This window comes from Acinonyx jubatus, chromosome B1 (assembly GCF_027475565.1).
Source record: "Acinonyx jubatus isolate Ajub_Pintada_27869175 chromosome B1, VMU_Ajub_asm_v1.0, whole genome shotgun sequence".
NCBI lineage: Eukaryota > Metazoa > Chordata > Mammalia > Carnivora > Felidae > Acinonyx > Acinonyx jubatus.
Window position 1 is genome coordinate 166,207,692 of NC_069382.1, and position 499,373 is coordinate 166,707,064.

Below are 499,373 nucleotides of genomic sequence, written 5' to 3' on the forward strand. Positions count from 1 at the left end.
AACCAGGCAGATTTGCAATCTGATAGAATTTTGTCATAACTCAATTTTAAACTAAAAGATAATTGTAATTATCTACAATTTAAGATTAATTTACCCAATTATTTTATGCACCCGCAAAAGAATATAGAATTTGGTGGCCAGCACTATTCAGTGTCTGTATTTTATAGGAGTGTGGAAATCAACTTTCCACACCTCAGTCCTAATCAGATGCAGGGTTCTCAGGCATGTCTCTACCTTTGGGCCATAAGTTCACAAAACACATCAGGCTTTATTATAAATCAGTATATTAGTGAGCACCTATATGACTATGAGTTCCTCCCAAAGGAAACCAAATTCTTAACCCTTGGTGGCCCCAAACAACAAAAGACCCAGGCAATATCAGGTAAGTGAAAACCCACTAAGGTAGGAATATCCTCTGACATCTCTTTTTGACTTTCTGGCCTTGATAATTTTTAGCTGACAACTTTGGAGATATTTTTTTTTAACATCTTTATTAAGTTATCATTCATATAACATAACAATTCATCCATTTAAGGTGTACAGATTCCTGAGGAGAAGCTTTGTTGTAGTCAAATTGATCTCTCTGTTCCTCCCAAGGATATATGCTTTTCTATCATTCCAGTTACCTTAAACATTCACTGAACAATCATTATTGAGTATTTACTGTATGTCAAGCATCCCTACCTGAAATGATGTCTCCTTTCCACTTCTACATCCTTAACTCTGACTCTAAGACCTAGTTCAATCATGTTGATCACCTCAGCTCTTGGACTCTCTCCTTCTCTCGATGTCTATAGTCTATTGGACTTTAAGTGTCAGCCATTTTGTCATATTGCTGGTTAGCTTTCACATGTGCATTATGTGTCTTTGTCACCTAGTACTCTGGCTTGGTGCCTCACACATTTTATGCATTCGATGCATATCTTGTGGAGGATGATAAAACCTGGTCCTTAGAGAAGCTGTCCTTGAATAACCCTCTCCCTCCTAAATCCACCAGTAGCGTGGTCATAGAACCTGAAAGTTTTAAAATGATCTTGCTGACATCTGAATTGTACTACAGGTTCTGTGACAAGGTCATGTTGCCAGAATCAGAGTTCCCTGCCAGAGGCTGGCACGTTGTACTTCACACAACAATGGAAGGTGAGAATATCTGGGAGGGCTTTGAAATCAAGCAGATGCAGGGGCGCCTGGGTGGCTCAGTCGGTTAAGCGTCCGACTTCGGCTCAGGTCATGATCTCGCGGTCCGTGAGTTCGAGCCCCGCGTCGGGCTCTGTGCTGACAGCTCAGAGCCTGGAGCCTGTTTCAGATTCTGTGTCTCCCTCTCTCTGACCCTCCCCCGTTCATGCTCTGTCTCTCTCTGTCTCAAAAATGAATAAACGTTAAAAAAAAAAATTGAAATCAAGCAGATGCAGATTAGTGCAATATTCTACTTCAGTCAGGTTTCTGCCCCAATACAAATGTGTGTGGTTTCTAGCCATCAGAAATGAGTGGTTTTTCAGAAATGAGTTGATTGGCATACTATCACCATTGTGGATAGTGATAGAATGATCTGGGAAAAGGACACACAGTAAGCTAGACTGTACCATGCAATGATTGTCTCTGTATGAAAGACAGTGGTCATTTCCTATATGAATCGCATATGTTGTCAACTTTCCTGATGGGTTGGTAATGGGACACACACACGCACAGAACCATATAAAATAGATTTCTCTAGAAAATACAGGTAATCTCTGAAACTCCCTTCAGTTAAGCAGAATTGAACTTCACTTGAGGGCTCGTTAGGAATTACAAAGGTGATTGCTCATAAATCAAAAACCGTCATGCTGCTGTGCACTGATTTTGAATAAAAACTGGCTCTGGCTTTATATAAAACTATACCTAAAATGTTAATCATAAAAGCACAGCATTTTCTCTGGTTTCTGTTCACTAACTTTTAAAGCTGATGTTTTGTTTTGTTTTACTGTCTCCATGGTTGTACTTACCCTTTTAATTTGTTCCAGACTCATGTTCATGAAGCCAGAGGATACCTGCTTTATACAGGAAGTCCTGGACCTGGAAGAAATAAAAATGGCCAGTGATGACAGTCCTAACAAGACTGCTTATTTCTTACTTTTCGAAGACCATACTTGCAAATCATGACCATCACTAAAACACAATTATCTTGAGCCCTGCTCTACCCTTGCTGATGCTTCAGGAATACTGGAAATACATTTTCTTTGTTCTAATCCCAGCCTTTGAATCAGAGCCTAGGAGAGTGGGCTCTTCATAAATATGCATTGACCACATAACGGGGAGTATTAATGTAGGGCAGGGCTCTGATTAGCAAATGTTACCTGCAGGAGGCAAAGGAAATACCACAAATGGAGATAAGATGCTGTTAGTGGATTTCATTTTATCTTGAGGGTTGGGAATAATCACTTATCTCTCTGGTCAAACCTCCTCAGATCTCTCCCTTCAGGAGCTGAAAACAACTCACATAAAAGGCCTCTCTTCCACGGGATACTGGAGGAAGAGCACAAGACGAAGGGAGAAGCAAATTGCTTTTAATTTAATTTATTCCTTTCTTGCCATTTCAGCAGCTCACCAGAATCTACATAAAACCTTACATCCTAACTTGAAGATAAAATCAGCAATAAAAGAATACGGTACTAGTTTCAAAAACTTGTTAGCATAGACCTTGCTATGCAAAATAAAAGGTAATGAGGTTAGGATGATCACTAGGGTATGGAGCAAATTAAAATGTAGCATTTATGGATTTTATGCTAGGACACTTCCCCTTTTCAAGTAAAACTACTGCACTCAACTTCCTGCAGGTTTGACTCCACGCAAAAACCCAAAACAAAAAAGTCCTTTGTGAACCACCTAGCGCAATTGTTGAATTTATTGCAATTCCCGAGCCTCGTCGGACTGAGCGCACACACTGGCGGGACCCTACGGCCCACTCGCAAGCAGTCCGCCTGCAACCAAGCACCGTGGCCGGAGGAGCACTGGCGCGGGGGTGGGAAGCCCGGCCTCAGAGCCTGTTGCTCGCGGGCCGGGCTATGGGGCAAGTAAGGCTCAGGCAGTGAGGGTTGCCGGCCGCTCTGGGAGGCTAGAATTCCACCCAGGCGGCGAACTCACGGTCCCTTTCCATTGCCCGGACTGGGACTTAACCCTTGGCGTCCCACGCCTTCTCAGCCCCTTCGCCGGTCCACTCGGACCCAACACCACTTTCTAGACCAAGGCCAACTCCATTGCTATTAAAAGCCGCAGGGTAGTGGGAAGGAGATACACGGAGATACAGGGGCCAAAGCACACCTTCCTCTCTGGTCAAGACTTCGGCAGAGTCAGAACCGTGTGGAGCAAGGACGGGACGAGCCGAAGCTGCGAGACGGAGCGAGGGCGCCCGGGGGGTGAAGAGGAGGCTGGGAGCTGACCACCCTTCCCCCGCAGGAATGGTGCGGCCCGGGGCGGGGCGGGGCGGGGCGGGGCGGAGGAGGTTCTCCCGGCTCTCTCCCCGCCCCTCTCCCGACTTCCCTGCCGGGCTGCCGCGGGAGCGAGTGAGCGCGAGCCTCGGCGACCCCTCCCCCGGCGTCGGCACCCGAGCTCCTCCCCTCGCCGAGCCGCCCCCTCGGCGGCTGCCGGGAGAGCTCGCTAGCGCCGCAGACGCCACCACCTTCGTAGTCTCTTCCTCCAGTTCCGGCGTGCGGGGGCCGTCCGGCGGCGGCGCTGCCCTGGGTGGGCAGCGGGGCCCGCGCGGCCGCTGAGCACTCGGCGCCGCGCAGCCAGGTCTCCCGCCCGCGCGGCGCCGTGACAGGTGCAGAGTCCCAGCTGAGGATCCACCTGCGGCGGGCGCAGCGATGCCCACCATGCGGAGGACAGTGTCGGAAATCCGCTCCCGCGCGGAGGGTGAGCGGCCGCCGCAGCGCGGGGCTGTGCGCGCAGCGCGCACGGGGGTGGCTCAGGGCCAGCTTGGGGTCGGGCCGTGTGTGTGTTAGGGAAAAGATGCCCCCGTCCCACCTCTTCCCCTAGGTAAGTCTGGTTGTCGTGCCTGCCCTGGCAGATCCTTCTCCCAGCGCCGCCTGCAGTGCATTCGCAGACCCCTTCCCGGCTCTAGAGTCCTGAAATTGGTGTCCTCGGCGGGAGCCCCAGGGCTTGCTTTACACCGCAGCGTGACAATTCGGTTCCTGTCACCGAGGGCTCTCGTCCTGCCCGCCGCCCTCCCCGCTAGCGCACCAGCCACCCTGTCTCCACTTGGCTTCCTCACCCTATTGAACAGACCCCAGCCCGCCGCCCCCGCCTCTGGCACCCACCTTTTTGCAGCTCCCTCCCCGCGGCTCCCCAAGGAGCGGGGTGCGTTTTCCAGATTCAGGATCCTTTGATCCACAGCCCCTTGCCTCTGACAGCGTGAGGAGCCTTAATTGCGGCTGGGTGCCCAGCGGGTTCTGTGCATTACGGTCTGCAATTCTCCCTCCTGCAGTGGAGTCCACCCAGCTTCCGTCTGCGATCTCATTTTTGTCTTTCCTTTTCCTTGATGTCCTCACTTTGGCCAGCTAAGCTGACTTTTTAGCTAGGTGGAAGCCGTTTTCTTTGCTCCACCCAGGGCCAGCTGTTGAATGGCTACACCTGTCAGCAGTGAGCAACAGATGCCCAAGGGTATAGCAAGTAAGCTTTTGGAGGGCCGAGACACCCTCTCCATCTTATCTCAGGAGCCCTCAGCATTCTTCCTGGCAAGTGACAGTCACTCGGTAAACATTTCTTGATTTTGCTTATGGCAAAGCCAAGGTTGTACATGTCTCGAGTTTTGTTTTGTTTCTCTCTCCCATAAACCAGGACTTGAATTTGCAAAGGGTGGAATAACATGGTTTTGAGAACTAGTCTATCATGCCGTCATCACTGGCTCCCGCCCTCCCCCCTCCACCCCCCCGTCCCTTAATGTGAGGCAGGTGGTAAAGTGGTTTTAGAAAGGTCTGGCAGTTAGGAGACTAGGACTCCAGGGCTTGAGACAGGCCATTTTACTGTTTTTCCTCCTCAGAATCTTCATGTAAAAAAAAAAAAAAAAAAAAAAAATGGGGACATCGAGTTGTAGTATCTGTGGTTTACTTCTTAGAGGGTTTAGGCAATACTAAATGAAACCGTTCTGAGTAGTGGCCACACAAGAGTCAAAGCTGACCTGTGTCCTACATAGGAATTTCGTACATACTTATTGTTATTTGTACTGTAATGGAAAAGTTTGTAAGACATGACAATTTTGGATACAAGGTGAATAAATGGTAGTATCATTTTTTAAAAGTACACGGTAAAAAATTTATTCGTTCTTTTTCATCTTATACATCTGAGTGAAATGAATGAATATTTCTAATCATCTGAGTGAGCCATACAGGTAATGAAAATAGAGTGGTAATAATTGGGATTGTTTTTTCAAATAGCAACTAATGAACCATGTATCGTGGGAAATCAGAAAAAGAGAAAAGACCAGAAAACAATGCAAAACCTGTGGCATGTGAGTGGGTGTTATTAATACCGAAATGCTACAGTATTGTTTTTTATTGTTATGTGTATTTTTCCAAGCATTTTCTCAACACTCCTGGAGGTAAGTGAGGGTGGTCTCATCCGATAGTTGAGGAAACCGTGGCCCACGTTGAGGTACTTGCCCAAGGTCAAGTAGCTAGTTCAGTGACACGTTTGGACTTAGAGCTCTGGGAAAATAAGGACTTTTTTATTTAATCTTTGTATTCCCTGTGCATCCCAGTGTCAGGGCCATAATGGAGCTTGGTGAATGACTCTTCCCTCGCATAGTGGTTGGTTTCAGTTTATTATGTGCTCAGTAGGTTGCTCAGGACTATGGTGAGGACAACATAAATAATGACTCTGTGGGTTGGAGATATGGCTCATTGCCCGCCCTGCCCACACTTCTTTCCTAAGGAATATTCTCCTTTGACAGCTCCTGCTGCCTAAAGGGCCTTGTTCTGAACTGCAACGCCTTTGGCTCAGCCGATTGGACCAGGGTGGTCTCATGACTCAAGGGCAGACAATCCTACAAGGTAGCGCAGACACTTGTAACCTTGTGGTTTGGCTCAAAAAGATTCTCTGTGGTGAGCATCTCTCTCATGGGAAGAGTTAAGCTTACAGCCGGAGGGTGAAAATTGAAACAGAAAGGGACAGAGGTGAATAGGCTAGTGGAGGAAAGAATGGCTGGCTCTAATAGGTCACATGAATGCTGCTGTCATGAGGAAGCAGGAACTATGGTAAACAGAGAAAAATAGGAGAGAGAATGGATTGGATGGAGAGAATGGGGCAGAGAGACAGATGCTGACAGGCGGTAGCCCAGCCTTGGAACTCCTCCCTCCCTGAGTTTTCTAGTCACTGTTCCCAAGCAGTGTTAGAATAAGCTCTTTTTTTCCCTCCAAGTGACTTAAATGGGTTTCTGTTCCCTGCAGCCAGATTGGCCAGATGCACAGCTTTCCTGTGTACAAGTTATTTACATCCCAATTAGGGCTAGAGAACTTACAAGAAATAAGGAATAAATAGTCCACGAGGGGATGCTATTAATTGAACATTGTGCTTTCTATGGCTGACATACATACCATTGGAGGTCAGGACATAGAACATGAGGCCTGCCGAGTGACTGCTTCATTGAGGAATAATTTGAGATGAGTGCTTCCCAAACTTTAAGGAGCACATCAGTCATCTAGGGATCTTGTTAGGTATAGATTCCAAGTTGGTAGGTCTGGGATGGGGCTGCAGCTATGCATTTCTGACAAACTCCCAGATAATGCTGGATGGCACTGGCCTTCAGGTCTGTGTAGCAAGATTTCAAAGGATATTGCCTTTTTTTTTTTCTTTCAGTAGTTGGGAGGGTGTTAAAGGTAGAGAGTAGCCAATTGAAAAAATGGTGAAAGTCAGCATACTTATTTGAGAGATATTAAGGAAATTAGCCAGGAGCAGGGGAAACTTGGAAGGAGCAGGATATAAATATGTATAGGTAAATTACTGCTAGATTACAAGGTATTTCAAATATGAAAATGAGTCATTTGGATACAGAATCAAGTATTTGAAGGAGATCTTAGAGTTTGTCTAACCCATTTCTCCTTCAAGCATGAGTCCAGTGTGTAATATATGTAACAGGGCCAGTTAGGCCCCAAATCATCATAGGGGAATGACATCCCCCAAAAAGTAAATGTCTTAGAAAGATGCATCTGGAAGCATGTTGGATGGTTTGGAGAGAATGGCAAGATAGACTCTTATCATTAAAAAAAAAAAAATCTAGTAATGACAAAGGTCAGGATTAGTTTTGAAGTACAGCAGTGAGAATGGGAAGGGAGGAATCTGAGATATTGCTGAGTAAAACATTAACTCATTCAGCAGGTATCTGTTGAGCTCCTCAAGTTCTATTTCAGGTACTTGGGATACATTGGTGAACAGGATAGAAAAAAGCTCTGCCCTGGAGGTGCTTACATTTTAGTGAGTTAAGAGACCAGGAAAACACAATGAATTAGCAAATTATAGAATTTGTTATGTAGTAAGTACTACAGGAAATATAACAGGAAGGTACGATGCATAAGGTTGGTGGATGGATTACAATTTTAAATAGGTTGATTAGGCTGGCCTTCACTGAAAAGATGCCATGGAGAAAGTGAAGGAATTAGCCTTGTGGAGATCTAGGGGAAGGAAGAGTGTTCTAGGTAGAGGGAATAGTCACAGCACAGGCCCCCAAGACAAGAGAGTCAGGAGTGTTAAAGGAACAGTGTGGGGGAGAATAGTAGGAAAGGGGGTCACAAAAGTCACATCATAGAACATAGCAATATAGATCGGGAGACAAATGGATTAAAATAAAAGGAAATTCTAAAGCAGGAATTTTGAATTCTAATGTTTGTAAGATCTCTAGTATCTCATTAAAGCCGCATTTTGGGGGTGTTACTCATGAAGATTTTCTTCATTAGATCTGCAGGACTGAGAATCTACATTCTTAATGAACGTCCCAGGATGTTCTGGTATAAGTGAAACACATTTTGAGGACCTCTGCTTTAGTCTTGAATCTGACTGACTGGGAAAATTATTAAAAGATAAGGAAATTGAGGAGAGTCAATACAATGAGAAGTAGTAATTGTGGGATATCCAAGGGGATGTGTTTTGAAGATACTTAGAATTGGAAGTTAGATGCGGGCAAAATCAAATGGGAATCTTGAGTTCAGAGGTAATAGGTAATCCCTGAGAGTAGATAAATTTTCCAGAAAGCAAAACAGGATGAAACAGAAGACTAAGAATTCTGAATTTCTTCATTTTTACCCCAGCTAAATCAAATGAGTCTCTGAATACAACATTAGGAATGTTAGAATCAGGGACTGAAATTGTGGTGGTTTATACAAAATTTTCTCTTGTAACACTAGAATGGAGGTAAGCAGTCCAGAGCAGCTATGCTTGATACATAAAATTGGAAGGGACATTGTCTCCTTACACCTTTCTGCTTCACCATCTTCCATGAAGTCATAACATGGTTGCTGGGGTTCCAACCATCATGGAAAAGCTCCAGGTAGGAAAACACAAAAAGATGAAAGACCAAAGGGTTTTCCTGGAAGTACCACACAAAGACTCTTGTTTATTTTACTGTGGCTTCCATCTGCAAGGGAAGCTGGGAATGGAATTTTCTAGCTAGCCACATTACTCAGTGTTTTATTACTAAAGGAGAAAGAAAGAAAGAATGGCTATTGGGTACACAGCTAACAGGCACAGAGACCTTCAGGTGTTGAGATTGGCAAAGGCTCTTGCTTGAAATAAAGGAGTGTTCTGGACCTCATAATTGATAAAATAATAAGCATTAAATTGTTCAAAACTAAGGAAATGTACGCATACACACACACCTGTCCAATAGTTTGCATTTTCTTCTGCTGAATATTAGGCTAAAATGTAAGACATTCATTTGGTTGTGTAAAATATGTGCGAAGTGATCAATTTAGTTGTTTTAGGCATTGTTTTCCTAAACTAGTCTGTGTAAATGGCAACTTTAAAATGTTTGCAATTTTATAGCATATTGTGTTTTATTTACTTAAAAGATAGCAAAAGGAACATTCGAGTAGTTTCTGTAAGAATTGTTAAAGGGAAATTTGGGGGAGGTTTCATTTGTCCAGGTAAAAGATGACTAAGAATACCTATTCCTTTAATAAGCATGTATTATGCACCTGCTGTGTGCCAGCTAGTTGGGTGATGAGACAAAAAGGTGTGATGAATGAATGAGATCCCAAAGGAAACCTGGAGATCGGTTTTAGATTTAGAACTGATACAGCATTGTGAGAGAGTGGGAATGTGAGTATAGTGATACTTCACAAAATCAGTATTTGAGAATCCCCAATACATTTCATTTCTCTTAGTGCAATTCTAGAGATAGTAAGTGTGGCAGAACTAAAATTTTTAAGGTTTTCTAAAATATAGCATATTGTTCACATTTTCATCATGTCATTTCAAAAACAGTGAGAACTGAATCATGTGCTACTTTACAACCATAGGAAAGTTTGTGTGGTGAGTATAGTTTTGAAGTTGGGTTTCTATGGTATGAACCCTATAGTATGGGTTTCTGTTCACAGAGTTTCATTAGAATGTAAATGTTGTAAAGGCAGCAGTCTCATTCTTCACTACTAGCTGGAGCCCGTACCTTTCAAAGCTATTATTCTCTGGATTGTAAATTCCCTAAACTAAAGGCGGGGATTTTTGTCTATTTTGTTTACCGATACATGGCTCCCACTGAGGACGTTGCCTGGAATGTAATAGAAGCTCAGATACTGTTGAATGAATAAATTAATCTTATGACTTAGAGGTAAGATGATCTAGAGATGCCTTACAACTAGACCTATTTGACACCCTCATCCTGCGAGAGCAATTTAAAAACAAAACAAAACAAAACAAAAAACAAACAAAAACAACAGTGTGAACAGTGTGATCTGTTTACTGCTCTACACTGCACTTAGGGTAGTGGCCCTCCATGTTTGTCACATGAATGGATAACTCTGAACTTTGTTTTTAATGGAAAAGCCTAACATTGTTCTCTGGATCTTAGAAGTTTCACACTTGCTCATTGGAAAAAAATGTGCACTGTAAAAGGTGTCAGAAAGACAGTAAAAATCACCCCAAACTATGCCTTCCAAATATAACTACTGTTAACATTAATATATATATATATATATGTGTGTGTGTGTATATATATATATATACATATATATATATATACACACACACACATATATATATATACACACATATATATATATATATATATATATATTTGCAACTACTTTCCAGGGGGAAACAGTGATAGTTTATATTCTCTGTCTAGAGCTGAGCCTAGAATTTAGTAGGGGCTCAATACTATTTGCTGAATACATAGATCATTAATTTCATGAAAGCTTAACATTTTTATGTTAGTGTATAATTACTAAGGGATTTTCTATGGCATTTAGGTCATTTCAGGTTTTTAAAAAGGATTCTTGAATAAGCATTTTTAGACATTTGTACACTTTTCTGATTATTTCTTTGTAAAAAGGCCCTAGGAAAGGGATTTCTGGATCAAAAGTATGCATCTTTTAAATGCCTATTGATACATATTTCAAAATTGCTGGAAAGATTGTATCAATTTATACATCTACTGAAAGTAACCAAGAGTGCATACTTCTCTATTCCTTCTCCAACATTGTATTGCCACCTTTCTCACCCTTATGAATATCTGATGCAAAAAATGAATCTCTAAGTTTACATTGCTTTCAGTTATTAGGTTGAATATATTTTGTCCTAAATGACATGGAATTTGTTTTGTATTGAAATTTAAGAGCTTCTCATATGTTAAAGATAGTAATTTTTCGCTGCTTATAGTTTGTTAACTTCTTTGTAGTGTTTTCTAGTGTATGTTAATTTTCAGAAGCATTTTTTAAATTAAAAAAATCATAGTAGTTGGCATACAATGTTACATTAGTTTCAGATGTATAACATAATGATTGAACTTCTCCATGCATTATGCGCTGCTCACTGCCAGGTGTAGCCACCTTCTGTCACCTCACAGTACTGTTACAATACAATTGACTATAATCCCTATGCTGTACCTTTCATTCCTATGACTTTTTCATTCCATATCTGGAAGCCTGTACCTCCCACTCCCCTTCACCCATTTTGCCCATCCTTTCTACCCCCCTTGCCTCTGACAACCATCGGTTTGTTCTCTGTATCTGTGAGTCTGTTTCTGTTTTTTGTTTCTTTGTTCATTTTTTTTATTTATGAAATTCCACACATAAGTGAAATCATGTAATTTGTCTTCCTCTGACCTTTTTCACTTAGGTTCTGTAGGCCCATCCCACAGGGATGTGTTGTCTCAAATGGCAAGATTTCATTCTTCTTTATGGCTAAGTAATATTCCATTATATGTATATATGTGTGTGTGGATCCATCCATCGGTGGATTCTTGGGTTGCTTCCATATCTTGAGTATGGTAAATAGTGCTGCAATAAACATAGGGGTGCATATATCTTTTCAAATTAGTGTTTTCGTTTCCTTTGGGTAAGTACCCAGTGGTAGTATTACTGGATCACATGGTATTTACATTTTCAATTTTTTTGCACAATCTCCTTATTGTTTTCCATAGTGGCTATACCAGTTTACATTCTCCTTAATGGTAAATGAGGGTTCCTTTTTCTTCACATCCTCGCCAACACTTATTTGTCTTTCCAATAACAGCCATTCTGACAGGTGTAAGGTGATATCTCATTGTGGTTTTGGTTTGCATTCCCCTGATGGTTAGTGATGTTGAGATACTCTCATGTGTCTCTTGGCCTTCTGTACATCTTTGGAAAAATGTCTCTTCATGTCATCTGCCCATTTTTAGTCAGATTATTTGTCTTCTTGATAGTTGTATAACTTCTTTATATATGTTGGATATTAACCCCAAACAGATATATTATTTGCAAATATCTTCTCCCATTCACTAGGTTTCCTTTTTCATTTTGTTGATGATTTTCTTCATTGTGCAAAAGTTTGTTTGTGTGTTTGTTTTGGTGGGATCCCAATAGTTTATTTTTGCTTTTGATTCTCTTGCCTCAGGAGACATCTCTAGAAAAATGTTGCTAAGGCTAATGTCCAAGAGATTATTGCCTACTTTTTCTTTTCTTTCTTTTTTTTTTTAAGTTTAGTTATTTATTTTGAGAGAGAGAGAGAGAGTACATGTGTGTGCACAGGCAATTTGGGGATGGGCAGAGAGAGGGGAAGAGGGAGAATCCCAAGGAGGCTCTGTGCTCAATCTCCCAAACTGTGAGATCATGACCTCAGCCGAAATCAAGAGTCAGATGCTTAACTGACTGAGCCACCCAGGTGCTCCATGCTTATTTTTTCTTTAAGGAGTTTTATTCTTTCATATCTTACATATCTCATCTCTTTAATCCATTTTGAGTTTGTTTTGGTGTATGACATAAACAAGTGGTCTAGTTTCATTATTTTGCATGTAGCTATCTGGTTCTCCAAACACCATTTATTGAAGAGGCTGTCTTTTTCCCCTTTGTGTATTCTGGCTTCCCTTGTTGTAATTTTAAAAATAATTTTTTTTAAATGTTATTCACTTTTGAGAGAGACAGAGCATGAGCAAGTGAGGGGCAGAGAGAGAGGGAGACACAGAATCTGAAGCAGGCTCCAGGCTCTGAGCTGTCAGCATAGAGCCTGATGTGGAGCTCCAACCCACGAACCCTGAGATCATTACCTGAGCTAAAGTTCAATGCTTAACTGGCTATTTATTCATTTTTTAAGAGAGAGAGCACAAGCAGGGTAGGGGCAGAGAAAGAGGGAGACACAGAATCTGAAGCAGGCTACAGGTTCTGAGCTGTCAGCACAGAGCCCGACATGGGGCTCCAACCCACAAACCATGAGATTGTGACCTGACCTGAAGTTGGATGCTTAACCAACTGAGCCACCCAGGTGCCCCACCTTTGTTTTAGATTAATTAACCTTATAAGCATGGGCTTATTTCTGGGCTCTCTATCCTGTTCCATTGATGTATATATTTTTGTGCCAATGCCATACTGTTTTGATTACCATAGCTTTGTATGTAGTATGGCTTGAAATCTAGGATTGTGGTCCCCTCCTACGTTGTTCTTCTTTTTCAAGATTACTTTGGCTATTCAGGGTCCTTTGTGGTTTCTTATAAATTTTAGGATTCTTTGTTCTAGTTCTGTTTAAAATACTATTGGTTTTTGATAGGCATTGCATTGAATCTATAGATTGCTTTGGGCAGTATGGATATTTTAACAATATTCTTCCATCTGTGAGCACAGTATATCTTTCCATTTGTGTCATCTTCAATTTCTTCAATCAATGTTTTAGTTTTCAGAGTACAAGTCTTTTACTTATTTGGTTTTTAGGTATTTTCGGGGGGCGGGGGGGAGTTCAGTTGTAAGTAGAATTGTTTTCTTAGTTTCTCTGTCTGCTATTTTGTTATTAGTGTATAGAAACACAACAGATTTCTGTGTGTTTTGTATCCTGCAACTTTACTGACTTCATTTATTCCAATTTCTTGGTGAAGTCTTTAGGGTTTTATATATATTTGTGTATATGTGCATATATAGTATGTGTGTGTATAATCATGTAATCTGCAAATAGTTTTACTTCTTACTTACCAATTTGGATGCCTTTTCTTTCTTTTTCTTGTCTGATTGCTGTGTCTAGGACTTCCAGTATTATCATAAGTAAATGTGACATGCATTGACATACTTGTCTTATTCCTGATCTTAGAGGAAAGGCCTTCAGCTTTTCCCCATGGAGTATGATGTTAGCTGTGGGTTTGTCATATATGGCCTTTATTATGTTGAGATATATTCCTTCTAAACCCACTTTAAGAGTTTTATCCATGGATATTGAATTTTGTCAAATGCTTTTTCTGCATCTGTTGAGATGATTATATGGGTTTTTTCCTTCATTTTGTTAATGTGATGCATCATGTTTTTTAATTTTTTTTAATGTTTATTTATATTTCAGAGAGAGAGAGGCAGTGACAGTGTGTGAGCAGGGAAGGGGCCAAGAGAGAGAGATGGAGACAGAGTCTGAAGTAGGCTCCAGGCTCCAGTCTCCAAGCTGTCAGCACAGAACCCCAATGCAGGGCTTAAACTCAGAAGGCATGAGATTGTGACCTGAGCCAAAGTCAGACACTCAACCTACTGAGCCACCCAGATGCCCCAAATATGGTGCATCATGTTGATTGATTTTTGGATATTGAACCATTCTTGCATTCTGGGATAAATATCAGTTGATCATGGTAAATGATTCTTCTAATCTATTGTTGAATGTGGTTTGCCAATATTTAGTTGAGGATTTTTGCATATATGTTTATTAGGAATATTGGCCTCATATGGCCTGGTTGCTGAGTGAGGATATGTAGCTGGGGCTGTGCAAGCCTGGAGTGTTCTGGGATGCTTTGCCCTTGAGTGCCCTTGGCAAGATGGCTGTAGCTATCGTGGGTACTGTCCAGGGTGTCCCAGCATGTACCGCACTGGGGCCCACTTTGGTGGGATGGCTTGAGCTGGTGTCGGCGAGGGGTCCAGGCTCACTGAGGCAGCAGGCCAGCTGGGATGCCCAGACTCAGCTCCCATCTGCTCTGTCAACAAACAGTGGCGCTCATCAACCCGTCTAACTCTGGAGAGTATTCCATGGCTCCCTTGTGGTTTAGCACATTTCTGGATAACTTCCTTTATATTCTATTTGCTGTTTTAAACTGTGGCTGGACAGGGTTATGGGCCCACGCTCACTGAGGCAGCAGACCAGCCAGGGTGCCCAGACCCCAATTTTGTCTGCACTATCCAGGTGGAGGGGTAATATAATGTAACAGGGCTGCTGGTGGCCAACCCCAGTGACTTGGGGAGTTCCAGCAGGCCCGCCAGTGCTTGGTGGATACAGTTCTTTTAAACTGAAGCTTTTTTTCTGTGCCCCAGGACAGATGAGTCTGCTTACAGTCCCTCAGTACTGCTGTTCATGGTGTTGGAGGTAGGCATTCCCAGTTGTTACCATGTCTCTGACTCTCCTGCTACCCTCTATGTGGTTTCTCTAACTTTTGTTGTACAGAAGCTGCAGTCATCCATATGTAGGTGTAGATTCAGTGTGTCCACCAAAGAGGGGATTTTAAGGTCTTTCTACATCGCCATCTTGGACCCTTCCCTACATCCAAGTTAATTTTTATGATGTATCATCTTTCAGTTTTGTCATTAAAATATATGCTTTAATGTCATATTTCCCATTTCAAGGTAAAGGTAATTTTTCACTTACATTTTTCTTCTAGTACTTTTGCATTTCAGTTTAAACAGCTGTATGTGCAATTCCTGTGGGGTTTGTTTTGTTGTGTACTGGGAGGTAGGGATCTAATTTTATTTTTCCTCAAATTATAATCCACGTGAGATAATAATCATGTATTTAATACTACATTCTTTTCATATTGCTTTGAGGTGTTTCTTTTATCTACTAAACTGACATATATAGTTGAGTCATTTCTGGGAGCATTCTCTCCCCCTTTTCTCTGCCCTCCCCTCTCTGTTTTGGTCTCTTTTGACCCCTACTATCAACTTCCATTACCGCAATTAGGAACTATCCTCATAGCTCTCTTACTCTCGCTGCTCTTTTATCTGATTTTTTTCATGTTTATTTTTCCACTTGACCCAGTGAATGCATCACTCGGTCAAGATTAAAAATGTTTTGAGAGGGGCGCCTAGGTGGCTCAGTTGGTTAAGCGTCCGACTTGGGCTTAGGTTATGATCGTGCAGTTTGTGGGTTTGAGCCCTGCGTTGGGATATATGCTGACAGCTCAGCCTGGAGCCTGCTTCAGATTCTGTGTCTTTCTCTCTCTCTGCCCCTCCCCTATTCTCTCTCTCTATCTCTCTCTCTCTCTCAAAAATAAGTAAACACTTAAAAAAATGTGTTGGGATATTTATTGAGATTGCATTTTTATGAATTTACTGAGAAAGTTGACATCTTTCATATGTTGGGTCATTGAAGCTTGGTTTCTTTTCTCCATTTATTGGTATTTCTCTCCTGTATTCTCTCCTGGTATTTATCTTCAAATAAATCCTGTCTAATAATTTGTTCATAGATGATTTATATTTTATGAAGATATTGTCAATAGAATCCTTTCTACGTTGTGTGTTCTTGTTTGACTGCTAACACATGTGAGGTGTTTGATTTTGACACTGACCATCAGTCTGAATTCTTTGAGTAGTTTTTCAGACAATTTTCATCTTTAGAAGTTGTAAAGTTATATTGTATGTCATGAAACAAAGTATTTTTAAATGGGGTTTTCAATTAAACTTGATCAGGTATGTTTTGGTTACACTATTTTTTTAGCAAGATTGGTTCATTTTCATCTGCTGAAGTCTTGTGGACTCTGGTTCCAACAGACTACTTTGAAGGTTTCATATAAGGGCCCTTACAATGTAGCAGAGATACTACTCTTCTGCTAAGAGTACAGGTCAGACTTTAGACCAACTGGGATTTAACTAATGATTCCATGGAATCTGTTTATGTCAAATTGGCCTTCGTATCTCAGATCAACACTAAGAGAAATAGAATGTGAGCTACAAATGCTAGACACGTGTAGTTTTTAATAATCTGGTAGCCATAGTTTAAAAATGAAAAGAAACAGGTGAAATTAATTTTAATAATATATTTTCTTTTACCTAGTATATCCAAAATACTATTTCACTGTATTTTGGATATAAAAATTAATAGTGAGGTACTTTGCATTCAGTTTTCGTGTTATGTTTCAGAGAGCTGCGTATTTTGTATTTATAGCACATCTCAGTTTGCACTAGTCTCATGTTGTCAGTTGCCCACGTGGCTAGTGGCTGTCATTCTGGGCAGCACAGCTTGCAAACTACACCTCTACCATGTGTTTACATGTTAGGATTTACTAGCATTCTTCAGAATAAAACTACACAGTGGAAATCATGGCTCGAAGTAAGCGTATTAAAAATATATGTGTGGCTGTGCCTCTCAGCTTCTTTTCTTACAATAGAAGGCTGTCAAGAATACGCTCATAAAACCTTGTCAGTGCTTAAATGATACTGCTTTTGACATGGCCCTTGTGGCAATTTAGATGTTTTATGTAAGTACATCATGGCATCTTTTGGAGCTATTGTTTTTTGTTTTTCTTTTTTTAATTCTCTTTTTAAATCTCTTTAATGAGCAAAAGCCATCCTGCTCTACCTTGCTATTATTTTCCGCTTAAATGTTAACACGTGATGTGTATACATAGATAGTAACTTTGAGTAGTGTACTTTTATATACAGCATTGCCATCACTTTGGTTAATCTAAGGGGACTGTAGCACTTGGCTTCCCAGTCATTTACACAGCTAACTGGGCAAAGGGAAATGTCCATTTTATTTCATTTTTTTTATTTTTTTTAATGTTTATTTATTTTTGAGAGAGAGACAGAATGTGAGTGGGTTAGGGGCAGAGAGAGAGGGAGACACAGAAGCAGAAGCAGGCTCCAGGCTCTGAGCTGTGAGCACAGAGCCCGACACGGGGCTCGAACTCATGAGCTGTGAGATCATGACCTGAGCCAAAGTCGGACACTCAACCGACTGAGCCACCCAGGTGCCCCGAAAATGTCCATTTTAAATTGAGCCTCTGTTCATTATTTTGTGTGAGACATCTTTGAAGATCAGTGATCTTTTTTTAAAAAATTTTTTCAACGTTTATTTTTGAAAGAGACAGAGTGCGTGCGGGGGAGGGGCAGAGAGAGAGAGAGAGAGAGAGAGAAAGAGAGAGAGAGAGAGAGAATCTGAAGCAGGCTGCAGGCGCTGAGCTGTCAGCCCAGAGCCCGATGCAGGGTTTGAATTCATGAACTGTGAGATTATGACCTGATCTGGAGTCTGAGGGAGCCACCCAGGTGCCCTGAAGATGACTGATCTTGATCTATCTGGGGTTGTATTTAACAGGATCCGATTAGTCAGGTGACAGTTGAGGCAGAGGTTATTATTAAGAAGGCCAGAGTTAACCTGGATTCTCGACCAGGAAACCACTTTAGTAGGCCAGACCTATTTAGAATACAAGATTGGCTTTCATGAGGGAAGCAGGCAAACAGTGGTATACAAGGGTGGATCTGAGAGTTGGTTTATTCTGACACAATCTAGAATAGCTTCTGCAATTGGCTTGGGTCTCATTGCTTACCTCAGGTCCTAAAAGAAATGCAGCTTGGTGTCAAAGAAATCCCTTTCCAGCATCGCGTCCCAACTTTTCCTCTGATCTCTCCCTCACCTTTGTGTGGACTTAGCCCTGCCCCAGCCCTGCAAACCTTAAAGATAGGAGACATTTAAGGAGCTCTGACTTAGCACTCTAAGGATATGGCATGAATCACCCTGTCACCATTTCCTTGACCTTGGTACCTATCACAGCAGCTCAGAGCTCCTGGAGTGGGGCCCTGCCTTCCTTACTCTGGGAGAGGAGACCCTCCTTCCTGACCATAGCTTGAAACTGTACTTGTGAGCAAGTCTGATGCCAAACCAGGCCTGCCAAGAGTTCTGAATATCATTTGCTTTCACCTTCCCCACTATTGCTCTTGGCCAGCTGTCTGGACAAACCCGTCGCTCCATGTTGGAGCTCTTTGATTCTGGGTGCATCTGTTGTCCATGACCATTTTTCCTGGATCCCTCCCTTGCCCTGCCACTGTATTGTTATCCTAATGGCTGTGACAAGTTTGACCCTTTCCAGTTCCCACCTATCTAGTCTATCTTACTTTATTTTTTTTTTATATAACCCAGGCCATGTCCTATCTGACAAAATTAAATAAATAAAACAAGATCTCTGTGTATAGATTTTACCCAAATTTGATATGGTGCTCTATACCTTAAGCTTAAGTTGGGCTCATTCCACCATCAATGCCAGAATGATTGTGATAAAAGTTCGCAGGTGGACTTACTCCACTTTTGTAACTTTATTTTCACAGTTATGAATAGTGGTTAGAGAAATGACGTGAAGAAGAATGATTCTGTCTGCCATCTTTAATGTAAAGTGTGTCAGACGTGGTCAGGCAGGGGGAGGCTTGTGTACTGTGGATTGTTTTATAGCCTTGTTGTGTGTACCTCAGTGCTGCTCGACCCGGGTTGCACAGAGAATCAGATTGGGAGCTTCTAAATAATACTGATACCTGGATGCATCACAGACCAGTGGAATCAGTCTGGTCCATTGGGCATATGGATCAAGCACTGATATTTTCTCTCCCAGGTAATTCTGAAGTGCAACAATGCTGAAAAACACTGGGGTAGTGAATTTGCTTACTTTGCAGAGAGGAGGAGGAACAGACTGTATAAAGCCATGTAGGTTGCCAACCATAAACCAAGTGCATGTAGGTATTAGGGTAAAATTTTTTGTCTGTTTCCCAGTTACCTACTGGGTCTAATTATCCTCCCCTTGCTTACCCTTCTCAGAAATGGTAACATTTATAGGCTGATACTCGATTATTAGATTTTGAAGACTTTCTTTAAAATTCTGAATGCTTAATTTGTATAACCAAATGAGGAGTAAATACATTCAGTTTATTTTTAGCTGTTGTTATATCTACTCTGGGAGTGTGATGAATTTGAGCCTTTCTGTAGTGTCATTACTAGTTTTTTGCTAGCCTACCTACTTTTAGTGTGTGGTAGTTAATTAATCTCTTTATTCAGCCTATATTTATAGCCTACGTATGTAATCATCTGCACCTAGAAGAAATACCTGAATGCTTTGCTAAGGGTCTGAAACTTCTGTGGCAACTTTATGTTAAAGGGTTTATTTTCTTCAGTTTATAATTTTTTCTTTTTTTTTAAGTTTTTATTTAAATTCCAATTAACATACAGTGAAATATTAGTTTCAGGTGTACAATATAGTGGTTCAACCCTTCCATACATCACCTGGTACTCATCACAAGTGCCCTCCTTAATCCCCATCATGTATTTCACCCATCCCCCTCAACCACCTCCCCTCTGGTAGCCGTCAGTTTGTTCTCTGTAGTTAAATGTTTGTTTCTTGGTTTGCCTCTCGCTTTTTTTTCCCTTTGCCTGTTCGTTTTGTTTCTTAAATCCCACATATGAGTGAAATTATTTGGTATTTGTCTTTCTCTGACTTATTTTGCTTAGCATAACACTCTCTAACTCCATCCACATCTTTGCAAATGGCAAGATTTCATTCTTTTTATGGCTGTGTAGTATTCCCTTGTGTGCAATCATGCATACATCTTCTTCCTTATGCATTCATCAGTTGAAGGACACTTGGGCTGTTTCCATAATGTGGCTATGGTAGATAATGCTGCTATAGACATCAGGGTGCATGTGTCCCTTTGAATCAGTATTTTTGTATTCTTTGATTTATCCCACAATGATGTTCATTCTTTTACCAGTTAATGTACAGAAAATGAAATCTTACAAGTCCTTTACCTGCTTTCTCTGGTTGCTGAGATGAAACTCACTTTTGAGACACTGAATTTAGCCAGGGGGGTTTCTCTGTGGCCACATGTATGGGTGCTGGGTGTCTAGCTTCAGGATGTGATTATTTCAAACTGAGGATTAGAAAAGAAACTCCAGGGTGCCTTAGAGCCAGTGCATCGTGTCTGATTGTTATGTGACTGTTTTTTATTGTTCTTTTCTATCCTTGTCTCGGCATTTAGACTTTTTTTTTTCCCAAGGTGATAATGTGACTTGTACTCCACAGATGGAAATCTTTTTTAAAAGCCTGATTTTGACCTAGGAATTGAGGGAAAGTTACGAATTGTTGGCTCAATTTAACCCCAGATGGCTACTTATTCTTGTCTTTTTGTTTAAAGTTCAATGAAAGAATCATTACACAAGTTGGCCTTTTGTTGACTTCTTAGTGAATTAGGAAAGAAGGAAAAAAAAACTCTCTTAATTTTCCCAAATGCCAAGTTGAATCTTTCTTGATCTTATTAAGTGGCTTTCCCTGTGGAATTTATCCGTATGGTTGGTGAACTCCCTTATGTTTTAATTTTAACTAAGTCTGAATACCAAGATTGCAATATGTATAATAGTTTTCCTTATGAGATATCAGACATATTTTTCCATATGTTCAACTGGAATTGTCCTTTTTTTTAATATTTTTTTAATTTTTTTTAGCATTTATTTTTGAGACAGAGAGAGACAGAGCATGAACGGGGGAGGGTCAGAGAGAGGGAGACACAGAATCCAAAACAGGCTCCAGGCTCCGAGCTGTCAGCACAGAGCCCAACAACGGGGCTCGAACTCATGGACCGCGAGATCATGACCTGAGCCAAAGTCAGCTGCTTAACCGACTGAGCCACCCAGGCGCCCCTGGAATTGTCCTTTTTAAAAAATTCCGTTGACTCAAACTAGAATCAACATCTTTACTCTTTATACTTCGTGTGTTATTAGTCTATTTGGTACCAGACTATTTAACATGGTAGCCACTTAAAAAGTGGAGTGCCGTTGTTTTCAGTGGCACAACAACAGAACTTGAGACTATAACTTTCTTAGCACTGTTACCACTCTCCTCAGCACCTTACACTGTCACCTTGTAATAGTTGGCTTAAGAGAAAATGAAATGAAGCATTTGGGCTCCCAATAGGCTTGGAGTGATAACTGACCTCTGGCTCTCCCAAGCTGTGTGGCCTTGGGCAAGTCACATAACCTGAGACTCCATTTTCCTTTGACAGAATGATCATAATACCTACCGGTAAATCCTCTGCCTGTTGTGTAGAGAGTAGACTGGCTGCACCAAGGAGCTTGAAGCACACTGACCCCCGGAGATTCTGATTTCACCTTGGGGATAGGAGAGGAAACAAGGAGCAGTGATAGTGGCTTTGACTACTAGGTATCAGTGGAGGTGACAGGAAGTGGTCAAACTGAGAACATGGTCTGAAGGTAGATTTAACAGATTCGTTAATGGATAGGATGTGGAGCATTAGAGAAAAAGAGGAATCAAGAATTAATAATAAAATTTTAGGCCCTCAGCCCAGAATGATGGTGCCATTTACTGAGATAGAAAACACCAGCATGAAGGACTGAAAATATCCTTGCATCTTAGAAAAGAGTGGGAAGGCCCACATGTGCCCATATGTATGTTTGTGTGCATTTCTTTAAATTTTCTTAGAATATTGCACTTATTCTAAAATCAGGATTTCCATCTTCTACCTCCTTCATCTTTGAATATTCTTTAGAATCTCAGTAAACATAACTATCAGTGTCTTACCTGCTGCAATGGATTTTAGAAGTCCAGGAACTGTATGGATTTAATCTATTTGGGATTGATTCTTCTACTGTCATGACTTTTCACTCCATAATCAGAATCAATGAGAACTTTCTTTCATGTCCTCATCATGTTCTCTTGGTTCTTGAGGTGTTCCAAGCTGCAGGGACATCCTTCAGAGTGGAGAAATTAAATGAAAGCACTTGCTATAAAGTAGGCGCTAAGCTAAGCAAATATTACTTGAACCTGTGTCTGCTGAGTGATTGGGATAAGATCAAGCTGTTCAGATTTTGGAAGCTGAGGTTTTTAATGGGCTGGAGTGGTTTTAAAATCTCAGTGAGTATTTTCCCCTTTGCTCAACAATGGCCAAGCCATTCCAGCAGATCTACAGGGCTGACTTGGTGATTCTAATTAGTGGTGATAGCCTGTGGGGACACAAGCACTGAATTACTAGGCTCTCCCTGCAGTGGGTGATTTTTATTTAGAGTGCAAGAAGTTCTTGAAGCATCTGTTCAATCCATCCTTGCATCATTCTTGTTCTACCTGCGAATTGGGTAGGGTTGATGGCAGTCTCACACATGTGTAGGTGTCATTGCTTTGATGTCACTGAGCACAGTGCTGGGTCTCCTCAGTCTCTGCAGCCCACCAGCTGTCATTCACACACCCTGGTTTAATCTGCTCAGTGGAGGTTTCTCTCTTGTTCTTTAGCCACATCCTGAAGGAAGCCAGCTCTGCCTTACTTGCTTTTGTGAAGGTGACTCCTAGATCTTTGAGCCTATCTTGTCCAACCGGTCTTGGTAGGTTCTTTAATACTAACCACAGTGCCTACTGCAGACCAGCCCTCCCCAGCCACACCCATTCTTAAGGTCACGTTGGGATTTGGTGGAGTTCTCTGGTGTTCCTTTATGGATTTCCCCTTTTTCTAGCCTTGTTCAGTGAACTTGTTGGATACTTTGCATGCCAGATTGTGACACTGCTCATCTTCAATAGGCAGATGAGAGTGTCACCCCTTTCCTTACCCGGGGCAGCGTCCTGTAGAGTAAAATGCTATTCTTGCTTGTGGGCATTTTATGTTTCTGTGTGTGCTAAACCGACTTCTCTGCCAAAGTCGTAATTAGCAGGTAGGCTTTAGGTTCTTTGCAGGGTGTTTTTGATGGTTGAGGCCTTGTTAAAAAATAAAGAAGTATTATTTCTCTCTTGCAAAGTCACAATGGAGGTAAGAAGCAGGTGGCTGTCAAACTCCGCTGACTCATCCTGAGAATAATACAGCAGCAAAACAATGTTATTTGACTGTTTCTGCTGCTGTTAATAAAATGAGAACTAGTCTGTTGGAGCCGGTCATGTGTCTACCTGTTTTTACATTATAAAATGCATAAATGGCTCTAAAAATGAAAGTCGTAATAATTCAGATAATTTTCATGATTGTTTATTTGTATTTTTTCCCCAGTATGTTTTCAGGGCTGGCTCATTCAGTTATATCTTCCTAGGAACGCTTTGCTACCGAAGAGGTTGACTAGCTTGCCAGGATTTTTATCGATTCATAATGCTTTTCTCCATGTATAAAGTGATTAAAATTTGGTCATGTATTGGCACTGTATTTATGGTTCTCTGATGACCTCAGAATTTTCTTTAAAAAAATCATTTTAAAAAGATAGCCCTGTAGAATTGCAGAGTGGGAGGGAGCTGAGAGATTATACTGTGCAACACAGTCCCTGACACAGCCGGCCTAGCAATTGGTTACCCAGTTCCTGCTTGAATACCTCTCAGTGTGAAAATAGACAGCCCATTCCATTCTCAGCCACGTCTAATTCTTAGCAAGTGCTTTCTAGAACCTTTAGTTTATCCAAACTCCCAAAACCCTCTCCAATTCTGATGTTTTATGTCATTTGCACGTTTATTAGTAGTGCCATGTATGCCCTTATCCTGTCATTGGGATCCAGGCAGTCTGGCTCCAGAGCCCTCTTGAACTTATGTTTTTATTTTAACTGTCCCAAGGGATCCTTTTGTATCAGAGCATAGATTCATGGGACTCAGTCTTCGGGGTCACTCACTCTGGACAGTATTGTCCTGTGTTTTCCCCTCTGTAATGTACTTTATTTCAAAGATACTTTGTACCTTTGGCCTGCATGTGGCTTCAGGGTAGTGTGACCCCCTCCAGCCCCACTCTCTGTGATGGTCCCTGCTCAGTGCTGAGTCTGCCTGCCTATGTCTCTGGACCATAAGTCCATATTCCCAGGAGGGGATCTGATTGGCCCAGCTGGTCAGGTGCCCCTTGTTAACCCTGACACACCAGGCCAGGGTAGTAGGTCAGGAGAGGAGTAGAGGGGCAGGAACCAAGGGTATCTCAGGGTAAGCTCCTTCAGAAGGGCTTGAAGGCAGGGGGGAACCAAAGGAAATTTCCAGTGTAAGCCCTGTCTGAGGATGTTGGTCAACTAGTTGAGAATCTACATCGTTACATGATCATGAAACCTATATGTAGACTATGTTTGTAAACAGTTTCTAAAGTACAGGATTCTCTTTTCTGTTTAGAGCACTGGGACAGCTGTTTCTTGCCTTCAACTTCTGTAACCTCTCGCATTCACCATGGTGTCTTCTATGATGAGTGACAATCCATGTAATGATTCTGCAGGTTCTCATAGCTCTGCAGGTTTGAAAGTGTGTGTGTGTACGTAGATGCAGGCCTAGATATGCTGTCAGATATGAGTTCATTTAGAGCAGCTAGGTGCGGGCTTTTCTTTTTTTAGCAAGCCTCTACCTTCTTTTGTGCCTCATTCCTCCGACTAATGTTTGTTCCAGCTTTTCTAAGAAAGTCTTAAGCTGATCACCCTTGATGGAGAATGAAGTAGGAAAAGTAGGAGTTGAGAAGCGCTGTTATTTCTTTTATTTTCTGTTAACATTATACCATCAGTTGCAGGTGGCACACCTGTCCCAGCAATTCCTTGTACTCCACATGGAGGGCAAGAAAACATTTAGTAGTCTCTAACATTTTTTTTAATATTTATTTTTATTTTTGAGAGAGAGAGAGAGAGAGAGAGAAATACATGGGGGAGGGGCCGAGGGAGAGGGGGAAGCACCAAATCCGAAGCAGGCTTCAGGCTCTGAGCTGTCAGCACAGAGCCCAGCATAGCACTTGAACCCACAAACCTTGAGATGGTGACCTGAGCCGAAGTCGGACGCTTAACGGACTGAGCCACCCAGTTGCCCCATGTAACATTTTTAAAAACACCTTTCCTTTGTTCTCAGATGTCTGTGCATCTGTTATTATTCGCTCTTGAACTTGTGAGCCGATTTCCAACCTTTTCCGTGATCTTGTTTATGTTTTACTGGTGCAGTGGCACTGCTCTCTTTGAATACACCTCCCTTTCCCCTGTGTCAGGACTTCCACAGTCAGTCAGCATGTTGCTTTAGACAGCCTTCCAGACTTCTGTCCTTTTTGGGTCTCGATGATAACTTAAAATGTGTCCTCCCAAAGTCTAGAATACATACGTGTCTGGTTTAGCCTGGTATTCCCCTTTTTTGCCTGTCAAAAGCTCTTTGGTACAGTTATGTTTTCTACAGTTTCAGTTCTGTTTTATCACTTTTGCACTGATTAGAGTCCAGTCCATGGTGGCAATTCCTCATCTTGTGTCTGTACCTTCTCAGAGATGAATTTGAATGCGAGACAAGTCAATGGTGCCTTTAGCTAATTGAGACCTCGAGGAGATGCCTGGTGGATGTCTGGCAGTTGAAACCCCTCACTGCTGGTGCAGTCTGTTTCTGTGCCAAGTTTTAAGTCCATATCTAATATATATATTCTCGGGAACGTACCATTTATTGTTTTTATCTGACCAAGTGATCTATGGGCTGTTCTCAAGGAGGTATCATTAAATTCCTTCCATCTTTTATTCTTCTTCCTTTCCTGTTAAGCATGATTTAGCATTAATAAAAATGTTCGTTATTATTTCTAACAATTCAGCATGCCCAAGATGGTTATTTTCCAAGGTTAACATGCAAGGCTGACGGCCAAGGAAATTGGGTGCTTACTATGTGTGAGGTTCAACACTAGGTAGGCCCTAGATTTTCATGTGATACTGCTTAAGGAAAGCCTTTCTTTCTGATGTCAGGAATATTTATTTTAGCATCCACCACTTAGAATTGATAGTACTACTTTTGGAGTTTGCTGCAATTCAGCATGAGTTCAGGAAATAGCCATTTTTTTTTTCCTATTCTAGATAAGAAATGTTGTCTATGTGGTTTCACGCTTATTTATTTTTAGATCAGTTCCCACAAAGACACTTAAAGAAAAATATCTTTACCATTTATTGTATGACAGGTCCTGATAGAAGAATATATTAGTGGGTATCAAGACAGGCAAAAAAACTGTAAACTACTGGGAATTTTTGGGTGCCTGATATTAAAATAGAAAATTTAGTGAACATTTATTACATGCAAGAAAATTTCCTGATGTGTTCTTCGTTTCTTCCTGATATTAGAGTAACATACCAGACAGTTACTTTCATGTGCCCTTATGCCTGTCCTGTCTCAGTGCCTAAGTTCGGTTTATCTGTAACATCTATTCTCAGCTGCTGTAATGTAGCAGTATTCTTACACAGAGAGTTGTGACACTGAGGCTTTTCTTTCCAGGAAGCAGCTTTATTCATGCCGGCACTGTTCAGTTGGGTTCGTACCCGAAGAAGTGAGCCCCGAACACCACATGGCATAGTTTTTTTTATACATTTTCTATTTCTTTGTCTCCCATATATGGTAACACACAAACATGCAGTCTGATTAAGTGGTCTCATGTTACAAGGTCATGAGGGATGTTGTCACATACTGGTATAGGCAGGTTGCCTTAAGGTTTTGTTTGTTTCCATTCCTTAGTGAGGGGACCCTACCACAATATACCTAAACTATAGGTCAAAAGATTAATATTGGAGTGATCAAAAGACCACTTTATATTCAAAACTTTTGTAGGTGATACTTCAAGGAGGAATGGTCAGAGAGGGTGCTTTCACATCTAAGTAGCATCTAACAAGACCATGAGGGTAGGAGAGATTTATGGTTGGAAAAACTATCGATATGAAACAGGGAAAGTAGAGGAGAAATAGAGTTAGAAGTAGGGTCAGGCTTATTTGTTGAATGAATGAATACCTCCATTGGTGTTAAAGCTTTAGAGCTAGGTTGTACTTTAATCAGTTTCCCTGTATTGTCCTGCTATGGTACTCACTGGCTCTGACCATGAGTAGTTCTCCATTAGAAGTAGTTCCCTTATCTTCATCATTTTGAGAAAATTATTTAAAACCCTTACAAAAGAGTTCACTCCTTTTTTTAAAGACTGAAAGCAACCCATTTTTGAAGCAGATAACCGTATTTTACATCATTGGAGTAAGTGGATGTCCTTTGTTACAACATTTTGTTGTAACTCAGTTGGGCTTGAGGGTAATGAGCTACCATTTGCATGAATGAGAAAAAAAAGGAGGGGAAGTTAGGAAAGCGAGGGATGTGGAAAGCTTTTTGACTGTAGTGCAAATTCTTTAGGGTGAGAACCCATAGTTATCCCAGAACATGCGGGACTCAGGGCTTGGTTAGGACAGCTGTTAATATCAGAGGAGATCTGCTCTAGCAAGTAGGGCCAGTTGGGGAAGGTTCTAGGCAGCCTGGTGATTTTGTGGGCAGGGAAGTTGCATTATGGTTGCAGGTCACTATTCCATGCAGAGCAGGAAAGTCAGCTGGTGATTAGTGGCCTGGGCCACATATGGTGTCAGTGGTCTGCATTAGATGGACATTGGGAGAAAACTTCCAGCAGAGGACTGAAATGCCTCTGCTAAAATTCCATAGTATGGAAGCTGAGCATATTCATGAAGTAGGTAAGAGTAGTTCCCAGAATCAGACAAAAAGCTTTATAAGAAAGCCAAGGATGCTCCAAGGCAGTTTGACTAATAGATGGATAGCTCAGATCAGTCTTATGTGTGCTCAACCTTTCCATACATCCAGATTGCACACTGACCATTTCTAGTCGACCATGGGCCATGTGCCCACCTTTAAGTCAAAAAGGGGAACACTAACTTGTTGCAGCAGACCCTAAAGACTGCCAGCAATTGTGCAAGAAGAGTTCTCCAAAGAAAACCAAGGATTTTTCAGGAGAAGCAGATGCTGAGCTGAAATGAGCAGCAGATGTCCACTGCACTGAGCCTAAATCAGCAGTCAGGTATAAATCAACAGGAAGGTATATTGCTGCAATTGAAAATTTCATTTCCCTTCTGGCTATTGCAGCCATGATCTAGAAATTTGAGACAGATTGCTAAATAATTTCCACTTTCCATACTTTTAAAGGTGTTTGATTTCTTCAATGCCATCTTTGAAAATGTAGCGTGTGAGTCTTAACCTCTAAAGCACCCCGTTCCTTGTTCCCAGCGCCGTGGTTTTTCTTCCCTTTGTTCTTTCTCTCAGCAGCTGCTGCCAAGCTCACAATCGAACATTTGAAATCGCTCTTCTGCTCCAACAGCACAGGATATGGGATTTCAAATCTCTTTTGTACCTCTAGTAACTGCTTCTATGTTTCTAATAAACTATATATATAGTAAGGTACCATTAAAAACAAAATAAATACAAGCCTGTAAATTATATTTAGCCAAAGATTGCTTTGTTCCAGCAAAACTACTATTACATGATGACTTCTAATTGTTATTTTTCTCACAGGATAAAAACATACTAAAATTTTGGAAAGGATAATGCTCATGGTTTCCCAATAAGTAGCCCCTAACTTTAATTACACCTAAGTTTTGTAGTTGTGCCTCTAAAGTCTCTGGCCAGTTTTTCAGTTCATATTCTTTTATTAGATCCAATGACTGTTGCAAGCAAGACTGTTTGTCTGATGACCTCATTTTGTGTCAAAAACCATGAGCAATTAACATGACCTCTTTAATGTCTAATATTTGAGGCCACTGAGCAAAAGGATATACAGTTGGACTCTCCGGAATGTTAGGAGATAACGTAATAGGTAACTCTGATTCCAGTTTTAGCCTTACTTATAACTGCAATAAACTTGAGACTACAGAAACTCAGTGGTGCTATAACCATATTACCAGGCAACAGAATGATTTTGTATTTTGTTCTTTTCTCCCTCCTACCTACCCACCCCTGCTTTTCTGTTGCATAACCCCCCACACAGATGACAATTTGGGGGAAAACATTTACTTACTTAATATTAATTTATAAAATCATAGGGTAAAATGCATTATTTTGCTATCTATACTTAGACACTGGTCACAATTTTCATTATAATTTATCCACAAATTTTAAAAATGTTAATACCAGGGTGCCTGGGTGGCTCAATCGGTTAAGCGTCCAACTTCGGCTCAGGTTCCTGAGTTCTAGCCCCGCATCAGGCTCTGTGCTGACAGCTTGGAGCCTGGAGCCTGCTTCGGATTCTGTGTCTCCCCCTCTCTCTGCCCCTCCTTAACTTGTGCTCTGTCTCTCACTCATTCTTAAAAAAAATAAACATTAAAAATTTTTTTAAATATTAGTACCTACATTAATGTCCTTAAAACTTGTTTTTCTCATTTCAAGTATTTTGAAAGGGTGATTAATTTTATAATATCTGGATATAGGATGGGCTGACAGGAAATGTATGAGTGATAAGGTTGTGCTACATTGTGCTAACATAATGTCATTTAATTCTCTTAATAACTGTTTTATGCATGAGGAACCTGAGGCTCAGAACACAAAATAATTTGTGGTGTTCTGTACAAATTTGTATACAGATCTGACCATAAAGCCTATTCCTTTTCCCCACAGTCTGCCTCTCTGATTATAGTAATAAAAATAATAGCTAGAATTGTTGTATGAACATGAGGAGCTAGGCACTATCCCAAGTACTTTTACACATGCATTATTTCATTTATTCCCCACAAAAACCTATGAAACAAAGTCGGCAGCTAGAGTTAAGTAATTTGCTTAAGACAACCCTAGCTCGGGGCACCTGGTGGCTCAGGTCATGATCTCGTGGGTCAGGAGTTCAAGCCCCACATCAGGCTCTGTACTGATAGCTCAGGGCCTGGAGCCTGCTTCGGATTCTGTGTGTGTGTGTGTGTGTCTCTCCCTGCCCCTTCCCTGCTTGCATCCCCCCTCCCCATAAAGAAAGAGAGAGAGAAAGAGAGAGAAAGGAAGGAAGGAAGGAAGGAAGGAAGGAAGGAAGGAAGGAAGGAAGGAAGGAAGGAAAGCTTTTTAAAAGATGACCCTAGTTCATAACTGATGGACCTGAACTGTATCTCTCACTCCATGGTCTGTGTTCCCAGTTATGAATCTTTAATGCCTTCCTTGAGTATACGTTGGTTTCAGTATTATCAATTGGTATGTCGTATAAAGAAAATGATGCATGATTTTTAAGGATAGGAGTGTTTGTACGGAGAATTCTGTTAAGGGGTTGATCATTTGTTGCATTTGTTATTTTTGTTTGTTTGAGGGATAGTGCAAGCAGAGGAGGGGCAGGGAGAGAGGGGGACACAGGATCCGAAGCAGGCCCCACACTGACGCAGTGAGCCACTGACACAGTGAGCCCGACCAGGGCTCAAACTCATGAACCGTGAGATTATGACCAGAGCCAAAGTTGGATGCTCAACCAACTGAGCTACCCAGGTACCCCAGTTTTGTTGCATTTAAAATCTTAAATGTCTCCCTCATCTTGGGCTTTAGCTTCAGACAGTGTGTATATGTGGCATCATACAGGGGTACGATGGTAATGTGTGCTCTGGAGAGGCTGTAAGGGTCAGAGCAGCTCCACCTCCAAAAAAAAATGTGTATGCATCCATTTCATCTCCTGTCATCGCTATGGCACGCAGGCCCCATCATCTTTTACCTGAATTGGCCCAGTAGCCTCGAAACAATCTTCCTGCTTACAACTTTTCAGTGGATTCCTACCACATTAAGAATATATATTCAGGTTTCTTACTGTTTTCCAATCTGGCCCTGACTCTCCTTATTTGATGCCTTCCTATTCACTGTTACTTATCCTTATGTACCTGGAAATGCCAACCTTATTCTTGTCTTTAAGGCTCTTCCCCAGCTGGGTTTACCCAGCTCTTCCCCAGCTGGGTCATAAGTGGGTGCCAGGTAGTTGCTGGCAATAGATGATAGTCACTACTTACCTTTTCAAACACGGGCCGCATCCTGCTCTTCCCCAGCTGGGTTTACCCTGTCCCTTATTTAATTCCTGGTTGAGATCCCTCCTTAGCCTCTCCTTGGGGAGGCCTTCCCTTACCACTCAGTATAAAGCCACAGTAGTGGTAGTGGTAACAACAGCAACAATGAGAACAGCTAACGTTTAGTGAGCTTTTACTATATACCAGGCATTGTTTTCTGTATTTATTAGCTCATGGGGGCCTCATGACCTCCCTTTGAAGTAGACGCTATTATCATCTCCATCATAAGATGATGAAACTGAAGCAGAGAGGATTCCGTCAGTCACTCTGTCAATCACTTGGTTTATTTTCTTCATCACACTTACCATGATCTATATTTATCTTGCTCTACTCTAGAAAGCCAGTTCCTGAGAGAAGGGACTGTGTCTTATTTTCTGCTGTTCCTGAAGCTTTTTGCTGGCACATAGTAGGCACTTATGCTGAAAAATGTTGAGTGAATGCATGAATGAATGAACAAATGAACGAACACATGATCAGTCTTATTGGGGCATGATATTTGTGGTGAGAAATAGAAAATTTCAAAGATGATACTTCGGCTCTAATTGTATGAAAAAGACTCAAAGCTCTTCACTTTAATATCTGTTAGACATTTTTCTTCTCTGTCGCATTATATTGTGTGCATACAAGCATGTGACCATGAATCTGGGCAGAGGAAGAAAGACTATATGTGAATATACTAATTAACCCAGTAGTCACTGGTCATAAGTGGGTGCCAGATAGTTGCTGGCAATAGATGATAGTCACTACTTACCTTTTCAAACACGGACCGCAGTCTGACTTTGTAACTGAGTTCTACTGCAGGCCGTGTAAGGCAGCTGTTGCTGTGAATCATCTGGCTGAAGTAGGGAAATGTTTGTTTTGTTTTTAAATTTCATTGCTCTTCTGAACAAATGATGTATTGACTTTTTTCTCCCTGGTTCCTGGCAAATACTAATCTCATAAGACTTTGGAGATGAAAAAGAACTTCAGATCCTTAGCCTACCTTCCTCATTTTTACAAGGGGAGAGAAATAACCCCCAGGGATTACATGGTTTTCACAGGGTCACATAAGTACTCAGTGGAAGAACCACAGCTTGCCTCACAACCACCAAGTGGGTTTCATGATCAAACACCGTTAGGGGAAGATGAACGCTTGTTCACTTCAGGGCCATGATTAGAATAATGACTCGTCAGCACCTTCTATTTACTCGGTAATGAAAATTATTGCTGAAAGCCGAAATGGTCACCAGGAGGATGTTGCTTCTATATCCCTCTTTAGTAATACAAGGTAGTATCTTCTTGTAGCACATTCAGTGGCTAAAAGTGGTATGTGACTCTTTGCTTCCCTACATTGAAACTCTTGGTCCTTCAGAAGTCTAGAAATAGCATTTGGTTCTGTTATAACTAAGAATGCAGAAATGAGTCTGGTAAAATCCCTGGTTTGTGAAGTAATTTTATCATTTAAATACTAACTTTGCATTAATTGAAATAGTTAAAAACAATTCGGAAAACAAAAGTGCTTTTCTGCTGGGGAAATAATAAGCAGGATATGACACTACATATAGAATTTTCACTGTACCTGGAATTCTGAATTACTGAATCATTGCCTATTCTTTCTTGCATAAATAGGGAAAAGTATCCTCCTTATTCATTTCCACAAAAGCTAGTGCAGAATAGTTTATTTTAGGAGACTGGTTTCCTTCTGATTGGTTTTAAGACATTACGGACATTGGAGGGTGCAATGTTGAAAGAAACTAATGTGGTTCAGAAGGCACCGTTGAGACTTGCTTCATGTCTGTTCCTTACAGTGCTGTGTGTGACTGTGCCTGCCAGGGTTCACCCTGTAGCACTTTTAGTTTAGGAAGAGTAATGATGCTATTAGCAGATGTCAAATGCCTGAGTGAACACTGAGGACACAGGGGTGACTAGGGGTGGTTTTCCTGGAATATTCAAGATATGTTGAAGGAGTGTGGATCTGGTGTCACTATCATTAATTTCTGTGTCTGTACTTGGGACCATATTGAGATGCCCCCCTGCCCCCGCTCCCCCAAGAACTTGAAAATGCAGGAAATGAGCTTGCTTTCTTATTTTTTTTGTAAGCTCAACTCATGATAGGAGCAGACTCGCCTGCAAGAGAGACAGATCTGTTCCTAGTAAGGTTTGATGGTAAAAATCCCATTCACAGATTAAATGTCAATTTCAACTTGGAGAAGGAGATGGTCAGGAAAGAGGTGAGTCGGGGAGTTAAACATTGGTAGCACCTTTCTCAGCTCTGTGGAGGGGCAGAGAATTAGTTGTGTGCAACAGATTTGAAGCACAGCCCCATTGCCAGGTATCCCAACAGACTGAAGATTTGGGCTCTACGGGTGCGTCTACCCCTGTTGTGAGATTGGGTGCGTCAGGCTGTGCTAGCCCGATGCTGTTAGACTCTTGTCATCTACCAGTGGGTTAATTGATCGGATGTTGAGGGATTGATCTGTTACCCATATGTCCAGACCTAACCTGCTTATTTCTATAATGTAAAATGAGAGTTCCTTGAAGATTCTAAGTATAACAGTGACAGACTTTTCCATTCCAGTTTAGTAAGAATACCAGCCTTTCTCCCAGATGCCTTCATGGATTATTCCTGAGGACCTGTGAGGCTAGGCACATGCACTGAGATATTCCTGAGAGTTCCTGAGGTCCCTGTGTCTACTTCCTGCTGGCTTGCTGCCACCTGCAAGGAGTAACTAGGGATTCTGGGCCAAATGCTAGGTGGTACTTGTGACACCTGGCTTTCGACATCCTGGGAACGGGCTTCAGGTGCCTGTGGGGTCTCTCTATCACTGCTGATGGAAGAGCTTGGGTGGCTGAGCTCCCTGGAGCCCTGAAGAGACAGGACAGGGCGACTGGCAGCTCCCATTGGCGGAGTGCCTGGCTCCCCGCTTTCTGTGCAGCTCTCCCTCCCTCCTTCAGTATCACACCTGCGCAGGGCATCCCACTGCCTGAGCCCCAAGGGTTCATGACCTGATCACCTGCCAAAGGTCCCACCTCCTAATGCCATCAGTTTGGGATTACCTGCCTACATATGAATCTGGGGGAGATGCCAATGTCCAGTCTATAGCAATCCATATATAAAATTTTGATTATATAAAATCAGGGGGGAAACCTGTATCTAAAACGTGGTGTGGTGAAAGAGAGTTATTAACCATGCGAGCAGAGGCAAAGCTGCCCGTGTGCTTCATTCAGACTGTAAAATGGATATGACAGCACTCACTTGGGAGCCATGTGGCCTCCAGAGTGACCATCCTCACTCTGCGCCTCTCTACTTGGAAAGCTTTCAGTGGCTCGCTGCCAACCAGAGGATGCGTTCCAGACTTCTTCGCCAGCATGAGAGGTCTCCCGAGATCTGCCCGTGTGCTTTTTCAGCACATCGCACTGCCTTTACCTTGCCCTTTGTCTATGCTTCAGCTCTGTTGCGTCCTCTGCACACAGCTGCGTCCCCATACTCGTGTTGCCCACCTCTGTAGAAAGCCTAAGTGATTTTCTGGTTTCATATAGCAACAGACCCCACAGGCAAGCTTTTCTTAATACATTTTGTTACCAGCACTTGGCTGCCATTAGTTCTTTATCAATGGGTGGAGAAGCATTTACTTGCCCTCAAAAAAAAAAAAAAAAAAAAGAAAAGGCCAAATAACCACTCCTTTGTCATTTCGTGTTTATTCAGCAAACATTTATTGAGTACCTGCTGTTGGTTGGTACTGGTGTTCGGATGATGAGTAACACACCCTCTGGGTGTGGCCTCTGGGAGTTCCCATTCTGGGAAGGAGAGACAGACTCAGAAGCAGGCAGTAACAAAATCTTCTGATTTGGGTGTTTTGCTGGGGACTGGGAAGTGCAGAGGGCTATGGGAATACAGAGAAGAAACACTGACTTAGCATCTTAGAGTACTTCAGAAGAAACCCTGTCAGCAGGTTTTATAGGAGGAGTTGGAATTGCCTGAATAAAAAGAGAAGAAAACTGGATTTTTAATAGAATACTGTTGGTGGCTCTTTCTAGGAAAGGAGTAAGGACTGATTTAATCTAGTCTCAGTTAATTCTTACTAGAAGGTAAAAGAAGCAGTTTAATGTTTTATGTTCTTTTAGAACTTCTATGTATTTTTTTTAATGTTTATTTATTTTTGAGAGAGAGAGAGAGAGAGAGAGAGAGAGAGAGCACGTGCAGGAGAGGGGCAGAGAGAGAAGGAGACACAGAATCTGAACCAGGCTCCAGGTTGTGAGCTGTCAGCACAGAGCCCAACATGGAGCTCAATTTCATGAACCATGAGAACATGACCTGAGCTAATGTCAGATGCTCAACTGACTGAGCCATCCCGGTACCCTGAGAATTTGTATGTATTTTTAAAGTGTTGTCAACTTTGCGATAAGACGTTACCCAGTTGAAATTGCTTGAATCTGTTGCATTGTTAGAATGATCCTGAGGGACACCTAGGTGGCTCAGTCCATTAAGTGTCTGACTTTTGATTTCAGCTCAGGTCAGGATCTCATGGTTTGTGAGATCGAGCCCTGAGTTGGACTCTGCACTGTGGAGTCTGCTTAGGACTCTCTCTCCCCCTCTCTCTCTGCCTTTCCCCCACTTGTTCCATCCCTCTTTTTCTGTCTCTCTCTATCTCTCTTTCTGTCTCTCAAAATAAATAAACAGGGGCACCTGGGTAGCTCAGTCGGTTAAATGGACGACTTTGGCTCAGGTCATGATCTCACTGTTTGTGAGTTCGAGCCCCGCCATCAGACTCTTTGCTGCCAGCCTGGAGCCTGCTTCAGATTCTGTATCTTCCTCTCTCTGCCCCTCCCCTACTCACACTCTGCCTCTCAAAAATAAATAAACATTAAAAAAAAATTTTTAGGGGCGCCTATGTGGTTCAGTCAGTTAAGCATCCGACTTCAGCTCAGGTCATGATGATCTCACTGTCCATGAGTTCAAGCCCTGCATCAGGCTCTATGCTGACAGCTCAGAGCCTGGAGCCTGCTTCAGATTCTGTGTTTCCCTCTCTTTCTGCCCCTCCCCTGCTCGCACTCTGTCTCTCTCTCTCAAAAATAAACACTAAAAAACAAAAAACATTAAAAAAAAAAGAAACATAAAAAGAAGGAATGACGCTGAGATGACTTGAAATGGTCTTAAGAAATTTGAAGCTCATTATGAACATAAATTGCAGTTAGTGGAAAGATTAAGATGATTACAGTGAGCTGTGGTCATATCAGAACATGGTGGTTGCCTCTATAAACCTTAATGTTTATCTTGTTTCTGTCTTCACCCAAAAAGGAAAAAAAAAAAAAAAATCCCAGAGAGGTATTAAATATGTATACTTAAGTTCTTTAAATATATTTTGAATTACCTCTGTCTTGTTCTTCTTCTCTAAAACTGTAAAGTCAACTAGTTTAAAATGTTTTGTTACTTTTGGATGGATTCTTACATAACAGAAGGAAACAAGTTGAACATTTATGGGGGAACAATGAGTAAAAATTTGGAAAATTTGCAAAGATTTTAAAATGGGTCAGTTTTTATATGACTATTAAATGCTGACTTTTAGTTGAAATATTAGATGTGGGTATTTTCCTTTTCTATTATGAAGGAAACAAGAACACCAATCAGGGAGAAGCTTATAGCTCTGAACAAATTTTAGAATCTCAAGTAGTTATGAAGTATGTTGTTGTCTGGATGATAAAATGAAACGTTTCTTATTGAATCAAAAGACTGTCTCTCTTCAAGGTTACGAGAAAACAGATGATGTTTCAGAGAAGACTTCACTGGCTGACCAGGAGGAAATACGGACTATATTCATCAACCAGCCCCAGCTGACAAAATTCTGCAATAACCAAGTCAGGTAGGAACTGCCAGAGATGGCTTGTCAGGCCAGCCATCACAGCGACACCCGATAGGCCATCTCTCCTCTCTGGCCGAAACAGAAATGCTCACCAAGAGCTTTCGGTGAAATCGGTTCATATTTGAGAACTTACTGGAGGCAGTGTGAATTTGCTGTTTTCTTCATCCTCTAGTCAATAAGGAGATATTAATAAGAATCTGGAAGCTGGAAGCAGGTAAACAGAAAGGGTAAACAGCCATACCCTACCAACTGTACCAATTCTGTGTATAGTGTCTGCATGGCGAAAGCTGCTCATGGGTAAATGCCTTTGTCGTAAAGCTGTTACAAGAAGGAGTGGTTATTGTTAGTCAATTATTTGGCTAACAAAATTTAAGATTTGGTAAGAGGCCTTTGCAGTCCCTCACCAAGAACTCCTTTTGGTTAAATAGTCTTTAAATTCTGGCTTTTGATAGCTGTAAGATTGAGTATGGTGCTGAGGAATGGAGGGCTGTTGCGTTCCTGCGCTGGTACATTTGCCTTCCAACAACAGCATAAAAATCATCACCGTTGTAAACACTGTTCACTGAGTGGCCTCTGGATGGAGTGAGCACCCCGTTACCCCTCTCATGAGCCCAGTGTTTCTCCAGTGGCCAAATTCCTGGATTTGAGAAATAACCATTTAATATTAATAATTACAGGGGCGCCTGTGTGGCTCAGTCGGTTAAGTGTCCGACTTCGGCTCAGGTCACGATCTCAAGGCTCGTGAACTCGAGCCCCACGGTGGGCTCTATGCTGACAGCTCCGAGCCTGGAACCTGCTTTGGATTCTGTGTCTCCCTCTCTCTCTGCTCCTCTCCCACTCACACTCTGTCTCTGTCTGTCTCTCTCTCAAAAATAAGTAATACTAAAAGAAAAAGTTTCTGGCCTTGCTCAAATTCCTGATTTTTTGGTAAGATTTTATTTTTTATTAGTGTATTATATACTCTCCTAACTAAAGTTGCTTTTCTTTGTAAGCTACTCCTAGTATGTTAAAAAGGATGATCGGCCAAAGAGAACAAAAGAGATTATGCAGAAAATTAAACTCTTATACCACTTAATTAGATAAGTCTTTTCATTTACTTTCATCTAGGTTAATGACCATTTGCAGTATTCTCCCAAGTTGAAATAGAGGGCAGCTGTCCATCTCATTTTTTATATGATGGTAATAGAATTTTGTAAATGTGGGTGCTAATTATGGATTAATTTTTTATGCTACCTTTCATTTTGTTTTCTAGCACTGCGAAATACAACATAATCACCTTCCTTCCAAGATTTCTCTACTCTCAGTTCAGAAGAGCTGCTAACTCATTTTTTCTCTTTATTGCACTGCTGCAGGTAAAGTCATGTCATAAAACTTTAGTTCAAAGTCAAATGTTCAGATATTAATAAATGTTTTTGTTAAGCCCATGACCCATCTCCTGAAGCGCATCTAAAACACAGAGAGACAAGCTGGCTGGGGTGGACATTTCCAACTCCTGCTGCAGGCGATATCAGAATTCCACTACTTCTTCAAGCCTTTTGATTCATTTTTGTCAGCTTATTTTTAGCATTCTATACATTCAATATGGCGGGGAGGAAATTTGATGGTAAAGAGGGAGGGAAGTTTTTCTTGAAATAGTAATTAAATATTAATTTATTTTAGTAACAGTAATAGTTCTGAACCTTAGAATATAAGAATTACCGTTTTAAAACATTTCTTTTTGGGGTGCCTGAGTGGCTCAGTCGGTTGAGCCTCCGACTTTGGCTCAGGTCATGATCTCACGGTCCATGAGTTAGAGCCCTGCATCAGGCTCTGTGCCGACAGCTCGGAGCCTGGAGCCTGTTTCAGATTCTGTGTCTCCCTCTCTTTCTGACCCTCCCCCGTTCATGCTCTGTCTCTCTGTCTCAAAAATAAACAAACATTAAAAAAAATTTTTTTTAAACATTTCCTTTTGTAATTGAGTAAGTAATAATTCAGGGAAAACAAGTTTCATTGTATTAAAAAACATACATTCATTGTAAAAATAATAAGAAAACACAACAAAGCGTAAAAAAATTAAAACTATTATTTTTCCACCACTCAGAGACAACTACCCTGAAATTTGGGGTGTATTTTCTCCTGGCCATCTTTCCCTCTGCCCCTCCCAACCCTAAATATTATTTATTCATTTAGCCTACAAAAAGAAGATCATATAATACATATGTTTTACATTCTGCTTTAACCATACAACAATGCGTGGCTATTTTCCCATATGGTTCAGTGTGTTTTTAAAATATCAGTTTGAAAGATGGTATGGTATTAATTTAACTCCCCTACATACAACAGCTTGCCATGAAGCGAGCTACCATGTTCTTCCAGCCACTTACTAGATACGAGCCAATTGCCTCACCCAGTGTTAGTCTGCCGTGAGAGTAAAATCACTGAAGCATATTTTAAGAGGCAGTACGACGTGGTTGTTTTTAAATATGTTATAAACTTGCTAGTTCTCACTGGATTTCTTTTTTTTTCCCCCCCCAAATAGCAAATACCTGATGTATCACCAACAGGTCGCTACACAACACTGGTTCCTCTCTTATTTATCTTAGCTGTGGCAGCTATCAAAGAGATAATAGAAGATATTGTAAGTATTTGATTTTTTTCATAAACAAATGTGATGGTTATTTTATATACATATTTTTATACATTTTTCTTTCAGTTTAATTCTTGGCAGAGGCTATTTAAAATGCTCATTCAACTTAAAAATATGTAGAGTATATTCTGGAGCTCATTCCTCTTAGTTTCTACAGTTTTACTGTTACAGAACACTTGTTAGAGTGTTCTCCACGTTTGTAGTTTAGTAATAAAAGAAATGAATTAAAAACATTTTTTTAATGTTTATTTATTTTTGAGAAACAGAAAGAGTGTGAGCAGGGAAGGGGCAGAGAGAGAGGGAGACACAGAATCCGAAGCAGGCTCCAGGCTCTGAGCTGTCAGCACAGAGCCCAATGCGGGGATTGAACTCACGAACTGCGAGCTCATGACCTGAGCCGAAGTTGGACATTTAACCGACTGAGCCACCCATGTGCCCCAGGAAATTAAATGTAATAATTGGCTTGGAGAGAAAACTATATTTGAACATTAATTTCAATTATGCCCAATTTTCAATTTGAACTTTATTTCAAGTTAAACATGGTACCCTCCAAATTATCTAAATGTAAAGGGCTTTTAATGTATTTTTAATTTATATGCATGGTTTTTTATTAAATACTTTTGATTCCTTTTCATCGTTAGTAGTTCTAAGTTTCCTTTTATTTTCTTAAAAGAAAGTACCAACATATATGCTATTTTTATTATTATTCTGTAGTAGCTGAGAAAAGAGGAAGTCCATTTCCCTTTTATAAAATAAGTTCCCCAAAATAAATTAAGACTTTTCTTTTTTCCTCTGTTTTACCGTTATTTTAACTACCTCAGTTGAGGAAGTGAATGTATTTTTTCCTATGCTCTTTAAATACTTGGCCAGTCTGAAATGACTTTCTGTCAGGCCTTAGGCAAGTCAGATGGTAAGGTGAGGAAAGGCTGACATTCTCTGGGAAGCTCCAATTTAAAGTTGCACAAACATTAATATTATTTCTGTAGAGAATCAAATTGGGAACTCATAAGAACGCATGAGCCATAGCTTCCCTAGACTCGTTTGAAATGGGTCAAATGTCCATTTGAAGCATCAGTCTCAAAAACCTCCAAGTGTCTAGGAGTACAGACAGAGGTTGTCTGTTTGCATGTCTGTAAAACATCACTATCCTCTTCCCTGGAAATAACATGCTTCAAGGGGACCACAAACTGAAAATGTCAGGGACTCTCTTTTTACCTGTATTGTTCCACACAGACTTACCTTTAAATCCTTTAAATTGTACTTGGATTTGGCAGTCCATAAGGATTGGTCTTTACTATAATTTGTCACTTTCTTTGCTTTATGTGCTCCCTTTTCTCTCTTTGACATAATTTTGATTAAGCATAGGTTATTTACTAGACATTGTGCTGTTGTTTTTGTATATGTTTTTCCCATTTCATTTCTTCAGTACTTTTAAAAGTTGGATATTAATCCCGTTTTAAAGGTAAGGAAACTGGGGTTTAGGGAGGTCATGAGCCTGTCAAAGAACGCAGTTGGGATCAGAGCTCTGCCTCATCCAGTGCTCTTCTATATTGTAGCAAGTCACCAACAGTAGGATCGATCACATTTATTGAGCTTCTGGGATCCATGTGTTGGTTCGATATCCTTTACATTTATTAAGTCTTACAGCAACTCTTTAAAGGATTATTGATATTGCCCCCATTTTACGGATGAGGGAGAGGAGGCACAGAGGAGCAAGGTCACTTGCTCAGGGTCATCCAGTTAATAACTGGGGCTGTCAGAATTCAAAAGAAGGCAGTTTGGCTCCACAGGCCTGCATTATCATCCCTGCTGTAAGCTGCCTATCTTTCTTCTTTTCCTTCTAACAAACCTCTAAGTTCTCTAGCTATGGTTTTTAGAACCCCTCTCTGTGGAAACGTATAAATATTATTAAAAGGTGAATAAAATATTATCCAAAAGGTGTTTTTCTTTTAAATAGAACTCTTGTTGGCACAATGTAATAATTGTGTACTATCAGAAAGCAGCTTGCCAGGCAATTCCTGGAGGATATAATAATACTTGTGGGGAGAAATAGTATTATGTGGAGTGCTTTTCCAATAAAATCATTGTTAAGAAATTGAGTAAAATAGGGGCACCTGGGTGGCCCAGTTGGTTAAGCATCTGAGTCTTGATTTGGGCTCAGGTCATGATCTCCTGGTTTGTGAGTTCGAGCCCTGCATTGGACTCTGTGCTGCCAGCATGGAGCTTGCTTGGGATTCTTTCTCTCCCTCCCTCTCTGCCCCTGCCTTGCTTGTGGGCGCATGCATGTGTGCTCGCGCGCACGTTCTCTCTCTCTCTCTCTCTCTCAAGGTAAATAAACTGAAAAAAAAAACAAAAAGAAACTGAGTAAAATAAGTCCTTAAGAATGGTTTAACAAGACATTTATGTCAACTTGTAAGGTGATAGAAAGTTTGAAAAAGTACTCCCTAGGGGGAAAAAAAATCAAATGGTTTAGATGATTGCCCAAGGAGTATCTTTATCAGTAATGTATCTTTATCAGTAATTGCAATGAATACATATATTTGTCCATTCCTTCAATGAAATGTATGAAGCAGTACTTAGGTGCCAAGAATTTACTAGGTTACGTATAGGATGTGCTGAACTTTTGTTGCAGTAGTAATCCTGTCCCAAATATCAGTGGCTTAAACCTAAGTTTCTTTTCACATACTCAAAGACACTGCAGGTATTTTTTCTGGGAGGAAGGGAGGGCAGGACGCACCATGTAGTCACTCAGGGATGCAGCTGAATCAAGGGTCTACTATGTGGAACGTTGGTGGTCACCAGAGCAGAGGGAGAGAGAATGGAGGTCCAGAAGTTTTTGGCCCAAAAATAAAGCACATCACATCTGCTTACAGTGTGATACCAGAACTAGTGACAAAACAAAAAGGAGGTTAATCTCAGTGTCCATGAAAATAGAGGAGAACTAGATAGTGGTGAAGACCAGTAATGTCTACCACTCTTTCGTCAGTGAATAAAACACAGCTTACATTACAGTAAACCTTCTTTTATATTGAACACTTACGGTAAAACAATTCCCCCCAGGTGAGACACCTAAGACTTATGCACCCAGTGCATTTTAACACCTGATGCTTTGCCTAGCTCAACAAAATGCAGTTTCCTGTTTTTAATGTGCAGGTAGCAAATGACATAAATACCTACTTGAAAATATTCTGAAATTAGTGGAGAACTTTTCATTTAAAAAAAAAAAGCATCATGTCAAATGTCAACTTTTATGATAAGGGTCAAGGTTGGTTGCTAAATGATGATATTCACCGCAGAAAACATCCCTTCTTTGCTATACACTTGTTAACTTAAGCTCTGATCAACTTTATTCATTATAAAACAGATGCTTTTTTAAAGTCTACAATATTCAGAGACCAATTACTGGGAATGTGTTAGTGAATAAAAGTAGCCATGATGGAACTTGCAGCCCAGTAGAGGAGACAGACAATCAAGTAACCACACCGGCTATCAGCTATCATAAGAATTAAATGACGCACTGGGGCACCTGGGTGGCTCAGTCGGTTGAGCGTCCGACTTTGGCTCAGGTCATGATCTCGCAATTTGTGAGTTCGAGCCCTGCGTTGGGCTCTGTGCTGACAGCTCCGAGCCTGGAGCCTGCTTTGGATTCTGTGTCTCCTTCTCTCTCTGCCCCTCCCCCACTTGTGCTCTCTCTATCAAAAATAAATAAAATTAAAAAAAAATTTAAACAAAAGAATTAAATGATACACTGAAATCCTTAGAACAATGCCTAGTTATAGTAAGGTGATGAATAAATGCTAACTGTATTGTCATCATCCAAATATCCTTTTGACTAAAATATAGAAAATAGATTGTAAGGAAAGAGAGGATTTGGGTAGACTAGTTGGAATAATATTCTGGTAGTTGCTATAAAAAAAAGAAGAGGTCTGAGACCGAGTGGTATTGTAGATAAAGCAATATAGAAAGATGAATTCCATATATATTTAGGAGTAGAATTGACAAGACTTATCACCATCCAACATGCTTATTTTGTTCATATTTTCTCTCCAACCACTAGAATGTAAGCTCCATAAAGACTAAGAGTTTTGTCCTTTTTCACTGCTGCATCCTCAGGGATGTTACCCTCAGTAACAGGGCCTGGCTCATATTGTTTTGTAAACATTATTCAATGAATAAAAAATAGATTGGATGGAAGTGAGAAGGAGAAGAAAATGCTAAGGTTGACTCTCAAGTTCCTGGTTTGTGCAAGTAGATGGTATCTGGTTCCATGTCTGAAACAAGGACCACGTCTTGGGGGTTAAAGTCCTAGATTGCTTTTTGGACATAGTTCAAGATGCCTCTGAGACTGCCACAGGGAGATGTCAAGGAGGCAACTGGATGTAAACATCTGGAGCTCCAGTGAGAGTGTTGGCTGGTAAATATGTATGTATCAATTATAATTGAAACTGCAGGTATGGATGAGCTGAGCCAGGGAGAGAGTATAGAATAAGAAGCGAAGAGGGCCGGGTATAAGCCTTGAACAATTCCATCACTGAGTAACAAGAGAAGAGACAAAGAAGGGGCCAAGCTACAGATGGAACACCTGGACAATGATGTGATAAATGCTTAGGAAGCAGGAGACAGCTCCCAGGAGGGTGTGGTCAACATTACGTACTTAAGTATCCTGAAGTTCATGGCACTATTTACACAGGTAGTTTATTGGTGCACTGTCAACTAAATATTGATAATATTAAATAGTTCACGAGCCCTCAGTGACAGTAAGTGAATTCTCGTTATAGGACAGTGGAGTTATTTGAACTCACAGAGTAACTGCATTAATATTCTTTGAACTGTTCATTTTAGAAGGAATAATGATCTGTTTGGAATTAGAGATATGATCTTTTTACAGTACTAAGGTTAGAACCTGCCTGTCTGGCTGGAGCCTTATGTATACTCAACACAATTGTTTCTTGCAAGCAACCTAATTTTTCTGTGGAGGGAAGGCTGAGGAAAGGGCTGCTCCTGTACAAGAATTCTCTGTAGATGGAAAGTAATGTTTAGGATCTCCTTAGGTTTCACTAAGATTAAATTTCCTGTTTAAGTGGAATGTTTCATTAATTAGCTTTTATTTGTCTCCTCCAGTTGGAAGTCTAACCATTGTCTGTAATAGATATGCATTGTTTTGGAAGTATTTGTACTTCATTCAAATATCTAAATTTGCTTTGGACCATTATTTTGAACCAAAATTTATTTTGGGTTACCTTCTAATTTTCTTAAGATCATTGTCAACAAGAGTATTTTAGAGTTTTATCAATTGTAAAATATTCTCTACTGATTCTACAAATTTGAATTTTTTTTTAATGTTTACTTATTTTTGAGGGGGGTTGGAGGTGGAGAGAGAGAGACACAGAAACCAAAGCAAGCTCCAGTCTCTGAGCTGTCAGCACAGAGCCTGACGCGGGGCTTGAACTCAGGAACAGCGAGATCCTGACCTGAGCCGAAGTCGGCTGCTCAACTGACTGAGCCACCCAGGCGCCCCTAATGCTACAAATTTAAACAAACTTTAAAAATTCATTTAAGGGGCGCCTGGGTGGCTCAGTCGGTTAAGCGTCCGACTTCAGCTCAGGTCACGATCTCACGGTCCGTGAGTTCGAGCCCCGAGTCGGGCTCTGGGCTGATGGCTCGGAGCCTGGAGCCTGCTTCCGGTTCTGTGTCTCCCTCTCTCTCTGCCCCTCCCCCGTTCATGCTCTGTCTCTCTCTGTTTCATAAATAAATAAACGTTAAAAAAAAAATTCATTTAAGAACATTTGCTGGTAAATCATAAGCTTACTTTTGGAAGCAGTAATTTGCCTAATGAAAGTCTACATTATTCCAGTTTTGTTAGTGAGTGTTTTGTTCTGAGAAATAATTGTAGTGTGTTCCTACATATGGATATGGCAAGAATTATCTTCTACAAGCCTTCCACAGAGGCATTTTGAATGCCCTGTTTGCACTTTGTACAGTTCAGTGGCTGATTGTTTGGTTGAACTGAGTTCACACTGCCTGCTATTATGTCATCCCTCCTTAGTATTGCTGTGTTTGGGAGGAGGGCTAATCCACAACTCTGGCCTTTTCTCTTGGAGAGTATTGTCATTTGTGTACTGTGATTCTAAAAACTGTATTTCTTCTCAAATGAAAAAATTAGGAACTCAGTTGTTTTATGTGCATTCCAACCCACCTTAAAGTCATGTATATGCAGCTAAGTCTGACCTTGAGCTTTATAGGATAGACTCTTTGAGCTCAGAGTTAAATTCAACACTTTCCTGCAACGTCAACCCAGGCTGATGTGTTACACTTAATGCTGTAAGTTTAGACAGAAGCTATGAAAAACCTCTAGTTGAACCATAGACAAGATAGCTTCCCTTGGCCACTCAAATTCTCACCTTTCCTCTGACCTTTCGTTTCTTTTACTCTCTGCTCCAAAACCTTGGCTTACGTGACTCTTCAAACTCACCCACTTAGACTTAAGCTAACACACCTGTTTACCTTTTTTTTTTTTTTTTGATGCTTTTAAGAGGAAGGAGAATAGGATCCTGTGATTAAATGGTTTATAATGGGGAGAAGGGACCATTCAGAAGCAGTGGATAGAAGAAGCTTTATGAAAATGGTATATGTGTTTGGTTCTAGTCATTGGCAGACATCAGCATGCCATTAAATTATGGAAGATGTACTTGGCCTAATTAGATAAGGAATTTCATAAGAAGCTGAAAATACTTCAGTACCATTATTAAACGGTAGTTATTACAGATAATTCTCTTGGGCAGTTGCCTTTTTTAAGTGAATTATTTAAGTAAAAGGCTAAATCAGCCTTTTCTAGTACATTAAAATTTTAGTCTTACTTGTATAATAATGTAGGATGCTTCTGAGGACCCTTCTCTGTGCTCCCAGAAGAGGAATACTGTATGAACATTCTATGGATTGTGTTTTCAATTTTAAAATTCCCACATACCCTCTGATTCTTCTTATTGGCACACCCCAGCATGCTTATAAAGTTGATATGGGTATAAAAGGATAAAAGCCTTGAGAAACATAAATTAAAAGAAATATTTTTTGTATAAAGATGCTACTTTGTTTTATTCATCTCATCCACTTTTTCACAGTTTTTGTTTTTTGCTTTTAAACTTTAGAAACGACATAAAGCTGATAATGCAGTGAACAAGAAACAGACACAAGGTAGGAATTTTACATTTTAATTTCTCTTATCTGTCAAATACACTCTGGTAATATATATAGATCACATCAATGAAATGTAATTCAATTGAAAATACCTAAATACCTTGTATCTCTTAAGTTTTTGTTCCAGGGGAGACTCTTTTTTTTTTTTTTTGTAGTATTTATTAGCATAATACTTAAATTCACATTAGAGTGATTTACAGTAGTAATACTTCTGAAAGATAACATTTTTAATATGCGTAAGTGCCTCATAGCAATGCATTCCCAAGTACTGTCCATGAAATCAGTTGTGCTTAAATGCTGCAAAATGTCTATATTTTGTTAGTGATCAATAGATGTTACTCTAGGTAAGATTTATAGAAAATAATCAGATGTGAAGCTACTTGTTAAAAGGCATGTTGGAAACACTTTGTGTTATACTGTACACACAGATGATATATGCTCCAGAAATAAATAAAACAAAAACCAGGCCAGCTTCTGGGAAGTACATGGCATTTTGACCTGGCTTTTTTGTTGTGGGTCTCATTTTGACACAGCAAGAATCAAAATGACCTCTCACACAAGTAAATAGACCATAATGCTCTTATATTCTTAAAAAAATACCCAGGATCACGTGAAATAGACACCTTACCCATCCCTGAGCTTGCCCCATCTGAGAATCTCATTTCTCTCTGAAGTTTCCTAATGTGATGAGGATCAGTCATGTGTGCCCAAATCAGCTGGTGATTAAAAACAGTATTTTTATACTGCTGTGATTTTTATGGGACTCTGCCAAACACCCTGCTTTTCTTCCAAAGGGATCATCTGCTTTTACCTTCCACTAAAGGGATTATCTGCTGATTTTTGATACATTTGTGAAAGGTACATTAATTAAAGTATCCTCTAATACGTTTACAAAATATTTACTGAGCTTATAATATTTATTACGGGACATATGAAAAAGCGTAAGATGGGAACTATATAAAAGCCCAAGGGTAAAATATGATCTTGTGTGGAAAATGAAAGTTTTGGCATACATGATCTCAATGTCTCTGTAGATTTTTGTGGCAAATAATGGTTCCTATGTCAAATACTATATGGGTCCAAGAGAAGGAAAGGAAATTGTGGGGTAATTTGAGATAGATCTTGAATTTTGGGGAGCACTTTGGATGAGCAGAGGCATCCAAATGGGGAAGATATTACATGTGTGTTGGGAAAGAGGGAAGAGAGGTTATCCTGAACAGAGATGAAAAAGGCTTCTGGATTGCTTTGTTGAACTGTTACCAGATTGCCAGATGAAGAAAGGAGATTCATATCAAAGGGAAGCAAACACATGATTAAAAAATAGGGTCAGGGTCAAATTTTCCAGGGCTTGAATGCCAAGCCAAGGAGATTCCAACTTTTCTTGAGTGTACTGAGTAGCTATTGAAGGTTTACAAGTGGAAAAGAGACAGGATGACCATCCAGATTAAAGTTGAAAGAACAGAGTGGAATGGAATAGGAAGCTATTAGAAGCCTGGGGACAAAGTACTCCAGGAATTTGGGTGTGAAGAGACAACCATTAGGAATTGAAAGGGGAAAAAAATCCACACGTTACAGGTTCTGGTATTTTGGACAATGTGCGAAAATACATTTGCGCTTGTTGCCATGTTGCTTAGAATATTCAGAGCATCTTTTGAACCAAAAATATGTAACTTTTTTTTTCCAAAACATAGCGTATCTTGTAGCAAAGGGCTATCTTCAGGGACTAGCAGTTATTTATTTTCAAGCACTGGCCCAAGAAGTCAGCATTGTACGATTGAAGAGCAGCCATCATAGCTAAGATGATTGTAGGCTACCACACCTTGTACTGATGGGTTTTCCAATTTTCCAGGTACTACCTACTGCCAGAAATACTCACTTTTCTTCCTATTTAGAGAAAATATTGTTTCTTGGTTCATCAGTTTATCCTGGATTAACAAGATTAGCTCTCTGGCTAAAATTGAAGAAGAGAAAGCTTCTGTAGTGACATAAAACTCATGTCAAAAATAAAATATTAGAGCTTAGTAGCTATAAAAACCACTTCAAGTCAGCAGAAAACTTGAAAATTCTATTTCCAAGAAACTATGGCTCTTAGTTTGATACTTGAATTTATTTTCTGAGGGAATAGACTTTTCTTTTTTTCCTCTTTGCCTAGCTGAATGTTGGTTGTCTTTTTGTATTGTAGTTAGTTAATAGGAGGTAACAGAAATGTTTGAGTAGGATACTGTTTGCTGTCAGATAACTCAAATTGCTTGATATAAAAGCCATCTGTTGTCATTAGACCAGAATGAAATTCAATTTGCCTTCCTGAATTGGAGGCAAGAATGGGTGTAGGAGTGGGAAGGGGGGTATTTTTGAAAGATAATTAATTTTTGACAGACATTTGAAGTATTTAACTTAAATTTTCATTTTATAAATGTTTATCAAGACCATGTAATACTTAAGAGGACACCATTCTGTCAGATTCAAATATTAATCATATATTCTTACAGAAATAAATATTTTGTCTCTTCATTTTACATTGAAACACTCGAGAGTGACTTTTATCTCTGTCATTCCCTAATGACTTCAGAAATATAAATTCATAATTTCATTTACAACATTTTCAACCATTTAACTGGAGATTGTCTGATGCGTAATTTTCATGAACTAATGATTCCAAGCAGGGATTAAATTACGGATTTAGGACCTAATGCATGACTTCATAAACTTTACATTTTGCGTCTATCATCAGTACTTATGGGAACAAGGCATTTCTTGTCCTAGAGATAGAGAAGTTGCTTAGGTAAATGGTTCAGCGGGCTGGCCAGTGCAAAATTGCATATTGGTCTCTGAGGTCCTGGTTGCTGAGGGAGAGCAGTGTAAATTGATGGCCAGAAGTCCAGGGAGGATGAGTGAGTCTTTGAGTTTTGTGGTTCGCTCCTCCCAATAAATTGTGATTGCTTCCCGTGTTTTTGTTATGTGATGGTTTGTGTGTACTAGGTAGGTGGGCCCTTTTACTCATCTTTCTGTTCCCCATGTCTCTTAGCTCAGGGGCCTGCCTGTATGGATGAATGAACCACTCTTCATCTATAGACTTGAGTACAGACAAAAAGCAAGAAGAGACTAGAAATGAAAGGAGCCGCCTTAGAAATTCATTATCTGGGCTGTAAGCAAGATGAAGAGCAGTGTTTTCAAAACACTGTGTCCCAGACTGTTCTGCAGGCACTGATAAAATGCTAATGTGACAGAAGCTCTTGCTGCCTCTGCACCTTGTCTGTTGAAGCCATCATATCATCATTTTACTCTGCTTTGCCTCCTGTGAACACAGTACTGGGTCCACTTATCACTTCCATTACCCAGAGCTCCAGAGCACTGCTCCAGAGCAGGGCATTCAGAATGCCCTGGTTTTCTTTGCATCTAAACTTACCTTCATTTTCTCTGATTTCTTCCTCTATATTTGAACTCACGGTATTTGATATACCTCACTCCATGTGTACACACAGACACACACACAGACACACACACACACACACACACACACACTGGAAGCAGTTTCTCATAGCTTTCCCTAATCTGGGTGGTTTTGCCAAATTTAGCTTGGCAGGAATTTGTAGAATATAAATTTGTTATTATCATTATGATACGTAAATTGCAGACAATCTCTGTATGAATTTATTATAGTGGTTGAGCTGCTTCTCTTTTGAATACATAAACATATATTTGAAATGCTGTTGTGGCTAGCATGCCAGCATTTCAAGTGGAACACTAGTTTCACACAAGATCACAATACGGACGCCTGGGGAAAAATGGGGTTCAGGTGCAGACTGAGAGAGATATTTAGGATCTTAAAATTAAAAATGTCCCCCAATGAAACATATTTGCTTTTTTAAAATCCCAGGTTTGGCTGTCTTCCCTGAAGGGTGGAGTGTATACCTTTCACAGGGGAGAATGGATGGGAGCCACCTGTGACACCTGGCAGCCCGTCGGTCACCTGATCTGATGCCATAGTTGAACGAGGACCACCAGAAATTCCTAGTTGGATTGTTTCATACATTGCTCTATCATGTAGCAGACATGAGATTAACTTTTTTAAGGTTTACTTATTTTGAGAGAAAGAGAGTGCGTGAGCAGGGGAGAGGCAGAGAGAAAAGAAGAGAGAGAATCCCAAGCAGGCTCTGAGCCGTCAGAAGAGAGCCCAACATGGGGCTTGAACCCATGAACCGTGAGATGACCTGAGCTGACGTCAACTCGGAAGCTTAAAAGGGACTGAGCCACCCAGGCACCCCTAGAGTAGGTTTTTAATAGTTGTTTTTCAGTTTTAATGTAGAAAAGGACAACAACAAGTAGGCATGTAGCTAAAAATAGGAGATCTCAGCTTTACTTGTGTCTTCCTTCCCTGGAGCTACATCAGCCTTTTCAGAAGTGGAATTGAGTTGGTACTGGCTGATAGCCACTAAGGGGCTTCTTCCCTGCAGGGCACAGTGTTGCCTGTCTCCCACTGGAAACCATTTCACCTTTAAAGCCCTTTGTGAAAAAGGTGTTGAGTTGGCCTGGGTGGAATATGTTTCAGGACGTTAACCCTGAAATGGCCTACCATCAGGCTGAATCCATCCAGTTAAGTTCATCCCATGCTAAGGGACTTAAGGTAGTACCACTGTCCTGCTTGTTGAAAAAGCCGGAGTGCTGCCTTTTTGTCTCCCTGGAGGTCTCCCCACATCTGGTCTGTGCAGTAGGCCTAAACATATACTCTGCCACATGTGCATTGTCTTACCTATAAATAGTTCCTAGAAACTAGTGCTTCCATGATCTTAAACATCGGGCTTAAAAATGGAGCACATGTATGGCCTAAATAATGTTTTCAGACACTTGTAAGACTGTTAATATTTTCAAACTATCACAAAGATCTTAGAGTTGTATAAATTGAACTGGTTAGGTATTTTCAGCAACAGCTCTGGATGGAGACCAGGCATTTATATGAGGGGAATACAACCCCAGATTGTCTTCCATTTGTCCCATAAATAAAAGTTGCGCACTGAGGAGCAAAAAACCACTGAGGAAATTTAGGGCCATTGTTAAAGAGGAAAAACAGGTGTGATCCAAAGTTCGAACATTGGTTATTTCACTTGAGTAAAGTCCTCACCGCGCATCCACCTTGTATAAGACCCAGTGCAGAAAACACAGAAAGAAACCAGTCTGCGTTCTTGTTCTACAGGAAATGATGATCTGGCAGAGACATAAGATGCCCACTAATACTATGATACAAGATCGAAAAACTGGAAGGGACCAAATGAGAGAGGTGGGAATTCCAAAATGTCATTTTCCAGGCTCGTGAAGGACGAGTGGGCTTTCAGTAAGCAGAGCTATTGGAATGGTAGCAGCGGGTGATTCAGGAGGAGGTGGGAAGGCCTGAGATGTATTCTGGGAAATAGTCTATTTCAGCTAGAGCATAAGATACTTATCACAGAGCAGTGGAGGCAAGCATAGGAAGGCAAGTTAGGGTCCTTTTTTGGAGGCTTTTGAAAACCAGCATGGAGAAGTTGGAAAGAAATACTGAAGAGCATGGCTATGTTCCCAGTTGTGCTTTTGAAAGAAGAATTTGGGGTGGTGTGGGGAGCAGACAGATTAACTTTTATTTTTTAAGTTTATTTTGAAAGAGAAAGAGTGTGCAGGCGAGCATGTGCCGGAGGGATAGAGAGAGAGGGAGGGAGAGAGAATCTCAAGCAGGCTCCATGCTGTTGGTACAGAGCCCAACATGGGTCTCAATCCCACAAACCATGAGATCATGACCTGAGCTGAGATCAAGAGTCAGATGCTTAACTGGCTGTGCCACCCAGGTGCCCCAAGAGATCGACTCTTGCTGAATCAAGGAGAGGGGTGGGGCAATGATGACGGGAAGGCAAAGGAAAATGCACAGCGAACAGATCCACCTGGGCTCGGCGAAGGAGAAGGAACCTCGTCAAGCAGCAAATACCACCAAATTAGACTGTGACACCCACTACGTCCAGCATTTAAGAAGTCGTGAGTCTTCCCAGGTGCCCCAGCTCTAAGCTGCAGAGCTAGAGCCTGGCTGCAAGAATGGTGGGATGGATTGATTACTGCGGCAGTGGAGGGAGATCTTTCCTTCAAGGAATTGTTCAAGCCAGTGAAGGAAAAAGCGAATGATAGATGACTCCGTGAGCAGGATTGAGGGGAAACATTTTGAGAAAAGGGGATTGCTGATCCTCATGCTCTCTAATCACATCATCTCACCCATATTTTCGTTTTTATAAGTCACTGGTCAAAAACAGCTTTCTGGGAGATGCCCCTAGAGTTTCTGTAGGCCTCCCCAGGGGCCCCAGGATTTCATTCTTAAGAAGGTCTCAGGGACACTGATGCTGCCAGTGAGGCCCATTGTTACAAGTTTTGTAAGTGGGTAATAGAAGTAGTATCACCGATGGAAAAGCCATATGTAGAAGAGGGATAAGAGCAGAATTCAGAAAGTTCCCTTTGTCTTTTGTGTTGGCGGACTCCAAGCAGATTGTTGCTTGACTTGCCTTTTTTTTTTTTTTAAGTTATTTATTCTGAGAGAGCGTGAGTGCACATGCAGGGGAGGGAGGGAGAGAGAATCCCAAGCAGGCTCCTCACTGACCGTGCAGATATCACACAGGAGAGTTTTGTGCAATGTCAGCTTATGCCGCAGAGAGGTTTCTGCCTTAAAACTGTCTTTGGAATGCAAGGGTCTACATAGTGACTGAAATGATGCTTTAATATGAGTATGATGGTTTTCTTCCTTTGCAAAGCTCAAAGGCACAGTCTCAGCACTGCCCTGTCCTCCTCAAGGCACTGAAACTCCTCTCTAATGCTTACAACCAAGTAGAAACCAGAGTGTACCACGTTTTCTGTGGTTTCTCCATCCTCTGTGACCTCGCTGGTGCCCATCATCCTTTCGGATAACTTGCCTCTTGTTACCCACTTAAAGAAGTAGCATGATTGCCCACGAATGGCACCCCAGCGACTTTCAGTAACAGCCCCAGTGATGAACTCTTTCATTTACAGTGGTGACAGCTTCTCTCTGAGAAGCCCAGTGTTAGACTCTAAGTGAGCACCTGTACCTGTGCAGCGTTTGATTGGGTCCTGAGAGCCTGCCAGTTTCTCCAGGGCCTTTGATTAGGGAACTCTCAAGGGACTCTAACAGAATGTTTTCATTTCAAGACAGAAATCCATTACAACAAAGCTGTTAAGGAGTATCCTGCTAAGTAAAAACTTACGTTTGAGGTATTTGTTGAAAGTCTGAGCTCTCTTCTGCATGCTGTCAGACTAATTAGCCTGGGTGAAAACTGTAGCAGGTGTGTTTGGCTGGAACTGCAGAGAGAGGAGTTTAGCATTTAAAGGAATGAGCTAGGGGCGCCTGGCTGGTTCCCTTGGTTGAGCCTCCAACTTCAGCTCAGGTCATGATCTCATGGTTTGTGGGTTCAAGTCCCACATCGAGCTCACTGCGTCAGCACAGAGCCCGCTTCAGATCCTCTGACACCCCCTCTTGCTGCCCCTCCCCCACTCATGCTCGCTCGCTCTCTCTCCCTCTCTCAAATATAAATAAACATTAAAAAAAAACTAAAAAATGAAAAACAAAGGAATGAGCCATTAATGCACCACCATAGGACAGGCCATTCTCAATTCTGCCATGGCTTGCTTTCAGCCCCCTTCACTAGGCATCACTAATCATCCCCACAGCTCACCTTCTTAAACTCTGATATTCTAGAGGTATGGGGTAAGTACTTTGGGTCCCGGAAAAGCTAAAAGCTCAGAAAAGCACCCAGCGTAATTTCTCACTTCCTCTAAACGTGGTTGGAGCTGGGTCAGAGGAGGTCAGTGACTAAAAATAACTGCGTTGTTATTTCAGTCACCAGCATAATACACGTGATATTGCTTATTTTAATTGTTCTATGGTTGGGTGTTTAGGAACCAGTTCTGAAGTAGAGACAAAGTGAATTATATGATCGACTTTTATCTTTAGCCAGTATTCAAGCCTTCATTTGTACAGAAGCATTTTATATGTCATGAGCTGATTTTCAATTTCCCCAGAATTCTGTATCCTAAGATGGGTCTAGCCTCAAGTTTGAAGAAAGCTATGCACTTCCGGTCTTTATTTCTGGTTCTAGTTTTATAGTTCAAGAACAAAAGAAAGGGAAAAGGAGAAGGTAGAAACCTATTCTCAGTTCTCACAAGCCTCCAAATGATGCTGTAGGTCCCTGGACCACTGGTTGAGCAGCGAGGGTCTGTAGTATATTCAAAGCAATGTTACCACACTGGGTTAGAATTCTAACTCAGTGTAGAGACATAAAGGTAATTTACGTTTTGACTAATCCAGGCCACTATAGCCTTCAGAATAAATAACAAATACCCATTTAGATTGCCAAAAACCAAATGATTGATAACAATTTGCACTTGTCTAGGTTTAGTCAATGAACTTCATATGTTGCATGTGAGAGTATAGATTGCACATGATTCTTGGGCCAGTAATGTGGTTTATATCTGATGTCTGATAAAAGTACAAACACAAATGCCCAGAGCCAGCAATCTTCCTCTTAGGATCCTGTCCAATAGAATACAGTCATATAAATATATTTTGGTGTTGTTTGAGGTGGTAGGGAAAAAAAAGAAATCAGAATTTCCATCAAGAGGAAGATAGTTGAGGGACGCCTGGGTGGCTCAGTCAGTTAAGCATCTGACTTTGGCTCAGGTCGTGATCTCACGGTTTGTGAGCTCAAGCCCTGTGTCGGGCTCTAAGCTGTCAGCACAGAGCCTGGAGCCTGCTTCAGATTCTCTCTCTCTCTCTCTCTCTCTCTCTCTCTCTCTCTCTGTCCCTCTCTTGCTCATACTGTCTCTCTCAAAAATAAACATAAAAAAATTTTTTTAATAAAAATTAAAAAAAGAAAGATAGTTAAATACATTAGTGTCTAGCTGTTGTGTAAACCAGAGCTGTTTCACAGCTGGACTGAAATACCCAATGCTTATCTCTGGGACACCTGGCCATGAGCAGAACAAGATGCACTAGCTGGTGATTTATAAAGTGCTGTCTAGGGTTTGAAACTCCCCTAGAGGCACCCAAGACCAGCTTCTCTACTTAGTTTAAGGATGTGTATAGATTGATGGCTTACTTGGTTTATCCTGTTTTACAGTCTGCTTTGGCTAATTGACTAGGGGCTATAAAAGACCTCTTGGAAACTTTTCTCCAGGCTTCCTTAAAATTAAGATTTATTGTACATTTAATGGAGGTTCAAAATCTGTGTCCTAGATGAGTGTGAAGAGACCCTGGAGAACTGTGCCTGGAAGTTTCTCAGACTCCTGATGCTTCCCTGTCCTTTCATGTTTCTGCTGCACCATATCCTCTACCTTGATAAAGCTTTTTGTGGATACATTCTACGGAGTCTTACAAGACTGTTCAGTTAGCTGACCCATTGTAATGGATGTATCCATGTAGTGGCTTGTTTTTCAAAACTGGCTCATCTCTGTGCTTTGTTCTGAAAGCATCTGTGGCATGTTAAGTGGAAAACCAAGCTGCAGAGAAGTAAATTTTTAGAGAAAAGAAAACAAAAGTCCATATGTTCATGTTCTTTTTTTAAAGTTCATTTATTTATTTTGAGAGAGAGCAAGTGAGCAGGGGAGAGGCAGAGAGAAAGGTAAATAGAGAGAATCCCAAGCAGGCTCCATACTATCAGTGCAGAGCCCAACATGGGGCTTGAGCTCATGAACCATGAGATTGCAATCTGAGCCGAAGTCAGGAGTGGGACACTTAACTGACTGAGCCACCAGGCACCCCCGTATATTCATGTTTGTCTAGAGAAAGGTATGTGACAATGCATCAATTAGTATTCCTCAGCTGAAGAAAGTGGCATGTGATGAGAGAATGTCAGCTCACCTGTTATATAGCTCTATCTAGCTTGTTACAGACATGCATTGATTTTATAATTGATAGAAAACATCGTCCACTGAATATGTATTTAAAAGTTTCTTAGACGTGCACGTTTTTGCAGCCAGCCACATCTTCCAGTGTATCTCTTCAACGATGAATTTTGAGGGAACGTTTGGGTGGAGGCAGAGAGCCCCTAGGAGATAGTAGGAGGACAGGTGGATTGAGAGTGAAGGAAGTGCAGAAAGGTCGGTTAAGGGAAGGAGGTAGATCAATTCAATTGTGCAGAAAGAAGCCCTGGGAGCAAGGATTCGAGGAAGGAGCAGAGGGAAAAGGGGGACATGAAGCAGGTTTGGGGGATTGTTTTCCATGGTTCTGCGAAAGTACTACACGTTTCCACCCTCATTAGTGGAGCAAAGACTCCCTGGCTGGTCTGCTGAGTTTGGGAAGCCTGTTATGACACTTCCATCCTGTTCAGTGGGACCCAGTAGAGTGGTTCAGGGCTATTTTTAGATGTGAACGAACAAACATCTGCGAAGTGGCAGCATTTCAAGGAGGGCTCGTTTAGATTACAGATCTGGAAGGGGTGGCCTGGAGCTGACATCAGAGGACACTCACGTTAGTGCATCCGATGGTTACATAAACATTTCCAACTGCTCACGCTGGCTATATATATATAGTCCATACACTGGAATCATTTTAGGAACTTACAAAACTGAGAAGTCTATTTTAAGCAAGTGTTTAAAGAGTTCATTGGCTTCGTTTAATGTAGCTGTTTTTTATTGAGTTATAATTCACATAGCATAAATTCATTATTTCCAAGTATACATTGGTTTTTTCATGTATTTATAGTTATACACCATCACCACTGATTCCAGAATATTCTCATCACCCCAAAAAGAAACTCCATACATATAGGCATTAAATCCCCACTCCTCTCTTCCACAAGCCTCCAACATCCACTAATCTGCATTCTGTATCTATGGATTTATCTATTCTTGACATTTTATACAAATCAGATCATACAATATGTGGCCTTTTATGTCTGGCTTCCCTTTAGCATACTTCAGGATTCATTTTGCTGTAGCATGTATCAGCATTTCATTCCTTTTTATGGCTCAATAATATTCCGTCATGGGGATGTGCCCCATTTCATTCAACCATTCATTAATTTATGGGCATTTGGGTTGTTTCTACTTTTTGGGTGTTATGAATGAATAATGCTACAATAAACATTTGTGGACAAGCTTTTATGTGAACATATGTTTTCAGTTCTCTTAGATACATACTTAGGTGTGGAATTTCTGAGTCATATGGTAGCTATGTGCTTAACTTTCTGAGGAATTACCAACTTGTTTTGTCATATAGCTCTTTTGTAAACATTGTGTATCTGTTGTTTTTAACATGGGACTTACTGGGGAGGCAGGGTTGTATCTTTAGTAAATCTATGTAACTATTACTGAGGCTTCATATGGTCCCAAACACATTAGTGAATCCAGCTTTCCATCCAGCAAGTATTCACTGAGTGCCTTTGTATCACTCTTTTGTAACATGGGGTATTCAGCAGTGAACAGAATAGAAAATGTTCCCATTGTCACAGCTCTTACGGCCTTGGGCAGGAGATGGCCCTTACATAAATTGTCTCTCAACTAAATACATAGTAGAACTGCCTTAACACTCTGAAGGAAAAGTGCAGGAAGCTTATTTGGACTTGAGGGGAGTGGTAAAGGAGTGGGTGTCATGAAGTGTCCCTTGAAAAGTTGTGTTAAAGCTGAGATCTGGAACTTATGTAGGAGTTATCTAGGTGAGGATGGAGGGAAAGAAGGTTCCAGTCATGGAAATGTGCAAAGGATTTGAGGCAGGAAACAGCATGTTGCTTTCACCACAGGGTATGAGGGGCAGAGGGAGCTACGGGAGGTGGTGGTAGACTAGACAGGAGCTGTTAATCAAAGACCTTCTAGATGTTTGGACTTGTTTTAAGAACCAAGGGGAGCCAGTTGAAGAGTTTTGAGCAAGGGGTGACCTAATCGTATATATGTATATTATATATATATTTGTATGTATATTATATACATATAAAATATACATATTATATATATTTATATGTATATTATATACATATAAATATATATATAAATATATAAAATATATATGTAAATATATAATATGTAAATATATAATATATAAAAATATATATAATATATAAATATATAATATATAAATAACATAATATATAAATATATATATCATATATATAAATATACATATTTGTGTGTATGTAAGGATATGTGGACTGATACATAATAATCCATAGTTGTACAAATATAGATAATCATTATATATAGTTATTATAGCTATGCTATAGACACTAAATTTGAAAGAGATCAAGAGTGAATGTGGGAAACTAATGATGAGGCTAATGCAGACCTCTAGCTGGGGGCACATGATGGTTGCTTCAAGTAGGGGTGCTGGTGTTGGTGATGGTGGAGGAGATGCAGAATTGGAGATGCTCAAGACATAGAATCAACAGGAAATTTTTAGTAGTAAAACGTCTTCCTAATTTTCAGTGATTTTTTTTTTTATATAAGAGCAGAAGAGATTTTAAAAATAAAGAGATGAACAGTGAGGCATATGAGAACAATAAAACCACCTCAAACAACAATATAGCATCACTAATCAGAAGAATTTAAGTTTCTTAAAAGTATTGCTACAAAAACAGTGAGAAAACCTTATCTAAATTAATAAGTGAATTTAACAAAATTACAAGATAGCAAGGTCATTGTATGAAAGTTTAATTCATTTCTATAGACTACCAGTGACCAGTAGGAAATGAAGCAAATATACCATTTACAATATAAGAAAAAGTTATCAAATATCAATAGATAAATCTAATGAAAGACTCCTATACGGTAACCTATAAAAACAAATCTGAGAAAAATTAATGAAGATGTAAATAAATACAGAGATAGAGGTTGCCCAGGGATTGAAAAACTCAAGCCCCACATCAAAAATCTCAGGAGGTATTGTTTTAAGAATTAATGATTTGATTCTAAAATTTATGTGGAAATGCAAAGGACGTAGAATAGCGAAAACTATATAAAAAAAGAACAAAATAGAAGATTTACTTAATGTCAAAACTTGCCATAAAGTTACAATAATCAAGATGCCATGTATTGCGAAGATATGCAAATTGATCAGTAAAATAAATACAGAGTCTAGAAATCTATCTAGTACAGCACCATGTTACTTTAATTAGGAAAATGTAAAATCTTTTTTTTTTTAATTTTCACTTTAAGGAGAAATATATTTTTTCTTTCTCCAGATTTTTATTTAAATTGCAGTTAGTTAACATACAGTATAATGTTAGTTTCAGGTGTAGAATTTAATGATTCGTCACTTACAGATAGACAGAATCTCAGATATACACATACTGTATGAGTCCATGTATACGAAATCTAAGACTAATCTATGGTGACTAATTTATATTTGCCTCTAGAGATGGAGGGATGGATTGTAAAAGAGCGTGAGGGATCTTTCTGAAGTTTTATGTGTTGTGATGAGTGGTAGATTCACAGGTGTTTACAGTTTTCAAAACTCATTGAACACTTAAGATCTGTACATTTTGTTATACCTCAGTTAATAAAAGAAAACCTCGTAGGCATGAGCCAGGCAGTTGCCCTAAATAAGGGAAGCAGGCTGGGTATGAGAATACAGGAAACCATGAATGCGGTGAGCCCCATGGAGAAAGGTGGCCACTGCTCTGTTCGAGGCTCAGGCGGGAATTGAGTGACCTTCTGAGCTTCCCAGATAAGCTGAAGTCTTCATTTTCATGCCAAATTTCAATTCTAGAAATATTGGGCACTGATTTTTTTTAAAAACCCAAGTACTGCAATTGGGAGAATATATGAGATAGGATCAGAAGAAACTAAATGGCAGTAAAGGACTCTGGCTGCTGTTGAATAATATTTTTCTAATTTAAAATACTGCAAAGTTGACCCCATTATGCAGTGTCAGTTAATCTTAGTTATAGTTGATTTGAGCAGCACTTGGCTAGCTGTCTTTCTTGAGAAGTGTACTTACTATATTGTAGCTACTGGATTAAGCCATTAAAAGGCAGAGCCCTCTCATTTATTCTTTATTCTTTGTAACAACTAATTGTGAGAAAGACACTGCTAAGCAGTGACAGACGACATCTGTACCCGTGGCCTTTTACTCTGTCTCATGCCCTGACCCTCTTGTACTCAGGGAACAGCATTAAGGAGCAGGTGTAGTCCTGGGATCAGTTTGATAAACTCTGCAGGCATTAGAGTTTTGTATTAGAACGTAGTGATCACTTTTGGATGCCTGCGGTTCAGATCCTTGACCCATAACTGTACGATGTTGTAAAAATTGGAACTTTAACTTGGTCATATAGTTATAAAAATTGTACTGGAAATATTTTAGTGTTAGCTCTTCAACGTGGAATTATTATTGTTTTAATTTAATGAAGTGGATTCACCAAAATGCACTGTAGGATATTCATTGTTGGACTTATTCATTTCTTGAACAAACATGAGTGTCTTACTAGGAGTGCTGTGAGGTACCATGAGAAAATGAATAAGAGACAGCCTTGTGTTCAGGGAATTTTGAAAAGCAAAAAAGATTGTATTTACATTAAACTAATTTATATCGTAATACTGACTGCAAGACCTGTTGGTATGTGACTAATGCTGTTTTTGCTGTTTAACATTTTGGAGGTTATTATCATTGTGATTTACCTCAGAGGGCTCAGGTTTCAACTTTTCTAACATCAAAAGAATCTGAATCTAAAGTTTTGTACCTATCAATTATTTCTCCTGCATATATTTACTGAGTAGCTCCTTTGCACAAGGGACTGTGCTGTTTCCAGGGAATATTATTAAATGGTGCAAATACTGGCTTTGCCCTCATGCAGTTTACTGTGGGGATAATTTGTTGACTGACCTTGACCTATTCCTTAAGTACTAAGTGCTATACTTTCTACCTTGCATTATTATCTTTACTGTTTTTTTTTTTTATTTTATCTTTTAGTGTCTATTGGTATATTCAGTATTATGCCACAGACACATAGTACGGGATGAAAAAAGATGTACTGAGCAATGTTACTGCTGTGAAGCAGTAATAAGACACTAATAAAGTATCCCTCTATCATAATTTAATAGTAGCCTCTTCTTTCATTTCTTCTCAGTAAACCAAATATGTAAACGTACGCAATTTTGCACTATTAGAAAACTAAAGGCGCAAATTCTTTATCTGTTTATGTGTTAAATTTTTACTAACCAATGTGAAATCTGTTTCTTCTGTGCCTGTAAACCCTTTCTTTTTTTTTTTTAAACGTTGCTACTGTATGGCTTCTGAAATGCTCCTTTAGCTTGTCACTCCCTTTTCACATCATTTGTGTGGCTTTCTCCTCCAGCCGTGTCCTGTAATTCTTCTTTGTGCTCAAGAAAGCCCTTGAGCACCAGTGAGATTACCCTCTGCTAGTAATGTTTTATTGTGGGATCTAAAATGTGCATGGGTTGTTTTTTTAATTCTTTGTGTAATTTTATACCATCTTTGCTGTCATAATTAATTTTTAAATCTATAAAAATTGCTGCTGGTTCATTTTTTGAAGCTGTCCATTTAAAATGATCATTTCCTCAGAAGCAGGCTTTTAATAAGTAGTAAAAATGTTTCTAAAAATGTCACCTTTTCTTTTTCCAGTTTTGAGAAATGGTGCTTGGGAAATTGTGCACTGGGAAAAGGTATGCATTGATTTTTATTTTGTTCCAGAAGAAGTGCATCGATGTGTACTCTAATAGATACAGCTTTTGTGTGTGATGTAAACAAATGTCATGAATTCTGATACGAAAGCTGTTTAGTAATTAATGTTGTCAACATACATGGAGTCTTTAGTCACTCTCATTTAATTCTGAAATATGCTAGAAAGACTTGAAAAGTAATATTTAGAATTCTTTGTTTTTCATAGTATATTTTGAGTACTGTTTTTCATAGATTTCATTTAACCATGAACTGTTTTGTGTTGAAACTTTTTACTTTAATCATCTACTGTCCAAGCAAAACTAAGAATTAGAGTTCCTTAAAAAAAAAAACAAAAAACAACTTACTAACCTAAACATCATTTTCTAATGAACTGGAAATCAATTCCATAGTCTCGAGAGGTTAACATGCTCACAGGACGTGTAACATGGCAGTTAGTGAGTTGAGTCATCATTTAACATGTGTTATCTAAGTGCTTTTAAGACCTCAGTTTCAAAAGGTAAGCAATTGTTACTAGTTCTCCCTTAGTCCTGGAAGACCATTAACTCTAGTCTAACTAGAGTCTAACTCTATTCGCAAGCGAAGAACCTTTATAACTTGGTGAAAGACTTTTGGAGGCAAAGCCACTCTACCTGGGGGATTTTGTTTTCTGAGATTGCTAGGAACAGCTTAGGTGTCCCACTCAGCTGGTTACTTGCCTTCCAGTATTTCCCAGCAGCTTAAAGGCCATTCCCTTAATCCTGCCCTGTGATGTTCATAGTCATCTTGTGTCCCTGCAGGGAACAAATTCCCTCTCAGTTGATTGCATTTTTCTCATTTTAGATCAGTGGCCAAAATAAAGATTGACATCTCCCTTCCTGCGTGTTTAAAAACTCACTACTCTCTCTGGTCTTTGACATAAAAGTAACAAAGAGGAAAATACCTTGACTGTGCTTTCCTTAGTCCTGTCATAGTCACCGCTCAGAGAAGCACAATAAAAAAATGAAAAAGCTCAAAAAATTGCTTCAAAAGAAGTTTCCTTTTGCTCTTCTTTGGCACTTGTGGATTTAAACATTTTAGAAGATTGGTAGGATGTAATCAAGTATGACGAATTGAATTGTATTATAAATGTGTATCATTTACTAGGTTTGTCATAGTAATTAGCTTAGACACGTTTCTTAATAAATTGATATATCAGTTTCTTACCATCTTATCCAAAGTAAGCAGTCATAAAGTCAGGAGATAAGCATGCATGACTTTCCTCTAAAATTAGCCTATTACAATGTCTTATTTTACTGAAGTCTTTTTTTTTCATTATTTCAAGATTGAATGAATTACTGTAACTCAGTTTTTCACAGACAAGAAATCAGCAGCCCATGATTACCCATAATGTTAGCATTCTTTGTTGTCTTGGAGATCAGTGCCACACCCTCCCTGCGCATCCCACTTAGAGAAGCAGAGGAATAAAATTTAAAGTGTTGCCAAAAGTTACCCAGCCAGCATGAACTGATGTTACTTAATAATTTGTATTAAATACTTAATTAACTAGAATTTTTAAAAGTTGGTTCAATGATGAATTCAAGATAAATACTCAAAAATTAACAGCATTTCTTTTGTTGGAGATATCAAATTAGAAAAATACAATGAAAGATCTCATTCCCAGTGGTATGTGAGATGCTTACAAATAAATTTAAGATATGTATATGACCTTTGTAAAGACAACATCAAAGCTTTTTAGGTGTTAAGGATTGACATAAATGGGCAATTATGTCAAATACCTAGCAAAACCAAAAGTACCAGTTGTTCCAAAGTATTGGTGCAATATAATCCCAGGGAAATTGTTATTTTTTCCTCAAGAGTTGACTAAATTATTCATCTTAATTTCAAAAATAAACAGTCAAGAAAATAGAAGAATATTTTGGGAAAATGAGCTGTGTGCAAGGATGAGTAAAATGGAGAGCAGAAGTTATTAAGATAGTATGGTTCTGTTGCCAAAATAAGCATTGATAAATAGAGTAAAATAGACTAGAAGAAAAGGGACTAGGATGCCCTGAAATAAAGCCCATTTAATGTTTAATAAAGAGGGCAAAGAATCATTGATAAAATAATTATTTAATAAATGATGTTGGAAATCACCAACTTGCAAGTTTCAAGAAATAATGTAGTTTATATCTAAGTCACATCCCATGCTAAAATAAATTCCAGCTGGCTTAAATGTTAAAATGTTGGTCTTGAAAAACATACAAATAGAATAAAGACTTTAAGAAATATTTGGAGAAGAGCAAGATCTCAAGCTGTCTGGAATTTGATCCTATAAATTTTTTTAAAAATGCACAGCAAAAGCCACTACAAATAATTAGGCACAATAGGGAAAAATAGTTGCACCAAATAGGACAAAAGATTGAAATTGTTATATAAATAGGAAATAAAAGTTGGCAATAAGCAAGAAGATCTGTAATAAGCAACCAGATTCAGTGTAATATCAACCTAGTTATGAAAGTTGCAAATTTAAGCAATATTGGTGTCTCATTTGCTATACTTCTACTTTACTATAATTTTTTGTTTTATGAAGTATTTCATTCACATACTATTGTGGATTAATAATTTAGGTCTTCAAATTGAGAATCATAAAAAGGGGATTCTGAGAATTTAACCTGAGAAAATAATGATTAAGTAGAGGAAAAAACCTGTACGTGCATAAAAATATTTATTGTAACATTTTTTATAACAATGAAAAGGTAGACTAATGTGGATATCCACCAGTAGGGAAAGTGTTTTTTAATTTTTTTTTTAACCTTTATTTTTGAGAGACAGAGACAGAGAGTGATCAGGGGAGGGGCAGAGAGAGAGGGAGACACAGAATCCGAAGCAGGATCCAGGCTCTGATCTGTCAGCACAGAGCCCGACATGGGGCTCAAACCCACGAACTGTGAGATCATGACCTGAGCCAAAGTCAGACACCCAACTGACTGAGCCACCCAGGTGCCCTGGGAAAATGTTTTTTAAATTACAACATTCTACACTCTGGCATATTTTGTGATAAGTAAAAGCTGTAATTTCAATACTGTGGCATCATAGAAAGATTTTATACCATTCATTCAGCAAATATTTATTGAGTGTATGTGCCAAGCAGTGAAGAGCAAGCAAGACATATGAGGGTACCTGTGTCATGAAATATAATCATAGGTGAGAAGAACAGAGGCATTTACGCTAAGATGTCAACTATGTAAAAATGGTTTATTGAACACTGAGTAGACAGGCAAGCAGCCTTGCTTGTTGGGTTAGCCAGGTTGTGGGACAAGTCTTCTCTTTAGCTTATGCCACATTTTGTGCAATTAAAAATAAAATCAATAAACTGAAACCAAGAGTCTGATCCTCATGCCAGGGTAATACAATAAGCATATTACCCTTAGCGGCGCTCATGGGGCTTTCTTTCAGGACTTGATTTCTTTGTTTTTCTAAATGTGTGGCTACTGCGGCTACCTTTTAATTGTCCTCAGAGGACCTGCAGTTTTGCACAGCATACGTCCAGTCATTCACAGATGGGCACACTTCAGCTCTCAGACATTAATAGTTCATCTCTCCAGTTTTGCCCTGAAGACTTTTCTCTGTTGCACAAAGTTAAACTGTCTGACTTCCAAAGCAAGTATTGCAGTGACAAAGCCCTATACAAGGCACTGCATCTCCACTCTTGACGTGTAAGCTACTGCCTTCCATGGCCCTGACCGCAAAGTCTAGTTCTTCAAATTGAGATGCAGCTGAAATTGTTCACAGGTTTTGGAGATAGTTGCAGGTGGAGAATTTAGGAGGGATCTTAGACTCAGCACATTCTCCTGGCTTTGTAGAGAAGTATGGAGTGGTGGGCTTTTTGCAGGTGTACAGGTCACTCCCTAAAGCTGCTTTAAGACATGAAGTTTCCAGCATGAAATGCTTTTGTTTGGATTTAGAATTTATGTCTCCAAAAATTCCTTAGTAAAAATATTAATATGCTGGGGTCTGTAATTGGACAAAGATTCTAAATCAGTCCATTACAGTTTGATAAACTTACTCTTTTACATAATCCTCAGTTGTAGGTATGAATGTCAGTGACTTGAGAAGGCTCAAGGTGATGGTCTAAAGCCCTGAATATTTCCTTAACATCAGCATTTGGGGAACTAAGTGCTTTGTCATGATGTTCCTCCACTGAGAACATGTGGTCAAGGAATTTGTACCAACTTGACTTTCTCTTCTGTCCATTAATCTTATGCACACACTAGGCTGGAAAGGGGGAATGCCACATTAGGAATGCAAAACCAAAAAAAGAGAGGTGCTTGGTCGTGTTTGAGAAGCAATCTAAAACAGGCATCATAAGGAGGGGGCAGGTAAGTTCCCTGCTGTCCTCATAGTACTGCAAGAACTGCTTTAGCTCTCAGTGGTGAGCCTTTGGTTTTCACAGGCCCCTGAGTAACTAACTACTTCATACCACCGTGTAAGGTGGTAATAGTTTCTTTCAGTCCTCAGTTGAATGAATGACCACAAGCCTTGCTTTTGTCTTAACAATGAATAAAGATGTGGGAAAGCAGTGGGATCAGTAAGGGATTTTTGTAAGTCTGAGTGTTAAACTCTTACACTATAATGTGGACAACTATTTGATTTTATGAAGCATATAGTCTGATTGGGTAGCAAACATTAACATGCAATAGGAGATTAAAGAACATTTAAATGGTAGCCTGGGTAACATTCTCTCCAAATGCCGTAGCTCCATTGACCTTATACTTCTTGACCTTGGGTGCTATCAGAGTACAATCACAACACATAACAGGCCTGTTTACACCTATACTTGCTGGGGTTTTGTTACTTCCCCTTTTTTTGAGGGTTGGTGTGTTTGATTCCAACGTCCCTGGAAATTTGTCCGTTTCCAATCATCCAGATTTCAGCTAAAATCTCCCTTGAATCGGAGCTTCCCTACCTGGATAGCCATCATACATACCATACACGAGAAGACCCCCTCCAACCTTGTCTAACTTCCTCCCCCAGCATATAAAGTAACCACAGTGGTCTGTCTCTGCAATAATTTCTTATTGTGATTCCTGCTGAGGACACAATTCTCTCCTCCCCCCATCCAATAAAGTGTTATTTTAGGGTTCAAGAAAAAGTTGAGAGAGGAAAGAACAAAAAGGCTTTAACAATAACAAAAAAAAAGACTTTTCTTCTCTTGATTAAGTATTGCAGCTTATTTGGAGGTTTATTTGGCTCCTAACAGGGCACTTTCGTGATCTAATGAGAGTGGTTATCAGTGTAACTTGGTCCAGTTGTGACTTACTTGGAGTCCTAATGTTTGCTCAAAAGTCTATGACACTATATCACTTAAATCACCTCTAGAAAGTTTCTGGGCTTATTATATCTTTAATATGTCTTTAGGACATGTTCACAAAAATGCTACTGGGTAGAAAAGCCAGGAAGATATTAAGCTGTTGTGTTTTTTTTTAATTTAAAATACAGCATAGATTTACTATATTTACTTACGCAAAATCAAGCTTTGCAGCCAGTCAGATAAGGGTTTGAGTCTAACCTCTTCCTCTCACTGTGATCTTAGGGAAATAACTTAGAAGCTAATAAGACTCTTTTTTTTTCCTCTCTAAACTGTAAATTATAATCAAAACCTATTTTATAAGACCATCATGAGGAATAATGATCATATATATGGTAGGTAGCTTTTCCAGTTGCACTGAGATTTCCTTAAGCAGGGTAAAGATCACCTTTGGTAAATTCCTCCTTTTTATTTTTATGTCATAGAGAATGTGAGAAGTTGAGATGTCAATGGATAAAATGGATGGATTTATTAAGCTAAGCCCTGTAGTTGGAAAAAAAAGATACAGTGTTCATATTTTAAAGGACTGTCCCATCCTTGGCCTCACTCCTAGATCATTTTATGCCGTTTTGTGAAGATAAGTGGTTCTTGTTTGCCAGTAACCATTTTTTACTGTGTTCTATGCTTAAATACATATAGGGTTGTATATTTGTAACTATCTTTCAATGCAGATAATTAACCAATTCCCAGTTTTCTTTCAGGTAAATGTTGGAGATATAGTTATAATAAAAGGCAAAGAGTATATACCTGCTGACACTGTACTTCTCTCATCAAGGTAGAGATTACCTACTGATGCTCAAACAGTGTAGAGGATGGTTTCTCTACCCTGCATTGACCTTGTGATTTCTCCAAGGAAATAAGGAATAAACGAAGAATTTCAAACCTCTCTAATGATTTTGAATTAAACATTAAAAAATTGATTGGACTTAATGGACTCTTTCTTATTTGCCATATAGAATAAGTGATAGGTACTATCCTGTGTAATTCAAAAGTTATCATTACAATTAGAAGTCTGCTCTCTCTCTGGCTACATCCAGATCCTTGTGTGTGGACCACTAACTCATGAGATTTCCTGTTGCTTATTTTATATAATACATGGATGGGGTTCTATTGATTTTTATCTTGCAGTCCTTGTTCATGATAAATTCTTCTATGATGCATTAATATATCCCTCCAAACTTTCTTGATCTTTATGGGACATTAGTGCAAGAAAATGGATGAATGTTTTCGTTTTTGTCGTCATACCTTTTGAAACGCCATACTCTTCCAACAACAACAACAAAAAAAATTGAAGTATTTTGCTCTTTTAAATCCTTTCCATGACTGAATTTAGATAATTTTTGTTTTATTCATATTTAAGACAGTCATGAATTAGTATTCAGAACATATGGCACCGTTACCTTTTAAAGAATGTGGTTTTCAAATGGTTTGGGGTTTAAAAACTGTAAAACTGGTCCTAATATAAATTAAGAAAAATGTTTTTTAATATCTTAGAGGTTGTTTATCATCATTTCCTTGGACAGTTTTATTTGTAAAATCCACATATAAATATGGACAGTGTCCTTTTTTCAAAATCTATTTAATCAGGTCATTATTTAAAGTGATTGGACTTATAACAAGTTAGTGATACTTAACCGAGCAAAAAGTCCTCCAGATATTTATAGAAATAAGTCTATGGGTAGTTGAAGTACTGTAGGTAGTTGTACTTTCATACTTTATAGCTGGGAGATTTTTGTGTCACCTATAGATTTTATTTCCGGAAAAATTAAAATTAATGGGTTTCTAAATCAGCCTTTTCGTTACTAATTTTCTTTGCTCATAGCTTTAATTAGGGTCGGTTTCTAAAACTGAAGTAGAGGTACTGGTCCACATGTGGCTGTGTGAGAATGAGTTTAACGGTTGAGCTTGCTGTCACTGCCTCAACATACCAGATGGCATCAGGTACTAGAGAACACTCTGCCTAGGAGACAGGAAATCAGGATTCTTACCCTGGCTTGGTGATTTTGAACAAAAGACTTCATCTCCCAGGCCTTGATTTCACATCTTTTAAAGTGAGGAAGAGGGAGGAGATGACGAAACTCTGATATTCCCTGATTCTCCTTCTTCTTTAGGTTCAGTAAGTTTTTATTTATTTAAGTTGTAAGAATGCCTAGCCAACAGAACAATGGGCACTCGGTGGTACTAAATAAAAGTTTGATAAATGTAGTGGATGACTGACCATCTAAATGGTCAAAGTTCAAAGTGATAATACAGCATTCCAGCAATTTAAGAAAGTAATCGTGTTTTCCTGATTACGCCTATCAGAGAGACATAATTTATCATAGAGAATATCATGTATGTGTACCATTAATTACACTTTTTATTTTTTGTATGCTCCAAAGCATGAAGATACTTGACTATATTGCCCTGACTTTATACATAATTTTGAACTGAAAGTTTTAAAAAATACTTTTCATCAGCCTCTATCCACCCCCAGAAACTCCCAGAAAGCTCTGTGATCATATTTTTTTTAAAGTTTGGAGCATTTTTACAGGAGTTATTTCCTCAACGTTGAAAACACTCACTGGTGGCTCACAGGTACTGTAGTATAAGTATAGATACAGTAGATGGAAATAGTTTCTATCTTTTTTTAAGATTTTTAAGTAATCTCTACACCCAACGTAGGGCTCAAACTCACAACCCCAAGATCAAGTCTCATATTTCACCAACTAAGCCAGCCAGGTGCCCCAATAGTTTCTATATCTTACTATAGCAGCCACAGAGATTAACTTCCTCCAAAGATTATTACTTCTTAAAAGATTGTGTGACTCATTGCATTTAGTTACTTAGTAGGACTCAAAGTATAAAGCCTCTTCCATTATGTATTTATATCCCAGTGGCAAAGTGCCACCTTTCAGGGTTGTTTTTTCTCAAAAAGTTTTGCACTACTCTTGTGAATGTACGTTAACCTTAACAAATAGGTAGAAGTTTGTGTCCTCATTTAACAGAAAGCGTAACTTTGACTTCAAGTCTTATTTTTTGCTATTTAACTTTACCTGACGACTAAGTCAAGGTGGGAATATTTAATCCCTAATTAATCTGATCCCTTCATTATGCAACGCTGTCCACTATCAGAATAAGGACATGGTGATTCTCACCTGCAGGTGAGCATTATTTAACAGTAAACATAAATAACAGTTTGTAACAGTTTAATTTCCAAATATTTTCATTTATTAATTACTAATAGTGCACCCTTTCTGAGGTAGTTTGAAAATAAAGCATGAACATTGTTGAAAGTTACTGTGTTTCATTGATTTTTCACTTCCATTTGAAGAAACAAGTTTTAGTTTATAACAAATACATATATAAGTTTAGAAAGTAAAATATAGAGTAAAATAACTCAAGCTGTTCATTCAAGTCCACACAGGTTCCTGGCATGTCTATTTCATAACCTCTCTGAAAAACTTCTCCTGGGTTCAAAGGCTTATTACCCTTTTAAGACAATGCATCACCAAGACTTAATGAATTATTGAACAACTCAAAAGGCTGCGATTATGCCTTCTAACTTCCTAAAACCCATGTCTTTACAGCTTTGCATTAAAGGTAATGATATATATGCAGTTAACTTTCAAAATGTTTCAGAATCAGAAAATTTCTAATATTTTTTTTTAAGTGTATTGGGGATGGTGGTGGAGAGGACTAATATACTTGGTTTTTCGAAGAATTGTTCCCACAGTTCTTTCCTTCTTGGGTAGGAGTGGTCATACACTAGATGGCGTGAGAGTGAGGAATTGGAGAAAGAATCTGTAAGATAAAGTAATTATATAAAATTTTGTTTTTGAGAAGACAGTCTTGTGAATAAACTTTAAAGGAGCAAAAGTTTCCACATTAAAAATTGAAAATTGGGCTTCAAATTGAGTAATCCTTTAATATTTCACATTTTCTTGTGCCTTTAGACCTGATCAAAATAAATTTTGAAAAAATGGACATGAGACATTTTTATTAACATGTATTATTTTCTATAATAATTTCAAACTTTCTGTCTCTTTTGTCCATTTGTTTGGTTCTTCTTTTTTCTGTTTTTCATTTTTTTTTTTCCGTTTCAATTATTTTAAACTGGGACCTGTAGGTGGCAGTAGGGGAAATAGTGAAAGTGACCAATGGGGAACATCTCCCAGCAGATCTCATCAGCCTGTCCTCAAGGTTAGAACCACTGAGTCGTACAGGATGTGTGTATGTGGATCCTCACCCTACAGCAGAGAACAATTACACCCAAAGATGGTTGAGTTCTATGTCTCTTCCTGTAAAACACAAAAATTTTTATACTTCTTGGAGATAGCCATTTCACAAATGTTTTAAAGGCCTTTTATGAATGCAACATTGGATGCTGTTTGTCCCTCGGGTGGGAAGATTCAGCTCCTATTGTTCTCAATAGGAGTTCATGAGGCATGCCAGTAAAGGTAGATTTTAATTTCCTGTGCATCATTAATATATATCCATATTTAACAACATGCCTAAATACCGAGGCTGAATTTAATACCTCTCCAGGATACTGTTTTGAACAGTGTTAAGCTTTTCATGAAATGAAGTCATTGAAATTTTGCCTTATTCTTATATTTGAAACTTACTGTGAGTTCTGTAGAATCCCTTCAGCAATTATGACTATAATTTGGGCTTGTTTAGGGTTTACAGAGGACCCCCTGCACAAAGCTGGATGTTGTACATTTTGAACCGCATGCTTTGGGATCAGTTTTTATCCCACTTGTTACTAGTGGCAAAGTGCATGTTCCCATGGTAAAGTTCAGCCGTCTACCAGTGTCTGTATTGTGATATGCATCTTGTTTCATCTTTCCACTTACTAATCAAAAAGCCTGCTTTGCCTCTCTGACTGTAGCTTGCGTTTGGATGTCACCATAATTTGCTGAAATATTTATTATGTAGCATGATCCCTTATGTAAAACTTCTTGCTGCTTTTTCATAACACTATTAAGAACTGCTTCAGTAACAGCTGTCTTAAGGGATTAAGAATGTTCTGAATTCGGATGCATATTTTATTTGCCCCACTTCAAATAGAAGTCAGCCGTTTAACTTTTTAACTTCCTAGCCATGTAAAGTCCTAGAAAAATTGCTTTGTGAAAAAAAAGATAGAATGGTAGTCTCATTTTAATGTGAGAATGGCCTTGGACAGATTGATCAGTAATATTTTAATGCATTTTACTGGCAAAGTATGGAATCTGCATTGTTCACCTAACATCTGTCACCATGCTTCTATATTGTCGGAAGATATGTTTTAAAATTTCATAAGCCATTTATGTTTCAAATGTATATATAAGTTACAAATTAGCAGTTACTAGAGCCGAGTTAAATGTTGGATAGATGATATGTTGAATATAATAGAGCAAAAATATAAATACTGAAAAATTTCTCCAGTTGGGAAAAAAATATAAGCCTTTATGGGAGAAAAAAAAATCCACTGAGTGAATTGAAGAACTTGCAAAGTTACATTAAAATGAATCTGTAAAATATTTGATCATTGACCGTATGTTTCAGCAATTTTCACAAATCTCCAGGCCACAAAACTAAGCTACCTGCCCATTTCTGAAACTTGAAATAATGTGTTTTGCACATGTACAAATTGGAAGTTGATTAGAAGATCCAGGTATTTGTAACTGACAAACTTTTTCCATTCTAACTTTGAATACATATGCTTATCAGAGATTACATGTATACTTCCATGATGTTACTAAGGCTTATTGTATAACCAAGTGCTAATGAGGTTGATTTAACTTCAGAACGTTTTTCCTTACACTTGAGGATACAGTTAGATGACAGACTCACCTGTCTATACTTGCTGGGCACATAAAGTCAGATTGTGAAGGGAAAGGATATACACAGTCCAGGATGTAGTACCTGTGATAATGCTGGAGAATGTGCATCCCTTCTGCCAGCCACCACTCACTAAACTTTTCCAAACACATTCTGGTGGGGACCCATGAAATGGACCTCCTAGGTGCAGGTCAAGGAGCAATATGGCCAAGTTGGCTGGTTTTAGTTTTAGCTTTTTCTGCCACAAGAATCTCTGAAATAACCTTAAGAAAGAGAACAGGAGCAGAAAAAAACAAAAACAGAAGTATGTATCTAAAGTATATATCTACTTCCATTGTAAAACTTCACACAGTTTTTAAAAGTAGCCTTAAAATTTAAATATTATGGTTCGTATGATCCTGTTCATCTTTTCTTAAAAGGTAGTCACTGAAAGTTTATAGAAGCAGCAATCTGGAATTTTCTAATCACTTTCCTTAACCAATTTATACATGGGCTACAAGCATGAAATCTCACTTGATATTTTTGAGCTAAAGATAAAGCTGGACACAAAACTGCTTTACATTTCAGATACAGTCTGTGTCGTGTCGTTATGGATGAGCAATTTAAGTATCACATGACAAATCTAATCATCCACATTAGCTTGAAGATCAGTACTGATTGGCATCAGGAAATTGCTTTGTGGTCGTTCTAGCTGAAAAGCTGATCCATGAGTTGTGATGCATGGGTTCTGCCTCCCAGCATTTAGCACTTAGAGTGGAAATCATCATGAAACTAGACGACTAAAGCTTTGTTTAAAACAAAAGGCTTCAGTGAGTCTAAGCATTTAAGTAAGTTATTATTTTGCTTTTCTTCCCCCACTAAATCTCTCTGCTTTTCAATTTTAAATAACAGTGAGCCCCAGGCCATGTGCTACATTGAAACATCCAACTTAGATGGTGAAACAAACCTGAAAATTAGGCAGGTAAGATCTAATACAGGTTTATGTAATTTTTACTGATTTATTACACGGAATCAAGAGCTTTATTTCTGGTGTTGTCTTGAATTGAAGTGACTATCTAATTGCAAATACTTTCTTGCTGAGCCACTATGAAGAGGTGTCTTTGACTGAGATGAAGACTCAGATTTACTTGCCTGATTAAATATAGTCCATCACACAGATATTATTTGTAACATTTTTAATATTTCATGTAATAGCCAACAGCCCGATGATGATAATTTTAGTAGTTCTAAGTACTTTGACATGTGTTCTCGTATTTAATCATCCCCATTCGCCTGGCCCAAATTATTATTTGGCTTTGCTGTATCAAAAAGGCATAGTTTCCATTGCTGTTCTAAAAGTCTCACTAATCTCAGGGAATAGTTAGGATTTCTGTATTTGCTTCTCATACCATCTCCGATAGAAAGCAACGGTCTTTTTAAGGAGGAGACTTTTAAAAATGTACTCTCTGGGGTTCTAGGGGGATGATGGAAATGACAAGTGAGAAGTTTGGGATGTGATGGAAGTAGGTCATCAGGGCACCTGAACTCAGAGTGCCCCAGGAAGCGGGGTCCTGTTCACTGCCAGCCAGTAGAAGCTAGTTGGCCAGAGGGAGGAACTGTTTTTGAGTTTTCCTTCTCAGTGGACTAACAGAATAGAAATGTAACGATTCTCTTTGGACATAGTTCTATTTATTTTGCATTCTCTTTTTGAGATTCAGCAGGCAGACTGTGTAATGCTAAATATTAATTTTATTTTTGGAAACACACAGTTCTTTGAGGACTTCAAAATATCTTTGCAGTCAAGTTAATAGTCTCAAGTATGTTTTAGATCTTTCACAAAAGCTACCCTATTCTTGTGTTCAAGTAGAGAGGAAGGTGACCCTTAATTATGATTTGACAAACAGTACTGTGTAAGGGAGGAGACTTGCTTATAAAATAGTGGGACGTCTTAGATCCTAAGACTGAGATGAATTCAGAGTCCCCCCTCCTCCTGCACACAATGCAATTAATATACTCTTTTGCTTTTTAAAAAATTTCTAAACAGGGCTTACCAGCAACATCAGATATAAAAGACATTGACAGTTTGATGAGAATTTCTGGCAGAATCGAGTGTGAAAGTCCAAACAGACATCTGTACGATTTTGTTGGAAACATAAGGCTTGATGGACATAGGTATGTAAAATTGGTCTTTATAAGAACCCAGAATTCAGGGGTGCCTGGGTGGCTCAGTCAGTTAAGCATCCAACTTCGGCTCAGGTCATGATCTCACAGTTCCTGGGTTCAAGCTCCACGTCAGGCTCTGTGCTGACAGCTCAGAGCCTGGATCCTGCTTCAGATTCTGTGTTTCCCTCTCTCTCTGCCCCTCCCCTGCTCATGCTCTGTGTCTCCCTCTCTCAAAAATAAACATAAAAAACAAAACAAAACAAAAAACAGAATTCACTGCATCTCAGTGTATTGCTGAGTGTTTTCCAAGCCTGGGTGCATATTATTTTCTCATGCTCTAAGTTTGAACACTCAAAACCTCTTAAGTATTTCTGTGTTACTTCTACCAAGAGTCTTTTTGCAGAAATGTTAGCTCTTAACTCCATGCATATGGTACAACTGAAGACTTCCTCAAGATGACAATTGGATATTTTCAGGGATATGCCAGGCTTGTGGCACATTAATTAGTGGCATATTCTTTGGCCAGAATACTTATGTCATAGGCCTGTCTGCAATCTCCATGGCTTGGGTCCTTTCCTGTGATCTCTAGGTGCCTCAAAGATTTCAGATTCTACCCGCAAGGAGTTGACTGTACTGGATAATTTCTTGTCTTTCTTGTCTTCTCTGTATAATTCCATATGCTCTTTTCTAGGCCGTGTTATCATCTACAGTTATCTTTACTGTTACATCCTTTCTACCCTTCATTCCTTCCCATTTCTCTTTCCTGTCTCTCTCTTCATAGATTCAACCAGTATTTCTCAAGCCCCCAGTGGGCTAGGTAGGCTAAGTACAGAGATGGAACAGGAGACTGCAGTGAACAAAAGAGATAAATATGCCCGCCCTTGTGAGCTTACTTTCTTGCAGTAAGGAAAGGGCAAATAGACAACAAATGATAAATAAGAAAATTCTGTTCTAGGTTAGAAAGTGATAAATGCTTTGAAAAAAAAAAAATAGCCCAGGACAAGGCAGATTGGGTGTCCTTGAGAGCAAATCACTTTTGAGTTAGAATGGTTGTAGTAAGCCTCATTCATCAGGTAACATTTGAGGCCTGTGAGTAGGAGGAGAGTAAGTTAGCCATTTATACATCTGGAGGGAGAGAATTCCAGACAGAAGGAATAGTCAGCGCAAATTATTAGTTGTATTTATTGCATCATTTTAAAGTGGGAATGTGCCTAGAGTAGGTATGAAATTTCAGGGAGGACAGCATGGTTGAAGTAGAGTTACCAAGAAAGAGTAATAAAAGAAGGGTAGAGGAATAAGAGGAAGCCAGACCATGCAAGGCTTTGAAGGCTATTGTAGAGTGTTACTCTGAGTGAAATGGTGATCCATTGGAGGGTTTTTAGAGGGGATATCAGCAGTTCAGTTTTGGCCCAAATAAGTTTGTGTCAGGGAGGCAAATGAATATATAAGCCTAGAGCTTGGGATAGAAGTCTGGGTCATGAGATAAATTTGGGAATAGTTGGCATAGATAATTAAAGCCATGGAAGTGGAAGAAATCACTGAAGGTGAAAGGGTACGGAGAGAAAGGTGAGGAGTCCCAAGGACTATCCTAAGACTGCAACATTAAGGTTGGGAAAACGGAGAGACCAGCCAAAGAAACCAAAATCAGGTTGATAGGAAGAAAGCCGAGATGGAGTGAGGAAAGTCTACCAAGGCAAAGGGAGTGACAGACATGGGTCAGATGTTGCTGTTGGTCAAGCACAATGAGGCTGAGAATTAACAGTTCCGTTTAGCAAGTCGATATCCTTGAGCTTGGTTAGAGCAGGCAGAGCCTGATGAAGTGAGTCTGAGATAGTGGAAGAAGAAGAGTTGAAAATACCAAGTGTAGACAGCCTTTTCAAGGAGATTTGTTAGAAAAGGGAGCAGAAATGGAGCAGAACCTGGCAAGGAAGGGTAGGGTCTCTCCCATCTGCCACTTCTTCCTCTTGCCCTCGCTTTTCTTCTCCTCTGTCTCCTCTACCCCCAGGTATAGGTAGTGGCCAGCTAAATGCACTAGTCATTCCACCAGCCTGAGAGATTATCAGCGCCTTCATTATTTTATAATTGCATTATTACAGTGTTTGAATTCTAAAGAACATGTAAGATATACCCTAAACTGTCATCCTCATTCAGATCCACCAAAAGCTTTCCTGTAATTCATGAATTATATATTGTTCTAAAATTTGCACAGAGTGACCTCACAGGGTGAACATATGGTTACAGACTAATAATAGAGTTGGCCACTTATATAAGTAATGTTTCTGTAGTCTGACATTCCTAACTGGCCAACTTCCATTTCTTATCAGTTCCCCATGAAATCAATGCCAAGCAAATCAATGCAGTGAAAGAGAAACTATACGATAGTGCCAAGACTTAGGGTAAGATGGAATTTATACAATAAGCTTTAATGTATATGAAAGGTGGAAACAGATTTTCAATACCTTCGTATTGTGGCACATTTGACTTTTACAGTGATTACCCAGAGCTCTTGGAGCCCCTTTATTTGGAACATGTGTACTTTGATTCCATTATTAAGGATGAGGGTCATTGTCTAATGCCAGAAGCTTTGGAATTCCACCTCTGATGAAATGTAGTAATAACTAACTTATGTTGAACCTTCATAATTGAAAAGGAGTATTTTTGTTTGTTTTTGAAGAGTTTGTACCTAATTCCAATCAATCCATACCACAAATGCCAAGGTGACAGTTGTCCTATTGTACCTCATTGTATATGTGAGGAATGGTTGGCACTTACGTGCTTCAAGTATAGGCTAGCAGCTTCCCAAGAATTTCTTGGAAACGTGCTTTAGGCCTAAGGTCCCCTCCCAACTCTGAAACATCTTGAGACATATACACAAAGGGTTCCCTTCCAGCTGGGTCTGAAAAGCATGCTGTTTACAGAAAGAATGAGAATTATAGATACTGTAGTCTTTTTCTAAATTGGCATACACCCTTTCTTAAAGGCTTACTTAAGTAGAGGCCTTCAGGTGCTGTTATGACCTGAACTGATGTCACCTGAGCCAGTGATCGTTGGGCAGTTCTTGAAAGAAGGTCTAAGGCCCAAGCTGCTACTGGCTTTAGCCACCTAACAGACCATGAAAGCCCACCAGGAATGCAAGACTCAACCTCACTTTGCCCTCTGCTGGCAAAGAAGTTCTGTAAGAAGTTCTGGGTTCTCCGGAGACTTTACTTGGACCAACTGTTGCCTTCTTTTTCCAGGTTGTTGTTTTTTAATGTATTTTTCTTTATATTTGACATTTCTTTCTTGCTTTTTTTCCTAAAATGAAGACCTAGTGATAGAAATCCTTAAGCCATTACATTTTGTGTAGTACATCTCCATCAAGAATCCCACTATATCTCTGATAGCTTGTACCTCTCTGTGTAAGGTTGTGTCAACCAACAAGTTACCAGTGTAGATAGTTTTACAAAGAACTTGCAAAAGACTCAAGTTGGCCTTTATTCATGAAAAATGTGTTTTAAATTAGATGGAATAGATATCTTCAATTTGCTGTCATTTCAGAGGAATGTTTTAAAACATTAGATGCTTACCATTTATTGGAAACTTATTCATAGTTCTTAGATAATTGATATTCGAATATGATAAATTATCCTAGAGATTTTAAATACAGGGACTTAACCTCTGCAGGGCAGGGGTGGCAATGCAAGTGGATGATGAGATCTATGTATTTACCTTGCTTTGTATATTATTTGGACTTTTATTATGCACAAAGCTGTTTTTAATTAGGTGTGGGAGGGGAGCAGATCCCCTAATCTCACCGCTTCCAAACATCTTAGAAACCTAAACAGACTTACTAAATCAGGAAGAATCTAAAATAGGTTTGAAAATTAACCTCTGAGTTCTAAAATACTGCCTACTGTCTTGGATAATGAAGTTGTAGGAAATGGCTGGTTTGGTGCTAAGGAGAAGCAACTGGAATGCTTCCTTCCAGCTGTCCTTGGGTAAGAAAATTATTCTTACTGGTAGGAAAATTACTTCTTTTCTAAAAATAAAGTGAATGTGAGAAGGGTTATTTTAATAACAGAACCTTTGTTGGAACTATGTAATAACTATAGAATTCTTAAGCATTTTAGAAAGTGTTTCTAATGTCACAACATGATCTGTCCTAGCACTGTCCCTCTGGGAGCAGATCAGATTCTTCTTCGAGGCGCCCAGTTGAGAAACACACAGTGGGTTCATGGAATAGTTGTCTACACCGGACATGATACCAAGCTGATGCAGGTGGGATTCTTATCTATGAAAACTTTTTGGACCTATTCTCTTGAAAAATGTGCTATTTGTAGTATATGCAGTAGTGTGAAACATAGCAAACCATCTGTCACAGATTCCTGAGCCCCACTCTATACATTCAGAATCTCATTCTTCGGTGTGTGGGGCTATGAAATGGTTCATGCACACAAGAACAGTGGAAAGTTCATCAGGCATCAACAGTGCATGAACTCTTAATGATTTTGTGTGTTGGCCCGTGGCAGCATTTACTAACTATTGCAGTGGTTAATACTAGATGTCTATGTAATGACGAGTGCTCTACGTTAAAGTGTTTGTCTTATAATTTTATTTTAATACAGTGATCAAATTTTAGAACTTGGTTTCACTTTTTCATAAAACGAAAAGAATCTGAAAGTCAAATGTTGACCATTTTTTGGTAACATTTTTAATGTTAGCCCACGTTTAATCAACTTTAGTCTTCGCACTTCTAGTGTTTACATGTGCCTGGGGATATAATAGGAGTGTTCACTGGTTAGGTGGGTAGGGAATACCATTTTAAGATACTAAATGAAAAACTGGTTTCAGTTCTGATAACTTTGTAAAGTCGTGGAGACATTATCAACAGGCAGACAGGACTGCTATTAATGATTCCACCCCTAGCCATTCTATAAATTCTGTAAGCCATTATTTTATATCTATTATTACAGATTTAATTTTCTCTTCTGTGGACGCCTTGGTTAGCACTGACCTAGCATGATGATTTTTATCATTAAATACAGTTGAGGAAACCTCTGTCATTTCCTACAGCCAGGGCCACTTAAATGGTTGCTGTATTCAGTAAAAGAGTTGCTAACTGCCACCAGAAATGTGGAAACCAGAGATCCTTTAAATGTGGTCTTCATAGTTTGGAACTTCCAGGTCTCTGGTTGTGGGTGCATAGGCCACCTTCTCTGCCTCTCTTCCAGAGCTGAGATGCTAGATGCTTCTAGTCTAAGTAGTCAAGTAATGCATTGTTCATCTTGCCTGCCTCAATGCAAAAGTCGTGTCTATAAAAGAATATCATTTCCTTCTCTTTTTATTGTTTTACCTTAGATAAAGATATGGGTGGGGTGGGGAGGGAAAGGTGGTTAACATTTGACAGCTTATTTCTGTGTAATTTTCATGTATCTACTCATGTCTAGATTTTGAGGTGTGACTTACTCTGTCGTCTTCATCAAAATACCAAATATACATTACTAAATCAATCTGTACTCATTTTTATTGCTCATATTGTTTCTTTTTACAGAATTCAACAAGTCCACCACTTAAACTCTCAAATGTGGAACGGATTACAAATGTACAAATTTTGATTTTATTTTGTATCTTAATTGCCATGTCTCTTATCTGTTCTGTGGGTTCAGCCATTTGGAATCGGAGGCATTCTGGAAAGCACTGGTATCTCAATCTAAACTGTAAGCATTAAAGTGCCTATTGTACTTAGTTTTTCTTTCATTAAAACGTGTATTTATTTCACGGCTGACTTGAGATTTCCTATTATTCCTAAAAAGGAAACGTTGTTGCCAAGATAACTGGGCATTTAATTTTTATTTTTCAATGCAGTTTCCAGCAAAAGGAAGTAAAATGTTAGAGTCTCTAAAATTTGAAAATTCTTAAAAATATAATGAGCACTCTGTAATAACATAAAATGTTATTTTGTATTTTATTTAATGTTATTCATTTATTCTTTAAAATATTTTAACACAGGTGGTTAGGTAGCTATCTGGGTAAAGAAAGCAGATTGATTATATTTAAAGCACCAAAAGTAAACCACATGCTTGTAAAATGTTTAAATTGAACGTACTTTCACTTGAACCTATGAATACAGTAAATTCCATGTTAATGGTCATCCTGTCTCAGGGAAAGTCCTATTAAATAGGTTCTTTTTGGACCATCTATCCTTTTACTGTTATGGGATTAATGTACCATCTCTGAATATTTCTGGAAAATAAGTTTGCATTGTCTTTTGATTGCCAATAAATATTTAATTTCCAAACGTACAAAAACAAATTCTAGTAAAACCTGGTAGCAAAATTGATTTTTTTCAGTTTTTATTATATTGATTTAGTTTTGCAGCTGTTCCAACTTTTTTTTTTTTTTTTACAGTCATTGATTTACTATTTCAACATTAGAACTGTTATGAGTACCATCAGTTTGTTTCTTGTGTGTCTGGGGTAGCTGTTCCATTTTCTTTATTGAAGAGGAAGAATGTAGTTTACCTAAAGTACAGCCCTACATTGTTTTTGCTACTTGGGTTAGTTTTCCTGCTGCTGTTTTTGTTTGATTGCTTTCCAGGCATGCTTTAAAGTCTTTTTTAAGAGTTTATATAAAAGTGATTCTACCCAATTGAGATTTTACATTTATAAACCCACAATCCTATCCCTGCTATCTCTAAACTTCCTATTTGGAACAGGATTTGAAATACTTGGTAGTGCTTCATTCTTTCATACCATTATGAAGCTCTTAACAGGACTAACAACATATTGAACACAAATAGTGCTGTTCCATCCTGAATGTATTTGAAAATAAGGAGATGTTATCAGCGCAGTGAATCCCGCCTAACTATATGCACCTGTTGTATGATATGGAAAATTTTTGTTACGCTAAAGTTCTGGCCAATGCAGATGAAAAATAAAACTGTAAATGACTTTCTTCCCACCTCCCCCAACAGATGGTGGTGCTAATAATTTTGGACTGAATTTCTTGACCTTCATCATCCTTTTCAACAATCTCATTCCTATCAGCTTGTTGGTGACATTAGAAGTGGTGAAATTTACCCAGGCATACTTCATAAATTGGGTAAATATGAATTATTATTGTTTTTCATCATTCTAAGTATGCATTTTGTCTTTGTTCCTGATAGCGTCTTTTGATCTCTCAGAAACAAAATCTTAATTATACCTTACCTTTTGTTGACTACAAGATGGCATTTCAAAATATTTATGGCTCTAATATAATTATAACAAAAATCATTTGACATGTAAAATCAGTAGCAAAATCTCTCATCTCAGAATCACACCAGTTTACGGACCCAACATTCTGGGGAACAAGATCTCCAGGAAACCTATTTTGGGTTTCAAAGTGATCTTGGGAAAAAGGAGAACCATGGGGTGTGGAGCTAAAATATCTAGACTATAGTTGTAGCTCTGTATTTCCTAGCTGTGTGAACTTTGCCAAGCCACTTGACTTCTTTGAGGCTGATTTTCCTGGACCCTTACACAGGAATGATAAAACACAGTTTACCAACATCTCATGGTGGTGATACAGAGCAAAGAAATCTCACGACAAAGAAATCTCACAGAGAAATCTCACAGCCTCCTCAACGATTAAGTGCTGGAGAAATAATACCACATTCATTATTTGTAACAACCAGGCTGTCTATCGTGTTTTATATATCTATGTAGTTTATTTTTCCATACTGTAAACAAATTCAACTGTGCTTAAATTTTTCTTATTTTTTCTTCTGAAAAAAATTTTTTTAATCTTGGGAAAAAAATGTGCTGGACATCTGTTTCCTAAATATTTTCTTTATAAAATGTGTTCTTAATTTTATTTTACCACAGTTAAAATTAATGAATTTATGTAAATTGAATACATCTTCAGACTTAATCTGCCAGAAAGTTTTAATTTTTCTTTTTTTTTTTTTTTGAGAAATTCTGGTACTATCTTTTGATGTTATTTTTTTTTAATAATTTAAAAGTCTTTCAAACGGACAGTATTGGGATTTTCTAAAATATAACTGACGATACTTTTGCCACTGCTCATGGTGAATGACCTGCCTCAGCAGTCAATTGCTAATTCATTCAGAAGACCAGTATAATTTAGAAATCTAAAATGAGCTGCAGGTGTGGCTTATTTCATGCAAGGAGATACATTGCTGAAGAATTATGTAATAAAATTTGTGTAAATAGAGTTAAAAACAGGATTAAAATTAAGGTTTCCCACTTACAATAAGAAATCATAAAGTGATTCATTATGAAAGTCAAATAACTAGTCACTTTATTATTTTTTACGTGGATTTTCAAAAATAATATTTTCTTCAAATAATGACATAGTTTGAATGTTGGAGTAACCTAGCAGGCTTATGCTTTTTTCAACTACCTGTTATACAGAGATTTTATAACATTCTTGACAGGTCTTCCCTTACCAGAAAGCTCTTTCTTGTGTAGAAATGAGATGAATAATTGCTCCCCTTTGATACTGGTTCTACCTGATCTTTTATGAAAATGTCTAAAACCTTGTTTCTGAATGATAGCCTTGCAAAGTATTAGAACTCAGCTACAATGCCTATTGTCCTATGGTATCTTCTCCCATATCCTTCTGTTCCTTACTAGATTTGATTTCCAACCTACTCCCCATTCCTTTATTCCTCTCTGAACATTGTCCACTTGGTTAATATCCTGCTTAAAACATGGCACCTACAACAACACAGCCTACTTTAGAACTGATCCCCATCAGCAGATGGGGAATGCAGGTGTGGGAAAGATCAGATTTGTCCTTTTCGTTTGACATGTGAAAACCTGTGAACCCTGACTTGCCAACAAAATATTATACTGTAGAAGATATTAATTTGTATAAGATTAATAGTCACACCTCATAATTTATGTGAACAAAGCAAGTACAAATGGTACAAAGCTGTACATTTTTTATTGGGTTTTGAGAAGGGCACTCATTTTACTTTCAAGTATATACAGTGGCAGAAACTTAGGCCAAGAAAGTACAACCAGACAGAATCTCTTAGGTAAATTTTCCAGGGGCTTTCAATCTTAATTATTTGAGCAATGTCTAGTTGCTATTATTTTAGCTACATTAAGGACTTATATTGTGTTGGACACCTTAAGAAGCACTTTACATACGTTATCTTATTTAGCCTTACAATAGGTCACATATCTAGAAAATGGTAGAACTATAATAAATCAAGATTGCCTGATTCCAGGGGCACCTGGGTGGCTCAGTCGGTTAAACATCCGACTTCAGCTCAGGTCATGATCTCATGGTTCGTGAGTTTGACTCCCGGGTCGGGCTCTGTGCTAACAGCTCAGAGCCTGGAGCCTGCTTCAGATTCTGTGTCTCCCTCTCTCTGCCCCTCCCACACTCATGGTCTGTCTGTCTCTCTCTCTCTCCCAAAAATAAATGAACATTAAAAAAAAATTTTTTTTAAGACTGCCTGATTCCAGAGATATGCTCTAATTACCAAGCTGTCCTGCCCTTACCAGGAAATATAATATTCTATACTGAGTCCTTTTCAGGGAAATCAACTGAAATGGTAAAGTGATGGCAAGAGATGAGAGTGGTTACATATATAGCTCCTGAGCTAAATGAAATTTCAGTCAACCTCTTGATACCAGTTGCATTCAGTAATTTCTTTTATTTTGAAAAAAAGGATCTCGACATGCACTATGAACCCACAGACACTGCTGCGATGGCTCGAACATCTAATCTGAACGAGGAACTTGGCCAGGTAAACTAAATTTCTTAGTGATGTGTTGAATTGGAAGTCAGATTTGTTGTCATTTCTGCCATAGGTGGCAACTTCATCTGAATCGACAGCTCCAAATGTCCCATTGCTTGAATGATCGGCATACGTACGTGTTAGCAGATAACTATCAATTTTCATTTGTAGTAAATGAATTTTTTAAAAACATCATGTAAAACATATTTTGCTCTCACCTGAAGTATTTCACTAAGGGATGTCCTTCAGTGTGTAATCTGGTTAGTAGTAAAGTGTTGGCTGTTTTTGAGTTATAAACTCTCACTATTAAAATTGCTCGTAGCTTTTGACCAGAAAGGAAGAAAAATGGTTACATCGATCAGTGATGTTATGTAAGTCCAAGTATGAAAGTAATCAAACAGGAATTTTGGACTTAAAATTGATACTATATTCACATATATGTGTATATTTGTAATCAATTTACACATACTAGCTGAGGAAAAATTCTTCTTTTTTTTTTTTTTTTTTTTTTTGCCATTTGCAAAGTCTTACTTTTTAAATAGCATTTAGGCCAGAATTATCCTTTTTCTTACCCATTCAGATGTTGCGTGAAGTTAATTGCACAAGCTATTCCCCCTTCTGTAGTTGTGTGTTATGTTGAGAAGTGCTGGTTTTAGTGCTCCATAAATGTTAAGTAGCAGGAGTGGTGTTTTCTAGTGGAAATTCAGACCATATCACGGCAGATTGCTACATGGCTACAGGGTTTTCTAACATCCTGATAGTCTTCACTGTTCATACATGAGATGATTCATTGCTAAAATACTTTAAAAAAAAGCAGTTGAACATATTACTTAATGTGCAGTTAATAGCATTCATTGTAGCCCTAAAATGTAACAAGATTGATAAAAAGAATTATTTAAGGGGTATTTTCCTCTTCTGTGAGAGAGTAGCATAAAAAGACTTCTGAAGGGGCTCCTTGGTGGCCCCGTCAATTAAGCGTCCAACTTCAACTCAGGTTATGATCTTGCAATTCGTGGGTTCAAGCCCCGCATTGGGCTCTGTGCTGACAGCTCAGAGCCTGGAACCTGCTTAGGATTCTGTGTCTCCCTCCCCCCCCCACCCCGTCCCACCCCTGCTTGTGCTGTCTGTCTCTCTGTCTCTCAAAAATGAATAAACGTTAAAAAAAATTTTTTAAAGACTTCTGAAATTTTAATGAGAAATTTTACACTTTTTTAGGTCAAATACATATTTTCTGATAAGACAGGCACTCTGACCTGCAATGTGATGCAGTTTAAGAAGTGTACCATAGCTGGAGTTGCATATGGGTGAGTTTTTTCCCCCTAATTAGAGTATGAATATATACATTTAATTACTGCTAATAGTTTGGTACATTTTGAGAGTTCTCATCAGGGGAAATTTTTTTAATTGGAAGTCCCTATTTTGACGCCAGCAGCCATGTATGTTTTGTGTGTTGCAGTCTGGATTTGTTTGTCTTTTGGAATTCCTAGGGGGTGGAGGCTCTGCCCAGTAGTATATCCATATTTAGAGTTGCTGAAGGTCACTGTCTGGCTCCCGTCACGGGGTACAAACACAGTTCCCTCTGCATTGCCATAAAGTTAGAGTACAATGTTGTAAGAACATGCAAAGTGTCCTTGGGCAGTTTCCAAGTTAAAATATTGTTGTTTCCCTGATAGTTATCCCTGTGATTTTTTTTTTTTTTTTTTACTTTTACCACCTCTCCTCTTTGCAGTCAAAGAGCAGTCTAAATTTCTGATGATGGGAAGGAGGTAGGGACACGAAACTCTTAAATCCAGGGCATGATGAATGCCATCAGAAATATTTATCAGGCTCACGATGTTCTTTTGAATGTGTTTGTTTAGAACCCATTTCTTTCTTTCTTCGAGTTATGTTTGCCTAAACCATTCAAAAGCCTTTTGAAATACTTTATAGGGTAATGTGAGAAAATTAATTTGTACATTTCCTAAAAGGACATGATCAAAAGTTGAAACACTCTCATTGTCTGGAATGACCTTGACCATGACCTATTATCAGATTTTCCAACTGTCTTTATCTACAAGTGAGACTGGGAAATACTGATCTCTTTACCATTCAGGCAAGGGCACTCGCATTTGGGTTTTCTGGCTTGTACCCACTCTTCCCCATTCACACTCTGTCTCCAAGCAGTAAGCTAGTATAAAAATTATGGATGAATTTTGAAAATGCCATAGTTAAAATTATAAATAAATAGCCATTTGTTAAAAATTCTAAAAACAAATGGTGACTCCTGTACAAGGGTCTACAAAGAGAAGTAGATGAAGGCAGATATTCTTTGGGTTCGCAGAGACAGTGACTAAAAATGGCTTCAAACTATGTGTGTAATTGAAGCTGAAAAGACATTTGATTGAATGGCTTTTTCACACTTGCGGAGACAGGATGTTAATTTAAGAAGCGTGCTCACTGTTTCCAGGGCTGGATGCCACTTTGCATCTTTCCTCTTTATCCAGAGCTCCCCCAGTTCCCCTAGAAAAGTCTCTCCTTACTCCTCCCCACCAATTGCTACCAGCATTGTAATTTAGTTAGCTGCCATTTTGGGGGAGACAGAGCCACGTTTTGTGACGTCATGTGTATTTGACCCACAGTTACCCCAGGCAAGAAAGGAAAAGCCTATTGTGATTCTACAGGATTCTACAGTTTGTTGAATTATACTTGCTGACAGATTTGTGGAGATTGTTTTTACAAAAATTCTGCATTCATAAGTGAATTTCTTTTTAGAGTGGTCTGTTTGATAATTGACATCCTTTTTTTATTTTGCCGGTTTCCAGTACAATAAGCAAGTTCTTCAAATTAGTAATTATTGATTATGAACTTAGGAGAACAGAAAGCTAGAATGAGGTCTAGCCTCTCTCCTTCATTTTATCAAGTGTTTTCTTATTCTTGAAACAAGTCCTTCAACACTTCCAGGCAGGAGTTCTAAATAGCAGGGTTCTCCTGGATCCATTGATGATAATCAGCATTAACCACTGTTATATGACCCTGTAGGGTTGAGACTGGTAAATATTAAAGTAGTATTAAGGGTTGAGGCGCCTGCGTGGCTCAGTCAGTTAAACATCCAACTCTCCATTTCAGCTCAGGGTATGACCTCATGGTTTGTGAGTTCAAGCCCCACATAGGTCTCTGTGCTGTCAGCTGTTTGGGATTCTCTGTCTCCCTGTCACTTTCCTGCTTGTGCGCTCACGCTCTCTCTCTGTCTCTCAAAAATAAATAAATAAACTTAAAGAGTTAAGAACTGTCAAAATTTAGATTAAGCTTCCAGTAAGACAAATTCTTCTTGGGAAAATAACATCTCTTAATACTGAGGTGCAGCCATAAGGCATGACCCCTCGTCCTAGCTTTGTAACTGACTCACCATGTAACTATCAATAATTCTTTTCAAATGTTCTAAATTCCTTACAATGAGGATAGTGAGATACGGTATCTCTACAGTTTTTTTCCAGATATAAAATTCTGGATATAAAAATCAAAAAAGTGTGTTTAGAAATTAAAAAAAAAAAAAACAGGTGTTTCTTTGTTTGCAAAATTTAACTACATAAACAGACATACATCTCTTTCCTGGGTGATATATCATGTTTCTGAGAATCCCAGAAGCCTTGCTGAGTGAAGCTAGTTGTTAAACTGCTTCCAATAATTATGTTGTATTGGGTATGTGCTTTTAGGATCCTTAGCCCTGATAGCGCTTCATCAGCATCCCCTCCCCCAAATATCCTGATGGACATTTGGAATGTCAACATTGTAGAGTTGTTCATATATGAAGTTGTTGATCCGGGAGGCTTCAGATACTTAGGTGTTTACAGTAGGAGGCACACCACTGTGTCTTAATTCCACCAAACTCAGCAAGAAAAGTAATTACTGTCAACCATCTTCCTATGAGAATTTCCTCAGGCACTCTCGGGTCATCAGAACCCAGATGGGGAAATAACATGGTTTTGCAATCCCATTTGCGCTATAGCAGTGTTAACACTTGTTTAATATGGGGAACTATTATGTACATGCACTTTCAACTCCAGCAGAAGAAAGGATGGTATTTATCCCCCCAGGATGTGGCAAAGCAAAGAACACCACACATTTTCACAGACTAACAAATGCCTTTGGGGTCACAATTTCAGAACTGATCCTCCTTCAGCATTTTTAAGAAGTAAAACAAACCCTAGTTTTACCCTAGGTAAGGAGTTCTGTTGGCTTTTATGAGTTTAAAGGATAAGACTTGAAGTATAATTTTTTCCTAGCATTCCTTAGATTTGTGAAAAGATTTTTAACACTGAAAGCAGTGCTTCAGAATTTAGTCTTGGTAAGTTTTCTCTCATTTGCCATAACCACTGCCCCAAATTGGATTTATGGTGGGCAATGAAATAAAGATTTGTACATGCTTAGCAATGATTATTTTATAGCGATCCACTTTGTCAGATTGCCACTGTGCTTAAATTTATTAGATTGTTTCATTAGATCTTTCTTTGATTAAATGTAAAATGATGTCATTTGTAAATTTAACTTACTACAAACTAGAAATTCCACTGTTAAACATTTGTTAAAGTGTCATTTCCACAAATTCCTTCCTGTAGAGAATGAGTCAGTTTTATCATAGTAACTTAAATACCATGAATGGCTAAAGAGGCTTCTATGTTCAGTGTCTAGGACTCTCTATACAGTGAATATTATCGGCATATATAATACAGTCCTAAGTATAATCCTTTGTTGATAATTTAGACCTTACTATTAGATTAAGCTGATAAGCTGGGCAAGGCTTAACATAGTACAGTCTCTAAAGTTAAAAAAAAATTTCTAGTACAGAAACTAAACTGATTTTTGTTGACTTCGCCATTTAATCAGTGTTAAAAACATTTCATTGACATTTTCCCTTTAAGTAAATAATGAATTTTCTAAAAAGCAATCTTTATGGAGGGACGCCTGGGTGGCTCAGTCAGTTAAGTGTCTCACTTCAGCTCAGGTCATGATCTCATTGTTCATGAGTTCAGGCCCCACATCGGGCTTTCTGCTGTCAGATCCTCTGTCCTCCTCTCTTTGCCCCCCCTCCCCCACCGCTCACGCTGTCCCTGTCTCTCTCTCAAAAATAAACATTAAAAATATTTTTTAAAAAGCAATCTTTATATATTAATACAATATGTGAATAGCTTAACATGATGGTATTTTGTTTAGCAATATGTTTACTGAAAGGATCAGTACACTGAGAAGAGATTCACCACAAGAAATATCACAATTGTCGTAAAACTTCCCCCCAAGGTCTAGATTATAACCAACAAATTTATCTTACCACCCACCATGGTAAGAGCTGGGTAAACACCATTTGTTTGCTTATTTACATACCTGAACAAATATTTTTATCTCCTTCTCTGTATGTGACGTTTTGTTAGATGATGGGGATGTAACAGCTTTTAATCTAATTAGTTTGTGATCTAATTAGGGGTTAATGGATGTGAATTAAGTCATCAAACAAAAATAAAACACAGTACAGAGGTCCATTTGAGTCTGTGATGGGGATTTGATCAAATCAGGCAGGTCAGGGACTGCTCTCTGAAAAAGTGATACTTGAGCTAAGATCTAAGAATGGGTTTGGTTAAGTGAAGAGCTTACCAGGCAGATACAGCAGTGTTGACATGCACACACCAGCAAATGACCAGATAGCACATGCACCCCCGAGCTGCTGGAGCAGCAGCCGTGGGCACACTCATGCAGACAGGTTCAGTAGCAGGTGTGTGGTTCTCCTACTGCTCATCTCATTTGAATAGTGCTCAGCTCAGCCTCAGCCAGGGCTGGACCAGAACCAGGGAGAGGGACCCTGAGCCTTCAGCTTTGCATCGTTTAACCTGTATGACTTGAGAAGCAACGGCCTGTCTCCTGATGTGAGATCGGCCACTGCTGTCCAACACCAGTGCAACTTGGCAGAGCCTTGGCACGGTGTTTTTGCTTGGGATCACTGGCCCTCCTCTGGTATAGTGTGGAGGGCTAGAGTCCAAGCTTTGAGGTTGATGAGAAGTGATTGCCTTAAGCGCTGGGCTTCAGCCAGTTTCCACAGAGTGTTTCTGGGAGTCCAGCCCACAAGAGGCTTGGTTAGCCCTTCCTCTCAAGCATCAACAAAAGTCCTTTGGTAAACCAGAGGAGAATAGAGAGAGAGAATAGAGAGTAGAATAGAGAGAGAATAGAGAGAATAGAGAATAGAGAGTAGAGGGGACTGCCTTTTATGACTATGCCTTGCATACTGCTCTGGAGGAGGTTTAATGCTTTGGAGGTGGAAGAGGTGCCTTGGAATGATGAGGCTCACATATGTCATAGCCAGTTGGGTGGAGAGGTAAAGAGAGTGGGATGGACACTGAGGGAGTGAAAGGACACCACAAGTTTTCAGTGAAATGTTACATTTGTCAAAAACAGTGACTTTACATTTGTACTCAACTCTGTATTTTTTTTAAGCCCTACCTAACAAATTTAATTTAAAGAAAAAATATGGAGTGGTCATATATCGTTAAAGAAATGAGAGATGAGAAAATCTGTTCTAGCTGCTGAGAGAACAGATCTTACCTTTTCCTACCACAAAAGAAGAAATGGTACCCATGTGACAGAGGTGTTAGCTAACACTGTGGTGGTAATCATTTTGCAGTATGTAAGTGTATCAAGTAATCATGTTGTATACCTTAAACTTGTACAGTGTTATACATCGATTATATCTCCATAAAGCTGAAAAAATTTAAACAATGAAAATAAAAATTTAATAAATCCGTGAAGAAAGGAAAGAAAATCTGCTCTGTCATGTAGTAAATGAACCACTTCTGACTAAATACATGACTGGGTGGTTGAAGCAAAAGCAATACATCAGTCAGACTTTTCCTGGTTCTCAAATGAGCTAACGGATGAAATTAAACTTATTGATGAATGTGTGTTCTGTTTGAGATAACAAATGGCTTAATGAGTGAATTATGGTTTCAGTGACAAATTCTATCAGTTCATCTTTTAAAATGCAGTTCCATTTAATTATAGAAATGTAATATTTTACTGTAATATTATACCTGTTTAAAGACACATTACTTCATGGTGGTTAAATTTACTTCTCAAATGTACCTGGGAAATTTTATCAATATGATCGTTTGTTCCTAGGTATTAGCATGTTTGTTTCATTAAAATACTTTATTCTGATTATACAACATGTAATTAATTTTCCATTGGTTTTAGCATGTATTTAAACCTCTAGGTTGAAATATTTCTTTTTGAATATTCTGTGAATAAAATGAGTAAATTCCATGGTCAAGAGGCAATTTGGCTTTCCTGTTATAGAATAATTTTGTAAACCTGCTCAGTTACCATAAATCATCATGTTCTAATTCTATGCTAACTGCCATTCTTTCAAAATCAACTAAAAGTTCATTTTCTTAACTTTTTCAAGATCCATCTTTCAGTACTTCCTTTATTCATGCTTTTATGTTTTGAGCCTTTCTGTGATTATTTTTTCGTCTCTTTCTGCCCCTCCTCTTGCTTTCTGAAGCCATGTCCCTGAACCTGAGGATTATGGCTGCTCTCCTGATGAATGGTAAGCTGCATGGACCTTTCTGTCTCATTGATTCCTTTAAGAGATTTGCATTTTGTTGTTTTGATAAACACATTTCACTACTTTCGGGGGGAAAAGCATTATCGATAAAATAGGGTAACAATGCTGTAAAGTATGTATTTCTTAAAATCCATCGAATATCCTTGACTTCCTATTGTGTAACCTTTAGTCATGTTACAAACATTTAATTTAATGGTTAGGCCTGCTAGAGTTCTGCATTATGTATCTGTAATAAAGTCTGTAATGATCAACTTTGGGTCCCTGGGCTGTGACCTAGCTGATTTCAGTTGGAACTCAAGAAGTTTGATGTTTTTTAGCGCAGCACTGCCACCTTCTGCTGCTATTTACGTACTCTACAGAGCCACAAAAAAGATGCTATTGAAACCTACCTAAGAAGTGGAAATGCTCTTCACATCTTTTCATTCGTTTGCTAAATCTAAATGAATATGGGCTAGAAAAGGAATATTTTTAAAATTAAATGTCTGGGACAAATGTTGGAAGACTAATGCTACCAAGGACTAAAGTTAACTGGAATCTAATTAATTTTAGAATTAATTAAAGATGGCATTTTATAGTTTTAATTTCTGGATTTTTGTGTTCCCTTAAACCACCCCCCCCCCACATGGATTTACATTTTCATTTACAACAGTATAAATTTATTTTGCCATTTCTATAATTCATCATGATTTAGTGGCCAATGAAACTTCAGAAAACAGGTTCTTTTAGTGCTGGTAACTATAGAAAACATTGTGGTTTTATAAGTGGTTATATTTTTATTTTCAGGTTATACGTGCGTTTTATGATTTAGCCACATTTCCAATATGCATGGAAGTCCAATAACATTATTTAATCTTTTTCAACTTGAATTTTATTGCAATAAAGTGGAGATTTGGTAACAATTTGCAGTAAACCCCATACCTATAATACTGATAGAGACAGCTGTTTGGTTCATGTGATAACTGATGAGTCATCACATCTAAGCTCATTGCTTGGAGCGTCTTCCAATTTCAACACCTACACACAACTGAATAATTTTTACCATTTTTAAAAATATTCCAAGGCTTCTTACTTTTGGTAGATAATTCAACTTTAATGCTGTAGATATTCCCTTTTGTTGAATCCTTCGAGAATGTAGTAAAATTTTGACCATCTTTTTATTTGTTGTTTTTCCGTAACATTAATATAATTCTATTAATACTGTTCACTAGTGTAGAATCAATACACATTTTTCTAAGAAAGCTCATTTCTTCTTTTTTTTTTAATGTTTATTTATTTTTGACAGACAGAGACAGAGCATGAGCAGGATAGAGGCAGAGAGAGAGAGAGAGAGAGACAGAATTCAAAGCAGGCTCCAGGCTCTGAGCTGTTGGCACAGAGCCTGACGTGGGGCTTGAACCCACGAACCATGAGATCTGACCTAAGCCAAAGTCGGACGTTTAACCAACTGAGCCACCCAAGCGCCCCAGAAAGCTCATTTATTCTTAAGAGAAGGAAATTACCATTACCATGTTTTCATTAAGATTGAATGGAAATGTTAAAAATTGTTATTTATTTACTCAGGTCATTTAAAATATCCTACTTTCAATAGAAGTTGTTTTATTACTTTTATCACTATTGGAAAGAGAGGATGGCATATTATCTAGTTAACTTCTTTTTGTAAAACACCCTTTTGGAAAATTTGATATTTGATACTCTAAACTAGATAACCCTAAGAAATGCCAGATTTTGCATAAATTGTATGATTCCACTTAAATATTAGTCTTTTAAAAAATAACCATAGGGAAGGCATTTATCACCTTGATAATAAGGTGAGCTTTATTTTAAATATATGCTTAGATTCCCCATCTATCAGGTAGTTACCTGTAGACCTGCAAAGATGAAAGAATAGATGGTACTTGAGTCTCTGTTCTGTCCCGGCTTTCTGCAGTGGTCAAGGATGCAGACGTTGGATTCTGACCACCCAAGTTCACATCCTGATCCTACCAGTGCCCTTGAAAAAGTCACCTAATCTCTCTGCCTGCCAGTCCTCATCTGGCAGAATTTGAACATCATAGGGAGGTTGTGAATATTAAATGAGTTCTGTTTTTAAAGTGCTTAGAATAGAGTCTGGACATAGTATACTCACAGAGACTGTTAGCTCTGATGTCTCTCATTCAGTCCTGATGACACATTTGAAGAGTTGTGATTGACGTGACCATATTAGAATTGGTGAAATTTAGGCAAAGTAACTTGCCCCAAAGTACACAACCAGGAAATGTGGAAGCCACAGTTAAAACCTCACCCAGCCTGGTTAGACAATAGGTGCTGGTCACGTTATGTCCTATAGAACTTAAAGAATTTTAAAAACATACGCTTTTAGAGCACAAAATATCCTTACCATTTCAGGCTTTTTTTTTTTTTCTTGTTAAGGTGGCAAGAGCAGGTACAATTTAACTGTTTTGTGAAAAGTTAGCACAGGGAGCAAAATTTTGCACATTCCTAAGTGTGGAATCTCCCCAGCCTCATCCACTTGATTTTATGTTGCCAATAATACCAAGATCAAAAGTGTGATCCTGAAAAAGAAAAAAAAAATGTAATCCTGGTTGAATCTTATGCTCCAGGCATCTGACCACATCTTCATGATGCTGGTCTTCAAGGATAAACTAGAGAGTGTAGATGAGTATATAAACCCAAAATCAAAGTTCATTCCTGTCTGTCAACAGCTTCACATTTCAATGTGAAGTTCATTGAATTCCATATATAAAACCTGTAGCCAGTATATATTTTACTGCCCTCCTTGAACCATATTCACCACAAAATATCAAGTTTAAAAAACACATAATATTCAACACTTAAATGTATGTAGATGATTGTACATTTAATGGAATTTGAAGGCAAACCTATAATACTCTCTTGAGAGTATCTTCAAACACATTCCCTTGACATTAAAGATAATGGATGACAGGTGTAGCTTCACTGACTTAAATATATTAGTGTAAATAGTTTACAGAGATAAGATCATTTCCCAACCAGTAGCCACTTCAAAGTTGGTATGGTTTTTTTTGTTACTGCCAAGTATCGTAAGCTAACATATAACCTTACAGAGTAATTCTTTTCTATTAAAAATCTACCAATGGAAAAAAAGTTTGCTTATTCTATTCATGTAGTCCTAAGATATGATTATTTTTCAAAACTGTATATTTCCATAGCCATTTTTTTCTTTTCCTAATGTTCACTGTGGAAAATTTCAAACATAAACAAAAGTAGACAGGTTACACATTCACTCACTTCAATAATAACGTAATCAAGACCAATTTCGTCTTTACTTTCCCTCACCATTATTTTGAACCAAATCCCAGATAACATATTTGTTTTCCTTAACTATTTAATATAGATCCCACACTATTCTGGTATATTTTTAAGTTAATGCTAATGAAGATGATTCTCCAGAAGGATTCCCTTATTGTATTTTGTGCTTAGTCATTTCACTGTGGTTATTAGTGTTATCATAATATCAATAGATAGTACTATTTTCTGGTCTTATTTTCTCATTTTCTTCTGATATATAATTATGTATGGAATGAGTGGCATTTATTTTTCCTGCTGCAGCGGCTAGACTCATGAAAACATTCTTCCCAGTATGACTGTATAATAATGAGATCTAACACATCCAAATTAGTGTTAGTCTTGAAAGTAGTTACGTTGACAGGTAATTTATTTATTCCAATGATGCAGCCGTTTCACAGAATGTTTTTGGAACTCCTCCTTTGTAATTGCCTTCAAAAACATTTTGAGCCATATGGAAAAGTAGGTCTTACTACTTTGGTTAAAACCAATGTCCAACAAATGTATTATCGAATTCTATCACTTATTCATATTCTTGGACTTGACTGGACACGACTCTGAATAACAAAGTCCTTTTTTTTTAAGTATTAAATTTATTGTCAAATTGGTTTCCATACAATACCCAGTGCTCATCCCAACAGGTACCCTCCTTAATGCCCATCACCCACTTTCCGCTCCCTCCCACCCCCATCAACCCTCAGTTTATTCTCAGTTTTTAAGAGTCTCTTATGGTTTGGCTCCCTCCCTCCCTAACTTTTTTTTTCCTTCCCCTTCCCCATAGTCTTCTGTTAAGTTTCTCAGATCCACATAAGAGTGAAAACATACGGTATCTGTCATTCTCTGTATGACTTATTCCACTTAGCATAACACTCTCCAGTTCTATCCACATTGCTACAAAAGGCCATATTTCATTCTTTCTCATTGCCAAGTAGTATTCCATTGTGTATATAAACCACAATTTCTTTATCCATTCATCAGTTGATGGACATTTAGGCTCTTTCCATAATTTGGCTATTGTTGAAATTGCTGCTATAAACATTAGGGTACAAGTGCCCCTATGCATCAGCACTCCTGTATCCCTTGGGTAAATTCCTAGCAGTGCTGTTGCTGGGTCATAGGGTAGATCTATTTTTAATTTTTTGAGGAACCTCCACACTGTTTTCCAGAGTGGCTGCACCAGTTTGCATTCCCACCAACAGTGCAAGAGGGTTCCCGTTTCTCCACATCCTCGCCAGCATCTATAGTCTCCTGATTTGTTCATTTTAGCCACTCTGAGTGGAGTGAGGTGGTATCTGGGTGCGGTTTTGATTTGTATTTCCCTGATGAGGAGTGATGTTGAGTATCTTTTCATGTGCCTGTTGGCCATCTGGATGTCTTCTTTAGAGAAGTGTCTATTCGTGTTTTCTGCCCATTTCTTCACTGGATTATTTGTTTTTCAGGTGTGGAGTTTGGTGAGTTCCTTATAGATTTTGGATACTAGACCTTTGCTTGCTATGTCATTTGCAAATATCTTTTCCCATTCTGTTGGTTGCCTTTTAGTTTTGTTGATTGTTTCCTTTGCAGTGCAGAAGGTTTTTATCTTCATGAGGTCCCAATAACAAAGTCCTTTCTAAAAATTAAATCTCCTTTTAAGCGATTTTAATTTGCAACCGATAGCATCATTTAAAAGTAGGAGGTACAGAAGTCTAGGTGGCTCAGTCCCTTGAGCTTCTGACTCTTGATTTTAGCTCGAGTCATGATCCCAGGATAATAGGATCGAGCCCTACATCAGACTCCACATTCAGCATGGAGCCTGCTTAAGATTCTCTCTCTCTCCCTCTGCCCCTTCTCCCCTGCCCATGCACACAATCTCTCTATATATAATAAAATAAGAAACTTAAAAGCCAGAGGCACAGATCCTTTCAAAAACTGGTGCTTTATAGTCACACTACCTTTGTCTTCCTGTGTGTGCACATGTGTATTATATGTATGTGCATAATGTATACATTTAGTGTAGGCTGTGGCTGATGTGGATTTTATTCTTGTTTTTAATTTTTAATTTAAATTTTATTTTTTAAAGTTCATAATGCAATGACATGTTGCAAATTCAAATGGTATAAGGAGGGGAAGATTTTCCTCCTTTCTCTCTCTTTGAGCCCTTCATTTCCCCTCCTGGAGGCAGGCAGTGTAATCAGTTTCAGGTGTATCCTTCCAGATCTGTTCTACATATATACATGCACGTATTTTTTTCTCATGTATTTACAGAACGCAAAGCATACTATGCGCCCTGTTTTGTACCAGCTTTTCTTTTGACAGTGCATCTTTTTGGTTGGTCCAAGATCAAATGAAGAGCTTCCTGGTTTTTGTATAGTATTCGTTATGTGGATGTACCACAATTCTTTAAAGCAACATCTTTCTTAGTACTTGAGTTATTTCTAATCTTTTGCTATTAAAAAAATGTGCTGTGAAGAATGAATTTGTACGTACATTTTGCACTAGGTAGATAGCTAGTGTAAATTCCTAGAACTGAAATTACTGGATCAAAGGATACCTGCATTTTAATTTTGGTAGAAATTACCCAATTTTCCTTTTGAGAAGTTATGTCAATTTTCATTCTCACCAATGGTATGATTTATCTTTTTCCATAATCACAACAGCACAGAATTGTCAAACTTTATTTCTGCCAAATTGATAAATTTAAATTTCATTTCTCTTATTTTCAGGTAAACCGGAGCTTGTATTTAAAGCGCTGGTATTTCCTCATCTGCTCATTGTTCTGCCATATTGTTGATCTCTGTCATATTGGTTTCTGGGAGTTCTTTCTATTTTACAGAAACTGACCTTCATTATATGAGTTGGAAACAGTTTTTCCCAGTTTTTCACTTGGCTTTTGATTTTTGCTTGCAGTAGTTTTTGCTATGCAGAAACATTTAATTTTATGCAGTCAGATTTATCTACTTGTTTTGTGAATTACGCATGTGATACGTAGGCATTTCCCACTCCTAAGTTATTTTAAAATTTTTCCCCTATCTCTAGTATCTTTATTAAATTGTTCATCCATCTGGGGTTTATTTGGTTTAAGGTGAAAAGTATGGCTCCACCTGTGTTTTTCCTTTATTTCTAATGACCTTAGAAAACATTGTAATGAGTGTTGAATTTTTAAAAAATGTCATAGTCCATAATGTCATATATGAAAATAAGTAATACTGACTGAAGCCATATACATTCTAAATTTTCTGTTAATTTTTATTGCTCTGGGGTATCTTCATTTTTGTATACTGAGGGAATAGTTATTTACAATGTATCCTAGTTTTTAAAGAAGCCTGCAGGAAGCTACCATTTATGTGGCATTGTGGGCCACCTGCTTCTTATTCTCCTTACCTTAATGTTACACTCCCTATCTTATTCCTTCCTGCAAAACACCATAATTTGTCTCCTTGTGTGCCTCATGCCACTTGAAAATTTCTGTGGAAAAATCTAACAAAATGTTGACTTGACATTTGTATTTGTGAGCGGTTTGCTGATTCATACAATTTTGTCAACTGAGTTTAAATTCTCACTTTTAAGGCAGTTGGTTCTTATTTTGAAATGACATGAGCCTTCTAATTTTATGTTTACTTTTACTAAAAGTGAATGTTTTGTAAGATTTCAGAGAGGAGTAGTGAGAGCTCCATGCCTGAGTTATCCAACCCAGGCTATGTGGATTAGCAGATGATTTATTTGTAGTTTTTATGATCTTAGAAAAGAAGCCACTTCCTGGTTGAAGAGTTCTTTTTAGCATTATTCATGGTAGAAGAAGCTTCATTGGTAAATGGAGGGTAGGATGTGTGCGTGTAAAGATTTCAATTGCACATCTAGAGTTATTTGTTATAAATACATTTGAAAGTTGTATCAATTATGGTAACTGTGATTTATGAGATTAAAGGGTTTCTGTTGAGATTAACAAGACATACCTTCAGATTTGTGAAAGCTTTTAGTCTGGAATCCTTTGGAAAGAAGATAGGCCTCCACATGCAAGATGTTACTATGATTATTCCTTGACATTTCAATTTATCTAACAAATAAGTAGGAATGTATAACTAACAACCATTAATGAATACATTTTAATAATAGGGAGACTTTATGGAGCCTCAGAAATAAACTCTCTTTAAGAAATGGTAGTATTTGGAGGAAAACATGTCAATTTTTTATGTTCCCATTGATAAATCATTTAAAAGTTACTGGATTTTTCCCTCTATCTTTAAAACTAGAGGAAAAGTAGTAATGTGTTTATTCTGTCTCCTAGGGATGTTTTGAGAATTCTAAACTACTACATGCTAATGAAGATGTACTGTATTATAATTTTCATAATTAATAGATCAAACTACTACATGTAAATGGAGCTGTATTTTATTATAAATGTTCTAACTTCCTCCTTTGGTTTATGGGAAAAATATATTTCATTGATACTGTGTATGTTTCATTATTTCAAATTCTTTTTTTCTTCAATGTCTCCTTCCTTTCAAACTGCTGGATTTAAAATATGAAACTCTTGCTATTTGGCATATTGGCATTGATAATATTCTGTAACCTGTAAAAATTGTGATTAAGAGCTTTCTGGGTTATAGCTATTTATTACTGGATACATATTTTTCCTTGGTGAATTCCAGAATTTTTTTTTATGCACAAAAGGTTAGATGTATATATTTTCACTGAACCATTGCAAAGTACACCCTTTAGGTTTGACATTGCCACTTAAATGCTGCTTGTTCTTTTAATCTCAACATCTTGATATTAAACCACATGGCCATGAGATTAATAATAGCTAGATTACAGATGCAATTTTGATTCCATTTATTTCATATGTAGTACATAAGTGTTTGCTCATCCAAAGATAGCCACACCGCAAAAAAATCCCATATATTTTTATGATTTGTTCTTCTTATATAGACACAGAACAAGTGATATATACATAAATATACCAGATATCTGTTAGTGACAGATGTTGATAAGATATATAAAAAGCTTATTGCTTATATTTTTATATTCCATATGATAATTCTATAATGTTAGCCACTACAAATAAAGATTTCTCATTGGCTAAAGTAAAGGAATCAATATTGTTTTTTATAAGAACTTGATTCTCAAACTCTAAAACCTGGAAAAAATTAACAGGAGTAGAAGAAATTAAATTCCAGGTATTTTAAAAGTTTTATTACTTTTTTAAAAAGTTTTTAAACTTCATGTGGCCACAGTGTAATTTCACTCCAGAAAAATGAACTATAAAATACTATTTTTATTATACTGCAAAAGTCCATTACATTTTAGAATAATTGAAAATATTGTATGATTCAATTATGAAATCTTTGGTATCTGGAAATGCAGACTATATTGAATCTATTAAGGGTTTGCATAATGATTTATTTAAAAAGTTAGTCACAAATAGAACAATGACTTGTATCAATGAACCAGTTTTGCTCCATTTATTTTCCCCTTCAGGCAGAGCTCACAGTTTGGAGACGAAAAAACATTTAGTGATTCATCATTGTTGGAAAACCTCCAAAATAATCATGTAAGCAACATAAAACCATTATCTTTTTGTTAATGAGTGAAAGCTAATGAGTATTTCTCTGGATTATCGTCTCTCTTTATATATTCTTTTTTTTTCAGGATCATTTTTAATACTTACCAAAATCTATTGTTATTAAATCCTTTTACCTGGTCAACAGAAATTCATGGTTATTAGAAATTCAGTTTTAATAGTATTGTTCATCAATATTCTGTCTTTTCAAAATGTCTTATATTAAATAATTATAGAACTCTGTATGAAACAACTCACTCTTCACCATTTCAGAGTATCTGTAGAAATGCTAGAAATGAATTACCTGCTCAAAACAATAGGCCAGTGCCAACTCTGTACAGTAAGAGTACAGAGTACAGAGTAAGAGTACAGAGCTCTGTACAGTGCCAACTCTGTACCTGCTGCTCAGAGTGACTGCTCGACTTATGAAGTTATTGTCACTTATAAAAATTCTGTCAGATTAAATGATACGGCTTCCTGAAGTTGACACCCCAGAACTTCATCAGTACTGACTCATCACCCCAGCCCTCATCAGTACTGACTTCTAGAATATATCCTGTTTGTTTTCTTTCCTTCCTTCTCACTTTCACGACCCTCGTCCAGACTCCCAGCATTCCCCAGCCAGTCTCCTTGCTTCCATTTTTTTCCCCTCCAGTTCTTGCTGTGCATGGCAACTGGAACCATGGAACTGGAAGTCACTTCCATCACTTCTCTGTTCAAAACCATTCTCTGGCTTCTTAACTCACAGCCATACACGGTCCGGCCCCTACCTAAATCACCAACCTTGCTTGAGCTGCTTTCTTTCCCCCAGCCCATACTGGCTTCTATTTTTTCAAACACACTTCATTCTTTCCTTCTTTAGGACCTTTTCAGTCATGTCTGATTCCTGCTTGATGCAAAACTCTTTGGTCAGTTCTTCATGAGGCCAAACGTCATCAGACTCGCCCAAATCACATTACATGATATTTGCACATTCTCTCCTTTATGGTCCTTTCACACTATAAATAAATATTTGTGTATTTATCTGTGTTCTTTCTTTCCCACAAGTTAAGCTTCATGCAGCAGGGACCATGTCTGTTTTGTCTACTGTACTAGCCTGAGAACAGATTTTTCAAATAATGTTATGATTTACCCTTCCAATCATTTCAGTTGTGCTTTCGTTTAGTTTGTTGTTTTTTGTTTTGTTTTGTTTTGTTTTTTGACCAAGACCATAGGAGAATATTTTTTATTTGATATTTCTTTTCATCGGGGGCCAAACAGGAAGATGTTTAATTTAAAAGATCTGACTTCTTGGGGCACCTGGGTGGCTCAGTCAGTTAAGCGTCTGACTTCGGTTCAGGTCATGATCTCACAGTCCATGAGTTCGAGCCCCACATCAGGCTCTGTGCTGACAGCTCAGAGCCTGGAGCCTGCTTCTGTGTCTCCCTTTCTCTCTGCCGCTCCCCTGCTCATGATCTGTCTCTCTCTGTCTCAAAAATAAATAAAAACATTAAAAAAATTTTTTTAATTAAAAAAAATAAAAGATCTGACTTCTTTTTTCCTATATGCTCTAAGTTCCTTGCAGAAAGGATCCGCTTTTATGTCTTCCTCAGGCTGTAAGAATCCATTGTACATAGTAATTGCTCAACCAAATCTTTGTATTTAGTAAAACATGTTTCCGATTAGGGTTGTAATTTGTAGAGAGAGGGAGGGCAAAGCTTTACAGAGAGGTATCCTGCCATCATCACCGCAACAAAGTGGTGGAACCCTAGTAAGATCAAATGCCAAAAGCTTAATCTAATCAAGATTTAGAACCACGTAAATGAGCATTTTAGAATTTCTCTCATGTCTTCTAAGGGCAGGATTTGACTATATCTACCTTTTTCACTGTGCTGTTTTTATTTGGTACCACCAAGTTGTCTTATATAATTGTTTGAAAAATTAATGAAAGCATGTAGGAAGGAATGATTTTAAAAATACATTCATAGTAACTGTTGGCTTCTTAGTTGTCTATGCCCTCACACCTTCAATGCTTTACAGCTACAGTCTTAATAGGCATGAAGTAATATTGCTATCGTTAGTGTCAAAATGTTTAGGTGAAAAAGGCCGAATTATGTGTTTATTTCTTACAGCCAACTGCACCTATAATATGTGAATTTCTTACAATGATGGCTGTTTGTCACACAGCAGTGCCAGAGCGAGAAGGCGATAAGATTATTTATCAAGCAGCATCTCCAGGTACAAAAGAAGGAATTATAATATATTTTTTCAGTGGAAAATTGTTCTGAAATTTCAGGTTGTCTAGAAAAAAAATCAGTTTAATTTGAAAATGAAATAACCAAGTTATGGGGTTTTTTTATTAAAAAAATGTGTTTACTAATTAGAAAAACTTGGCTTTCAGAATTAAATATATAGGTTAAAATATGTAACTTAATATATGTAACTTTTGGTATATGACATAAATTGTGTGGAAATTTGAATAACAAAATTCACACAGGTAAAAAGTACTAAAAAGTACTCACATATAGTAAGTTCTCCCTTCTTTGAAATAACAAATTTGCTTTCCTCTTTTGGAAGTGATAATCAAGGAGCTTGAATATTTCTTTGGATGAAGAAAATTCACACATTTGAAAGGGATTCAATAAAATATGTATTAGCATGGTTATCAATATTTAATACTTCGGCTTAATTTTAAACCTGTTTTCAATGTAATTAGGCAGTCAGTTTGATGATTGCAAGACTTTAGGAAAGAAAGAATATATTTTAAAGAACTTCATTTTAAGTGTTTTAGCTGTATTCTAAACCAGCACCCATGACCTTGTAGAATGTACCAAATTCCTAAAAGGCATAAAAAAATTACATCTCATTTTGATTTAGTATGGTGATGAAAGTAATACATGATAAAATAAAACATCAATTTATTTATATCCATTTCTTTTTTTCCTTTGTCCAAGTTTCTCTTTTTTTTAGAGTTGGCACACAATGTTATATTAGTTTGAGGTGTTGACAGTGCATTTATATACATTTAAATTGAATCCTCAATTAGTATTTTTTTTTTTACATTCAGTGTTTTAGGAGAAAAGCACAAATGCAAGACAATTTTGTGCATTTGTTTTGAGAAAGGTTTTCTAGAGAATATGTGTAACCAAAGGTACATTTAAATTTTCCTTCTTAGCTGTGTATGACTAACAGTAAAATATGTCTCCTGGTTCTATACATGTCTCAAATCCTTAAGATGATTCTACTCATTCCTTTGGCATTGTCATATAATTTTAAAAGAAATGGACTTCAATAACAGGGACCAGAATAAACAGAATTTTAATTCTTTTAAAATTAAACAGAAAATATATTACAATAATGTATTTCTGTTGTACTGGGGATAATTTTTCATCTCACCATGTATTTGCTTTCATTTGTTTTCCTAAAACAGATGAGGGAGCACTGGTCAGAGCAGCCAAACAACTGAATTTTGTTTTCACTGGAAGAACACCTGACTCAGTGATTATAGATTCTGTAAGTTACTTATTTTTAAGTCTCTTTTTCATCAAAGGAATGACATATGCATAACTTCAAAGATCAAATCATATCAAAGGATCATAATAAAATAGACGTTCCTTACTCTAATCCCCTTCTTCAGAAGCAGCCATATCTCTTTCTTCAGGCATGTAAAAATCTCATATTTTCAAAAGCATATGGGATTAATGATATAGGTCTTGATTCTTCATTTTTAAACCTATCTACTGACTTTGTCTTCTGTTAGGTTAAATGAGGATTTCTCTCTCTTGATTCACTATCCCTTCCTGATATTACTGTAGTTACATGACAGTTTTTAGTTAAACAGGTATTCAGACCCAATTTTTAAAATAGGCAAAAGACTTGAACAAACATTTCACAAAAGAAGATATATGAATGGCCAGTGAGCACATTAAAAAAAAAAATCATTAGTGAACAGTGAAATTCAAATTAAAATCACAGTGAGATGCTATATACCCACCAAAAAGGCTAAAATTAAAAACACTGGCAGCACCGTATGTCAATGAGAATGTGGCGCAAGTGGAGCATCCATACGTTAGTCGATATGTTAAACGGCACAAGACCTTTGGAAAAACCCTTAGAGTTTTCTAACACAGGTAAACCTGCACCTGACCCAGCAATGGTACTCATCACTCATAATGACCCAGGAGAAATGAAAGCATGTGTCCCCAGACATCTAATGGAATGTTCATGGCAGCTTTATTCAGAGTAGTCAAACGGTGGAAACAAACCAAATGTCCATCAACAGGAGAACGGGTAAACAAATTGTGACATACACATACAATGGAATATCCAAACAGTAAAAAGGAAGGAATTATTGATTCATCAACAACATGGGTAAATCTCAAAAACACTATGTTGAAGCAGAAGAGGCTAGACACAAAGGCATACATGCTCTCTAGTTTCATTTATATGCAGCTCGAGGGGCACCTGGGTGGCTCAGTTGGTTGAGCATCCAACTCTTGATTTCAGCTCAGGTCATGATCCCAGAGTCCTGGGGTTGAGCCCCATGTCGGGCTCTGCACTGAGTGTGGAACCTGCTTAAGATTCTCCCTCTCTCTCCCTCTTCCTCTGCCCATCTCCCCTGCTCACACTCTCTCTCTCTAAATTAAAAAAAAAAAAAAAAAAGACACACACACACATATATATATACAGCTCAAGATCAGCAAAAGTGATTGCGGGGATAGAATTCAGAACAGTGATTGCCTCAGAGTCAGGGAGGAAATGGATTGGAGGAGGGCACAGCAGTTTATGGGGTGATGGGAATGTTCTCTATCTCGATTGGGGTGGTTCCACAACTGTACCATTGTCAAATGACACAGTTTTCACTGACCTATACACTTAAAGTCTGCATACTTCATTGTATGTAAGTTGCATCTCATTAAAAAATCATCATTTAATGTTTGTTATTATGCCTGTACCAGTGTTCATAGTTGAACGTTATTGTATTCAGGAATTTTTTTCTCTTTTTGTTTTTCCTGTTATAAATTATTTCCTGAAAATAATTTTTCCTTTATTTCCTAAAGATAAGTCCCTTATCTTTTTTTCAATTGCCTTATTTATTTACTTATTTATTTAACCTATTAGTGATTGTTGCCATACCTTCTTGGTATACTCTTATCAGTACAGCCACACCATGTAATCTGTCAGTTGGCAGTTCTTACCTTGAGACCTCCCCATCCCTCTAGAAATTCATCATTCTTTTTGGTCTGTGCCAGTGTCGTCTAAGACCTGCTTCTACAACACTTGGGTTTTGTAGATTTTCTTTTGATTTTCTTCCATTTTGAACTATTTCCTATATCTCAGATCTTCTTCGTGAATTTCCTTGTTTTGATGGGATACATTTCTTGTTGGTTTCTTCAGGTTAAAAAGTCATTCTCAAAGCAGAGGACATAGTAGTGATAGTCCTCCATAAGTCCAGCTCCTGACTCTCAGGATCTCAGATACACTAGTTGATGGGTCACCATTCTGTTCACAGTTGTCATCCTGGAATTGGTTTGTTGTCTTCCTGGGGACTTTCTTTCCTTTTTTTTTTTTTCAAAATTTTTTAATGTTTTATTTTATTTTTGAGAGACAGAGCATGAGTGGGGGAGGGGCAGAGAGAGAGGGAGACACAGAATCTGAAACAGGCTCCAGGCTCCAAGCTGTCAGTGCAGAGCCTGATGCGGGGCTCGAGCCCACAATCGTGAGACCTGGGCCAATGTCGAATGTTCAACTGACTGAGCCACCCAGGCACCCCTTCCTGGATACTTTCTTCACCTCTATTCTGTGTTAGCTCTTTTTTTCCCTAAATCCTATGTCTTCCTTGCTCTTGGTTTACTCTTTTACTTTTGTGGAATACATTCTTTAGTGACTTTTTGGAAGAGATACATAGGGAGTAATTTATTTATTTAGATAGTCTGAATAAATATAGAATTCCAGGATAGAAATTATTTTCCTTAGGAATTTTGACTGCTCCACTATATTTCCGGTTTCCAGTACACCTAACTGAGAAATCAGAAGCCATTACGATTCCACAGGTTTTATGGCTTGCCCCTGCCCACTCCCCCACATTCTAGAAGATTCCAGGAACTTCTCTCTTCCAAGAGTTGGGCTATTTCATAAAAGTGTACCCTACCGGGAGTATTTTTAACCCTTTGTCCTGAGCACTGGTGGACCCTTTTTTTACATTTGGAAAATTAAGTTCTGGAAAATTTTTCCATTTTCCTTCCCTCTTCCCAACCTACTTTCTCTTTTTAGAATTCTTGAAGTAATCTTTAACTTTTGTCTTCTGCTTTTCATGTCTTTGCCTTCTCTACTTTTTGAAACTGTTCATCAACTTTATCTTCTCAGCCTTCTACTCATTTTTTTTTTATTTCTTCTATCATGTTTTTGGTTTCAAGAAGCTTTTTTGTTCTCTCGATATTTCTTTTTTAATAGTATCCTGTTCTTCTTTCATGAATATAATACATATATTACTTGTCTCAGAGGAATAATGACAGTTTTTTGAAATTTTCATCTAAAAAAATTTTACAAGCATTTAACAAAGCATTTAATTACAAAGCATTTACAAGCATTTAAACTACAGATTTTTCCGGAATATAAAATGGTCTCAAACTGTCACTGCAGTTGCTTTGTAGTGATTATAGTTTGGGGAGAAAATGTACTTCACCAAAAGCTAATCAACTTCTAAATGTTCTTTTCCTAAGTTTTCTCATTTTCTACTTAGGAGAAAAGAATGGCATTTAATTACCGTATCCCTTCATATGGAATGTATGGTAGACTCTACCAGGTCTTTGACACACATTGCAATATGCAGAATAATAAGGCCAGTTTCCTCCTATACTACCAAAGAGCAGTAGTCAGGGTATAAATATGAATCCTAAAAACATAAGAATTATTACAAACAGTCTCATTGTTTTAGACATTTTCTTCATGGTTCCCATTAAAAAGCATGTACTGGCTAATGCAGCAGGATTTCCAAGGGTATATAACACTGCAAAAAAAGTTTTATGCCACCAGAAAGGCACAGTTATCCAGTTCCAGTAATAGAACAGAAAATGCCACGTATGAATCATATGACAAAGCACTTCAGTCTGGTTTCGAAACTAAGTGAAGAGACATTCAGGCTGCTCAGGAGCCTCTTGTGCCCATCAGGAAACCCAACCCTGAAACTCTGCAGGTCAACTTGAAATTTGGTTTTGAATTCTTTTTCCTCAAAATTGCTTTTATCGGTTTGTTTTTGATATCTCTGTTCCATGTTAGTGTCCTTAGATGTCTGTTAATCTTATGGTTCAGAATGAGGAATTTGAAAGCTGATGTGACAGTTCTGAGCCTACAGGGGTATTTGTCTACACTGAGCTTTACTCTAGGGTGGTCTGGGGGGATTTGTTTGGGAAGTCATAGTGTCTGTACCTGTAAGGCTTCTCTTGGGCTTATTGAATTCCCCAGAGAGTAATGTTGCAATTTCTGCCTGGGAAGGTCTGGCTGAGTAGCTATGGGTATTGGGACCCAGCATTTAATATGAATATGATCGCAGTGCACAATGTATCTTCAGCTGTGCCAGTCAGCTTCTAGACAAAAGGATGGGCCAGTGCTGAGAGCTGCTTTTCAAGTGGCTCCTACCCAGGTCTTCCCATTTTAGGCCCCTCTTTTGTCTCAGAATTCTAGAGCTCTCTGCTTTCTCACATCCTTAAACCATTTAAGGATTATGTGGTATAAATCAAGTGGATTGTCAGCCTTTCCCATGACCACTATAGCATTCAGCCTTCTTGTATCTGCTAAGATACCATTCATTGATCTGTGTTCTAGCTTGCAAATTTCTGGTGCTGTTGTCCTCTTTCTGACTTTCCTGCTATTGTAAGGTTTGTTTGGTTTGGTTTTTTTTTTTCCTTTTTTTAAGTGTTTACTCTAGTTTTAGTGAGACTTTGGGATAGACAGAAATTAAATGCATATGTTCAGTCTTCCATCTTAACCTGAAAGTTAATAAATTCAATTAAAGAGGATATATTCAGAAGGGACGCTTTGTTTGTGCTATTTTTTACATTAAAACTTCATGCATAGGGTTTATTTCCAAAAAGCCAAAGTACTTCCAACCTGATGTAATCGTGTATTCCTTTTCTTCTAGTTGGGGCAAGAAGAAAGATACGAATTGCTCAATGTTCTGGAATTCACCAGGTAAAACAGCTGCTCTGTGATTTATATCTGTGAGATGAAATTCTATACATTTTTGTTTTTCTTTTTTAAATAACTAGGAGTGTGCTTTATTTATTTAGCTAAATTTATTCAGACAAAATACTAAAATCATCAGTGTAGTTTATAATTGTCATAGCTGCCAATAAGTCATGAACACCCATCTTCAGAGTATTGCAGGACATGACTCCTGGAGGCAGTGTAAAAATATTTTTGAACATAGCTGGTCTGCATCACAACTGTGGAGTATAGGACCAAGAGTCCCATGGCTGGTGATCTGGAAACATTATACTTAGATGCACTAGGATTCATGTGTAGTGAAGATGAATCAGAGTCAAGAACCCAGCAGTCTAATTCTGTGTTCATTGTATCTAATTATCTTTGAGATTTCAGAAACCATATCCATCCCTCCATTAGGTATAAAACCAGTTACCATCTAGTAGGGAAAAGCAGAAATCAAAGAGATTATCCTACTTTATTTCTTAAGGTCAAATAATAGATGCCTTCTAATGATAATCAGTGATATCTCCGTGATTTTGGCTTTTTTATTTCTTCATGACTATGCAGTTTCCTAACCTACATTCTTAGGGCAAATAGGCCTCAGGTAACAGGATGGTTTTTAAAGATTGCATCACCATTAACACAGCACTTAAGGCTAGGCCACGGCCAGGAGGTAACACTGCTCTTCAAGGAAATAAGAGTTTACCTAAATCCTTGAACTTTCTCCTACATAAGGCAAGCTTATACACTCACTGACTAGAAAAGGCATTTCCTACATTATGGAGGTTCCTCAAAAAGTTAAAAATAGAACTACCCTACAATCCAGCAATTGCACTACTAGATATTTACCCAAAGAATACAGAAATACCAACTCAAAGGGATACATGCACCCTGATGTTTATAGCAGCATTATCAACAATAGCCAAATTATGGAAAGAACCCAATGTACATTGACTGATGAATGGGTAAAGATGTGATATACATACACAATGGAATATTACTCAGCCATAAAAAAGAACAAAATCTTGCCATTTGTAACAAGGTAGATGGAGCGAGAGAGTATTTTGCTAAGTGAAATAAGTTAGAGAAAGACAAATACCATATGATTTCACTCATGTGCAGTATAAGAAACAAAGCAAACAATCGTAGAGGAAAAAAGAGATGAAAGCCAAGAAACAGACTCTTAACTAAGAAGAACAAACTGATTACAGTTACAGAGGGGAGGGGTGGTGGGGGATGGGTGAAATAAGTGGTGGAGATTAAGGGATGCATTTGTCATGAGCACTGAGTATTGAATGGAAGTGCTGAGTCACTAAATTTTACATTTGAAACTAATAATACACTGTATGTTAACTGGAATTTAAGTAAAAACTAAAATAAATAAATAGAAACACTTGTAACTTACTGGGGAAAAAAGTCATTTCCTTTTCTATGTCAGCTTTGGTTGCTATCTTGGTTGGGAGTAACCACATGCCAGTGTTTAATATAAAAAATAATGGGGTCTGTCTAATGTATTATTTAAACACTGCTCTCTTTACTTGTATGTGCTGAAAAGCTCAAGGGAAAATGCATGAGAAATTGGATGAGTAACTATAATAGAGTGTGTGTGTGTGTATATATATATATATATATATATATATATATATATATATATATTTCCAAAATGTATTCCTGGCCTCTTTTTTTCATGTCAAAGTGGCTGTTTTTGCTAAGTCCACTTGCATTATATCCACAAGATACTATAAATAGTATATCATTAGCATTTGGGTATGTTTGTTTATTAACACATACCTGGAAGCATCACGAAGAAAAATAAAGCGCGGTCAGGGGTTTAAGGTCTATCAGGATGCAGCGATGGGGCAGGCGTAAGGATAAAAGTGAGAGAAGTGGCTATGGTGGTATTAAAAGAGGCTCTGGGAAAAACATTAGTGGTTCAGACTAGGATGATGGTAGTGCAAAGAAAGTGAAGTTGATAGAATCCAGATACCTTCTGGAAGAATGTCAGAGGGCCTTTGGGGTGGATTGGAGGTGGAAGAAGAAAGGAGGAAGGAGTTAGAGCCTCTGCCATAAACAGCTGAGTAGGTAGAGGTGCCGTTTATACAGATGGCAGATATAGGAATAGATGTGCAGGATGAGATATTTGAATCATTACGTTTGAGATGCCCCTGAGATATACGGATGGAGGTGGTGGGACAGGCCGTGGATATGAGGGCCTGGAACATAAAAGAGAAGCCTATGATTGAAATATAAATTTGGTTCTTGTTGGCCTGTAAATGGGCTTTCTCTCTCTCTCTCTCTCTCTCTCTCTCTCTCTCTCTCTCTCTCTCTCTCTCTTTCTCTCTAAAATAATTAAAGCCAAAGAAATGAGTTGGATCTCTTAGATATAAAATACAGAATGAGAGAAATAAGAAAGGCTGAGGATTGCTCTACGACTAACCCCAACTTCTAAGGGTTGATTAGAAGAAGAGGAATCTGCAAAAGAAACTACTTTGTGGTTAGAGAGGTAGAGGATAAAGAGAGGATGACTGCATAGAGCCAGGAGAAGAGGTGGATTTCAAGGTGACCGTGGTCTTCTGTGTCAGAGACTGCAGCGAGGTTAGGTGAGCTGAAGGTGGAAAGTATATGCTGAATTTAGCCACTCAGTGGGAAGGTCAGGAGAGAAGCCAGGTGGCAGTGATGGGGGGGGATGGCATTCAGGGGATATAGGTGGAGACCATGCGTGTAGCAGTTGTTTGGGGTTGAGTTGTGAATGGGGATGTGGCTCTCTTGGGGCACATTCTTTGGGCTGAGTTTTGTAGGAGAGAGACTCAAACATGCGCAACTGATGAGCAAGACCCAGTCTAGAAGTGGAAGACGCAGACTCGGGAGGGCAGCATAGCTTGAGGAGTGAGGTTACTGAGGAAGAAGAGTGAGAGAGGAGGTTCACATGTGAAAGGAAGTCTTCTGATAAGAAAAGAAATACTTCCTCCATTGTCAGGAAAAGAGGCAGAGAGGATGATGCCCAGCAGATAAATGTGTAGGTGTTAATGGCAAAAAGAACAGAGATTTTTGTCTGTAGCTTTCATCGAGGTGAATTGCAAAAATTCAAAGGATCCGGAGTACAAGGTTCATTAGAGACTTGGAGAAGGGAGAAGGTGTTCCAAATCCTGCAGATAGAGAGCAAGTTTACTAGAAAAAGGTGACATGTTGCTGAACAGTAGTGAGCACCCAGGTGACATGGATATCTTGGATTTCCTAAACTCGGTGGCAGGGTGACTTTTCTCCAACTATGTCCATCTACTGTGGTGCCACAGAAAGCATTCCCATTTCCCCAGGATTTGTGAGTTTTGCCAGCAGAAGAAAGGAGCAGAAAAGTTGATGAGTTTGGAACCATCTCATTAAAGTTGGATTAAGGAGGCACCAAGAAGGGCTGAAACAGAATATAGACTATTCAATGTCATTACGGAGAGGGCCCAATTGAATGCATTCCCAAAGCACAGGGACAGCGATCGGTGGTACTAATACAGTGGGGATTCTAGATGGAGGAACAGAAGACTAAATATTTCTAGATACCTCAGAAAGAAACTCCTGACTGTGTGGTATGCTAGGATACCATATCTAACTGCTCCTTATATTGGACTCACCTCCGTTCGTAGCAGAATATTGTAAGGTAAACAAATAGGTACAGACCCTTGAGAAGTCCTTCTTCTCCCTCATTTCTGGAGAGAATGCTTATATGCGCCTGTTTCTAAATGAGGCATATCTTATGCATCTGTGCCACTTCTATTCAGTGTCATTTGCTATCTCTCTGCAAATGCAGTGCAAGATGCTGTGTGTTTGACTACCATTTTTATATCGCCAACGTGGTGTTAAAATGCTTGTGCTCATTAGCTTAGCTTTGTCATATAAATTGGGCTTTTTGCATGATGGTTTGCTAGTAATCATTGAAAAACAATCGTTGTGAATGCATAAGTCAGTTTTTAAGTGCCAGTGTTTGCCTTTCTGTGTGGTTTGGGTATATATTTAACATAGATTATTATTTCTGTTTGTATTTAAAGCTGTAACATACAATTCCTCTTAAAAGACACTGACTTTAATATTTTTTAAATCTTAAAACATTGAGCCAGAACTCTCTTCTGCTCAAGTGGGTACTAACTCTTGCAGGCTTCCTGGGATCTATTTTGTAAATTATTCCTTTAGGGCAGTAGATGGTACCCTGGTGCCTTAAAAAGACGTGATGTAACTTTCAAAGATACCCAGCCATATACCCAGGGGACAGTTTGTGTATGTGGAAGGATAGGACTCATAATTTGGTCACATTTATTTTTTCACTGTGAGCGTTAAAATATGTGAGGCATGACAAACATATATATGCATATTCTCAGTATGATGACACATTATGGAAAACCTCTTTCTTTCAGCGCTAGAAAAAGAATGTCGGTGATTGTTCGCACTCCATCCGGGAAGTTACGACTTTACTGCAAAGGAGCTGTAAGTTTTTATTTTTGTCTTTAACAGTTTTGATTTATGACGGTTTATAATGTATACGTTCAGCATTCTGCTATGGAAATGTAACACAGATGTTTAGCATAAAGTTGCTGACATCCACTTTCCTTGGTGTTTTATAGTAATAGTGTTCAGCCTCTCCTGGTGAAATGCGGAATTCCTTCTGGGTAAATTTGGTGCTTTGAAAAAATTTGGCCTAGGTTATGTATATAATTCAATTTTTGATACATAATATTTGAGGTTTATATTATAAAATACGTTAGAAGACAATTAAAGTAGAAAATGCTTTGAAATTGTATTAGAAATGTAATGATCCACACCAGTTTGAATCTAATTTTTTTAAAGACCATAGAAACATGGGGAAAAATTGGATCACAGTGACTGCTGTAATTTTCATCATATGGTCATTACTATTTGTTTTGCATTGTTCTAATTATAACAGAATTTCTAACTATTGGTTGGCTTTTGTATATTGGCAGGTTATATTGGCAAAAATAGTAATTTGTTATTCGAAGTGAATTTTCCTAGTTAAAATATGTTTACACTCATAGAAATCTAAATAAGGGGTCTACGGACCAGAGCCACTTTTTGTTCTTAAAATTAGCATTTTTCTTCTGAATTATCCTTTCTGGATACCTAATCTACTTGGACTAGTCAGGTAACTTACCAACTTAGAACTTTCCAATTTTAAATATAATTGCAACCTTGATTTATTGAATGAAACTTGGAAACTGAACTTATTAGGAAGCCAAAGCTTATTACTTAAATTTTTGTTGAAAATGTTTTTCAATGCCTTGGTTTTAAAGCATTGAAATGCAATTTTGAATGCTGTGTTTTTAAAGCATTTTGGTAGAATTATTTCGTGACGTCTCATAAATTTAGGTTTAGAATTCCTCCAGTTGTTGACTGAAACAAGTAACATTTATTCATTGTGTGCACTTTATCTACCAGCCTTTCAGCTCGATTTTGGAAAAAGGAAGATAAGACCCAACACTTGTCAGGAGCTGAGCCTAGTCAGGAAAATATATATAAAGAGAAGACTAGTATACAATATTGAGGTATACTTTAAAGCTCTCCCACATTCCAAGGGTAGTATTTAGTGATAAGGGAATGATTGATATGTGTTCAGTTTACACTCAACTTACATCCTTCCATTCTTAGTTTTGAGTAATCATCCATCTAGAACCTTTGGGGAGTTAAAGCACTGAATAAACTATAAAAACACTGGATTTCCTTTTTGTATAATCATGGAGAGTTTGTATACATTAACTCGCTTATTGCATTGTTTCCCCTCACTCCTAACCAAGTTGGCTGTGAAATGCCGCTGAATGCTAAAAAGGCAGAAATATGTAAAACAGCAAGGTACACTTGAGAACTGCACACAGTTTGGCAGGGAATAGCAGAATTCAAGGCTGGCAAGGTGAGCATGCATTAGGTCATGCATTATTTTCATGCTCACAAACTTGTATTTTTTTCTGAATTGTTCTGATGCCATTTAGGAAGATGGCTTAAGGCAGAAAAGAGATGCATACAGAGTTACCAGTTGATGCTATTGACTATAGTCCCAAGAGTTGATAAGGATCTGAACCAAGACAGTTGCAGAGAGGATTGAGAGGGTGGAGATTTAGGACTTAGTAACTGATTACATGTGGGTGATGAGGGAAACCATGATCTAGGATTATTATCCAATTTCAACTTAACTGGGTAGACGAAGTGGTGCCACGTACCATGATAGAGGGTTGGGAACTACATCTGGGCCATGAGGCAGAGATGTTTGGATTATACAGGGGAAGGAATCTAGGGTGCTGATACAGATTTAGGAGTTAACAAGTATAGCTGGAAACTAAAAGCAGAGGATTGATGAGATCTTGTAAGGAGATATTACATGAAAAGAAGAGGCTAAAAGTGAAGAGTAGAGGATCTAAAAAGAGAGATTTAATCAGGATTGGGGAGCAGTGGTTGGAGTTTGGTTTCTGTGAGACAATGGGGGCAAATAGTGCTTTCTGTAAAATGTGGATGGGAGCCTCTTTGATGCCTGAGACAGTGATGAGGTTCCTAATTATGAGAAGAGACTAAGAAAAGCTCATACCAACTCTGCTGGGGGGTAATATAAAACCATCAGATTGGGGTACACACAAACAAGGAGAGAGTGAGAGCAAAACTTAGGGACACATGAGGAAAGTCTAATGCCGAAGAGAGAACAAGCATGTAAACCACTGGACACGAATTCACTCCAGGTGAAATCATTTGTACAGACAGGTCTGGCCAAGGATGCTTAGAGCTCAACATGATTTAAAAAAAACCACAACAACTATTTTTAATCAAAAAGAAATTGGGGTTGAGGGGTGGGAGTACGTGTAAGCTAAATTGGAAATCATAAACAATCAAGAGAAAACATCAGTAAATGGAATAAACTCTAAACAGAGTGGAAGGGGCAGGGGCGGAGTTAGTGAATTGGAAGACAGCACTGAAGAGTTCATCTAGAATACAGCACAGAGAGATGGTGGTTCTCTGTGTGTGTGGATATGGATGGTTTATTTTTTTATTCTTTTCCAGGTTTTCTGCAATGAAGTCGCCTTGCTTTTTTAATTTTAAATGAAAAAAAACAGGAAAAGTATACAATATACAGTTTATGTCTGCAATAGTAGCCTATTTTTAAAAAGTTATATCGACACGAATAAAATCATAATTTATTCAAGAAAATAAAAACGTTATTCCAATAGGGGGCGCCTATAGGGGCGCCTGGGTGGCTCAGTCGGTGAAGCGTCAGACTTTGACTCAGGTCATGATCTCTCGGTTTGTGAGTTCAAGCCCTGTGTGGGGCTCTGTGCTGACAGTTCAGAGCCTGGAGCCTGCTTCAGATTCTGTGTCTCCCTATCTCTTGGCCCCTTCCATGCTCATGCTCTGTCTCTCTCTTTCTCTCAATAATCAAGAAACGTTAAAAAAAATTTTTTTTAAATACTAATAATTAAAAAAAAATAAAAGATTAACAGGAAAACAACTTTTCAAGTGAAAATCGACCTAAGATGAGTTATTCATCTTGAAGCTGTAGACTCTTCACATAAACACCTGGAATCTGTGCCGTGCACTCCAGGAACATCCCCTCTTGCACTGTTTTCTGATCTTACCTTGCTGAGGGGCTAGGACACCAGATAAGTAAATCCAGTTAGGATTTTCTGTAAATGTAGACTCAGTAGGTTCTAATCCGATCGTAAGGGTACACACGCTTTCGTTCCTGTGAAGAAACCTTTTTTGGTCCTAACCACGTACCATATACTTGATGTAGCTCTCTGAATTAATGAGCATTACTCTGGGTAAAAAGTTGATCTTCATGTATTTCTGACAGGTAAGCATGGCCAGTTGTGACTATCATTTAAAAACATACCATATAATTCATGTATATTCTGTCTCTTGCGTTCCTTGATACCATAAAGAAGATAGAAAATTCTATTTTGGACATCAGTGTCTTCCGCTAGAAAATTTGGCTACGTTGCAGAATTTAATCTTCCTTATCACTTTGGTTTTCGTGACTTTAATTTTTTAGAAGATTTTCTTAGTTTCAAAGCAGCCTATTTAGTTTCCTTGAAAAAGTCATTAGCCTCTGGAAAAAAATAGATTTCACAAGTTATACCTTTCATTCCTAGAAAGGAACCATGAGGGGAAATTACCATTTCCTTTTGCTTTGCCCCCCCCCCCTTCCTATTCCACCACTAAAGAATGAAAAGAAATTCATAATTGGGGCCTGGAATATTCCATCTGTCCTGAGGTCACTAAGTTCTTGTTTCTCTCAAGGGTTCTAAATCATACTCCATTAGCCTCCTTCCAAATCTCAGCCCTGAGACTGGAGACCCCAAAATGGGTAATACCACTGAGAAAGTAATTGCAGGTAAATGATTTATTTTTTCCTAGTCTAATAAAACCATGAAGGCCAAACACTAAAATTCTTAAAACATTAAATCCAAGCTGAGGAATAACTAAAGGAACAATAAGCAATTTATAAAGGGGCAAAAATCAGAGAACTGTAAGTGGTGCACAACATTCACGTCGAAAGGCACTTTAAAGATAATCCAGTAATTGCATTTTACAGACTAAGTTAATTGAGCTTTCAGAAGATAAAGTGACACAATCAGAAATATTCAGCTATCAGGCAATGCTAGATTTGTTCAGAATTCTCCTTATCATACCCACCAACCCTCTCAGTGGATTTGGCCTTGTGTTTCTCAAAGTTTGTTCTCTGTGAGCACCAGCCCCATAGAGATGCCCTAATCCCTAGCCCGGGCTCCATAGTGAATGAGTCTGGGGAACATACCACGTGGCCCCCTTAGACATCTGTTCACATTAGCATTTTAAGGGCTCTAAGTATTCCTACAGGGCAAGCTTTGTTCAGCCCAGCACTTCCCAAACTTTTTGAGTACTGGACCATTTTTCCCTGTGGCACCCAGGAACACTGCAGCGTCCTGCCCTACCTTCAGGGTTGGGGAAGATCTTGCAAGATAAGTGAGGTACTGCTAGAATATGAAATGTTGATCACTGGAGTAACTACGGATGTATTCAGAAAGGAGAAAGATGAAAATATATGACTCAAACCTTATTTCTTAGTGTCACTGGGGAAACAGTGTTATTAGGCAAAAAATATTTTGTGCTTTAAAATTAATGCTCAAAGTGATTGCTTGTTTTTATACTGATTTGCTGCTAATAATGCTGCCAACATTAATGTTCATTAAGCTCAAGATGCTTACTTTAATTGCATTCTACCTTCTGTTTGTTTTCGAGGACACTGTAATTTATGATCGACTGGCAGAGACTTCAAAATACAAAGAAATTACCCTAAAACATTTAGAGCAGTTTGCTACAGAAGGTGAGTATAATACAGCAATACAGCATGATTAAAATAAAAGGAAATCAAATACTTCTGGTGTCTTGCAAGATTGTTGTTTCTTGACTTAGAAATTCCTAAAGTAAGAGAACAATTAATGTTGATAATTTAGATTATACTACATGCTGTTCCTATTATTTTTGCTTTGCTTCTCTGTATTAAAATTTTGAGAGACTTAGCCCCCAAGTTTTGGGGGTATAGGGCCTATAAATCTGTTCACTTTTTAGAATGGGTACTATTCACATTATAAATATGTTGTATCTCTAGCAGTGTAGAAGGAAGAGAAACAAACAAAACAACTGGCTATGCTAGTCTGAATAAGAAAGAGGAGAAAAATAAGCCTATATGGCTATAAGAATAGTTATTCAGTATAGTTTTAACTCAAGACTTCTTAGGCCCCTACCACATGACAGGCTCTGTGTGAGGCTTGGGATCTAAACATGTTAAGTCCTGTCTCTGTGTCCTCCTGAAACATATGATCTGTATAGCAGAGCAGTGCATGGTCTAGGGGAATGATCTAGATTAGATGGGAGGACTCGAGAGTCCTTAAACAGTAGGGTCTGTTACTACAAGAATTTGTAGAGCCTTATCTCTGAACTTAACAGAAGTAGTCAGAGCTGTATCTAAATCTCCCATCTAAGGTTTCACTCTTGTCTGCTTCAGCTACAACAGTCACCAAATGCAGCAAGCCTGACCTCTGATCAAATCCTTCTTCCTCTTAATCCAAAAGCTGCAAAAAGATAGGAACGTTTTAAAAAGCACGAGGTTTTGAAAAGCAAGGGCATAAAGAACCTTCTCCCAGCTCTCCAAAAATGCAAGAGCATGGAGACACTCCTGTTCATAGAGTTCAGATTCCTCAAGGCGCATCCTCAGCTGGGCTCGGCGGGTACAACCTAGCCAGCATCCTGCCCAGGTTCTTTTTCTGGAGGAGGGTTGAGGGAGCATCTCTCTCTTCTCTGGTTATGATACAAGGATAGTCCAGCTCCTAGACAAATTTAAGTTTTCTTGGTCTTCACCTCCACCCTATTCTTTCTGGCCCTGGGCTGAACATCGCTTTTACTCCATGGCTACCCCAGAGTAAGTCTTCAGCCAAATTTCCAAAAGAGAAAAACATGTCCTAATATGGCCCCAAAGATTTAGCTTCTACTCTCCGTGAGCTGGCAATAGACAACCCTACTCCTTTCTTGGAAGATAGAGTCCTCTGGGCACTTTATGTTCTCTGCTTCTTATTTCTGACATGTTCCCTGGTCATATTTTATTTGGCTTGAGGTCACTAGCACCTCGTTATTCTATGAGTTAATGACTTTGAGTGAGGGTGTTGTCTTCTCAGGAACCCAATTAACTGCATTTGTCCTGGCTGACAAATGCTTTTGCTTCTTCCTTGTTCCAATCCACCATTTTTTGTTTTTTGTTTGGCTGAAGGTGGTTTCCAAGTGAGTTATGAAATTGATAGACACTGATCACGAGGAGTAGGTCATCTCAAACATCAGATTTGGTTGTTTTCCTGGGGTGTTTCTGATGAGTACTTTTGTTTTGTCACTATTCCTCAGGTCTTTCAGACTCTATACTACACTTTTATGGTGATAAAGAACAATAATAAATACAAGCATATATCCCTGTATGAGGCACATGGCTTTCCTAGGAGACCCCATTGGGGTCCCTCTTTTTCCTCATAAGCATCTATGAAGCATCTACAAGCCAGCTACTGTGCCCAGTACTAGAGTTAGAGGTATGAAGAAATCAGGGCCCCTTCCCTCCAGGATCTGTACACTAATACAGGAAATCCACAAGAAAAACAGTATGAAACATTGTCATTCACACCATAGGTGTGTTTGGGGATTTCTGCCTGTGGGGTCTGAGTGAGAGGAGAATGCTTCCGAGAGATGACGTTACAAACTGAGTCTTAAGGCAGATGCAAGGCAGACAGTTGAGGGAGTTGGAGGGAGTGAAAGGGGGAAAAAGTGACCAGCGTGTGCAGAGACCCTGGTGTATAGGAGGTAAATGGCAGAGAAGGAGGTTGAAGACAATTGGTACAGGGTAAGTGAGCCAGATTTGGGGGTTTGGACTTTATCCCGGGGAATAATTGAAAGATCTCAAAAAAGGAATAATCTGATAAGATTTGGATGTTGGAAAAGTCACTTTGGGAAAGGCACAAAGGATGTATCGAAAGAGCTAGGGATCAGAAGCAGGGTGCTGGTTTAAGGTGAGGGGAGCACGAATACCCATTTTAAATTAAAGTGGAGTCACAACTGAATCAGACTTCAACATATTGTTTGAATTGAGCCAGTCTTTTCAAAATAAGACTTATTTATATAAAAATGGAAGGGTCATACTTCTGAATAAAATCTTATTTGGTGTTGGGGGGATATATGCTGCCTTTTTTCAGGATTACGAACTTTATGTTTTGCCGTGGCTGAGATCTCAGAGAACGACTTTCAGGAGTGGCGAGCCGTCTATCAGCGTGCATCCACATCCGTGCAGAACAGACTGCTCAAACTCGAAGAGAGTTATGAGTTAATTGAAAAGGTATGTGAAAGACCATTTTGCTCATACAGAAAATTTGGTTTCCAGAAAATTTCAGTCTTTTCAGGAGCCAATAAATAAAGATCAGAACATTTTGACACACCATTCACTGTTGAATCTCCTCGGGTTGAAGTATCAACAGATATTAATTATGGTCAAAACTTTTGCCGAAAAGTCTCTGGAATTACTTTGTGTAGACCTTCTTTTTTTTTATATAATTTTGGATTGGAGTTAGGCTAGTTTAGCTGTCTTCTTGCCAATGTACACTATTGCTCCTGCATCATTGAAGATAAGCATGCCCTCCTCCACACACACGTGCACACAAGTTACATACACTACGTGTGTGTGTATATATATGTATATATGTGTGTATATATGTATATATGTATACATATATATGTATATGTGGAAATACGTTTGGAAATAACTTTTCTCCTGCCTCATTTTGTACACAGCCTGAATATGTATATATGTATATATGTATATAAATGAAGATTTATAATATGTAATACAAAATAATGTAAAAATACAGCTTGTGTGACTCTGTACCTAATAATGAAGAAGACATAAGTGAACAATTCAGTGCTTATACCTGGCTATTCATTGTGTGTATGCGCACACACACACACACACACACACACACACACACGTATGCATACATATACAAACATCCCTCATTTGTGTCACAACCAAAAATACTCTTATTTTACAGATAAGGAAACCAAGGCTATTCAGCCAAAAAGCGATGGATACACTATGATCGCTGCTTTATAAGTAGCGAGAAATCTCACCTCCTTAATTAAGAATGGCAAACATATTTGTGTAGTACTTACCGTGTGCCAAATGCCTTTGTAGCCCTTGAATCTATTAACTAGTCCTCACAACATCCCTTGGAGGCAGGTAATGTTAATGACTCCAGTTTCACAGATGAAGAAATCAAGGAAACAGAGAGGTTAAGTGATTTGGTTGAGATTACACAGTTCATAAGAGGGTGAGCCAGAATCCTCATTCTGGCTCCAAAGTCCATGCTCTTAGCCACTCAGGTATCTTCATTCTAACCTTTCACTTTCCATCAAATAACTTCTTTACTGCATAATTCCTTGACTGTATTCATGTTTGTACTACATAGAATCTGGTTTGTCTGTTAGCTTCAGCTTACTGGATCTTGCCTGCAGGTTAGTAAAAGTTGACATTTTTTTACTCCTTCCTCTTTTTCAAACAGTTTGCTCTCTGGCACTTCCTGTCTGAAAGGTGGTTAGCGCCGCTGATGCCTCCTTCCCCTTTCTGCTCCCATGTGCTGCCTGTGTATAGTACTGGGGAATGTCATGCCCCAGCTGCAGGTGGTTTTCTCTGTTGTATACAGTGGCCATTTGTGACTCGAGATACTGTTCTCCTGTCTCCTCAGTGGACTGTGATCACTTTAGAAGCTAGTTTTTTCTCATACATTCCTTGCATTTGAACTTATTTTTGTATCTTGCTTATTTCTCAGAAGACTTGTGATAGCATGTATGGTACCTTCCAACTTAATACCCATCTACCCCCCAGCTTTAGAAGCACACACACAGCTTGTTATCAGTTAACTTGTTGAATAAGTCTCTCTCCCTCTCTTTTTTTCCCTAACATATTTATATATGATTATGTCTTTGGGACATAATGTGGTAAAATAAAATACTTTATTATTTACAATGCCATGACCATAATCTCTTTCAATCTCTCCAGCCAAAGTTACATGTTTCCTACAGTACTAATGGTTTGGGTTTTTAATCTGTTGTTTTTTTCTTATTGTTTTGAGGACTAAGAACAAAAAAACTAACGTTTGGAAATACATTTGGAAATAACTTTTCTCCTGCCTCCTTTTGTACACAGCCTGAATATAATGTAGCCTTTACCTCCATGGTAATGTGATAGAATTAATATGTAAGAAGTTACAATAAAATATTTGAAAATGGATTCTAACCATTAAATGTTGTTTCTGCATAAAGCATACTGTAGAAAATTCTGGAGTTGAATGTTTAACGTGCCTAATAACAGTTTTACTCTGAACTCCCTAGAGTTTATAGATTGGGTTTTATAGGTTTAACAGTTGTTGCAGTTGGGTGGGTGGGTGGGTGGGTGTGTGTGTGTGTGTGTGTGTGTGTGTGTAGTAAGTGTAATATCTGGTATTAAAAGCCTTGGGACTTCCATCTTTTAAATGAAATAGAAGTTCAACCTTTCTCCAGCAGATGGTGATCGTGAGTCACACGGAAAAATTTAACTTGTCTGGGAAATGCATTACATGTATATGTATATTTTTAGCTTACACATACAGATGCCTCCCTCTGACTGCCTCTTTCCTAAAATGAATGAAAAGTAGATTGATAGCTAATTCCTTTTTACTTCCTGATAAGCCATGGTCTCTAAGTTTTATTGAAAAATCTAAGAACCAGAAAGGTGAAAGGATTGGTTCCCTTGCTCAGCCAGTTTCCAAATAAGGGCTGGATTTCTGTGTCCATCCCTATCCCTAAAACCATAATTCCACTCAGGTGTTTATTTCATTAACTTTAATTAGGCTGCTAATAGGTGTTAGGTATTGGGGAAGCACAGGCAAATAAGGAACACTCCCTCAGTGGAGGACCTGAGCATCATGGTCTGAACAAATTCCTTAAGTGGGGAATTCGGAAGGAACCCGAAATGGTGACCCACAAGCTTGGTCCAATGGTAGCTCCAGAGACATAAGTTTTAAAATGAACTCCAGGGCTCCTGGGCAGCTCAGTCAATTAAGCATCCGATTTAGGTTCGGGTCATGATCTCCTGGATCATGGGTTTGAACACCGTGTCAGGCTGTATGCTGGCAGCTCAGAGCCTAGAAACTGCTTTGGATTCTGTGTCTCCCTCTCTCTCTCTGCCCCTCCCTTGCTTGTGCTCTGTCTCTGCCTTTCTCAAAAATAAACATTTAAAATTTTTTTAAATAATAAAAAATACAATGAACCCCAAAAGATTATTTTACCAGTTAAAAGAGGTCAGAGATTTTTTTAGGGAAAAAGAACAGGCACAGTAACACTGAAGAGTCTCTGTAACGAAGAGTTATTTTTCTGAAAATACTTTTCCCATCCCTGATCATTTGTAGACTCTAGGATTTTTAATGTATCTAGAGTCAGGGTGGTATCACTGCTTCCTTGGTCTGAGCTTGCATTCTGGGTTAAAATCGCTGGGGTGAGTGTTCAGTAGGAATTGTGGGTGATTGTCATTAAAACCACCCTACTGAGGCAGGTTTCAACATGGCAGAGCACGGGTCCTGCAGGTGCATTGCCCTGGCTTTACATTTAGCTGTCATAATGTTAAGGGTCAACCGTTTTTGGCTTCTTCTTTGGCTACTTTATTTATTTATTTTTTTTAATTTTTATTTTTGTATCTGTTTTTATTTTTAGAGACTGCATGAGCAGGGGAAAGGGGCAGAGAGATAGATGAAGACAGAGAATTCTAAGCAGGCTCCATGTTCAGCACAGAGCCCAAAGGGGCTTGATCCCACGACCCTGGAATCATGATCTGAGCCCACATCAAGAGTCAGATGCTCAACCGACTGAGGCACCCTAGCGTTCTTTGGCTACTTTAAATGAGACGTGTGGATTATGTAGTCTCTTTTTATGTGATTGCAATCTGTTTTTTTGGGTGGACCACAATATTAGACTTAGCATGTAGATAGTGAATTTTAAATCTTTCTTCTAACAGCAAAACCCATTTAGCAAACAAAGTATTGCCTGAATCATAATATGTATAAGAGATACAAGCAGAGTTGCTCTGATTAAGGGTGGAGGGGTGGAGAGGAACCCCAAATTGGCTCTCCCCTCAACCTCAGCACCTTGCCCTCATCATGGTCAGTGAGAAGCCTTTCATGATTCTGGGCTTCACTGAGCACCTTTTGAAACCATATAATATTCCATCTGTGTGTGAAATTTTTAGAAAATGTCCTTCTCAAAATACTATAGATTTTCAATGCTTTTCAGTTTTGTTAGGAAGAAAGAGGGCACGCACATGAGCGGGGGAGAGGGGCAGAGGGAGAAGGAGAGAGAATCTTAAGCGGATTCCATGCCCAGTGTGGAGCCAGAGTCAGGGCTCAATTCCATGACCCTGGGATCATGACTGAGCTGAAATCAAGTGTCGAATGCTTAACCAACTGAGCCACCCAGGTGCCCCTCAATGCTTTTCACTTTTCAATGAAAAACCAGATCGTCACTGTGTCCCTCCCTGCACAAGAGGTTTCTGAACATATTTGAATTAATGATGCAAAATGCCATTGACATGTTAATGGTAGTATTACATTAAAGACATTCAAAATTTGAAAGATTCGTAGAGCTTTTCCTGAAAATGAGAATATTTTTAATATGTTGCAAAATAAGTGAAAATTTTGTAAATAGGATTGTACTTTTAAACCCTACTCACTATCTTATCCCTCCAGTGTTTGTCAAAGAAGTAACTCAGTTTTTGAAATTTAGTTAAAACCTTATTCCTTTGGGTGCAGTAACTCCTAGCATAAGCTGAAAAAATATCCAAATAGACCGAAAACATCCAAGAAGATAATGACTTTGGTCCCTTGGCACAGTGCTTTGTTACTTTTCTTTCCCAGCAATCTGAGCACTAGAAAGCACCCCCTTCATCCTCCAGGGCACTATAGGAAAGAAGAATGTATAAGAGATTTGAAAAAGTCCTCTGGATACCGTTATCCCTACTGACTGTCATTAGAGGAGAAGTTTTAGGACTTTTACATCCATCTGTAAATATCAGCATCATCTCTGCTCATGCTTTGGACTCCAGCCCTTGTATTCAGATAGTAAACTTTTCAGGATTAAAAAAAAAAAAAAAGAAATTCTAATGCTATGGGTTGTTTCAAGATGTTCCTGAAACATCTTTTTTCTGTTACCAATGGAGGCCAAGACGCAGCATTGATTCCTAGGAAGACAAAATCGTACAGGGACAAGAAGGGTCAGTCACATGGCTAAAATGCAAAAGGGATTATTAGAATCATATTAGATACTTGAGGTGTCTTGACCCGGTTTAGGAAGGGGAATTGTAGCACCACTTTGGATTTTATGGACGGTAACATCTCTGCATGTCTTTACCACCACCACTTCTGAGAACCTCGTTTCCCCCTTCTTCAGACAGTATACCTGACTTGCTTTATGTACTTTAACCTTGCTCTTTTGAAAAACAATTCATGTATTTAGACTTGTAATTTTAGATTATGAAACCACCTATACTACGCTGGTCTGCATTTTTAAAAATCTGATTTTTAGAATAACATTTAGAACTCATTTGTATGTATTTGGTCAGGAGAAATTACAGATAAGTAACAGAATGATTACGGAGCTTTATGCTTCATTAGCAGTGGTTTCCCTGAAATTTCTCACCTTGTTCTTTGATCTGTCACTTTACATTTATTCTAACGTCCTTCTAAAACAATTTTTTTTTTTTTTTTTTTTTTTGCCTCATCTTCATACTCTGCTGCTGGGTTCCCTTGAAAATTTATAGTACAGAGGGCTCTGATCTTATCAGGGAAGATTTTCTAATTAAACCATTGGCTGAAATAGGAAGGTGTCCCTTCGTGGTAAATATAGATTTCTGAAAATGTTTTATATTTATTTGCTTCAATAGAGAAATGCAATTATATCTTTAGCATTGCACAGATTACCTACTGATCGCATCTAGTGTTTATGAAAGCAAATTATTTATCTTGAGCAGTAACCGAAAACAGAGTGAGATATAATAGTGGGCAGTGATTGAAGCAGTATTTCCCTGGTGATCAAATTGGTGTTTTCTTTTTTCTTCCTGTTATGAGGCATAGATTGTGAAATATGTTTTTAAAAAATAGCAACTTAGCTGATGCAGTTTTGTTTAATAGATTATGGTTCAGAGAAGATCATTTCTGAGCTTGAGAGTAATCAAGGTAGGGGTGCCTGGGTGGCTCAGTCGGTTAAGTGACCGACTTCGGCTCAGGTCATGATCTCACAGTTCATGGGTTTGAGCCCCACGTTGGGCTCTGTGCTGACAACTCAGAGCCTGGAGCCTGCTTCAGATTCTGTGTCTCCCTCTCTCTCTGCCTCTCCCCCATTCGTGCTGTGTTTCTCTCTGTCTCTCAAAACTGAATAAACGCTAAAAAAAATTTTTTTTAAAAGAGTAATCAGAACACTGCAACTTTGACAATCTAGCTCTCCTTTGAATCAGAGAGCAATGTTTTACACACATTTTGTGATTTCTGTTACCTGTACCCTCCACTAGATTGAAGCCTCATGAGAGCAAGGACTGTTTTTCTCGTATTCGTCACTGTGTTTCCAGTGCCTTGCCTGTCTGGCCCATGTTGACTACTGAATAAATATTTGATGAATAAATAAATGATTCAGTTAAATAATTTATTCAGAAGCTAAATTTATTTAGTAGGTGCTTGCCTAATGAAAGCCTGGCCCCTATTGCTAATGTATGTAGTCCATGTTTTCTTCACATGGAGGATGTTCGTGTCACATGTGTTGTCACTAAGGATTAATTTAAGGATATGTCGGGAAAAAAGAGCTAATAATTCTAAAGAATGCATTCTGTAGAAATGTGGTCACAGCCATTTTGAAAACTTGCTAAATTATTTAACCTATGAACGTGACAAGCACACGTTTGAGAATATTCATCAGCAGACGCCTGAACACATGGCGGGCTGAGTTCTGGGATCTGGGGCACAGCAAGGGAAAAGGACCGAGAAAAATCCCTCTCTTCGGTTTCAGTGGGCAGAGACAGGCAGTGCACTTGTAAACTGAAAAATGAAGTTCCAGACGGGGCTTAGTGCCCCGAGCACTGAGATGAGTCCCCAAGGTCGGCTCATGAGGTGGAGTGACCTTTTTTACATTATCTCCTTAACTTCCCCCTCGAACGTGGCTGACATTTTTGGGACTTCATGAAGACTTCTTTGATGTGGTGTGATAAATAGATCAACCATGATACACAGTGTGACTAAACACAACAGTCTAGCACCCTTCGCAACACGTGGCAACGAGTGGTTTAGAGGATTCCTAGAAAAATATAAAACTTAATGGAAAACAGGACTTTTCTTGAGCATTTATGACTGCCAAGTTCACAGTAACTTCTGTATTAGAATGTAATGCTTTTTCAGATAAAACTACCGCTTCTATTCTTAGAGGCTGCAAATATCCCTTTCATTTGTACTAAAAAATGAAATGTACTAGATGAAAATTTACATGATGTACTGGTGATTTCATGGTTTAAAAGTCCAGTAGTTTCCTGTTTTACTGTTTGCTTAAGAATATTTGCAGCCTGTCAGCTCATCCACTAAGACCTGACACTTTTTGAGCATTTACTAAGTTCCAGGTCCTCTGCTCTTTACCCTAATTGCTTAGTTAAAGGGCCTATAAAGTGGAGTACACGAAATGATCCATTGGGGTGAGAGAATGTTACAACTTCTGTTACTAGTTATATTTGATCTCAACTTTTTTATAATTTCTCTTTACTCTGCAAAGTACAGAATTTATTGATATTAACAGAGTTTGTTATACAAAAATAGAACAATGTCCTAGGTAAGCACTCAACATTTTTTCCTAACATACTCAAAAAAAAAAAAAAAGTTTTGAGATCATTTCTCAGAAAGATCCTATTCAGTCTGTATTAATTGGCCTTACCTTGATGATTTAGAAATTCTTAGGAAAGTTACTTGCTGAGGGATACATATCCAGTGGTTGGCAGAGCAGGGATTCAAATCCCAGTTCGGTCTTAATTCCAAATCCCATGTTAATAAACCATATGTTATTCTGTGGGTGTGGTTTAGAAGAAAGCAAGAATGTATGTAAAATATGGTAAACTTGAAAAATAAAACGTAACCAAGCGTGTAGCTGCCTAATCACCAGATCAGCACTTGAGAGGCATAGCATTGTTAGGACATGTCCCCGTAGTAAGCGAGATAGCCTCTGTGCATCATTTTCCTTAAACATGAAGGTAGAAATTTGTGTTTCATGATTTTCCCTCAACTCATCTTGGGAATCGTATTTAAAGTACTTAAGGTTTTCTTAGTACTCTTTCTCTGTTTACATGCTTCTCCTTTTTGGCCTGATAGATCTCTTACGACGAGCCTTTTGCGGTAGGCTTTCCACACTGCGTATTGCTGCCTTCTCGCCCAGAGAAGATGGCTGTTGTTTTCACAGGCTACACCCAATCGCCTCTCAAATCCTGATTCCTTTCAGCTGGGTGTGTGAATTCTGACCTTATTTGGCAAGCCCTAGGCTGCATGAGAGCTCAAATATGATTTCCGTGGTTCACAAAGCACTAAGTTAAAATCTACTTCTTGGCCTTGGAAAAATTAACCGGTTGCACGATTTCTCCAGAAGCAGGCAAGTGAGCCATTCCAGTGATTTAATGCTCTTTGTCCTAGCGTTCTGTAGCCCCACTTACACTGGAAGGAAAGAAGTATGAGATTCTCCTTTTTAAAATAAAACCCCATTGTTGTATGCTAAACGAGGTTGAGAAGAAAAAGTACAAGAGTGAATGTTGACCAGTGGAATGCAGAACAGAGAGGACGCTGGCAACCTTTGTGAGCCAGCATTATAAAATGACTAAGAATCACATACCCACCCGCACATCCATATTCCAGGATTGCCATATTTTCAAGCTGAAAAGAATGAGGACTGCCACAGCCTCTTAACTGGTCTTAAGGCCTCTATTTTTCCTACTCCATCCCTAGTTGGCCACCAGTACACTTTCTGGAATGTAAATCTGATCCTGTTCCTCTTCTAAAACTCTTCTCCAAATAACCTTTGCCTTTGGAACCCTGCACATAACACCCAGACCCTTCCATTTCCATTCCCTACCAGCTTTTCCAGCCCCATCTTTTTCCTAACTTACTATTCAGTTTGAGACTACTGATCCAATTTCATCCTTAAAACAATCCTACTAAATTAGTAGTCTGTAAATCACTACCACACCTCACTTCATGTATTATTTCCATATTGTCTGAATGGCAACGTCTCAAGTACAATATGCTTTTGCATACTTTCTGCCTTTGCACATGTGATTTCTTCTGTTTAGAATTCCTTTGCCCATCCTTCCCCCACCCTGGCTCAGCCTTAATTCCTCATTTAAGGTCAAGTGTTAACTCATGTGGGATTGGGTTTTTGAGCCACCCAGACTAAAGAAGGTATCTCTTCCCCATGTGTCTCTTTTGTACCTGCAGAAAATGTTTTGTTTACTTTTAAGGTAGCATATAGCATATGTAATATGATCGTTTGGGGAGAACACCTTTTCTCTGACGGTAGCCCTGTATTACAGTTAAGAGATTTTTGTCTGCAGTTTGGGATTGCAAGAAGAGAGAATTGGGACCAGAGGATCTGAGGTCAGGCTAAGAAAGAATGGTCGGATTTGGACAAGGAAATATCCAGAGCAGTCAGTCAGGGTAGAACCCAGTGCAGAAATGGGCTGCTCACAGCATTCTGCACCAGGGGTCTGCAAACTCCAGCACAAGGGCCAAATGCACCCACTGCCTAGCTCTGTAAATCAAGTTTTATTGGAACCCAGCTACACCCACTTGGTTACACATGGTCTTTGGCTGTTTTCATGCCACGACAGAATTGAGCAGTTGCAGCAAGCCCCAAACCCTACAATATTTACCCTCTGTCCCTTCACAGAAAAATGTTGTCAAGCTTGCTCTAAAAAAAGCAGTTGTTGTAGTGAGGTCCTCAAACCCAGAGCATGTTACCATTGCACATTCCCAGGCTTCACCTCAGACCTACTCGATGAGAAATCTGTGTGTAATAAGCCCTTCAGGTGACTCTGAAAACCACCACTCTAGATTCCTGGCCCCATGGCTAATTACTCGGGGCTTGATGATAGCCAGGCAGCCGGGGTCTAGGAGAAACAGATACCAGTAAAAGGAAAGGAGGTACAATGAGAAAACAAGATGAGAGGGAATCCAAAGAAGAATCTCTAAGGGTACATTCTAAAATAAAAATTCCCTGCAGAGGAAGGAACACACTGTTGTATCCCACCCTCTTACCCAGAAGTACCTGCCCAGAGTATGTCTGTGAAAGAATGAGGGCAGGTGTGTGGGTGTGCTTGGAGAGGAGCCAGTCCCAAAATGGGATTCCGGAGCCTTCCAGTGGAAACAAATAGGTACCCTTAGCAGGAGTGGCTCTGGACCGAGTCTGAAACCCATTCAGAGAAACAAAGTTATTACCAAAGACTGAAGAACAGATACAAATGTTTAAAACCCTAATGATTTGAATAAAATCCTAACTCCTTTAATCTCAGTTTTACTTCTCGTTCGCTGCCTTTGGGTATTTATTGATTCCTGGGACTTTGTTCGTACTGACGTAGCTCAACTGTACCTCTATTTGACCCTAATTTGCTCAACCTCCTCAAAGCTATTAACTGAATTAATAAATGTAAAGCACTTAGCAGTGTCTGGTACATTCTTTCTAGTAAGGAAATATTTCATCTTCCTGGTCACAATCTTATTTCATACTGAAATATAGGTTATTCTAGTATTTATCTATATTTACTCTAGTGGGAAAACTTTGCTTACCAGCATTCTGTCTTTGTCTTTAAAGAAGCTGCCGCCAAATAGTCCATGTTGTAATCTGAAGCCTAAATTGTTTTTTGAGTTTGATTATTAAACTTTTTATCATTTAGGAACATTATCACAAACTTTTTAAAAATACAAAGAAATCTAAGTACTAACCAAACATTTGCTAACATGGTAATAAGTCATTCTGAGGTTCTGTTATTTGGCAAAATATACAATGAATGGGAAAAACATAATTTCTAAATCCATCATGATACATTTTACCATACAGGTTTTAAGTACTCTGCATGAAGGCTTTTATCTTGACTAGGGTTGAAATTTTACAATTATGTGCCTTTTTAAAATTCCGCCTACTTTATGAACATCTGAAAGAGAAAATAAGATTGTGGAGGGCTTTACTGGGTGAATAAATATTATTTCATGATTTTTCAGTGATAATTAAATCTACATTATGTCAAAGAGTCCTCAACCTGAAACCTTTATAACTTTTGGCATAGTGACATTTTGAAAGTAAAATTAGTGTTGGACTTTTTTTTTTTAATTCCATAAATGCCAGGGGAATTTTATCATGTTTCAACACTTGCTGAATATGTAATTCCCATAGTGCACATTAGTGGCCATCTGTGTAAGGTAATACATGTTTGGGATGAAATTGATTACGGCTTAAACACTCCTGTGTTATGATCAGGAAAAGCACGCAAAGTTCACATCTTTTTTTCTAGTGGTCATTATGTAGCTAAAGATATTAATTTCCAGGGGCAAACAGCCTATCACTCAAGATCTTAATCTCACAATAAATGACACCAGGGCCAAAGGAAAGGAGGCTGTGGGGCCTTCCACTAAAATTAGTAAACGCTGTGCTCCAGGAGCTCTCAGGATAAAAGAAAAAGTAACAGGCTTGGGGACACGGTTTTTCTTTTGTAGGCTTCAGGGTAGACCCACTGCAATTTTGCTGCATATTCAGAACTGTTTCATTACCCTTTTGAGAAAATCCTGTTATTAGAGCCACCAACACACCCCAGGTTAGCCTGCTTGTGATTTTTCTCCGCATGCTCATTGCTGGCCCTGCCTCTTTAGTCCTTTATGTTATTTTTGCCTGGTTTAAAGAATGTCTCCTTTTCATCTGTGCAAAATCAGATGCTTTCCTTCCTTCAACTATGGCTTCAATGTGATGTCACCCATGCAGTTATTTTGTTTTTATTAGATTCGTGCATGGTAATGTATGCCTGTAGACTTCTTGAGCTCGTTTCTCCCCTTGGAGCTACAAGACACACAAACACACTTGTTTATGTATTTCTAATGAATGCGTTCACATCTTGACTCTCCCATTATCTAGTTACCTCAGGGTTTTGTGAGACATTACCAGAAAATAATTTTTTAGTTTAGAAAATTTTAAGAGCTTGTATTAGTGAACTGTCCCCCATGATCATTAAAAAAATCTTATCATGCTTTCTGTGGATTATTTGACATTTGAACACAGGTATATTCTGATCTTCCCTGGGATGTGGGCCAGGATGATTTAGCTGCAGATGCCCCAAAAGTAGCTGAAAGAATGGATAGAGTCATTGTCTAAACGTTGAAATATAGCCATTGTGATGTTGGCATAGTTGATGCTGAACTGTACTTCCTTTGTGTTCTTGAACTTCTTGATGATAATTATTCATCAGGTTATGATAGATTTCAAATCTGCTTCCCATTAAAGATAATAAAATAATACTATCTCCTTAAAGAAGGGAATTTGCCTTCCTGTCTTACATATTATAAACTAAGAAGTCATGCGCCAAGAGTATCTAATAGCTGTATAATGTATCTGGAATATATTGAAAAGAATGTAGTCTAGACTGCAACAGTACTGGATAATATCTAGATTTCAGAATCTTTCTTAACTTTTTTTTGTCATTCACTCAGCAAACACTGAATGCTGACTGCCAGTGTTCCAGAGATACAGTGTAAAGGTGAACAAGATGTGGTGCCTCCTCTCGAACAAAACTATGGGTCGTACATTGAAACAGTTAATCTGAATATGGTACATTGAAAACGTAGCAAAGTTCTGTCAGAGCACCGTAGAGGAGCAAAGTTCTGTCAGAGCACCGTAGAGGAGAAGACTTGTGTTAGAAGTACGGCTTCAAGGAAGCAGTTAACTTTTGAGACTGGCCTTGCAGGATGAGCTGGGTTTCCCCAGGCAAAGCAGTGGAGGATGTGTGTGCCTCTGTATACGTACATGCACACAAAGACACATGCACGTATACATACACACCTGTGCACATGCACGCCCAGCTATATTTAAGCATTGTGGCAAAGACTGTTGGCTGGCTAATTTAACACCCGTTCCCATCCTCCTCTGTCTTGTCATCCCGCTATCAAGGCTGGAAAAGCTCAGTACTGATAGTGAAGCATGGCCATGGAAATATAAATAAACAAAAATGGCCATGTTTGGAAATCTGCTAGGGACTTTTAGAAACACTTTTGCTTTCAAGTAAGAGATGGATACAGTTGCCATTGCCCCTTATTCTTGTCTTCAGTTGTGGCAGTGATAATTATAGCTATAATATATAATATAATATTTAATATTTAATATAATATTTATTTAAATATATTAATAATATTTAATATAATATATAATATAATAATTATAGTGATAATTATGGCAGCCACCTTGAGACATTGAGAAAGTCTTGGAAAGTGACTTGAACTGTCAGTCTAATGCCTGTAACTGCCTATCCCAATACTACTTAGGGAAGGAAAACCAAATCTTTATTTAAGCCATTGTTAGTTAGACTTTTTTCTATTATAGCCAGAAGCATTCCTAAGTAATATACCCATAAGCCCTCTCTCACTCACTCATGTTTGCTTACATATATTTTAACCTTATTTCCCATGCCTACCAAGACTTAGGACTAATTTTAAACTTACACTTTGGTAAATAGTAAGCAGAACTTAATGTTAGAAGAAAGAATATGGAATGCTTTCTTTGTTATTACCAATTTAGACACTATCCTTAGCACTTGATTTCCCTTATATCTATACTGTCCTTGTCTGGTGTTTTAAAATAAAAATGAAGGCAAGAAGGGAGAAACAGCTTGAAAAGAAAGATAAATGATGACGTAGAGGATCATCCTGGTGGTTAGGTTACAGGGAAAATCCAAGAATCAGTTGATTGTGGCTTAGTTTGTCAGTTTGCATTCCTATGTATTTAGGACCAAGAACCATCCCCTGTACCTCTGTAGTGAGCCAGGTTTCCCTAACAACCAAAGAGTTGTTCTCATTTTTCCTCTATTTAGGAAGATGAGAGTAGAAACCATTCTTCTTTCTGAGTGATTACAAGAGCTTTCTGCAGAACATATTATGTTCAGTCTTGTATGAAACATACCAACTAGTGAGCAAGCAATCTTTAATGGACTCTGGCCTTCCACAGCACAAATATGGAGTAATGTGATAATTACCAACCTATTCTTTCTTACAGAGACTGATGCTGTCGCTTGGTTTATTTGTCCCTTCCTCAGCATTTCTAATTGTCTGCTATGTGTACGTTTTCTGACACTGCATCAAATTATAATTTAATTGCATAAGCATTTATTTTTTCATAAGCATTTATTCCTACTCTTTTTCAAACAGGTCGTGAACATTGCTTCTTTGCTGTGTTGATCTTCCATAGTTTTTGTTGTTGTTTTTTTGTAGCTGCCTGCTCGTCTGTAACTCCCTTTTGATTTCTCCCTTGTGTGTGGCTTTTTGTTTCATTTTTTGTTTTTGTAAGAATCAGTTGCCTACCTTAGGAGTAAGGTAATATAGGTATCTTCAGTTTCATGTCAAAGTACTGGATTAAAGTCAGGGATCCTTAAGAGAAAACTCAGTGGGATACTTGCAATTTACATCAAAGTCTACATATTACCATTATTCTCTGAAAAACATATACATACTTTAGTTCTTAAAGAATCTAAATGGGTTTTCTTCTTAAAATTTTTGCCACTCATTTTCCCTAGAATCTTCAGCTACTTGGAGCTACAGCCATTGAGGATAAATTACAAGATCAAGTGCCTGAAACCATAGAAACTCTCATGAAAGCAGACATCAAGATCTGGATCCTTACAGGGGACAAACAAGAAACTGCCATTAACATTGGTAATTAACCTAATTCAACCTTTAAATCGTGATGCATTTTAACAGTTTGACGTATTTTAGAAGATAAATTTGAGATATTTCAAGATTTGAAAGATTTGGTTTTGTAAGATTTCCATATTTATAATATTGTTGGGCTTATCTGTTCATTTATGGTCCCAATGTCCCTTTAAATTTGCAGTGTTTGTATATACCTGCAAACTTCAGCTCTTGCAATCACAAAGTAACCCTCTTTCACCTTTCTATCTCTGCCTCCCCCCACCTTCCATCCATAATTGACACATGTAGATAACATGTCCGCAGTTGTCTGTGAAAGTCTGGAGATAGGGACTGTGGCAGACTCGTGTATCGGCACTTGTTTATGTGACCAAAGGTTATTTCTGAGATGGGAGGTAATGTTGCCAGCTTTCATTCATCCTGCAATCGTGTCATTTTTCACAAAGAGATTTTATTAGTCAGCTCATGTCGCCATAACAAAATACCACAGATTGGGTGGGTTAAATAACAGGAATTTATTTCCTCGCCGTTCTGGAAGCTGGAAAGTCCAAGATTGTCCGCAGGTTTGGTTTCTCCCAAAGCATCTCTTCCTGGCTTGCAGATGGCCGCCTCCCTACTGTGTCCTCAGCTGGCTCTCTTCTGCGGGTATACACTCCTGGTGTCTCTTTCTCATCTTATAAGCACACAAGTCCTATTGGATCATGAACCTGCCCTTCTGACCTCGTTTAACTCAATCTTCTGGAAGACCCAATCTCCAAACATTATGGGTTCAGGTTCCAACATGTAAAACTAAGGAGACACAACCCTGTGCATAACAGAGGTCTTACTGAGAAGAAAGTTGGTATTTGGTTTAAGGCCCGTATACCAGTAATATGCAAGGAAATGTCACTCTTTTTTTTTCTTCCAAATTCGGTAATAATAGTTTGCCTGAGCACTGTAATCCCTGACATAGATTCAACCTCTGGATATAAATCCTATGAATTACATCCAAAACTCTACCAAAGTGGAAGAAACCATTCAAAGGTATTGACAGCATGAAATCACATTTTTAGAAAGTCTGTATCAAGTATCATTATTTAAGAAACATTTCGCTAGTACTCCTTTTAGAAATTTTAGTGATCGCAGCATTCTGTAAATATAAAACTACAACAGAGGGGCGCCTGGGTGGCTCAGTCGGTTGAGTATCTGACTTCGGCTCTGGTCATGATCTCGTGGTTTGTGGGTTCAAGCCCTGTGTCAGGCTCTATGCTGACAGCTTGGAGCCTGGAGTCTGCTTCGGATCCTGTGTCTCTGTCTCTCTCTGCCCCTCCTCCACTCGTGCTCTGTCTCTATCAAAAATAAAAAAGAAAATGTAAAAAAAAAAAAACAAAAAACTACAACAGATTTATAGCAAATTGCTGGAGGTAGAGGACAATTTTTAAAAGATGCTAGTGTAAGTGTAAATCTATAAGCCAAACAAATGGTTAACTTTGATTACAAAAAGTGTCACTGGTGTTAGACACAAATGGAAAGATGATGTACAAGAATACTTTAGAGTTGGGAGACCCGAAAAACAGAAATAGGCTGAACAAAACGCATGATGACAGCTAGAGGAAGACTGTAGGGTGGCAAAGAGTGATATGTGAAGAAAATAAGTGCTGCTGAGAACAATTGAGGGACGGAGCCATTATGACAGTTCCTATGAAGAGTGTGGAGGTGGCGTTTGGTAACATTTAACTTTTAGAGTCTTGGGCCATAATCTTTGGGGTCTTTTTCCTGGAATAAAATAGGTGAGATCCATTCATTTCATTCATACAGCAAATGGGCGTTACACAGAAGGATTCAGTTTTAAATCAGGAGGTCAGGAAGAACTCATTGAGAGGATGACCTTTGAGAAATGACCTAAGAGAGGAAAGGGAGCTTGTCGTTGGATGATTAGGGAAAGCTATCTACTGTTCTAAAAAGAGCAGAAATGCAAAGCAGGGAGCAGGAGAGCAGGTCAGCCGCATGACAGGGCCTCCCAGATTGCTGTAAAGGCCTTGCATTTACTCCGAGTGAGATGGGAAGCCACTGGATGGTTCTGAGCAGAGGAAAGATGTGGACCGACTTTCCTGCAAGAACAGTCAGTCTGGCCGCTAGGCTGGCTGAGAATGAGCTGGGAGGGAAGCAGGTGTGGAAGCAGGGAGACCAGTGAAGAGGCTGTTATATCAATCCAGGTGAGGCATGTTGGTTACTTGGACCTGGATGGTAAAGTGAAAGTGGTGAGAATGGCTGGAATATGTATATATTTTATATGTATGTATATATGTATGTATATATTTTATATGTATATGAATACATATATGAATATGTATATATTTTATATGTATGTATATATATATTTATATATATTATATGTATATATTTTAAAGGTAGAGCCCACAGGATTGACTAATTGATTAGATGTGAGGTATGAGAGAAAGAACGGACTGGAGCATAATTCCAAGGCATCGTAGCTGTTGTGATTGAAGGATTGAATTGCCATTAACCAAAATAAGGAAGACCAAGGGGAAGCAGGTTTTCTGGGAGGAGATCAAGAATCCAGTTTTGAGATATGTTAAGTTTGAGATGCCTGTTTTACACCTAAGTGTCTGCTCTTACATAGGCACTGGGATATGAGAGTCTGGAGTTCAGGAAAGAGCTCTAAGTAGGAGATATGAGTTCCAGAATGGTCACTGTTTTGATGGTATTTAAAACCGTTGTATCTGGGCACCTGGGTGGCTCAGTCAGTTGAGTATCTGACTCTTAATTTCGGCTCAGGTCATGATCTCACGGTTCGTGAGTTCAAGCCCCACATCAGGCCCTGCACTGACAGTGCAGTGTGGAGCCTACTTGGAATTCATTCTCTCTCTCTCTCTCTCTCTCTCTCTCTCTCTCTCTCTCTCTCAAAATAAAAAATAAACATTTAAAAATATATATATATATCGAAAGAGATCACAAAAGGAGTAAGGTAGATGATACTATTTTAAATGTGATGGTAATATTTTAAACACCAGCCAGCCGGGTTCCTTGTTTTTCTCCCACCAAGTTCAGCTGTACACAAATGGGTTCTGAGTAGGCAGTGTCAGTTTAACCAGCAGGTGATTTTGCCCTGCTGCAAGTACAGCAAAGCGAGGAAAGGCAGGACGGTAGAGGATATGACGGTAGTCCAAGGGCAGGGGGACAGTGGTGGGATCCACGGTCCACAAGATAGCCAGACAACCTTTAGCACCCTTCTCCAAAAACAGCCATCTCCTCATGTTGGTCATCATGAAGGATGTTCCATATAAGTGTGGTGCTTTCCAGGACATTGAGAGTCACTACCACGTTCTCTTTCCATACTTGTTTCTCAAGACAGCTTTAACTTGCCAAATATTATCCTTGTAGCCCTCCTATAACAAGCAAGAGCATTTCTTTTTTAACTTCTGCAAACCTGGAAAACAACTATCACCGGTCCTAATAAAATAGATAAAGCTTTAGTTTTATCTAATAAAATAGATTAAAAGTAAATAAAATTTGATATTTTTACAGTATTATCACTTTAACATCTTCGCCACTGCTCTGTAGAGAAATGAATTATATCAATTAATCTACTCTATGTTTGGACATAGGACACTCCTGCAAACTTTTGAGGAAGAACATGGGAATGATTGTTATAAATGAAGGCTCTCTTGATGTAAGTAAAATTATCTTTTAAAAAAAAATTCCTTTAATAACTTAACCATCTTGTTATATTTTATTTTATATTCAAATAGCTGTAAAAATATTTGATCTTCCTTAGGTTTAAAGAGATTTATTACTCTTGCTCTGCTGTAACATAATGCATATTGTTTTGAACCACATTGTTGTAAATAGATCCCAGCTTTATGTCCGTGACAGCTAAAAGAAGTTGCTAAATGATTTGCTTGATGGCGTGAGACAAAACTTTTTCTGCTTTGCAGAAGCATTATGTCAGGAGGTTACTGAGTGACTGCAATTTGTTCATGTCTACCTGGGAATTTTGTATGTTAACATTTAATATCTTCTTTAGCTTCCAGTGTTAATGTGTATTTTGCTTCTCTTAAAAAAAATTATCTGTGAAACCTATTGGACAGCATGAAATAAGCATTCCTAAAAGGAAAGCCAGGTTGTTTTTTTTAATGTCCTAACTTCTGGGCTGAAATATAAATTCCTTTTCTCATGGCTGTGATCACACAAAGTTATATTTGGGAAAGAGGGAAAGATTTGTGAGGTGTACCGTGTAAAATAGAAGTTAACCCCCAAAAAAATTTTTTTAAATATGCAGGTCAAACGACCTGTTAAGAATTTTAAAGTAAAAAGGTGACTGTTTGTAACTTAAGGTGGAAGACAGAACAGGGGAGGTGACTATACAACTGCTTGAAATAGACATTGTGACGCAAAGGGCAGAGAAAACCTGATAATTAAGGACGTGGGTGAAGCCGAGAGGCCAGGTATGTAGAAAGGATGGTGAAGAGGCAGACATTTAGTAGAAGTCAGGTGGCAAACAGAAATTACAGGTCAGAAGTATTTGACTTCCGATTTTTAAATTGGAATGACGATCTCTTCATTATTTGTCCTCAAGACAATCCTTGGGATCCTTTTCCCTTTCTTGTGAAACCTTTGAGAAACTTGTAGCCTAAAGAATAATACTTGATTTCGAAACCATGAAAGTTGGTCACATCTTTATTAATAAGCATATTGTGTGAACCACGCTTTAATCCTAAAAACACCTAAAATCCTAAAATCCTAAAAACAACCAAAAAAAAAAAAAACAAAAAACACCTAGCCTGTGGTTGGAAGAATGTCCTTTTTATTTATTTATTCAGCAGGCCTCTGCTAGGCTCCGAGGACACACCGCTGGGTAAGCACTCAGCAGACTCTGCCACTTAGGGCTCACAGTTGTCTCTGTTCCCCACCCGTCATATTATTAATTTTGGGTTTATTCAAGTTACAGTGTTATGAAAAACCAGAACTAAGATAGCCATACCCTTCAAAAGCTTACAGATAATAAGGGAAGTAAAATGCATGTAAGTAACAGTACCAAACAGATGCATAGTAAAGGTGGATATATTGCTATGACACAATTGTGAGGCTTGGAAGTGTTTATAAAGTAAGCGACCATGAGTTAGATGGAGATGAGTGGTTGAGTAATGGAGGAATCCTTGAAGCAGAAAGTTAATACATGTAAGTTCAAGGTATGTTTGGGGGCATAAAAGAGGAACACTGAACTTAAAAGGCTGTAATTGTCTAAAGTATTTTGTTTGAATGAATGCAGATACATAGGGTAAAATCCAGGTTACAGAAAGGGACAGGTACAAGCGTTAAAAACTGAGTCTCCCATTCTTACACCCACGCTACCCAGTTTACCTCCCTAGGAACAACCGCTGTTCCAGTTTCCAAGTGTTCATCCCAAGATACTCTGCCATGTCTGAGGGATATTTGTGTATATCTATGTGCACGTGCTTTGTTATTGAACACAAATTACAGCACACTATCCATGCTACTTTATACCTTGCTTTTATCTCTTAATATTATCTTAGCAGTTGTTCTCCAATAATGTGTGTGAAGCTACCTAATTCTTTTTAAATGGTGACACAGTATTCATAAGGAAACGGCAAAGAAATGACAGTGGGGGGTGACTGTCATTAAAACTGGAAAGATAGTCTCAGGTCAACTGTGGAAAGCTGGACCAGGTTTGAGAATTTGCCTCCACAGGTAAGGGAAGCAACTTCATCAGCCCTTTAAGAGAGGTATGATGTGTCAAAGCAACCGACCATAGACAAGTGTGGAAGGCTGGAGAGTCGTGGGGTGCAGGCAGCAGGCCAAGATAAGAGTTAGGTAAGAGGGGATGGGGTGCCATTGCCATCCATGTTATGGGAGAGAAGTTCAGGGAGACTTCTCCCATGTGGTCCCTGGAGAAAGAGGAAGCCATCAAGAGTGGCTCCAGAACTGGGCCATGGTTGTTCACAACATTACAAGAGCCTCCGTGGAAGCATTTTCCTAGTCCCTGTAGACGTGTAGGCCTTTGTCAGCAACATGGGTTACAGGTAGTAGATGGTTTTTCTGACACTTGAAAGAAGTCAGAGGTGAGACCTCTGACGTCAAAGCAAAAGCATGTCAAGCCATGCTTGACCTGTCACATGATCCTTTTTGTCTGGATGTAAGCTTTCATCTTACGTAGCTTACGACAGCAACGCTTCTTGTTTTCATCTCTTTCATAATTTTTCTCCAACTGGGATGAGCATGTTCTTTTTGTGTTGCGGGTATCGAGTGATAGAACTAGTAATCTCAAGAATAAAAAAGTAAAGGGAAATACCGAAGATAGTTAGCGTGCTGCATCATGTATTGTTAAGCCAATGGCATTTACTTGCATTTTGGAGTTTTCAGAGTGGCAACCCTAAGACATAACTGCCTCAAGGGGTACCTGCACTCCCTATTTCTACTGGACCAAACATAGCTAGGACTCTCAAGGGAATACTCAATTTCAGGAAAGCAGGTCCGTGTCTATGTATTTTGGTTTGCCAGCCTCTCTCAATGCCCAGCAGACTGCCTACCCCATAAGTGCTCCATAAACACTTGAGAATTAAGTCACAGAGTAATTTTCAATTAAGGGTTTCCCTTTAAAAAATATATATTGTATATCAGTTTTAAATTTGGCAGTAATCGATCTTACCTGGTATTTTTAAAGTAAAGTAGTTAGAAAGGTTCTTAGCAATTCAGGTGACAGTGTGGTGTGGAAGATCATGGGCAAACCCTGGCTGACGGATTAGCACTCACTTATCCAGCTCTGGACCGCCATGCATTCTCTCCCTGCTGGCAGGGGCAGGCTGTTCTCCCAGGGAGTTAAGTGGTGACTTTACAAATCTGGCCGTTGGGGTCAGACCCTCTCTGGTGCACTCATTTGCTTCTCAGCAGGAAAGGACACATCACTTTGCATAGCTCCTTCAGGTCTTGTGTCATAAAATCCACAGCTGAGATTTCAAGGAAATCATGAGATGTGCTAGAACACCTGCAGATAAATCATTATTTATTTTCCATTGTCACAGAAAAGAAAAGCATCCTGTGTGTTCACATTGTACTGATGAGGATACACTATGGGATTCCCATTCCATCAGCACAAACAAATAATTAACATTTAAGCAATAAACTTAGTAGGAACGTAATGTCTCAGGAAATAATACAACAATAAATAGATTGTGGGTATATGTTTCATCGAGTGGCAATTTTAACAAACGCACTTAAATTATTCCATTAAATGTTACAGTTCTGCCCTATTCTGAATGTGGGACCCTGGGCAAATTGAAATTAGGTAACTGCTCTGAGCCAATTTTGCTGCCTGCAAAGCAAGGATAATGTTACCGTTGGCACAGGACTGCCATGATTAGTACAGGGCATGGCACGTACGAGAAAGAGATATTATAAAATTTTGTAGAAAAATATTATTTCAGTAGCCTGCAAGTTGTTTTGCATAATGACCATTTTTATTATGAAAGATACATTATTCCCCCATCTTTTCATTTTTTTCCTAAGCAAGATATAAATGTGGATCTTCTTTTGCAGAAGTGATACCTAGTGCTATGAACTGTGCAAATTTTATACCAAGATACTCCTAATACTGTTAACATTTTAAAGTTGAATCTTCTTTTTCAACTTGTATAAGTAAACTATTATATTTGAGGTTCTTGAGTTTCCAAATAGAAAAGACTTTTTCCTGGCAATCACAGTAAAGGAATTTTTTTGTCTTCCCATAATCTAGCACATGTCCAAAAAAAAAAAAAAGTTATTTGGATTTCTAATTTTCTCATTTTGAGTTTCAGTACAGTTATCTGTGTTGAAAAATTAATGGCCGTTCAGCATTTTTAAAACCTTTAAGTAAATATATAAAACCAAACCACAGTTGAAAATACGGAATGAAAGTCTTGCTCCACAGATCTGGTAGGGAAATCTGACGGGCTTTTCTGTATCTGCCCATTCCTGGCTTCCTTCATGGCAAGAGCGGTCTCCCCTGACAGCAGCTGCCCGGAGCACAGCCGGGTGCTTGCACCCAGTTACCTACCAAGCTACCATTTAACATTGACAGTGTCAGCAAAAGAGTTTGTTAGGAACTTTGATCATGTTTTTCTCTTAGTTTAGAAAGTAAGAATTTCATGGGTCCACGCCATTAAGAATCCTCTGAAGTTGGGGGCTCCTGGGTGGCTCAGTCGCTTGGGCAACTGACTTCAGCTCAGGTCATGATCTCACAGCTCGTGAGTTCAAGCCCTGGGTCAGGCTCTGTGCTGACAGCTCGGAGCCTGGATCCTACTTCGGATTCTTTGTCCCTCTCTCTGTCCCTCACCTGCTCACACACTGTCTCTCTCTGTCTCAAAAATAAACTTAAAAAAATTTTTTTTTCTAAAGAATCCTCTAAAGTTGATCAAAATCTATTAGATATTTGTAATAAATTGATCATTTGGGTAATATACTTATATAATTTTTTACTGTGCTACTTTGAATCACTTTATTAGAAGCTCTGTGTTCGTGGTATGAGACATTTCTTTAAGGGTCTGCAAAGGCAGGAATTTCAAATTCCTGGCGTGAAGGGTATATTGTACTTCTTCTGTAATTCCTTAGCAATGCCCAGGAAATATGGACCATTATCATAACCATGATTATTATTATTTCTTTTAGCATGATTATTCCCGGGGCTGGGGGGGGGGGGGCGGACATCCCACTTCTCAGAAACCCCTTCCACTTAATGACCTAGCTTGAAGGGATTCTTCTAGCATCGCTTTTATATCTTTAATTTGTCATGATTTGTTCAAGGTCTGTCTGCTAAAACTGGAAATGTCTAAAAATGTGATCTAAGAACTAGGGAATCTCAATTTGTCTTTAGCTCCCAGTATCTAATTAAGGCCTTTCAAAATGTACAAAAAGCTCTCTACATCCAGATTCCACTGTTCTCATCTGTCAAGTCTAGGGTGAATGGGAGGGACCATAATTTCTTAAGCCATTAACTCTATAGGTGCCAGAACAATCTTTCTGAGCCTCACATAATATACCCTTAACCTTGATCTCTCCTTCTTATAGCATTTCTTTTACGTGGACAGTTGTTGGATGTGTCCTGGGAGGTAGGGCTGGATCTTAAATCCATTTTCCTTTCTACTGTCTGGCTTCCCTAGGAAACAAAAAAGAGCAGAGGAGAAAAGTATTTACTATATATTTATTGAATTAACAGGAATGATGGTTAAATATGTATGTAGAGAGCTTGGAGAAATAATTTCCTACACTCATAGTCAAAAGGCTTCCAGTGTTTTCCAGTTGAACTCCCGAGAATCCCTGCCTACCTGTCCTGGAGATCACCCGGGCAGTTTTTCTAGGTAGTCTGTGCTGCTGTAGACATTCACATTCAGCCTGATGAGGAGTCAGCACCAAGTATATGGGAAGTAGTGAATGGATCCCAAAGGAAAATGCAGCTTTCTGACTTTTTGTGAAAAGAGAACCCTGCTTACCCCTGCGGGATAGTTCTAGTCCTAAGAAAAACGCTAGCTTAGGTTTATGAAGCTTATTTTTTGTACTAGGTACTGGAATAAGGACTTTATAGGAACAATCACACTTAAACTTGACAACGTTAGTAAGCAGATACCATTATGCCCATTCTAAAAGTGCACCTTGACCTCCAGTGCTAATCAGCATTTGAGGATGTATCAAAGTACTTGGATTCCGGAGTCTAAGCAAATAGATTTTTCTAGGCTTCAGCTGCCAGCTACTCTTATAAAACAAAAATAGTAATAATATCCATCTATGGGGTACATTGTGCGGATTAAATAAAACAGTACCTTTTAAATACTTGTAAACAGCAACCAAGATTTGGTAAGCATTTAAAAATATGGACCATTATCATAACCATAATAATTATGATTTCTTTTAGCATGATTATTCCCGGGGCGTGGAGGGGGAGGGGCATCTTCTTGCCAGCTGCTGTAAGAGGTGATTTGATTTGATTTGATTTTAAAATATTTATTTTTGAGAGAAAGAGCAGGGGAGAGTTGGAGAGGGAGAGAGAATTCCAAGCAGGCTTTGTGTTGTCACTCTGAGCCCCACTCAGGGCTTGATCTCAGCAACCATGAGACATGACCTGAGCCAAAATCAAGAGTCAAACATTTAACCAACTGAACCACCCAGGTGCCCCCCTACCCAGCCCCTTAAGAGGTGATTTTAAACAGCCGTCCTTCTCACTACTTAAACGTCTCTCCTTAATTTGAACATACGACTCCCAGGTTTGATTATGGATACCAGTGTTTTTCCTCACTGATATATTATTGTACAGAAAATGAATTGTTAACCACATTTGGTATTAACAAGCCTAAGAATATATATTTTTCAACACCTTGGTAAAATAAAGCCCTTTCTGGGATTGCCTTTTTTTTTCCCCTAGCTGAATTTGATTTTCTAACACCGTGTAAGCCTCAAGTATAACTTACAGGACATTCATGACATAAATGGTGAGATTGTCATCTGTATCCTTTTAAGCTCGACTTCTATGTATTACGCAGACAAACCTCACTGTTTGGGGAACCAGCCACTGTTGAATGGCCTCTGAAAGCAATCCAGAATAAGCAAGTTACTGACTTGACTCCAGAAAAGGAGGGGGGACAAAAGAGAATTGGGGCTACTTCAGGTTTTGTCTTGATGTGTCCCATGAGTCCAATACAATACATTTTGTATTGCTTTGAAAACCAGTTTAGGCAGCTTTTAAACCACACTGAGTTTTCCTCCACTGCCAGCATGGCGGCGTTAGTATTGGGAATTTTCTTTCACCATTAGCAAAGCTGTTTCAGCTTTTGGGCCTGAAAATTTTAAGATCTTAGTTTAACTTTCAAGGTGTTAATATATCCCTATCAGAAGCAAAGTTACGTTTTTATAGCGTCCCATTGCAGGATGATTGTTGAAATAGTGTCTGACACACCGCTTCCTCCAAATAGCTCTCAGCGAAGAAAGCCAACTTTGTTACTTTTGAAAGAAATGAGTTAGTAAAAAATGTAAACATTACAAAAAATGAAAAGAGCATATGAACAAATAATCTGTTCTCTTTTCCTCTGATTGAAGATGCTGCCTGCCACAAGCCAAAGTGTGTGGTTGAAAAAGTTCCATCAAACACATTGTTTGGTCTCATAAAAATTAAATGTGTCCCCTTTCCTTAAACAGAACTCTGTAATCTTGGCTGCTGTGCAGAATCCTCAGTGAAATCGTTCACAAATTCATAGTATTTCTGTCTTGAGAAATTCTTCCTACCCGCAAGCCTGAATATGCTTTATCTCTCTCCCTTTCTCTTTCTCTCTCTCTTTTCTTTTGGCTGAACATCTGAACTCCTCCAAGAGTTCCCTGAGTCCTAGAATTACAGATAAATGCTTTCTAACCCTTGTGTTCCTGCCACTCTCCCCACAGCTTGTTGTCATTTGTGAGGGTAGCAGGCCATGCCTTGTGACTTTTTTTGCATCTCCACCCATTTCTTTTGATGAGTCAGTACAACCATGCAATTGACAGGTTAGAGGAAACCTATGTGCCAGGTGTATCTGCCTACATTAGCTCTGCTGCTCTGTGCTGGCGGAATTCGTCTCACATACAGAGACTTTGAGTTCACACAGCTAGCAAGTGCAGAATCCAGCACTTCGACCTAGACCGCTCTAAGTCCAAAACCATTTTTTTCTTTTTCTTTTTTTAAATTTTTAATGTTTTTATTCATTTTTGAGAGAGAGAGAGCATGAGCGAGGGAGGGGCAGAGAGAGACAGAGACACAGAATCTGAAGCAGGCTCCAGACTCTGAGCTGTCAGCACAGAACCTGACACAGGGCTCGAACTCGTGAACCATGAGATCAAGACCTGAGCCTAAGTGGGCTGCTTAACCGAGCCACCTTGGCACCCCTTTTCCTTTTGTTTTTAAATAACCATACCTTCTCCAGTGGCAGTGGAGACTCAGTCACAGGAGGAAGCATTCTGGGAGGCATCCCCCACGTTTTCTGCCTTGTCCCTCTACTTTGTTCCTACCTCCTTTCCCACTCACCACTAGGACTACAAAGCAGCTGAAAGACAGATGCTCTTCTGGAAAACTGTGGCATTTGGGCATCTTGTATTTATGGAACTCGGGAAAGACTACATTTCCTTGTACTCACACAATGACTGTATGGAAGACTTTATTGAATGTACCTATGAAATAATGGAAATGGTATGGATTTGGGGTTTGCACTGAGAATATACAGCAGATAATGATTCTTCTGCATTCTTACATTAATTAATTCAAATCATTAGGAAAATGGACCCAACATTAGCTTTCTTTGTGGTTCTTTCTTTGTGGGGTAACAATTTTTCACAGGCTTCCTGGTTGTTAACTTTCTCCAAACCATTGATTTGGTAATTTGCATATCCCCCCCCCCCCCAAAAAAAGGCAGCTGTATGTTCTGAGCATCCTCTTCCTGGCTGAATCGAAGGCAGTATGAGAGACTGGATGTCTGCCGACCGAGTTCCTCTAGAATTCTTCCTTCTGTGTTTAAGTCACTGCCGCCACCAGAGAATATTTAATACCAAGCTCAAAATAAGTGTTTAGGAGGCTTTCAGTGGTGGTTTAAAATAATTACCATGAGAACTTGGGTAAAAGCCTTTATCCACAAAACTATTTAAATTATATAATTATATCCCCTACCTCACTCTTCCTTCCTTTCTCTGGATTTGTTTCTCTTTGCTGCGTGCCCATACCCCAACACTGAACCGTAGCCTCAGACCCAGATTCGACACTTCTCTGCCTCTCTCTCTCTAGCATACCCCAAGTGAGACTAGATGCCTCATAAGGAGTTATTTGCCTGATGGAACCGATCATAATCCCACATCCCAAACCTCTGCCCAGGGGCCAAGAGCAATTTATCCAGCGCCACAATGTCCTCTTCTTACCTTCCATTTTGTGACCCCTAACCTTTCTGATGACGTGACCCTGCTGGGAGATCGGACTGTTTCCTCAGTTACAGTGTTTTATATGTATTCCCACCGTGGAAAACCCGTACCTGTGTATCAGCAAAGCATGGGAATTTTTTGTGTGTCTCTTTCCCCTCTTCATTATATTTAGCAATATGTATTGATTAAATGCATTCCCTTGGCTGCTTTCCACTAAGCGGTTTTGGAGGACCTCTTTGACCATATGTTTTTAATGATTTCACCTTCTGTCTGCCCTTATCCACTTTGGAAAAATTACTCTACATTAGTTTGGTTCTATACAAATACATTTTTTAGGGTTATGTTCTCATATAGTCTGGGAGTTTAAAAACACCAAAGCTTTTTAGTCAAAAACTATGTCCAAGAATGCTGGTGATTCTACTGGAATAAATACTAAATGGACCAATTATATATAAATGTAGTTTCTCTCTACTCTCAGGCATACATTCTTTACAACTTACTGCTGCCAGCAGTAGCCAGTGGAATATTGGATATATGTGTTATACAGGCGTATATGGAAGGTCCAGTGTTCCACTGAATCAATAACACATTGTCGAAAAATAAGTAACACCCAGTGGTTTATCCATGTTGCTATTATGGGAGTCATAACTCACTCTTTAAGAACTTGCTAACATTGTCCATACTTGATATGGTCATAATGTATTATTAAGAATGTTCTTGGAATGTTCTGTTAATTTGTAATTTGAGGGTGTGAACATTTGGCAAGTGTAAAAGTAGGGAAAGAATGAAATGTTATTTGACTATAAATTTGTAAATACCTCATGGCCTAAATGATGATGAGGTGAGGCCACAAACCACAAAAACAGCTAATAAAGTATGTGTTAGTTTAAGATTCTTATATATATATTCTCTTATTTGACATTTTAAATTAACTTCTAATAGGTTTTAAAAGGTAGACCTTTAGCAAGTTAAAGTAAGGTTTTTTTCACCCCCCCCAGGAAATATTTATTTTTCTGCTATTAAAAAACAAAACATATCTATAAAGTTATGGTATTATATCTTAAGAACATGCCAGCAAAGCAAGGCATCTGTGGGTTTTTTTTTTCCTTTTACAAAAAATATATATATTTATTGGGGGGGGGGGGATGAGAGGGGGAGGGGTAAGAGTGAGAATCCAAAGCAGGTTCCACGCTATCAGTGCAGAGCCCAATGGAGGGCTCAGTCTCATGAACCATGAGATCATGATGGGAGCCAAAATCAAGAGTTAGACGCTTAACCAACTGAGCCACCCAGGCGCCCCAGCCTGTGTGTTTTCTTTATCATTAGCTATTTTAAACCTAGTATTTATGAAGCACATTTGCATGTTTAATGCTATTGCATGTAACTTTACATATATATAATTTTGCATTCTTTATGGGAGCTTAAAGTCTAACATATATATTGATGTGGACATCTATACACACACACACACACACACACACAGAAAAACGCCAAGTCAGTTTATAACTTTCAAGTTATTTTCCACTCAAGAGTTCTATCAGATTGGGACAAACTAATTTGTTAAAGAAAAACAATCTAGTTTAGTTATATAAATAGTCATCTTCCGGGGCACCTGGGTGGCTCAGTCGGTTAAGCGGCCGACTTCAGCTCAGGTCATGATCTCGCGGTCTGTGAGTTCGAACCCCGCGTCAGGCTCTGTGCTGACAGCTCAGAGCCTGGAGCCTGTTTCAGATTCTGTGTCTCCCTCTCTCTCTGACCCTCCCCCGTTCATGCTCTGTCTGTCTCTGTCTCAAAAATAAATAAATGTTTAAAAATAAATAAATAAATAAATAAATAGTCATCGTCCTACCATATAGCAAGAGCCATATGCTGTATGTGAGGAAGTGATGCTAACTTTTCTAGAGTTGAGGGCAAGACAGATTTCCAGATACTTTTCATGTGGCAGAAGTGGCTGGTAGAGTTGAATGTTAAGTGGATTGAAATAAATTGCCAGTGGAAAATTTCAAAAGGAAACTTACAATTCTCCTCATGATACTAATTGTGTTGTACTAATATTGTACAGTATTTGACACTTTGAGAATCCTTCTTTATCAGATGTTGGTACCTCCATTAAACCTAATGTCAGAGGAAGGGAAAGAACTAGTCTTTTTGGATGTCAGCTATGAGCCAAGCACTGGGTTGGGTGCTTGACTCACAAATAAAGGAGCTATTTTGTCCCTACCATAACCCTACAAAACAGATATTAACCCAATCTCATGAATGAAAAAAGTTTGATTCCAAGAAGTAAAGTAACCTATGAATAAAGATATCCATAAAGGGCAGAACAGTGACATTCTGATACCATATTATTGCCCTCTAGCTTCTGGAATGTTAGTTCTTTACAGCGTGGCTTCGTGATCTTACTTCAGATGTGATCAGTGCCCAGAAGTATCTTGTGAACCTTCATGGCCACCCTTGACTTTCTGACAAAAAGAGTCCGTTTTTTTATAGCTGTGCATTTGCACATTGTATACTGATGCCTGCTTTCTCTGCATCAGTTGGTGACTTTGCACATCAGCTGACAAGTTTACAGTGGCCCAGCTTCCAGCAAATTATCTTGTTTTAGCAGAGTCACCATCCTTGTTCAGCAAGATCCCTGCAGGTGTTTTCCTGTAGCGTTGGGTTGCATTTTGCCCTTTTTATGGGAAGCAAGTGAAAACAGAAACCTGTGGTGTTTCCACTAAACCAAGAAGTACAAGCTTCATAAACTTCAGTCCATCTGACAAGGGTGAGAGTTGTGTGTCTCCCAAGTGTGATTCATCATTAGCCCCAATCGTATGCTTATTTCACTTAACCGGTGATGAACTCATGAAGGAAAAGAATAAATCCAAGAACAATGAAATACATTGTTAAATATTGTGTCTGAAAGTCAACGTGTAATTCAGAATGTTGATATATCATTTTTTCCTTTCTGGGAATAGAATTCTCCTTAAAACATAAGTTTATCATTTGACCTGCACATACTTTAACAGATTCCCAGGAAGAAATATAAATGCCAAGTGTCTGTAGTCACCCAAACACCAACAAATACTTTGTGATAAATAAATATACCTCTTTCCTTTAGCTTTTGCCATTCTGGCTTGGCCTTGCTGATGATACCCTCTGGGATGTAGATGAGTGATGAAACATCACTTATTGTCCCTGTAAGTAACCGTGGCCCTGGAGCACGGTGTGGAAGTCACCACCATGAGGTCTGGCATATTGGAATATTTATCTGTAATCTTTACCTCATCTCTGCTAGTGAGATTTGGCCAACTAGTCTTCTAGTCAAAGGCTAAAGGCTTTTATTTTCCTTTCCTTAGGGGTATTTCCACATTCTCTATGAGGGTGTCCCTTGGATATGTTCCTAAGTAAGACTGTCTATGTATAAACCTCTGAAAAGAATCAGGAAAAAAAACCAAAGACTAGAAAAATGGCTGAAAAGAGCCATTTTATGCAGTTGCTTTCTACAACATTACATTTTAGGCCATCAAAAACATAGTTCTTAGGTGGCCTAGCATGTTCTTTGCACATCTGGCCTCTGGGTTCTTTAGACTGTTCCAAGCAGAGTTTTTGCCAAAATGGAAGTGACATCTTGCATGCTATGATACTTTCCAAACAAATCAGGGCTTTCAATTTGTTTCACTGTAAAATTGTGTCAGATTTCATTGTCTAGGCTCCCCTATGTGGTTTTTATCAAGGAGTTCCTTGGTAAAGGTCATGTAGAAGCACTGAAAAAGATTGCCATAAAGCTACAAGTCTCTGATTTCTTAAAGTTTGTTGTTTTATTTTGTTTTGTTTTATTTTGTTTTGTTTTGTTTTATTGCAGGGTTTTATATGAACACGTTACCTATTTTTCCAGGCTATCCCCTAAAGATTGAAACAGAACTCCGTGAAAGCCTTCTGGTCAGAGTTATCTTTATGAGGAATTCTACTGGCCTAATTATCTGCCAAACATTTTTCTTTCTTTTTCTTTTCTAAGCATATTTCTTAGAAAGCAAATAAATATTGTTTACTTGGCCCACTGTTGCATAACCTTGCTTGATCATGAAATAGCTAGTCTAGGTGTTTATTATTTTTATTAGACAATTTATATTCTATGAGACAGAAAGAGATGTTAGATCATCACTACCACCTTGTTCTCCATTTCCTCTATAAGAAGATAAGCACTTTGGGGCACCTGGGTGGCTCAGTCAGTTGAGCTTCTGACTTTGGCTCAGGTCATGCTGTCACGGTTTATAAGTTCAAGCCCCATGTTGGGCTCTGTGCTGACCGCTGAGAGCCTGGAGCCTGCTTCAGATTCTGCATCTCCCCCTCTCTCTCTGCCCCTCCCCTGCTCACACCTCTGTCTCTTTCTGTCTCTCAGTAATAAATAAAAAGTTAAAAAAAAATTACAAAAAAGTAAAATCTTAAAAAAAATATCCAAGACATTCTTGGAGTTTTATAAAACACAGGAGTTGTATACTCAACAAAAGCAATCTTCAAAATAGTCACACAAAAAATATTGTAACTTCCCACAAGGTATTCTGCAATCATTAATAATTTGGTTATTCTTTCATTACAAAGCCTTTATTTCTTTGTCAGAGGCCTCAGTCCCAAAAGGAAGAAGAGATAAATGACTATACATCGTGCTGTGTTGTAGAAGTATAAACAAGTATGTGGACAGTCCAAAAGATAGTAGCACCCCTGTCACCTGGAGGATTCAGGAGCAATAGAGCCATGGTCATTTATTTGTTCACTGTTTTTAGTTTGCAGTCCTAAAGGGAGAAAAACAGTGACAATGGAGAGAAGGAAGATGCAAGAGAAAAGTGGAGGGACCAGAGGCGAGAAAAATTCATTTCTTCCCCTGCCTCAAAAATTAGGGAGAAAAAAGTAAAGGGAAGTTTTGAGGTTGAGGAAGGAAAGTTGAGGGAATTCTTCCTGGTATAAACATTCTCAGTAAAGCAGGTAGATGTTGGCTGACGTGACGAGGGCCGAATTTGGAATCTTGGGAGAAGAAAGGGTCTGGAGTAGCCTGTGGGAAAATGGAATCCAGTGGGCATGGATGGAAGCATGGATCAGTGGTAATGAGCACCCATGCAAGAGGAGAGAGCTGGAATAGAGCCTGTCCTCGTAGTGAGGTGGTTTTTCCCTTCCATGTTGTCAAGACTAAGAACCGAGGAGAGTGTTGGTTGTGGCCTAAACTGTGAATTGGCGAGGCAGGAAAGCATGGCAGGAGGTCTAGGGGCTAAGAGCTTCTAAAGAGCTCTTGGCTGTGGGCAGGGCTTAGGGGAGGGGGAGCTGAGCTGAAGGATTGACTGGAGTGTCCATATGGGTAAGGGACACTTACCCATGTGGGTAAGGGAAAGCACACAAATCCTACTTTCCCTCCCTCACCTGTATGGCTGCCGAGTAAGGTACCTGGACCCTTGCCTTGCCCCTCGCCTATCTGTGTCCCCAAATTGCCTTTACTTCACACCAGCCATGGTTATGGCAACACACACTCCTTTTCTTTCAGCCCACAAATAAGACTGTGTAGAATAAGGAGATATTACAGAGCTTTCATTTTGTTCTACTCTGTGGTCCTTTATCCTTTTTCTGATTTAGCTTCTCATTTATATATTTTCACTTTCACATGTCACTAAGTTTAAATGTTTAAACATTTCCCCCTCCAGTAGCCAAAAAGAAAACAAAGCAACAGCTAATATACTAATAAATTTATTTCTAGCTACAGGAGATAAGCTTCAGTGCAATGTGGCCATAAAGTATGGCTCCCAGGCTTAGGGGAGAAGCAATAAACTTTCATAAATAAAATAATTTTAAAATACTCCTGGCAGTATAAATAAGAGTAAAATATAACATGTAACAGCCAAAAACAGAGCTCCTTACAAAAGAAAGCTATAAACTAAAATAAGGAAATGTTTGCAGCTTTTTGTTGTCGCCCTGCACTCTAGGTGGGCCGCCTGGAGAATTCACAGTGGGAAGTTTTTGACTCACCTTCTGAAATGTTGCCCCTATTACATGTCCTGACACCTTTTGATTTGCTGAAGATCTGTGATAATCACCAAGGAAACCCATTGGGTACTAATGCTACAAATAAGACAGTTCTCAACACATTTCAAGGTGTCAGAGAACACTTTTCAAAAGGAGAGAGAGTAGGAGGATGCACCGGACCGCGTCCATGGCTTCAGTTAATGCGGGAGCTTACAAGGCTCAGGGCTCACTTGACTTTCAGTCTTGCTCTGCTGCTGATCTTTAAGGAAATGTGGAGTTCTCCTGGGCTCTACCTCAGCTTTCATTTGCGTTTTCAGCCCGGGAGTCACATGGGCAAAAGCATGAAAAATACAATGGCATTTTAGTGATCAATGCCTTGGTTTGAAAGACTGTTGAAGTGATGGATTGTTCTCTAAAAAATTAAGGAGCAAGCAAGACAAGATATCCCTCTGTCCCTCTCTTCCTCTCTCTGTTTCTCTCTCTCTGTTTCTCTCTCTCTCTCTCTCTCTCTCTCTCTCTCTCTCTCTCACACACACACACACACACACACACGCATGCATGCACACGCTCACTCACTCTCAAATCAGAAGTGATAAAAGACAGGGAATTGAAGAGCTGCCAGTAGAATGAAATCAGAATTTATCAGTGCTTTCATTCAATACATTGGCAATTCCCAACCATTTGTAATCATGGGCAATATGTTTGCTGCTGAGAAATGGGTTAAACGTACTCTCTCCCTTCAAGGAACTGAAGACTTTGCTGGCCTAGAGTGAGTTACACTTGGTCACATGGGCTGAGTCTGGGACGGCTTAGTGGATAAACTTGGTTTAGAAGGTGATAGACTAACCTCTGAACGGAAGGGCATTCCAAAGACGGCATGAAGGGGTCAAGACTGTGAAGGGAAATATGAATGAAAATTAGTTGGGCCTAGATTTCAGAGAGTCTTCAATGCCGATTTAAGAGTTTGGACTTTATCATGTAAACAGTAGGAAGCCATAGAAAAATTTCAGAGCAAGAGATGTGGTTTGTGTTTTACATTTGTTTTATAAAGAGAAATCTCTGTTGGCAGTAAAGACGAGATGAGAGACAGATGATGAGAGCTCTAGGGAAACAACAGAGGGAATGATGTGGGCATTCCATTTATAAGTTGCTATGCCTGGTACTGTCTCAAGTTGGGGTGGGGTTTTTTTTTAATTCTTTTTTTTTACTATTTATTTATTTACTTATTTATTTATTTTTGCTGGATTATATGGAGAAAGGCAAGCTAGCACAGAACTTTTTTAATTCTGAGTTTGATTTCACCCATTAGTAGCCAAGTGTTCATGGGCAAGGAAGTTAAATTCTGTCTCCTGTTTCTCATCTGCAGAATGGGGGTAGCAATGATGCCTTCTGCAAAGGGTTATAACAAGTATTTACTAAATGTATACATATGCATAGCCCTTAGAACCTTGTATGTGCTATGTGCTAAGTATTTTATTTTTATCTTTTTTCTCAGTTCATTCATTTACTTGCTCGTTTAGTCTTTGTTAATTTGTTTTTAAGGCAATCTAGAGTAATCTATATTGTCATTAGTAAATTTTGTTTGCAGAATTTTTCTGAAATTTTCACCTTCTTTTCTCAAGTGCTCTTGGACCAAATTTTTTTAGCAGGAAATAAGGAGGATAAAGCCTGTAAATTCAAACAGCTACTTCCCCTGGATGTGAAGTATAAACAACATTTTTGTAGAGAATGCTGCTGCATGGTGGTCCTTAGTGTCACTGTAGATCATGAGGAACAGGGGAGACGTTAAGTGAAGTTCCAGTATTGGGAAATTTGGGCAGGCTTACTTTATGGCACAATGTGGTTTTATTATTCTGATAAACAGATTTTGAAATCCCAGAACACAGTGTGAACTACATTCAAATACGAATGCAGAAACACCTTCAAAAATCTCCAATAAACATTTTAATTCCCTATGTCTTTACTTCCCTGTTTGTGAGTGCAACTGAAAAAACAGTGCCACATTCTTAAATTGGAACAATAATTATGTCCCATGAATGCAATAAAAATTATAAGTACTTTTATTAAAGGTAGACTTTATTTTATATATATGTATATATGTATACATAATAATATATATGTATACATATACGTATATATGTGTATACATACATATATACATATATGTATATATATACATAATAAGTACAAATATATATATACATATATATTTATTGTATTTATTATATAAATAACTGCAGGCTAGCATTCTGAACAACTCCAGTAGTAGAGGAATTGTTCCTTATATTTCCTTGTGCAGAGACAGTGTTCTGTTTCTTCTCAGTGTCCGGACTCTTGTAAAACAGAAAGCCGGCCCCATTAGGTTATAGGAAGAGTCTATAGGATTTGGGGCGGGGGGGGGGGGGCAGGGAAGCTAAATATCTTGAAACTTTTTGCCTTTGAAGATCTGAGAAAGCAGTTCTTGATGAGGGAGATAAATACAACCCCTCTGTATAGTTGAGGTGAACAAAGCTTTCCTTGATACTAAAGGTTTTTAATACTCTTTATTGATGGGAAGCGTTCTTTTATTTGATCCATCAAGATTACCAAGCCACATGTTCCCATCCCTAACTGAAATACGGCATCATGAAATCATGATTAAAGTTATAGAAACCAATTTGTGAAGTGGCAAGAGATGACAGATACTTCATTTCCCCTCTTGGTTACTGGGAATTAAGTTTCAGTAGCATTGAGGAATTCTGAAAAAATAACTGTAAGTTATTTAAATTATATTCTTCACCTTTTCCCTTGGATTCATGGCTAAGCAATTTTGACTAGTTCATAAATCAGGACAGTGTTGTTGTTTTGTAATAAGATAATTTAGTGAAAATATTTTTGCAGGACTGTGATTTGTGTGGTTAGAATAATGAGCAAAGATTGCAGAGGAATCAGTGATTTGTAATCCCAACCCTGGTAGGCACAGATGTGTGACTTTAATGGAGTAATTTATTTTTTCTGATAACATTTGTCCAATCTCCTTTGAGGAGCTTTTGTGAGAATAAAATGAGTGGAGTTATGGGAAAGCAATTTAAAACAGAAAAGCACTAAAAATAACTAAATGTAGTTGCTGAACATCCTGAAGGCATCTTAGTAGAACAAATGGGAGTAAAATGTTGAGAGTGTTTGTTTGATTTTACAGGCAACAAGGGAAACTCTCAGTCGCCACTGCACTACCCTTGGTGATGCTCTTCGAAAAGAGAATGATTTTGCTCTTATAATTGATGGGAAAACCCTCAAGTATGCCTTAACTTTTGGAGTAAGACAGTATTTCCTGGACTTGGCTTTGTCATGCAAAGCTGTTATTTGCTGCAGGTAAGTTCACCTTAATATTGTCAGATTTCAGTAAAGAGCACCTTGCTCCTAAGTTCTTAATTTTTGAACTTCCAGATTCTATCCAGAATTTGTAAATGTCAGGTTATTTGTTATTTCTCTCACTCAAGACTGAAGGTTTACAACCTGGAATAGAATTTAGTAGCAGAGTCTCAGTGATCATTAGTAATTATTTTTCATAATTTGAATCAACAAGTTTATTGCCATCTCCTGTGTTCAAAATCAGTTATTTACCTACATTTCCATGTTTGGTAATTTCTGTAAATGTTCTCTTTTCTACACATCAATCTTAGATCCTGCTTCAAGGACTTAACTTTAGGAAATGGCAGGATGGGAGGTGCTTGGTCATTTTCCTCAAGACTGTTTCTTGACTGTACATTCCTCTTTCCTGTAATTTATGATATTGCCCATTTCCTAAATTAGAATCTGTTTTGAGTTATCAAGGCTTGAATCCATAGAACTACATTTTTGTAAACTATTCACTCCAGTCCTTCCCAAACTTCTTGTCAAAAAATCTTCCCCATATCTTTGTCTTCATTGTTCCCCTATATCCTAAAATTTAAAGTGTATTGATGGGGCACCTGGTGGCTCAGTCGGCTAAGTGTCTGCCTTTGGCTCAGTTCATGATCTTGTGGCTCTTGAGTTTGAGCCCCGCATCAGGCTCTGTGCTGACAGCGCAGAACCTGCTTGGGATTCTCTCTCTCCTCTCTCCTCTCTCCTCTCTCCTCTCACCTCTCACCTCTCACCTCTCTCCTCTCTCCTCCCTCCTTTCTCTGCTCCTACCCTGCTTGTGCTCTCTCTCTCTCTCAAAATAAATAAACCTTAAAAAATTTTAAATAAGAAAGAAAGAAAGAAAGAAAGAAAGAAAGAAAGAAAGAAAGAAAGAAAGAAAGAAAGAAAGAAAGAAAATATATTCATGGGACAGCTGGGTGGCTCAGTTGGTTAAGTATCCAACTGTTGATTTTGGCTCAGGTCATGATCCCAGAATCATGGGATGGAGCCCCACGTTGGGCTCCATGCTTAGCATGAAGCCTGCTTAAGATTCTATTTATCTCTCCTTCTGCCCCTCTCCCCCATTCACCCTTTCCCTCTCTCTAAAATAAAAAATAATTAAATAATTTTTTTTTTTTTTAATAAATAAATAAGGGGCACCTGGGTGGCTCAGTCAGTTAAGCATCCGACTCTTGGTTTCGGCTCAGGTCATGTTCTCATAGTTCACGAGTGCAAGCCCCAAGTCGGGCTCTGCACCAATAGCATGGAGCCTGCTTGGGAGTCTGTCTCTCTTCCTCTCTCTTTCTCTGATCCTCCCCCACTCGTGTTCTCTCTCTCTCTCTCTCTCCCTCTCTCTCAAATAAATATTTTTAAATTAATTAATTAATTAATTTAATGTATTCATGACTATGCCCAGTGTCTTCACCGTGGAACCCAGGGATTTTCCTCTTTGCCGTCCACTTTCTGAGTCTTACCAGCTGGTCATACCAGGTCCAGGTGGCAGTGTCTCCAGTGTTTCTCCTCCTGGGAGATGAAACCTTAGCAAGGCTTCTGAAGAATTTCTCAGAATTTGTTCTTTTAACATTATCTTTAAATGTTTTCTATTTTCTTTTATTATTATTTTAAAATATATATTTACTGATAAAAGAAGGTTATGCTGGGGTGCCTGGGTGGCTCAGTCAGTTGGGTGGCCAACTTCGGCTCAGGTCATGATCTCGCGGTCCGTGAGTTTGAGCCCCGCGTCGGGCTCTGTGCTGACAGCTCGGAGCCTGGAGCCTGTTTCAGATTCTATGTCTCCCTCTCTCTGACCCTCCCCTGTTCATGCTCTGTCTCTCTCTGTCTCAAAAATAAATAAACGTTAAAAAAAATTTAAAAAAAAAAAAAAGAAGGTTATGCTTTTTAAACCTTTTTTGTTTGGGCTTATTCTCTTAAATATCCTGCCTATAATCTGCCTCCACATTTATAAGCCATGCCTTGTAGATATTTCCGAAATTTCAGCTGGAACCTATTTTGTGAAACATATTTAAACCTAACTTAATAAATACCTTTTATAAAGCATCATTTTCAACCTATGAAATTATACTCAGAGAATTAAAAGTGCTTATTCCAGGAATCGTATTACTTTAGTCATTTATTTTTCTTCACTGTGGTATGTATTGATAAATGTTGCTGTAAAACAGCTCTTGGATAGCATGTTGTACATACTTAATATTAGTAATATTCAGGCTTTCTGGTTAATCACGAAGAAAGAATTAGAGATTAATTTATCTTGATGGTCTCATTTGCACTTTGCTATCACCATCCTTTTTAAAAATCTGCTTTTTCCAGTGACCTTTTTTGATTCCTTGCTAATCTCTTGACCAAGTCTTAGTAGTGTTCAACTCTGACACCGTTCGATCAGGATAATTGTGTGCCAGGTCTAGTTGTTAATCACTTTCACTAATGGGATCACAAGGATCAACAAAAGATTGCTCAAAAGCACATTAAGTGATATGACTGTTGGCTCCTGCTTGAAAACAAAACGGAATACAGAGCTCTTTAGATTCAGTGATCAGTTCCCTTGGTCTGGCCCTACTGTGTGCTGAGCAGATGGGCCGTACCTACAAGGATGAATAAGACTTCCTGCCTGCTCTCCTTCATGTATCTTTTTTTTTTCCCTTTTAAGTAGAATCACAGTTGCTTTGAAAGCTGTGGGAGGCCAGTTCTCATAATGCAGTCCCTGCAGCTGATCTCATTCTTAGAGCATTGCTTAACACAGTACCTCCCACCATTCTTCCAAAAGTTGAACCACAAAATTAAACAATAGCAGAGGGAGAGAAACACTAGAAAGCGGAGTCAAGGGAGAAAAAATATGTTGTGAGCTTGTGAAATTCTCTCCCGAGATCCTTGTTCTGGATGGCTCACAAGTCACATGGATCTCAGGGCTCCTCTGGGCCCAGGTCCCTGGGAGGGAATCACACTCTGCCATGCACGTGCAACTCAGCTCTGAAACTGAGCTTATAAAGATGTGTGTGGCCCCTTCCTCCCTCCGTCCTGTTTTATGCATGTTTGAGGACCTGAAGGTCCCTATGCAGACACTGGGTTTTATTTAGAGTTTTTAGGGCTTTTTTTTTTTTTTTTTAAGTAAAATATCTTTCCTCAGCTTTTTCTTCTGAGTGCCTTCATACTCGCTCTTTTCCCCTAAGGACTGTGGTTCAACTTCCAGTCTGGTGTTGAGAATTCATCAGTGCCACTGCTGTAGTTATGTCTGTTCACCTTCTTGGCCGCCTAGTGCCTCCTGGCATTTTATCCAGTGGCGCAGACCGTATTCCTCTCATTCAGCTTACTAACCTTGAAGTACAATTTCCATGATACGCTTTTGTCACTTGTGAGGAATAGGTGGGCAATTCTGTAGATCTTTCTTTACCATTAAATGCAAGTGGCACTCCAGGTTCCCAGAAGATGACAATCTCCCAGCCTCAGGAAATTCTCTATTTTCTGCTATTAGAACATACACTCCAGACAGATACTGAATATTATTTCAAAATACATTACTGTTTCACAAATTTGCTTGTGTTCATTCTGTCTTTATGGGTTTCTCCCCACCCAACTATTTTCTATTTTCTGATATTCCTTTTTTTTTTTTTTTTTTGGTCAGTCCTCACGTGAAAATCATCCAGAGTCTGCTCTGGGCCACAGCTAGAGTGGAAGTGGAGAGGAAAGCCTTCCCGTAATGGATAATGAGGCTCTCAATATTAGTTCCATCTTCAGGATTACATCAGCCACTTTCTTCCCTGACATTATCAGCAGAGAGGGCAGAAGGCAGTTTTCGGTGTTTGCCTAATTGACACAGTTATAAAGATGAGCGTTTTTCCTGAAAAGCCTATAGTTGAATTGAAAGAAACAGTTGTTCTCAGTCAGTAGTCATTATATCTCTCACTCACTGCCATTTTCTGAAGGGACTATTCAGAGACAGAAATAATCCCCTCGTTCCAAAATTATTCAGGGCTTTGGAGTCCTGGTTTTGGTTTACAAAGGGAAGGTTTCATGTTATACTTCAAGTAATTTTTTTAAGTATGTAAAACCCAAGAAGTAAAATGAAATCTGTTTTTATCTGCCCAACATGTCCTGTATTTTTATAGATACCATGCAGGTTTTTTGTTTTTTTTTTTTTTTTTACCTCTGTGTACACTTACCTGTATAACCTGAATAGTTTAATAGGAAACATGCATCTAACGTTAGAGGAGTTTCTGATCAGTTTTCCTGGTTATAAACATAAACTCCTTGTGGTCCTTCTTTCCTTCTTTTCCCTTGCTCAAATGCACCAATTCCATCATTTGGTGGGATCAGATGTTTGAAGAACGTGAAAACTCTGCATCATTTTCAACACCCCTCGCCCCCCACCCCCCCCACCACTCCCACAAAATACACATATACACAAATATGTAAAATTGAATTCACCATTTTAGGGGCTTCACAGACTCCCTAAAACTCTTACACAGGTAGGAGAGGGAAAGGCTTGCTCCAAGACTTGTGGAGATTTCTGTGCCCAGCGAAAATCAAGACCTATTCTGCAACGTTACTGTACCAGATAAATAATTCCTCATCTCAGTTACCAACATTTTATGCCCTAAGTTCTTAGAGCTTGCATAATTGGTACATATAATGGCATTTTATCTGAGGATTCATAAAATTCTTGTTCTAATTTTACCTCTCTGGCACTTTGGCTGCCTCGTGGAATTTCTCTGGCTTTGGTTTTGTGACCTGTAAAAAGAAGAGCTTGGCACATAGCAATGATTCAAATCCTACACAGAGCCTGGAGGTCTAAGCAGCAGAGAGTAGAGCTTCTCTGACATAGAGCCGTGGGAGAGCCGTGCACATACACGCCTTCCTCAGTTATTTCCTTCCAGCTTGAAAGCCGCTGGGCCAGAGGACCTCTCCTGGCCCTTTCACTTTCTGGACAAACCCTTCTTCTGTGGGCCACTCTATGCTGGGACGGGTCTGTCTACTGCTTGGATCAGCTTAATTTGTGGAAGCATCTGTTCTACCTCTTTCAATATTCCCTCCAGAAGAGGGTGGGAATGTTGCAGGGAAGTATTGCTGTGTGTTAAATAGCATGTGGTTTCTGAGATCCTCATCAGTTCACATAACCCAGCCTTTCAAAGAATTTTACATTTTTTCTGTAGTTGTCAGTTTAGCTTAAACATATTTTGAAACTTATGTTCTGTGACAGTTGGTTGAAAATTGGCCTAGAGCCTCCAGCTTTTAGACTGTCTAGTAATCACCGTTCTTCTACATAATTTATGTACTTATGTCTTCTGAAAAGCAGAAGTTAAATTGAAATAAGCATTTTTCCCGACTTGCAACATCTCTAATCAAAGTTTAACCCCCTTTTGGGCCATTTTCCCCACAGTGCATTAAAAAAAAAAAAAAAAAAAAAACACTTCAGTGAGAGTCGTCACTCAGGAGTGGCATTCCAGGCAAAACCTTTCACCCTGGTCTGATCAACCGGTCCTCCTAGAAGAGGTCTAAAGGGACCCTTTGAATACTCTGTGTCATAGCATGACTGCATTAAGCAAAGGGTCAAGACAGATCTACTTCTTGAATCTTTTGGGATTGTCTTAAACTTGAAGGATTTCCCTAAATAAATGTTCTGCACTCAAAGGGTAGTCATAAAGCACAAATGAAGCTAATAAATGCTCAACAGACATTCCTTTAAAGAAAAAAGTTTGTGAACACCATTGGATGCCAAGCAGATGTTTGGCTTTGAGAAGACTTACAAACTGTTAATGAATGTCAACCCCGTGTTTGCTTCCAAGAAAATATGAATAAATGTTGGAAATGCTGAGAGAATATTTCTTTCATACATGTATGGCTAAAAGAGGACATGCTGAATAAGTTTTATAACTTCATAAAATGCCCATGTTTTGCTTTAACATCATATAATAAGCTGTTCAGCCCTGTCTGTCTCATTTGCTACTCTACCTCTCCTGAGTAATGTTAAATAATAAGGCCACGGTACTGTCTGGTAGCCACTTATGTTATACAGTTCCCCACCAGGGAAGTCCATATTTGACAGTAAAATATTAATAAATCTCAACACTTCAGAATTCCACTACAATTCAACATTATATAGTTTTAGATATGATCAGTTTAGATAAACCACCATCACCCAACAGCCGCACGTGCACACGCACACATGCACAGACACCGATGAGAACTGCAGATCATATAACTCAGTAAAACAGAGTTAACTTGTACTGGAAAGTATATAAAATATAAGCATGCAACTTAGTGAATTTTCATGAAACAAGTACACTCCTGTATCAAGTACTCGAGCATAACCAGCACCTCAGAAGCCCCCGCACGCTCCCCTCCCTGTAGCTTTATTATCCTCCCAAGAGTAAGTGCTATCTTGATTTCCATGATCATGCTTCTTAAATGCTATCTTACTCGTTTCAGTCTTTTTCTGTTTTATATCTTGCTAACTTGGAATAAGTGTACGTATCTTCCATAACTACATTCAAATTCTTGATGATTCTTTTCTGTTCAGCAATTTTAAGTACAGACTCTGCAGCTTTCCACTGAGGCCTCCCTAAAGCTTTACATAAATCAATAGTCAGCACTCTAATGTGTCTTCAAAAACAAATCCACCTAATAGATTATGTACAGTTCTCTTTCAGTTCTATGGTGATAGAATAAAGGGCTTCATTTTCCGATTTGTTAAGGACATGGTATATGGAACCTACAATATTTCTTCAATCTGTCTACTGACCTGATTTTGTGGGGAAAGGAAAGCAGAGTTACTTTGGTGTAACTGGTTCTCCTTGAACCCATAGGGTTTCTAGTGATCACCTTCTTTCTAATAAACCCATGTGAGCCATCCCCATTTAGAGCAATTAGAGGCTTGGCATTTTGAGCCAGGCTAGGGCTTCAAGAGTCAAGACCAGGTAGGATGTAAGCCATGAGTGTTGAACAGCTGTAGGGCATGGAGTAAAGAGAAGGAAAAGAGCACATCCTAGAGGAAAATGATCTTGCAAAACAAGAGGCATATTACCAAGGAAGCAGACGGAGAGACGAAAAATGGATATAATAAGCTTTTAAGTTAAGGCATGAAAAAGGAGGTGGTTCCAGATAGTATTTTCCAAGAGGAAGGGAGTATTTCATAGAGCAAAAGTGGGCAAACATTTTCTGTAAAGGGCCAGATAGTAAGTATTTTAGGCTTTCTGGGCTATACAGTCTATGTCACAGCTACTCAACTCTGCCACGATAGCGTGAAAGCAGCTCTGGACAAAATATAAATGAAGGGGGTGACTGTGATCCAAGAAGTCTTTATGTAAAAAGCAGGCTACCGCCCAGATTTGGCCCTGGGGTTATAGTCTATTGACCCCTGCATGGTGTCTGTGGCTCGTGAATGAATGGTAAGCGGGAGACATTCTGACAGAACATCCATGAGGTTCACTCCAACCTCCCTAGGCTGTAATTTCCAGCTTTCTTTTCTGGAAAACTGAGACATTTGCCAGTCTCTCTCCACCTGCCTGTTTCCCTTTCTCCATGATTCCTCAAAAATGACTGACATTATTTCCGTAGTGACAGCTATGCAGCCACTCTAGAGGGTCCATTAAATTTCTCTGTGTCCTGGGATTCAAGAAAAACCGTTAAAATGTGGAATTCCCAGAATTCAATTTGTTTTTGAATGAAGTGTCAATAGATATTTATGTGTCTCAGTAGGAGATAGATGAGGAACTAGGACCACAGATATCAGATCCTGCTCTGTCACCAAAATGCCTCCCCTCTGTTCTAGGGGGATGTGCCAGCAAGATGCAAAAGGACAATTCCAGCCACGGGACCAGGCGGGAAGGGGCACACGCTAGCCTTCCCCTTAAGCTGGAAGTGGTCCAAAGCCAAAGTGAAGCAAATTCTTGTTTGATTTTTATGCATTATTTTAGCTTCTGCCCTACATGCCACTTCCTCTGCACTCCACCTTAGGAAAACATTCTTAACTATTTAACATGTTCCCTTCCAAATGCCACACTTTATTTGTATATGTGTGCCACTGTGAAAAATACATAATATGGTTATATGTGTGTTGAAATGAGAGATCTATATTTATAATACTCCAGCACAAATTTGTTGCCTCTTTAATTTTTCTACAGTTGGGAGACTATCCATGTTACCAGATGGAAAGCAAGTTTATTTCTTCTCACCACTGCTCATTGTTATCTAATGCATCATAATAATATACATCATTTTATTTATGCTCATAGCAATGGCCATATAAGTTGCCTCTAAACCTTTGCTACCCTGGAAAGTGCTAAAGGGAATATCCTCTCTACATAACCATGCCAAGTGTTTTTTTAATATATACTTAAGAATGGAAGTGTGTGGCTGTGGCTATATCTATATTTTGTTTCAATCAGAATTGCCACATTGCTCCAAAGCAGCTCTACTCAGAGTGTGCATTCCCAGCTTTATGTGAGAAGGTTGCTGTTTCTGCACCTTAACATCAACGCTGGGCGTCCCTGAATATATAACTTTGTCAATTTGATGGTTGTGTTGTTTTCACTTCTCTGATTACTAGGGAGATTAAGCATCTCTTAATATAAAGAGAGACAGAGTGTGAGTGGGGGAGGGGCAGAGAGAGAGGGAGACACAGAATCTGAAACAGGCTCCAGGCTCTGAGCTGTCAGCACAAAGCCCAGCATGGGGCTCGAACCCACGAACCGCGAGATCATGACCTGAGCCAAAGTCAGACGCTTAACTGACTGAGCCATCCAGGCACCCCTAGCATCTCTTAATATAACTACTTACCTCTCTAGATTTCTGCTTTTGAAGTTCATTCATTCATTCATTCATTCAGCAAATATTTTTTGAGCACTCGCTATGTTTGCTATGTATAAGTTCTATAAATAAAGCAGTGAACAAGAGGAAAATCCCTGCCTTCACATTGTAGCTGTTGTTCAATAAAATCATTACACATATATATTCAAAGGTAATAATTACTGTGTATGATTGTGTGTATAAATGGTCATGGTTGATTTATTATATATCAGATAGATTTATATGAAATCCTTGGTAATAGTTGCTATAAAGAAAAGCAACACACTGAAGAAGAATAGGGGTACTGAACTGTCGGCTGGGGTTTTTTATGGCTTAATTGAATATTTCTGGTGAGAAATCATACGTAAGGTTTCTTTCTGGGGCGCCTGGGTGGCTCAGTTGGTTGAGTGTCCAACTTCAGCTCTGGTCATGATCTCACAGTTCATGGGTTTGAGCCCCATGTCAGGCTCTGTGCTGACAGCTCAGAGCCTGGAACCTGCTTTGGATTCTGTGTCTCCCTCTCTCTTTGCCCCTCCCCCACTCACATTTTCTCTCTCTCTCTCTCTCTCTCTCTCTCTCTCTCTCTCTCTCTCCCTTTCTCTCTCTCTCTCTGTCTCTCAAAAATAAACATTTAAAAAAAAAAAGATTCCTCTCTGACCATCATTGCCTTTTCTGTGCCTTAAATTCTGTTTTATGTTATATTAATAATGCTAACCTGGCTTTCCTTTGTTTTATATATGCTTTGTCTTTTTTTTTTCTTCTAAACCATTATGTTCAATCCTTCTGTATAATATAGTGGTTAAGAATACTGTCTCTAAGTCCACATTGCTTAGGGTTCAATCCTGGCTTCACCACTTACTTGCTCTTTTTCCTTAAATTATATAATCTTTCTGTGCCTCAGTGTCTTCATTTGTAAAATGACAATAATAGTAACCTCTTATAGGGTTCTTCTGAGAATTGAATGAATTAAAACAAGTAAAGTTAGAACATAGTGAGCAAATAAGTGTTATTATTACCTGTTATTATAAAGCGTGTCTCTTTTAGACACCATATTGCTGAATTTGTTTTTTGTTTTTTGTTTTAATATAACCTGAGAATCTCTTTCAGTAAGTGAATTTAACCTATTTATATTTATTATAATTATTACTATGTCGGCCTCATTTCTTTTGTCTTATTATTTTTTTAATGTTTATTGATTTTGAGAGAGCAGGGGAGCAGAGAGAGAGAGAGAGAGAGAGAGAGAGAGAGAGAGAGAGAGAGAATCTAAAGCAGGCTCCAGGCTCCAAGCTGTCAGCACAGAGCCCAATGCAGAGTTCGAACTCCCAGACCATGAGATCATGACCTGAGCTGAAGTTGGACACTTAGCCAACTGAGCCTCTATAACTGCTTGTTCTGCTTATAACTGCTATAATGCTATAACTGCTTGTTCTGGTTTCATGTTTTCAGTATTTTCCCAAATTCTTCCAAGGTTTTGTTGTTTTTTTAATCATACTTTTTCAAAATTCTTATATCTTTTTATACCAGTTCTATTTCCTTATAAGTCATTATAAGGCTTTTTTTTCCTTTTGTGCTCATGATATCCTGTTTTACCTGTGAGATTTTTTCCCCCATTTTCCCTAACAGCAGCAAAGTCCTTTGGGAGAAAGATGAAAGCTACATCCTAACTTGCGGTAAAATTGGAGACAGGGCTCCATCTGAGCTTAGTGAATCCCTGTCCCCTGCCCCTCATTCCTTTACCCAAGTGTTGCTTTTCTTTTTTTTTTTTTTTTTTTTAATTTTTTTTTTCAACGTTTATTTATTTTTGGGACATAGAGAGGCAGAGCATGAACGGGGGAGGGGCAGAGAGAGAGGGAGACACAGAATTGGAAACAGGCTCCAGGCTCTGAGCCATCAGCCCAGAGCCTGACACGGGGCTCGAACTCACGGACCGTGAGATCGTGACCTGGCTGAAGTCGGACGCTTAACCGACTGCGCCACCCAGGCGCCCCAAGTGTTGCTTTTCTTAGAGGCAGCCATGTTTTGGTGAGATTACCTGCATAAGGTAACACTGAAGGCCTTGTTAACACACCCGCATCATTGGCACCTGTCCCTGCCTGGCTCCATGCCCTGAGGTTGACCAAATGGTTCCAACTTTCCTGTCCCAAGGTAGGAGATGGGAATTTTCCTGGGGTCTTAGTTTTAGGGCACTGTGGATACTCCCAAGAATTGGGGTGTCTTTCAACATGTTATTTGGGGGAGTTTGAGTTTCTACAAGCTCTAAGCCTAAGCCACAGTGTTTACAGTGAGAGTGGAACCCCTTTGCTCCATGCAGCCCACTCTCACCTCCCTGACGCTGGTCAGCCTGGGCTTCCATGGGGACGCCACAGGGAATGAACAGTGCATCTGAAAAGCTTTCCCTGCCTGTTTGTGTATTTATGGCCCTGGAACACCACTCTTTCCCTCTACTCATTTACCTTCTGACAGGTATCCAGCACTTCATCTTTCTCCAAAGGCTTCTCATCGATTTTTGCTGATTGTGACCCTCAAATTTACCGAGCTTCTTTAGCTCCTGGCATCTTCAGGATTTTATTTCAATTTCGGGCAGTAGCCAACACTACCACTTGTTTCATCTTCTACTAGATATTTATAAGATGAGAGACAATTCTTTGGTGAAACCCATCCACATAGGACAGAATTCCTAAGAATGAGGGAGGGAAGGAAGAAAGGAAAGGCAAGCTGATTTTCTTACAGCCTAAGGAAGTTCCAACCCTTCCTTACCTACTCAGAGTCACAAGAAAAGAGAAGAGAGCAAGTGCTCATATAGGCTCCAACCAGGAAGAGATGGATGGAGGCCATAGCTCTTACCACTCTGAGAGCAAGGTCGCAAAAGAGCAGAACCTGAAGGAGAAGCACTCTTGGCCTTCTGGAGTAGACATGCTTCCCAGTTGGACCACACCACTCCTATAGGCAAGGCTCCCTAGACAGAAAGAGGTAGCTGGACCTTGTCCCATGCAGGAGAGATTTCTGTCTCTAGCACTTTTTGTCTCCTTGGAGCAAGAATTCATAGACCACTGTCCTGTGTATAGGCTCATAATATTTAACTCCTGGTACAGTAGGTCAGGTCAGTGAAAGTTCTTAAATTAATAACGGGCAGAAGGATGGCCCTAAGAAGAAGGCTCTTCTCCTTCTCTTAATATTCTTCCATATAAATTTCACCACATACCAAAGGATCACTTAAATACTTAATAAGCGAGTGATGCCTGAATGCACATCCCCAGCTCTGAGTTTTTTTCCAAGCTTAGTTCTGACTTTTCAGTCAGTATAGTTAATGATGCCACTAGGATATCCCAATGCTCTCTAAACTTCCAAGTGTCTATAACTTCCTGAGACCTTTCCTCTATACATATTCCTGCCTTTTCTGTTGATGTTTAGGCCATCATTTTCTTAGTCACTCACATCTGAAACCTCAGGGTCATCTCTGATCCCACTTCCATTCAAACCCCACACCCAAGCCATATGTCCTTTCTTTTCATTTTCTTTTCAGTTCAGATACATATGTAGAGAGAGATGTAGGTATCTACATATATAAAAAAGATACATTTTGGGGCAATCCAAATTAATATTTTTAATGCACTGCTTCTACCACGCTCTTTTTTGGCTCAAAATCTTTTTAATTAACACCTCCTGTTGCTTAGAGCTAGTAGCTGTGATATTCAAACTTTCTTATCCTGACATGCAGAGGCCCCCTGTCATCTGGCTCTAAGCCATTCGGTCTATACCCACTTTCCCTTGAAAAGGTGGTATGTTTCCTTCTCCACCTAATAATTTTCCATCTGTTTTTCCTATCCATGTGAGAAAGCCTGGAGAATGCAATATCCTTTATGTACTTCCTCTGCATTCTAGATACAGAGCAGATTAAACAGACTTTGCCTCCTGACAGCAAACAGTAAATAAAAAAAATTAAAAAAAAATGAGTGAGAGTTGTAGTGTTAGTATAATGAGATGAATTTCTTGTTTTTGCAAAATTGCCATTTATTTAGTTCTACTAGCATTTTACATTTGCTCTGGGCTGAGTCTAGAGCTGGGTTCCAGATACTAGATGATGAAAGAAAAGAGAAGAGAAGGAAGGAAGGGGAAGGAAGAGACAGAGAGGGAGAGAGAGAGAGAGAGAGAAAGAGAAAAGAGAGAGAGAGAGAGAAAGAAAGAAAGAAGGAAAGAAAGAAAGAAAGAAAGAAAGAAAGAAAGAAAGAAAGAAAGAAAGAAAGAAAGAAAGAAAGAAAAAGAAAGGGGGAGGGAGGGAGAAAAAGAGAAAGGAAAGAAAGCAGGAAAGAAAGAAAATGAACAGTAGCATTGTAGACAAACTATTCTCTGGTTTTGATACTATAATAAAGATTTCTATCGGGAATTTTTTTCCTTTTGGGGTATTTATAAGGTACATTTACCAGTTAGTAGTTTGGAGTGTCTGTGAACACACACACATAAATGCGTATTCAAATATACACTATCAGTACAATCAGTCCCTATTTAAAATATTATCAGAACCATTGAAACTGGAGACAGGAGTAGTTCATCTATAACAACCATGATTATGGGGGGAAAAAATGTTTGCATCTAAAATGCGTTGCAGAAGGACATCTTATTTAAAATTACTTTCCCTTTTTGCCCTGTGAAAAGGCTATCTGCATTTTATTTCTGTAGACTCAATCCCTGTATTATAAGGTCCCCTTGTTGCCTCTGACTGCACAGTATATCAACAGATGTTGCTTTTGGAGGCTAGGAAAGCACTCACTCATCAGTCATTTGAATAACACAGTTCTCTTACCTAGAAGTAGTTGAATGTTTCATTATGTACCATATGCTAAGTATAGTTTTGAAGATGCTATATACGTGGCTGTTTTCATTCCAGTAATCGATGTGTTTCTAGAAGTGTTCTAATATTTATGTAATTTTGGTACATGTAACAGATTTTTTTTTTTGGCCAAATTTTAATTCCTCTTCAATTCAAAACTTTACAAATGAGCCTAACAAATTTTAGTTCAGAGTCAAGATCTCAAAAGTTTTTCTCTTACGTTTTTTTTCCTCTTTTTATATTTTTTTTATTAGCAGAATATGACTCAATGGGAAATAAATAGACTGATAGTCACAAGGAGAAATCTTCAGAAGTGTTGGAAAATACAGCAGAACCCCCTACTAATGATCCTGACCTCTAAATAGTCACCAGGAGCAGTTCTCAAGCTTAGTAAATACAGGGGCTCTATAAGCACAGGGTCACTATAAAAACACTTCAGGAAAATTAAGAAATACTCTCTTCCTCCTTGTTCTTAAAACGTTTCTCTGGATTCACCTTCTAATAGCAACTTTATAGTAACTTTTAAGTTTTCAGTATGTTTTTGAGATACATTATCAATATTATTTCTAGTGTATATATAAGATGTTTTTTAGGTTAGTAACCTAAAAACATAATACAGTAAGATAAATTATTATACTCCTTTTGGCTACCTATAAAAAGTCCCCTAAAATATTCTGTCTTTATCCGTATTCCATTCAAAAAGGCAGTTCATGTAGCTAATCCCATTAAAAGAGTGCAAAATGAGGCTCATTAAAGATGTGCTCTCTATATACCTGCAGCTTAAGTGGTAAAAATTGTCAGTACACTGCTCTAATGTCCACTGGACAATGAGAGTTACTACATAGCAAATAAGAAAAATACTTGAACGGCATGGGCAGAAACTATAGCCAAAATAATATCTGAAAAGCTATTACACTCAGTGTGCTGCTAGTTTGTATTGCAAAAGACCACCTTCTGTTTGTGGAGCCACAGGAAGAAAACTGTATCTTTAGAGCACATACTTGATTAGTCTTTGTCCACAGAGGCTCTGGCTTCTCCCAAAGAAGAAAAGAGCAACAATGGAGGAGAAGAGAACTGTGTATAATTGAAGTCCTAACGCAGACCCATGCGTGGTTTTTAAAAACATCTAGAGTAGAAAACAGTGCATTTATAATATTTCTGAATTATACACTGTGTCACTATTGGCGTTTGTAAAATTCAGTTTTTAGTTACTCTCAAACATGGATCTCTAGTTTTTTGATAGACATTTGGGAAAATTAGCATGTAGTAACATTGTTCTAGACTATTCTGGAAATTGTACAGATATAGCAGCATGTTTATGAAAGTCAAGAAAATAAATAAATTCTAATGCGTGACTTCAGTTAGTGACTTCTTATAAGACAGAAGGACAATGGTAGAAGGAATATGTTCTAGATGATTTCGAACAGTGAAGAAGTTTAGTATATGCTATTTGCTGGGTTTTTTTTTTACCTGACAATAAGCTCTCCTCTCCTTGTCAAAGCCAAGTCATATTCTAACTCATCAAGGAAGCCCCTTTCAAGCAATTCTGATTTCCACGTCCTCTCAAGTTATGAAGTACTGGCAATTATATCAAAAAGCTTTATGCTATACTCCTTTTTGATGTCGTCTAAGTTTGTTTTGCTATCTTGTAACTGCCTTGTACCAAGGAACAGTTTTTAAAATGGATGCTGTAGGGGCACCTGGGTGACTCAGTCAAGTTAGCGTCCACCTTCACACCAGGTCGTGATCTCGTGGTCCATGAGTTCAAGCCCCACGTCAGGCTCTGTGCTGACAGCTTGGAGCCTGGAGCCTGCTTCAGATTCTGTGTGTGTCTCTCCCTGCCCCTCCCTGCTTATGCTCTGTCTCTCTCAGTCTCTCAAAAATAAATAAACATTTAAAAAAAATTTTTTTAGTAGATGCTGTAAAAACAGTAGAGCTTTTTAACTGATTTCAGCTCGACTAACCTGAATCCCCTTGAACCACCTTGTCTCCCTAAGAGATGCCCACAGTGCATCTAGGCCAGACCTGAAAGGATGCTTCTCAGGACACGTCTGCACTTTTGCTTTCATGAGATGACGTGGTGCTTACTAGGAATCAGTCAAAATTGTTGCTAGGAAAGCCCGGTATAATACTCTAGAGAGACTTTCAGAGTTGCTAAACCATTTGCTGTATACTTTAGAGTGGGGAAGAGAACAGTGAGCTGGGGTGGAGGCGTCATTACGTTCTGGTCTCCACTGCAATGAAACCGGCCGTGGAGTGTGCCTCATGAGTGAGGTTTGTGCAACAAAAATAGGCAGAATTTCAAACAGTAGACCCCTCTGCAAAGTAAGGCTCTTTGCTCTACATCACAAGCTTGTGGGTTCATGAGTTAAATATTTTATGTGTGCATATTTTATTTTTTATGAATCCCCACTTAGCAACGGCTATGTCAGACACATCAGATATGAAGGCTTCTGCCGTTTGTTGAATCTTCTTCCAAGCCCTTGTCTGCTGTTAGTTTGTAAAGGAAGCAGATGCCGCTGCTAGTAAGAGTTACAGTGTAACTATGGGGACGCCTCTCGCTATATCATCATCTTTTAGAACACACACACACACACACACAGGCATTGTTCTTGCCAAGGGGATTAATACTCCATTTTTAACACCTGAGGTAACCACGGTCACGAAGTTGGTGAAAATCCTCAGCCAATTTTAATTTGGGGACATTGAAAATTATAGTGGCAGGCAGAAGAAATAGTGGTTGGTTGTGATAGCCATGAAGAAAGAAAACAAAATTGATGCTACTTCCAATCTCTGGTCTTACCTCCCCATGCAGAGATTTCTCTTTTATGACACATTCAGCCGATGAAAACAGATACCACCGTTTTCTAATTCCATTGATCCCATGGCGTGACTTCACAGTTATTTACATTGTGATCCTGTTAACTTACAAAGGCAATTTGATGAATGTTTTCAAATGATTCTCTCTTTTCTTGTCCATTTCCCATTTGCTATTTAGATCATTTCTTGGTGAGCATGCTTTTTTGACATTTACTACATGTTAGCTGTAGTCCATGTTTAAACCATTGGCCTACAGCCAGTGGGCTTACCAGTTTATATTAGTCTGTTTAGAAAAATTAAATGAAATGTGAAAATGAACGGAAAATTACCTCAAAGAAAAATGGGGGCTAACCATGAAAAAGCCCATAATGGCTGGTACTCACCCATTCCCTTGCAGTGTTCACAGTTGGGCCATTTTGTGCTATTGCCAGACTCTGAAAGGAAATCCAAAGAAAGAATTAAAAAGAATTCTTTCATGTAGCAGCCGTTTATTGAGTACCTATTTTGGATCAAAGATGAGGAGGCTGGTTCACTCTGCAAGTAACTCACAGCCTAATATAATGATTCTCAAACTTTAAATAAAATCTGGGGCTGCTCCGATGGAAAACTTTTCACAAAGGCAGTAGGGCCACCTGAAGGTACATATCTGTGCAGAGTATCCACTGCTGGGAATTGTTTCTAAGGAAATTTATAATAATCAGGAAAATTATAAGGTAGCATCTTTCGGAGTAGGGTCTTCATTTTTAAATAGAATAATAAATGATTTTCCAGATGTTCCAGCAGATAGGTATCAGATACCTACTCCACTTCACCTTGATAAAGAATTTAACTCTGATCACTAACATTGGGTGTGTTAGTTGTTTCTTCATACTTAATTACTGTCTTCATGCTTTTTGGACTCAGTTCACTGTTTAGTTTTCCTCTTTGTTTTTAATTGCCAATAATTGTGGATGATATAGGAATTACGCTGAGGCATTCTGTCTTTGGACCCTTCTGTCATTGCCATGGGGTTTATTTCTTAAGTGGCTCTTTTATTTTTAAGTAATCTCTACACCCAACGTGGGACTTGAACTCACAACCGTGAGATCAAGAGTCTCACGCTCCATCAGCTGAGTCAGCCAGGCACCCCCTTAAATGGCTTTTAAAAATCTGTGATAAATTGATCCAAAGTTAACACCAAATATGATTTTAGTATAGATGCTGGTGTATTCTGTTCCCGACCCCTGTCTGTATAAACGGTTGCTTGTGGTGCCTGGGTAGTTCGGTCAGCGTTTGACTCTTGATTTCAGCTGAGGTCATGATTTCACAGTTTGTGAGTTCAAGCCCTGCATCAGGCTCCATGCTGACAGTGTGGAGGCTGCTTGGGATTCTCTCTCTCCTTCTCTCTCTGCCCCTCCCCTGCATGCTGTCTCTCTCCTCTAAATAAATGAGAAAGAAAGAAAGAGAGAAAGAGAGAAAGAGAGAAAAGAAAGAAAGAAAGAAAGAAAGAAAGAAAGAAAGAAAGAAAGAAAGAAAGAAAGAAAGAGAAAGAGAAGGAAAGAGGAGGGGAAGGGAAAGGAAAGGAAGGGAAAGAGAGAGAGGAAGGAAGGAAGAAAGGAAGGAAGGAAGGAAGGAAGAAAAGGTTGCTTGATTCTTCTTGGCCGCTAGTATCTTTGGAAGAAAATTGAGGCATATGAACTATGTAATCAGGCATTTGGTGTTTATTGTGGTTGATTGACTCATCATGGTGTATGAGAACAGATCAAAAGGTTAGCCAGTTCCCTACTGCTCCTTGGAGTTTGAAGTTGTGCATAGTACATTATCTAACATCTGCTTACAGAGGCTCAAAACTTTTATTTCCAAGGTACAGTATAGGATTTAATTAGTGTAACATTTAGACTACCATCCAGCAGCTGTCCTGACCTTTCTCATTCAAATGTGAAGAATTTGAAATTCTGATGTTGCTTATTAGGAATTTATTTAGGAATTTCTCAATAGAAATTATTAGGAATTATTTAGGAATTTCTAAATTCAAATGTGATTTTGTTAACAAATTAATGCCCCCATTCTGGTGAAGTAGTGTTTAACGGGGCCCTGCAGCTCCTACCTTTCACCTACAGGCCTGCTTCTGAGACTGTCTTTTTCCCTTAGAGTGGCAACCAGGGTAACAGAACTGAGCATCTGCAAACCAGACTTTTACACAATGGTACTTCATAGAACTATCCCTTTGGATCTTCCGCTGCTTTTATCCTTCGAGACCGTAACACTTCAAAACTCCTTTTCTCAGAAAGCAGAGCTAATTGATACTTTGTTCTAATTGAAGGGTTTCTCCTCTTCAAAAATCTGAAGTTGTCGAGATGGTTAAGAAACAAGTCAAAGTCATAACGCTTGCAATTGGGGATGGAGCGAATGACGTCAGCATGATACAGACGGCCCATGTCGGGGTTGGGATCAGTGGCAACGAGGGCCTTCAGGCCGCGAACTCCTCGGATTACTCCATAGCTCAGGTAAAGCAGCGTTGCTGCAAAATGCGCCGTTTGTCCCCGTCAGCTGGACAGTAGGAGGAAAAAAACACTAATTCTTTTCCACTTTTATTTTAGTTCAAGTATTTGAAGAATTTGTTGATGGTTCACGGTGCCTGGAACTATAACAGAGTCTCCAAGTGCATCCTGTACTGCTTCTACAAGAACATAGTCCTCTATATTATTGAGGTAATAGCAGGTTAAGTGTGCAGTCCTTGTCACATGCATATGTGTTTAAAGAAGTTTTCTCATTGTTTTCGTGAATCCTTCATCTGCCCACTTTTTATAACTTACAAACATGTTGGCCACAGAGAATAATCAGTGTTTAAATTCCTGGCTAAAATTGTTACATTGCTTTGGTAAGATAATGTTGAATTAGAATTGTTAATGAAGGAAAACTGTTTTCAGTTTTTAAAAGACTACCAACTACATAGCATTTGTTTTATACAGCTCAAAACCGCACTAGAGAAAGCAGGACACTGTTGAAGGATACACACATGGAAAACTACCTTAAAAGAAAGTAAGGGAATGACAGACATAAAATTGAGGGCAGCAGTTCTACTAAGGGATAGAATCAGAAGGATAGACACATAATTTTGCTAGTATTGGTCATCTAGTCGTTGTTATTATGCTCCAAATTTATTTATATATATATACATAAGTATCCTTTGCTACCCAGACCTGTTTTGTCTTCTGAGCTGGTACGTATTGACAGTTCAGATAGTGAGGAAATTGTCTAAAAATTATTAGAACGTTCAGTTCCTGTGTCTGGATAGCAACAAATCGCTATATCCCTTTTCTGGTATCAAATATAACATTATTATTAAAATTAAAACTTAACCCCAGGTCAGGAATATCACTTCTAAAAGAATGCATTCTGTTTTATAAACATTTTTGCAGCACCTACTAGGTGCCAGGCACGTTCAGCAACTACAAAGTAAATCGAGCTTCTGTCCTCCAGAAGCTTGACAGTAGAATACAATGTAAGCCATATTTGTAATTTTAAATTTTTTAGGAAGCACAGTAGCAACCAGTAAAAGTTAAAGCCCAAGTTCATTTTCTTTTTTTTTTAATATAATTTATTGTCAAATTGGCTAACGTGCAGTGTGTAAAGTGTGCTCTTGGTTTTTGGAGTAGATTCCCATGGTTCATCGCTTCCATAAACACCCAGTGCTCATTCCAACAAGTGCCCTCCTCAATGTCCATCACCCATTTTCCCCTCTCCCCCCCACCATCAACCCTCAATTTGTTCTCTGTATTTAAGAGTCTCTTATGGTTTGTCTCTCTCCCCAGGTTAATTTTAAAATGATATTTTAGGGGCGCCTGGGTGGCTCAGTCGGTTAAGCTTCCAGCTTCGGCTCAGGTCATGATCTCAAGGTCTATGGGTTTAAGCCCCGCCTCGGGCTCTGTGCTGACAGCTCAGAGCCTGGAGCCTGCTTCAGATTCTGTGTCTCCCTCTCTCTCAGCCCCTCCCCTGCTCATGCTCACGCTCGCTCGCTCTCTCTTTCTCTCAAAAATATATAAACATTAAAAAAAATTTTAATAAAATCATATTTTATTTAACTTAGTATATTCAAAATTACCATTTCAGCATGTCACCGCTTTAAAAACTCAATGCAGTATTTTACATTCTTCATTCCAAGTGTTTAAAATCTGGTGCGTATTTTACATCACAGCACATCCCCATTTGGACTGATCACATTTCAAGTGTTCAACAGCCACGTGTGGCCTGTGGCTAAGTGGACAAATTGAACTACGTGGCTAACCAGGACATAATAGATAAGTTATTTACTTTTTTTTTCCAACATCTAAATATCATTAGAAGCTGTGTTTGTAATATTTAAGTTCTAGGTGATATCAGTTTCTTGCTCCCCCTGCTCTACAGAGTGTGACGATAAGATCCCCGTAGCTTTTGTTAGGAAAACCTTCCGTCTTCCACTCCTGTCAGAGGGCCTCCCACACCCTCATAAATCTGCCCAGGGCTCTCTCACACGTTTGTTTATGCCACCTTGCCCTCTAATCTGCTGTTTCTACACTTCTTTCAGGAGAGACACAAGCTAACCATTCGCTGTATGGAAATAATAGCTCATACTTTACGCCAGAGAAGTCACACTGTAAACAAACAAAACATCAGTGGATTTCACATTTACCCTATTGGCACATTGGTTGGGAACTACTGTATGTTTGGTTCAGCTGCTGTTTATGCCTCTGTCAGAATGCTTATCTCCTTATTAAAATGTTGATAGAACATAGTTCTTAAGATTCAGGCTAGGAAAATTGAAACTTAGTTTAAAGTGTGCAGGCACTTTCATTTACTGGTCACTAAAATTCTACAATTAGGTTACAACCCATTAGGTAAAATAAGCAAATGCTTGGAGACCTAAACAGCATAATCTACGAGTTTATTGTTCATCACTGCTGAATTGGGTCTGGAATAGTCTGTGTTTTAAAGAAAAATGCACTTCTAAAATAGCTTATGAGATCCAAATATAGATATGTTCTCTGTTGTATGTGTAGATTTGTGATTCTTTTCTAAAATAATAATTTTTGATTCCCAATCCCCTCTATACTTCTAGTTTTTCTTAATTTTCTTCTCATCCCAAAACATTGATATTCAAAAGAATATCAGATTACATAGGTGGTAACAAATACTTTTGAAGACACCAGGAGTTTAAAAACACTAGCAGCAATAAATCTACTACAAAACTTTAGTTTTGTGCAATGAAGTGAGTAGTCAGCTCATTGCTTTTTCTTAAAATCTACATTGACAATCAACAACGAAGTGGGCAAAAGTTACGTACTAATGGGGGAAATAAAATATATTCAACTGAGACACGAACACTGCAAGCTCTGTTTCCGCTCCAGAGTTACGCGATTTGTGGTTGATTAGCCCTAAATTTCACTTGGCTTTGAATTTAAAGCCTCTTCATGAGATATTTAGCACTGATCAAATACTTTACACATTGAAAAGGAAGTAAGTCCTAAACTCTACTGGAAATCTCATTTTTAAGGTATTTTTCTTTTAGCACTTTATGGAAATACATTTTGAATATAATTCAACTGCCTTGGAAAGGAATTGACCTTTTAAATCAATTCCCAGATACCCAACTTTTGCCAGCTAAAACAAGTTCTGCAGATGTTAATGGCTCATGTCACTACTGTGAATGAATAGACAGAAAACACATCACTGGGTGTCTCTAGCGAGGATAACTGCCAGTCTCGAATCTCTCCTTTCAGTTTTTTGTGCTGATCAGGCGTGGGAGCAGAGGACTCATTGACTATTTGTAAGCTGCTGTTTAATATGCAGAAATGCTCCATGAGGAAAATGTCTGTGAAGCTTTAACTGCCACGCCTCTGTTGGGACGTGGAACTTAGAAAATAATACCAGGTCTGAAGTCTCTTTGCTAATAAAGGAACACCATGGGTTTTATAGATTATCTGCAAAACCTGCTTTTCCCATTGCTGTATTGCCAGGAATGTCACTATCTAGTGACTCCATTGCCATAAATTACGGCCAGACAAATAAATACAGATTCGGCAGGTGGCAATATAAAACACTCACTTGTGGTGGCCACCCAGCGGCAGCCCTAGGTGTTCATTGAAATTGCTCTTTCTAAAGGGATTTTTTTTTTCTCTGAAATATCTGACTCCTTCCTAACAAAATAGGACCTTTTCTTTCAAATGATTGGTCGCATCCAGGTTTTCTGGTAAGATCCCAAAACAATGTAGTGTTTCTAATTTCCAGAAGCTTTGATTAAAGTCAATGAGGTGATACTTTCCCAGCACGAGTTGTGCTGGGACGTGGATTTCTTGTGAATTTAAATAATCTCCAAACTTCCCCAGAAAGACTGGTATTTTCTTTCTGCATCCATGGTTTTGGTTGAGTCAAAGAAGGGGCTTTTATGTGTTTGTAGTCATTTAGGTGTTGTTTTATTTAGTATGGGATAGGTTTCTAATATATCTTTTCACTACAAATCACACTAGCTTGAAATCCTTTCAGTAGACTTCTTTATTAAAGGCCTTTTTAAAGTGTATGTACACTTGAATGGCAAAATATTTGTATGAAAGTGCAGCATACCGTAGTAAAGGATTCTGTTCATATTCTAGTCATGTCTCCTTTCTTAAAAAAGAAACTGGAATAAGAATTTTTTTTCAAATGCAGGAAGGTAATTTCTAAAAATATGTTCGCATTCCTTTCAATAGGAGAAATGAAAAGGTAAAAATGTGTCTATAGCTTTCCACTTAAAACTTGCTGCTTTTCTTTCATAACGCGGTGAGGCCTCTTTAAATGAACTTTGAATGCAGACTTGCTCGTTTATGTGCAAATTATTTTGAATGTTAAGCTTTCTGTAAATATTTATTGATTTGAGGGAGGTTCTTAAATATCAGGCTCATAGTGGCATTTGAATCAGCACAGAATATTGTATACAAAGACGGTAGGAGACCATTCACATTTACAAATGTTTACTCACACGCAAACGTAACATCATTTTCTTATTGTACACAGCATCGATGACTGCAGATACATGTATTACTAGACCCTTTTGATCCAGGTCATGTCCACTGGATAAATTTGGTGTGCATCTTTTTTTCCGACCAACAAAGACTGGACCACATCTTCATAGTCCAGTGAGGCCATAATTTGAAACTTGGTGTTTAATAATTCCATATATTGCTATCATACTCTAAGGCATCAGAAGGAGCTTCTTAGAGTGTATTACTACAATAAATCACAGACCCCGTCAGGGAGAACATTACCGCCACCCAGAGTATCACAAATACGTATTTACATAATCCATATCTGAAAAAGGCCAAATGTGAAAACGCAAGAGAGCATTAAAGTTCATCTTGTCATCTTGTGTCTACTTACACTTTAAAAAAAAAGAGAAAAAAGAGTGTAAAGTCAGCAGCACCACCCTAAGGAACAAATGTATCTTCATTTAAAGATTCTAAGTTCTTTTAAAGCATGCACACATGAATGACCTGACTACTAGTCTAGGGCAGACGTTCAATTTTTTTCTGTAAATAGATGTAGCAAAGTAAGCAAGAATTTCAGATGTGACTCCGGTCCCTGTGCTGTTGCTATTGTTGTTGTTAATGTGTGTTACAGCCCTAACACAACTTGGACTTATTTTTCATGTGCTACTTCTTTGTTTTCTTTTCCATCTCATGAAGCAGACATTCGTTTTTATATATGCTCAATCAATCCTTTCCTCCATAAAAAGGAAGAAGATCAATGTGGGTACAGAAGCTGTTCATAGGGAGGCCAGCCTGGGTACATATTGATAAATGGTGAATTTGTAGCAATTCATGCTTCCATAATGAGGTTAAATGAAACGTGAAGTGTGGCAAAGTCCCCGCAAGTCTGATTCAAAAATTCACTTGACTGGCATGTCAGGACTGCTTTCCTGGAACAGGTTTTGTTGTTGTTGTTGTTGTTGTTGTGCTTTGGTTTTGGGTGTGTGGTTATGTAATCTCATTGCCGGCTAGGCTTCTCTTTCTTCCAGATTAACTTGAGATTTAGTTACATTTTCAGTCTGCTTTCTTAAAAGTAATATATGTATGATTGACTTACTAATATTCACTTCATTTTCTGTTTGTCTTAAACATGTTAAAGCTTTTTGTTATACTGCCTTTTAATTTTGTATCCAAAGTTAAGTCTTCCATTTTTAAGAGAATTGCAAAATGTGTAAGAACATGATGCTTTATACTTGAAGATTTATTTATAGTCAAAGCATAAATTCACGTTACCAGATATTTTTAATATATAAATTCAGATTTCACATTCTGATGGCTATAATTATCAAGAAATGCTAAAAGGTTTATCAACTTTTATCCTGTTAGGTCTACTTCTGAGAATTCATCCTTAAAAAAAACAAAGGGACACCAGGAAATTTTGGGAAGTGATGGATATGTAGGTTGCCTCCGTTACAGCTGCAGTTTCACGAGTATATACATATGTCCAAACTTAACAAATTGTATACATTAACTGTGTGCATTTTTTTTGCATATCAGCTATATCAGCTATACCTTCATAAAGCTTTTATTTCTAAAAAAAAAAAAAATCTGCCCTTAGAAAATAGAGATGTGTGGGATTTCTGTACAAGAATTTTAGTTCAGAATTATATATAATACCAAAGCTGAAAGCAAACAAAATATCCCAAAATAGTTAGAGTCACGCTATAGAAGATGTCCATCTATTAATGTCATTTTAAAGGATATGTAACAACTTGAGAAAATGTGTATTTTATACTGTTAAGAGGGAAAGGAACAGGATATGACACTATCTAACACTTTTCCAGTAAGGTAAACTTGTGAATGTATATAGATGACCTATATGAATACAGCCAACACAGAAGAAAATCGTTATGGTATTGTCATAGGAAATCATTTCATTTGCTAAATAAACAAATGTTCTTTTATAATAAAAACAATAATATTTAATTACCAAAAGATAAATCTTTCAAAAAGGAATTAAACCTCTAAAAATTTAGTGGCTTAAAATATATTCCCTAAAGTACCTTTTAGAAAATAAAGTTATATTTAATTTTTTTAATGTATGATTGCCTATTAATAGGATTCTTTTTTGACCCAACACCTAAAGCCAATTCTGACTTAAATAACAAATATCTTCTGAAAGCATCTCTTCAAATTAAAAAATAAATGCCATTTTTAAGAAAGTTGTGAAAATAATATGTTAATAACAGCCATTATACAGTGGTTGAGTTTTCAGGTTCTAAGCAATGCATTTATATTTTCTGTGTTCTGATTTAAGGGATTTGGGATTGTTTTCTTCCTAGATCTGGTTTGCCTTTGTTAATGGCTTCTCTGGACAGATCCTGTTCGAGAGATGGTGTATAGGTCTTTACAATGTGGTAAGTTGAGGACATTTGATTATTTTTGTTTCATTAAATACTTTGAGATAAAGGTTCACCCTGCGTTAGATTGCTTGGAGTAATAACCACTTTGTGCCCTTTAGATGTTTACAGCAATGCCTCCCTTAACGCTCGGAATATTTGAGAGATCATGCAGAAAAGAGAATATGTTAAAGTATCCTGAATTATACAAAACGTCTCAGAACGCACTGGACTTCAACACCAAGGTAGGACAGGATGTCCCGGCGCATGTTTGGGGTGGGCAGTGGGACTTGCTCTCCTGTTTTAATTACATGGGGCATCTGGTCTTCCAAAGCTAAGGAAACAACTCCAGGGTTCCGACCACGGCAAGTCATATTTGCCTCAGGTTCTGATATGGACTGAGAAGGGTTTTTATATGTTTGTTTTCTTATAAAATTAACTTGTAACCACAGTTCACTGGGGTTTGCCAGGCAGCAGTAAATTGGGTCTGAAAGACAGACAAGAGTGTCCTTTTGGCCCTCCGGCTTTCTGTCTTTGCAGCGTTGTAGGGAAAGGCTCACTCCTCCCAGGGGTCAGTCATCCAGGACCGATAAGGTCTGTCTTTACATGTGTAAAGTGGTGGCGGGGTGGATGATGTATCATTCTTTATCAATTCTCTGTTTTGTGAAATAACTTCAACCTCATAAGAATATTAGATTGTATTGGGCATTACAATCTCTGGCCAATAACTCAGTCATAATACTCAGTATTTCCAACCCATGAAATTTTAAATACAAGATAAAATATCTAACGTTTATCTAAACTCACATTCTGAGTTTGTACCCTACATAACACACCATGGACTATTTGTCATCCTTTGGGGTCATGGTGTTTATTCATCCCAACAACAAAAATATCTCATTTATTTTTGCATAGTTTACTTTCCCTCAGGTTTATATTTTAAAGTCTTTCCACCAGTGTTTGTTAACAATTCAGGTTTCTGTTCAGTGTAAGTGAAAGAAAAATGTTTAATTTTGTAACCGTCAAGGTAGATGCTATTTTGAAAATATGATAAAAGCCACGAATATAATACACCTTCACAGAACTTTTCCCATCCAGTACAGTACGTGGTTATTGGCATATTACTAATAATCAGATGTGACCTAAATTCAATGCTTTGAATTTAGGACAGTTACCGTAGGATATTTTTAATGTTTATTAATTTGTAAAACCCTCAAAGGACATTTTTTCTCAGTATACCAAGAGAATAAAGTAAAAGGCATTTCACTTCCGCTAAGCTCACACTGGAAACGCTAACTTGATAGCCAGGGTGTCATTCATCTTCTGAGACAAGGTCTTCATGAATGCGCTGTGCATGCGTATCCAGGTGTGCAGATACGACTTGTTGGCATTGTTTTTAATAACTGAACTTGGTCAATTAACAACAACAACAAAAGCTGAAGTGTCCTGGGCCACTGCTTCTGAAAAGTATTTCTAATAGTCTCTGAAAATGATTAGTGCTTATAATGTGCAATATGCATGCTTTAATTTTTGAATGTCTTGTTTTGGATTTTTAAATTTTTCTTTAAGTTTATTTTTGAGAGAGAGAGAGAGAGAGACAGAGTACAAGCGGGGGAGGGGCAGAGAAAGAGGGGGTCGGGGGAGACACAGAATCCAAAACAGGCTCCAGGCTCCAGGCTCTGAGCTGTCAACACAGAGCCCAAGGCAGGGCTCAAACTCACTAAATACAAGATCATGACCTGAGCCAAAGTCAGACGCTTAACCAACTGAGCCACCCAGGCGCCCCGATTTTTGGACTTTTAAAAATTTGTTTATGATGTCCAGTTTTTATTAAATGGCACCACATTGCTGTAAATTCTTTTCGTTACCTGTGGTGGGTATTTTCAAATGACGGTAAGACACAGAGCAGATACAATGGACTGTGAACTGTTGTTTTCCTGGAAAAGTGATCTGAGAGCTGGGAAAGTTCCAGGGCTACTGGCATGCTAACAGTAATTCTCACTAACCTGGACAGTTGTATCAAGCTCAGTCACAGGTGTCCAGTCTACCGTAGCTCAGGCTCCACGATACTCTCTCAAGAGTTAACTTCCCAGCCACAGACTTGGCCATGGTACTCTTGCTTATAAACATAAATTGATCCTGCCATGAGTATCCAAAGCCATTCCTGGAAAGTCACATCTTTTCGTGCCCTCTGTACATGGCAACTTTAGACAGTCTTGTGGCCAAGGAAAAGGTAGTTTATAGTTTCAGTGTGGAAGCATCCTTCCTTGTATCCTTTGTTGTTCTTTTGTTGTTTACAAAGTATTTCATTGTCTGCAGAGCCCATGCATTTCAAAAGTCATCAGATCAAGACAAACAGATTATACAACTTCTCTATCCTTTGAATATTTATATACAAGTTGCCAACCATTTTTAATAGTATTTATGGATTGTCTCATGATTTCAGTGAAAATTCTTTGATTAAATCCCATCTAAGTGTTTTAAAATTCAGGGACAAATGGCTACAAAATGCATAGTTGTATACACAGCAGTTGCTGTGGGTCCCCAGTGTAGAAGCATTGTTGCCCTGAATGATGATGATTACGTTTGTTATGGTAAAAAGGGTCGGAGGTTCTGAGGTCGTGACAGGGGTTAAAGGATTAGCATGTGACAATAAGTATCGGTCAGGAAAATGGAAAAGTAGAACTAATTTTTCTTGCACCCACCTGTGCTTTCTGTCAAATAAAAACTTGTGGTAATGACATAGTGAGGAGAAGAGACAAAGGTTAATGAGTAACACAAGTTCAAATGTGTAATGTATTGGAGCGTAAATTGGATCATACAATCCGCTGTGGCTGGGTGAGCTAACAAAGGAGATTGAGATCACAGTGGAAAATTTTGGGAGGCAGGCAACTTAATTTCTGTTGTTTGAACAGCTTAAAACTATTAATACATGCCAGTTTTATTTAGCATAAGTTTTGCTTGCAAGAAGCACTTTTAAATGACAAAACTGCCGCACTTCAAAAGACCATAAGAATTGTAAACGGTTTTTCTATAACTTAATCTTGCACATCCCTGCCACGGAGAAAGTACCAGCCATACATGCTCCCTTGTTCTTAAAGTACAATCGATATAGAAAAGTACTAACTAAAACGACGTTACACTTGTAGCAACTTTGACATTGACAGGTGTTAAAACTTGTGGAAGCCTTTTATAAATTCAGTAACAGTGGCAGTGCGGTAAAGAATTACACAAATGGTGTACCTGTTATTTCTAGCATGTAGTGTGTGTAGAGAGAGAGGTGGGGGGAGAGAAAGGATGCATTACATGCTTACCATTGAAGCATTTACACTTGTACTGCACATGGGAAAGAGAAAGTAGGGATTTCACCAAATTACAGTCTTTTCAAAAGTCTGTTCTTCTGGAATTATGAAAACAGTCACACCTAAAGAATTTCAGGATCTATGTGTCTTTTAAATATTATTTTCCTTTGCAGGAAGAAATTTAAACTTTTAATACTTGGCTTTCAGAAAGCAGAAAAAATTTCAGTGAAGCTGAAAAAACATTTTGAGAAACATAAAAATAAATAAATGACCCATGAAGGTCTAAGAGGCAGAAAGTGTCTGTCAGTTCTATTAATTCACAGTGGTGGCCCGACAGAAACACGTTTTGTGAATCTAGCTCACAGATAAAAAGAAAGGTCAGAGTTCACAGAGCTAGTTTATCGCAAATGGTTCTCATGGATTTTTGTTTTCCCTCAGGTTTTCTGGGTTCATTGTTTAAATGGCCTCTTCCACTCAGTTATTCTGTTTTGGTTTCCACTAAAAGCCCTTCAGTATGGTAAGTAGAAAGGATATGAATGCTAAGAGATGACTTTTTACGTTTTTAGAAAAATAACTCAATGTCAATATATGTTAAAAATTATAGCAGTGTTTCATTTTATGCTGTTTTCCTTAACTTAAAATACATGCATCCAAAAACTGTACACACTTTAAAGATTTTTATTATTCCTTTGGGAGCAAAGTGATTTAATATATGCAAAGCCTTTCTTCTCCACTTCTCATGTTTTCCAAACTTGCAGAGAGTTAAATTTTAGGGCTCTTTTTTTCCTCCATTGATGTAGAGCTTGAAGACAGTAGTGCTAATATTTTATGTAGTCCATTTATTATACCTGCGAGGCGTGTACCAAGCCCTTTATACTAAACCTGATAAGACACGCTCGTGTTTTCAAGTCGATGTGAGCCGACATCTTGAATGAGATTTTTAATATGTTTTTATGGTCATCTTGGAGTGTAAGCTTTTCCTCTGCTTGTTTTGAGGGAGTGACTTTATTCCGTCAGTCCTGAGAGAGAGGATGATGGTGAATCGCCTCTGCACATAAAAATGATAAAGTAGCCACTTTAGAAAGCGATCCCTGTGACTCCCGAGCTTGTACTGCCGTGTCCCCCGGAGCACACCTTGCTGGAGATCCCGAGGAAGGCAGCCGGCCGCTGGGGGCCTCTGCCCCCAAACTACAGGCATTGAAAACACAACACCTACCCCACCCCAGGTCTGTCCGTCCTTTAGAAGTGCAGGCCTTCCCCCGCCAGCTGTGAGTTAACGATTGGCAATAGAAGAGCCAGCATCCGGTCCCTTCTTGCCCTCCTACGCCCTGTTCTCCACAGGCAAGGTGGTCCTGGTAAAAGGGACATGGACCACGTGCCTCGCTCTTCACAAACCCACAGACTTCTGTCGAGTTTAGAACGAAATGCACAGCCCTCACCGGGGTTAACTCCTCCACCTGTGTCTTCCCTGCTTTCCTGGCCGCGGGGCCTCAGCCTGCCGCTTGGATGCACTGCTGACTTCGTCCTCCAGATATTCCAGCGGGTTCTCTCCCTCCGTGCCTCAGGCCTGGGCTGCCAGAGAGCCACCAACACTGCCTTCTCTGCTTCTGCTCCTCCTCATTATCCTCTGTCCTCTTCATGAGGTCTTTGACTACCAGGGTGTGACATATTTGCTCACTTTTTATTGTCTTTATCCTTAGTTAGAATCAGAGTTCCAGGAGCACCTGGGTGCCTCAGTCAGTCAAGTGTCCCACTTTGGCTCAGGTCATGATCTCATGGTTCGTGGGTTCGAGCCCCGCATCGGGCTCTGTGCTGACCGCTTGCTCAGAGCCTGGAGCCTGCTTCAGATTCTGTGTCTCCCTCTCTGTCTGCCCTTCCCCTACTTTCTCTCTCTCTCTGCCTCTCAAAGATAAATAAATTTTAAAAAATTTTAAAAAGAATCAGAGTTCCAGAAGGGATTCCCCGTGTGGTTCAATGTTGTACTTGCAGTGTTTAAAACAATACCTAGTTAGTGAACTGTCCCTTCATGGGAACATGTGGCACGTATGGGGTAAATGTTACAAGGAGGGTGAGGGCTTCATGTCTGAATCAGAGATTTTTCATCTCATTTCTTTGTTAATTTCCCTGCCAGTACACTAAATAGTTCTCATTTTCTAAGCCATGGAAATGAGTGGTAAGAAAATCCAATTAGAGTATAGCCTCTTGACCCGGATGGGCCAGGAGAACCAGATGGATTTTTTTTTCTTGAGATAATAGTTCACGTGCCATAAAATTCATCTTTTAAATTGTACAATTCAGCGTTTTTTAGTATATTCACAGAATTGCCCAAATTCACCACTGTCTAATGCCAGAACATTCCCATCACCCCCTAAAGAAGCCCCATACCCGTTAGCAGTTACTGCCTATCGCTCCTCCCCCCCCAGCCCCTGGGAGCCACTCACTGCTGTCTGTGGGTTTGCCTGTTCTGGACGTTTCAGAAGAATGGAATCGCGTAATATGTGGCCTTGGTTCAAGTTGCAGCATGAATCGGTACTTCACCTCTTACAGCTGAATGATGCTCCATTGTATGGATTTCCCACGTTCTGCGTATCCATTCTTCCGCTGACGGACATTTAGATTGCTTCCACTCTTTGGAGCCGTGGGACATTGAGATGTAGGGTACAATGTGGGACCTTAGACAACTTCCCTACGTAAACCTTATTTTCAGATTGCAAAATCAATATAGGTATGAAAGACTACACATGGCCGTCTCTTGATATTTCAGCATTGTAAATTAGAAAAAAGAAATTGGATATCCAAAGTATCTCAAGTCGAGTAGCATCTAAAAACACCTGAACAGTGACAGAGTTTGAAAGGAATTCCCAGGTAACTCCAGCTCCTGGCGAACAGATCCTAGGACTCCCTTTGCATGTTCACAGTTTCCCAGAAACTGCCCGAGCCAGCTACCGTCAGCAGAGGCAGTTGATAAAAAGGGTGCCACCTGTAGACCCAGACCTAGCCCAGTCAAGGGCACGCGTGCTTTCTCTTCTTAGGACATGAATGGCATCTGGCACAAATTACCTTGTAACATTCTAATGTTGAGGGGTTTGTTGTGGGGTTTTTTGCCTTATTTTTAATTTTTAAATAAGGAGAGGTTTTAGATTTGGGGTTTTGTTTTTGTTTTTGTAGCTCTTGAAAGGATGAGGTACACAAGAAATGTAAGGCTATAGAAAGTACAGTGAAATATTCATTTCTTTACTTCTCACAGTATGGCCTATAGACACCTATAAATACCCCTGACCTTTTTGGGCTACCCGAGGTCAAAATTTCAAAATTTTTATCGTATTATCCAGACGATAATACGTGATTTTTCTTTTTTCACGGCTGATACAAAAGCAAGGCGGGTAAAATTGCAGATACCTTAGCACACATAGTGGTACCACCGGACCACTGGGCAGTGGTATTCTTCCCTGCCAGGCACCCACATTAAAAAGCAACAAAAGCCAGTTTCACTTAAGCATGCCCTTGAAGAAGCTGTAAAACCGATACCTTTGTTAAATCCTGAAACCTGGTGCACGTCTCATTAATATTCTGTGTGACGAAATGGGAAGGGAGCAGAAAGCCGTTGTGCAGCGCACCAGTGAGACTTGAACCAGGCAGAGTGCCCTATGCGCCATGCGAGTTCTGACCTGAACCAGCTACTTTCAAGAGGCTGCAGAATCCTGCCTGGGTTGAAGATCCACTCAAAATGTCAAGTGGAACCACCGATCTTACTGTAATTAGAGCACTGAAAGCTCACTGATACAGTTTCAGGTTCCACATGTAACCTTCACGAAACTACTTGTTGAGTTTTGATGTAGTATCAAAGAATATCGTTAGAGAAGATTCTTAAAACACTCCTCTATGACTCCATCTCTCCGTGAAGTTGAATTTCCCTCATATATTTCAACCAGAACAATATGAGAATCCAGCTGCCTTCCATTAAGCAAGACATTAGATTATAAAAATGTGAAACAGTGCCCAATTTTCTCACTAACCTGCTCTGTTTCTGGGAATATTGTTTATAAAAATCTGTTTATATTGTATGTATTGTGTTTCTTACTATTATTTTTAGATAAATCAATACGTATTTTTAAATATTCTGCCTGAATTTCTAACTTAGTAAACATCGATAGATATAAACCACATGAACAAAAGCTTTTGGGGATCCTCAATAATTTTTAAGTGCAAAGGAGTCTAGAGATGAGAAAGTATGAGAACAAATGATTTGCCTGAATGATCCAAATGCTGAATCCAACAAACCCCACAATAGGCTCTTAATTTTTTTTCTCAATGTGATCTTCAAATGAATCTTCGGCTTCTTCATGATGAACCAGTCGTGACCAGAAGGCTTATTACTTGGACCCAAATGTGATCATTTTTGATAACTTATATATTTTGGTTAAGGGACCTGTGTAAATGTGTGGAAAACAGGAAGTGATCATAAGACACTTTCAGTTATCTTGTAGATTTATGAGTATGTTAATTTGGTTGTATGGAAATTTGCAGGTTAATTGCCGACACTTACAAGTTTGTCCACAGTGTACTCATAAGACATAGCACGTCAGCTCCTATATCCTTAATCATGGAATACCCCCACAGAGAGGAGTCCTCTCTATTGCCAAGCCATTAAGCAGCCCTTCCTGACTACTTGTAACCAAAAACTTTAGAGAGGGTAGAGCCATATCATGGAGCCCCTACCACATTCTCCCAGTACTGACACTGTGCTTGGTGCCTTACATATGAAGCCTCATTTTAATCTCAAAACTCCTCCAGGGTGGTTCGTTTCACTTCATCTTTTAAGTGAAGAAACTGAGTTGGCTGGAGATTGATTATACACTAACGTGATACAATTAGTCACAGAACCAAGCCCCAGTCTGTGTCACCCAAACTCACCTGATTATTCCTTCTTTTCATACCAGTGCCACTCTGCCTGTACATCCCATACGTTAACATATTTTGTCCTTGCATGTGAGACTGAATAAATATTGTTGCCTATTTGTATAAATAGGATATCGTATTGCCTATGCCATGAGTTTTACATTTTTCTGTGGTGCCAATGATATGATTATTCATTTATTTTTATTTTTTTAATTTTTTTAACAGTAATCATTTTTCTTTGTTAGCTACCACTCCCTTCATCTAAAGCCACGTTAGTCATTTCTGGAATAACAAAATACTTTAAAATATGCCCCTAAATTCAGCCAGACCTTCCAAGAGCTATATGCCTGGAATCATATTGGTGCCCTCAGTCTTCTGTGAGTTGCATTTATGAATCCCTTTTGGACCAATGCCAACAACTTTATGAAGAGAAAGTACGAAGCCTCCCTAAAACCTTCATCTATATTGTTAACAGAGTTCTTTATTAAGGGTTCAGGATGCTTTCCTGTCTCAATGCCCATAACATTAGGCTTTGCTTAATACTTAGTTCAATTTTTTTTTTCCCCATCTCATGGATCCTAAGAATTGGTTAACAAGTCGGTTTTCCTCCTTCTTGTTGGCTTTTGGAAAAATTGTTTTCACTTTGTGACCCACATTCATAGCGACTTTGTGGGACTTCTTACAATTTTTTTTAATTCGCTAGTTGCTGGCTCTATTGTGTGCCACTTGGTTCCCCTTCTTTTGTTTAACACATGTAAACTGATTTATATTTGAAAGGATTCTGAAAGGACCTCATTTTCATTTCTAACAAGCCTCTTTTCCTGTCATACAGGTACCGTATTTGGAAATGGGAAAACCTCTGATTATCTGCTGTTGGGAAACTTTGTTTACACGGTGAGTGCAGAACATTTGCCTAGTTTGTATATCAGATCAAATCCTTTTAACTGTGTGCACTGCTGGATTTAGAGTTGTTTACACTTCCCCTTAAAAAAGAAATAAGATGAGGGGCACCTGGGTAGCTCAGCTGGTTAAGCATCTGGCTCTTGATTTTGGCTCAGGTCATGATGTCGCGGTTCATGGGATTGAGCCGCGTGAAGGGCTCTGCACTGACAGTGTGGAGCCTGCTTGGACTGTCTCTCTCCCTGTCTCTCTGCCCCTCTCCCACTTTTGTGTGCTCTTTCCTTCTCTCTCTCTTTCAAGAATAAATCAATTAAAAAATAATAGTATAAATAAAAATGAAAATAGATGTTTTGACTATTAAGAGGTTTTTTTTATATTAGGTTCTTAATATGTCATTTAGGCTCACTGACTTTACAAGACTTTGGTTGCTATTGTTTTCAGTATTCCCTCTTTACTCTTAGTGCCCCCCATTTGCCCTTTTTCTCTTCCTTGTCTCTTTTTCCTCATTTTTATTTTACTGCCCTTAATTTTTTTTTTTTTTTTTTGGCTTTCCTGAATTTATGGCAAATATTATCATACTGTTCTTGGGTATTTAACCAGTAATTATTCTACAGTCTCATGATGACTGAAATGGGAGAGGAATCACTCTTTGGGGACATTTCATCCACACAAGGCATGGAACCCACTGTGTTAAGTCACTATCCAAACACTTATGGAGGACGCAGACATGCGTGCAATCCCGTTCCTGCCATAAAGGTCCAAAAAATGTTTTAAAACCACTTTAACCTTAAAAGTCAAAACTATTACTTGATTGCTAATGCCCGAGGTCACGTGGTTGGTGTCTGGTAAGTTTTCTACTCACCTTCAACTCTGAATTCTCAGACCAGCATTCCCTCCTCTCTAATCCTGTGTCCCTGTCCATGACCCCCTGATGAAGGCAGTGTGCTGCTCCAAATACTGAGTGGCTGTCAGTGTGGCCGGTTCAGTTGGTAGAAAAACTATATTATGATGCTTAAATATCAAGTGTTTAAGTTACCGAGTGATAGGATGTTAAGGCCAGTAAGTAACAGAGGGATTAAGTTTTTTCCAGAGGTCTTCTTTCCATTGACATCAACCAACTGAAGTAGAGAGAGAAAGTGTGTCGGGTCAGGGGCGCTGGTGACTTGGTCTCATGCAGCGTGGGTGCCAAAACAAATAAGTAACTACTTGATAGAGTACGTTTAGAAATTAATTGGAGGATGTATCATGGATGTGTTTCAGGGACACATTCAGGCACTCAGGTCTCAGGAAGGCGTTTTTCTTTATGTCAACCTACGCCTCTTAGTTTTGAACTTTTATAGGGTTTGTTAATGAGCACTTACATTTTAAGAGTTTTATTTCTACAGATATTAATCCTAAATTGCCGTTAGATATCTTGCTGAGAAGGCCCAAACGCTTCACTTGAACCTGGCTTTATGACCCCACAGGGAAGCCCCTAATGTCATTTGCAAATCCTGAAAGTGCCTGAAACGGAGAGCTAGCAAGCGTGCCCTGACCACCCGTGCGAGGCTGGTGTCACACTGCCACCGCCTTCAGTGCCCAGAATCCCTTTGACTACTGACAGGCTTTGAAACTTTTTTTTTTATACTTTTTAAATTTTTTTACTGTTTTCATTTTTGAGAGAGGAAGATAGAGTGTGAGCAGGGGAGGGGCAGAGAGAGAGACAGAGACAGAGACAGAATCCAAGGCAGGCTCCACGCTCTGAGCTGTCAGCACAGAGCCCGTCACGGGGCTTGAACCCACGAACCATGAGATCATGACCTGAGCTGAATGAAGTCGGACGCTCAACCGACTGAGCCCCCCGGGCGCCCCTTAGAACTTCATTTTTAATTATAAAAAGATAATAGCAGATAACAGTTCAGCGCCAAGCACTGGTCTTAGTGTTTTATACCCACACCCCTGTGAGGGAGGTGACCTACATCAGTCCCAGTTTACAGGTGAAGGAGCGGAAACACACATGTCAAGTAGCTTGCCTCGTGCCTTGACCAAAGTGCCTAAATAAATGGTGGCGCATTGAGCACAAGTAGTGTGACTCCAGGGCATGTCCAGTTAACCTTTGAGCCACCCTATCAAAAACACAGGACAGTTCATTACAGCAGGTTCCCTTACTGCAGAGTTAGTAGCAGAGTCAATAACAGGTGTGTGCATCACGGAGGGCATAACAGGCTTTTATATCCTAATCGGTAGGGTTTTTAAGTAAGTAGAGTTACAGAGTAAGTGTTTAAATTTCTAAACAGCCAGTTATATTACTTTTAGAATTTATCTCTTAAGTTCGGAAAGTAGAGGCTGTAAGTCTCATAGATGATATTTCTTTAATGTTTTTAAAAAGTTTTTAACTTTATTTTACTTATTTTGAGAGAGAGAGAGCACGGGAGAGAGCACGGGAAGGACAGTGAGAGAGGAAGAGAGAGAATCCCAAGCAGGCTCAGCACTGTCAGCGCAGAGCCCAATGTGGGGCTCGAACTCACGAACCGTGAGATCATGACCTGAGCCAAGATCAAGAGTCGGTCGCTTAACCGACTGAGCCACCTTAGGCACCCCATTACAGATGATATAAAATAAAAAAATTTTTTTAATGTTTATTTATTTTTGAGACAGAGAGAGAGCATGAACAGGGGAGGGTCAGAGAGAGAGGGAGACACAGAATCTGAAACAGGCTCCAGGCTCTGAGCAAGCAGTCAGCACAGAGCCCGACGTGGGGCTCGAACTCACAGACCGTGAGATCATGACCTGAGCCAAAGTCGGAAGCTCAACCGAGCCGCCCAGGCGCCCCTAAAATCAAATTAAAGCACACTTGAATCCAAGTTACCGCAGGTTTGCATTCACCGTTCACAAATTGTACAGGAAACGGCAGGCACAAACCTCGTGGATGGACCGTGAGGCTGTGCAGGTGAGGAGAGCAGGGACGGTGGCAGGAGTGTGATGCTGCTAATGGGCGGTTCTGAGTGGCCACGGCCACCATGTGCAGATAGCCCACCTGTTTCTTTGCTTGGTGGACATACAAGGCAAGCTGTGAATCATCTACCAGTCCCATAGTCTAATTCACAGTGTAATACTTAGTCTTTATAAACCTCACTTCAATCATTGGAACTGTCACATTTATGAAATAAAATAACATTTTCCCTTCTGTCTTAGTTTGTGGTGATAACCGTGTGTTTGAAAGCTGGATTGGAGACCTCATATTGGACATGGGTAAGAGTGTCTCTATCCACAACCAAGGCATTTCCCGTTTACTTAGGTGTTAACTGTGAACATTGTTGTTCTTTATACTAACTTTATGTGTCCCTGTTCCCTGGTCCCACAGTTTGTTCATCGTGAGGGGTCTTGGGTGGAAGGAGGAGAACTGGGGATTCTAGTTTGTCTGATTTGGAAACAGTGAATAAAGAAAACTTAAGTAGGTTTATTGACCACAAGAGTGTCAGAGCCTTTAATATATTATTGTGTATTGTGAATATCCCAGGAAGGAGAGAGGCTTCCAAACTTATTTGACTAAGAGTCTTTTCTTAGTAGAATGTGTCGCAAGATGCATTTGGCGGAAAACCCGCTGGAAAATGATTATGAAGACCAGCAATATTAGCAAAAATTTGTCCTCAGATATTTGTAAATACCCAGTTTGGGTAAAAACATGTTCCAGTTTAGAACATTAGTTTTGCGGTATCCAGGTAGAGAGACCCAAGAAGCAAAAAGAAATGAAAGTTTGATGTTCAGGAGAAAGATGGGCACACGAAACGTGGAGCTGACCGTCATCAACATACAGGTAGCATTCTCCCACGTGTCTAACTTCTCCCAGAGACAGCATGCAAAGTGAAAACAAAGGAGGTTAAACATGGCAGCAGATGAAAAAGAGGAGATTCGGAGGAGAAAGCCCCCAAAGGAGACAGAGACGGAACACTTCTAAATGCCAGTAGCACAAACATCCTAGCCATGGTTGGAAGACATTAGCATTAGCCCTGATGAAGGATCTAGTTAAACACGCCCACATCATTATTTAGAAATTCCTGTAGATACTATTTGATGGATGTAGTAAAAAATTAATAAGGGAATTTGTGAAAGCTTCATTAGTGTTTGTGGAGCCGGCCTACCTAAAAGTCTCGTGACTCAGATTCTCTTCCTTCACAGTTCAGCCATATTGCGATTTGGGGCAGCATCGTACTCTGGGTGGTGTTTTTTGGAATCTACTCATCTCTGTGGCCTGCTGTTCCGATGGCCCCTGATATGTCAGGAGAGGTAATGTGTCCTGATAACTCCCGATCCAACTAATCTTAAAAATTGGTGTTCATTAACGAACCTTGTTTGGCATGGATTTGTATTAAAATAGTATTTGGCCATTTAAAAGCTATTTTTAATTTCCACAGTTGCAAGTGATAAATCTTGAGAGAACATTTTAAACTTGGACATTCTACTTAAATCTGACTTACCCTTTCAAAAGCCTAGCTGGAACACTAAAATGTGGTCAGGAGCTTTATTCATGTTAAGAATCTCCATCTAGAAGATGCCATTTTAAAATTAGACTATAAATCCACAAATACATTTTGAATCAGAGATTTGGAGAAATGGTTAGCTGATGTCTTTGGGACAGTCTGTCATTTCTTCTGTTATCTCTCATTCTAGGGAAAAGTGTACCGTCACTAGATTAAATGCACTTTTAGAGTCGTCTTAATGAGATTGGTTTAGTTTTCATTTTGAACGAGTTAGGGCATCTGACGTTTCAGCCTTATCACAGTCCATTTTCAATTCTGTCTTTTAGGTTCTGGTTACACTGGTAGGAATTGAGTTATTAGGTGTTCATGGGGGAGTGTCACAAGATCTCCTTTCCTTCAGAAGAGATTCCAGCAGTAGGAGGGTTTATGATTTCAACTGCAGGAAATTTGACATAAAATGTATAAAAGAAAATGTGGAAAACATTTCAGGATTTCCTGTGACCTCACAGTAACTTGCAAATCAAGGAAATGTGAGCTCCGTTACAGTACATTGTTGTCCTGCAGCCACAGGAAAGATTTCCAGTGGTTTCCATGGATTTGTTGCCCCTAAGTACTGCCTGAGTACCTTTCACTTTTGACAGTCTGGTTTATAGATCATTTTCATGAAATTTTATCTGACAGCATCCTGCTTTTTATAAATTAGCAGAATGCAGACACGTTTGAAAAAAATTTTTGTGGTTCAATTTATTAGAGAGAGGTATTATATACTATTACAGCAAAACCAGACGTATCAAGGAACATGTACTTCCTTCCACCAGAGGTGAAGGCTTCTTTGGAAACATGTACTATGAACTCTGGAAAATTTACAGCATGTATTGTGAGGAAAACAGAAAGCTGTGAATGCATCTGCTTACCTTGCTTAGAGTCCTTTTTTCCTGAAGAAGTAAAATCAGAGACTATGTGTGTCTGAAGATACCATTTGGAAAATCAGTCCTTTGTTTTTATTTGATGTTCTCTGACTGGATCTGCTTTTCCCTGGGGTTAAAATTCCAATTCAATATCATTTTCATTAGACCTCATTTTACCTCACTTCTTAATGTTTTATCTTCAAAATGAATGTCACAGAAGATGTTGAGATTCAGATAGTTTAAGCCACTGTAGCCAACAGCTTTGATGACAAGAACAGAGTCTTTGACCACCTACTTCTAAAAGAAGTGTGAAGTTTGATTGGCTTTTTGCCAACCAAATATAATTCTACCCTTGCCTGTAGAATTCCCGGTATTACCCACATAGAGAACTTAATATCATCTCTTGAGATTTGCGGTGATGCTGTGTTTAATTCAAAGTGAAGTGAATGTCGGTACTCCATCACGTTTCTCTTCACTTCACATACAGGGGGAAGTGCTAATAGGGATTCTTTTTCTTGTTATTACTACCGATTCTTTGAATACAGTGTTTAAATACCTGGGGCTCCATTGAAAATATGAAAAACGGATTAATTTAGCTATAGACTTGACTGTAAGACTGTTGAACTCATTCAAAGAAAAGAATACTTTAAATTTATATAGTAGTTAGTGCTTACAAAGTCTTTTGCTGTATGTGTGTGTGTGTGTGTGTGTGTGTGTGTATGCACGTGTGCAAATGAGCCTCATGGCAACTGCCAAAAAAGAGTTTAACAAGAATGCCACTCACATTCTCAGGGATAGAGAATTTACATTTACTGTTTCCTGGGCACTAGGGTTAGATCCCAAGAATATTTGTAGCAATACTCAATTTCTTGGACTTTTTTTTAAGTTTGTTTATTTATTTTGAGAGAGCGAGCATAAGCAAGGGAGAGGCAGAGAGAGAGAGGGAGAGAGAGAATCCCAAGCAGGCTCCATGCTGCCAACATAGAGCCTGACGCAGGGCTAGAACTCATGAACCATGAGATCATGACTTGAGCGGGAATCAGCAGTCAGACAATTAACCAACTGAGCCACCCAAGTGCCCCAGTTTTTGAACATTTTTATTATGTGTAGAGAGTCACTAGTTCTACTATAATCCAGTTTAATTTCAGAAAGAAGCAACTACCCTTAGGTTTACATTTTTCTAAGCTTAAAATTCTATATTTCAGTCAAGAGTGTAACCAGATACATAGCATACATATATACAAACATGAAAATATATGAAAAATTTATTTATGTACCAATATTTATACCTGTATGTATTATACCACATATATATATACATATATATACACACACCATATATATAATACCATATATATATATGTATACCATATATACATATCTATATAAAATACCATTTTGCTATGAAAGTTAACAGATGAATAAATAAATCTTTTTCAAGATGGCTGGCCAATTATACACACACACACACACACACACACATATGTGTGTGTGTGTATATATATATAATTGGCCAGCCATCTTGAATAAGATTTATTCATCTGTTAACTTTCATAGCAAAATGGTATTATATACTACATATATATTATTGGGTGTTACGTATAATAATATATTACTATAAATAACATCAGGATAAGTATAAATATTAGCATTCCTCAACTTGACATGTTTTATGTGATCCACATAATGAAACACGGGGCCCGGGGTAGCTCCCAGGGTTTAAGGCTCCTCCACAGGATTCGTGGTGTGGTGTGTAGTAACTTTCTGTCGCAACCCCTACTGAGTCTCAGTGTCTAATTCCAAGACTCCACCCAAGGACCCCAGTTCTTTCCTATATTGATGTGGCAGCAGTTTCTCCCAGAACGAAACAATTAATTAAATATGTATGCATGTTTGGTTGCCTAAAAGCATAATAAGGGCCCACAGGATAGTCCAGAATTCCTAGAACTGAAAATAGTAGCCCTACTGGCCCATCCTCCTCCAGGTGATATTTTAGGGGATGGTGATACACTGTGTGGCGTCAGCAAGACAGAGCAGTTATTCAAAAAGGCAACCAAGATCTAGGAAAAATAATACCTAGTGTATAATACTTAGTGTATTGAACACTGTATCCAGGGAACTTCTCTAAATACTTTATATGCATTCACTCAGTCAATACACCAACTATTTGCTGAGATCCTTCAATCATTCAGCCACTGTTCTAGACACTGGATTCATTAGGAAATAAAACAGACAAAAACTCATGTACTTCTCAGCTCACCTTTCTAGTGGAAGAAGACAGACAAATAATTAAGTGAAACATATAGACAAGTACAAGTATTATAGAGAAAATTATAGCAGGTAAGGAGGGCCAAGAGCCAAGATTTCAGTCGTGTTTCCCATACAGCCTTATGGCTTTTACTTATGGCCAAATCAAGAGCCAAAGTGACTGGATCTGACTTAGGTTTTCATGGCAGGACCATGGCTGCTGTGTTGTAAACCTTTGCAGAGGTTATCACAGTAACCCAGGCGGGAGATCACAGTGGCATGGGTCAGGAGGACAGCAGTGGTGCAAGTGGTCAGATTCCAAATATCCATTAAAGGCAGAGCCAGTTGGGTTTGCCAACAGACCAGATGGCAGGAGTGAGAGTGAAAGAAGCCAAGGCAGACCCCATAGTGTTGTCTGTGAATTTCGTTAGGAGTGCTTGTCCTCTGTTCCCCGGATCCTCACTGCAGACTGGTTGTAACCACTCTACAGATGAGAAAGCAGAGATGCACAGAAGATACAGAGGCAGATTTCAGCACAAATAGAACATCTAAAGAGCCAATATGTAGTGACGTCTAGTGACAGAATAGGATGCTGGGCTCATTGAGGAAACCCTTTCTGTGCCAGTGGGCCACCAGTGATTCTGAGGCAGAATCTATCATCTGCACATCCAAGGCTGCCTTCCAACTCCTAAGTTCAGATTCTCTGTGTGCTTGTCTTCACTCAGTTCTCTCCAGAGGAACATCTTAAATGTTGCAAGGGCACAGACTATTTTGCTCTAGTTAACAGGATCTCGGGGTGCAAATTGTACACAAATTAGGCAACTTACAGGTACAGGTCTCATGCTTCTATATTCAGCTTGATGCATCTTCACACATAGATCAGGATTTTATAGTCCTTTCCAATCTACATTCTTAGTTCATCATTGCAGTCCCATCTGAAGACAGAGTTGTATCTTTCAATATGTTGAAAGAAAATCCTTGCAACACTAAGAAGGGAAGGGAACCAACATTTACTGTGCACACACCATATTCTCCAGGCACTTGTGTTTGATTTCAAGCATTCCTTGTTTTATTTAAACCCAGATAATAAGCCTTTGTGGTAAGCAAAACAATAGCAAGTGACCTAGAGAAGTTACCCCAGGTTTTCTTTTCAAATTCTGGTTTCCGCTAACATCCTAAGGATCGAAATACCTTCTCTTTGGGGCCCTTGATCTTCCTTACTCCCAAGTGGGAAAGTCTTTTTTTTTTCGTTCCTTCCTGGAACTATGTTGCCTGCACTCCATTGATTTCTCTGATTTATCTATTTCCTGGGATACCTGGGGCCCTCATCAGTTTCCCTAATTGGCCAATTACAAAATTCCCTCAGTTGGCCCATCTCTCTTAAAAAGTCCCCAAATTTTTAACTATCCCTTTTCAACACCTACCTAACTTCCTAAATACATTTATAGAAATTCCATCTCATTTCATAACCTAGACTCTTGGCTCTTCTTAACAGTGATACCAGTATAAATAATACCATTCTCATTTTTTAGAAATACACAAAAAATTGAAAACCCAATCATCCCATTATCATTAGAGAATGTACGGTTGCCACTCTGATGGTAATAGGTCCTCATTTACTGAAGGCCAGTCACCGTTCTAGCACTTTCCATGCCTTCACTCATTTAACACTATGAACATTTAACACAACCCGCTGAGGTAAGTTGTGTTATACATTTCACAGATACATGGTGGTTACATAATGTTCTCAAGGTCACAGAGCTTTGAGTGAGCTGAGATTGGAACTCAGACACAGTCTGTACCCTTAACCTCCTTACACACCGTTCTCTGTTTCTTCTTACGTTTCTTCTCCCATCTCCACTAAGGCCTTTCCTGCCAGCCTCATCAACTTTGAAGATGTTAGATGCCTTTTCCTATCAGTGCCACCAGTCAAAAGACTTCCATCTGGTCAGTAAAGTAAGGAATGTGTTGTCTGTATATATTATTTCTATCTTCAGCTGTACTCAAGAGCTACTCTCATTTATCACAGATCGAGGGTTCTTTTCACACCATCGGATCACTTCTTTCCCCCTTACTTCAGCACATTCTACATGCGTGAAGTTCCAAAAATCTGTTCCCCAAATATCTCAGAGTTTAATGCGGTCTTCAGTTACTCCAGCTACAGCCAGATTGGGTGGCTGTCAGTTGGTGGCAGGGTGTTCCCATTTGGGAACATTCCTTCCTATAGTTCTGCACTTTGTTTCCATTACAGTAATTCTACATCCCTGTCCAGAATAAAGATTCGACGATAATGATTAACAAGTATTCCAGTACCACAGATATTGAAATATTAACTATTACGACCGAATGCTGATATCAGGGTGGGGGCAGTGGATGATGCAAAGGTAGAACATCCGACGATGAGAAATTATTGAGGAAGGGAAAAAGAAAAAGAAAATAGTGCGACAGGCTTGGCTGTGACTTTAAATATGTCGCTGTCTTCCTCTTCACAAATATGGTTGTGATTTAAGAGAAGGACTTTTTTTTCAGACCTGACTTGTATTTTTTCACACCAGTACAACAATTTATGGGGCAAGTAGACCCTGGGGAGATGTGCTATGTTATATAAACATGTGCTAGCCTGCTTTTCCGACTTGTCTAGATGATGTTACTGAGTTTGGGGTTTTTTTTTTTATTTCCAGAAGAAAATATTTTAGTCACTATGGTTAGTACACCAGATTAAAACCTGAAAAGGAAGCTACATCGAGGATCGTTTCATATCACAATTAATACCAGAAGCTTAGTATCGGCAAAACTTTTAAATTCATCGTGGCTTTGCAGACACGCACTGTAAAGTCCTCCCAAGCGCCGTCTGGTTCTGCTTTCCCTGGCCTAAGGGATCTATAAAACTACCGAAGGAAATTGAAGTTAAGGAACAAGCATGTGTTTTACAGAATTTCAGATCTCTTGATTGAGGTTGGTAAAGTCTCTCCGAAAAACAATAAAAATCTTTGTTGAACTCTTTGGTGTCACCCCTGTAGGAACGGTATTAATAAACAGCATTAGTGCTATGATTTTCCTAAATTGTGCCGTTGCCCACTTTACCGACACGATAAATTACTTTACATATGAGGAATTTCCTGGTTGAAATAGTCCTTATTCATCTATCAGCTTTTAATTACCTAGATAGCATGTAATGATTTATTGGTCACAAGACCAGCCCTTGCCGATGGGGTGGGGCAGTGTTACGATACGATGAAGCTTCATCCAAGGTTACTGTGCTTAGCCAAGGAGACTAGAGGGAACAACTACGCCGAATTCTCTCAGATGTTCTTCAGTGAGCCAACAGTTGGAAGCCCATCCAGGAAAACATGCCGTTGGTCAACAGCCCTCATGCCCCTGACGGTAAATAAGACAGGCCAGACTTTCACAGTCCTTAAGGCAGCTGGTTGCATAGCCACTTCCAAGCCCATTTTGTAGAGAGAAGCCTACGTAGAAACACGAAGAAGCAAAGAGAGCTATGGATATGACAACTCTAATGGCAAATCAGGACATTTTGAAATTAGAGCTCTCCTTAGGGTCCTTACGAGAACTGGCATTGCTTTCTGTAGGTACAGCATATTTTCCGACAACGCAGGGCAAATGTATATTGGGTGACTAATGTATGCCAGGCTTCATATTAGGCAGTGGAGGATGCAGAGATGAATGGAGTTGGTTCTTTCCCTTAAGAATCTCATTGCTAATGAGGGGCGCCTGGGTGACTCAGTCGGTTAAGTGTCCGACTTCAACTCAGGTCATGATCTCATGGTTCGTGGGTTCAGGCCCCACGTCGGGCTCTGTGCTGACGGCTCAGAGCCCGGAGCCTACTTCAGATTCTGTGTCACCCTCTCTCTGCCCCTCCCCCGCTCACGCTTTCTCTCTCAAAAGTAAGTCAACATTAAAAAGATAAAAAGAATCTCATTGCTAATGATGGGGTGCTGATATCATAAATGTAAGAGATGATATGGTACACCCAAAGTGCCATGGCAGTGAGCAAACCACAGGAAACGGAACAAAGCCTGCTGTTAGTGTGGCAGAGCTCTGACTGTTCTCTGGAATCAATTCATTTCTTGTATTCGTTCATTCCATAAATGTGTGTTGAGTGTTTAATGGGTGCTAAGCACTGTGGCTAGGTAATCAGTTAATTAGGCCAGATCCCTATTAGCATGCAGATTGAAGGGACCAGGGAATGGGAGGGAGAAACAATCACTAAGTCAGTTAATGCGTGACTAAAGGTGATTTCACAAAGTGATAGAAAGAAAACAGGATAATATGCTAAAGGGCAGGACTCTAATGGCTGCTCCAAAATGGTCTTTTTGAAGAAGGAATGATTAAGCTGAAACTCAAAATGATACGTGCGTAAAGAACAGCATTTCAGGACTGAAGGAAAAGAAGGTGCCCATGCTCTGAGGCAGGAATGCTGGAGTGGAGAGGGTGGGAAGGAGTCAGTGAGATGGACAGAGGGCAGATCAGCACACCCCCAAGCTCAGCATTCTCGCTCATGAGACCAGCACAGCTTGTTTCTGGATAACAGGCCTGGGATTCCATCAGAAATGCTCATAAAGGAAATCACAAATGTCACTGTATGATCTGCTTCAGTAAAGCTCATAACTGAACATGGTTGTTTATCTTAAGATAAAGAGATCATCAGTGAGTGGTCAAAAGCTACTTTGTTCCATGTTGTCACTTCAGCTTCCTAGCGTGTATCATCCATACCAAGTTATCTTATGGCTTTTTTTTAATATAGTTTATTGTCAGATTGACTTACATACAACACCCGGTGCTCATCCCAACAAGTGCCCTCCTCAATGGTTATGGCATATTTTTTTGATATTAAAAAGGGTGGATTAAATGATAGCAACTTATTTCTCTCTCATGTAAAAGAAGTTTAGTGGTGGCAGGCAGTCCAAGGCTGGTATGGCAGCTGCACCATCATCAAGAACCAGCTTTCTTGTATTTGCTGCACTGGCCAACCTTAGTGTACTTCCTCATAGTCCAAAGTGGCTGCTTCAGCTCTAGCCACTTTACCAACATTCCAGCCAACAAGAAAGGGAAGAAGAAGAAAGATTAACCTTTTATCTTTGATGCTCTTTCCTAAACAGCACCCACCACATTTCGACTTAGATCTCACAGGCTAAGAACTAGTAACACGGCCACACCTAGCTGCAACAAGAGAGCCAGAGGAATATAGTCTGAGCTAGAGGACAAAGTGTCCAGCCAAGAGTCAAGTGTTTGCATCTAAGAAGGGGAGAGGGGATATACTGGGGAACAACTAGAAAATTTTGCCATGAAAGTCAGTAATGTTTCAACCTAAGCCATTTAACAACCTTTCTGTGTCTTTCTTATAGCAAAGTGCTTTTTGAATTTTTGAGTTTCTTAAAAATAATTTCCTAAAAGAGATGCTAACTGTGTGACAGGATGGAGGTGTTAGCTAATGCTAATGGTACCCATTTTGCAATTTATAAATGTATCAAATCAACACATCATACACCTTAAACTTAGATAATGTCACATGTCAATTATGTCTCAATAAAGCTGGAGAGTGAATTTAAAATTTTTTGAAAATAATTTTCTACAATCTGAAATATAGGCAGCATGTTTCACAGATTGTATTACTAGTAATCAAACGATTGATGTTTTATGAGATGGTTTTTGAGATAAAGAGCCATCACAAAATTATAAAAACCTGCAGGAATGGTAGAAGAGGTAAACAGATTGAGCACTGAGATAATGAACCCTGTCTTACACAGCTTCCCCAGGAACATCATAACATTTTTAAATTATCTCTCTTATAATAAAAAGAATATTTGGTGACTAACTCTGTTCTCATTTTTCTTGTACTTTTAAGTTTTTTAAATAGTACAATAAGATTAAAACAAAACAAATTCTGTTCTTAATTGTTTTCACTGTCTGGGAACTAGATCCCTAGAAAATAAAGTTTCAGAGCCATATATATCCTAGCGCTCTTGATTCCTTTTCAGAAAGATTATTTTGCATGTTCAGCTCTCAGTATATACGTGTATAGAGTGAAATTTTACTTTCCTTTTTTAAAAAAGTTAACTTATCAATTCAGGTCCCAACTAACTCTTCCTGCCCTGCCTCCGAACATCTTTCTTAATCGTTTATTTTCTCGTTACTCCCTTTGCCAGAGGGTGGAGATACAAAGTCTGCTGCTTGCATCATACAGCTAGATGGAATATTGGTTCTGAGTCCCCCAGGGTGATCGCTCCTGCTTGAGCCCCTCACCACCATCCTGAAATGTCCACTGGGAGGGAAAGCGCATAAATGCTATGAGCTGGTATCTAATTTGCATATTTGTCTATGATTTGGAGCCATGTGCCTATTTTCTAAGAGTTTTGATTGTTTATTTGGAATATTCCAAGCCAAGGGTTTCCTTTGTCTCTGAGTAAGCAAGAGCTTCTGGGAATAATTGCAAACATACTGGAGTTTATTTGAAACACCCTTCTCCTTAGTTATTTTCTGGGTGTTCTGCTCTGTCTGTTTTTATGGGGAAAGTAATAATTCATCCTATATAAGAGCCCAAGTCAGCTCAATACAACTGAGATTTACAGAGTACCTGTGTGTCAAGATCTATAATGGGTGTCAGTGGATCATTATGTGAAAAAAGAGAGTCCTCTTGGGGAGATTGAGTCTTGTGGATAAAATAACAGATCAACAGGTAATTATGATGGATGCTAATTACCGTCATCAGGATACACAGCGGCTAGCAGAAGAGGGGGAGAAAGACTTTCCAAGTAAAGGGCAGCCCAAGCAAAGAAGGACTTTGGGGTTGCTAAGGTAGAGAATGTCTGGAGCTAGAGTTGAAAAGTTAAGACTTGGTCACAGAAACCTCCTTAAGTGTCATCAACATCATTACTTTAAGCCATGGCAAATGGCTTTTCATTGTGATGAAATACATAGTGTTCTAGAAAGTACCTGAAACCATAGAATAAAGATTTGGGTCAGAGGGCGTGATAGATAAATGCTAATAATAAACTACGAGGGGTGAAAAACATTTTCAATTTTGACACGAATATAATATAATTGAAAATTTGCAAGAATTTTTTTCAGCTAAAATAAGACATCAAAGACCTTTCTCAGTAATAAGCACCAGAACATGGAACTTGGCATGTGAATTCCTCTGTCTTTGGGTTTTATCAGAGGGAGGTTTTGAGCTACACTATCCCACATGTGTAGCCCCTGAAGGATTTCAGTGGAAGTTCATGTCTTCAAGCCAAAGTTCCTATGAGCTTGAAGTTTCTCTGGTTAAAGTATCAGGTGGTGAATGTACCACACTTAGTGCCAACCCAGTGATCCTTAGTTACCTCCAAATTCAACCCCACACCCAGGTACCACAATTAATTTAGACAGACAGGCTCAAGCCTCTGGGAAAGCCTCACTCAACTTAGAGACATTGACAGGGTTACATCATGGTGTTTCCCAAGCCTTGGACACAGAGACATTTTCAGAAACATTTGCAAGTTTAAATTCAAATGGCACAGTAATGTCTGAAAGCAGCGTTGATTTTGATGAGCCGATATGAAGTTCCCATACATCCGTGGTTGTGTTGCCAGAAGGAGGCACAGTTCTGATACACTAAGTCATATTCTATTTACATAAAATTGATATTTTGCCGCAAAAATATAGATGCTCAAGTTGTGGATTTCAACCTTCAAGGTACCAAAAGGATCCTTGTATCTCAGGTTCTGTGAATCAGCTCTCCCGGTTCCCCTGAGACTAGGGACTGAGAAAATGACCACTTGGGTAACTGAGGCTGGATGAGATGGGAGTGGACGTGGACACAGAGTGTGCCTTTTCTGAAGAAATATCCAGCTGGCAGAGCAGAGACGAAGCATTGAGGCACGGTAGGGAGACAAGAACTGCGACGTGCTTGGAAAGACCCAGAAAATTTGTATGAAAAGAAACAATACCTGAAAACCTGAGGTTGAGCACTGAATTTTTTTTTGACGAAAATGATTTCGTGAGGAAGATGCTTACAGAGGAGACCAGAAGGATTAACTGAGAGGAGCAGGTGAGAGAAGTTAAGTGAGCTTTTAACTTGCTGGATGGCTTTGAAAAAAGAGAGAAGTGGGAGATGGCAAGATATGAGGGTCGCCACACCATAGCACAGACCATCCCTGCACAGGAAGGGTTACTCTACCAAGATGTTTCAGAGGTGCCATGGCCGGAAAGAACAGTTGCCCTCTGGGGTCCGACACCCTACTGACCAAATCCCAAGAAGCATGTAATGGGATATATAAGTTATATATAATAAGTGCTGGGATTTTTTTTCCCCAAAACTTGTTAACTCCCTTGGAAAAGCCCTAAATCTTCGAAGATAAGCCCTCCTACACAAAGAAAATGAAAGGTCCCATTCACAGCAGCAACAGGAGAGACTTTAGCCAGATATGTATATGGTTAATGAGAAGAAAACTAGAAAATCAGACAAATGACAGAAACACAAAGAAACAAGTTGTTTATGTTTCCGAACAGGAGGATCACTGTTGAATCATCTGTTCTTCCCAATTAGAGAACCATTTGGGAAAAAAGCAAATACGTCTTCTCCTCATTATTGTAACTAAGCCTAGGAAGATAATCCTAAATGCAGAAAAAGAGGTTAGGATTTGCCTGAAAATAGTGGTTTTATTATAACTATTTTGAATGTTTCTGTATCCGTGAAAATTGATGATAATTTTGCTTATTAAAGTAAAATTCATAATTTTGATTTATGTGAGTAGCTTAGAGTCACTAAGGAAAATAGGGAAAACGTGAGAAAAACATTATTCCAGTATTCAAAGGTAATCACTGTTAACATGTTGGTCCAGTCTTTTTTTTTCTTTTAATACCCTTAATTTGTACACTTAACTTTGATTAAACAATTTATTCTTTTTTTATGTTTATTTATTTTGAGAAAGAGCAGGGGAGGGACAGAGAGAGGAAGTATCCCAAGCCAGCTCTGTGCTGTCAGCACAGAACCCCACATGGGGCTCAAACTCAGGAACCATAAGATCATGACCTGAGCCAAAATCAAGAGTAGGGTGCTTAACCCACTGAGCCACCCAGGTGATCCAACAATTTATTCTTTCAACAGATATACAGTTTGTTGAAACTATAGGACAGTTTCTAGTTGCCAAGGATACAGCAGTGAACAAAATCGAAACCTCTGCCCTCAGGCACTTATATTCTGGAAGGGAAGGGGGAGGAGGAGAGGGAGATGGAAACAAGTATGTCTGTTCTGTAGCACACTGGATGGTGGTAGTAAGTGCCGTGGAGAACCGTGGTGTAGGAAAGAGGATAGAAACTACTATTGTGATAGTGGGGTGCTGTTTTAAGTTGGGGTGGTCATGGAAGGCATCACTGGAAAGATGACCTTGAGCAAAGATCAGAAGACACAGTGGGAACTGAAGCCAGGGCAGAAGGACTAGCAAATAGGTAGAGTCTGGATTTGCAAGGGAGGACGGTTTTGTTCTTAGAATCCTTACAAGTTTTAAACATTTTTTATTTGACAAAATGTACATAATTCACTACTTGTCATCTTAAACAATTTTTAAGTCTACGTAGTTGTATATTTTGAGAGAGAGAGGGCATGGGGGAGGGCAGAGAGAGTGAGACAGGGAGAGAAAGAGGATCCCAAGCAGGCTCCACACCGTCAGCACAGAGCCAGATGTGGAGCTTGAACTCACGAACCATGAGATCATGACCTGAGCCAACACCAAGAGTCGGAGGCTCAACTGATGGAGCCCGCCAGACACCCCAATCACTTTAAGCATTTTTAAGTTTGGCGGTATTAAGTGCATTCGCAGTGTTGTGCAACCATCACCACCATCCATCTCCAGAACTTTTCCTTCATCCTGAACTGAAACTCCCCGTTCCCCCTTCCCCCCAGCCCCTGGCAACCACTATCCTACTTTCTGCCTCTGCATTGGACTATTCTAGGTGCCTCATATGCGTGGAATCATAGAGTATATGTCCTTTTGTGTCCAGCGTATTTAATTTAGCATAGTGTCTTCAGGATTCATCTATTATTGTAGCCTGTGTCCAAATTTCATTTTTTTAGGCTGATATCCAATTGTATGTATAAGCCACATTTCATTTATCCATGTGTCTGTTGGTATTTCCACCTTTTAGCTGTTGTGAATATTGCTGCTGTGAACATTGGTATGGGCTCTGTTTTTAAGTAGAGCAGCGCAGACTTGCCAAAGACTGGATGTGCAGTTTGGGAGAAAAGGAGAAAGCAGAGATGGCTTCTCAGCTTTGGGGCCAGAGCAGCTGGCAGAATAAAGGTTGAGTTTGTTGAGATGGGGAAGGCTGGGATTATGTCGCCTCCTTTTTATTTGACGTCGCAAAGTATTCATGTGGCTATTAAAAGTCCTCATTAATGTCGGTAGGAGACATTCCTTGTCTTCCTGCACGTTCGGCATCCTTTCCCGACTCCCCTCTAAAATGTCCTCTTTTCCAGTCATCCTACTTTTCTCCAGTTCACTCGCTGAAATCTTTCTGTTGATTCAGATGAGGGAAGGGGTAGTTCGACATACGTCGCTTTTAATGGATGTTGCTCAGCTTTTTTAACAGAAAAGACAACCTAGGTTGAAAAAGGATTGTTAAGGAGCCGGATCAACCTTTTCTCCCACCTCCCCAGATCACATAAACACCTCGTTATAGCTGCTCCCAGGATAACTCCTGCCAGAACACAAGAAACCAAGCAAACTGTAACCGCCCTATCTCAGGAGCATAGTCCCAAGGCTCCAGCCTTCTTGACTTTCAGTCTCTCCAAACACTGGATTGTAAGAACATATTTATTAATCAACATTTATTGAGTACCTGCTTACTGGTTAAGCACTTTGGTTGTGAGAATTCATCAAGATGTATTTCTTTCTCTTATAGAGTTTATGGTCTAACTGGAAGGTAAAGAAGCACCTAGAAAATGAGTGATAGGTGCCACCAAAACGGAAGCCCAAAGTAGTGTCAGCTAACCCAAGTCTAAGGAAGGAAGTGCAATCTGATGTGAAAATTGATTAAACGGGAACATCCCAAGAACTGAGACACGTGTATAGCTAGAGATGGGGGGCTGGCTTGAAAGATGACTTGTGGGAAGTCATCAGAAGTCAGGTAGACAAGGTCTTGAAATCATGTTAAGGATTTTGCACTCTATCCTCAGGGCGGTACGAAGCCACCGAATGGGTTTAATCCAAGAAGTGCTAAAATCTAATTTGTACTTTGGAAGTGTCCCTCTGGCCTCAGTGTGGAGACAAGGCTAGAAGCAGAGCAACACTGGAGTCAGAGGTCTAGCTTGCAGGTTTTTAGCAAGGGTGGGCACATTTTTGGACGGGGATAATGGCAGCAGGGTTGGCAAAAAGTACATAGTAGGTCCAAAGATACTGTGCACAACGGAAGCTGGTGGTATAAAGAGACCAGACTAGAGCCCAGTTTTGCGTCATACACAGTTGGTGACGAAGCCATTCTCTAGATAGAGTGCACAACGGAAGAGCAGGTTTGGGGGGAAAACAGTGTGTGTTCAATTTGAGACGGATCAAGTTCAAAGTAACTGTGCAACGTTCAAGTTCAGAGCTGGACAGTCTGAAGTACAGGCAAGAGATGTAAGCCACGGGAAGAGATTGTGACTGATCCCCATATAGATAATAGAAAACACTAACCTTCTCAGGGTGTGTGTTTACGTGATACCAGAAGCCTCCTGACAGAATAGCAGGATATCTTACCTTTCCCTTTGTTTAGGGCTCTTTTAGACAATTAGTTTTCTAATAATTACAGTCTGTGAACAGCATCTTTAACAGCTAGGATAATATTCTCTAATATGGGTATACATTTACATAACCAGCCACATGGTGTCCTGTTAGTTTTCACTGATGTTTTGCTATTTAAAAGAACCCACGAGGAATATTTGCATTCCCCCAAATTAGCTCCATGGGATGTGCTAGTAAGCAGACTGTGGCAAAAGTATTCCATGGTAGATAAATACATTTAGAGAAACCTTGATTAAAAAAAACATTGAGGGGTGCCTGGCTGGCTCAGTTGGGTGATCAAGTGTGACTCATGAATTTGAGCCCCACATTGGGTGTAGAGATTACTTAATAAAACAGGAAGGAAGGAAGGAAGGAAGGAAGGAAGGAAGGAAGGAAGGAAGGAAGGAAGGAAGGAAGGAAGGAAGGAAGGAAGGAAGGAAAGGGGAGGGGAGGAAGGAAGGACAGGAGGGAGGGAGGGAAGGAGGGAGGAAAGGAAGGAAGGAAGGGAGGGAAGGAAGGAAGGGAGGGAAGGAGGGAGGAAAGGAAGGAAGGAAGGAAGGACAGAAGGACAGACAGGAGGGAGGGAGGAAGGAAGGAAGGAAGGAAGGAAGGAAGGAAGGAAGGACGGAGAGACGGACAGACAGGAGGAAGGTTGGTTCAGTAGAGGTCTTTACAGTGATTTCTCAAAGCCTCAAATATGCTGCTTTGTGATGTGACCCTTCAAGAGGGTGCTGCTATGGTTTGCTTATACCTTTACTAAGCCTTGGGACATTACATCAGCTTTTCGGGGGTAGTGCTCTCAGGACTAGTGACCACAGAAGTCTCATGGGATACTAACCTATATGCAAAAGTTGTCTCAAATTTCAGCACATAGTTCCAGAAACTGAATTATCAAATTAACAGGAATGAATATGTTTATGTACTTGATGCACATTGCCAAATACCTTTCCCAAAGGTGAGTACATTGCCAATAGAAATATAAATTGTTACAGAGAGCTGTTGTCCCCACACCAGCTGTGATAGTGAATTGTTTAAATCTGATCTAATATGTGGTGTTTCTATGACTACAGAGAAGCTCAGCACTTTTCCATGTTTCTGGTTACTTACTGCTGCTTTTGTGAAAATCTTCTCTGGTCTTTAGCCTCTTTGTTGGGATCTTAGCTATTCTTATGAAGACAAATGGTCTATTTTTATTATCAGATATTAATGCAGAATTTCATATATTTGTGGCATTCTCCCAGTTTCTTGTTTATCATTTACTTTTTAGTTATGTTCTTTTAAAACATGTGGCACTTATACATTTTTATAAATCCATTCTTTACAGCATTTCTTTTTGTAGTTTTTTGTTTTTGTTTTTGTTTTTTTTTTTTACTGTTTTTAAGCTTAGAAAGGCCTTTTATAAAGCTTTATCTAGACACTTAATAATCACTTCTTGGTTTTTGGTTGTTATTGACATAAACTCTTAGCCTCCTTGGAATTTATATTGCTGCCCTCCCTGAAAAACAACTAAGCAAGATTTATAGCACTCTTTTCTGACTAATTTTCCGTCCCAAATTAATATATTATGCCCAGACAGTCTTTAATAATTGTTATGAAAAAGATAATTTGTCTCCATTTCTTAAATTAGCAAATTGAGATGAATGGCAATTTATTTATTAGTGGTCAGTTACCTTGGTCAGTTTCAGTCTTGAGACCAGCTTGTATTGTGACATTAATGCGACAAAAACCATTACATTTACAAACTGGCTCAGACTTAATTTGATACTGTGACAAAAATTTTCTTCCTCAAAGCTCATAGGAGAGATCACTAGAAAGTAAAAAAGACCTGGGGTGTTTTAAGAAATTTGAAAATTAAATGAAGAAAGGAAAGTCTGTTCATCTGTGTCAGTAATAAAAGCAGCCACTCTACCAACACCATGGGGTTTCATTCTTCCAGCCCGCCTTCTAGCTGAGGAAGCAGAGGCTGGGAGTTACTAACCACAAATGGGAGAGCAAGGAAGGGCAGAGCCAGGACTCCTTCCAGAGCTGTTTATCATCAGTCCTGCTCCAATCAGGGTCCAAGGAGATAGTCTTAGGACTCCCCAAAGGGCCCTCTCTTTTAGACAACATCTGTACTTTATCCAAGAATAAGAATCCTAGTGCACCACTCTGACGTTTATAGCGTAAAAAGAGGGTTAGCGTTAAGAACCACATCCCCGAAGTTGTGTAGGCAGGTAGCACCTGTAAATTCTCTCTCCTACAAGACTGAACTTGGGGGCCCTGAAGGGGAAGAAGTGTTTCTCTCTAGTGTGGGAACTAGGTGCTAGGGGATCACCTCAGGTGGGGCCGAAGGTAAGCCCCTCTTATCTGGGCAAGCCCCTTGGCTTGGCCAAAATGCCCGTCCGCGCCTGCTTTCCCAAATGTTCTTTCCCTGCAAGTTCATTCACGTGGAAGTTTCAGAGCAATTCCTCCTTCCTCCGAACCTGTGTTTTCAGGTTCTCAGGCTGCGTTAGTTCATTTGGGAAGCGCGCACGGTGCGATGGTGAGCCAGCATCGCTGTGCAGAGACAAGCGCTCGTTTGTTCCCAGCGCAGGCCTGTGCCCTCCAGTTTACCGGCTTTGCGGCGACTGCGGCTGATCCTTTCTCAAGTCCCCCGGGAGCCACTTTTGTGGCAGCCTCCATTTGGCTTCACAGGGCCTCGAGGAGGGGCCGTGGGGGCCGCTTGGCATGGCCCAGCAGTCTCCCACGTTCAGAGCAATTTGCAAACTGCTCTCGGAGGGAGCCCGAGCCCAGCCCCGAACAGGCCGTTCCTGTTACCCCCATTGTCTGCGGGGATCGGGCGCCTTTCCCCAGCTGACCTGCCTGCGAGTGGCGAGATGTGAAAAGTTAGAGACAAAAATGGTCTCTACAGACTGAGGGGGAGCTTTCTTGTACAGAAAGGAAGGAAATACCTCTGTGGGATTTTATTTTTTCTCCCCCCCACCCCCACCCTCCCCTTCATCCAAAAAATACAAAGAGACTCTGTCTTTAATGCGAATGTCGGCTTTAAATCTTTTAGGTTTGGATTAACTCTGCAAAAGAAAAAAAAAATCTGACAGGCTTTCAGATATGACGCAGAAAAACTTTTTTCCCCTCAATTCATGTTGTTCATTTGTAAAGCCAAAGGCTGGTGGACTGAATAGTGGGCGCTCCTTGTTCCCCATTCATAGTTAACATCACAATGGTCAGAATTAGCAGCCCAGAGTCTCCGCCACTTCTGCCTTTTCCACCAGCGACATTTAATACAAGGTGGCAAGGGCAAGCATAAATCTTTCTTCTTTGGCCCCTAAATTAAAATAGATTAAAATTAAGCCACGCAAACGAGGGCATTTTCCGTTACGCGACTTAGAATCTTAGCTACCTTTTCCCCCCAGGAGGAAAAAGAAATGTGGTGGTTTTGGGGGTTGTTGTTGTTGTGGTTTTTTTTTTTTTTTCTCGGTCCTTACCTCACTAAAAAGCTGCCTTCAATCTAAACAAATCCCACTGATTTGATAGACATTTCCTATTACATAGTAATTGTTGGTTTTCACTATAGACGATGTCAGCAAACATGTTGAAGATCATGTTTTGCTTATAAAATAAAGTGACTTTTATGTGAATATTTTTCATCTTGTCGGTGTCTAGAATATAGGTGCTATTTCATTGAATCCACGTGGCCACATTTATTTTCTGAAATTCTTTTGTAATGCCGTGTTTTTATTTTGAACGTGCTCAGAGCTATTTAATCGTATATATGGGGAAAAAGAAACCATAGCATCCTTGAACTGACAGTCTATATCAATGAGCCCATGTTAATGCAAAAAAAAAAAAAATTAAACATCAGTACCTGGTCTTTAGTTGAGGGTCGGAATGAATAGGTAATCTCAAACATAATCTAAAAGTAGTAATCTTTGTATTAGGTACGGACTGATTGATTAGGAATGTTAATATGTAATTGCATATTGGCCTGTAAGAATAAAACTCTAGATCATTTTTAAGTCCTGAGCCACACCTGATTTAAAAAAAAATCCTTGTGAATTTGAGTAGAGTGCAAATGTACATGCATTAGTTGACTGCTTTTTAATGGAGTTCTGCCCTTACATTTATGCACTTAAATAGGTACTGAAAACTTACTCTAGTAAACAGAGACTCCAAGTGAAACAAAGTATTTCTTTTGGTTTTACTGTATGGCATATTCCTTTTAAACTCTGTATAATCTAATTATATTACAAAGGGATTTTATTATAATTGCAAATAGCTAATAGGTTTATTAATTTTTTAAGCATAGAATCATTTTCTTTGCAACCCAAAAGGTTCTGATATAGCCATTTAGTATTTGATACAAAGGAATGATTATAAATATTTTTAATACACTTTTCTTTGAGTTTTACACAGTAGATATTTGGTTTGACTTTAGCAGTAACAGGACATATCAATGCAAGTTATGTAAATCTTTGAACAAAAATTAAGATTATTCTGCCTAATATCATAGATATCTTAATTTGATTATACCATATCATGATTTATCTGGATGATTTTTTAATGTAATATTTTACAAAAGCAAAGTTAATTTTTATTGGCCAGAAATAGTAAATTTAGTTTCTAACTAGGATTTATTTTACATGTTGTAGTATAAGAGAATTTAAGCCAGAGTATATTTGACGTTTGCTCCAAAAGATTGATTTTGATATTCTAAGTTATAAAAGAAGGTCAAAGTTTATTACTCCGCATAGTGACCACAGTAATAAAAATCTCACATAAAAGTATGAAAAGATTTGGCACATGGTAAAACCCTGCTATATTAGCTACTTGAGGGGGAAAAAAATAGATGTAGCAAAGACATGTTTTAACACATTTGGCTTTTGATTCCAGATTCTGCACAAGTTTGGATTTAGTTACTGTATATCCTCTTGCAGAATGAAATATTTTTAAATTATTTTACTTAAAATCATATAAAAATTAAACACGAGTGATGTATGTCTTAGTTTTTAAAGGAATGTTGTTTCTGATGGTTTACCCAGGCTGCCATGTTGTTTAGCTCCGGAGTCTTTTGGATGGGCCTGTTGTTTATCCCCGTGGCGTCTCTGCTTCTTGATGTGGCCTACAAGGTGTAAGTATACTATTCGGCTGTGTACACAAAAGTATAGATGTGTGTTAACCCTCAGATTTCTCCAGTTGTAACATCAGCTCAATGATGTTAGTGAGAATTCGTAGTGTTAATTAGTTCTGCCTGATAAATAAAGAAGAAATGAGTGATTCAGAAATTAGAAAAGTAAGTTAAAGACTGAATAAGATGTAGAGCAAGTATTTTCTATTAATAGTAGACAGTACATTTTTAGAAATCAGCCAGAAAAAATCCAGGCAGAAGAAAAAATTCTGTTATCTCCAAACACATATATATTTTATTTATGAACAATAGTGTGGGAAAAAAAGGTTTTTGCCTGCCTGTTTCAAAGCTTATATAAAATATAGAATGAAAGGAACTAAAACTGTACTCATTTTTCTCAACAATTATCAGTTTTAAAATGCTGTCTCTTCCCACAAAAAAAAAAAAAGATATCCCTAAAGGTAATTCTATGATGCTTATTTAATAACTCTGAGAGTTTTAACTTTTATAAACCTAAACTATTCCTTTTAAGACTGTTGTTTCTGTAATTGCATCATGCTCAAAATTACTGTAATTTTTAGATTCTTATTGAAAACTGGTTGCCTGTACTCTGATTACTGTTGTACCTAGCAGCACATTAATAAACCAGTTTTGTAAAGTGTGAAGTCTTTGTATGAAGATTTACATGCAAATCTTTTTTTTTTTTTCCAGTATCAAGAGAACTGCTTTTAAAACATTGGTAGATGAAGTTCAGGAGCTGGAGGCAAAATCTCAAGACCCAGGGGCAGTTGTGCTTGGAAAGAGGTAAAAGACACACTAAATATGTTCTTTTCCAAGTGAACTTTTGTCTTTCATTCGTGGTTGGAAATTAGTGGTAAAACTTATATTTATGACTTTACATAGAACTAGCAGTGTGGATAGATTTCAGAATCAGAGGGATGCAGATTCAGTCAAATCTGTCACTCACTAAGCTATGTGTGACCTTAGCCAGGTCGCAAAATGCTCTTGAGCCTCAGTTTTCTCATCTAGAAAATGGGGGCAATATTACCTACCTCATGAATAGTTTTTAGAATTAAATAAGATCTAATTGATCAAGCAGGTAGCTTGGTGTGTGGTGCTTAATGAGCTTTAAATAAATGGTGGTTACAAATATTAGTGTGTTATTAAAATGAAAGGAAAAAAAGACTTTTAGCTTGACACCGTATCTGTAATAAAATAGCGTGTCAGGAAAATCAGAGCTTGACGTAGGGCAAAGTGCCCTACAGTAGCAGTAAGTGCTTATTAGGAACTGACCTTGGCATGGGTCATCTGTGAAGTGAATTATGTGTTCCAAGTCCTTTCCTCAGCACCACTCCCTCAAAAGAGCAAGGTTAGACCCCTAATCCAATGTACTAAATTCACAAAGCATTATAAGAAAGAGATTAAACTGATTTGAAAGCCGTCTATAATAAAACACAATTACGAAGGTAATGCCAGGAATTTACTTTTTTCTTCCTTCTTCGCGCTAACATGAGCTCAAGTTGTGTCTACACCATAGGAACTGCTTTGCTCGGGTGTCTGTCGCTGTCATCACTATCCACTGTTGTTACCCAGTTTGACAGGATTAAGTAAGTGTCAGACTGGGAACTCAAGCTGAGACCTTGGCTTCCAGCCTGGGCTCACTCTCCTCAGGCCAGGAGGGCTCGTCACACACCCACCAGTCTGTGCCTCTCTAGCACAAGTCCTTGCACCGCCATTTGTGGAGCGCTCACTACATGCTAGGTGCTGCACTGATCGCTTCATATGCACTGTCACACTGGATCGCCGTGACAGTCCTGTACAAATTCGTCACCCCAGCGGCACCTGGCGGGGTGGCTCTCCGACTTCAGCTCAGGATCATGATCTCGCGGTCTGTGAGTTCGAGCCCCGCATCGGGCTCTGTGCTGACAGCTCAGAGCCTGGAGCCTGCTTCAGATTCTGTGTCTCCCTCTCTTTCTGCCCCTCCCCCACTCACACTCTATCTCTCTCTCAAAAAATAAACAAACATTAAAAAAGAAAAAAAAGAAAAGAGCAGCATGCTCTCCTAACTGGGCCGATCAGGCACCCCACTGCCAGGGTTATTTTAGGAATCCTGGAGAATGAGATACATGTAAAATTTCAAGAAAGTTAGCTAATCTTATCTACATTTTCAAAGAGGGTGAAATTGTGATTTCTGGGTAGTCTAGTGATGTCAGACTTATTTCAGCTCCAAAACACCATGTTTATACCTCCCAGTCTGCACAGGCTGCTCCCTTGTTTAGAAGCTGCTACCCTCCTCCAGACTGGGCGGCCTGATTCCTAGTTTTCAAAACCCGGCTCCGACGCAATTACCTCAGGTTTTCTTACATGAGATTAGTTCCTACTCTGCTGTCTGGGTACTTTGTGCCTCTGTTGTCACATTTACTTTATTGTATCATAATGTGTGTGTTTCCCCTACTAGAAGGAGCTCCTTGAAAGAGAGGCCCCCTTTTTAGTCTTTACCGAGACCCAACACCTAGCACGGTTCCAGGAACATAACAGCACTTGATAAACATTTGTTGAATGGGTGATTGAATGGTCAAGAGAATGACCTGAGGAATGAATGAACGAATGAATGAGTGGGTGAAAGGATGGCTGAGTAGTGGGTGGTAAATAGATGGTTGACTCATGGGTAGTTAAATAAAAATTTGATAAATAAGAACCTAGAGTTACACAGGTTACACTCTCCAAATTAGTCATGTCCAGAGAAGTAACAGTGGTTTACTTCTTTGTCCTAGAATGATGCCATCTTGTAAGCTGGCCATCCCCAATTTGTTTCAGTCTCCACTAAGCTCTATTGTGAAGTCAAACTGTACATAAAGGGAAACTGCATCAGAGAAACTATAACTTGTAAGCACTGTATCCAGATTAGCACTTACAATAATGTATGTCTTATGTTTACTCATGTTCAAATCTAAAACATTTTGGTTGAGACAGTCTTGTTTAGTGGAAATAGTAGGTCAATTACCATATTATCCAGTGAATTAGGAATATTCCCTCCAGTCTTACAATGAAATTTGGGGGGATGGGGTGGGAGATGTGTTTGATCATCTAAGTACAGTATGTTGCTTTCAACCTTGGGTTATGGTGGAATTCAATTTAAGTCTAAAATGTTGGGAGAATAAATGCAAGTCTTGCCCCTGATCACTAAGTAGGTATAGCTTATTATTTTTGGTTAAGAAAATAACTTATATGCCCTGAAACCCTGTCTCTGCTGTTACTTTTTTGTGAATAGGCCCCAACGCTCGGGAGCATAAGCATCTATAATTCCAAAATACAAAAAAGTTTGAAATTCAATTTTTCCTCACAGGTTTATACCAAATATTTGCTGGAAGAACCTAAACCATTTGTTCCATATGTATAAAGGCATTGACAGTGGTTTTTTTTTTTCTATGATATAAATATCCATACATTTTATAGCAGAAATAATAATTAGTTTTTGGAATAGAGGCCTCTCAGGTCTCACTGGAGATCTACATCAATAAGTTGTGTGTAACATCTTTTCTAAAACAAAATAACACAAACAAATGTGAATTCAAAAACCCAGTGCTTTAAAATAAGGGATGTTTACACTGGGCTCATTGGAGGCAGAGCAGTCTGGGATACCTTTCATAAGCATGAGAAGCACGCATATACATCTTGTACAGGCAAATGTGATAATGAGATCCACCATGTTTTATTATCCAACCGTAGACATAAGCCAGCATATTATCATCAGCCATTACTAAATAGAATTTTTCCCCAGGATCTTCAGATCATTCCTCATTAATTTGTCCTTCACTATAGCCTCGACTATTTTTTTTTTGAGGCCATGAAAATTCATGTTATTTTATTTTATTTTATTTTATTTTTATTTTTATTTTTATTTTTATTTTATTGTTATTTTTTAATTTACATAGAAGTTAGTTAGCATATGGTGCAATAATGATTTCAGTAGGTTCCAGTGATTCATCCCCTATGTATGACACCCAGTGCTCATTCCAACAAGTGTCTTCTTTAATGCCCCTTACCCATGTAGCCCTTCCCCCACCCACAGCCCCTCCAGCAACCCTCAGTTTGTTCTCTGTATTTAAGAGTCTCTTATGGTTTGTCCTTCTCCTTGTTTTTATATTATTTTTGCTTCCCTTCCCTTATGTTCATCTGTTTTGAATCTTAAATTCCTCATATGAGTGAAGTCATATGATATGTGTCTTCTCTAATTTCGCTTAGCGTAATACCCTCTAGTTTCATCCAGGTAGTTCCAAATTGGAAGATTTCGTTCCTTTTTGATGGCCAAGTAATACTCCATTGTATGTGTATACCACATCTTTATCTATTCATCCGTCTTTGGACATTTGTTCTCTTTCCATACTTTGTTTATTATCGATAGCACTGACTACAGCCTTGACTTTAAAGAAGAGAGTATGGAAGTATGGATGTCAGATAACTTGGCCATGTGGATGGTGATGATGGTTTCTCTCGGCCTTTCCCTATATTATTTGTCTTTAAAAAAAAAAAAAAAAAGCAATTTTAACACTGCCCCCAAACTAATAGAAAAGAAACTATGTTTCTCAGTTTTCACACTGGATTTCTATCAGTGTTACATTCGAACCTCCATAGAGGTTTAGGACAGGAGCATGTATCAGATGTTTTCCTCCACCCTACTCTTATCACTGTGATAATGGTTCTACTCAGCATTTGTAAAGAAAAGTGACAGAATGACAAGTATTATCTCCTCCAGAGCAGAGATCAGGACAGTTATAATCACTGTTTATCTCCCCACCACCACCTACCACAGGACAGCTGCCACGTCTGGATGGTTTTTTACTTTCTGGGGATCCATTTTAATGAGTCAACCAAAGTAGCTTTGTCAACCCAATATAAAGTCAAATGCAAACTTACCAATCTTCAAAAATAAATGAAAATACGTTAAGGCAATGTATTCCAGGACAATAAATGGGGTTTTACCTAGGCTTTCCTTAGTGCTTTTAAATGAAATATTATTTTAAAACACAGTGTGTTGAAACACCTTACCTCCACCAAATATCTAAGTTGAAACATTTTAGTGGGCTTGGAAATAAGGTAACAATATTTAAATGGTAGTTGCATAATTTCATTGAACAAATTAAGAATTTACATGGCTTGGTATGTAAATGGTGAAAGACCATACAAAATTTAGTAACTACTGACTAACAGTTGTAATTAAGATGGGGTTTTAGGGGCGCCTTGGTGGCTCAGTCGGTTGAGCATCCAACTTGGGCTCAGGTCATGATCTCGTGGTCTGTGAGTTCGAGCCCCATGTCAGGCTCTGTGCTGACAGCTAAGAGCCTGGAGCCTGCTTCACATTCTGTCTCTGTTTCTCTCTCTGCCCCTCCCCTGCTCCCACACTGTCTCCTCTCTCCCTCTCCCTCTCTCTCTCTCTCTCTCTCTCTCTCTCTCTCTCAAATATAAACATTAAAAAAAAAAGGATGGAGTTTTAATGAGAAGGTATCTAAAGTCTTTTTGTTCTTCTCACAGTGTTAAGCTGTTCAAGAAAAGCTGAACTTTTTAACATATCCATTAATGTTTGCGTGTCACTAATGCAATGTATAATGTGACTTGACAGTAACATCAGTACCCATAAACATCAAAGGCCTAGAACTGCATAATTTTGAAATGATGAGTAGTTCCCAAAAGGTAGGATAAAACTAGACAAATACAAATCATCATCACTTATTATTTATTAAGCACCCCCCTGTGAATGGCATTTATATTTCATAGGAGGGACTCTGTTCTACAAGAACTAAAGCAAGCGTTCGGTGTTGTCCAGGAAACAACAACAACAAAAACCTAGTAGTTTCCCTACTGTGGAACTGGAGTGGAAGCCTTGTAAATCAAAACTCACATGCAGCAATAGACATGTCGTGTTGAGCTAATGTTGAATATAAGCCAAGGCATCAAAAAGGATCCTCACAAAGTTGTCTTCTGTTTTGTGATGATCTCTGTTTTGGTGGATTCTTTTTTTATAATAAATTCCTTGGAGAAGCACCTGGGTGGCTCAGTTAGTTAAGCATCTGACTTCAACTCAGGTCAAGATCTCACGGTTTGTGAGTTCGAGCCCCACGTCAGGCTCTGTGCTGATGCCTCAGAGCCTGGAGCCTGCTTCAGATTCTGTGTCTCCCTCTCTCTCTGCCCCTTTCCTGCTCACGCTCTGTCTCTCTCTCTCTCTCTCTCTCTCTCTCTCACTCAAAAGTAAATAATAAACATTAAAAAAAAGAGAGAGAGAGAGAGAGAGAGACCAAAGAAAGAGGCAGGCCACTCCAGATTGATAGGTGTCAGGTTTAATTGGCAAGGGAATTTACATAAGGAGATTGTCTTGGGTGGTCATAAGATGAGTAGATCTCTGCCCCACCTGCCAGAATTTTAAAAGTTTATATAGATGTCATGGGGCGCCTGGGTGGCTCAGTCAGTTAAGCGTCCGATTTCAGCTCAGGTCATGATCTTGCAGTTCACGGGTTCCAGCCCCGCATCAGACTCTGTGCTGACAGCTCAGAGCCTGGAGCCTGCTTCAGATTCTGTGTCTCCCTCTCTCTCTGCCCCTCCCCTGCTCACGCTCTGTCTCTCTCTCTCTCAAGAATAAATAAACATTAAACAAATTTTTTTAATAAATTCCTTGGGAGCTGGGAGAATGGCAAGGTTGGGAAGGGCTAGCATTTGTGGAGTGCTTCCTAAGTGCCAGTCACTGTGCTAGAAACCATACAATTCCCTGAATCCCCACCATTGGTTAGGGATTATCCTCCTGGTGTGTATGAGAGGACCAAGAAAGGTTTGCCTGAGGCTCCTCAGCTAATAAGTAACAGACTCAGAATTAAAGTTAAGATTCCAAAGCCCATGCTCTGCCCCCAGTAATGCACTCCTTTCCTGAGAAAGCTTTCTTACTGCGCTTTGTTTTTGAACACTAGGCATTAACTTGATGCAACAGCTGAGTGAAAGGATAGCCTCATATGAATGATTATTACAAACTACATTATCTTCTACATCTAAGTTTCGTAATAGGACAGATAAAATTCCCACATCTGCCTTCTTAACATTTAATGTTATAATATTAAAGTATTATGCATTTAGGAAGGCCAGCCTGAAACCTGGAAAACGTATTTGGGGGAGAAGAAGCTACATCCTGATACATTGCCAACCTCTAGTTGTCTGTAGTCATTTCCATCTTAAACACCAGAGACTTCCCAGCACCCCGTCCGCAATGCTCTGCTAACAAAATCAGACCACCTGCCGCTAAGGCTGCCGACTTCCTCAAAGCAGTTACATGTTTTAGTGTTCCTCAGGGTCTCTGGGTCTGTAATGTTAGATCATTTTAAGAACAGAGTAGAAAAGCGACTCTAAAAATGGCCCCTTCTCATTCCCCATATCTGTTTATTTCACTGGCAAAAACAAGTTTTACAACTATTTGCAAATCCACCAGAGTTTTAGATTAATTAGCTTTCTTGCCTTAATGTAGCTAATTCTCAGTGACAATGAAGTATGTCTAATAAGTACCATTTACAGCATCCCTCGACTTGAAAAATATGTGAAGATAACTACAAATGTCAACATTGCTAAATATTTTACTTCAGCGAAAGCCTAAACGTTTGCATAATTACGAGTTCATTCTGCGGAGGATTCTTTTATTTTTATTCTTTGTATATGATAACAATTGTTCCACTTCAGGATTTCAGAAAATTTGGCAAAACACAAAGCTGACAGAACAATTTAACTAAAACTTTTATAGTGGGGGAAAAACCCAAGATGGAAATTTTTCAACTGAGCACATTCCAGTGATTAAAACAAAATTGCGTAAACATTTGCTGTAGCACATGTGGATTACTTATTAGGATTCTTATGTTCTTTGATATCAAAGCAAAGTTTTATACATCAACCACTGGAGAAATGGCATGATTGGGAGGCCTGGTGTGATGTTTAAAGTGTATTTCACAATGATTACTCGAACTCATTGATTTGACAAATAATTGGCTTCCTGCTGTGGGAGACACCATTCTACACGCAGTGGAAAAAAACAGATGCATTATTTCTTGCAGTGTTGCTTCTAGGCGTTACATAATTAATTACGTGGATTTGTTTCTGTGGAGATTATTCTAAACGTTTATTGAGAAATAAATATTTTCCTTGTCGTTTTACCTCATATTATTTTCTGAAAATAGTTTTATTTTAAAATGAAATTAAGGAACACATTTCATACCACATTGGAGCAGGTAATGGAACTTTTCTAATTAAAATGTCTATGGAATCTCTTCTTCGTGTAATTTTTAGGATTTCTTTGCATCACTAAAAAAATATTATTTTGTACCAAAATATGTGCAAAGTAGGAAAAAGAGTAATAATTTTTGTGACTCTAAAAATGCCACGCTCAGTACGTACGTAGTAAGTCAACCAGGATTTTAGAAGTTAATGGCGCTGCTGGCAGATTTTGTATTTTTTTATTAACTGTGTTGTACAGGTTCTGTATTCCCATTTGACTTAAATATAACTAGGGGGTGGAGAACTCTTTTGGCTGGATTATTGGGAACAAAACTCTCCTTAGCTCTGGGGAAAGCTGGTCTTGGAAGTATCTAAATACTTGAAATCTCATTTGCTATCTGAGAAAACGGGGCAAAAAGAATCCCTAGACTACAGACCTCTCAAGCAATCTTTTGTTTAAGTCTGATTCTCTGGTGGTCCTGTGGGCACACTGGGGTCTCTGCCGAGTTGATAATTCATTTCACACATTTGCACCTGCCCCACAGCCTCACGGAGAGGGCGCAACTGCTCAAGAACGTCTTTAAGAAGAACCACGTGAACTTGTACCGATCTGAATCGCTGCAACAAAACCTGCTCCGTGAGTATCTGAGTTCTGACTTGCAAATAAATTCTCTGCCGTCACGTCAGAGCGTTTAGGACAGCAGGGTTTGGGCTTTAGGAATATTCAACTTTTTAACATTAACACCGAAAAAAAGTTTTGCGTACTTGCAACACGTTACATAAATGACCAGTGAGAGAAACCTCTGACCACAACCGTCTCATTTCCAGCAGACAAGACAAAGCATGTTAAAATCCTGCTGCTTTCACTTGAAGAAATAATATCTCCACATGCCCCTTGCTTCCTTAAATCTTAAGACGAACCAGTAAAATAAATCTTAAGTCTTAAAAGCTCCCTCCGTACTGTTATCTTTTCTACTTGAACAACTTTGCAAGGGCTTTTTCAGCTTTCATACGGCACAGAAACATATATTTCCCCCTTCAAAAATGTTTATGAATATTTAGAGTTGTAAGAAATTATTAGGTATCATGCCCTCTTAACATTTCAAGGATCTAAAAGAGAATATAATATATAAAGCCCTGTAGTAAATGTATTTGTGTTAGTCATATATCTTTTGTTTCATGTTGTTTCCACATGTAATTTATTTTCATTTACGTATACTCATGTTCAATGCTTTTGCTTTCTATACTTCAAGAGGCCTTTTCTAAAGATGAGACCCCCTTGGGGGCCGTTGCTTATCCCCAGCCATGTTGGGGCACAAATGAGTTTATTTGTAGACGCCAAGAGCCAAGGATGATGTTGTCCCAAGGAAGGAGTCCCCTTTTCCACCTTTGGCAGTTACGTGTGTTTAATTGTGAATCCTCCTCACTTTTGTTCTTCCTTCTGGCTCATCCACCTGATGTGTATGGAAATGCATGTGCCCACTTGACTAGACTCCCACACCCTCCAGTAGCCAGGAAGCAAAAGTTGGAAGGCTTGGCTTGGATTTGAGATGCCATGAGGAAGACCGAGGGGGGTTGAAAGCATCCGTGGGGCAGAGTTCATAGAATCTCAGCTGACAACCTGCAGTCAGCCCACTCTTCCTGTTATAGATGAGTCTGCATCTTTCTCCGGATGTTAAAAATTCATGTCTTCGTGCACACTTTTGAGGGCAGGAGGGCTATATGAGATCCCCGCGATCGGAAAATAAGTACTTAAAACTCAGAATAGAGATTCCCAGTGACCTCACGGTGATCATTTCTGTTTCCTCTCTAACTTATAGATGGGTATGCTTTCTCACAAGATGAGAACGGGATCGTCTCACAATCTGAAGTGATTAGAGCATATGACACCACAAAGCAGAGACCTGATGAATGGTGATGGGCGGGGCTTCGAGGCTGGCTCCACCAGGTCTCTAAGGAGAGCTCCCAGGTCTTCCCGGAATCTGCTGACCAATTCCAGTCTGGTCCAAGGAGGGGAAAGTGGATCTGAGCTCATCTCGTTGATTGACCTTCAGATTCATGTATATTATAGACATAAGCACTGTGCCACTATACTGTAACACCATCTCTTTCAGATTTTTTAAAGTATTTGCTGAGTCTTTGTAAGCAGAAATTGAAAATGACCTTGTATCTTGCCAGAATGCTTTCTTAAAACTGAGAATAGGTCAGGAGTCTTATGCCGTTACTCTGGGGCTGTAACTGACTATCAGTTGATTGGATATACCACAAGGCAACCAACCATTTAAAAACTCTAAAATGGTAATAATTTAAAGGGACTCTTGATATCCAGACTTAGATTTCAGAATATGCTGAAAAAAAACCAGCACTCTTCTCTAAGGAACTGACTCACCTTACTGAGCAAAATTTCTAAACAAGGCATTAATAAGTGTTCGTGTCAAAAATTGTCTTGATAAATGTTTGCCAAAGAAGTTCAATAAGTGTATTTCTCATTCAGTAGTCATTTGCCCAGAAATTTAAAAGAAAGTTTACCTCCAGTTCTGCTGTAGGATCTGCATGCTTGACTTTTCAAATGTAAGAGTGATTTGCAAAAATGAGTATTTCAAGGCATTTGCTACTCAAATCTGTGATGTTGCACCTTTGGCCTTACAAATGCTTCTTTCTTGTTTGTCTTGTTTACTTGTTGAAGTTGGAGGGCACACGTGGTAATGTGACTCTGTCATCATGATATTGATTTTTAATCTGTATATATGTCTCAGTCATTTCTGATGAGGTGTCTCTAGATTTTTCTAAAACCCTGGCTTCCGCTGAAGATTGAGTGATGTCATTTTGTCTTAAAGTTTTCTCTCTCAAGAAAAATTTGCTTACATATTTATGTGAGAGTCCCAGTGCTTCTGTCGAGGTGTTTGGAATACCATGTCGGATAAATGCATGGGCTTTTGTAATGTACATAGGCTCGGCTTTTGTCCTGTGTTTTGGTTCTTTCTATAGTTCTGCTAGAGATGCCTGCTGTCTTATATAGCACACCCCGTGTTATGGTGACCACCCCTGTATTTAACACTGAGAATTACTTCACAGTTCACTTTTCAAATAGCTCCCCCAAATTAGTCACATGCTGCTAATTGGGACAAATCAGTGGTACATTTTCCCCATTTTAAAAACACCTGTTTTACTCAAGCCTGTTGCTTTACAGTCAGAGACAGTCTTCATCACGAGTAGATTCTGTTGCTATGGTTTTAAATGTATGTTCAGTTTAATTTAATTATTTTCAGCATTTCTGAGACATGTCCTAAAAACGCCTATTTTGCTACCAACGATAAATGGTGAAGGGGCTGTTTAAAAACCACAACCAGTTTTCTATACTATTTTTAAAAGAATGCTTTCATTTAAAAATAAAAATAAAAAGGAATTCTAGTTTTCAGATACACTTCAGAGATTGAAGCAAACTTTCTGCCTTTTATTCAGAATCCTGTTTGCCTTTAAGTGGACTTACCAGCAAAATGGGTAGAACTTCCTCTTGAAAAAAAAAAAAGTCAACTAGAATTGCAAAGAGAGGTGATTTGAGTTTAATAATGTCTCATTCTTTTAACCCTTTTTCTTAATCTAGATTTAAAATTAGGTTATACGTCATTTCCTTCTCTGTATTTTTAGCTATTTAGTTACAAGTATGCCCCCCCTCCCATTTTCTGTAAATAAGAGAGGTTATAACACATACATAATTCTAAGGGGAGCAAGGGGTTGACATAGTTCACTTCCTAGAGCATTCCCCTTTGGGGTTCAGATTAAGAAAATTGTGAATCGAAACATCTAGAAAGTCCACACGTGTAAGAAGAGTCTGAGATCACCTGCAAAATTCTGCAGTCACGGACTTTTGTCCGCTGAATGGAGCAGCTTTCCCAGGCCTCGCAGTGGTGATAGTCAAGGTCAAGCCACACAAATCCAAAAACAAGAATGAAGTACCCCGTTCCAGAGAAGCACTTCCTCGCAGGTACAGATCAGAACTCCTCCTCCTCGTCAGCGGCGTCCTTCTCCAAAATGTTAATAGCAAAATGTGATGAATCTAATGGAACTGAATTTTCTGGCTTCAAAAAATGAAAAGTTTTATTTTTATCTTAAAACATGGATTATTTCTATGGAGCTCTTAACATGAGTAGAAGAGAATACCCATGGTTAATTAACGTACGAGATCATGGTCTGAAATATGGCTAATTTCTAGTCCTATTTATGAATTATTAAGTCAATTCCTTTGCTTCTTGGGTGAGAGAGGGGGTTGGGCAGCAGGGAGTGGTCGCCTTGGTAAAACTTAAAACACAGCATTACAGTGGCACTGATTTTATAGTGTTAGAGAAAACCCTCTGATTTTTTAACCTTCCAAAGAGGGGAAAAGTAACACAGTTTTACTAGGATTAAAACAAACAGCTGAAATGACTTTCAACTTGTATTTTCTGAAATAAAGGACACATACTCTTCAATTAAAAAGTCCCTTGTAGGGACTTTGGCAAATGCTAACACCGTTGCTTTACAATGTTTACAATTCAGAAAATACTACTTACAGCAGAAAATCCTCATTCCTTTAACATTGAAAAGCTGGGAGTTGCTTCTTTAGTGTTGGGTAGTACACGGTGATATTGAGCATGAACTTTCTAAATGTTTTATATATACATATAAAAATAGATCTGTGTCTCACACCCAGAAAGATGCTATCTGGCAGAAATTGTTAGCAGGAGAATGATGTTTCTCAGGAATGTAGCAAATTTAAAATGATGCATTTGCTGCCCACCCTCCCACACCCCACTGGATATCTCACGTGAGCCAGTTTCAGCAATGTTGCAGATTTCATGGGAAACCTTTTTCTCATCAAGTCAGGTGAACGTGTATTCTATTCAATAGTATTATTTATTTACATGAATTATATGGTCATTGAATGGAGTCACTCATTCCTCTTAATTTTCAGGGGGGAAAAGTGAGTTCCAGAAATCAACACCTATTCTGATCATGAAGTTTTGTTTTATAATTCTGCAGTTCAGCATTCTCGTATCAGATATGAACATCACATGATAATTTGTTCTGCATTGTGTGCACTGTACATCACTTGTAACTTGTCATTGAAAATAGTCTTTCAGGAACTGAGTGCAAGTCTGAAAGTAAAAGATTGTATATTTGTAGTTTTTAAATTATTTATAACAATGTCCTAACTGTTACCATGCTACGTGATCATCAGTGTTTATTTTTGCGCAGTTGCCCTAGGAGAGTTCCCGGTTCTAAAACTTATTTCATCAAATAAGTCTATAACCTTATAAATAACCATTTATAAAATTTATCGGGAAAACACCCACCCCATTCACATCATGTGGACCAGATCTGTGGAATTCTTTTTGTAAATTAATGTAATACCATGCAGTTTGGTGCCTAATAAATGCTTTTTAATGATGAACATTTCTATAATGCTTCTTTAAGAGATCATAATCTGATTTTTCTCACGTTAAAATAACTGAAGTCACTTGTGAGACTTAGTTATACTTTGCTGCATTTTAATTAACCTTCAGTGGCTATTAAAATGGAATGTAAGTTAAACTTTGAAGGAAAGGAAATAAATGTTTTCCATTTCTCGTCTTGATTTATTTTCTGTATGAAAGCAGCTGTGTTTTTGATAGGTTTATGGTTTGCATGAATTAATATTTAAAGTGGTCCAGGCCAATGCATGGCTACTGCTGTAAATCTTGATGTTTATTTCTGCCTTATAAAATTCTGTCATGGCCTACCTGGAATTCAATATTCAGTGGACAAATTAATTGGTTCTCTGCGCAACTTTTTTTTAATAAGTAAATTATTTTACAAACAAATTTGCAAAAAATTAATTGCAACTTTTGTTTAGCTTGCTTCTAAGAACTTTTCTTAATAAAGCTCACAAAACTTCTCAGCAAATAAATCTCCCGTAAGGAGGGGAAAAAAGCTAGATTTTATACATGCTTACTTTGAATTAACAGCAACTTTCCATAGGTAAATCTGCTCTTGCAAAAACCGAGAGCAGAATATTAAAAAATAATAAATATTTTTATGTTTCATGGTTCTAGAATAGAAGCCATAAATGCAGTAAATACTGTTTGCTGTTTGTTTAGCTATTTCAAGCTTCATTTTTCACATTTTCAAGTTTATTAAGTTAAAAAAAAGGCAGCCTTGGGAGGCAGCTACTATGGAAAATTGCAGTTTGCATTTAAGATAAAATAGTATTTTCAGCTCCATGAAAAACCATTCCTGCTGAAACTGCTGTAGAAATTGTGAAGCTGCATGAGTGGAGAGTATTGAATCTGTGATCATAGTTTTCTCAGGTTTGTTTATCTCGATGTTCAATGCACTGTGTTTCATAAATAGTTATTAAAGTTGAGTAATATTCAGTTCTATGCAGTGTTATGTGTCATTGGCCTTTTGTGAATGTGCATGTTTTAAATTGCAAATTTTAAACATTTTGTCCTCTAATTGTTATTAAAAATGAAATAAACTGTACCATTACATAAAGGAATTGTTGCAGTTGTAATTGCTAGTTTTAAAAACTTTGTTGCTTTATAAAACTTTCAAAGCCAGTGTAATTATAGTCTGAGAAGGTGTCTCCACTTAATGGCACTTTAACATTTTGTTTATAACCCCAGTGATCTAGAAAATAGCCCTTCCTTTTAATCCAACTAAAGGAGACATGAGGGGGAACATGTGAAGTCTAGTTTGGTAAGAGACATGGTTAATTTGAGTACCCTCCCCCCCAATTTCTTTGAATAAAATTCCTGTATTTTGATTCTTCAGTCAGAAAAGCCTCCCAGGATTATCCCCATTCCATATTTAAATCAGCCTACAAGTCAACAGCTAATTCACGGTTCCATCCTTTCACCTCAGCAAACCTACCCAAGCTACATGGCCACATTTAGCCAGTAACATGTGAAGGAAGTAACCAAAAAATGTTACACGTGTGACACAAAAGCACCAGAAACACTGGGTATGAGGACAATAGTCTTATCAGAAACAAGCATCATTTGGTAAAAGAGAAACAAATGAAGCAGCGATTTTGGAAACTGCTGGAATGGGATTCGTTCCCAGAGAAACACTTGAGGGAGCAGTTTGAGAAGCCTCTGGTTTTACTAGCGAGGGCTGAGGGCCCCACTTCCTCTCCCTCAGTCTTTCCAGGGACATGGGCTGCACGTGGACTCCCAAGCAAAACCACAGCAAAACAACGTGTACAGAAAAGTCACCTGTGAATTATGTCAAACGATTTTCACCTGCATCTCCACGCCCCCTCGAAATGTGCACGCTGTTTATACTGACCCCGTGGTTTCGGATGCTAATACGCCCTAAATACTAAAGGAAGCAGCAAACTTGAAATAACATTCTCATAAATTCAACATGTCTTCCCCATTTAAAGTTTGTGTGCGTATGGCATCTCTAAGCTCAGCTTCCATTTTGGTAACACAGAGCCACTCATTCTAATGAAAAAAGGTCTTCCTAACCTGGACAATTTCATTAGGAGGCTAGTCAAAATTTCTGGAAAATAGGGAATCTGTTTTACCATTGTTTTTATTTCATGTACAAACTAGGATTTCAAATAACAATGTCAGAATAATTGCATTAATATCTAATAGCAGTTTTAAAACGGCCATATCCATGTCAAAATATGTCAACAGTTTGTCTCCGTAATAGTTTAATATATGTTTAATTTCTTGTTTTTCCTGAGTGTATACTAAATAATTTTTTTAGGTTGTGCAAAGGTAAACAGATCCCAGCCCAATGAACTGAATCAAATTCCTAACTGTGATTGTATATACTTTCAGGAACCTTTTTCATTATCTCACTTTAGAAATCTTACGGGTTTAAGTCAGTCTGGCAAGTTCTCCACCAAATGGAATAACTAACAATAACACCAAGAAAAAGCAAATAGGGAAAATAAGACGGAACAATCGATCCAATTGGACAATTAAAAGTACAATCTGTTGGCTTTAAAATGATTCATTTTAAAGCAAATTTATTAAATACATTTTTCTAAAGCAGATGATAAAACGTACAGGTCATGAATACGCAGCGGGGTGGGAGAGTGCTCTATCCCTGGCAACGTGGAGAAGTTGGCCAGGTAGCAACAGGGGCCATGGATTTTCATGACTCACTCCATCAACCACAAGGCCATTTTCTCTGTTCCCTGCACTCCAATCAGCAGTTAGATCTGCCCACCCCAACCCCCACAATTCTTAGCCTTTTTGTTTCTATTCTAGGGTGTTTCATCTGCTTTCTATTATTTGTCATTAATTACAACACAGCTCCCTCCCCACTAGAATGCAAGGGATTGGAAACAGTGACTCTAACTTATTTCTCAAGATAACCCAAAGCAATAAGGTACCACTAATATGTCCATTTTACAAATGAGAAAACTGAGGGGGCGCCTGGGTGGCTCAGTCCGTTAAGCATCTGACTTTGGCTCAGGTCATGATCTCACGGTTTGTGAGTGTGAGCCTTGTGTCAGGCTCTGTGCTGACAGCTCAGAGCCTGGAGCCTGCTTCGGATTCTGCGTCTCCCTCTCTCTGCCCTTCCCCACCCACGCTCTGTCTCTCAAAAACAAACATTAAAAAAAAATTTTTTTTTTTAATGAGAAATCTGAGACACAGTGAAGTAAGTGGCCCAAAGTCACTCAGCTTATAAGTGACAGATCCAGAAAACTAAGCCAGGCACTATAACTCCAAAATCCATGCTAGATCATCTGGTCTCCCAAGTTTCTTGTGTGTAAAGGGAGATGCGTTTGTCATCTAGTATTTCTATTCACGCTTTACATTTAATTCTGTGTTTCATGCTGTAGCACAGCTCTACTGACTGTTACAATCCCCTCTCTCTATAGGATTTGTACAATATTACACAATCAATCACTTTGTCCCCAATAGATTTTCTGAAAAGTAGGTTGGCTGATTTTTTCCCAAGAAAATTAGACCTTCTAGAAATTCTAGAGCTTGCATTCCAGTGGGGAGGGAGCTGTGTGGTTATGTATCATAAAGAATGTAGAATTTGAGAAGAGGGCACCTTTTGGGATGAGCACTGGGTGTTGTATGGAAACCAATTTGACAATAAATTTCATATATAAAATTAAAAAAAATCAAAAAAATAAAAATTTTGTTCAAGAGAATACAAAAAAAAAAAAAAAAAGAATGTAGAATTTGAAAGCAGACTGCCTGGGTTCAAATCTTGGCTCTGCTATTATTGTCTGGCCTTGGGCATAGTGTTCAACCTTGCTGCTTTGATTTCTTCATCTGCAAAACAGGCGTGATAACAACCCTCACTTCAGGGGTGTGAGGATTAAATATTACAGTTCATAAAGACTTGAGACACATGTGGTGCTTAGTAAATGTTACCCATTGTTTGCATAAGTACCTTTCAAAGTGTAGAACTTCCGTTCTTCAAAATAATCATGATTTTAGGATGTTTGGACTCTAATTCTTGGGGGAAGTAATAAAGCATCAATCAGCCAGATTTCCACCGTACTTTGGTGCTGTGGCAGGTTGTGGCGAGCCTCTCTTTGGAAATATCAGGTGATTTGACGTGACCCTTGTTCTCTAGGCTAAAATGAAGATGTGATCAAGCTGCTCTCCTTCATGGACCTTGTCGAGGTTCCCCTTACATGTGATGTATATCCAACCACCCTAGTTTTCAAGACCTCTGATACTGAGCCTGATCATCTCTTCACCCTCACTCTTTGAATTGTCTAGTTTCCAGACTGCTCCTTGTTCTTTTATGCCGGTGGGTGCTTCTCTGCCATTCTACAGTTCTTTGCTTAATATGCTCTTCCTCTCATTCCTAGCACTGTTCTCTGCCTCCCCGACCCAGCCTTCCTCACTCAGATCCCATGCATCCAGAGGCCCAGGTTAGATCTCAACCCCTCCAGAAAAGCGAGGTGCCCTTTGTATGTGCCGCCTGGACACTCTACACGTCCCCTATCATTGCAGTTACCAGAATGAATTCTAAGCGTCGGTTTGTGGGTTCATCTTCCCCTAAGTGACTGCGAGCTCCTGGAAAGCAGGAAAGACAATGTGCTTCTTTTATAGAGCCTCTGTAACAGCTTATCACAAGGACTTGCCGTCATGCCTGGGTCTGTGGAGATAGTGGCTTTTTGAATCAGACCTGCGTTTTATTCATCTTGACACTCCCAACCCCTAGCACAGTGCCTCACCCAGAGGCGGTGTCCAATAAATGCTTGCCGGACGGACCATATCTGGAAATCTGCCACAGGATGGCCAAGTTGCCTGCCTTGGGTGTGTAAATAATAATAACATCAGCTACATATCGTTCAGAGAGAAGTCCAAAGGCATGTATTATGTCAACAAGTAGGTGGGGATATGATTTGATTCAGCGTCACTGAGTGCCAGGTTACGATGAGGACACAATGTCTCCGTATATTTTAAACAGCTTAGAGCCCATGAACTTGATTGGCGCACACGGCTAAGGAAGAGAAGTTTGCAGGTGTGAACGTTTTGAATTCCTTAGCATTATTTTGCCTAATAGAACTGCTCTCCAGAGGGATGGCAAATAGTACAGCCACTAGAGAAGGCTGACAAGTTAGATGGTTTTCAGCGGAGGCGGTTCTGCCCTCTAGAGGAACATTGTGGAATTGTGTGGAGACAGCTGGGATGGAGGGGGAGGGGCAGGTGTCGTGGGTATTCATTGGTGGGTCTTTGTCTTGACAGAGATCCTACAATGCACAGGTTAGTGGAAAAATCACATTAACAGCAATAATGCAACGGGGGGTGTGGGTTGCCAGTCTAGCAACCCTGCATCAGTCTGGATTTGGAGCTATCGTTTTTCGGTCGTTCTGCATAGAGGTGCAAATCTAGGACCTTCGTTAGGTCTACCGAAACTGTCACATTTGGAAGTATTTTCCTTTTCTTTCTCCTATTTACCATTAAGACACTGTATTGATTTTTAAAAATTGTATCTGTAAGTGATTAATATTACCTATAAATTTCAATTTAGGACAGTTAAAGGGATGGCACAAAATATTTGTTCTAAGGAGAGCTCACTGGGCCCAACAGAGTTGACAGTCATTGCTTCGGAGATTGAGACTGGGTTTCATGCTTTACCCCACAGTGGATTTCATGCACAGACACTTCAAAACCTCAAAGCAGGCGTTTCCTTGCTGTTTCAACCTGGTTTTGCATGAAGCTCCAGGGCCGACTGTGCGACCTTGGGCAAGTGACTTCACTCCTCCAAGTGCGTAAAATAGGAATTCTAATGCCTCCCTGTTTGAAGTTGTTTGGAGGATGAAAGGAATTAGCGCATATAAATATTTGGAATAGCTTTTGGCTCATAAGAGCCCAGTAGAGATTAGCTTTTAAAATATCAAAGGAGCAATATATAACAAACATGAATAAAACCAGTCTAATGACAAAGGAGTGTGTACCAGAGGCATGCTCACAAGTGTTTCTCCTTTTACTGTTCGGCCATCCCTCTTTCCCTTCTTGCCTCCCTCCCAACCTGCCCCCCCCCCTCTTTCTTTCTTATTTTGAGCAATATGGGACATCCGAAGTCACCACTTTTGGTTACGGGAGAAAGCAGAGGACCAGAAGTCAGAGCTCCTCTGCCATCAGACCGAGCAAAGGCACGATACCGTTGAATTTGCTTCCTCAGCTAGAAAGCAAAAGGGTAAGGCCAAACAACTCCCCCAGGTTAGAATTCTACCTCTAAGTGGCTCTATTAAAAAGAGCTACTGGGGCGCATGGGTGGTTCAGTCGGTTAAGCGTCTGACTCTTGGTTTAGGCTCAGGCCATGATCTCAGCCTGTGGGTTCCAGCCCCACATTGGGCTCTATGCTCACAGTGCAGACAGTGCAAAGCCCGCTTGGAATTCTCTCTCTCTCCCGCTCTGCCCCTCCCCAGCTCGCACACTCTCTCTCAAGATAAATAAACTTTAAAACAAAAAGAGAGAGAGCTACTCAAGGGGGCCTGGCTGGCTCCATTGAGCATCTGACTCTTGATCGCTGCTCAGGTCATGATCCCAGGGTCGTGGAAGGAGCCCCGTGTCGGGCTCTGTGCTGGGCATGGCGCCTGCTTAAGAGTCTCTCTCTCCCTCTGCCCCTCTCCCCATTTGTGCACTCTCTCCTTAAAATAAATTATAAAAAGAGCTACTGAGGGATGCCTGGCTGGCTCAGCCAATTAGAGCATGTGACGCTTGACCTCAGGGTCCTGAGTTCAAGCCCCACTTTGGGTGTAGAGCTTACTTTAAAAAAAAAATTAAAATGGTTGTATTTAAAAATATATATAAAAAGAGCTATTGAGGGTCACATATCGTAGCATGAATTCATATAAACCGAGGCTCCAAAACAACACCCACAGAGGTCAAGTAGGTAACAAAATTGAGGGAAAGGGGCCAGGTTGTGGAGACCAGGCAGGAGGCTGGTGAATGACGAGTGTCTTGTCTGAAAAGGGCTGACCTGGCCCAATGGCAGTATAGGAACCTCAGTGCCACATCTTCCTCATGTCACGAGAAGCCAGAAATCCAGACTCTTAGGAGAAATGTCCCGATTTTTAAATCTCTAAGAATTCACTTCCTTCACTGCTCTCCACAAGCCCTGATGTGGAAAAGAGCTTTTTAACGTAATGCAAAATCAGTGTAGAATTTTTTAATTTCAAAATATGAAGTAAGTGAAGACCTCTTCTTTTATTGAATAGCAGAGAGTATCATTAAGAAGATAAAATGAAGCACTTTGATCTAAAATTTCAAGTTCACAAAACCATAAAGTACTTTATTTATTCTAACCCAGCAGGATATATGCCCAAATGTGATCATCAGACATAGAACTGAGTGGCACGTAAGATATGTAATATTCGGTGATTATAACCCAATAGATGGACTTTGAACGCCACAGTTATTATTAACATAAAAAATTTCAGTGTGGACTACTAAATAATTAGTACCGTCAATGTGGTAAATACATTAAATTACAAATCTTTACATTTGTACAGGACTCATTTTACAAATAAATGTTTTAAGACTCAGCTGTCCAACTTTCATTTAAACACTAAATGCTGTTGAACAAAAAGTCTGCAATAAATATTCCCTCCGGTGGGTGCAGGAAATGCTTTTACATAAGATCTGTTTACAATGAATATCTGAGTAAATATTTAAAATTTTAAACTCCATGTGGTTACTGAAATCTTGTATTCTGAAAAAGCTCTTATATTTTAAACAAAATTTAATTATTAATTTAAAAAGTAACTCTTCTCACGATGCTAACGTTATTCATGGTTAGGTTTCTCCCAAAATCGTAAATAGGTTGCTCACTGTCCCTTCAGGTTGCTTACTTGTTAATTTTTTTTTTTTTAAGAGAACCTTCAGTAATTACTATCAGGTATTTTACTTTGCTTATTTATGTATATATTTGTACTAAGACTCACTAAACAACTCAAAAGAACATGTAGGCCTTTCCTAAACATTACAGCTGAGTTGTCTAATTAATACATTTTCAGCCAATTTGCAACTGTAAATTGAAATGGTGCCTATTTTGAATAAAAGCAGCATAAGTTGAAATGTAATAATCACCACGTTTTCAAGGCCAGAAAGCAATTCTCTTAACGCACCCGTTCTGTGATGGGAGCTGGGAACCTTAAGACTAAGAAGGCGCTGTATTTTCCTAGCACATTCCTCCATGACATCGCCGGCTCCCAGGGAAATTTCCCCAGAAATACTTGCAGCAATGGCGACAGCACTCCACCTGTCTGCCGTTGTACGACGGGCTGGATTTATCGCTGTGGCCCGTCAGCTGGAACTGAAGTCCGGGCAGCTCTTCGCAGGCAGCGGGGGCTCCTGCTGGAGTGGGTAAGCGAAGTACTGGGGTGACACCAGGAAACCGGATGGCTGGGTCAGGTGGATTGGGTGGCCCGTGGTGTAAGGTGGAGGCGGGGAGGGCACCAGGCAGCCCGGCTCTGCTCTGGCAAAGGAGAATCTGCGGATGGAGCCCCCAGTGGAGCTGGAGCTGGTGGCCGTGCTGGACTGTCTGGAAGGTGCCCTGAGGCTTGTGGAAGTCAAGATCATGGGCAGGGTCTCCGTCTGATAGCTGCGGAGTGAGAAGCGGATTGGCTGCTGTGAGGGCTCCTTGGGTCTCAAGCAGGTGCAGCAATAAATAGCCACTAAAGAGCCCAGGATGATGAAGGCAATGAAGATAGAGCCAACGATGAGGAAGGGAACGTAGACGGGCTCTAAAAGGTAAAACAAAAAAGACACACACAGGTGTTTGGACAAGAGTCTCCCAAACTCCAGGCACCTTTGTGGGGGGGGGGGGAGGTGAGTGACCCAGTATGACCACCGTTGTCAGCCCAGCCTCTCAGAGCTGGTAACCTCTAAAGTGCAAACTGAGATGACCCAATATTCTTGCTCCGAGCAGGGAGGAAGCAAACTGATACTGTAGCCTCTGTTAGCAATTAGCCGTTATATTGCACATCTGGAAGTCAGAAGGAACAGAATCTACCCTCCTGTTCATGCACTGGAGGGAGGGAAAGTGTGAGTTTTTTGGATACCAGAACTTCTGGATGTAAACCCAGGTTTTTGGTAGTTTTACCACAGTGGGGCACTGAGGGCTCTGACCCATCTCCGAGGCTGAAAATTCATCTCCCATCCGAGAATCTCCAATCTAAGCAAAGAGAGCCAGGCCTGTAAATGAGCCTATGAGACTATGGAAAGAACCATAGAAAGAAATCCACGGGGCGCCTGGGTGGCTCAATCGGTTAAGGTCTGAACTTCAGCTCAGGTCATGATCTCACAATTCATGAGTCTGAGCCCCTCATCCGGCTCTGTGCTGACAGCTCAGAGCCTGGAGCCTGCTTCAGAGTCTGTGTCTCCCTCTCTTTCTCTGCCCCTCCCCTGCTCACTCTCTGTCTCTCTCAAAAATAAATAAACATTAAAAAATAAATAAAAATAGGGGCGCCTGGCTGGCTCAGTCCACTAAGCGTCCGACTTCAGCTCAGGTCATGATCTTGTGGTTCGTGAGTTTGAGCCCCGTGTCGGGTTCTGTGCTGACAGCTCAGAGTCTGGAGACTGTCTCAGATTCTGTGTCTCCATCACTCTCTGCCGCTCCCCCACTTGTGTTCTGTCTGTCTCCCTCAAAATTAACATTAAAAGTTTTTTTTAAATAAATAAAAATAAAAGTTTTAAAGAACTCCATAGTGGGCCCAAACGAACTGTGTCTGTGACCGCATCTTAAATTGTCATCTCTGGACACTTCTTCCTGGAAGTGATTTGGGATGCCCACTCCAGCTGCCACACCTCTTCCCCTCAATTTCCACCCAAACTGTGGGTTGTGGCCAACCTTAGATCATGAGGTAGCTCTTGGTGTTGGTGGCCCCAACTTTCCATGAGGGCATCCCTCCGTCAGAGCAAACCCATTTCCTTCTCTCTGTGCATGGCAGACATAAAATCTCCTACCCCTGAGGCACCTTTGGGACATCCTCCAAGTGTCTCTCCTGTCTGATAGGGCCACCTCTGGATGCAACTTTCAGCTTAGAAGTAGAACCAAGAAAACCTGCATTAAACTAAGACCCTACTGTGTGCCTGACTCTTACTTATGACCTGATTCAGCTCTCCTGGACACTCGGTGAGGAAGGCATGGTACTCCCTGTTCTCCAGATGTGGAAACATACCCATTTTTTACCTTCCCAAAGACACACAAGCAGTGATGGACAGGGAACTATCAACCCTGAGGGTTGGGGTTCCTCAGTGTAAGCTCTACCGCCTACCTCCCCTTCTGCCATGTTTAGAAGCATCCTGTGGAAGGGGAGGGGAACGTGACTGACTAGCCACTTACTCCCCCACTGTCTAAACATTCACACACTCACTTAATTCACAGTTTGTCTCCTCTGAGAGCAATATGTGCATTTAAAAGTTTTTTTTTTTCTTTAACGTTTATTTTTGAGAGGGGAGAGGGGGCAGAGAGGGAGACACAGAATCCGAAGCAGGCTCCAGGCTCTGAGCTGTCAGCACAGAGCCCGATTCAGGGCTGGAACCCACCAACCTTGAGATGGGAGCTTAACCCACCGAGCCACTCAGGCGCCCCAGCAATACACACATTTTAGAGCTGAGAAGAGGCCCAGAGAGTTAAGTCACTTGCCCAAGTGACCCAGTTGGCAAGAGGCAGTCACAGGCCAAGGTCCCTGAGATTTTGGCTAACCACACCTCAGTGAGTGTGGATGCTGCCCTCTCTCCTGCTGGCCTGGGCAACACAGCGGAGCCTGGAGGCCCAGGACTGAATCCCCGCTGCAGACTGCGCTCTTAAAGAAAGCAAATGGGTCCCCCAGGGTGAGTGGAGGAAAGCCAGGGGAACAAGTCTGTATTTTTTTTTTTTAACACACCAGGATGGCCTTGAGTTCTCTGCTTCCCCCGCCCCCCCCCCAGCATCTTCTCTCCAGAAACCAATTCCCCAATCCACCAGAAGTTAAAGACCTTGAGAGTATAATCGGGTTCTAAGATAAACCAGGGTCTGCTTTTCCTCTGGGTCCTTACTCTCTCGGCGGGCGGGGTTGGGGCGGAGTGGGGGGCCTTCGGGCACCATTAATTCTTTCCCGGGGAACTTCTGGTGCCCGCTTCAGACCTCTGCTGTGGCGTTCTGGGGTGTCACCCATTCTTAGCTCCGCCCGCTCCCCGGGTTTCCACCGGTAAAACCATCGCCTCAAGCTCCAACGGGTTTCCCAGACGTTCCCATTCAGGTGGAAAGCTTTATTTTCTTTCCCTTTTTTTTTTTTTTTTTTTTTTTTTTAGGTGTAAAGTTCCTCTGCTGGGGTCTTGATTTATTCCGCTCTGAAGTGAGCGGAAATTTGACCCGTGTTTTCCGACAGGAGAATAGGGGGCGGGCAGCCCCTGCGACCCTGGTTTCTAAATCTCCACCTCGAGGACCTGGGCATTTCTGAAAGGCGTGACAATAGGGGGTGGGTCGGAGAGGGTAATTCGATGCAGAGAAATGAAAGGAAGTCGGGAGAACGAGACACAGGCTTAGGAAAGCTACCAAAGATCCACCAAAAAAAAAGTGGGGAGGGAGGATAAACATGGCTGTAGTTCCTTAGCCCTGCGGGGCTGCAGATGAGCGCTCCCCGAGAGTTGCGGCCCCCGCCGCCGGCAGTTCCCCAAGCTCCCGGGGTGACCCGGGCGCTCGATGGGGAGCCCCCACCGCCCTGGAAAACCGCAATCCGACCTGGCGCTGTCCCGGTAGCTTCTTCCCCTGACCTCCCGCGTTCCCGAGACCTACTACTGTCTTGCCCGGGGTCAACGGGTGCAAGCCCTGTGGTCTGCGCCGTCCCTTGCAAACTTTCCTCGGGCCGACCCGTGGAGACCGCGCGTGGCGGGAATCGGGATTGCAAAGCAATTAGGGCGCCTGACCCGAAACGCGACCACCCGCTCCGGCCCCGATGCCCCCACCTTGGCCGCTCCAACGCGCGCAGACCCAGGACCGCCTGGGGCGCACACCCGCGGGCGCCGGGCTGGGGCCGAGGGCCCGCACTTACGCGCGGTGATGCCCGGGTGCTCCAGCTCGCCGCGGTCGTTGGTGCAGCTTCCCTGCTCCAGCCTGGCGTCGGCCGCGGCGCAGCAGTAGCGCAGCGCGCAGGAGCCGCAGCAGATGGTGGCGTCCGGGGTGTCGAAGTCCTCCGGGCACTGGAAGCCCTCGTGGTAGTTGCCCTGCACGTCCACCCAGCCGTGGCAGTATTCTCCGGACTGCTGGGCGCCCGCCGGGCTCCAGCGCAGCCAGCCCAGGAGGAGCCAGAGCGTCAGCAGCGCCCCCATCGCCGCTGGGCGCCCGGGGCGGCCGGGAGGGGGACGCGCGCGGCCGGAGAGCGGAGGGCTGAGCGCCTCGGTGCCGCCTCCCCCGGGGCGCGGCGCGGGCGGCTGGCCGCGGCGTCCGAGACCCCTCTGGCGGGGGTTAGCGGGGGCCGGGGAGGCGGCAGCGGCTGCGCGGCGGACTCCGCAGGCCAGGCGTCTGCATGGTGCGCGGGGTCGGAGGGCGAGGGCCCGCGGGAGGCGCCGGCAGAGGCTGCTGCTGGGGCTGCTACTCCCGCCCTTCGCCGGTCTCATACTGCGACCCGCGCCAGGGGCGCGCCGAACCCTCGGCCGCCGCCCTCCCCGCTCCTCAAGGGAGCCATCGCGTCCCGGGCGAGCGACCCCAGCGCCGCGCCGCGCTCCTCCTCAGGGCCGTCGCCGGGGGGTCCGGAGCGGAGCCCGAAGGAGGAAGAATTCGAGATCCCCACGTGCGGGCGCCCGGGACCGGCGGCCCCTGCACCCCCGCCCCTGTCTGTCACCGGAGCAGGAGTCAGCCCCGCCGCGGCCAAGTACAAACGGCCTCCCGGTTGCTGACGGCTCTGCCTGCAAGGCGTCCTTTAAAAAGGAAGAGGGAGGGGGAGACGCCGAGGGTTAAGAAAGAGTCCGCCCTCCCGGGTCGCGCCGCTGGAGCTAATCACGGCGGGGGCGCGGCGCGGGCCGCCGATGCCCCTGCGCTTTCTGGTTAGTGCGCCCCCCTCCGCCCCTCCCGGTTCCCCCCCCCCCCCCGCCCACCGCGCTCCCCCAGGACTGAGCTCTGGAAGTGCGGGCATCAGGCCTACACACACACACACACACACACACACACACACACACACACACACCCCAAGTCTCGCTGGGCCCACAGAGCTCCGCAGAGCAAGTGCGAGGGCTGCGGGTCTCTACCGCCATCCACGCGCGTCCGCGCGTGGGTGGAGACGCGCGGTTGCGGTGTATGGGTGTAATAAAAAGCGGGCGCGGCGACTGAACTTTGTCGAATCTTCCGTCGCCTGTTGCACAGATGCGGAGTCGATCCTGGGACACCTGTTCTAGGGGTTCAGAAAGGACAATGTGATTTTAAGGGGCCGCCGACATTTGCGCTAAGTTTTCCACCGAAAAGTTTCCATTTCTAAGAGGAACGGCACGTTTTCACAAACAGACACACACACGCACTCCCCCCCCCCAGCCCCCCCAACCTGCGTGCGGGCGGGTGAAGAATCGCCGGTCACCTCCACCAGCCGAGGGCAGCTCGAAAACCCTCAAAAAGCACGACTTCGTTCACGCCCACAAAGGAAATAAGGGAACAGAATTAATGATAATTGAGCAGATCTGAACTTCTGTTCGGGCAAAGAAACACATTTATTTAAATGATGTGTCCCCTGTGTGCTATTTTCGGGGGCACAGCTCCTTTAGCGGCGTAAGTGCCTTATGAAACTGGTGTTATGTGAAACCCAGGCTAAACTCAGGCATTTATTTTTACTGCGTCCTGAACTTCCTCTCATCGTTTACTGCTATGTGTGAATATGTTCCACGTATCTCAACCAATTTGTCAAACACTCTGCATGCCCGTGCCACTGATTTAGATGTTGGCAAGTTAAGTGAAACAAAAGAGACAAAAGTTTGCTGTGCACCAGCAATAAAAAGTGTGCGGTCAAAAGCATTTACCACGCCCGCGGCTTCCCCGTGATCCACAGTCAATTCAGAGAAGCTTTTTTTTTTTTTTTTTAACTCTGAATAAAACGGTTTCTTTCTTAAAATCCAAGTGAAAGTATATTCCAAGTAAACGATTTCTTCTGATTTCTTCACTTAAATATTGGGATTAGCAGTTAGTTATGAAAACGTAAAAACAATGCCCAACATTTCAGATGGTAAGTAGGACTGTGTAAACATTTTACTATATTGCTGTCTTAGAAATACATATTGCTCGGGACAATAATAAGCTATTAAATAAAACCAAATTAAGTTCAAGCTTTTATCCACAAACATACAATGGGACAGTTTTTCTTGACTTAAGCATACTGAAAAATTGTTTTTGCAGAAATTTCTTGGGTGCAATGTTTTTATTTACAAAAAAAAATGTTCTTGCCAGACTTAAAGTTTTTTTTTTAATTGTGTGTTAGGAGTGTTGTTTGGATTGTATATATCCTGAGCAATTAAGGGAAAAGGTCATTTAGAACCACAGCAAAAGGGAGCTCTAGTGATCATAATAAGATGATAAAACCGCAAAGACATGTTTACTGCTAATAACTTTCCCAGAACCACACCTCTTTATATTATTTTTGTTAAATTTAAAGGAATTCCATTACATCACAACTGGAAGAAGTTCTGCGACAGCAACGTTTGCTAGTCCCCCAAGGGTCAGGTTTCTCTCATTATCCAGCTGTTCTTTGATAGCATTAATATTTTAAGGAGTGATTTGTTGGCGCTTACCTCCCATTAATTACATTCTCCGTGCCACAGTGGGATTCTTTTCCTTAGGACATGAACTGTAATGAATTCCCTCATTCAAAGCTCCTGTCTATTTGACTTATTTAGAGGGCATTTTACTCAAATTTAGTTGGCTATTTACTCATGGAAAACAACCAAACCTTCGAGTTACTTGATACTCCACAGATCGGACATGTGTGAATATTCGAGCAACTGTGTGCCACGCTTTCATATCTACATCCAGGTGCCTTACAACAATCAGCTCAGGGGGTGTGCCCAGGGGAGGAAATGTGTTTGGTTCTTTGTCATGAAACAGCTCCTCGAATTTACACTGACAAATTAAACTGCAAAATTGATGTTCTCAGAATGCTCTTTGTGAATAGTAAAAGAATATGTATCTTTTAAACATCCAAATTTTCTGTTATTCTGTTACTACTTTAATAGTAAAGGAGGATTAAAAAGTTCTCTTAGACCCCCCTCCCCCCCCCCCCGCTTGAAGACTCTAGAGGGGAGACAGAGAGATGGACAATAAAATCTATACCATCTGGGGTATTATGCGGAGGTTTGGGAAATTCTATATTTTTCCTTATCTCAGTAACACAAATTCCATATTTTGGTGAATAACACAATCATAAGGGATCATTTCCTCAGCCTACATTCTCTGGTGGCCCTGCCTCCAGGAAATTCTATAGGAAATGAGTTAAATGGTATGATGTCTGGAATTTGCTTTAATAAACACCACTAAAAGAGAAAGAAAGAGTGAAAGGGGGCGAGAGAGAAAGGAGGGAGGGAAGGAAGGAAGAAAGGGAGGGAGGGAGGAAAGAAGGGAAGTAGGGAGGAAGGGAGGGAGGAAAGAAGGGATGGAAATAAAGAGAGGGTAGGGAAGAAGTGGAGAATGGAAGGTGGAATAGAAGAATCTGAAATACAACTGGCAATCTGTTCATCATTGTAGCTGCGTGAAGGGTACTTGTAAAATTGAAATGCAATTCTTTCTATTTTTATGCGTGAAGAAAAGCTACATATGCAAGTGTTCTTTTATTTTTCATCGATAAGAATTGAAAGCAGCATGAAACTACCACAGAGGAGTAAAGAAAAGGAAGGCAAAATGAATGCATTGGAAAGGGTTGGAATCAAAATGTACTAGGAAAGGGAGGCGACAAGGCCAAAGGAATGCAGAAGGGAAAAATTAATTAATTAACTAATTAATTAAAGGACAAGTCACTTTGGTTACGGAAATCCTTTCCAGACCATTTGCATTGGATCCAGGAATAAAATAGAAAACAGAAAGTGTTCAACCTTCCCTGAAGTTCCTTCCTGAAGTGATTTCTTATCACCTACCTTCCTTTTATAACTTTGCCCAGGACTTAATGGAATTTTCTTCCTTGAGTCACTCACTCACTATAAATCTCTTATCACACAACCCTGTCAATCTGAGTTTCTAGAAAGGTATTTTTCCTCAAATTTGCTTTAGCACATATCCACCACTGGAGAATAAATAGCACGGTGCCCAGAAGTGTAATCCCAGCCCCCAGCAGCCCAGTTCCCAACTGGTCCCTCCACCTGCCCCGTGCATTAGCCAGCCTCAGAGTCGTCATTTATGAAGAGGAGATTGGACATAGTGCCCTTAGAATAGTGTTTCTCAAACCATAAGGTGCATAGGAATCACCTGGGGGGCTTGTTAAACTGTAAGTTTGATTCCCAGGGTCTCCGGAGGGGCCAGAGATTCTGCATTTCCCAAAAGCTTCTAGGTGATGCCAGGGCTGGTCTGAGGACCATCCTCGGCACCCCTCTGGGCCTCCTCTGCCCTTGCCCCCACCCACAGGGGAAGGAATGAATGGAGCCAAAGGGACCTGACCAAAGCCTATTTCCTCACTTTCTATCTCACTCTCTGGGCCTTAAGATACCAGCTTCGCCTCCAGACTCAAGCTTACCTCTATGGTTCACGGAAGCCATTTCCTGGTCATAAGTGGTTCTAGGGCCAAGTGGTTAAAAACATGTAAACACAGGCTAAGGAGTCCAAATCTGTACAGGAGAGGCTCCCTGCAGTGCAAGATGGAGTCTGAGGTGGGAAGGAAGGGGCAGGGCAGACCAGGCTGGTGGCCTCCAGGTCTATTCTCGTCCCAGCTCACACATGTTAGAGTGAGCCTCAGTAAATTGTCACAGAGGGAATAAGTGCATGATTGAATAAATGGCAAAATTAATGCTCTCCCTTAGTGATGTCACAGCCTTTACCATATCTCACTGTAAGATAGGACATCTGTCTTCCCCGTTAGTTTGGCCTCGTTTTTCATTATTACATCCGGGAACCTAGCAGAGTATCTGGGACACAGTGAGTGCTCAGTAAATGTCGAGCAAACAAATGACTGTAAACAATAGGTGACTGGTTGAGAACTTGTGACAACTGAGTGACATCTGTCTCACTACTATAGAGCGCTGCAACAAGTGAGTACCTGGGAGTGAACCAGTGGAGAGCACTGTAAATTTCTGAGGCAGGGGGTATTTGTAAGAGTCAGCTCCCGTAATTTAACTGTAAATGTAGCTCAAGTACTGACAGAACAGAGCAGTCACCAACCATCCTCCATGGAGACGGTGGCGACACTTGTCTACGAGAACAGAACAATGATGCAGAGAAAACCAGCCAGCACAGTGGAAAGAATATTCTAGTTGAGAGTCAGACAAGTCTGGGTTTGAGTGTGCCTCTTTCTGATCATGTGACCTTGAGCAAGGCCCTTTCCAGCTTACTGAATCTCAGCTTCCATGTCTCTGACATGAGGGGAGTGGGAGAGAATAACCCCTACCCTGAAAGATTGCTGTAAGGGTTCGAAATAAAACACGTAGCAGTCTGGCTCAGGATAGCGCCTTCAGAAATAGTAGGTATTACCCACCACCAGCTGGTTTGAATCTATAGTCAAGTAATCATGGCAAGTCTCCTGCTAACCAGAATGGGCCTGTGCCCTGATTAATTTGAGTGGATTATTTACAGTTCTCCATCGTTCATTCCCTTATTCATTCAATGCGCCCATTCATAACCACTGGCAATTGAATATTGATTATTCGCTTTTAGAGTTGCTCTCCTGAGAAATGCCCCAAAGCTAGGCGCAGAGGGGGATAAGGGTGGGTGTCAGACGATCATAGTATAGGGACAGGCCCTGCTGGAGAGGCTTTATTTCAGCTGGATTTCTACAAGGTGCAGCCCCCAGCACAGGTGGGCATTTAATAAGCATCCGATTAGTCTGTGATTCCATATTATGTCAGTAGAGATGTAATTTATTAACCTGGGCTCCTGGCATCCTTCCAGCGTATGTATTATAGAATGACATTTTTCATGCAGAAATATAAATTAAATTAATTGGCATCCGTATTTAATTGAAACTTCCTTGACAGTAGATGGATTCCCCCCAACACCACCCCTTTCTCAGCAAGGGGCATTTCCTTCTGAGTGCTTGCAGACTGAAGAGAGGCCAGCCCCAATTCCTGGGGCTCCCCAAGGAGCTGGCTTTCAGCAGGGTTTAGAGCAGCACGGAAAGTGAATTGACCCTGGAAAAATGGTAAGTTGCTGCACCGTGGCCATGTGTTCTTTGGGTGGGGGAAAGGGTTTTAGAGAACAAAGAAAACACAGAATTGTGCTTGTCTTATTTCTGTCTTCTTACTCCCCTTCTCACCTCTACTAGCCACACAGAATGTTTTGAAAATTTTTAAGTACCCTTACAGTTTGTAGGTCATATGGAATTCTTTGGAAAACTACCATATAGTTGCTGCCAAAGTTATCTTTTATTTTAATTTTTGTCCTTTTCAAGTAGCCTGTATCTGGTTAGCTCTGTTGGTAATATGGGGGGGCCAATGAGGCAAAGGTCCTAATTTCCACTCCTGTGGGTCAACTAATTCTCCTCTGTCTCAGGAATACAGAATGCACACTTGACCTTGGCTTGCAAACACCTGCTGTGAGTTATTGGAGGGCATCAGCCAGAGAACTTGACTCTAACAGACACAATCAAATATGCAGCATGGAAAATGAACTCAATGTCATACATTCCTACAGCAAATGGGTCAACAGTGTTATCATCGTAAATATCAGCGTCTAATATGTAGCGCTCACGTGCCCCTCATCCTCTCCTCAAAACTGGGCTCTGCAATTCTTTCTGCTTTATCTCCTCCACCATCTGATTTTATCCAACCATTCATTCTGTACAATCACCTCATTACATACTTCTTTGACATACTGTCTGTAATCAAGGACAAGAAGAAAACTCACCCTTAGCATCTTTCTTTGGCTTCTCCACTTGAACTGGGCTTGAAACATAGACCACATTTGTAGTTGTCTGCTTGGCTAGTCTCATTTAGTATATAAAAATCTAGGATTCAGTAATTCTTTAGTTTCTGTGCCATTCTGCCTCTTCCATTAAGAACTTACCTATTTGGCAACCTTAGCTCTCTTGAAGATAGGAAACGCAGGCAACAATCTTCCTTACCTACATGTGCCGCCCTTCCCCCCTCACACACACCTCATCATCTTCCAAAGAAGGCATAGAAAAATCACAAAGTCTGGTACTAAATGTAGTTCGCTTTATTGATTAGAGAATGCTATACATACCCACGCAAGGCCTGTCTTTCTGTATCTATATCTTTCTATCTCCCTGGATTTTTCTCTTGGCTTGAGAATTCCTCTCCTCATTCTAATAACAGTACCCCACTTTCGCCCATTCCGTGTGGGCCCGGAGGGACTGTCAGTCATGGAATTCCACTCCTGGCCAAGGGTTGGGAGTGAGATCTCAGTGATGCAATCAGAATTCCTTATCTCCCTGGACTTTGTGATTGGTTCAGGGGTGTGCACGTGACTCAAGCATGGCCACTCAGAGTCCTTCCACGAGATTTGAGCAGGGCCTCCCTTCTTTTTAGACTGTGAACTGTAGAGGGGCGCCTGGGTGGCTCGGTCAGTTGAGCGTCCAGCTTCGGCTCAGGTCATGGTCTCACAGCTTGTGAGTTCGAGCCCCGCATTGGGCTCTGTGCTGACAGCCCAGAGCCTGGAGCCTGCTTCGGATTCTGTGTCTCTCTCTCTCTCTCTCTCTCTCTCTCTGCCCCTCCCCCGCTCACACTCTGTCTCTCTCTCTCTCTCTCAAAAAATAAACATTTTAAAAAAACCTTTAGATTGTGAACTGTAGAGATGTTTGCTTGGGACAGTCAGAGATGTGCTCCTGGCCTTGTAAAGTAAACCTGACTGAGAATAGAGCCAACTCACAGAAGCAAGAGAAGAATCATAAGGGAGAGACCTAAAATGTTGCAGTCTCTGGACTCTGAAATCTGCACGATCCTCATCTTCCTTGATCCGCACGATCCTCGTCTTCCTTGTTACATGAGATGACATGTTGACTTTTGGCTTAAGCCGGTTTGCTTTAAGTTCTGATCACGTATCACTGAAAGCTAATCTGACCACTACAGTAAATATTATGGAGCCAGCTTTAATAAATGACTGCTGCCTGGAAGGGGGTGGGGTGAAGGGTGGTAAAGTTATCAAGATGGGATGATATGAAAGCACAGCATCTGGAGCTATATTGTGAAGAAACAGATGCTTTATTCACCCCATTAGGGCTTTAGGACAGTATATTTTAAGTTGTGAGTCAGAACACAGAGTGGGTCGTGAAATCAATTTACTGGTCCATTAATGGGATTCATGTAAAGATAGAATAGGATACAAAACAGAAAATACATCACCCCTAGTAAAGGTAAGTTTGATTTCATGACCTTTCAGATATATGTGTAAGCATACATGTTCTGGATAGTGATATAAAATAGGTTTTTTTTTACTGAGGGGCCTGATCAAAACATTTGAAAGCCCTTTTAGAACAAAACTCAAATCACAACGTTGAATAGAGCGAAAGAGTCAAAATATTTAGCACGCCACTATTCCTGTGTTCTAAAAAAGAATGTGTTCTAGAAAAGGTAGCTGCCTATTCTCCATAACTGATAAGTTAGCCCTGACCTTGCTAGGTGTGCAGACAGGGGAAGACACGTGAGATTCATGCACAGAATTATAGGCAGTTAAAGGTGTATCAGGCTAGTTTAAGCTGCTTCCTTTGAATTATTTATTCAGTTAGTTGAAGTTAATCTCTTTATCAGGACTGTCTCGTGCCCTGGTCCTCCCCCTGGGTAGAAGGGGCGAGGAAGAGAAGCAGTTCACTTCAGCTTGTGAGGGCAGGAGAGAGCACAGACTGCTCTCCAGATCCTCACCGTTACGGGTTGCAGGGGTGCCATCCTGACCTGGTTTCTGGAACGAGTACACTGAGAAAGTCTGTGGTTAGCAAGCACGAGGCTTTTTCTCTATGCATGGAAAAGGCCCATAACCCTCCCTTCCCAGGCCCCATCTGGGTTTTGACCAGTGAATGTCTCACTGTGAGTACCCTCCCTGCCACCCCAGCCTCAGGTCTAGCTTGTCCTGAGCAGTTTGTGTCTGGTTTTGGCTATGGGGCAAACCCCGCCCCCCCAACATGGCAACCCATCCAGACAGCACTATCACCTACTTTCCGTGTTTCCCCACAGCACGAGGAACCTTTTAGATCCTTGCACAGTACACAGGAACCAAGAGAGGTTCCAGAACTCTAACTCAATCTCTCTCTCCCTCTACCTGTCCACCCCTCGCTGCCATTTTAATTGGTTTCCTCACACTGGAGGAAGACCACACATCATGATTATCTCCCCCAAGAGTCCCAAATGGGCTTGGAAAGAAGTAACCAGAGCATACTTGTCTCACCAATTGCTTCTTAAATATATGTCCCTCTGTGGGGCATCTGGATATCTCAACCGGTTGAGCGTCCAATTTTGGCTCAGGGCATGATCTCCCTGCTCATGAGGTCGAGCCCTGCATCGGGCTCTGTGCTGACAGCTCAGAGCCTGGAGCCTGCTTCAGATTCTGTGTTTCTCTCTCTCTCTCTCTCTCCCCCTCCCCTGCTGGTGCTGTGTCTATGTCTGTCTGTCTGTCAAAAATAAATAAGAGTGTGGGCATATATATATATATATATATATATATATATATCTCCCTCTTTTACCCACACTCTCCTGGGGCCCAAGGGGGCACGCTTTCCCTTTTTCCCATGGGTCAGAGTCTTCCCTCACATCATTTACTGAATTCTTTTTACCAATGAATTATCATAAGTCTGAAGACCTATGATTAGACCTATGACTTATAAGTCATAAGACCTATGCACAGGCATACGTCATGTATATATATCTATATATATAGATAGATAGATATTAAGTTTATTTATTTATTTTGAGAGAGAGAGAGAGAGACAGGGAGCGAGCACAAGTGGGGAATGGTCAGAGAAAGAGAGACAGAATCTCAAGCAGGCTCCACAACATTGGTACAGAGCCCGATGTGGGGCTTGAACTCATGAACTGTGAGATCATGACCCAAGCCGAGACCAAGAGTAGGACACTTACCAAATTACACCACCCAGGCGCCCCCGGCATTGGTCTTAATAAGTAAAGAAGAGCTTGAGGAATTTAGAAAATGTTCAAGATTCTCAAAACCGTTGCCTTTCTGCGGACTTAAAAACAAAAAAATCCCATTTTGATGGTCTCACCCTGGGCCTTACCTTTTCTTTCCCTCTGTTTCTTGTTTTAATAAATTCTGAACACCCCGAGGTAAATGGTTGCCCCTGGCTGGTTAGGGGGAAAGTTACAAAAACTGAGCTATTGTTTAAATTGTTTAAATTAGTGACAGAATTTAATAAATATTATCCTTTTATAAGAATAATTTATGTTCATAATTATCATCACATGTGATGGTTAACTTGGAGTACATTTAGGTATTTTAAGTACTTAGTGTCTGTACACATAAACACACACATACACATTCTTGGTATCTCCACCATGAGATTTTGGGATAATTCCTCACCATTATTTATAAGAGTGGGTGGGCTCATAAGCTTTGTAAGCATGGAAAGAGCTCTACTTCTCAGTCCAAAAAAAGATTTTTCTAGGCAGAAGACAAAGAAAATTTATTCTTCAAGACCAGTGGTCAGCAACCCTTTTGTAAAAAAGCCAGATAGTAAATATTTCAGGCTTTGCAGTCTGTGCACTCTCTGTTGTAACTCCTCAACTCTGATGTTGTAGCACGAAAACAGCCATAGATGAACATAAGTGCATGGACATGGCTGTGTCCCAGTAAAATTTTATTTATGGGCACTAGAATTTGAATTTCATGCAATTTTCACTTGTCACAAAATACGCTTTTTCTGATTTTTTTCAGCCATTAAAAAACGTAAAGGCCATTCTTAATTGTGGGCCATATCCAATAGGCAGTGGGCTGGATTGAGCCCACCAGCCATAGCTTGACAACCCTTATCCTAGATCCCTTTGTAAATTTAAGTGTTTTAATTTCCTCTTCCTTTCCATTTATGACGCTAGTTGATGTAGCAATGGCAGCAACCAAGGACCAGCTTTAACGTACTGACTTTACCACCCACCTCCCTACTTGTTGGCACGTAGGAGAAATGCTGTCACACACCTGTGCTAAACAATGAGTATGTGACCTGGACATTTTGAGTGACATCTTTCCAGATTTGCAAAATACAGTCAATTGAGCCACAGAAGGGTCACAACTCTTGCTGCCTCCTCACCAATCCTCTGAGTTCCTTTCCTGGTTCCACATTGAATGACAGAGGCCAAATCCTGGAGGATACCGCATTAATGGCAAGAGGAGAAGGTAATGCAAGACCATTCTGCTGAGACTACCATCTCTTCTGATCTAGATGATATTCCTGCCAGAACGATGTCTTGTGACAGGTCATTAGCATTATTATGTCTTGGGCCTTTGGCAAATTCATAAGGCAAAAAGTGAACCCGGGAGTGACCTGGAGGGAATAATTCAAATACCAAGATCTAGTTTTGATTCCTTAACACCCAGGCCACTAAGGATGTATCATGAGCCATTAAGAAAAGTTTGCATCATAATCCATATACAATCTGTTTAGGAAAAAAATAAGGGTATGATACAATTAGAAAATGTTCCAATCCAAATAGTTGAAATGTTCACTGTTTTGCTATTTTAGATCAGCTATTTAGAACATTCAGCTATCAAGAACGGCTCATCTGAGTGGGTCAGAGAGAGCCCTATTTTACTGTGGAATTGCCTTCTGGGAGATTTGTCACTGTCACTCAGAGTATAGGATTTGCAAGGGCCATTTATGGCAGTATGTGTGAGGTTAGATACATCTAATTTCTATGTAACACTATTTTTATTACCCAAAGAAAATTCTAGCTAAATAAACCAATGTGTGAAATATAATTTCTCACCAGAATTACACTGGCATCAGACTTCTGGCCATCATTCATTTTCACATTACATAATTTAAGTTAATTGAATGAAAATATTCTAACATCTTGATGGTATAGCTAGACCTCAGAGGTTTCATTATAAGAAAGAAAAATAAGTTATTCACACAAGAAACACTCTGTTTCGGGGAACTTCATATAAAATGGTGATTATTAGTGAACATTGGGGTTTTTGGTTTATTAAAGTTAACTTTGTGATCACTTTTTTGCGGATAAAACATTAACTTATTTCCATTGAGTTAAGTTGTTCCTATAGGTTAAAAAGAAAAGAAGAAAAGGAAAGAAAAGAAAAAAAAAGAAAAGAAAAGAAAAGAAAAGAAAAGAAAAGAAAAGAAAAGAAAAGAAATCCCTTGAACAAAGGTCACAAAATGACAATGTTATGAATTCAGTGTGGAGGGTCTTTCTGAATAATTTTTAAGTTCCTACTTTGTGTTAGGTACTATGGTGAGTGTTTGCTATGGGTTAACTTGTTTAATGGTCACATCAATCCTCTGAGAAGATTCCAAATTTAAGAAACTTGCCCAATGTTCTCACCCACTCCAGAGTCTGAATCCACCTGCTGGGTGGTCTGTGTAGTAGGAGATTGCTCCAAATGAGAACAATAGGGAAATATTTCATTAAACAATTGGTTGTTTTATATATGTGATACCAAAATCCAAGTTGATTCATTTTTCCCAATAAATAGATAATGGTTTTCCCTCAATTCACCCAACATCGTTTGAGATTTAATATATTGATTAACTTCTACTTGGGGAACCCAGGCCCCCATAGTCAGTTGACAGATTTGCAGTAAGCTAGAGAATTAGGCTTCTCAAGCAGCCCCTTCACCCTGAACGTTATGCACACTTTAGCCTAGCTGACAGTCTAAACATGTTAGTATTGGAGTGAATGTCATCCCACAGTTTCTTTTTTTTTTTTTTTATTAAAAAGCTCAGATTCCATGGATCACAACTGAATTAAAGTTTTCATCCTTGGACATTTCTTTCCGCAATTAAAAACAGTTTTTTTTTTTCAGTAGTAGTTTGGTTATATAATAAATTAAAATCAACTTTGGAGATTTCTTTCACTCACACTTGTGTGATATTCAACTCACCCTAAATGTTATGGGTTGGAAATGACTGGCCTTTGGAGCAGAGTCAAAATATGCCTCCAGTCCTGTCTAGACTAGTTCAAGGCAAGTGAGCCGAACTGGACACTCTCATGTGAGGCTGGAAAAACTTTAAGAAGACTAAAGTTGTCACAGGTACACAGGACTTGAGATCCCCCGGTAACTAGAAAAAGCAAATGCTTATCCTGTCAGAAGACTGCCTTCAAGCAAATACGAACTACAATCAAAGTTAAACACTAGGGGAAAATGCCATAAATAAGAGTCAGTAGACACAACCAGAATACACATTTAACCCCCTGAAGACTTAAGAATTTGGAATTATTAGAAAAAATGTTTTTAAAATCTGTATGTTGGGTTCAAAAGAAAGAAGATGGAATAAAAAAATAAGCAATTAAGAAGAGTAGAGTCAGGGCACCTGGGTGGCTCAGTCGGTTAAGTGTCCAACTTTGGCTCAGGTCATGATCACGTGGTTCATGGGTTCGAGCCCTGCGTCAGGCTCTATGGTGACAGATCTGAGCCTGGAGTCTGCTTTGGATTCTGTTTCCCTCTCTCTCTTCCCCTCCCCTACTTGTGCTCTCTCTCAAAAATAAACATTAAAAAAAATTTTTTTTAAAGTAGAGTCTATTAAAACTTACCAGGTAGACTTAAGAAATAATTAAATACAACTTTTTTACAGTAAACATTATCATAATATAAAACACAATAAAAAAACACAAAATAAAATACAATGGATGTGTTAAATAGTAGATCAGACGCAGATGAAGGGAGACACAGCTAGTAGACTGGAAGATGTATCTTAAAACATTTTTAAGGGTGCCTGGGTGTCTCGGTCAGTTAAGCATCTGACTTTTGCTTAGGTCTCATGATCTCACAGTTCATGAGTTTGAGTCCTGCATCGGGTGAATTTGTGCTCTGATTCAGGTGAGCTCTAGCCTCACTTAGGATGAATGCAAACCCTGCTTTGGGTGAGCCCTGCTTCCCTCTCTCTCTCTCTCTCTCTCCCTCTCTCTCTCTCTACCACTCACTCACTTGCACCTTCTCTCTCAAAAAAAGAAAAAAAAATTTTTTAGAATGAAGCACAGAGAGCTATGAATATGGACAAAGGATTAAGAGATATTAATGATATACCAAGAGGTCTTACATACCCTATTTTGAGTTCCAGAATGAAATGGTAGCAATAATGAAGGAGAAACAATATTTAAAGATATAAAGGCTGAAAGTTTTCCAGGAACACAATGAAAGATATAAGTCCACATATACAAGAAGCAAAACATGTACCAAGTAAAATAAATAAAAAGAAATCCATACCAGGGTGCCTGCGTGCCTCAGTCGTTTAAGCATCCCACTCTTGATCTTGGCTCAAGTCATGATCTCATGGTTCATGAGTTCTAGTCCCACATCAGGCTCTGCACCAACAGTGCGAAGCCTGCTTGGGATTCTGTCTCCCTCTCTCTGCCCCTCCCCTGCTCTCTCTCATTGTCTCTCTCAAAAATAAATAAATAAACTTAAAAAAAAAAAGAGAAATCCACACCTACACCATAATAATGGTACTGCAGAACACCAATGAAAAAGAAAGGAGCTTAAAAGCAGGCAGTGACAAAAGGCAAATTACCTATAAAAAGAAAAAAAGACAATTAGACTCACAGCCAACTTCTCAATGTCAATGTTGGAAGCCAAAAGACAGTAAAATAAAATCTCAAAGATGCTGAGAAAAATTACTATTAATCTAAAGTTGTATAGCCAACAAAACTATATTTCAAGAATAAGGAAAAAACAGACATCACCAGAAAAAGAAAAATTGAGTGACTGAAATTAAAATGTCCTAAAGTAATTTTATTCTTCAGAAGAAAGGCTAAGACATTAACTTAACCTCTACTTAGTCATACTTGTTAAATACAAATAATAATATTTCAAATATACTGACTAAAGAATAGAAACATCCATACTTTGAAGCCAGTAGGTGGGAAAAAACGAAATAAGAAATAACATAAAAACAAGATGTCATCAACTTTTAAAAGAAAAGGAGAAAAAAACTAATGATATAAACAAGTTCACATATGTCAGTAATCACAATAAATATACACTGACTAAAATAACAAAAGACTTTTTTTTTTACTGGAAGACAAAAAAATAATAATAGGCTCTTTACAAAAGACACACTTAAAACATAAGGACTTAGAAATGTTGAAAGTAAAAAGATTAAAAAAAAAAACAAGGCAAATAAAACTTTGAAAAGCTGGTATAGTTACTTTACCATGAGACGAGAAAAACTTAGAGACAAAATCCTTATTAGGAAATGGGATGGTCACAACATTATAAGTTCACCAGGGATACAGAATGATTTTAAATTTGTGCACACTCAAATGAAACCTTCACATACATAGAGAAAAATCAACAGAACCACAGAAGAATATTGTCAGATAAGATATTGGGAGATTTCAACACATCTACCTCAATTGTTCATAACTCAAGAACACAAGAAATCTTTGTGAAAATTTGCAAAGTAAAAATTTGAAGACTGCAGTTAACCAATTTGATTTATTGGGCAGTTCTAGAATCCTATCTCTATCAGTGACATAATACACAATGTTCCCCAACACATATAGAATATTTCAAATCTTGACCACATACTAATTCACAAATTAAGTCTCCAATTATCACATATTCCAGACTTGAGTATTGTATAGATTACAGTCTATGGAAAAAAAAAATCATGAAATTCAATAAATGTTATTGGGACTGTTACTGGTTATCCTCATAAAAAATGCTTTGAATTTTTACTTCACACCAGACACATGAATCAAAGACAGTGGGAAATGAGTGGGTAAGCAGCAGGTCTGTAATTCACTCTCTCCAGGTGGGGAATGAGGAACAATGATGCCAGGAAAGAAAGAACACAGCCTAATCTCTTTGTAAACATACTAATGATAGTCGCCTTGGCAAATGAGAATTAATGGAATTTGTGGATGGAAATGTCTTTATCCATGGAATGCTTTTAGCAGGATATATCTGATTGTCCAGAATTGATCATGGCAAACAAACTTGAGATCTATGGATTAATGGTGCATAGATAAGCACATTTTCTTTTCAAAATGGCTTCTTTCTGTTAAAGTGATGTGAATCTCGTACATTGCTTAGAAAGGGTCTAAAGAAATGATATGAATGGTCCCAGACCTCCCCTTGCTTCACTTATTGCAAAATTAACTGTATTCTTTAAATTATTAATAAAGCTTAAAAAAAAAACGCTTAATACTGGGTGAGACCTCTCATTCCTGTGAGTCTGATTTGAGCGACTCATACTTTGTGTTACCACAGACACCATAAAGAAGGAAAGGGAGAAAAGACATGCTACAGCCTGGCAGAATTTATTGGAAATACAATTCTCAAATGAGGGATTAATCTACAGAATATATAAAGAAGTCCTACAACTGGAAAAATTGGCACATTCCATGAAGGATTACTTCTCTGAAGAGAGTTCATAATTGGCCAAAAGCATATGAAATGCTATTCACTCTTACAAGTAATTAGAAAAATTCTAATTAAAACCACAATGGAATTTCCTTTCATACCCACTGCATTGCCTGCATAACAAAGATATGGAGAGATGATAGCAATGATACACAGTGGAAGTGTAAATTTTCAAAAAGCAGCTATTTTTAACATACCCTAAGATGTACTCTATAAACCAGAAATTCCACTCCTAGATAAGACATTCGAGAAACCCATGCACATTCTTGCCCCAGCAGACAAGATGGTTCATAGCAGCACTAGATGCATCAAGTGTAGAATAGATTAATAAGTTTAGGTATGTTAACAAAATTCATTATAAAGTAAATATAAATAAATGAACTACATGTAACATGGGTGGGTCTTAGAGTCATAACACTAAGTTAAAAGATTGAAGACTATGTATACTTTTTCTGAACTTCAAAAACAAACAAAATTTAATTAAAAAATTTTAGGGATACATACGTATTTGGTAATACAATCTTAAAGAAATAACACAATAAGGAGAGTGGTTACCCACATGTAATAGGCAGAATAATGCCTCCCGCCAAAGATGTCATGTCCTAATCCCCAGAAGCTGTGAATATGAAATCTTGCATGACAAAAGATGCAATTAAATTAAAGATCTTGAGATGAGAAGATTATCCTGGATTATATGGTGGATCCACTATAATCACAGGGGTCCTTAAAGAGAGAGGCAAGGGGTGCCTGGGTGGCTTGGTCGGTTAAGCGTCCGACTTCGGCTCAGGTCATGATCTCACGGTCCGTGAGTTCGAGCCCCGAGTCGGGCTCTGTGCTGACAGCTCAGAGCCTGGAGCTTGTTTCAGATTCTGTGTCTCCCTCTCACTCTGCTCCTCCCCTGTTCATGCTCTGTCTCTCTCTGTCTCAAAAATAAATAAACGTTTAAAAAAAATTAAAAAAAAAGAGAGAGGCCAGATTGTCAAAGAAGAGATATTATGATGGATGCGGAGGTCAGATAGAGACAGAGATTTGAAGATGTTACCCAGCTGGCTTTGAAGATGGAGGAAGAAGCAATGAGCCAAGGAAGGCAGGCAGCCTCTAAAAGCTGGAAAAGGCAAGGAAACAGCTTTTTCCCTGGAGCCCCGAGAAGGAATGCAGCCCTGCTAACCCATTTTATACTTCTGATCTCCCCAGCTGTAAGGTAATAAATTTATGTTGTTTTAAGCTACTGAACTTGTGCCAATTTGTTAAAGCAGCAATGGGAAATTAACACACTGTGAGAAGGCATCGGAAGGTTGAGACAATAAAGTTCTACACAGATGCAATAATATTGGTTTAGTGCTAATTCCTAAGTTAAAAGAAGGTTTCATGAATATCTGTTTTATAATTATGCTTCATAACTTACATAAGTCATGTGGGGTTTTTTTAAGTATCAAATATTATGCCAAAAGACTTTCACATGCACACACGGTGAATACAGAGGGCAGCAGGTTTGGGAAGAGAATAATGAGGTGTTCTCTTCCCCCACATATTGTGTTTGAGATACTAAAGGGACATTCAAGTAGAGAGGTTCAGAAGGTGGAGGGAGGAGCCAGGAGCTGGAAGAGGTCTGTTGAGCCTCAGACTCTTGATCTCGGCTCAAGTCACGATCTCTCGGTTTGTGGGATGGAGTCCTGCATCAGGCTCTGCACTGACAGCATGGAGCCCGCTTGGGAGTCCCTCTCTCTCTCTGCCGCTCCCCTGCTGGTATGCGTGCTCTCTTTGTCTCTCAAAATAAATAAACTTAGGAGCATCTGGATGGCTCAGTCGATTAAGCGTCTGACTTCGGCTCCCCTCATGATCTCACGGTTCGTGGGGTCTGGCTCTGTGCTGACAGCTCAGAGCCTGGAACCCGCTTTGGATTCTGTGTCTTCCTCTCTCTCTCTGCCCCTCCCCCACTCACACTCTTTCTGTCTCTCAAAAATAAATAAAACGTTAAAAAATTACAAAAAATAAATAAACAAGAAAAAAAAGGATGAAAGAAACCCACAAAAGCAATTGAGGAGTGCTCAGGTGGGAAAAAAAACACAGAGAAAATAATTGTGTGTGTCATTTAAATACTTAGTAATTTATGCACATACTTTTGTTGTTGTTGTTTTGAGAGATAGTGTGCACACGTGCAAATGAGGGAGGTAGAGGGACAGAAAGACACTCTCAAGCAGGCTCCACGCTCAGCACAGAGCCTGACACATGGCTCGATCCCACAATCCTGGGATCATGACCTGGGCTGAAATCAAGAGTCAGATGCTCAACCGAGTGAGCCACCCAGGCCCCAATTCACATACATTTTTAAATTCAGAGCAGTGTTATTCTCAAGAAACGCCGTGATAACCCTCCTGGCAAGGTATTGGCCATACCAAAAATATCAGAACCTGGGTGGATCTTACTGATCTTCTGGGGAAGCCCAGGTTAGCCCCGAGCGACTCCTCCTGAACCTTAGCCACCAGATTCCAGAGTTCCCTCCTTAGAGAGCCAGAGGCTGTTGGGCACTGTGGGCATCGGGGTCTTGCTCTACGATAGCAGGATCCCGTCAGTTTGAAGGTTCCCATTTCCTTACCTTTGGTCAGTCACATTTCTCTGCAGGGATGTATCCACCTCTGAGATAGAGACTTCTTGATGAGTCTAAAAATATAATCGTGGCAGTAGCCACTGTTCTCAGATTTTAGGTAAATGGAACTGAGAGGTTGTGCTGCTGCTGCTGTCGTCCGGTCTGTCTTGCGTGTGACAGGGCTCCGCACTCCCCGGAGCTTGCCAGGCCTGCCTCCTCACAACACTTGTCTTAGAGCACAACTGGTCCCTTCTCAGGCCTGCAAGTGAAACCATGAATGTAGGAAGTTATGAAAATTACAACCAATTCTGCAGAAAATAAAAGTAATTGGGGGTCATGGTGGGAGCACTGTTCACATATGGCACTTGAAAATTTTACACTTTGGATGTGCAGACCATATGGGACAGGGTTTTGTTTGTTTTGTTTTACATTTTTAAAACACGGGGTGTGTTTAGTCCTTGTCACTTTCGGGCTGAACACAGTAGAACCGCAAAAGGCAACATCTGCTCTCTGGAGTGTTTCGCCAGTGCTCCAGATGTATGCAAAACATCCTTGGTTTTACTGCCTTCCAAGGATATTAATCTTTTCAGGGGAGCAAATTAGCAACTTGACTTCTTAGTGTTCACAAATATTTTAATAATGATAACCTATGGAGATTTTTTCTTATCTACAAATCAATCTCACTTCCTTATCTTTCAAGATCTGAGCTAAAGAAAGAGTCAATTTAGAGTAGGAACACAGACATTTGTAGTAAGTAAATATACATGAATGTGCTTCAATAATTCAATTATGTAATTTGAAGCAGCAAGATCTATTCCCGGGGATTCCATTCCCCCCTATCCAGCCCTCGAATTAAGAATTGAATGGTGCCATCTGTTGGTGAATTCTTGGGTATTGCTAGACCCTTTAGTATTTCAGGATGCTGAGATCATCCTCATTCATTCATTCCATTACACTAAACGCTAATTATGTACCAAAATCTGCACCAAGTACTAGGATGGAAATTAAAATAAGACATGATGACCAAAATTTAATACAAGTCTGGGACCTGTGTTCTATTCTGAAGGTCTAGAATTCCACATACTTCTACTGCAGCAAAGATGATGTTACAGTTTCATATTTTAGGGAACTGTATGCAATGCGTTCTGTTAGTCATTTTAGAATCCTAGAAAGAGATTTGGTCATTCTAGACCTCTTTGTTCACAATGATTTCGTGGGCCAAACAAGACACATGTATTTATTGGAAATTGTTAACATTCCTCAACTTAGATTAAATAAATTAGAACCATCCTACTAGCTAATAGATATTTGTAAGATGATTTATTTAGGTCAAAACTTAATAAAGAATAAAAAAAACTAGTAGCTACTATAATTATCTATTTCTCATTAGATTAAAAAAAAAGCCTTCCTTTAAACCCCTATTCCTCAACACCTCCATTATTCTGCTCCCGAGAGGCAAAATTTCTTTTTTTATATTAAATTACTTATTTATTTATTTTGAGAGAGAGAGAGCATGGGGGAGGAGCCGAGAGAAAGGGAGAGAGAAAATCCCAAGCAGACTTCACGCTGTCAGTATAGGGCTCGATGGGCTTGATGCAGGGCTTGATCTCACGAACCCTGAGATCATGACCTGAGCCACAATCAGGAGTCAGACGCACAACTGATTGAGCCACCCAGGCACCCTGAGGCAAAATTTCTTTAAGAAGTAGTCTATAACTGATTTTGTTAAATATAATTTATTGTCAAATTGGCTAACATACAGTGTGTAAAGTGAGCTCTTGGTTTTTGGGATAGATTCCTGTGGTTCATTGCTTACATACAACACCCAGTGCTCATCCCAACCAGTGCCCTCCTCAATGGTCATCACCCATTTTCCCCTCTCCCCCACCCCCCTGTTCTCTGTATTTGAGAATCTCTTATGGTTTGCCTCCTTCCCTCTCTATTTGTAACTATTTTTTTCTCCTTCCCATGGTCTTCTGTTAAATTTCTCAAGATCCACATGAGTGAAAACATAGGATAGCTGTCCTTCTCTGACTGATTTCACTCGGCATAATACCTTCCAGTTCCATCCACATTGCTGCACATGGCACGATTTCATTCTTCCTCAATATAATTGATTTTTTTAATGTTTATTTTTGAGGGAGTACATGAGCAAGGGCATGGCAGAGAGGAAGACAGAGGATCTGAAGCAGGTGACAGTGCAGAGCCCAATGGGGGGCTCCAACCCATTAACTGTGAGATTATAGACCTGAGTCGAAGTTGGAGGCTTAACTGACTGAGGCACCCACGCGCCCCCATGATTGATTTTTTTACAGTACGCCTCAATCAGCTTTTTGTGACACCTGTACACACACACACACACACACACACACACACAGAAACCATCAAGTTCACTAACAATCTCCATGTTGCTAAATCCAGTGACCATTTCTCAGTCTACTTTATACCTAATCTCTCAGCAGCCTCCAACACAATTGCTTGCTTTCTTGTTCCTAACACATTTCTAGAACACCTCACTCTCCTGGCTGGTCTCCCGATGAGGCTGCTTTTTTTTTGAGGCTTCTTCATAGGATGACCCCTCTTCCCCAAATCTCTATATAGTAGAGTACCCCCAGGGTTCAGTCTTCAGACATTTCTTTTTTACTAGCTAAGCACTATCCAATAGAATTATAATGCAAGCCATGTATATATTGTTCGGCTTTCTAGTAGCCACGTTTTGAAAAAAAAAGCAAAGAGAAACAGGTGAAATTAATTTTCATGGCACACTCACATCAGTATATCTAAAGTGTTATCATTTCAACATGTAACTAATATTAAAACTATTAATGAGGGGCGCCTGGGTGGCTCAGTCGGCTAAGCGTCCAACTTCAGCTCAGGTCACGATCTTGCAGTTTGTGGGTTCGAGCCCTGTGTTGGGCTCTGTGCTGACAGCTCAGAGCCTGGAGCCTGTTTCAGATTCTGTGTCTCCCTCTCTCTCTCTGACCCTCCCCCGTTCATGCTCTATCTCTCTCTGTCTCAAAAATAAATAAACGTTAAAAAATTTTAAAAAGATATTTAAAAAAAAACTATTAATGAGTTATTTTACCTTTGGGGCACCAAGACTTTGAAATATGATACATATTTTACACTTACGTACATCTTCCTTCAGATGGTACATTTTCATAGGAAATGCCTGATTTGACAACATTTACGATTGAAAACTATACCTATGTTTTTCCAAGCACTTGAAGTTTTCCCATAACTGAATCATGTGTCCGTTTTTATATTTAAAATTAAGTTAACATTAAATAAAACTCAGTTCCATGGTCCTGCTAGCCATGTTTCAAGTGCTCGATAGGCACATATGTTTACTGGTAGCTACCATATTGGAAAGCACAGCTCCAGATGAGTGTCGTTTATTTCATGGATGTAAATCACATCTATATGCTCCAAATTAGATTTGTAGCATGGACCTGTCCCCTGACTGATATATCCAGATGCTAATTCAACATTTTACTTCGATATCTTACAGGCAAACCAAATTTAATATTTGATTCTGTTTTGGCATCCTTCCCTACTAGTACCTGCTCCTGAGGGGTGACAAACTAGAAATCTTCTTTGATTTCCCTCATTCTGTCACATTCCACAACCAACCTGTCAAATCTACTTTGAAAATGATGTTCAGAATCTGACCATTTTTGGCCCCTTCCATTGCCGCCTAATCAAGCCTCCGTCATCGCTGTGCTGCAGGGGCTGCTCCCCAGTATCTCAGCCTCTATCTCCCCTGCCCCCCGCAGTCTATCCTCCACACAGCACTGCAACAAATGTATACAATGCAAATCAAATTATTATCTCTTCCTTTACTCAAAACCGTTCACCATCTTCCTGTTCTGCTCTTTACTGTGTGCTCTGCTCCTGTAGGATCCAGTCCCTGTTTTTACCTCCAGTCTCATCTGATGGCTCAGCCCTGAGTCCATGCCTCTCTAGTCGCACTGCCTTTCCCGGTCACCTCAAGCTCATGAGGTTCCCACAGCCTTCAGGTCCTTCTCAGCTATCCGCGTGGCTTGCTCCTGCTTTCCAGGCTCTGCTCACAAGTCACTAGCTATCCTATCCAAACAGCCACCCTCCTCCTCCCCAGCCCCAGCCTCTCTGTCTTCTTGCTGCCACTTTAGTTTTCTTCCTGATGGCCATCGCTACACTGGAGACTAGCCTATGTTTGTTTGGTTTTTGTCCACTTTCCCTCTAGGGAATAAGCTCCATGAGGGCAGAACTTGAAACATTCTTCTTGTTCCTCTAGACACTTCATCTTATTCTGGTTCCATTTGTAAGGAGTAGGGAAGCAGCCACTCTCCCTATAACAAGTAAGAATTGGACAGACTGAAAAATCAACAACCCTTTGTGGATCCAGAGAGAGGAGGAGACACAAAGCAAAATGCTTTCCCTTGGGACCAGAGAAACAAAAGGCATATATAGGGAATTGTGGCTGACAGAGCAGAGACTCCTGAGGGGAAACCAGGGTAAGAACCAGGGCTGGATGGGAACCTGGAAGTATGATTGGCAAATTGCTGGAGGCTCAGGGGAGCCAGGTCTGAGAGTTAAAGATCTCCAAAGATACCCGGTGATAGGGAGACCTCCGCCATATTGTGACCTCCTGGAGCTCAACCAGACTCCCACAACAAATATCAGAGAAAAATCCCCTTGAACTTCCGGCTGGGGGAAGAGAAAAGGAATCATTCTGAAGGAGGCCACAGCATTCTGTCCTTCTTAATAAGGCCTCTATCGAGGGAAACTGGTTAACCAGAGACTAACGGCCTGAGGAAGGGAAATACTGAACTGCAGCTGATCTAGTCATCTTGTCCCCCTCTAAAGGAAGAGAAAACAATGCAGAGCAGTCCTGAGGGTCACAGCTCAGGAGCACAGGCCCCACTAAAACACTGAACCCTGCTCATCCGGGTGTCAAACGCTTTCCCTCCCCACACCTCACCACTACATTACTAACGGCCTATTTACAACAGTTCTTTTTGGCCCATACATCATGTGCAGCTATCAAGAAAAAAAAATTAGAAGGCAACAAAGGCAATTTGAAAAGACAGAGCAAGCATCAGAACCAAACATGGCAGAAATACTGGAATTATGACTGGGAATTTAAAACTTTGATTAATATGCTAAGGGCTCTAATGGATGAAGTAGACTGCAGGCAAGAACAGATGGACAATGTCAGCAGAGAGATGGAAATTCTAAGAAAGAACCAAAACGAGATGCTAGAGATCTTTTGTTCATCTGTTTATTTAATGTGATCCCTCCAAAAAATAAAAATAAAAAAAGAACCATGCCATCACTGATGGTATAATTATTCATGAATGACATTTAAACAACACAAATAACATTTTTAAATGATTCCTATTGTGAAGCATTTTATTGGCATTTAAATAATATTTGGCCTGACCGTCCACCATCCATTTCTCTAGTTTGGAGAGTGTCACTCTTTTTTTTTTTTTTAAGATTTTATTTTTAAGTAATCTCTACACCCAGTGTGGGACTTGAACTTACAACCTCAATATCAAGACTCGCATGCTTTATTGCCTGAGCCAGCCAGGCACCCCCAGAGAGGGTCACTCTTAACATCAGTCAACAAGCTGATGAGAGAGAGAAGCAGGAGTGCTCACTCTTCAACAGATGCCAGAGGCGGCCAGAGAAACATCACCCCCAGCTTCCAGAAGGAGCTAGCCCAAGGGCAGGCCAGCTGCACAACAGCCTGAGGTGCTAATCTTGAGAGGGCACTAAAACATGGGAAGGAAGAAAATCAGAAATAAGTTGCCAAATAACCCAGGTCTCAAACACGACTTTATACCTAACTAGAAAAATCAAAACTGATTCTCTTAGCTTAGAAGTAAACAATGCTCTAGAACAGAAATAACAGAACACTTTTTGCTGATGGTGTCTAACCCAGCTAAATCAATATAAAAGAAGCACCCAAAGTGTGCCAAATGCTTACACCGTCACCCACGTGACACAGAATGACTCGTCTCCTCCTGAGAGATAGAGGCAAGGTCCCCATCCACCACGGTTTCCCCATTTCTCTCTCTCTCTCTCTCTCTCTCTCTGCCTTGTTAAGAGTCTGTATGGTTATTCAGTGGATAAGAGTGCAGGCATCAAGAGCCACACCGCCTGAGCTGAAATCCCCACTCTGCCACTTATTAGCTGTGTGGCCTGTGGCCATGTTACTTGGTCTCTCTGTCCCTCCATTTTTTTTCTTTTTCTTTTTTTTTCAAGGTTTATTTATTTATTTTGAGAGAGAGAGAGAGAGAGAGAGAGAGAGAGTGCACATGTGAACAGGAGAGGGGCAGAGAGAAAAGGAGAGAGAGAGAATCCCAAGCAGGCTCCACAATGTCAGCACGGAGCCCAACATGGGCTCATGAACTGTGAGATCATGGCTGAGCCGAAATCAATAGTTGGACACTTAACCAACTGAGCCACCCAGGCACCCTCTTTTTCTAAGACTGCCTACCAAGATTAACTGAATAAATAGCTGTCAAACACTTAGACTGTGCCTCACACATAAAGATGCTACATAAGTATTATTTATAATTATCGTTGATATCTCCACCCCCAGGATAGAACCCAGGGGGAGAAGCATACATTTAGATAAGAAGGGTTTAAAGATCTTTCATTTGCTTCCAACATTTAGTTGATTTTTATTCCAATTAGATTTTTTTGAGAGAGAGAGAGAGAGAGAGAGAAGGAGCGTGCAAGCTGGGGAGAGGGGCAGAGGGAGAGAGAGAATCCTAAGCAGGCTCCATGCCCAGTGAGATTATGGCCTGAGCTGAAATCAAGAGTCACTTAACCAACCGAGCCACCCAAGAGCCTTTCAAGTTAGTTTTTTTTCCAGTACTTGCTCTCAAGGATTTTATGATCTTATACACTCACTTAAAAAAAAATGGTGAGGGGCACCTGGGTGGCTCAGTCGGTTAAGCGTCCGACTTCGGCTCAGGTCATGATCTCATGGTCTGTGAGTTTGAGCCCTGTGTCAGTCTCTGTGCTGACAGCTCGGAACCTGGATCCTGCTTCCGATTCTGTGTCTCCCTCTCTCTCTGACCCCCCGCCCCCCCCGTTCATGCTCTGTCTCTCTCTGTCTCAAAAATAAATAAACATTAAAAAAAATTAAAATTAAAAAAAAATTTAAAAAATTAAAAAATGGTGAATAAAAGGCACACTATAATCTGGTGCCAAAAACAGGGGAAGAAGAAAAGATACACTGTATTCATAGGATCAGAGTGATGTGATTCAGTGTGTTACCTCAATGACATATATGAAATAGTAAGGTTCATTAAAAATCATCTCAGAAGAGTATTTCATGACATGGAAGAATGTTTGTAGTTTATGGTCTAGAGCAACAGATAAGTTACAGAACAGAATGTATGGTGAGATCCAATCAGAGTTTTAAAATGTATAAAAGTAGATTTTTAAAAGACTGGATAATGTCAAAATGCTGGTTGCAATTATCTTGGATGACTTTCTTTCTTGTTGGTACTTAAGCTATTTTTCAATATTTTTTAATTGGCATGACATTTCTTCTAAATCAGAAGGGAATATCAGCAATAAATGTACTATTCTTTTGAAAAGCGATCTTAGAGCTGTCTTATTTTAATGGCTGCCAACTGGGGCAATATTGTTCCCCACCCACCCCAAGATACTGGCAAATGTGGGTGGGATGTCATGTTGACTGGGATCCCTATTGATATTTAGGGCCAGGGATGCTAAGTGTATTAAAGTCCTCCACACCCCAAAATGCCAAGGCACCCAAATGACAGAATTGCATCTAATGCATCTATGTTACAATAAAGGACACTGAGTCTAGAGAAGTGAGGTGCCTAAACTAACAAATATGTTAGTTCTAAGTCAAAACAAGGATCTAGCTCTTCCGGCTCCCAGCTCAGATGTTTTTCCATTTTCCCACTTCACGGAAAAGGTGGTATTTGAGACGGGTTAGAAGAATGGGTAGTATCGTAGGTTGAATAAAGGCCACCCAAAGGTCTCAGGTCCTAATCCCTGGAACCTGTAAACATTACAACAAAGGGGAGATCTTCAGAGATATGATTCAGTTAAGTATCTTAACGTGGAGAGATTACCCTGGATTACCTAGGTGACCCAAATCCATTCCCAAGTGTCCATATAAAACAGGTGTGTGGGGGGTGGGGGGTGTTAAACACACATTAGAGAGGCAATGTGACCACGGAAACAGAGACCGGCGGGATATGGCCATAAATTCAGAATGGCTCGCGGCCACCAGAAACTAAAAAAAAGCAAAGCATGGATTCTCCCCTAGCCTCCTGCAGGAGAAAGGCCATGTTGATACCTTGATTCAGCCTAGTGAGACTGATTTCAGATCTTTGGCCTCCTGAACTTCGAGAGAACAAATTTTGTTGTTTCGGCCACCAAGTTTGTAGTTACTTGTTACAGCAGCTGCAGGAAAACTAATACAAGTAAGATACGATGAGGTCACAGAAAGCGCATTCTGAGACAGAGATGGGATCTGAAGAGATACCATGAACAAAGAAACGATGGTAGAAATAACCGCATTCAGGGAACAGTGAGAGGACCAGTTAGGACCACTGAAGCCAATATACAGGGAGTGCAGTGGAAGACAAACTTTTCCTAAATTACCTCATAATTTCTCAGCATTTGTTAAGGTTCACAAATTCAGGGCATTTAATTTAAAACCATCAGAAAGTTTGATGCAATATGCTGGTTTCTATTGCTTTCCTGTATTTGCTTTCGTGAAGTATAAACAAACTACACGAACTAAATATGTAAAACATAGCAAGTTTAAATCTTATGTATACATTTCTCCTCCGCTGAAAGGCAATTTACATAAAGCACAAACATAAACAACATCTGTGTATATCTCCAGTAATATATTAAGTGACAGTGATGTTCTCTTTAACCAAAAATGTACTTACGCATTCAAAATTACCATTTGCATAGAATTTGGGAAAAAATGCACATTTTTCCCCAACGGAAATTACCCTAATGTGTCTTAAAATATGTAAACATGACCTAGATGTATCAGAGTGGTACTTGTGAAATATCACACATGTTCAAGCTTATCCAAGTAATTATATTTTATAGCTCTTAACATGGCATGTATCTCTGAACACACACATGCACATACACTCCACATACATTCACACATGGAGTTCAGACTTGAATATAGTGTTCGAGTCCTTCTTTGGACAATTAAGACAGAATTTTAATCAACTTTTCTAAGAATAAAACTTGTACCTTTTGGTGGTGGGAAAGTGGTACTTTTCTGCACCATCTGAATCCCAGGGACTAATAGTTTGCTCGTTTAGGTTCCTGGGGTCTCCATACATGCATATAGAAGCAGTGTGCTCATAGCCACCAGCCCTGCCGTCCACAGAGCCACCTTCGTGGGATGAAAACACGCAATCAGAGATGGAATCAAAGCTTGAGGGTGAGTGTCTTCCTTATTTGTACCTACTCTTCTTGTTTAAAATCAATTTTCCCCATTCTCTTTTCTCTCCTCCTCTCCTACACAATCTTTATAGAATCACCAACACTGTTTCTTGTCCAAAGACTGTTTTGGTTGAGTCAGGGTGATATAATGGTCAAGTGCATGAGCTCTGAAGCCACACGGACCTGCATCCAAGCGCTGACCTCCGCACTTATCAACAGTGCAGTCTATGGCAGATTATCCACCCTAGGGGACCCTCCATTTCCTCATCTGTGAAATGGGGAGGATACTGCAGTGCCAACTTTACTGTGTTATTATGATGCTTTAATGAGTCATTAGCAGAAAATAGGTGTATAGTGTGAGGAAAGAATCCAAGCTCCGCCCAACACCTCCCTTATGTTCCCAAAGAGAAACTGTGCTCCACACAGCATGAGCTGGCAAGATCACAAATTGCATTGTATGCAAAGACCCAGAGCACATCCAGAACACCCCTGTTCCTTCCGCATTAGACCATGCAAGCCTTTCTTGGAACTGCTTAGCTATGCATGCATCAGTGGCCCTCAGGCATGCCCCAGCTCTCTGCATTTCAGACCCCAAGAGAAAGGGCTGGGGTCCTCTTCTGCAGCAGGAAGCGGGGGATGTGCAGCCACATCGTTCATCTGCTGCGTGGGGACCACACATTGCAAGGGGCTATACGTGAACATCATATCTAAACGGCATCCATTGTAAGAAATGTCGTTGTTTGGGTAGCAATAAGAAAGCAAAAACACTTCCAATTAATTGTCACATGTCACTGACTGTCGGAAACATTCTTGACTCCAGAGATAATAAAATGTGAAAATAACATGCAGCTCAGAAACCATGAAATACGATATTAGAAGGAAAGGGGATGTGTGCATGAGAAGGTACTTGTGCCTTCTCTAATTAAATAGGAAAAATGCTTTCTTACAGATGCAGAAATGAATTTAAACATCAATATGCATGAACTTATAAATGACATCCAATTCTTAAATCCCCTCTAAACTACCCTTCCACAGTTACTTCCCACACTCACATACTGTCGTTTTTACATATTGCCTTTTGGTGGCTGACTTTTGGTGCTATCAACATTTCATTTCCCTTTGGACACCTTTTATATAAATAATCTCCATTATTGCTCCCTTGCTCTCCTATGTGTACCTTGCTCCTATTTCAATGAAATTCAAAGATCTGAATCTCATTTTTAAAAAACCTTCCAATAAAGATGAGTTATCAGCTGCTCAGTTTGTCCCTTTAATGCTAGAATCTGTTATACGTGATTATTAATTCCAGGGCTTCAGCCGTAGGTGAAACTTCTAAGCAGAGTGGAAAGGGTCCCCTATCCCTACTATACAAAGGGGTGTCCCTGCCAGCTTCTCTTGGAGCTGCTTCTTCTCAAAGGCGCCCCTTCATTAATAGGGGCTTTTCTGGGCAGTGGCTTTGCCTATGATTAATTATCATGAACCCAAGTTGGACCTTTGGCTTTCTGGCTCTTAGCTGAGTAGCCAAGATATTTCTCTAGACTGAGATAGTTGGCTTCAGTTCTAATTAATGATCAGTTGTTATCAGCTTAGTTTAGACTTTTTGCTCTCTGACTTTTTGGCTGGTTAGCCTAAACACTTCCCAGATCCAAAGAGCTGGCTGAAATTTATGTTCCCTTTTTTTTTTTGGCACTGTCTTGATCATTTTGATGCTTTCCCGGATCTGGAAAAAGATTTTAATTGTTTACAGTCTTGATTAATGGGTTTGCTATTGCTTTGATAGTCCATAATTTATAACGATAAGAAGCCTAAAAACAAATGGGCATGTTTTATATTGCTCTTCTGGGATATTTTGGTCAGTCCTTTTTAAGGAGTTACTGTTTTGTTTCCCTCTCTATTACTATTAAGTTACTAATAATTTTGTTATAATTGAACTTTAAACTATCACTATTTCTAACTCCTTTCTCCCTGCGGTATTTATTAGGCTGTAGAATTTCTTACTGTTGTTTCAACAGAGTCCTTTCTCAGAGTCCTCTGGTTGTATATCTGAAGCAAGCCACTCACTAAGACAGTTTTGGTATCTGTTTGCATGCAAACATAGGGCATTCTTTTTTTTTTTTTTAATGTTTTTTACATGTTCAATGTAGTCAATTTTATTTTATTTTATTTTTTTTAACATTTATTTATTTTTGAGACAGAGAGAAACAGAGCATGAACGGGGGAGGGTCAGAGAGAGGGAGACACAGAATCTGAAACAGGCTCCAGGCTCTGAGCTGTCAGCACAGAGCCCGACGCGGGGCTCGAACTCACGGACCGCAAGATCATGACCTGAGCCGAGGTCGGCCGCTTAACCGACTGAGCCACCCAGGCGCCCCCAAACGTAGGGCATTCTTATCCTTCCTCTAGCACCTATCACAAATTTCAGTGAAATGAATTGGCCTTTTACTCTCCATCAAATAAATGAATCCCTTATGCTCCATAATCATTCTTTGGTGCATTAGCACATTTAGCCAAGTAAATAATCCCCATTTCAAGTGGAACCCCAAGTTCACTTTTATTAACAAGTTCTGTACTGGATTCTCAACTGGTCATCTGAGTTCTAGTTCACGTCAGAGACTCTTCTTGATATCAAGTTATTATTAATGAAGGCTGTTGCTGCTTCGAATTAATATCTCATTAACCCAATCTGGATGGCCTCTGTTTCCAAAATAGTTGGCTTAGATGGGAATATATGGCTCCTCTGTTAGAATTCTCTGTAGCTATTTTCTTTATTCCCAAAAGTAAAAGAATGAAAAAAGAAAAACACAAAACCCACAGTATTTGAGGAAGGTGACAGTGTCAAGTTTTTCCCATTTTTAAAATGATGTTCGCACGTCAAGTTTCACATGACATTTTCTTGACAAGGACACGGGAAGCCAAAGTTTGCTCTCGCTTATGTTGGGTGCCTTAAATCGACAGAGACCTGTTCTACAGTTTATTAATTTCTGTACTGTTTCCGTTATTTTGATATGTTTTCTATTGACTATTAATACAAAATTTACATGTGATAGAAACCATCTCTCTGTAAGGTCACCAGGGACTTCCTCTTGAAAGAAATTCTACCCAGTCTCATTCTGTAACTGACACTCTGGACCCTTCACTCTTTGAGACACTTCCTCCCTTGGTTTGCGTGATCCTGCATGGCCCTAGCCCTCTTCCCACTCTTCAATCCTGCTTTCTCGTCTCCTCCACAGCACCTCCCAACCCCTTAATCCTCCCAGCCTCTAATACTGGGCGACCCCAAGCACCTTCTCCTCTGTGTCTACACTTTGCCCTTGGGAAGACATGGCCTCCTACAGCCTTTCCCACGGCCTCTACAATGCATTGCTTCTATTATCACGACACTCAGTTCTCTCACCGGAATTCTGATTCATGTTTCTGTTCAGAGAATTTCCTCTTGGCTATCTTGTGATCATCCCACATTTTGCTTATTCATATATTTAACCAATATTTATTGTGTGCCCATGATGTGCCAAATATGGTGCCAGACCCTGAAAATACAATGATCATCAAAACACCCTTTCTGCTCTCCAAGAATGCATAGCTCCATCAAACTTGAAGGTGAGAACTGTAGCAAATGATTCATAACTAAGTAAAACAAAACCCAACAAAAGAAAAACACGCTGCTCTTCTTGTCTCCCGACGTTTTCTTTTATGGATCTTGTTTTTGGTGTCATAGCTAAGAAATCTTTCTATAATGCAAAGTCACAAAGGTTTTCTATGTTTTCTTCTAGAAGTTTTATAGTTTTAGGTTTTATATTTAGGTCTATGATCCATTTTTTAAAAATGTTTATTTATTTTGAGAAAGAGAGAGAGAGAACTAGTGGGTGAGGGGCAGAGAGAGAGAATCCCAAGCAAGCTCCTGACTGTCAGCACAGATCCCAACCAGGGGCTTGATCTCATGAACCATGAGATCATGATCTGAGCTAAAATCAAGGGTCAGACCCTCAACCCACTGAACCACCCAGGCGCCCCTGGGTCTATGATCTATTTGGAGTTAATGTTTATATTAAGTGAGAAATATGGGTCAAGGTTCATTTGTTGCATATGGACCTCCAATTATTCCTCTCCCTACTAAAATCAAAATACTTCTACCAAAGTGAGCTCCCTTGGTACCATTTCATCAGGGCCTCTCTCTGGTTAAAACTTACCATAGCTTCCTGTCGTGCACCACTAACAGCTAACTCTGCTCAGCTTCCACAAGCTGGTGCTAAAGTGGCCCACTTTACCCCCACAACCTCCCATACTAACCACGCCAGTGTCCTCACTGTGGTCAGCGGACATTGGGAGCTATCGTTTCTGGACTACCCAAGGAAGGTTAATCAGAGTGTTTCTCTGACATTGTAAAATGGATATTGAGACAGTGAAGTTCCTTCCTGCCAAAGATGCTTAGCAAAAGGGCCAAATGAAGAAGAAAAGGAGGCCAACACAGGGAGGGAAGTGATGGATTGACCTGACAAGAGACCCCACCCACCCTCCTGGCTCTAGGAGTTGGCATGTGACTCGGTGTCATCCTCATGGCTGCAAGGCAAGGAAGGTCTAGTTCATTAGTTGACAGAAAGTCTTACACTCAGGCTAAATGCAAAATTCAGACGGTGGTGGAAGAGTCATCACCTGCTCCCCTTGAGTCTAACTTTATCCTTCCTCTCTGGTTTCCTCACTCTCCCCTCGCTCTCCCCCCCCACGTCCTCCCATAGTCCCTTGGGTGTGTTTGGCTCTCTTCCCCCGTTCCTGGCCTTGCTGCTGCTGCTGCTGCTTTACTTCTTACTTTGGCTGCCATTTGGGCTTCCCCTTAGGAAACTGGGGCAGGAAGCTACATAGTCTTTGTTTATGAGGAAAGAATGAAGGGAAAAGCCCTCTCCCAGTCAGACTTCAGAGTGAACCATCTACAGACAAAGAGATGAAGCAGATATAAATTTGTAATATTAATTTATAATGAAACAGATATAAATTTCACTCAAAAGATTCATTATTTTAATAAATCAAATTAAATCCGATTCCCAGACCACATGCTCTACAGTGGTAAGAAATTTAACTAGAATCGTTTAATCAAAACCGTAGAAGATGGCACAGTCTAAGTTGGCAGCTTTTTGAGGATTTGGCTTGATTTAAGGGCATCTGGAAATTCCATCAAGGTGGTCTTGAAATGTATTAGGTGACTGGACTCCAGTGGTGTCCACCGGGGAGTCAAATTCTAATTTATTGCTGGTGAAAAGACACATAGAGACAGAACCCGGGGAAGGCCTAATTCTTATCTGCTACACTGGTCCTTCCTGAGCCCAACTATCTAATGCCTCCACAGTGGAGACTGGTCAGAGAAAGGGACAGCTTTAGATTTCCCTCCTAGATGTGCATCTGGTTGTGGAGTAGCTGGAGAGGATTAGGAAGTCCCTTTCCTCCTGACCTGGGTGAACTCTTCCCCTGCCCTCCAGGGGCCTTCTCTCTGCCCCTGGCCCTCTGAGCTCCCCATTGCAATCTCTAACGAAGACCTGTGCTGTGTGTTTACAGATTTGACAAATCATACGACGGATAGCTTGCCCTGCTCAGAGTAAAAGATACCCTTTTCCGGATGGTTTCTCTTTTCTCCGACTGTTGTAATTCATTTCAAAATTCCACTCTGAACTTATGCCCATATGAGTAATCCGACTGTCCAATGCATGATCTTCTCAGAACTCTGGTTGAGGGGACATTTTGTGAGAAGACCCCTCCCTATCTTCCTTCCATGGGAAACAATTTTGTTGCTCTGGTTTCAATGGATGTGGACAGGAAATGTGATTCTACATTTTAAAAGGGGACGGGGGAATCCAAGTAGATTTAGAGCTCGTAATTGTGATTTACTTTGGCTTTTTAATTTGAATATTTTAATTGCCTACTTTCCAAACTGAGTTTTAAGAAAATAAAACAATAAAATAAGATTTTGTGACTTTGAGTCTACCTTTAAAGGGTTATGTTTTATGATTTCTCTTAAGAGAACCATATGCCCCTCCACTTCCAATTATTCTTTCCCTCCTCTCCTCACCTCTAATTTTCTTTTCATCCTTTATGTCCCTGTGTATGCACATACGGATCCTCTGATTTTTAGTAAGTGTGTCTGAAACAAAATGCAGAGAAAAGTACAGGTAGGTAGAGAAAGAGACGTTTGTCCCAACTCCTGACCGTCAGGCAATTGCACTGCCTGGTGTTTAATCCTCAAGCCTCCAAGGCACAAGGTAAGGAAGCATTGCCCAAAGCCCCACCTCACTGGCTTTCTTCTATTTCCTGGGATCTGACAACATTTTCCCAGTCTTTGAGCATGCTGTTACTCCCATTAGGAAACCTCAACACCGGTTCCCAGCTCGGAGGCTTTCTTCATCTTTAGGCTTTAGTTCGAATTTTGCCTCCTTTGAGAAGCCTTCCTGACAGCCACAAATGGTCCATGCCCCCGACCCTGGTTTTCTCTATCCGTGTCCTGTTTGTTTCCTCCTTGGCTCACATCATGATTTATAATTGTCCCATTTATTTTCAGTTCCTTAAGTTTACTGTTTGTCTTTGGTCTTCCTTTGGTCTGCTGGCTCTGACAGCGAGCTCGAAGGGAAGGGTTGGAACTTGCCAATTGAATTCAGCACTCTAGGGATAACACCTGGCACATAATAGGCACTCAATAAACATCCTTTTAATGAATGAATGAATGAATGACTATCCTCTCCAGAGAGGCTGGGTGCGCCAAACTGCTCTGAGAAGCTTCTTGCTGCATTGATTCTAAATTCTGCTCAGGGAGACCTCTAAGGAGGGTGCACCAGCCAAGTGGGTTGGGTGGGCTACTTGTAAGGCCAAATCCAGAGGAAGTCACCCCAAGGAACACTTAGAAGGACAGAGTGAAGCAATCCCGGAATTATTTTCTTAATGAAGGGAATTAACTCGGAACTCAAATTGAATCAAGTGCCTAATATAGAGAGCTCAGAGCTAGTCCCTTTTTGCAAACTACCCTTATAAAATGACCCCTGACCCATGCAGGCAAAGCCCTGGCAGCGTTGTGCCAACTTTAGCAAGGGGGGGGGGGACTGCTTTTAGCCCCAGGTAAACAATAAAATTAATTTAAATATTCTTGAGGTAAAGTCTCTGTACAACTACAAAAGACAATGACTTTCCTCTTGTTGAGCTTATGTATTTTTTTTTAATCTTGAGTTTCTCAAAGGCAAAGACTGTATGACATTCGTCTTTATATTCCTATCAGAATCTCTGATGTAGAAGCATATGATTAGAGGAGCCCAACACATTAACCCCAATACATTATTTTACTTACAAAGTCCCACACTCTTTACCAAAGAGACCCTTCCCATCAGATAGAGCAGGGGAGAAAGGAAATCACGTCTTGCCATAATGATCAGGGCTGGAAATCTGCTTTTCCCCACCATTTGCAGGCTAGAACATCTATACTAGATGCGGAGCTGAGAAAGAAACTGAAAGGAATTGGGTTTTAACCGGGTCAATTATTGATGCTCAGCAGATGAAACAAGAGCTATAAATAGAAGCAAAAGAAAAAAAAATGTTGGTGGGAGTTTACTGAGGATTAGGGAACTTCCTAAAGGCCACATAAGGGCACATAACTGGTCTTCCTTTGCCACTGATGGTTCAGGGTAATTGGGTGGATTCATCCTTAAGCAGGGAGATAGTGTAGACTCGTGGTTATAGACCAGCAGAAGACAAGAAAAGGATCATGGGTCTATGCGCTTTCCAGAGGGCTGGCCAGCCTGGGGTAGGGATTTAATTGCCTGGGGACCAGAGACCCTATACTGACCCTATACTCCACCTCCCTTCCTCTCTCGCTCTTAGTTTTTCATTTTTCTCAAAGGTTTGCTGAGTGAAAAGGAAGGAGAGCATTTTTGTCTGTGCCTCCGCCTAAAGAAATAAAGATCTACAAATCCTTGGAGACTGTGGGGTAGGAAGAGTGGAGGAAATGTGAAAGAAACCCAAGGGAGAAGTGAAGACTCAGGCCAAGAAAGTCAGGGGCCACTTGCACAGAAGTACTTGCCTCTTCTGGGGCTGTTTACCACACAAGCTTTTCTTTTCTTATCATTTGGGGAATTTTTGTGATTTATTCTCTTTCATGGTGTTAATTCCCACACAAAGCATTCTGATGGAGTCTGATTTGAACATGATGCTCTAAAGTTCCAAGCTAGTTGTGTGTGTGTGTGTGTGTGTGTGTGTGTGTGTGTGCATGCGCGCGTGTGTGCACATTTCTTTAAGATTGTTCATTGTAAGGGGCACCTGAATGACTCAGTCCGTTAAGCATCCGACTTCGGCTCAGGTCATGATCTCGTCATTGGTGGGTTCGAGCCCCGCGTCCTGCTCTGTGCTGACAGCACAGAGCCTGAGCCTGCTTCAGATTCTGTGTCTCCCCCTCTCTCTGCCCCTCCCCTCCTCGCGCTCCATCTATCTCTCAAAGCAAATAAACAATTTTTAAAAACTTTTAAAAAAATAAAATAAAATTTTTCATTGTCCAAAGGAGGGTGATATAGGTTCCTATATCTTCTTTCCCTCCTAAGGGTTTGGGCCACCAGAAGGTAATCACTAGCACTTCTAACTAAATTCAATATACTTGGAAAAGTTCTACGTGGAAAACAGAAACACAAAATTCATTTTAAGTTCATTTTTAATTGAGTTGCAGTGTGATTTAGACCTTGAACTTCTCCAGCCAGCCACATAACCAGAGAGACACGTCAAAGACAGGAATCCTGCGGCCCTCACCAAGAGCTGGAGGGGCCTAAAATGTTCACCATAAAACAGACCTTTCGCTAGATCAACCTTTTCCCTTGGGGATACGGCAGCTGAGGTTTGGGGTGGACAAGTGACTCAGTCGAAGGTCACTAGCGGTGACTTTCCCACGTATGCACTTTGCTGTTTCCGCGTTTGTAGCCATTCTTGTTCTCCTCACACACTTCACTAACCAGTATTTTATGCCTTCACAGAGCTCTGAAACTTCAACATTTTCGTAGTTGGAGTTGTCGGTTTTAATTAACTAAAAAAACTCTGATTGTGCCGGACATGGAGCCCGAGGTTAGGTTTGAAGGCCAGTAAATGCAAATGGCACTTTCCCTGTCCCAAGGAGCTCTTCCTCTAGCACGAGGGATAAGATGTCCCCAGTAGCTGGAAGACAGGGGAGGGGGCCCTTGCCATAGAAAGGCAGAGTCAGATAGATGGGGCTTCTGAGGACAACTGCTTCCAAACGGGAGAAAGTGTTCATGGAAGGGGGGTGTTGGGCTCACTCCCCCTGGGGAGTAACTGGAGATGTGACCGTGACCTAGAGTAAGGCAAGGAGGAGTTCCCCCCCCATGAAGGAACAGAATAAAAGCCAGCTGTGAAAGGAGGGCACGAAGGCCAACAGAGGGCTCATTTTCACTAGAGAACACTCTGTGTGAAGGGCCTTCGTGTGATAGAAAAACCCTCCCGAAGGCCCTGCAAAGCCACATGTAGGACAGTGTATTAGTCCTCGACGTTTGTTTGTTGCTACCGTAACCCAATTCCATAGACTGGATCGCTCAAACAACAGAAATTTACTTTCTCACAGTTCTAGAGGCTGGAAGTCCAAGATCAAGGTGAGGGCAGGTTTGGTTTCTCCTGAGGCCTGTCTCTGGGTCTTATAGATGGTCCCATACTTGCTGTGTCCTTACATGGGCTTTGCTCTGTGTGCAGGCACCTCTGGGGTCTCTTCCTCTTCCATTTATTTATTTATTTATTTATTTATTTATTTATTTTGAGAGAGAGAGAGAGAGAGAGAGAGAGAGAGAATCCCAAGCAGGCTCCACACTGTCAGTTCAGAGCCTAACATGGAGCTCAGACTCACAACCAGCCAGATCATGACCTGAGCCAAAATGAAGGGTCAGAAGCTTCTCTGACTGAACCACCCAGTCGTCCCTCTTCCTCTTCTTATAAGGACATCAATCATATTGGATTAGGGCCCCACCCTGATGACTTCAGTTAGCCTTAATCACCTCTCTAACAGCCCTATCTCCAAATACAGTCACATTCTGGGGTTCTAGCAGTTAGGGCTTCAACATAGGAGTTCTGGAAGGACACAAATCAGCCCTAAAAACTCTGTATGATTATACTACTTCAAGATAGATTGCACTCTTGTAAAAGCCACCAGGCATTGGGTGGCTCAGTTGGTTAAGCGTCTGAAGCTTGATCTCAGCACATTGGGCTCCACACTGGGCATGAAACCTGCTTAAAAAACAAAACAAAACAAACAAACAAACAAAGAGCTACCAGGCATTAATATCGCCTATTAAAACAGGCTACACATTTCCCTCCCACACATTTCCCATGAATCTTTTATTTAAGTATAAAGATTAAAGGCAGAGGTCCAAATACTGCATAAAAACTTAAGAAAACAAACCTGCGTTTCTACTTCTAGGAATTTACCCAAGAGAAATACAAAACATATGTCTGCACAGAGACTTGTCCACAAATGTCCATGACAGCATTACTCATAATAGTTAAAATGTGGAAACACCCCAAATATCCAACTGATAGCCTATAAACAAAATGTGGTATATCCATACCATGGAATATTATTCAGCCATAAAAAGGAATGAAATATGGATGTGTACTACCATGTAGATGAATCTTAAAAACATGCTGAGTTAAGCCAGGTGGAAAGGGCTACACACTGCATGATTCTATTTATGTGAAATGTCCAGAAAAGATACATTTGTAGATCCAGAAGGCATATCTGGGGTGGCCTGGGGCTGGGGAAGGGAGTGGGGACTGATGTAAGTGAGCCCAAAGGAATGTTTTAAGATAAAGGAGAAGTTCTAAGCCTGGATTGGGGTGACGGTTGCACAACTCCATAAACTTATTTTAACAACACATTGAATTATACACTTACAATGGATATATTTCATGGTATGCAAATTCTACTTCAATAAAGCTGGAAAATATTTGCACACCATCCTTGTGGGGGGGGCCATGTTGACCTTCTCTTTATTATTCCAATTTTAGTATACATGCTGCCGAAGCAAACACAATAAAGCTTCATTAATAAACATTAACAAACATTAATAAAAAAAACATTAATAAAAACTACATAGGAGGAATTGAAAAAGTCACTCACACACACACACACACAAATAAAATAAACTTCAAAAATTTCCTGTCATTGGGCAGGAGAGTGTATGCCTTCCATCCATAGTCTGCAGTAGGAAAAAGCTAACCCCCATCCCAAGTGAGTTCTTGGTTCTGTACGGTGTGGGGTAGAGGAAGGGGGAGAACTTTGCAGCTCCGGGGCAGGGGGTGGGGTGTATGCTGTTTCCCCTCCACTAACCAGTTCCTGGTGAAGTCTGGCAAGTGATAAAATCCTGTAACAGTAACCCCGGAAGGGGCCTCAAGGGCCACCTTGTGCAAACCTCTCATTTAATTGAAGGTGGAGTTGGGGCTTGGAAAACTTCATACAAACTGAGTTGCTCAGGAACCACAGGTCAATGGAGTCTATGTCAGGTGCCCCAGTTCTTACTCCAGTCGTCCATTGGGCTGTCTCTTCATATCTCTTAGCCTTTCTCAGCCTCAGTTATCCCACCTGCAAAATGGAGACAGTAATATCTACCTGTTTCACAGAGTCATATGAAGATCCAATGAGATCAATAGTGTGGAAATGCTTTCAAAAATAGAAAGCCTCTACTAATGTAAAGTGCTGTTGTAGTCATATTAGCAGGTAAGTCATGGGTCAGTCTAGCTCAGAATCCAGACCAAAGATCTACGAGACTATACACATCCAGGAAATACATTCGGCTGACCTGATGTGAGCATGAATCTCTGGTTAAAGCTGCTCCCCAGCATCATGAGGGGGTGGGGATGGGCAGGTTGGGCACCATTCCTTTAGTTTTCCAGAACATTCTCATTCCAGAACACCATTATCTTCCTGCTGTCTATCCATGACACTTTAATTATTTCAATGACAATGAAATTTAGTCTGTGTGCATTCAACTATGATTACTCAAGTAACAACAATGGAAATGAAGATTTGATTTAGGTGTCTATAACCTAAAACTTATTTATTTTATTCCCCTCCTTTGAAAACTTATCCATTTCTGTTGGGACCCAAGAAAGGGCCCTCTGTGTCTAATAACACCCGGGAATCCCCAAGACTGTAAGCTAAGTGTATTTTTGAGTGTATTAATCTCTGCTAAAGGACTCTCTCAATCCAACCCCCTTCCCTGAGCCTCCTACCACCCACACAGGGGCGGATCTCACTAGGAACCGACAGCAAAATGAGAGCCCAGCAAACCAGCCATCATTACTGGCCCAGGAAAAACACCAGGTGCAGAGCCCAGCACAGAATGCAATCTGAGAAAACACTTATAAATCAAGCAGGTCCCAGGGAGTGAAAGTACAAGTTAGTAAGAAATAACAACAAAGTGACCATGAAACGTTAAATCAGATCAACCCAACAGCAAGCTAATTACTGGGGCCTCTGTAGAAAACCCAGGGTGAAGACTGACATTAAGTCAGGAAAAAGCTGGAGAAGCATTCTCACCTCCCACATCCGGTTACTTTTCGTACATTAGGAGGATTGGTCTTTAATTAGGATATTTGTTTCAAATGTTTTCTCCCAGTTATCTTATGACTTCGTCATGATTTTTTTTTTATTTTACCATGCAAGTATATTTTATTTCTAGGTAGCTTGAATTATCAGTCTTGTTGCATCTGAATTTTGAGTTGCATTTAGAAAGGATGTCTTCATACCTATAAGAGAAAGTTAGCCAGATTTTCTAACACTGAGGGGCTTCATTCTTGATCCAGCTGGAGTTTATTCTTACATACAGCTATCCTGTGGTCCTCACAGTGTTTATTAAAAATCTATTTTTGCCTGGGGTGCCTGGGTGGCTCAGTCAGTTAAGTGTCTGACTTCGGCTCAGGTCACGATATCGCGGTTCATGAGTTCAAGCCCCACGTTGGACTCTTTGCTGACAGCGCAGAGCCTGGAGCCTGCTCCAAATTCTGTGTCTCCCTCTGTCTGCTCCTCCTCTGCTCACACGCAGTCTGTCTCTTTCCTTCTATCTCATTCTCTCTCTCAAAATAAACATTAAAAAAAAATCTATTTTTGCCTTAGTCAATGGAGATACTACCTTTATTGTGTATTATGTTTCCACATATATTCGGGTCTATTTGTTAACTTTATTCTATTCCAATGGTCTATCTACTCATGCGTCAGTATCACATTGTTTTAATTTCAGAGGCTTTATAATAAAGTACATTGTAATATCTGGTAAGTAGTTCTTTTCCCCCAGTGTTTTTCCAACTATTCTTGCAAGTTTTGTTTTGTTTTTCTGTATGAACTTTACTATCAACTTGCATAGTTCCAGAAAAGGGTTTTAATGGTATTTTTGTGGGGATCACATTAACTTAGAAAGACCTGGTGTCTCTATGACATTTATGATCCTGAATCATCCTATCTAAGAACAGGGATTTCCTTCCATTTAAGTTTACTTTTATATCTTTTAAGAGTGTTTTTATTTAATTTTTTTAATGTTTATTTATTTTGAGAGAGAGGGAGATAGAGGGAAAGAGATAGAGAGAGAAAGAGAGAGAGAACGTGAGTGGGGGAGGGACAGAGAGAGAGGGAGACACAGAATCCAAAGCAGGCTCCAGGCTCTGAGCTGTCAGCACAGAGCTCAACGTGGGGCTCAGACCCATGAATCGCAATATCATGACCTGAGCCAAAGTCAGACACTTAACTGGCTGAGCCACCCAGGTGCCCCTTAAAAGTGTTTTTTTTTCCCCTTATAAAATCTGCACATTTATGTCTAAGTGTTATATCTTTTTTTGGTGTTGTTACAACCCATTACTTTCTGAAGCCAAGCTGATCCAGGCACTTGATTTTGGGTTCTAAATAATTCCCAATTTTCTTTTCATTTCCCTTTGCCTTGCCCAGTCCGCAAGTCTCACTGGCATGACTTGAGTGTATGTCCATTGACCACGCTGGGAGAACAAGAAACAATAGTAGGTCTAGAGTTTAAGACAAGATGACATAAGACAGTGGTGAATAAGGTCTTTGGGTCTTAGCAAGAAAGAATTCACATCTGTCTGGGGGCAAAGATAAGAGTCATGGGTCTCTCACATATTTAAAAATCTAAAACTGGATTTAACTCGTCTGCTTTTCTCAGTCAAGTAAACTCTATCAATCTTCATGACGTCTTAGACAATCTTCTAAATCCTCTTTCCTCTTCTGGGTCTGATATAATACAGTATACTTATGACTAATAGTATTGAGTTGATAAATCCCTTCTATAAATTTTCCCTTCTTAATATTTCCCTAATACTTTCATGATCCAAACTCCATGTGGCCACAGAAATCTCTGGTAGATAGTTGTCTCCAAGACTATCTGTAAAACCAGGTGAAAGGCAGGCCCTGTGAATTGTGGTACACATCTCAGACTATACATTTCTGTCAGATTTCAGACTTGGGGTCTCTAGATGGTTTTCTCAGGTTGGTACATGGTCCTGTTGAAAGCAATCAATGGTTGGATTTTACTCCACACCAGCCTGCTCTCCTTTCAACCAAAGCTTCTTTACCAATGGTACTTTTTTTTAATAGATGTTTATTTATTTATTTTTGAGAAAGAGAGAGCATGCACGCACACAAGTGGGGGAGGGGCAGACACACACACACACACACACACACACACACACACACACAGAATCTGAAGCAGGCTCCAGGCTCTGAGCTGTCAGCATAGAGCTCAACGAAGGGCTTGAACCCACAAAACCTGAGCTGAAGTCAGACGTTCACCTGAATGAGCCACCCATTCAATGGTAGTTTAATTCCTTAGACCCAAAGAGGACTAAGAAATCTAGACAAATCATAGGAAATGCAATATTGAAAAAGCCATTTGAAACCTAAGGCAATTGGAGACTCTGAGCTTTTGGTAAGAATAAGAAGGAAAACCCCTGCTGGGCTCTCTCACCTCTTTCTCCACCAGTTTCACTATTGAAACTCCTAACACCCCTCAAGGTCAAGCTTAACTGTTACCTTTGGTACATAATTTTTCATGAAACTCCTCTACCTCCCAAAGATGTCATTGCTCCCTCATCTGTTTTCCTATTAAATTTTAAGCATGTTCTATTATCATTTTAATCACATTTTATTACAGTTCTCTCATTATTTGTTTATATCTCTGTCTACCAACTAGGCTTCAGATTCTTGGAGGGCAGAACTATATCTCATTCATCCCAGTATCCTCTAGATCTCATAATTTAATTGGATTAAACTGACCAGAGCAAGAGATTTGAACTTTTTTGTTCTATTCACTGTTTGAGGTCTATTAGTCTCAGCCTCAGCAGTAAGGAGTGCTGCATTTCACCCAGCTCACATTCACACCAGGAGACCCCAAACAGAGTTCCTTGGTGAAGGTACGCCATGTTCTTCAAAGCCCGTCTCCCTTTCAGCCCGCTGATGAACTCTTTATTGGTAATATGTGAATGGTTATGAGGACCAAATGAGATAATTCATCTAAGGCACTTATCAGTGAATGTTAATTAAAATATTAGTGACTTTATACTACACAGACTGATGGAAACTTGGATGACAAACTATGGAGCTACTACTGAGTCAGAGAAATTCCTTAGTGAATTGCTTTGTGATCCAACAACAGTTTCCCATCTTTTTTCCACCCCTACATAAAAGATAAGGGGCATATTGCCAGGGCCATTCCTATGGAATGGCATGTAGATAAGGATACATGCAAATGATAGGCAACTTCAGGTGTATTTGCTGGAACTTTCTATCTCCTTTCCCTATATCTCAAGAAAGCTTACTGGAATGTCTGTGATTAAAAATGGCAGCGTTTTTTTTTTTTTAACAATAAGATGTCTATTCTTATTATTTGTTTAATGCACAAAACTCAGTTCTTCATTATTACTAATAAATTATTCCAGCATACCTCTGTTTGACTCCCCAGTATTTTGTGAAACCCAGTTGCTAAGATCCATTATTATAAATCCCAAGGACACAAGACTGACCATTGTCACACTGTGAGATGTTCACAAACTCTTCTGCTAACCATATAATTATGAAAAGTGGGCTCATTGTGGCTCCTTGGTGGCTCAGTCAGTTAAGCGTCCAGCTCTTGACTTCGGTTCAGGTCATGATCTCATGGTTTGTGGGTTCGAGCCCCTCATCGGGCTCTGCGCTGACAGTGTGGAGCTTGCTTGGGATTCTCTTTCTCCCCTTCTCTCTGTCCCTCCCCGACTGGTGCACGCACTCTCTCTCTCTCTCTCTCTTTCAAAATAAATAAATAAACTTAAAAAAAAAGTGGGCTCATCTGTGCTATCAGAACATTCTCATGGATAGTCATGACACAGAATGAAACTGCACTATCTCCGAAGATATTTTAAAGCTCAGCATCCTGGCAGGAAAGAGAGGGCAAATACAAAAAAGGAGATAAAACAGAGTTTGATGCAGGCTCTATTTATTTATCATGCAGGTTTAAGGGAAATCAACAAGTGATGGTAAAACACCCAGGTGCTAGAATCAACAGGAAGTTACTATGACCTACTTCTTGAAAGAGACAGCAGGAAATCAGCCATGAACCCAAAGAGAGCTGTTGCTGTTGGTAGAGGCTGCCTACAAGATGCAGCCCCTGACAAGCCCTGGCCCAGCAGGCAAGTGAGCTGGGGGAATAAATACTGGAAGGTCTTTACCTTCTCCTGCCTGTGCCTTTCATTGGCCAAACCTAACGGGAATGCACAGGGCATGGACCGTGGATGCAGTCTGTAAAGGCCAGTCTTCTTGGACAGAGAACAGGGTAAGGGATGCAAAGTGTATCCAGAAGGACAAACAGGAAACATCCAGCACTACTGCTGATGAGCTCTTTTCTTCTTGATTCTGCACTGTGATTTCTAGCCCGTTTGGTGGGCAGTGGGGGGAGGGGGAGAGAAATGGATAAGATTTGAGTCATTTTCTACTTGGTCTGAAAGAGAAAGCACTTTTTTTGCCAGCAAAACTAGAAACAATAGACTCACAAGTGTGCAATTAAATCCTGGAAATACTTTTCATCTCCATCTTTTCATCTCCATCTTAGATAAAAAGAAATCTCAGCTATGCCTTTCCTGGGCCATTTTAATTAACTTTATCGAGAAAGTTCTAAATGTCTAACTCCCTTTATCTTTCCTTTTCAGAATATCAATTGGGCAGAATGTGAAGATAAAACTTAACAGAATTTACAGTGAGGGGGAAGGGGAAAAAACTGAGAAAACAGAAAAATTACAAGGTTTTTCTTTCACCCTCTTCGTTTTTAATTCTTGTTGTACTTAGTAGGATTCTGATGGCTGACAGGACTAAAAATTCTGTGTGTTCACTCTGATGACACGTCTCCTGCTCCAGCTGGAATCCTTCTCAGAGAAACACGCAGAGATCAGGATGACCCTCTTTAAACGGACAGGTGGGGCCTCCATTTTCAGTGCAAGCTAGCTCAGCCGACAGTTTTGAGAGGATACCAAATTTTTCCTCTTTTTAATTCATTGATTATTAAAATGACAATTTATCCATGTTAATTAGCTATAATTTGAAAAATACGAAAGATCCAAAAAATACAAATATAAAGAAAAAAATGGAAGCCGTGCATATCCTTATCTAACAGTGGAAACTCTTGTTAATGTTTTATTATATTCCCTTTCACTCTTTTTTCTATACATTTTTTTCCCAGATAGGCATTACACACTGCAGGCAGATTTTCAGTCCTTCTTTATTATAATGAATATAATAGAACAATATTCCCCAAGTTATCAGGTAAACTTCAAAATAATAAAATATAAAGACCGCATAACATTTTATGTATGGGTGATGTCTTAGTCTATTTGGGCTGCTATAATAGAATAGTATAGACTGGGTGGCTTAAGCAACAAACATTTATTTCTCACAGTTCCGGAGATTGGGATTCTAAGATCAAGATACCAATATGGCTGGGTTCCAGTGAAGGCCCTCTTCCTGGTTTACAGACTGATGCCTTTACCTTGTATCCTCCTATGGTGGAGAGAGAGAGCTAACTCTCTTCTTCTTATGAGGGTACTAACCCCACCAGAGGGGCTCTACCTTCATGGCCTAATCACCTCCCCAAAGCCCCACTGCCTAATCCCATCCTACTGGGGCTAGGGTTTGAACACAGGAATTGAGTGGTATACAAGCACATAGTCCCCAACAGATGGTTCGATCCCCATGTATTTAACCATTCCCCTATTATTGAACACGTCACTTTTTCCAATTTAGGTTTATCCAGTTTCCTTATTATGAATAAGACTACAGTGAACACCATTCATAATTTTTTTTAATCTATAAATTTCTGAGAACAAATTTCTTGAAGCAGAGCTAGGAAGTTAAAGTTTCACTTCCGATCTTGCCAAACTGCAAACCAAAAAGATTGCACTAGTTTACCTTTCCACCCACAGGATACCTTTCCACCCACAGGATACAAGAGTGCCCATTTTTATAGAACCTGGCTGACACTGAGTCCTGGAATTTACTTTTATCTCTGTTAAAAGTGTTTTGTTGTTGTTTTAACGCACATTTCTTTGTTCAGTGAGAGCAAACATTTTTTCACACATCCGTAGGCCATTTAACTCCCTTCTTTGTGAATTGTCTGTTCCTGCAGTTCGGCAGCTAAGCTTTCTTCCAAATCTTTGTTCCTCTCCTGAGAATCACAAAACTTTATACAACTTTATTCCAACTCATTGAGTGTTTTCAGATGGTTGGTTGCTTTTAACAGAGTGAGTTGATTCCAAAAATGTCATTTCAGTTTGGTTTTTGACAGAGAACGGCTATATGCTCAGTTGAATGCTGCCCAGACTATTTTCCAAAACCATAACTAAAGTTATCTTAATTGTCTCTCTGAATATATTAAAACACACAGTAGCCTACAGTTTTTAGTTCATAAATCCAAAGCTCTTGGAAACACATTTCTTTTGTGGGCCTCTCTAGGCCTAATTAGGACTATATGATCCTTTTTAGGTACTGGGCAGAGTGAGAAAAAAAAAATAGTTTGGTCAAGCATCGGCCTTTTGACCAAGTGAGTTCTCAACTTGATATAAAGCCCAGAAATGTTCCTGCAAATGTGTTCTTGAGTGCCTGCGTGCTTCCCTACTGTTTCTATGGTAGGTGATGAGGAGATTGTTTCAATGCCTGGGCACCCCTTGTTGGGGCCTCTAGAAGTCAGTGAGCCCAAAGGAGGGATGGGGGAAGTCAATGGGAGTTAAGTACATGGAACCATTTCCTGGGTGACTTGACCAGTAGTAGCAAGTGTTATTCGTCCCATGCTTTCCATTTAACAAAGCACTTTCTCCTACATCAGCCCATTTGATATCAGAACAACCACACGGGATGTTGGAAACCATCACCCTCCTTTTGCAGGGACAGTTAAATGACTTGCTCAAAGTCACACAGCTAGTTAGTGGTGGTTAGTGCTCAGACTCCTGGCTTCTGTCTGTAAATGTGATTCCAACTATGTTCTTCTGGCGCATGGCTACCTTGTTTACTGAGCACCCTTTAACAATGCAGCAGGATCATGGAACCAGAATAAAGAACAACAACAACGACAACAAAAGCCGGCACACAAGTTACAACCCTGATTGCCATCATACTCAATGGTCTGAAGAGAAGAAATAAGAGAGATTTATGCGATCTTTTCAATGAGAAGGGACATTCCTGGGTCTTTGCATACGCTTTTCATTATTTGATTACTCTATGAGTAATCATATTCACTGTGCACTGTTGAAGGCTGTGACATCTCTTTCTTCTCTCGTTAATCCAGCTTGACCTTTCAAGGCATTATAGTCATTTTTTTTTGAGAGCGCACATGCGTGTGCAAGTGGGGGAGGGGCAGAGAGAGAGGGGGACAGAGGATCCGAAGTGGGCGCCACACTGATGGCAGAGAGCCCCATGCAGGGCTTGAACCCATGAACAGTGAGACCATGACCTGAGCCAGTCAGATGTTTAGCCGACTGAGACATCCAGGCGCCTCAGTCATTGTTGACTCTACAAAATGCTATAGGGTGTGCTTAGCCAGAGCGAGCAAGTAGACAGCTGGATGAGAAAGCCTGGAAAACCACATCGCAGCGAATATGCGTCTTCTCCTGTAGGAGTCTACTGACCCTTCGCATCAGAATCACATTTGCCAAATTTGAGGGATTTCTGAGGCTGAAAACAAACATGAAAGGATATTTTTCCTGGACTTTGGGCCAATGGTGGCCCCAGTGGTAGATTTGGGAATTATTTCTTACAATGTGATCATTTTCACTGGGGATTTGGTTGCTTGATGGTGAAGTAAAATGAGCAATGTTTTTTTCTTTTAACATACATAGGTGCCTAAACATTGTGGAGCTTTCTGGGAGAAAATGAAGTTAGACTCTAAATCCCCGTCCTCATTACCAGGAAGACACAAAACAATGGACTGGTCTCAGCCCTACAGAGACCTTATTATTAGAACATACCATGTGGTTCCTATTGAGAAAACCTCACTCAGGATATCGGAATCCCCACCACAGCCTGATTGGAGGCCTCTGAATAAGCTGACACTGAAACCCACCAAAGCCACCCAGCAATGGGCATTTTCCCCCAGGGTTATTGTCTGTGTGAATGTAATTATTCAGGTATTAGTAACACTCTGGAGCCCAGGCAGCTCTCTTGACTGAGCACCATATAAAAGTGAGAGAGTGTTGTTCCTATCACTTTGTTTTTGATGTTTATTTATTTTGAGAGAGAGAAAGACAGTGTGTGCCCAAGTGGGGGGAGGGGCAGAGAGAGAGCGGGAGAGAGAATCTTAAGCAGGTTCTGAGCTGTCAGCACAGAGCCCGACAGGGGGCTCAATCTCACGAACTGTGAGATCATGACCTGGGCCGAAATCGAGAGTTGGCCGCTTAAATGACTGAGCCATCCAGACTTCCCTTGTTCCTACCACTTTTAAAGGAACCGAGAAGCCATCTTAGTGCTGTGTGATAATCCAAGAAACACAACTCCAACCTCAAATAGAAATAAGGTGGAAGTCTGGGCAGCTCTGTTGTGGGTGTGGGACTGTGTAATTCCCTCCTGTTCCTCCTCCTATACCTTCTGCCGTGGTGAACGGCATCACCACCATCCTTCCAGAAAAGCCTCCGAGATGATGTCAGAATGGGAATAAAACCCAGACTGTTATCCCTGTGCTCTTTCCATGTCATCCCCCTGTCTCCCACTAACCAATGGAGATTTTATCGGCCCTGACCAAAATATCTGCAACATGGAGTCTGTGGAATTTGCCCTGTCAAGTTCCAGGATTCTAAAACAAGAAAAATATCTCAGTAAAGGCATTTCTCTGCCATCCAATAGGAAGATCCACCTGTTAAGTCATACTACTCGTCTTTTAATCTGGAGCTTGGAAGCTAGGCCTCATCCCTGTGTGTAGGCATGTAGCCATACCACCTTGATGGGACAGTCAATAGCCTAGGCGGTAAGGCAGAAAAAACACTCCCTTGCTCCCAAGAGTCCAACAGGCCAGCTAAATGCCGTCGAAGAACTGTGCAATTGAAAAGCCACTTCATCAAAGCTGGTCGTCTTCGGGCACGTGGCGAGAATTAAGAACTTTCTTGGGATATCATGGATAATTTATTTGGAAGAGCCAGAGTTACTCAGTCAACTTTGTGTCTGTTTTCCATTTATCCTAATATCTGAGGATAACATAACATTATGAGCAAATTTTAAATTTGAAAATGTCTCTCTGGCATTCAAAAACAGCCAACACATTAATGGTAATTTAAAAATTACACAACATCAGCTGTGTATCTGCACACTGCCCTTCTTCTGCTAACATCAGGTGGTTTCAAACTGCTACAATCCAAAGATAATGTACAGAGAACTATGAAATGTAGGGGTGCCTGGCTGGCTCGGTCTGTTAAGCATCTGACTCTTGATTTCGGCTCAGGTCACGATCTCATGGTCATGAGATCAAACCCTGCATCCGGCTCTGCACTGACAGTGCAGAACCTGCTTGAGATCCTCTCTCTCTCTCTCTCTCTCTCTCTCTCTCTCTTTCTGCCTCTCCACATGCTGGCTCTCTCTCTCTCTCTCTCAAAATAAATAAATAAGCATTTAAAAAACTTAGATTTACATTCACACCACATACTTATTAGCAATGGGTGAGACAGGTTATGTTCTAAGTCCATAAATCTATATTTACTAAGTACTAGAAATTGCACTAGGCTTTTCAATTAGATGACTTCATTAACCCCATGTTGTCTCCCTTTTAAGCCAGTTTGTCTTTTTTTATTTTTTTAAATATAATTTATTGACAAATTGGTTTCCATACAATACCCAGTGCTCATCCCAATGCCCTCCTCCATGCCCATCACCCACTTTCCCCTCTCCTCCACCCCCATCAACCCTCAGTTTGTTCTCAGTATCCAAGAGTCTCTAATGGTTTGCCTCCCTCCCTCTCTGTAACTTTTTTTTCCCCTTCCCTTCCCCCTTGGTCTTCGGTTAAGTTTGTCAAGATCCACCTATGAGTGAAAACATATGGTATCTGTCTTTCTCTGATTGACTTATTTCACTTATCATACCCTCCAGTTCCAACCACGTTGCTGCAAATGGCCAGATTTCATTCTTTCTCATTGCCAAGTAGTATTCCATTGTATATATAAACCATATCTTCTTTATCCATTCGTCAGTTGATGGACATTTAGGCTCTTTCCATAATTTGGCTATTGTTGAGAGTGCTGCTATAAACATTGGGGTACAAGTGCCCCTATGCATCAGTACTCCTGTATCCCCTGGGTAAATTCCTAGCAGTGCTATTGCTGGGTCATAGGGTAGTTCTATTTTTAATTTTTTGAGGAACCTCCACACTGTTTTCCAGAGCGTAAGCCAGTTTGACTTAAGCATCTCACACTTGCATGTGACTGAGATCTGATTAATACAGTGCCTCAGAAAATATGTTGACCAAGAAAATTAAAAAATAAGTCTCTTTTGATTGTCTATTAAGTAACTTTTACAACTGATCAAAGTATATGTCAATTTTATGATTACAATTTTCTGCAGTAAAAATTGGGGTTTTGAAGTTAAAAAAAAATAATTCTGCACATTTACGTATCATGATTATACTCTTTGAAGCAAATGTTTATGGGGAGAAAAATGAATGGAGAGGGACATCTCCATCAATACAAAAAGGGTGGTTATTTGATTTCTTGGGAATTGTCTCTCTTGTGATTCCCCAAAAAACAACAGCACCTGTGCTAAAACATAAGGCTTTTCTCATCCCCCGCCCCCCACTTAGTTCCCGTTCTGCTAATCTGTGATCAAATAACCCATTAACACTTTGCTTCATCCAGCAGGAAGAAAAGATAGAATTTTAAATCTTCCAACATTATTTAGCAAAAGCATAGCACACCTCTGCGTGTTTTTTACAATTCTGAATAACTGTTACAAGTAAAGCAATATTTTAATTTAGTGACTCAGGTAACCCACAAACAACTAACTAAGGAACATGTTTCAAAGATTCATTAGCCAGTCAGGTATATGAAACCCAGAACATATTTTTCCCAAAAACATGATCTTGTCTTTGGTCTTTGGTGGATAGATTCCTAGGCCACCTCCCAAAGACTCCTTTAAGGAAGTATATTTTAGTATGTAGCTCCTAGTCCTTCAGAGGCCCCTAAGCCAGGTCCGGGGCTCCCCTCCACTGTAGTTAAAACCAGGTCACATCACTGATCAGATGGCTTATCTCAGTTTACCCTCCTGTGAAGTGGATATATTGATATCTACCCTTTTAAGGAATAAACGAAATAATGGAAATAAAGCATTGAATATAGAGTTTGACTCAGAATACATAGTGACAATGACTATAATGGTGGTGATGACAAAAACTTTTGAGTCCTGGACCCCTCAGGAGCCAAAGGGTCTGAGAAGTTTCTTGTATCAAGTACACGTTTACATTGTATTGATTGAGAAAACCTATAAGGGCTGAAATAACACAATTCCGGGTGGCTTAAAGAACGGCAATGTATTGTTGCAGAGTTCTGGAGGCTGGAGGTCCAAAATTAAGGCATCAGCCATGTTGGCTCCTTCTGAGGGCTGTGACGGAGAATCTGCTCCGGGCCTCTCTCCCCGCTTCTGGTGGCCTTAGGTGTTCCTTGGTTTGTGGATGGCATTCTCCCTGCATCCTCACATTGCAGCCACTCTACTCATGTCTCTCAAGTTTCCCCTTTTCATAAGAACACAGTCACATTGGATTAAGGCCTCCTAATGACCTTATCTTACCTTGACCCATCATTTGCAAAAACCCTATTTCCAAATAAGGTCCTATTCACAGGCACTAAGAGTGAGGATTTGAGCCCCTTTTTTAGAGAATTCAATTAAACCCATAACAGTGAGTAGGTGAAAGATTTCACTGGGCATCTCTCAGGGAGTGTTTTGATGGGCTTCACGATGGAGTAGGAGAGGGAGTCTCAGCGCCTCCACACCCATGAAGGGAGGAATGGGGTCCAGTGGAACCGTGGCTATCAGAGGAGAGCAGCAGTCTGGGATTTATCTATGTGAGATGGTGATGATCCCAGAAACTGCTGGTACTTCTCAAAGCTAAGGCATATCACCCACCGTTTTACCCAAATAGCTCTCCAAACACAAGCCTCACACTTACTTTTTCTTCCAAGTTTACCTTGTTTCAGATCATTAGATTGACTCCCTCCCTGAGCTACATAAGCATCTTAAGAAACTAGCTATTCTCTCTGGCTATTAGAGTCTCGAACGTATCATTATATTATTCAATTCTTAGCAACGGTTTTGCAACACCTGGGGTTTCATCAATTTCTCACAACTCCTCAAAGTGAAATGAATTTTGTATCCAGTTAAAGGTTTAAAACAAGCACAAGCCTCCTAGTGCTTTCAGAGGATGAGGTAATCATGAACTCTAACAAATGACATTAGGGCGTCCCGTTCTCCCTAAGTTGGGAATCATGGTACTAAACAGCACGCCTGACCTCTGGAAGGAAAACCAACTCCCCCCCGGTGACTAATTTACAACCAGGAAGTAATTTCTCCACCGGGAGCCTGTGGATCAACAAAGTTTCTTCTTGGTCTTCTCCCAGGACTGCAGTGAACCAGGCAGGGGGGGTGATCTAGGTTCGCTCTTCCTGCGGGAGGAACAACCCCCAGGCTCCCGCAGGGGGTCGGCGGAAGGGGATTCTTCTCTAAAACTGCTCAATTACTCAGGATAATGTTTTGAATCTCCAAACACCACAGCTAGCTAGTTTCAAGCGATATTTTAAGTGAGACAGAAGTTCAGGTTTCTAACAATCTGGTGGATAAAGAAGCTTCAGGAATACTAAGCTGAGGAAAGGGTCCTTTGCGGACTTACTTCTCCCTCTAGCCCAGCTGACCACTTTGCATCCTGCAGGGTCAGCTGAAATGTCTGGTCTCAGAGACACCTTCCACGATTATCCCCATCTTCACTAGTCTTTACTACATCATCCTAGTTAGTTCCTTCACAGCCCCACAATCTATTGGTAATTATTTCGTTTACTTGGTCTATTGTCTCCATAAGAATGTAAGTTTCAGAAGCCCAAGAGGCTTGTTCGTGCTCTTCTCTGCTTTAGTTCCTGTGTCTGAGCCTGTGCCTGGCACAGAGTAGATGTTCAGTAAATATGCGTTGAATGATTACTGTTCTAGATGACCAGCAGGTGAACCTGTAGCCTCAGAGCCCCTGTTGACCAGTGTTCAAGATGTAGAACATCTTGTAGGCTGGATCGAGCAATAAAATATTGACCTGCAAAATATGACTTTCCTCAATACTCACTCTGGCCTGAATAAACAGAAGGAGCCCTGAGGAATTATCCTGCAAGGCTGATTTAGTGGAATCATTGGCACTTGTGTAAAATTTTGGAGAATAATGTCCTAAGCCCAGATGCTATTTTTAAGAACTTAACACCGGGAAAACCCTTCTGGGGCTAACTCTGTGGGAATGAAGCCCTTTTTCTGTCATGGGTGATGTATGAACTGATGGCTCATGGAAGGTGGGGCTCAGACTAACTTATCGGGCTTTTTCCTTCTGAGTTATAGCTCAGCGAGCAGACTTGACCGATTACAGTCCCTGACAAGAGCTGAGCAGTCTGTGGGCTTGTTTACATTACCAAAGAGAAGTGACAATATGGCCCAATTTAGTGCCTACAGTCCAGCATAACTAAACAACTTCTCTTTCCAGTCCCAGTCGAGGTTCACCTAAGATGAACTGGATTTATGGGAAACAAATGCCCAACAGAGCCAATCAGTCTATGATGCTTGTTTGGGGCCAAATTACTTTAAAAGCCACAAATGAGGACCCTTTAGGAGCTGAATTAGAAGAAATCTGTCAGTGATGCAACTAGATTTCTGGCATCTGGAGCTGATGCATGTCGGGCAAGGCTGTTTGCAGTAGTTCCCAGGGAAGTTCACAGGGTCACCCAGAGCCGCTAACCAGTAACCATCGCACAGAGGGAGACTCAACAACTCAGGTGTGCTTCTGCTTGGCTGTGGACTTTTAATGCCAACATTCATCACTGAGTTAGGGGTTTCAAGGACAAAGACCTTCTAGAAAAGGCAAGTTGATCTGCTCTCCGAGCAGGTACAGAGATGGGAGTCCACTGGGCAAAGACACAGGACTTCCTCCCCTGGGAGCAAAAATAAATACTTGGGGGAAAAATTGCACAACTTCTGTCCTAAAGAAAGTGGGAAAAGTTCCAATGAAATCTCGCTCACATCCCTTCACAGATATACGTTGTGTTTAGTTCCCAAATGTGGTAGCATTTCCACATCCATCTTCTCTCAGAAAGCGTTTCCTAACCTTTGTGGGGGAGGGGGAATCATGGAGCTTCACAAACGCTGTGGCCCCTCTAATGGAAGAAATGTAAAATAGTTTTGGGGGTCTCCGCACCCCATTTAAAGCCCATTCATGGACCCACTAGAGATCCCTATATTATTGGAACAAAAGTGGCCCACCATTGGTTCAAAACTGGAAGATGTTGGGGTGCCTGGGTGGCTCAGTCAAGCTAAGCGTCTGACTTCAGCTCTGGTCGTGATCTCACAGTTCATGGGTTCCAGCCCCGCATTGGGATCTGTGCTGGCAGGTGGGAGCCTGGAGCCTGCTTCAGATTCTGTGTCTCCCTCTCTCTCTGCCCCCGCCCCCCACCACTCATGTTCTGTCTCTGTCTGTCAAAAATAAAAGTGTTAAAAAAAAAACCTGGAAGATGTTGTCAAGACATGATTTTACAGAGAGAAAGATGGGAGAAGAAAGACTTCTTCACCTCTGTCCTCCCCAAAACCCAGGTGCCCAAGTCCCAAAACAGAGATTAGGCATATGCCAGTGACACATGGGAATGAAATAGACTAAGACAAACTGTCCTGGTTTGCTTATCTGGCTACTAGAGCACCTCTCTAATGATGTCCAGTCACTGCGACTCTCATCCCTCCTGCAGCTACAGTGATTCAACAAGGTTTATGGCCAAAAATAACCATTACAGGTATAATGAACACTGGGATAGGTGTTTTTCTGCTATAAACCTTCGGAAACGGGTATTATCACTGTTATTTTACAGATGAAGTTATAAACTGTAAGGGTGAGGGAAACTAGCATTTTTAAACACCCTCTACATTTATTTTATAAATATTGGCAATCCTGAATATGTGAATCAATACGCCAAATTTATTAACAAGAAAGCTGAATTTAGAAAGTTTGAGTGATTTGCCAAGGTCACAGAGTTGGCAGGCAACAGAGCTAGGAGCTGAACCCAGAAGCGGCTGGCTCCCAAGTCCATGGTCTTTCAGATGCACCATCCAGCGAAGAAACTCATCTGCTCTTATGGGGAGGTGCCCGTTCCGGAGCCAGATTCCCAACCTCTAGAAATGTCACCTGTCACAGTTGACTGATGATCAGACCATCCCTGTACTATCTCATTCATTCTGTATAAACACCCTATGAGAACGTATTGTTGGCCCCATTTTGCAACAAAGAAGCGAGGCTTGGAGAGATGACGTGACTTACTCAACATGCTGCTCGTCCGTGTGCAAGGGCAGTGGAGCATGATGGTTAGGAGAACAGACTTGACACCAGGTTGCCTGGCTCCATTTCTTACAGGCTGGGTCACCTTCAGCAAGTTACTTAACCTCTCTGTGCCTCAGCGTCCTCATCTATACAATGGTACAGATACCTCGTGAAGTTGTTAGGAGGGTTATACAAGGAAACATTCATAAACCACTTAGGGAAGTGTTGGTTAAATAAAATATGCATCAACCTGGGGCGAGCTGCGGTGATAACGTGAACATCCTTCACTGTCGGAGTATGTCAATCTGTTGTCAGGAACTCTCTTCCATCCTAGAGAGTCCTGGAGGGCACAGTCTAGAACAGGTGCCCACAGAAGCAGAGGCCGTACGCCAACTTTCTCAAGCTTTGTGAAATGCAGCCCAGGTGAAGCCTGCCTTTTCTGTGGGCCAAGCAATCGCTTCCAATCGCAACCCTGCTGGTATATTCCAAGGGGTTGGCTCATCCCAAGCACCCCCTCATTCTAAGCCCCACAAAGTGCATCTTATCCCAAGGGAAAACTCAAGAGACTCAAACCCCAGTGGCCTTTGAAGCTGAGTGGCTCCCTGGGCGGGGGGTGTGTGTGGGGGAGTACGTTCTGGGCTCCCTGTGTGGGGCCCCTAGGAAGGCTAAGGGCATGACCTTTCACAGAAGCCTTGTCTCCTCCCTCCGCACCTCTGCTTGTTTTCTGGCCGACAAGCCTTGTCCCAAGTGGGCTCACAACAACTTACGGAGTGCTCGGCTTCCACACGGGGCAGCAAATGAGCATTTCTACGCTTCTGCAGAAAAAGGTCAGCTTTAGATTAACGGCTTCTCATCACCCCTCTCACCTTGGAAACTGCTCCACTATGAAGCTTGGAGTCTACAAGCCCTGAACTGGTTCCAACTGTGCTGAAATCCAGGAGGAAAAAAGAAAACCATTTCCTCTTGTGAATGGGCATCGGTCGTGAGGCAAAGAATTTCTTCAAATTGAGTCTGACAGCAACCGCCAGGGCCCAAAATGAATCTTCTCAGGCGTGACCCCAGATGTGTACACGACCTCTGAGCAGCCCATGCACAGGGGGAAAAAAAGGGCAAACGACTACTCCCATAATTCCTGGTTTAAAGGACCTATCTCCCAGAGCTCTTCGTCAAGATGTTTCAATTGTGGTAAAACACACATAGCGCAAAGTTCACCATTTCAACTCTTTCCAAATGCGCAATTCTCTGGCATCAAATACAGTCACGGTATCGTGCAACCATCACCGCCATCCATCTCCAGAATTCTTTTCATCTTCCCCAGCTAAAACCCTGTAAATGATAACTCTCCATCCTTCCCTTTCTGCCGGCAACCACCATTCTATGAATCTGACTCCTCTAAGGACCTCACGTGACAGGAATCACATGGATTTGTCTTTTTGTGACTGGTTCATCTCAGAACAATACCCTCAAGGCTCATGCATGTGGTACCATCCATGTGGTAGCTTCCTTTCTAAGGCCAAATAATATTCCATTGTATGTATATGCCACATTTTGTTATCCATTCATTCATCATCTTTAGACATCGAGGGCTGCTCCCGCCCTCTGGCTGCTGTGAACATCAGTGTGCAAATATCTGTTCAAGTCCTGCCTTCAACTCTATTTTTTTTTTTTGAGAGAGAGGGAGAGGGAGAGAAAGAGAGAGGGGGAGAGAGAGAGAGAGAGAGAGAGAGAGAGAGAGAGAATCCCAAGCAGACTCCACACTGTCAGCGAGAAGCCCGACATGGGGCTTCATCTCATAAACCTTGAGATCATGACCTGAGCCGAAATCAGGAGTCAATGCTTAACTGACTGAGCCACCCAGGTGCCCCCTTGCCCTCAATTCTTTTGGGCATATCTCTGAATTAGAATGGCTGAATCATATGGCAATCCTATGTTTAATTTTTTGAGGGACTACCATAGTGTTTTTGCACAGCAGCTACACTATGTTCTATCCCAATCGACAGTGCACTCAAGCCTTTCTCATGCCCCACCCTTCCTTTGCCTCCTGTACTCACCTCTCCCTCCATTATCATCCCCCTCTCAAACCAGCTTCTCCACTACTGCCCTTGGAGAGGCAGTAGGATACCGTGCCGAGACCAAAGGATTTTTAGTCAAATAAATTGAGATTTGAAAATCTATTACTTTCAGAAACTCGATGTCTCAGCGCTTCCTCCTCAATAGAAGTCCAAGAAATGTTATCATAGCTTCCAATAACAATAACCACTAGAACATGGTGCTCAGTGCAGAGTAGTTTTTGCCTGTTTGTTTGATTTTTATTTTTCTGTCTCACTCATCAGGTTTCAGTACCTAGAAGAGCCAGCCTGGCATACGGTAGAGACTAAATAAAAATGTGTCGAATAAACAAACTCTGTCAGAATCCCAGCCTCCTTAAATATTTTTCTTAATCCTGATGTCACATATCACTGTAAAGCATCTTAAAAGAGATCTTCAAAATTCTATCCTGTATCCTCAAATACCTGGAAACTGCACACGAAGCAGAACATTTTGCACAACATTGAAAATAGGTAGGTTTTTTTTTAAAAAAAAAACACACAAATAAAATAGGTAGGTTTTTTTTTAATTATTTAATCTTATTGCATTATATAATTAATCAACAGCTACCATTCACCAAATACTATACGGGATACAAAAGAAATAAAACCAATGATTTCTATTCACAATGAAATTTAATGTGGTGGGGCAAGCAAGAATGAATCCATGGAATAATGAAAGGTCATACAAGATGGCAAATTCTGCCTGAGAAGTTTGAAGAAGGTGAAGCCCTCTCTTTTTTCATAAGTTGTGCCCTGAGCAGTTCCCTTGCCCCCTGCCTTAGTGAGGTATAATTGACAAATAAAATCATAAGATCCTTAAAATGTACTAGATGATGATTTGATATATGTACACATTGTGGAAGGCTTCCCATCGTGGAGTTAATTAACACGCCCTATCACCTCATGAGCTTACATGTCACTGCACACCTTCTATGCTTTATATACTGGGTCTAACCCCCGCCTCCAACAACACTCCGCTTCTTCCCAGTTTACAAATGAGAAAACAAGCTCAGAGAGGTCCAATACTCACCCCCACGTGACACCGTTAGTAAGTAGCTGGCGTCTGGATCCACATGCGGATCACCTCCTTGCCTGTGCTCTCTAAATTGCTTCCCGGCATGAAGGCTGGATGGGGTGAGGCCCGTTGAATGTGGGAAGTAAGGGCAGACAGGTGAGGACAGCACAGCATGAGCAAAATCATGAGATTCAACCCAAGTAAAGGGCTGTGCGGAGAAGTAGAGAAGGTTGAGGCTGTTGAGATAGAGCGAATCAACCTACTTTCCACAATCTTTAAGTCAGGTGGAATTTAACCAAGCATTGCTTGTTACTTTGTAACGATTACATTCTGAAAGAGTGGAGGGGAGAAGAGCCAGTTAGGCAGGGGAGAGATGTTACCGAGGTTATCTGAAGCCACAGCCAGGCTGTGAGCACAGGTAGAAGGGTGTGAACAGGTTCAGTAGACAGGACACCGTCCCACGTGGCTCACTGAGGCTGTCACAGAGCCCCCCAACAAGACTTCACAGGGAGGTTTAACCACACCACTGGCCCCAGCTGATTCTTGGCTTCAACTACAAAACCCAGGCAGTGACAGGCAGGGTGCCCCTGGGACAACTACTTAGAACTCCTCACTCATCCTTTGTGAAAGAAAAAGTTCGAGAAAAAGAGAGAAAGCAGCATGAAAACCCACACACGTATTTCATCACCTCTTCCCTCTCAACAGTTTCCCTTTGCTTCCATTTTTTTTCTTTTATTACTCTTTTTTGGTCTGTAGTATCTCCCAAATGCTAACCATCACTTGCCTCCTGTGAAGTTCAAATGCAAAGGTAAGCTTTTATTTTCCTAAGAAGACATACTGATGAAAATCTTGAAGGTTCAAATTAAATGTCCAGACAAGCTTCTAAATCAGCACTTAGTTCCTGGTCTCTATAGATCTAACTTGGCCGGCTCCCCAGCAGGAAAGTACTCCTTCATTTATCTAGGCGTTCACTTGTTCCACAAGTATTCACTGAGCACCTATTATGTGCCAGGCATGGTCCGGGCTCTAAAAGCATGATGGTGACCTGACCTCTGCTCTTCTGGAACTTAATCTAATTGGTGGTAGAAGAAAACAAAAAAACAATGACACAAAGGCTCTGGAAGGGTAAACTTTTTAAGCTATGGCAACACATAAGAGAGATTCCTACTTTTATCCTGGAGGGGGTGCCAGTTTGGAGTTCTGTCCTCAGTTCCTTACCCCTCCCTGTATCTGTACTCTTGTCATGGTTTCATCACAGTTGCCCCTTGGCTTTGGGCTTGACCATGTGACTTGCTTTGGCCAGGGGCATGTGGGTAGAAAGGATAGTATGGCAGTTCAGAACCCAGGACGTAAGAAGCGTCACCTATTTCCACCTGCCTGCAGTGAGAGGCAGAGCCACCCAGGCGACCCAGCCGAAACTCCCTCAACCCACCGACATGTGAGCGATAATAAATAATTATTGTGCTAAGCCGCTCACTAAGTTTTGGAATGGTTTGTTACACCAGAACTAAGTTGGAAGACAGAAAACGTATCTAGTGAGCCTGAGACTTGGGCACGACGGCCAGAAGATCACAACTGGAAGCTGGTTGCTCTCAGCTGCATACGATATGGTTCTACTCAGAGAAGAACTGGTCAAGTTGTGCGCAGAATTCAGAAGGCACACAGAGAGCCCGGAACCACCTGGGCTGGGAAATAAAGTTGCTTCTTATTCCCAGACTTTCCAGCCAATGAAAGATTCTCAAGTAAGATACAGTCTGGAGACAAAGATCAAGTCAAGGTGTGGCCATCAGGATACGATGACCAGAAACGAAGACCAATCCAGTTAACTGCCAGTTAGGCCAAGTCCTCCAGGTAATGACCAAACTGTAAAAGAAACAAGGTGGCACCCAGTACAGTGTTCTCAAACTTTAGCACGCTTCAGAGTCAGCCGGAGAGCTTGTTAATACAGATACTTTGGCACCACCCCCTTGAGATTTTGAGTAAACAGATCTGTGAGGGGCCCAAGAACTTGTATTTTGGAAAGGCTCCGAGGTGACGCTGATGCTGCATGTTTGGGTCACCCTGGTCTACGAGGACATCCTCTTAGCTGGACAACCAGGTTGGCAGAAAAAGTAAGGGCATTGTCCCACAGCAGCCGGATATGCCCAGAGTGACAGCAACTATGGAGACAGACAGAGACAGAGACAGACAGACAGACAGCGACGGGGACAGAGAAGCATGTCCCAAATCAATTTTGACATATGAGTACACTAGAATAAAATACATTTAAAAACTCATAAAGAAAAAAAAAAGAAAAAAAAACTCATAAAGATGTTTTCCCCCATTTTATTCCTTTTATTTTCTTGTTTATAACAGATCTATGTGCTGAGACATCGAGCCCTTAAATTAAAGTTAATGGGACTGGAAGGAATTTGGTTGGAGCCATGTCATTCAACTCTTTGGACTTCTTCTGAGGTAAATCCTAAAATCACAGCGTGAGTGCTTATCAAAGCTAAATGTGAAAGTTCTATCAGCTGAAAACCCAATTCAATCCTATTCAGTTTTTTTTATTTATTTTATTTTTTAATAATTTATTGTCAAACTGGTTTCCATACAACACCCAGTGCTCATCCCAACAGGTGCCGTCCTCAATGCCCATCACCCACCTTCCCCTCTCCCCTCACCCACCATCAACCCTCAGTTTGTTCTCAGTATTTAAGAGTCTCTTATGGTTTGCCTCGCTCCCTCTCTGTAACTTTTTTGCCTTCCCCTCCCCCATGGTCTTCTGTTAAGTTTCTCAAGATCCACCTATGAGTGAAAACATAGGGTATCTGTCTTTCTCTGCCTGACTTATTTCACTTAGCATAATACCCTCCAGTTCCATCGACATTGCTACAAATGGCCAGATATCATTCTTTCTCATTGCCAAGTAGTATTCCATTGTGTATATCAACCACATCTTCTTAATCTATTCGTCAGTTGATGGATATTTAGGCTCTCCATAATTTGGCTGTTGTTGAAAGTGCTGCTATAAACATTTTTGAGACAGAGCAAGCGAGCCAGGGGAGGGACAGAAAGAGAGGAAGACAGAAGATCAGTAGCCGGCTCCATGCTGACAGCGGAGAGCCTGATGCGGAGCCTGAATTCACGAGACAAGCTGTGAGATCATGACCTGAGCCAAAGTCCGATGCTTCACCGACTGAGCCTCCCAGACGCCCCTTCTATTGCAATTGTTTTTCATGGAAAGAATTAGGAACTATCACACCTGCATAAAGCCTGTACCCAGACATTAGTCCTTCATTTTCTCAGTGCTTGTGACATCTTCCAAAAAGACCTTCTTGGACTTACACATTAACCACTAATTATACAAATTATACTAATTACACAGATGTTTTCACTGAAGGACACCTTGTTTAACCTTACATACTCAGAAAGATTTGGGGAAAATTAAAGTATCAATTTCAATATATTACTACTAAGATAATATTTTTTATAAATTATTTTATAAAATATATATTTTGGTCCAAACCTTGAATTATTGAAATCCTATGGGTAAGGAAACACGTATGGAATAAAATTTTGGTTGGTGTTTTTGACTGTCTCTTCAACACTAGTCATTTGCAAAAATGTATTACTAAAGACATATCTCATTTTTCTAAGACAAAGTGTGCTTCCTTTACACTTTTTCATTTCTGGCTTTTATTTGTAAACTCAGAAAGGTTTTTTGAAAGTATTATTGGCAAAAGCACTTCTAGCCTTGACTAAGAAGGGCTACAACTGTGTGAAATAAAAACCTGGGAGCCCCCAACTTTCTCCAGGTTGGAAGCATTCTGAAGAATTTGCTCAGATGCCGAAAAGGACATATTTTCTCATGCCCCTTTCAGAGTGACAAGGCAGATGATGGAAATGAAGGACAAGGGTCCTTCCACTGCCATTTGCCTCGGGGTAAACCATTGTCCCCGATTCTTTATCTCTCCCTGGCCACAGCTTCATCATGCTCGCCCTTTGAATGTGGGCTTGATCGTGTGACTTCATATGGCCAGTAGCATGTGGGCAGAAATAGGAGTATGTCAAACAGAAGTGTTTATTTTCATTATTGTCTTCCCATTTTTCCACCTCTGTGTGTTGGGTACGCAACAGGTATATAAGATAACTTGTCATTTTTGTCCATAAGTATCTGGGTCAAGAGAAGGCATGTCTGGCTGGACGAGATATAGATCATGACCTCTTGATCGTGAGCCAATGTCATGACTCAATGACATTCTCTGGAGCTCTAGGATAGGGCTGAGGATATTTAATGTGTTGTAGCGAAGTGAGTAACTGTGACCAAAAGGGTAGACAGCCGTAGGTGGAGTTGTTGGGCACAATCCTTTACTCCTCTTCCATGCATCCTTACCCTTGCTAGGGCCTTATCCTGCCCTTTGACTTTGGGCTTTGCCATGTGATTTCCTTTGGCTACGTACCAGTGAGCCTTTAACATTTTCCACTTAGCTTTTTATACTTCTGCCTTTGCCATGAAAATATATGCTGGCTACACCACTAGTCCAAGAAAGGTGTGAAACACGTGGAGCAAAGCCAGCCAGCAGACGTGCAAAGCCACGTTACACAACAAAAGCTAAATGAAACAATGTTTCACATTGTTCGCTTGTTACACAACAAAAGTTAAATGAAATAATGCGGGGAAGAAGCCTTTCTGCAGAAGCTTCAACTAGGCTGACCGAACTGGAGCAGAAATGGCAAATAAGCATACGGAAAGATGCACAACGTCATACGTCATTAAGGAAATGCAAATCAAAACCGTTATGAGATGTCACCGCACACCTATCCTAATGAATAAAAACCAAAACACTCACAGCGCCAACTGCTGGTAAGGACGTGCAACAATGGGAACTCTCATTCACTGCTGGTGGGAACGCAAACTGATACACCTATTTCGGAAAACAGTTCGGCAATTTCTTCCGAAGCTAAATACAGTCCTACTGTACAACCCAGCTTTTGCTCTCCTTGGTGTTTATCCAAATAAGTTACATCCACACAAAAATTTGCATACCGATGTTCACCACAGCTTTTACCATAATTGCCCAAACTCGGAAGCAACCAAGATGTCCTTTAATATGTGAAGAGCTAAACAAACTGTGGTCCATCCCTACAATGGAATGAGCTGTAAGACACACACACACACACACACACACACACACACACAGTGCAGGAAACTTAAGTGCAAATCCCTAAATGAAAGAAGCCAACGTGAAAAGACTGCACACTGTATGTGCAGCTATATGAAGTTCTGGAACTTCCAGCTATATGAAGTTCTGGAAAAGGCCAAAGTCATGGAAGCAGTATAAAGATCAGGAGTTGCCAGAGGTGTAGGGGGAGACAGGAGGGACGAAAAGGTGAAGCACAGGAGCGCCTGGGTGGCTCAGTTGGTTAAGCGTCCAACTTCAGCTCAGGTCATGATCTCGTGATTTGGGAGTTTGAGCCCCGTGTCGGGCTCTGTGCTGACAGCTCAGAGCCTGGAGCCTGCTTCAGATTCTGTGTCTCCCTCTCTCTCTGCCCCTCCCCTGATCATGCTCTGTCTCTCTCTGTCTCAAAACTAAATAAAAACATTTTAAAAAGTTTTTTTTAAAGAAAGAAAAGGTGAAGCACAGGGGAGTTGTAGGGCAGTGACACTATTCTGTGCAATACTGTAATGATGCCTACGTGACATCACGCATTTGTCAAAATGATAGAACATACAACATAAAAGTGAACCCTAATGTAAACTATGAACTTTAGTTAATAATAACATATCAATATTGGTTGATCAGTGGTAACAAATGTCCCATGCTAACATAAGACGTTACTACAGGGTGAAATTGGGGAGTACAAAGGAAGTAGATGGAGAACTCTCTGACTTCCTGTTTGATTTTTCTGTAAACCAAAAACTGTTCTTAAAAAAATAAGGTCTAATTAAAAAACTGTAAGAAAATAAAAAGGTAGGAAGAACCCTGGACAGTCTGAAGAAAGAAAGAAAAAAAAAACTGCAACAGAATTTAGCCAGATGAAAAAGAGAGTAGGGCACGATGGAATCAGAGTATTGTAGGAGAGGGCAGCATGGACTAAGGCTGGGTGATGGGAGAGAGCATTTCACAGTCTCAGGAATGCATACAGTGAAAGAGGGTAGGGAAGTAAATAAAAATGTGGCTCACAGGACACTATACTGTGTGTGTTAATCCATTCATGCTGCTCTAACAGAATATCACAGACTGGGTGGCTTATAAACAACAGAAATTTCTTTCTTACAATTATGGAGGCTAAGTCCAAGATCAAAGTGCCAGTGGATTAGGGATCTGGTGAAAGCCTGCTTCCTAGTCCATAGAAGACTGTCTTCTGACTGTCTCCTCACATGGCAGGAGACAAGGGGATAGGGGCCTCCTATATGAGAGCATTTTGATGTTGGGATTAATAAGAAGAAATATGTATTTGTCTTCATCCCAGGTCCTGGCACAGAGCCTCTAAAACCCTTGGAATTTCCCAAGTGACAAAGTCATAAAGGTGTGGCTGCTATGTTAAGGAAGTGACTTGTGGAAACCTGATAGGTAACCTAAGGATGAGGGCTGGTCACAAAGGGAACCAGCCATGTGGTTAGAGAGTTGGAACTTTTCACCACCCCAACCTCTGGGGAGGTGAGAGGCACTGGAGACTGAATTCAATCACCAGTGGCCAATGATTTAATCAATTGTGCCTAAGTAATGAAGCTTGATAAAAACCCAAAAAGGACAGGGTTCAGAGAGCTTCTGTGTGGCTGAACACATGGAGTTTCAGAGTGATGAGCTCGGAGGGGGTATGGAGGCCCTGTGCCCTTTCCCACAAAGCCTACCCTACGTCTCTTACAACTGTCTGTCCCGGTGTTACATCCTTTCATAATAAACCAGTGATCTAGCAAGTAAAATGTTTCCCTGAGTTCTCTGAGCTACTCTAGCAAATTAAACAGACCCAAGGAAGGAGGAGGTTGAGGGAACCTTGATTTACAAGGAGTTGGTCAGAAGTACAGGTTAACAACCTAGACTTACAACTGGTGTCTGAAGAGGGGGCAGTCCTTTAAGTGTAAAGTCCTTTAAGTCCTTTAAGTCCTTAAGTCCTTTAAGACTGAACCCTTAACCTTGGGCTGCCTGGGTGGTCCAGTCGGTTACTGATTTCCGCTCATGATCTCATGGTGAGATGGAGGCCTGCATCGGGCTCTGTGATGAGTGTGGAGCCTACTTGGAATTCTCTCTCTCTCTCTCTCTCTCTCTCTCTCTCTGCCCTTCCCCCACGCGTGCCTGCACGTGCGTGTGCTCTCTCTCTCTCTCTCTCTCTCAGGATCAATAAATGAACTTAAAAAAAAAAAGACTGAACCCTTAACCTGTGGGAGCTGATGCTATCTCAGGGTAGACAGCATCAGAATTGGGCTGAATCGTAGGACACCCCGCTGGTGTTGCAGAATGGTTAGATGTGTGATGTCAGGTGTTGTGAGTGTGGTAGCAGTGTGAGAGAAAAGGGGGCACACACAGGAGGAAGAGGGAGTTTTCCAAGAGAGGCACTTATCCCAGGCACCAGCTCCACCTTCATGGCCTAATCACCTCCCACTTCTAAACACCATCACACGGGGATGGTAGGTTTCGACATTTGAACGGGGGTGTGGGACATGTTGAGGAGTTTCATTTTATCCTGAGAGCAATGGGGAGTCACTACAGGATTGTAGGTATGGTAGTGACCTGGTGATTTCTGCTGTAGAAAGACATTCTGGTCACATCCTGGAGAGTCATTAGGAAAGGAAAGAAGCCTGGAGGCAGGGAGGCCTTTAAGAGACTGTTGGCCAGGCTCTGGGCTGACAGCTCAGAGCCTGGAGCCTTCTTCAGATTTTGTGTCTCCCTCTCTCTCTCTGCCCCTCCCCTGTTCCTGCTTGGTCTCTCTCTCTCTCTCTCTCTCTCTCTCTCTCTGTCTCTCTCTCAAAAATAAATAAACATTGGGGCGCCTGGGTGGCTTGTCGGTTGAGCGTCGAATTCGGCTCAGGTCATGATCTCACAGTCTGTGGGTTCGAGCCCTGCATCGGGCTCTTTGCTGACAGCTCAGAGCCTGGAGCCTGCTTCCGATTCTGTGTCTCCCTCTCTCTCTGGCCCTCCCCTGCTCATGTTCTGTCTCTCTCTGTCGCAAAAATAAATAAAAATAAATAAATAAATAAATAAATAAACATTTAAAAAAATTTTTTTTAAAGAGGCTGTTGGCAGTAGTTCAAGGGTGGGGTCCTGGTTGCTGTGCTAGTTGTCCTTCATTTGAGCCTTAAGATTTGCACTCTGCACCTGTCTCTGCCCCACTTTGTGCTTGAGAAGGCTGTCCCCTGAGGACTGAATCCCTGGAGCTTCGGTTGGTTTGGCCAAGAGGAGGTGTAACAGGGGACTGGAGGACAGGAGGAGGGAAAGGTTGGAGTATTTACCCCGACTCCCTTACTTGGTGCTACATGGCCACAGCTCTGTGCCCCTCCTTGACACAGCATCCTCCTCCTTCACTCTCTCTGGGCTTTGGGAACACAACATCCTCCACTCTCTATATGTCCTTGGCATACTGGTATCCCTGCTCTCTGGGTGTCTCATCTCCCTTGTGTGTTCCCCTAACCTTGACCACACGCCCTCAATAGTCTTCCCATTAAAGTCTTTATTCAAGCCATCTGGGGTGAATTTAGTTTCCTCCCAGGCTGAACCGATACACTTGCTTTAACTTAGGCTGTGATGGTAGGAAGAGACAAAAGGAAACAGCTGGAGAGATACTTAGGCGATGAACTTGACAAGAGACCTTGGACGCAGCAGGGGCCAGGGAGGGAAGCACAGGTAAGAAAAATTGTGGGAAACTACTAGGTTTTAGCCTAGACCCCAGGATGGATGGTGATGCCATTTACTATTCGGTGTGGCTTCTTGGTGCTGGTGAATTTAGGACAAACCACAATTACTATGACCATACTTGAATGTTAGTAAAAATTGCGTTTTTTGTGTTTGTTTGTTTTTTTTTGCTGGCATGGTATAGTCACTTTAAAACATACAGTTCAATGATTCACTTAAGAGTAACTCTCCAAGCCTAAAAACATCTGTCCTCGATTAAACAACAGATACCACTTACAGACCATGTCTGTTTTCAAGGGTTTTCGAGCAGTAATTAATCAGGCAAATGAAAAAAGCACAGTCCACATCATTGTATCCAATTAGAAGAAACCTCTGTAAGTGTAGGGCACCAAACTGTTTGGTTTTGTTAAAATGTACTGTGATGAGTGACTGGTTTTATATCTTCGAAAATGTCAATATTTACTTTAAACTTATAGCCAAATTAAAGAAAAACAGAAGTGATTGGTTAACTGTCACAGAATATATGGAGGGCGCTCTGGGGTGGCTACCGCAGGGCACTGTGAATGAGAAGAAGGACCCCCAAGACTTTGTACTTTCCCCAGCTGGGGACATTTCAAGCTTCCTTTTTGTGGTGTTGCCTGTTAGTCTCCCATCCATCATCCACCCGCGATGGGCTTGTTCCCCCCTCTACACATCTGCCCAGAAGTCATCCTTCCTAGACCGTACTCCTCCTCCATATCCCATCCACGCCTGTCGCTACCTCAACGACACAGCTCCTACTACCAAATCCAGGAAGTCCTGGCAGATTGCCACTGCTTGAGCTTTGTGCCTTCACTCAGAGGGAGTAAAGGAGCACCATTCTCATGCTTCCTCTGAACTACCAGGCTCCTCGGGTAATTAAATTGTCATACTCCAACAAACTCAGCTGCCGGCTAATTGTTGACCTGCTTCCCCAGTGACTTCCAGAAGGCATCAAGGAGTCCCTGAAGGTCAGCCCTGGAAGGGGCATCGGACCCACTCCAGGAGGAGACTGAGGCACCCCATGTTTGATGGCGTCAGAACTAGAACGCACCCTTCGGACTCCCGGTCCAAAGTTCTTTCCGTTCCCCTCTCCAGTGAGAAGCTGGCTGTGTCTGTCCTGTTGGTCATTAATCTATCTCCCCTCTCAGCTGTTCAGGTCTGTCATGGAGGAATTTCAGGGAGCAAAACGAAATAGAAACAAAAACTATCATTGTTATTCCAAATAAAAGTCTGCACTTGATAGACTAAAACTGCACTGGGAAAGACAACTAATCTCAAAAAAACAAAAAACAAACAAACAAACAAAAAAACCACCCAACCCACACAGACAAACAAAATCCACTCCCTCTCATATTATAAGAGCAGAACATGTTCACTGAGAAGAGCGAAGAAAATTAAAATAACCCACAATCACATCACCCACAGACATGTTGGCATTTTACAGTGTTTCCTTCAAGGTTGTATTTTCCCCCTCTAAATCTGTGCATGACAAAAGGTTTTTAACATCCTATATAAGAAAAAAAGTAACATTTTAATTTTGAAAATCCCAAACATTAAAAATAAAACTATGCTATACTCAAGAAGTTATAAAATAGAATAAGAAGAAAGATAATATCTCAGTGTAAGGGACAAGGGTAAATGGGTTTTCTGTGGAGGAAGAAAGGAAGGTACTTGCTTATTTGTGGTTATTTATATGGGATTCTATAAGAGTGTCCTTTAAGCATCAGGGCGGTCATTCTGGTGCTCCATGCACATGGGCTGTGTCTAGTCATTGCTTGACAAGTTCCCAGGGCCTCTGGATCTTCTGGAAAGCAGCCAGGGACTCCAGCCAATAGGCAGCCAATGGCCTTTTCTGATGCCCAATGTCGGAGGACCATTACCCACTCCGGGTCTCCTTCTAGTGTCCTATAGACCTCAGGCTGGTCAGAGGAGAGGACGGGCTCACCACGAGGCCAAAGGGGGCACTGGCTTGCTTGAGGAGGTTTCCATGTTCTCATCCCTAAAAGTATTACTGAAGAAAGGAGCTACCAAGCCAAACATTCATAACACCGAACACAGACCCCGGACTGAGTTCTAAGCACGGACCACACCCTAGGCAAATGCAGAGTGTCCCCAGACTGGGGGAAGAGATTAACACAGATGTCCAGAGCTCGCTGAATTTTAGGACAAGAGGATCATGCCAGAATTCAGCTTCTCCCCTTTCCAGGGATCCCAAGTATAGGGGTGGGAGGCTCAGCTGTGCTTAGGAAACGTTCTGGTTTCTCTGATGAGAAGGTAATTGGGATGATGGCTAAGAACAGTGGCTCTCACATCTATAGACTGGATTCAAATACTGCCTCTGCCCGTTACTCTCTGTCAGCCTGGGGGAAGTTACTTAATCCTTCTTTGCCTCAGTTTCCCTTCTGTAAAATAAGGATGATAAAAGTACTAGTGGCTGTTATTTTGAAAAGATATACGCACCTCGTGTTTATTGAAGCATTATTTACAGTAGCCAAAATAGTAAAGCAATCTAGTGTGCATGAATAGATAAATGGATAAAGAATGTACATATGTATATGTACATATACATACACACACACACACACACACACACACTATGGAATATTACTCAGTCAAAAAAAAGAATGAAATCTTGCCATTTGCAACACAGGATGGAACTAGAGTGTATTATGCTAAGGGAAGTAAGTCAGCCAAAGAAAGACAAATACCATATGATTTCACTCATATGTGCAATTTAAGAAACAAAACACATGAACCAAGAAAAAGAGAGATAAGAAATAGACTCTTAACTATAGAGAACAAACCGATGGTTAGCAGAGGGAAGGGTGAGGTGGGTGAAATACGCAAAGAGGATGAAGACCACGCTTATCTTAAGGAGCACCGAGATGTGTAGAGAACAGCTGGATCACTGTATTATATACCTGAAACAAATACAACACTGTATGTTAATTATACTGGGATTTTTTTTTTAAAAAAGCACCAGTGGTTGTTGTCCCATGGTTTTCGTGACCATTAAAAGTAATAATGTATATAAAGTGTTGGCAGAGTCCCCAGAGCCTATAATTCTAGCTATTACAGTAAAGGGCATTCTTCCTGCACACACACACACACACATTACACGTTCCCCTCCCCGCAACACACATACTCACCAATGACTCTGAACTTCACGAGCACACTGATTGGCCAGACAGAGCCCTCTTCCATCAGGCACCCCGGGACACAGTGCAGAATGCCTCAGTGTTGGGAGGGGGCAGGGAGGGTATCCTCCTGGGCCCTAAAACAGCCCTTCTTGTGCCTAGAGTAACATAAAGTCTTTCATGCACACAGGTCTTTCACCTGTTTGCTCTCTTTCTACTGCATCTCAAACCACTGGCTCATTTGGCTCCTCTGAGTAGCTCTCGGGACCTGTGTGAATTAGACCAGACATCCCTCCCCCAAAACCAACGCAGCCCTGTGGCCAGACATGGATTTCCACCCCGCTTGCCCTTTTGCCAGCCCTCTTTACATGAACACCTGTGCCCCGTGTCCTGACTAGGAGGATGGAGATCGTGCCACACCATCCTCTCCTTTCCCCCTTCTCTCCTTGCCAGCACCCTACCCCAAACTACTCCCTCCTTCCCCCTCAACTCCCTCCTGAAACAACACAAGCAACAAAAAAGCCTTAATCCCTATCAGCTCATGCAGACAGATATTGGTGGGCGTAGGGAGTATTACCTACACATGAGAGTTATCTAGTATGTCAGTGCCATGTGGTCAGGAGACCCTATTAATGTATATTATCTCATTGAATCCACCCAGCACCCTTCCGTTTTATAGATGAAGAAACCAAAAAGCCAGAGAGGTTAAGTGACCAACCAAATGTCACACAGTGGTTAAGTAGCAGGGAATATCACACCTAGGCAGGTTTTATTGCAACATTTGCTTATAACTACTAGTCAGGTACCTCACAGCTAATATGATCCAACTTCCCAACGGTTAAAACAAGCACTACTGAAAGCAATCAAATATTAAGATGTAATCAGACATTATCAAAGCATAGTTATACAAAGAATTCTGTGAAGTAAATAAAATATGAATCAATATATTTATCAAAAGCGATCAAAGTATAATTAGGATGGGTAATCAAATCAATCAAGTATTAATATACATTAGCATTTTCAACATCTAATTATAGAGCACATAATCAAAATATAGTGGCGATGGCGGTAATAACAGTCCTTCTTCAAAGTTCCATCTAAAAATCTAACATTCTTATCCAACAAGAGCCAAATCCAAACTCTAATGAACCTTATGGATACTGCTCAGGAGCTTTCTCTGATCCCACAAAGACCCCTCTAATTTGGGTGTTTGTATAATTTATCTTTTAAATTTTAGAGTGAAACTGTAATTCAGTAATTACATTAGGTCAATAGGTCCCAGGCAAACACAGCTGCATGGACGCCCTACCTGTAATCAGCTCTACTCCATTCCATTTAATTCAATTCAACCCAAATTTTAAAAAATAATTAAGCCCATATATTTTGCAGAGCTGATGCTAGATATTTAAAATACAATGGCCATGGGATGCCTGGGTGGCTCAGTCAGTTAAGCATCCAACTCTTGACTTCGACTCAGGTTATGATCTCATGGTTCATGAGTTTGAGCCCCATGTTGGGCCCTGCACTGACAAGGCAGAGCCTGTTTGGGATTCTCTCTCTATCCCTCTCTCTCTCTCTCTGTTCCTCCCCTGCTGTGCTCTCTCTCTCAAAATAAACAAACTTAAAAAAATAAATATAATGGCCAGAAAAGCATCATTCCTACCCTTATATTTCCTGTTATGAAAGACAGGGAAATTAAATAGGAAATTAAGCCATAGTGCAGTCAGTTCTACAGTGGGGACAAAATGGAACACTATGGAAACACAGATAGTGAGCACAGTTGCAATGATCTATCACCTACATAATACACCACCCTAAACACAGTGGCTTGAAATGACAATCGTTTTATTATAGCTTATGGTTTTGTGGGTCACAAATGCAGGCAGGGCTCAGCTGCACGATTGTTCTGTTAATCACGGCATCAGTGGAGGTCACTCACTGGGATACATCTGGGGTGTGGACAGGTCTGGAGGGTACAAGACAGCCCAGTCACATGTGTGGCACTTGGGCAGAGATGGCTAGAAGGCTGTGCCCGGCTGAGACTGTCCACTGGAGTACCCATGTGTGGCTTCTCCAGCACGGCGGCCTTGGGTACTTGGATTTCTTACATGGCAGCTTGGGGCTCCAAAAGCAAGTTTTCCGGCAAATAAAGGTGCAGGTCGCATGACGTTTTATGGCCTAGTTTTAGAAGTCACACAACTTCACTTCTAATGTATCATAGTGGTTGAAGCAGTCAGAAGATCACCCAACCCCCCGCCCCGGGAGGTGACACAGTCCCCACCTCTCTATGGAACAAGAGTCAAAACTTTGCAGCCTTGTTTTAAAAACACTTCAAGAACCAAAGACAATCTTTGAGGATAAGGGAATGATTCTTGAGCTGAAGGGGGAGTAGGAATTAGCTCAAAGCAAGAGCAGAGGGGGATGAGTGGAGGTTTGTAAAGGCCCCTAAGACGGAAGATGGCAAGGATCACTCAGGGACCGAAGGTGCTGAAGCCCAGAGTGTGAGGAGAACCAAGACAGAACTTGCATCCGAAATGACACACACCAGAGGCGCCCTGGTGGCTCAGTCGGACTTCGGCTCACGTCACGACCTCACGGGTTGGTGAGTTCAAGCCCTCGCTGCTGTCAGCACAGATCCCGCTTCGGATCCTCTGCCCCCTCCTCAAAAATATAAATACTTAAAAAAATAGATGCACACAGGATGGTGAAAATGAGTTCAGAATCTGGGACATAAAAGGTGTTTCACAAATGGGAATGAATGAACAAATGAATGGAAGGGCAGATAAAGTTATCGTAGGGAAGACTGGGGCTGTGGATGGGTAAATAAATGCTGTGTCTACTGCAGGGCAGAGGGTTCAGTCACCACCAAGCATGGACGCACCATCGAAATGGAGATAGATGTGGGCGAAACCACCAGACGAAGATACAACTCTGCCTCCCTGCCCTGGCTAACCTTATTTGTGAGGCATGAAACTCTACCTCTTCCTGGCACCTGTCGATCCCCTGAAAACACACGGTTCTGAGCCCCTCTTGTTATCCCTCAGCCCAGCAGTAGGGACCCCTGCACCCCCTTAAGGCTGTGAGGTCCACAGCTGGCCTTGCTGTCTCCCACCCTTCCTTCGTCCTTCCTTCCAAGTTCTTATCCTGACTGTTACCTTTTAGGTAAACTCTCCTGGATATGCAGTACAAAACTAATAAAAATAAGTCCACTTTCCAATAGCTATTTATTAAGCCATTACTAGCATGTAAATGGCCCTGAGCTAGATCTCAAATATGTCATTTGCCCACCGCATCTGTGAGCCACCAGAATATTTCTTCTTTAAATCAACGCATTCTCTTTTTTTTTTTTTAATATTTTATTTATTTTTGAGAGAGAGAAAGACTAAGCACAAGCAGGGGAGGGGCAGAGAGAGACACACACACAGAATCCGAAGCAGGCTCCAGGCTCTAAGCTGTCAGCACAGAGCCCGACATGGGGCTCGAACTCACGAACTGTGAGATCACAACCTGAGCCAAAGTCAGATGCTTAACTGACTGAGCCACCCAGGCACCCCTCATTCTCTTTTTTTAAAGTTCATTTATTTATTTTGAGAGAGAGAGAGGGAGAGAGAGAGGGAGAGAGAGAGAGAGAGAGAGAGAGAGAGAGAGAGAGAGAGAGAAAGCGCAAGTGGGGGAGGGGAAGAGAGAGGGAGAGAGAGAATCCCAAGCAGGGTCTGCACTGTCAGCACAGAGCTCAATGCAGAGCTTGAACCCATGAACTGTGAGATCATGACCTGAGTTGGAGTCAGATGTTCAACCGACTGAGCCACCCGGGTGCCCCTAAATCAACTCATTCATTAACTTCGTTTGAGCTGCATCCTAAACAGACACATCAGTGAAACCATGGATCTGGTGTGCCTGTCGTACTTTTTTCTTATTACACATTAAAATAAATATATGCATAAAATGTATGCTACTACAAAATAAATATATTCAAAGACAAATATTTGTTGGCCTGCTACTTAAAACCACCCCACTTGCCACAGATCATACATACACCATACCTTGAGAAACGCTGCTAATAGAGAGATTTTCTTCAGGAGTATAAGGCGCTTTCCATGTCGTCACAAAGCATTACATCTGGTGAGAGATCAAGGGCGAGGAAGATTTCACAGAAGTGGATAGATGGAAACAAGGCACACTATAATCAAATCCCAAAGCGTGTGGCCACGGCAGGAAAGAAAAGGAGAGGTCAGAGAAACACAGAAGCTGGTGGGGGACAGAAGGGCTGCCTGGCGAGGAAGGATTAAGGCACGCTGAACCTATTGATCTGGAGGTGATACTTAAGATCCACCAGCGGCTCCCCAGAGTGGCAGGACAAATGGCAGACTTCTCAGCACACCTGCCCCCTGGTGACAGTCCTGTCTGTCCTTGTGGTCTAATAGCCCAGAATTCTCCTGAACAGTCTCTTTTACAAACTGCTTGTTGTTCTTCAAATGCACTGTCCTCTCTCCCTCCCCTGTACATCTGCACTTGTCTATCCCTCAGCCTGGAAAACTCATCTTCACTTCTGTACTTCTTTTAGGCAATTTCTATCCAGTCTTTTTTTTTTTAATGTTTATTTACTTGTGTGTGTGTGTGTGTGTGTGTGTGTATGAGAGAAAGAGAGAGAGAGAGCACAAGCCAGGGAAGGGCAGAGAGAGCAAGAGAGAGAATCCCAAGCAGGCTCCGTGCTGTCGGCACAGGGCCTGATGTGGGGCTCAAACCCACAAACTGTGAGATCATGACCCGAGTGGAAATCAAGAGTCTGATGCTTAACTGACCGAACCACCCAGGTGCCCCTCTATCCAGTCTTTTAAACGCAGTTCAAATATCCCCTTACTTCCCTCATGACCACTGGATACATTTTACAGCATTTTCATGCAAATTACAAGGAGTTTTACTTCCTCTTGGTAAACACAGTCCATCTGATGGAGGGCCACCGTACTTGGTGAGGGAATGACACCTTGTACGGATGAAAATGCAACCCTTCCCCTGGTGTCTGTAGCCCTGTACCAGAGCCCACAGGCTGCATTTCTGTCCCCCTGACCTGGAACCCTTGTGAGGTGCACACCCTGCACAACATAAGTGGCAGACCTGTCTTCTCCCCACCGCACAACTCAGGCAGAGTTCACTGCATTCCCATCTCAGTGTTTCTTGATTTATTCATGTCCCCAATAGACAGGCAACAACTGAAGGTAGAAAGAGCCTCATCTATCTCTGTATCTATGGCAACTAAGAGAGCACCTATAAAGTGGAACAGAATACATATTTGCTGTGCGTATAATGATCAACCAACACGTGCATGTTGGAACGATCCAGAAAGCAGTAAGTGTTCAGAATCTTTGAGAAAAGAGAATGGATTTGAAATTGGAGTTTTCACTCCATGCCTTCTCACATGGCCCACTACATAAATTGTGCTAACTTGTTACATCGTGGGCGCAGAAAATACGTGCCAAGTGGCCATGGAGTGCAATGAACAACAATGACAGAGCAGCCAGACAGAAAAACCACCTGCCCCTCCTTCTAGTCCAAATTAACCAGTTGTTTGAGGAAGGGATCACACCTGCCTCATGCCATGCTACCCCCCAGAACTAGTAAATAATATTCATGCAACAAATAATGATGGAACAAAGAAATTAAACACACATTCCTTGCTTATCTCATTATAGAATTTAAATAAGGATGGGTGGATGGATCTGGGCTCGGTACACCCAACGCTGGGTTAAGAGCTAAGTTTACACAATGACTCAGCTATTTTTTTAAAAAAAGCTGTTTAGTCAACTATAACCGTTCACATCACGATCTTTATCCCCATTCCTGTTGATTGTAAAAAAAAAAAGAGACTTAAACTTATTCCAAGGCAATAAATGAGGTAAGAATTTATTGAGAATTAGACTTTTGATTTGAGATGGGTTTTCCAAAGGAGAGAAGTTGTTCGGACTGGATAAAAATCATGATACAATAGCCCAGAATTGGGGGAAACGGCACAGTGAGAATTTTGAGGCAAGGGATTCAAAGACTCTTCAGGCACAGACTGTTGACGTTTTCCACTGAGGAGTTGGGAAGAAGCTTTTGGGCAGACACTGTGTTAAACTTTTGCCTGGACAGCAGACTCCTGGAAAAATAAAGTCAAGCTCATGAAGACAGAGGCAAAGTACAAAGTCACGTTAATGAGGGCAGGAAAGTATGATTCTAGTTCTCAGCGCCCAGGCTATTGTGAGGATAGACGGTTTGGGTTCTCAGGTAGACAAGAAGACTTTCTGAACTTTGGTCTAGATGGATCTGAAGATTTAGATAGCACTCACCTGGCACCCTCAGGGAAGCCCTTTGAGCTTCTAAGGGCAAACCCCAAGTCTACAAGGTTAAGGATGGAACAGTTGCAAGATTACATAAGAAAGGGCATCCAACCCAGTCTTTGAGAGTTAGGTAAGGCTTCTTAGAGAAAGAAGCAGCTAAGCTGAGACCTAAAGCATGAAAAACATCAGCCAGGCAAAGGCGTATGTATGTTGGTGCGGAGGGTACGTTCCAGGTGGTAGGGATAGTATGGGCCCGGGAGCAAGAGAAAGAAGGATGTCCTGGAGAGCTAGCTGCAGGGCATTCAGGAGGGAGGAAGGGCCAAGGCTGTGGCCGGATCTTGAAGAGCCTTGTAAATGGTGTGTGCTAAGGAGTTCTGCAGGAAGGTAACATGGAGCCACTGAAGAATTTGAGGCAGAAAGGAAAACCATGCTCTGATACACATATTTAAAGAGAAGGGAAAATGGTTCTGGGAGGAACATGCGTGCAGGGAAACAGTTCTACCCTTCACAATGTTGGAGTCACACTGACTCATTTTTACGTTCTCCTCCCTTCAGAATCCCCAAACTCATGGACTCACAGACCCTAAGGGGAGAAAAGAATCCTGAAAACCATCCAGGCCAAACTTCCTTTGCAAACTATACTGCAGACCAACAAGGGTTCAATCCTCTCCTTGATCCCAGGCTGGAAGGGGAGGATGGCGCAGGGCAGAGGGGCTGAGCAGGACAATGTCACCGGACGCTGAGAGACGGAGCGGATCATGGGAAAGAGCGTTCTGGCCCATCCACCCACCCAGGCTGTGACTGACTTCTCTCCACACCGATCTGATCCAAGTTAAACACACGCTTTTCAAAACATGGAGAAATGTGTACCCAGAATGTGCTTCAACAACTCAAAAGCCAATTATGGTCCATCTAATCTAACCAAAGCTGATTTCCTCAGGTGGCCGAATGAGAGGTCAAATGGCCAGTCCTGAGGATTTCCACAGAGCTCCGCCAAAACATGAAGTTCCCGGCACGTCCCCAGGGCCAACAGCTCAGCTGCTGAAGAGTCAAGCAGTTGAATCCTTTAATTTCCCTCCCATTCCCGCTAATTATAAATACGACATTGCAGTGAACTACAGCAAACTCCCCTAGAGGTGAGGCTTCAGTGTTATTCACAAAGGAAACAAAACAATCCTCCATATTTTATTTTCCCACATGCACATCATTTTCACAAATCCTGAAAAAACAAAAAGACAAAGAGGTACTATTTGCTGATGAAAAAAATCTACATATCCATATTCATCTATTTATATAAATAGATTTTGCTCCCATGCAGACTGTGTGCCATTTCTGTAAAACTGCGACGGTGTGAGTTCGGTTCATGGAGAAGCCGTGAGTGCCCTCTAGAGGAGTTTCGTCTCTATTGCATGCACATCGAAGCCGCTCTTGTGCCCGCTGAGTTATGGAGAGAGCATAGATTTCCTAGGATATACATGCAAAGTTTCAAGTGCATTTTCAGCTTCTCTTTTTATGCATGTGGTTTATAACTCCGGGCCAAAGCCAGTGATGTGATCAGAGTAAGAGCTGGACAGGCCGAAGTTTGGAGAGCCTTATCAACCCCTGGAGAGATGCTTCTCTCTCTGCCAGGGTGACCTCCAGAGCTGAGGACAGCTTGGCACCCCGTGGAAAAGACGTCACAAACAGGAAAAGACATTACAAATCCTTGGTGTGTGCTTTCCTCACTTGTGTGCTGGCGAGAGCCATCATTGCCCAGAATGTGAGTCCCTGTAACCCCTACACAATCACCTCACTGTCCTTACTCTGAGGTCCAACTAACCTTGGCAGAGAACCAATCAGTACCATCCTGGCCACCAGCAACCGGCACTAACTTCTTAAAACGAACACCGAGGAAATCCTGGAAATGTTGCATCAACAGCTATGGAGTGAGGCGCCGTAAACCAATAGCTTCTTGATACAAATGTCCTTGGAACTCTTCTTCTTGAATATAATGCTGAGGGTTGAGGATGGTTGGGTAATAGCAAAGGATGAAAACCTGCTTCAAAAAGATGAATAACTCACATGTGAGAAGCCCTAACGTGTGGCGTGACTGGGAACCACATGCTATCCTCAAGCCATTTGTGTCATCACCAAAAAAAAAAAAAAAAAAAAGCCCTTTTCTGTCCAGCGCGTTGAAAATATTTGAAGAGGGATCCCCGGTGATTCACCTTAATAAAATACTGAGTAAAATCTCATTAAATTGAAGGGAAATGATGTGGGGAAAGACAAACTTTGAACTGACTTGGTTGAAAATAATAACATTACACATCTAGATAATTCAGCCAGCGGTTGCTTCAGACCGTGTCACATCCAGGATCTGGCACTGCTGCTTCCTCTTAGTGCGGTGAAGCAAGCGGTTTTTGGAGCCAGAAAACCCTGATTCGACACTGTTTGAGGGTGCAGATCCCACTCCACATACACCAAACAGTAAACTTCAGTTTCCCTAATTTAGCTTCACTTCTGTAATGAGCCCCCGTTCCACCAGGGGGCAGAAACCGGATCCGAGTCAACTATGGTTCTTTCTTGTTTCTCCCAGGTGGCACCTGCAAGCCGAGCAGCCTGTGGTCCCGACCGCCACCTCTACCCTGTGGCACAGCCAGGAGCCTCCTCTTCCCATCAGATTTCAGCTGCATCTCTCTTCACAGTCGCCACCAAGCACCCTCCATCCTCCCTAAGGCCCCCTCCTCTGCTCTGGTCCAACCCTGTGCCTCTCCCGAGTGTGGGGGACCACTCTGCTGCTGGGGAGTTCAGTGAGGCTGCCCCGGGCTCAGCCGGCCATCAAGCACCCCACAGCCATGCTCCTCAGGGTTTCATCCCCACCTGAGAGGGGATCACAGATGTCTCTGAACTTGGACCCCGCCCGCTAAAACTAGCTGGGTTCTTATTTTCCCAGGTTCCTCACCCCCAGCCTGGCTGGAGGATGAGGCATGAGAGCCTCCCCTTCTCAGGCACCCACAGCGTCTCCTCACTTCCTCTTCTCCAACTCTCCCCACCCCAACTGTGATGGTGAACTTTACGTGTCAACTTGACCCAGCTAAGAGATGCCCAGTGAGCTGGTACAACAACATTATTCCTGGATGTGTTTTTGAGAATGTCTCCCAAAGAGATCAGCATTCAAATTAGTGGACTGAGAAAAGAAGGTCACCTTCACCAATGAAGGTGGGCATTATCCAATCCATGGAGGGCCTGCATAGGACAAAATGGTGAAGGAAGGACGAATTTGCTGTTTGAGCTGAGACGTCCATCTTTTTCTGCCCCTGGACATTAGAGCTACTGGTTCTTGGGCCTTCAGACTCAGACTTATACCATTGGCTACCCTGGTTTTCAGGCCTCAGGACTTGGACAGGTGATATATCACTGGCATTCATGGGCCTCCAGCTTTCAGACTGCAAATTAGGGGACTTCTCAGCCTCCATAATCATGTGAACCAACTCCTATAATAGATCTCCTTCTGTTTATCTTTCTATATGCTATGGGTTCTGTTTCTCTGGAGGCCCCTGACTAATATGCCAACCCAGAGAATCTCTATCTAGCCTGGAGGACCGAGGCAAGGGCTTCACCTTACTCTGAGTCAAGTTTTCCTATACTCTGAGATGCCCACACAGTTTCTGTAACAATCCCAGATGTGCATGATGCCAAGGACTCTAAATACTGCAGGGATTGGTATAAGGGTCAAGATGAGAAATACCAAGGGGAAAAGAATATGTTGCTGCTCTAAAATTTACTGTGAACTGTAGGCAATCTCTTCATTCTCTCTGAAGCTCTGTTTCTTCATCAATCAAAAGAGAAAATGGCATCTCTCACATAGGGTCATGAGAAGGGTAGACATTAAACTCCTAGCTCAGCACCTTACACATTAACCTCACTCCCTCATACCTGCTCAATCTGTTAGTACTGTTGGAGAGCCAAGAGAGTAGAGATCAGTGTCCAGAGCAACTGCTTTCTATTGAAGAGAAAAGGCAGGTGGAAAAGAACATAGACACCCCCAGTATGGCTGGCAGAGGAAACTTGGGAGAAAGAAGAGCCAGGCACACGACTGGGAAAAGGCAAGAACAAATGGGCAGAATGACCAGGCCACTGAGGGCTGTTTCAGCCACACGTGTAACACGCTTCATTTCAGGAAGATGGATCCAGATGCCTGCTTAGCCACATCCACCCATCCAAATGATGCATCAGCAGCCAGAGGGGCAGAGTTTAGCAGGCAGATGGTGGCCCAGCTACCCAACCCCTGGCCTTGAAGTCTCACATCTGCCACCTACTGGGCAAAGTCCTAAAATGGAGCACCACCTCTGATTCTCTACTCTTGTCCAACTGACCACCTTCATGAAACTCTGCCATCCATTTCACCATGTCCCTACCCAAACGTGTTTCATTTTCAAATGACACTTCTTGGATTTCATACATCTTTAGCAACACTATCTCATCCAGCCAATTAGCTGATAATTAAAGAATTTCCCAAAGCTCTGGTTCCTTGATGTCAGAAAGCCATTTGCTTTTCTCTGACACGTCTATTAGTCTATTATTTCCATTTAGCCTATTTGTACACAGCACTCTACTGTTCCAGACTCTCAAATTACTGATTTTTATGCTTCTTCCTTAGCGCTTAATGCAGTTCATAAATTTCACTCTAAAAGTTTAAGCATAAATCACACTAAAAGCCCAAGTTGCTAAAGAAAACTAGCAGCAAATCAAGCTTGGTATATCAAGCCACCAGCATCAATTCTACATTCACACACTTCAAATTAAGGGTCCCCCTGCCCTCCCATTATTTAAATGCAGTTTAAACTTTTTCTTACAACTTTCCCTGACTTTATATCAAGCCCCAAACAACAACAACAACAAAAGGAAAATTCAAAATATTCTTTTCGTTGTTGTCATTCAATACTGAACTTCCTGAGGTATATGCATAAAAATCACCCCAGGATAGAAACAAACAAATGAAAAAGGAGCCCCCTGAGAAACCCTTTTTCACTTCTGGCCAAGGTGAAAGGTTCTAAGTTCAAACTGTTATGGAAGAAAATTAGATAGATAGATAGATAGATAGATAGATAGATAGATAGACCTGATGCCTATATATGACTTAGGCTGATGTCAGTGGCATTGGAGGTGACATGTGGCTGACAAAGGCAAAGCCATGTCATCAGTGCCTGACAAACCCCCAACTGACTTAGGCCTAGACATTGACCTTAACCAGCCTGCCCTGGTTACATTCCATGGGAGTAATTTGGTCATGTCTTTTGGAAACAGATGAACGAGCTTCGGGGAGCTCTCCAACGTGGAGATCTTTTTCTTTATTGGTAAATAAATATTCCACCTGTGAGATGCAAAGCATTCAAATGAAACATCAGTGACCATTCTGTGACTCCCTTTAAAAGGCAGAGTTTCTCTTAGACAACATAATAATAATAATAATCGGCACTTTTCATCCTCAAAGCAATTTTCACACATTAAATAATCAATCTGTCCAACATCTGTGTGAGGCGGAGGAATAAAGATTATTATTTCCGCTGGGGAGAGAGAAACGATGAAAAAGCTGAGTGGCTGGGGCTCAGCTGAGGTCAAGAAAATCCTAGACTGAAAATCCGGAGACCACACTCCAAGATGGGTCCCGCTTGGAACTTGAGGCAAGAGAAGAGAGGCTGCAGGATTGGTGAGGAGGATATTACAATATTTCAGGTGAGACTTCTGCTTTCCGGGTGATGGAGACAGGAGTAGGCATTAAAAAGAGAAGCCAGAATGCTATGGGAGACCATCAGACCCTACCAAGGAAAGCGTCACTTAATTTATTAATTCATTCACTGATCCATTACTTGATCCATTCACTCGGCACCTCGCTGAAGATGTGCTAGCTGAACAATGGAATTTATCCATTTACCATGTATTGGGTGGCTGCCAGCAACCGTGTAAGGTTTGGGAGACACTAAATGGAAAAGGCACAGCCCCTGATCTTAATTTCCTAATGTACGACATGGAGATAAAAAGTGCTGACCTCTCCATCGCAGAGATCACGAACTCCTATCAATTCCATTTCTCAGGCATCCCTGCAGATGATCCCATCCTCTTTATTGTCATAACTACAGTGGCCCTTGCTCCAGTTCTCATCATCTCTGGCTACAGGTCTCTATCCTCAGATCCTGCTTCTGTTTTGTTTCTAGAGCACTTTTTTTATGTGATGCTAACACTCTCTTGCTTAAAGGTGTTCAGTTATGGTCCATGTCTTCCAGAATAAATTCCGAACAAGGGCCTCCCCATTCAGGCTAATGTGTCTTTCTCCAGTCTCATTGCCCTTATGCCGTATACTTCAGCAATACAAAAATACTCTTGGTTCCCTGAGCACAGTATCATGGGATGTTTTGTTTTGTTTTTGCCTCTCTGACTTTGCTCATGTTTTCTTTCTGCCTAAAACGCCCTCCACTTGACCACTCGACCTGGCCTGTCTGCTGAGACTTCATCCTGCAGCTATTCCTTGGTCCTGCTCCCCTTCTGGGCATTCCCTGACCTTCCCAGGCAGGATTTATCACTCTTCTGTGTGACCACATTATCTTCTACACACCCCTCTTGAAATTATGGGTGTCCCTAGTTTTCTGGGAATTCATAGCATGAATATTTGCTGTAATGAATTGCAAAAATTTTCACCCAGCAGCCTCTCCCCAAGTCAGAAACCCATCATAACAAATTTGTATGCTTAGGTGGCGTGCAAACACAGGCAAGGGGGAGCAGCATGCCCCGTCAGTTGTTCTCCCCAAAGGATCTCAGTGCAAGCGCCTGTCATTCTGTATTGTGCATTACTGTTCTCACATACCCTGCAACCTTCAGAAAAAATGTCACCGAAGATGCATCCGAGAAAGCAGTTAGTGTAACGTGTCTGGGAAAGTCCACACATTAGAAGGGACAACGTGTGCTCAGAGAGGTACACACACAAAGGACCCACATTTGGCCATGTATGCATCCCCATCTACTGTGCATACTATTTTTTTCTATGCATGAGAAAATGCAAAAGGAAATGTTAATAATGTCATTGGTTCTGAAAAGCTTCAATAGACGTGGCATGGTATCTTTTATTTAAGTTTTTATTTAAATTCCAGTTAATGGAGGGTATAATATTAGTTTCAGGTGTACAATACAGTGATTCAACACTTCCATCAACATCCAATGCTCATCTTAACAAGTGCATGCCTTAATTCCCATCACCTATTTAACCCATCCCACCACCCACCTCCCCTCTGCTAACGATGTTTGTTCTCTATAGCTAAGAGTCTGTTTCTTGGTTTGCTTCTTTCTTTTTCCCCTTTGCTCATTTGTTTTGTTTCTTAAATTCCACATATGAGTGATACCATATGGTATCTTTCTCTAACTTATTTTGCTTATCATAATACTCTCTAGCTCCATCCATCATTGCAAATGGCAAGATTTCATTCTTTTTTATGGCTGAGTAATATTCCATTGTATACATATACCATATCTTCTTTATCCACTCATCAGTTGATGGACATTTGTACTGTTTCTATAATTTGGCTATTGTAGATAATGCTGCTATAAATGTCGGGGTGCACGTGTCCCTTTGAATGCATATTTTTGTATTCTTTGGGTAAAGAATTGCACCTAGTAGTGCAATTGCTGGATCATACAGTAGTGCTAATTTTTAACTTTTTGAGGAACCTCCATACTGTTTTCCAGAGTAGCTGCACCAGTTTGAATTGCCACTAACAACAACAGTGGGTTCCCCTTTCTCCACATCCTCACCAACACTTGTTTCTTGTGTTACTGATTTCAGCCACTATGGCTGGCGTGAGGTGATATCTTACTGTCATTTTCATTTGCATTTCCCTGGTGATCAGTGATATTGAGCATCTTTTCATGTGTCTGCTGGTCATGGCATGATATCTTTTAAATCTAGAGAAATACTATATTCAGTGGACCAGTGGCCACAATCAGGATGGGATGCACTGAGGGTACGTTCTTACTGAAGGGTATTTTCTAGATATAAAAGTAAAACATGATTCCTATCTAGTGCTCTTCAGTATCATCGTATACTGCACAAAACAATAAGGAGTTCATTAAGTGCTAAACATTAGATGATTGGTGTTTAAGATGTTTTATATTAAACCAGAAATGCTTATTGGATAATTGTATAGATGTTCACAAGTGTTTTGATAGATTCTTGGAGAAACTGATTGGGATTTTTGGATGGGATAGGGACACATTATTTTTCCAATTTAAAACAAAAAGGCGTAGGTTCTCCTATTGAAAATAGGCAATCCAACAACTTTTCTAAAATTAAATTTGGATGAAGATAGCTATATTTGCTTGCACAGCTATCTTCCCCACAAGACTAAGTGGTCCTGAGCTAGGGACTTATGTTTTGTTTACCTATGTATCTCCAGGCAGAAACACAATGCCTGATACTCAGCAAATACATAATGGATGGATGGATGGATGGACAGATGGACGGGTGAATGGATGTTCTAACTGTAATAGTACTAGGTGTCTGTTTCCCTGGAATCCACCAACAGACTCTCAGCCTTGTTCTGCTCTCATGCAGTGGCCAGAAATATGACTTCTCTGTCTCCCTCATGCTATGAGAGTGATGTGAAAAAAAAAAAAAAAAAAAAGATCTTGGAAGCCCGTTTTGAGAGCATGAGACTTTAAATAAATGCAAGTGACTTAATCGTGGACGACTGAATAGAAGTAGAAACACAACCCCAGAGCCCATCACATTCACTCTTGCCCTTGGTTCTTGCACTTTATTTAGTTTAGAGTGAGGTATAAATTCCTAGAATGGCATCTCCCTCCTTCCAGAAGAAAAATCAACCTAGTTCCTTTCTGATAGGTACCTTCTGCAGGAGAATTTCTCTTTGCCTTATCAATTTCCTAACAGGGAATCATGTTTGCTCTGTGCTCAGGACTGTCTCTGTAGCTACCTTTAGGCTCTTTTAATCATGCCTAAAGATCAATAACCGCCAAGCCACAGGCCACACTGCATTCTCCATCAACTGAGTATTTATAAAGAAAAAAAAAGATCCCCCAGGGTTTATTGAGTTAAAAAAAAAAAGTTTTCTATAGCTTTATTTGTAAGTGACCCTTCCCACCTATTATATGAGCTAAGAATCCAGGCACCAGCTCCCAGGAATCAATACCTACTCAAACTGCTCCATCAATATGCACGTTCATTTATTCCCTTCAAGGTTATCTTGGCTCCTTCAGGGCAGACACTCATTTTCTCCATTATAGCCATGCCCTTTAGGTTAGGTAAAACTAGTCAAAGGGAGAAACCTCTCGTACAAGGACATCAGCTTCTGTATTTGCAGCCATAAGAAGCAGGCAGACCTCACTAGCACAGGGATGAGAGTGTGTGTCCAGTATCTCCACTTGCTTTTCTTGTTTATCCAGGGAATTTGCTGCCTAAACACAGCCTCTCCAGGATTTCCCTGGATAGACATCAAGGTCACCAACTCTGCAGGTAAAGTACAAGCATAACATCTTAAACATCTTAACCTATTTTGTATCAAAGATCTTCACACTTAGGTACCTAATAAATGTTCACTGCATGAATAAAACATACTATCCTCCAATTTTGAGGATAACCACTTGCCCTGTGACCTCACTTCTCTGACAGATCTAAAAGGAGTTATTGTTTTCCAGTTTATTTGGCTGTTGTTATTTGGCTGTTTATTTGCTTGTTGTTAGAATGGAGTGAGTGGTAACTTCTCAACTCCTTATGTGCCAAAGCGGAAACCAGAAGTTGTAGGCATAATTTCTACCTTATAAATTTGGACATATAGGAAACATCTCATTACATATATATATATATATATATATATATATATATATATATATATTTATATATATTCATTTATACACTTATATATATATTTATATATATATTCATTTATACACTTATATATATATTTATATATATATATGTCACACACACACACACATCGCTAACTATTATGCAAGGCACTGTTTTAAGTGCTTTATTTTCTTTTCAAAGCAACCCCAAGGAAACATCAAAGGGAGGTTCTTTTATTATCCCCATTTTATAGGTAAGCAAACTGAGGTTGAAAAAAATTAACAGGATCCTTGCTCCAGCCACTTACGTAGGTAGCCCTTTCAAATTCAACTTAATCAAGCCCTCATGCTCCTAAATGGGAGGCTCTTGCTTCTGCTTGGGTTGTGGGGTGTCGTATTCAGAGCAGACCACGACTGGGGGTGGGAGTGGGGAGGGCAGCAGCGTTCCTGCCCATGAGCTCCCTGTCCTTGTCTACTCATTCCCCCAAGATGAGCAGCTCTCTCATGTGTGTCCCTGGGTTCGCCTGGAGTTTGCGAAGGACACTTGGTAGCAGTACAAATATGAACACATTCCGTATCTTCCCATCACTACTTCTAGCTGCGCAGCACCTAAGCCCCTTCCTTGTTCTTCCACAACATCTTCGACAGATTTTATAATTTCCAATCGCTCTTGATTATTACAAGTCCAGTCCCGTTTCAAACTTACCTCAAAGGTGCTCTGAGTCTCGTGGCCAGGGCTGCTTTCTCTGCCTACTTTGGAAGGGACCATCAGAGTTGCTCTGCCTGCCTGTGGCACCGGTATCCCCTAACTCCACCGAGGACATGGCCTTCCCAAAGAGGCGGAGTAGAGGGGAAGATGCGGCATGTTTTTCCTCCTCTCCGAGGCTTGGGGAAGAACAGGCACAAGAACTGAGTGTTCTGTGTCACCACTTTGACACACTTCCACGTTTACGCTTCTCAATCATTCTATGCACAGTAGACACAGGTTAAGCAACTGAGTCTAGTAACTTGCCCTGTTTTCAAACATTAGCCTATGTCTGAAACCTCTTTCATTCTAGCACAACCCTGCTTGCTGTGAGGGTAAACCCTGCAGGCAGGGAGAACCGACCATGAGGGAATTCATCATGGGACGTATCTCAGAGTATCGGCTCACGTTGGTGTTAAATATGGTATGCCTGCGTATCTTATCTCACTAATTATAATTTCTCTGAAATCAGGAATGCATTGATCTTCCCCCCCCCAATAGCATTTAGAGCAGTGCCTTTACGTGAAAGCTTTATAATATTTGTTGAGTGAAGAAATGAAAGAATAAGAAACAAAAAATATGGAATACAAATACCCTGACTCTGTGACCTTATCTCAATAATGGCACAATGTGAGTAGTAAGTATTCATTAACTTATGTGGAATTGAACAAATTACATAGAGTTTTATGTGTGTGGCAGGTTAATGTCCACAAGGAGAGAGTCCAAGGACAATGGTATAGATTTCACTGAGAGACAGAATTTGAAGATTGGGATATAGGAACAAACCAGGTAAAGTTTTGACAGAAATGAAATAAAACACTATTTGCAAATCTTCTCCTGGCCAGATGATGTCTTTCTGACATTTTCAGTTGAAACTGTTTTGTACTAGCAAACAAAGTTAAGATTCTTGAAGCATGTGTTCAAGTCTGACTGCAACTCAGTCATCTCAAATTTTCTTAGTCACTTGTGAAGGATAATCATAAAATAATGAGACTGATATTTATGTGTGGCTTGTAGGAACAGTTTTGTTTTTCTACAATTGCACATCCTATTTTCAAAAGGTCTTTTTTTTTTTCTTTTCAACCTGAAGCAATGGCAAGGGATCAATATTCAATCAGTTTGTGCAGAATATGATGATGGATTTGAGATCACCAGGGTCTGGAATAGTCTGACGCCAAAAAGTCAATAATTCTCATTCATTCACTCAACAAACATCTACCGCATATTTACGGGGCACTAGACATCAAAATATCAAGATGAAAGACGTAGTTCCTCTCTTCCAGACACCACAGACTTCCTGGGAACTGAGATGAATGGACACCTGGCTTTAAGACAGTGGAGTAAGTGTCATGGTAGAGGCAGGCAGGGCTGCCACAGAAGCACACGGGGCGGGACTTAATCCAGACTCTGGGGGTGTCAGGAGAAGCTTCCTTGACACCATGAGGAGTGAGAAGTGTTCTGAAGGATGAAGGGTTAGCCAGATGAAGAAGAGGGAAAGTGCACCCCAGACGGAAGAGAAAGACACACGAGAGCAGGCCAGTGTGCTGTGCGATGACGAGCTTTTTCCCTGGAGTCCAGGCAGAGCACCCGGGAAAGTGCTGAGCAAGTGGCGTCTGTTGCTTATTATCAGGAGCAGAAGTCTGGATCTCAAGGAGTCAAACTGCATTCTTGGCATTTTTTTAAACAGTGTGTACCTATAACATATAAAAAATTCAAGTGTTAAACTGTGAGCAAGACAGGTGCATAGACCATGTGTAATCACAGGAACCCTGAACACAGGAGTGCTGGGTATCCACAGAGCAGTCTGCTTCTGCCCCTCGCAATACTCAGAGAAGTGCCACCACCACCACCCTCATGAGGTCATCAGCCGCCAGGGGGCAGGCCCACAGCCCGGGGCCCAGCCTCGGCCCTCAGCATCCTGGGCAGACGGCTCCTCCCCAACCTTGGTCCTCCTGTGCCTGTGCGCGTGCCTGTACCTGTCCACATAAGCCTTAGAAAGGAACAGTTTTGGTTTACCGTTGCAACGGGCCTTTGGAACATACAGCTTGGGTCCAGGTGGGTCCTGCATCATCTTTCTCAGTGCCCAGCTTCAGGGATTGACGTGAGGAGAGCGGTGACGGGCTCCCTCAGGAAACCCGTGACAACCCACCCGGTTGTGGGAGAGATCCTACAACCTTGATAGTACCCATTGAGAAAAAGGGAAGTGTCCAAGCTTGGGAGGCAAGCTTCATCTCAGGTTTGCTTTCTACGGGGAGAGCAAAAGGCACTGTTTGATCTCCGTGTCCAAGATTGCACTGAACTCAGGCACTCCATCCAAGTGCTGGATGGATCTGGAGACTGGGAGGGGGAGCAAAGCCTCTGGGCAGGAGGGTAGCAGCTCTCCAGGCCGTGCATTCGGGATGGAACAGGATCCCAGTCAGGGGCTGTAGGAATGGGCAGTAGGAATAGGAAAAGAATTGGCAGGTCTGGGCCAAAGGATCTAGAGCATGACCATAGTGCCAGGGAGTAATATTTTCAGAAGAGAGTCCTCCTGAGGACTTCCTTCTCTCCCTTTTTTTTTTAAGTTTATTTATTTCAAGAGAGAGAGAGAGGGCATGAGCAGGGGAGGGGCAGAGAGGGAATCCCAAGCAGGCTCCATACTGTCAACACACAGCCCGACTTGGGGCCCGATCCACAAACCATCAGACTGTGACCTGAGCAGAAACCAAGAGTCAGACACTTAAGCAACTAAGCCACCCAGATTCCCCAACAACTTCCTCCTCTTGCACAAGTCTGCATCGAGGTCGTAAATACAATCCCTGCTGACAGGCAGCCTCCATCACCAAGTTGCCATATAAGCTCTGATTTCCCTTTACTGATAAGCTACACACAGAAAGGACTGGAAGGATGCCTTTTATCACACCATTTGTGCAAATCAGAGTTCATACTAGGTGCCAACCCATTGGTAAAGTTCTCTTGGCCAGAAAGCAGGTCTGGGGAAGGGAGCTATACTCATAAATACCCTGGGGCCATTCAGCTATCTCAATACTATGAAACCCAAACCCCGGTACTTGGCCCCAAGTCTGGGAGCAGATGAGTCGACTGCTGCACCTAAAATGAGACCCTTTGACTTCTTTCCAGTCCACCCCCAAGCCCCCTCTGCCGACTCGCCTAGTGTCAGGACGTGACAATCTAGGACCAGGGATAGAACAGCGATATGAACATGTTCTGGAGCACCCAGCGCTAGCGAGCAGACTGTGGCTAGTGGCAGAAAAACAAGATTGAAAATATAACGAGACTGTGGAGAATTCTTCCAATTATCAGACATGTAGAATTTAAGTGGAGGTTTCAATTGTCAACAATGCCTAGTCAAAACAGGAGTTCTATTCTGTTAGGCATATGCTCAGTAATGCAGCATGTATAATTATAAACATGCCATGTATTATTTCTGTCTTCTAATGGGAATCTCATGAAATGGAATTTATAGAGTCCCTGTGTCCGTAGGATACAAACCTACAGTGGTACAATCAACAGTGAGTGCATCTGTGTGAGAAGTCACATGTTTTATGCATCCCAGTGTATACTGAATCACGCCTTACCATATCTGAAACGTCTTGTCCCGATGGTCTGGCAGCTCCAGATAAAGGTATGCAAATTTGCCACCAACACAGCAAAATGGCCTGAAAAACAAATATTCCGATGACAAAATTCCTCAGTCGCTACATGTAATCTGAGTAATTTGATTACATAATTATGTAGCTCCATGGAAGCCTTCTAAAAAATGCATTTGTATTCTTCTTTTGTATGCCTTAATTTCAGATTCATTTTGTATATTTTTGCAGATTATTGATTAAATATGACAAAATGAAACATTCTGGTAGAAGCCAAAAATGTGAAAAGAACCCCTTTTTACAACTGTCTGTCCTTTAAAGTATTATAATTTGTGGTGATTTATTTTCTCATTCTAAATAGATATTCACTTTCATGCCTAATTTTATATGTATGATTTTGAATTCTGTTTTTTAAAGAGGGCTCCCAAAATTGCATATGCTTCCGATTCCACAAAACTGGAACTGCCCCTACTACCTAATTATCATGATGCTAACTTGTCATACCCAATTTGCCTGCTCATGTCTGCAGATATTTAATGAGTACTTACTATGTGCCAAGTACTGTGTAAAGTGCTCAGAATTTTTATTTGATTTTCAGGACTATTCCTTTACAGAAAACTATCAGAATATCTTCCTGGTCCATCTGAGAAACAATGCAAACATCTAGAATTCAGTATATTAGAGATATTAATTTTTTAATTTGTATTCCTTGGATATCCTTTTAACTATAAGAAGATATAAAGTGGAACTACATGGAGTTTGAGTTTTCCTCAAAGCTGAAATTCTCCCAGGTTACATATGCTAAAACCACTTTTTTATGAGTTTTCATTTGGCCGATCATCAATAATGGCCTAAATTTTCTGTAAAAACTAGATGAACGGAATTCTGGGATTGTGCAATAGTTAAAAATTACAGTTTTAAAAAAGAAGCCTGTGCAATCCTCTGGCGAAACATGTATTAGTCAAATATAACTTCCATGCAAAAGAAATGTTAATGAGAAGTTTGACTGTACTTATATGACATCCAGTAACGTTTAATAGTAACAACGTAGTTAGATACCCTTCTTCATAAAAATGTATGTTTTTTTTTATATACGGTCAACCCAGCTTTCACATAATACTATTATCTCATTCTCTGTGCCTTTGCTGGACTCTTAGCCCAGTGACTAAGCTTGTTCACTAGTGTATCTGTCGTGCCTGGAATGGTGCCTGGCACACGGTACACGCTCAATAAATATTTGTTGGACAAACGAATGAGCCATTTCATAACTTTCTATTCAGGAAATAGGAGTGTGTTTCACCTTCCCAGCCAGAAACCTTTGGTTGTTCCAAAATACTAACTACCAGATCTTTTAGACTATTTGTTTCCTTTCTTCATGCCTAATGTCAGATTTACAAGCATTATCCCAACGCGGAGTGCCTGGATAATGTATGTGGCATTATGATGTTTTATTATCTGTCGATGTTCAGTTCAGAAAAGACAGCCTTACAGTTTTGTAATCATCCAGCCAATTTGCCCCTCCAAATTTGAGAATTTCAGCAGGCCTCCTAACACAGCATGATCAGTTCTGAGTGTGAAATTCCAGGCATACAAACAATGATGAGGGAGTGACAGCGGTCAATTGCTTTAACAATGCCTAATAGCCCTTTCCTGGGGCTCAGCGGTTCTGGTTAAAGTACTTACAGGTTGATCATAGTCAGTGATTATTACCTTATCAAGAATCATCTTATGTCTGCTATGTTTTCCTTCTGGACAGAAAAAAGGCCCCATTAATCCTCAAATCACTCACACTTCATCTTTTGCTCATGTACATCCACTCTGTGACTCCTTTGCTTCATTCTTTCTGGCTCACAAGACTCTGGTCCAGAACACTCGTATGGTGACCATATTGACAGATCCCCAAATTTAAATTCATGTTCTGACAAACGGTGTTTTTCTTTTTGTTAATTTATTGTTAGAAAGCCTCAAAAATTAGAAAAAATAAGTTTCATGAATTCTGCATTTAACCAACAACAGTAAACGTAGGTAAGAATTAATACAAAATTCTGCAAAAGATTACAAATGAATTAATAAAATTTTTGTCATTTTCATCATCTCTGTGGAAGCTGATGACAGGGTTTGTGCTCATTTGTAGAATTCAACTTGTGAAGTTAAAAACTGTTCTTATTTTTTTTCAAACATCTCTTAGAAAATCTGAGTAATTCATTTGATTATCAAGAGAGATCTTGTATCAATTACTTTAATAATCCTCCAAAAGCTGTCAGCAAAAATGAACTGATGAACTGGAATCACATATCACGTGGTATAAAATCCTGGAATAGTAATGTTTTTCCATGAAAAGCTTTCTGGAGAATTTTGTTTTCTTCTGCTTCTACTCAGCAAACAAGTATTGAGGTAATAATTTAAGGATTCCATTTTGAACAGTCTTCCCAGCAACAGAAAACAAAATATCCTAGAAATTATTCCATGCCTTCTTCAGATAATCCTTTTTAGGGCCTTTTAACAACTTTTTGTTGGTTTTTACCAAATAGAACAAAACCGTTCAAGGCTCTGTAATATATCCCTTCTCAAGGTGGGTAATTCTCCCAGCCTGTGGTCCCTTTCACCAAATCCACATCACAATGAATAGTTAACAATATTAGCAATCTTCTTCTGAAATTCTTTTATTTTTAGAATGAAACCATTCACATTTTTATCCTGTTCTTCAATTTTGATTAAAATGCAAAGATTCACATGGAGAAACACTTGTCTCTACATTTAAAAAAAAAAAAAGTGTCATGGAAAATTGCAATGGCCTTGTTTTGATTTAGGGTCTTTGGAAAATGTCTTGACAATGGAACTTTTTCAGCTGATAAAAACTAAGCACGTGATGATTGTAACATTATTAGCATTCTTCTGAGAACAGGCATCTGTATCAGAAATCTTCTGTTTGAATAGGACCAAATTTGTCTTTGATAAAATCACACAATTATTTCAATGTCTTCACTCGTATTATAGAAATGTAACAAATTTTGAATAATTTTACAATAACAACTTCTACATCAATTGAAAAAATCTGATGAATTATTAATACAACCGCTGCAAATGTGTCCCATGTAGCCAATCCTGCCCAAGATTCTGATATTGCCATTATTGGAAAAGAATCTCAAAGCCGGCATGAGAAATACTGGATGACACACTGACGAACTAATCAACAAGGCTGCCGATGCTGAACCCAGAGGAAAGATGGTCATTTAATTGGCCACTTCAGTCACCTGGCAGGATGTCACTTTCATGAATTTTTGCACTAATTTCAGTGTTCTCATTAAAATATCTTATTAATTAGCTGTGCATCATAAATTACATCCACATATTCAGAAAAACATTTTAAAATTATTATTATATGCTGGAGAAGTAGTACAGGTAGTGGTTGAAAGAACAGACTCTAGGGAAAACTGCTGGGGTTCAAATCCTATATCAGTCACTTGTTAGTCAGGAGATACTGGTCAAGTTACTTAACTGTGCTTTGCACCTCAGTATGCTTATAATGATACTAATAATACTGTCTTTGAAAAACTACTATGAGGATTAAACAAATTAATATTTGCATGGTGCTCAGAACAGTGCTTGACACATAGTAAGCACCATATAAACACTTAAGTACATTTGTGGCTAGACGAGTGGATCATGATTCTAAGACCCAATGTTTCACGTGATACACCACATTAATAAAAGAAAGGATAAGAACCATACAATCCTTTCAATACATGCAGAAAATGCATTTGACACAATACAGCATCCTTTTTTGATAAAAAAAAAAAAAAACTTCAACAAAGTAGGGACAGAAGGAACCTATGTCAACATCATAAAGGCCATATATGAAAGGCCCACAGCTAATATGATCCTCAGTTGGGAAAAACTGAGAGCTTTCTCCCTAAGGTCAGGAACACAAAAGGGATGTCCACTCTCACCACTGTTGCTCAACAGAGTTTTGAAAGTCCTAGCCTCAGCAATCAGACAACGAAAAGAAATAAAAGGGATACAAACTGGCAAAGAAGTCCAACTTTCACTCTTTGCAGATGACATGATACACTACATGAAAAACCCAAAGACTCCATCAAAAAAACTGCTAGAACTGATATGTGAATTCAGCAAAGTCACAGGATATAAAATCAACATACAGAAATCGGTTGCATTTCTAGATACCAATAATGAGGCAGGAGAAAGAGAAATCGAGGAATCAAACCCATTTACAATTGCAACGAACACCATAAGATACATAGGAATAAACATAACCAGAGAGGTTAAAGATACATATGCTAAAAACTACCAGAAGCTTCTGAAAGAAATTGAAGAAGACACAAAATAAATGGAAAAACATTCCATGCTCATGGATTGGAAGAACAAATATTGTTAAAATTTCTATACCACCCAAAGCCATCTACACATTAATTGCAATCCCTATCAAAATAACACCAGCATTCTTCACACAGCTAGAACAAACAATCCTAAAATTTGTACAGAACCACAAAATACCCCAAATAGCCAAAGCAATCCTGAAAAAGAAAAGCAAAGCTGGAGGCATCACAATTCTGGACTTCAAGCTGTATTACAAAGCTGTAATCATCAAGACAGTATGCTGGCACAAGAACATAGATCACTGGAACAGAATACAGAACCCAGAAATGGACCCACAAATATATGGCCAACTAATCTGTGCCAAAGCAGGAAAGAGTATCCAATGGAAAAAGTATCTTCAGCAAATGGTGTTGGGAAAACTGGACAGCAACATGCAGAAGAATGAACCTGGACCACTTTCTTACACCATACACAAAAATAAATTCAAAACGGATGAAAGATAAATGTGAGATAGGCAGGAAACCATCAAAATCATATAGGAGAAAACAGACAGCAATCTCTTTGACCCTGGCTGCAGCCCCTTCTTACTAGACACGTCTCCGGAGGCATGAGAAATAAGAACAAAAATGAACTACTGGGACCTAATCAAGATAAAGAGCTTCTGCACAGGGAAGGAAACAATCAGCAAAACTTAAAAGGCAACTGACGGAATGGAAGAAGATATTTGCAAATGACAGATAAAGGGTTTGTATCCAAAATCCATAAAGAACTTACCAAAATCAACACCCAAAAAACAAATAATCCAGTGAAGAAATGGGCAGAAGACATGAATAGACACTTTTCAAAAGAGGACATCCACATGGCTAACAGATACATGAAAAGATGCTCAACATCACTCATTATCAGAAAACTACAAATCAAAACCACAATGAGATACCACCCCATACCTGTCAGAATGGCTAAAATTACCAACTCAGGTAACCACAGATGTTGGGGAGAATGCAGAGAAAGAGGAACCCTTTTGCACTGTTGTTGGGAATGCAAACTGGTGCAGCTACTCTGGAGAACAGTATGGAGTTTCCTCAAAAAATTAGAAATAAAACTACCCTACAACCCAGCAATTGCACTAGTAGGTATTTATCCAAAGGATACAAAAATGCTGATTCGAAGGGGCACAGGCACCCCAATGTTGATAGTAGTGCTATCAACAATAGCCAGGTATGGGAAGAGCCCAAGTGTCCATTGACTGACGAATGGATAAGAAGATGTGGTATGCATATATGCAATGGAATAATACTCAGCAATCAAAAAGAATGAAATCTTGCCATTTGCAACAATGTGGATGGAACTAGAGTGTTTTATGCTAACTGAAATAAGTCAGTCAGAGACTGACAGAGAAAGACAAGTATCATATTATTTCACTCATATGTGGAATTTAAGAAACAAAACAGATGAACATAAGGGAAGGGAAGCAAAAATAAGACAAAAACAGAGAGGGAGGCAAACCATAAGAGACTCTTGAATACAGAGAACAAACTGAGGGTTGCTGGAGGGGAGGTGGGTGGGGCGGATGGGCTAAATGGGTGATGGACATTAAGGAGGGCACTTGTTGGGATGAGCCCTGGGTGTTATATGGAAGTGATGAATCACTGGGTTCTAATGGAACCAACACTACACTGTGTGTTAACTAACTTGAATTTAAATAAATAAATAAAAAATAACAAGATCACACAATACTATTATAGTTTCCTTGAGCTCCCAGAACAAGGATGTTTTTTGCAGTTGCTAATCTTTTTGTTTGTGCAGATGAAAATTTGGTTTTAAACAATATGAAAATTAGCCTAGATGTACAATCCACATCTCTGAAACTATGATTGTGCCTTGTGATATGAAAAGCAATGCTTTTTTTGTTGGGTTTTTTTTTTTTGCCATAAATTCCATTTCAGCAGAATTATATTTTCAGTAAAACTAAAGAGCAAGCTGATCTTTGATTGACTATGTGAAGTTGCAATAGCCCCACAGAAGATTCCATTGAAGTCTTAAAGAAAATAAGCACATGAACAGATAAATGCAAGGAAGCTACAATTTGCATCAATAAGCACAAAGAACATGTCTTCACGAAGTAACGGGGAGAGAACGGGCTAGGGACAGCCTGTTTTGAGCACAGCTTCTCAGATTCCCCTGTGTCCTCATGTGGGAGTTATGATTAGGGCCGTGGCTCTGCTCTTCTGTTAGATCCTGCCAGGCCACAGGAAGCAACCTCTGCAGAAGGGATTTAGTGTCCCCTACCCCAACAGGTCACCCTTGAACTCCAGCACTGCTCTCCATATTGCAAAACCATAACATCTGGATCTAGCATCTGGTTCTGGGAACCATCTCTCCCTAAGCCACAAGAGCTACCTTACTCCATTCCACAGCTTATATCAGGAGATAACAAAGTACAGGCCACCAGCCAAGTCTAGCCAGTGCCTGATGTTTGTTTTCTCCAGACCACCAGAATGATTTTTAACACTTTTAAAGGGTTGAAAAAATAATCAAGAGAAGAGTACTATTTTTGTGACAGGGGAAAAAAATATCTGATAGTCACATTTCAGTGTATCTCTGCTGTTTTATTTGAACACAGATGTGGTAGACAGAATTCTAAGATAGCCCCCAATATTCCCACTCCCTGGTATACATGCCCTGTGTAATCTCTCCTCCCCTCAAGTGTGTGTGGGACCTGTGAATATGATGAGGTGTCACTCCCATGATCGTGTTACCCTGGATAGCAAAGCTGAAGTGATTTTGCAGATATAATTAAGTCCTTAAATCAGTTCAGTGTGAGGTAACCAAAGGAACACTACCTTGGGTGGGCCTGCCCTAATGAGGTGAGCCCTTAAAAGATGGCTTAGGACTCTCCCCAGTCTCCTGCTGAGATGAGTAAGATGAGATAGCTCATCTATCCTTAACACACTGCTCTGAGTTAGCTGCAAGGAAAGGCATTCTACCAACATGCACTTGAACTGAGAAGAAGATCCTAAGCCTCAGATGAGGCTTAGAACACCTTGACTGTAGCCTGAGCAGAGGACCCAGCTAAGCTGACTCCTGACCTATAGAAACTGTAAGTCAATAGATGTGTTTTGGGCTTTGGGGTTTTTTTTTTAATTTTTTAAATTTATTTTTATTTTATTGTATTTATTTGTTTATTTATTTATTTTTGAGAGAGAGAGAGAGAGAGAGAATCTTAAGCAGGCTCCACACTGAGTGTGGAGCCCAATGTGGGGCTTGATCCCACAACTCTGGGATTGTGACCTGAGCCAAAATCAAGAGTTGGACACAACCAACTGAGCCACCCAGATGCTCCTAAACGTGTATTGTTTTAAGCCACTAAGTTTGTGATAGCTTATTACACAGCAATAAAAGCAACATGACAGCCATGCCCATTTGTGTAAGTGTTGCCTGTAGCTGCTTTGGGGGCTACAACAGTGGAGTTGAGTGGCTGCAACAGAGACTGTACAGCCCACAAAACATATATTTACAGAAAAAGTTTGCAAACTCCTGGGTCATATATAATTAGGACCCAGCATCACACATACCAACCACATCACAACCATGATACAGGGATGAGTCTGTGGTTACACCTAAGAGATGAAGGCTGAAAAAAGAACAGATACCCCATCAGATCTCCAGGTTGTATACCTGAAGCTAATGGAACATTGTACGTCTATCAACTCCAATAATAATAAAAAGACATAATAAATAAATAATAAAATAAAGTCTTATGGGTGGGATGATTAGGAAAAACCGGTCTCAAAAGGGTTGTTGGGTCCATGATTTTCTGATTCCTCATTTTCCATACTATGAGCTCCTCATTCATATATACTATGAGTTCATATATGATTAAACCATTATAGATGAAAGAAAAGAAATAACAGATGTCTTGCTATAAGCAGAGTTGATCTTCCGGATGAAGGCACAAAAACTTACATGTGGATTGCAATGCTTCCTTAAGGAGTTCTATTCTTTTGAATAGTCTCATGAAAAAGGCTCCTTTCTTTTCTCGTCCCTGTATTCATTTGGAAACAAACCAGAATTTTATAATTAAGTAATTTTAAACTTCAAACAGCTTTAAACTACAGACAAAGTAAAACTATGCTTGATTATACAAGAAATGCTCAATATTGTTACCACCTTATACTGCAGTCAACTTTGTCTGCCAGCTACAATTACATGGGCTTTTACATGAATGCTGTTTGGGTGAGTTCTCCATCTAGAGGCACCAGCATGCATGCTGTTCCCACACTGCCATGGCTGGACACAATTGTAGCCCCTGTGCACACAGTTGCCTGGTTCACCAGTGTTCCTTCAACCTGTACCCTCTCCTGCCACACCACGGTATGACTGATGCATTTGTTCTGAAGACGCAAAATGTCTGCTCTGCCAGCTGGAGAGTCAGGAGTAACGCGGGCAGATGGGAGCCACTGCTGCATGCTTAAGGTCTAGTGAGGAAGACCTGCACTAAATAAGAAATTAAAAGTGAAGGAAGGGAGCAAAGTACACTCTATGGGAACATACATCCAGGGTCCTAGATTAATAGCTGTCCTGGAAGCCTTCTCTAGGGAAGTGCCGTCTAAGCCGTGGACCTAGGAATCTGTAAGAACCTTAATAAACATGCCTGTTTCTACTCCAGTGAAAACCTGGAAGTTTTAGTGGTGCATTAGAGTCAGCTGGGAGAGTCTGTTTAAAATCCTGGAGCCCAAGCTGTACAGGACACTAATCAGAGCAGAATCTCAGGGCTGGGACAAGGGCAGCAGCACACCGTCTAGGTGATTCCGATGAAGGCCCAAGGCTGACATCCATCTTTCCCTCTCTCCCTCCTGTTCCAAAGGAGTGTTCCCTCTGCCAAGCTAAGGCAAGTCTCTCCTACCCATTCTTCAGTGCCCCATCCCCCCACCCTCTCAGAAACTCTAGTGAAGATCTCCCATCTCCTATTTTGCCAAGTTAATCCAGTGTCACTATTGGCTCCCTCCTCTTAGCATTTGGTCATGTTCAAGTCTGACCTATATTTTTTTTAATTCCCTCCATCCCACCCACTCACTTCACCTGCCACCCTCTCTCCTGCTTTTTGCAGCCCAACTTCCTCAAAAAGTAGTCCACACGATTTCTCTATTAGCACTCGCTGTTCAACAAACACAGATCTGGTGTCAACCTCCAGCTCTAGCTCCTTGTCACTAAACTTAAGGAACCCTTTCAGCCCTCATCCCATACCATCTCCCAGGAGCACCTGACCTAAATGGGTGCCCCCACCCTGCCTTCTCAAAACAGTCTCTCCCCTTGGTATTTCTTGGGGTTTTGGGCTGGATCTTTTTCTCTTTTTTACCCCCTATCCTCCTCAATTCTTTCCATAGGTGGTCTCATCTCCCCCCACAGCAGCCAAGTACCATCCCTATGCTGCTGAACTTTTAAAGTTCCATACCGGTGTTTATCAAAGTATGATCTCTGCAGAAGCTAAAAGTTCAGATTCCATAGCCTAACTCCAGACCTACCAAAGTCGTCTCTGAAAGCAGGACCCAAGAATCTGAATTTTTAACAATCTCCTCCAGATGATTCTTTTGCACAAGTTTGAGACTTGCAGTTCCAGACCCACGTACCTAACTGCCTATAGCATATTTCCACTTGGAAATTTCAGAGGTACTTTAAGTGCATCAAGTGGGTATGCACATGCCTAATGTTCACTAACATCCAGTCGTCCTCCTTCTTGGGTACATAGAAGATAACATATCGTAGACCTCTTGGCAGTTAGGGAATATCATGGGACTAGCTCTGTTCTGCACAATGGACTGTGAACAAAAGTGACATATGTCACTTCCAAATTGAGGCAGTGAACGCTGGATTTCTCTTCCACTGCCCTGGCAATCTAGAAGTCACCTGGAAATCTGGAAGTTGGGATGAGACAACAGAGCCACAAGATGAAAGTGACTGCATTTCTTTCACTGCTTGGAGGTGAGCTACTCTAGAGAGCCACCAAATGCACAACATTGTGTGAGCAAGAGGTAAAACCATGTTGGGTTAAGTCACTGAGATTTTGTGATGAGCTTATTATAGGGGCATTATTTAGCTCATCCAAAATGGAGACACCTGTTCTCTCTGCATCCTCCCATCTCCAACCTGCTCCTCTCTCTAGTGTTCTCACTCCACTCAATTGATGGGACCAGAAACTTCATGTCGGTAGTGAGTAGATATTCTTATCTATTTTTTCATGTTTTCTTAGAAGAGGAACAGTCATCCACTGTCCAGAGGGGAGCAATATTGGAAAACTCTTCAACTCAGCTTCTCCACCATCCCCTAATAGGTAGATGGCAAGGATGAGTTACTTACCTTATGGATGAGATTCACTGAACCACCTTTACTGTCACTTATTTTACGTACCTGGACACTGTACTTTAATCCTAACCTAGTTTTCAGGTCTGAGCTCAGTTGATATAGAACTGAAAAGGAAGGAAGGAAGAAATGGATGTCATCCCTAAACCTAAAGAAATAGAGACCAAGCTGCCTTGCTTTCCACAATATTCCCAGCACACAGCTTATGGAAAATAAAAATACTTGTTGACTCATTGACCAACTTCATTTAATTACTATTTGCTGAGATACTTGAATTTCCATGATATTTCAATTGTTTACAGAGAAAATAGTACAGGACTATCATAGAAAATCTGGGTACAAAGGCCCCATACTTCCTTTACCACCAATATTCCCTCATGCCCAACTCATACTTAATTTTTCAGGCATATGAGAAGTAAAACCTGGCTTACAATATTCCTTCCTGTTCCTCATCTCCTTTTCTCCTCTTATTTATAGGCTGATTTTATATGCTCAGGGTGGTTAAGGACATAGTCTGCTCATGTCTTTGTCTTATGTCAGTCTAAATGTTGGTATTTCCATGTTTGTGAAGTTTTCTGAATCTTATTACATGGTGCGTTATTCTACTCTAGAATCCCTCTGTTCTTATCCTTAAGAATTTAAATTAAACTAAAAGCTGACCTTGTATCATTTTCCTCCTTGTTTGAAATTCCCTTCATTCTGTTTTCGTAGGGTTCTGTAGGGTAATATTTGCATATCTAGTTATTTCAAATAGTTTATTTAAACATATTTCACAAGGGCCCACGAGGTGCCAGGCATTGGGGTAGATGTAAGGGACAAAATGGTGAACAAAAACTGATGTAGTACCTGCCCTGAAAGAACTCGTGGTCTACTCGGGGCAGTAGACAGGTTAATTAATTTATTGCACTAATGAAAGCAAAATTACAAACAAAGAAAAGAACCTTGGAAAAAGAACATGATTCTATGCCTGCATCTTAATAAAGTCATCTGACAGAGACTGGAAGCTACTAGAAAGGGGTTCCCCAAAGATCTAAAGGAGGGAGGAAGTATAAGGAGGAAGTATAAGGAGGGGTACAAATGGGAGTGCATGTCTGAGGACTCAGCAAGGAACTGAACAGTCCAAGGAACTAAACAAGGTTAGTGGCTAAGGCAAAGAGGAGCAGAAATGTGGTAGAGAGAGGGTTCAGGGGCATTGGAGCAGGGGTATGGTCAGATACATATTTTGAAAGCATGCCTTGAACTTCAGTATGAAGTACAGGTAGCTTAGAGAATACAGGGAGGCCAAGTTGGGAGGCTAATCCATCTTTCCTGGCAAAAATAATGACAAATTGGCCTTATGCAAGTCAGTGGAGAATGAGAAAAGTGATCCATCTGAAAAATGTTTGGAAGGTAAAAGAACTTATAAACTTTGACAGCTTCCATGCACCCGACACTGTTCTAAGCACTCTACAGTGGCACTGTCGGACACAGTAGCCACCAGGCACTCATGGCTATAAGCACATTGAATGAGGCTAGTCGAAACTGAATTGTGCTGTAAGTGTAAAATACAGATTCCAAAGAGCCAGAACAAAAAAAAAACACGTAAAATATCTCATTAATAATTTCACATTAATTACACATTGAAATGGTAATATTTTTGGGGGCGCCTGGGTGGCTCAGTCGGTTAAGCGTCCGACTTCAGCTCAGGTCACGATCTCGCGGTCCGTGAGTTCGAGCCCCGCGTCGGGCTCTGGGCTGATGGCTCAGAGCCTGGAGCCTGTTTCCGATTCTGTGTCTCCCTCTCTCTCTGCCCCTCCCCCATTCATGTTCTGTCTCTCTCTGTCTCAAAAATAAATAAAACGTTAAAAAATTTTTTTAAAAAGAAATGGTAATATTTTGGATATATTGGGTTAAGTGGAATATATTATTACAATTAAATTCACCTGTTCCCCTTTCCTTTTGTTTTAATGGGGCTACTGGAAAATTTTAAATTAAATATATGGCTCTTGTACTACTTCTACTTGACAGTGCAGCTCTAGACGTACTAACTCTCCTAATTCTGCCAACAACCCCTTTAGGCTAAATACCACTTATTGGAAACTGAGGCATGGGGACCCCAGTTCTAAATGGCTACCAAGCAAGTAGAAGGAGAGCTAAAATTTGAACTCATACAATTGGGTTCTGGAATCTACACTCTTAACAACTACACTTGTACTGCCTCTTGAAAGGATATGAAGCTAACACCTCAAATTTCTAGATTTTGCTATAGTAGCCTAAACACTGTTTTCATAATTGGTGCACGTGGAATGCTAATTACAAAAATTAGCCCGATATCTTTTTAATATATTTGCTACTGATGCACTCTTTTGTGTCTAAGGACAGATTATGTCTCTATGCCTCCATTTTCTCATCTATAAAGAGCTAATAGGGGCGCCTGGGTGGCGCAGTCGGTTAAGCGTCGGACTTCAGCCAGGTCACGATCTCGTGGTCCGGGAGTTCGAGCCCCGCGTCAGGCCCTGGGCTGATGGCTCAGAGCCTGGAGCCTGTTTCCGATTCTGTGTCTCCCTCTCTCTCTGCCCCTCCCCTGTTCATGCTCTGTCTCTCTCTCTGTCCCAAAAATAAATAAACGTTGAAAAAAAAATTTTTTTAAAGAGCTAATAATAAAAGAATTTATCTCTTATCATTGTTGCAAAGACTAAATGAGATGATACATGTAAATTTAGAATAGTGCTTGACACACAGTAAACGATATAAAAATTATTATTAAAATGAGTTTATAATGTTTGTACTAAATATCTTGCTTTATACTTTAAACTTGCCTCATTGTATTCTTTATTTACCTTTTGCCTTTTATTTTAGTTCTTATCTTGTACTCTGTTAGTTTAAAGGTAAGCACAGTCTGGCTATAAAGAGTTAGAATGCTCATCTGAAGTCTATGCAAAAATATACTAGAACTTTTCCTAATGTCCTAGGATTGCAGCTAAGGCCCAGTATACCACATGGTAAATGTGCCATTATTTAGGGATAGTTTCCTCCCTCCAGGGCTTACAAGAATTTCCCAGAGATATCTTTGGATTAGTCCTACAACTGCCTACCTCCCTTTGCATCACCCCAGTCAATATAAAGCGGGGGTTAAGAGTGGGAGGTGGCATTAGGGGGAGTGAAGTATCTGAGACTGTTCCCTCCACTCATCCTAACAGGGGCCTCAAGAGACTCACTGGTCATGAAAGAATGTCCTGAAGGAAGAGGGGACCAGCCTTTCATTTACCAGTTATGACTGCTTAGCTAGAGACTTGCTGACTTGTCCCAAGTGCTTGTGACCATGTAAAAGATAATTATGGGGAAGCAATGTGGCAGGGTGGGAGAAGCAGGCATGAGACTGCCATAGTAGAGGAAGCCAGGACCACTCTCTTGAGTTTGAGAAGAAGGTATGCAAGGTAGATCTTGCACTGCTGAAGAATTAGCTCTGGGAGCAGAGACTGGGGACTGTCACAGCATTGAGGCCAATAAGGTGCATGCATCAGAGAAATTCAGTGGAATGCACCAGCCCAGGGTCCTCTGAAAGATGCAGCTGTATCTTGGAAGGACCTGCTAAGTCTCAGGGAACTACTTGGGAGTGAGTCCCAGGTCAGGGGACAATATGACTGACCAACATCCACGTCATTCCTCTATGGACACTGAGCAAGAAGAACACTCACAACCAACCAAGAGGAGGATGTGAACTTGCCCAGGATGGCAGGAAGATGTCTGTCTTTTCCTCCACTCCCCCATCACCTTAGAGAAGTTGAGTTTTTAGAAGGAAGAGGAGACATCCAAGAGCAAAACATCCTTACTACAGGTTTTTGCTCTGTGGTTACCATAAGGCTTACATATGACAACTTATAACAGTCTATTTTATGTTGGTAACAAGTTTGATCCCATTGTAAAGCTCAACATTATTACTCTGCCCCCAGCGTTTTGCATCGTTTTTATCTTGTGTATCCCTTAACTAATTATTATAATTATAGTTACTTTTACTACTTTTTACCCTCATACTACTTTATAAGAGATTAATCCACTACCTTTACGATATTTACCATTCCCATGAGATTTATTCTTTTACATGTGTTCCTGTTACTAATTAGAACCCTTACTTTTCAGCTTAAAGAAGTCCTTTCAACATCTCTTGTAAGGTCAGTTTAGTGGTGATGAAGTCCTTTGGCTTTTGCTTGTCTGGGAAACTTTATCTCTTCCTCACTTTTGAGTGATAACTTCGCCAGGGAGAAGATTCTTGTAGGAAAGGTTTTTTTTCCTTTTAGCACATTGAATATATCATGCCACTCTCTTGTGACCTGCAAAGTTTCTGCTGAAAAATCTGTTGTTAGGCTTACAGGGATTCCCTTATATGTAACAAGTTGTTTTTCTCTGGTTGCTTTTAAGATTCTCTCCTTGTCTGTAACTTTTGACATTTTAATTATGTGCCTTCCTGTGGGTCTCTTAGGATTCATCTTATTTCAAACTCTCTGGGATTCCTAGATCTGGATGTCTATTTCCTTCCCCAGGTTAGGGAAGTTTTCAGCCATATTTCTTCAAATGGGATTTGTGCCTCTCTCCTCTCCCTTCTCCTGGGAGCCCTGTGATGGGAAGGTTAATCCATCTGATGTCCCATATGTCCCTTGAGCTATTTTCACCTTTCCTTGGCCTTTTAGCTTTTTGCTGCTCTAATTAGCTGAGTACCACTGCCTTGTCTTTGAGTTGATGGATTCTTTCTTCTGTTTCATCTGGTCTACGGTTGAGCCCCTCTAGTGTATTTTTCACTCCCGTTATTGTATTCTTCAGCTCTGTGACTTCTTTTATTTGGTATTACCTTATATTTCACATCTCTTTGATGAAGTTCTCACTGTGTTCATCCTTTCTACTCCCCAGTTTGGTCAGCATCTCTATGACCATTATTTTGAACTCTTTATTAGATGAATTGCTTATCTCTATTTCATTAACTTTTTTTCCCCCTTGAGGTTTTATCTTGTTCTTTCATTTGGAACATATTCCTCTGTTCCTTAATTTTGCTTGGTTCTCTATGGTGGTTTCTATATGATAGACTGAAACAACCACTTCTCCCAGTCTTGGAAGAGTAGCTTGTGTAGGAGATGACACCTGTTCAACCCTGCCTCAGCTCTTGGTGTTCTCTTAAACCTCTGCGCTCATCCAAACAAGCAGCCTGTTATATTTTCAATAGCTCCCAGTAGTTGAGGATGTGCCAAAACCTGTCATGTCCCAAAGGGGAGGATTTCAGCATTTAGATTCATGATGACTAAAGCCAGACCCTCAGACATCAGCTTTTTAAAGTGTGCAAATATATATAGTCCTATAGGACTGCAAGCGTAAGCCCCTCTGGCCACCAGAGCCAGGGATCTGGAGGCGTCCCCTGAGTGTCAGCCACACTAATCTAGATGAGTATATAACTCTTTCCTGGGTGATACTGGTGAGTTGGGACAAATCACAGGAAAAGCACCAAGATGGCATCCACAGCCCATGCTTCTTTATTTGTTATTTATTTAATGTTCATTTATTTTTGAGACAGAGAGATAGAGCATGAGTGGGATAGGGGCAGAGAGAGAGGAAGACACAGAATCCAAAGCAGGCTCCCGGCTCCAAGCTGTTAGCACAGAGCCCAACGTGGGGCTTGAACTCACAAACCACGAGATCATGACCTGAGCTGAAGTTGGATACTTAACTGACTGAGCCACCCAGGTGCTCCTTCAGCCAATGTTTCTTGAGAGCATTTCCACAGGTCACTAAATATTTGCCAGACCTGAGTACTACCCCTCAGACCAAAACTCCAAGACAAGCCTCCTTTACAGAAGGACTGGGGAATGTATCCCAGTCTGCTGTCTGTGCAGTGCCCTGGGGATGACAGCCTGCCAAGAACCATCTCTCTGATTGTTACAGTCTCTTGGGTCCCAGGAATGCAAGCGCCCCTGGCCACCAGAGCCAGGCAATCAAGGGGCATCCCTGAGGTGACAGCTGCAAAAACTGGAGCTCCAGACACAAAATGCAGGACACCAGAATCATGTAACGCTCCCTCCAGGAGACACGGGCACTCTGGAGCGCAACAGAGGGTGAGAATGAAGACAGCACCTGCCCTATGAGGTCTCTGGAAAGAATTACTGTCACCCCAAGATGCGTTCCTAATCAGAAGCCCACCCCTCAGGCGGCACTCATGATGATCAGCTAATAGGCTTCCAGCACAGACAAACCCAGTTCCTGGGCTTGTTGCTTCTTGTGGTGCCCTAGGGGTGGTAAATGTTTAAGAACTGTTTCTCTGTTGGGGTGCCTGGGTGCTCAAACATCTAACTCTTGGTTTCAGCTCAGATCACCATCTCATGGTTCATGAGTTCGAGCCCTGTGATCCAGCTCTGCACTGACAGCATGGAGCCTGCTTGGGATTCTCTGTTCCCCTCTCTCTGCATTCCTCCCCCCCTCAAAATATATAAATAAGCATTAAAAAAAAAAAAGAACTGTTTCTCGGTTAGTTATAGTCCTGTAGAATTCATGGGCATAAGCTCTACTGGCAACAAAACCCAGGCAATATAGAAGTGCCTCCTGGCAGAAGTCAGAAAAATCAGGGTGATAGACAGGGGTAGGAGCTTCTTCGTGGGGGACATGGATTATTACAATCCTATGGGACCAGGAACACAAGGTCCTCTGGCCTCCAGAGACGGGTGACCAAGAGGCATTCCTTAGACCACTTTGTAATAGCTTTGGTTTTAAGTCAGAATAAAAGCAACCTTGAACTAAGTCCATGCTGTCCTTTTTGGCCATTTTTACTGCTAGTCAGACCTCACCCACATACATGCCATTCTTCCTCTCCCTCTCCCTAGGCAGAGACGTTGCTAATGCATCACAGCACTCTTTCCTGCCAAGTCCAAATGTGCCCCCATGACTCTTAATACCACACTTAGACAGCCACTGCCATCCAACCAGAGTTAGCAAGATTGGACCTAACTTGCCAACTCTGAGACTGAATTTTATGCAGATGACAGAAATATTAAACAACTCCAAGCTAAAGGAAGTAGGAAACCAAAACCTGTCTGTGCTATTGCTATTTTTTCAAACCAGAGAAGGCACGCAATAAAGAGTATGGCTATGTGTCGGCTATCTCACTTCAGATTTTGATTGTTCTCATGGCTTTTCAATCTCACATCTATTTTAAAGTTTCCTCTCCATTTCCAAGGTGCTTCTGATTCATTCCCTTCTCATATCCCCTTAAACATGGTGGCCACTCAGTGGCTCTATCTGGCCTCTCCACCTAAGAGCACTTCTGCATTTTAGACCTTCCAACATTTAATACCCTCTCAGTGTCACCATCAATAGAGCTGTGAGTGAGCTCAACCTTTCCCTGGAAGTGGTGATTTAATGTGTGAATTATACAGTTATTAGAATGGGTGTCAGGGAAACAGTGTAATATATGTAATGTGGAGGCTGATGGGCCGGAGGAGCTGGAACCGTCTGGATGATTTCTGGCACTTCTTTTAATGCTATGTCAGTTATTCTTATGACCAATCATTCAAAGCTGTCTATTACCTTCTAATAATAATAATAATATTTTTCACTTAACGTTGCACCTTTCACCAGAGGATTTCAAAGAGCTTTGCAAACATTCATTAGCACTTTATGAAGTGGGCAGGTAATATATAAATACCAAGTCACATGTCCCTGAATAGCAGCCATTAATAGTTCCCTTGACACCACATTCAGGTTAGTGCAGAAACAAAATAAGACCATATAAATGAAAAGTCAGGCGTCATCATTATTGGCATTTACTGAGAATCCACAGAATCCTACCAGAGATAGGCTTCATTTTCTTGTCTCTTAGTGTGGCGGGAAGGGTGGTCTGTTTCCCCCTCTTGCTACCTCTCCCCATACACAAAAACACCTCTTCCTGAGACACAGGCAGAACAATGTACACACAATCCAGAGCACTGGATTCTTTTAGCCTCATGACTCTATGAATCCCTGCCTGACAGGGGAAAATTCTCACTGCCCTGAAGATTATCCATACACGAGAATCCTAAATACCTTGAGCCCTACCCGCAGAACAAAACAGAATGATTGAAATGCATACCAGAGGCTAGGAAGGGGATGCTGCCAGACCCCAGGAGGGAGTGAGGGGAGTCAGGACAAGTAGCTTGGGTATGAGCGATGACCACCTGAGAAGCAAGCACAAGAGGTGACCCTGAGAGCCAAGGTTCCCAGTACCCCGGGTGAGGAGCTGGAGGCAACAGGGAGAGGAGAGGAGTCATCTCTAACCCCCATCCTCTGTGTAATTGGTGAGAATTAGAAGATATGATTAGAAATAGAACCAAGAGCTGGCTCTGCACATTCTTCTTGACGTGTGTGTGTGTGTGTGTGTGTGTGTGTGTGTGTGTGTGTGTGTATCCACCTACCAGGATATTAGACTAGGCCAGATTAGGCTATGGTAATAAACATCCTCCCAAATCTTCAGGCATTAACACAACGAAAGTTTTGTTCACACTAAATCCACTACAGGTCCAGGGGGCTCGTCAGGACATCTGTTCCCCATGCAGTGGCTCACCATTCCAGGCTCCAGTCTTGGGTTTCTCCAACTCAACGTGATACTTCTTAGTTGACCATGCTAGGAGAAAGACAGAAAATAACACACCAGCATTTAATTCCTTTCCCCAGAAGGAACACGTGTCATTTTTATTTCCAGCCTATTAGCTAGAACTAGTCACTTTGTTCCACCCAATGAATGGAAGGGAAGGAAAACATACTCTTTCATAAGTCTGAGGAGGGGAGGAAAATTGGAAATATCAGTGAGCATTAGTGACGTGTATTACAGCTAGTAGGTACACACTACTGGTTTGGTTTGGTACCGAGGCAGCAGAATCTTCTCTAAACCTCAAAAACAACGTCATTGAGGATAGCACAAGAGTGTACCATACCTGGGTTGGTTTGCTTTGCCTCATGCTCTGTGGACTTGATCAGTTTGAAGGTAAATAAAACCTCAACATGATATAGCCAATACAGGTAGGAGTGGCTTTGCTTCTTCCTGCACAAACCTTTCTTCCAAAAATTATTCCTGTCATGCTTTCTCTCTTATTTTTACCCAGTAATAAAGGAAAGTCTAGGTTAACATAGTTCTCCTTCCCCAATCCCAAATTTCCTTTACACAAAGAGTGTTCTCTGACTACAAAAACAGCATGCGATGGGGCAAATCCATTGAGCCAATATTTCCATGCTTTCTAAGAAAGTTCTGTCCTCTCCTTGAAATTCAAGAAATGATGATCATTACTCTGACTTATGTGATATTCAATCTTGATTACCCACCAATGCATTATCCATATGCATTGTTAATCATTGTTGATATTATTCGGTTAGGAAGATATTTTTCATATTAATTCACACACTAGCTCTTCTTTTAAAAAAAGGGACTTTTCTTATGCAAGGTTTTTTCTTAAACCAAAACAGATTTTGTATGCTCCCTATCAGAAAAAGTATGAAACACCAATGTACTAACTCCCTTCCTCCCACCCCTTTTGAGCCCCCTCAACTCTTCATTCTCACTTAGAAGCTCATACAGAGCAGGGTCTACTGTGTCAGAAATACGCCAAGGCAAAGAGGAAGAAAAGGAGAACTCCTCAGGTCGCGACCGAATTCCCAGCAATCTTTCATTCTAATTCTTTCTAAAAGTGGACAGAATGGATTCAAGAAGTATAAGACTAAACGCAGGGGACTGTTTCCATACTTCCTGTCTCTGTGACTTTGGGCAACTTAATTTCTTGACTAATCTGTTTACCTATCTGTAGAAATGAAACAATAATACTGCTGACATCATAGTATTGTCATAATGAATACATGAAATTATGTATCTGTGACATGGCACAAAGAAGGTATTAAAATTTATCTCCACTTTCTGAAAAGTTTGCTCCATTTACCTCTCCCTCTCCTTTTCTCAATTTCTCCCTCCTTCTCTCTTTTTCTCCTCCTCCTTTCTCTCTTCCCACCCCTAACCTTTCCCAAGGCAAAAATTGAGAGGCCCACAATGAACTTCCTCTCCCCAAGGCCTAATCCCATTAGGCCTTTATTCAAGACAAAGCTCCATTAGATCTTGGCCAGGTGAAATTCCATTAGGCCTTAAACAAAGGAACAAGTCTCTCATTATATATATATTAGGAGGTGTCAAGAGAGGAGCACTGCTGATAACAAATCTACATATACTATTCATTATTCCTTAATACAAGAACATGTGCAGTGATCCTTTAGCGTATCTTCCTTAAGAAAAATGGTCTTTATATTAATATTCTCTCTTCCAAGTTGAAGGAGAACAATTGCATAACAGACAGCTAAGAGGTTTCAGGTGCCACATACAGAAGGTAACAAGTTAAATCCTTCTCGAGGAACTTCTACTCTCAGATTTGCACACCCTTATTAAAGTACCTCCCTCGTGCTTCCCCATGAATCTCAACCCATCTTTTGGGAAACCTCAGCCTCTCCTTCTGGAGATTTGCCTCAGTTGCAAATCCATCCCCCACCACACCCTAATCCAAGGTATGTTTCTCCAAGTCTGAGTAGTGAAGCATACAGCAGCACCTTGACCAGGGCTTCAGAGGGAGGGTTAGTAGGGGCAGGCTCCCAGCTGCATAGCACTGCTCAGCATCGGGGGGACACACATCTACCAAAGTCAATCCATTCCTGATTTCCTGCTCTATCACTATGAACTGAAAGCACATCTATTTATTCTCCCTAATTTTATAAGCTAATAACAGTTGGGCTAAGCAGACACATCCTCCAAAGACAAGGAATTCTCATTCATTCATTCTACAGATACCTGTTGGGCACCTACGTGTGCCAGAAACTCTCCTAGATTTGGGGGACAGTTGCTTCTCCCATGAAGCTTGCATTCCAGTAAAGGGGTGTGGTGTATATCTCCTGTTTGCCCTACCATATCCTCTCTCCCCTCTTTTCAAGCCAACTTTATGTCATGGAGACTGACCTTTATGGATTGCATCAATTGGTAGTCTTGCCCTTCAGCTTCTGGTTGGGTTAGGCCAATGAGGAGCACCAGCAAAGTCTGGACGGAAGCAGGAGAGTTAGGTCTGAGTGTTTATTTCCCTTGACACCTTGTCTGCTGGGCCACAGTCCTGCCAAATGGCCTCTCCTGTAAATTACAGCTGTTCTCTCCAGGCTCAAGTAGCTGCTCCCAGCCCAGCGCCATTCAGGCCTTGGGGTATTAACAGCTCTCTATTATTATTGCTGCAAGTAGTACTACCTTCCCTGGTTGGTTCCCCTTCACCTCCCTAAATCTTTGGAAATGGTGCTTTTATTAACCTCTCTTCAACTACCCCACGCGAACGGGACGTTCTTTGTGGGACTTTGTTGATGCAAGACACACAATCAAAACCATTCCTGATACTGCTTATAAAACCTAGATGATTATAGGAGGAGATAGGGTGGGGGTGGAAAGGCATTATACAGGGTAGTCAGGAAGGGCTCTTTGAGAAGGTGACCTGACTAAGGAACAGAGTGCAGCAATGCTCTGGGACAGAGCTTTCCAGACAAAGGGAAAAGCAAGTGCAAAAGATCCAAAGCAGGAATGAGCTCTGTATATTCAAAGAAGGAAAATGAGGCCAATGTAGGGAAGGAGAAGTGGGACGGTGATGCAGAAGCAGGCAAGGGCCAGATCAGGTGGAGCCCCGGCCAGGTTAAGGAGTTTAGATTCCATTTGAAGTAAAATTGAATGAGATTAAAGGGGTTTAAACAGGAGGGTGGCATAATCGGAGTTACATCTTTGACAGAATTCCCTCAATTGATCTGTGAGAAGAGGTACTTGGGGACAAGGGAGAAAGCAGGAAGACTCCATTGGAGTTGCTGGCCAACAGTTCAGAGAAGTGATGGTGAACCTGGACTAGCGTTGATGTGGTAGAAATGGACAGTCAACAGTGTTGGGATATAATACCTTTTGGAGGAAAAACTCACAGGACTTCCCAGTGAATGAGATGTCAAGAGTGAGGAAAAAAGGAATCACGGGTGACCAGGTGGTTTGGGGCTGAAGCCACTATGTATGTGATGGAGCCATTAACGGAGGTGGTAAAGACTGGGAGCTGAGAGAGGGGGGCAGGTTTTTTTTTTTTTAATTTTTTTTAACATTTATTTATTTTTGAGAGAGAGAAAGAGAAACAGAGACAAAGACAGAGCGCAAGTGGGGGAGGGACAGAGAGAGAGGGAGACACGGAATGCGAGGCAGGCTCCAGGCTCTGAGCTGTCAGCACAGAGCCCAACGAGGGGCTCGAACTTACAGACCGTGTGATCATGACCCAAGCCAAAGTCAGAGGCTTAACCAACTGAGCCACCCAGGTGCCCTGGGAGGGGGACAATTTAGATCAGACATGCAAACGCAGATGTCAGGCTAAGAGATGTGTCGGTGTTGTCAGCATATAGAGGGGGATTTAACGCAGAGGGGCTGGACAAGCTGACTGAGGGAGGGAATGCAGTTCTTCAACACCATCTAAACCTGGAGAGATGAAGAAAAATCATTTTCTAACTGCTCATAAATTTCAAGGTGCTGTTCTCTCAAGAGCATCACTGTGTCACATTAATATGCAGAACAATGTTTAGTTTCCTCCCTTCATTTTCTATTTCCAAATTGTGTATCTTCAGGCCTGCAGAAAATAAGAAAGAGGCCCAGCCATGAGCCATATACTTTCAATAACTGTCCCTTAGAAATGCAAAGAGGTCTTGCGCTCACAGGGATGACCTGATTAAATTTTTTCCCATGAACTCTCTCTCCCCTCAATTTCTATGTGGGGGAAAGGAAGGGATAGCTTTATTCATTCTTGTATTCAACAAACATTTACTGATTGCCTATGATGGGCCAGTTTCTAGCTGCTTAAGTTAGCAGAAAACAGGGAAGAAAACAAAACCTCTGCTTTACAGTACTTACCTTCTAGTGGGAGTAGACAGAAAATAAATAATACAATTTAAAATTTTCTTTTTAATGTTTATTTATTTTTGAGAGAGAGAGAAAGGGAGAGTGGCAGAGAGAGTGGGAGACACAGAATCTGAAGCGGGCTCCAGGCTCTGAGCTGTCAGCACAGAGCCCAACGTTGGGCTCGAACTCACAGACCGCAAGATCATGGCCAGAGCTGAAGTCAGACGCTCAACTGACTGAGCCACCCAGGCACCCCAACCAATACAATTTTAACAATTAAATGGTACAATGTCTTACAAACTGGTAATAGCTATGGAAAAATGACATCAGAATAAGGGGCATTCAGATCATGGAGGGGGGTTCCAATTTTAAATAGGGTGGCCAGGGGGGTCTCGTTGGGTAGGTGACGTTAGAGCAGTGAGTTGGAGTTGAGAAATTAGCTAAGTTGATTAGGAGATAGTGTTTCAGACAGAGGAAACAGTAAGGGTCTAAGTCAGCAATGAGCCTGGCATGTTGAAGGAATAGCAAAGAGGTAGGTGTGACTTAAGTAGTCAGGCCTAGAATGCCCTCCTCCCCAACACCCACTCAGTCCTGTCCTCCAAAGCTCCATTCAAATCCTATCTCCTCCATGAAGCTCTCCCCAGAGCCCACCATTCACACTAGTCTTCTCTCCAGAAGACCTCAGTACCCACAAATGAGATCACACAGCTTAGAAGTTGTCTGCAGGTATCTTTATTAATTTTGCTTCCACAAATAAACTCCAAAGCTTTCTGAATTCAGGGGACCATTCTTTGTACTCTTTGTGTCATCCACGGCACATGATAACTAAATAATAAATGTGATTTGATTTATTGACTAAATGAGCAATTCTTAAATCATTTTTATTTGACTTTGAAATGCAGGCACATAAATATGCATACACATATGTCTAGAATCTTCTCCCTGTCTAGCACTGACCCCTTTCCAGGATCTGGCTTTAATATCAAAAGACTGGGAACCAAGATGGACAGGAGAGATGGAAGGGTAAGGAAGCTTCACGTGATAATGATTTGTCTGAAAAATGAATGCCTGAGCCACAGAATTCAAGAATAGATTTTAAGGGGCACCTGGGTGGCTCAGTCGGTTAAGCATCTGACTTCGCTCAGGTCATGATCTCACAGTTCATGGGTTCGGGCCCCGTGTCAGGCTCTGTGCTGAGAGCTCAGAGCCTGGAGCCTGCTTTGGATTCTGTGTCTCCCTCTCTCTCTGCCCCTCCCCTGCTCGCGCTCTGTCTCTCTCTCTCAAAAAATAAACATTAAAAAAAAAATAGATTTTAAGAAGTAGAGGGAAAGGTGAAAAGGAGATTTTGTAAATTTAAAAATTTTAACCATGTGAATGTATTATTTCTTTAAAAGGGGGGATGGGGAACAGTGTGGGAGAGACTAGTCTAGGTTGGCAATGTTGACAAATGTTTTGCTCTTCAATGGGTTTTCCAAAGTTGAAAAAGAAGGCTGATGTCCCTGGCAGTCTGCAGCATTAATTAGAAAGATGAGATTTCACTTTGCAATTAGACTTCACATTTTTCCATTCCACTTGGTGCAACCCAAGAAATAACTGTTATAGGAAGAGCCCTTTTCCATCCATCCTCACGTTGTCACTCTACACCAGAGTCAAGACTTCATCTCTTGTCGTCTAGGGGAGCATTAGGGAAAACACCTGCACTTTGTCTCTCTCCTCTATCACTGGCTCCTCTCCACAGAAGAGGATGAGACCGGAAAGAGCAGGGCAGTCATGGGCACATTAGTCAGGGCCATTCCAGGCAGTGGGGGCCAGCTACGTCCCACGCTTTCCCTTTCCCTTTGCACTTGGCCTCTCAGATCTGCATGTACTCAACAACACGGATAGCTGTGTTTCCTCTCCCAACCAGTTTGTGGCAGGTCTGGCCAGGTCTCGACCTTTGTAAATGTGGGTTGAGAATGGTTAGGTCAGGACTGGGAAAGTATCAAAGGTTCTGCCTTGTAGAAGAAGGAAAAGGCTTTGCCACACCTTCCAGCTCTCCTAGTAATAAAGCTGATCATCATTTTGCTCCTTGTGTTCTCAATTGGTTAAGAACCTACAGAAAGGGAAGAGGGATTAATTAGCACCCTCAGACTTCCAACATAGTTTAAATCTCCTGATAATAAGGTATCTTAGGGAAGTCCCTAAGATTTCAAAATTCAAACACATCAGCACCGTTCTATCTAGTGATAAAGTAAGTGATAAAGCAAGATGATTCCATAACCATTGTTCCAAGAAACAGTGGCAAATGTTTCATGTAGTAAGATTGTCAAGGAGATTTTTCCAACTAAGAAATCCTCCAGAGTATTCATTTTAACAAATAAGAAGACTATTAAAGATATATTTTAGTGCTGATGAAAATTTTCTAATCAGCACCGCACGTCACCTGCACTAAGGCACTGAGAAGGACACAACATCACTTCAGTGGTATTCCTAACAAAGATGCAAAACTTGAAATAGGCCATAAGGAAACAATCAGACAAACCCAAATTGGGGGTCATTTAAAAAATAAGGGACCAGTCCTATTAAAAAATGTCAATGTCAGGAAATACAAAGAAAAGACCAAGGAATGCCTGCAGCCTCCAGTAGGAGGCTAAGGAAACATTGACATCTGAATACAATGAATGATCCTGGAGTGAAAAAAAATAATTGCCAGAAAGGACACTTTGGGGATAAGGGACAAATTTGAATATGGACTGCATGTTAGATAATGGCCCTGTATCAACGTGAAACTTACTAGATTTAATAAGTTCATGATGTTGATGCACTTAATGTTCTTAGAAATTGTTTGCTGGCAAACCATAAGAGACTCTTTATTTATTTATTTATTTTTTAATGTTTATTTATTTTTGAGACAGAGACAGAGCATGAACGGGGGAGGGGCAGAGAGAGAGGGAGACACAGAATCGGAAACAGGCTCCAGGCTCTGAGCTCTCAGCAAAGAGCCTGGCGTGGGGCTCGAACTCACGGACCGCGAGATCATGACCTGAGCCGAGGTCGGACACTTAACCAACTGAGCCACCCAGGCGCCCCATAATAAGAGATTCTTAAGTACAGAGAACAAACAGGGTTGCTGGAGGGGTGTTGTGTGGGGGGATGGGCTAAATAGGTGATAGGCATTAAGGAGGGCACATGTTGGGATGAGTACTGGGTGTTATATGTAACTGATGAATCACTAAATTCTACTCCCGAAACCATTATTACACTGCATGCTAACTAACTTGGATTTAAATTAAAAAAAAAAAAAAAGAAAATGTTCACTGATACCATCATGATCTCTGCAATTTACTCCCAAAGGTTCAGCAAAAGATAAGTAAATAAAATACGTTATATACCATACATCATATCATAGATAGGCATAGATACAATGAAAGTGGCAAAATAGTAATAATAGGTAGATCTAGGTGAACATACATGGCAATTCATTATATTGCTATTGCGACTTTTCAGCAGATAGGAAACTTTTCAAATTAAAAGGTGAAATTAAAAAAAAAAAAAGATACTCCTAACAAGATACCATAACTCTTACGTATTCTTCACACTTTGAGAGAGGATTAAATAAGTCTTGAGGATACCGTAAGAGATAGAAAATCATTTTGTAACAAATCCCCCGTGTCTCAGTGTACGGAGGCTGTAATTTAGGTCACCTCACATGGGGATCTGTCTGAGCCACTGCTTTCCAATCTGCATGTCAAAAACAGACCCAGGGTAGAAAGTGGTGGCCCATAAATTAAGACTTGATCCAACTTGTTCCACCTGGGGGCCATTTGTCAGCCCTCTTTATTTTCCATCCTTCCCTGGGCTTGCTTCCTTCCATCTTCCCCACCCCTCCTTCAGTTTGTCACTATGTTTTAAAAATACAACTGTGCTTTCATAAGGGCATTAAAAAAAAAAAATCAAAAAATTACCCAACAGACTCAGCAACATTGCAGATTGTGTTTTTAAAACATATTCACACTGCCCTCAGGCCTTTGCCAAGGAAATAGATGTGTATAAATGCACTTTATGAGAGGTTTTTTTGTGATACCAGTTTTTATAAATTTCCTTGAAAAGGGTCCAAGACAGACATGCCTTATGCCAAAGAGCATTAAGGTGGGGGTTCAATATATAATTATGACTATTTCATACAATCCATTTCCATCATAAATATCAGGTGATTTGCAACTTTCAATTTTGGTTACAGAGTCAGGAAATCTCCCCCTCCTCTTCAGCAGCCCCTCCCCAAAGTGATGCAACACTTATGGTCCCCTCAATATGTGTCAGGCACTGTGCTCCAGAAACATTATCTTATTGGATATTCGTTACATTATTAAGTATATGGTATTATCTCTATTTTACAGACAAAAAATTGAGGCTCAAGTGCTTAAGTCCCTTGCCCAAAGACACACAACGTGTGCCCAACACAACGTGCTGATAGGGTAACAGAGCCAGACAGAAGGCCAGAGCTACCTGACTCCATAGTCCAGATCTTAACTACATACCTATTTCCCATTGTCTGCAAAGCACCATCCTGGCTTCCTTTGACCAACATAAGGTCATGAGACTCCACAATCTTGAGAAAATTCTAGGAGATGCCAAGTAGGAAAACAAAGACATTCCGTACCACAGGAAGAATAAAAAGTCGTTTCTGTTTAAACCCTCACTTTTTTGAATTGCTTGAACTTCACATTACAGGAAAAAAAAAGCCACTACATTTTACTGCCATTTGTTCTCTTATTGAGATCTTCCTGGACAGTTCACGATGGTTTTTTTGAGCCAGAATCAAGTTCTTCTGCCATCTAACCAAAACTTCAAAATGCCAGTTTTGTACAGACTATACCAAAAGCTTCAGGGCATAACTCACATGTAAAAAAGTACAAGACTGAATATGAAAATCTGAAATACACACTGCATAAGTAATGACAGTAAAAAGCCAATGATATTTTAAAGATATTTTAAAGATTTAGTATTTATCATTGTAACACAGCTTTTCTGTTTGATGTTATACAAAGCAATGAGCTCACTTCTGAATCAATGCTATTTTATTGCTTGCTGTTATATTTATGGAATGTTACTGTGAACAAAGCAGAGCAGGCCAAGTCTATTCCCAACATAACCTATAAATAATGTAAGTAAATAAACTAAGCAAATCTTCATGAAGCAATGCATTATTTACTATTCCTTGTTGCTGAAATATGAGTTTAAATTTTGGTTACATATTAATGTGAGATCTTAGCCATTTCTAGGTCTCCCAGGGGAGTCAAATCCTGAAGTTTAACTCAGAATTAACCTTGCATGCCTTCCCGGACTCTGTAACTAAAAGCCACATTCCTCTCCATAGCCAGAAGCTAGCCTATGTAAGCACTGTGGCCATCATAGTCCAATGACCTCAAATTAGCCCAACAAAGACTATATTAGCATCACAGTGTAACTGTCCCAAGTGGGTGTTCTATAGTCTTTGGCCAGTCGGGTTTTGCAAGACAAAATCACGTGGAGGACCAATTGAGACTATTTTACTTTCATACATTATACTCTGAATGGGAGTCACTCAAACTTTCTTCAAGTTTCAGAGTGTTTTTAAAGATTCATTCATTCATTCACTCAAAAATTATGAGTTGAGTCGTACCATAGTGCCAAGTTCTGTTCACATTAGGATATCACAGCAAACAAGACTGGTAAGGGACTCTTTACAGAGATCACAGTCATACAGGAGTAGAGAATTTGATAGCAAACCAGTAAACAAATGAACAAGATAATTTCAGTAGTAAGGAAGAAAATAAAAGAGAGTAATATGATAGAAAATGATGGGGTCACTTTAGAAAGGGAAGTTAGAGAAGGTTTCTGTAAGGAAGTAACATTTGAACTGAAGCACCCTAAAGACTGGTAACTTTAATCGGAGTTTCTCCTTATTTCTCCTTCTCCCCCCTCTTTTTTTATGTGTTCACTGGCAGCTAAGAGCCACTGATCCATGAGGAAGGGATAGTTCAAGCCCCGGTGAGAAAACATTCATTCCAAGGTAAGCTCAGGTGGAGTCCCCTTGCAGAGAGGAGATGAGAATAATGGTAGGCAATTGCCAAGGAGTGGACAGCCATCCCTCACAGAGACGGATAATGCCTGGGAACACAACTCAGTGGCAAGAGACAGATGAGCGCAGGGTGTGGGTACCAAGGGATCACAACAGAAGTAGAGGCAGGACAGCAGAGTTGCAAACAAACCGAAGGTGAGTGCAGCCATTGGCAGCTTGGGTGGACTCAGGAGGAAGGGTCTGGGGTATGGTCTGAAAAGACACTGCTGACCTGAAGGCAGGAGGTCCTGACCTAGAGGCCAACCAGACTCCATCACCTCCTTCATTCATTCTTAAGTGACCCTTACTTGGGATCACTCACAGCAGAAGTCGTCTCACAGCCCCAGGATGCTGGAGGTTTTACTTTCATGACGGGGTTGTCCTCATCTCTTACCATGCTCCCTGATAGACTTAATTACTTGAAATGAAACAACCAGAAAACATCTCCAGAGGTTTCCCAATCAATGCCCCACCTCTAGACAGAATAAATTAACAAACTACCCAGGACAGGGTAGTTTTACCTGTCCTGTAGTTTTAAAAGCTTTGTTAGATGACCATGCCCTAAGTAAATTTGTGAATGGAGTGCAAGCTGCCTTTCTACCTACGATTGTAGTACCCTTCACTGTGTGAGGTTAATGGGCCATCTTTTCCTCATGTCTAACATTTATTTCAAGCTGTCTGCACCTGTTTTATTAGTCTGCTCCCCTCAGTAAAGTATCAGGTGGAAAAGACTATAATAAATGAGAATGAAAAGTGAGACAAAGGAGGAAGAATGGTTGCCATCTACCAAGGATGCTAAATAAGCCAATTAAAGAAAGAGCACGTAAGAAAGACACGAGAAATTATTTTTATTTATTTATTTTTTAAAGTTTATTTATTTATTTTAAGAGAGAGGGAGAGCACACAAGCAGGGGAGAGAGAAAGCGAGAAAGAATCCCAAGCAGGCTCCATGCTGTCAGCACAGAGCCTGACACAGGGCTCGATCCCACGACCGTGAGATCATGATGGGAGCCAAAATCAAGAGTTGGACACTTAACTGACTGAGCCACCCAGGCGCCCCTGATTATTTTTATTTTTTATTGACATATACATAAGAAAAGTATGCTTATCATAATCATACAGGTCAATGAAATTTTCAAATTTCTTGTACTGAGCACCTAGATCAAGAAATTGAGCATGACAAGCACCTCCCCTCATGCTCCTTCCTGTTACTCCTGCCCCCAGGGGCAGCCACTTTCCTGACTTTCAGCCCCATTGATGAGTTTTGCCAGCTTTTGAACTTTATGTAAATGGAATCATAGAGTATACTCTTTGGTGCCTGGCTTCTTGTGTTTAACATTATGTTGTGAGATTTGTTCATAATGTTTCATGTACTTACAATTCTTCATTATCATTGCTGTATAGGATAAGAAGTTGTCTTATAAGTGTCAATATTTGACCCTCAAGACTGAATCCTAAGCACACTTAAAGGGGAAAAATATAAACTCATCCCCAGAGTAAAATTAGCTCCCTTGGCGGAAATCATTTTTATTTTGTTCATTGAGCACTGAGCTCATAATGCATTCTCTTAGACTTTCTTATTTAATTTGAAATTTACATCTGAGCTACTCTTAACATCAGGATACAGACAAATGACTTCAAGTCACAACCTTTTCTCACTATGAGAGAAATGAAGCCAAGCTGTTCTCTTGCTCCAATTTTATTTCTTCTCTCACAAGTAACTATGCTTGAAGATACACCAAGAACAGCTGCCAACAACCCATCCTCTGGGACACTCATCCAGCTCAGCCAGTCAGTCATTTGTTGGCATGCATTCATAGGTTGCAAACATCAAAAAGTGCTTGTGATCATTACTGAGGCAATTCTAAGCCCTGCAAACACACACACACACACACACACACACACACACACACACACCCCAAAGGCCTGGGCTACTATGCTAATTCCCCAGCGTGTGCTTTGTCCATGCCACCAGCTTGCCTCTCCTAAATAACTCGCCCCACATCAGACACCAGGGGCATAGTGAATATGGGGAATGGTGGCGCTGTACTAAGAGATGCCCAGTTCTTACTGGATACCAAACCAACTCTAATTTTTACTAGGACAGCAGTAACATGAAAAATGAGACAGGTAGAAGTTGGCATCAATTTGATTTTAGTTGTCATGCCAACTCTGGCAGGAAATGGTCAGGGCCAGCCTATGAAAATTTCTAATCATTGAGTATCTTGAAAACCAGAGATTTCAAAACAGCAGAACATTTTGATACTTAGAGCTATATGATACTTATGGTTCAGTACAACAGCCTGTAAAGCCCTCAAAGGTCTTCTAAATTGGTGGGAGAAAAGAACATTTCCATTTGGGATAGGTTTAGTGCCCTTTGCCCATATTGACAGGCAATATTGTGGAGCAGTAGGAAGAATACCATATTCCAAGTCAGATATGAGAGTTGGAGCATAGCATTACTGGCTGTGAGACTGGTGTCCTTTGAGAACTTTCAGGCCCTAGGCCTCTTCTTTTTGGAGGCTGACCCCATATAATTTCCCAGCCAAAGGACTTTTTTATTCTAACTTTTATAAATTGTTCTCACTGTCCAATGTAATTGGTTTTAACATTGGTAATTTGAGTAGAAAGGAAAGTGCTTGGGATTTGGGGATCTGGGTTTTTGGGATCTTTGGGAAGGCTTACTTCCCAGAGTATATTTGGAAAAATATTACCTAATTAGATGAGAATTGACCCATCCTCAATAAGCTGGTTTTCTAGGGGCGCCTGAGTGGCTCCATTGATTAAGGGTCAGACTTTGGCTAAGGTCATGATCTCATGGCTCCTGAGTTCAAGCCCCATATTGGGCTCTGTGCTGACAGCTCAGACCCTGGAGCCTGCTTTGGATTCTGTGTCTCTCTCTCTCTCTGCCCCTCCCCTGCTCACACTTTGTCTCTGTCTCTCTCTCAAAAATAAATGTTAAAAAAAAATTTTTTTTTTAAAGGTGGTTTTCTATTCTCAGGCAAAAAAAAAAAAAATTAGGCAGAAGCAAGAAGTAATGCCAATCTGACAGTGCACTAACTTATTTGGCCTTTTAACATTTTAAATAATTTGTTTTAATTTAAAGGAGTAAGTGCTCACTGTAACAAGTGACACAATCTACAATATATTTTTAAAAATTATGCATCTCCCTCTTCATTTCCTTCTATCCTTACCTTCTTCACAGAGAAATCCAATAGTAACAGCCAGATGAGCCCTTTTATTCCTTTTTTGGTTTATATAAAATATAGATACAGAAATTGGATCATACTCTTCACATAATTTTGCAGCTTGCTTTTCCTTCTTGAATTACATTATGGACATCCTTCCAAACCAATAAATAGAGGTGGAATTCATTCTTTTAAATGGTTGCATAAAATTCCAATATATGGATCTCCTTATTCAATAGTCCTATTGATGAAAAGTGATGTTGTTTCCAGTTTTCTTGTTTGTTTGCCAATAAAAGCAATGCTCTAATAAATATTAGTATACATGTCCTTATATACCAGTGCTTTATTTCTATTGGCTAGAAGCCCACTCACTTTGCAAGGTCAAAGCTTAAGTGCATTACTCATTTTAATAAAGATCGTATTACTTTCTTTAATACATCCAGACTTGATTTCTTATATGACGAGGTAGGGATTATAAATTTTGTTGTCTTCCACATGGGTAGTCACTTTTGCCAGGACCTTTTATTAAATAAACCATGCTTTTAATAAGCTGCAATGCCACTTTTGATACATGGTAAATTCTCATCAACACCTGGATCTTTTTCTGGTGTTTTTAACTATGTTTCCCTGATCTATTTATCTGATTTGATGCTGACACCAAACAATTTTTTACCATCATGGCTCTGAAATTAGTTCTAATATCTAGTAAGTATGTCTTATTATTCTTTTGCACAATTTTTCTTGACTATTTTAAGATACTTATTCTGCCATTTGAACTTAATTATTCTCTTTTTAAAAATCCCATTAGGCTTTTGAATGAAATTGCAAATATGTGTTCAATGATTTCCAAAGAATTAAAAATTTGGGGCACCTGGGTGGCTCAGTCTATTGAGCATCCGACTCTTGAGTTTGGCTCAGGTCATGACCCCAGGGTCATGGGATCAAGCCCTGTGTTGGGCTCTGTGCTGAATGTGGAGCCTGCTTAAGACTCTCTCTCTCTCTCTCTCTCTCTCTCTCTCTCTCTCTCTCTCTCTCTCTCCCCCCCTCTGCCCCTCCCCCCGCTCGTGCTCTCCAAAAATAAAATAAAAAAGAAAGAATTGAAAATTTTACAGTTTGAAGTATGCCTCTCCATTTATTCAATAAGATTTTTTAGGTTTTTTTTAAGGAGGGGGTACAAATCTTATAAAATTATTCCTATGTAGTCTGAATTTTTGTTGCTATTATCAATGGAAGATTTTTTCAAAGTCTATTTCTAGTTGACTAATACGAATTAAAGGAAAAAATATATATTGTGTATATTCATCAAATAACAAAACACCTCACCAAAAGCTCCCATATAACATAGTATTTTTTTTTAGTACCATGGGTTTGCTAAATATCTAGTCATACCATCTCCAAATACAGCAATCTCATCTCTTCTAATATTTATACTTATCATTTACTTCTCCCATCTTATTTCATTTGCTACTACCTCCAAATCAATGTAAATAACTATGGTCATAGACGGGAGCCCTATTTTGTCCCTGATTTTAAGCAAAATAACTTCATCACTGGAATATTACATTTGCTAAAAGAATGTGATAATCTTTTCATGTGTAAGTAAGTTTTCCTATATTCTTATTTTGCTTGTAGTTTTATCAAGAATGGCTATTTAATCTTATAAAATTATATTATAGTATCTAATGATCGAATAATCCTATGATTTTTTTCCCTCTTTTAGTTTGTTGATTTAAAGAACTATCATGTAGATTTTCTGATATTAAAACACATTTACATTACAGAAATAAATCCTACTCAGTCATGGTGTGTTATTCATTTTATACAGGACTAGATTCAGTAAACTAAGGTTTAGTTAGACTTTTTGCAACCATATTTCTAAGTGAAACCAATACATAAATATCAGATTACAATGGCTTTGTAAAATGAACTAAGGAACGGTCCACTTTCTTTCCATGGCCTGAAATTATTAAATAACATAGAAATTTTCACTTTATAATAACTTGGAAAAAGCATTGTCAGATATTATTAGGGAGGATATTATTGTTATACGGTTTTTAAACATGAAGGGCGCCTGGGTGGCGCAGTCGGTTAAGCGTCCGACTTCAGCCAGGTCACGATCTCGCGGTCCGTGAGTTCGAGCCCCGCGTCAGGCTCTGGGCTGATGGCTCGGAGCCTGGAGCCTGTTTCCGATTCTGTGTCTCCCTCTCTCTCTGCCCCTCCCCCGTTCATGCTCTGTCTCTCTCTGTCCCAAAAATAAATAAACGTTGAAAAATAAAAAAATAAAAAATAAATAAATAAATAAACATGACAAGGAGTAGATGTTTGGAAAAATCTGTAAGTTGACTAAAGTCAAGAAACCAGTAAGGGGTAAAGCTAGGAATGGAACACCAGACTTCTGATACCAGAACTAGATCTTGATCTACCCTGTACCACCTTATGTCTCCAGGTAAGACCCTCAATTTTAGACCTAAACAAAGGTTAGCAGAAATCCCATAGCAGGCCCAAGAAAAGAAAGCCACCCTTTGGACTCATTAGAGCAGTAATAAGCTTTGCAAAGGCTTCTGAGAAGCCACAACCAAAGAGCAATCCTCTTGGTATTTGGTTCTTCGAAACGGGATCACCCAGATGGACCACTAACAGTGATTCAAGGTGGCAGATTCACTGAGGCAACCAGTAGGACTGCACATAACTGGGTGATGATAATTCATGTATATACAGTCCTTTATAATTTACAAAGAGTATATTCAAAAAGGTTAGGTCCCTTGTTAAAGATTATATCTACCACCCCGTAACTCCTTAAATCATGCTCCTTGTATGTTTCCTTCACAGCATTTATCATTCTTATTGCAATTATTGTACTGATTTGTGCTATTTGTTCTTTGCCTTCCCATTCTTCCCCAACCACAACAGAGGTAATACAAAAGCAGAGGCCATACTGTATTACTGTTTTATCCACAGGTCTGAACACAGCAAAAAGACATTTAAGACATATTTGTGATGTGCTTGAAAAAATAAATACCATCTACCATTTATACCTGAAGTGATCCCTGTTTAAATCCTGTATAGAAAGGACACCAGCTTTCCCTCCAGATATGGTGGCACCGCTACACACACGCTTAGGAATAACACTGCTCCTGCCTCTCTAAATATAAATTGTGCTATACATCCAAGTCAGGGCTCTCCATATCAATCTTATACAATCACCTTATTTGACAGTGACATTCTTTTTAAAGGCAAATCAGTGTGAACTCTCAATATCCCAAATTAGATCAAGCACACAAGTTCAAATGAGTTGGCCATTAATTACTCACCACCACTGGCCCAAGTTTGAAACCACCAGATCTCATTTTTCATTGGGCTGACATCCTGAAAGGCACCATTTATCAGGAGACCTCCCTTGTATTTTTTTCTTTTTCCTCCATTGTTTCCCTGAATTAACCAAAGCAATATTAAATAAGTTGCTAAATACAGATATTAGCTCATTTGTAGCTAATTATTATAGGTAAATGGTGCAGTAAATGAAGTACCCTACACCCTCCCCTGGCCTTTTTTTTAAAGCTTTTGTGATGTTCTCCAGGTAAATCCCATGCATAATGTAAGAGTGGCAATGTTGTTTGCATAATAAGCTATTTTCTACCACAGAAGCAGAAACATTTTATCGCTATAGAGAAAGCTCAAATTATGAATACATTTTCATATAAGTTGATTTATGTGAAAATTACAAATAAATGCAGAGCTGAGCTGCAAGTGAATTGTTTGTTCCCAGTTCAAGGAGTGGTGTTATTTGAAATTAAAAAAGAAAACAACTCCACCACATCCTGCTAAGAGAAATATTTTTAATGTTATTCAGACTGAAGCACATACTATATGATCCAAGAAGAAAAGCATTACCTGGTCTGGCAGTAGGACCTGAGACCGCAAAAGCTAAGATAAATATGTTCAATGATTTTGGAAGCCATCTTTTCATGAATAAAAATATACATGACACACATATATATATATAGATAGATAGATAGATAGATATAGATATAGATATAGATACACTTCCATGATATATGTATTCTTACGTGCACTTGGGGTGCAAAGATTCTCAGCAAACTCTAACTACTTCTTTCAATAGTCAAAAGAAGTTGAAGGAATGAATGGAAGCCCATTATCATCTTGGCACAAGTAAAAGCTAAACGTGTATTGAAGACATGAAAATGGTTTTGTGTATGCCCCAAAGCTTCTCAGACACTTGCAGGACCCTCAAAGTGGGATACACATTTCTAATACCAGGCAAATCACTTATCTTACTAGAAGCCCCCTAAACCAGTATAACCAGTACAGTGTTTGGCATCTAACTAGTTGATCTGTAATAGGGATATAAAGCTCGCCACAAAGCTAACATCTAAGATGTGGAGGAGTTGGGTTTTAGGGAAAAGAGACATCAACATGGCACACTGGACACATCCACACAGTAAAATAAATGTGACCTGTTTAACAATTCAGGCAATATGTCTGTACTTTTCCTAGCCCTTTAAACTTCCCTGTATTATCCTCATGATGGACCATGATCACAGAAAACGCTCCAACTAGGCTATTGCCGCACACCTCAACCCACTTATGCTTTTTTAAATGCTAATTTCTTATCTTTCAAGTTCTTAGTTCTGATAATGATCTCTGACTCCCTTCACATTTTGCAGCCCTTCCTAGCTCCCAAATGGGCTTACTGGTATCTTACTCAGTTCTTGGCTCCGTGAGCTCCCCAGAATCTGATTGATGTCCAAAGCCTTGAGAAAATCCTATTTCCTGCCCCAGCCAAATACTCAGCCCCACCAAACACCACTGCCCCTTCCTGTCTTCATCTCTGAACCAGAGAGGCCACTCAGAATAGTATATACAGATAGCTGGCCTAAACGTGGACCTCAGAAGTCTCATCTTTACTTTCTATTTGCTGTCAATTCACTGGCTGGTCAAGAGATGTTGCATATGTAGATGTGACTTTTTGCAAGCCCTCTCTGTCATCTCTAAACCATTGATGTGTGTGTGTGTGTGTGTGTGTGTGTGTGTGTGTGTGTGTGTTGTGTGTGGTAAGTGTATTCCAGTCAAAGCACAGGCAGGCATCATGTAACTTGCTTGGCCTTGTTAGATCAAAAAGACCAGAGCCAGTCCCTTCTCCATGCCCCAGATTCAGGTATTAAATTACTACCCAAGGATCTCTGCTACATCTGTTCTGTTTTATTTCGTATCTGTTTTATTTCATATTTATTTCATATCTTCTCTTCAGTATTATGTCGGGAGTCTGGGTCAGATGTGAAAATAAGTAATGATGGGGAAATGCTATCTTAATTACACTGCCTTGGATTCTCACATTCAATAGGTCAACAGACAGGGAGGAAATACTTGATCCCCTATTCTCACTTCCCTGAATTTTAGGCTAGCAACTTATACTTGAAGCTTAACAGTAAGAAGCCTAGAGAGGATGGTCTGTCCACATCTCTTCCTCTTCTACTATCCTCTGATTCTTTCAATATGAATAGGCCAAGAATAAGCATATTTCTTTTTAAGTCAGATGAAGGGAAGACTCACTCCAATAAACACTACCACAGAGTTTGCGCCCCTTTATAACTCAGAAAGAAAAAAGTAAAAAAGTCTTTAAAGGACAAATACTGCATGAGCCCACTCGTATGAAGTACCTAAAATAGTCACATTCACAGAGGCAGAAATTATTCCAGGGAAAGGGAGGAGGAGAAAACAGAGAGTTAGTGTTAAATGGGCACAGAGTTTCATTTTGACATCCATCTGTGGATGGATAGTAACTATGGTTGTATAATAATCTGAATGTACTTTACGCCACTGAACTGTATGCTTAAAATGGTCGGAAGGTAAATTTATGTTACGTGTATTTTGCCACACACAAGAAAATAAAGGATATTTATTGAGCCACATTTTTTAAAGTAAAAAGGACTTTTAAAAATACCAGCTTTTCAAATTTTAATAGAACAACTATTGAGTCATTGGTTTATCGCCTACTATTTGCCTTGCACTCTGCAAGATCCTGGGGATAGTGTATTTATTGCAAGAGACAAATACTCTACCCTCATGGAGCTGAGAACTTGCGGAAAGAAATGGATATTAAAAAAAATTACAATCCGGGGCACCTGGGTGGCTCAGTTGGTTAAGCGTCCGACTTCAGCTCAGGTCGTGATCTCACAGTTCTTGAGTTTGAACCCCACATCAGGCTCTGTGCTGACAGCTCGAAGCCTGGAGCCTGCTTCAGATTCTGTGTCTCCCTCCCTCTCTGCCCCTTCCCCACTCACTCGCTCTCTGTCTCTATCTCTCTAAAAAATAAATAAACATTTTTAAAGTTACAATTTGATGGGTGCCTGGGTGGCTCAGTTGGTTGGGAACCTGACTTCAGCTCAGGTCACATCTCACAGTTCGTGAGTTGAAGCCCCATGTCAGCCTCTGTGCTGACAGCTCAGAGCCTGGAGCCTGCTTCAGATTCTGTGTCTCCCTCTCTCTCTGCCCCTCCCCGCCTCATGTTCTGCCTCTCTCTGTCTCTGAAAAATGAATAAACCTTAAAAAAAATTTTTTTTTTTAAATTACAATTTGATGAGAACTTTAAAGCAAAAGGTAACGCTGTGCAGGACCATCTGGCAGATATCACCCTCCTAACCACGTCGGCAGGATCAGAAACTTGAGGGATAAAGGACAGTTCACTAGGAGAAAAGCTTCTAAAAACATGCTCAGCCCTCCATGTGTCAATGTACCATCTCCCCACTAAGGACTCTTGGATTCTGGATTTTCCATAATGCTTATCATCCGGCAGTTTTCTGGAGACCAGGCTCACATGGAGGACAAACATCCCTCTCTTAGTTCAGTCTCAAATACCAAAAGGCATTGGGACCCAGACACTAGGCCAAGGTCAGCAATGCAAGAGATGGCATGTTAGTTTCCTCCATCACCTTTCCTTTCCAGAGTTCTCACTGGCATTCACTGAATCACGGATTTCTCTAAGGGCCCAACAAGGTTCCTTACAAAGTTGGAAGAAATCCTTAAAAAGCAAAATGGTTAGTTAAAATTTGTCATTAATAACTCGATAGTCTGTTACATATTTTAATGTTTCCATACCCCCATGTTTACCATTCATCCAGTTAACCTTATATTTAAAGCAATTTTCCATCATTCTTGATATCTGCATTATCCCAACAAATAGCACAAGTTTGGAAGCAATATCCCCCATACTATTCCTACTTTAAACACACACACACACACACACACACACACACACACACACACACACACACACTCCCATCTCTACTAGATTATAAACTTCACAAAAGCAGGGCCCAGGTCTGTTTCATTCCTTAATGAATACTCTCAGTGATTCCTACAATATCATAGATGCTCAATAAACAGTTCTCAGATGAATCCCCCTCTCTGTGCCAGCGTCTGAAACCCCTGTCACACATAGCCATGACATAGTCTCTGTCATACATAGATATGAAATAGCAAGGTTTGGGAGTCAGACAGACCAAGGTTTAAATCCTGGCTCTGGCTCTGCCATTTACTAAAAATATAAATTTAGGCCAATTATACATATATCATTTTTTATTCTATTTATTGGTTATTTATTTTTGAGAGAGAGAGAGAGAACATGCATGAGAGAGGGAGAACGCAAGCTGGGGAGGGGCAGGGGGGTGGGCAGAGGATCCAAGTCCGGCTCTGTGCAGACAGCAGCGAACCCAATGTGGGGCTCGAACTCAGGAACTGCGAGATCATGGCCTGAGCTGAAGTCAGACACTTAACCAACTGAGTCGCCCAGGTGCCCCAAAGCCATTTATATTAACACTCCAAACATCAGAGTCCACACCTGTGAAATGAGAATAGTAAGACATTTCTCAATGATGTTAAAGGATGGAAACAGATGGTGTACATGTGTGGCACACAGAAACACTGTGAGGAGGCACAGGTAGTTAATGCCACTTTACAGAAGACAGTGTGACCCACTAAAATAACTGCCCCCAGGATAGAACTCCATCAGCTTCATATAGTCGCGTGCTTAATGTTTATTTTTGAGAGAGTGCAAGCAGGGGAGGGGCAGAGAGAAAGAGAGAGAGAGAGGGACAGAGGATCTGCAGCGGGCTCTGTGCTGACAGCAGACAGCCCAATGCAGGGCTTGAACTCACGGATCACAAGATCATGACCTGAACCGAAGTCGGACGCTTAACTGACTGAGCCACCCAAGTGCCCCCATATGCTTGCTTTTAAGCAAAGTAAAAAGGGCAAAAAGTGGAATTACTGAGACTGGGGCTTAGTCCCATTTATGAGATCAACACAATGTCTTGCGCCTCTGAGAAGGGTCTAAAAATCAAATCACAAAGGACAATACGAAACAAGCCCAGCAGTGCTTCTCAAACCAATGTGCACGCAAATATCACCTGAGGATTTTTTGTTAAAATGCAGATTTGGATTCACTGGGGTGGGAGATTCTACATTTCTAACAAGCTCCCAGATCCTGACAGCTTTGCGGGCTCCTGCTGTCTACAGACCACACTTTGAGGAGCAAGGGTTTAAAGCACTATGCAAAACACTGAGTGTTATCACTCCGAGGGCCATACCATCATAATGGTAATAGAGAACCATCTCATTTGTGTGCTCCATGCAATGACTTCCCCCAAGTACTGTGATTTTCTCTCAATGTCTTTTAAATGCCACAAAATCATACCTTGACCCCGATAATGATCATGATAAACACATCTGAATAAAAAGACCCCCCCAAGCTCCTGCTAGGCAATATCTTTAAGCTTAGGGCCATCTTGTTTGTAGTTGCCTTGGCTTTTCCCCTTTTCAATCTGCTGTCAAGTCAGTGAACCAGACTCATATCAAAGTCAATTTGAATTCATTTTGAACAATTTCAACAGATACTATTTCAAAGGGTTCTGCTAACTTCAAAAATAATATTCATTACCTGGTCGTTGAAGGAAACTGCTCTCAGGATATTGTACCCCGCCATCCCCTAATTTGGTAATTCTATCAGGAAAAGCAATTAAGTTTGTCTGACATGACTTGTTTTTATAAATCCATGATGCTTACTGTTCTTAATTTAATTCTCCTCTTACCACTTATAATTTCATTCTCATCTGACAGTTCGTATTTTCTCTCTGAGTGATTTTTCCCCCTTTATATTACTAATCATAGAAAATTCTGTGAATAACATCAGCCTTTGGGTGGGGGGGGAACAGGAAAATGGTGGGCAGTGCACAGACTTTCCTCAGGGAAGGCAGGAATTCTGTTCCTTACAATCTCTACAGCCCTTACAGCAGTGCTTGGCACACAGACAGCGCTCAATAAATACCTGGTATGATGCACCATGCCAGGCAGTGTGAAGGTAAAGGAGACTGTAACCCAGGCCTTTCCCCTTGTTTTACATTAGTCAGGAGGCAGACATTTTTAAAGAAATAACTAGAAAGTTAGCTGGGGGAAAAATGGTACTATGACAGGATTTCCAGTGGAGACTAGACCTCGACATTTCATTTTATTTTCAAAGCTGGAAAAACTTCCATCTAAGATGCTGTCAGCAGTTTCTGTCCTATTCATTGGAGTCCTGAATTGCCTTGACAATGTATACGTTACAATAGCACAAAGGAGAGGGTGGTCAACCATCCTGGAAAACCTGAGCTCAGGGAAGACAACAGGTAAGAAAAGTCACCTGGTGAGGTTTTAAGGGATGAACTGTGGTTGAGGAAAAGGAGGTAAGAACATGTTTTGTACATGGGGAGGAGTGTGTGCAAAGTCATAAACTTGCGCAGCAGTGTGGTATGTTCAGGGAAGCATAGGCATTTGCTCTGGGCAGAACATAGGGCTCTATGAGGAAGCAGCCAAATATGGATCCAACTTTACCCAGGAGCCAGATGCTGGAGGACGTTGTACGCTGAGCTTACAAATGTAATTGCAATAGGGAGTCACTAAAGCATTTTTAAGCAGGGAAGTGAGATGACAAGATGTGTACTGTGAAAAAAAGTTAATAATGATTGAGAGAATTTAAGGGATGGATTTGATGGAGACAAGACCAGAAGCAGAAGAAGAGGTGAGAATTGCAATAGCCTAGGTAAATGGTAACAAGGGTTTGAAGCAAGTACTACTAGTAGGAAAAGCTACAGTGTGCAGGGCACAGAGCCAACACATTGTAAGCATTATCTTACTGAATTCAGAGACCTAGGGCAAGAAAAACCACGGGGTGGGGGGGGATGGGGTGGGAGGGTGGGGGGGGAGGTGTTGAAAGACTATAGGTGGGAGGATCAGCAGTGATGTACTAGATGTGGGGAGGTAAAGGAGAGGGGAACGTAGAATGATTTCCCTGTTTTGTGACTTGTTGATGGCAGTGTCTTTGATCCATTTAGGGAAGATTCAAGGAAGAATATTATTTCGGGAAAATACCATGGGTTCCATTTTCAATATGTAGAGTTTGAGGTGCTCATGGAACTTTTGTGTAGAAATGGACAGTTGAATAAATGAGTCTGGAGCTCAGAGTTTTAGGCAAGAGACATGTTTGGGAATTTCCCCATATATAAATGGAGGTACAAATGGTGGGTAAAGAAGGAAGACCACACAGATGAAAAAAAAAAAACAAAGCAGAAATGGAAAACACCAATATTTAATGACGGGCAGAGAACAAAGAAAAGGGAGGAAGACTTAGGAGTGGTAGTTAGAGAGACAGGCTGAGAACCAGAGAGGATGCTGTCAAGATGGCCACAGGAGAAGACAGGTTCAAAAAGGACAGAGTGGTCAACATTGTCAAGGCTGCTCATATATATTCATTACATTTATTTGGATATGAGAGGCATCATTTATTCTTTCAATGGGGTTTACCTGCACACTGATGTAATACCTACTGAAAACTTTCTTGCCCACTGGAATAAGGCAAAAGATGGATGAAAAAGCACCCTCTGAAACTGATGGCAGAAAAGATCAATGCCTAGCATTTGAGATTAGCCATCTATTGCAAGTAAGTCAGCCTACAATGGCCCACCAATGTGCTCAGTAGGAGGACACTGAAGTATGAAAACATGAAACAACCACCTACTGTATTGTATGGCGACTTGCCTGGCATGAATTCATGGACTGTCAGAGTTGAGTGGGTGTGTGTGCTTTTCGTTAAGAATAACAATGGGTTGGGGCACCTGGGTGGCTCAGTCGGTTAAGCGTCCAACTTCAGCCCAGGTCATGATCTCACGGTCTGTGAGTTCGAGCCCCGCATTGGGCTCTGTGCTGACAGCTCAGAGCCTGGAGCCTGCTTCTGATTCTGTGTCTCCCTCTCTTTCTGCCCCTCCCTTACTCATGCTCTGTCTCTCTCTGTCTCAGAAATAAATAAACATTAAAAAAAATTAAAAAAAAAGAATAACAATGGGTATTGGGAAAAAAATGGCCAATAAGCACATGAAAACATGATCAACATCACCAATCATTAGGGAAATTCAAATCAAAACGACAATGAGATACCACTTCACACCCATTAGGATGGCTGTTATTAAAAAACAAAAACAAAAACAAAAACAAAATACAGAAACTAAGAAGTATTGGTGAGGATGTGGAGAAACTGGGACCCAAGCCATTACTGATGGGTATATAAAATGGTGCAACCACTGTGGCAAAAAAAATTTTGTCTTCAAAAAATTAAATATGGAATTAACATATGATTCAACAATTCCACTTTTAAGTATATGCCAAAAATAATTGAATGCAGGGACTCAAACAGGTATTTGTATACTCATACTCTTAGTAGCATTATTGACAATAGCCAAAAGGCTAAAGCAACCATTTGACAAATGAATGGATAAAGAAACTGTGGTATATATATATATATATATATATACACAATGGAATATTATTCAGCCTTAAAAAGGAAGGACATGCTGGCATGTGCTACAACATGGATGAACCCTGAAAACATTATGCTAAATGAAATAAACCAGTCACAAAAGGACAAATATTGTATGATTCCACTTACACCAGGCTGCAAGGGTAGTCAAATTCATAGACAGAGAAAATAGAATGGTGTTTGCCAATAGCCTGGGGAAAGGAGGAATAGGGAGTTATTATCCAGTGGGTACTGAGTTTCTGTTTGGGAAGAAGCAGAAGTTTCTAGAGATGAATGGTGGTGGTGCCTGCACAATTTATTTCCTGCCAGAGAACTGTATATTAAAAAATGGTTAAAATGGTAAATTTTATGTTATGTATACTTTGCCACAATACAACAATGAGTATTGGGGAAGAAGATGGAGTCTATTTTCTTCTAAGATTGCCTGAGAGAGAAAAGGTTCTGGTTGTAGAGGGCTAGAGATGAACAGTTTTTCAGAAAAGAAACATCCCTAGAAAGAAAAGACCCGTTGTCATGCCGTAGCTTATAACACTAATAGAAATACTAATACTACCAATATTACTACCATTTATCGAGTGTTTATTATTGTTTTAGTAATGCTAAGTATTCTATGTAATTTTTTCATTTTCAAAAAAAAATTTTAAGTGAAAGTGACTATGTCTAATTTGTAGATAAGGAAACTGGGGCTCAGAGATGTTATGTCAATTGTCAAAGTCACAAGGAATGAGGCAGAGTAAGGATTCAAATCCATCTGAGAGCCCATGCTCTCACCCCCTTCACCATGGTTTGGGACTCTGTACCCAACTATCATGTAAGGCTTCCATTTAGAATATGTTTTAATTTATCCAGAGAACTATTAGCATAGGAACTTGTCTTGTTTCTTAAGGTGAGAATAATCTCCACCAAAAACTAATCAATAGGTACTTGTCTTGGGCATCTCTTGGTAGATGCAACATTGAGGAATGGTTGTCATATGGGGTCTGCAGCCAGGCAGCCTGGGTTCCCATCCTGTTTTTGTCCTTCTATTTGGTTAACTTTAGGTAAGTTACTTAACCTGTTGGAGCCTTAACTTCCTCACCTGAAAACAGGCATGATATGCTAGGATCAAGTGAGTCCACAAATGTAAAACAGATAGAATGGTGCCTGGTCACTAGAAAGATTCAATCAGCATTAACTACGTTATCTTTTATTATTTTAAACCATTTTGTGCCTCTGGTGCTAATAGTGGATCATCCACACGAAGAACAAATTTGAAAAATCTGGAGGTACCTGAAAAGCTCTGGTGTGTTCTCAGGACCAATCTCCAGCCTCCTCTCTGCAGCTCTCCAGTGCTAACCCTGAGGAAAGAATTCAAGCAGAGAATCTATTGTGTGCAAGCACTGTGCCAGAAGCTAAAAAGATTTCATCTGGATCCTTGAGGAGACCCTACTAAGACAGAGAGATGGGCATGAACAAATAACTGAGATACGATATGCTACAGGGTAAGAAAGGGCTGTGCTTCAATTGCCATGGAGACAGATCTAGAAATAATAAAGTTGCCTGGGTTCTTACTGCTTCCTTTAAAATATCTCATTAGTTTATAGGCTCTCAGAGTGGGAAGTCACCTCCAATGTCACCAGTGGAGTCCAACCTTTACTTTGTGGAAGTCCCATGGGCTGTACCTTAAGAAACTCACTCACAACTCAATCTTTTGTTTTCTTCTCTTGCATGGATGTGGACTGCACACTTGGAATTCAAAGAAAGGAAAGTACTTTAAAAAAGAGGAGGGGATTAAGAGTACACTCATCTTGATGAGCCCTGAGTAATATATGGAGCTGCTGAATTGCTATACTGTACACCTGAAACTATTATAATACTGTATGTTAACTATACTGAAATTACAATACATAGATACCTACATACTTCATCAAGAAAAAAACCCAGAAATTCAAAGTTATTATTTCACAGAGGACAACTTTGGGATATGTATCAGGAAGGATATCTTTCATCAGTGGTTTGAGAAGGAATCTCTACTACTTGTTTTTGTGCCCAGAGAGAAGAATGCCTAGGCTCCCCTGCAGGGCAGATCGGTTCCAAGTGGCTACAGAGCATGATCATCCCTTAAAATCATAAATATGGGCCACTGACACATACACAAATGCTCTTAGTAGCCTTATTCATGAGAGCCAAATACTAGAAGCAACCCAAATATCCAAATAATAATAGACTGATAAATAAAATGTGGCATATTCATACACTGAAATACTACAGAATGATGAAAAAGAACAAACTATGGATACACTCAACAATGGGGATAAACCTCACAGACACAATGCTGAACAACATTGGCCAAACACAAAAGAATATATACCGCATAAGTCCATTTATAAACTCCAAAAACAGGCAAAACTAATCTTATACATTAGAAGTAAAGGCAGTGGCTACCTCTGGACAAGAAGGAGGGGAAGTGGTTGGTAAGTGGAAGTAAGAAATCTTCTAGGTTCTTGGTAATGTTCTATTTCTTGACTTGAGTGTTTATTTTATAATTCATTCAGGTGTACATTTATGATTGATGTACTTTTCTTTATACGTATTTCAATATAATTGGCTTATTTAAAAAGAGGAAGAGGGAGCACCTGGATGGCTCATTTGGTTGAGCATCCGGCTTCGGCTTAGGTCACGATCTCATTGTTTGTGGGTTTGAGCCCCACATCTGGCTCTGTGCTGAGAGCTCAGAGCCTGGAGCCTGCTTCGGATTCTGTGTCTCCCTCTCTCTCTGCCCTTCCCCTGCTCACACTCCGTCTCTCTCTCAAAATAAACATTTTTTAAAAAATAAATAATAAAAAGAGGAAGAGAAATTACAAAAAGAAAAATCCTAACCTAACGCAAAGGGTACAACTAGATTAGGCTACTTGCCTTCTCAAATACTTAAAATGACCACCATTGCCTATAGGAGTAACATGCCTTCTCATTTAACTAGCATTTGCACTCACTGTCCTTTACCAAAGCAAGCAGACATGCCACCATTTATGTGGCAGAGTTTTGTCACCTTAGAGGCAGCTAGTCTCCCTATACTCAAACAAGGTTTTGCCTTTGACTCACACAAAAATTACCTTTGTGGCCAGGGAGCAGGCTTTTTTTGCAGACAAGTTTAGCCATTTAAAGGTTAAAATATCCAAGAAACGTAATACAAGACGGCATGACGTAGATACCAGGGATGTGACACAGAAGCACTGTATCTATGTCTCAAAAGGTGAAAATCCTTGGGGGGGTCTTCTTTGCTGATTAGATTGCATCTGGGGTTCAGGTCTGGTCATCGTGCTGTGAAAAGGATAGAAATCAATCAGACATGACCTCAGAGAAAGATCATCATGATGAAAGAACTTGAATGCACATCATGGAAGCAATGACCGAAAGATCTTCCGAGTCCATGTGCCTTGGCATTGTGCTGTGCTCTGAATTCTCTAAAGCTGTGCCCGGAGCTGGATCACTCAGCTCTTGAGCAGGACCTGGACAGCTGAAGACCCATGCCAGCCAGCTCTGGCCCAGGAAGCTCTGGTAGGTTCTGTGCAAGAACTGTCCAAGCATTGTGGGGTCTGTGGATGCCTTTCACGGTCCCCCAGGAGGAAGACATGAAAAGTGACATTGGCACCTGCTACTCGGCCTGGATGTACTGAGCTTAAACAAGATCTATCACCTCTACCTCTACCTTGGCAGCCAGAGGCAGAGCACATCTCCCCATCCTGAAAGTGGGGTGGAGAAGCTGCTGCTGAAGTAGTCAGTCCCTATTCCAGGTGCCCAAAGGGCACAGTTACCCTAAGGATGCCAGGTGGAGGCGGGGAGTAGAAGGAGTGCTCCAGTGGGTGTGACCACTGTGCTGTCCAGAGCCTCTTTCTTCACATAGAACAACCACTTCCCTCTGCGTATAGCTGATATACCCCTCCAGGAGATATCCGTACTGCTGAGCGTCTGCTCTAACAATGCACATGCATTCTGCAAAATAGAGCTTCAGCATATTTTGAGATACTTAACATGAAAACATTCAATTGGATTAGTAGTCCTTTCTCACCAACATTAGAAATTTCAACATTATATTTGTCAATGAAAGTGAAGAAAGAGCTATTAGAGCCTATAATTATAATTTCAACTGCTGTATGTCTTTTACAGGCTGAAAAAATGGTATTAAATTTTTAATCACAGCTTCTTGTCCATCACAACTATTGAGAATTTGAAGAATTCATCATTAACAAGTCTTGATCAGGAATTATAAGTAGCCATTTCAAACATAAAACCTGATACTAAAGGTTATGTTCATGGAATCAAACTAAGCTTTCATTTTCAAACCTTTGAAAAGATTTTATTTGGAAGCTTTCTACAGTTTCAATATTTAATATGTTCCCTAGTATTTTATATTTTATTTTCCTCTCATAATTATATATTATAAAGAAAAAAATGTAATGAATTTTTCACCAATCCCCAGACAGACATTCCTAATTCCTCTCAGGTTCACCCTAGGGTACTCTGCAAATATCATCTTCAGTATCTGCCTTAGATTTCAAAAGGTTAGGAGACACTGGTAGAGAAAAAAACGTTAATGTAGAAAGAGAACCAAATTGGAAGAACTGATATGGAGGCCATAAATTCAGTTGTTCTGAGCATCCTCAAAGGGGTAGACTTGGTCCTCAAGTGAAGGCTCCAGGGAGATGGCTTTCAGTCAAACCCCAAGAGTCAGCTCTTTCCAGAGAGAGACCAGGAATGTTCTGACAGAGTCTAGCTGACCACTTGGCAGAATGGTATAGATGGAGACTAAAATTTTAGAGCATGACTGACGTAGGGAACCTGTACAACCTCGTTTGACCTTTATATTCTATGACTCCATACCAGCCAGTTCAGGAAGACTTCCAGGCTCTCTCTCCCTGGCATTTCTTAAATTCTTGGTATGGAAAGACATGAAATCATCAAGGAATAAATAAAAAGCCACTGGCATGCCAGGCCTGGCATAAACATGTTGAAATTAAGATCAATATGATGGGGCGTCTGGGTAGCTCAGTTAGTTGAGTCTCCAACTCTTGGTTTCAGCTCAGGTCATGATATTGTGAGATGGAGCTCTGTGTCAGTGCTGATACCACAGAGCCTGCCTGGGATTCTCTCTCTCTCTCTTTCTCTCTCTCTCTCTCTCTCTGTCTCTCTCTCCTCCCCCCCTTCTCAACTCATGCTTGCTCTCAATCTCTCTCAAAATAAACTAAAAAAATTTTTTTAAAAGATCAATATGATGCACACAGGAGTATCTCTGTGTCTACCGTCTTTAACCTTGAGAAGACATATGGGGACACAGACATTGACCACAGCCCAGGATTCTAGCCTTTATTAAACCACCCACTAACTACTAGATACTGGGAAAGTCAATTTCCTTCTAATTTAATTTTCTTATCAATACAAACAATGGGGATGAGATGGAAAAGCTTAATTGATTTCCAAGGGGGTTCGCAGCTGTAAATTTTTATCTAAGATTGTAGATATAACTTCTTTGGTTTAACTGTTCTTATATATACAATGAATACAAAAGGGCCTCTCTCACACAGGGTAGTTCAATTCAACATTACTAAATAAACATACACTGTATGTCAGGCTCTATGCTGAACACATATCAAACCTCAATAGAAAGGAGAGACTACAAAAAAGCAGGTTAAAAGCCAGCATACACAATGAGGCCCTTAAAAGACCTTAAGGCACTGAAATAACTCAGGTAATATGGAAAATGAGGATGTGGAAGAACAAAACCAAGATGGTGGCCATCGGGGAAACGAAGTAAGTTCTCCCACCAATTGTGTCCCCTATAGCAGCACAGCAACATTGTGTGTGCCTTGAACAAAAGACAGTCCATAGCTATTTTAGGACCTAGGGCTTCCCGAGAGGGACAGGAAATAGAAGACTGGAGATTGAACAACAAATAAGCATGAGTGGCACCAGCAGGAGAGGCACCAGCTGGTTTACCTGAGACAAAATGGAGACAAATTCCTAAAAAGTTACTGATGGAGTTCTAGAAAGCCAGAAGGTTCTATAAAGAGCACACATGCTCAGCAAAACCTTATTAGCCTGCTTGGGAAAGAGAATATACCTACAGCAGCTGTGGATGAGTTTTGCAGACTGAAGTTATCCGAGAATTCCACCCATGCAAACACAAGCCACCCATGTTAATGTTCCATGGTGTCTTCCACTCATTTATCAACTTAATGCCATTATGTAATATAACTTTGCCACAACAGCATTTGTTCTATATGCCAGATAATCCCAGAATGCTGGGAAAGGGAGATTTTCTACGAGGCAGTGTTCTTTGAAACAAATTACTTCGGAGAATTCACAAACAATTAAATGGAAAGAGGAGAAGCCTCATAGAATGAATATGATCCGGTTCCTGTCATGGCATTCCAAAGCTAACTGGGTGCACAGACATACATTCAACTATCAGTGTGCAAACACTGTGAGGACGGGACCAGATAACAAGTGTTAACAGTGCCATGAACCACAAACCACGATGTCCATCACATATAAGGTGCAGCAGTAGTGGTATTGTCACAGGGCTGTTCCTCATTTAGACCAACTTCCCTACAATAAAAAGGCAGAATTTTTCTCTCTGATCATTTGAGTAGCATCTAAACAATGTCTGTTTCTAAAAATCATTATTCTAGGCAAGGCTATGTTTGTCACTCAGCTGCGCTGTGTCATTTCAACCAAGCGTTCTAACACCACTTCAGTCCATTATATAATCCCCAGTTTTCCCCCATTCTGAATGTCTTTGTTGTTTATTGCTCTGCTCTCGCACAGAACTTGTCTGAAAGGTCTGGGTGCTTTCAATCGGGCCTTATCAGAGATCCTGGTTATTGGAACTCTCTGTATTTTACAGCCTCCATCTCATTAATGCCAGCACTAATTTGTGGTCCCATCCAATACCACCCCCATAAGATCTGCATGAATACTCACTGGATTTCAATCTGCCATTCAACAAGCATGAAGTCCTTTATGTTCATTATTAGCCAATCAAACAGCTCCAGTTCCTTTTCTCTGCATTTTTTTTCCATAGTGAAATCATTTTGTTATTATCCCAAAGCAGTTGCTTGGTAGGAAATACTGGAGAAAAAACAATGACAACGGTTAACAGCCCTTCCTCCTCTTCCTTTTCTCCAGCAAATGCAACTGTTTTAACCTGTTCCTGAGACCTTCAACAGCAACTCCAGCTCCAATTGAGTCGCCAATTTGTTTGTGAAAATCCTCCTTCCCTAACATAGCTCTTACCCTGAGATACCTTGCAGTATATTGTAAAATGGGCCTATTTTTTACCCTCCGAGAAGCAGAAGGACTGTTGAGATGAAAACTAATCCATGCTCCAGCAGAGAATTAAACCAGGTTGCCAAACCCAAGTGGACGGATGGACTCAGTGCCACGTGTGCTAGGGTGACCTCATTCTGAGACCTACCACCTTCTTGTTCTGAAAACTGGAGCCTGGGGTCATTCTCATGGAATGCTCCTTCATTCAATTTACATGGTTAAATGACCTCCCTTTCACATCATTTCAACCCCATGCATCATTACCAAAAGTACTCCATTCTGCTATAATGTTCTGCATTTCTTGTTCCAACAAATGCCTTGTCCTTCAAGGTCCTCCTGTCATTTTCTGTTCTGCAACAAATTACACTTGCAAAAATGGGCTCAAGAAGGTTTGGCTTTTCTTATTTTGAGATAAATTAAAATCAGGGTGAAAGTTAGTAAATAAAGGGAAACAATATAGAGCAGAGTGTCTGGTTCAGCAGAAAGACTGAGCAAATTTCCAAAAGGGTCATTTTTTTCTCTTTCCTTTTTAATGATCAAAGGCAGAAAATCTCAAAAGTGAGTCTTTTCTCACACAATAAGGATCTGAGAACTATTTTTTTTTCACCTCCTACTGAGACCTGGTTTCGCAGGCTGTGTTCCCCAGGAAGCAGACTCTGAGATGCTGATTTGGGTACAGAGGTGTATTTGGGAGTGCCCTTGGTTCAATGCCCATGGGAGAAAGGGAACAGAGCAGGATAGGGCAGAGGGGGAAGCTGGGCTATGGAGCAGGTACAACAAGTCTCAGCCAATCCCAGAGGGAAGTCTGGACCAAGAATGGCCCTTCCGAGTTCTTCTCCCCAGCCAGGAGAGGGGGAGGGGCTTTTATATTTTAGCACCATGGGATGAAGGCTGCCCCCAGGGGGCGGGTGTAACCTTGGGCTCCACCAGGTGGCAATTCCCAAAGACAGATATTAGCCAACAACCTTCTCAGTAGCTAGGGGACTGAGCCCTTTAATCCTTAAGCAGGGGTCTGGGCAATGCATCACATCCTCCAAAGAAGGGTAAGCCCTTATAATATAAAATTTCTGATTAACCACCTTAAGCTGAAATAGGTTCCATGGAAGATGTTTTGCCAAAGCTATATTTTTTAACTTTACTTATTTATTTTGAGACACAGAGAGGGAGAGAGACAATCCCAAGCAGGCTCCACACTGTCTGTGCAGAGCCCGATACTGGGCTCAAACTCACAGAACTGTGAGATCATGACTTGAGCTGAATTTAGTTTAACCAACCAAGCCACCCAGGTGCCCCCAAAGCTATTTTTTAAGAATGTTTATTTATTTTTGAGAGAGAGAGTGTGAGTGGGGGAGGGGCAGAGAGAGGCTGCTGGGGGAAACAGGACCCCAAGCAGGCTCTATGATGACAACAGTGAGCCTGACGTGGGGCTCAAACTCACAAACCTTGAGATTATGACCTGAACCAAAGTCGGTCACTCAACCAACTGAGACACCCAGGCACCCCATCACCAAAGCTATTTAAATCCTGATTTGATGGCTGGCATCAACAACTGCTCAACAGTCTGATCCTTATGGGTTCAAACATGTCTATACACTAAAGATGTTGTGGTTCATGATGGCCACGAAGGACAATTCACTAAAGATGCTGTGGTTCATGATGGCCACAAAGAAAAATCCTGAATTCTTCTCCTCCCGTGGACACACCGAATCTACAACTACATGTGGCACAATTTCCTCTGGAAAAAAAAAGCAAACAAACAAAGCTAAAACTAGCTGAGAGACTCCTACATATCCAGCAAATGAGAAGAAACCCACATCCAAGCAGGGAGAAGAAGACAGTCTCACCATAAACCACACCCTGGGGTGGCAACTCACAACGGTGCGGGAGCTCAAAATACTGAGCTTCTCTCTGAGGAGCAAAAGGTATGAAACCAATATTGGGAACCCCAAATCTTTTTTTTTAATTTATTTTTGAGAGAGAGCCAGACAGAGCACAAGCAGGGAAGGGGCAGAGAGAGAGGGAGACACAGAATCTAAAGCCAGCACAGAGCCCGATGCAGGGCTCGAATTCATGAACTGTGAGATCATGACCTGAGCTGAACTTGAACACTCAACTGACTGAGCCACACATGCACCCCATGGGAACACCAAATCTTAAGACCTGCATCTGAAGGATGAGCCTCCAAAACATTGTGTTTTCAAAGTCAATAGGGCTCGTGTCCAGAGATCCACAAGGCTTTAGTACAAACTGAGAAACATTTCTAAAGGACTCACCCTCACCAGGGTCCAGATTAAAAAGTGCCCAGACTTGGAGGGAGTCAAGATGGTGGAACAGCATGGAAGTTTTTTGTGTGTCTTGCATCAATGAAATACAGCCAGACCAACACTAAACCATCCTGCACACCTATAAAACTGATCTGATGATTAACAAAACTATCTGCACAACCTGAACCACAGAATTCAGCAAAAAAAAGAGAAAAAATTCATTTTTATTTTCAATTTTTATTAAAAATATTTTCAATTTTTTTACTGTATTTTTTATTTTTGTGTAAATTTTTGAAATTCCATTTTACTCCCATCATTTTATTTTAGTCTACTTCAGTGTATTAACTTTTCAAATTTTCAAACAATTTCCTTTTTTTTCATTTTTCTCTTTTTCATTTCTTTTCTTTTTCTTGAATAAAGAGAAAAAATTCATTTTTATTTTTAATTTTTATTAAAAATATTTTTCTTTCATTTTTTTCTACTATATTCTTTATTTTTGTGTATATTTTTTCAAATTCTATTTTACTTCCATCATTTCAATTTAGTCTACTTCAGTGCATTCATTTTTTTCAAATTTTCAAACTATTTCCTTTTTTTCTTTTTTTCCCCTTTTTCTCTAATCTATCAAGCCACTTTTTTTTTTATTTTTTTTAATGTTTATTTATTTTTTGAGACAGAGAGAGACAGAGCATGAACAGGGGAGGGTCAGAGAGAGAGGGAGACACAGAATCCAAAACAGGCTCCAGGCTCTGAGCTGTCAGCACAGAGCCCCACGCGGGGCTTGAACCCACAGACCGTGAGATCATGACCTGAGCCAAAGTCAGACGCTCAACCCACTGAGCCACCCAGGTGCCCCTTTCAAGCCACTTTCAACACCCAGACCAAAACACACCTAGGATCTAGCATCATTTATTCGATTTTGTATGTGTGTGTGTTTAATTTTTTAATTTTAATATTTTTTAATTTTAATTTTTTCTACCTCATTAATTCCTTTTCTTCCTTCAAAATGATGAAATGAAGGAATTCACCCCAAAAGAAAGAGCAGGAAGAAACGACAGTCAGGGACTTAACCAACAGAGATACAAGCAAGATGTCTGAACCAGAATTTAGAATCACGATAATAAGAATACTAGCTGGAGTTGAAAACAGATTAGAATCCCTTTCTGCAGAGATAAAAAAAAGTAAAAACTAGTCAGGATGAAATAAAAAATGCTATAACTGAGCTGCAATCACGAATGGGTGCCGCAGCAGCAAGGATGGATGAGGCAGAACAGAGAATCAGCAACACAGAGGACAAACTTAGGGAGAATAATGAAGCAGAAAAAAAGAGAGAGATTAAGGCAAAAGAGCACAATTTAAGAATTAGAGAAATCAGTGACTGATTAAAAGGAACATTAGAATCATAGGGGTCCCAGAGAGGAAGAGAGAGAAATAAGGGTAGAAGGGTTATGTGAGCAAATCATAGAGGAAAACTTTCCTAACCTGGGGAAAGACACAGACATCAAAAACCAGGAAGCACAGAGGACTCCCATTAGATTCAACAAAAACCGACCATCAACAAGGCATATCACAGTCAAATTCACAAAATACTCAGGCAAGGAGAGAATCATGAAAGCAGCAAGGGGAAAAAAAAGTCCAAGGGAAGACAGATCAGGTTTGCAGCAGACCTATCCACAGAAACTTGGCAGGCCAGAAAGGAGTGGCAGGATATATTCAACGTGCTGAATCAGAAAAATATGCAGCCAAGAATTCTTTAGCCAGCAAGGCTGTCATTCAAAAGAGGAGAGATAAAAAGTTTCCCAGAAAAACAAAAATTAAAGGAATCTGTGACCACTAAACCAGCAAAAAATTTTAAGGGGGACCCTCTGAGGGGAGAAGAGATGAAAATATAAATACATACATACATACATACATACATAACCAAAAGCAACAAAGGTTAGAAAGGACCACAGAACATCACCAGAAACTCCAACTCTACAAGCAACATAATGGCAATATTCATAACTTTCAGTACTCACTCTAAATGTCAATGGACTCAATGCTCCAATCAAAAGACATAGGGTAACAGAATGGATAAGAAAACAAGATCCATCTATATGCTGTTTACAAGAGACCCACTTTAGACCTAAAGACACCTTCAGATTGAAAGTAGGGGGATGGAGAACCATCTATCATGCTAATGGTCAACAAAAGAAAGCTGGAGTAGCCATACTTATATCAGACAGTCTAGACTTCAAAATAAAGACTGTATCAAGAGATGCAGAAGGGCATTATATCATTTAAGGTGTTTATCCACCAAGAAGTAAACATTTATGTGCCAAATGTTGGAGCACCCAAATATATGTCAATTAATCACAAACATAAAGAAACTTATTGATAGCAGTACCATAATAGTAGGAAACTTCAACACCCCACTCACAGCAATGGACAGATCATCAAATCAAACAATCAACAAGGAAACAATGGCTTTGAATGACACACTGGACCAGATGGACTTAACAGATATATTCAGAACATTTCATCCTAAAGCAGCAAAATATACATTCTTCTCCAGTGCACATGAAACGTTCTCCAGAACAGACCATATACTGGGACACAAATTAGCCCCCAGCAAGTACAAAAAGATCAAGATCATACCATGCATATTTTCAGACCACAACACTATGAAACTCAAAATCAATCACAAGAAAAATTTGGAAAGGTAACAAATACTTGGAGACTGAAGAACATCCTACTAAAGAATGAATGGGCTAACCAGAAGTTAAAGAGGAAATTAAAAAGTATATGGAAGCCAATGAAAATGATAACCACAACCCAAAACCTCTGGGATGCAGCAAAAGTGGTCATAAGAGGAAAGTATATAGCAATCCAGGCCTTCCTAAAGAAGGAGGAAAGATCTCAGATACACAATCTAATCTTATGCCTTAAAGAGCTGGAAAAAGAACAAATAAAACCCTAAACCAGCAGAAGACAAGAAATAATAAAGATTAGAGCAGAAACCAATGCTATCAAAACCAAAAAACACACAGTAAAACAGATCAATGAAACCAGAAGCTGGTTCTTTGAAAGAATTAACAAAATTGATAAACCACTAGCCAGTTTGATCAAGAAGAAATAGGAAAGGACCCAAATAAGTAAAATCAAGAATGAAAGAGGAGAGATCACAACCAACACAGCAGAAATAAAAACAATAATAAGAGAATATTATGAGCAATTATATGCCACTAAAATGGGTAATCTGAAAGAAATGGACAAATTCCTAGAAACATACACTACCAAAACTGAAACAGGAAGAAATAGAAAATTTGAACAGACCCATAACCAGTAAGGAAATCGAATTAGTAATCAAAAATCTTCCAAAAAACAAGAGTCTAGGGCCAGACGGCTTTCCAGGGGAATTCTACCAAACATTTAAGGAAGAGTTAACACATATTCTCTTGAAGCTGTTCCAGAAAATAGAAATGGAAGGAAAACTTCCAAACTCTTTCTATGAAGCCAGCATTACCTTGATTCCAAAACCAGACAGAGAGCCTACTAAAAAGGAGAACTATAGACCAATTTCCCTGATGAACATGGATGCAAAATGCTTCCACAAGATATTAGCCAACTGGATCCAACAATACATTAAAAAAATTATTCACCATGACCAAGTGGGATTTATACCTGGGATGCAGGGATGGTTCAATATCTACACAACAATCAATGTGATTCATCACATCAATAAAAGAAAGGACAAGCAAGAACCACATGATCCTCTCAATAGATGCAGATAAAGCATTTGACAAAATACAGCATCCTTTCTGGATAAAAACCCTCAAGAAAGTAGGGATAGAAGGATCATACCTTGAGATCATAAAAGCCATATATGAATGACCCAACACTAATATCATCCTCAATGGGGGAAAACTGAGAGCTTGAGGAACAAGACAGGGATGTCCACTCTCGCCACTGTTATTCAACACAGTATTGGAAGTTTTAGCCTCTGCAACCAGACAACACAAAGAAATAAAAGGCATCCAAATTGGCCAGGAGGAGGTCAAACTTTCACTCTTTGCAGATGACATGGTACTCTATATGGAAAACCCTAAAGATTCCACCAAAAAACTGCTAGAACTTATCCATGAATTCAGTAAAGTCGCAGGATATAAAATCAACACCCAGAAATCGGTTGCTTTCCTATTCACCAACAATGAAGCAACAGAAAGAGAAATCAAGGAATTGATCCCAGGTACAATTGCACCAAAAACCATATAATACCTAGGAATAAATCTAACCAAAGAAGTGAAAAATCTATACACTGAAAACTCTAGAAAGCTTATGAAAGAAATTGAAGAAGACACACACACAAAAAAATGGAAAAAGATTCCATGCTACTGGATAGGAAAAACAAATATTGTTAAAATGTCGATACTACCCAAAGCAATCTACATATTCGATGCAATCCCTGTCAAAATAACACCAGCATTCTTCACAGAGCTAGAACACATAATCCTAAAATTTGTATGGAACCAGAAAAGACCCCGAATAGCCAAAGCAATCTTGAAAAAGAAATCCAAAGCAGGAGGCATCACAATCCCAGACTTCAAGCTATACTACAAAGCTGTAATCATCAAGACAGTATGGTACTGGCACAAAAACAAACACTCAGATCAATGGAACAGAATAGAGAACCCAACAATGGACCCACAAACATATGGCCAACTAATCTTTGACAAAGCAGGAAAGAATACCCAAAGGAATAAAGATAGTCTCTTCATCAAGTGCTGCTGGGAAAACTGGACAGTGACATGCAGAAGAATGAACCTGGACCACTTTCTTACACCATACACAAAAATAAACTCAAAATGGATGAAAGACCTCAATGTAAGACAGGAAGCCATCAAAATCCTTGAGGAGAAAGCAGGCAAAAACCTCTTTGATCTTGGCTGCAGCAACTTCTTACTCAACAGGTCTCCAGAGGCAAGGGAAACAAAAGTGAAAATGAACTATTAGCACCTCATCAAAATAAAAAGCTTCTGCACAGCAAAGGAAACAGTCAACAAAACTAAAAGGCACATGATGTAATAGAAGATATTTGCAAATGACATATCAGATAAAGGGTTAGTATCCAAAATCTATAAAGAACTTCTCAAACTCAACACTCAAAAAACAAATAATCCAGTGAAGAAATGGGCAAAAGACATGAATAGACACTTCTCCAAGGAAGACATCCAGATGGCCAACCGACACATGCAAAAATGCTCAACATCATTCATCATCAGGGAAATACAAATCAAAACCACAATGAGATACCACCTTACACCTATCAGAATGGCTAACATTAACAACTCAGGCAACAACAGATGTTGGCGAGGATGTGGAGAAAGAGGATCTCTTTTGCATTGTTGGTGGCAATGCAAGCTGGTGCGGCCACTCTGGAAAACAGTATGGAGGTGCCTCAAAAAGCTAAAAATAGAACTACCCTACAACCCAGCAATTGCATTACTAGGTATTTATCCAACTGATACAGGTGTGCTGTTTCGAAGGGACACATGCACCCCAATGTTTGTATCAGCACTACTGACAACAGACAAAGTATGGAAAGAGCCCAAATGCCCATTGATGGATGAATGGATAAAGAATATGTGGTGTATATATACAATGGAGTATTACTCGGCAATCAAAAAGAATGAAACCTTGCCATTTGCAACTATGTGGATGGAACTGGAGGGTATTATGCTAAGTGAAATTAGTCAGTGAGAGAAAGACAAATATCGTATGACTTCACTCATATGAGGACTTTAAGAGGCAAAACAGATGAACATAAGGGAAGGGAAACAAAAATAATATAAAAACAGGGAGGGGGACAAAACATCAGAGACTCATAAATATGGAGAACAAACTGGGGGTGGGGGTGGGAAGGGGGATGAGCTAAGTGGGTAAGGGGCCCTAAGGAATCTACTCCTGAAACCATTGTTGCACTATATGCTAACTAATTTGGTTGTAAATTTTAAAAAACTAAAATTAAAAATAATAATAATAAAAAGTGCCCAGACTTTCTGTGAAAGGAGGTGTATCTGCTTGTCTGAAAGCAGTGGCCTGAAGAACAGGTATCTAATTTAACATACAGCAGGGGGTCTGCTGAAATACCCCCCAGGTATGGCTGCTGGCAGTGCCATCTTCCTACTTTCTTTCCGCCTTGCCCTGCTCACCAGCATCAACAGAGAGGAGCTCACACCAGCCTCAGGCACCCCAATTTTTGCAGCTGCCTAGATCTCACAGCTCGGGGGGCAGTGGAACTTACATCTGCGGGCCTTGTAGGACTGTTACCAATGGAGAAAGACTTCCTAACCAGCGACCACCTCAAGGTACAGCAAGAGGAACCTGGTCTTTCTGTGAAAGAACTAATAGCAGTGCACACTCTGAAAAGTTCAAGTCTGGAAGTTAAACTGGAACACCAATAATCTGAAGCATTTGGAACTGGTCACACATGAGCATCATGTGGGAGTAGCGTCCTGTGCTACAAGATTCTGACTCTCCATTTCTTCCCAACCACTCTTTCCACCAAGAATGGCTTCTGTGGCTTGATCCCTAAGTGGTCTTCTAGGAAGACCATGTATGTTGACTGATGCCTACTATGAGATGAACAGAATCCTGCCTCTGAAACAATGTCATATCTGTATCCTACAAGTGATGGACAAAACACCCCAGAATACAAAAAGGCTACATATGCTAGCATTCAGACAGAAGACTGGGGTCAGTTCGTGCACGTGTGTCATAATTAACACTGCCCATCATGGGCAAAAAGATGCAATAAAAGCTCTGAAGTAAAGGATTTCCCAAAACTACAATCATTAAGAAATCCAACTGACCTTGTCACTTACTGATCTGTGCACACAGAACTGTGGTCCCAGTTTTCAATCTCTGATTGTGAAGAAGGAATTCATTAATGATAATCTAGTTAAGCTGCTGAATCCCAGGTATATCTTGTCATTAGACATTCAGAGTAGACTCTTAAATTTCATTAAGATTTGGTCACAGCATCTCCCAGGAGGTGTGGATGTAAGTGAAGTGAAAGAAGTGTAGCTTGACCTTCTTAAGAAAGGTGTTCAGTTTCCTCCCTCAGATGCAAGGATGAAACAGTAAGACAAGAGACTGCTCAGATCTCATTGAATTCTACTGAACCAGCTCTTCTTTCTATAATTGTTCTCAAGAGCTCTACTATTACACTGGTCCCACAACAGATTGGACAATTGCACAGTGAATTAGATATGGTGAAAATGAATGTGAGGGTGCTGTCCACCATACTGATGCAGACTCACCGTGTTCCTGGGTCTGAAAATCTTGAAGACATAGAGCTACTGCAGAAACTTTATATAAAAGATGGGTCAGGAGACACAGGATGGGATCATGGATGTGCTTGTGGTAGTGGAGAATGAAAATGTAACTGTTGAGCTAATTCAAGTGAATGAGGATTTAAATAATGCTATCTTTGGATATGAGAGATTTACTCAAAAACAACGAAGAATTTTGGAGCAAAATAAGAACCAGAGGAAAGATGCCAATACCATCAGGGAAACTTAAGCCTCGTCCTGCGATCTCCTTGTCCTGAGTCCCAGACCTCCAATGCGTGGGGCCACTCTGGGAGAGCTCAGCCACTCTGGGACACGAACGCTCAGCTTTCAGACTTACACTTCAGCTCTCCAAATCCTGTTGTAACAAGTTGAAATCTACTCTTCATCCACAAGTAGATTTGCTAGCCTTGGCAAATACAGAAACATCCCTGTTTACCCAAAGGACCAGCCAAAATCTCCCCTCAAGTCTTACATATGAGAGTTTTCTGAAACATTCAAATGCAGTGTTACTATAGTTGGGTTAGTCTACAGACCATTCCAGCAACACTATCAAGCTGGAGACTGTCATCCTAGCCCAGCAATCACTCAGCGATGACGAAGAATGATCTCCAGCCACCCAATTACTACGAGGTAATGGAGTCTGACCCCTTGGCTCCTGCTGTCACTACAGAAGCTAGGTATGAAAACACTGATGCTTATCACCACAAAGGAGCTCAAAGCCACAGTGACTGCTGAGGTGAAAGTGGATGACTGGCCTGTTAACTACATTAGAGGTGCCGATTCTCTAAGAGGTAGACCCTGGGCAGCTCTGAAGCTCAGAAGACAAGACCTACTCACGAATCAAAATGGTGGAACACTTCTCCTCTGCAATAATGAGGTTTAGCAGAAGAGTAACAGTTCCAGAGTTACATCAGTGGTTCCTGACCACAGCACAAGGTGTATGTTATCTCAAAAGAACTTGGTTTAACATATATTCACTTTAAAACTTCAGCAGAGGGACGCCTGGGTGGTTCAGTTGGTTAAGTGTCCGACTCTTGATTTTGGCTCAGGTCATGATCTTATGGTTTGTCAGATCGAGTCCCACGTCAAGCCCTGTGTCGGCTCTGTAATAACACCACAGAGCCTGCTTGGGATTCTCTCTCTCCTTCTCTCTCTCTCTCTCTCTCTCTCTCTCTCTTTCTCTCTCTCCTGGACGTTCTCTCCCTCTCTCTCTCAAAATAAAAAATAAATAAACTTAAAAAAAATACTTCAGCAGAAGAAAAATTCATTGCACTAATGCCAACCAGTTTAGTTGCAGCATCTTATGGTTCACAGGCCTTCCTCCATTTAGAAGAGAAATAAATCATCACATACTGAGAGAAGGGTAGATGAAGATTCTTTTATTACAAAATAATAAGACTACTGAATACCTTCATTTAACCAACGTTGAATATAAACGTCAATTTGTACTTCTTTATAAATAATACTCTTATTTAGAATGACGACTTGGAAAAGCCTGGATGATACGGTTTAATTATATTTCAGGTATCCCAAAGAGGTCACTGGGCTCTGTATCAGGTTGCCTTTGGTTTGTTATGATTCTCTTTTATCCTTTATAATACTGAAAGTTCTTTTTTCCCCCCTTTTTGCCACAATTTAATATTTCTATTTGGAAACAAAGACTACTGAGAAACATTCAGAATAAACTGTGATTTGTTTATGTCACAAATTACAATAACAAATAAATTACTATTAAAACCCAAAAATGTATATTCACCCCATGTTCATGAAGTACAAACCTCTATTATGTCTGGTATAGAAGAAGTGGGTTGACGTCTCAGTTCAGCTACCTCTGCGCCTTAAAGTAACACTTGAACTTCCCAAGATTCTGCTTCTTCACCATAAAACAAAGATAACAGTATTTACTACATCTTCCTCAAAGGGTTACTTAAAGAGGCAATGGATGTGAACCCACTTTATAAACCACAAAATGCTATACAGATAGAGCTTCTACTATTTGGCACAGAGTAAGTGCTCAAAAGATATATGTTGAGTGGATAAAGGAATAGGGTTCTAATTCCCTCACCTTCCAGCGAGAGTTCATGGCTGCTGGCTTCCTTCCAGCACACCGCCCGGTCTGGGTCTCAGTCTCGAAGTTTGTGTAAGAAACAGGAGGATTTAGCATGAAGCAGAGGGAGGCACACGCTTTGCTGTGACAAACAGCACAGCAAAAAGACAGGAATTCTCTTCCCTGAGGTTATACCAGGAGAGATCTCCAGAAGCAACTGCTATCATTGTCTGGTTGAGTCTAAAAAAAAAAATAGCTCTTTATCAACAATGCCTCAACAGACATTATTTTTATAACATGCTCCAATGTTCGAGCAGAAGCGATTCAACAAGCTCTCCCGGCAAGCCGACTTGTTTTCAGGTATCTCCAAAACAGTCTCAGAGGGTGCGGGTCTGTGGGCCCCTCCCCATAGATCTAAAATCCCAGGCACCTAGGTGGTTCAGTCTGTTGAGCGTCTGACTTCGGCTCAGGTCACGATTTCGCGTTCTGTGGGTTCGAGCCTCCCGTAGGGCTCTGTGCTGACAGCTCACAGCCTGGAGCCTGCTTCCAATTCTGTGTCTCCCTCTCTCTCTGCCCCTCCCCTACTCATGCTCTGTCTCTCTCGCTCTCTGTCAAAAATAAATATACATTGAAAAAAATTTTTTTAATAAAATAAAATCCCCAAAGCTTGGGGCATGTGGGTGGCTCAGTTGGTTGAGCGTCCGACTTCAGCTCAGGTCATGATCTCATGGTTCATGAGTTCGAGCCCCATGTTGGGCTCTGTGCTGACAGCATAGAGCTTGGAGCCTGCTTCGAATTCTGTGTCTCCCTCTCTCTCTGCTCCTCCCCTGCTCATGCTCTGTCTTGCTCTCTCTCTGCTTCAAAAATAAATTTAAAAAAATTAAAAAACATTTTTTTTAATCCCAAAAGCTCTGAAAACCAAGTTCCTTCCCTAACCCACCTGGTGGTAAAAACTGACCTGAACTGATAGGCGGTTGTTTATGATCTATGTTTACTCCTCTAAGTGCATTTCACTCGGTAGAAATATGACCAAGTTTTATTATCGGGTGCTACCCAGACCCCCCTGGTGGCGTTTTACAGCATACAGGGTATGCTCTGTAGGCCCAGCCTATGCTCCGATATGGGATTACAATAGATCTATAAGATTTGTCAAGACCTATTAAGGAGCTTCTATGTATCAGAAACTATTTTAAATGCTTTGCATGTATTACCTCAATTAATCTTCACATAATCTTATAGGCACAACCAAACATCTGTCCCATTTCACAAATGAGGATATTGAGGCACACAGAGACTACGTAAATTGCCCAGGTCACACACCAAGTAAGTAACAGAGCTCAGGATTGATACCAGGCAACCTGACTCCAGAGTCTGCCTGCTTCCTTGGCAGCAAAGTCATCTTGGCAAACCCTACAGGAGTCAGCAACAGGCAACATCAGTTGAGCCTTAGGAAGCATATTCAACATCTATGGTGCCTGTGGTATTCAGTAATTTCTACTTGTATCAATTAGGATCTTCCAGAGAAACAGAACCAATAGGGTGTGGGTATGCAGTGTGGTGTGTGTATACGTGTGTATGGAGAAAGAGAGAGACTTTAAAAAAGTGGCTCACATAATTATGGGGGTTGGCAAATACAAAATCCCAAAATCTGTAGGGCAGGCTGGCAAGCTAGGGAAAAGGTGATCTTGCAGCTTGAGTTGAAGGTGGTCTAGAGGCAAAATTCCCTCTTCCTTATGGGACCTCTGTCATTTTCTCCCACAGCCTTCCACTGATTGGACAAGGCCCATTACAGAGGGTGATCTGCTTTACTCAAAGTCTACTGATTTAAATGTTAATCACATCTAAAACATACCTTCACATCTAGAGTGGTATTTGACCAAATAATTGGGCCTAACCCAGTTGACACGTAATAGTAACCGTCATGCTGCTCTCAAAATTATCCAGTCTGAACTGGGTCTGTTTATGCTTACCATTATCATTTTATGAGATTGCAAAATGAACGATTAAGCAGATAATTCAATGTTGCCCCTGAAGAAAGAGATGCTTCTGAACAGGCCCCCTATGACCCACCTCTGTGCAGACAGGGTATGGGAGTTGATAAGATACAAGCTGGGCCCCTCATTTTCACTGGAGAAGGCTGCACCCTGCATCTACGGCACTACATTTGTTAGTACTGCTCAGTTCACAAGTGAAAGAAATCCAACTTGAACCAGATTAAGCAAATAGAGGTTTATTATCAGGATGCTGGAACCAATGATGATAAACAGATCCTCTCCCTCCTCCAATGCTGAGAGTCAAGCAATTAGACATTTCACCAATGAAACAAGGGAAGGGGCAGCTGAGGAATGACGCGCAAGTTTCTGGCCTAGCACAGCTCCTAAATATGGCCTTCAGCCCCATGCCCTCCACATACCCACCACCAACCACCCCTGGCCCACCAGATGCAAAAAAAAAGTCAAAAAAGCACTTTATTCCAAATCAGAACAAAAGTGAATTAAGGGTGTATCTTTATATGTCCCATCTTCCAACTGTCAGAAAATAGAAATGGCTCCTAAGAAGGGATGGATAAAATAGTAGATACCCGGGGCCCATTTTCTCTGCCAGATATGAAGGCTCCGGGCCCCTTCAGTGAATCTAGGGCCTTGGGTGGGGTGAGGGGTATGTAGTCTGGAGCACAGAGTCCCCAGCACATGGGAATATAATCCACCTTCACTAGCTGAAGTGAATTCTCATAGAAGACATTTAACAAAACCAGATTCCAAAACAGAAGATGGGTCTTCTGATTAAGATTTCCCATAGCTTCAACCACATTTCTCCTCATCCCTCAGGTACAAAATATAAAAATAAAAACAGGGATGAACAAAAACTAAATATCCAGCATTCAAATAACTGAGTGCGGGAAAGGATAAAGCTTCAGCCCCAGTGGAAGGGGAATTCATCCACACCACATGAAAACAGATAAACCGTTTGGAAAAGCTTCTCGGTAAGGATAAACAAATAAAAGGACATCCAAACACATGACAGCAAAAGAGAAGGAAGAAATGCCAGGGAAGGACGGGGGAAAGAAGAAAGGAAAGGAGGGAGAGAGGGTCCAGCGGGAGCCCAGTGGGTCCTAACCAGCCGACCACGAGGCAGGACCCGGGCTGGGTCTTCTCAGTGCTCTGTCTCCCTTGGTCCCTGCCCAACTGCTGAGCAGGATTCCCTGTAGTCTTCCCACCCAATGGTCGCCCATCATCCTTCTGATCAATTCCTTTCCTGCTTAAATTAACCGAAGTTAAATTTTGTTGTTTAAAACCAAGAACCTAAAATGATACAGATGGTAAGCAATTAATCCATTTCAGTAGAAAACTAAGATGAAGTAACTGAGGGAATTAGAGATACAAAAACAGGTGTAAATGGTATAAACATTGCTAATATACAATAAAATAATATAACTAACAAAAACAGGAGATGTGGGAGAAAAGGGGAAGGAAGTGAGAGTGCTAATTTCCTCAACCTTTCCTAGCAGGGAATTAATAGATACTAATTAAAAATGGAAACACGTACTTTTAAAAAACATAATGACTCATAATAATGTTTCTTGTAATCATTTTATAAATCTTAGGGTGATAATTTAGGGAATGCAGGTGAGAAAGCTGAAATTGGGAAATAACAGACTGAACCAAAATCTTAACAGCTGGTTCATTCGATCAAAAGTGCAACATATGTGCCTACTAGGTGCCAAGCATGATACTAAGTGCAGAGGTTCTCATGGAGGACAACCCAACAGGATGCCTGCCTTCATAGGGCTGACAGTCTAAAGGGAGGGCCAGGCTTAAACAAGTGGATAAAAAAATAAATATGAAATTACAAATATGATAAATGTGTGAAGGAAAGAACATACTTGACAGATGGTGGGCAAGACCCTCTTGGCAAGGGGATAGACATTTAAAAAGAGACTTTAGGGGTACCTGGCTGGCTCAGTCAGTTAAGGGTCTGACTTGATTTTGACTCAAGTCATGATCTCACGGTTCATGAGTTTGAGCCCTGCCTTGGGCTCTGCAGTGACAGTGTGGGGCCTACTTGGGGTTCTCTCTCTCTTCCTCTCTCTGCCCCACCCCCACCCAAATAAATAAAATTAAAAAAAAAATGAGACTTCAAAGTTGGGGGAAAAATAGCTTTACAAAGATTGAAGGGAAGGTAATAAAAGACACAGGGTACCACATGTACTGGAACTCCAAGGAAAGTGTCTTAGTCCATTTGGGATAGTATAACAAAAATACCATAGACTGGATGACTTATAAATAACAGAAACCTATTTCTCACAGTTCTGGAGACTGTGAGTCCAGTCCAAGATAAAGGTGCCAAGCAGATTCAATGTCTAGTGAGAGCCCATTCACTGATTCAGAAGGAAAGAACTTGGCATGTTGGAAAAAAGTGAAAGGTGAAGTGAGGACAAAGGGGCATAGAATGATGGGGATAAAGATGCAGAAGCTAAACCATGGGGGGCAGGCTTGTGTGGACATGGAATGGTGTCCAGCTTTTATTCCCAGAGCAGTGGAAGGTCTCTGAATAGTCTTCAACAAGGGAATGGCAGAATGAAATGCACATTGTATAACATCCACCATGCCGTGGTTGGAAAGTGGTCTGGAGGGCTGCAAGAACAGATGGGCAAGACAGGTTAGAGCAGTGGTCCAGGAGACAACTGACGTTGGCTGCGCTTGGTTGACGGCAGTGGAAATGGAGAGATGAAGACCAACCGGAAAGCCGTTTTGGAAGTATAAAATCTTAGGTGATGAACTAGATGGAAGAGGTAGGGGAGAGAGAAAAATCAAGAATGACTCCCATTTCTGGGTTAGGCTACTGGGTGATAATCATATACTGAAGCAGTAAAAGCTTGCCAATACATATTTTGAGGAGTGACTCTTAAGAATTTCAGACATTTCATTACTAAGATACTTATAAAACATCTAAGTGGAGATGTCAGATATACCATTAGATCTGCAGCTCAAAAGAGAGGTTGGGGCTGGAATCATCATCACACAGATGCTATTTAAGAACATGGGAATACAGAGGCACCTGGGTGGCTCAGCTGGTTAAGCACCTGACTCTTGATCTCAGCTCAGGTCTTGATCTCAGGGTCATGAGTTCAAGCCCTGCATTGGGCTGTGCACTGGGCATGAAGCCTACTTAAAAAACAAACAAAAAACATATTTAGAAAAAAAAACATGGGAACGGAGAGGACCCCCGAGCAAGGGAGTATGGAGAAAAAAGAGGACCTATGACCAATTCCCGAGAATATCTGGTACTCAGAGGTAGAATAGAGGAGAAGGACGTAGGGAGGTAGATATAAAATTAGAAGAGAGTTATGTCCCAGTGTGAAAGAGGAGGGGGTTTTCAACTTTGTGGACTGCTGCAACTAAGCCAAATAAAGTGAGGACTGAAGAGGACCCATCATACTGGGCAGTCAATGAAAATGACATCAGTATTTTTGGTGGAGACAAAAGACAAAAGACAGGCAGCTTTTTTGAGAAGTCAGACAATGATGAGAAGCAGAGAAATGGAGCAGTTACAAGAAAAAGATGGGTTCAAGGGAGGAGCCTGAGGATGCTTGTGTGATCCAGTAGAAAGGGGAGAGAGCAAGGTAAGGAAAGAGGAGAAGGCACAAAGATAACACGTGCAGGGAGGGAGTGACAGAAGAGAAGGGCAAGGGGACAGATGCAGACACAGGAAGAACTATCTGCAGATGAGGTGATGGAAAGACAAAGGTGCTCCCACATAACGGCTTCTATTTCCCAAGGAAGACAAGTCCATCAGCTGAAAACTAGGTGGGAGAAATGAGGAAGGAGAGGGACGTCTGCAATATGAAGCAAGTCATAAAATGGTCTCTCGGAGAGCAGAAAGCAAGTCGATTTTGAGGTTGAGGTAGGACTGCCACACAGTACGATGGGGCAGTGCCGCCTGCTCAGGTGCGAGCTCAAGGAAGGCCAACGTTTGGGTTCAAGGTCAGAACTTCGCCCGATAAATGTAACAAAAAATGAAAGATTCAAGAGAATTCGGGATATCTACACCACACTGACTGCAATGATTGTGGAATCCGAGTGGGACCAGGAGCAAGAACAGGGCAGGAGGGAGGGGTTTGATCAGCACACCTGAGATCTCAGTGACACCAAAGAACCGTCATGGCGGAGGGCCATGCAGGACAACCGCGTGCACAGGAGGTTTCAGTTGAAGACACGGATGACTGGGGCAGGAGTTTGGGGAACGGTGCAAAATTTGGTGGCGATTAGTGTTTACGTGGACTAGAATGGAGATGAAAGTCACTGGCTCTGGCTCGGGTATTGGATGGATCTACTCTTAGAAGTTGAGGCCATCAATCGTGAAAAGCACTTTGGGGCACCTGGGTGGCTCAGTCAGTTAAGCATCTGACTCTTGATTTTGGCTCAGGTCACGATCTCATGGTTTACGAGTCCAAGCATCAGACTCCATGCTGGCAGCGAGGAGCCTGCTTGGGATTCTCCCTCCCTCGCTCTCTGCCCCTCCCCCACTCATGTGCGCACACACTCTCTCTCTCAAAATAGATAAATAAACTTTTAAAAAACTAATGACAAGCACCGGTGTGACTAGAAAGACCAATGACGGCAGACAAGCCTCCAGGGAGTAAGTGGGAGTGGAGGGACAAAGATTAAAGGAGAGACTCTTCAGCACCTGGTCCCACATCTGCTCCTCTTCCCTTGACTCTTTCCTCATTTGGCTACTGCTAGTCTAGAGTCCACTGCCTTTTCCCACTGAGGAAATCAGCTTGAGGACATAAGAAGGCAGTGGGATAAAGAAAAACACAGGGTAGAAATGTCAACCCTGACTCCGGGAATGTGCGGGGACCAGAAAAATCAAGTTACCGATGGGGAACAGTCTCAATAACTTTTTCTCCCTATGGTGACTCCTCATTAGGGGTTGTGGCAACTCCATTCAGAATGAAGACTGCCCATGTAAGGCTACAAGATCTATCCATGGGAGTGCCCTGCCTGGGAGGAAGAAAGGAAAACAGAGATAGGAGGAAGAGGGAAGAAGAGGAAATGCATGTTAAATTAGCATCTATTATGTGCCAGACTTGTGTAAGGCTCTGCAGGTTGCGCACTACACAAAGGTACCACATTCAAAGTGTAGATGCCATAAATTTGTATATTCTGACAATTTTCTGGCAGATAGTAGTGTTACGGAATGAACTGTGTCCCCCTCAAATGTGTATGTTGAAGCCCTAACCGACAGTGTGACTATATTTGGAGACAGGGCCTTTAAGGAAGTAATTAGAGTTAAATTAAATAAGAAGGGTGGGCCCTTGGGCGCCTAGCTGGCTCATTAATTAAGCATCTGACTTTTGATTTCGGCTCAGGTCATGATTTCACAGTTTGTGAGTTCAAGTTCTGTGTCAGGCTCTGTGCTGACAGCGTGGAGCCTGCTTGGGATCCTCTCTCTCCCTCTGCCCCACTCCCACTTGTGCTTTCACTCTCTGTCTCAAAATAAATACATAAACATGTTTCTTTAATTAAAAAAAAAAAACGGTGAGCCCTAATCTAATAAGACTGTCCTTATACGAGAAGGAAGGGATACCACTGATATGTGCCAGAGAAAAGTCCATGTGAGGACACAGTGAGAAGGTGGCCATCCACAAACCAGGAAGAGAGGCCTCAGGAGAAACCAACCCTACCAGCAAGTTGATCTTGATCTTCCAGACTCTAGATGTGAGAAATTAATTTCTTCCTTTTTTCTAATGTTTGTTTATTTTTGAGAGAGAGAGAGAGAGAGAGAGAGAGAGAGAGAGAGAGAGACAAAGGGTGAACTGGGGAGGGGCAGAGAGAGAGGGAGACGCAGAATCTGAAGCAGGCTCCAGGCTCGGAGCTCTCAGCACAGAGCCCGACATGGGGCTCGAACCCACAAACCGTGAGATCATGACCTGAGCGGAAGTCGGCGCTTAACCGACTGAGTTACCCAGGCGCCCCATGAGAAATGAATTTCTACTATTTAAGCCACCTAGCTTGTGGCATTTTGTTGGCCAACTCCAGCAAACTAATATAAACAGCAAAGTATTTTTTGTTATAATCATCAGTATATTAGGAAAATTCTCTAATAGGTAGAAGTAAAATCGTTTGAGGAAGGGTTTGATATTTTCTTATTTACATAAAATTGTCATAGAGACCAGCAGTGACCCTGAGAGTCACAACGCCAGATGGTTTCTTTTGTTACTTTAATCAATATATAACCATATAAAATAAAGAGTATAAAAATGAAGAAAACGAAGCCCAGAGAACTTCAGTAACTCGATCGAATTCAACCACACACTGATGAGAAACTGAGCTGACATTTGTATCCAGATCAGCCTATTCCAAAACTCATGTTTCATGCTCTACCACACTGCCTCCAATTACAAGTTCTAATATTAAAAAAAGATGCTGCAAATATCAATTGTGCCTTTACTCTGCCTCAGACACTCTGCTAGATGCTTTCATCTACAATAGTGAAGTAGGTCTTATTAAGGCTATGTTAGAAATGAAGAAACTGAGGCTCAGAGAGGTTAAGGGGCTTGCCCAAGGCCACACAGCTTAGCAAACTGTAACCTGTTTACTGCCCCTTTCTCTCCCTCTTCACCTCATACTCCACCTCTGAACGTTCCCTCTTCTCATGAGCTGCTTTTCCCAGGCGATCCATAAACACAAAAGAACCTTTCTCCTGTTTGACACATTATTTATATCCTTTTAGTATAATCAACATTATCAAAAGTCATTTACAAAGTAAATAAAATAGCGATTGTCTGACAATGCATTTGCTCCCCAAAAATAAATGACGATCATGTTAGAATTAAATAGTAGTTGCATTTATTGAATAAATTTTGAGCTCTTCTTCTTGATGCATATAGTTTTTCCTTGGCTAACTTATGAATTTCACCCTAAAGATTAATTTGGCTCTCTATAAAGAGCATAAGAATTAATATTCACCCAAGATAGGAATCTTTTTTCATTTTCATTTTAGTGGAAATCAATTTGTTAAGATATTGTTGAGTGCAATTTGTTACTTATTCACTCCCACTTTTCTGTTCAAGTCAGGGTACTTGGAAATATCTATATAAACACTTTTTGTCAATACTACCAAGATTTATATTGCCAAGTTACTGTAACGGTTATCTCTGAGAGCTGTATGAATTATGCCATGTAATGTTAGATTTTATTGAACTTATGTAATAGAGAATTGATCAATTAAAAAAAAACAAAAACGTGGGGTTCCTGGGTGGCTCAGTCAGTTAAGCATCCGGCTTCCACTCAGGTCATGATCTCACAGTCCACGAGTTCAAGCCCCACGTCGGGCTCTGTGCAGACAGCTCAGAGCCTGGAGCCTGCTTCCGATTCTCTCTCTCTCTCTCTCTCTCTCTCTCTCTGCCCCTCCCCTGCTAGTGCTCTCTCTCTCTCAAAAATAAAATAAAAACATTAAAAAACAACAACGAGTTTTGCCTCTAGCAGGCAGTATGTAGAAATGACATCTGAATAGGAGAGATACAACCAAAAAACTGGATGTGGCCCTCTTCATGCAACCTAGTCCGATTTGCAGGCATTTTCATGAATTCTTTAACACATTTCCCACGGTGCTCACTAAGCAAGATGCTGCACTAACAGTACCATTTGGCCAGATCCTTAGAACTAGGATTTATGCAGGTGTCTCTCTGACTGCCTGCCTGTGTGTCTTTCCTATGACTCCCATGACAAAGTACCACAGAGCAGCTTAAACAACAGAAATGTATTATCTCACAGTTCTAAGAGGTTAGAAGCAGGAAATCCAGTTGTTGTAGGACCATGTACCCTAGAGAATGCAGAGGATGTACCCAGTATTAGAGAATAATCTGCCCCCTGCCTCTGTCCTAGCTTCTGGTGGTTTACTGGCCATCTTTGGCACTCCCCTCCCCCGTCCCCTCCCTTGTAAACACATCACCTAAACTCTGCCTTCATGTTCATATGGGCCTTCTCCCCGTTCACATATCTGTGTCCAAATTCTCCTTTTCTATAAGGACCCCCAGTCTTGTTGGATAAGGAGCTCACTCCATTCCAGTATGACTTCATCTTAACTAATTACATCTGCAAAGACCCTTTTCCCAAATAAGTCCCATTCTGAGGCTCTGGAGGTTAGGACTTCAACACATGCATTTTGGGTAACACAATTCAACCTAAAACACTCGTACTTGCTCAACATATAAGCATGCTCTACTAATTCCCCTTATTATAAATGAAACTGAAAATTAGTAACAGTAATGTCTATTATGACCTTAATTCTTTCTTCCCTTTCAGAGCCAGCTTCTCACAAGAGTAATCTATTTCTCCATGAACTTACTCCTAAACCCACTTTAATCCAGCCTGGCATCAAACATTCTTATCAGTGTCACCAATAACCGTCTAACTTTTCAATCATCTTCCTTTTTAAACCGTGATCCTGCTAAACTTCCCTGTGGCTTTTGAAGCTGTGAGTCATGTCCTCCATCAGGAACTGCCTCCTCTCTTGGTGTCGACATGACTATCATGAGATTTTCCTCTTTCCCACCCCATCCCGGGAATTCTGTTCTTGGGGCCACCAGTCTTCTCCCAGTCACTCACCCTTGGTCCCATCCATCATCACCCGCCTCTCGTCTGCTGATGGCTCAAGCCCTGTAATCTAACACGCAGCTCCCTTCTGAGTCCTAGGACATCCCCAAGAACTTTACTCCCCACCTCCTTCTGTGTGTTCCAAGTCACATAAAATTCAACATACCTAAACAGAAAGCCTCCTCCTCCTGTGACCTACATTGAAGAACGGCACCTCCACTGAGCCAGATGCCCTGGTCAGAAATCTGGAAGTCACCCTGCCTCTTGTTAATCACTCTTATCCCCAAACAGAAAGTCACATAATTCTAGCACACCTTCCCAGAGAGGGCCTTGGAAATGTAATGCACAATTCAGAACAGAGTTTAGAAAAGACTCCCTAGTAGCCTGAAATTTGGGTGGTTCTCAAAAGGACAAACAACAAACTTGAGCTGCACAAGGCCACCCAGTGGAGTAGATGGTGCCTGCCTTTTGGGAACCAACTCCTCCATGAGCCAAACCCCACAATCCCCAGCTCCTGTGCCTCAGTACTTCCTACCTCGCCTCCGGGGCCAGCTCCTCCATTAGGCAAGCTTCGCACAGTGCCTAGGGCCACGATCCTTTCGGGAACCCACAAAAAAATGTTTTAATTTACGTTCTTTTTAAGTCGGAAGAAAAAAATGAATACAATCTACCACAGTGGATTACATTCATCTATATGCCAATGAAATCATAAAATATGATTTTTGACATTTTTTATGGAGGAAGGAGCCCACAGAGCGAAAGTACTTAGGGGATAAAGCAACCTGCTTGGGTCTGCCTTCCCTCTCTGACTGCCTTGCCGAGGGCCCTTCTTTCGGTCACAAAGGAAAAGATAGACATATTAATTCACACTGAAGCACTAAAGATTGATAATTTACTGGGTAGCCATCCGAGGAAGATTTGCTTCAAATTTGTCTGAAGCCAAAGAGAAGGAACCTTTTTTTTTTTTTTAACATTCACTGCTCCTTTTTAAGTGTAGAGGAAATACCTAAGCATTGTAGGAATTTTAGAGAATTCACAAAAGTTTAAAGATAGAAATAGGGGCGGCTGGGGTGGCTCTGTTCAGTTAAGCGTCCGACTTCAGCTCAGTTCATGATCTCACAGTTCATGGGTTCGAGCCCCATGTTGGGCTCTGTGCTGACAGCTCACAGACTGGAGCCTGCCTCAAATTCTGTGTCTTTCTCTCTCTCTACCGTTCCCTGCTCTCGCTCTGTATCTCTCTCTCTCTCTCTCTCTCTCAAAAAAAAGATAAACATTAAAGAAAAAAGCTTAAAGATAGAAATAATCTATAATGCTAGAGATCATCACTATTAACAAGTTGATGCATTTTCTTTTGGTATTCATGTGTGTGTATATACATTTATTCTTTTTTTTTTTAATGTTTTATTTATTTTTGAGACAGAGAGAGACACAGCATGAGCAGGGAAGGGGCAGAGAGAGAGGGAGACACAGAATGTGAAGCAGGCTCCAGGCTCTTAGCTGTCAGCACAGAGCCCGACGCAGGGCTCGAACTCACGACTGTGAGATCGTGACCTGAGCCGAAGTCGGACGCTTAACCGACTGAGCCACCCAGGCGCCCCATATACACATTTATTCTTAATAAAATGTAATTCCTCTTCTTAACTTATGGCATTTTTAATGCCATAATTAATATATTTGTGCAAACATTTTTGTCAATTTTTTTGTTTTATTTATTTATTTATTTAGAAAGAGAGAGTGAAAGAAAGCACAAGCAGGAGAGGGGCAGAGAGAAAGGGAAAGAGAATCCCAAGCAGGATTGAGTATGTCGTCAGCACAGAGCCGGATGTGAGGCTGGATCTCACGAAGTGTGAGATCAGTACCTGAGCCAAAACCAATCAGACGCTTAATTGACTGAGCCACCCAGGTGCCTCTTTGTCTACATTTCTAATTATTTCTTTAAGATAAATACTTCAAGATTACTGGGTCAAAAGCTATAAATGTTTTTAAAGTTTCTGATGCACACTGCCAAATTTTTTATCAGAAATGTTATATAACTTTCTCATCCTTGATGCCAAACTCCCTATACCCCAAGCAAGACTAGAAATTATGCTTTATGATCTCTGGGAGCCTGATATGCAAAAACTGGAATTTCTTTGTTCCAATATGCATATATTTGATTACTTGCGATATTAAAAGTATTTTTTAAGAATTTGGGGGGTTTTTTGGAGAAAGAGTGAGAGAGAGAGCAAGCACGAACAGGGGAGGGGCAGAGAGAGAGGAAGAGAGAGAATCTTAAGCAGGCAGGCTCCACTCCCAGTGCAGATCCCAACCCAGGGCTCTATCCCACGGCACTGGGATCATGGCCTGAGCTGAAATCAAGAGTCGGACGCTTAACTGACTGAACCACCCAGGTGCTCCTTAAAGGTACTTTTTTTTTAATGTTTATTTATTTTTGAGACAGAGACAGAGCATGAACAGGGGAGAGTCAGAGAGAGAGGGAGACACAGAATCTGAAGCAGGCTCCAGGCTCTGAGCTGTCAGCACAGAGCCCGACGCGGGGCTCGAACTCACGGACCGTGAGATCATGACCTGAGCCGAAGTCAGACGCTTAACCGACTGAGCCACCCAGGTGCCCCTAAAGGTACTTTTTAAACATTTACTAAACAGTTGTTTCTGCAGTGAAATTCTGTTCATGAACTTAAATTATGATACTAGAATGACGGTCTTTTCCATATTAAGGGCGCTCTTCTATACAATAAAGATGTTAACTTTTATATGAGTGCACATTTTGTCCAAGTTTATATGCTTTTCAATTGGGTGTTATATTTTTAATCATATAGACGTTCTTAATTAAAATTCAATAAAATAGATCAGCTGTTCCTATTTCTGCTTTCGAAGTTACACTTTAAAAGCCCTTTGCCAGGGGCGCCTGGGTGGCGCAGTCAGTTAAGCGTCCGACTTCAGCCTGGTCACGATCTCGCGGTCTGTGAGTTCGAGCCCCGTGTCGGGCTCTGGGCTGATGGCTCAGAGCCTGGAGCCTGTTTCCGATTCTGTGTCTCCCTCTCTCTCTGCCCCTCCCCCGTTCATGCTCTGTCTCTCTCTGTCCCAAAAATAAAATAAACGTTGAAAAAAAAATTTTTTTTAAATAATAATAAAAAATAAATAAATAAAAGCCCTTTGCCGGGGCGCCTGGGTGGCACAGTCGGTTAAGCATCCGACTTCAGCCAGGTCACGATCTCGCGGTCCGGGAGTTCGAGCACCGTGTCGGGCTCTGGGCTGATGGCTCGGAGCCTGGAGCCTGTTTCCGATTCTGTGTCTCCCTCTCTCTCTGCCCCTCGCCCGTTCATGCTCTGTCTCTCTCTGTCCCAAAAAATAAATAAACGTTGAAAAATAAATAAATAAAATAAAAGCCCTTTGCCATCCTAAGATATTTACTTTCATTCTAACACTTTATGGAGTTTTGTTTTTACATTAAAATCTTCTCCATATTGAATGTATTTTGATGTAAGCAGTGAGAAAACACATTGTCATTCTTTTTTCCTAAGGAATTAGAAAAGTATTCAAAAATTACATTTGAATAATCCATCCAGCCACTCCCTGATTCTGTTTTCCTTTATTAAACTGGAAGCAAGTCTGTCTCTTGACCTTCTCATCTGATTCATCACCTGCTGCCTCATTCCTGGCCAAGCACTGTTTTAATATGTGTAAACTTACCATGTATTTAAAAATCTACTGGGCTAGGACCCTATTTTTTTATCCTACTTTTTGAAATTTTTTGGTTACCCTCATACTTTTTTTTTCATCTTGCAGATGAAGGAAAAGTAAAAGAGTGATGAAGGGAGACAGAGAAAGAGAAGGTAGAGAGAGGGTACTGAAGATAAAATGATTTGAGGCTATTTTAGTTCCTCTTCAGCCTGATTTACTCTAGCTGAAGAAATTCCGTTTCCATCAACATTTAATGAATGCATTGTGACCTAATATGTCAGTTCCCCCTCTTTAGTGTCAATATCTAACTTTAATCAATTTCATTTTTTTAACACTTTAAGGTCCAAAGAATATAGACAAGGCTTTCATGTCTTCAAGACTAAGAAATACATTTATTAGAGCACTGAACATCCTGAAGACCAATATTCCAAGATGTAGTGATTTCCTGAGAAGAAAGACTTTGACAAACATGTCTCCATAGCAGGAATTCACATCCCAGGGCATACTTCACTGACAAGCACCTTTAATATTATTTTATGGAGATCAAAGTTCTGAGGTTTTATTATGTCATATTTTAAACAATCTATTTCAGATGGTAAATATCCATCTCCCAAAAAACACAAAAATGCTCATAAAAAGTACCATAACCCAGAGCATTCAAAGAGTTTCTATGCAATCACCACATGATGGGCTCAAGTAAAGATAGGTTTTCACAGAAGGTGCAGAGGATGTCAAATTTCTCTCTCTACCACCTAGATCTGGACTCCATCTTGAACATTCCAGATAAACTGCCTCTCCCATCCTGGGAGATGGCTCTGTGCAGGGCAAAAAGTCCAGCCTTGTGGCCAACAGATTTACTTCCAAGTTCACCTCGACTACTCCTTTGCTTTATGATGCCAAGTCAAATGCTTTGCTTTCTGTGATTCAGTTTCCTTACCTATGAAATGGATAAAAATAATGCCAAGTTTTGGGTGATTGTGGTAATCAAATAAGTTAATGCATGCAAAATATTCAACAGAGAGCCTAGGAGGGGCAGGCTTCCTATAAACAATGACATACTTTTACTGGGGCTTTGAGGTTGAAAGGCTTTACGTCTTTTTCAAATCAATCATATTAAATCACAGGCCTTAGCACATTGTTGTCGCTCAATAAATGTCAGGGAACAAGTTAATAAGGCAGTACCTCTCCAAGAAAATAAATTTAAAAATTCCTGAAAACTTCTTACAATATCAATTTACTATATATTTTTATATAGTAAATGTATATATATTTATTATATATATTTTATATACTATCTATTTTTTCCTATCCACCAATGTAACGCAAAGGGAAAAAAGAAAAAATGATCAACTCTATTATATATAATAATTTATAGTGTGTTTTTATTTTTTTTTTAAGTTTATTTATTTCGAGAGTGAGAGGGCAAGTGGGGGAGGGCAGAGAGAGGGGGGACAGAGGATCCAAAGCAGGCTCTGTGCTGACAGCAGCGAGCCTGATGCTGGGCTCAAACACATGAACTGTGAGACCATGGCCTCAGCCAAAGTTGGCTGCTCAACCAACTGAGCCACCCAGGCGCCCCCTATAGTGTGTTTTTAAAATTTTTTTTTTCAACGTTTTTTATTTATTTTTGGGACAGAGAGAGACAGAGCATGAACGGGGGAGGGGCAGAGAGAGAGGGAGACACAGAATCGGAAACAGGCTCCAGGCTCTGAGCCATCAGCCCAGAGCCTGACGCAGGGCTCGAACTCCCGGACCGCGAGATCGTGACCTGGCTGAAGTCGGACGCTTAACCGACTGCGCCACCCAGGCGCCCCTATAGTGTGTTTTTAAACCTCAGTTTTGCATCATACAGACATTTGCCACCTTGACTACACGTGCTCCTGAAGTGACTGCACGTGTTCCTGAAGACGGATGTGAACAATCCACCCATTTTGAACAGACAGCTATTCCCACACAACTAAAAGGTATTATAAATTCTCTAAATAACCCTCACTTTTGGGGCGGCTGGCTGGCTCAGTCAGCAGAGCAAGCGACTCTTAATCCTGGAGTCATGAATTCAAGCCCCACACTGCACGTGGAGTCTAATTAAAAAATAAATAGTAAATTTTAGGGGCACCTGGGTGGCTCAGTCGGTTAAGCGGCCGACTTCAGCTCAGGTCATGATCTCGCGGTCCTTGAGTTCGAGCCCCGCGTCGGGCTCTGTGCTGACAGCTCAGAGCCTGGAGCCTGTTTCAGATTCTGTGTCTCCCTCTCTCTGACCCTCCCCCGTTCATGCTCTGTCTCTCTCTGTCTCAAAAATAAATAAACGTTAAAAAAAAAATTTTTTTTTAATAAAAAATAAATAAATAGTAAATTTTAAAAAACAACCTTCACTTTTAATTTTGCCATTTTCCTTTGTGGTTGATACAAAGGAACAATTCAACCAGCTTAAAAGCAGGTGGTCCAGCTAAGGTTAAGATTGATCACTTCATGTCTTCATAGTAGTTTCCTTCTTTGCCTTAATGGAGTAAAACGTATGAGATGTTCATTTCCTACCTCTTTAATTTTTCCACTTGCCACTTGTTTTTATAAATATCACAGGCAACATAAAACAATAATTTTCAGAAATTTGAAAACAGTAAGAACCTTTCTTCAAAAAAAAATCATCCAGAAGCCAAATACATAAAATAGGCCAAAATGAAGTTGCCCTGGTTGAAGGCAGGCGGGAGGCCTAGAGCCCTTCTAGAGACAACCACTCCCAGCCCAACAACCCAGGTCTCTGCTACCCCCAAAGTCTCTTGAATAAAACATAAGTCAGATCATGTTATAGATGATGCTCAAGACCTCCCAACAGCTGCCACTCACACAGGGATTAAAACCCAAAGTCCACACCTTGCCCAACTTGTTCTGGTCTCTGACCACCTCTCAGTCTTTTATGTCCTAACACATTTTCCTTCTCCCCTCAGCCCCCCATTCCACCCCGACCACCATCCTGATGCCCCAATCTACCACTGCTGCCGGCCTTACTACTCCTTGAACAAGCCAAACATGCTTATTTCCCAACTCTTTGCCTCTGCCGTGCCCTCTGTGTAAGATGCCGCAAAACCATATGGTCCCTTGCCTGATTCCTTTCAGATATTTACTAAATTGTTATCTGCTCAGAGAGGTCTTGCTGGCTGCCCTGTACAAAGCAGTATGCCCCCACCCAAGTCCCTCTCTATCTCCTGTCATTTTTTCCTCCTTAGCACTTATATTATTGACACATTTCTCTACTTACATATGTACTCATTTGTTGCCTGTATCTCACGATTAAATGCGAGCCCATGAGGATAGGAATTTTATTTTGTTCACCACCAATTCATGATACAGCACCAGACAGACACGTGGTAGGTGCTCGGTAAGTATGAGCTGACTGGATGAACGTGACACACCCGTGCGTGCACACACAGGGCACTTTTAAACCTCTTCCATGTGCAAGTCAATACTCTTCTATAGACAAATATGGGGACACTGTCAAAACTGGCATATGAGAGGGACACTGAAAGTGCCACGTACACAACACCCAGAAGTACCAATCGTTTGGACATCCACGTTTTGTGTCTTAGGCTTAGATTTAGAAGAAACAGAGATGGGTTTGTGAATGGTTGCAAAGAGTCTCATGAGTGCAAATTATTCTTGTGGTCCATAATGTGTGAAAAATGAGCCAGGTCCCAAGGTCTCCACACGAAGGGGATCCCTGGCTTCTTGCTTTTACCCACTCTCTGCCAAAAAAACCTCTATCAATTTCCAAAAACAACTTATACCCATGTACAGTGCCTTCATTCCACTTATCATCAAGCCACAGCACCAAGGCCTAATGTCCAAGGTCTCGATACTGAAATCCTTATTGCAGCTTCCTTATGCAATGTTTTTTTTTCCTTTAATTGTGTCTCAGGATCCAGGGATTTCCCTTATCTGTACTCTTAGGGGCTTTCCATGGGCTGACCCAGCCTACCAAAGCATGAAGCCAATGACTACTTTGAAAACATACCTAGAAACACGAAACTCTGTGGCTTAAGTGAAGGACTAGCTTCGGGAATGATTTATTTACTATTTTTTAATGTTTATTTATTTTGAGAGAGTGAGCACAAGCAGGGAAAGAGCAGAGAGGGAGAATCCCAAGCAAGCTCGTGCTGTCAGCACAGAGCCCGATGCGGGGCTCAAACTCACAAACCATGAGATCAGGACCGGAGCCGAAATTAAAAGTCAGCTGCTCAACCAACTGAGCCACCAAGGCACCCGGGAATGATTTAAATAAAAAAAAAAAATGGACCCCCAAAATTACTCAACCCAAGAGTTCTCGCATTCTCATTAATATCCACTTAACACCGGTATTATCAGAGTAGAAGCAGGTGCAAAGAAATGTGGCCCTAATCACAGGAAATAAGATGGGTTATTTTGGATGTTACTACAACCCATGTTTAAATTGGACTTAACATACCACAGTCAGCCATTCTGTAATTAATAAATTAAAGTTTTATGTATAGATCCCTGAAAGCCTGATCTTAAGAAGTTTTGTAATTTTTTTTCCCCTCTGCCTGGAACATTCTTCTCTTCTTTACTCCTAGATAACTCCTACCCACATTCCACATCTCAACTCCCCTCACTATGAGTCCCTTAGAGAGGCTGTCCCGGACTCCTTTCCCACACCCCTACAGGCTGTCCGACTGCCACCTCCCACACAGTCTCAGAAAACCTGGACTTTTCCTTTAATGCTTTGAACTCATCTGTAATCAATGTGCATTTACCTGACCTGTTTAATATCTGCCTCCCTTACCAGACTGTAGGTGAGCTACATATGGGCAGGAGCCATGTTTGGATTGCTCACCGTTGTATCTCCAACACCTAGCATGGAATAAGTGTTCAGTGGATCTGGTGAATAAAAGAATGAGTGAATGGAACGCAACCTGAACCATGTGTTGAAATGACCATGGATACTTGCAACAGCCCCACTTTATTAAAATAACAATTCCCTGTTATTTAATAAACAGCCCCTATATTAAAATAACAATACAAAAAAAGTAGTGATCCCTTGGAGCCAGATGTGGATCATTTTCTCAAGGCTCCCATTCCCAAACCTCCCTAATGAGATCATTCAAATCCTTTCAGGTACGCCTACTGCATCAGGAAGCTCATGGAATCTTGGGCTTGAGTTCTGATCAAAACTTGACCTTAAAATTTTTGAAACATTAGTAAGAATGGTAGACATTGGGTCAATCATCATCCCAAAGACTCTGGTAGACATTAAACAAAGAGCAACTAAAAAGAAAACCCCAAGCAGTATTTTTCAACGCCAAATGCAGGAGTGCCCTTGGCACCAGGTCATTCCTTCGCTTCTGGGAGGTGAGAACTCCCTGGGCACCCAGAGAACCAGCAGCCTTCAGGGCATGAGGAGACAGCAGCTCCCAGTAGATAGACACGGCCACCACCGATGGAGGTAAGGTCCTCTGGATGGTGACTTTGGCACTGTGTATCAACTAAGAAGAGCCAAAGCAAGAGAAAAAGAACATGATAGACACCAAACAGTGTCTACATCTGACCTTTAAGTTGTGGGGCTCATCTTTGAGGACTCCAAGCAATATTTGACAGGTAAGGTGCTTTCAGGGCATGAGACTGTGCAGCGTGAGAGAGTAAGAAAAGGAAATCTAAACTGATGCTGTAGCAACTTCGTTTGTATCCTTAAGGTGCTGTGCTTGGTAAACTTTGGGCAACACCATTATACATTAGGCATAAGGAAAAGGAAAAGAGAAGAAAGTTCAGAACATTATGAACAGGAAGCAAGGGGATCTGGCATTTAAAAAGAAAAAAAGGTCCCCTCCTTAAAGAGAGAGCGAGCGACAGCATTAGAATCACCACCATGGGCTACAAATATTACAAAGGAGCAGGAACTGATGGGTGAATGCCAAGGCAGCAAGCAAACACAGCATGGCAGTGATGCCCGGAATGTCAAAAGCTTGGAAGTTGTCCTAATCCTTGTTTAATCTCCATGGGAGTTTTGTTTTTTTCTTCCATAGAAATGCATCTTTAATTTCATAATGAAAATCAAGAGGCAAATGGATTTGATTTTATAGCCAACAAACAAAAAGGTATCTACTCCATTAATGAGTGGACATTGTACTTCTAAAAAGAAGGGGTTCCAGACGATGATCGTTTAGCCTCTGAGGAAACTGCCTTCAGTTCACACATTCAACAAATTTTTATTGGGCCAGACACTGTTATAGGGGCTGGGAATGCTGAAGTGAACAAAACTCTCTGCCTCCAGGGGGTTTGCATCCCAGTGAGGAGAGGCAGACCATAAACGAAGGAAGTAAACAGAGAAAGTACTAGTTGCAAGGCCTTTGGAGAAGAAGCAGAGAGAAGGCTAGTGAGCATGGCAGCAGGACAGGGCCCGTCTCACGAGATGAGATTTTGACCTCACTCAGGGCAAGCTCACTCACGCTGACAATATGGTCACAGACCTGAAGAAGGTGAAGGAGCAAGTACTATGGATGGCAGCAGGGGAGCGGGGAGAGTTCCAGGCAGAGGGAACAGCAAGCAGAAAGACCCTGAAATGGGGCTGCCCTTCAAGTGTTCCAGAAACAGCAAGGCTGGTGTGGATGGAGTGTGCTGGTCGTGGGAGTCGAGATCAGAGGTATGGGACAGAGGGGCCGGCAAGAAGGCCTTTGCAGGCTTTGTGTGAGTGAGAGGGGAAAGCATTGCGGGCCTGAGCAAAGCAGTGATGTGACTGACTGTCCTTTAAAAAGCATCACTCCAGGGGCACCTGGGTGGCGCAGTCGGTTAAGCGTCCGACTTCGGCCAGGTCACGATCTCGCGGTCCGTGAGTTCGAGCCCTGCGTCAGGCTCTGGGCTGATGGCTCAGAGCCTGGAGCCTGTTTCCGATTCTGTGTCTCCCTCTCTCTCTGCCCCTCCCCCGTTCATGCTCTGTCTCTCTCTGTCCCAAAAATAAAATAAACGTTGGAAAAAAAAAAAAAAAGCATCACTCCAGGGATGCCTGGGTTGCTCAGGTGGTTAAACTTACGACTTCAGCTCAGGTCATGATCTCATGGTTCGTGGATTCGAGCCCCGCATCCGGCTCTGTGCTGACAGCTCGGAGCCTGGAGCCTGCTTTGAATTCTGTGTCTCCCTCTCTCCCTCTGCCCCTCCCCTGCTCACGCTCTGTCTCTGTCTCTGTCTCTTTCCTTCAAAAATAAACGTTAAAAAAAAAATGTAATAAAATAAAATAAAAAAGCATCACTCTTGGGTCTCTCTGCCCTTCGCCCACTCACGTGTATGTGCTCTCTCTCTCTCAAAATAAATAAATAAACTTAAAAAAAAATAAGTATCACTCTGGAAGCAGCACTCAGGTGCTAGACATATTTGACCTGAAGCCCTCAACCCCCCAAAAAAATTAAGACTTAAACTTCTAGAGTTCCTACCCGTCCATCAACTCCATTTCAATACTCCTGCTGAGATTTTCAACACTTGGCTGAGGGGTCGTTTGCAAAAATGCAGAAAACAGCAATTCTTTTTAAACATAGCACAGAGATGCACAGGGTAGTACAGGATGGAACAGAGCCGCTTCTCCACGAGTCAGGTTATACATGTGCCAGGGTCTGCAGCTCCTGGACCACACTCACAGTTCCCTTCTGGTCCAGTCAGATTTGGGGGTACAGTGGCTGAAGGGAACATGAAGAGAGAAAGAAGGAAGAAGCGAAAGGACTGCATCTGACCCAAAACCTAAATTCAGTCTTGAGGAAAGGGCCAGGCACTGCCACCCCAGCCTGAAGTGCGCTCTCCTTGTGGGAAATAAGCTTGTACCCTGATGCTTTGATGTAGGCAGGCCGGGTCCAAAGACCCCCAGAGGGGGTCCCGCAGGACCAACCAAGAGGGTTCTTGGCTTCCTGCAGGATAGAAATCACATTTGAGCTACCAGGAAATGAAAGCAGAGCTTACTGAATGGCGTTAAGTGATAGCAGACCAAGTGTCTGAGAGAGTCAGAAAGGAGACAGTAAGTCTTATCATCGCTTGGGGTGAGGGGTTTATATTAGAAAGGGGTCCATGGTACGTGTTTCTTCAGGAATCCAGGGCGGGGTCCAACCAAAGGCAAGTGACAGGTAAATAGTAAGTGCTCTTTCACAGATCATCGAAGTTGGGGGTATTGATGCCAGGGCTGGCCGAGGTTTGACCACAGCTAATGTCCTGGAACATGACGGGCTCTTCTTAGATGTTATCAGGTGTTTAGGGGCCTGGGATGAAACTCAGAGAATGATTAACTTTCTTGCTTCCCCCTTGGCGTGGGAACATAGCTTCTTCAGTTTACTGAGATGCAAGGTAAAATACAGAACGTTAGTCAATGCGGCCTAGCAGAAAAACAGCAGACGTGGAGCCTTTCTAAACATGGAGTCCCTTCAGTTTTCCTATCTCAGTTCAATGGTGACCGTTGGTCCTACAGATTCCAGGACAGTCATGATTTCATACAGCATATCCCACTGGCCCCATAAACCATTAAAAATTGTCCCTGAAGAACTTCCCACAAGGCTGCCAATAGAAGACATCAGAGGTCTGTGTCACAGAGAGAAGAGAAGGGTAGGCTGGAGGAAGGGACATCTACCCAGGGGAACTAATAATGCTCAGGAGTCATGAGGAGGAGAGCCAGGGGGAAGTTCAGGATGTGCCCAGTAGCTGAGTCCTAGGCTGGGGCCGCCACTCACTGCGATGCTCCTGGGTTCGTAATCCTGATCCAACAAGATGGTGGGCATCTCCACAGGCACTCAGGCCAGCCCTCTTCCATCTCCCCTGTGTCCTCCTATCACCTCTGAGGAAGGCCCCCGGGGAAAAGCAGGCAGGTTTTAGACACGTTGCACAACGGGATTCCACTTTCGTCCAGCACGCACACAAACACACAGGCACGTACTATAAGAAAAGAACATACAGAAGACTGGAAGTCAAGTGGTTACTGCCATGTCTGGACTGTGATATTATGGGTAATACTTTTGTTGTTGCCCATCTGTGTCTTTTCCTTTTCCGCAAGGAACAGAGATTACTCACATTTTTCTCGAGGCAGAGAAGTGCATAATATACTGTAGGAAGGCTTCTAACACCAATGGTTCACGTGAAAAGGAAAATCCCTGACACACCAGAAACTAGTGTAATATTGTGTGTCAGCCATACTCAAATGAAAAACTTTTTTTTTTTAAAAAAAAAAGAAAAAGAAAGTCCCAAAAATGCAAATGTTTTGTCATCTAAACTACATACTCCTGGAGCGCCTGGGTGCCTCAGTCAGTTAAGCATCCGACTTCGGCTCAGGTCATGATCTCATGGTTCATGAGTTCGAGCCCTGCATCAGGCTCTGTGCTGACAGCTCAGGGCCTAGAGCCTGCTTCCGATTCTGTGTCTCCCTCTCTCTCTGCCCTTCCCCTACTCACACTCCATCTCTCTCTCTCTCTCAAAAATAAATAAACATTACAAATAAAAAATAAAAATAAATAAACTACATATTCCTGGACATGCCTGAAAGTGGTTCCTGAATCACTGGTCAGTGAAGCCCAGGCTGGGTTTTGGAATATATGGCCAGAGCATCACACAAGCCATAGAAAGTCTGGTTTGAGGATGGCGTGGATGTCAGGCATCAGAGTACGGCCTCCACATCTGCTCAGAGAAATGTGACATACCCTTCCTATTGTTTACTTTTAAGCTTCCCAGTAAAGCCACCTCATATCAAGTGACTGCATTTGGGAGGGGACTCACTACTAGAGAAAGAATTCCTTGCTATTCCTGGATACCAGGATGTGAAAAAAGGCTAAGGACTGTGATTGCTGCATTTTGCTTTCCATTTTCTTATTTTTCTAACTGAGAGGCTTTAATTGCATTGATCCTTTTACCCTATTATTGTACACTGGGCATTTGGAGACTATTAGTCAAAGGTTGCCAGACCATAAAGAGGCATGCTTGAACCCGACCTAGAGGAAAAGGGACTGCCTAGAAACGCTACCCTTGGAGCTAGATGTAGTAACTGGATGTGACATTGGGTTGATTCTCTTGATAGGGAGTATATAAGCGTATTTTGGTTGCATGGGGACAGTTACGATAAACGAAAGCATTCTGGTGGTATTATGCTATGTATGTCGCAGATAGCTAAGGGCGGGACTGCCCTGGACTCCACTGACAATGATCTCATCCCTCTTCTCCTGAGAACACACACTCTGCCCCCGGCCACACTGGTAAGCATCAGACCCAGATCAACCAATTGTAATATGTACTCTTTGGCAACAGAGATTGATTGGCCCAAGGGTTGGGCATATATGCCAAAGTAGAGTGAATCAGCCTCCCAGCCTGGGATGTATATAGTACAAGTGCTGGATGAAAGAAGCTCTCTCACCCAAACTGAGGCTGCGGGTGGCAGTCTGCTGGCTCTGGCGTGCAGACAGTCCACCTTCAGTAGGACAGAACGAGGACGACTCACCGAGAGAAACTGAGGCATGCAGGGATGAGTACCAGGTGGGGAGGGAAGGAGTTCTGCCAGCTCCAATCCGTGGTTCTGGTTGCTATAGCCTTGCTGCTCTGGTGACCCTGTTACCCCCTCCCACCTTCCTCAGTCAATACAGCCCTTTGCTCCTTCAGCAGACCTGAGCTGGGTTTACGGGTAACACCTCTACCTGAGGGTTCAGCTACAGTAACTAATACCAAAGAAGCCCTGGATCCATGTGGGTTTTTTTGTTTTCGTTTTTTGGTTTTGTCATACCTAAAGGAAAGCTAACTAGTTTATTTTTTATTCAAATCCATGCAGATCTTCCCTAGTCTCTTGTTCTTAGTCTACTTTCAATTGGTGTTAAAAGGCTGCAGGATTACAATGAGACATCAAATAAACAACGTAAACATCTTGTCACCTGCCACCCATCTGAACATTTCTCACAGCAACACCTGTGGTTAAGACAGACCTATGTTTCCTCTGTGGAATTCCCTAGCAACGGAACATAAATAAAGAAGGCAGCCATGGGAAGGGGGGGGGTGGGGCTCAGTATTACGGGGCAACTGGGGGAGGGGGAGGGGGGGCTCAGGTGAGAACAGTGTTTCCTGCACTACCTCAGAGAGCCAGCACCTAAGAGGAGTGCAACCTTGACAGATATGCAGAGTGTAGTCTCTCACCATAGGAATTACCAAAGAAGCTAAAAACAGAAACACGCACTGCATAATCTCTAACCTCAGGGGACAACAAAAACAGAGAATTGCTGTGTCAATCTCATTTCCTTGTTAGGCGCATTATCATAAGTGAGGGCCTTTCGTTCTGAACACCACACTTCACTAACATTTACCCGACTCTGGCTTCTGAAATATTGAATTCCATAGTAATTTTATTTTTTGCTTTTGATCTTTACTGTTTTGCTCATTTATCCATAAACATGAGCTGCTGAACTGAGTTTAAACCAAATAGCTAAGGTTAGAACCTGAGGCCATCCAGACAGGACTGAACCAGTAGCCCAAGATGGGACCTCACTGTTGAAGGGAGTAAGAATAGTAACTTTAAAATTTCTATCTTTGGATACCTCCATGGAAGGTTACTTGATAATGATCCATGTCTTGATTTATCTTGATGCTCTGCTTTAGGAAGGGAAGAGATTTATATTACACGGGGATTTTCCTGGATAAGACGGTAAGCGTTCTCATAATGTGAATTTTATAAATCCTCCCCTTTTGTCAAAACACTCTCTTACAGAATGGTTCCATGACAGGGAATTGCTAGACCCACTCTGCAAAGCAGTACTTTGTATCACTTGACTAATTTTGAAAGTAGCTCATTCAACCAATTTTGGCAACTGAACTATTTCCTGAAATTCAGAACAGCGAAAACTTGAGGACGAGACAGGGACCAAATGGGGGAGTTAAAAACAAGTCACAATGCATCTCGGGTGTCTTGCATTTACTGAAATATTACCAGTGGGGGGAAAGGAGAGAAGGAGTACATCTGAGCCGGGGGGCCGCCCACTGATGCCGGGTCTCAGGTCAGGGGCAGCTGGAAAATGTGGTCTCCTCCATCTACCCAGTCAGCAGAGGAGGCAGGTCAGTGTGATTTTCCAGGGTTCACAGTTGAGAAAAATGGGACTCAGAGGCACGCCCAAGCTGCCTAGAGTCACACAACTTGTCCACCATCTCAGAGTCAATGAGTGCCGGAGCCTAAAGCAGGGTCCAGAGGTGCTGGTTCCAACATCTGTGCTCTTCACCCAATTTAGGGTGAGGCCAGCAGACTAGCCTAAGCTACAAAGATCCCACTCATGGGCAGTTGTTTGTTTGGGATTAAGATATACACAAAGGATTTCATTTGATTATATCTAGTGATGATGAAGACAATGATAAGAACTAAGCTTTCTGGAGTGTTGTCCGTGTGCCAGACTCTGTTTACATGCCATGCATTTATCCCTGTTGTCCTTAGAACAATATTGTCAAGTGGGCACTGTTATTATCCCCATTTTATAGACGGAAAACCAAGATACTGAAGGTTAAGTAACTGGTACAAGGACACACAGCTGGTAAATGATAGACACAACAGAAAACCGAAGCAACTAGCTCCAGAGCTCATACTCCCAACTTCTATGCTCTCCTGTTTCTAAGACACACAGATAATGGGTAGTTAGCACAGCCTACAACTTCCTGATTCTACACTGTGCCGCTCAGACTTTTATTCAGAACAACACTCACACTACCCTTCTATTGGCAAAAATGAGACCCTTGGAACATGGAGCAGCTTACGTGTTTCTAAGGAAAAAAAACAGGATCTCTTTCAACTTGATTCCATTTCTATACTTGAAACCATATCTGTGTTCTTGGAAATCTCAAGTGCCTATAATAGTGTCAACAGACTGAAAACAACTATCTCTACAGGTTCAAAATGGGTGTGGGGGGGGTGGGAGGTTGGGGGAGGTTCTGCTAGGCAGCTAGGCAGGCGTCACACTTCTGCTCTTATCTTCTGGATTCATGAATGACCTTTCCTGGGAAGCCTGGAAACCCAGCTGGAAGAGAAAAAAAAAAAAAAGACGGAAGAAAACCACTAGGCTCTCCCATTAAAGGGAAAGTAACAGCTAAGTAACAGCTGCCGTCATGCATATTACAGAAAGTACATTACTTGCTTTACAAAGCAGACTGTGTCGCAAGTCAAGTCACTGTTTGCACAGGTGTATCTGTCCGTGAACAAACAAGTCCAGATCAATCCTCCTAAATTTCACCAAATAGAAAAGTGGAGATAGCAAAGCATAAAACTGGCTTTTGACATTCAAGATGGTCTTCCTTTGTCATTTTGGTTTTTCCCTTATAATTCCAAAAAAGGCTTTTTCCTTGATTTAGAGAACATCTTTATTCCACAGAAATGGCTTTTGTGAAAGGTTGAGAGAGAGCTATTAGTCTGCTCTCCAAGACAGCAGTTGCTCCGGTCTACCTAGCATTCTTTCCTTAGGGAAGCACATCCCTATGTGCAGTTCCAGTGGGGAGGCCTGGATCGCAGGGCTCATAACACAACCCTCTCTCCCAAGCAATACACTTGTCCAAGGATGGCATGTAACATCTCTTTCTCTTGTGGATTTTGTGTCTGCTGGGCCCATCTTTCCTGCAACATGGAGAGATGAGTAGGGTGGAGACGGAGAAAATTCTAGAACCAGTGAGTCCCTTTTTCTAATCTCAAAGACTCTAACTTCTGTAGTTTTCTTCCTTCCTGTGAGATGCCTTAGCATCCTTCTGAGTTGAATGAGCCAATAAATTTCCCTTTTGCTTAATCTGGTTTGAGTTGGGTTTCTGTCTCTTGCAACCAAAAGAGTCATAATATAAAAGACTAAAAGTTTAAATCACTGCCTTGACCTCTCCCAGAAGGTGCCTGCCTGAGCTGAATGTATTTCCCTCTCTTACAAAAGACTGAGTTTCTTTTATATCCAATAAACCCGTCGACATTCTAGTTTGAATCATCCTCTGATTTTAATCCATTTCTTCCTGTTTCATGCCCTGCTTAGCCTGGACTTCTGGCCAATGTGATTACTCTCTAGCTGCAGTAACTTAGTCTGTCTTTGCAAAGACAGGGCCATATGCTGTTTGCTCATAAACAGCAAAATGCTCAAGCACCCCCCCAATGTGAAGTGGTCTTCCAAGTGGCTACCTCGATACCATGATGCATTTATACCAGTGACACTGCCATTGCTTCAAGCAGTGGTTCTTAAGATAGCCGTATATACAAATCACCTGAAGAGATTCTTAACCCACCAAGGCGATGAGGTCTTGCCCCAGAGGTTCTGTTTTAATTGGTCTGGGGAAGGTCCTGAGCATCATCAATCTTTTTAAAAATTCTCCCAGCCAAGGTTAAGTCAGCCAAGATTAAGACCTAAAAAAAAAAATCTATATGTGTTTTTAATGATTTTTAGGTTTGAATCAACTAGAATAACTTGTTCTCTGACCGTGCCTTGGGGATGGGGTTGGAGAAGGCATGGAGGTGTCAGCCCTATGTAACTCTCCTTCAGTATCTCCTGGGGGTGTGCTTGAATTCATTAAAGCACAGTGAATATCTCCAGGGGTATGATGGGGATGATCAAAGGCCCTGTTCTTACCATCACTTACACACTGTCCCTGTCTTCTGTGGCCTCATGGGAGCCCAGCGTTTGTGCCAAAGTGTGCATATCTGTTGTGTGGATTGGTCTTCTGCCTATATATATTATTCAAGTTCTGGTAGACTTGTTTAAAAAAAAATCAGACACTTGACCTTTCTGACAAAACTCACTTTGGTTAACAGAGATGATGTTATAGCCCACCTAAATGGTATATGTATTAATTTTCTAGGGCTGTGATAAGAAGGGACCACAAACAAATGGGCACACAGACACACACAGGGAGAGTGCCATGGGAAGAGGAAGGCAGATGTGCAGGCGATGCTTCTACAAGCCAGGGACACCAGACATTGCCAGCAAAGCACCCACCAGAATCTAAGGGAGGTCGTGGGACAGACTTTTCCTCACAGCCCTCAGAAGGAACCAATGTGGCTGACACCCTGCTCTTGGACTTCCCTTCTCCAGAACTGTGAGACAAAAACTTTCTGTGGTTTAAGCCACCCAGTTTGTGGAACTTGGTTACGATAGCCCTAGGAGACAAATATAGTCCCTTGCAGAAAGGAAAAGTCTATGATTCTGTAATCGTTCACCTTTAATGCTGCTTGTAGTGATCAGGGGAAAGACCCAGAAGTCTAAACCCAAAAGCAGTAAGTTAAAGGGTCATTGCTGATCTTTATGCAATGCATGAAGTTTATTACCAGCTGCTTTTTGAAAACAAAAGAAGAGGAACAAAAACCAAAACTTTCCTTTTTCCTAGCCTAGAAAACAAATTCCAAAAGCCTAGCTGCCTGGGCATTATAGAAATCAGTTAGAAAATTATCGTAATTTTTACAGCAAAAACATATTTCTATTGGTCTTCAGAAATGGGTACTAACAGAAGCTTTGTTAGCAAACCATGAAATACTCCAAGCAACCAGTGCATCAGTCAAATCCAATTGCTTTCTTGGTTAGGGACATTTGGCATGGATTAATTTATAGAAAGCCCAGTAAACTGTATAACGTGTGATGTTAGGAAACCTCAAGTTGCCCTTATTTGAGACTGTATTTCATTGGCTCATTTCAGAACCTTCTTCATGGAAGCTGGTCCTTCTGGGGTACTTTGGAATAAGATGTGGGACTAAACACTAATTAACATTGTGAACTCATTCTGTCTTATTGCAATACAATACTCATACAAAGAAATTAAGAGAGGGCAGAATGCATCTTGCTGGTGGAGGCTGCTAACTCCACTAAGAACCTGAACGCATCTCTGACTTCTTGTTACCACATCTCCTCAACTTTCTCTTAATGACTTTTTTCTTTCCACCATTTTCCCTCCTGGCTTTAATATCCAACTTTGTTCTCATAAATATCCCAAGCTCAAACTTCTGCCCAGGGTTCTTTCAGCTCTTTGGGAGAAATGTTCTTCTAAAAATTGGAGGAAAGTGAAGAATGGAGAATAAAATATTAAATTTACTAAGTTTGACCAGGTATGTTTGCTACTTTGATTAAATAGAAGAACCTTGACTTAAGTTAAATCCTCCAGTGACCTGCTTTGTGACTTTGGGAAATTTCTTCAATTCCTTGTTCTTTAGTTCTCTTCACTTTATGCGAAATAGCCCTAACATATTGTAACAGTGAATGGGTCAATGAGTAAATAAACTAACCCATTAACCTGACACAATTAGACAATGATGGCCAATTCTTTTGCTGGAGCCAATGGGAAACTGGTGCTCTCTTTCCACACAGTTGACAACTGCTGGTAGCTAGATGAACACTACAAGGGAAGAGCCTGCCAGAGAATGAAAAAAAACACAAGGAAAATCAGAGGAGAGAAATGGAGAGAGAGATCCTTCCTAATAACATCAGAGAAGGATTGATGCCTATTCTATACCCAATACATGTATATGTATATACATATACATATAAATATATACAGTCTTCAGGGTCTTGTGAGCCATAAGCATTTTTATGCTTAATCCATTTGCATTGGGTTTCTGTCACTGGCTACTAAAAGAGTCCTAATAAATATATGGAATCCTGTTAGTGAGAAAAATAGTAATTAGATCAAAGGTGGCTGTTCTTTTCTACTCTTTAAAAAGAATGTATCTGTTCTAAAAAGGTCCTAGAAGTTGTCATATGAAGGAAAGGGAGGGGACTGAACTTCCTCTGAATAGCCTGAGGGCCAGCAGTTGGAAGAAGCAAATTTGGGTTCAAGGTAAGGAACACCTTTTCATGACCCAGAGCTGCATAAAATGGAACAGACCCCCTCTTGAATATGTTCTGTATCCATGTACCTTTCTTTCATCCTCACTGCTGCTGCACCAGTCCAACTCATCTCCGCTCCCATCAGAGTTACTACCAGAGCCTCCTAAAGTCATTCATGCACTCAGCAGATATGTGTCAAGCCTCTAATCTGTGCTAGGCACGATGCTGAGGACTCAGCAGGGAGTAGAACACATAAAAATGCTGAGGACTCAGTAGGGAGCAGAACAAAACCCCTGACCTAAAGGAGTCTGCATTCTGCATAGGGGAAACAAGCAACTTACAAGTACCACATACAACATGACATATGGCGCTAGGTACTAGATGGGAAAGGAGATGGGGAGCATGGGTGGAGGGCCCAGTTGCAATATAAATAGAGTGATCAGCGAGGCCCTCACTGAAAAAGAGATGCTAGAGCTAAAGAGATAGGCTAGGGACTGATGCAGATATCTGGGGAAAGAATACTTGAAGCAGAAGAAATATTTGAAGCAGAAGAATCTGGACAGGACATTAGGGCCACTTCAAGACCAGTCAGACTGGAGTAGAGTGATGGAGGGGGAGGGAAGAAAGATTGAGGTCCAAGAGGCGGTGGATGGTTGTGGATCATGACAAGTCTTAAGAAAGCAATTGCACAGACTCTGGGTTTTACTCTATGGAGGAGAAAGACAATAAAGGGCAGTGGAGAGACATGATTATATTTTAAAAGGGTCACTCAGTTGCTGTTTGGAAAATAAATTGTCTTCCTGCTGCCAATCTGATTCTCTACAGTCCACTGTCCACAAAGCAGAATGAATCTTCTAAAACATTGTCCAGCAATCCACTCCTGGACATTTACTCCCCCCAAAATAAAGTTTACATCCACACAAACACCTATATGTGGCTTTTCAGAACTGCCTTGTTTGTAACAGTCCCAAACTGAAAACAATGAGAATGTCCTACAAATGTAGGCACAGTTTGTATGTAGGCAAGTGGTTAAACAAATGGAGAGACATCCCTGCTATGGAATACTACTTGGCAATAAAATGGAACAAACTATTGATACACACAACATGGAGTGATCTCAAGGGCATTAAACTAAGAAGAAAGTCTCAAAAGATCACATATTGCATGGCTCTATTCATATAACTACAGTTACATGAAAAGTGCCCATTGGAGGAAATAGATGAAAGGTATCCAGGACCTCTCTGACCTGTCTTTGCAACTTCCTTGTGAATGTGCAATTATTTTCAAACAAAAAGTTTACTTGAAAAAAAACTGTAGAAAAGACATTGTGCTCTGGTGGAAAAGTCTGCATTGTCTACGGAAAAAGTCTGCATTGTCTACGTATAGCACATCCTTCCCAGTTACCTGATTCTATTCTTTCATTGTCTTTGAACTATTTTTACACCTTTGAAAGTTTAGATAACTGATAGACATGCAAACTGTCCTGTCTGATAAAGGCTCCCTTCCCCTCTCACCTGCATGCCCCCGCCATGGAAACACGAGTTTACACATGTTAAAACCATTTACACATTCAATTCAACATTGCCTTATTCCATATCAATCTGTGTTTTGACTTTTCCTTTGAATACTATGAGGGCATTGAACAAGTTAAAGAAAATCTTTAACATCTGTTCATTTTTTTTTTGTCTGTATGAGAATCATAATTTTACTTTTTCTGAAAATTATCTTTTAAGAACATAAATCAGGTGGTGTCACTCCCCAGCTTTACCCCTCCCAAGCTTCCTGTTGCAGTTAAAATGAATGCCAGGGGCACCTGGGTGGCTCAGTCAATTAAGCATCCGACTCTTGGTTTCAGCTCGAGCCATGATCTCACAGTTTCATGAGTTTGAGCCCTGCATCAAGCTCTGTCCTGAGAGTGAGGAGCCTGCTTGCAATTCTCTCTCTCCCTCTCTCTGCCTGCTCCTCACCTGCTCATACTGTCTCTGTCTCTCTCAAAAATAAATAAAACTTTTTCTTTAAATAATAAACAAACACACAAATAAAATGAATGTCAAACATTTTCCAAGGTGCACAAAACATGGCCAAGTCTGGGCCCGGTTTGCCCCTGGGCCTCTTCTCCTCACTCTGCCCCATGCCAGGACACTCCAACTACTTGCCCTTGCTTCAGCTCCATGAGAACATCAAACTTGTTCCTACCTTATGGTCCCTGCACCTGCTGTCCCTCAGCCTGGACGGCTCTTTTCATGGATGGCTTTTTTTCTTGAGTAAACTCTCAGCTCAACTGTTCCACCTCAGAAAGATCTTCTCATACACACTATTCTATCAAAAGTAACATCCCCATCCTATTTTTTTATCACAATTATTTCTGAAATACTGTCAATAATTGTGCTATTATTACATATGCTTTTTATATATTAATATTAGTAAAATAATCATATAAGCATATACATGTATGTATTTATTATATTATGTAAATGTGATATGCTAACATTGTTTGGTTAGTTTCTAGTTTATTTATTACCTGCCCACCCAAATTCCATAATAGTAGGATCTTGGAATCTGGTTCCATTATATCCCCCAATGCTTAGAAAGGTATCTAGCACATAGTAGGCATTCAAAAAATATTTGTTGAATAAATCCTTGGGTGAAGGGCACCTGGCTGACTCAGTCAGTAGAGCATATAATCATGGGGTCATGACTTCAAGCCCCACATTGGACAAAGAGCTTACTTAAAAACAACAACAACAACAACCAAACAATCCTTGGGTGAATGATGCTTCTGGAAGTAGTGAGGTATTCAGGTATCACTGGAAGTATGTAGGCAGGGTTTGTACAACCACTTGGGAATGTCATAGCAAAACCATAGGCATAGGCTCGGTCACAAGAATAAAGGAGCCTGAAGGGCTCTTCTAGTACTACAAGGCTAGGATTCTATGGCTACTACACCCTTTCTGTCATGCAACGGGAAAAGCAAAGTAATCCTCAGACATTTTCCACCAAATGATGGTGTGCACACTCCTATTCCTGCCGCAATATCATCTCCGCATTAAAATGTTGAAGCTAATCAGACATTTAATTTCAAAGTGGAAGGTCATTATCTTGTCACAAAATTTTATTCCAATTACTTTTTTTTTCTATTATACGAAATGAATTAAAAGTAGCACAAAACATTGGGAGATCAAACAGTCAATCAGAAGCTCATTAAATATCATTGAAATTGGTGCAATAAAAAGCATTTCCCATGGCTGGCTTATTACTTAAAAGCTATACTCTGGATGGCTCAAGGAATTGACATGCTGCCAATCAAAAATCACCCTGTCCATAAATAGCCACTTGGCTTTTAAAAGTTCACTACCTTTTTTTTTTCTTGAGATAAGAGTAAATATCTAAAGAGATTTAAAGCATAGGTGTAATTACCATCCTATCAGCCCCTATGAGACCCTAAAGAGAAGATATCAGCAAAGTCACCATCTGATAATTTAGACTATAACTTACAGAAAGATGCTTACAAAGTGCTACCAGTGATTTTATAAACACTTCAATACATTACTTATGTCCGATACTCAGCTAAGTACAAGCCCAGGCAGGGATTAGTGGCCAGTTACAATTTTAAAATTGAGTTCAACTATACAGTTGGAAAAAATGCCCATTTTATTTTCTCAAGAGTGATCTTGAGAAAGCGCTTCATTTATCTATGGACTCAACTGTTAGCATGAAGACCTGAAAGTTGATCATTTTCAAATTTCCAATATTTTTCCACTAGGAGCCTTCCCCCCACCTTTTCTTTTAAAGCTGGATCACTAATTTTAGCATTTACTTTTACAGAAACGACCACTTTTTGACATATAGGAAAGTAGGTCCTTTTAGTTGGGAAAATATGACAACAGAAATACTGTTCCCAGTCTCTTAAGGTGTTTAAGTGGTGAGGATGATACAAACAAAAAATACATAAGCAAAAGAGAAAGCTCTCAGGCATAGGAAATTACTTCTTCAGTAGAAGGACTCAAGAATCTCTCCCCTTGAAGCCACCTCACACACACACACTGCCACTACCCCAATTGCTTTTCAAAAGCCACAGCTTATTGGCAAATTATCTGGGAGTAAAGTGGGAGGGAAACATTTCGATGCAAAATTCAGAACTGCTTTATAGGAAGAAAAGTGTGGGAAGGTTTGTTATCATTTATTTCTTCCAGTATATCATTCAATTTCAGCTGTCTCACGTCTCAGAAGCAGCTCCCCCATTTCTCACTTATGTGCCTAAGAGACATCTCTTTGGCATCTCATTCTCTCTCCCTGTCTTTTACCAGCATTTCATTATTTCTTAACTGTCCCTCTCATGCTTGTCTCCTTTTTTCCTAGTGATCCACGTGTCCTCATTTAGCAGTTTTCAGAAGCCAGGGAGAAACGTTGCAAATAATGTTAAATATGATTAATATCTTGAATTCCTTGAAATATGACATGCATGAGTTACAATGAAACCTCTTTTATTTCCCCATGAAATGCTTTTGCATAATGAGAAAGAAAATGTCCTCTATGCCCTAATCAGCCCTGACAGTTCCTGGACTCCCAAATACTTTTATTTATGGCATTATTTATTTCATCTCTAATAAATGGAAGGGGGGGGTACCCACAGCATGATCTGAGGAGGTTGCAGGAGAAAGGGAGACTATCCTAGGTGGAGGAACACAGAGGCTGAACCAACGGAGAGAAGGCTTCTAAGAGAAGGGAGATATGGGAAATAAGAGGAAAAGACCTGAACCCACAGAAGAAAATGGGTCACTTTCCCAAGATTAAAAGGAAAACTGAAAAGAAATGTTAACTTCAGAGTGGAGAGAGGGGAGTCATATATCAGAGAGGAGATGCACCCAGAATCCTAAACCTGGAAAATGAAGACTGACGGCTGGCAACCAATGTTCCTGGGAAGGAGTATGCTGGCATTGGAGCTGACCTAGGGGAAGGCTGATTTGCTCCAAGGAGCCTCTGGGAGAGGCCAGGACACTCCTCTAGATTTGAAGACAGCGCTACTCCATGGGGATCCTCCTCCAGACCACAGAGGCTCTTCTCTCATTCAAATAATTACTGAAATTGTGTGTCTTCCAGAAACATTGGCCTGGTGGCCCCAGATGCAGTGGGCGATGCAGGAGGCAAGCTCTTAGGCCGCCTTGGTTCTACAAGCACATTTACGTATATATCAAATGACATTGTTGAAAGTATCTAATCACCATCCCAAAGGGAGGTATCTGGTCATATTTTTCCCTCAATTGCACAGACAGTCTACGTGCTATGAGGAGTGAGGATATGAATTCAAATGATCTGGATGCATCTCTGCACTCGACTACACATTCCCTGAGTGTCTGGCTTTGGGCAATTACCTCGCGAGCCTCGGTTTACTCATCTGCAGAATGGAGTAAATGATTCTGTTACACACTTTCGGGGCTCCTATGGGAAATTAATAAAATAACGTAAAAGTCCGACGCCCTGTGCGGCCTTGTGATATGCATGAGCTCAAAGACCATGTGGGCAGACCCCGAGAAGTGCAAACAACGCGCAGCGACCATGGCTCAGGACCTTCAAGCCGTTCTTTACAGAAGATTGGGGGAGCAATTCCCCGTGGGCAGAACAACTGGCTGTGGGGATACCTTCCCAAAGGACACACGCCCCGCCCCAACTACTACCAGCCCCTCTGTGCAACCCCGAGAGTTTGGGGTCACGTAGGGGGCGCCAGGGGCTCATTTCCGAAGCTTAACCCCGCCCGCAACGGCAGAAGCCTCAAGTCTGCACGTGGGGCTCCAAAGTCTCGCGCTGGCCGGAACCTCGCCCTGTTTACCCGCGCGCCCTCGGGATCCGGCTTTCCCCCTCCCTCCCCCCGTCGGAGGCGCACACCCGGCGCGCGGACCCCACGGGCGGCGGCGGCGGCGCCAGGCCCCGCCCCCGCCCCCATTATCATTAGCAGATATTACCCTAAACACTTGCTCTTTACCTCCTTTCTCCCTCCAGGCATTGGCGAGGCGGCCTGTCAATCAGCGCTCGGGCGGCAGCCCCCCGCGCGGGGGCTCAGCTATGCCAGCCTCAGCGACAGGCGGCAGTGGTGGCGGCGGCGGCCCAGGCACAGGCACACACCCTCCCACACGCGCGTACTCGGGCAGAGCCGGCGGGCGGGAGGCGGAGGCACCCTCGGAGCCCGGCGCCCGGCGGGGAGGGGGCGTGCGACCGGGGACCGGCCCCGAGGCGCAGGATGGAGGAGGAGATGCAGCCGGCGGAGGAGGGGCCCAGCGTCCCCAAAATCTACAAGCAGCGCAGCCCCTACAGCGTCCTCAAGACGTTCCCCAGCAAGAGACCGGCGCTGGCCAAGCGCTACGACAGACCCACCCTGGTGGAGCTGCCGCACGTCCGGCCGCCGCCGCCGCCCCCGCCGCCTTTCGCGCCGCACGCCGCCGTCTCCATCAGCAGCAGCGAGCCGCCGCCGCCGCAGCAGTTCCAGGCGCAGAGCACCTACCCCGCCGGGCCCGGCCGGGCAGCCGCCGCCGCGTCGTCGTCGTCTCCATCGTGCACGCCCGCCGCGTCCCAGGGCCACCTGAGGACTCCGGCGCCGCCGCCGGCGTCCCCCGCCGCCTCATCATCCTCGTCCTTCGCCGCCGTCGTCAGGTATGGCCCGGGCCCGGCGGCCGCCGCGGGCAGCAGCAGCGCGGGCAGCGACGGCGCCAGCCTGGAGCTCAGCGCAGGTACCAACTCCTGGGCGCAACTTTCCTTCCCGCTCGGCCGCGGGGAGGGGTGGGGGCCCGGGAGCCAGAAGCTGGGCATGGCGGACACCTTTTCCGCGCGCCGGACTGGCGGGAGGGTCGTGAGGGGAGAGCGGAGAGGTGGAGAGGGGCTAGTGCAGTCCGGGCCGAGAGAGAGTCGGGCGTCCGAGCGCACCCCTGAGGCCTCCACGCGCGGGCAGCAACTTCTAGAGGATTCCCCGCCGCCGCCGCGTGCGGAGCTTCCGACGGCGCGCGCGCCTCCTAACAGGTGGCTCCGCGCTCGGTTGCGGCTTCGCGCCCAGGAAGCCGGGCTGTGGCGGTCGGCGGCAGGGGTCTTTCGGGCGGGGGTCAGAGAAGCAGGCTTGGCGCCGAGGCCGCGCGCCGGACACCCCAGGGTGACCGCCACGGCCGCTCCCGGAGAGGCTGGGGCTGCTCTGGCGGCGCTCGGGGACGCCTTCCCTTTATCCTTGGCTGTTTCACTTTTTCCTTCCACTTCTTCATTTACCTCTCTTTCTTCTCTTCTTGTTTTTCCTTCTCTCTCTCTTTCCTGGCCTTCTGATTATCTTTTTAACCACCTCTTTGGTGCACTATTACTCTGTCGCGGTCCACTCGGCTGGCTCTTGGGTTCTTTTTTTTTTTTTTTTCTGTGCGCTTGTGTTTCTCATGCGCGCGCTGTCCGCTCCCTCTGCCGCTCTTTCCCCACCCACCCCAGAGTCCCAAACCGTGTCAGACAGCGGGTTCCTCTGCACCAGCCACGCGGGTGGACCTGACGCTCGCCCCTGTAGCGGACTTTAGGGAAGGAGACGTCCCGCCCCTCCCCCCAGCCCAGAAGATTCCCCCACCCCCACCCCGGGCTCTCGGGGCCCGCCGCTCATACCCCTTCCCCACCAGGAGTGTGGGGGCTGCACCCCGGGGTCGCGAGCCTCCCGAGCATCTGTCCTGCCCCTTGAAGAAATGCCTCTCCACCGGGAGGCTGCAGGAGGTCCCCTGGGAAAAGCCAGCTCTCCTGCGGGTTAAGCTATGGGAGGTGGGCTGGTAGAAAAGCCGTAGCCTGGGGGCCTGGCCCAAGGGCCCTCCGCGTTTATCTCGCTTATCAGAACTAAAAGTTCCTGCTCAGGCCTCTTTTGGTATTTTAGAACCCCCCAAATTCTGCATATCGGTGAGTCCAAGGCTTTTGTCCTAATGAAAATGTGAGCATTGTCTCTAAATGAGTTATAGACGCCTATGCTAATGTTATGTTGTTTGTCAATATTTTGACACATGAGGGATTGGTTTTGAGAAAGAAAATCTAATTACAGGTAATAGTGAAGACTTCCTGTTCTGTCACATGTCTCACTGATTTGGAGCTGTTTGTTGGCTTTGAGTGGGGTTCTTGTGTAGGTGTCTTATTGTTGGTGGGGTGGGTTTTTTATTTTCAGTTGCCCTTGACCCAATATTCTCTTTTTATATTCATTGTTAGGCTACCCATCCACTTCCATTTTTCTCATTTTTCTTCTGTGTTCTCCCCTTCTTAGTAGTAGGTTTGTGTTCTTTCTCTCTGCGTTTGGAGTCTTATTTATACTACTTTTAGCTCATGCCCGTGTTTATTCCCTAGTTCTGCTTAATCTTTATCTTTTTTTATGTTCTTTCTCAGCAGTTTGGGTTCTTTTCCCATGTTCTGTATTTGTTTACTCCCTTGCATAACCTTGGTTCCACCATGTTTACTGGGGGAGGGTTCCCCTTTTTTATCTGCCTGTTCAGTCTTTAATCTCATCTTGCTTTCTCCTTTTAGTCTTTGCTGTCTTTCAATCTTTTATTTCCTTTTATACACTATAAATCTGCTCCCTCATTGCCATTTTCATCCATAGTTTTAACCTTGCTTTTTCCTGCTATTTTTCCTGCATTGTTTCTTTTTTCTGCACCAGCCACTTGCTGTCCTTTCCATGCTCCTTCCTACTCTGGCAGTGTCCTTGCTGTCTTTCATTCACAAGGAGTTTGTGGGTGTTGTTTTCCTTTTTCACCTTGTTGTAAATGTACTCTTTCAGTGTTTCTTCTTAGCTAATTTTGTCTCCATCCCCAGGTGGAAATCACAACATCACTGAATCTAAAAGAGTGAAAAGGGGCTTTGTTTGATACCCCTGAAACTCCCTATATTTTTTATTACCTTTTATTCTTAAAGGCTGCTTGCTTACTTGCTTGCTTTCGTTCGTTCGTTCTTTCTTTCTTTGTTTCTTTCAGGTCATAAAGAGTAAGCTTGATAGCACCAAGGGCAGGATGCCATTTGCTTGTTGGAAAAATGGAAATTGGATAGTAGGTTTCTTCCATGCAATGAAGAAAATGGTCTGGCAGCAAAAAGAAAAAAAAAAAAAGGCCATAGTACTAGACATCCTGAATTGTGGTCATAATATTAATCATTGATGGACAAACCCATCTCTTAACCCAGCACAGAGATGTGAGTGGCCATCAGAGGGACAGTCACCTTAAGAGCTGATTGGCTCTTTGAGGAACTAGTGGTTCCACTTTGAACCAATGAGCATGTGTGTACAGACAGACACCATTTAAGCATATTGAGGAGGGGGCTGGAGGAGGTGGTAAGTTGCTTGTTGCACCCTCACAGAAGTGTTACTGTAGCCTCGAGGGCCACCTAATAGACTGAAAATAGCCAAAACATTGATGTGATGAAATGAGTCAAGGATAGAAGAGATAAAACTGAGTGTCCAGCGTAAAGGCAGTGAAAAGATGAAAAGGTTGAAGTGAATCTTATTTCCCATTAAAAGCCATAAACCATTGAGAGGAGAAATGTGATTAAAAATAGATTTTTCAGCATTCTTATAAAATCTCATGAAGAGTATAATTTTCCCTAAAAGGGGTAATATACCATGGTTTTAAAAGTGTATTTTTCCTCTGTGGGAGGCTTAGAGTTAAAACCCACGTAGATCTTGATATGCAGCCTAAATTTGGCATCAGGAAATGGGAAATTGCATCTTTAAGCAGAGTACAATCAAAAATGAATTACAATAAATCCTATATAATTGCATAGGTCATTCTCTTTAATGAGATTTTATTAACCTGACTGTCAAGCTTTTGAGTCAGGCAGATATTTTATCTTCTTCAACTGATAAAAGTGTCAGCTATAAACCACCATATAAATATTCATAAATCTACACATCTGTGGCAGCCTATCAGCATCATTCTTTTGGACATTAAAAGCATTCTAATTACTTTCTGTCTAGCAGAGCTGAAATGCTGCCTGTTATAGTATGTGCTTGGCAGGCATGATTGCTTTTGTTTGCCATCACAAATAGCAGCATCCTATTTTATATACCGATGGTCCAGAAAATATTCAGGGATTGACTGAGCAGGATGAATATTAGGAAGCACCATCTGGTTTTGATAGCACCAAGTATATTAACTCATCTGTTAATTTTTGACACATCATTGATTTATTTATTTAGAAAAATTGCATCCTGTTTTGCTGTTTTGATGTTTGCCATTATGAAAAAAAATTGGATGGCATTTTTTTTTAAGACATAGTTCATTGATTTAAGACAAGGGTGATGTTTCCAAAGATGCTTTCATTTTCTAACTTCTATTTTCTATGCCTTGAAGTCTTCTCTTAAGAAGTTATATTAATGTTTTAAGGAAATCATCTATTTTGAACTAGCTGGAAATCCTTTTGGTAGATATAATGTATGGATACATGATAATAGGTCACAAAAAATTTTTTCTGCTTCTGCATTTTTAATATTAATATATTTCACCCTCCACTGGGTTAAAATCAAAAGGTTACCACTAATCTCGATGGCTGTGATCTCCTTCATAGTAACAGAATACTCTTGGGTATGTGCTGTGATGGGCAAATTCCATTCAAGGCTTTACTTACAAAGAAGGACATTAAAGTAAGGCGCCTGTGTTTGATTGCCGAGTTCCCATCCCTCTTCTTATTCACTTATCAGATGTAGGATGGCTTAAACCACTTACATTCAGAAGAATTTCTAGAAATGAATTTTTTAATTATAAATAATCATGGGTTCAGATTTTGGAATCAGACTAGGCAAAATTTCCAACATGATACTATCCCAACAGATTGTGCAATAGAGCAAAATAAATTACAAGTGGTCACTTTATAGTGCTTCGTGGTTGTGCTGTATGAATATTTTGTGGTGTTTAATTTTAGAGAAGTTAAGAATAAAGTAGGTAGTTTTAAAGCCCCTTTGTAAACTGTTGGTGTTCTTCCCTGCCATCTCTTGAGTGGAGCATTCTGTAACTAGGAAGAAAAAAAACAGTTAAAAAATTTCAAAATACATGTTCATACTTTGCTCAATTAAGAATCATGGGTCAGTGACCATTCAATTGTGTTCATATGAAAACAGAACTTTTCTCCATTTCTTAGCGATAATGAGCATTGCACAGTACTTGCATTTCTAATTATATTCTGTCTGGAAAGCTAAAGTATTGCTGGCTGCAATATGTAGTAGGTAGAAAGATTTGCTGTTTTCTGCCGAGTGTAATAGTAATATTGTTCATCATATCTTTCCGTATATTGACGTTAAAACAGTATTTAAATATTTTAAGGTACCAAAAAGGAGAAATTCAACTTTTTATGGTTGTTATTTTTGCATCTATCAATTCTGAGAACAAATTCAGAATGAAGCATTTGTAAAAACTGAAGGCAAGAAGTGTTTCATGGTTGTAGCTATTCTCTGATACTCTGGGTGCACTTTAATACATTATCTTCATAATGTAGTGTATTACATAATGATTTTTTTCTCAGCATATTACAAGCTTATCCTTCAATTAAGAAAACGAATCATGTTTGTCCCTAAGTCAGATATTTTCCCTTAAAATCTATACTCTAATGTGATGTATCAATATGATTAAAGCTGCTGAGTGTGTTTTAGGACATTGAACAAATATATTTGAGCAATTCTTTATAGCCACTTCTATTTTAGCCTTTCTTTGCATATTTTGTTCCTTTCATCAAGGTTACGTTAAAGGTGTATAGGCTGTAAATCAGTTAGGGCCATGCTGATTAAAATGCAAACAGTAAATACAACTTCAGGTCTAGAATGGGATTATAGGATTAAAATGAATGAAAACTGCCAGTGTGCTAGAATTGAAAATTCGTGATCAATAACATTCTTTGATTTTACTAATAAAAGAACAAAAACCCGGAAATGAAGACCACTGTGCAACATCTTAAGGCTTCCCACTTTTATGGTTCAGCTGTTTACTTTGTTTATTTGGTTTTGGTCAGTGTAAAGAATTAATACCCAAATATTTAAGGTCTTTCCCCATTACGTTTTGGTTTAAATCAGGGGCTCAGTCCTTCCCTTCCATCTGGCAGGGGGCAGAGGCATCAATTCCACTGTTTGGTGTGTAAAAGATACTTCTTATATCCATCTCCCTTTTCTCTAGTATAGCAAGTGAACTTTGTCCTGGCTGCTGCTTCAGTGAAGTTCCCAGCCCATCAATCAATTCTAGCCTGAAACTATGCCTGACATCTGGTTTTCTTCTTCAGCACTCAAAATCACTGTGTAAAAAACAGGCCTGTGCCTAATATTTGTGGGATTTAGGACAAGAGTACAGATGCAGGCCTACATACCATATATCTAAATAATTAACAAACTATTAAATAAAATATGTTCCATCCACCTCCCCTGACAAATATACCTTAATGACCAGATCTGACTTTGGAGTTTTCAGCCAGCCCATGGCCTTCTCTCCCCACCCCCAGCTTCATCTTCTAATAGGAGGAGCCTCACATACACACGAATGGATGCCCCCGTCCAAACTTCCAGGCTCTGGCACCATGGTCTATCCTTGGGAGGATGGCTCAGGGAAGAGTCCAGCACAGGCCCTCGAAGCAGTTTAAGTAAGGAATTCCTGGATCTTGGGTACCTTACCATGGGGAGGGGAAGGGATGGAGGAGGATGATTAGGGCAGGGCCCCCCTCCCTATGTCTAAGGGTGGTACTGCTCCTAAGCATGGGAAAGCACCATGGCAAGAACAAAGTAGTCCCATGGACTCTCAGCCTACCCAGAATGCAGCCAAAGCAATGTCCAGTGTTACAAATGAAGATCTATATATTTATGAGAGGACCCACATGCATTCAGTAAATATTTTGTTGTTCCCATAGAAGCCCTCAAACATTTCACCATTTTTCATTTTTAAAGTTTTTTCCCCTGAGAAAAAGATAGAGCCAACATTTTCAGAAACAGTAGGTAGCTAGTTAAATTTCTATCATAAATACTTATTGGCATCTAAAATCTACAGTATTTTGTTTGTTGCCATTATTCTGGATAGGGAAGAGATGAAATGAGAGGCATCCTATAGCTGTATACAAGCCCTATAAAGTATCTCTGTATATTTATAAATAGCCCATTCTGGGTGGTAGTCCAGAAAGAAGAGGCTGCACCTCGTGATATTTGCATTTAGAGTGAATTTTCAAGACCCAAGACTAACAGAATTAAATCACATTTGCACAATTTTTGAGGTGTTTTTGGTTGTTTGAACTGATTGTTTTCCATTTGCTTTTTATTTTTCACTGATTGACAATTAGTATGCTTTAGAATACATTTATGTCAACTAACCAGCAGTCTGGACACATGCCGTTTAAAAGATTTGGCAACCTAATGGAAGAGGCTCATGGAAGAAGCACTACTGCTTTTTACATGATACTTGTATGGATTGGCCTAAATATTGGCCTTGACAAGAAATCCAAGTTCACAGATAAATGAAGAGAAAGAATAGTGAACACAGATGTTGGATAACACAGTTTTACTTTTGGGCTCATCATCTTTTGCCTTATAGGCCATCCTTTGTTTTACTTTAGATGTCTAGTGAGCTCTTCAAAAAGACTTATCTTTCTTCTCCAGTTTGCATCTGGAAGCAACGTACTCTCGTCAGGGATTGTATTAGCTGATTAATAGCAAGGGCATGAGGGCACTCCAGAAATAGAACTAATGATTGCTGTAAGCCCTCCTATCAAGGAGGAATTGAGTCTGCGGTAGCTGGCTCGATTCGTTAGAGTAAGGATCTTAATGAAGCCAAAGGTGTGAGTTCAGACTTGTACAGGCCAGTTAATGCCACAGAGAGGGAAATCTCTCTGTGGTGCCCAAAGTCACAGTGCAGCCATTTCCCAGAATGAGGGACTGGGAATGACTCTTCAGACACCCTCTGGTTGCAGAATGACAGGAAGCTATGCATCCTACTAAAAGTACATTCACTGTGTTACCTTGGTTTGGGATGGAGAGTAGAAATACATAATTTTAACATTTTTGAATGTTAACCTCAAAATTGAGGACCTTACTTACCCTTGTCTTTGGCTGTCCGTCTCTGATGTGTTTTTTCATGTGTTTCAGAGAGTCGTATGATCTTGGATGCCTTTGCCCAGCAATGCAGTCGAGTTCTTAGTCTCTTAAATTGTGGAGGAAAACTACTGGACTCCAACCATTCTCAATCCATGATTTCTTGTGTCAAGCAGGAAGGCTCGAGTTATACTGAGAGACAGGAACAGTGTCACGTCGGGAAAGGGGTCCACAGTCAGACGTCAGATAATGTAGACATAGACATGCAATATATGCAAAGGAAACAACAAACTTCTGCCTTTTTGAGGGTTTTCACTGACTCCCTACAAAATTACCTGCTCTCGGGGAGCTTTCCAACTCCAAACACCTCATCAGTCAGTGAGTATGGCCACCTGGCCGACGTGGATCCTCTGTCAACCTCCCCCGTGCATACACTAGGTGGCTGGACCTCCCCGGCGACATCCGAATCCCATGGTCACCCGTCCTCTTCTACACTGCCCGAGGAGGAAGAGGAGGAGGAAGAGGAAGGCTACTGTCCTAGATGCCAAGAGCTGGAGCAGGAGGTTATTTCACTGCAACAAGAAAATGAAGAGCTCAGACGGAAATTAGAGAGCATCCCAGGTACTGTGCCATATTCCTTGCAAGCTAACTGCAGATCATTCCTTCCTGGTGTCTCTGTGTGCATGCGTGCATGCACGCATGTATATGTATGGTTTTGGCCAGTGAGGTAAAAAAGTTGAAAAAACAGGCATGCACAGGGTGTCCTTACCCTTCCAGTACCACACAGAAGTTTCAGGATAAACTACTAGCCTTGTTCTATGTTTAAGTCCAATCTTAAGAGATATAGGCCTGAAGACCACCACCCTATTCAAAGATGTCTCTGTCCATATGAAAAAGATTCCAGACGTGGTGCAATAAGATTGAAATAGGCCAAGTACCTTGAGCCTGAGTTTTCTTCAAAATGTGGCCCTCTTTTTTAAAAGCGGCTTTTGTATTTTTAAAGATTTTGTTGTGTTTTATTAGTTAGTAATAAAGATGAAAGTGAACTGATACCTTCGGTGGTTGGACTTGAGTAGTACTGAACAAGTGGTCTCTTCTGTTCCATTCATTTCTTGCCATTCTTGTTAAGTTTCAACAGGTATCTTCTCTTTTTAGCATGCAAGCTCCCTGTTAAATGAGCAACTGTAAACTGAAAGGAAAAGATCAAAGACAGACCAGTTATTAAGCAGATCTCAAACTATTTGTGCCCCTGGCAAAGCAGGCATTTCCTGCCTCTTAGAGACATTAGATTTGCTGCATAGTAAAGTCATCTTTATGGCAAGATCTTCTCTGGGTTACAAAGCCATTTTTTTTTACTATTTGAAAAGGTACCAATTTTGCTTATACCTTTGAATTCATTCCTGCATGTCTGTGGCTTACAAAAGATAGTGAGATCATTAGCTAGAGCAATATCTTCAAATCCTTTTAATCGTGCAGCCCACTGATAAAAAATTTTGAGAATGTATCCACCAATGTACACGCTTCTTGGTTAACTACATACATGTCCTAGTATACTAATAAAGTATATTTCAAAATAAAGCATATATAGCATGTTAAAAATTTTAAAGGCCGATACATAAATATAAATAGAAAGTATGTTCGTTTCCTAACTCAGTGTCTTTGAACCGCCCAGTTTGGCAACTGACTTAAAAATAAGGAAATATTGAAGAACATTACCCACTTGTTTATTAGTTCCCTTAGGAAGCAAAAAACAAGTGTTAAGAATTGCCAGATCAGAAATCTATTTTCTTTCTGTCCTTTCATTTGAAAGCATTACTCAAATAGACCTGAGGTTTGGTTCAGAATATTTTGGAATTAGGTTTAATGCAGTCATGTTGTGGGGGAGTCGTGTGTGCAGGAGGTGAAGTAAACTCATTCTCTCTCTGGGGTGCCTGGGTGGCTCAGTCGGTTAAGCATCTGACTTTGGCTCAGGTCATGATCTCCCGTCTCATGGATTCAAGCCCCTCATTGGGCTCTGTGCTGACATCTCAGAGCCTGGAATCTGCTTTGTATTCTGTGTCTCCCTCTCTGCCCTCCCCCACTTGCACTGTGTGTGTCTCTCTCTTTCTCTCTCAAAAATAAATACTAAAAAAATGTAAGAAAACATTCTCTCTCTTTGCAGTTGAGCGTTGGGGTTAGATAAAAGGGCCGTGGTGTCTTCCCAAGTCGGGAAGGCAGGGACCACAGGAGACACTGGGTAGAGCTCAAAGAATACAGTGGAACCATTGTTCCACTGGGTTCTCCATGGCAGAGAAAGAGAGGGGTGTAGCTAACATGCTGGGATTTTACAGCTTTCACAATTCCATAAATTATGGTCAGTTAATTATGGGTTTGATCCGACCCAAAGGGGTGTTTTCCATCTTACTCCCCACCCTCCTCTCTGCCTTTCTGGGGGAGAAAATACTATCCTGGAGATCAGCCAATTTTAGATACTTACATCAGCCATTCAGAACTGTGGGTAAGAGTTTCAGAGCGCAGGGACAGGTGACACAGAAGTCCAGAGTGGTATTGTCTAATTCCCAGTCCTAAATATTTGACCTTGGTAAATATCAAGCAAATTTGGGGTTTAGTCCTCCCATTTCCCAAACTGTGCCAGGTGGAAGGGCTGTGTCGTGGATATAACTAACTCACTGCTGACCTGCCACTAATCACCGTCTTTTTCCATTTCCAGAAAGATGAAAATGCTGAAATTTCTTGAGCCTTCTTGATGGTCCAGTATTGAAGGACACTTGTTGAAATTAGGGTGTGGTCACCACTGTTAGTGCAAATATTCCAGCTCTGTTGACAGTCCCCTCCATAAACTTGAATCAATAGCCATTTCATATGGAGAACCATGATTGCTATAATTCATACTGAAACTCAACTATGTAAATAAAAATCAGTTTGTCAATTATGAACAGAAAAAACTTAGTGTAAAATTGAAGAAAGATTAGCTTATTTAACACATGTACTCATTACCTAGGGACACCTTAGTATTGGGTGTCCAGTTGAACGTGTCACTTGCAAACCAGATAGTGATCACCTAAGAATTCACCTTTCACTCCATTAGCTACTAATTTTGTGGGGGAAATCTGTAACTTTTAGACAGTCGTTTGAAGAAAAGTGCAGCAAGTAGTACACTCTGGTTTTGCATCTAACAAGAGTATTTTGCAAGCAGTAACTCTCCTGTGGAATTTGGGATGGATTTTCCTTAATAATCATCACTGTTTCCCAATGGCTTCAAAAGACCTCTGTTGTTCCAGAGGGCAGTGCATTTCCACGGAAGCACCTGCAACCTTCCTGGGTAGAAATTACCCTTATGTTGTGATATAACTGTATTTACAGCCAAACAGGATGGATGAGTACAAAGGAGAAAGCATTCAGGGCGCCTGGGTGGCTTAGTTGATTAAATGTCCGACTCTCGATTTCAGCTTAGGTCATGATCTCATGATTTGTAGGTTCGAGCCCTGAGTTGGGCTCTGTGCTGACAATGTGGAGCCTAGTTGGGGTTCTGTCTCTCCCTCTCTGTCTCTGCCCCGCTCTCTCTCTCTCTCAAAATAAACTTCAAAAAGACACAAAGCATTCAGAGGAAATAAAGTTAACAAGAAGATAGGGACACCTGCCCCAGGTCAGAGCTGAGACCCTGGGTTTAGCTCCTTCTCTGCCACTCCAGAGTTGTGCTATTGAGTAATTTTGAGATTCCTGTTTCTTTATTTTCTTTTCCTGAAATAAAGCATTCGTATCTAGGAAGGGCAACTATAAAAGAGGATGGGAAAGTGCAGACCTTTCTAAAGAAGGAAGAGTTTGGGGAAGGTGCACCTCCAGCACCACCTGGGAGGGCTGGGTAACTTTTATTTGTGAAACACTCCACAAAGTCCTGTTGATTAATATCAGCCACATGCAAGCAAGGGGCTTCTGGAGAATAATACTCTGACTTCCTGTCCACAGTTACTTGCAGATGTAGGCGATTAAATATTTTATCCCAAGGAAAGAGCATTAGCACTTACTCTTTGGTGTTAGATGATCACACTAGAAATTAAGAAAGTCAGTTGAAAAGTTTAATTTTTTAAAGGCAAGAAAGCAAAGATAGGTTAAAAGTAAAAAGCCACAGAATTGATATTTAGATCAGGATTACAAAAAGTTGAGACGTTATTAAAAGAAGGAAAATGTTGGGAAATCTTCTCACTGGAGAGGGTGTCAGTTTAGAGCTGGCACGTTTGTTTGTTGGGAGAGCGCGAGCAGGGGAGGGGCGGGGGGGGGGGACAGAGGATCTGAAATGGGCTCTATGCTGACAGGCTGACGGCAGTGAGCCCAATGTGGGATTCAAACTCACAAACCACAAGGTCATGACCTGAGCCGAAATCAGATGCTTAACCAACTGAGCCACCCAGGTGCCCCCTGCATGCTTGTTTAGAAAGCATACAGTCAACACAAGATGAGAGAACCTAAGGGAGGATAGATACAAAATACTGTATGTCATCTAATTTAAGACCCATTGAATGCAAGATGCGCCAATATTCTATGTTCCACTAAGAAAGAAGGAAAAAACACTGTGAATCATAATTGCATCTTTGAACAAGCTCAGAGATTTTAAAACACAAAAAAAATGTGGGTCTTAGGATCATAAAATATGGTAATTTAAAAAAATAACTTCCAAAGTAAAATAATTATGACATATTAAAAACACCTTGAGATTGGGGGTGCCTGGATGGCTCAGTTGGTTAGGCGGCCAACTCTTGATTTTGGCTAAGATGATCTCAACAGTTTGTTGAATCAAGCCCCACATTGGGCTCTACCCTGACAGCAAGGAGCCTGATTGGGATTCTTTCTCTTTCTCTCCCTCTCTGTTCCTCCCCCACCTGTGCTATCTCTTTTCGTCTCTCAAAATAAAATAAGTAAACATTTTTTAAAAATACCTTGGGATGTTCTAAGTGCCAGATAGAAGTACACTATTAATGTTATCAAAGAATTTTCTACTTTTATATTTGCATGTTTATTTATTTTTGAAAGAGATAAAGCGTGCGTGCACAAGCAGGGGAGGGGCAGAGAGAGAGGGAGACAGAGAATCTGAAGCAGGCTCCAGGCTCTGTCAGCACAGAGCCCAACACAAGCTCAAACCCATGAACTGTGAGATCATGATGTGATCCTAAGTCAGACGTTCAACTGACTGAGCCACCCACGCACCCCAAGGACTTTCTACTTTTTTAAAAAGTACATTTATAATTATCAATTTATCTTCATAACTCCAAACAAATATTAATATTCCTATTTTATAGGCAAAGAGGTTGAAACCTGGATAGGTGAAGTCTGTGGCAGAGCTAGGATTATTATTTTTTTTAAGTTTATTTATTTGACTTTGAGAGAGGGAGCATGAGCAGGGGAGGAGCAGAGAGGGAGTGAGACAGGGAATCCCATGCAGCTCCACACTGTCAGCACAGAGCCCAGTGCAGGTCTCAAACTCACGAACCTGGAGATCATGACCTGAGCCGAAATCAAGAGTTGGATGCTTAACTGACGAAGCCACCCAGGCGCCCCCGTGGCAGAGCTAGGATTATAATCAAAGTCTCTTGATTCTAGATCTAGTGTATTACCCTCTTCCACCCCAAAAATACAGTCGATTCTTACTATTCATTGTAGTTATGTTCTATAAAGTCACCGTCAAGACTGAATTAGCGAATACCAAAGCGTTACCCCCAGGAAAAGTACAGAGCTATGTTCCTGAGAACCTTTAGTCACATTTTTACCAACTGATCAATGCATAACCTTATTTTATGTATGTTTCTGTCTAAAGAGACTTTATTTAATATATAGCGTTGTCAGATTAACATTGAACTCACAGCCAACAGCCCTATAACTCATGTGTGAATGAAGCTTATCTAATACGTATTTTCTCCCTAAGGCTCATCATAGCATTCCTGAACTTAGGAACTCTAGACCGCACTTCAGCTCTGTGTTTGGGGTACCTTTTAAACAGCAGAATCACCAAGAAAAAGCACAAAATATGAAAAACATGGCACGTGAAGAGAAGAACACTTGTTACCCTATGAGCTGAAACAAACAGCTGAAGTGTTAAACCTTGTTCAGCCTTAGCTGGGAATGTGTGCATTGTGCAACCCAGGTTTTCAGTGATCTGCAAAAGTCCACAGATGACTGCTAGAGCACCAGGAAACATGGATTTGACAGTTACAAATACATTTTAGCAAATTGGCAAATTTGAAAACATGTGCTCTGCAAATAATGAGGGTGGATTGTACTTAAAAGAGTACAAACCAGAAAACTCACCTTGAATTATGCACCACTGATCCTATTAGTCCACAGTTGTCATTTTCTAAGAATATTTTAGAAAGATAAATCAGTAATGTCCGTTTTTTAGATAATTTTACAACAGTAAAAAGCCCCTGGAGTGAGTGTGTTGTGGATGTCCTGGGGCCCTCTCGGCAGCCTCCCACTTACACATGCCCAGAAGTGCCTGTGCAGGAATGTTCAGGGCGGCTTCTAGTCCTCAGAAGCCTATTGTCCACGTTTAGTGTGGGGGGTTCTAAGGAGGATGAAGACCCGTGAATATATCCTGAGTAAAAACTTAGAGCAAATGATAGGAACAGAGATGTATAAAGGATTTAGTTCTTTTACTTAGAAATTGGTAAAAGTCCTCATAACTCTTGCTATGGCCATGAGATTGAGAGAGACAGAATATGATAAAAGACAATGGGTTTGGAGTCAAACCTGGGTTTGGATTTCTGCTTCTGCTATTTGCTAGCTGTGATTTTTGGCAAATCAACCATTCTGAACCTCAGTTTCTTTCTGTACCATGAAATTAATAATACTATTACGGGGTGCCTGGGTGGCTCAGTCGGTTGAGCGTCCGACTTTGGCTCGGGTCATGATCTCGCGGATTGTGAGGTCGAGCCCCGCGTCGGGCTCTCTGCTGACAGCTGGGAGCCTGGAGCCTGCTTCAGATTCTGTGTCTCTCCTCTCTCTACCTCTCCCCTGCTCACGCTCTGTGTCTCTCTCTCAAAAATAAATAAACATTAAAAAAAAAATACTATTAGAATGTTGGAAGTATTAAGTTCATTCAGTAGCAGTTGGATGTCTATTAGTTCTTCCAGTAAGTGCTCAATAAATAGCAACTTTAAAAACAGAGAGAGGAGGGGAGCCTGGGTGGCACAGTTGGTTAGGCGGCAGAGACTTGGTGTCGGCTCAGGTTGTGATCTCACAGTTCGTGAGATCGAGCCCTGCATCAGGCTCTGTGCTGACAGCTGAAGCCTGCTTGGGATTCTGTCTCCCTTTTTCTCTGCCCCTCCCCTGCTCGCTCACACTCTCTATCTCTCTCTCTCAAAATAAGTAAACATTTTTAAAAAAAGAAAGAAACAGAGGGAAAGTGTTCTGTGCCTAGTAATACAGAAATTTTAAGTGTTTTTCTTAGATTGTAAGTGGTATTTTTGTTAATTTTTTTAAATGTTTGTTTATTTTTGAGACAGTGTGTGAGTGGGGAAAGGGCAGAGAGAGGAAGACAGAATCTGAAGCAGGCTTCAAGCTCTGAGCTGACAGCACAGTGCCCAACACAGGGCTCAGACTCACAAACCATGAGATCATGACCTGAGCTGAAGTCAGACGCTTAACCAGCTGAGCCACCCAGGGCGCCCCCAGTTGTAAGTGGTATCCTTAAAAAGAGGTCAGTATGCAGTTACCCAGGTTAGAAACCTCCAATCCATCCATTACGCATGTCTCTCCCCTATGTCCTATCAGTCTCCTCTCTGGATTCCACCTTTTGGATACACATCAGTATGGGTTCCTCCTCTCCCCACTGTTTTCATCTGGGCCTATCTCAACATGGACTACTTCAGTAGCCACTCACCTACTCCCAGACTCCAGCCTCTCCCTGCTAAAAAGCCTCTAAAGGCTTCACCTGGTCTGTAGAGTAAATTCCAGCACTCAGTATGACACATGGGGTCTCTTTCTACCTGAATCTTTTCCTGTCCATTTTTAGAGACTAGACTCTCAGCTCCCACCATACACCAAGTATTCCAACCCCACTGGACAGTTGTGATTCCTGTGCAACCTTATACTTGCTTCTGGTTTTCCCTTAACTCCTGCTGTTCCTTCCATTTCAAGAACATATTCTTCTTTTCCCCACTTGAGAAATTCCAACTCATCCTTCAGTACCCAGTTCAGGTGACACTCACCTCTGTAACAAATTCTACCCCTCCCTGTTCCCAGGCAGAATTAACCACTTACCATAATATATCATGTATATGTCTGTGAAAGTCAGTATCGGGAAGTTTTTACTGTGTGTATTTGTTTTTTCTCTTTCTATCTCTCCCTGGTGTCCCAATATGAAGAGAGGCTGGCCATCTGAGCTCCTTGAAGGCAGAGATGAAGTCAACATTATCTGTGTATCCTAAATCCTAGCCCAGTGTCAGGCATGTTGTGGCATCTACCCTCATCAGTTAAATTAGACAGAGTTGGGGGGGCGCCTGGGTGGCTCAACCAGTTGGGCATCTGACTTTGGCTCAGGTCATGATCTCATGGTTTGACGGTTCAAGACCTGCGTCGGACTCTGTGCTGACAGCTCAGAGCCTGGAGCCTGTTTTCGATTCTGTGTCTCCCTCTCCACCCTTTCCCCACTCACGCTCTGTGTCTCTCTCTCAAAAATAAATAAACATTAAAGAAATTTAAACAATAAATAAATAAATAAATTAGAAATGGGACATTGTCATAATCAAAAGCATAACCATGCATCTGTAAGGCTGAGTATTTTCTAAAGCTCATCGTTTATTTCTTCATATTTACAATTCAGGTGCTTCTACCTTACAGACACAATGTGAATAGGACGCTTAAAGATGATATAATCGCACAGATGGCATGGTCATCAGAGGACAGTAAATAATTTCAATCTCCCTATAAAATCACAGGTGTTGTATTTTGTAAGTCTTTAAAAACAATTATACAGCAAAGTAGATTAAATGCTTGAGAAACAAGAAGAGAAACTCTACTCTGATCAAAATTTTAACATAATGATCTGCAATGAAAATTGGGTACTCAAGCCCAAGCACCCTTAATATGGGGGGAAAAAACAGAATTGGAACAGTTTTCCTTGGAAGAGCCTTAAAACAAAGTCAGCAGTCAGTGAAGTAACCTTTAAGGAACTCACTAGGCTCCTACTCGTAAAATAATAATAGCTTACATTAGGCAGTATCTACTGGGTGCTTTCTGCTTTACGTGTATTATTTTAAACTTTACAGTAACTGTATACAGTAGGCAATTGTCCAGGTTTTACAGATGAGATAACAGAGCCTAAGAGAGGTTGAGTAACTTGCCCAGAATCACACAGTTCCTAGTGCCAGAGGCAGTACGTTAAGGGGAAAAAAAGTACCCATGGATTACTTTGGGACCAATTCTTCTCACGCCTTCTTGTCAGCTATTATATACTAGTACTGAGAATGTGTTGAAGACCCTGTCTGTGTGGATTTAACTAACTTAACACTGGCCATGACAAAATCAAGCCATCCAAGCTAGAGGGTGTGTTTGTTTTTGAGAGTAGCACATTCATCTGGATGTCTTAGATACCCAACAGAGTATTTGTAACCTGTTTCCCTCAGTCTTTATCTGTTGACATGAAAGATGTTCCTAATTTGCTTTTTTCCTCTCAGGCTTTTTGCTCTTTCTAGGATTCTCTGGTATGCATTTTAAAATGCTGTTATGTGGTGAGCGCCTGGGTGGTTCAGTTGGTTAAGCATCAAGCTTCAGCTCAGGTGTGATCTCACTGTGTGTGGGTTCGAGCCCTGCGTCAGGTTCTGTGCTGACAGCTCAGAGCCTGGAGCCTGCTTCAGAATCAGTCTCCCTCTCTCTCTGCTCCTCCCTCGCGTGCACGTGCTCTCTCTCTCTCTCTCTCTCTCTCTCTCTCTCTCTCAAAAATAAACATTAAAAAAAATTAAAATGCTATTACATGGCTGGGGGTGGAAATTCTCAATATCAGGATACACCTAGGGACATTTGGGGAACCTTTATATTCTCCCTTCCCTTTAATAGAAGCTTTTACAGTTTTTGGTTCCTCATTTATTGTCTCATTAAACCTGCTAGGTGCGTGTGTCTTTCTTTTGCAGAATATATAAGTAAATACATGAAACCTGCCCAATGGGTCCGAGGTGGTAGCTTCTCCATCGACGGGAATGACTTGCTTAATTCAGAGTGTGCGTGAGGAGGCAGTTGGATGTGAGGTGTCTGGGGCATAATCAGCCTCTTGAGGATCCTGCTGCTCCTTTCTTGGTGGAAGCCCTGACCCCATCTCTCATCTCTTGGAGGCCAGAGGAGCAGTGTCTGGCCAGGACTGCAGGAATCTCAAAGGAAGCAAAGGCCTCTTATTCCCCATCTCTGAGGGCCACATGTGCTCACTGGGAAATTCCACAGTGTGTCCACAAAACTGTAGATTGACACAACAGCAGGGCAGGAGGACACTGGGCACGATTGCCTTCTCAGTGCCCAGTGCTTCTCTGGGAAGGCAGCATGGTGTAGCTGTGGGTCAGGATAATGTTTCCTTCTGCTTTCATCCCTCTTGAATAGACACAACTATCTCTATTTTCCAGACTTTCTTTTTTTTTTTTTTCCACCAAAAATATTTCATTTGATTCTACAGCTTCCCTATTATAAATCTAGGCAACCCTCCAAAGAGCCCTAGCAGAGAGCGATGTTTCAAATCTGTAACAGCAGGGACATGCCCTGTGCTGGAAAGGGGCCTGGAGGCCTCTGCCTTGTGAGGGTCAGGGCCAGGAGCGCACTAGGGAGGGGCTGGAGGAGGGTGTTACTCAGGGCCCAGCATCATGCCTGGTGGCTATTTCTTTTTTTTTTTTTTTTTTTTTTTTACATTTATTTGAGAGAGACAGCATGAGGGGGGGAGGGGCAGAGGGAGAGAGAGAGAATCCCAAGCAGCCTCCATGCTGTCAGCATGGACCCTGACATGGGGTTCAAACCCACCAAATTGCAAGATCATGACCTGAGCTGACACCAAGAATCGGACACTTAACAACTGAGTTCTCTTTCATAACTGGCTAAATAGCTTTGTCTTGTCTTCCTGGCCTTCAGTCTTGTGCCCAGATATCAACCTGCAGGACCCACTTGCCCCCTACAGCCAGTAAATGAGCATGAAATTCTGTTTTCTTCCAACATTTGAATCAGCTGGCCTTGCTCATAGCTTAGCACTGCTAGGAGATGGGAGAGTCGGCCTCCAAGCCTTTCCAGGGCTGTGTACAAACACTGCAGATAATATATAGCAAAGGAAGGCGGGGGGGATAATAATTATGTAGATATTCTTCAAACCACTTTTAAATTATAATACATGCCCACTGTAGAAATGTTTTTAAACTGGTTTTTACAAGGATGATAGTGTTAACTATCCTAGTCTTGCTACTAAAATATAATCGTTTTTAATTATTATTAACACTTTGGTTTATTTCTTTTCAATCTCTTTATGTACATAATTATTCATAACATGGTTGAGGTCATGCTGAATATTCAGTTTTGTAAGCATTTTAGTGTTTCATTTAAACATTTTTTCTTAGACATCTTAATGACTAAAAAATACGGGTAAAGGATCAAAAGAAGTCTCATTCAAATCCTAATCAGTCCATGAGTATTTGCAAATTTTACTAAGACTTCCCAAATAGGGGCACCTGGGTGGCTCAGTTGGTCAGGTAACAGACTTTGGCTCAGGTCATGATTTTGCAGTTCGTGAGTTCGAGCCTCGCGTTGGACTCTGTGCTGACAGCTCAGAGCCTGGAGCCTGCTTGGGATTCTGTGTCTCCCCCCACCCCCCCTCCCCTGCTCACACTCTGTGTCTCTCTGCCTCTCAATAATAAATAAACATTAAAAAAAATTATTAAAAAAAAAGACTTCCCAAATAAATCCAGAGTAACACCTTGCATGTGTCACTTGGCAAAGCAGTGACGTGTACAGCGGTGTTTGCTTCTGAGCACAAACCGGGAAGGACCCAGTGCTGCCATTGGGAGCCTCCCACTCCACGCTGGTTGCAGGAGACTTGGACACAAGTTCAGTGGGGCCACACAGTTAGTGGAAACCCGGAACTCAGCGTTAGCTTCTCAGGTCTCCTGCTTTTCCCCCCACAGTCAATGCCATTAACAAAAGAGTCATTCTTGCTGTGGCGTCAGTAAAGTGGGTTAGACTTTTAACAGGCCAGTGAATTAGAGGTACTTGACAGGTTTTATTAAACTTTGGTTTAATAAAAGGACTATTTCAGACAGGTTTTACTAAACTTTGGTTTAATAAAAGGCCTATTTCAAACTGATGCACGTATGCCTTCTTTTTGTTGAGTTTGTGGTTATTCGGCAAATGCTTCTCCAATTTGAAGACCATATTCGAAGGACTGCTTAGGCATGGCCTGTGACAGGTCTATAATACACAGGTCCATAAGGATGATTATTTAAGAATATATGGTACTTTTTTTTGGCAAGATTCTTAAACTACTTCTACTTCCTATCATTCAGCTTCTTCAAAAGGATGTTGATGTAGTTTTTTGATTTGTTATATTACAACGTGATGTCACCTAAAAAACCCAAAGCTATTAGCTGTGTAGATAAAGATGATAACTTATGTTTGCGATCTTTAAAAAAAAAAAAAAGTGAGAAAAACCAAGAAGCAGTAGTGATACTTTAAACTGGGGATTTCGGTTAAATATTCATTATTTTCTTTACTGTGACAAAAAAAAAGCTAAAGAAAACACACATCTGAGACAGATAGTGGCAATAATTCCTATAAACTGGGTTATTAACTAAGCTACCAAGACCTTTAAAGGCAATTAGTACTACTTCTGAAATGGCTCTTATATCAATCTTAACATGTAGGAATTATTTCTGCAGTGGTACAAAAAATGTACCATGTTGGGTTACTATCTGTTTAGTTTATGGTAATTATTCAATGAATCTATGAGCTTCAACCTCAAAAGATTAGTGCAACAGTTAATGAAATACACAATAACCAACTCTGTATTGGACCAGATGAGTAAAAACCCTGGCCAGCTGTATCCACGTTGGGAAGCAGGTCTACACTGCATGGCATTCCTGCTTGCTTGCAGAGCTAGGAATGAATCTGTCAGTAAAATTGGGCATTATATTATTAATTAAAAACTGGCAAAACATTAGTTTGCAGTACCTTGGTTTTAAAAAACATCACTGAGTGCTGATGTTACAACTTGAGTCAAAGTCAAGATACATATCTTCTGTGAGTGGTTCATTGATCATATTATTGACCCAAATCCATCTTTAAGTATGACTTGAAAGTTTTCAGTGAATTGTGCTGAGCCTAAAAATTCTCCCCAAATCATAGCATCTGTTCTGTATTTACAAACTGAAATAACTACGGATGTCAAATGAAAGAAGATTTTATTTCCTTTAGAAAATAAGTCTTTTTTTATTTAGATGTTTACATCAAAAATCTCTTCAAACTTTAAAGCTTTTGATTTCCTTGTCCCGGGGTAGCTAATGTGTAATCGTTGCCATCTCTCCCACCCAGTGCCCTGCCAGACCGTTCTGGATTATTTGAAGACTGTGCTGCAGCATCACAACCAGCTCCTGATCCCCCAGCCAGCCGACCAGCCCGCCGAGGTAGGTTCCTAGGGAAGAAGGTAGACATCATTCTGTCTGAAGTTTCCTTCAGACCAAGCTTCTCAATAGCTTCCACGGGTGCGCCAGAACAGATGGCCGGCAAGACACATTTTTGACTCTCTGAGGTCTGTGGTGCTTATTACCTATGAGTCCATGTACTTTGGAGGAAGATCATGCATGTACTTGACTCACCAAGATTCAGCGCTGTACTCTTGAGAGGGGGTGGTAAAGAAATGCCAGTTTAAATGGCATAGGCAAGTCTTTTGGCATTCTTGCGGCACAGGGGCTGAAATGGGAAACACCAGCCTGCCCTTCTCTGGCAGAGCCAGTATTCCAAAAAACCTCTTGCTCTAAGGCACCTCCCACACTTCTTGATTTTTAGATGAGTGTTCACCAGACCCTGGGCTCTGAAACATGAGCATTTCTTCCTCTGGACCTTGGTAGGAGCAACCACAGCCCCTTCCAAAGTGTAGGAGAAAGGGTCTGTTCTGCTGGTAATGGCATGTCAGTTTAAACATGGTACATTTTACAAGATTTTCAAGGCTCGGTTTTGAAATATGTTGTTTTAATCATACAGACTTTAGAACCTAAATCCAGTGGAAGTAACAACAGCACTGTATGGTGCTGAGGTTAGAAATGTCCTAGATTGATAGCAGTATGTCAGCTCTTTTTAGGTAGTTTGCTTCTTTTGGCAAGGTGAATTGTTCACTGGTGACAGCAGGCTGTGGACCTTCTCATCTCATCTTCACACATCCTTCCATACTGTCTGTGTCTAGTTGAAATCATCTTGAAATTCCTTTCTCAAGGGGCGCCTGGGTGGCTCAGTCAGTTAAGCGTCTGACTTCGGCTCAGGTTATGATCTCATGGTTCGTGAGTTTGAGCCCCACATCGGGCTCTGTGCTGACAGCTCAGAGCCTGGATTCTGCTTCAAATTCTCTGTCTCCCCCTCCCCCATTCTCTCTCTCTCTCTCTGTCTCTCTCTCTCTCTCTCTCAAAAATAAATATTAAAAAATTCTATCCTTGTGCTATCCACTTCATAGATCCAGCCTCACACCTGCCATTCCCACCCTGACCCCATGCCTTGCTGCCGAAGATAGACAAGAAAACACCACTCCCCACTTTTCTGCACATAAAATAGACCAGAGAATGAAAAGACACGGAAACTCACCTGTGGCATGAGACACGTTTGGCAGTCACTCCCTTTCCCTGAAGTTTGGAGGAGCTACTTCAGAGTGTCTGCCCCTTTCCTCCAGTGCCCCGTCCCTGGGGCCACCACCCTCCCTCTCTTGAATTCTGCAAAAAAGTAAGCGATACCAAGTTGAAGTCAATCCGGTGAATTCTGCTGCACTGATTCCTACCTTCTGGCACACCTGGTGCCCCCAGGAAGCCATGCCCCTGCCCCTTGGTGGGGCTACCCATCCACGCCTGTTCTTTCATCCATGCTGCCCTCCCCCTTCTGGGGCTTTGTGCCATCAGTTATTCCTTGTCTTGTGCACCGATTTACCGGGTCACTCCTCTGAGTATCAAACACCATGAAACTCGGCCTTCCCTTGATGCTCCCACACACTCTCCATTATCATCTTTTCTTTCTCTTCCCATCACGCACTGCAGTCTCTGTCCACCCTTCCACTGTGCACCACCATGCATCAGGCTCCTTGAAGGTTGGGCCATGTCTCCAGTGCCTGTCATTGAAGGCACTTGCAGAATGGTCACCTCATTTCTTTAGAGATTAAAACACTTGAAAGACTGGTCTGTATTTGTTACTCCATTCTTGGTTTCCAACTTGCTCTTTTGCCCCCAAGAATCTGGCTGCACCTTGACTACTTACCAGAGTCCTCTGCAAGTGGCCCTGGGGACATTCCCAGCACCAGTGCAGGGGCCCTTTTTCCAGCTCCCATTATCCCCAGGACCTCACCTTTCTGCTCCATGCTTTCTCTTGGACTCAGTGTCAGGACTGTCTTCTCCTTCCTTGTCCTTTTCCATCCACCATTTCCCCAGAGTGTCACCTTTCATCTCCCTCTCTCACCATCCACTGCCCTTCTCCAGTCGCTTATGTTCTCTCTCTGAACACCAGCTACTTGCAGGTTAACAAGTCCCAAATCTAGATCTGGGCCACCCGTCCCCAACTCCCAGCCACTGTGTCCAACTGCTGACCAACAATGGAATGCTCTTGCACCCTCAAACTCATGGCATGGCCTCTGAATGCCCATCCCTACCCCTGTTTTCTCTGCAGTAAAGGCAGCAGCAACCCCAGGCAGAAATTTCTGAGGCATTACTGATTCCTTCCTCATTCCTGACATCTGCTTGTTCCACAGCTACATTGAGTAGTGTCTCTTTTCTCTACCTCTCACCCCACACTTTTTACCTGGACTATGCAACATATTCTTCTCCTTTCTCCACACTAGGAAGTTAGTTTTCTAAACCAGTATTTATTCCAGAATAAATGTCACATGCTTGAAATCCTTTGTTTACTCCCTAGAATAGGGTCCACATTTCCCAACTTGACATTTCTGTTATACAGAAAAACACTTCCAAAAAGCTCACTTCCTCCAAGAAGTTCTCCCTGATTGCCATACCCTCTCTGTGCTCACAGAGCACATTGTTCCTAAGAGTAATTCAGAAGTTACTTAAATGTTAAGTAATATGTCTTCCATTTGTTTGAGTCTGTGAATGCATTAAATGAATGCTTTGTATTGGTTTTTTTCAAAGTGATTTATAGATGAGAGTTTAATAACCTGTTGGTGGCTAATTGAAGAGACTATGCAATCAGAATTTATGAAAACATAAAAAAGGGACATATCTACATTTCCTCTGGATAGGAATATTCAAACTTTTTTATTACCCATCATCGCCATTATTATGCTGTTTTTACTGTCATTTCAGGCATGTGGGCATTTTCTCAATATTATTGATCACATTTTATTTCTATTAACTATGGTAAAGCAGTATGGTAAACCTCAGGGTTCCTGGGTGGCTCAGTTTGGTTAAGCATCTGACTTTGGCTCAGGTCATGATCTCACGGTCCATGGGTCCGAGCCCCGCCTCGGGCTCTGTGCTAACAGCCCAGAGCCTGGAGCCTGCTTCAGATTCTGTGTCTCCCTCTTTCTCTGCCCCTCCCTTGCTCACATTCTCTCTCTCAAAAATAAATAAACATTAAAAAAAATAAAACAGTATGGTAAATCTCATCCTTAAAACAGGGAGCATCTGAGTTGTTCGGGGCTGTAAATTACTTTTTTCCTGCTTTTCCTTTTTTTTTTTTTTTTTAAGAAAATTACCTCCAAATGGTCTTTCTACACTTATGGAGAGCTTCATTTTTTGGAGAGCTGTTGAGCTCTTCTGTACGAGTGGATTCTTTTTAAGGATTTGAGAAAGTTCATTCCTTGGTTTCTGAGCTCCCTCATCTCCAGCACCTCTCATCTTGAAACAGACTCAACCCTGGTCTTAGGGGTGGGCTCTGAATTCAAGGACCAGGTTCCTAGTTCCACCTTTTGTCTTGTGAGACCTTGGAAAAGGATTTAACATCCTTGGCAAAACAGTTACAGGAACCCTGTCTTGCCCAATGAGCTGAGACACCCAAGGGAAAGCTGTTTTTATTTATTTATTTATTAAAAAAATTTTTTTTAACGTTTATTTATTTGTGAGACAGAGAGAGACAGAGCATGAATGGGGGAGGGTCAGAGAGAGAGGGAGACACAGAATCCAAAGCAGGCTCCAGGCTCTGAGCCATCAGCACAGAGTCCAACGTGGGGCTCGAACCCATGAACTGCGAGATCATGACCTGAGCCGAAGTCAGACGCCCAACCGACTGAGCCACCCAGGCGCCCCGGGAAAGCTGTTTTTAAAACTTGCACAGTATTAGAGGCTCCTGAGTGGCTCAGTTGGCTAAGCGTCCGACTTTGGTTCAGGTCATGATCTCGCGGTTCATGAGTTGGAGCCCCACGTCAGGCTCTGTGCTGACAGCTCGGAGCCTGGAGCCTGCTTCAGATTCTGTGTCTCCCTCTCTCTCTGCCCCTTCCCTGCTCTCACTCTGTTACTCTCTCTTTCTGTCAAAAGTAAACAAACATTAAAAATATTTTTTAATAATAATAAAAACTTGCACAACATTAAATAAGTAAAAGGTTTAACAACCCACTGCTCAGTCTCCTTTTCTGAGGCTGACAGGTGTACTTCCAAGGACCATCACTGAAAGGATGATCTTAAATTAAGGATTGGCAGAAGCCCTCTGTCCCTAGTACCAGCTTTTAATGGCCCCTTGTCTTTGTTGCTCTCCTTAAAGATCTTTCACTCTGCCCATTTCTATTCATCAGAAGCTCTTCACATGTCCCAGTGCCGCAGCAGTAAAAAGAGAGAGAAAGAAAACAAGAAAGAACTCTTCATTGTAGCCACCATTCTTGAGCGTGTGCTTCATAGCAGCCACACTAGCGTCTACTGCATCAGTCATTGTACAGATATTCACTGCACCTATTGTGTGTCAGACACTGTTCTCAGCCCTGAGAATAAGGCACTGAGTAAAGCACAGACTAAAAACCCCAGCCCTCATGGGCTTATCTTCAGGTGGGGAGATGGGTGGTTTCCCCACCACAAAGCTGCAAGCGGGGATCATTATCCTTAGTTTGACAGACAGAGCTGAAGCTTCCATGTCGGTCACCTGTCTGAGGCCTGCCCCAGAGCCCGGCTCTGCAAGGGTACTGGCAGCACCACGTGTGAGCAGCGAAGAGGCCAAGGCCACAGAGTGCACGGGGCTAGCCTCAGTCTGTGCATCGCTGATTGTGTAAATGGTGGCGGTTATCAGTAATGTTCTTCCACAGAAATACTTTTTGACACAATCTGTGGTCTGAGGCAACCAGCCCTGGATTCCACCTTCCTCGGGCCCCACCCTGTTGTCCTGAGAGCTCCACTAATCACAACCCTGGTAAACCCTTTTCTCCCTGTGCATGGGAAGCAGGAGAATTCTCTTCCTTGCAATCTGTCTCCTTCTCCATGCCGTGACCCTCTCTCTGTTCCTTGTCTTTGTGAAGGACACTGCCATTTCACCTGGGAATCACCTTGACTCTTCAGTCCCCCACACCCTGGCTCACTGGAATGGTTGCCTGCCCTCCTGGATTCTGTATCTTTCCTCCTTGCTTCTCTGTGCTACCTCAGACTCCTGTCATCCCTCCGTCTCTCACCCCGGGCTGTGAGAGAGCAGCCTGGGCTGAGGGGACCCTTTCTGAACCTCTGGGCTCTTGCCCATCTGTGATCATTTACAGCACCAGAGCCAAGTCTTGGTTCATGCTCCCCTATACTCAAGTCTTAAACCCACGATAATTTAGTTCTTCCCATTTTATAAACAGGGAAACTTTGGTGCAACCAGTTGAAGTCACTTGCTCAAGAAACACAAATAACACCTGGAACCAAGATTCAGTTCAGACTGCAGCTGGTCTAAATTCAGAGTACAAACCGTGTGCCTCAGCTGCCTCCCTTATAACAAGGAACCTGAGCCACACTCCTTCTAGTTCAAGGAAGTGTGACCAATGTGGTGATGACTTTCCCCGGGTGTGATTCCATGCAGCTTTAGGGGACAGTCTTGTCTGCACCTTTCCTCCTGGGTCCTGTGCCATTTGCCCTTCTCAGTGCTCAACTGACAGCAGTTTTTGAAATAAAACCCTATCAGACCCAAACAGTGCCAAATTTATAACCTGTAGTAAATTTGCAGAGTTGTAAAACTGAATGAGCTTTTCCTTTATTTTGTACACCTTAATTACTAGGGAAGGAGTACATTAAAACTAAGATCATGGGTTAATTAATTTGTCCTGGACTGTAGAATTTTATGGACAACCAGAACTAAAGTAATGGTTGTGTAGGTGGAATTGACTAAACATGGCTTATAAATGTTACAGAAATTCCTGTAATTAGTCCCACTGCAGCTATTGAGCCTGGGAATTTTATAGCAGACATAAATTAAGAAGATGAAAAGGAAGAAAAATTTTGAGTTGACATAGTGGCATTTGCAGAAGCTAGAATTTGAGGAAACCTGGTTTGCGTTATTGATTTTTTTTTCTTTAGTTTTCACAATTCTCCCTTTTTTAAATTCACTTTTTAATGTCATTTCCACTGTTATGCAGTGGCTATCAGGTGTTAGGCGAATTAAGCACAAGTAATAAATACCTTATGAAAATAGACCACCAGCATCATTTCTAAAAATACTTAACCGCCAACCAAAGGATGAAGAGACCTGTTTGATCACACTCTTCAAAGTCATTTTTGCATATTTTAATAGATTGAAAAGGAAAGTTACGGGTTATATTTAAATACTGTTCCCTGTCATTGGATCTTGACACATTTTAACCTACCTGTTAAAATGCAAGTTATAAATAGCTCCTCTTTCAAAGGTGTTCATTATACCTCATTGGCTCTTGTTATAGAAAATGCAAATGTAATTTGAAAAGTGCCCGTTCTCAGTGTGAGCAATTACCTGTGCTCTTCAGTACCTGGTTCATTGTCAGCAGAGCCACTTGGTTAAAAAGCATGTTTGCCTTTGAAATGGAGATCGCCTTGGCTGGCTGGCTGGCTGGCTAAGTTAAGGTAATGAGAAAATACTTCGCTTTTCCAGGGAAGCAAGCAGCTGTTGAACAACTATCCTGTCTACATAACGAGCAAACAGTGGGACGAGGCGGTAAATTCTTCAAAGAAAGATGGGAGACGGCTCCTTCGATACCTCATCAGATTTGTTTTCACAACCGATGAGCTTAAGTACTCATGCGGCCTTGGGAAAAGGAAAAGGTCAGTGCAGTCAGGAGAGACAGGTCCTGAAAGACGCCCTCTGGATCCAGTTAAAGTAACATGCCTCCGAGGTACTGCATCCTTCCGCTCAGTGTCACCATCTGTGATCTCATTTCACTGCATTGGCTGTGGCTCCCCCGTGCAAGTGTTCAGCCTTTACTGTATTTTGGTTTTTTCCGCTGAGACCTTTCTAGGCTTCATGTGGCCCATCTACTTGGTATCGAGAAGTTCTTTAAAACACCTTCGTTTGCTTTAGCCTTGGCGTTCTCACTTAGTGGCACATAAGCATTGCATAGCACCTCATGTTTCACGCTTTAAATCTAGAGTTTCTTTGCTGCCACAGAAGGCCACCTCCAGCAAAACTGGAGCATTGGGAAATGCACGGAGGAAGGGAGGACGTGGAATTTGCCAAAAATTAGTAAAATGATATATCCCATTTCCATTTGCAGCTTGTGCCTCCCACCACCCGCCAGCTACCTCCTCAAGAGTACTTGCACCTAACTCCTTATTAAATTTATTTAGAATTAATTTCCCTTAAAATTGGGGTGCCTAAAGTATTCCTGGCCCCATCAAACTTTATTTTGTCAGCATTTTTGAAGTTTCTATATTAAAAATACTACTTAGATGCTACCATTTCCTCATTATTAACAACTGATTACTTTGCAGCTGATCTACACTGTGGTAGGCCAGGCAGAGGGTGAGGAGGAGGAATCAAGAGCTACACAGTTGATTCAGCAGGTGCAAATAAACACAGATTTAGACAAGTAGAAACATTATAGCGCCACCAGGAACACTGATCACACATGACAGATTCACATCAAAAGGCTCAAACATTAACCTTTATAATTCACTAGTAATTTTATTGGTTGGAAAGGCTTACTAATAATTTACTTAAGACAGGGATCAAAATATTTCCTGGCGAAGAAATGACAGTGAAGAAACATCATTACTGATGAGGCCTTGTTTTCAGAAAGGACACTCCAGCATTCCCTCCCAGGATGCCCACAGTATTCGGCAACATCAGGGTGCCTAAGACATGTGTAGATTTTGTTAGCAGCTGCAATTCCTCAGTGCCTCCCCCCCAGCCCCCAGGCTTCCGATTTAGCACATCTGGAGTAGGAGTGAGAGAGACATGCATTGCTGGTGATTCTGGTTCAGGTGGCCCATCCTTGAGAAAACCACCAGGAATGAAAACCCCAGTGTCCCCTAGGCATGGGTGAACCAGAGCACCGCCTGTTGGCCAGTCTGAAAATTCCACCTACTCAGTGGGTGATGGAAATTTCCAGGGTCTTAGCAGACTAAGCCAGAGTTTCCTTTATTTCTCAACATCATTAGAGCTGACAGCGTTACTCACCAAGAGTGACAGAGGCATTTGTGAGATTGGGGCGCTCCTGGGAACACTGTACTCCAAGAAGTTGCCCTGGGGCTTATAAGGGGAGTCAGGACAAGAGACCTCACAATTGTATCCCTTTCCAGAAATTCTTACTAAATGGTTTACATTTTAACCAGCAAGTCAGTGAAACTGGGGGATTAACATGCATCCCAAAGCACAGTGCTGCTGCCCTGAGCATGTTGCCTGACCCACCGTGACACTGACAAAGTCCAGGTTGGCTGACCAGAATTTACATTCTCCAGCTCGCGCCTCACCTTGGGACACAGCCACAGGCTTCCACCCAGCCCATGGGTGGAGAATACACAGGCAGAACGTGGTGACTGTTTGTGTCAGGGGCAGCCAATTAGAGTGTTTATATGCTTGTCCCAAAGGCTGAAATCCTAAGGCCTTCCTGTGACCCAGATGGCATCCCTTTCATAAAGGTTTAGACCTGGTGATTCCCAAGGTGGACATCCCTGTTGTGAGCAAGATTAGAACAGCCAAGGAAACCTCAGACCATTGGACACTTTGAAAACAGGGTGCTTTCTGAAATGGAACCAAACTCCAGGTTGACCCTTCCTGAAGGTGGTCTGACCTTAGAGGGAAGAGGGCCTGTGAAGATGCTTCCTATCTGTGTAACGGAGTGAACTCTGCATTTAGTTTTTAATAGTCTTTACCACAATATTAGAGAAAGTCCTGTGTCAGCAACAGACACTAAGGAGAAGGTGGAGGTTGAGAGGTGTCATAGAGCGGGCACATTCTCAGAGTTGCAAGGTCACAGTGTCCTCATTCCTTAGCTTTTAAATCCTGCTGATAGGAGTGAAGAGTCTGGACAGAGACGACGGGAAACTACAACAGTTATTGAATACTTACTAAATACAGTAGGGGTGTGAGGGGGACAGAAGAGGATCAGGGAGTTAGCCTTCAGTGTTTCCCAGGCCTGCACCCAAGGATAAGCCATCTGATTCTGGCAGTTTTGGAGGATGAGTTGCTGAATAAACATTGTTATTTCCCTTGAGGAAGGTAACCAAGGCTGGGACTCCGGTGAGATGAGCGAGGTTCTCACCCCAGGAACAAAATTGAAGGGAATGCCAGTGAACTCAGTGATGCCCCTGCTTCTCAGCTGAGCTAGACTCTATCTACTAAGATGGGCACAGTTCAGTTCTTGAGATTTTTGAGGTCCAAGTACTTGAAAAGCATCAGCATCTCCCAAAGGCAGATAGGGCCAGAATTGCACGCAGTAATTTTAGACAAATCCAGTCCTACAACCAGACCTATTGTCTTGTAGAGGGAGCGGTGTTGGAGAGGAAACTGTGTAAATAATAGTCACATTGGACTTAGAATCAGCTATGCAAAAATAACACAGTTTGACTTAGAACTTTTTCCAAAATGCTCACTTCAGTTTATAAGGGCTCATATTAAAATAGCCAGGTAGGAGTTATACCTGTGGCCTGACCCCCTGAGAAAACAGGAAGAATAGGTCATTTGGAAGCCGAGTTTATTTTATGGGAGCCTTGGCTACTTTCTATATATGTACCCTTCTAGGCATGCTGATTGCCTTCTGGTGAAATTAAGTATTTAGAAGAAATCTGATGTAAGAAATAATTTGTCAGTACATGTATGGACATTCTAATGAGAGAAATAAGCATAACCTATGATACATGTTGAGAACGTGAAAATCTGTTCTGAGCTACAATTTGGGCAGTTTCTCAGTCATTGAGATTTTGTTAATCCTGTTGCACTTAATCTGCAGATTAGTGGCAGCTTAAAGAATACCATGCCAACAATATTTGCTGTGTTTCCGGAAATAGTTAACATTCTAAAAATGTGAACAGATGCCACCATAGGTTTGAAATGTACTTCATAACTCTTACCAAGCGTGGTGTATCTCGTACATCTTACAGATCACATTTACCTTTCATTTCGATAGGAGATGTTCCTTAGGAGGATTTGTACTTTTGCACATGAGTAGAAAACTTACATGTAGTGAGTTGAGTCTAAGGAGTGACATCATCATAGCATTACATTGGATTTCCCATAAAGATTTCTTGTAGAGCTTCTGTAAATGTTTAAGCAGCCTGTCTGTCATTTTCTGCAAAAACCAGTTGTTTTTCTCTCTCTCTCTTTATTGTTGTGTTTATTCCCACAGAATTCATTAGGATGCACTGTACCTCCAACCCCGACTGGTGGATGCCCTCTGAGGAACAAATAAACAAAGTGTTCAGCGATGCTGTGGGTCATGCCCGGCAGGGGCGGGCAGTAGGGACTTTCCTGCACAACGGTGGCTCGTTTTATGAAGGGATCGATCACCAGGCTTCCCAGGATGAGGTCTTCAATAAAAATTCCCAGGATGGGTCTGGGGATTAGTGGACAAAATCTTTACACTGTAGTAGCTAGTCCTCCGAAGATTTCCAGTTGTCAATGTCCTGTTATCATCACCTGAGAGTCCAAAGCATGTCCTCCTGTCAGACTTTCCACATCCCTAACCTTAACTCTCCTGACCTACTGCCACACTTCCCAAATAGAAATCCATTTTAGGGTTATTTGGGAAGTCTCTGGAACCTGCAACAGACTTTCGGGATATTATAGAAAGAAACAAACGAGATTTGGAATGATTACTAGCTAGACAGTGGAGGTAAAAAGAATAGGTGAACTCCTGGTCAGCTGTCTGAAATCTTCAAGTAAGTGCTGCTTCCTGAGCAGAGCTGGTCCTCACAGAAGATTGAGTTAGAGTCCCTGCCCATGAGAGGAGGTAGAGACATGGAGTTATTTTAAGGGACAATGAACAAACATTCTCTTACTTTAATTCAAATTAGTTGTCTATAGTTTACAAAGACTTGAATTCATACTTCTCAGCAAAGACCTAGGTTAGGTGACATTGTATGCTGTTTCTACCTTGATAAAGCCTATATTAAAAACAAGCCAGAGAAAAGGCACTGCCAGACAGTGATTAACTGGAAATCAGCTGGGTTCTTTTTCAGTTATTTTAACCCCCTAAAATTCTACCATGTTGATTAGAAAGGCACTACATGATCTCTGGGGTTTACAAACAGCAAGCTTTCATTATTATATGTCAGTCAAGAAACCTCCAGGATCCAAAACCCCTTCAAATGCTTAATTTTGTAGGTTCATAGACCCACAGTTTCCACAGCCTTAACTCAGGTTCTGTTGACACATTGCCAGAGTGATGGGCTGAGCGATGAGAATTTCAATTAGTTGTTTGGTGCACTGAAGAGCAAACAAGTGGTGTGACTGATGGGACTCACTGAATTGACCAGATGTTCTGGAATTGTATACACACAGCTTCGAGGCCATTCTGACAGCTATGCAATAGGCTTGTCTGTAATTTCTCTGAAATGTGAGGGTCTCTCTGTGCTGAGTTGATCTTTACAGTTTGCACCAAACTTTTGTTACTTGTTGTCACCGATGAAAATGTTTCGTCCCAATGTTTTGTGCCTCCTTTCCACTCAGTGTTCCCTTGAGCGACAAGCTCTGGCTAAGTTAACACTAAAGCACTCCCACTTGTGTTCCCCTGTTTAATTTGTTGAGCTCCTTCTGGGAAATTAGTACTGTCTTTGAGAGCATTCCTTACCTATAAATACTGTGGAGGTGCTAGAATCTTTCTGAGGGCTTCATATTTGGATGGCAGGAGAGTCTTCCTCCATCACACAGATCCGATGGTTACATTCTTTGTAGAGTATAGGGCTACATGGGCAGAAGTTACTGCAGGTTATCAATGTCCTCTACAAACATGACTAAGGGCTTTGAAAATGGGTTGGAAATTCACTGAAAGTTTATGAGCATCCATTTATAAAGAGGAGGTTTTTGTGACCATTTTCTGTGAGACAGTAAGTTACCCTTTATGCTCAGTACTTAGCACCAGCTATATGCACGGCCCTGGAAACGGTCCTTCTTTAGCTTTTGTTATGATTCTTAGTTTCATCCATTAAAAACTTTAGTGTTTATAGAGCTGGTTCTTTGTCAGATCTGTTCAGTGGTGTGGGGAGAACTAATATTTCAGTCCCGTTTTGGACAAGTTAGCTAACATTTGTAAGTAAAAGAAATGATAAGGGCAAATGTGATGTTGGTTGGGAACCAGGGAACGACTGTTCTTTGGCCATCCACGGAAGAAAGAGACTTTTTGAAAAGTTTTTAGAGGTCTGAGAAGTCCACGCCTTACAAGATTCTTTGGTGAGAGGAAATCTTGGCCAGAAGAAAATTATTATCTGTATTTCCAACTTACCTTTGCTTTTTTGCATTAGGTTTCAGTTACCCTTAGTGCTGAGTTCAATGTCCTTTTTTTCCTTTAGCAATAATATTTGACTACTGCTTTAAAAAAAACTCCAACTCGTACGTTTTCTTGCAAGCTTCAGAATTCGGCATGTCTTCACATCTGCCCATCATGGTGGAGCTCTGTGTCATGCTGGTCTTGAGTGTGGGTGATGAGGAGAGCCTCTCTGCCCTCACTCTCTGTAGCCTTGCATGTTGACGTGTTTAAAGATGAAGGACTCGCACCACTGCTGTGAGAGAGCGTCACGGGAACTTTCTGTTTGGCTGTAATTATCATCACCCAAGAAGGCTACTGGGTAGCTCTGCTCCCAAGCTACATGGTTGCTCACAGCCTTTGCTCCACAGGCACACCTGGTCTCCCTCCCTTCCCACCATCCCAGGTGGATTATTTGTCTATCAGCTGTTTTCCAGTACTTCACGGATTCCAAAGTATTGGAACTACATGTTGGCCATCTCTTACGCGCATGGGGAAACCAAGTCCCAGAAAGATGAGTGGCTTACTCATATCACACAGCCAGTTGTAATGCTTCTCCCGGGCCTGGTACGTAAGAGTATGTGCCCCGAATCAGGTGTCCCACTACATCCTTCACCCGCTAGCTGTGTTCCTTTAGCCAGATGCTGATGGTCACTTGGGCTGTGGCACAGCATCTGTTTGGATATTCTGCCATGTCCTCTCCTTCAAGTCTGGTCCATGCCACCATTTGAGCTTTAAGGCTGCTATGTTAACCTGCTTCATGGTAGTTGCCTGCATGGTCACCCGATTTGTAAATCAGGGCTTGCAAACGATGTTCACTTATTTTTGTAAGACCAATGTGGCCTCTATGGAGCCAGATTTTAAAAGCTCACCACCAAGAACTCACTGCTCTGTCTTTCTATTGATCTCTTTGAAGTCCTTAAGATGTTGCTTATTTTCTTGAGTTGGATATTCTACATGTCTGGCAATTGGACTGATTGCTTTCATGGATAGAAACTTAGTCTCATGTCAGCTTTTGGAACCCTCCTTGGGTCATTCTGTTGTTGGTGTAAAATGGATTGAGTGAAAACAGCTCAGGATGCAGCTATGCTCCACTTCCGTGATGACAGAAGGAGGTCACAGGGCTGGCCTGACAGGAAAGACTAAACTTGGCATTTTTATCAGTACTAGCTGTAGCCCCTAATCCCAGCTATCAGAGGAGTCTTCAACAGTGAAAGAGTCTTAATGTGTCTTGTGTTTTCCCAAATTAAAATCCTGTGACAAAGAGTATATGCCTACTTTTCAAACTGACCTGGAGCCCCAGATGCAGTTCTGCTGGGCTCAGGATAACCTCAGTGATCCCCATCAGAGGATGTAGGCCCGGAACCCATGGAGGGGAACTTTGTGTGAGCACTTTTACTAGAGGCACGTTTCTCACAGTGTCTTCGAGATGCACTGTTCACAATCTCATGGTTTAACCCCCATGCTAAATGCTTTGAAGGAAATCTGTAAAGATTAAAGTTTGTACTTTTTACTTGAAAATATTACATCCAGCCCTTGACCTTGGGCATCTCTCTGTTACACCCCCAGTTTCCACCTCAGGGTTTAGGTTACTGTCACCATTTGTGTAAGGTTTCACCAGGAATGTAGGAGGGTAATGACAATGTCCGCAAAAAATTGCTGCCCTTTCCTTTGGTAACTGTTTCACAGCTGTAGAGCAAGTAAGTGAATTTATATTTCGGATCTTTCTTGGCTCTTCATCAGTTATAAATACATTGACTAAAAGATTTATCAGGATTATAGGGGTATAAAGTGTCATGATGTATTATTTGGTCTGACTACCCCACGTGTCAGATGTGGATAGAATGGTTTTTAAAGTCCAGTAGCTATTCCTGTAATATCCAGAGTCTAGACGATAATCCAAACTTGGATTTCTCCATTTTCCTGCCACCTTTAATGTCTTGTCCTCCCTTCTGTTGCTCTCAGAAAATGGAGGGAGCGTCCTGCGAGATGAAACAGGCACTATTTTCAGAAAAGCAAACATACATTTGCTCTCATTTGGATTCTGTCAAACCCGTGCTCTAGAATCTAAACCCAATACCCATTCACTACCTCCTTCATTTTTTCTTAGATTTCAGTCATTTGTTAAAATCCCATTCTTGGGTAACTTTATTTTTAGGAAATACTTAAACGTAACTTTTCTCATTCAGTGCTATGTCGTTTGACAGTGCAGATCTGTAATTTTTGACAGCTCTTACATACCAATTTCTAGAAATATAATAGAGAATGATTTTGCACATATGGTGCCAGTCTTGCTGGTGTATGTTTAATGTGGCGACACTTGCCGTAGCTGCCTGGCAAAACATGTCAACTAGAACGCTTGAGTCAGAACTCTAATGTAAATGTGTCTAAACAGCGGTATGTATCGCTATGGTATATTATTGTAAACACAGTGATGGCTTCTTTCAGTCATATAACGACTGAATGAAGATCTCTTCCCTTGGAATAATCTCTTGGAATAATAGGAAAATGTTACCCAGCTGATGGCCCTCGGCAAAGTTACTTGCATTGGCAGCCAATGGCATTGGGTCTTCTATTTAGGTTGTTTTTTTAGAGAGTGAAGGATTGACACCAGTGTGAAGTGCAAAAGTAACGACCCGTCAGTACGTGCCTCTTGGTGTGTAAAATTCAAAACCATAACTGATAATATCTATGCATTAGAGACCACTTTTACCCTCTACAGTGTATTCAGTTGCAAGAAGCATTGAGAGGACTGGACTCTGTCCAGGTAGCCTAATGACCAGGTTGGTTAGTTTGGCTGTTGAACCACTAAATTACCAAATCTTTGTGGTAAAATGGCCACATTCATTTTCCTCGTGACCATCCATAGTTGGCTGATACAAGGTCTAGGTGTTTATGAATCACAATTCCCCAAATTGTAATGAAAATCTATCTGCTGAGAAGACTCATTAAAAAACCTGTTCATTTTCAGAATAATTGCCACAGTATAAATGGCCACGTGGGTCTTGGCCACGTTGGAAAACTATTTAGGCTCATCCCAAACCACTAACAACAACAGCAGTAACTACAACTGATACTCATTGAGTTCTTGTGCGCCAGGTACTCACTAAGCACTTTAATGCATTCTCTCCTTTTAACCCTCCTGACCATCCTCTGAGGCTGTAAGTTCCTGTTATTATCCCAGTGTATTGATAAGGTCACTGTTCAAGGTACTCAGCTAATAAGAGGATCACTTTGGGCTTAGTAATAAGCAGGGTGACTACTTCAGTTTTCTCCAGTAGTCAAAGTAAAGTTCTCAGATCCCATCAACACTTTGGGATGGATTTTGTTTAATTTATGGCATCAAGGGAAAGATGATATTTGTGTTCTTAAAAACCACCTTTAAAATACATTGATGCTTAAATAGGAACTTATAAACCATATATCCTCTGGTAACTGCCCAGGTTTCTGCATAAGACATGACTTACATAAGATTCCATGTTAAAGACTAGAAAAAAATTTTAAGTAGTGAATAAATTAAAATTGCTACTTTGTTCACATCTGCTTTGTAGATTTCCTGTACAAAAATGCAGGGATATAAAAGCAAAAATTTGAACTCAGTGAAGTGATACTCTTTGGGAACTCCTAAATGTTAGAAATGACACTGGGCATCAGTGAGCTAATGTTTCATTCACTTTTCACATTTGTTGTGTTTGTAGCCTTAGATTGATGAGTCTGGTTTGGAAGAGGGATTTAATTTACGATTTCACTGTGAGAACTGTTGTGAAGATTTTGTAGGAAAATACAGTAATCTGTCGATTCTTTCCTGTAGTTATGGCTTTAACATCTCTTTGGCTGTGTTTAAGTTCAAGAGCCTGCCAAGGCCTGGCTTGTGTTTCTTGGGAACAGGGCATGCCAGACCGTGTGATGGGTCCTGAAACTGTTGAGGTCACTGGTCCAGCCTGCCCTTGCCCAGTGTAAGCACTGCCTCTGTGTCTCTCCTCTCTGGAACTTCATGTAGCAGCCTAACACTGGGGCCAACTTGCCTTTACTCTATTTTCTATGATGAACACTTGTGGAGAAACTGTGACAAATCCATTGATCCTAATATTTTTATTGTTGGAGTCTTGTTGATTCTCTATGAATAATTTCTATTGGATTGTACTGTGTAGAATTAATACCCACTAGGGATATGTTAATAAAACTATAAATGCATAGTGTAATATAGACTAGCAAGAATTTTTTGTGAACAATTTATATAGAAAAGTAAGTTGTTTTTTAAGTGTTAGGCACATTTCTTTTAGGAACTTAAAATGTTATAAGAGTTTTTTAAACATTCAATATTTTTAATTATAAGAAACATTTGTTACTAGAGCCAATTATTTCAGGTGTTCTAATTGGAGTATTGATTTTATGACCTCATATACCTCTAGAATGCCACATGTTCTGTTGGAGATAAAATTGCACAATAAATGTCAAGTCTCTGTTAAGTGTTTCAACTTGCCTTTTGCATCTTTCTCCCAATTCATTGAAGAATGTTTTCTGGGTGGTGGTTGTTTTTGTTTGTTTGTTTTTGAAAAGAACATTATGCCCCCTGAAGCTAAGGCTTTTCTGCCTGTCTTGGAATGCCAAGAAAATATTACATACTTAATACCCAAATACAAGATACTCAACTTATGTCAGAGAACGGACCAAAAATCATTCAGAAAAGTCATGCAATCTAGTGAATGAAAGAGACAACTAATGACGATCTAAGAGAGGCATGGAATCCAGGAGGACTTATGCCTGCTATTTTGTACATTCATACTTCAAGCACACTTGTTTCCTACTCAACAGAGCCATTCTACCAAGGAGGAGAAAATCCTACAAGCTGTTACTCATGACCTTTAAAAATGAACAATGTTGATTGTTTATGGTTTTTGAACAGTGATCTGAATACAAAAACAAAATAGTTATGGCTAAATAGGGTGGCATGGTTGTGGCTTCCCACTTTTAGTTATTGCATAAAATATACATCAGGCATATCAACCATTATAGAATAATAAATTTGAATAAATGTTATTTCATAAATCAGACTAAGTAAAAGCTAAAAACACTTGTTTCATTTTAGGGGAAACATAAAGATGTGATTTTTTTCACCATAAGATGCAACGTTTCAACCAGTTGTTTTGGATGAAGCAGTAATTTGATCCAAATAATTTGGGTTTGAATTGGAATACCAATTAAAATGGAATTTAAATTATTTCATTATTCTAAAGCATTAAAAAAGGATTATTAAGTAACGAGCTTAAGAATATGTAATCAAGGGGCACCTGGGTGGCTCAATTAAGTGTCCAACTTCAGCTCAGGTTATGGTCTCATGGTTCGTGAGTTCACCACGTCGGGGTCTGTGTTGACAGCTCAGGGCTTGGAGCCTGCCTCAGAATCTCTTGTCTCCCTCTCTGCCCCTCCCTCACTCGCGTTCGGTCTCCCTCTCTTTCTCTGCAAAATAAACATTAAAAATATGTTATCAAATATTCTCAAATATTTTGAATATTTACCCCAGACACATAGGGTAAAGCTTCAGATTTAAATACTTAAAAAGTATTAGGAACAAATTCAGGTTGCAAGATATGAGAGTCAAGAATTAATTGTATTTCTAAACACCAGCAACAAACGACTTGAAAATGAATTTAAGAAAACAATTCTACTTACGATAATATTGGAAAGAATAATATACTGAAGAATAAATTTAACAAAATAAGTGCCAGACTTATACACTGGAAACTACAAAACATCAGTTGGAAGGAAGTTTAAAAGATCTAGATCATAATGATAATGGAGTGGAAGACTTAAGATGGCAATACTGGAAATGATCTACAAATTAAATGGAATTCCTATCCAAATCACAGAATTCTTTGCAGAAATTGACAAGCTGATCCTAAATTCATAGGGAAATGCAAGGAACCCAGGTAGCCAACATATATACATCCTTATATTTATGTTCAATTGATTTTTAACAAAGAGCCAAGACAGTTCAATGGGGAAAGCATAGTCTTTTCAACAAATGTTGCTGGGACCACATCATCGCCTCATCAAAAAGAGGGGTACCTGACTGGCTCAGTAGAGCACGTGACTCTTGATCTGGGGGTCATGAGTTTGAGCCCCATATTGGGGATAGAGACTACCTTAAAAAAAAGAAGAATGCTGTTGGACCCCTTTGTCAACAGCATATGCAAAAAAAGTCAAATTGGATCATAGACCTAAATATAAGAGCTAAAATTATAGAACTATTAGAAGAAAACTATTAAATCTTCATGATCTTGGATTAGGGGATAGGATCTGTCCATATGTGAAACCCAAAAGCATAAGCAACATCAAAAACAATAGATTAACTGGACTTCATTACTTTTGTGCTTCAGAGAACACTATGAGGAATGAAAAGACAACCCACAGACTAGGAGAAAATACTTGCAAGTCATATGTGTGATAAGAGACTCGTAGTCAGAATATATAGAACTCGTAACTCAATAAATAGCCCAATTAAAGGCGGGCAAAGGATGAATACACATTCTCCAAGGAAGATGTATAAATGGCCAATAAGCACATGAAAAGAGGTTCAACATCATTAGTCGTTAGGGAAATGTAAACCAAACCACAATGAAATACCACTTCTCTAGGATGGCTACAGTGAAGATGACACACAATAACAAATGTTGGCCAGGATTCAGAGATACCAAAACCTTGTCATTTTGAAGAGCAGTCCCGCAGTTGCTTGAAAAGTTACATACAGAGTTAACATGTGACCCAGCAATTCTAGTCTACACAAAAACTTGTATACAGATGTTCCCAGGAGCATTCTTTATAATGACCAAAAATGGAAACAACCCAAATGTCCATCAATTGATGAATGGATAAACAAAATATGGTGTTAAAAAAATGTGGTGTAGCCACATGGTAGAATATTATTCAGCCATAAAAGAAGGAGTAAAATACCAATACCTACTACCATACCATATGGATGAACCTTGAAAATATGCTACAAGACACCAGGCAAAATGGCCACATTTAGATGGCTCCATTTGTAAAATGAAATATTCTGAATTGTCAAAATGCTAGGTAGGCCAATTTTAGAGTATGCTGATCAGTACACAGTTTACATAATTAAGGAATGGAATATATTATGATGTAATCCCTTTAAAGTTGATTATACATTCGCACAGCCTATTTATTGGAAGCCTGATGCGTCTGGCACTATAAGGACCATATCCCGAGAACCAAAGGAGTACAGCCAATGGCTGGGTACCTGTTTGGAGGAAAATGACAAAAACCTATTGTGAATAATGAGAAAACCCCAAGTTCCACTGAGCAACTTGTTCCTCCAAATAGAGCTGTATACAAAAAGCTTAATCAGGCATAAAATGAGAGAAAATAAGTACTACTGAGCCTGTGTCTCTATCACCAAGACAATTCAATTTGACTGTCTCTGCCAAAGTACATGCCAAGTCAGGGAGAGATTTATTCATATATGATTTATTATACTCCCAAATCCTTGTTGAATTACTTTTTTTCCTTTTTTCCTTTATTCCCCCATCTTAAAGCTGTCATTCAGACCTCTCATAGACACAGTCGTAGTGATACATACCTGGTATTTCAGCCTGTCCGGAAACGGCCCAGTTGATCTGAGAAGTGTTTAATAAAGACATTTGGTAAAAAGGTGTAGGCAGGATGCACTGAAATGACAAGGGAGAGTGTAGTGTCCAGACCTGAGACCAGCAGGGTGCTGTCATTAGCCTGGAGGGGTAGGGGGAGTGAGTGCTAGCACTGGAATTAGGACCGTGTGGAGAAGGCTCCCCACCAGGAAATGTGATCTCCATGTAAGAGACATGGTTAGACTTGGCAGAGCCTGTAGGGAGGGAGCTGGAGGGTCAGTATGTTGATCTCCCTCCTCTTTTCCAACTCCTTCTGCTGCTCCCCTCTAACTGAAAGCAACTGGAAACCGGAAGGCAGGGAACCCATTCATGTCCATACAAGTTGACATGCTGGGACACCAAGCCAAGTGCAGAAAGGACACAGGGAGGACATGAGGCACATTTGATAATGGAGCTCTTTGGTCCCACCTCATCGACATCCTGAGAGTTGACTTCTTTACATAAGTGACCTTATAGTTCTCAATAAATTGGAATAGTTAATATTTATTTAGTCAGTAGGTTAAGTGTTTTACTAAAATTATCACTATATCTTCTTAATGAATCTGAGGTAAACTAATATTCCCATTCTACAGATGAGTAAACTGATGCTTCCCAAGGTTACAGAGCTAGTAGTGGTGAAGTGGTGAAGCCAAGGTACTAATCCAGGCAGTCCAAATCCAGGCAGTGCAACTACAGGTAAGAAGAATAGGTTTTACCTACTTCAATAAAACTCATCTTTGAAGGTAGTAGTATCTGTAGGACTTTCAAGACAGAAAAAAGTTACAACAATTAGGCTAACACAGCAACTACCTTTTAACTCTGTCCGGCTCTGGCTGGTCAAACTATAATTTATCGTTCAATATGGCCTGAGAAGTCTGCCACTTAAAACCCTGCAAAGAATGCACAGATGAACATTTGTGCAATTTCTGGGTTCCAGGCAAGTCTTGGTTCATATTTAGTACTAAAGCTCATTAGAGACACAGTCTCAATGCCTCTGCTAACAGCCCTCCCTATTCGTTGGTCTTTATGTGTTTTAGTGTGTGTAAGTTTATTTATTTTCAAGAGAGAGAGCAAGCAGGGGAGGGGCAGAGAGAAGGAGAGAGAATCCCAAGCAGGCTCCACACTGTCAACACAGAGCCTGACGCAGGGCTTGATCCCACAAACCATGAGATCATGACCTGAGCTGAAATCAAGAGCCAGACACTCACCTGACTGAGCCATCCAGGCGCCCCGCATTGGTCCTGATGTTTAAGAAACAATGCTTCAATCGATCAATCATCAATAAGATGGAATGAAATATGTCTAGAATAGAATCTGAGTCTTTGTACTTATTAAATGTCAAATTTTAATAAATTGGCTTATGCAATAGTTTTGAAATATAGCTTTAAGACATAAACATTCATTCTCATTTCACAAAAATCTTATAGACTAGATTGATCCTGATTTTGTTTACTTTCTTTAGTTATAAAAGTCAAAATTCATCAAGGCACAAAAATATTTAAGAATACACTGATGAAAATGAAATATAACAAATAGTAGGCTGTGTGCTTGAATAGAAGCACAGGGACCAGAACATGTAACTGTAAATACGGGCACTTTTTTAAAACCTAGGGTCCTCTTCCCAACAATAAGAGACTGAAAACAGAGACTCTTCAGCCTCTGCCAGATGCTAAGGAGGAATTCAGGCCCTGGGGAGATCCGAGGAACAGAGGTATGAATGTCTTCTACTCTGTCTCTTTTTTTGTACCAGTGACAATGATTCATTCTCCTTCCTGGCAACAGAGAAGCATTTTCAATTCAACTGAAAAAAAAACAAAAACAAAAACATAATAACGTGTTTGATTGTGGGTTGTATTGTATTTTCTATTAGCATTTTGTGCTAAATAATTACCCTTTCAGTTTCTGGTGTATTTTTGGGTAGACTGTTTTTCTGTGATTACAGAAGAATGTCAAAGCCAAAACTAGGCATATGATATATGAAATATATGATAGCTCTAGAATTGGTAAAGATTGGGGAACTCTGTCACACTGCTCTTTAGGGATATTTAATGGGGAAAATTCTCATGAATTTACAAGGAACTATAAATACTTGTTTAATAAAAAAGTGTATTTTCATTGTTTAATGAAAAAGTGTATAATCCTAGTGAAAAGTATAAAACAAGCCCTTTCCCTGAAAGGCCTAGTAATAATGATTGAGAAGTTAAGGACAGAAGGAATTTCAAGATCTTCTGATTCAATAGGCAATTACCATCACTTAAGGAAAAGTAAGGCCCGGAAAATTCTAGTAATTTGCTCAAGTTCATGCAGCTATTTCCCAGCAGTGCCTAAATGAATATCAAAATAATGCAGTCCCCTAAAACCATGTTTTACAAATTTCTTATTGGTGTCTCCCTTTCTGCTTTGGCTGTCAGGAAGCCTAGGGTTAAGTTGTACCTTACATCTTCCTTTAGCTCAGCTTTTCTGGTATGCTTATTCTCTACCACCATCAACCCCCCCTTTTCCCCTTCTTGTCTTTGCATTTATCTCTGAAAGTTCATTTAATAGTGCTTTATTATTAAAAGCTATTTCTATCTGAAAATAGGTGAATTCCAGATTATATTAGAATGCTTCCCAGAACATCAGTAGTGGTGTTTAATATCTAACTTCAGAAATAAGACACCTCCAGGTGCCTGGGTGGCTCAGTCGGTTCAGCATCTGACTTCGGCTCAGGTCATGATCTTGTGGTTTGTGAGTTTGAATCCCGTGTCAGGTCTTTGCTGACAGCTCAGAGTCTGGACCCTGCTTCGGATTCTGTGTCTCCCTCTCTCTCTGCCCCTCCCCCACTCACGCTCTGTCTCTGTCTCTCAAAAATAAGTAAATTTTAGAAATTAAAAACAAAAAAAAAAAATAAATGACACCTCCTTTATCCCTTCCTGTCATCTATGTCCCTTGTCCCTGCCCCAAACCAACAAAAACATTTCAAACTATCTGTTCCAATTTATCCATAGAATCTATCCTCTCAACCTTGCTGCCACTTCCCCACCAAGTTTCTGTCCCCTCCTTGCCTGCAATGAGGGTGAGAATCTGATGGATAAGGAAAAGTGAGGAACTTGCCCCAGAGGGAAGGACATGGGATGTCCAGGGGACCTGCTTCCCTCCCTCTCTGGGATCCTATCTGGGAGCCTTTGAGCAGAGTAAACTCTGAACAAGTGTCTGTTGTCTGACAGGAGCTGGAAGGGGCAATAACTTCATGAGTGAGAACCAACTGTGGCTTTAAGCTACCAAGATCTCAGGATTAGATTGTTCCTGTAGCAGACTTAGTCTGTGTTGACTCCTATTACAAGAGTGATTCTAACTCTTGGGTGAGAACCACTCGAATCCTATACAAACTAGGGACTGTCTCCCTAGATGAACAGACACTAAGGATTTTCCAGGATATTCCCAAGGGTTCTTGAGTCCCCTAAAGCTTATCGGTGGTCTCCATGTTAAAAACTCTTAACCTAGAACCTTCTCCTCTGCTCAGAACCACCTTTTCCTTGATAGCTTATCTCACAGTTCTCCATTGCTTCTGATAGCACTTGTTGGCTACATAAGAAAGACTTTGGCGTAAAATACACTGCTCTAAAGTGTTAAAATGAAATGCCCAAAATATTAGTCTAGAAAGAGGGTATTAGGCAAATGGATGAGGCATTTTCAAGATGAAAATTACACTATTAAAAAAGCATTGTGCTACATACATCATTACTTAAACAAATCTGCTTTGCTCCCCACAAGACCTTGAAACCCAACGCATATACCTTCTCAAAATTCTGCCAAGCTTTAATATGGTGGGTTCTTTAATATTAAAAACTTTATATTATACTAATAAAAACATTTATAAAGAAACATTTTTGAAGGACAATTGCTCTGTGCTAGAAACAATCCTGCCCATTCTGTTAGCGGGACAAACGTGCCCATTTACATGGCGGCAGGCACACACTGCAGAAGCCGCCGCCCACGCCGTTCCCTCCGTGTTCCGCCCGCCCAACCTCCCCTGTGTTCTAATCAGAAAGGCAAACGGAGTCGTTTGAGTGCCTTTACCCTGTGCAGTCATATCCGTTCAGCGAGCAGATGTTCCTCTTGCCTAAGTACTAAGTGCCTACCCATGAAAATACTTGGGGAGAATATTTAAAACCCGGCCACTCAAATTTGTTCCTAAAGTTACTTTTACAAACCAGTAACCAGATAATGATCCAGTGCTTTTTAAAATCATTGCTTCTTGTCTCTTCCTGCTGTGGTTCTTACCCAACAACTAAACCAACAAAAACTGTCTTTAGTTCTGTCTCCCTTTCGAGCTATCGGAAGCCAAATACCCATTTTATGTTTCCTTTTCTTTTTCCTTCTTTTCTTTTTGAAGCATTTATTGTTTAGTATGTGCTAGGCACCGTGCTAGTGCTCAGTCCTGGGCCCTGCCCCTTGGGTCTCCGGTTCTATCCCCCGGGGAAAAGACAGACTGTGGAGCAAGAGAACCGTGATCTTTTCAGACCAACACTAGGGCTTGCAGCTGGTCACGGCTCCAGCCAATGGGCTGTGGTGGAAGAGAATCAGAAACAATCCCTTCAAGATCTGGTCTTGGCGAGACAGGACAGAGGGCCCCCTAGGCATTGAGCCGGGCTGTTTCTCCCAGGACACAGCTCACCATGAGTGCGGTAGGATCTGGGTGTGCCCCTTTCGTACTGGGGTGACATCCTTCTGGTACAGCCAAGTCGTCCACACCCATTTGTAAATGGAGGGCCTGAAGCGTTTTCTTCTGAAATCCTATGGTTAAAGCCTGTGTTACAATGAAAAATTCCTAGTTGAATCTTTACTCTTAAAAATTATTGTTCTTTTGGCAGAGGGGAAAGGAAAGGATGAATAACTCAAAATAATTGCAGGCGACAGCCCTTCCTACTCAAGAGACTACTAGTACTAGAAATACCTTGTGAAAAAGAAATCACTTGGGTCCAAGCATGCTCAAGTTGAAAGAACTGTTTTATTAGTAAACTATATTACCTACTGTCAACTTCTGGCTTGGTGGCTTTGTGATAGTTTCAAAGTCCTCCAAACACTTGGTAAAAGAAAAAATGGCTATTCCCATTGAATTTGTGGATAACAATGAATAGCCCCAGGAATATCCCAGAAATTTGAAAGGCAAACAAGTAGCATTAGCACGGTAATAATACTCGGGGTGAGGTGGGGGGTAGCAAATAGATGATCCTTTCCACCTATCATGGCATTCTGTTGCTTCCATAGCACTTACGACAATATCATCATTAGGTATTTGTGTGATTCCTTGTTCAGTCTGTACACCTCGTGACACTTTTAGCTTTATGTCAGGGGACATAATTAATTTTTTCACCTTTTCATATTTTCTGCCTAGCGCAGTAGCTGACATATTGTATGGAGTTCCAAGATATTTTTTAACATGTTAGTGCACTGTACTCCTATCCATGTATATACACAGACGATGAACACAGCAAAAAGCTTGTCAGGATTTGAAGAGATTTATGGGAAATAATTTAAGTTGTTCTACTTGCAGTCAGTGAGCTGATGCTGTACAGCAGTGTAGGCTGCTTATGCCATCTCGCCCCACTCCCTCAGTTATAGAGACGCTGGCATATCCCGACCTGCGATGGAGAGTGAGGACAGATAGGAAAACAAGCAATAATCCTGTGTAACTTCACTGTCATTTGAAAAGTGAGAATGCATTTTGGTTACATAGGCACACAGAAATATAAATGCCAATCATATGCACAAATGATGAGGACATAGGTTCGGTTCTCCAAATTACATGCGCAAGGAGCTAGAATGCATACACACGCACAATGCTACAATGCCATGGCATCCCGAGGACATGCTGCGTGTGTCACTTTGGGTGAGTTATATAAAGGTCCCTGAGTTTTAGTTCCCTTATCTGTGAAATGATATCTGCCTCTTTGAGTTAAAATAAGAATTAAAGCTGACATCTTATTTATGTTTTGTCTCTTCTTTGTTCCTTGTTTACAGCCTTGTTTGGATTATTATCCTATTTTATCTTCACTGTTGGCTTAGTAGCTGCGCCTCTTGGTGTGTGCACATGTGTGTTTTACTGGTTTCTCTGTGATTTACGATATACATCTTCGACCTATCATGCTCTGCCTTAAAATAAAGTCATACCACTTTGTGAATCGTGTAAGGATCATACAACAGTACCCCTCCATTTCTCTCTTCCTGTCCTTGTTGCTACCGCTGTCATATATTTTAATTCTACATTTTATGAGTTTTTAATTTGATCCCATTTTGGCCAAAGAACATATTTTGTAAGATATAAATTCTTATTGACATGTGTTTTATGGCCAAGCATATGATCTTTATTGGTAAATATCCCAAGTGCCCTTCAAAAGAAGAATGTGCATTTCTGTTTTAGGGTGGAATGTTCTATAAATGTTGAATAGGTCAAGTTAGTTGTTAGTGTTGTTCACATCTTCTATATACTTACTAGCTTTTTGGCCTCCTTCTATTGATCACTGTGAGAAGGGTGCTATGTGGGTTTATCTGTTTCTCCTTTCAGTTCTATCAATTTTTGCTTCATGTATTTTGACGCTCTGTTTTTAGATACATAAATGCTTGGATTATTTTGACCTTCTGAAGAATTAACCACTTTATCGTTATGAAATAACTTCCATTATAACTGGTAACACTTTTTATTCTAATATCTACTTTGTCTGATATTAATATGCCTATTCCAACTTTCTTTTGATTGATGTTAATGTGGCATAACTCATTCCATCCTATTACGCATATAGGTGTATAGGAATCTTGATAATTACAGTGGATTTCTTATAGGCATCATAGCGTTGGGTCTTACTTTTTTATCTTATCACACAATCTCTGCCTTTAACTGAAGTGTTTAGTTCATTTTATACTTACTGTGATTATTGATACAGTTCTGTTTAAATCTACCATTTTCTATTGATTTTTCTGTCTCATCCCTTGGTTTTTTGTTCCTTTTTTCTGCCCTGTTTTGTGTATCTTTCATGATTCCATTTTATGTCTTTTGTAAGCTCATATTAGCTGTACCTCTTTGTTTTCTTTTTTAAAGTTTGCTTTACAGATTAGAGTGTATATCTTCAATTTATCACAATCTGCCTTCAAGTACTGTAACACCTCTGCAGGTATAAGAACCTCCTAACAGTACACTATTTCTTCTCTGCTAGTATCTATGCTATCGCTGCGATATATCTTAGTTCTACATTTGACATATATATGCCCTATAATACAATATACACTTATTTTTGCTTTAAACCATCAACTATCCATTCATTTTAAAAATAAGAAAACATTTTTACTATTTACTCACTTATTTCAGTGTTTTTCATTCTATCCAGATTTCCATCTGTTTTCATTTTCCTTCTGCCTGTAGAACTTGCTTTAACTTTTCTTGTAGTGGAGGCCTGCTGTTTGAAGAATTCTTACAGCTTTGTGTGTCTGAAAAGTTCTTTATTTCACCTTCACTTCTGTAAGAGGTCTTCCCTGAGTACAGAATTCTAGATTGAGAGGTTTTGTTTCTGTTAGCATTTTAAAGATGTCCGTCTGTTTTCTTCTGGCTTGCACAGAAGTTCCTTTTTTTTTTCTTGTCTTTTCTTTCTCTCTCTCTCTCTCTTTCTTTCTTCCTTTCCCTCCCTTTCTTTCTTTCTTTCTTTCTTTCTTTCTTTCTTTCTTTCTTTCTTTCTTTCTTCTTTCTTTCTTTCTGAAAGAGAGCACCTGAGCAAGGGGGAGGAGCAGAGGGAGACTGAGAGTGACAGCATGTAGCCGGATGTGCAGCTCAATCCCATGACACTGGGATCATAAGCTGAGCCGAAATCAAGAGTCCCGACACTCAACCAAGTGAGCACCCAGGGGCCTCTGATGTGAATTTTCCTATATTTCTAATCTAAGAATCTTTGGACATATGGGTCCTCTGCTTTTAAGGTTTTTACCAATGTTTTTTCAAGTTTGATGATGATATGCCTTGGTCTGGTTTTCTTTATATTTATTCTACTTGGGGTTTGTTCAACTTCTTGAAACTATGGGTTTATATTTTTCATCATATTTGGAAAATTTTCCTGTAATTTCTTCAAACATATTTTCTGTCCTCCCTTCTTTCTCCTCTCCTTCTGGCACTCCAATTACAAGTTGTAGAAGGCAAAATAATGGCTCCCTAAAGAGGCCTACATCCCAGCCCCCAGCATCTGCAAATGTGTTAGGTTACATGGCAAAGGGGACCTGAAAAAGGGAGATGATCCTGTCTTATCTTGGCGGGCCCACTGTAATCGCAAAGGTTCTTAAAAGTGGAAAAGGGAGCATGAGAGAAAGAGCAGTGCGATGTGAGGCTCTGACTCACTGTTGCTGGTCTGGGGATGGAGGAAGGAGACCATGAGCCAACAACTAGAAGCTGGGAAAGGCCAAGAAAAGGATTCTTCTCCAGAGCCTCCAAAAAGAAATGCAGCTCTATCAACACCAGTGAGACCCTCATTGGACCTCTAACCTACAGGACTGTAAGATAATAAATTTGTGTTGCTTTAAGCTACTGAGTTTGTGGTAGTTTGTTACAGCAGCCATAGCAAACTAATACAAGCATATAGCAGACTGATATTGTCCCACAGGGACCATGCACTCTATTTTCTTCAGTCTGGGCTGTATCTGGGATAGCGCATATTACTTCAAATTCACTCATCTTGTCTTTTGCAGTGCCAAATCTGTTATGAATTCCATCCAGTGTATTTTTCTTTTCAGATACAGTATTTTTTTTATTTCTTGAAGTGTATATATACACATACACACACAGTTTATTTCTTGGATGTATCTCTTCATTCGCATCTGCCCTCGTATGTTCACGTTTTCATTTATACTCTTCAGCAAGTCTGTATGTACATAATTGTCCTTAGGTCCTTCTCTGTCAATTTCTTCATCTCTGTCATTTCCAGGGCTATTTCTATTGATTTATTTTTTTTCCTTAGTTATGGGTCATCTCCTCCTACTAGGAATTATTGATGGGACGCCAACCATTGTGAATTTTATGTTTACTGCTGGATCTTGTATTCTTTTATAAAGTGTTGAATTCTGTTCTAGCATGCAATTAAGTTATTTGCAGATCAGTTTGATTCTTCTGAGGCTTGTTTGGGCTTTGCTAGGGTAGGTCCAGAGAAGCCTTTACTCTAGGGTTAATTTAACCTCATAAAGATGTGACCCTTCCAAGGCCTCTGTGAAATATCCTGTATATGATAAGGTTTCTCCCTCCTGACTGACGGAAGAATGAACTATTCTAGCTTTGTGCGAACCCTGGGAATTGTAGGTCTACTGATTTCCAATTATTGTTTCCCTTGTTTTGAGGAGTTTTACCACATGCATGCAGAGGTAATTACTAAACCAAAGACTTGAAAGACTCTCATTACAGATGTGCATAGCTTTCTCTCTGTACCTCCATCCTCTATTATAATATGCATGACAGACTCTCTATTCTTTGAACTCCAGTTTTATCTCAACTACCCGAGATCTTCAGGCTCTGTTTGGCCTATCCATTTCTGCACTGCAGCCTAGAAAGTGCCTGAGGCAGTAAGGTGGGGCAGTAGTAAAGACCTTGTCTTTCTTTCTCTTTTCTAAGGAATCCTGCTCGGCCTCCTGTCCCGTGTCTTCAAACAGTGCTTGCCCCACATATTGTGTCTGGTTTTCTAGTCGTTTTCAGCAGAAGAGAATTTCCATAGCAGTTAATGCTTCGGGGAGAGAAATGAACGTGTATTAAAAGAATTAAATAATACAGAAAAATGCCTAGCGAGAAGGCGTTCAATGAGTGATTATATTAATCAATGAATTATTTGAAATATTTTCAATAATAATATCAGCTAAGTTTAATTATACTCTTGCCAGGCATGAAACAGTATAGCATTTTACATCTGATATCTTATTTAATCCCTATGCAGGTGGATAATGCTGTTAGCACCATTTAATAGGTAAGAAAACCGAAGCAAAGGGAGTAAAGCAACTTGCCTGAGGCCACACATACAGTGAGTAGCAGAGTCAGAATCTGAACCGTAATATACCTCCAAAGCATCAGCTTGATGACCTCAAGTATAGTGCCTGTTAGCTTGCGGAAGAATACGTAGAGTGAGTCAAGTTGATAAAATAACACTACTGACTTCTGGAACCTACAAACCAGAATTTATATCTTCAGGTGAGGATTATTCTCCAAATTATTAATTATCTTGAAAGGACACAAACTTATATTAACAATGTTCATAACACAGGGCCTCCCACTCAAAATGAACTGATAAGCCACAAACACAACATAAATTTTTTTTTTAATTTTTTTTAATGTTTATTTTTGAGACAGAGAGAGACAGAGCATGAATGGGGGAGGGGCAGAGAGAGAGGGAGACACAGAATCGGAAGCAGGCTCCAGGCTCTGAGCCATCAGCCCAGAGCCTGACGCGGGGCTCGAACTCACGGACAGTTAGATCGTGACCTGAGCTGAAGTCGGACGCTCAACCGACTGAGCCACCCAGGCGCCCCACAACATAAATTTTTAACCCAAATAGTGTTCCTTGCTCTTAACGGAAAATAATAACCAGCTTATCCATCCACCCATATATATACCCATATATTCACCAGTCTTGTATCTAACTAATTTTGACTGCTTCCAAAATAATCAAAGTTATCCTCAAAAGGTGAAGATATCCATCATTTCATCAAGCCTATTTTTAAAAATGGGTCACAAATTCTCTAGTTAACTCCAAGCCAAGTGTTGCAAACATGTCCTAAAGATGGCAGCATTGTTAGAATAATAATATAGCCTCACAAGGAATTTTTTTCAAGGAACACTTTAGTTGATCTTTAATATTTATTTAAACTATTGACATCATTTTATGATCATACTTTGTTTTTTTTATTTGTTTAATATTTTTAAATTCTAGTTAATTAATATATAGCATTATATTTGTTTCAGGAGTAAAATTTAGTGATTCATCACTTACATTTAACACCCAGTGCTCATCACAAGTGCCCTCCTTAATGCCCATCACCCACTTAGCCCGTCTCTCCACCCACCCACCAAAATGGCCATACTTTGGATACAATTCCAGATTTACTCCAAGAAATCAACTAGGTAGGAAATGCATTCCTTTATAAGACAATTCATAATGATTTTTCTTTAAAAATCATTTCAATTTTACAACCACAATAACTACCTATATTTCTCTGGAGATACATCTATTATAAAAGATCAGATATTCCTGTGCCAGTAGGCTGCATATCCAAATATTGGAAAATAATCTTAGTCCTTGATAGTCAAAGTGTGGTCCACGAGCCAGCACCTTTAGAATTACAGTAAAACCTTGGTTTGTGAGCATAATTCATTCCGGAAACATTCTAGTAATCCAAAGCATTCTTATATCAAAGCAAATTTCAAGGACCATTGGCTCAGTTGTGATCATGTAACATTCGGTATCACGTACTACTCATACTGCAACACATCGCTCATTTATCAAGTTAAAATTTATTAGAAATGTCTGCTTATCTTGTGGAACACTTGCAGAATAAGTTACTCGCAGTCTAAGGTTTTACTGTAATTACCTATAAGCTCCCTAGGAACAGAGAATCTCAGCCCCACTCCAAACCTCCTGAATTAGAAAATCTGCATTAACAAGATTTCCGAGTGATTTGTATGCAGGCTAAAATTTAAGAAACAGCTCCAGCTGATCCTGTGAAGGGACAACATAAGTTATAATGCCAGTGAAACACTAATTAAGATAAGGAAATGTTTATCAGATGGAATAGTCAGTGATGACTATCTTTATTAAGGAGAAAGTTAATTCTACAGTTAAGTTTTAGGAATGTAAATCTTCAAGAGAACTTCAGCCAAATTCAGTTAGCCAGAGATGAATATCAAAAAATTAACTAAACCATAAAACTCCTAGAAGAAAACATGAGTACTAAGCTCCTTGACTTCAAACGTGGTGATAAGTTTTTGGATCAAACTCCAAAAGCAGAGGCACCAAAGCAAAAATGAACAAGTGAGATGACAAACTAAAACCTTCTGCACATCAGCAGAAACCATCAACGAAATGAAAAGGCAACCTACCAAGTGGAAGAAAATATTTGCAAATCACGTATCTAAGGGGCTAATATCCAAAATATATGAAGAACTCATAAAAATAGCAAAAACAAAAAACAAAAAACCACCCACATTTAAAAATAAACAGGGGATCTGAACAGACATTTTTCCAAAGAAGACATATAAATTGCCAACAGGGACATAAAAAGGTGCTCAACATCACTCCTCATTGGGGAAATGGAATCAGAATCATGAGATGCCACCTCACACCTGTTAGAATGGCTATTATAATCCAATTAAAAAAGAAGACATGAATAGACATTTTTCCTAAAAAAGACGTACAGAGAGGGCCAACAGGCACATGAAAAGACGCTCATCATCATTTATCATCTGGGAGATGCAAATCAAAACTACAATGAGATATCACCTCACTTGTCAGAATGGCTAAAATCAACACAGGAAACGACAGATGTTGACAAGGATGTGGAGAAAGGGGAACCCTCATGCACTGTGGGAATGCGAACTGGTGCAGCCACTATGGAAGACAGTATAACTGTTTTTTGAGGTTCCTCAAAAAATTAAAAATAGAACTACCCTATGATCCAGCAATTGCACTACTAGGTATTTACTCAAAAAAATACAAAAATACTGATTCAAAGGAATACGTGCAATCCAATGTTTATAGCAGCATTATTTGTAATAAGTTATGGAGACAGCCCAAGTATCCATTGAATGATGAATGGATAAAGAACATGTGGTATGTATGTGTATACACACACACACACACACACACACACACACACAATGGAATATTATTTAGCCATAAGAAGAATGAAATCTTGTCACTTGGAATGACATGGATAGAGCTAGAGAGTATTATGCTAAGCGAATTAAGTCAGAGAAAGACAAATACCATGATTTCACTCATATGTGGAATTTAAGGAGGGAAAATGAGCAAAGGGAAGAGAGAGAGAGAGGCAAACCAAGGAACAGACTCTTAATTGTTATGATGATTACCAGAAGGGAGATGGGGGGAGGGAGGGGGAATGTGTTAAACAGGTGATGGGAATTGAGAAGTGTGTTGTGGTAGGTACCGGGTGCTGTGTGGAAGTGTTGAATCACTATATTCTACACCTGAAACTAATATTACACGGTATGTTAGCTAACTTTAAGGAATTTAAATTTTAAAAAAAGATTATATAAGGGGCACCTGGATGGATCAGTCAGTTAAGCATCTGACTTCAGCTCAGGTCATGATCTCATGGTTCATGGGTTCTAGCCCTGAGTTGGGCTCTATGCTGACAGCTCGGAGCCTGGAGCCTACTTCAGATTCTGTGTATCCCACTCTCTCTGCCCCTCCCCCTCTTGCATTGTCTCTCTCTCTCAAAAAAAATAAACATTAAAAAAAATTTTTTTAAGATTATATGAGAAATGGCTATTATCAAAAAGACAAGAAATAGTAAGTGTTGGTGGATGTGAAGAGAAGGGAACTCTTGTGCACTGTTAGTGGGAATGCAAACTGGTGCAGCCAGTACGGAAAACAGTATGGAGGTTCCTCAAAAAATTAAAACTAGAACTTCCCTACGACCCAGCAATTGCACTTCCAGGTATTTGTTCAAAGAAAACAGAAATATTAACTCAAAAAGATATCTGCATCCCCATGTTCATTGAAGCATTATTTATAATGAAGATACCAACCTAAGTGTCTACTGATGGATGAATGGATAAAGAAAATGTGGTATATATATACAAATGGAATATTGTTCAGCCATAAAAAGAAGGAAATCTTACCATTTGTGACAACGTGGATGGACCTCGAGGGCATTATGTGATGTGAAATAAGTCAGAGAAAGACAAATACCATTATGATTTCACTTATATCTCGAATCTTAAAACACAAAAGAAAACTGGGGTGCCTGGGTGGCTCAGTCGGTTAAGCAGCCAACTTCAGCTCACGTCATGATCTCATGGTTTGTTGGTTCACAAGCCCCATGTTAGGCTCTCTGCTCTCAGTGAAGAGCCCGCTTCAGATCCTCTGTCCCCCACTCTCTCTGCCCCTCCCTTGCTTGTGCTCTCTCTCTCTCAAAAATGAACATTAAAACAAAAGAAAACAAAACAAGAAAACAAAAGAGCTCATAGATGGAACAGATTGGTGATGGCCAGAGGCAGGAGTAGGCGTAGGAGAAATGAGTGAAGTAGGTCGAAAGGTACAGACTTCCAGTTATGAAATAAGTTATGGGGAAATAATGTATAGCATAGTGACTATAGTTAATAATACTGTATTGCATATTTGCAAGTTGCTAAGAGATTAGATCTCAAAAGTTCTCATCACAAGAAAAAAATTTCGTCTGTAAGTATGTAAGGTGATGAATATTAAGCAGACATTATGGTGATCATTTTGCAATGTATACACACATCAGGTCCTTATCCTATACACCTGAAACTAATGTTATATACCAATTATACCTCAGTAAAGTAAAAATATTAAGTAACTTGTAAAACAAATTGAATCCTTCTCGTCTGAAAACACTGCTAAGCTTTGAGGGGTAGTCCTATTGCAAAACCAGGCCTGTCTTCAGGACACAGAAAGGCCCTGGGCCTCAGGGAAGTGAAAACAGCCCAGAGACCCCAGGAGAAACCTTGCAGAATAGGAGGCCATGGAACAAATGAGGTGGAAAACAGCTGTGACATCTATTTCTTTCCTTCTAGAGTTCCCAACTTTCCCATTTGGAATAAACTGAGAAATTCTGCGTCAGATAGAACTTCCTGCAAAAATTTTAAATTGCTTCAATTTGAGTTTAACAGCCACCCCTCTTTCATGTCTTACTAAATCATCTTAAGGTTACATCTGGAGTTCACTAAGAAAAAGCACAATAAAAACGGGTTTTAGAGGTTTCTCAGATTTATTTAATATTTCGACCGAGAGCAGATAAATCACAACTCAGAACTCCAGCAAGAAACAATACCTTGAAGCTACACTCACGAGGAAGCGAGTTAAATATACTGAACCACCAGAGACACGACACATACCATTTCAAAACAGGCATGAGACTCTTACCTATTATGATTCTCCAGATCCAGCAGAAATGTAGCCAAGTAGAATTCACTCAACATTGAAGGCTGGAGACCATCCGCACTAGCATTCGAGAAAAGGGTTCTCAGGAATGAAAATACACTGTTACTATTTGAGTAAGATGTGTTAGCCTAATTAGACACAGCTATCAACTGAAGACAACAGCCATGTTTTTGTACCCATTCTAGCCCTCTTACCTAGAACATTCTGCAGTGGGCTCTTTCGGTGCCTGGCCTTAAAGGGCACTGCCTCAAGGAGGCTTTCCTATCCCCACGACCTGGTAGTTATGAGGTAGTATGGTGCCTACTGACACAGGGCACCCAAAAAATATTTGTTGAAACACACACACACACACACACACACACACACACACACACACAAAACAAGCCAAGCTCATAAATACAGAAAACAGATTGGTGGTTGCCAGCAGTGGGGATGGGGTGGGGGGTGAGAGAAATGAGTGAAGGGGTCAAAAGGTACAAACTTTCAGTTATAAAATTGATAAGTTATGGTGAAGTAATTACAGCATGGAGACTACAGTTAACAATATTTGCAAGTTGTTCAGAGAACAGCTCTTAAAAGTTACCACAGGAAAAAACTTTCTTTGGCAACTATGTAAGGTGATAGGCTTGTGCAAGGTATACAAATGTCAAATCATCATGTATACTCGAAACTATTATACAGTCGACCCTCCAACAACAGGAGTTTGAACTGTGCAGGTCCACTTAAAATGCAGATTTTTTTAGACCACAGTACTGTAAACGCATTCTCTCTTCTTTATGATTTTCTCAGTGCTTTTTTTTTTCTCTAGCTTACATTGTGAGAATACAGTACGTAATACATATAAGATACAAAATTCGTGTCAATCAACTGTTTATGTTCTCAGTAAGGTTTCCAGTCAACAGTAGGCTATTGGTAGTTAAGTTCTGGGGAGTCAAAAGATACAATTATATGAGTTTTCGACTGTGTGGGGATTGGTGCTCCCAATCCCTGCGTTGGGCAAGGGTCAACTGTTACACCCCCAAAGAAAAAAGTATTTGTTGACTGTATACAGTAATCGAAGACTCAGTTTTTAGCATTTCTTTTTCAGGTTTCCAACAGAACAATTGCCCTCGTCTTCTCTGACAAACACACCGTTTCCACTGTGACCCACAGTGAGATCTGAGAGTATTTCAGGTACATAAACCAAGAGTTCAGCACACCACCATATTGATTTACAATACCCCTATTACTAGAGGTGGAAATCCCAGTGGGAAACTTCTGAAGTCTAATGGTATTAAACCCAAGTTCAAAAATAGAAATGAGCTTAAGACTTTTCCATTTAAAACTGTGGGTTCTCACCTCCTTTTAAAAGGAAATATTAAAATTAAAATTCTTTTTAAATTTTTAAATGTTTAGTTTTGAGAGAGAGCAGGGGAGGGGCAGAGAGAGAGGGGGCAGAGGATCTGAAGCAGACTCCGGGCTGACAGCAGAGAACTCGATGCGGGGCTGGAACCCAGGAACCACGAGATCATGAGCTGAGCTGAAGTCAGACGCTTAACTGACTGAGCCACCCAGGCGCCCCTAAAATTAAAATTCTAACTCAAGGATTCTCACATCTTAGTTTTTTTAATTATTATTAAAGTATAATAAACATACAGTGTTTTATTAGTTTCAGGTGTACAATATGATTCAACCATTGTAGCTATACATTACTCAGTGCTCATCAAGATAAGTGTACCCTTAATCCTTTTCACATATTTCACCCCTCCCCCCACCAACCTCCCCTCTGGCAACCACCAGTTTGTTCTCTGTATATAACAGTATGTTTTTGGCCTCTTGTTTATTAATTTGTTTTATTTCTTAAATTCCACAGATGAGTGAAATTGTATGGTGTTTGTCTTTCTCTGACTTATTTCACTTATCATAATACCCTCTAGGTCCATCCATGTAGTTGCAAAGGGCAAGATTTCATTCTTTTTCTATTATATATATGAGACACTTGAACATCCATTATCTCAAGAAGATTAAAGAATTGTGCTTTTAAATTATCTTTTTACTATAAAAGACAGGCTCCTTGTAGGAAATCTGTAAATGACAAAAACAGAAAAGGAAAAATCACCTATGTATGAACACTGTTAGTATTTAGTGTATTTCCTTTCAGTCCTTTTTCTATGTACCCAAAATTGGAACTGTCCTAAATACAGTCATGTATCCTGTTTTTATTTTTTCACTAAAAAATGAGTCCTTAGCACTTCCTAAAATTTACAAAATACTTGCTCATAAAAATATTTTTAGTGTGCACAATAAAAAGTAAAGAACTCCCACCCCATCCCAAACCTTAGCTGTAACAACTTGGAAGTGCTAGGTGTGTGTATCCTTACGTTTTTCTCTACAGTAAGCATTTTGCCATATCATTAAATGTTCTGCAAAAAATGCTCCCAAAGATTGCATTATATTCTACCTTATTAATATGCAATATTTGAACCATTTTCCTAAATTAAACAATTTTTGTATGAAAGCAACTGCATTTCCTTAGATTGTATTTCTAGAAGTGGAATGACAAGGTCAGAACATACGAACATTTTCCAGACTCTTGGTCCTACAAACAGGTGGTCCCAGTTCACACTCCCCTCAGCAGCATATCAGCGTGCCTACCTTACAAACGTAGTTTTGATGAAGATTAGTATCAATCCACTTAAATGATGTTTGATAGACACATTATGACACTGTATTACAATCATTTGTAAGGGCTGCTTGTCAGTGTAACTAGACCGTGAGCCAGAAGACCAAGTTTATGTCTTTTTTTACCTTTATACTTCTACAGACCAGCATCATACATAAAACCACCTGAATGTCTGCTATGTGTCAGATCTCATTCTATACCTGGAGATACAGCTCTAATGGATGTTACATTCTAGTGGAGATACACAAGAAAATAAACAGGGATAACTTATAGTACACCAGGGAACAAATACTTTGGTCAAAACCAAATCGGGGTTGGGGCACTTCAGTGGCTCAGTTGGTTAAGCGTCTGACTCCTGATTTCGGCTCAGGTCACAATCCCACGTTTCATGAGTTCAAGCCCCACATAGAGCTCTGTGCTGGCAGTGCAGAGCCTTCTTGGGATTCTCTCTCTCTTTCGCCCTCCCTGCCCCTCCCCCGCTCACACTGTCTCTGTCTCTCTGAAACTAAACAAATAAACTTAAAAAAAATCAGAGAAAAATTAGGAAACTGGAGGCAAAAATGGAGAGAGGATTTGCCCTATTTTATTATATAGGGCAGTGAGAAAAGGCCTCATTTGAGAAGGTGGCATTTAAGCACATATTTGAAGAAAGAAGCATGCTGTGTGGGTATATGGTGGGAAGAGTATTTCAGGCAGTGCAAAGGCCCAGAGAGCATCCTTAGGATGTATGAAAAGCAGAAAGGCCCGTCTGGCTGGAACAGTGACGGAGATAGTAGAAAATGGGGTCAGAGAGATAGTGGGGAAATGCATCATGGAGAATTTGTAAGCCTTGTCAGATTTTGTCTGTTACTCTATATGAGATGGGAAGCTATTAGGAAGGCTTTGAGAAATTACATGATTGGATATATTTTCAAAAAAATCACAAGCTACTGTGTTGAAGTAGACTGTGGACTAGGATTATGGGGGAAACCAGTTAAGAAGCTACTTTGGAAAAGCAATTGATATAATGATGGCTGACATTAAAATAATAGTTGAGTTGAATGGATTCTAAATATATTCTGAAAGTAGAGTCAGAGGATCTTGCTAAGGTATTGAATTGTCCATTGTATGAGAAATGCAGAGGAACCAGGCTTGAAGTCAAGATTTGAGCCAACTGAAAAAATGAAGGTGCCACTTACTGAAAATATTACAAGAGACTTTTTAAGGCAAGGTGAAGAAATTGGGAATTTTGATTCTAAGTTCTCTTCTCTAAGGCCTTTAGATGATGCAAGTTTCATACCAATTTAGCCATTTGCATGGCCACCATGTTAAACTAAAAATAATTCTCAGAATCACATAATTTATCAACCTGGGTAAGACTTTTTGATGGCTCAAGAACATTTTTTAGGGTTGGCTTGTTCTCTAATGTTCAGAATGTTGATTGTAGATTTGAGAGATGAAGTCCAGTTCAAATTATTTTTAAAATGAGAAATTTACATATTCAAGGTAACACTAACTAGTTATAGCCTCAAGTTATATAGCTCAAGACCTAATTATACATCAATGCATTTTTTTAAGAACTAAGCTAGAATTTCTTTCCCTCTCCTCCAACAACAAAAACCAGGCACCAGAGATGCTCCCTGACTTATGACGGTTCAACTTACAATGTTTGGACTTTACGATGGTGCAAAACAAATACACATTCAGTAGAAACCATACTTCAAAATTTGAATTTTGGTATTTTCTCCAAGCTAGCGATCTGTGGTAGGCAACACTCTTGTACTGCTTAGGCAGCAGCAGTGAGCAGCAGCTCCTATTAGATGCAAACACAAAAGTAAACAAATATACTTAAACCACTCTGTACCTGATAAAACCATTCTGTTTTTCACTCTCAGTACAGCAGTCGATAACATACATGGGACATTCAACACTTGTTATAAATTGTCTTTGTATTAAATGATTTTGCCCAACCGTAGGATAATGTAAGTGTTCTGAGCATGTTAAAGGTAGATTAGGCTAAGCTGTGATGTTTGGTAGGTTAGGTATAGTACATGTGTTTTCAACTTATGTATTTTCAACTCACAATGGGTTTATTGGGACATAAATCATCACAAGTTGAGGAAGATCTTATTTTGTTGTACTCTACAAAGATACTTTAAAATATTAAAGAAATTAGAATTACTTTATCATGTTAGCACTGTCCAAAAAGAACTGTGAAATGGAAATGTTTTATATCTACACTGTATTACATGATAGCCACTAGCCACATGTTAGCTACTGAGCACACGAAAAGGTGGCTAATGCAACTGAGGAACTGAATTTTCAATTTAATTAACTTACATGTAAATAGCCCCATGTCACAAGTGGCTACCATATGGTAAAGCACAGCACTATACTGTTATATCCTCTTGATGTAATAATTTTTAGTGAACACAAAACTCTGGAAATTGGCTGTGTACTTTTTAAATTATAAGAAGATTCCTTAATGTAGGAGTATTCTCCCATCTGTGTAGAACAGAGGAAATATATGCTATAAACTTGTATGTACATATGTATGTTTGTACACACCAAATATCTGTAAGAATACATCATAAGTTTGTAGTATTAGTTGCCTCTGGGAAAGGAAAATG

The 499,373-nt window shown here is 40.7% G+C and overlaps 4 protein-coding genes, 3 long non-coding RNA genes and 2 pseudogenes across 16 annotated transcripts; 4 read left to right on the top strand and 5 right to left on the bottom strand.

Moving 5' to 3' along the window:
• Positions 1 to 591: 591 nt before the first annotated feature.
• Positions 592 to 3,850, bottom strand: LOC113598302 (translation initiation factor IF-2-like). The gene is made up of 2 exons (XM_053217416.1): positions 3,298 to 3,850; positions 592 to 2,052 (listed from the first exon to the last, which is right to left on the bottom strand). The coding sequence occupies exons 1-2, from the start codon at positions 3,848 to 3,850 to the stop codon at positions 2,033 to 2,035; spliced, it is 573 nt and encodes a 190-aa protein (XP_053073391.1). The 3' UTR covers positions 592 to 2,032.
• Positions 3,530 to 233,253, top strand: ATP8A1 (ATPase phospholipid transporting 8A1). 8 transcript variants are annotated; one of them, XM_015084122.3, is made up of 38 exons: positions 3,530 to 3,888; positions 24,707 to 24,824; positions 37,082 to 37,196; positions 38,449 to 38,548; positions 39,715 to 39,813; positions 46,968 to 47,013; positions 62,606 to 62,646; positions 72,100 to 72,173; positions 74,688 to 74,757; positions 75,820 to 75,947; positions 80,084 to 80,195; positions 81,469 to 81,634; positions 82,891 to 83,018; positions 85,603 to 85,680; positions 86,887 to 86,975; positions 93,197 to 93,241; positions 102,041 to 102,113; positions 104,234 to 104,339; positions 105,532 to 105,614; positions 110,242 to 110,291; positions 114,707 to 114,776; positions 119,565 to 119,649; positions 122,054 to 122,193; positions 136,714 to 136,852; positions 140,455 to 140,519; positions 158,934 to 159,106; positions 177,865 to 178,048; positions 178,142 to 178,252; positions 184,864 to 184,938; positions 185,043 to 185,165; positions 188,661 to 188,739; positions 193,954 to 194,015; positions 197,196 to 197,252; positions 198,180 to 198,287; positions 218,414 to 218,502; positions 219,211 to 219,303; positions 227,286 to 227,377; positions 228,561 to 233,253. In XM_015084122.3, exons 2-38 carry the CDS (start codon positions 24,761 to 24,763, stop codon positions 228,656 to 228,658), a joined length of 3,510 nt encoding a protein of 1,169 aa, XP_014939608.1. In that variant the 5' UTR covers positions 3,530 to 3,888; positions 24,707 to 24,760; the 3' UTR covers positions 228,659 to 233,253. The 8 variants fall into 8 exon arrangements, with proteins under 8 accessions (XP_014939608.1, XP_053073389.1, XP_053073387.1 ...); XM_053217412.1 differs by lacking the exon at positions 72,100 to 72,173 and adding an exon at positions 68,693 to 68,766 and having other exon boundaries at positions 3,531 to 3,888; XM_015084124.3 differs by lacking the exons at positions 72,100 to 72,173; positions 93,197 to 93,241 and adding an exon at positions 68,693 to 68,766 and having other exon boundaries at positions 3,531 to 3,888.
• On the top strand, positions 159,993 to 168,524 carry LOC128314558 (uncharacterized). Its single transcript, XR_008296338.1, has 2 exons — positions 159,993 to 160,766; positions 161,005 to 168,524. It is a non-coding gene; the product is annotated as an uncharacterized LOC128314558 (long non-coding RNA).
• Positions 233,254 to 239,472: 6,219 nt separating the features above from the next.
• Positions 239,473 to 245,233, bottom strand: SHISA3 (shisa family member 3). Its single transcript, XM_027056203.2, has 2 exons — positions 244,238 to 245,233; positions 239,473 to 240,946 (listed from the first exon to the last, which is right to left on the bottom strand). The coding sequence occupies exons 1-2, from the start codon at positions 244,800 to 244,802 to the stop codon at positions 240,507 to 240,509; spliced, it is 1,005 nt and encodes a 334-aa protein (XP_026912004.1). The 5' UTR covers positions 244,803 to 245,233; the 3' UTR covers positions 239,473 to 240,506.
• Positions 245,234 to 283,838: 38,605 nt separating this feature from the next.
• On the bottom strand, positions 283,839 to 283,939 carry LOC113600939 (uncharacterized; annotated as a pseudogene).
• Positions 283,940 to 332,919: 48,980 nt separating this feature from the next.
• Positions 332,920 to 360,158, bottom strand: LOC128314559 (uncharacterized). The gene is made up of 6 exons (XR_008296339.1): positions 358,193 to 360,158; positions 355,772 to 355,831; positions 347,266 to 347,324; positions 344,824 to 344,902; positions 336,508 to 336,588; positions 332,920 to 334,623 (listed from the first exon to the last, which is right to left on the bottom strand). It is a non-coding gene; the product is annotated as an uncharacterized LOC128314559 (long non-coding RNA).
• An 11,541-nt stretch (positions 360,159 to 371,699) lies between these two features.
• Positions 371,700 to 392,198, bottom strand: LOC128314560 (uncharacterized). The gene is made up of 4 exons (XR_008296340.1): positions 388,221 to 392,198; positions 384,353 to 384,560; positions 382,530 to 382,597; positions 371,700 to 372,823 (listed from the first exon to the last, which is right to left on the bottom strand). It is a non-coding gene; the product is annotated as an uncharacterized LOC128314560 (long non-coding RNA).
• A 5,278-nt stretch (positions 392,199 to 397,476) lies between these two features.
• LOC106985934 (TOM1-like protein 1) lies at positions 397,477 to 398,898 on the top strand (annotated as a pseudogene).
• A 38,454-nt stretch (positions 398,899 to 437,352) lies between these two features.
• Positions 437,353 to 471,016, top strand: BEND4 (BEN domain containing 4). Of its 3 annotated transcripts, none has more exons than XM_027056146.2 (6): positions 437,353 to 437,977; positions 443,712 to 443,849; positions 445,339 to 445,905; positions 458,824 to 458,915; positions 465,508 to 465,748; positions 469,199 to 471,016. In XM_027056146.2, exons 1-6 carry the CDS (start codon positions 437,491 to 437,493, stop codon positions 469,414 to 469,416), a joined length of 1,743 nt encoding a protein of 580 aa, XP_026911947.2. In that variant the 5' UTR covers positions 437,353 to 437,490; the 3' UTR covers positions 469,417 to 471,016. The 3 variants fall into 3 exon arrangements, with proteins under 3 accessions (XP_026911947.2, XP_026911954.2, XP_026911959.2); XM_027056158.2 differs by having other exon boundaries at positions 437,354 to 437,977; positions 465,508 to 465,677; positions 469,199 to 469,342; XM_027056153.2 differs by lacking the exon at positions 443,712 to 443,849.
• The last annotated feature ends 28,357 nt before the right edge of the window (positions 471,017 to 499,373 follow it).

What these genes read in the sequence shown, in the direction of transcription:
- LOC113598302 (XM_053217416.1), bottom strand. Translation starts at nt 3,850, where the DNA reads ATGGTGGGCATCGCTGCGCCCGCCGCAGGTGGATCCTCAGCTGGGACT. An exon ending in AGTCTTGACCAGAGAGGAAG is followed by an intron (nt 2,053 to 3,297) that starts GTGTGCTTTGGC and finishes TATTTCTTCCAG; the next exon opens with GTCCAGGACTTCCTGTATAA.
- ATP8A1 (XM_015084122.3), top strand. Translation starts at nt 24,761, where the DNA reads ATGGTGTCTTCTATGATGAGTGACAATCCATGTAATGATTCTGCAGGT. An exon ending in GTATAGGTCTTTACAATGTG is followed by an intron (nt 184,939 to 185,042) that starts GTAAGTTGAGGA and finishes TGTGCCCTTTAG; the next exon opens with ATGTTTACAGCAATGCCTCC. An exon ending in GCTGCAACAAAACCTGCTCC is followed by an intron (nt 227,378 to 228,560) that starts GTGAGTATCTGA and finishes TCTAACTTATAG; the next exon opens with ATGGGTATGCTTTCTCACAA.
- SHISA3 (XM_027056203.2), bottom strand. Translation starts at nt 244,802, where the DNA reads ATGAGACCGGCGAAGGGCGGGAGTAGCAGCCCCAGCAGCAGCCTCTGC. An exon ending in GCACCCGGGCATCACCGCGC is followed by an intron (nt 240,947 to 244,237) that starts GTAAGTGCGGGC and finishes TTTACCTTTTAG; the next exon opens with AGCCCGTCTACGTTCCCTTC.
- BEND4 (XM_027056146.2), top strand. Translation starts at nt 437,491, where the DNA reads ATGGAGGAGGAGATGCAGCCGGCGGAGGAGGGGCCCAGCGTCCCCAAA. An exon ending in GAAATTAGAGAGCATCCCAG is followed by an intron (nt 445,906 to 458,823) that starts GTACTGTGCCAT and finishes TCTCCCACCCAG; the next exon opens with TGCCCTGCCAGACCGTTCTG. An exon ending in TAAAGTAACATGCCTCCGAG is followed by an intron (nt 465,749 to 469,198) that starts GTACTGCATCCT and finishes TTATTCCCACAG; the next exon opens with AATTCATTAGGATGCACTGT.